The sequence below is a fragment of the Tachypleus tridentatus genome, chromosome 11 (genome assembly GCF_004210375.1).
Source record: "Tachypleus tridentatus isolate NWPU-2018 chromosome 11, ASM421037v1, whole genome shotgun sequence".
In the NCBI taxonomy this organism is placed as follows: Eukaryota; Metazoa; Arthropoda; class Merostomata; order Xiphosura; family Limulidae; genus Tachypleus; species Tachypleus tridentatus.
In genome coordinates this window covers 82,978,364-83,524,020 of record NC_134835.1, presented here as the reverse complement: position 1 = coordinate 83,524,020, position 545,657 = coordinate 82,978,364, and the positions used below count along the sequence as shown (strand labels likewise).

The following is a 545,657-nucleotide window of genomic DNA, read 5'->3' as shown; positions in this document are numbered from 1 at the left end:
AGCAGAAGCAAGACCTTCTGTGCAAATTTGAAATGTTGATCCTTTGCTCTCTTGTCATAGAAATATTTCTGACTGTTTTTGATATGTTTAGCTTCCCCAGTAGAACTGCTTTGATAGATCCAATGCAGTATTTGTCACTGGTTTTCCTATAGGTCATCATCCCCTTTGTATCATGCCTGGCTTTCTCCAGGCACTGTCCCAGTGTTTATGCAGTGAAAGGTCTTTCTACTGTGCTCCTTCAGTTCCCATAGATATAAGTTCAAGATGTTAATTTTTGGCTGTCTGGTTCTTCTAAATTTATACTGTCTGTTATACTGACTTAGATGGGTCCTTTCATACACATTGCCTCAAAGTCTTCCACACAGTATGGAATGTCCACCTTCATTCTTGTTAGGGAAACTTTTTAACTGTTCTATCAATCAATACATATAGATGTACCTTTATCATTATCTAGCTAGCAGATACTAGATTGGTTCTTACTGCTGTAATACTGCACCCTGTGTCTTGTAGGACTTTCACTTTCTTGTCCCTAACATGGCCTTCACCTACTTGCATGTTGTGATTTGTTGGTACCTCTCAATGTTTGTCACATGTTTCAGTCACTACTGACACTGTTGATCCATTTTCTAATTTGAGCTGACCATCAGTTCTACACTGTTTAATTACAAAATTGCAATTCCTTCTTGTGGTGAATTTGATGAGTTGTTCCTATTCTATTTCTTTTCACAGCAGTCTCCATACTGGTAGTTATTCTTTTCTTGTTTCTTGCCAGCACCATCTTTGTTCATAGTTCAAGCTGCTTTATGTTGAAATTCCTGTTGTTTTTACGATGATGGACTTGCATTCCTTTGCAATGCGCTATATTTTATAATAAATATAGCATCTCGTCCCTCTATTTTCCATTGAGTTATTGTCTTGTTTTGTAGTATTCTGTTTCTGGTCAGTCACCCACCCCTGATTTCAACTTTAACTGGTTATTCTTGGATTTGCTTGTCATAGTTCCTCCACATACTTCCATATATTGTTCTGTTAGCTTGATAATTTCATCCACAAGTTTTGGTACTCTGTCCTTTAGGAACAGTGACATGTCAGTGAAGCATATCATCATGAAGTGTTTAAGTATTAGTAAATCTACCAAGAATATTTCATGCTTGGTCATGTCAATCTGTCTTGTAAAGTATCCCTGTAGATATGCCACAATCTGAAATACAAATTTTTTCCTGTGTCAGGTTTGACTTCTCTGTATTTCTAATGAAAACTTTCTTTGGTAAGTTCATATCATTTTAGCAAAGCCACTTTTCATTTGTCATAATTCATGGCATATTCTGATGTCATGCCTGTCTACACTTTTTCTGAGAAGTAGGTTGAGACAGACTACCAAGACATCTTTGTCTCAGTTCTGACTTTGGGTGAATCTTTAATATCTCCCCAAGAAAAATCCATGTCATTGTTCTTCTTATGAAATTTAAGCAGCTGGATCAACTGGCCCTGACCTCATTGTCAATCTTGGGTCCTTTCTCTTTCTGTTGGATTAGCTTGGTGATATTACTTTATGTTATTATTCTCTCTGTTTTCAGTCTGTCTTCTTTATCAGTTTATACTCTTTTTTTTCTTTGTATTTCCAGTCTCTCCTCTCTTCCCTGCTTACTCTCTTCTCTCTCTCTAGGTCTTTTTTTCTATTTAATAAACCCCTGTAGTTTGCTATCTTTCAGTCCAGGTCACTCACCTACCTATACCCATTTATCAAAATCAGTCAACATGGTCATATAGTGCAATTGTTATTTATATGCAGTTTTTGCCATCACTACAGTTACTTGTATATAAGCCTGCTTCCACTGTCATGCATGCTTTCTTCTACCATTGCTTACCACTTTATAATTCTAGCTGGCTCATCAAATGTCAGGTTAGTATAGAGACACATTCTTTACAGTGAGTGTTGTTGACTTATTGGCAATACATTTCAACAATAAATGGACAGCATACAATCCACTTGCCTCAAAATAATACATACTCAAAACACATTAAACATATGTACAAATCTTTGTTATACTATTGGTTATCACAGTTGTATTGAGAGCTATTGAAATTTTCTCCATTTTGTCAAAGCCTGCACATATGGGTTCATTTACTTTAGAATACCCTTGTTTGCTTGTTTGTTTTTGAATTTTGCACAAAGCTACTCGAGGGCTATCTGCACTAGTCATCACTAACTTAGCAGTGTAAGACTAGAGGGAAAGCAACTAGTCTTCACCACCCACTGCCAACTTTTGGGTTACTCTTTTAACCAATGAATAGTGGAATTGATCATCACATTATAACATCCCCATGTCTGAAAGGATGAGCATGTTTGGTCTGACAGGGATTCAAACCTAAAACCTTCTGATTACAAGTCGAGTGCCTTAACCACTTGGCCATGCTGGGCCCCAGAACACTCTTTGACAAGACATATCCTCATCTAGCTGTCATTACAATGAAAAAGGTTATTTTATTTCAGAAATTGCTCATTATGGCTAAACTGACAACCACACATTTTAACTTCCCTTTTTTCACTTTTACAGTTACTAACTTACTTCTTTTCTTTCTGTATCTGTATGTACTTATAATATGCAAAACAAAAATCAAGAAATATTTAGCCCTCTATTAAAAATATTAAACCTAATAGGAAAAAAAAGTTAAAAGCTTTCATCAAGATGACAAAAATATTACAAAAACTTATTAAAATAATTAAACTGGCCACAACTCGTACATGGTTAGGTAACGAAACTTGTCACAACTATTACTTTTAAAATAATTAACTTTTAGAACTGCTTATAAAAGCTGAATAACCATTAAATATTAAATCACTAAATAAATTAAATGATAACTCTAACACTGAATACTCTTGTATACCCAACAGACTCACTATTGGATTTAGTGGAATTTTGTGCTGATCCACACTGGGGAAAAGCCAAGGGAAGTTTACAAATGACAAACAGAAAAATTATGAGGCATCACAGGTTCAAGCCAGCCCATAAATCTTAGATTACTTCTTGTTGTGTACACCTATCCCAATATGTGGTCCATCCAGTGCTGCACACATCTGATAGACTTTTTACTACTTACACTGAAGTCTTTTACTGCGCATGAAATCTAGAGTTTTAGGCTGATGATTAGATGTTGTATTGTTTGACTCTCACTACAATCACAGGAAGCAGGTCTGCTGAATTATTTCCATTTTAATATGTTAGCCCTTGACCTGTTGACCTAGGAAATTAGACAACTGAGGGCTTTCCAGGTGTTCCAACCCTTTACTACTCTACTTGTACAAGCAAACTGTAATATCCTTTTACGAGTTCAACTTCAACCCAAGAGAAAAATAAAGACACAGGATTAAGCTGGTACGAGCTTCCCTGGAATAGCCATTGTGCTTTATAACCTTTACATATATTAGAGGTCAGTGTATGTGTACAATATTTAAACATACAATTGATAGGGATGTTCTATCTACACACACACCACATAAATCTAGAAAACAACCTGAATATATCTAAATAAAAATATATCTCACACAAAGTTTAAAATAAAGTATGTGGATGTAACATAATTGTACATTGAATAGTGACTGTTATAACATCCAGTTTATCGGAATGTTTTTAACTCTATTTACACCACCAAAAAATTTAGAAAAACAACCTGATTATGTCTGAATAAAGAGGTATTCTTCACACACCATGAGAGAGTAAAATTTGATTTAATATAATTAAACAATAAACAGTGATTGTTGTAGTTGTCAGTGTGTATTGGCTACAAATCCAAGGAGTCAGGATTCACTTTATTTTGGCAGTATACAAGTAACAGTTGAATTCAACCTCAATATTTGGTCAGATAAGTAGCAGTCCAATAACTGGTGGTGGATGCTGACAAAAAGCATAAAACTTTGAAACGTGTAAACTTTTGTTTTTTGTCTATTTCTTGAGAAAGAAAATGGCAACTACACTAAGTTTTCAAATAATATTTAACTGTATAACTGTAACAACAACAGTTGGGGTTTATGTACAAGAAGTAGTATAATAAAAAATGTAGATATACATATATACAAAGAGTAGCACCGATATAAATGTGAACTCACAAAGAACAAGTAGCAACAATATTAGTTGCTGGAGGACACTGAAGGATTCCTTCCTTGAGATGACATGCTCTTTAACTTTGTATCATTACAAATTTTCTGTTGAAATATGTTTTCTTCACAAAAGTTTTTCATATATATTTACCCAACCATAAATATACCCATCTTGATATTGCACTGGAACAGGAATTCGTGCAAGGCAACAAACCACTGCATTACACATTTAAATAAAGTATAATTTATTTCTACAGATATGAAATTAACAAGAAAATCCACTTCCTTTTTGCAAAAATAAATACCATGCTGTTTGATCAGGATAACAACCATTTTTAGTACAATATATTTTACATCTTAATCATAGACCTTTTAATGAGTACAATAATTTAACTAGCTATTATTAAAATTATTGCAACACATTCGTTCATTGTAAGAACATTACACTTATCTGGTCTCTTTCAAACTGATATATTTCTTTAATAATTATAAAATATTTTCTTCCTTTTTAGAATGTAACAATTCAAAATCATGGCTCTGTAATGAAAAATATTATACTTGGAAATTTAAAAGCAAATTAAATTATAAGATTATTTCATATATTTTCCTACACATACTATTCATCACATCTACCTTGGGGTCAGCCACTCCTTATGTAAGCCAAGTATTTTTATATCTGCATGGATGGTCTAGTCAGCAACCATACTGGACAAGGAGGATGTTCTGTCATTGGGTTTTGAACTTCCATAACTCAGATCAAGTTAAGCACCCTAATCACAAGGCCACATAAAGCTTTACAATATGTAACTGATACAATCTATCTTTAACAGATTTCTTTGACTGATTTTGATCAACTTTCACAAATACTTTTGAAGCCTGTAAGACCGTGAAAGTGGCACTCTGAGAGATTACTAATTATAATAAAAATGGCGAAAATTGGTGCATACTGTCACTTATTTCTTTTTGTGTAGATATATGCATTTTATAAATTTGATGAAAAGAACTTAAAATAGCACTTCCAAACATGCAATTAAAATATCTTGTTCAACCCTAAGAAACACTTCAAATGCAACAACAAGAACAAATTAGGGTTGAATGTTTTTCCATTGCAGAGAGAGCTTAGTTCAACAGATATCTAAAAATAAAAACCTTTACAGATCATCAGCACTTTATTCAATTGATAGTACACTTTCATCGTTCTCACTATTTTGTTAGTTACTTTAATTACAGGTGTTACATTTTAAAATTTATTTAATCAATACTGCATTACATATACAGTAATGTGCAAATATATAATAACTTAATTATTTTACAAGCTTTACAAACAAAATGTTATACAAATAACATAATCATGGCCATTTTTGTTGCATTGTGCCTATAAACTTTTTCAAGGTATCTGGTTAATTCGATTAAATTTGTTTTGAACACGTTACCAAAAGCTTTTTCTTGTTACAGTTAGTACTTTTGTCAAGCATGGAGTTCAGTAAATTTCAGATTTATTCAAGGAGATTATAATCTGGACTTTGTAATAGCTATTCGATTCATCAAAGACCTTACGAGTTTTCTTTATTTGCCAAACTAGTACATTTCTTCGACATATGATAGGGGACATTTTTTTTTTTTTTATCTTCTTTAAATATAAAATTCTGCCAAATCAGCTTCTTTCCAAAGTGACTGGTATAGTGTGGGATTAATATACTGTGGTGTTTATGATGGCCTATGATTCCCTCAATTTCATAAAGATGGCCAATACTATTTATAGCTATTACTTCTAAAACTGTTACAGAAACTTCTGCATGCTTGACAACAGTCAACTTGTCATTGATTCTTTAGCAAACATACAAATGCTGGTTAATTCAAATTCAGCTTTGTCTGTCCAAAGTACTTTGTACCACTGTTCCAAAAACCAGGATACTCGTTCTTTTACAAAAGCTAGTCTCTTTGCTACATTATTTTTATACAGTAAAAGGTTTGATGTTACTACTCTTCTTCATAGGCTGTATTTTTGTAGCATTCTTGAGATGGTACCTTTTGAAACTTTAACTGTATATGACTTACTAATGTCATCATTCATTTTCATAATTTTCTTTTTTACAGGGAACTGACTGACTAGTCTACCATGTATCTGTCCAATATGTACTTCACTGTATTTGGTGTGTATTCAAGATCTTTTTCAAAATTTCTTCAATCCAATTGCCATTTTTGTCAGTTGTAACTGATACAGAAACTAAAAGCAGTAATATATTACGTTTAATGACTTTATATTTAGATTAAATATCTTGAACTTTTAAAAACATCTATTGGACTTAAGGAAAAGCAAAACATAAGTGATTAAAATTGTAACTTTATTAGAAGTGTATTTTATTTTTAAAGGTATAGATTCAACAAAAAAGAAAAGAAAATCAATAATTTGCTTATTTTGGATTTTTTTCTCAACCTTTTAACCCACAATGGTTTTATTACAATGGTACAACAAATCAAAACTACAAGAAAAATGGGGTGTCCTAATACATTTGCCCACTACTGTTTATGTAAGTATTTTTCTTTCTTTTTTTATTATCTTTCAATGTTTCACTGTTTATACAGTGTTCAAAAAGTCACTGTGCACTTATATATTTATTAACAGACATGTTGCAATATAGAATACAGGAGGTAAATATGAATTACAATTATAAACAATGTTGAAAGTGACTCCTATTTGCATCAATACAGGCCTGGATCCTTCTTATTTTGTTTCTAAACACTGCTATCAGTTGCTGGCTTGAAATAGACTGAATAAAATATGATTACAAAACTGCACAGTGACTTTCTGAACACCCTGTATTTTCCTACTACAGACTATATGAATAAACAGAAACTTCTTGGGAACTACTTATTTTTATGTCAAGATAACTAAAGTTACACAATCAGTAAACTGTTTGTAGTCAAACAAAGTTACACAACAGGCTATCTACAAAGTTCCTGCAACAGGTATCACAATATCAAAACCCAGTTCTTAAGGGCAGATAGAAAATTGGTTTTTATTAGTTATATGCTAGAGTTTGAAATAATAATAAAAAGATATTAATGTAATACAAGGTTGGGATAGGTAGCTACTACACATTTGTTTATAAATTATATTCAGTTTTGTAATATATACTAATTTGTGATACTGGACATGCAAACACATATTCACGTCTTGTTTTGCTCAGTTATGCCTATTTATATAACACACGTGTACATCTACCACACCAGGTATAAAAAACTGTGACTACATAACAGTTTAATGTGTTTCAACAATTTTCACGTAGTGTTAAATAATAAAATGTGTTTTAAGTACACAGATCAAATTTCACATTCAAATAAATCATCTATCTAGTCTCAGCTGATAAAATGTGTTAAAACTATGTGAAAACAGCATCAAAAGTACACATATTCATACAGTATGACTACATAAAGTTTAAGGCCTCCCAATCTTGTCTCTTGTGGTCTAAGTCTCTTCTGTACTGTTCCAATTCCTGAACAGGGAAAAACATAACAGTTAGTAACAAACCATAATACTAAAACCTGTATCTACATGTAGTATATTCACATTATGTTTTTTTAATTCTTTAACTCATTAAAAAAATGAAAATTGCAATAATCTCAATATTCTAATCAGAAATTAATATCATATGATTTATTTTATTAGGCAAAACAGATTCAGTACATGTAAAGGTATGTAAAAGATATAGTTATTGAGTTTTATTAATTAATTTGATATTTTAGTGCAAGTTTATTTTATAACTAATCAATTGTCAGACAATATTTAGTTTATTCAACCAAAAGATATATTTAAAGTTAAATACTTTAATAAATTATATACTATTTCACCTAATACTTTGACACATTTTCAGCCAATGCTATGAGAATCCGGTACTGACGATAGTTCTCATTCAGAGGTAACCAAGAAAGTTACTGGACATTTAGCAGAGATTAAATGAGAGTTTGTTTTTTGTCTGTACCTTTCACTTGAGACCTCAAGGATATCATCAAATACACAATTTCCAACTTCTTTATTTTCATCGGCAGAAATAACGCTGTAGTGACAAAATGTTCATGTTGTACATGTTCTTTCTTAGAGTCTGTATGTCATCATAGTAGTTGGTATGATGCATACCTAGATAGCAGTGCTGGAAACTAACACATATATAGACACAGAAGTTTTACTAATGGTTTATTACAGAGTTTGATAGTTTTGTCTGTAAATTATTATCTACCTTACTAACACTACTTTATTTAAGTGCTTCACATTTTGCAAGTTTTTTTTTTTCAAATTCTCAAGTTTGATTCATTAAAATGGCAGCTGACAAGTGAAATAAAATAAAGTTAATATCTGTCTATCTATTTTGTTATTATTAATTTGTTATTTTATTTGTATGTAATATTTTTGATAAAATAAATGAAGACATGTAGTACTCAATACTTATCTTCCTTTACTAAATCATTAATTTTTAGTAAAATACCTCATCAGGAAATCAGATTTTTTTCTGTAAAAAGTTTCATGTTTACTGAAAGCTTGCCAAATTTTATGAAGATACATAAATTGTATTGAACAATATATCAATACAATTATATCATGGCTTCACGATACAATACTTGTATCGTACCACTATACTCTTACTATTTATCAACAAAAGATTGTTTTTTAATTATGATCACAGAACAATAGTAAAAGTGAATAATATTTGGTGTTCTTTGCTAATCACTTTTTATTTGTTAATATAAAAACTTGTGTCACTGTAACTTAAGGAGTAATGTGTGATAATGCGACTAACTTATTCCTGTTACTACAGTAAACTTTACTAAATTTATATAAATCTTATAATGATAGAAGTATAACAACAATCATACACCAACTTTAATTTTGGCAATCCATATACACTAGAACCCCTCTAAGCAGCCATCCCTCAGATTCAGTCACCCCTTAAAAGCTGTCATTCAATCACAGTCCCTTTTTATGCTTACATAATCCCTAATTATGTACAGTGGAACCCCTCTAATCAGACCAGTTTGGCTCAGTCGTGAAGGTGGCTGCTTTAGAGGGGTTCCACTGTATATTTCAGTTTGAGTTATTTGTAAATAAAGATTATTACACTGTTAGCTTGTAAGAGGAATTGAATAAGTGTCCAAACTGTGACATAGATGATATGAAAGTATCATGATTAAAATGAAATATTTTGTCTCACACGTTAAATAAGCTTTGAAAATCTTAAAAGTAATCATTGCTTTATAATTAGAGAGCCAAATAGTAACTTAATTATTTCATGCTCAGGGCAGCACAAAGGGGCACAGACGTAATTTCTATTATGCATAGCATTCATAATTCCATTTGAAATGATTTATTTCAGTACTGCAATAAAGCTTATTCCTGCTTACACCATGGTTCTACCACAACCATAATATGGATCATGTGCAAGTGTGAGAACAGAGTTGGAAGATTCTTTTTAAATTAGTATACATGCCTATTATCAGGCTGTGGGGTGAAATGTGATTTATCTGTTCATAATGTTGGTCTGCTGAACATGTTCTTAACACTAATGCAGCTGAGACATTCTGTGCCTTGCTGTAAAAGAAACGCTCCTCACTGGGTACGTGAGAAACACATGGGTTTTTGAAATCCCTTTCTATAGCCATTTGTGAATTCAGTTTTCATTGTCATTCTAAACTAACACATTTAGCCTTGTACAGTATCTTCTTCATGACACATGCATTATCAAAAACTTTATACAACTATAAACAAAAAAAATTAATTTTAAAATAAGTAGCAGATTTGCAATGACATGTTATTCGCACACTATACATCATCTTGCATTAACGTAACTAAATTCAATCTAAAGTTTAAAAAACACTGAAAATACTAGGTAAAAGCAAAAACACCCAACCCCAGTGATGGGAAAAGTTTAAGTTAATCTATCAATTTAAATTATTTCATTGGCTTTAAGAAGGTTAATTTGTTACACTCTTGGTTTCACTTGGAGACAAAGCTCTGAGTTACTTGTACTGCTCACTCTAAAAAGTAATTGTTGAACATTTCAGTCATACCAAGAACTGCTCAACAGTAATATATGGTAAAATACATTTTTATTCAGTAAATTAGGACACATTTTGAAGTGTGAACGACAGTGCGATTAATTACTAACAATTTAGTGATTATAAAAAAACAAAACAAACAACCTTGCAGTTCAGTACATTGTATCTCACAAATTGTGTGGCATGAGAAGAAAGTGAACTTGCAGTTCAGTAGGTTGTATCTCACAAATTGTGTGGCATGAGAAGAAAGTGAACTTGCAGTTCAGTAGGTTGTATCTCACAAATTGTGTGGCATGAGAAGAAAGTGAACTTGCAGTTCAGTAGGTTGTATCTCACAAATTGTGTAGCATGAAAAGAAAGTGAGCTTGCAGTTCAGTACGTTGTATCTCACAAATTGTGTGGCATGAGAAGAAAGTGAACTTGCAGTTCAGTAGGTTGTATCTCACAAATTGTGTGGCATGAGAAGAAAGTGAACTTGCAGTTCAGTAGGTTGTATCTCACAAATTGTGTGGCATGAAAAGAAAGTGAACTTGCAGTTCAGTACGTTGTATCTCACAAATTGTGTGGCATGAGAAGAAAGTGAACTTGCAAAGGGATGTTAAATGTATCATGCTATAGCTGTCACATTTTGTCACTAGGTCACAACTATGACCTAATGTTTGATCAATCACAGCAACTATCTAAAATGTACTCCTCAAGCTTCCGAAATTACTTCATCTATGTGGCAACAGATATTAAAAAAAAAAAAAAAAATCTCATTTGGTATACTGGCCAATTCCAGTGCAGATGTAGTATCCTTAATGTCTGGAACTGTGTGAAAATTAACCCTACAACCAGAAATCAGTTAATGTTAGATCTGGTGAACGAAACAGCCACTTACAAGGAAAGTGACGTGAAGTGAATCTGTTTTTAAAATGTTCTGCCAGACATGTTTAATTTGGTTATCAATATGTAACTAATATGCCATCATTTTGCATTAAGTCCACAGTGTATAGTCACACCTTATTGCTGCAACATGAGACTCACAATGGTTGTGAGCACAGCATGTTACCATGCAACACTGACTGTGCAGGTTTGTAGTTCATATATGTTGATTTTTCTTCAAAAAATGTATGGTTCAATAACAGTTATGGCATTATGTTAGAAATGCTATATGTGAATAATTTTTCAACCATACAATTCAGTTGCAGAAAGAAGGAAGTGTGCTTCTTCAGTTTATATACAATGTTGGCAAGTCATTGGTCAAACTTCCAGTTTTGCCACAAAATGCAAAGCAAAATTAATAAATCAGGTTAAATCTCTTTCCTTTAGTTCTTGAATATGCTATATTTTGTAAAGTAATATGTATAAAGTTAAGTAAAGAGCCCAAACAACAACTGAAATAGGCAAATCCAAACACTGGGCAACATGGTATGCACTCTAAACATGTGCACTTGTGCTGCTTGTTCTACAAAGGGATGGCTGATCTTGTTAGGACCTTGCACATTGCAAATACTTAAACAAAGCTCTCTGTAGTAGTTCAGCACTCTAAGATATTCTCCTAGATATGTCTTAGAATTACATCCTTTGGTGTTAGAGGATTTCAATAGTTCATATCTTTTAACACTCAGTTTTATTTTAGTTCAAAGAGCTAAACTGAGAACAGGCCCATTTATACCCATGGGAAATTGGGAAATATGCTGAAAGAAAACCAATAATAGCACCCCTGGTGACAATATGTAATGACTACGACATTTGCAACCACACAATTCCTTTAATGCCTCTATTCAATTTCACTTTATGTGATACTGTTTGAGATATATAACATGCTGAACAGTGAAACTTTCTTTATAATACCTATATACACATATTATGCAACAGACATTATTAACATTTCCAGAACTTTTGAACTGTTGAAATTTCTTTATGTCTTCAACCATCCTATTTTACTTAAATGTTTCAATATAATTGTTTTTTCCTGTCTTTTGGAGTATTTAAATGTAATCCTATTTCTTTTTAACTTGTTTTCTTGAACATTCAAGTTTTATGCTGTTTTATTCTTTTTTGATTAATAATTTACAATAAAAGTTACAATTTACTTCTTGTTAAAATCTAGTATAGCATCCACCATCCTATTCTACATGTATGAAATTAATTCAACATTTGTTCAACTTTTTGCATTAAATTCTAAAATAGATTTCATTCAATTTTTTGAGAATTTGAATCTATTAATAAATTTGTTAATATTACAATGACACAAATATTCATCCAACTTTTGTGTGAACTGAGCAGCTTCAAACACTTTTTTCTAAGTATCTGGAACCCAAATACTATAATCAAATCTAATACAGATCTGACCAGGTCAGAAGTCACATTATTTTTAGATTAGTCCAGTTTGTGATGGTAATGTTACATTATGACTACTTTATTTTGATAAAAACCTTTTAAGTTTTGAAGTGTAGTAAAGAAAAGCATTTAAAAGTTAGAGAAAACTGCATGCTTTTGCCAATGATCTAAAGGTTTCAGTGTATTTTATTAGTTTAAACCAACATGAGATATTTCAGTTTTTATTAACTGTTCCTTAAAAAATAAATTTTTCCCATAACTTCTCATTCAAAATACCTTTTATTTATGTCAGAAAAAAGAAACAAAACTAGTTGGTTGGTTTGGTGTTTTATGGCACAAAGTAACTAGGCTATCTGCACCAAACATCTGGTAAAAAGTTAAAATTAAAGTAAATTTAGTAAAATTCATTAAAGGAAATTAAAGTAAAACAAAACAAAGTTTAAAAAACATAAATAACATTAAAACCAATGTTTATGTCTAGTCTACAACGTTAAGTAAAAAACTACAGTAATACAAATCGTAAAGGACTTTCAGTAGCAAAACTGTAATTATCATAACTTGCCAGGAAGACTAACAGTTAAGTTCAAAAACCACCATCAGTCACCTGAAGTTGGCCTTTCTAGTCCTGGTTCTGAGTTATTTAACATTATGGCCATTTTCAGATAGTAAAGTAATAAAAGTTTTATAAGACTTGCAGCAAAATTTTAATTATAAATCACCAGGATGACTAATGGGTAGTTCAAACAGCAGCATCAGTCACTTGAAGTTGGGCTTTCCAGTCCTGGTTTTGGGTTATTTGACATTAAGGCAATTTTCTAATTTCAAGTCAGTCTAGATGGACTTTGATTCTTAAAAGTGAATCACATTAAAAAAAGTCTAATGTATAAATTAAAAAACTTAAATAGCATTAAAAAGATAAATGGCCTTTATAAGGTGGATGGTGTCACCAATAACACCGTTTAACTTCATGGATAAACCTTGGGACAGAACATGTTTAAAATTTTGCCATCATTGAGAGTCATAACAACAGCAAGACATTAAAATGTGGCTTATTGTGACCTGAGTGTCACACAGACCACACATTGCTGCATCAGTCCCAGATAAAAGAAAATTATGAGTTAAAAAACTGTGACCAATGTGTAATCTAGTAGTGAAAGAGATGGCATGGAGGATGTTCAGTGCTCTTGCACATTTAATCCATAGCTGTTTGATGGGTGGCATATAAAGATCAGCTTGTGATCAAAGATAAGCCCCAAAAACTTTTTCTCAAGGACCACAAGCAGTACAACTTCACCAATATGGAGTTCAGGATCAGGGTGAATACTCCGTTGACAGCAAAAGTGCATGCAAACAGTTTCAGAAAGAGAGAAGTTAGATTCTTTTGCTGTGATCCACTTGAGTAAACAACTGAAGTCAGTCTGTAGCTGCTGCTAAATATACCTCATGTTCGACAACTGACATGATATGTGAAAGTCGTCGACAAAGAGCTCATTTGCAACAGTAAAAGGGAGTTGTTCAGTGATGGTGTTAATCTTTATATTGAAAAGTATCACACTCAAAACACAGCTCTGAGGTACTCCAAGTTCCTGTAGAAAAGAATGGTAAAGTGTCAAACCCACATGAATTTGGAATTGCTTGTCCATTAAAACATGTAATCCATATAAATGGAGACCTCGCAAAATACCATACCTCTACGTTATATCATAAGCCTTCTCAATATCAAAGAATATTGATACAAGATGTTGTCATTTGAAAAAGGCCTCTGATTGACATTTGAAGTCAAATCAGATGGTCTATGGTGGAGCGCTGTTGTTGGAACCCACACTGGGTGGGCAAGAGAAGGTTGTTTGAATCGAGGAACCAAACAAGAGGAACATTAAATATCCTCTCTAAGGTTTTACAAAGACAGCTCGTGAAAGCAACTGGACAGTAGTTTGAAGGAATCTTGGGATTCTTCCCAGGTTAAGGAAAAGGGAGTACAGTAGTCTGGTGCCAGGCATCAGGAAAAACATTCTCCTACCAGATCTGGTTAAAAACAATCAGAAGAATAGCAAGAGAAGCAGGAGATAGATGGTACAGCATTTCACAGTGTACATCATAAAGTCCAACCGATGTACTACCAGACCGATGAAGAGCCAGTTTGAGTTCCACCAGTGTAAAGGGATGATTATAGTCATAGAGACAATCAGTTCAAAAGGAAAGCGGTGATTGTTCTGTCTGAGTCTTGATGGTTAAGAAGGTGGAAGATGAAGCAGAAGTACAAGACACCTGGCAAAAGCTTTCACCTAGATGCTCTGGGTATCAGCTACTTCCTGGTCATTAGAAAGCAAGATCAAGAGGGGAGAGAATTACATTGCCAACTGACCTTTCGAATCTTGTCCCATATGACTTTGAAACTGGTGGTAGAAGATATGCCAGTTGTAAACTTAATCCAAGATTCCTTCTAGCTTTGATGTCTTACCCACCGAACATGTGCATGGGCCTACTGGAAAGCGATGCTGTTTGAGTGTGTGGGACATCTACAAAAAGTATCCCAGGCCCATTTTTGAGTATTCCATGCCATGCGACAGACAGGATTCCACCACGGATAATATTGTGGAAAACAAGTCAAGGTTTTAGGAATACATTGAACAGTTGCTTGTATAATGCAGTCAGTTACTCACCAACTCATAGCCTCACCACGTACAGCAATCCACACCGAGGGGAAACAAAACTGTCATGGACTTCAATTTAAAAAAGTTAAAGTTCAGTCACATTATATAAAAAGATTTCTTAATCTCCAGTTATCTCCCACTGCCCATGAAGTTGGCTTTCATGCAATTATCTTTGAATGTCAAATCTTCTTAATGATAGTGCCTACCATCTGCTCGTGTGTGTGCTGCATTCTAACAGGTTCCTACTACCTTGTATTGATGAATATTACAATATCACTTTAACATACCTTGTCTTTTTGAGTTCTAATCATGTCAACATCCCTTTCCTTAAAATTTGTATCTTTTGCAGGGTCATCAGGAAGAGTTGTCTTGCTAACCTGGAAGAGAAAGTCTGGTGTAATAACAAAGCTTTTTAATTATATCTAATTTCACAGATATTTTCAATCACATTTTAAGCATTTGCAAGTATATTCTTTGAAGATTGAAAAAAAAACCAAAAAACTATTTCTACCTGCATAAATCTTGTATGTTCATCAGTACATGAATTTGTAGAGCAATTCTGCATGGAAAAAACAAAACAAAGTATCATATGCTTTTACCAAAATATAAAGAACTTACCACTTGTGGAAAATGAGTTGTGAATGTGTGCTTCCAGAGATCAAGTGATCTAAAAAGGCAAAGATATTTCAATGACAACCAAAATACACAAACTCCAGTTTAAAATATTCAAAACATATACCATGAACAAGTATATCTAAAAAACTAATATTTTTTGTTATAATATCTCAAACGTCTACAAACTGCAAAGAATCATACATAAATTGCCAACACAATTAGGATCCAATCAATAAAAACAGATTAAGAAACTTGGGTTAATAAAATTAGTATTAATAAAGTTCCATAGCTGATTATAATTTATAAGTTTGAATCCTCCAGTCAAGATATCTGCTATGTGATTAGTACAGAAGATGATCGGTCAAATTGAAATATCTACATCATAACAGCATATCTAAGTTTCCTTATGTAAATCATGAATGTTAAGTGTTCATCACAGACATATGACTTAGAAATAAAACTCTTTAATAATGTTCAGTATCTAATGATTTTGAAATCTGTAAGTGACAAAAATATTTGACAATAAAACTGCAGAATATTATGTATGAAATCAAACATTTTTATTGTTTAGAATTACCTGCTGTACGATTTCCCAGGATCATCATCAGATAATGGCATGTTTCCTGAATAATATAATTAAAATGAGTTTTCCCAAATTTCACAATAAAAGTGATACAAGTGAGATTTTTCATAACAACAATGAATTTCAAAATCTTTAGAAATTAACATTTTTAGTATTTATACAAAATCTTAACTTTTACAACTGGAGTGTATTGCAAAATCTTAAAGAACTATGTGTCTAAATACACATAATCTTAATTATTTCAGGGAAATCCCTATTTATAGCAGCATCAAATTTCTAGATTTCAAATTATCATGTTTTGAATTCAATTAAATTGCTAAGTTTTATTACAAAACAAACTACATAGGTTTCTACCACATTATATATTTTAAAATCTGGAAATATTTTTCAGAATGTAAAAACATCCTTTCAATAACAATAAAAAAGCCCTAATATAATTTTTAAATTGTTATAAAACCTTACTCTTATGAAAAAAGGTAAAAGTCACTTTTTGTTACAGCAACCAATTTTGAAATCTAAAAGACCTTTATCAGTGATGACGAGAAACCCACTTGTTGAGAAATTTATATGCCGTTTTTGCATATAAAAGACCTTTAATTTTTTCAAATACTTCACATTAAAAACAGTAAATACTCTTCTTTTAAGACTACTTAAGGAAATAATGAAATTTCCTCATTTTCCATCACTAGCATAAAGTCACACCTGTCATTATTTTGTTAAGTATATCATCATAAAAACAAACTACTTAAAGTACCACAATGTAATTTTAAAGAGATAATTCAAAAAACATTATTGGCACATTACAAAAATTGTTTGGTACATGGGAAATGGTATTCAAAGGAAAAATGTCAAATTACAAGAATTCTTTGTAATGCACTGTTTAGCCACTAGAAGGTTGTTTAACAACACAATTTGCTAAGTTTCTAGACAAAAGGAATCATTCTACTAATCTGGTTACCATTAATCTTTGACTTATGTATCTATAAGGGCACTTGACAGCAAAAGAATTAGCTATTGTAGTACTGTTACATTCATGTTTGCCATACAGATCTTTGAGCAATGTCAAATATTTGATGGTCAAATAATCCATACAGGTGTATCTATAACAGATATATTTTCCTTTAAACAACATCCTCCAAGTATTCTTTAGTTTTTCCAACATTATAATAATGATTTACAAATCATAAATCAGAATAAAAAAATAACAGTCCTTACCAATATGTTGGAGAGAATCACCACCAAATAGAATCATAATAGGTTTATTGTAGTCCATGGACACAGTTTTACTACAAATACACAAATTTATGAAATTTGACATTATATTTATACCAAACTCAATACTTCCAAATATACTGCAAATAGTGGGATTGGTGTCATTTGCAATGGCAGTCTTCAAATGTAACCTAACTTTACCAATAATTTAAATTCTGATGATATAGTGTATAGTTTCTACAATCCACACATTAAATATACTCTCAGAAAAATGCTAAGCCCTAAAATTACAGCCAATTTTACCACACACCAAAGTGATAAGGTTATACCTGAAGGAAAAAATCTGAAAGTTATAAATGATAAATTTGTGTAGGTTAATTTGTGTTAAAAAATAAAACATCAATGGAAAGAACAGTATTTTCCCTGATTCAATACACTGACCACTACAGATGTATAGATGACCAATTGAACAAGATTTTTTTTTACCCAATGCGATAAAAATAACAAATGTCAAAAAAACAGAAACATACAGTATTTTGTGCCTTTTTCTGTCAAATTTTATGGATCATTCTCAGTAGTTAAAAATGATAAAATAAAATACTTAAATTAAATACTTAAATATTTATTCAAATTCACTTAATTTTAAGAGTAACATGTTCTGTATGAAAAATTAACTTCCAATTCTATTGGGTTTTTATTGTTTACTAGCAGAAACACTGCCTATGGGTAACTATTTGTGCTTTTAATTACTAGTTGTATTACTTATAACTCATGGAAGAAAATTAGAAAAAGTGAATATTTTCTAGAAAAAGGAATTGCTTCTGGGAAGTATTGCATGGGAAAAGTGTACAGATTGTGCTCTCAAGTCACACCCAACTCACTCTATCAAAATAAATTAATGTAAAGAGCCAAAAATTTTCATAAATTTTACTGATATAACTTGTAATGTTTTTATATATTAAAATTGCAGTAAATTTAAAGAAATAACTTAAGAACTCTAGTTTCTCAGAACTACATTTAAAAATTACATCAATAAAGACACAATAAACCCCTCACATAGTCCTAGTGAAAGTTGTGTTCTTGTTGCAAGGAGAGTACTTTTTATTTAATATTTTGTTCTGTTATAGATAAATATTTGTTGCACATACCACAATTATTTTTCTAATTGTCTGAACCTTGAATACCAAAAGTATGAAATGTTCATGTATTTTTGTTTGAGGTGTCATTCAATAGAAGGTGCAGCAGTTTAGTTACATTCATAGATACTGACATACACACTATGTCCATTATAGTAAGATTTGCTATCTTCTTAAAACTCAAATGAAAGACAGATTTAGAATAATAAATATTAAAATAGTTTGCCTAAAAGGTAGTGCTAACTTTTAATTCTTTTTTACACACAAAAAAGTCTGATGCTCTGTTCTGTAATTTTTTCAAGTAAAACTATGCATAACAGGTAATTTTAATAGTATTTACTCAATTTTTAATTAAATCTGAAAAACAATCAAAAAATTACAGGAGATCCAGTATTTGATTGGTAAATTTCTAGGAGAAACAATGAAGAAAATGAAATTAGAAGTAAATGATATATGTGCAGCATCTATTACCTTTAACATGGTTCATACTGATTTGTTCAAATTAGTTTGAAACACTTTTCAAGCACTTCTCAGATGCAAAAATATACATTAAAATCAACTAGATTCCACTGAAATTTTATAAAATTCCTATTTCTTTGTTCAATATATCAATATATACTATAAAGAGAAAAAAAAACTATTCATTGCACTTAATCCTACAACATACATTAAAAATTAGATACATAGATATGTTCTGCTGGATAGGACTTTAATAACCTTGACTTTTAGTAACAGAAACAAGCCTGCCTAAAAATATCAAAACTGCTCTCACAATTTATACTCTACTTATAGTTGAACGTTGACAAAATTGGACATAATAATTTAGAGGTACCTCTGATTCATATGTGCATGTGTGTTTCTTACATCAAAGCCACATCAGGCTATCTGCCAAGTCCACTGAGGGGGAATCAAACCCTTGATTTTAGTGTTGTAAATTCGTAGACTTACCACTATACTAGTAGGGAGCCTGATTCATATGAAAATTTCAAAGTAGACCCATGTGTTAATGGCAGTATAGGATACAACTATTCCATGATCCACCTTTTCTATACCAAAATAATCCAACTATTCTTGGATTATTTTGATTCAGAAAAGAATTATCACAATGTAGTTACTAATACTAAAATTTTATTCAAGAATTCCAAAAGAATCACTTATTTTCCTGAACAGTAGATGTTCATCATAACCTTAAATTGTAACTCCTATACTAGATTCCAGAATTATAATTGTATGTATATGATACAAATATAATTTTCCCTTATATCATATATAGTTTTTGTACATGAAACCTACAGGCAGAAAAACAGACAAACTCTTTCTCTCCTTACTTACCTTGCTGGTGTTCCAAATACCATGTGGCTGATTACAACTCGAGCTTTTGTAATCAAATTTTCAACTTTTGTGCTGACGAATTGTAGAGCAGCCCCATTGGTGTGAGCTACATACCTCAAACAGCGGCAAATCACTTTCTTCTTTTCTGGATCAAGATCCTGAATAAAGCCAAGTAAAAAGAAAATAAACTAGTCACTGAAGTTCGTTAATGCAGTTATCATATAACTGATAACAACACTTGTAGTACATAATATAAAAATAAGCTATTATTTTGTAATTCAGGATAGTGAAAAATAGCAGATGAATTTCATAATCATAAGGCTAACGTTTATATAACACAAGATATTGAAAATGCATTACTTGACTTTGTTTCTTGTTAATACATGACAAAAAAATGTTTCTCTATTTCGTTTTATATTTACAATTTATTAGAATTAAAAATATATACAATATTGAAAATAATTCTGAAAATGACACTGAAGAGGTATAAAAAGAGTAAATACTACAAGAATGTCACAATTTATCTTGTGAATATTAAGTGCACAAGAGTAAACTTCTGTGTTAACAGATAACTGGTTGTCATCCAACAAACATACAATCTCATACTAATATACAGTCTATAAAAGTACAAGCAATCGCAACATATTCAGTAACAGTGAATCCAGTCCTAGCACAAAGGACTAAAATGCTATATGACATGTGTATAGAAATCAAGTCTTTGGCTAGCCAAAAACACTCCATACAAAAAACTGCAACAAAACTTCATATTTTAGTAGGTGCTGTATGTAACAATCTGAAGACAGTGGATGAACCTGTCACTGTTAAAAGTGGCCCAGTTAAAAGAATTAATATTGCCAAAATATAATGTTAAACATTTTAAGGTACATTATTTATGAGATAACAACTGTCAAGTGGAGATTTTACCAGTGACCTTACTATAAAATTCAAGTGAATGTTTCCTTGATAACAGTAATACATTAATTAACATATAGTGATCTCAACAGGCACAGTTTCTCAAAGGCCACAAGTAAATAATCTAAAATGTTAAAATGGGCATTAGGTCACAAACAGTAGACCAAACAAAGCTAGAAACTGAATTTCATAAAAAATGTAACATTTTCATAATCTGAAGATGTATTGTTGATAGATACCTCCTCACTCTGATAAGTTATCTTCTTCACACATCTGCCTAAGAAATGTGCATACTACTATCTTTAAGAAAACTCTTAATTTTAAATGTTTTAACATGAAATATGCTGAAGCATTATGATGTCATATTGTAACATAAGCAACTACCAATAGGAGGGTGACATGACCTCCATGTGTAGTAACTACACTTTATACATTGATAACTTCATTCTTTGAAGAATTGAGATCAAAATGTGTACTGAAAGTGTATAGTACAGGTTGGAATGTGTGGTGAGGAGACTATCAGACACATTTTCAGATGAGGAAAAAGTGTTAACTTCTCAGATGATAACTCACCTCTTTACACAGAATAACTAGAATCCCACAATGAATTGGTAAAAAAGACATTAAAAAATTTTTACCTAGATGAACTCATTTCATAATGCATCCAAAATGATCCCCATGAAGTGTGACACCTGATGACAGGAGCTCCATAAGTAAAACACCCATAGGAGACTATATTGTCATGACCATAATATACTACTTTTGGAATTCAAGTTGATGAGCTAATGGAGAGAAAGACAGTACAAAAGAAGAAAGTCAACAGCTCAAACAGTGAATTAGTTAGTGTGTGGAAATCTCTAAGGTTTCAATCAGATATGGGAGCCTGGCACATATGTTGTAGAAGATTGAAGGAGTATAACACAGTGAAAGGTACAGGAGAAGAAACATCACATGGTACTGGGAAAGGTGAAATGCCATGAACAAGGCCATCTGATAACCTGCAAAAACCAGAGACTGACAAACCAAGAATAAACAGCCAGGTAAAAAGGCAAAAAGATGGTTTGCATTAGGATGGCCAAGAATAAAGTAGTGGCAGATATTCATTGATAAAATACTTGCCAATTTTGTTGATAGACAAACACAATGAAGGGATAGCAGAAATATGACAAAACGAATGCCACACGATAGAAAAGTATAGTCCAACAAGTAGTGGATCAGAAAAATCTCCTGCATGATGATGATGGGGAGATATCTTACACTGAAAAAGAGACATGTGAGAGCAAAGCAAAAGAGAGGAGAAATTGGGTAGAGAAAGATGATGGATGAATGATAAGTGAATATGAAAAGGAAATCAAAACTGAGTTGGTCAATAAGGCAATAATCACAGGATCTGACAAGGAGTGCCAGGGAAATAGGCATGTAGAAGATATGAGACCAAGTTTGGTCAAAAAAACTGACACTCAGAGCTGAAGAATGATGAGCAGTGGACCAGAAAAGTGAAGGATGTAAAGGCATCCATAACAGGTATACCCAACCAAGAGCAAATATTACAAAAGACTTGCAGGCCAAGAGAAGAAGGAAACATGTCTTAAGGGATAGTTGAAACAAAGAGCACAAAGCAATTGGCTCAAACAGAGAAAAAGTAAGGGAATGGAGTACCACATTAATGTTCCAGTCCAGAAGGACCAAACACTTCAGTGGCTGACATATCAAAAAATATTAGACCAAAATGGCAAGAAGTAAGAAAGACCCTGTGGTAACTAGAAAAATATAAAGTATGGGATATAGCTGCACAATAACCTGATAGTGAGGAGACTGAAAACCCCTTCTGAAAAGGACACGTAAGAAACTTGAAGATATCAGCAACTATAGGATGAGAAGTTGGGACCTTGAGCCAGGGCACAGGTGTATAAGCATTCTGTTTTCACTAATATACAGCCAAAGATGAATGACAAATGGAATGAGCTAAAGGAAATGTCACCCAACATACAAAACCAGATCCCCTTGCCAGAGACCAGGCAAGAGCCAGGAATGAAGTGTGAGGTACAAATCCAGCAAGTGAAGTTGATAAAGGTTGGAAATAATGCAAGATGGATGAAAGGGAACAATTATAACCAGAGTAATCAAGAAAATTACAGCTGAGATAGACAGTTAGGCATAGTCATAAGGACTTTGAATAGAATGGTATCAACAAGGGAAACTACCCAATGAAGTAATTGCATAAGAGGATAAACAAAAAGAAATTTCTGAAACAAATCCTGATTAAAGTCACTTAGAATTGGAAACTAGGGACAAAACAAAGGTGGCTGGTGGTGGTAAATGCATCAATATGAGGAATACCCCACTAACTGCAAAGCCACCATAAAACAAGGGAATGAAGGGCCACTGCAATGAATAAATCTTGTCAGAGTGGGAAAGATTGTCCACCATGAATATAAGGCTCATTGTCCCAAAAGAGAAGATCCAATGTTAGAAAACAAGGATCTCAAATGGGTGCCACCTTGGTGATTGATATGAGCCTCCACTGGTGAATTGTCGGAATGGATCGAGACCAGATGATCTCTTAAGATTGGAAGAAAGTGACACAAAACCCAATGAACAGCAAGGAGTTTGAGGATGTTAATATGAAGTGAACATTCTCCTACAGAGAATGTAAAAGAGATGATAAATTCCTCTGACAAAATTCAGTGAATCCAAACATCAGAGATAAAAGGGCTCCGCTGATGAACGAAGGTTACAGATTCCAGCTCACCATATAGTTAATGGAACCACTGTTGTTGTGTCATGTATCATCATTAAAAAGTATGAACATTGGCACTGCAAAAAGGAGAAAGAAACAAGAGTTGGGAAAGGGAGGGTCACAAGATAGGAATCAGCACCATATTTGGCTCAAACTGGGACAAATGGTTTATCAGATGAGAAATGGTGGATTGTTGTTGAACCTAAGTTGCCCTCAACTCCAAATGCTCCAGAATCATGTCAAACATTAGGTGTCTCTAAAATAGTCACCTGAAGGTCCCCCATAGATAAGGAGCTAGGATATGGGTCTGTCACTATATAGCATTACAACCCAAAAGATCCCAACAACAATTAAACCACATTTGCAGGGCAAAGCTGACAACAATAAATAAGCCAATATGGAAGTGAAGAGGGATAAACTGTCCCCAGAATACACTCTCAGAGTTGCTGTAAAGAGTCTCAGACAGGAGAAGGATCAAGAAGTATGTCAAAAGTGTCATCAGGGTAAGTTAAAGAAGGGAATACTGGGTATTGGGAGGATGAACAGAAGATTCAGGTTCAGTGTGAACCCAAATATCAGAGGACAAGGGAAACTACATAAGGTTGGGAGACTGAATCATGTAACAGGAAAGAATATGGGTCACAAAGAAATAGAAGCAATAGATGAAATATCACCTACTTTATAAAGGAAATCCTAGAAGGCCAATAAGAGCCAAACAGAATCCTCAGATAGGGTTTGGGGAGGTATGGTAAACTGCAGGGGAGGGGAAAACAAGTGATCAATTTCCTTGTCAGCTTAACCAGGCTCAAAAGGCTCAGGAGGTAAAGGGATAACAGCAGGAGACAACACTCAATCTCTAAAGGCTGATAAATCTACCAACAGGTTGTCTGCTCCTGTGGCCTGAATTATGGTATCAGACAAATGATATGTACCCAAAGTGGTAAAATTTTCTTCAGAATTCATACTTGATACCAAACAAATAAGAGAAATTTTTTGTGGCAAAACACAGTTGAATCAAACACTTTTGAAAATAAAGTAGAAAAACTCTTGAAGTGAGGTAAACTAAATGAATTTAAACCACTTCAAAAAGTAATGAATAAAAAGAAAGATGTCTGAACTCAACCACTTTTAAATAAAAAGAGATCTTTTAGTAGTGGTGCACAGAGGGAGTCACATGATAGTTGTGCTTCCTGCTGGTAGAAAGATGACACCTGATAATTTGGATGAGAGACATATTGGAATTTGTGGTTCCAACAGGGGTATGTGGAAGGCTTGTGGCATGCTTTATAAAAATAATACATATAAAGGGCAGCACGAAACAGGAAAAGCTAATCTGAGTGGATGGAGGAACCATGACAGAAATTGGGAAACAATTAACTACATTACAATTAAATGTGTCCACAGATAATAGAAACTAATGACAAAAACAGTTGCCAAAAGCAGGAAATGCAACTTTGTTGAGCAAATGATAATTCAGTACAGCAAGCAATTTAGTTTCATGATGGTGTATCTTTATATAATCACACATATTAAAATGTAATTGAAAAATACACAAAGATAAAACATTTTCCCCCCAAAAAAAATTATAAAAATTTACTTAGCCCTGAGTGATGTATAACTGTGTAAAGGCATCCAAGAACTGTTGAAGATAGTCTCTTCAACTGTACACCAATGCTGGTAAAAATCTGCTGTGCAACAACAACTTAACATATTCGAAATTATTATAAGACCTGGTTTGAGTACTTGAAGCCATAATGTCCTGAACCAAAAAAGACATTCAATGTTTTCAGTCAATTAGAGAAAAGTAGTTGCCCAGCAATAAATTCATAAACAAAATAAGTAGCTCCACCACAGGTAAACCTAAATAACTCAGAATATTATCATCAAATAAATTATGTATAAGATATGAAAAGAAAACAAATTGAAAAATAAAAATAAAAGGAATAAGTAAATAAATTGTGTTTCCCAACCATATATAATTAAAAGCAGTCCATCCCCTTCTCTTAAATAGAAAGGTGCCAAAGAAGTAAGAGCACCATTCAACTTGTAAGAAAAACAATTAGGTAAAAAACATAGTTTTAAGAAACATTCAACAAGAAAAACTTGGCCGTATTACTGGAAGAACTAGAGGACAATATTCCACAACAGTACATACATAAACCATGCAGCAGTATGTAAACAAGTGCATGGTTCTGTGTTAGACAAAAGGCTCACCTATAAATAAAAATGCATATTAACATTTCTTCTTTTGTTAATGTTTTGTACCATTAATAAATTCACCATCTAATTACCATTACTCATTATTTGCAATTCCTATTTCTGTATTGCTTGGGCATGCTTCCATAATTATTTCTATTCTTGTGCATGTATTTATGTACTTAAACTAATTTTAATTCTTTTTAACAAATATAAAATAAATATGTAACATTTTTAAATATAATGATAAATTGCTAGCTTAGAGATAAAAAAAACTCATTCCACATACTTGAAAGATATCATACTTTGTTCCCAAAATAAGAAGAGGAACAGGAAATGGATCAATCATATCTTTATCCTGTATAAAAGGAAAGTTTTGAATTTATAAGTAAAACATTATATTTTAGAAGTTAAATGTCTTTAAAACAAGAGCTCATATTGCCTGTGCTTTATCTTATTCTCAAAAATATTTCTTATTCACTTCTTTTAAAACTTAAAACATTCTGCCATTTTTCTTACATACACAACTCTACTGGGGACCTCAATGTGTCATCACTTCTTCTTCACAATCTTTAAAGCAGAGCAACAAAAAACAATCTTCATATTCCTTGTTTTTTAAAGATAACCCCTTCTAATACAAAAAAAGGCTACATAATAAAGTGGTAAAGCGATTTTACAAGTTTAAAGTTAATAAAAAAACAACTATTGTATAGAAGGAAGAAATCCTCCCAAAAAAGGCTTAACCCTCAAATGTCTAACTTATTTACATCCTGTTCACTAAATATTAAGTAATTTTCATTCTTTATCTCCCTTTACAACACTCAATAAAAACAAACAGTCTGAAATCACAAATCTTGTGCATAAAATATTAACCAATCCAAATAAATCCTTCATAATTTACAATTCATATAAATTTTTAAACAATTAGTTTGAAACTTATATTTCCTTTAAATTGTTTGTATTTATAGCTTGCAAATTTAAATATACAAGTCTAAAATTTGTATTTCAACTGAAGTGTGTCTCTGCAATTATAATAAATTTACATGTATTGGCTTAAAATATCTAACTTTCTATATTAAAAGAACTTGCATAGATTAATTAAAAACTGAATCTTCATTTTACATATCAAGTTCACAGACTGCAAAACTATACATACATTTATAACAAGATTCTACAAAAACTGAACATTTATGAATCTTGTTTTTAATATGAAGTGTCTTGACACATTCAGTGTTCACAAACTTGATGTACAAAAGAGAACTTTAAAATTAACAAATTTATCTTTCTATATGTGCATCTTCATATGTTTTTATTACACTAAAAATGTTTATGAGGATACTAGAATTATATAAAACTACTTTAAACAAATATATGTGTAATATTACATGCTTGTTATAATAAAATTACTTTATGTAAATTCAAGTTCTGAAAATAATTAGTACTTGGAAAATTAAACAATCAGGGTTCACTATGGAAAATAATGTTTCTACTTTTTTTTTATAACAAACATTAATTTGAAATTTAACCATCAAAATTCCAAAATAAACTAACCATATAGTTATAGTACACACTTCTACATAACTTCAAACAAAAATACTTGCTAAGAGATAATTTCAAACCCTAGTATGCTATGGCATACAGATAAAATAATGATATATATACACACACATTCATGCCAAAAACATTTCATACACAACATAACCTCTTCTTCCTATATTGATAGATACATTTACACAGACAAAGTAAGGTGAACCTATAATCTCAATTTTTTTAATTATGTTTCATATAAACAAAGTAACATTACCATATTACTCTCATCAAACATGTGAATGATTTTATACACAGAAAATAACTTAACCATATGGTCTTCTCCAATACGTTTCCAAGCTAGCTCCATCAGTGTCTCCTTTAATCCAACAATTTTAGCAGCAGAAGAGTTCAATACCTGGTTGATTTCTGAACGAACAGCATGCAGAAGTGTTTCCATTGTAAACCACATTTCTTCTGGAAGTGACAAGTCTAGAACTAGTACAATGCTCAATGTGCTAGAAAAATTTAAGGTAGCTTAATTTAGTTTTATAAGCTATGTATTTAAAGACCTAACTTAAACACTTCTAAAATCAAAAATTGAAATAAAAAAGACCATTAACTGTTGAAGCAAGTAATAATTGTTTAATTAGAATGTTGATCTAAGTTTTCTTTTCTTTTGCCATTCTATAGCTAATATGGAGAAATACCTAAGAGGGAGATGTAAAATTCCCCAAGTCAATAGTTTTTATTGATAGGTCAATCCGTTTTATGATCTGGTAATTAGATAACGTTTTGATCCAGTTAGACAGATCTTCACCAGAGCCCTTTGTTCTAACATTAAAATTTATTTTTTACAGCCTAATCCTAAACATCAACAAAGTGAAATATAAGTATTATTTAAGTGTTCCCATAACTATTTCCATTACTGTATATAATAATGTACATATGCACACACAAAATGAATGTTGGTGTACAGGTATCTTGTGAACTTTATAACTGAGAGTACGAGGAGATATCAGACATAGTAAGAATTAGATGAAAGACTAGATCAAAACTGTTGCGAGAAATTAATTTGCTCTTATTATTTTACCCAAAAACCCAATGATATTTATTGTTCTGCCATACGTTATCATCATTTGACACCAAACTATAATTTTAATCAAGCAAACTGTTCTCTAACATCACGTCATTTCACAACATACAGGTGACTCACACAAAATCACCAATTTTTACAAACATCAAATTAGAATAGTATTCACTGTCTTGCAATATATTACCATTTCCCAGTGCAGCATTACACTGAGGATTAGTGTCCTATGATATTATATGGGATTACATCAGCCACTAGAACAACATTCACTGTCTTACAATATATTACCATTTTACAGTATGGTATTGTACTGGTGACTGGTGTACTGTAACACATCTCAATATTACAGTAAACAAAAATGATAATGATATCAAGAACATAACATTAAGTTAACATTATATTGATCCCAAATGTTTTGCAGTTGTGCAAAACTATTGAAAACCATATCAACATATTTTGTTATCAATTTTGCTATTAGAAACTATTGCATAATACATACTAAAACAAACTTATATCATGATAATAGCATAAAAATTAAACAAGACAAAAATTCAAGTAAAAATGACAATACCAAAACTATAATTTAAACTAAAATAAAATCTTATAGTATAAGTAAGAACTAAGCCAGCACAGCTTATAATACAAATTAGAGTTAAAATATATATATACAGAACAACATGGAACTAAGACAGGGTAAGTTACAACTAAAACAGAAACCAAGCGCAAATTAAAAGTAAAACTGTAGAATTTACAATAGAATTACAAAATAGAACAGCATTACTTAAAGTAAATGTTAAAACTAAAACATCACAGCTTACAGTAAGAGTCAGAAATAAAAACACAAATTGTAATACAATTTATAAATTTAAACAGCATTAATTATAAATAGTATTTTTTATTGGTTTTTGTTTGTGGTGCCATTTGATAGATGGCATGACATTTCATAAGATTTAATCACTACTGAGATTGTATTTCAGTACAACAGATAACACCAGTGTATTTATTATTTCAGTCAGATAAATAAATATGTGTACAGCCACATAATTTCTCCATTATAGTATAATATAAATTGTAACCACTTAATAACAATAATACAGTATACTTTAACCCAAACATAAGTTAAGATTGGAAGACAATTCGAACAGCACTAGTGTAATTATAATTACAAAACAGTTTATAATGAAAACTGAATTACATATACATGTTCTAAAGATTGCAACTACGATGTAATGACTGTAACTCACTTTAAGGTCTCCACAGTTATTGGAATTTCTAAAAGCTGAGTGAATAAAGTTCCACCACCTAGTTCCCACATATGACATACTTCTTTAGCCTATCCAAATTGAAAATATAAACATTTTCAGCAATTTTCTTCTGCTATACCAAGATAAGTTATAACAACTATAAGTATAATTAAAGTAATGAGCATTATTTACATTTACTGCAAATAACAACCAGCACAGCAGTTAATAGAGAACTGAATTAGTTATCACTCTAAATTTTAAGCAAATGCACAGCATAATTTTTCTTTTTAATTGTGTTCATCTACTGCAAGCTTTTCTCTGAATTAGTGAAACACAAAAGTTATCACAAATAAAAAACTTTCTTAGTAATATAAGATCATTTAAAATACTTGTCCTTGTACAAAGTTACTTTTAGTGTGAAATTGTATTATTACAGGGTCTTTAATTAACCCTTTCCCTACAGGCTCAGTATAGTATACAAAAGTTCGTCTACACATTTGCACATGCTAAGTTTTAGCACTATAATTTTTGATAAATCACAGGTATCTTCATAAAATTTGGTATACTTTTAGCAAATATTACAGGTTTTTTTGTACACAGAAAATCAGATTTTTTAATGACATATTCTTTAATAAAAATTTGTTTGTGAAAATAGTGTTACGTTACTAGTTTGGCAAATAGTTTGCATTTATGTCAAACACCAAAATGAAAAAGTAGCAAGGACAATGATCACCAGATATCTAAAAGTAATAAACAATAAAATTGCATTACATTATATGTTTATTGTGATATTAGATTAACAAGTTACAAGTACTGATGTGATATTTTATTAACAGGCTCTTGTTACAAATGTAGCAGTAGAAATCAGTTTAAAATAAAAATAGCAACACTCACAATGTAAACTGGAACTAAAATAATAATGCATGTGGTAAAAATCTGAAATAAAATAACTTATGGTAAAAGAACTAAAACAGTAGTATTACCAAAAAAGTTAAAATATCTAAAACAGCACAACTTACAGCCCAAGTAAAATTGCAATATCAGAAACTAAATTTTTATGATTCTTACTTGGTGTGTGTGTGTGTGTGTGTGTGTGTGTGTGTGTGTGTGTAGTGTCTACAATAATTAGAATTATACAAAACAGTGTTTTAAAAGTTTTGCAGACAGTTACAAAAGGACTTTCTGCACATAGTTGTTCCAAATTTTGAACTAACAGTTTAGAAAGGCAGCTAGCCAATAGAACACAATACCAACTATTTTCTCCCACTCTGTGTGCCTTGAACAGTGGAGTATACTTTTTGTTGCACAGAGATGCAAGTAATAAGGCCTTGTATTGTATTCACAGTCCAGGCACAACAAACCACAAGGCTATGCCTGACTCACTGAAACTAAATAATGTAGAACTTTTATGACTTTTGCTCTGTCTAAATATTGACCCAGTGTATACAACAAAATTCTCCACAATAAAATTAAACTACTTATAATATTTAGTTCTTGTATGATTCTTACACTCTGAATGTACATACTCACACTATCTAATCCTCTACTGCGTCGTCCAAAAAGATACTCAAGAGCTAATGTTGGCTTGGGATTTTCAGCACATTCCACAAAACGGTAAATAATGCTTGTCTTACCCTTAAACAAATAAAAGTTTACTCTTGAACAATATTACACTTTTATAGATTAGTTTTAAATACTTGATTTAATGAACAAAAATGAATCAAATAATGTTATCAATTCAATCAACAATATAATTTTGAAAAACTCAGAGAAGGAAGAACAAAAAAAAACAAAAAAAACTCGCCATTTTCATGTAAGCTCAAAAGAACTTAAACTCACTCCTTGCCTGCTTCCAACAAATACTACTGTGGAATCTTTGTGACTGTTGGTTTCTAGAAGAAAAATAAAAATGCTTTATAATATACAGATTTACTACAAGAATACTATTTCACCTTATCGACTAATGTGAAAAATAAAAGAAGGTGCATGTTATTTAATGACTACACACGTGGCATTGACTGATAATAATTTAAATATTTATATTAAGTATATCATCAATTAATAATATTTAACACACATTTAAATGGTATTAATAATTAAACTAAATACTTTTCTAAAATACAGGAAAAAAATGTATTATTTTATCACACATTAAGATTAAAAACAACACTTCTGATAAACACATAATATATCAAGTTTTTTCATTAATACATGTTCATTTAAATCTACTCACTTAAAATGTATTTCATACCAACAACCTTAGCTTTTGAAACACAAAGAGAAGTGATGCAATATTTTTTCAGTGATGATTAAATATATTTAGCACAATAATCTCAAAACATGTTATTCAAATGTTTGTAGTGCAAAGTTCAATGTATATAAAATAACCAAGTTATCTAGCTAGATGCATTATATTTAAAATTTTTAAAGTGGGCTTTATACTGATCAAGTTTAATATTTAAAACAGTTTTGTTACTGAAATAAATCAAAACTAATGCAAAAATTATTAGAATCAATGCACATTTTCTTTATGTTAAAACACCACTACAATCCAGGTTTTATTTAACAACCATTAATCTGTTCTCAATTAATCCTCACTAGAAAATTTAAAAAAAGCTTTCCTCCTTTCAAGTTTGTCGTGTTGCCAAATACTATAACAGTCTTTTTTTAAAGTTAAAAAATGCATATAAAAATACTTTCAACTTTGTTTTCCTGAACTTAAAAAATATAATAAGCATCTCTGTATTTCAACACATTCAAGCAAAGCAGAATTATGTCATAACTAAAACATTTCCTATTAACTTGTGCAAGAAAACAGATGCACTTCTATATAACAAAAAGCACACCAATTGTCTTTTCAAGAAGCATAAATAAATGTATATAAAAGCAAATGTATCTGTTAAAGACTGAATTTTCTATAACTTGTTCACATATTGTGTTTATAGGATGATAAATTAAGATAGGAAGAGGTAGAAAGAAGAGATACTATGCATTGAAGGATGAAATAAAAGACTTTTCTGATGATTTTCTTGTGTACCAGTATAATAATTACTAAATGAAACAGAATGAATTTCAAACCATTAATTCAGCTTTACATCAACCACTATGCTGGTACAGATATTGAGACAATACATTTGTTGCATTTACATCTATAGAACACGTACACAATTTTTTTCTACCATATATGCCTCATACATACAAATATAAATTTCATCAATGAATATAAAAAAGATAACATTTCTAAACCTCAATATCACAAGAACAGATACGTAATATAAAACAAAAATCCACAGAAAAATCACTCATGTGGAACTGTACATTCCCTGGAACTAAACATATGAAACAAAAGAACTATTTAACATACTATAAAACCTAATAAATGCAGTCACAAAACTTTGCTCATGTGAAACTCTTAATAATGAATTCACTAAATTAATCAAGTATTTAGCAACGTGAATAAATTTCCTACAAAACCCATCAAATTAAGTATTCACAAAACCACAATCAAGAACACAATGAACAGTCAGCCAACAATCCAAAAGACAATGAAACAGTTAACAACAAAACATGACACTGCTACGTACCCTACATTCCACATATAAGTGACAAAATATTTAATATTTGTAAAAAACAAACAAACTTATAATCAAACATAAAACATTCCACTAGACCTGAAATTCATTCCAAAAACCATGTACCAAATAAAAATTCATACAATGTATAAACTACTCTTACACTTATATTATTTATAAAATACAGGGTGTACACAATTTAATGGTGGGGTTTTGTGACATGGCTATTATGCCATTCTATATAGTCTTCCCTAAAGTAGTGTTTGATATAGCAGAGTTCTGTTATAATATGTACCATTCAAAAAAATGTAGCATGCATTCTGTGAATAGCTGTACTAAAGATGGTAAAGTTAGTCAAATGACAATTTAGAAGAGTATAAAAATCCACCACCTGAACACAACATATGAAGACGGAACAGTGTTTTAAAACCTTTGAAATGGATAAAACTGCATTTACAAAAATGCAAAGTTGTTGAATCAAATAAACAAAAGTTCAATGGACAGCAATTATCTGTTTTTCACCAATTTTCTTCCAAAACTCAATATTCATTTGTTTTCACCCTGTACAATTGAACAACTTTTTCAAGTCTCATTCTTAAAACATTATGACAGCCTAAATAAACGTTTTTAATATCGGCCATCTCTCATATATATGAAATTTAATGCACTGTGTTGAATGTAGACTATATGTCGATTATAGACTTGTAATAATTTAGCCTAATAACAAGAACATGTACTTTAGTAAGATATTCTATTGTATGGCTAGTTTCACTGATATACAAAGCATTATAGTTGGGAATAGTGCAATTCTAAAGATGCATGAGTTTGATAATTAAAATTTGTTAGATATAAATTTTGTCACATGTTGTAATATGATAAACTCAGAGTTCTCAACATGGTCCCAAATGCAAAATTAACAGAAACCACAAAGTTGTGATCCTTTACTGATTTTAGGCTTAACAGTGGAAGAAACTCTGGATTTATAAGCATATCCTTTAGAACTGATGATGATAATAACCAGTTATGTGAGCTTTATTAAAGTTACCTTTCAAGATAGATCTTTTATTAAAGTATTGAGGTTGTTAGTATTAATCTGTATAATTTTTCAATCTCATTTGAAACATGTTTAAAAGAACATTCTGTCAATGTATGGTGTCTTTTGTTTTTATGTACATTTATGGGTTTGACATACTGAGGTTGATCTAAGAAGAACTATATGTATAGTTGCTTGTCAGTTACTTTCCTACAAATTGTAGTGGTCAAATGTCAGTTTAGTAGAGTGAAGAAATCAATCAAGCCAAACTCTGTCAGATGGCCAGATAACAAAACAAAAAGTTATATTTGAAGACCAGAAGATTCATTTTAGTAAACTTTGATGGAGAAAGAAATGTCATTGCTGGCAATAATAATAAAAAAAAAACCCTGTGGGTCATCAACTCTTACACACTAAAGTGAATGAATGATCTGTTAACTTAAAATTAATTATATTTTTCTACATTAATTTGAGAAATTTTTTAAGTTATCATGAGATGTCTTTTTCATCTGCAATGCCAACAAAAGTTTCAATTATTGCATATTTGAATGAAATATTCCTTTCTGATAGCTGTTAGTAATGAAGAGAATTGTTGTATGTGCATTTCTCTCTCTACAGCGTTCAAAATTAGACTTACAGACTGGATTGTTCAATGGACAATTTTTGAGCCAAGTATGAATTGACTAAGTTAGTTGTCTAATAAAAATTACAAACCTGATGTTACACTTTCCTAAATGAAAAATCTCACAAGAAAGCTCATTAGCTGTTAGAAGATCATGATTTTATTGAGGAAAATATTACAACTTTCTCTTTCTCACACTTTAGCCACTTTGACAGGAACATTGTAATGTTCTTCTAAGTTTGATTATAATTGCAGCTGGTCTCTCTTTTTGAAGATTACATACTTGATCGCTAGCATGTGACACAAACTTAAAACATAAAACTATGTTTCCTCAACCATTTCAGATCCATAACTAAAGTCTTATATATTGAAATATAGAAAATATAAATGGTAGAAACAAATGAAATGTGATCAAAATCTTTTTAATAGTAATCCATTACTGGTTGTAAATTGTGACAGGTTTTCAAGATGTTGTAAGAAATACTTAGTTAATTATTTATTAGAGAACAGTGTTCGAAATATTTGTTCTTTAAGTTAGTTCAATGCAGTCACTTAACCTGATGTTGTTCGTTTATTTTCAAAATTATTATTTTTATATATATATATTCATTCTGTAGCTTAAACTAAGTTTCCTTCTCCATTGATTTATTTTTTGCTAAGTCAGTGTGTAAAATACAGATAGCACAATATGTCATATATAGTTTTTAAAGTAGATAGTACCAATGAGAATAATGTTTATAGATTTATGTAAGCCAAATATGTACTTTTCAAGGCTTGAAGGTCAAATTTTCAGTCTTCATACAAAAATAAGCACTTACAGTTAGATACTCAAAACAGGAAGACAATCATTTGCCATATGACCAATTGTAAAACTTCTTGAATAATTATTATTAACTTAAAAAAGACTAGCTGATACGGCTTTTGTAATTGTATATTTTTCTTTAAAATCTAAATCAATTTTTCTGGTATGGAAGTTCTTTTTATTTTTATAACATTATAGACAGAAAAAAGCTTAACAACACAGTCCTATAAATGTAAACCTCATAAAAATTGTTTTGGTTTTAATAACAGATTTTCTCTAAATCAATTACATAGATTTCAAAATTAATATCAATTTTCTTTTTATTAAGTAAGAATTTCTACAACTGGGAAGAACAAAACTCTTACTTACATCAAATTATTATTTCATTTACCTTAAACAAAAATTTTATTTTATTATTGTGTTTGGGTTCTAGAATGGTCAATAAGGCTCTCACATTGTGATTGGTCTAAAGAAATCTGTAGCCAGTGGTTGTCAACATTTTAAGCCTAATAAAACATAACCCAATATCTATAAAAATGAATCACTTACATATAAGTATGCATAACATTTTGTAAAAACTCTGTACATGATGGAGAAAAATGGATATCATATTTAAATTAAGCATACAGGAATAACTGCAGAGCATGTAAAAATTTGAAGAAAATAAAAACCATCACAGGCCTGTGTAATTGAAATAACTGTGCAATTAAGTAATAAGAGTAAGAATTTTTTTTTGTACTTCGACTAGGTACCTTCTTTCTGTTATTCTGAAACATATTTAGTTTCACACTCGAGGCTTGTTTATTGTAAGATCACACTGATGAGGCATCACTACATCAAAATCATCCAACATTTTAGCCTATAAAATACACATATAAAAGGATACTTTCCAAAATTGTTTCTTTTGACAAATAATTCAAGTGCACTTGTTTTTATTTTATACATTAATAAACATCATAAATATTTTTAGGTTTTAAATAAAATATATAAAAATACTTCTGAACATTTTTCAATGTTACAGAATCCATATATGAAAACAACACTTACCTGTTTCTTCTTTCTGAGCTTGCTCTACTGCCAAATCCCATAAATTGTCCCTGTGCATCAAATATGTGTGTAAAATGTTCAAACTAAGTACACACATTTATAAATATAACCACTTGCTCGAGAAAATTAAAACTTATTTTAATATTTTGAAAACACCAACAGATTTGCAAGAACAATAATTTGTCTAGAATGGGTATCAGTATTAATTAAAATATAAAAAAATATTTTAAATGAAATATTATAAAAATAATGACAATGTGTACATAATTCCAAAAAAGTATATAATCTATACATAAAAAGTAAATACGTAACTTTATAATTTTCAGTACTTAATCACTTTTTCCAAATTCTTGAAGATTCATGAGAACTACCCAAACTTTTTGGAATTAAATAAATGTTTTCTACTTTATCAACAATGACCATCATATTGCTTACAATAATAAATTTGGATACATTCTTTCTTTCAACTTTAGAACTATTTGAATAGTTGTATTAATTTAGGTTAGTATATGGTGATGTAAAATAGGCTCAAAATATTTTTACAACTGTCTTGAAAAACAGAATTAAATTCACTTAGTGCCAGCCAAGTCAAAGATAATTTTCACTCAAGTTTTATAAAGTTTTGTGTTTTTGTGAAAATACACTACCATAATTTGATTAGCACCACTGAATATACCATATAATTAACTATGAGGACAATTTCATACAATATAAATATACATCCAAGCCCTATAATACATCAACGAATATGGTTCAAGGCAAGAACTAGTACATATATACAGTATTGTGAAAAACTGTTAAAGCAAGAAAATACTTTATTTTTTCCATTTTATGGGATTAATCCTCCCATGCCATTACAGAAAGTAAATTTCAAGACAATAGTAATATTTCACTGATTCCTGTTAACAACTGAATAAGCCAGGGTGAGAATAATTATTCTTAAAAATTCCCATATACTTATACCAAAGTCATGTCATAAAGGTTCTGCTTAAATTAACATAATGATCAAATTTAGAGTCATAAATAACTGTCATGGTACCCCCATACAGTGCATTAACTACATAGAAATAAGACAATACATGGTATTTGGCAAACAGACTATTTATTTTGTTGCCATACCATGGCCTACAATACTGGATGGACTCCCTGACAAATTGCTGCAGACTTGAAATGTTTCTCAAATACTATCAAGTATACCAGAGATTGTAAGGCCAGGACAGACAAATATGAAAATGGGAAAGGACATGACAAAACATCTAAACTCAATGATACTGATGTTAAGCATCTTCATTTATGGAAGGCTGCCACTGATCTCAAAAATGAGATGAACAACCATGTACCAAACATCAGAAAAATGTCCAGATCTACAGCATTAAGAAAACTCAATGAGAATAGAAGATTTGGTTGTTTAGCAGTTAAAAAAACCTTTACTTTAAACTCCAAATATTGTCAAGAGGCTGAAACTTGCTCAAAAGTACAAAAGTTGATTAGATTGGAAAAAGGGCATTACATACATGAGTCCAAGTTTGAAATATTTAGTTCAAAGCATAGGTTGTATGTCTGGTGGAAGAAAGATACTTACCTCAATACATAGCACCTAACGTGAAACACGTGGGGGAGACAGTGTGATGGTTTGAAGATGTTTTTTTCTTAAAGTGACAGGAGATATTTGCGTAATATATAGAATAATTGACCAGCACAAATACTATCTGATACTGATCCAGTATAGCCAGTGATTTGTGTATTATATATTGGTAAAGAATTCTACTAACAAAAAAGTAATGACTCCAAACATTCATCCAACATATAAATAAATTACTTAACTAAGAAAGAAGCAGTTGAAATTATTCAAATGATGCAATAGCCCCAACAGAGTCCCAGTTGAGCAGATCTGGGATTTGAATGATCAAAAACTTGCACATCAAAAGTAACTTCGAAGGAAACTTTATGGGAGTGTATTCGATATATACATAGAAAGTAAAATCCCAGAGAACACTTTGATTAAATATGTTGTAACAATGCCTGATACGGGCTGCAGTTATTAAAGCAAAATGAAAACACAAACTATTAATTGTCGGTTGAACTCAAGCACTTCTACTGATTTTCTGTTGTACTAAACATGAAGATCAATAAAACTTTAATGTTTGACCTGTGATTTACCTTCCATTGTTCTTTGACAGTAGCCTGAAATCTAATTTTTGTCTTTGTCCTAACACTTTTGCATAGTACTGCATGTGTTGACTTGCCTATCTTCAATCCATTTTCTGATATGTAAAACATTAATAAATGTCTATCATATGTACAGGACCAGATTTAGATACTTTGAGATCCCCTTCTTTGGGTGATTTAAAATTCAAATTCTCTTCTTTGGGGCCCAAGACTTCTTAGAAATTGTATGGGTTAAACCAAGATTTGTAATAGTACCAGAAGTACCAGGTTACAGGTACTGATGCTCAAGCCTCTCTAGTCATGTGGCTTGAGCAGTTAAAAATTCAATTATTATTTAAAATTAGACCAAAATGCCAATTATCTGTAAGCCCATGTAGTATGGTGACTACAGCAATGAATCAGTTGAAATCTAGGATTTCTACTGGTCATAAATTTAATGGGAGTCAGCCTCAGAAAATTTTATCATCAAATTGTAAATTAAAGCATGTCAGAGGCAGGCATAGAAAGTGATTTCAGAATTGTCATTGATTGCTCTCTAGTCCCATAATGTTGAAAAATATAGCTTCAAAACACTGATGATGAAATTATAGACAATATTTTTACATCATATTTCATAGTTTCCCAGGAGATGGACAAAAAAAATATAGAAAAAGAGACAGCTCAAGAAAACATATTCAAATTCTTAAACTAGGGGAATTTAAAGTTATTTTTAAATATCTCCTTATATAATTAAGAACTTAAAACTTGTATAATATTAAAATTTGATTTATCATCTATGGTTTGATAAAGTTAATTTGCATACCATAACTGTGTTTAATTAAATTTTGAATGTAACTCACTAAAGCACTGCAACATGCACAGTTTGACCTGACTGCTGCTAAAGGTTAATCATGCATGCATCTATCTAACATGGAATTGGTCATGCAGGCATATTCACATTCTCTTCCAGAGTGTGTAGGAGTCATAAGTCTTCCATATTTTATGCTATTGCCAATTTTCAGAGTGAGATTCACTTCTTGACTGAAATATGAACTCAAAACTACCACATCAAACATTTATAGTTCTATGTAAAGTGAAGCTGAAATACCAGAAGAGGCATGTGGTTAAAATGCCAAAGATGGAACATGTGATAACAGATATTATTCTAAACATATAGTATACCATAAATCAGTACTGGTGCCACCAGTACTGGATGCTAAGTACCACAAGTACTGGCATTGGTACAAACTACAAACTCATTTTACATCGCTTCTTTTATGCTTGTATCACATTTGTTTTAACTCAACTTTTGTAGCACTGTGGAAGATGTAACACCAATTGCTTGAAATTGTGTAACAATTCAAATGCTTAATTTACAACTGTTTCTGAGCATAAGTCTAAGATACTTAACATCTGAGTTGAAAAATTTATTCTGTCATATAAGCCTTCTCTTTTCATCAATGGCATCAATGATATGTTTTGTATTATTATGCACTGTAGCCCCATTCATGTAAAGGTAACATGCTGAGCCTTATTTCATTACAAACTATATTGGAGCCATATATTTCATGTTGAAGGCAGCACAGTTATTTTAATGTCACAGGCTAAAGAAACTCTTCTTTACTTTTTTACCAAAGCAAATAATAACTATAACACCCAAGAAAAAGTTTTAATACTTTTACAATAAAAAATTAATAAATTCATAGAATTCTATTTGATCTTGGAAGTCACTATATGGTGATGTACTATAAAATTTTTCTAACTTTAGTTAAAATGTAAAATTTTTGAAATGATCATAATCATAAAAGCGACATGTCAGTTGGTCATTCAGTCACTCAAAATTGATTTCCCTTCACACTTAAGTTACAGAAGTCCAGCTCCATTTTTTTCCTATAATGCTTCCTCTTGTGATTGTCATTCCCATTTTAGTTGAAATCAATCACAAATGTAGGTGTAAACAGCTCTTAAATTTTGACACTTTTTCTGCCAAATAAAAGCCTGCCAATGAGCGAGTTACCAGGACAAAATGAGGCATGGAATTATGTATGTGACACCAAATCATTATGATGTCAAGCTAGGTGAGATCTGAACATGAAAGCTGGGAAGACTCTTGTGATCAAAGTTTGCATTAGAGAATTATTACAAAAAAGCCTTAGTTAAAACAGACTAAAGATATCAATTATCTGTATGAAGAGGATGGCTTTGCCTCGAAAGAACAGACGTTTATGCAATTACATGGCCATTATATGTTCTAATCTTTCATGCAAAGCACTAAAATTTGGCATGTTCCTGGGAAAGAAAATTCTATATTTCTTCTGCATATTACCAGTTTTATGTAAAATAGTTTTAGTTTCCATAATTTTTGACAAATTTTACATTATTGTCACTATAGTCAGCTGATCTAACACAAGTAAATGATCAACTTAATTATGATCTTTCACTTTCTTTAAGTGGAGAGGAATATAAACATAGTTCTCAATTAATGAGCTGTTATTCTTGCCAACAAATCAGGTAATAGTTACAAACATTTGCCAGCTGATTTAACAAAAACAAATAATTGTTTTCTTATGTTAGAAACATGATGGTTTATTGGCACATTTAAAATAATGTTGTGCTTGGAAAATTACATTTTAATACAGAACTAACAAGATTTTAACACATGATTTTAGAGAGAGTTTTATAGTTTAATTTTTTTATTTCTCCCCATCTTGCAGGCTAGATTTCAGTTTTATATGGACAATGTGTAACTTTAATGTCCATGTAAGAACTTCTAAAGTTTGCACCTTAGATTTCTGGTTACACCTCAGTATTTTTTTTTTTACTCAACGAGTACTCCTCAACTTCTCTGGCAGCATTAAAACTAACTTTCATTTTTATTTATGCTTTCACTTGTGGTTAATTAAGTTATTTACATTGATGTCAGCAAACAGTCTATATGTTGCTTCATGGAAGAGTGCAGTGTAAGTTTATATTTAAAGTACAGATTTGAATTTCATAAAAGTTAAAGTGACAAGTAACTTTATTGTTTTACATTCCAACTTGGGGATGTTCTTTTAGTATTTCTTGTTTATATTCTAGCCTAGGTTACAGGAGCTCATTGTTAACTATTTTCTTCATTATTCTTACTAATCTTTTTATTCTAAATGATAAAAGTATTTGTCCTATTGTTGGTTTGTATTGTAATTTCAGAAGTGTTATTAAACATTCATTGTATGAATTAATCTGTGTGTTTTCTTATCCTTTGAAACGTTCCTGTTGCAATTTATTGGAAAACATATACCCAAGTCTCAGAACCTACTATTGTTAGCAGGCCTAACTTTCTCTGCTAGTTGTCTGAGAGATATAACACCAGCATTAATAGTCAGTATTACAACGACAACAAACAGAAGCAAAGTCCCCATATTTGGGGAATGCATGACTGAATTTTGTTGACAAAATAGCATTACTTGAATTAAAAGATGATTGACATTTTTGAGCATTCTTAAATTGAAAGACACAGATGAGGTAGTAAAACAATTACAACCACCAACAGACTAATGCATATCTCACATTTACCAACTTTTTCTTCACATGTTCATGACATGTACAGATATTTGTCATAAGAACAAGTTATTTATTTTTCTCTAGAACTCCCCAGAAAAGAAGGAAACATTTTGCTGAATTCACAGAAAGTTGGATTTGTGTTGACCTATGGGATATTTGAGGATGCACCCCCTCTTTGCTGTAACCCCAATTACAAACCCACATTTTCAGGAACATAACTATAGTTACCTCCAAAATTCTTATCTCACTTTGTGAATTTGTTTTAACCACAAATATAATATAGAAGGTGTTTAAATAAATAAGGGTTTTTTAGATAGGTATCATTATTACATTTCATTCTGTATACTTTTTGCATGTTCTCTGTTTATGCACAACAGTATATCTATATTTAGATCTCTCTAAACTTTTACATAAAGCCTCAAAAGAGGGATCAAGGGGTTTGGGAAGTTATCAAGACTTGCTACACTGATTTACACAAAATGGACATGGGTAGCTACAGGATCATTCAAAGTAAATATTTAAAATATATAATTTTCTATGTTTTCACTTTGGAACTTTCTGAAATTTGACAAGAAAAGGTAAAAAACAATTCAAAGGAAAGTGTGCTAAATATTTTGCACAGTCATTGTTACAGTTTGCCAATATTTTTATCAATACATTTCTTAGTTAATTTGTAATTTACTTTTCCTAATGCCCCATTTAGTATTGCAATTGCAATTAAAATGTAAAATTTAATAAAGAATAATACTCTTTGTAACAAGCTTGTCCAAACAAGAAAGTGTTTTTCTCACATCATTTACCTTTTCCTATTTAAGGTCTTGAATTACTGACTGCAAGTAGGAATCTGTTGCTTTACAAAATGATTTAAGCTATTTAGTGAATTGGGCAAATAACTGGAAGAGGTATTTTAATTATAATAAATGCATGTCAGTTAATATTAGGTAAGAGAAATATCTTAATATTTTGGTTGGTCAATTTCTGAGCCTGTTGCTGATAGTAGGACAAATATAATTCGAGGCTGTATTCACAGAATTATTAATTGTAAGTCTAAAGATCAAAGAGATATTATTTCTTTTCACTACTCAAAGTAAGGGTTTCAGTTGGAGTATTATGTAAGGTCACATGCACCTTGAGAAGGAGATTGAACTGTTAGCAATGGTTCAGAAAAGGGTTATAGATGATACCTGAAAATTATGAAAAGTTGTCATGGAGGAACAGATTAAAACCTAAAACTGCTTTTTCTCTTGGGGAAGTAAAATATGTTAGAGGGGATCTTACCGGTGTTTAAAATTATCAAGCAAACTGATAGTACTGATGCATTATTTTATTCATTTAATGATGTGAATTGTAAGACAAAGTAGGTAGGCAGGTTTTTCATGTTTATTGGCACAAAGCTACTAGGCTATCTGTGCCAAACAAGATGTAGTAGACTATAATGGTATATGGAAATGAAGGTAAAAATACATTGTAGCACAAAGGGACACAAATATAAATTTTGATGGGGCAGAAGGTATTTCCAGTTTGGTTGCATTCACATGTGGTGGATTCAGTAAATTTAATAGCTAAGGAAGGCCTTGATAAATATGCAAATGCAACTGATTCTGGTCACATACATGTTGTTTTTTTGGAAGAAAATGGATGAGACACAAATGAACCAAAAGAAAGATAAATTTTCACTTTCTAATACAGGAAATAAATTATAATCAGTTAATTCTAGTAACTTATTTTCTCAACTAAATCCATGTAGATAAATTTGAACTGTGTTCCATTTAGCATTTCCTTGATTTACTAATTTATTTACATTAACTATATAACAACTGGGAGTTAGCATTTTCCTACACTAATATATATTTATCTTCTCCCATAAAATAGCTTTCTTGACCAGCATTGCCCTTTATCAGCCCAAATTTTCAATGCACACTACTAGTCTTCCACCTCCTGCTTCTGCATATTTACATGCAAATGATCATATAGCAGCTCCCCTCCAGTAGGAATGCAACTTCACTCCTATAGCAATCAGTGCCTTCTTCACACATACATATCTTAATCACTTTGAAATTGATCAGAAGACATACACATCATCAGAAGTGGGGATTCTGGGAGGAAAATGTGAAAGTAGTAAATATTTATTGGAAATGCATTTTTCAGTGGAGAAAAATAACAGCTTCCAATACAATACCTTACCTCTTCTTATAAAATTGTTTGAATCCCACATTGAACTGGTGGAGGGCCAATAAAAAAAACAACTTTAGAAAGCACCCAAAGAGTGACCATGAGGTATGAAACAAAGACAGAAAACATCTCTCTTTAGCAGGAGATACACCACTTTTCATCCAGGTATATTCTTGCTCTTTTATGAGTGTCGTGAACATAAAAAGCAGAAAAACATGAAGGAACCTCCAGAATATGTGCAATCGATAAATGGAGATCCTGATTGTTGAGTGACTAAGGTGCAACAGACTATAATGGTAAATCATAAGATCTGCAGTAGGTAGAGGATTACCTATCTCTTCACTTTGAAACTGAAACTGGTATAGAAGATGAGCTGCTGTACCCAAATCCATCATCCACTGGATGCATTTCTAACAAAATCAACACCAGATCCACCAGAATCAACATCCAGCATACAGTAGGAAGGTGGATAGCCCCAACAGAATGACATCTCCAGTCCAAAACCTGATGACAATGTGTATAGTAAGAGGGACCACAAACTTACCATATATCACTAGTCCAAAAACTGGCAAGAGTTGGCATTTAATATCTGGTCCATGGTGGACAGAGGGATGTCAGCCAGAACACACAGGAGGACTTACTTAGCTGGACCAATTCAAACCATTGGTAGGGAGAAGGAACATCTCAGCCAGAAAAGCAAACTGCAATAATATATATATTTTTGACATGGCAAAGTGCTTCAATCAGGTAACATATGGAAATGTACATCAGGTGCACAGTAAAGGAAGGTCACACAAGTGTGCCCTCAAATACTATTATACAGATCATAACTAAGCTGATAATGCCAAAATTGGTGTAAGTAAAAAAAACAAAAAAAACACTGCCTCAACAACCTTTTGTTCAAGGAAAAATATTTTTTCTTATGTTTTAAGCTTTTTTATTTACTTAAGTTCAAAACTTGATTAAAAGACATCTGATAGCTCAAAATATTAAATCACACTAAATAATGTTATTTAACTTTAAATAATAAAACTTCCTGTTAAAGTCTACTATGATGTGCTTCAAAACTGGACCTATTTTCTTGTCTTTTCTTTAAACTCATAAATTATTTTCTAAATAAGGTTTCACTGAATATATTAAAAAATGAATGAACTCTAAGTATTCAAAATAATTAAGAATAAACAAAGGAATATTTATCCTTAAGTAAAATAGGTTATTTGGGAGTTTACAGAAATTTAATGCTAAAAAGATTATGAAAATGTTAAAAAAATGATTTAAATCAATTAAATCAAAAAGCTCCAAAGACTAACTCACTAGACTAACTCACTACTGTATGTGGCACAATGTTTTAGTCTTACACTCAAAATTTGATTAAACTATTTTTGTTTATGTTATACCAATTCGTATACCATAAAACAATAATTAATAATCCATATTTTAATATTATACAAGTTTTGAGTTATACAAGGCAATATTTTAATAAATCCTGAACTTTCCCTTGTGTGACGCATGCAACACACATTCTCTAGGCATCTTGTCTTCTCTATTTTATCTATTGCACCTTGAAAGGTGCAAGATTAAATATAAAGTACTCTATAAAATTATCATTGCTCAGACAAACCACAAAGTTTATAGCCTTCAATTTTGTTTGGTTACAGACCTATCAAACAGAAAATCAGATCCCTCCTGCCATACCCAATTGTTACATCCTTTCTTATGTTTAATTACACATCACCTATAACCAACTGAAAGTCAAGGTTATTGCATATCAAATGATGTATTACATTACTTTGTGTTCTCAACAGATAGGCATCAATTTCACTCACAACTTTAGTTCCCACAGGAATCTCAACAGCTAGCATAGACGAATTTGTTACAGCTGTCATTTATTCAGAAGAATTGTGATTATTAGAGAAAATTGCTTTTTGCATGTTATTAGTCTGTTATTTGGTGCATTATGTAACTAAATAAAAATTATTACCATCAGTATATAAAAAAAATAGGTCTAAGTGTCCTCAGCAATAGACAGCAAGGGAAAAAGAATTTACTCAACAGGAAATCCAGTCCTTATAAAATTACCTCTTCAATACCCTCTTGAGTCACTTATAAATCCTTCTTCATGGTTTTTATTTGACTTTGTGTTGAATGATTTTGCAATGTGGCTCACTAAAATACCATCACCATGGCAGGAAGACCCTAATTTTCAAAGAGTGCCACAATGGGTTAGAAGGGTTTTAAAACCTAATGATACTGACATACAAGAAATGCATCAAATAAGCAAATATGTAGAGATTTTAACCAATAATCAACAGCAACAACAATTCATGTTATAAATAGTAGTCTTACTAAACACTTTATCCAGTCTCTATTACTGAATAAATATGTGTGAATACGTTTTCTTCATCATATGTTTAAACCAAATTTCTCCCTTTAAATATGTTCCAATCTTTTGAATTTAGTTGATTTAAATAATTTTTAAAAATTGTCATAATATTTTAGCATCAAATTCTTGTAAACTCCCAAAGTGAACTATTTTACTTAATGATAAATGTTCCTTTGCTTATTCTTAGTTATTTTCACTATTTATAATTGATTTATTTTTTGATATATTCAACAAAACTTATCTGGAAAATCATTTACAAATTATAAACAAATATAAAAGGTTGATGAGACAATGTTGTTTTTTCTTCAAAATTATACCAATTCTTAATAGCTCAGTTATGATCCACATAATGGTATTTGGCCCTAAAATTAGGATATCTGAAAGTTTTTGTGGGACACTAGCATCGCACCATCTACACATGGTACTAATTGTGACCAAACTATCTCCAACCAAAACCAGACCCACCAGAAATGTAAATCTATTAAGGAAGAGGAATGCCATAAGAAAAAATTATCAGTAACATATATAGACATGAATTCAGTATAGTGTTACAACCAAAACCTGGTAGCATCAGTAATTGTGCACCAGGTCCACAGTAGGAAGTGCAATATGCCAATGACATTTGCAGAATGCCAACTCTCAACTAAGTGGTATGACTCATCACTTAGGAGAACAGGTTTCCATGGCCTACCACTCCAGCAGCTATGAACTGGGAAGTGGTAAGGACTCCTATATTCCAATGAAAGAAAAGTGGTAAAAAATGAATTGGAGGGTCTGAAGAACTGGATCACTAGAGACAGTGAAATGGGTGACCACAATCTTCTCTTTTGAAAAGCAGGGTTACCACAGCAATTGAGTTAATCAACTAAAATTTATTGGCATCTAGAACAGTGAATCACACCTTTAGTAGCAGAAGTCACAGTGCTGTTGAGCATCAGAGATGGGTAGTAATCCCTGTCTCCTCTGCTCATAATATTCCATGAGTTTATGGTCTGTGATGAACATATCTGTAATGCAAAAAAATCATTAAACAGAACTTCAAGCAGTCATATAGAAAGCCTTGTCTCTGTGATGTATATAACTCAGTTCTACAACATAACTGTACAAGTATAGATGACAACAGAATGGAAATACACTACCAACAGCTGGCATCATATGAAATTGTACATCAGGTCCAGGATAGGAAAGGCTAAAACATGACTGACATTGAGCATAGTCATAGGATAGACAGTGCAGATTAAAAAAAAACACCTAGACAGACACCACTTGCCACAGAGTGAGATTCATAATACACTGGCAAACAAATAAAAGTAAAAAAGATTTGTGAAAAAGTATGAAAAAGTGTAAAAATTTAATTAAAAAGTAAAGAAAAACCAAGTTAGTAGTTGAATGCAAAACACTGGCAAATCCACAATCAAAAACCCTAACAACAGTACAGTAATACTGCCAATAAAGAAGTGATTAATGAGTACAGACATGAAGATGGTGCTGGTTACAATAGGACAAGTATCATGCTCTTGCACAATCATTTACATGTGGATATGAAGATGCAGGAGGTGAAAGTCTAGTAGTGTGCATTGAAAATTTGAACTGGCCAAGAAAAGCAATTTTGTGAGAAAAGGTAAGATATCGTATTTTGATTCCATGCCCTTAGACATGCTTGTACTTTGTTTAATTTAATAATATTTGTTCTATTTTTTTTGCAAGATAAGAGAAGTCTATAAGTAATTGAAGAGAGAATCTACAGCTTTCAGCCAGTGACAGTGTTACCAAGATGTAAATCAATATAAAATTTATGTTTTAAAAGAATTACATGGACACAAAGTTTTGTCCAAAGCAGTAAACTGAATGCTTTTAAAGCTATGGGCACAATCCAACTCAAGTGATTAAAATAATATTAAAAACTAATTCTACAGTACTTTACCTTCCTAAATGCCTCAAATGAACAATACCCTTCTTTATTTAAAGCTTTTATATGCATGTTCTTGTGAATAATAACTTACTTCATGTTGATACATTAATTAGTGGTTAACAATTTATTTACTCTTTTTTGATAAACCTGCAGAATATAGATGTTTCAAGTATTTAATTATTACCTACAGGTGGATAAAAAAAGAAATATATATATATATATTCTATACTTACGTTGGCATCTTCCTTCTTTTATATGGTGAACTTCAGGATTAATGATATAGACACTTCCATTCAAAAATCTTTAAATGAATAACATATTATGTCAGTATAAAGTATAATTTTAAAAAGCATGTAAATTCTTTTCTTCTAGTTATACACACCTGTCATGACAATTTTTCGATTTTTGTTTCATGTCAAGTACAAAAAACAAACTATTCTACAAACAACCAACTACACAAGTTTCTATTTATCATCAAACCAGCTACATGCACACATACAGGTATTTGTAATTAGTGTCATGCAGTGCCATTTATCACAGTATGTATTATTCAATTACATTCTCAAGAAAAACAATTTTTGCTTTGGTATGAAGCAAGCATGAGTGTCAAAATCTTGAAACATCTAATATAACTTCTGACTATTTTATCTTACAGAAAAGTCAGTCTTCCATAAAATGTTGTGTGTAGTTTAGGCAAATGTTCAATTACTAGGGTGCACAAATGTTTTGTTACATGTTACATGACTAACAGCCTTAAAGGGCAACTGAAACTGTGTATCACTTCCTACAACTGGAAATGCAATGTACAAAGTGTAGTTGTTTGTTAAAAAGAACATGCAAAGTTCAGTATGTGAATCATCAGTCTCAAACCACAGTTGTGAGGGGGATAAGAACTCTGGATCCAAGTCCCAGTCATGATAAAATAAATGACTAATGAATTATGCAAGAAAGGATGATCTGTGCCATGTTGATTAATTATAGCATTGAATACCATAGGAAAATCATTCAGACAAAGTTTAAAAGTCTCTTTGAAATTTATGGGAGGAACACTTAATGCTTTAAATTGATAGCTGTTTACTTGTCAATTTGGTATATGAAGAGGTAAAACATTAGACTCAAGAATGTATTGCAAGTAGGGAGGGCATCTCATGTTCAAGATCAAAGCAAGACAGATTTTGATGTTTCACTCATATCAGGTTATTATAGTATGCAAACATTTCATACCTCACACAACACATCACTACATAAATATTGCTTTTAACATAAAACTGTTATTTACACAAAAAGTAAAGGTTTGATTCTTCATCAGAAGCTTTTGTTAGACTTAGACTTAAAATCAGTTAGTCTATTAATACACTCCAAGTGATGCATGGTTGAATGATGTTGATCATTGTTAAAGTAATATATATAACAGATATGTGCAATTTTTGAATAAAAATTATTTTAATTCAGTGATCAAAACCCTAGAAGTGTATTTATTATTTAAAAAATCCTCCCATAAGTGTCCCACAAAATACACAAATTGAATATAACTTATTATTACATCTTTTTCAAGTATTTAATTACTACATACAAGACCTAATGACAAGACAACAATACAATCAGCAATTAATAAGAACTTTTGCTTCATGAAAGCAAATAAAACATAGTTCAGTCCAAACTGAGCATGTCTAATTTTTGTGCATGACAAAAAAAAACAATGAATGTTTATTTTTATTTTTTGTTCACATTTCACTTATGTTTACAATGCTATTGGATTTTTTTTTTGCTTTTCTGCAATTCATTTTGATATCTAAAAGTTAGATGTCAGTTATTTATACAATTTCTATTATAAATTAACTCAACAGAGTGCTGTGTAGTTCATCTTGATTTCTACCAGTATTTGTTTTTATTTGTTTCACTTATATGATTTTAAAAGGTGAAATGCATTTAGACAGTGCATTATCAATACTTGCCTATTTTCTTACACATTTATTTATTGTGTATACAGTTCACGTTAACTTACGTTTACTTGTCAAATTATTTAATGGCTCATATTTCCACAACATGTAGGTGTTGTGTTGATGAATATTTCATTGTTTACACAATAAATTTCAAACAGAACACAAACACCACATAACAGTATTCTGGATGTAATACAACCTACTGATACAAATTATCAAATATTTTTTTGTGTAATATACCATTAAAAATGTTCCACTGTTCCTAGAATCCTCTTAAAACAACAACAAAAAAGACCTGGATACATATATCCAAAAGCCTTCCAATAGGCCCATCCCCCATTGAAAATTTTAAAAATATATTGTCATCACAATAAAATTAATTTTATCTGATTTGAGCCTGGATTGTCTTATTACTTATTCCCTACTGGGTTTTACACTTCATAAGGTAAAACTCAAATAATTAAAACTTTGACTTAAATGACTTCAGAATTACATGGTTGATGTTGATTAATCAAAATATTATACTGTTATAGCAAAAGTCCTTCTTTTATGTTGAAAACACTTAATGTAGTAAGGGCATAACAGCTAATTTTTAAAGAGACAATGCATATCATACCATCATTAGAATAAAACACTACAGCAAGCAGAATGGAGAAGTTCATCAGTACCGTATCATGAGCAGACATTCTAGTTCCATTTATTATCTAAATGGTTTTTAAACTTTGTAAGATAAAGGTAAAAATTATCAAAAATTTTATTTTAGAATATTATTTGATGTTATTCTTATTGTTATGTTATTTCTATTGATATTTAGCTTATAGAATAATAACCATAATACTAGGCTTTTACAATGGGTAAGTTTATAGTTTTCCAATATTAAAAATGTATTTCCAATAGGCACTGGCCTCCACTCACAAGATTAGCTATTTCCCATTTGGTGTTCTTTATATGCAAACGTTTTTATTACCCATGCCATAAGTCATTTGCACTCCACTATTGGAATAAAATGATTTCAACATGTCTCTCATGCATCCCTACTCCACTAATAGGAGCATGGTACACTCACATAACACGACTCTCTTTGTGCAACTCACCCGAAGTACAACTTCAAAGTTTGACAGATGATGGAAGCACCAGAATTGAGTGAAAAGAAAAAGATGCCAAGTGTGAGAGGATGGAAGAATCCATTAGAAATACAACTTCAGTATAGGAAAATTATAACTTCTGATACAGTATTTCTCTCTGCTCACAAAGTCAGCTAGAATCCCACATTGATTAGAAGGAGGGAATGGTGGAAGGGAGTAAAAATGTACCCCCTAAAAGCATCAAAAAAAAATCTCCGTACACGAGATAGTCAGATCTAATGAGAGAAACTGCACCACTTCTGATTCAGGTACATTTTTTATATAAATCTCTTGTGTGAGAAAATAGTGAAAATGAGAGGAGCATAACAAAATTGGAAAAAATGTTGTAGGAAAATAATCCTAACCCAGCAGTTCGATGAGTGTCCTAATTGAAAAAGTGAACTGCATTTTCAACAGTTCAACTCCAGTGGTTATGCAAATGGTATGAGGAGGCCATGTCATTTAGTAAAGTGAAAGCTCAATCTCTCTGGATGGCAAGTCTTATCTCCATCAGAACACCACTGCCCTACTCTTGACTGAATGGTTATAGCCATCTTTTCGGGGAACCCATTCAGGAGGGTACCTTCATGATCAGTCACCCCAATCACTTGGAGCTGGTAAGCACTAAGGACTCCCATTTTCCACTAGAAAAAAAGGGAGGTGAAAATATGTTGGAGAGTCTTGAGGAACATCACCACCTGAAACAGTGCAATGAGTGGTCACAAAACCCTATTTCAAAAAACAGACTATACTGATTTATTCAATCCAGATATGGCAGTGATGAACAGCCATCCCCTTCTATTTTATTCATGAAATCGATGGATGGTAGAATCAAGAATGGGCATATTTATGAAGCAAATATCATGAGTTTATTCACCTACAAGCAATCTTGTGAAACACATCTCAATGGTATGCACTGAAAATCTATGGATGATAAAGCATGAGTCAAGATGGCTGTACAGTGTGGATTTAAGTATTAAAGATGTATGTTAGGAACAGAGATGGGTGATGAAGTTGATTCAAGATTTTTAACCATGGAAGTCAAAAGACTTTTTGTTTGGTTTGAGAATGATAATTTTGAAGGCAAAGAGAGATTGTCTGCACTCCTGCTGTCGTAATGGAATGAAGTGCAGCAGCACATGTCCAAGATAAAGTGGTGGACAGCAACTTTCAAACCTCAGGATATGTAATGTTATGAATCATTTTCAAATGCTGCACCTCTTTCTTCCAACCATTTAGGGCAAGAACAAAAGTAGGACGGGTGAGAGCCATTGCAATTGACATAATGAAAGTCCATTTCACACTCAGACATCATGGTCCTTGCTATTGCAACAAACGAACGTCAAGGAACCATGACCCGATGTCTTTGAATGACCAAACCTCTGACACTGGAAACATCGGAGAAGGTTTGGAATGTGTGGATGTACCCTGCAATGAAGATAACCTGCCTTGATGGGGACAGGTGAACATGATGTAAATGTCAGAATAAGGAAATTGGTTGGCATCATAATTCCATCTTTGTGAGTGGAGATATGCCTCACTGCAGAAACTCCTTGAATGGAAAAACAAGTGAGAATCTCTGACTCAGGAATATTCTTCAAATCCCTCTCAACAACCACTTCTCGTGATGAATTCAAAGTAGCAAGAGGTGTAACCTCAATTGGTATATCCCTAATTGCCTTTGAATGCAAGAGAAGTTCACTGTGTTGAGATGTAGATATTTCCACCAATTCACCAGATCGAAGTATTTACTGAGTTTGGGAAGCCAGCAAGTCCCTCTAGTCCCTTCTGAATGAAAAAGGGAGATATCTGACCTAAAGGTTTGTTTGAAAGAGAATGTAGGATAAGAAAATGAGGTACAAGAGGAGGTACAGATGTTGAAGAATCTTCAAGACGTGATCATTTACCTATGGACTCATCTTTCACTATATTATTTAAGTTTTTATTTGGAGAATACAAAATAAAAAAAGGAAATTTCTGTGCCTACTAACCCTACCCACCATGGAGCCCTATGAGGGAACGCACTACAATGTTAAACAAGGACACTGCAGCAATGCCAGGGTTTTGTAAGCACTATACCCAAACACCAGCATCAGATATAATGTCCACAACACCTGTTGAGAAGATCCAACACTGTTACTTGGTTGACCCTAGCCAAAGAGGACCAGGACTGACTCAAGGGGGACCATCCCAAGACCACCCGTCTACAGGAATTCAAGGCCAAAGTGGTGTGTTAAGGTTGGACCCTCAACCACCAGGATCCTCTCCACCCCTTCACAGATCGCCACGCTCGGCAAACATGTGGGTGGATGTTTAGATACCAGAGAAGGTAAACTGAAAGAATAGAACTTTCTCTGGGAAGTCCCCTCACCACATACAGGAATCCACACAGTAGGGCAAAGATTCCAGAAACTGAGAGCATAGACAAATGGATGTTTTACTTCTCGGAGCTACAGAAGAGGATAGACCAGAGAAAACATCCAAAATTGAAAATGAAGGAAGTCGAACTGGGCAATCACTGGGGGTGGAAGGGACAAAGATGGAAGTAGACACAGATTTGTCAAGAAAATGAAGTACAACAGGTGGTACAGATAGTGAAGATTGCTGGTCAGAATCTTCAAGATGTGGTCGTTTACCTATAGACTCTTTATTCACTATTTTATTTAAGTTTTTATTTGGAGGATCCATAATAAAAAAAGGAAATTTTGGTGCCTGCTGACCTCACCCACCATGGAGCCCTATAAGAGAATGCTCTACAGTGCCAAACAAAAACACTGCAGCAAAGCCAGGGTTTTGCAAGTACTATACCTGAACACCAGTATCAGACACAATGTCTACAACACTCACTGAGAACGTCTTGCATGGTACTCAGTTGACCCTAGCCCAAGTGGACCAGCTGATTGACTCTGCGAGGCAACTCTAAGACTGCCCGTCTGCAGAATTCAAGGCCAAAATGGTGTGTTGGAGTTGAAACCCTCAACCACCAGGATATTCTCCTCCCCTTCATGGGTTGTCACTCACATCAAACATGTGGGAGGATGTTTAGATCCCAGAGGAGGTAAATTGAAAGTATAGAACCTCATCACTAACAGGAATCCACCCCAATTTTTGGTAGACCCACTTATTATTATTATGACTGAATTTAAGATTTGTGAGAACTTATATGCTTACTTATAAGCAGTATTTAAATATTAAATATCTGTCAAACAATAAGAAATATAAGTTACAATTATTAAGCTACAAATACTTCGAGTTATAGTGTATAAGGAAAGTATATCATTTATTTTTTCATGCTTTCATTGTAACTTTTCAGTACATTGAATATCCTTACTTTTTACATTAATTTGCTGTTTATTATCATAATTTCAATACATAAATTGTTTTTAACAGTTAGTTTAATATATGATTTCAGGACTAACCTAAATCTTCTGAGCTGGCTGAACCTCACAGTATACACTACTGGAATTAGAGTTGAAAGTATTGTAAACAATTACGTAACATACTAATAAAATAATACTTAGAAGTAGAAACATATATTTAATTAGCTATAATGACTGCTAAGTTGATTTTCAGTTTCCTACTAAATACACAGTTTACGCTCATTAAAACTTGATAACTTGGTTCATCTATACTGTTCCATCATCATAACTAATCTTAAAAAAAAAAAAAAAACACAAAGAAATCAGAGACAATGTTTATTATTTAACATTTATCAAGCTTTCCTTGTTTACCACTTCCATAATATCTGCAGGAAGACATTTCAAAGGCCAACTACTTGTTAAAAATAATTGACTGCCTTCACCAAAGCTTACTCCTATCCTACCTAAATTTAGATTTCTTTCTCCTAGTCCTACCATTTGCACAATAAAGGATGAAAAAGATGATGCACTGGCCTTATCAATTCCTTTAACAATCCTAAAAGTCTCAAACAGATACCTTTCAACTTATCTTTTTTTCAAGAGAAGAGAAAACAATTTTAGAAATCTTAGCCTGTCCTCAGAAGACAACCTTTCTGTCCCAAGTATCATCCTAATAACTTTCTTCTGAATCCATTCAACAATTCAATGTTATTCCTTAGGTAAGGAGCTCAAGACTCAACACAATACTTCATATGTGGCCTAAACATTATAACCTCTTCCAACTACAATTCAATACTTTTAGAGATGTAACCTAAAATCCTATTTGTTCCACCTCTAGCAATAGCACACACCTTGATTAGCTTAAGATATTGATGAACCAGGGCATCAAGATTCTTTTATGATACTGTTAAGGTTATTCTCATCAAACTTTTACTAGTAATTAATATTACGATAATCCAAATTGATTATGTAACATGTATCATAGTTAACCCTAAAATAGCAGGAACACTACAGGTAGCATCATCAATTGAGAATGACCACTGTTTAAGGGTTAAAAGCAATCTGTCATTTATTCACCTAACTTGCCAAATGGTATAAATTCTTTTGTAAAGTGGTAGCATCCTCCTCACAGCTAGCAATACACAAAACCTTAATACCATCAATAACTTTAAGTAGTTTATTGACCATTCCTTCATCCACATCATTGACATAAATCATAATGAGTAAAGGTCCCAACATTGAGCCTTGAGGTACCTCAGTTGTCACATTAATCAAGGACTCAACAATTTTATTGAATTTCATTTATAATAACTCTATTTTCTCCAGTCCAGACAATTTTCTATCTGATAGAACCTATGCAGAAATTGTTTTAGTAAACCTTTTATGTGACACCTACTTTAAATGCTTTCTGAAAACCCACATACACCAAATCCACACACTTACCTCATCTAAATGAGCAGTAACATCTTCAAAGAATGTTGAAAGATTAGTAAGGCAACAAAGATTTTTCCTCTCATGCAATCTTGCTGACAATCCAACAAAATTTAAAACTTTGTTGAATGACTTTGCAAAACATCTTTTATCAATTTTCAGAAACTATAATTAACAGGACAGATTTTATAACCTCTTTTAAAAAAAGGAGAAAAATTAGCCAACTTCCAATCTTCTGGCACCTGCCGACTATTCGAGGACTTGCAAAAAAAAAAAAAAAAGCAAATGTTTCATATATCCAATTCTTGACCTTCTTTAAAACCCTTTGGGAAATATTATTTGTCACAGAAACCTTATTCTTTAAACTTCTATATGTTTCCTTAAGAAGCTCAGAATGATCATCCTATTCAATCTTATTTCCATCCAGCATATGTTCAGTACAAAGAATATTTCATAAAACTTATTAAAAATTAAAAAGTAAAATTTAATAATCCAGCCATTTCATAATCACTAGAAATAAGCCTTCTTTTCCCATCCCTTAAAGACCCTACTCCCATCATAACACTTTGCTTACCCTTAATGCATTTAAAATTTAAAGAAATCATAACTGTTAATTTTTACATTCTTGGCCAACCTTCTTTTATATCTCCTTGATGATTTCTTAATTTCCTGTTCAACCTTCTCTTTTGATCCTCTGTAATCCTGTAAATCTTCCAACATAACAGTCAATTTACACTTATGAAATTCATTATGTTTTTTCTTTAATTTTGTACTTTAACACCTTTATAAGATAACCTAGTTTTTAACTGGAGTCATTGTCTGTTTCTACAAGAAACATGTCTATCTTCAATGTTAGCAATTTATTTTTAAAAAATCCCCACATTTGATCAGTATCTCTGATCAATTTGCAACAGATAAATTATTCTTGTATCCTTTATACGTTTTAAAATTTCTAACCAAAATATCCTTATTCTCGAGCTCCCTATGCAGTAAAATATAAAACCTAATAGGGTAATGTTCACTTACACTGAAATGTTTCCCAATCAACACCCTCTCAAGCATTAATATATAGAAATTCAACAGTAAATCTCAAATAGCATTGTTCCCAGTAGATCCCATGACCAATTGGTAAAGTCTTGAACTGTTTCTAAAATACATGTCTCTCTCATAGTTTGACTAACATTTCCAAATATACATATGTTTTAAAATAAAATCATCCATAACTATGACCTAATGAACACCTGAAACCTCAATCTTATTTTGGAATTTTTCATCAGTTTCATCTGGTGATTTGTAACACATTTCCATTAAAAGTTTTTTCTCCTCACATTCAATAACTAAAACCCAATCAGTTACAATATCTTTGTGACAAACATAAATTAACTGCTAGTCAAAAGTGACAACACAAGACAACTAGCCACATTTTACAACTGCATTCAGCAGCACAATCAAAGTTTATCTTATTGTTCTTTAAAACAATTTCACTCTTAGCTTTATGTTCAAAATGTTATCATTATTTTGATTTGAGATGATACAGATGGACTAAATGGCCTTCTTTCAACTTGTCTTTTCTCACAAAAGCAAATACTAACTCAATTTCATGCATTCACATAGTAAATAAGCTCAATGACATTTAAAAAGTAAAATGTTAAGAGTAAATTTTGTATTTTACAATTACTTAGAGGCACACATCAACAAAATTAAATCTGAGACAGTGACTAAAAGATCAAGATATGGGGTTGGGGACAGAAGCCCTCTCAGTTTGCAATATAAACAGCCATTTTGGCAAACTTAAAAACAATAAGTATGGTGATTCAGGCAATTTTAACCTTCATTTAAGAAAAACTGTTAGCAAATATTTTTTACTTATAAATTCATTCAGGCAAAACTTGTACAGCTGTTTTTGAAAATTCCCCAACATACCTATGGAAGCTGTTATACACAAGTTAAAAAATCAATACACGTAAATGTGTTACTGTTAGCCAAATTAACAATAGTTTACATAAATCAATTTGACAAATATATTACTTCCTAATTTTTTCTGTTTGTTTTATAATAAATCCAAGATTTCCTATTGTCAACATGTCAGCAAAATGAAAGTATTACAATTACTACAGGATTTTGGCATAGTAAAACACTGTATAGTCTTATAACACTTCTATACCTAGGAAATAAAAATTTTACAACATTGAACAATCCTAATAATTGTCTTGGTATCTTTATTAAAGCAGTGACAAGATGTTGATAATTGTCATCTTCCAGTAACGTAATAAGAGTACTGACAACGTTTTGATCATTGCCGTCTTTGTAACACTGCTGTAGTACTGACATGTTGATAATTGTCAGGTGTCAGTAACGTTAATAATCACAACATGTTGACAATTTCCATCTCTCAATAACATTATTGGGGTAGTGACAACATGTTTGTATTTGTCATGCCTAAGCAATATTACTAGAATAGGCACAACATTTTGATAACTGTCATGTTTCAGTAACGCTATTAGAGTAGTAACCACATAGAAACGTTTTGGACTGTATCATATACACAATAAACCTTCACAGTTTCAACAAAAGTATGATATCACTAGGGCTTATTATTCAACAAATTTTCAAGTCAAATGTATATATATATATAAAAAAATTGTCTGCCAAGTGATCGTGCTGCTTATTTTCTATCAAGTTTTATTAATTATCAGCATTATTATTATTATTAAATGACAGATGCTGAACAATATTTGCAATAACATTAACAACAATTAGAATATTATTACTTAACTAATAAAAATATCTGAAAAATCTTTGTACGTATGCTTGAAGCATTACTGCATGCTCCTTGCTATGATATATTACTTTATTACTATTACTGTAGACTTGTCACGTTCTTCTTCAAACATAAATTAAACATACTTACAACTAATTCACATGCTACTATTCACATCATTTATAAAGTATTTATACTCGTTGTGACATGTACACCACCTCGTGTTCTAGCTACAAAATAAATTTGCATTCTTTATGATAAAAAAGTTACGGGACTAAGCATATGTTTGTTTCTTAAGTCCATTTATAGACCAGTCTTATGGTAAGGCGCATTTTTAAACTGATAACTGAAAGGTGGTTATATAATTTCAAAAGTGTGAAAAACTCATTTACTTTTACTTACTTCAGCTAGAAACCTGTAGGTTTGCGTGTTGAATTTCGTGCAAAGCTGTTCGAGGATTATGTGCGCTCGTCGTTTCTAATTCAGAAGTGGTGGACGAGAGAAAATGCAGTTACACAACACCACCCATTGCCAATTCTTAGGCTACTCTTTACCAATGCATAGTAGGATTTGCCATCACCTAATAAATCCTCGCAGCTGAAAGTGCAAGCACGTAAACGCCTGCTAAAATGTTTCATTTATACTAGATCTATGCAGTTTTATTTATAGTATATGGTGAGAAAATTGTTAGGCTAAGTTCATCCAAGTTACCATTGTTCTTTTCTTCTCTGAATGTAATACCTGTTCTGCTTAAAGAAGATATTTTTGTTGGTTTGGTTTGTGTTGAATTTCGCGTAAAGCTACACAAGGGCTATTTGCGCTAGCTGTCCCTAATTTAGCTGGGTAAGACTAGAGGAAAAACAGCTAGTCATCACCACCCACCGCCAACTCTTGGGCTACTCTTTTACGAACTAATAGTGAGATTGACTGTAACATTATAACGCTCCCACGGCTGAAAAGGTGAGGACGTTTGGTGTGACGGAGATTCGAACCTGCGACCCTCAGATTACGAGTCGAACGCCTTAACCCACCTGGCCATGGCGGGCCCAGTGAAAAAGAAATGGCTGAGTAGTCTAAGAGGAAAAGTTCAGTTGTCAGAGATCAGCAAATCTGCCATTCAACTCAACATGCAGATTCAAAAGATATTCAAAGATGATTCGGAAGATACTTGTTTGTTTGTTTTTTAATCTCGCGCAAAGTTACATAAGAGCTATCTGCGCTAGCCGTGCCTAATTTAGCAGTGTAGGGCTAGAAAAAAGGCAGCTAGTCAGCACCACCCACCGCCAACTCTTGGGCTACTCTTTTACCAAATAAAAGTGGGATTGAACGTTACATTGTAACGCCCCCACGGCTGAAAGAACGAGCATGTTTGGTGTAACGGGGACTCAAACCCTCGACCCTCGGATTACGAGTCGAGAGCCTTAACCACCTGACCATGCCGGGTCCTCCTCAATTCCTTCCCTAGCCAAAATTCCTAACCTGGGTCCAAGTGGATCCAATTGAGAATCACTAGTCTAGAGGGTATGGAGCATGCCCTCCAGAAAATTAATATAACAATATAATTCACAGTTGCTATATAAGTCAAATACGTAAAAGCGGGAAGGCTGTGCACCCTCGTTCCCATATCTTTGGAAACTAGGAAAAAAATGAAAAAAAAACACGTATATATGGAAAAGGCTAACTAAACTGATACAAATTTAGAATAACGATTCCTTTCAATACATTAAAACTAAACAAAATGTTAGGATGAGAGTTGGCTATTTGAGAAATGATAAAAAATGCTAATGTTTGATGATTATGAGATATATATTTAAATCTATAAAAATCTTTATTGAAGCATAATGCATATGAACCGTGAAACTTCTGCTATAAAAGTAATGTTTAAAAAATACTCTAGCTGCAACTCTTTCTTTGCAATGCAGTATCAGCATTCAGAAGTTAGCAATGTATTACTGAAATATGAAACTATATATTTTATATAACTTTGCCGATAACGGTATCACTACAGCCACTATCATTGGTAGACGTATTCAGGATGAAGAGATAATTTGGCTGAGATAAGTCAGCACCATGTCTCAACTAAAGCATGTTGTATTGACTAAGATTCTTGGTCATTCATCCAAAATGTAAATACTCGTTATTCATAGAAACATAGATGTGTTCAGAAAAAAGGGCACAAAACATGGAATATAATGCAAGCCTAAAAAACCGTAAGCTTATCTTTAGGTACAAGTTTGAGTAACTTTTCAATTGAGCACAGCAGTTTTCACCAAATCGGTTGTCATTGCAACCAGATTTACTAACTGTAGAAAGAACTTCATACTTGTACATATCAGGATACACTTTTTCTTTTCAGTGTCAAACCAGCTGTTACAGCACAATTTTTGCTGAGTGGTCCTTAGTATCACTGGAATATGTAGCCAAGTAAAGGATTGTCAACTACAAAGAGAAAATATCTCTCCCATTTCAGCTTCTGTCATGTAAGCTCTATAAGTTGCCCAAATTTGGTAGGTTCTTTAATTTGATCAAATGGCATGACATGAAGTTAAACTGTAAAAACAGTCCTAAATATGCTTTCTTTATCTATTTTTATTTTTCATCAGTCACGTGCCACGTGTAACATTTGAACGAGGAACCACCATTCAGTACTTCTGGAATATTTGTCTATGGACAGTATCAGAAACACATTTACAAGAGTTATTATATCTTTACACGCCTGAATTTACACTGACAACATTGGCGTTCTTTTCTTTTTACCATGTTCTATGTTGTTGTACTACTCTCTCTTTCAATATATACTTTATTAACTAATAGATACGTATTTCTGCCAGAGAATAACAACAGTTATTTGTACCTTTCAGGTCAAATATCTCTGTGTGTAGTAGCTACAGTAGTGGTTTAAAATAAATTATTTTCCTGAAACAGAACCGAATACATCTCTGAGGGAATGCCAACTTTGCTTAAAATTATATTAGATATTAAGTTTCATTAAAACTACCTAGAGTATCATGTTACCTTAACCAGCCAATTTGTCCTATTGATTAAAAGGGAGAAAAATTACATTTTCACAATTCTGCCTCGGTGCTACATGTTTTTTATCTTTTTATTCACCATCAGCTTTTAAAAAAAATTATATGTGCAAGTATATGTGATTGTAACAAAAATACATCATTGAATTCCCTTTGTCCTACCTACCTATTACTCTGGGTTATTCGTTTGTAATATAACATGTAATTTTTGTGGGAAACATTTCAGTAAAGCTAAACCTATTAAATATAATCGGACAGATCAGATGTTATCTCGATAATACAACACACGTTGTTTTAGCAATGGAAATGACTACTAGTCATATGAGTGGCACAAAAGTGTTGGGATGATTGACATTTTATTATTTCAAGTATATAGTGTTATGTTTTCTCAGTCTTGTACAGTTCTTGGTAGATTCTGCAAGTTTTAACAGATACTAAATATTACAATTAAGATTCCCTGGAATATTCTTGAGATCCAATACACTTCTGTAGTAGCACCGACCTTCAGTAGTATATTTGTTTAGATTAATTTGTTTGTTTTTAAATTAAAATTATTTAATTTGTTATTCTTTTCGTTTAAGTTGCTTTTTTATTATTCACAACTCAATCAAAAGTTGGAGAATGCAGCTTAAATTCTGCATAATATTTTCTGTTAAATTTCCTGTTATTTTTTAAAACCTACAAATTATTCTAAGGGAAATTAGTATACCTGAAAATGCCACTTATTTGAATATGATTTAACACCAGATAGACAGTAGTCAAAACTAACCAATTCTAGGAAAAGGACACACGTAAACTAGTTTATATTGACGTGATACCGCCACAGTTTTTACAGTTCAAAACTGGTCACACACTGTTTGTCTATACATCGTGACTAAAAACAAAAACTTGTTTTAAAATTTTGAAAAACTGTATGCATAGAAAATATTTATATCCGAAGTTATGGAAAGATTTCGTTATGGTACCTGCTTGCCACATAAACAGTTTTTATGGGAGATCACGTTTTGAATCTATGCTGCATTATATTTATAAGAAATTCCAAGGATTTGATAACTCTCTTAAGCCAATCCAAAATACAATTCTAAAACCACAGAGTTGTATCTACTAACCAAACACTAAGTTTCGTAAAAAAATCAAATTGTAATTCAAGTAGTAATAAAACTTGCAAAAGAACAAATTTATGAAATTTAAATCTGTTATCTGGGGTCGTTCAGTTTGTTTGAAAGTTCTGGTAAGTTTCTATCTGTTTAGCAATTTATATGAAATATGGTGCATCAGTTGAATACGTATATATATGTATATATATTTATTAATTGCATTTTTATGCTTGCTTTTCGCTTCTAAAGCCATTACATTTCAATTTCTAAACAATTATTTTTTAAACTGCTTGTAATGACATTCTCTTGATAATTTGTGTACATCAAAACCTCTACGATATGAAATTTCATTTTAGTTTCAAAAGGGAATAACTTGTTTTTCAAAACAATTTTTTTTCCCAAAGGTTCAGTAACACCTTTAAGAGTTCTGAACTCGAAAAGTCTTATTTCGATATCCGCGGTGGGCACAATAAAGATAGTCCAAACAAGACATATCTTATTGTTTAGAGGATAAAACTGATAAGGATGAATTAGAATTTTTGTGAAGAACCGATTAAACATTTTGTGAATTTTAAATTCTGTTAAGATCTTTTATTTTGTTTTGAGTAAAAACGTTTGGATGGTATTATTGAAGTGTACGCGATTATCTAATTATTAATAGAAAAAAGTCAAATCATTTCTTCTTTCTATATCCTGAAGACAACAGGATGAGAGGACATGAGTTTAACAATCGGAAGAAACGGTTTTATTTTTCTAACACAATGACTGACTTATAAAATGGCCCGGCATGGCCTAGCGCGTAAGGCGTGCGACTCGTAATCCGAGGGTCGCGGGTTCTCGCCCGCGTCGCGCTAAACATGCCCGCCCTCCCAGCCGCGGGGGCGTTATAATGTGACGGCCAATCCCACTATTCGTTGGTAAAAGAGTAGCCCAAGAGTTGGCGGTGGGTGGTGATGACTAGCTGCCTTCCCTCTAGTCTTACACTGCTAAATTAGGGACGGCTAGCACAGATAGCCCTCAGTAGCTTTGTGCAAAATTCCCAAACAAAGAAACAAAGACTTATAAAATGGGTTTCAACTGACAGTAGAGGAAATCAGCATGTTACAAAACACAGAAACGTTGGTAAGGTTTAACAAAATATTGTGCACAGTTATTATAGCAAATGTGTTGATTTTCTGGAAATGTGCTAAAATGATACTCGTCTTAAATTTGAGCTTATGAAAGAGGCTTAAGATTTCTTCACTGGAGTACAGTACAGAATTCAAGATAAATTGACGTAAGTGTGGTTTCCATGATAATAAGTTGATAATGAGAATTTACATACTGAGGTAATAAACTTTGAAAATTCAGTTCCAAATTTTGTCATAGGAAAAATTTATTTTAAGTTAGTTATAGACCTAAGAATGAATTTGAAAGAGGTGATAAGTATGTTGTGTTAATTTAAAGTAGATCATTTGTTAGATAGCTATATGTGGTAAAAAGACTGCATGGAACGCAGTTTGATGATTTCTGAAAATGAGGAAGTGACCTTCATGAGCTGAACGGCATTTTGCAAACTGAATGTTTAAAATAGTTCCTGTTCAACTTAATGGGATCTATTGAAACTGAATATTGATATCAAGTATTTTAATGGTTTCTTCAGTGTTATCAGTAGCTGATTTTCAGATCGTTTGTAGCTTTTCCAGTTTGATGGTTTTGCTTTTAGTAGCAGTGTATGTCTAATGAACACCTATAGAATAAGAAACAAACGCAGTGCATGCTTTGTTCAAATATTATGTTATAATGAAATGCCATTTTCTATGTTGTTAACGAAGACTATAAAGCCCCATCGCACGAAATACATTTAATCTCGTTTATATATATATAAGATTAAAACTGAAATATTCTGCTTAGCATTATGTTGCAGCAAAATGACACTCATTTTACAACATAACAAAATATATTGCTTCAGAAATGGCCAGTATATAAATAATAAAGTAGGGACTTTAATATGTATATGTGTTTTCTACAAGTACCATGCATATTTTCGTATTTTAAAATACTTATGTAGAACATTGCTAATTTTTGTAATTCTTTTATAGCCGTTTAAACTATTTTTAATAGTTTAGGAATTTCAGAGAGAATTGTTTGCATAAATTTCATATATGCATCATTGAAAACGATATCCGATTACAAAAAATGATGAAAAAACTTACAACCTTTTGGTATCTACCTATGTTATTTCCTTTAAATAAATTCGTAGAATTTCGTAGCAAAACGTGTGCACCTATGTTTCTTGTAACTGGAAATGCTACACAATTGATAAAGTATTAAGAATATATTATATATTAATTATTTTAAATAATACTCAACCCAATTCACCCAGAAGGAAACTACGCTAATAACAACTCTGTTTTAACATATATATTAAACTAAATGTACTTAGGCACTCTGGTTCTGACTTTTAACGCCTACAGAAAACTTCAAAAATAAATGACGACTTGTAATCTGAAGTAAAATTTATTGTTAGTTTAGCAAAACAACTGATTCTCTGACCTCACAAACGTAAAAGTTGTAGAAATCAGAAAAAAATAGTTGGCATTATTTGATAAATTTAATGACAACGACGAAAATAATAATAATTTATTCACTTTTGTTTTTCTGAAAAAGAAAATAAATACTAAATTCCTAGAATATTGGCGACTTAACACAGATAGAATATAACTACTCAATCGCTCGTTTCGTCAAAAGCTGGAAGTTACAGAAGGAAGTTAACGTTATACTTTATAAATTTAAAGATAATTGTTAATGTTCTATGACCTGATAAATTGGTGCATATTAAATTTATTTACGAAATTTTATCAAGTTATTCCCAAATCTTACGTCGAAATTTACTTTTTATAAAAGAACATCAAGAATAAAAATGTTGGATTATCTTGTTACAAACTAGATGAAGACCAATGAAAAAAGTAATAACATTTGTCATGCTATAGAAAATCAGTATTACATAACTATTAGATATATACAGACACATGTGCACATATATATGTGTAAATATGTTAATTCCATTATAATAATAATAAATTTAATATTTAAAAAAAGGTATGATTAGAAATACGAATGTGCACATACGTGTATCATTAAATAAAAGTAATTCTAAAATAGTTTTTGATTAGATCTTTTGTAATGTACTTAATATTTATATTAGTTCAGATAAATACTTTAAAATAACATGACTTCAGATTACTTTTAATAATGACAAAAACGTAAGGTGTTTCTCAATTAAAATATTATTTGTCACATTTTTTTAGGGCCAATCCCCCTATTTACATGGTACAGGATCCTCCTTTTAATCTTCGATGTCATAAGTGTTTCATAATGTCTAAACATAAGACAGGTATTCTCAGAAAGCTAGAGGCTTCATTCTTCCAAATGAAGTAAATACTTTCAAAATACGAAAATACAACTAGAATTTAAGAGAGAGAGAGAAAAAAAGAGGAACACATATTTGATGACAAAGTAAAATAGCCCTATTGAGCTGATCAAGTTTTTGTTTTTGATATTCCAGATGATTCACAGATGGCCAGGGCCAAGAAAATGATAAATTTTGTACTCTGGATCTTAATCTATCCTGAGGTACCTTTCCTGTTCCTAGAATCATCCTAGTTTGGTATGATCCGAGGTGCATGCATATTTGAATAAGATGGACAAGAAAGTTGCTAAGATGATTTCCTTCTATCTGTCTTTGTTCTTTTTCATTCCTTAATGATAAAACCTGATCTGCTCATAAAAGATACAGATGGATCTCGTGTATATATGTTGACACCAGAATTCTTCGGTGGTAAGTCAGGTAATATCTCAATGTTACAAACCTCCTTATATTTAAACGGGAATTATCAGTCATGTGAATAGCTTTAGTCCCTTTGAGTAAGCCTGACACTGCAACTGAATAAAGTTATATGAGATTAAGACTACCTGAAGCATTAGCCTCAATGAATCAGGAGTCAAGTTGAGGGAGTATGATCTACATTATCAAGTACACATGCTGTTTATTTGTATGTTGAAGAGTTTCTTTGTATATCATGCTTTCTGACCAGTCCATTCACTTTTTAGCATGGACTGTTGATTTTAATGTAACTTGATATTACATTGCAATATATCTTACTGAATGTCCCATTATAGTGAACATAACTAATTTACTCTTTCAAGACGTCTGTTTACCTGAAAATATCACACTGGTAGTTATATTCTGAATCTCTTTCGATAAGTTAATACTGTTTTAATTAAGGTCTGACCAGTGATGTGTAAAGACAGATAATCGTATCTTTATTGTAAAAATTCTACTAGCTTCACTAGCAACAGAAAAACTCTCATTTTCTTAAGTGATTTAGTCATCACTGTACCAAGATCCCCTTTTCATCAATTATGTTGTTAATTGGACTTCCATCTACATCAGTCATATGATCCAAATTAGAATAACATACATGCATTTCCTTCCACTTACTATAATGAAAAGTCACTTGCTAAACATTTATTCAATTTACCAACTGATCCAAGACATTTTTAGTCCTCAATACACTCAAATTCAGCTAGAAAAACTTGTGTTTAATTGCCATTAGAAACCTTTACTAGTTATGTCCCTACCAGTACAAAGAATACAAATGACAAAGAGCAAAGGTCCAAACACTGACCCTGAGGTACACCATTAGTAAGAGGTTCAATCTGACTGGACTCTATTAATATAACAAATTTTTGTTTTTCCCCAACTCAATTACTCTATAATTATTAGTATAAACTAGTCATTTTACAATTCACAAAGATGAACTTTTCTTAGTCAATCTTGTTTGTGGCTTTATTAAAAGCTTTCTAAATGTGGAACTACACCTAGTTCACTTTTTCTTTTGTAAAGATAGTGATTACATTCTCATGAAAGTTCAACAGATTAGTAAAGCAAGTGTCTCTTTAATGGAACCATGTTAACTCTACTTTTCAATAAATAATTTTGCAGTTTCTTTAATTAAAAGCCTAATTTTTCAACTCTATGGAGAAGAGACCAATTAGCCTATAGTTTTTAGTTGAAATTGTAATCTTTGCCATAAAAATTCCAACCTGCAGACAATTACCTATTGTCTATTAACCCTGGGGAAAAATCTTGTCTGGCTCTGGTGCTTTTATTTATTTTTAAATTTTCTATTTACCATCAAGAGATGAATATCTAAATAATTCAAATCAGTTGCAATATTTCCCACAAAATGCTTAGGATAAGAAATACTGCTGTTTGCTAATACACCTTCTTTAGGAAACAGAAAAAAATAAAACATTTATTAGCTCGACTGTCTCATAGCCTTGATAAAAGCCTAGCCATCAGTATCCATTACAGACTCAATCCCCATTTAATATTTTGATTACCTTTAGCATACTTAAAAACATCCTAGCTGCAAGTTTTTAACTATCATCCAATGATTTCTACCAAGTCCTTCTGGATTTCCTAATTAATTTTCTTAATTATCAAGCTTACCTATAGTTCTGTAAGTCTTCCATCCAATCAGTCAGTTTCAATTTCTTAAAATTATGGTATTTTGTCTCTGATGTTCTCCATTAAGTCTTCAATAAACCAATTATATTTAATCTTCCTATTTCTAGAAACATACCAAGCTTGGATGAAAAGCAACTTATTAAAAATATATATATATACAGCTCTGCACCCCATACATCTTCTATTAACTAATTATCCAAGTTCATTAATAAGTCTTATCTTGTGCACTCAAACTGGATTTTGTGAACTAAAAATTAAATTTTTTTTACTTCAACATTTGGGAAAATTTGAAACGTAATTATGCAATTATCAAATGTACTCCACAATTATATTGTTCTTATCAAAATACTTTAAGCAGCTGGAGATAAATCTAAAATGGCATTCTCCAGTTGGTTCTCTGACCATTTGGTAAAGAAATCTATCTTCAATCACTTCAATAAATTTTTTTACCTCACAACTTGATTTTATACAGACTAATCAATGTTTCCAAGACTACTGCTTCAATTTTTTTTTTCTAGTAACAACCTTAATTTCATACAGTTTTTCACCAACATCTTTTGTTTGATCAGATGGCATATAACAAGTGCAAATTAAAAACCTTTTACTGTTGAAACCCCTTGCTTGTAACCCATATAGTTTCATAATCTTGCATATCACTAATTTACATCTTGATTTACTCTCAGTAGGTTGTAATGCACCTCTTATATATTTATATAAATATGTAGCCACTATACTACTATTTTTTTATAGTCTATCACTGCTACATAATTAATTTGAGATTTAAAAATAATTCCTATTATCAATATTCTCTAAAGCTAACCAAGTTTATGTAATTTATTATCATAATTTTCTCTTTCAACTTTGAAGTTCAGTATGGTACCAAAAGAAATTTTTCTGGAATTACACATTTGCTCATAATTATTTAATGGTGCAGAAATGTATACAATTTTGAAACACTACACATTAACAAGAGTCAAACACAGATGCAAACAAAGTGTTACAATATGAGATTGCACATATCTGTGCATATACATTTCATTATTTTTTACAAATAAAATGTATACACACAGGCAGATATAGAATTGATGCCAATAAAAAAACTATTTCAATGTATTTCTGATTTTTTGTCTTGCATAATACTGTACAAAATTAACAAGTGTATTAACAGACTGATTAAGAAGTTAGTGAAAAGGATCACATACTCAAGTTGTAATGGTTTTCAAATGACACCCAAATATTCATGTGTTTTCAAATATTTTACTGTTCTTCAGGAGAATAAAGAATAGTGAACTATTTGTAGGTGCTCAAGTTTTGGGTCTTATCTGAAAATCACAATTGTATTAATAGTTTTTCAACATTGAGAGTTTCAAGCGATTTAAAATCTTAACCATTTTCTTACTGAATTATCAGAAAGGAAATGAAATATGAATATATATTCCAACATGCAAGGATTTCAAACACTGCTCTTTTTTTTCAGGTTAAGTCTGAAAACATTTTATCTATTGACTTACATGGTTTATCATTTTATCACCTAAGATTTTGAAATGCTAAAAATCAGGTTAACTGAAATATGCTGACACTGTGCTACATTTAACATTGCTATTTTCTTTGAAGGTATAATTTAACAGATGTGGAAGGCATAAAAACTTGATTTAAAGTACTTCAATATTTTCTTTGTGTTTATAATTTTTAAATATTGTGCTATTTCAACATAAAACATATCATATTGTATTTATGACCACATATAAAACTCAAAGAGCAGCAGTTCTTTGGAGATATTACAAATTTTGCAAATCAGTAAATGTAATCATTTCATTTGTAAAACTGCTATTCAAATGTGAAGTGCATGTTTTACAGGTGCTTGATATCAAATGCTAACATTAAAATAGGGCAATAATTACACATTTTTTTACTGAAAACCTTTTAGACAACATACAATACCATTAATAGGTAAATCTATGCAAAACCAAAAATAATTTGTTCCACTCAATAACATAGAAAGCACAGTATAACGTAGCATTACAATTTTTTCTTTCATATGATGCTTTTGATGCAAGGAAAAAGTTATCAATTTACATAATTAATTAGCATTAACAGAAAATAATAAATCCATTTTTTTTCTTTTAGACACAATGAGTACTGCTAATTTTTGTAACATCAGTAGAACCTCATGAATTAAAGTGAACTACTAAGAACAGTTTGGACTTCTGACATACAAAGCTTAAAATTAACATACTGAAACTCGTAATAAAAAAAACTTAACCAATTCAAAACTTGTTTTTGAAAATATCTGCAAGCAATGCATATATAAATGACACAATTCATCCTCATTTCTTCTATAACTATAGCAGAGAATTTCTACAAGAAAACCCATAAGCTCAGATACAATTTCTCTAGTTGAATTCTAAAAATGTAGCATTTTTATTTTTTAATTACAACAAATTCACATACATACACAAAAATTAAATGGGTGTGAAAGTACTCAAAACTAATACTTATTCAGATAAGCAAATAACAGAGTTCATTTTACCCAAGATGGGTTACATAGCATATTTCCTTGTCCACTCTCGAGCAAGTTCATTGTACTTATCTCGGTCAGTTTTGAAGATTCTGGCTATTTCTGGAACAAGGGGATCATCTGGATTAGGATCACACAACAGTGAACAAATTGACAAAAGTACTTTTGATATTGTCAATGCCGGAGACCACTGAGACCTTAAAATATCAAGACAGATGCTTCCATTGCTATTTATGTTGGGGTGATATATTCTGGTCGTGAAAGCAATTTTCGGTGGTTTGAAAGGGTAATCTGTTGGGAAATGAATAGTCATGAAAAATACTCCTCCCTGATACGGGCTTTCTGGTGGTCCAAGAATTGTAGCTTGCCAATGAAATAAGTCATCGCTGACTGGTCCTGCAGAGCACTGGGCTGGTGGATCCCTTCTCAAATCATCCAATTCCTTTTTTATCCTTTTCAGTGCCATTTTTGAAGCTGTGGCGAAATTTTCGAAGATCAAATACTACAGCCTGATTGTAAAGTTATTGTTATATTATATTTACTTAATCAAACAAAACGAAGAGATCGAGCACCTCGAGATTTTCTAACAACCCCGAATAATTACAAGTAGTATCGAAACAGCGCCATCTCGAAAATATATATATATGCATTACAAATATTCTTTAATAATTTCGTAAATGTTTTTCGGTTTTCATGATTACTTTTTATTATAATAAATTTTTTGTCTTATTATTTCTTTCAATAATTAGAAGGAATTACAATTTTTAACAATTATATAATTTCATATCTATCATAAGCGAGAAAATGTGAAAAGTATACACTATTACATATCTAAATAATTATTACTTTTTTGATTTAAAATCAGTGATAAATAACAGGCTATCAACAGTTATGTTTTTCCACGTTACTCGTAATTTGTGTATTTCTGATTCAATATCATTTGGGCTAGATGCTAAGTACAACTTAATGGTTAAATTGTCAGAGTGGATTTGGTGTTCCACTATCGACAAAGACAAGAAATAAAAATAAAAACGAAAAGAAAATTGAAAATTACTCTGTACTTTGGAGCCGTGGGCGCATCATAAGAATGACGACAAAATCCTACTAACTGACTAGAGTAACCAATGAGTTGATTGTGCTTGGTGTTAACTAGCTTCACTCGCTCCAATGTAGGACTTCAAAATTTGAGATTGCAAGCGTAGGTAACCCTCAAGTAGCTTTGGGCGAAAATTAACAAATAACAACAAAAGTTGACTGAAAAAGTTTTAATGTTGACGAAAGGCTTTTTGGGCAGTGACTTGTAGAGATAAAATATAAAATTCAAATGCTGTTTATAAGCGTCTTTGATTTTAAATAGAGCCGTCGCTAGTTACTTAAAAGATTTGGAGCTAGCACATAAATGTGGAATTTTTCTGTGTTTCAGCATGATATCGATCATGGTTTTCTATTCTGATTTTTTAGTACACCAGCTGGGAATTCGTGGCACTGGCTCCGTGTGCTAGTGGCTATCGACTCTTCTGATTTTGAATATTAACTAGGCATATTAAGAGAGACATGTTCGGAAAAGTGCAGTTTATGTGATTTTATTGCTTCTTTTAGGCCTACAGATTCATAATTCTTCACTAGTTTTTTGTGTTTGAGCCAAGTTTTTAATTGCTACTTTTGCTTTGTTTTTAAATGCAGAGTGACACAACAGATTATACAGACTATGTCCATTGCAGGTATCGAACCACAATTTTAGAGTGAAAGCCTTCATGGTTACTGACGAAACACCAAACGGCAGAATTATTGCTAGTAAATTTGCATAATTTATTGATATTTGTGAATGGAAAGATCTGACAAAGACAATATTTTAAAACACAGATACTAGCTTCTCTTATAGCTAAAGAGAAACTATTTTAATAAACATTCTTTAAATGTCTAATACACCTCTCAGTGACTCAGTAGCAAGTATGTAGGTATACGACACTAAAAATCTGGTTTCGGTACCCGCGGTAGGTAGAGAACAGGTAGCTCATTGTATAGCTTTGCTTCTCCTTAAAATCTGATAGTGAGCAAATGACCTAACACTATTTGAAACAATAACAATACATCTGGCCCGGCATGGCCAAGCGCGTAAGGCGTGCGACTCGTAATCCGAGGGTCGCGTGTTCGCGCCCGCGTCGCGCTAAACATGCTCGCCCTCCCAGCCGTGGGGGTGTATAATGTTACGGTCAATCACACTATTCGTTGGTAAAAGAGTAGCCCAAGAGTTGGCGGTGGGTGGTAATGACTAGCTGCCTTCCCTCTAGTCTTACACTGCTAACACTATGCAACAAAATTTTTACTTTTTCTTGTTCCTGGGCAGAAAGTGTTATTTCCCAATTGCTTATGCCTAAAGTAAATGGAAAACACCTATTTTTCTCTTCAAACTTTGTTTTTGTGACCTGGGAAATGAAATTTTCCAATATACCCATTTTCCTGAACATTTTCCTGCTGAGTAGCTAATGGAGAATTTTCTCGAAATTACAAAAATTTTCAAGAACCTTTTAGAATTTTCTAGAACTTTCCATAGTAATATACATTCAAGGGCTCAACACTCACCACTTCAGTTTAGTTCTAGCTGCCTAAGTGAACACACAGACCCATCTGATTTGATCAGAGATGGCATCAAGAAGCTGCAAGCATTCTCTAGACGCATTCTACTGTGTATGTGACCAATTTATCAAGACAAGAGAGATAAATTACTCTGTGACAGCATCTGTTAAAATGTGTAAAGCCTACAAGGCATATTTTGGCATGCCTTTCGGGGATCAAGAGAAACCCTGGGCACCTCATTTTACCTGCGAGCACTACAAAAAACTCTAAAGGTAAGACGGACAATTTTTGCTTGCTTGAATAGTAAGATTTTATATTATACAAATTTTAGACCTTTTAAAATTTAAATATATTTCGGTGCACCTCAAAGAGGAATACAACAGCGTCAAGACCTTGCTAGAAGCCTTGAAGTGTGATGAGTATGGCTTGGAGGTTATGAAAAATTTCAAAATGGTGGCATTCCTAATGGGTCTCCAAGGAGGCGTTACCAAGTTTTCCTGTTTATCGTTGCCTTTGGGACAGCAATGACAGCACAGCGCACTACAACAGGAAGCACTGGCCACAACGGACTGAGTTCTCTGTGGGGAAGCACAATGTCAAGTGTGAGCCACCAGTGGACCTCCAAAAGGTGTTGTTCTCACCATTGCACATAAAATTTGGTATTATGAAACAATTTATCACAGCTTTTGATAAGGAGTTTGCAGCCTTCAAATATCTTTGAGACTTCTTTTCTAAGCTGTCTGTTGGACCACAAATAAAGAAGATCTTGGAGTGCACAGAATTCCCTAAAAAGCTCAGTTGGAAGGAAAGAAAAGCTTCGGGCAGCTTTGTCGCAGTGGCTCGGGGCCTTCTTGGGTAATCACAAGATCGAAAATTGTGTGGAACTGGTTGAGGCTGTGGTGAAGAACTACGGCAAAATGGGCTGCAGGATGTCTCTGGAAGTCCGTATCCTTGACGCTCATCTTAATATATTCAAGAAGAACATGGGAGCATACTCAGAGGAGAAAGTCGAGCGCTTTCACCAAGATATACTGGACTTTGAACGCCGCTACCAAGGAGCGTATAACGAAAACTTGATGGGAGACTATATTTGAGGGATGATACTTGACAATGATTTACATTACAGTCGCAAATCTCGAAACACTACTTACTTACTTCTAAACATTTTTGTTCATTTTTGTGTAACTTTAGTATAAATACATGTAAATCTTGATTCATATGTTGTTTTATTCAGACCTTATGTAAATGAAAATGTGCAAATTTGCCCGTTTTTACATAGAAAATAGGTTAATTTCTAAATTTCATTATTCAGGACACAAAAGCAAAGTTTGAAGGGAATAATGGTCATTTTCTGTACTTTTTCAACATAAGCAATTAAGAAATAACACATACTATCTAAGAACAAAGTTTGTGTTACATAGTGTAATAGGAGGTTCAATCAGAGTAAACCTTATTTCTAACTTTGACTGAGTTTATGCAAGAAATAAACTGTGAACAATGTAACAACCCTGGAAATCAATATTTAAAAAGAGAAATGAAAATTAACAAATGCACTAGGCAAAAGGCAGCACTTTTAGTGGAGATCTAAAAATACATGTTAATTTGTTAAACTGGTAAAAATAAAAACAGTTGACATTATTTAGTTATTAATTTGAAAAATCGACTTTTTAGGTTTGGAACTAAGATTATTATTTGTGTTCTTACCTATTTTAGACAAAGTGTGTATGGCATTAGAAACCGTATTCTCTAATACTATCCTTCTCATTGCATATGCGCTTATCAAGTTACTGACGGTGATTCCAATAGGAAAAGGAAGCATTTTGTGAACATTTGGTGGAAAAGATAGTCGCTTTTACGAAATATATTCTATTTAGTGCGATATATCTCATGAGAAAGTATACGTAATACCATAGGAAAATGATTTTTAACAACAAGTAACTCGGTAGAAACAAATTTAGCCACATTCTGTGATCAATTTTCTGTTAAAATTTTGAATAGAGCTAAAATTATGTATGAATAAACATTTTTGAAAATTCTTGGTGTTTTTAAATATGTTCATCATAATTATTAACCAAGGTAAGGACATATTAGATATGTTTCTGCATATCTTAATATTATAGTCAATGTTTCGGTAAATAATTTTTTAATGCACAAATGAAGTAGAAACAAACATATAAACACAAACTAATTACTTACAAAATATATTGTCCCCAGTAACACAGCTGTATGTCTGCGAACTTACAACGCTAAAAACCAGGTTTCGATAACCGTGGTGGCCAGAGCATAGATAGGCCATTATGTTGCTTTGTGCTAAATCAAAAACGTTAAAACGACAACAACAAAATATATTATTAATCACCCGACAATTTTGACATACTACATACATGGTTTTCAAGTGTATAATGATATACATGGTACGTCGAAACTAATCGGAATTTATAAATTATGTTTGAATTAACCAAGGCTCGGCATGGCCAGGTGGATTAAGACGTTCGACTCGTAATCTCAGAGTTGCGGGTTCGAATTCCCGTCACGTCAAACATGCTCGCCATATTAGCCGTGGGGGCGTTATAATGTGACTGTCAATCCCACTATTCGTTGGTAAAAGAGTAGTCCAAGAGTTGGCGGTGGGTGGTGATGACTAGCTGCCTTCTCTCTAGTGTAACACTGATAAATGAGGGACGGCTCGTGCAGATTGCTCTCGTGTAGCTTTGCGCGAAATTAAAACAACATAAATTAATTAACTATTAAAGAGTAAAATAATCCAAGTTTTCTATTTGTCAATTATGTCCCCCGCTAGTACAGCGGTAAGTCTACGGATTTACAACGCTAAAATTAGGGGTTCGATCCCCTTCGGTGGGCTCAGAAGATAGCCCGATGTGGATTTGTTATAAGAAAACGCACACAAACACACACTATTTGTCAATATGATAATATATTTTCTGGTGCAAAATATCCGAATCTACGCAAGTAGTTTGTAGAGGGCTTTGTCATTTGTTTGGAATGAAGTGTAAGTTCGTAACCTCTTGACTGAAATTGAAGTTAATAGATATATATAGTGAAGGAGGCTGTTATCAATAAGCTTAACTTTGTTTTGCGCATATTTAATGGCAAGTTAAGGTGAGATAATTATTTCTTTCATTATTATTGTCTGATGAATTTTATGTTAATTTCATACTAATGTACCAGTTACCATGCTGTATTCTGTCAAAGTTCGACTCTAGTTTTTTTTTAACTCTGGAATTAAAAGATATAATTTGACTTATACTGTAAAATATGAAGTTTTAAACTCCAATTAACCTGAAGCAAATTAGAAATTCATGTAACTTCAGTTTTGTTTAGAAATAATTTACCGTTACATTATTTGAAATAGAACATTATAGGACAATTAGGTATAGTTATTAGATACCCAAATGTGCGTGTATATGTTAAATCCATTATGTCAACTGTAAGAGTGTTTTGGAGAAAGACAAATATGAATGTGCATATGTATATGTATCATTAAACAAATCTAATTTTAAAATAACTTTTTTTGTCTTAAGTATTGAGGCCAAAGCAAGTTGTTTACTTTTTAATTTTGATTTTATTCAGGTAAGTTAATGTCAAATGGGTAAAATTTATGAGAATTCAATGGTAGTAGTACTAAACTCAGCATTACTATTTTAATTTTTGTTTTTTACGTCTTAGTAAATAGAGTAACATAGTTTGAGATTGCCTTGAATTTAACTGTTAGGTGTTTATTTAGGGGTGAAATAATTTTTTTTTTTACTTATATTTGAAGGTTCTAAGAATAATTAATGGTGATGAAAAAATTTTTGAGACACCTTTAGGAGTCAACGAATGTTATATAGGTGTTTGTTACAGGGTGTTTAAGAGAAATTGAAAATGTGTTTAATCCCCTTTATTGAATTTATGTTCATGGATTTTACCAAATCTGGTGAGGTGAATATTTGAATTTTACACTTTGAAAATATTTGTGATGTGGTTGTTTCAGCAGTAAGACAATACAGACGAAGTTAGCTATCCTAAGTATGTTTGGATTGTAGACCCTTTTGTCAAAAAATGAACTAAACGGGTATACATCATACATGTTTAATTATCACTTTAATTCAAGTTTTGTGTGTTTTACTGTACTACTTTTAATTTATTCACATTATTCATTGAAGCAAAAATTTTTATGGTAACTTTTTCCTGAATCTTTCTTGATCCCTAGGATATCTTTTATCTCCATGGGAGGCACACTACCAGTTTTGTAATCACCGGACTAACTTGCAGTGTCTAATGTATACATGCAGGCATGTGCGCACGTGCATACACATACACATTTAAGTTTGTATAAAAAAGTGAAACATTCTGTATGTGGAGGGTATTGTTTGATTTTCTTCATCTAAAAATAGTTTTTTGTCTGTAGAAAAGATTTTAATGTACTTTTATCACACGGTTATTTTTAACAATAAATAATAAACAGGATAACAGAATGTTACTCTGCCCATTGCATTTACCTCCAGATAGAGCTGGGCATTTTGTGGTATTTGCTAATTGATTGATTGACATCCTCATTAATTAATTACATTTGATTAATGGATTAGTATACATCTCTTACACCTTTTCCCATAAAAAAACCAAAAATGGGTGTGAGCTCCTTTATAATGTTTTCATGAACTGCATATTAATTTTCTTGCCTTCTTTCGTATTTTTTTAAAAATAATTTTAAAATTAGAGACCAATATTTGTGTGTGAATGCAACACAATTCCAATATGCAATTCTAACATGGCTGGTTTTGGCATTAGAAAAATTGTGAAAAATACAGAGAAATTTAAAACTGTCTGTAACTGTTTGGGACTTACAAGAAGAGATCTTTGTGTCAAATCATGTGCAAGTTATTTGATACACACGTGAATGGTTCATGACAAGATTATGCATTCCTTGGTGAAAAATTAAGCTTAATGTGAAAATTCCAAAATTATCCAAGTATATTTGTTTGGGACCTGTAAAGGATATTTTTATACTAAATTCCACATAAACTAGTCAAAATATGGCTAAGAAATGGACCAAAATCCCTAAATTGAGCATTTTGTGACCTCTTAAACCCTCCCAAAATGAACAAAACTGGGAGTATCCCACATTTTTATGTGTGTATGTATTGTGTCTATAGAAAAGTATCTTTGTACCAAATTGCATAAAAATTGGTCAAAATATGGCTAAGTAATTGACCAAAAATTCCAAAATTATGCTTTGTGTAAGCTCTGCCACAAAAACAACAACAACAAAAAGAGGGGCAAATCCAATCTTTGTATCTTAGGACAGTTTGTATGGTATTAAAACATTTACTAATAAAGCAGAGAACAATATTTTTAGCCTGAAGATGACCTAAGAAGGTCAAAACATTGTTCTCTGCTATATTAGTAAAAGTGTTAATATCCGTGCCAGCCGTCATGAGATACATTTTTACTTCAAGTGAGTTTCTTGTCATCATGAAATCCAATCTTTATGCATGCCATTGTGCTTGATGCATGAAAATTTATATTTATGCCAAGTTTAATCTTAGGCTTTGTAACTATGACTGCACAGGAGGTTTAAATATACATTTTGGAATGTTTGACCTTTCATTCCAGCAAATTCTTAAAAATACCTGAATCAAAAAAGTGAGAAAGATTTGAGCCTATTGGATGAAGGTGTAACCTAATCAAGTTTCAACTCACTTTCCAGAGAAATGAGGGAATAGTGGTTAATTGAAAAATGTTTGTAGGTTGCCAGTTATGCATTTCATGAAAAACTTATTTTGTGTTTATAAAATATTTGTTATAATTTTTTAAAAATAATCTGGACATATTTTCCCATTTGGCAAAGTAATCACTAATATTGACTAAATTACACTGCACAGTCACCATTATGATTTATTTTTAAAACAAGCAGTAATCCCACTCTTATCTTTTACAAGTCAAATAAATTGATAAATAATGAAAATATTTTACTGTTACCAGTTATGATGATAATATTTGTATTTAAAACATTGTACTGTTGCAGTCTGAAATAATTAAGTAGCCACTTAACCAGTTTATTTATATACATTGTTTGGCCTTGTGTAAACATAAAAATAGTTACTAAAGATTTGAATCATGGTATTTTGTGGTCTTCCACCAGGTTAACTTAAAGCAGTAAACTAATTTATCTGATTTGATGACAGTTTTCTACATGGTGAATAAAGTAAGAAAACATGTTTATATGCATTGTAACTCAATAAAATAATAGTATGTGTATTAAAACGTAAAAGCATCGTAATTCTAAATGAAGAACAAAACATTAACAAGATACCTTTATTAAGCCTTAAGCAGTCTCCAGTTGTGTGATTTCTTTGTTTCATACTATGAATACAAGGAGTCCCAAAATGTTTTCGTCAAGAAGTAAGTTGAGTAACATTTGTATTATTTGAGATAACAATAAAGTTCAAAACAAAATATCTGCTGAAGGTTTATAAGTTTTTATGCAATTAATTTAATGTAATTAAATGTAATTAAATTAATAAACCTTTAAATTTCTACCATCATTACCTATTAAAAACCTAATTCTGAGAATGTGTTTTCTGACACAAATGTAGGGTTGGATAAGAATAGGACAGCATCATGGATACAATATTTCAGTTTCCCCAATATCCTTTGTTTTATTATGATAGACTTTTGTTTTAAAAAGCCCAAAAAATAAAAGCTCTAAAGGGATGAAATTGGGGGAACTTTTCATAAGTTGCCATTTTACTTAAAATATAATAATTATTCATAATGCAATAATAATTAACTTCAATAAAATGTAAAACTTTCAAAAGGTATTTTGTTTTGAATTTTATTGTTATTTCAGATAATAGTTATTCAACTTTTTTTTGGTATATTCATTTTGGAATACCCTGTTTACTCATGCTCAGATAAATTACCTGTATCTGATGATGATAAAACCTTCTCCAAACATTGTACATCTGTTGTTTTGATTTTTTAATAATTTTTTGCTGCCCATTAAACCTATCCTTAAACTGTATAAGCACCTCATCTAAAGTTATCTGTTGTTTTCCCATTGTAGAAAATTTCTGTAGTTTCAAACATAAATTTAACTTGCAAATATTTTCACAATTCATTCACATAATGCAATCATATTTACATTTTATTTATAGCTGTTTTCAAAGCCAAGTTTCATTAGCAAATGATAAAATCATAGATGTAATGAATGCTACCTGAGACCATGCATGTTGAGTCTGTGGATTAAACCATTTAACATGATGCCATAACAGGGTGTCAACTAAGGCTTGTTCAAAAACTTGGGGAAATATTTGAAAATTAAGAAGTAGATAATATATCCTTAAGGGGTGACAGTTTCTTAATAAAAGTATTCTTTAGATCATGAAAAAAATTATAGGAAAAACAACGAAGAAACCGCAATAGCTGTCACACATGAAATTATTTTAGGCATAATCAGATTAAAATTAATTGGACAGAACAGACCTTCATTTTTATTAGCTATATTTCTGTGTGCTAACAATACTAAGCATGAGGCAGTGTATACTCAATTCAGTTTTATTACTTTGACGGTAGGCTGGTAGAGATCCTGATAAGTAATAAAACTTTAAGGCAAGATTAGATTAAGTTAAACTGGGACCTTGGGCATGCTCAAATACCTTGACCTCTCAAGTCCAAAATTGTAATTAGATCTCAAATGGTTGAGAGATGATGGAACTGTTTGTACTTGAAAATAACCAAAAAACTTTGAGCTGTTCTTGGATCTGCTATGCTGCAGATAAAAGTTGACAAGATGATTATTTTGTGTACAACAGAACTCTATAGCTGTGCAGAAATAATTTTTTTTGATGAATCACATTAAAGAATTATCAGGAAATAACAAAATATTGATTCTGAAATGTGATTTAAAATAGTTGAAACTGAATTAGAATTGACATGGAAAATAGATTTTAAAATTTGTCTTAAAAATTTTATTTTATCCATGGCAAAAAATAATGAAATTCCAGAAGAAACCCCGTGTTCATACTTCAGGCACAATAATTCAGAATCAAGTTACTCATTTCATCCTAAACTTTATACATGAAAATGTATCATTCAGGCAATCCAAACTGCATTGCTTAACATGCAAGTAATAAAATATTTATTTACTTATCAGTCACGTGTTGCAACAGTGTTGTGGATGCTTTTCTGGGCTTGTTATTCTAGATAATTCAGTATTGTTTTATGTGTTTATAAGCACATTTACAGTAGTGTTTGGACATTTAGTATAGTACCCTATCTGTAGCTATAGAGATACTCCAAGGCTTTGCAATTAAATAAAAAAAATAATTATAACTGATTTTATTTGTTAAGCAAATTGATATATAGCCAAAGAAAAACCTAGTATTTTTTATATCAGGTAGCTTAGACTTAAATTCAAATAACATAAAAGTTTAAATAACATCAATTTATTTTGTAAAGTAAACTATTTAGTAATAAATTTATCTTACAAAGTGTGAAAACTATTAGGGGTAGATCAAGAATAAAACAAATTCTGTTTAGATAATGTTATTATGTTAACCTCTCAACAGTAACTGCAGTATTGTATCACTATTATAATGATGGATATGACACCATTTAACATTTTGAGAGTTAGCTGTATAATACTATAATCAAATTTTCATATTTTGTTATGTGAAAGGAGAGACTTCAACTTAATAATAATATATTTTGAATTAATCACTGTCACTCATCTGGTTATAATGTAATCAAGTCATACAGAGTTAAAATAACATTGTATTCTGTAAATGATTATCTCAATCAGGTTATAATTCAGCAATGTTAAAGCTTGTATCTTTATTTCTAGTAATGTGATTGATATGAAAATAAAATCAAACATTTTTAACTTTTTTATTTAAGGTAAATAATTAGTTATTTGCAGTGGTATTAAGAAAAACATTATGTTAAACAGGGTGTTCTCTGTTTTTTTTAAATTTCTCCTTGTACAACATTAAAGAATATAGTGATTAATTTCTGGGATTAAATGGATGGGTGAGGTCCTTCCCCTAGATTTGAATCTGCTCATACATTGAAAAGTAAGAATATTTATAAATTATAAAAGTGACTCAATGTAAAAAAAAAACAGTAAATTTACATATTAATACTTTAAGTAACCAGTGAGTTGATGGTAGTTGCTGTCAGACAGTTGCCTTCCCTCTAGACAGCAGCTCAAAATTAGTGACGGATATCCATGTGATGACAAAAACAGTATGAGCAAGCTCAGTTGCAATGGGAATCCAATATGAAACCCTCCTGTTGACTCCCTCAACCTCAATTATGTAGCTTTGTGCTTGACAACAAACATATATAATGGCAATGTTTTAACTACTTGAATTATTGGAATAATTGAAAACAGTAAAGAAATGGGAATTTATTTCTATTAGTTGAATTATAGTATACTACATCTTGTTTGGCACAAATAGCCTAGTAGTTTTATGTCAATAAATATGAAATACCTACCTACCTATTGATTGATCAGTTAGTTTACAATACATGGAGTATAATTGTTACTCTGAGGTGATCAGTTTTAGATTGATTAATATGTCCAGTTTTACCTCCAGATACTGTAACGATTAACTAAATGTAGTCCTTTTTACCATAAAAACAGCATATGCTATATCAGTATGCAAACTTGTTTACAACTGTACATCTAAACACAGAATAAAATCTGTAAAAGGTCAATGCTTGTAATACTTTTAATAAGTACCTCAAATTTAAATGCTTTGACTGTAAATGTTATCATCATATTATCTAAATGTACTTCCAAATCCAAGGATACTTTATTCAAGATCATAAAACAATGTTATTTGTGTAAGTAGAAGTCAGAAGTTTTATTTTTTTTCACTAGAGTTTGAAATTTATTTCTAATTTTTTTCAATGAGACCATTGCTTTATTGCATAAGTTCTTTTCAAAATTTTGAAACCTCAAATGTATCAATTTGTTTACTACATTATCCAGATCTTCCTGATTTAGAGAAATATTTGTAATCAGCTCTTCCTATACCACTGTGGGTCAGTGGTAAGTTTGTGGAGTTTGCAAAAATCTTAGGTTTGGTTCCAGTGGTGGATTTAGTGCAAATAACCTATAGTTAACACTAGAAACAACAGCAGTTCTTTCCAGAACCTTACACTGGTATTTTAAATCAATTTTAAAATTATTTAGTTGAAAAATAAGTTGCTGTCATGCAAAGTAACATAAAGGACTTAAAAATGCTTTTTTTTTTATCCAAATTTTTAAAAATTAAAAATCATGTTAATATAAATATATATTAGGTATGTGTGTAAAACAAAAACATAAGACATAAATACAAAGCATTGATTAGGTAATTTTTTTGTTTTATATGTACTTTTAACTGTTTTTGTGAAATGTTCCCATGTGAGGACCATGAAATAGGCTTTTTACTGAATTGCAGAGAAATTTACAAACATTGTTATATGACATTAGCAAAAGAAATAGATAAATTATACATTAACCTTAATAACATATTCCACTTTAACTTGAATCATCAGAAGAATTATTATTTATTTAAACTCAAAATGGGGATATATGGTATCCTTATTTTTTATTACAAAGCAGTTTGAAAAATCTTATGGGAAAATTAACTAACCAAATGTAATTAATTTCATCATGATTAGTTTCATGTAGATATTTAGCTCATCTTTTATTTTAATGGAAAAAGGGACTTATGTTCATGTTTTTGTTTCATTTCAAAAGACAAATATAAACATATAATTCTTAGAAGATAATTTATAAGTTTCAGATTAGAAATTTAGAGTATGAATTATAGATATTAGGAAGAATCATGCCAAACATACATGTTATCAGTTTATTTTTTATGCACTGCTATTTAAGTTTTGAAACATTATGAAAATGTTTTCTCATTAAGAATATACAAAAAATTATTATACATTGTTAGAAAAATGTTCAGACTTCACTAAGTAGTATTTCAAGAATGTTTATTGATATTTGATTGCTATGAGACAAAGTATATTTTTTATCTTTTTTATAACAGTTTTATTTTGTAAGAATTAAACTGGTGGGAAAAAGAAAAAAAGTGTTATTAATATCCAGTGTGTAACTAATTGATTTAATGTTGCACGCTTCAAAGCTTTTTTGGGTTTTTGAATAAATTGTTGATAGAGTGAAATTGATAATTTATTTTAGTTATTAGCACACCCTGGTGTTCAACATTTGAACAAACAGACATAGGATTAATAAGAATTTTCAATACATGTAAAAATTTAGTGGCTTAAACAGATTAAAAACAAAGATTTATGTTTACTAATAAACAAAATTTATATTGTAATGTACAAGTACAGTAATTGCTAATTTTAACAATTTGCATTAAATAATCTTTATAATATTAAAAAATTTTGTTTTACTTAATATATTCATCATTATTTTTTCATTTTTAGGTTTCATGAAAAAAAGCCAAAATTTTAAGTAAATGCCATTGAATGAAAACTGGAGGATATTATCCCTTTTATGTAGAATAAAGAGGAATGGATTATTAGCGTCTTGCCCAAGGTGAGTTTTATGTAATAAAAATATATACTAAGTTTTAACAAGAATAATCACAGATCTATTACTCATAATAAAATTTATTAACTTGTCTTCTCTCATAATACACTGAATATCAGTGTCAATACCCTTAAGTGGAACAGTTTTATTTGTATTTTATTCATGGTGCTACTATTTCCATTTCAGAAAACTGCTACACCATTTGAATTTATTAATAATTTTGTTTTGATTTCAACACTAAATTGGATGTATCATCAAGAATGCTAATTCCATTTGTAGCATAAAGACATCAAAGGAACAATTTCTAGACAAGATGAGTCATACAGCTCACTTCTGTCAAGTGATATTAATCTTTGACATCAAAATCTTAACTGTGCTTTTTATTTTGTATTGAATGAAACCTCTGAATAACATGCAGCTTGTAACAGATAATTACAGTTATTTACCTCAAGAGCTTTAGATGTTTTTAACCTTACACAACTGCTTTTATTTAATTGTATTGTTTTACTTCCCTTTGAACTGTGTCTAACTGCTGTGACAAGGACTAAATTACCCAGCTGGAGTATGGAGAGTTTATGGTGAAAAAAGTTTTATATTACTGATATCTAATTGTAAGTGCCTACTTTTGTATGTAATTGTAACCCTATTGTTCTGTTTATTATGTCTGTAGTCCAAAAAAATAATTTACACAGTTTTTAAATATAAATTTTAGAAATCCAAAAAATATATCACTTACTGGATCAAATTGTTCTAATTTATTTGGTTTTCTAATCAGGTTACAAACTTTTATTACTTCAGTGACCAGTATTTTCTCTCCAATGTTGTTGAGCTCTGTTGCTAAGTTACTGACTGTTACAGCTTAAATGTGTGGGGTAGGGGGGTACATAAGTCTATATATATACTTGTAATAAAGAATTACGTAATTAATCTCTAAATAAACAACATTTCTTCTTTTAAGTGGTATTTCCACATTGTGAATATATTTGATACAGAAATGTGAAGTTTTCCTAATTTTAAAAACTTCTCATCATTGGCATCTGGATGGAAAGAGAGAAGTGACTTCTCCCTTTTGGGAGTCTGGCTTGACCCCTGAATAACCTCAGTAGATGAATTTAAAATATTAACTGAGATTGGAAATGTAAGCTGCATCTCTTGTGATATTATCAATTTGAAATATGACCAAACTCTTATCAAACAGTATTAAATTACTAGAATTAGAATCTAAGTACTTTTTTAAAATTCATTTTCCATTTTACCTATTTTTTATTTTTTTTTATAGTTCATTAGTAACCTTTTCAAATGGTAGTGTTATAGCCTAAGACTTTGAAAGTAGAATGTCTTATGGCATTAATTATTTGGAATTTTTGGATCACACATCAGTATGAGCAGATTTTGATTCTACTTTAAAACCTAATAATTTTTTGGGTGATTTAGATATCTATGCAGTCTTCTATGTTATTTAAATCTTTCTTTTTTTGTGATATTTATAACAAATTTCACTGAAATTTGTACTTGTTTTAATTTTACCAATTTAATGATTTAGTTTTTTTAACAATCTGAAACCTTCAGAATATAAACCATTGATAGAAAAATTTGAGTCAAGGGATACTCTTATAAATTTAAATATGCTTGTCAAAAGTGGATAAGTTAGATAATTTGGAGGAAAGTTGCACTAAGACAGGTTTAATCTGCTATAACCCAAATGGTAATTTAAAATTGAGGTCAAATGAGAGATCTTTATTTGGCATTATGCTTTGGAAATTATTTTCACAAATTTCTGTTGATATACTGATCCGTGTAACAAAATTTGCCAACTTTAATATTTTTATTTCAGTTTTATGGTTAGAATATTTTTCTTGGAAATTCATGTTGTCCATGATGATTTGGGAGGACATCACCTGGCTACCAATTGACATCTCAGTGCATTGAGGTTTGACAACATGGCTTTTCTCTTCCTATGATTTTTCATGTTAAACTAATAAATACACAACCTAGCAGAGGAGAATTTACTATTGGCATACATCACCAACATGGCAAACATAAGCTGTTCAGTGTGTCTGTCTTTGAAAAATATCCTTGCAGATTGAAGATTAGGATAAAAAACAAATTAATTCAGATTGGAAACTTATCCATGTGGATGGAAGTACTTGTAAGTGAAAGAATGAACTATAAAATTGTCTGCAGCAGTCAGTTCAACTCTGTTAATTGAGGTTTATCAACCAGCAAGTGTGTGTTGTAAAAGAAATTGATTAAACTTGAGATATGCTGACATCCTTTTTAACTACTTGTATGCATTATGTTTCAGGTGATTATGGAACTAGTGGTATTTCTGAAATTTATTTTGCCAAACAGTTTGAAAAAAAAACAAAACCCTACAGTTACGACAGAAAGTGTTCGTACCCCTGCATCCTGAGTGGTTTTTTGCTCATAACTTTAAAAGTATCACGATTAGGCTAATAGAAGTATAATATATTATAAATCTCATACCAACACACATCTACATAAATTTGTATGCAAATTAAACGACAAATTGTTTATAAACAAATAACCAAACATAGGAGGAGCAAAAAGTGTTCGTACGTTTCAGAACGTGTGAAAAAACTTATATTCCCATAAAAATTTTGTTTAGTTTGGTGAATAAACTACATTATACCATTCCAGAACTAGACACTGGGTTCATGATTATTGGAATTTAGCCAGCAAAAAATGTACTTCCGGCAATTTAGCGCTGTCTCCGTCATTATCTGCTTGGTCATCATGGCGAACAGGAAACAACTGTCAGCGATTTTAAAAAACCGAATTATTGTGAAATACAAGTCTTGCGTGTCTCTTTCTGGTATTGCTACACAGCTTAATGTGCTGAAATCTACTGTTCAAAGCATAATTGCCAAGTTTAAGCTTACAGGATCAACTGCTAACCTCCCTCGTTCCGGACACCCCACCAAAATTCCAGAGAGAACCAAGAAGGTTCTCAGAGAAATTAGTAGGAACCCTCGTTTAACACGTAATGACATACAGAAACTGGTAAGGGAAACTGGGGTTGAAGTAACCACCTCTACAGTTATGAACAGTTTTGTAAGAAGGGGGAACGAAATCTTCCAAAGACCACCGTTCATACAGTTAAACACAGAGGTGGTTCAATCATGCTATGGGGTTCCTTCAGCTCTTCTGGTGTAGGCATTCTTCACTGTATCAATGGAATCATAAAAAAAGAAGAGTATGTTTGTATATTAGGCACTTATATCAAGAATGATGCTCAGAACTTGCAGCTTGGGTATTGTTGGATCTTCCAGCATGACAATGACCCTAAGCACACATCAAAATATGTGCAATCCTGGTTGCAGAAGAACCATATAAGCATTCTAGAGTGGCCATTGCAGTCACTAGATCTCAACCCAATTGAAAACGTTTGGCATGAGTTGAAGACAAGGTTTCATCAGCATCATCCAAAAAACTTGCTAAGAGTTGGAGGCTTCCTCTTACGAAGAATGGTAGAAAATACCAGTAGAGTACTGTCAAATGATCATGGAGGGCTATGAGGAGAGATTGCGCCAAGTAATTCACCTGAAAGGCTACACAACTGACCATTAAAGTAGATGCATGAACACATTCTGCCCCTCCTATGTTTGGTTATTTGTTTATAAACAGTTTATTTGTCATTCAATTTACATAAAAAGTTATGTTGATGTGTGTTAGTATAATATTTATAATATACTTTACTTTCATTATCCTAATTGTGATACTTTTTAAATTATGAGGAAAAAACTACTCATGACGCATGGGTGCGAACACTGTCTGTCTTAACTGTATGTGAACAATGTTATAATGTAATAATACTCAAAGTAACAGGGTAAGTACAAAAGATTTGAGTAACTTGGTATAAACAGTACTACAACATTTGAATCACACACACAACATATGACTGTAACCGACTTATGCAACCATAGTTATCATTGATTTACTTTTCATAACAAGAGAGTTAATAATAATTATTTTAAGCGAGATAGTTATGAAAAGTAAATCAATAAATGTTAAGTCATAAAATTAATAACACTTATACTGAACAGTATTGTATATCTATCAGACACCTTATACATTGAACTGGTGTTTAACGCTAACTTTCAACTTGCATTACCATGAAGAATATTAGGAAATACTAAGCCACTGAATGTTTCAGTGGTATATAAATTAATAATCCATTAATAACTTATTGTGTGGTGACTATTATGAACTGCTTAGCTGTTCTTGAGAGGTTTAAATTATCTTTATTTGGTTGAAAAACAGATGCGTATGTAACTATTATGAAAAATAATTCATGAGTGATGAGTTTGCATTGCCTGACTCCCAGGATAATAAGCTTTACCTTTATACTTTGTGTTGGACAATTTTGTGTGTTTTTTTGTGTTGGACAATTTTGTGTGTTTTTTTTTACATTTATCCTATTGCTAGAAGAAAATATCTGGTGGATATCTGTGGAGTGTTAGAAGCTTGTGAAAATTCTGAAGTACAGAAGTGTAGGGCATAGATATAAATATTTAGAAATGTTTATTTCTAAAACTTGACTCAAAACTATACGTATAAATTTAATTCACAAATCTTGACTCTTAGAGTACCAAGCATATTTAAATTAAAAGAAACTATTATATTTGTTTGATCTACAGTAGGAACCAAGTGAAGTTTGACTGCCAGCTTTAGAAAGAATATACAACATAAAAAGAGTTACTGATATATACTTAACATTTTTTCTTTAGTTCAGGGCAAAATCATTGTAAACCACAATTTCACAGAGATGCCAACCATTATGATTTTGGTGTATACATTATGACTATAAGCTCATACAGACAAATATTATGATTTGTCGCAACTCCCAAATTATTATATATTATATAGGCCTATAGAATAAAGTGATAGATTGTTCCCCCAGGGCTTGAAAGGGGTGAAAAGAAAATTTCTAGTGAGATACAAATAAATTTTAATAATAAATAAGACATAGTCCAAATGACTACTTGCAATAATTATGTTTGTGCTTGAAATAATAAAAAATATTTGTATCTCTGACATCTACCAATATTTTGTGTGCAGTGCTTCTCCATACTGGGTACGTGGGGGAATCCATAGTTATGTCATCAGTGCTTGTCAACCAATCAGCACTCGCGTAGATGGGTATTTCTCGTTTTCTAAGTGGCATAGAAACACCAATGCGATCATTCACAAAATGGAAAAAAAGAGGCCTTTTTTACCAGATTGTCTTGCTTCTGGCAAATCTAAAAGGACTAAAACTGTGAATCAAAAATTTAGGAGAGAGTATAGTGCAAAATATTCGGTCATTGCACCAAAAGTCAGTGACAGTCATGTGTTTTGTACAGTTTGCCACATCAATTTTTCTGTGGCGCATGGTGAGATAAATGATTGTTCCAGACATACAAAATCAGCATCTCACCAACAAAAGGCTGAGGCGAAGACAAAAATGATGCAGATAACATTTATGAGTAAGAATTCAGAATATAAAACCATGAATGCAGAAGTGATGTTCACGCAATTTCTCATTGCTCATAATTTACCCTTAGCTGTAGCCGATCATGCAGGACATCTATTCAGAAAAATGTTTCCAGACTGTGATATAGCAAAAAATTTAGCTGTGTTAGAACCAAAACTACAGTCATTGTACAAATGTTGGTTTGTGAAGATGACAAAATGATTTCAAGCATATTTACTAACAGTGTTTACAGTTTAGCCACCGATTGATCCACAGACATGGATGACTCAAAAATATATATATTTAAAATAAGGACTGTAATGAAAATAAACTATTTCAAACTGAATTGTTGTAAAGAACATTAATACTCAGTGTGTCAGGAGTTCATATGAAAATAAATTAGATTTATTATATATGCACATTTTGTTGCACTGTTGCATTTGACAGTTTAAAGTTAATTTTTTCAAATAATTTTTGAAACAAACTGCTAATTGGACAGTATATATGTGGAAAACACTAATTCATTAACACTCCTACGAAAATTGGGGCCTAATAGGCCCCAGAGCAACTTGAAAGGTTATTAATATTAGGCTAATAATTTTGTATTTAAATGAAATTGCCATTAACTGACCCTATCCCTATATATTTTAAGGAGCAATAATATTTTGACTTTTCAGACGTTTGCAAAATAATATTTAAAAAAATTTTTAAAACATCCACTAAGGGTATTTTGGGGCCTATTAGGCCCCAGATCAAAAAACATAAAAATGACTTTATTTATTTCCTGAATAATTCTAGAACAGGCCTGGGCAACCGAAAAAAAGCAAATTTAGTAAAAATATATTAATTTTACAACTTCTTTTCAAAAGATGGATATTTAGGATAATAACTCTACTCCAACAATAATTTTAGACGGTCCTGATTATTGCCTAGTTTGCCCACGCCTGTTCTAGAACATTCTAGAAACTTTACAGAAGTATTTAGAATAATCTAGAATATTCTAGAAGAATCCACAAATCCTATATATATAGGAGCTCAAATCTTCAAACTGTGTCAAAAATGATATCTCTTGATGAAGCTGTACATTTGCTGACAAAACCATCCGACGATGAAAGTGAACATGATAATGTCGAAGACTACTCTGAAAGTTGTGATGATGATCCTTCTGAAGCCGAAAATGATGAACAAATCGCGCCGTACCCTTCTGAAAGTGAAGAAAGTAATCAAGAAGATCTTACTACGATGCCAGTGAACGAACTTTTGTCCAAAGATAAGAATTTTAGTTATTCAACAACACCTTCAAGGATCAACAGGAGAACTGCAGCTCTCAATATATTCAATGGGAACCCAGGCATTACAAGGCAAGCTGCTCCAAGAGTCTTTACACCATTCGAAACATTCAAAATTTTCATTTCTGATAATATGATGGAACAGATCATTCACTCAACAAACACCGTCATGAAAGAACCAATTTTTGAAGAAGACCTCTGGAAATGGATCGCAGCTAATCTTTTCCTTGGAATAAGCAAATCCAAAAATGCATCAATAGACGAAATGTTTTCAACTGAATTCGGTTTGCCATTTTTGCGAAAACTGATTACACAAGACAAATTCAAAAAAATGTGCTCAAAAATCAGATTTGACATCCACTCTCAAAGAAATAGAGAAATCAAAGATGCTGCCATCTCTGGAGTCTGGAATTTTTTCATTGAAAATTGCAAAAACAGTTACAACCCAAGCGAATACCTGACAGTGGATGAACAACTATGTAACTTCAAAGGAAGAGTTGGCTTCAGAACATACATTCCGACAAAGCCAGGCAAATACGGAATAAAGGTTTGGTGCCTAACAGATCCAAAGACAAGTTACCTCCTCAACGCTCAAATTTATACTGGAAAGGTTGGAAATATGACAAACAAATCAAGGAGAAAGAATAGTCAGAGGGCTGAGTCAGCCATTTCTTGGAAAAGGAAGGACAATAACGACAGATAATTTCTTCACAACAATGACACTTGCCAAGTACCTACAAACAAAAAGAACAGGACTTGTTGGAACCATACGGAAATCAAGAACCTTCCTGCCTCCTGAAATAAATGCAAAATCTAGAGAGTTATCACCAAAGTTTTTCTACCATGACAACATCATTCTTCTCAGGCACTCGGACAAACCAGGAAAATATGTGCTACTACTGAGTTCTCACCATCAGTCTGGTGATGTAGAAGAGAATTGAAAGCCCAAATTCGTCAATCTTTACAATGCAACGAAGGCAGGTGTCGACACTCTCGATCAACTGGTGAGATATTATACAACAAAGAGGCGATCAAAGCGCTGGTCAGTCTGCATATTCTATAACACTAGATCTTGCTGCGTACAATGCTTTCGTTCTATACTCGACAAAACATCCAGAATTTCTTCGTCAACATAAATCAAGAGCCAGAAGAGAATTTATACGGCAATTGGTGCTTGAAATCAAAGAAATTTACTGCAAAGATAATGACAAAACAACCTCATGTGAACTGCCTGCAAAGAGGGCAAAAAGAGGACGATGCCATTTGTGCGGCAGATCAAAAGATAGACAGTCGAAAATTGTTTGCTCAAATTGTAAAAAAAATGTTTGTCAGAGCCATTCTAAAGTTGTTTGTAATGAATGTTGCTAAATCACTGTGTTTCTATTGGAAAAATATATAGGGCCTGATAGGCCCCAAAATCACTTTAGTGGATGTAAATATTTTTTTCGTTGGAGTGTTAATCTCATTTTCAATGTGTTTTTCAAAATATCTGATAGCTACTATGTAACAATACCCTGCTTTATTAGCTTCAGATGTCTTAAAAGTGTAAATTGTCTTCTAATGTATTACTGGGTTCATCCTCATTGTATTTTCAAAAAATTTTAAATAAAGGTACTTAAGCTATTTTACTTGAAATTATTGTTGTACACTTTTTAGTTAGTCACTGTATTCAGTAACTGAGTTTCAGGCTCTTTCAAATTGTAATATGTAACATTATAAATTGGAGGCTTGTCTGAGATAAATGATAATATGCAACAACATTAATAATCAAATGTTAAGTATAAAGCTACTATTTTTTAAAAACATAGTATTTTAAAATCTGTTGCACCAAGTACATTAACATTGGATTTTGTAAGCTTCTCATCTCTTTGTCAGAAAAAAATGCATTACAATTATTATTTTGTGTAAAGTGTGTGACTTGGGTTGGTAAATAAATTGGTGTCTGACTCCTTAGCCACCTGACATACAGAAATTGGCAACTTTCTTTGCTTTCATTCATAGGTACATTATGTTGAATTAATGATAAACTTTTTTTCAGCTGGTACAGGAATCACAGCTTGTGTGACTTAATTTAGGAAGTCCTTCATAACTGAAGGGCTTTTTGATGAATTCCATGTACACTTAGGGCTTTATTCTATGTTTGATCTCATTTACTCATTTGTTAAAGTTTTAGAGTTAAAATGTTAATGATTTTACATATGTCTGATATCAATGCCCTGTAAACATTTTTTACCAGTAACTACAACATTGCCATCTCCATTTCTTCAGTCATACTCTTTGATGGGTCAACCAGTTGTGTGTGATTTGACCACATGGTATTATATTTAGCTGCTTTTTTATGGCCTTGATTTTCTAATACTTTTGTGAAACATGTTTAATATGTGGCATTGTCTGATCAGTCTCGTCTCTCGTGCAATCTTTTAGTTTCATTTTGTTCCACACCTAGTGACTTCTATCACTGGCAACTGATAGTCAATGAACATTGTTTGAGGATGGCTTATTCCTCATCATGTACACCGGTGAACTACTGACAGATATCTGGTTATCTCGCATCAGTTTCTTCTCTCTTTCACATTGTCTTTCCGTATAACATTTTATTTTATTTTTGAAAATAATTATGTAACTTGGTTTACTATTTCCATCATTTTGTCAATTTTGGACTTCTGGAAATTTTGATGTGAAATGCCTTTTATAAAAGCGGTAAGATATACTTCCTTTCATGTTAGTTTCTGTTTTGGTTTTATTGTGTCTAAAATATTGTAAATGTATCCAACAGTATATTTTCAATAACACTAATATTTGGCTTTCTGTTCAACTACGAACATACCAACTTGCACCACATGGAAGTTAAATAACAGCAGTCAGTTATTGAAATTCAGATCTTAGCACATTGAATTTGGTAGTAATTAGTGAGAATTAAAAAACAACAACATTTGCATTCCAAATAACAATGACTGTACTCTGTGTTATGTACATTTACATGAAATAAAATAAGTTTTTACCAATTTTTGCCACTTTCATTATTTGTAGAAGAAGAGCTTGTTACAAGGTTCATTCAGTCTTAGCATGATTGTAATAACAGTTCATTAAGACTTCTGGTCACAAAAACCAGACCCCTCTAAGTATTGTGCCTAATTTTCAAATGTTATATTTCAAAGAGTACTGATTGGTAGAAATCAACTACTTATTTCTACTCTTCAGAATCTTTTTTCAAGATTTTAAATCTATGAAGTATTAAAAGAGGCACAGTTGAATGTAAATCCAAAGGTAAACAACATCTACAAATACCACAAGTGAATCAGTCTCCTTTCTTTCTGTGTCTGTTTTCCTGATAAGGCACTTTCAGATTTCACTTATGAGTATATTTTTTCAGTCACAAGAAGAAGGGTTTTTAGACTGTATTATTGAATTACAGTTACGTAGTTTGGCACCTCCAATCTATTTTTCAGCTCTGACATTTTATTCCTAAATTTGGGCTGGTTTTTCACAACGAGTCTTAAGACGTTTAGTACTATGAATGAGATGAAGTTAATAACCTCTTCTTTTGCAACAGTATTAGCAGTTTCAAGTGATCATCTGTAAAACATTCACAGCAATGTGAGTATTAAATATACAGCATCACATACCTCAAATTGCTGATTTCTTGGTTTTTACTTTCGTCTGGCCTAACTTTCTCATCTGTTAATACAATCTCTAACATACTGTGAAAGTAAATACTGGAAAGTATGAAAGAAAGAAATACAATTGGATTTTATTGTTACCAATAAAAAATGCTTAATTTTACATATCCAGTTAGATTTAACTTTTTTAATATTAATCAATTATTGATATCTGTTATTATCTTTACCTTTTGAAGTAGTTACATAGCCATGAAAATAGCATAAATAAAGTTTATGTAACATAAGCAACTAATGAACAGTAAAAGCACCAACTAGTATAAGTGTAATTTGCACTCATATTTTAGGCCTATACTGAAATCATCAATACTTTTTCAGCCATATTTTTGGTAAATCAATTTTGATTGTAATTATCACTTGTTTTCAAATTTAATTTCTTGTATATGTTATTGAGCAACAATTAGTGTACTCATACGTACAAATAAGAAATGTTTTGTTTCATATCAGTGGTTTGTCTTTGCAATACTCCTAGATTACCATACCCATTAACTCAAAATATTCTTAAACACGTTACTGCTGAGGATACATTTCTGCATATTTAGCATTCTTTCATGCATGATCACAATGCACATGTACAGATGTAAAAACTACATGTTTTAGATGTGTTATTATTACCATTCTTTAAATTTAAAATGCAATTATGTACTGCATTGAAACTGTTATCTGCACATCTCATAGAAGAATATTTGTCTAACTTTCAAATAAATATAGTATTATTCAAAAACATTGTTAGGAATTATCGGAACATCAAAAGAAGTTATAAAAGAAATCCCAAGTTTGTTGAATGTTCGTAAGTTTTGTAGGCTTCTTTTTTTTTACTTCACAAACTCTGTTGAGACTACCACTTCATAATTTGAAATTGCATTTTCATAATTTAAGGTAGTGTCATAACCACTAACAATATTATTTCATCAGTAAAATCTTTACACCCTTTGTCATAGCTTCCATCAGTGATGAGTAATTGGGTCAGATCAATGTTCTGGTAGCTCTGTATGTAACACAAGTGATATTTGCTTCTTACAGATTTTTATCTACAGTATACCAGTCTCACTAAATCATTCTCTTATCTCACTACCAAAGTCATTTTTACTCTGTCCTTATGATTGTCCCTTGGTGTGGATTCCTGCACATAGTGAGAGAAACTCCCAGAGAAGGTTTTGTTCTTTCAATTTACCTCCTCTGGGATCTAAACATCCACTTTTGTTTGCTGTGCGTGGTAACTCATGAAGAGGAGGAGAGGATCCTGGTGGTTGAAGGATCCAACCCAAACACACCACTTTGGCCTTGAATTCTTGTAGACAGGTGGCCTTGGGGTGGTCCCCTTTGGTCAGTCGGCTGGTCCTTTTGGGCTGGGGTCAACCAAGTAACAGTGTTGGATGTTCTCAACAAGTGTTGTGGACATTATGTCTGATGCTGTTGTTTGGATATAGTGCTTACAAAACCCTGACATTACTGCAGTGTCCTTGTTTGGCATTGTAGTGCATCCCCTCATAGGGCTCCATTTTTTATTATGGATCCTGCAAATAAAAACTTAAATAAAATAGTGAAAAAACAGTCCATTGATAAACAGCCATGTCTTGAAAATTCTGAACTGCAATCTACATCTGTACCACCTGTTGTACCTCATTTTCTTATACTACATTTTCTTTCAGACAAACCTTTAAGGCAGATGTCTCCCTTTTTCATTCAGAAGGGACTAGAGGGACTTGCTGGCTCTCCAAATTCAGAAAGTTTTGCGCTTATGACATATTGGTGTAAATATCCACATCTCAACCCAGTGAACTTCTCTTGCATTCAAAGGCGATTGAGCATATACCTATTGAGGTTACACCTCATGCTTTTTTGAATTCATCATGAGGAGTTATTGTTGAGAGTCAGAGTTTCTCGTTGGTTTCTCCACCCAAAGAGTTTCTGCAGTGAGGCATATCTCCACTCGCAAAGATGGAATTATGATGTTGACAAATGTCCTCATTCTAACATTTATATCACTGTGTTCACACCTGACACCATCAAGGGAGGTTATCTTGATTGCAGGGTTTCGCCATACATTTCAAACCCTCTCGGATGTTGCCAGGGTCAGCGGTTCGGTCACTCAAAGACATCATGTCATGGTTCCTTGACGTGCGCTTGTTGATGTGGCAAGGACCATGATGCCTATGAGTGTGAAACAGACCCTCATTGCATCAATTGTAATGGCTTTTGCCCATTCTACTTTCATTCTTGCCCTAAATAGTTGGAAGAAAAAGAGGTGCATTTGAAAATGATTCAAAACATTACTTACCCTGAGGTTCAAAAGTTGCTGCTCACCACATCGTCTTGAATATGTGCTGCTGCAATTTGTCCCACTACTACAATGGGAGTGCACAGAGATCTATCTGTGCCTCCAAAAGAATCATTCTCAAACCAAATGAAAATCTTTTGACCTTCATGGTGAAAAAGCCTTTGAATCAATGTCAACAGCCATCTCTGTCCATAACATACATTCTAGCAAACTTCAAAATCCAACTTTCTTTGATTCTGGTTATGGGCATTTCCTCGGGTACATCTTCTTCTCCCACCCCAAGATGCAAAACAATCATTTGTTCATGTCCTCAGTTGCTGGAATTCTTTTCCAACAACAAAGACCTGTCCAATTGATCCAGGGCAGGATCCATGGAGGTCAGTAGAACTTCCTCAAATATAGACAATAAAGAAAAAAGATGTGGTCATAAACAGAAGGGCTCTCCACCCAGTTCACCTACACATAAATAAAAATGGCCACCTTGATATAATGGAACTGTTAAGGTTTACATTCTAATCTGGATGACATCAAAGCACTGATTGCTTCCTAATATTCTGTATGTCTTTCCTTATAGGAAATATTTCTGAAACCTGCCAATACAGTCACCTTTCTGCAGTTTTCTTTGTACAGAAATGACAGACTGTGTGGTGGTCGAGTACATGGAGGGGTGGCACTGTTGGTTGATCAGCATCTGCTCACCCTGTCTTTGCCACTCGACACACCCTTGGAGGCCGTAGCCATCCATGTTTCTTTGGGTTGTACCATCACTCTTTATTCTCTTTACCTGTTGCCTGGAGAGACCTATGATCAATCAGACCTTGATGCTCTCATTGAACAGTTGCTGTCTCCCTTTTTAATCCTGGGAGAGTTTAATGGATATCATCATCTCCGGGGAAGTGCTAATATTGATGGTAGGGGTCGCATCGTAGAGCATGTGCTCTCTGATCACAACCTTTCTCTTTTCAATACTATTTATTTTCATGCACCTAGTCAATCCTTTACTGTTTACTACCCTTCCCTATTCTCCTACTTTTCATGGAGGGTTGACAATAACCCAAGAGGCAGTGATCATTTTCCTACAATTTTGAGAGACTAGCCACCTGACCCGCATGCCCCGGTGGAAGTTGGATCAAGAAAGCTGGCCCTCTTTCACTGCTCTTGCAGAACTTGATCCTGCCATCCTTTGTAAGCCATCAATAGATGACTGTGTGGCAGCAGTAACTAACTGTATTATACAGGCAACTGCTCAGTGTATTCCTAAAACCTCAACTCATTTTCCATGATATCCTTGTCTGTGGTAGAATCCTGCCTGCCACATGGCATGGAAGGCTCAAAAACTGTCCTGGGATACTTTTCGTAGCTGGTGACACTCTTGCACCTCATTGTTTTCCAGCAGGCCCATGCACATGCTTGGGGGTAAGACATCAAAGCCAGAAGGATTCTTGGATTAAGTTCACAATCAGCATATCTTCTATCACCAGTTCCAAAGTCATATGAGACAAGATTCGAAAGGTCAGTGAGCAATATAATGCTGTCCCCCTCTCAATCTTGCTCTCTGACCAGGAAGTAGCTGATACCCAGATCATCGCTTAATTTCTAGGTGAAAGCTTTTGCCAGTTATTTAACACTTCTGCTTCATCCTCCACCTTCTTAGCCATCAAGACTCAGGCAGAGCAACCATCTATTTCCTTTTGAGCTGATTGTCTCTGACTACGATCGTCTCTTTACACTGGTGGGACTCAGACTGGTCCTTCACTGGTCTGGCAGTACATTAGACCTGATGATATATACTATGAAATGCTGTGCCATCAATCTCCTGCTTCTCTTCTGATTGTTTTTAACTGTATCAGGCAAGAGAATGTTTTTCTTGATGTGTGGCACCAGCTTATTGTCCTATATTTCTCTAAACCTGGGAAGAATTCCAATATTCCTTCAAACTACCATCCAATTTCTTTGATGAGCTGTCTCTGGAAGACCTTAGAGAGATTGGTTAATGCTTGTCTTGTTTGGTTCCTCAAATCAAACAACCTTTTCTCACCCACCCAATGCAGGCTCCAATGACATTGCTCCACCATGGACCACCTGATTTGACTTGGATCATCAGTCAGAGAATCCTTTCTCAAACGACAATATCTTGTATCAATATTCTTTGACATTGAGAGGGCTTATGATACAACATGGAGGTATGGCATTTTGTGAGACCTTCATTTATATGGGTAATGTGGTTATTTGCTCATTTTTATTAAAACCTTTTTAATGGATGGACGATTCCAAGTTCATGTGGGTTTGACACTTTCCTGTTCTTTTCTACAAGAACTTGGAGTCCCTTGGGGCTGTGTCTTGAGCATCACACTTTTTAGTATAAAGATTAATACCATCACTGATCAACTCCCTCTTACTGTTGCTAATGGGCTCTATGTCAACGTCTAACACATCTCATGTCAGTCATCGAACATGAGGTATATTGAGTGGCAGCTACAGACTTCCCTCTGTTGTTTACTGAAGTGGACCACAGCAAACAGTTTTAACTTCTCTTTATCTAAAACCATTTGCATGCACTTTTGCCACCAACAGGTTATTCACCCTGATCCTGAACTCTGTATTGGTAAAGTTGAGCCACTTGTGGTCCCTGAGACAAAGTTCTTGGGGCTTATCTTTGACTGTATGCTGACCTTTATACCACACATCAAGCAGCTCTGGGTCAAATGTACAAGAGCACTGAATATCTTTCATGTCCTCTTTTTCATCACGTGGGGAGCGGATTGATGTTTTATGCTCTTATTCGATCGAAACTAGACTATGGATCACTGGAGTATGGCTCTGCCAGGACTTTAGCTCTGCACTGGGGCTTTCTGCACTTTCCTAGTTTGGAGCTTATACATAGTCTTATGAACCTCCTCTGTACCTCTGCCGTTTGCAACTATCTTTACTGTATGCTTCAAAACTTTGTTCCTTACCAAAGCATCCCACCTGGGGTTGTGTTTTCCTTTCTCAGTTGGCCATACTTTTTCAGAACAGACAATCTGCCATTGCTCCTTTTGGCCTTTGTATCCAGGTGCAGTTGAATGAATTGGTTCTGTCCTTGGATAGCATTGCTGTAACCACTGGTCAGCCCATCCCACGATGGCTTATTGCAGTCCCCAAATGTGACCTCTCTTTAGTCATCTGAGAAAAGCAGACACTCCTGATTGGAAATACTTTCTGTTATTTGCAGAACATTTTTTTAACCATCCTTCCTCTTCTATTTATATGGATGGTTTGAAATCAGGTGACTCTGTGGGCTCTAACATGGTTTGTTGTGGTTTGGTGGTTGCATGTAGAACCCCCTCTATAGCTTCTGTGTTTACTACTGAACAGTATGCCATTTTTCTTGCCCTGGATCACATAGAAGCTTAGAAGTACTCAAATTGCACCATTTTACTGACTCGCTTAGTTCTCTACTAGCCCTGGAATTGTTTCACGTAAGTTCTCACCATGTTCTCTCTGATATTCAAAACTGATTGGCCCATTTCTCTTTAACATCTATTTTTATCCAGCTTTCCTATATACCAGACCACATTGGTATTCCCGTGAATGAGTTTGCCATCACTTCAGCTAAATCTCTCTGCTCTGGTACTATCACTGCTGGTACTATCACAGGACTAAAGTCCTGTATTCAAAGCTTAGCTCCATGCCAGCTGGCGGTCGACTTGGAGGGGGCAACGTGAAAGCAAGCTTTTCCAAATAAAACCCTCTATTGGACTTTGTCCATCTTGCTTTTGTAAGGATCAGAAAGAGGAAATTGTTTTAACTAGACTATGCATTGGTCACAGTTTTTAACTCATTGTTTTCTTTTATCTTGTACTGATGCACCAATGTGCAGTCTGTGTAACACTCAGATCACAATAAGCTGCATTTTACTATTTTGCCATCGTTATGACTCTCAACCACAGCACCATCTTAAACGTTTTGTCCAAAGATTTATCTATAACGTTAGACAGTGTTATTGGCGATGGTGAAACTGTCCACCTTGGACATGTTTTTAGGGGTCATTAATCCTTTTAATGCTATTTAAGTTGTTTTTTTTTTAAATTTATACATTAGGCATTTTTAAGGTGATTCCCTTTTAAGAATCAAAGTACATCTAGTTTGATTTGAAATTAGAAAATGGCTGTAACATCAAATAACTTGAAACCAGGGCTGGAAAGGCTAATTTCAGGTGACTAATGCTGTTTTTTGAAGTTCCCTATTAGTCATCCTGGCAAGTTATGATAATTAGTTATGCTACAGATAGTCGTTTACAACTTGTATTACTCTAGTTAATCTATCGCTGCTGTAGACTTGATATAAAAATTGGATTTAATGCTATTTATGTTTTAATTCAAAAATTAAACTTCGTTTTATTTTATCTTGATTCCTTTTTATGAATGTTGATAAATTAACTTTAATTTCAACCTTTTACAGGATGTTTGTTGCAAATAACCTAGTTGCTTTGTGCCATTAAACACCAAACCAACAGACTATTATTTGGAACTTCATTCACTTGTGGATACTTTTGTGGTATTCATACTCTCAATTGCTCTGGAATCAGATTTTGGTTTGTTTTTGAACTATATTTGTAGCACATCTAATCAAAACATCTAGAAAAAGTGTATGTATACTTTGAAGTACCAACAGCTTGCTTTTTTTCTTCACATGATTAATTTAAGGAATTGACCATGGACTGGGTATCTAGAATCAAGAAGTTATCTTTGTGTCTCTAACTTGAACAAAGGACAGGTTTTGTCTTCATTTACCTTTGGTGTACAAGTTTTTTGTTTTTTTTTATCTTTGTCACTTTATCTAAGTGATAATTTTATTTGGTAACTTTGGAAAACACTTCCATCATCAATCCTCTCACAAGCTTTGAATAAGGATGCCCTCCTGGTTTACACAGAGAATATCCCAGAGTATACATTCACTTTCCTGCCTCTGGATATTGAACTTGGATTGGAAGATGGGATAGTGTTCTGCATGACTGAATGCTCTTCTGCTACACTTTAGTAATATCTGTATCCTGGTTGCTTTGAATTTTCATGACGGACAGAGCACAAATAACTCATTGTGTAGCTTTGCGATAAAAAACAACCATAATAATGCTCTAATAGAATAGCTAAAGACAACTGTGTATCTTGGGGTACGTACTACGTTGACTGACGTGGCAATTGGCATTCGTCGGCTTGTTGCCATGTTGAATATTGAAATGAATCTGTTGGGTTACTGTAATCAAATAGTAGTACTTATACACCAGATCTCAAACGTTCAATACAACTTTTTGGGCAATGGGATGCGAACCATATTCTACCTATTCATTATTAGGTATAGCTAGAGCAGATGGTCCTTGTGTAGGTTTGCATGAATATCTGTAACAAACAAAAATATTTTATTAATATACCAGTTGTTACTAAATACTGTTTTGTGCATATAACTGTTTATATTTTTTGTATGAATCGTACATATTGTGTATTATAATTTGTTGACATGCCTCTTATCTGTTCATAGCAATAACAATAATAAAATTAATTTATCAGGCCAACATATTTTAATATAACTTAGTTTAAAATCTTCATAAACAATTGAATTTTCTAGCTTTAATTCTGAGGTTACTGAAAAAAAAAATCGCGACCTATAATTTGGGATATGGGTGCTTTGTTATAGTGACACTCATATCGCGCTATTCGATTAGAGAGCCTACAAATTGGCGGTGTTTTTATTAACTATCTAGCTGACTGTTTCTGACCTGTCACTTGAAAATTATGGATGGCTAGTGCATATAGGTTTTGATTAATTTTATTTGAGATTAATCATACAACAATACCCTAGCTGCCGTCGTTACCTCACATAACCGCCAGTTTCAGAATTGGGTTTCAAGTTTATAAGGTCAGTTCACGAAACGTTTGAAATAATATATTGAGGACTAGGTGGCTGTTGAAACAGAACCAAAACCGCTGATAAACTCGTGCGCACGGCGTTGCTGAACTCTGTGCGAAGGGAAATCCAGTTCTTGGTTTGAGTTTTAGTCGCTTCCTGATACAATATTTAAACTGACTGAAACAAAAAAGTTGGAAAACTAATTTGTTTCGGTAAAAATGTCTTCAACGCTAAAGTTTTCTTTGACTTCCTCCCTAGAAGTTTTTCAGTACTTGTACGATTATTGTGTGCAACTGTACAAAGGACAAAATGTGCAGGTTCCGAAAAGGACTCATTCTCTGGTATGCGACAGACAAGCTAGTAATATTCAGAAAGTGAGTATACATTCATGTGTTTGTTTGGTGAGACAAACGTTTAAAATGTTTGTATATTAGTCATACATTTACTTAAATGTTTCAGTATTTACTTCATGAACAACCAATAAAAAATACTAAATATAAATAATCACATTTTATTCAGTCGAACAAGCGTCAAAATGATACGTACATATAATCCCACATTGTAACTTGTACTCTGGGATCTTTTTTGTTGATGCAGCGTTTTTTAATTTGCTTTTGTTTCGGCTCGTTTTTGGCTGATACATTTCTGAAGATTAATTAGATTGTGTAATGGTTGTAATCGTGATATTTTGTTTGTTGGTCAGTCGCAAGAAGAAATATAAATTTTATTCTTGTTTAAAAGTAAGTGGTTATCTGCTAAAATTTACTTACTTTTATAGATCATAAATAATGATAAATCCACATGTTATTTTTGTTATTGTAATTGTTTCAGTGTGTTTTACTAGATAAATGTGGGCCAGGTGGTTAAGGAACTCGATTCGTAATCTCAGGGTCGCAGGTTCGAATCCCCGTCACACCAAACATGCTCGCCCTTTCAGCTGTGGGGGTGTTATAATGTAAATGGCAATCCCACTATACGTTGGTAAAAGAGTTGGCGGTGGGTGGTGATGACTAGTTGCCTTCCCTGCAGTCTTACACTGCTAAATTAGGGACGGCTAGCGCAGATAGCCCTCATGTTGGTTTGCGCCAAATTAAAAAAAAACCAAACCAAATTAGTTAAATAACCCAAAAAGATATTTTGCTATCTTAAATACCAAAAACAATTAGCATTTCCAGTTGTAATAAAAACTGACATTAAAATATAAATAATATTTAGTATTTTCTTCCAGAGTATATACTGTTAGACAAATATTTACCTGTTTTTTTTTGTTTACTTTTGTTTGAACTGTATTGAACTAACTGTTCAGACTGAATAAAAAAATAAAAAAACATCGTAAGAGTTATTCGTTTTCCAGTACATGTAATAGTCTTGCTGTTTGTCTTCTAGTAAAATGAGACGATAAAACGTTATCATGGGTTATGATAATTTGTGTATTAAATTAAACAAGGCATACTAGTACTCGATATATACTCCCCTTACACCTAATCCCCAGCAATAAAGCAAAATTACCCGAGCTTGAAGTTGTTAAAATTATAGTGACACTTTAAATTTTATTGTTACAACTTGTTTATTATATTTATTGAAAAACCCACTTTAACAGGACTGAAAAATAAGAGAAAAACATGAAATGATTAGTTTGTAAATAAATTTAATTATTCAGCAGAGGTTGTTTTAGGGTATTTTGGAGGCCATGTATTTGTTCTTTGGAGATATTGTTTTATTTGGGGCACAAGTCAATGTGTGTAGTTTAGCAGTTAAGGTGTTTCTTATTTCTGCTGTTTGGTAATGTGTATGGATTGGTGTTGTTACTCAGTCTCTTAGCTGTGTGCATATGATTGATAGGGGTCAGTTTTGGTTATCTGAGGGCCATGGGCAGGACTGTTTTGCTAGAGGTGTAGTGATTTAAGGATATTGTAAGTTATTTGAGAGCCGTCTTTTATTAGGGGAGACACATACACGTTTTTGTGATAGCATTAGATCTGCATCCTTTATTGTTTCCCGTTATAAGTTTTAAATGGTGAATTTTTTCGCTAATATATTTAATGTTTTTAAAAGGTTACTTCCAGGAGAGTGGTGTGTCAAAAGTTATTCCTAGAATTTTCTCATGAGGACATATCTTTAATTCATTATTTCCTAGTTTAAGTTTTACTTTATGTAGTTTTGTTTAAGCTATATCTGAATGTAATGCCAGTAATTTGTTATTGTTTTGTTTTGTGGAGTTCGTCGGTCGTTACATCAATTTAGGATTGCATTCTAGGATATTTGTGTTGTGTTACTTGCTGTTTATATGTTGCGTGATACTTCATATGTTATTGGCATGTTTACGTTGTTTTCCTTTTATTGCTGAATACTACGAGGGGCCTCGAACTTTGTGTTTTGTCTTGGGGCATTGAATTGGCTAAGACCGGTTTTAACTATTGGAATATGTTTATATTTTTAGCGATTTTTAATTTAATAAACATAAGAGCTTCGATGTACGTATAACCATTATAACGGTTTGTATGAATTTTTCGTATTTTGAGGGAAAGTAGTTGTCTGAAGAATTATATTCCTGTCTGAAAAGTTATTTCTCTGTTTTTCACCTGCTGTGAATATATAAACACAGATAGTCTTATCAATGTTAATATGGTTAGTTAGCTTAATAAATATCTTATTGCCCTTAGTAATGAATAAAGCTTTTGAAGGAGACTCTCCCACAAAGTTTTACTTTAGTAACAAATCTCCTTATACACTACATCATTTCAGTAATAATGACAAGGTATTGTAACTGTGTTAATGTTTTTTGTTTTTTTTTTAGTTATGGACGATTTTGCACATAAGTAAAGAAAAACATTCAAAAAAGGAACTAAGTGTAGGGATAACTAAAACTAATATTTCACAAACAAGACAGTGGCGATGGCATTTACGTATAATAACACAAACACAGTGTTGTAGTGTTAACTTACTAAACTTGAATAAATTAATCATAAAACTCGATTATGATTGAATATATCCATACACACACTGCTATATGTTAATCATTGTCTGTGTTATAATGTAGGGATCATATAAATGTCATCCCTACATTTACTTCTATTTTGAAGTGTCTTCACTTGTTTATCTCAACGCAGTGTTTCAATATACAGAGAAAGGCTGTACTTATAACCGAGCCCTAAATACAATGAAATTTCAATTGTAATATTTACTGTTTATCTATTATTGGCTAGTGATTTCTGTTTTATTTCGTTCTGGAGCGTTTGAAAAGAACATCAAAGAAAGCTAACATGAAGTGTTAATGATAACATTGTTTATACTGGATATTGAGTATAAAAGATCATTCAGTTTAAGAGTTAATGTTTAATTTATGTAGTGATATAATATTCACTTATTATTTAGTTTACGTGACAGAAGTGTGAAATGTTTATTTTAAAAGTTCTAGTTACTACATGTTTCTTTACGTCACTGTACGAGTCGTAGTTGCACTGGGCTTTTGTAATTGTTCTTACTTGAGAGTGAGATACTTCTATATTTTACAATTTGTTATATATACGTGCAGATACTGAAAGCAAGTAAAGTTAGTGAAAGTGGAGTTTAGACTGTGTGATTTGTCAGCTTAGCCATAACTGGCGATTTCTAAAGCGTTTTACTTTATGATGACAGGAGAGAATAAATTTCTATTCAAAGAGTGTTTTGAAGTAATTGAACCCGCGTGTGTAGATTTTCGTAAAAGAAAATCATTTAAAGCTCTGAATACGATTGTGGCAACTCACAGGCTAATGTAAATTTATTACTGATTGTAATGTGATAATAAAGGAGAGAATAAATAATATATCATGTCAAAAATTGTTTTGAAGTAATTTAACCCTCATGTGGACTTTGACAAAAAAAGAGAGAAATCATTCAAAGCTTTGGATACAAATGTAATAACCAATAATGTAATTTTTTTTTGTTTTTACATACATTTTACTCATTTTGAATATATTACTTGTTTTCAAGTGAATTGCATGCTGTGCGTTTTTGTTGAAATTTATCGCCAACAAGACACAGGCCCCCCTGGTACAGCGGTATGTCTCCGGATTTACAACGCTGCAATCAGGGGTTCGATTCCCCTCGGTGGGCTGAGCAGATAGCCCGATGTGGCTTTGCTATAAGAAAAACACAAACACACAAGACACAGACACCTGTTGTAAAAACTTGATACTAGAATTGTAGTTTTTTAAAGTTACTACTACTTATTAAGAATACTTAAAAAAGCACTTTCTCCGTTGAAACTGTCGCATCAATGTTTGGTTGACACCATTGTTTTGGTTTCTGAGATATAACGAAAACCAACAACAACAAGTTTAGACTTTTTCCCATGATATTTTATAAACATTATTATAAAAAGAAGCACAATATGGCGTTGTTAAAGCTCTAATCAGTGATGACGAGAAACCCACTTGTTGAGAAATTTATATGCAAAAACGGCTCGTTTGGGCTGAGAAAACACTTTACTGACGATGACCGAAGAAGGTCGAAACGTTGTTAAAGCTCTGTTGACTTATTGAGGAGATATTTAAACTACCTTTTCGATGAACAATCACAGCGATCCCGACATAGACAGGACTATTGTCTGTGTGATATAATGCTGATTTGGACATTGTTGGTATTTGTAAAACATTGTTTTTAGCAGCCAGTTTTTGATCACAGTTGTACATGTTGTGGATTCAGGTTATGTTACTTTCACTTTTGTAGTATGCTTTCAAACACGATTTTTTCCTTTATTTGTTTTGCAATACAAACACACGTAACGTTTGTTACATATAATTACGGAAATGCATTTTAATTATGCAAGAAAGGTAAAATGTTGTATTCCGTATCTTAAGGCACAGCATGATTTTTAGGACTTTGGAATACCAAATAACTTCTTACCTTTCACTTCACACATTTCTATTAAATTGAAAACAACCCTTGTAACATAGATTTTTTTTTTGTCAATAGTTATAGATTCCATCACGTGCAGTGTAATGGCATGACTTTTAGGAGCCTAAGTGGCGTGGTAAATCGTGCAACTAAAAGAAGGTCACTCGCATGTGTTAAAGTGTGTAGTGGTCCAAAAATGATTAACGTTTCAAATAAGGACTTGTTTTTCTAATGTGTACTGGAAACAAAAACACAGTATATTACTGTGTGTTGTCCACTGACGTAAATGTTGGTTCCTTGAATGCGCTTTGAAAGATAAACATTTCTGTAGAACCTGTTGTAATATTAATGATCATTATACCAGAAAATAAATACGTGAATATACAAGTCAGATGTTAACTGTGAAATAAAAATAAAAGTTGCATAATTGCCAGCTCCACGGTGATCTGCTTTACGATTGTACATTTATTGTTAACCAATATGACATTAACGTTTAAACATCTAGTGAAGAAAATGATCACGAATTTTGTTTTCATTGATATCTGTTGTAAAGAAACGTACCGTTGTTAAGGACATGATATCAATATAATTAAGCCTGGATACACAGTCAGTTTTGAAATAGCTCATGGGAATATTTATTAATGATATTGTGCCTACTTTATTTTATTATGTCATATGACAAAGTTTTAGATTTCAAACAGTGTATCGCACAACACACTTTGGAAAAATATATCATATAGCCATCATCGTTTTCAAAAATAATCAATCAAATTTCAGACAAGAGAAAAAAAATACGAGTAATAAAATGGCGGATGTAAATTATGAAGAAACTATAATCTCTATCGAAAGAATAGAATAGGCCTGAAAGCTAACCTATGCTGTATTTAAAACCACACATTTCTGTTTGCATATAAATGATCTGTGCATATATAATTCAAATTGAGATAGCTTGTGTTTTATTCACAAACTCGAATTATAAATACAAATTATAAAATTTAAAACCATTTATTTTGACATTATTACAGAACTTTCGCTCAAAGTTAGATTTGAAAAAGAGGCTTAAAAGATTTATTATATTATAGTATTTATAAGCGTGTATACGATTTTATACATGCAAGTTTAAGTAAGAAGTATTACTGTAGAATATATCTGTACAGTTGCTTAGATTGATGTGTGATTACCTAGGAAGGCCACTTTCAGTTTAGATTTCCTTCATCCATAATGTAAATGGACAATTTCATGATTGATGTATTAAACTGCTTTTCCCTATTTGTGGTAGTGAAAATATTTTGCGAAAAATTAATCACTTGGATGAGAATAGGTTTATAATGAAGAAACATTATATATCGTATCGTCTTTGGAGGAAACTGTGAGGAGGACTTCAAGACTTTTATGAAGTTTGGCTGGAGAATTTGTTTACGTTGAGTACACCTTCATTAGAAGCAACAGACTCTTTGTCAGCAGTTGTCTAACTGGTTATAGTTGTGGAGAGTACCGTAACACAAAATACACCATATTTTGCCTGTAACTTCTTGCTTTCTGACAACAAGACGGGTAAATAAGAAGAAAGCAGCAAAACGTATTGAACGACTTATGTTAATCTGACCATCTGTAAAATCGTACAATAAAAAATTGTTGCAGTGCTGATCTTTACCTACCGGTAGTCGTTGAAGGTGGTCATGAACATGTAATAAGTGACAACTTGTTCGATAAACAACAGCTGTTGATGAGCAAACAAGTCCGTGTGGACAGGGACAACTAACGATTGTGCTATCTGGTGCACCTATTGATGTTTGCGTGTGGAACTGAAATTAAAATTGTTTGAAGGACATGGCCTCAAATTATATGAAGTATAAAGTTTTCTGCAAGTTAGCGGTATCTCTTCATGCACTATTCAACTTGAATTGCCAATTAAAAATTCGTAACTTCCAAAATAAAAGCACTACTGCACTCAGAATTACAAAGCGAACCTGAGTTCTGATGAGTACTGGCAGAAATTTAATCTTGGTTAAGTAGGACCATTTATTGAAAGATGATAGTTGTATTAGTTGTATATTATCAGCAGAAACGACGCTTTACGGGTGGCTGTTTATGCTACTAATTACTAATAATATTATTCACACTCATTGTAATAAAAATAAAATCTAGAAAAGTGAACATTTTCTGAAAAGTATTTTTTATGGGAAACACGACGTGAAAAATATTATGATTGTGTTATTTAGTGATATGGAACTCGTATCCAAATTATTTAATGTATAATTTCATTATTTTTATAAATTTTGCTTGTATAAACTGTAATGTTTTTATCTGTTGAAGTGGTACCATTTTATTCAAAATGTAATATTTTTAAGAACTCCTATTTCTCTATTACTAGATCTAAAAATATTCTTAATAAATATACGATGAAATCCTTCGGTGCAGCCCTGTTTAAATTCGTGTTCTGTTGTGAGTACAGTGTTTTTATTTACAATTGTTCGATTATAAAGTAGTAGTTGTACATACCAAATTCTTTTTCCGATTTTTCTGAATCTTGAATACCCAAACAGTGAAATTGTCTATGGATTATTGTTTGTTGTGCCATTCAGTATGTGGCCCAGAAGTTTTGGTTACATACATAGATATTGACATGTATACGCAAAGTATATTATAGTAAGATAATGATTTCTACCTGGTATGCCCAACAGTGGCACAGCAGTATGTCTGCGGACTCGCATTACTAGAAGCTGCGTTTCTATACCTGTGGTGTGAGGACGGCATGGCCAGGTGATTAAGGCACTCGACTCGTAATCCGAGGGTCGCTGGTTAGAATCTCCGTCACACCAAACATGCTCGTCCTTTCAGCCATGGGGGCGTTATAATGTAACCGTCAATTCCACTATTCGTTGGTAAACGAGTAGCCCAAGAGTTGGCGGTGGGTGGTAATGACTAGCTGACTTCCCTCTAGTCTTATACTGCACAATTAGGGACGGCTGGCGCGGATAGTCCTCGTGTAGCTTTGCGCGAATTTCAAAACAAACCAAACCAAAACTTGTGGCGGGTAGAACACGGATAGCCCATTCTGTAGCTTTTTGCTTAATTTCAAACAAATGGTCAGTCTATCTACCTGGTGCATTTCCTGATGTTGTATGTGATTGTGTGAGAATACTGTTCGTGATTGCTCGTCCTAAAGAGTTTGTGTTTAGTTAGTTTTAACGTCATACAAGTAAAGGAGATAGTGTAATAGTCTTTAATAGTGACCTCTCTACACTTGGTGAACTTGGTAAAGTATTTTGCACTGCTGACGAATAGTCGCCGCTTGTATTGCGCCTGCTGTTGGTTAAGAAAACGCTTCTGGTGGTATAATCTATTATGTTAAGCATCCTGATGTTTAAGCAAGCCCTAGGTGCTGTTGATATATGCGTGTTTCATTTGTTGGGCTTACTGGCGGTGAAAAACACTTGCTGATGGTAGCCCTTTCATATTTTGAACTTGCTGACAGTTAAAAACTTATGATGGTAACTAGTATGTCCTTGCGTGGTAGTTCAAGAGGCACCAGATCTAGGGAAGTTACCTTTTTCTCAGCTTCATCAAATATCTTGTTGTAATTTTCCTCTGTTTGCAATACCCGCAATAGCTCAACTGTCATTGCAGATGCTTCAATCATGCCCGATACTGTCGCTGATTTTACTTGGAATGCACGGTTTAGTTCCTCTAATGCAACTAATGGATGCTGAGCCATCAACAATCCTAAAAGTCTTTCCTTTGTCAAATTTGTCCAGCAGACCTCGTGCTTTCACTGCTACATTTAATTTTTCATTTGCTAATTCAGACAAAGAATCAACAATGTCACTGCAGTGATCATTACCACATGTAATTGCAGATAGGCGGCACAACCAGCGTGTTGGACACAGTGGACGGATGTATTTAACTGGACCACTGTGGCTGTCTGACGATACAATATTTTCTTGTACAAGATTGTCTTGTATTTGCCTGACCTCTGAAGCAAGACACCAAGTTCATGTACCCACTGGATAGAATCTCGAACACATTCACAAGCTTCAACTGCATGTTGCATTATTAAATTAGCCTTGTGTGCTCCGCAGTGAAAAACAAAGCTGACGGTTGCTTCTTTTTTATTTTTGCCTGGCATCCACTGTACGCACCACTCATGTTAGCGGCTCCATCATAAATTTGTGCTCTTAATTCTGACAGTGGTAAATTGTCTAGTCAGTACATCAAGTATAGTCGAGGATATTGTTTCACCAGTTGTATTGGAAGCACTGTACAAACCAAGAAATGTCTCATGGACGTTAAGGTTCTCGTCTACGTATCGTACACATATTGCTTCCTGTTTGGCACCTGTAACATCTTGAGTGCCATCAACTATTAATGCAAAGATTTTACTTTGCTGCACATCGTGTGCTATGTTCCTCAGTATTTGATGGCTAAACATCTCCATTATTTCATTCTGAGCTTGGGGTGATGTGAATGTGGTTTTCTTTGACAAGTAGGCAATCAACTCAGTATCTTCCTCTTCCAGGAGCTTCATTAACTGCAGGAAGTTCCCCTCCGTATCAGTGTGTTCACGTAATGCTAAACCTTGACGCAGTAAGAAACGTAAACTTCTGAATATTTTGACTAGACTTCTTTTGCATTCTTCCTGCTACTTCTTTTTTCCATCATGTAGCTGGACAGTCACTGGAGTTACATCAAGTGAACCTTCTGGAGATATAGCGAATCTGTGCTGAGAGGAGGATTGGTGTTCGTTGAATTTCTGTTTTGCCTTTTTCCAGTTGCAAAAACTGGTGGATATGAAGGTATACTCCTTTGGCCTCTCCAATTTCCCTGTAAAAAGGCCTCTATTTTCCGCCTTAGCACAATGAAAGCATATGACTTTTTGAGTCTGATTGCGAAGTGATATTTTGAGATTTTGCTTTCTGTCGTGGTATGAGTTGTGCATCTGGATGATATGGCTTTCCACACTGTATTTGTGGAATGTCAGATTTTTCATTACTGCAAAAACTTGTTTCACAACTATCTGGTGGTTCATGATGTGCAATAGTTGCACAAGTATTTTCAGACTCGTCCTCTGATGAACATGGTATTTCCTCTATATGGCAAGTTTCTATTCATTTGCTTGAGGTTGTTGGATTATCTGCATTGTCACTTGTAGTACTAGCAACTGGCTTCTAGTTATTATTTCTGTTTAATATCGGAAAGTTTCAGACGCTTGCTTGTCATAATTGGAATCTGTTTTCCAGATGACTCAACAGGTTAAAATACAGTCTTTATTGAAAAACTAACGTACAACGAACGAAGATAGAACAGAATGGAAGTTGGACTGAACTGTACAATGTATTTAAGTCGAACGCGCGAACCTCACAGTGACTATCGAGCCGCCTGACCGCCGCTGGGACAATAATGTGTGCTAGTTACAACACAAGTAATTGCAAGTTTCTCGAAAAATACTTAAACAATCACAGATATATTATATTCCTGTTAAAGCTCATCAAAAGGAAAACATGTTGTGATATAATGTCTATAAGCACGTATATTAAATAAAAACACCTAAACAAAAACTAGCAATACAATTCGAGTAGAGGCTTCAGGCCGTTGAAATCACTCCTTACGAATTATCGCTTAGATCGAAAAGAAGCTTAGAAGCACGCCTATATTAAAGATGTACATTTCGGATACTGAAAAAGCCTACATCTAGGCCTAATTATGTAATTCAATTGGTAAGAACACGATAATCACAAGAACAAACACACAATTTGTAGGCCTGTGATGCAATAAAACAATTCAACAGACCAAACTGTTGGGGGGATGATTGTATGCACCATACCCACACCTAAAATGAAGGATCTACGCCCCTGTTTATAACTAATATTTGCTTAGTTATTTCAATACAAGTGCCTAAGAAAGATGACACTGTTATGGAAGTAAAAATGAAAATAAGCGAAGTAGCGACAAACGAAGACCGCTGGTATTTTACACATTTTAATGTCACAGCTCTAAAAATTCACTGTTTTATGACATCAGTTACCAAGAATCTGATCAAGGAAACGTCTTTAAAGATCATAGTCAAAGATGGCGATTATCCACAAAGGCAGTGTTTCTACAGAAAACGTTTACAGAAATGTATTTCGTTTATAATCATACTACTTTTTTACACTAAATACAACTCCGTATTTTCTGTAGTTAGTTTTTGTTTCATTCATACCCAACTACATAATACAAGAACAGTATTATTTAAAGTATAGTATTCTACTTAATAATGCTATACGTGTACGAGCAAAAACATTTTGATTCTGGCTCATATGATACAGCATATGTTTCGCATGTTGGAGGTCTGTGGATATTGTTTGGCAATTAACCATATATAGTAAATTCGAAGCCGTGTTTAACTTTTTTTACTATATTGCAAGGTAAAGAATGGATCTTGGATAGGTATATTTTATGTTTTCTTATATATACTTTTTAGAATAATCTGAAACACAAGAATTCAAACAAGAGTTTTAATGTATCATTTGAAATATGTTTTGTTTGTAAAATCATTGCTTTTGTGTATTTAATGGTAACCTTACATCATGCAACTTGAAATTAATATTGATACTTGGGACCAAATTTGTTTGTTACTCGTTCGGTGTATTGAGGATGAAGGATGGCGTATTTGTAAATGTACTTTCATTTTTGTTGTTGTGCCCCGTAATTTTATTACTGCAGTTGATTTGTCAGGCGTACTGTATGAATAAGTACCTAAAGTAGTAAGTATGGGGTGATCGGTTCGTTTGTTTACCAGTGAAATGCGTAGTTTCTATAAATAAAGCACATTTGTTTATTAGTATCTATATACGTGTGTGCTTTATTATTTTCAGTGTTGGATAATATGTGGAGCAAACCAACTGTAAAATGGGTCATACTTGAACAAACCGCAATACTTTATTTGAATTTCTATACATGTCGCGTATGACAACCCTATGTGTCGCGACCCATTTCTTTGTATGAAGTAATTTTATTTTTTTATGCTGTTAAGGGGGTTAAATATATTACCGGAAGCAATTTGTAAGAACATGCCTGTTTCTTTTCTTCTAATTCTGTGTATATCAATATATATATCAAGCGGTAAATTTTGTTGTTTCTTAACAAGTATCTCATTAAATAGTTTTAATTATCAGTATGCGAGTAAGTGTTTTTTTAACATACGTAGGTTCATTTATTATAGAGAACATAGCAGTCCTTACGTTTCATGTTGACCAAAGTCAAAGTATATTTTCAACAAGTAATTTGTCTTCCTATTGTATTACAAGAGGATGTATTAAAATTGTTTTACGTGCTAATCCTCAAACATTTTAATTAAAATATATTTTTCACTAGAATATAGGTGATAAAACCGTAGCGTGTTTCTCATTTCATAAAATATTTTTTGGAATGAAAAAACTGGGTTAATTTATAGTGATTACGAATTACTTCTGATTCAAAGGCACCGTCCAATGAAAGTGTTGAAACTTTTCAGTTGGGTCTTACAATCTGACAAATATAATAAAATAACTACTGATTTACATGCTTAAGATATCGGTAGTGTAGTATATATACATTAGAGTATTTATTTAGATTTAATTTGTACGTGTATAATATGAAATAGTTGTAACTAGTTTTTTAAAACTCAAGTCGAAAGCTTCACGACTGAATAACTTAACAGTGGGTAGCGTCTGCAAGTATTATTAAAAATCTTTGTCTCTAATTTCTGTTATTAAAGAAAAGGCTCTAGAATTTTAGTATATCATTTACACTAAGGTTGAAACAAACTAACACTTATATTGGCTATATTTGAAATAGCTACAGTAATTATAAGAAAAAAGTTTCGTTGGAGATTTTAGTGATAGCTGGCGAATGTATCTGAATCACTCAAGCTTTTCACACAGACGTACTGATCTGACTTTTCAAGAAATGTTTAAGGACTGTCAACTAAACGATAGCATACGCAGGAAACAACGTATATTGTTAACGCTATTATATATAAGTTCAGATTAATTAATTTGAAATGTATTATTGTAATAGACATAAAATGTTGTCTTTATTTGTGTTGCAGTTAAGTATCACTAGAAAGCCAAATTTGTTGGGTTGCAGTAAGAGTTGTCAGTTCCGCTTTAAAAAACGCGCAATTAGACTATTTATTCTTGCAGTTGTTTGTCTTGTTTCGACGCATTTATTTAAATTTTAGACTCGGTTTGGGTCATGGTTGTTTAAAATGAAAACAGGCGGTGCTAGTCCAAAGGTAGCCCTTCGAGACCTTTCCCCTCATCCATTCTCAAAAACAAAGCTTATACTATTGTTTACATCAATAAAAAGAATAACAAAATACATACTAATTTCATTTTAAAAGTTATTTCAACTCCTACACCAACACTGTTGTGTGGGTATCTTTCTCAAATAATGCATACCATTCATGTTTTGCTCTCAGCAACCTGTCAGAGTTGTGCATATCGCACATGCGTCTGATTAGAAATTTTGCTGTTGAGATTTTTAAACTTAAGCCCACTGCTGAGTGATGTGTTTTGGACATGGATAGGAAAATGAAATAATTTCAATTCTTGTTTTTGATTTCGTTTTGAAACATGAAAAAATAGCGATTTCAATTTCTGTCCAAGTTTTTTTTTCGTGTATTTTTTTATTCGAGTTCTCTTTTTCGATTTTCAGTTCAATTTAGTTACGATTTTAATTCTATTTTTTCACATTTCTTTAAAATGGTTATTAATTTATTTTGCAGTAACTTGTGACTTTATTATATATTTGCATTCACACCTAGTATTGAAAGATAACTTTAAATCTCTATATATGAGTTGTTTATGTATATGATCTTCATAAATGCCACGCTTTGACGATTATCTTTTTAGTCTTTTCCTGTCCCGTTTCTTCTCTCTTTCTGGGGTATGAAGCACCGAGTTTGCCTCTTCCTATTTACTCTTTTTTCCTTTTGTTCAACTACAATCTTTATACATTTTAGATCAACCTTAGTAAAACTAACGTATTTAATAGAAAACCACTAATTTCATTCCAATTATTTCAATAAACTCTTCCAATAAAAGTTCGGAGTTGCACTAAACGGAAGATCATATTATATGTTGAGCACTATCACGTCTATAATAGGCATATGATATTTTCTTGTCTTTAAAATATTCAATAGAGTTTGTAAATTTTTAGACAGTTTTTGTGCCTTAGATATATTACTTGTATACAGTCCTCCATTTAAAGCATCTTTTACTACAAATTGCATAGTACGAGTAGCACATTTAACAGAAGAAAAACGCTGCGTAGTTTAGTATTGTCTAGTTCATTTATAACACGTTCATCACTAGCAGTCGCTTTTTCTTTATCAGAAATTAAATACACAACTTTGACCATATTTCTAGCATTATCAGTAGTGATAGAATACACTTGATTTATACTTAATTTGTATTTTGATAACACGTTTATAACTATCTCTTTAATGTTTTCACTTGAAGGAACTGAAGAGAAGTTTGTTGCAGGTAATGTTCTTATTTGAAGAGAGTCTCTATTAATGACTAACACAGACCTGTCCAGATGAGATGCGGTGTCAGTTTTTAGTGAAAACATTGTTTTGCAGCTCTCTACTTATTTGCTTTACAATTTCTGTAGGTTTTTCATCAACTAAAGTTGAAAGTTTCTTCCGGTCCATTGTTGCGTTAAGCGCCTTTTCAGTTGAATCGATTATTTTACATAAACTACTGTCCTCCACTGAAGAAAGGTCTCTCATTTAGGGTCACCACCTCAGTCATAGCATTATATAAGAAGTGTCACCACAGTGACAACAAGTGCACAAAAACATTGAGTTTTTTTTTGTCCAACAATAAATATTCCAATGGACATAAAAAGTATTGAATGTTTTTGGTATTGCTGTGGTCTTGAGTCTTCTCATTTTGTGGAAATAATCTTTTCATTGTTGAAACTTCATGTCTTCTTACTAGCTTTTCAAATTCTGCTTTATGGTGTCTCTTCAGATGTTTTACTAGATTAGTGGCACTAGGATGCTTCAAAACCTGAGTGCAATCAGTTACATTGCATGTTGCTTTGGCATGATTGTGAGAACCAGTGATTGTGAGATATGAATACATTTTGTTAGTTTTGTGATGCCCCATATTAAAAAGTGGCAAAAAAATGTAACAAAAAGCAACCAGACAAAATATGCAAAAGAAAGGTCTTTCTCAATACGAGACAGATGGACTAAGTAATGCTCACTGTTTCTCTCGCCTTATCTATAGCAAATGAGCACTCAAGAGATTATATATAGCTCAATGTGCAGCTTTTGACAGTTTGATCTGGTATGGGTGGAGCTTAGTAATGTCAAGTGCTCCCCGTTGGTTAAGCTCAGTTGGATCTTTCCACAGAATTTCTGTTGATATATTATAGCCTACTTTGTATCATATTGTACAATAAAAATTTTACAAATGAAAATACTTGACTATCAGTCATTTTCTAAGAAAACAAAAGAAATAGCCAACATATCAAGTAATTGTTCTGTTTATGGGTGTTTCAATAATAAGAAAAGAACAAGTGTAAATGGAGATTTGTTACTTTCAGTTTCTTGAGGAAGAAGACATAAAAACATAGTTAATTCATTTGTTCAGACGTAGGGACCATATCAACACCAATAATGCTCTCAACATACATTTCACAAAGAATGATTATGCTGATTATACGAAGTTGCACCTTTTGGAGGTTGTAAGTCAAAGAAATAAAAAAACGATTGAAGAAGGATTCAGTGCCATCTCTTCTCATATAAATCTGTGTTGGTGTTAAGTTTTAACATGTTCATTTGTTGAATGAATAAACAACTACATGAAAATTTCTATGTAACAAATCAATGTAATTTTATGTCTTAACTAACCATCTTTGCATTTCTGACATCTGATGGACTTTTCAAGAAATAAGATATTGACAAAGATATCAACATATATTCTCTGAATACTGTAAATACACTAATAATGAAATTACTGAACAAAAACACTGCTTATGTCATGGAATATTCAACAGAAGATCTCTCATGATATGTGACAAATGTGATATACATGTGATATCACATGAATGTGTTGGTGAAAAATGCTAAAAAAATAGCAGTTCTGTTGAATTATATAATTATTATTTGTCCCCCGCTAGTACAGCGGTAAGTCTACAGATTTACAACCCTAAAATCAGGAGTTCAATTCTTCTTGGCGGGCTCAGCAGATATCCTGATGTGGCTTCACTATGAGAAAACACACATGCACACAATCATTATTTACATAAAATAATTACAATCTTTATTTGTCTATAGTGCCTACCTTCTTTTCTGCTATACTGTATATTGTTTAATTAGCAGTTTTGTCTATTTAATTTCTATGTAATTTTATCTTAAAATCACTCTCACACACACACACAAACAACAATCCTATATTATCTTTCATTGTCAAAAGTGTTGTTTATCATCCACTATATCCAGCAGTAGTACATCTGAGTTTTTGGAGATCATGCTGTCCAAATGTCCTATTTTGCATCAAAGCTTCATAACTAACAAATATCTTTCATATTGCTTCATGACTTCTCAATTCTATAGAGTAGGGAATTATCTATAATATACAAAGAGTTTATAATTCCATTGATAGGTTATAGTGAAATATATTGCATTTAATGCTGCATCCAGGTGTTAATAATGCCCCATTATTAGGACCTTTTATTTTTGCTCTGTATAATGTTTCATCTTGTTCTTTGGATATTGGTTCCCGAGACAAAGTTTTTTGGGCTTATCTTTAACCGTAAGCTGACCTTTATACCACACATCAAGCAGCTACGGGTCAGATGTACAAGAGCACTGAACATCCTCCGTGTCCTCTCTTCCACCACGTGGGGGAGTGGATTGATGTTCAGTGCTAAAGATATATCATGCTCTTATTCGATCGAAACTTGACTGTGGATCACTGGTCTATGACTCTCCCAGGACCTTGATCTTAAAGATGCTGGACCTCGTTCATCATCAAGAACTTTGGTTCTGCACTGGGGCTTTCTGTACCTCCCCAGTTCAGAGCTGATGCATGGAGTCTCATGGAACCTTCTTTGTACCTCTACCACTTGCAATTGTCTTTACTGTATGCTTCGAAACTTGGGGTTGTGTTTTCCTTCCTTGGTGGGCCATACTTTTTTAGTACAGATGATCTGCCGACACTGCAGCTAAATCTGTCTGCTATGGCACTATCACTGCTGTGCCTGTTCCATACATGGACTAAGGCCCTGTATTCAAGGCTCGGCTCCATGCCAGTTGTCAGTTGACTTGGAGTGATCAATGTGGAAGAAAGCTATTTCAAATATAGCCGTCTATTGGACTTTGGCTGTCTTGCTTCCATAAGGATCAGAAAGTGGAAGTTGTTCTAACTAGACTACACATTGGTCACAGTTTTTAACTCATCTTTTTTTTTTTTTTATCTGGAACTGATGCACCAATGTGTAGTCTGTGTAACATTCGGGTCATAATAAGCTGCATTGTATTTTCTTGCTGTCATTATGACTTTCAACGATGTCATCATTTTAAACATGTTCTGTCCCAAGGTTTGTCTGTAATGTTACAGTGTTGTTGGTGATGGTGACACTGTCCACCTTGGAAATGTTTTTAGCTTTTTAAAGGCCATTAATCTTTTTAATGAGATTTAAGTTTTTTAATTTATATATTAGACCTTTTTTTCAATGTGATTCCCTTTTAGTTTGATTTGAAATTAGAAAATTGCCATAATGTCAAATAACTTGAAACCAGAACTGGAAAGGCCAACTTCAGGTGACTAACTTTACTGCTTGAACTACCTGTTAAGTCATCTTCGTGAGTTATTATTAAAATTTTGCCACAAGTCTTTTAAAACGTTTATTACTTTACTTTTTGAAAATGGCCATATTGTCAAATAACTTGGAACCAGGACTGGAAAGGCCAACTTCAGGTGACTGATGGTTTTTATACTTACCTGTTAGTCTTCATAGTGCATTATGATAATTACAATTATGCTACAGAAAGTCCTTTGCAACTTGTATTACTGTAGTTTTTCTCTTAACCTTGTAGACTAGATGTAAACATTGGTTTCATGCTATTTGTTTTTTTAAACTTTGTTTTGATTTACTTTAATTTCCTTTTGTGAATTTTACTAAATTTTCCTTAATTTTAACTAATTTTAATTATGATAATTACAATTATGCTACAGAAAATCCTTTGCAACTTGTATTACTGTAGTTTTTCTCTTAACCTTGTAGACTAGATGTAAACATTGGTTTCATGCTATTTATGTTTTTTTAAACTTTGTTTTGATTTACTTTAATTTCCTTTTGTGAATTTTACTAAATTTTCCTTAATTTTAACTTTTTACCATATGTTTGGCACAGAATGCCTATCTGCATTGTGCCATAAAACACCAAATCAGTCAGTTAATCTTTGGATGTTATAAGAATTATTCACATTAATAACAGGTTAATTAATTCAAGATACCAAAGGCAGCAAATAAGAATGATCTATAATGGCAACATTGCTGAATCAGAAACTTTTACCAGATTTAGAACTATTTGAATTTGATCAAAACGAAAGTAACTGAGTATTAATTTGTGGGAAAATGATAGTTCTTGTTCCTTTTCTAATTAGCAAGCTTCCTTGATCATGTAGACATCAAAAGAAGCCAATTCTGTGCTTAATGAGGTTCTATTCTCATTACATACTGACCTATTATTTTGAAAGGTGACTGGTCATTCTTTCAACAAAGGTCATTTTTATAATCTCCAAAAAGGTTCAAAGGCCCCACTTCCTTCTCAGTTTTGTTCTGTTTTTCCACATCTTCAAATATAGTCAGCAATTACTTTCCAAGTAGCATTAGTCTTATTAAGGAGTTAAGAACTTATAACAATGGAAGCCAAACAGATATTTGTAAGAACACCATTCTCTTAAGAGGTTTAATATCGTTGGTCAGATTAAAGGGGAGGGTTAATGAGGTGAGTAGAAATGTAGAGAAAAAGAGAGGTGGACAGTATAATGGATACCCAAACACAAATGAAAAGGCCAGTCTAAACTGACGATTTGGGTTTATTGGGAGAATAAAATGTGCAGTGAGTGATTCTGTACCAATGAAAAGCATGATATTCAAAAGTTTCCCATGAAAAACTAAAATACAAACCAGTATTTTTTATTAGTTTAAGTTTGAATTTCAGTTTTTTTATATAATTTAAATTTGATTTTGAATTTAAGTTTTTAAAAGTTTTTCAATTTTATTATTTTTTTTCTGAATTTGACTAATGAAAGAGTAACAACAGTTTTATCAGCTTTTTCATTCAGATACATTTTCCCATCCCTTGTTTTGGGGTGACTTTATTAGAAAATTTTCTTTTTTTTAAAGGAGTTCAGTGGTAAAACAAGCAAAAGGCAAAGCTTTGATGAAAATAATAATAAATATCCCCTGTTGTGCCTAAAGCCATGACCGATTGACAACATGACAAAAGTGCATATCTAGTTGAATATTATTTATTGAGCTAAACAAAACCACATTTTAACTTTAAGGTCCTGACTTAATCTGATTCACATCCCTCTATCCTGGTAGTCCAGAGGAAAGTCTAAGGACTTAGAATGCTAAAATCTGGGGTTTATCTTTCTCACAGTGTACAAGGCACAAAACCCTATGTGCATTTTTTATTAAAACAAACAGACAAGTTTCCATTGCATTGATTTGAGAAACAAATTGGCATTTTCCCAGTCTATGAGCACTTTTCATTTTTAAATTGGGACCAGTCAGGTGTGAATTTGAAATAGGAGTCAATTATTAATGACCCATTTTTAATTTGCTAATCCACTGAACCTGTCCAGTAAAAATAAATTGGTAGTAACCTGGGCATAACTGAATGAAAATTTGATATTTTTTTATAGGTAGGTGTGTCTATCATATTCCTTGATCTGATGAGATCTGGTATTCAGTCAAAAGCATTGTTGGCACTGGCTGTAGCAGATATTGTATGAATGCAACAGTTGTTGGTATATATAATGCCTAAACTTCTGTTATGTCTGTTGTTCCTCTGATGAGCTCAGGTATCAGGTGAAATGGCTTGGCCAGCTATCATGGTTTTTCTATAGTGGGCATCTATGACTTGTTGGCAATAAATTCAACAATAAACAGACAGCACACACTCCACCTATTTTAAAATAATATATTCAAAACAAGTTCAACTTATATGAAAGTCCTTTATGCTATGACTATCAGTCTTTTCTTGTTAAAAGTCCATTAAGGCTGATTCAAATGCTTTTAAATCCAATTGACAAGACAAATAATTTTTCTCTACTCTTGTCAGTGAATAATTCACTGAGCCATAAATATTTGTCTCCTTTATGTCAAAAGTCCACATAGATGAGTTCAATTACTTTAGAACACTATGACAAGACAGATTACTCTCTTGTCTGTATTAAACTGTGAAACTCACTTTTAAGTACATCCTTTTATGGCTGATCACTCACTTGCCAGCTGACTTCATGTTTTATAACTTTTTTTGACTGAACTTTACTTTTCTATCTTCACTTTACTGAAACTTCACTTCTTTAGTTCTTTACCTGCATTTGCTTGGTTGCCTGTATTTATACATTGAACATTGAGGCCTCAAACTTTCTATAAAGTATGCAAATTGCACTGATTTAACAATACTCAGTTAAGGTAAAGAGAAAATAAGAGAGAAGATTGGAATAATATGATGTCAACAATATTAGTAAAGTCTCAATAAAAATGTAGTTACAGAAACAATATATGACTTTTATTGAGTTATGTAACTGAACTAATCTTATATTTTGCCTTTAAAATGATTAATTTTTAACTGTCTTGTTATGAAAAACTAAATTTACAATCATTAAGTGTTAACTTACAGAATAAATTATATAATAACACCTGCACTAAACAGCCTTGTATATCCAACATCAACACTGAATCTGGAAGATTTATTGCAATGGAATTATTTTATGCATATTTTTATTTCACTGCTTAGTTTGTGAATCATCTGTAATGTGTTATCTGCAAGTGCTATTTTGGGTTTCAAAAGAGTTCTTTTATAGAAACACTGTTTAATATTGTTTAAGGAGTAGTTTGTTTTGGAGGTGTTTGAGAGCCAGCAACACTTGACAAATTAGGCAATCATACCTGTTTTCAAATCCTGATAGAAATTTGATAATAATATAGGCTTCAAATTGCTGTATTATAGGTCTATTTCATTTGTATAGAGTATGTGTATAATTTTCTAAACACAGTTATTTGCAATCTAAATTCTTGAATTATTGTACATAACATTAATGCTTCATATTTTATCTTGTTTATTTCGAAAATTGTGAAATACAAAAAAATTGATGTTACATTCAATATACACGAGGGTCCTATAATACTTTTAAAGAAAAGTTTTTCAGTTTTGAAGGGATTGAAAGGAAGTTATCTATAGATATCAGTCCTCAAAATGTGGTTCACACTAGCTAGAAAGCCCAACTATATTTCACATGATTGGGTATAAGTGCTACAAATATGTTAATTATATTCTATCTTTATTACCTAATTTGCATCATGCACCTCTGCGTCATGTGGAATTTGACAAAAGAAAGATATGATAAAAAGTAGGTAAATTACAGATTTTTTTTTCACATTCCTCTTAATTTGTCTATTTCAGATTCAAAGTCACTGACTTGAAGGAGACTAGAGATGGTTCTGAAATGCTGTTTTTCTGTGTTAGCTGTCTGAAAATTTGAAATAGACAAATTAAGAGAAATCTGAAAAAAAAAATCACATGTAGTTGAGGTTCCTTTTATTAAGATTTTATATGTCTGTTTCTAATTGTTTACTAGGTTTTAGCATGTAAACTTGTATATACAGACCCTATTGTGGCATAGGTCAGCTTCTTTTGCTTCTATGGATGTAAGTTTAGTATTTCTAAGCTCAGTATTATTTGTACTAAAAAGTTTGTTATTACCTGAGTTCATTATCAAAATTTTAATTGTGCAAAACTTAAGTTAGGATTTTCAGTCTGAAACAATTACTGTGTAAAAATCATTAATGAAACTCTTATTTGAAATAAGGGTGTGCAAATGATTTAAGCCAATGTTTAAAAAAACATGGACAAAGGAGTTATCTTTTATATGTGGTTTGACTGTGATGAATAAATTAACAAACAAAGGGTATTAAATTTGCTGACTAGAGTAAATGTTTTGTGCTTGTCAAGCCAGAAATGCTTGTATACAGTATACATACATGTAAAAATTAATTATATCCAAAAGAGTATCTTAACAGCCAGTTAATGAAGATAAGAGAGACAAAACTAAAGTTGAAGCAAAGAAGATTTTAAGCAGCATAGAAAGTTAGACCTCTGAACAAACGAAGACAGTTAGAACCAAAAAGTGGTTGTAAGAGTGTTATGGTACTTTGAAAGATCCCAAGAAGTTTGGTTTATTATGTTAACCTACAGTTATGCAACAGGAATTTAACTGGTTAAAATAGGAACCACCACACATGAATATAACAGGAGGAACTTTTCACACACATTTTAGTTAGAGGCTGCAGTTTTATGCAGAAACATTGTTTGTTTCACTGTGGAAACTCATAGGTAATTTAGCTGCCTGCCTTTATTTCAGTGTAAACTGATGAAGTTAGATATTAAGTGAAAGGCCTCATTCACCTCTACTCTCTCTCAAAGAACCATTATAGCATTGGTTGGAATATTATTTCAAAAAACAAAGAAACATGATATTTGAGCTCTCATATAGATTGTAAGTGTGGTAAACATATATAAAATAAGATGTCTTAAGTTTAAAAGAGAAGCATGAGTAAAATATGCTTTCCAATTCTTTTTTTCATCATTTAAAAAAACACACTTCATTTCAGTGTGTATACAGCCAGGTGAAAAAGTATGTTAGATGACAATTTATTGGCATAAAAGTAATGTGTACAATCTGTAGTGGTTTGAAATGATTTGAAAAGGTACAGGTTAGTAATATTAATAATAAAGAAACTAAAAATGCAAAATATATGTTAATTTAAAACTAATGTATGTAATAAATAGGCAGAGACTACTGACACTTAGTAACTGATTTTTTTTTTTATGTTGCATTATTGTACATAATATTAAAACTTCCACATTACGTTTGGCCCCTTCCATGTTAATAACATGTATATAGTTAAACAGTGAGTTTTAGCTACCTGTTGTTAGCAAATAAAATTACAACATTAAAAATGTATAGTTTACAACAATTTTGTTGAACTTCAAGAAAAGTTTGATTAAAGCAGTTCCACTTAGAATTGTAAGATGTACATAACAAAGAATTTGGTTGAAAGTAAAATTTAAGTAACACCAGGTTCTGCTTGAGAAAAAATGGTACTTTTGTTTGAAATTTTGATTAAAATTTGTTGGTAGATATTTTTATGGTTTTCTTTCAATGGGAAGATACTAGTTATTGTTAAGGAGATTTCTAAGTAAGCATATAGAGACCAGTTGAAAGATTTATTTTGTATGAGAAAAGTGTTTGTAATTAAATGTGATCACCATCTGACCAACTGCTGTTTTCTCTGAAGAAGTCTACTTCTGGAATGAGGTGGACAGTCCACTTGGAGGGTGGTCCTCGCCGTGTTAACCATGCAGCTGTTGCTATTGGTGAAAACATCTATTCCTTTGGTGGTTATTGTACAGGCGAGGATTATCAGATTGTCCGCCCAATAGACATTCATATGCTGAACACAGGTAACAAATGCATCAGGTTTCTTTAGGTAACTTATAAGATCATATATTGAAAATAGTAAACAAGAACAATAAATTAAAAAGTTCAATCTGTCTTTTTCATTTCAAATTATAGATAAGGTTAAAATGGATGTTTGGATATCTTTTATTAAAAATAAGAATTTCAAAAAATCTCATTAATTTTCATCTTTGTAATTAAGTATTATTATAGCAAATGTGGAATAGATGTGCAATTCTTTGTATTCATATGCATTAGAAATAGTGTTCAAATTTGTGTGCGATTCCGTTATTGGTATTCAAATAAATATTGAAGTTTAAGTGATATCCTCTTTTAAAAAGTAAGTTTTTGGTATTTATATTTATTATTTTATAAAAAGTAATGTTTCAATCATAGTATTTTTGTTATTTTTACAAAATGATGTCTTAATTTATTTCCTCATTATATCAGTGTAACTAATGTGCAAGTAGTTCATTTAATAAAAACACAAGACAGAAGTATTCTTTCTATTTTATAATCTTGGTTAAAAAAAGAGAGAGAGAGAGAATGTAATATAAAGTTTCATAATATCTATCAGTCATCTCTTTCTTGGAAATATATATAAGACTAAAATAGAACTCTTATATTTTTCTTTAGAAAAGGTAAAATAAAATTATGCATCTGAATTTCAACACTGTATGAACTTACCTTTAGTTATTATCCATACATTTCAGTTTCCTTAAGATGGTTTCTTCTTCCATTTGATGATCCCAGTGAACAGAGTTTTGAGAATGTTCCTTTTCAACGTTATGGACACACTGTTGTGGGTTTTGGGGAATTGGTGTATTTGTGGGGTGGAAGAAATGACAATGGTGCTTGTAATGTACTCTATTGTTTTGACACAAGTGAGTACAGACAGTTTTTGCTATGTATACTTGTTGTGGAGTTGACATCATAATATTTGTTTGAAAATTCTAGTCCTTAAACTCATTAGAAATATATTTTTGGTTATTTACTACTGTGTTTTTAAAAGCTGTTATTGTAAATGAATGGCCTTCAGGTAATGTAAAATTATTTAAAAACTGTAAATGTATTTTATTCATGCTAAAAATGAACTTCAGATAATTCTCATGGAAAAGGATTACTTTGAAGTTATTCTTATGACCTAATTTTCTTTTCCTTGTGATAGATACTCATAAATGGTCTCAGCCAGCAGTTGTAGGTGTAATACCTGCTGCACGTGATGGACATTCATCCTGTATTATTCAGCATTATATGTATATTTTTGGAGGTTATGAGGAAGTGGCTGACATTTTCTCTCAGGATGTCTTCCGTTTGAATTTATACACCATGACATGGCAGTATATAGTTACAAAAGTAGGTAGTATTACGTAATTAAAACTTCATTACCCAACAGTATTTTACTCTACATATAGTAACACAAGGTATAAACCATAACATGATGTTATGTTTTTACTTAACTAAAAATTGTAATAATGGTACATGATATATTTGATCTATATAGAAGAAGTAAAACTGGACTTAAGTCTGAAACTGTAATACACAAATGAAGAAAACATTACTTTTAAATCTTATTAGCTTATAAAATTGTGAGATTATGATATGATAATGGTCAGTAACCAAATTTGAAATAATAAATCTAGTTATTGTAACAATATATATACTTTAATTTTTTGATAAACTGTTGAGGCAAAGTATTTATAAAGAGTAAAGTGGAATGGATCATATAATTAAACTATGATGTATTTTTACTATTACAAAAACAATTGTTACGTATAAAACTAATGATATTTTTTTTGGCATTATCAAAACTGGATAAAACAGGGCACACCAGCTCGCTGGCGAGACTTTCATTCATCATCAGCAATAGGGAGTAAAATGTACATATTTGGAGGACGTGGTGATCGGCAGGGTCAGTTTCATTCTAGGGATGAAGTATATTGTAACAGATTGGTTTACCTGGACACCTTAACAATGACATGGGTCCATCCAGAAACCAAGGGTCCTGCTCCTATTGGACGCCGTAGTCATTCTGCATGTACATACATTTTTATTTCATTTTGTAAATAATAAATCATTTGTATTCAAATTTGCATTTTTTTAGAAATATTTGAAAATGAAAAGTTGGATAAAGAAAAATATAAATGATTATTGAAAACATTGTACAAGCAAATATATTTTGTTCTTTTTAATTACTTAGTTCTAAAACTGGCCTTGGTTCTTCTGATAAATCTTGTAACCATCATGTAATTGTACATACTGTAATTCAGAATATATGAAATGTATCTCGAAAATTTGGTGAGCCGTTTGTAAATGTTACAAGTCTTTTGTTTGCAAAAATAAAGTATTTTAGTGAAGTGTTTTCACTAAAGATGTGTCTGAATTTACAAATCATATACTGAGTTAGTCTGAGTAAAAGATGAATTTTGTGCTAAGAATAAAAGTACTTTTATCCAGTTTTAATTTTCCATTTACATAACCTTTAAAACCTCCTAAATGAACATCTCATTTTTTTATTCAGAAAACTTTTATATCATAATTTCTCTACCCTAATATTATCCATAACAAATACTGAAAAATATGATCAACTATTGCACTTATGATAGTTTCTTACTTAAATATGTTTTGATTTGAGATATAGTTTAAATTGTATTTAGGTGTTGCTATTATATTTTTATTATATATTAGTTATGTGTTAAAATGCACAATAAAAGGTTTAAACATTTCAAAAGTATACATCATACTTTGTGTCCATTCTCAATGCTTATGATATAATATGCTGAATAGACATTTTGCCAAACAGTTATGCAGATCTCCAAAAGAAACTATAATATATATCTTAAGGGCACCATTGACTTGTCTCAAGACAAATAAGTGGTAAAAACAAGAACAGAAAAATAAAGCATTAAAAATTAACTATATATGAAAATATCTGAAATTATGAACATTAAGCAACCAACATCTTTAAATATATTCTACAAAAAATCAAAAACTGTGTTCATTGGATTGTAAGTTTATGAGAATAGCCAATTAGTGATATGGTAAAGAAAATGAAAAATAAAATATAAACATTTTCTTTAAAAAAACTTGATATCCCTTTAGGAGGTTCTAGAGGCTATGCAAATAGAATATGAAAACTATAAGAGAAAACAAAAATTTTTTATACATAAAATGAAAATCACCTTGAACTCAATTTGCCAATAGTTTGAATACAGGTAATTACCACAGAAGAAACAGTGTATGTTTAGTAAAAATACTTAATTATAAAACTGTATTTATTTGTTTACAAGATTTTCATGGTCTTTCACAAGATGTTCCCCTCGGTGTGGTTTCCTGAAAGTGGTGAGGGGACCTCCCAGGGAAGGTTCTGTTCTTTCTGGTTACCTCCTCTGGGCTCTAAACTTCCACCCACGTGTTTGCTGTGCGTGGCGACCTTTACACCGGTGGAACTGAAAATGGTCCTTTATCGGTCTGGCAGTACATCAGTTGGACCTGATGATGTACACTATGACATGCTGAGCTATCTCTCTCCTGCTTCTCTTAATATTCTTCTGATTGTTTTTAACTGGATCTGGCAGGAGAATGTTTTTCCTAATCCTTGGTGCTTGGCTATTATCTTACCTTTCTCTAAGCCTAGGAAAGATCCCAAGATTCCTCCAAACTATCGTCCAATTGCTTTGACAAGCTGTCTTTGTAAGACCTTAGAGAGGATGGTTAATGCTCCTCTTGTGTGGTTCCTCGAATCAAACAACCTCCTCTCGCTCACCCAGTGTGGGTTCTGATGACAGCACTCCACCACGGACCACCTAATTTGACTTGAAACATCAATCAGAGAAGCCTTTCTCAAATGACAACATCTTGTATCAATGTTCTTTGACATTAAGAAGGCTTATGACACAACATGGAGGTATGGCATTTTGCGAGACCTCCATATATATGGGTTATGTGACCATTTACCCATGTTTATTAAAAAATTTTTAATGGACAGGAGGTTCCAAGATCGTGTGGGTTCAACACTTTCTCGTTCTTTTCTACAGGAACTTGGGGTCCCTCAGGGCTGTGTTTTGAGTGTCACATTTTTCAATATAAAGATAAATGCCATCACTGAACAACTTCCTCTCACTGTTGCAAACGGGCTCTATGTTGACGGCTTTCACATCTCGTGTACTGAAGTGGACCATGGTGAATGGCTTTAATTTCTCTCTCTCTAAAACCGTTTGCATGCACTTTTGTCTCCAACGGGATATTCACCCTGATTCTGAACTCCGTATCAGTGAAGTTTCACTGCCAGTGGTCCCTGAGACCAAGTTCTTGGGACTTATCTTTGACCGTAAGCTGACCTTTACACTACACTTAAAGCAGCTACTGGTCAAATGCACAAGAGTACTGATCATTAGCCGTGTTCTCTCTACCACCAGTTTGGGAGTGGATCGGTGTTCTATGGTAAAGATATATTGTGCTCTTATTCGATTGAAATTTAAGTATGGATCAATGGCTTATGGCTCTGCCAGACCCTCCGCCTTAAAGATGCTGGACCCCATTCATCATCAAGGACTTTGACTCTGCACTGGGGCTTTTCGCACCTCCCCAGTTCAAAGCTTATACGTAGAATCTCATGAACCTTCTCTGCACCTTTGCCATTTGCAACTGTCTTTACTGTATTCTTTGAAACTTTGTTCCTTACAAAAGCATCCCACCTGGAGATGTGTCTTCCTTCCTCGGTGGGCCATACGTTTTCAGAACAGACGATCTGCCATTGCTCCTTTTGGCCTTCACATCCAGACGCAATTGGATGAATTGTGTCTGTCCTTAGATAACATTGCAGAATCCAATGGTCAGCCCATCCCACCATGGCTTATTACAGTCCCCAAATGTTTCCTTTATTTAAGTCATCTGAGAAAAGGCAGATACTCCCGTTTGAAAGTACTGTTTTTTATTTACTGAACATCTTTTGAACAATCATTCCAATTTATATGGATGGTTCCAAATCAGGTAATTCTGGTGGCTCTGCCGTGGTTTGTTGCAGTTCGGTGGTTGCGCATAGAATCCCCTCTACAGCTTCTGTGTTCACTGCAGAACTGTACACCATATCTTTTGCCCTGAATCATATTGAAACTAAGCAGTACTCCAACTGCACTATTTATACTGATTCGCTTAGTTTTCTATTGGCCCTGGACTCGCTTCACATTGGCTCACACCCTGTTCTCACTGATATTTAAAACTGACTGGCCCATTTCTCATTAACATCTACTTCTATCCAGTTTTTCTGGATACCAGGCCACATTGGTTTTCGCGGGAACGAGCTTGCAGACACGGCAGCTAAATCTATCTGCTCTGGCACTATCACTGCTGTACCTGTTCCATACATGAACTATGGTCCTCTATTCAAGGCTTGGCTTCGTGCCATTTGGCAGTCAACTTTGAGTGAGCAACGTGAAAACAAGCTTTTCCACATAAAACTCTCTATTGGGCTTTGGCTGTCTAGATTCCATAAGGTTTGGAATGTGTGGTTCCATTTTAAGAGTCTCAATCTCTCTAGTTCAATTTGAAATTGGAAAATGGCCAGAACATTAAATAACTCGACACCAGGACTGGAAAGGCCAACTTCAGGTGACTAATGCTGCTGTTTGAACTAACTGTTAGTCGTCATGGCAAGTTGTTATTACAGTTTTGCTGCATGTCTTTTAACACTTTTATTACTTTACCTTTTGGTACTGGTCATAATGACACATAACCCAGAACCAGGACTGGAAAGACCAACTTCAAGTGACTGACTGTGATTCTTATACTTACCTGTTAGTCTTCCTCGCAGGTTATGATCATTACCATTATGCTACAGAAAGCCGTTTACAACTTTGTAGACTGGATGTCAACATTGGTTTTATGCCATTTTATTTTTTTAATTGCTGTTTTTACCTTTATTTCCTTTTATGAATTTTACTACATTTACTTTACTTTTACCTTTTTACTGGACATTTGGCTACTCATTATTACGATTTTGCTACATGTCTTTTAAAACTTTTATTACTTTACCTTTTGATAATGGCTGTTATGACACATAACCCGGAACCAGGACTGGAAAGGCCAACTTCAGGTGACTGACGGTGGTTCTTGTACTTACCTGTTAGTCTTCCTGGCGGGTTATGATCATTACCATTTTGCTAGAGAAAGTCCTTTACAACTTCTCTTACTCTGCTTTCTCTCTTAACATTGCAGACTAGGTGTCACCATTGGTTTTATGCTTTTTCTGTTTTTCAATGCTGTTTTGTTTTACTTTCATTTCCTTTTATGTATTTTACTACATTTAATTTATTTTTACTGGACGTTTGGCACTGATAGCCTAGCTGCTTTGTGCCATAAAACACTGAACCAACCAACCATTCACAAAATTTTAGTAACTTTTGAAAGGAAACATTAAGAAATTTCAAAGTTACTGCATGTATTGTTGTACAAGCAAAATTTATGACTTGATTTCTGCAAATCATGTGAACTCACTGTGTAAGGGTTAATTTATGTATTGTTATTTAATCTAATGAATTTCTAATTTTTATAAGTTACTTTGTTAAAAATGTATAACAGTAAAAATTACACACAAAATTTTGCTTGTTTTTGTAAGTTGTTTTTTCTAGTTTTATTGGTTGTCCAAAAAAAATAGTTAATGTAGCTTTCAAATATGAAATTTAGGAACCAAAAACATATTTCTAGGTATGTTAGATTGAATGATAACTACTGTAATTTATGTGACTTTCTGACTGAGTTATAAATATGTTTTAAAAAAAATTATATTAATGCTAATGATTTAGTTCAACATGTCTGGCTTTTTCCCCAAACTACCATTGTTGTTTTCCAAAATGAAAAAAAAGGAACACAGAATTCCTGTACATTACAATATGCTCTTTCTAGCAGTAAACATGACCAGTGATAATGTGAGAGAGAATTGGAGTCATTTTTTGAAAAATAGAAGTTACAGGAGAGGGTGCACCAGAAGGGTTGAACGAATGTAGTGATATCTTAGGAAAGCTTGATAATATCTATATTACTTATTTCTAATTGGTTGAATTATATGAAATACTTAGAAAAGAAAAAATCATAATGTGAAATCATAATAACATTAAATCACATGACTTTTGAGTGTTGTAAATTGAGAATTTATTTAAATAATTCTTTTTAAGTTAAGAAATTAAAACTTAGATAATATAAATATTTGAATTATGAACTACATTTAGATGCCAAGCTTATTGATGTTTTACATTGATAATAAAGTTGTTTAATTAACTTATGAATGTAACTAAAAAAGGCTTAGGCATTCATACTTTGTCCTACTTAAACATTAATTATGGATAATAATAAATAATTTGAGATGGTCATGTGATTAATTTATCTTGCAATTAAACATAGTACTGTAAAGTTAGTTTGTTAAAAGGTTAAATATAACTTTTTTTAATGTTATATTACAGTATGATGGTTGAAAATCTTGTCTGTTTTTAAAGAGTTTTGAAAATTACTGTGTACTTCCTACTGTGAGCATTATTCATTTTTCATTTATTATAGTTGTGTTCCAAAATCAATTATATATTTTTGGAGGGTATAATGGACTTACAGACAGACATTTTGGTGATCTGTACAAGTATAACCCAGGTATGTATATGTTTAAGTTTGAAATCTACTTAAAGACATATTTATATTCTGATATGTATATATTTTGTAATGATGTAATTAGTGATGAGTAGAAAGAAAAATTCTTCCCTTAATATTATGGGATTATATTTTTTATTAGATAGAGATAGTCTATAATTTGAGCAAAAGGATTGAATTTGGTACATTGGTTAATTAGAATTGATAGTATGATAGTAATGGTTAAGATGGACGGAAGTATAAACATTTGTAGCTATATAAATATAGTGGTACTGTTTGTTGGATCTCCATGTAACTACTTTGCAGGGTGTGCATGAATCTTCACCAAAATTGGTATGGAGGTTTATTAGATTCATGTGTGGGTGCACAGAAATTTTCAGTTTTGCAGTTTTTGTGGGCATTTTTTACCACTGTTTTTCCTGCTGTGGATGGATCTTCACCAAATTTTGTGTGTAGGCTCACTGGGTCCATTGGTCGATACATACCAAATGATCAGTTTTTATAGGCATTTTAGGTTTTTTACCACTACTGTTTTACCCATGTTAATAGGTTTTTACCAAATTGGGAATGAAGGTTGGAATCTTGTGGAGATGCATACAAACATGTGGTTTAAAATTTTGTGTTTTGAACTTTTTTGGGGTATTTTTGAGTTTTCTACAATTGTATACAAGGGAAGGAAATATCCTTTCCTTAATCATAAATTTGCATAACTTTTGTCCAAGGAGCAGGTATTCCAGCTATTTTAAAATATAGTTTCACTGACTTATTTTCTTTCCCAGAAACAAATAGATGGTCTGTTGTGGAGGTTAAAGGTCGAGGTCCATGTGCTCGTCGAAGACAGTGCTGCTGTGTAGTTGGAGGAAATATTTTTTTGTTTGGAGGGACAAGGTAGATTTTCTTTTTTTGCAATAGTTTAAGTCTTGCATTGTTAATGTTAACAACTTGTTAAGCCTTATATTGTTAATGCATTTAAAGCAATGCATGTGTAGTATTGATATTTAGCAGACTGTTAGTGTTTTATTCCTCTACAATTCATGTCATTTGATCAGCTTTTTAGGTTCAGGTACTGTTATTGGTGCTATACATGTACATTGCATTTTACATTGGCTGATCAAGCATATGATGTAAGAGATGAGGAGGTGAAAGATAGTATTTTATGAGACCCTAACTTATTTAGACACTTGAATTTGAGTCCTCCTTTAATCTTGGCCATCTTTCAAAAAATGATGGTAAAAGAAACAAGTAAAATGTTAGTGGTTTAAGTTGTTGCTGAGCAAGCTGATAAATACATTCCAATGTTGCCATTTGATTCAGCAAATCTTTATTTCAAATCTGTGAATTGCCATATTAATATACTGTAATTAAACATATGTAATGTATTATATAAAAAACTAAAGAAAAAGATATTTTTTATTACTTTGTAATCATTCAAACCTTAATTTCAAGGTTTTATTACCTTTGAAAAATCCCCTTTTGAGGCTAACACTGTTAACCTTATTGTTAGTTGTACAGAAAAAGTTCAAACCCAAAGCCTGTAATGGTTTAATTTTTGTATCTATAATTTTGTTTTCAAGTAATCAAGCAAAAAGGTTGTTACTGACGTACATAATTGCAACTCTGCTGATCACATTTTAGGTATGTTTTATTTCATTATGAAATTAAGATACAATAAGTTAACCCTTTGTTAATTGTATTGGTACTTTGCATCAACTCTGTTTTGGTGGAGTTGTACTAAGAGTTCCTTTTAAAAATTGGTAGTTTTAGTAAAAATTATAAGTATATTGTACATAAAAAAATCAAAATTGTTAACATATTTCTACTAAAATTTGTTTGAGTCAGTTCAACTTTGACTCTGGCTAGTATGAATGGAATATGATTTTTTTTGTTAAGATTAAAAATACTTTTGTCACCTTACAGCTTTTCTATTTTATTTACATAATCTCTAGAACCTCCTAAATGTATATCAAAAGTTTTTCAGTAAAATTTTACATTTTTTTTGTTATTTTTTTGATCTTAATATGCAAGGTAAGATGAAAAGTAATATAAGTATAAATTATGTTTTTTCTCCATAGAATGACTGCATATTATAACAGATAATTGTGCTTTATTTATTCTTAAAGCCAAAGCTAATACTTCAGATTTTATGGTCAGTTAGATTGTTTGATGGTGACACGTTAAGAGTACAGTATACACAGTTTATTGTAGTGAGATGTCATTCTGTAAACAAAGGACTGAGCTTGCATGATTACATTACAACCATGCATTGCACATTCCCTAGTGATGTATGTGTTTGCTATTATAAGTATTTTATTAGGTTTTCTTATTGCATGCAATAGATTTCTAATGTTTACATTGTATTCAAATCTTACCAATAAATAAAAATATACATGAGATAATCAGGAACGTTAGCACTTAATTGTGAAATCTTGTAATCAAAGTCTTATCAGAACATAACCCTACTATTCAGTATGGTTGTTGTTAGTACATAAAGTAGTTTGTTTTTTCCAAGTATGTAGTTCAGAACACAAAAAATATTAATATATAGGAAAAATAAGATGGCCTAAAACTGCTGTAATTTAACTGGCTTTGTAACTAAGTTGTAAGCAGGTTAAAATAATTCCATTAGGTGGTTGAAGTGATTTTGGTAATAGCAAACAATGAATCTGATGCCACATAATTTAAAAACTGTCATCAGAATAAACTAACCCTCGAGAAAAGTTAGTGAGTTAAAATTTTCTGTTTCTCTTGATTATAAATAACCCCAACAGCAAATGTTAGAGAGAATTGTTAACATTTTTTTCTGAAAGATAGAATGTGATGAGAAGGTGTGACAGTTGTTTTTGATTTTCTGGTTTATATCTCAGTGAAGCAAGAATATTGGAGGCTATAAATCTGCTTTATGGCTTTGCAATATATATATATACACATATATACTATAAAGTATAATTTGTACCAAATTGGTAAGATCATACAGAAGTAGAAAGAAAATCTAATATAGGTAATTTAGAGCAAAGAAATGTCATGTGACAAAGATAAATGAAGACTGAGAATTTATTTAAATATTTTCTTTTGGAAGTAACTTGTAGAATATTTAAATTATAAGTGAAGTTTCAATGTCCAGTTTTTTGACATACCTTAATAATGAAGTTGTTTAATTACATTTTGTATGCCACACTAAAATGAAGGTTGTGATTTTGACATGCATGCTTTGAGTCTGCCTTGCATGTATAGTTGAAGGATTTATAGAAAAAGATTAATAGATTTTAAAACACCACTACGTATGTTAAAATATGAAGTCATACATAATGTTTATGCTAATGGTAATTTTAACGATTTTAAGAGTACATTTATCTAATGTCTTCTGTGACCTAGAAGCAATCAGTGACTGAAATTACTATTAGGTAGTCTTTAAAAATTCAATGTTAAGTGTGTACATAAAAATTCATTTTTGAAAAATTATTTTCTAGTACAGAATGGCTCAAAATACTGCAGATATTTATTTAAATACGGTGTTTCTACTTGTTGAAACAGCCCTGGTACGCTTCTTTTGTAATGTCCTCCAGTTCATTCGTCGCATTTCCCTTAATCTCGGGAATCATCTCAAATCTTCTTCTTTTCAAGGGTCTTTTGAGTTTGGGGAACAAGAAAAAATTGCAAGGAGCAAAGTCAGTGAGTAGGGTGGGTGGGTAAGAACAGTGATCGAGTGTTTGGCCAAAAACTCACGAGTTCTGAGGGCCGAATTTCGCAGCAACGTGGTGCATCTTCAAATTTTCGGTCAAAATCTCGTAACAAGATCCAACTGATATCCCACACTCTTCTGCAAGCTCCATGACAGTCAGACGTCGATTTGCCCGCACCAGGGTGTTGATTTTGTTGACGTGTGGGTCGTCAGTTGACATGGAAGGACGTCCAGGACACTCATCATCTTCAATGGACTGTCGACCATCCTTAAAACGTTTATGCCACTTGAAACATGCCGTACGCTTCATAGCAACATCACCGTAAACCGTGTTAAGCATAGCAAAAGTTTCAGTCGCAGATTTTCCAAGTTTAACACAAGATTTCACAGCAAGTCGTTGCTCCTTCAGGTCATTCATTCTGAAATCCGCCAAACGAAAAAATCGGACTTCACTTAAAACCGCGTAGCTAATACACAGATGAATTTATTTGCAATTGGGAAATGTCGTCGTAATTAGCTGATCTGTGCGAACCTAGCGACACCAAGCGGATTCCCCTGAAACCAACTGGAGCCGCGGAATTCAAACAGTCCGCGTATTTTTTGAACAACCCTCATAAGGTTAAGTAAAGTTATTAAGTTAAAACATACACTATTTTTATTGAAAATAACTCAAGGTAAAGAAATAATGATATTTAAATACAAAAAGAAAATTTTTTACATAGAGGAGCGAACAACGTTTCAACCTTCTTTGGTCATCGTGAGGTTCACGTTGTTCGCTCCTCTACGTAAAAAAAATTTCTCAACCCAAACGAGTTGTTTTTACATAAGTATGTTATAATAGTGATTTGTTTGTTACTCTTCATTGAGTAAGATATTGAATATTACATGTATATTAGGTTTTTCTGTTTCATAAATTTGTTTTCAACTGACATTTGTTTTTTATACAATTTAGTCCTAGCCCAGGTGGTATTGTGTTGCCAACACCCCCAGATGCAGAAATTGGTGATTCAGCACTAATGGATCACTCAGATCTTTATGTCTTGGACACATGTAGGTTATTTGCTACATTCAAATTTATTTTATTACATGAGTGTGCATGTAGATTGAACTTTTTGATATTAATTAATGCTTTGTCATAATGTAGAAGGTAATACTCGCACAATATCTGGCTTAAGGGTAGTTGGTTTAGGAAGTGTAGAAGTCAATGCTACAGAGATACCTAGCTTTAAGTTGATAAGTTTATGGAGTTAAAAACTGATACCTTTAAGTTAATTGGTTTTAATATACCAGGTTTAAAGTAAGATACCAGCAGTATCTTAAACATTAAAATTATTAACATTTAAATGAGTTTTGTATCATTTTAAATCAACTTTTTTGACAATTTAACATTTATTTTGTAATTATGAAACCTTTTATACTGGTGATGTTCAACAAATTATGAAATGAATTTTAGTTTACATTTAGTTATAACCCCAACAGCATTTAATGTATTTTTATATTGTGATTTAAGATAAAACTTGGTATATTAGTTAGGTTTTGCATGTGTAAAATTCCATAAGTGTAGTTTAAATAAACAAAAAATTGATGAATTCCTTTGTTTATATTTTATTATTTCAAACAAGAAAGCTGTGTATTTTGTCTGTTTATAGTTCCCTCGCTAAAAACTTTGTGTATGCTGCTAGTCATAGAACATCAGTTGGATCAAAATTGTCTTCCTAAAGTTGTCAGGTAAGTTTTTGTTACTGAATATATTTTACTTCTCATGAAGCACGTAACAAACTAGTTGGATGAATATAGTGATCTGAAATATAAATTACGTTTAAGGATTACTTCTCAACATGTCAGACATGTACTAAATTTTTGTACTAAAGATGTACATGTGTAAATGTTTTCCTAATGTAAATGTTAACAAGTAGGTGTATTTTTATGTCATAACATAATGTGAACATCATTGTTCGTTTCAGGTGGGAAATTGAAGCTATGACCACTAACAACAGCATTAGTAGACCATTACCTACTATGGGATGACGAACAATCTGATTTTGTGTTTAATATACATAATTTTTCAAACAAAAATAACATCTATTTATTTAAGAAATATTAAATTGTATATAAGAAACATGTAGAAGGAAAAATTGTTTTAAATGAATAAAAGGGTATGTGCTGTAAGGTTCTTCTCTGTATCTAATTTTATGTATATGTCTCACATGATTTTGATTTAAACTGTTATTCACTGGTTTTTACACTATATAAAATATTCTATTTAAGTTTATTGTGACTGAAAAAGTGACAGATTTCAGTTTTAATCATATTATTTCAGATAATTCATGTGTTAAAATACAGGTTATATTCAGGTTTTGTAATCTGAAATGTATGAACAGTTTTGTTATTGAAACTAAAGCTATATTGAGATAGACATTTCTGTGATACAACATCCTGCAAGCCATCATTGGGAGGTGTAATCATGGGAGAGCTTATCAGAATTTCATTACAGCTGAGCTTCAGGCAGTTATGTGAAAACTATGCAGTTGATGGGAAGAGTTAGTTTTCTGGAAAGAAAGTAAACAGTTTTATGAGTATTCATGTAATTAGTTTAAAGCTTATATGGTATAATCACAGTAAGGGTTACAGTTTACTGAAACATCTAGTAAGTGGTAAGGCTTTTGAAATGTCATCAAAGCTCAAGGTTATTAATAATTTTATCAGATTTATTATTTACTTTATTATAGTAGTTACTATTATAAGTTGAAAATGTAATAAGTTTAAACACAGCAAGAAATTACAGTTTTGTAAGTTATTATGTTAAGAAGGATCTTGCATAAGTGGAATGAGGAGTAAAAAGTTTTTGGGAGCTGCTGTAGTGAGTAGCATCTTATCAGAATGGACAACCATACATACTATTAATTATATTCAGGCATGGTTGTTATTTAAGATCCCCCAGTCAGAAAATATTTTAAAATGTCTTTCATTTTGTTGTTTAGAATGTCATTTGGTGTAGTACAAAACTGTGTTATCTAGATAATAAATATAAAGTATACATTCTACTAAACTGATAAGCAGGAATTCTGGTATTCAGATGTAACAGAACTGTTGTTCAATTTTTTATTATTAATAGTAAATAATAAACTATATATTTATTTTCTTTTAGAACAGACTATGGTTTTAAAGATATGTTTGTGGTCATTCGAAATGTTCTGGCAAAGGTCATTCATTGTTATAAATTTGGAGTATCATGTGCAAAAATTTGTTATAAATGAGAGGCCTTACTCACATTTGTAATATTAGTGTGTTGTGCAAACGATGTTTATGTAAAAGTCTTGTGTAAAAGGTCTGCACAAAATGATGTGTATTATATGTTGTATTGGATTTTGCATTTTAGTTGTATACCATAAAGAAATTAATCTAGAGATTTTCAGCATGAGTTTCTGAAAAAGTTTCTTGTTATGCCACTGTCAATATAAGTAGTGTATGCTACCAGACTTTCTGAATCCTTGCTAACATGCACTACATAGAAAGTAATTCACCTGTTAGTGATTGTATAACTAAAACTTGCACTGATTGCTGTATGTACATAGTTACTGTTATTTTAAAGCAGCAGGACATTTCATTGTTTGCTGTAATAACAGTTGTTTTGAATCGTTAATGGTATCTGAATGAATGAAAGTTGATGTTTTTTTCCAATTAAAATAGTAATTTTCATTTCTATTTTTGTTGATTTTATTCTTTACAAAGATTAATTTTTTCCATTCACACAAAGTGCCAGTGTCTTTGCAATCTATACTAACTATAGAAAATCTTAAGAAAATCTGAATATATTTTTTACACTGTAGGTACTAGTTATCAGTATGAAATACTAACACATTCTCACATTTTTTTTAGCTTCAATACTGGTGTAAACAGTGATACAACATAACACCAGATTTTGCGTTATACACAGTATTAGTTATTATTTCATGATTACAGTGTTTTATAATTACTCTTAAGCTTTGATTGTATGTGCCATTGTCCTAAAGAGCTCTGTTATTGAGAAAAAGCAAGAACCTTAAATTAAAAAATTTGACTTGCTTCTTCACTATCAAAATTTGTTACCTCCTATGAATTGCTGGGCAATTTCCTAAACATATCATAAGCCTTGAACAAAACTCCCAACCCTTTTTATGTTAGTGTGTATTGCACCAGCCTGTGGTAATGTGTTTATAATTAAACTATGGCCCTTCAGCAATATAAGGGTAACATGTCCTCCATGAGAAGGAATTTTCATTAGAACTAACATGTGGACACAAGCTTGTTCTTTCTTCAGCACTGCTAGTGTTTAGATGTTTTTCAGGATTTGCATACAATTTATTCTTTGTTTCATTCATGTAGTTTGTCTATTTTTTTTTCGTTGTTGTTCAACTACAATACTCTTGCTTATAAACAAACAAAAAAGTTTATGTGAGTAATTTTTTACCTCGAATCATCATATTCACATTTTTTCTATTTAATATGGCCATTACATTCCACTTCAAGATTTTTCCTTCTGCAGTTTCAGTGATGAATGGGGGTGATTTATCAGTCAGCAATGTTACTACCATTCTGCATCAGGTGGTTGGTATTCTTCTACCTCATTCACCTTTCCTCCAGGTCCTGTATTTTTCTGTTTCTTTTATTTCTGCTGAGCTTGTCTCGCCTAATAATGACTTTAACTAGTATTTCCCTCCATTTGCCTTTGCTTCTGACTCTTCTCTTCATGATGAAGACGAGATACCTCTGCTTCTTTCCTTTACGTCTGTAATTACTCAGGCATGTGACATTCTTTATTCAGTAATGTTTTATGAGTCCTGGATTACTCTGTTTTATGAGCCACTGTCTTCTGAATTTCTTTCCTTCACCTATTCACAGATATTTGTTTATTGCTGATGCTTTTCTCTTCATCTCTATGCTGATCCCTATCAGCCTTGAACTTCTCACCTTTGTGCTTTTTATGTTGCATATGATCATGATCCTTCTGTTATCTTGAACCTCAGTTCAACTTGGTATTTCCTCCTTTCTCCTACTTTGTCTTGTACTCTTCTTCAATTTGCTCTCTTTGTCTTACCACCACATAGTTGATTTACTATTTATCTATTTTTCACCTTTTCAGAGGCTTTCTATTAAAACCTGACAGTTTTAACAGAGACACTCATTCATGTTTTTTAACTATCTTGACTTCAATTCATTCTTTGTTAATGTGTGTGTTTTTTTTTTTCATTTCTGAGATTTTTTCTGTCAGGATTCCTTTCTTTCAGATGTATCTCTCCCCCTTCTTAACTCCAAGACCTCCATTTTATTTCCTTTGCAACAAAGTCTTTAATAGTGTTCCCAATTCTTTAGTATCTTTGGCTGAAATTGGTTCCCAGTGGTCTTTCCAGATTTCTTTGGTTTCTTACCTTACTAGGTCATGGGTGCTCCCAAACAAGTTCTCTGTCCTTGGGAGTCACTTGGGGTTGCCCCCTCCTGATGTTCATCCTATTGCCTTTATCTTGTGTACTGCCTCTTTGGTTCTCTTTATTTACCAGATGTTGCCTTGCCCTCACACTTGGTTCAGGCCTGCTCTCTTTAGTCACAATAGGCTATTGCATTGTCTCTCATTTAGTGATCTGTTTTCATTTACTCTGTCTGATGACAGTGGTCCATCTGTTCTGTGTTGTTCTTTCTCTGTGAATTCCTCCTAGCAGAGTACAGAAAAAAACCTTATTTCCCTATTTTCAAGCTGCTGAGGAAGTCAGTATGGATATTTTCTCATTGTGTAACTCAGTCCTACTGGTATGAGATTGTGCAGATGCATCACTCATTTAGGAATTTGGACTGGAGTTTTGCCTGGTAATGTAATATAGGATATTCCACTTATGTAATGAACCAGACTATTCTTGGTAGTTAGGTCCAGTCAGATGTGTTTTCAGCTTGTCCTAAGACACGAGTTTGAGATTCTACTCTAAATACTTGATTTTTGTGGTATTTCACAAGTGTTTGTCACGTGTATAGCTTTAACTACACTTCACACTCATGCCCAGCTGTCTGCTTATGGCAGTGAGGAATGGCTTAGCAGTCTGCCATTTTACCCACCTTGTTGGATCGTTGACGTCCAGCAAAAAAATCTTATGACAATATTGTTTGCTCTACCACCCCTTTTAGGTAGAAAGTGTTCCAGTGAGTGTTGCCATTACAAGCCTCTGTTTCCAATCTCCCTGCTTTGTGGATGTCCTACTCCACAGGCTTTATCTTTCTGATACTGTTTTCAGAAAGGTGCTTATTTTGTAATTTTTTGCACAGACTCCCTCCACTATCTTTGTTGTGGGATTCTAACAGAGAGGTGAGTATCTATCTGAAATATATATTCAGGTAAGAAAAATGTTGATATAAAGTATAGTGTGATCTTGCTCCACTGATCTTCCTAAAACTTATCAGTTTACAGTTTCTCATGATATCAAGTTTTCCAGTCTAGAAAGCTTCAGTATTCTCTTGGCTTAGCATTTCACAGTGTGTATTTTCCACTCTGGACTTTTAATATTTGTATAAGGACTTATTTATCACGAATTGTTACATTTAACAACAAATATCAGATAAAACATGAAAGATTTGGCAGTTTTTGGTAAGCAGCAGTGATTTTTAACACATATTTTAACACAACATTGTGGAATGTTAATATTGAAAGATATATAATGCTGCTTGTCATAGTGGAACACCAAGAAATCAAAGAACAATACTAATATTTCTAGAACATTTGAGTTAAAAAGATTAAAGAACCAAATACATATAAAGCACATCTGTGAAAGAACTAGCAATGGCTCTGTATTACACAAAATTAAGTTACTGTATGCATATATATTAATATTTTATTCTTGATACTTTATTATAATTTTGCAAAAATAACCTAACAAGGATCTCAGAAATGTTTTTTTCTGCCCTCCTAAGATCTTATAGCATTGATTGGAGTACTTTAGACCTTTGTTTAACTAGATGACATGGATAAACCGCAGTACCTTGGAAGTAAATTATTTAATTGAACCAATTAAATATTTCACCATTACAACTTCTTCAGGGCTCTGATAAAACAAATCCACATAACAAGTTAGGTTAAATTACAAACAAACCAAATGTTCATGTAGTAATGATATGTTTGATATTGTTAATGCTACATTTAATTATTAATTTAACCCAATTTATCGTATTGATCTGTTAAGTGATCAGTGAAGCCATAACTTTGAGTGTTAATTTGATTATATACATTATTTCTAGTATACTATAGTCATTAATGTATATACAGTTGTAACAATATTATGTTCCTTTTTTGTGTTAATAATTTATCTTGGAATGTGATTGTTGTGTCAGAGTCACAATATTAGTTTTAGTTATATATAAAAGAAAAATGTGAATTTATGAACTTGCAAATAATGGCTGTTAAAAAGTAAGGAAACAAGATATGAGATATTGTATACATTATCTACTGAAACTAGAAATCTCTGTTTTGATGCCATCAAATGTAATTCTAGGTAACAGCAGTAATTCAAGATGTAAAATGTTAAGCTGCAGCTGGAAATTACCACAGACACTTGTTTGAGAATATAGTGAGCATTTATAGTTTTTATGTAACTCAATCTCAATATATAATTAATGCCTAGACTAATAGACAATCACCACTAAGTGAGTATAATATTTTACCAGTAGAAGAGCAACTTTTTCAGATAAAATATATATATATATATATATACATCTAAAACATTGCTTTAATGAAACGTTTGTCTATTTTAAAGTGATTGATCTATGAAAGTATTCAATAAAAGTTAATATCATATGTACTGATTTTTTTATTCTTTCACTTCATAATAAATATAGTGATTGACCCTTTTAAAGACACCAATTGTATGGAGTACAAAACATTAAGTATGTATACATTCATTACATCTATTATAATTATTGGCTGGTAATTCCTGTTTCACTCTGTATTTAAGTTTTCTAAAGGAAAAATAGGTATTTGTATGAAAGCTAACTTTGTTTACACTGTAATTATGATGTTATTTAAAATATGTAAGAAACAAATAGTTTTCAATACCATTATAACCTTAGGAATACATTTTGTAGTATGTTACAAAAGGTGTTGGTGTAACATACCAAGCCACTTTTGTTGTAGGTTTGCAAAAGAATAATAATATGAAAATTACAAATGGACTGTTTAGAGTGAATGTTTTTTTTCCTTGTAGGTTTAACATGCATTCTTTCTTTGTGCATTTTATTTGTTTAATTCCATAGCTGTCAGTAGTAAAGATTTTAAAATTTTGTTGCAAGTAAGTCTTTACTTGTTAAGGTACTTTTTGCCCTATGTTAAGGTTCTGTACAATTCCTTACGATCCTTATTACAAAACACTACCATTGTTCGTGGTATTTGTTATTTTGAAATCTAAGTTTTTAATGTTACAGAATTAAGATATTTGTTTAAGGAGTCTTGTCATTTAGCCTCAAATATGAATGGTTGAGATTGTTGTATTTAGCTATATCTTTGTTTTTACTGAAGGTGAAATATAAGTATGTGAATTGTGTTGTACTTTTTGTGTGTGTGTTTACGTATGTGTGTGGGGCAGTACAACATAGGAGTCTGTAATCTTTTTGTGATAAACAAGGTCTAAAAAATATATGTATGTACACGTGTGAGCTGTAAATACGTGGATTTTAAACATTTACATACATAAATTTATCAGGTCAAGGAGCACATATCACTTGAATATCCACCGTGTAAAGAAACTAAAATATAAAGGGTATTTCCAAAATGGTATAGTAAAACACTATATTGTCACTTGTGTGTGTGTGCAAGCTGTTACATGTTGAGGAGGCAATATGATCTTGGCTGTAGAACAAGTTGTGTATGTCTGTTATCATTGTAGGCCTGACCATCCTAGACTCACTTGAGATTCAATAAAAAATGAATAATGGCAGATTAGTAAGTTTAGAACAGGAGAATTACTGTTAGTAATTTCAGAAATATACCATTTACTATTTGTTTTGCAGGTCTGAGCAAAAGTATCCTTCAAAAATTACATGTTTTTTTCTTCTGTAAGAGCTAAATATTGTGTTTGGTATGTATGAAAATTTTAAAGACATAGAGTAGTAAGGAGTATGTTAAATGTGTTACCACATTGCATGAAACTTGAAATCTGGAAAGTACGTTTTTAAATTATGTAAAACTTGATGTGTTGAAGACAACAAAGAAAATCAGATGAACTTTGATATTGTATATGTCAGTTTTGGCAGTACGGATTTTTTTGGAATTTGGAATGTGAAGTTAGCAAACTGGGAGACATTATAAGTGAAAAAGTCGTGGAGAGACTACTAAGTTACAGATAGTTGAAGATCATAATTCATTGGATCTTGTAATAGCACTCTGTGCTTTGCATTTCACGTTTTTTTATTTGGCCACATGACACACTACCGTGTGTTTGGATCTGTCTTAGATTGAGTTATCTGTTACACTAGAATATGTATGAACAATTTTGTATTTAGATACATCTGTGTTAGATTGAGTTACTGTTACACTGGAATATGTGTGAATAATCTTGTATTTAGATATATCTGTTGTAGATTAAATTGTCTGTTATACTGGAATATGTGTCAATAGTGTTGTATGCAGATATATCTGTTTTAGATTGAGTTGTTTGTTACTCTGAAATGTAAGTATGAGAATGTTTTTCAGTTGCTTGGTTGGACTATTTGAATACCATTCCATAACAAATCTGCGAATAAAGAAGTTATCTTTTCAAAGTAAATGTTTGTTTCCATATGCTTACATTTGTTACATATGCTGTTTAATAACGTACTTCAAGCTAAGTAAATTTACTGGAAAAGTTAAAAGATTGGGTAAGATATATTAAACTTTCTCATATCAGCTGTTCTACAGGTGTTATTACAAGGTGGTTAATAATTTGTTTATTCAGAAAGTTTGTGAATATTGGCATTCCAGGTTAAATTTTGAAATGGTTTAAAACCTTGATAGACTGAAACACCTTTTCAATGTGAAGATGAAGCTAACATACTATCTGCCAGTTCACTAAATGCTGTCCGGTAAAGGTTGGACTGATTAATCTATAGGAAACTTTAACAGAAAGCTCAGTATATATGCAAGACCCAATATTGCTCTTGACTCTGAAAAGTTAAAGCATTTCTCATGTTCACTTTAATAAAATTAATGGATCTATCTCTATTTTATTTTTGGATTAAGAAGTTGCATTGTTTGATTAAATGAAATGCATTTAAAAGTATTTTAGTGTCTTGAACTATAAGCACAGACAAACATTTCTAATGAGTTTTAAGACAAATAAAAAACTAAACACAAGCTTAAAGCTCAGTTCAAAATTAATCTAATAATTTGTCTGTAAACTGCAAAGGTATATTGTTGATTAATTTATTTCCTATTCAATAATAACGTTTGTAATAAATAATTTTTACTTAAACTTCAATGTTATTTAAGAAACAAATACACACTATAAAATACATTTTTGATTATATAATAGTTGTAACTTTTCTTATGTAACAAATAAAAATACACCTGAATCTTTTTATGGAATAAAATCAATACTTGTTTTCAAACCATGACTGTTCATTAATAAATAAACTAATGGCCATAATTTAGGAGATATATAATGGATTTAAAATGTTTCCACATTTAACTCAGTACTATATAGAAGAAAAATACTTTTTTTTTCTTTTTTTTTTTTTTTTTACAAATAGGAACAGATACATTAGATTAGGAAATAATGTTAAAACTTCACTTTTATATGCAGTTGAAATCTGAATCATAGTTCAGGTAAACTCTTGCAACATCAAAAGATGTCATAATACCTGTCCCAGAAATATTTGTCACACACTGGTTATGCAAAATATTTAATGACGATCTTTCAAAACGCACAGCACAAAAGTTTACAATAGATGAGATCTAAGAAGGGAAATAGTGATGACTTGGGCATATGTTAACACAATCAAGAACTGATACAGCAGGAATTGAACTGAGATGGATCCTCCATGGGAGAAGAAAGGAAAACCAAGAGTAAAAGAAATACGTAAGCAGATAACTGAGTGATAAATTGAAATGTTAGAATGAAATTAAGAAACATTTTTGGGAGAAGTATGATTGGGAGAGATATGGTTCATACCTTATTCCTCTCAGGCATGGGGAGAATCAAAAGTTACTAGAGAAGAGTGTAGGTGTATTTAAAAATATCAATTTTTTTATTCATTTACCAAATGCCTCTGTGAACTCTTAAACTTGATTTAACTCTCGCCTTGGGATGGAGGTATATGCAGCTGTGTTGTTACAAGGTTAGCCAGGATAACACACTAGGATTTCAGTCTGACTTGAAGTGTGACTTAGACATAAGTCTACAGTATATTTTCTTGTCAAAACGTACACTTATAGGTGGACTGATATCAAAAGTAAAGACCTCGTTAATTTTTTGTATAGAAAATAAAGATTTTTGTTCATTGCTTTACACTTGTATATAAACTCTTCCTTATTTTAGGTGTGACACTAATTCACTTGGTAGCTACTGGGTTTATAAAACGTAATTGTAGAAGGCATTTTAGTCCCTTTGAAATGACTGTATCAAGTAGTAAGAGAAGCCCTTTTGGACCAGAGGTTGTTACTAGTTGTGGAAAAATTCGTGTTCTATTTTTTTTTACACAGTAGTAGAGATTCTAATAACAAATACTTGTCTGTACTACTGTTTACCAATACCGACAAAGTAAATCGCATTTACCCTCCAGTACATAAAAAGGATTATGAAAGAATATCTGGATCATTTCCTAAAGTGTTTCAAGAAGGTTGTATGTGGAGTAGTTGAATGTAAATAAAGACAGAATAACACCTGATACTGATCTTTAACACATTAGTGTTCGCACTCTAGATAACTTTGCGATAAGAAATTTGGTACTGGATTATTGCAGTTTCAATTATACGAATAACTTGACAAATTGTAAAGTTACGTTTAAAACTTGTAGGGTTAGACTCCACAAAAACTGGATCAATGTTCAATAACGTGTGCAGCTGGAGAAGTGTCACTTCCAAAAGGTGGTGTCCTAACTTAAGTGGCCCGGCATGGGCAGGTGGTTAAGGCACTCGACTCGTAATCTGACGGTCGCGGGTTCGAATCCCCGGCACACCAAACATGTTCGCCCTTTCAGCCGTAGGGGTGTTATAATGTGAAGGTCAATCCCTCTATTCATTGGTAAAAGAGTACCCCAAGAGTTTGTGGTGGGTGGTGATAACTAGCTGCCTTCCCTCGAGTAGCTTTACGCGAAATTCAAACCAAACCTAACTTAAGAAGGGCATTCAGAAGACTAAAGATGCTCTCTTGAAGATCAGTGATAAATGGCAGATATTTCTAGATCTTGATAACCTTTTGTTGTTTCTTATAGCTATTCTGTACAGCCCTCTAAACGTAGTAGATAGACTTAAAAATTATTGCAAAACGTTACATTTATATTTCGGTAGCTTGAAAAGTAAGGGTTACAATTCACTTTCCGCCAGCAAACTAAACCAACTAATAAAATGAAGTAAAATTGAATGCATAAATTGCCAGTAATACTGAAGTAAATAAAACTGACATTTGACAATAATGCAGAATCAAACAACATACAGGATATATTAACTTAAACAGAATTAAATAAGGCATAGAATAAATGGATTTACATACTGAAATGAGTCACTTTTTGTCATGGTTAGTAGTTTATACGATTAGCAAGTCTCATTTATTGATACCAATATTTTTTTGTAATTATATTTTAAATGCAATATATTAATTACTTATTAGACAGTGATCGTATTCGCTAGTTACCAATACAATAATTGATATCGGATTGCCACATCTTTACTTAATGAAAAGAACTACAGAAAAAAGAAAAGTTAGACTTTATAATACCAGATAGTTGTTTGTAGATTAAGCACAAAACTACACAAGGAGATATCTGTGTTTGGTCCGTTACGGGTATCGAAATTCAGTCTTTAGCGCTGAAAGTCCGCAGACATTCTGCTGTGCTAATGGGGGTCTCCAGATAATTAACTCGAAATAAATTTAATAGAGCATATAACCTTTATATAACTAAAATTTAAGATCCTAATCAAATTAGTAATTTGATTGAAAGCAAAACCACATTGTGCTATATGCTGCGTCCTTCACGAGATATCGAACCCTCAAATTTTAGCATTGTAAATCCATACAGTTACCGCTGTTTTGTCCGGGGTTCTGATTGAAAATAAGACTGAAGTTGAATACAATAGTGACAAGAAATTAAATAACTTACATTGTAAATTCAGCGTTGTTAAACGCGACAAATATGAAGTTTAAACTTTATTGGATTGTAAAAGGTTTTGGTTTGTTAGTTGTTAAGTACAAAGCAAGATAATGGTTATCTGTGCTTTGTCCACCTTGAGGATATCAAAACACTATTTTTAGCGTTATAAGCCTACAGGCTTACAGCTGAGTCTGTGGAGAGCTTGTACAATTTAAAATCAAAATCGAATATAAGGATATGTATCTCAAAACGGCTGGAATGGGTGTTAACACTTTTATTGATAAGGCTCTTAACCTGAAGATGAGCTTGGAAAGTCGAAACGTTGTTCTCTCCTTATCAATAAAAGTGTTAATACCCATACCAGCCGTTCTGAGATACATTTTTATTTCAAGTGGGTTTTTCGTCATGACGAATATAAGGATAGTTTGTTTACTTGTAAAGCTACACAACTGGCTTGATGCACATAGTTATTACAAATATTGGAAAGGAAGCAACCCAGTGGCGGCGCCAGGGGAAGGGAGGGCTTGAGCCCACCCCAAAATGAGCCAAGCCCCCTACATATATTCATAAAATATGGAAAACACAATCGTCGTTGTTGCTTAACAATTAACATCTAAGAGACATAGATCTGTAGAACTCAACATCTTTATTAAGACAGAAGTATGTGTCATGCGTTCCATAGCAACGTACTGAATGCACTGTATTGCCGTTCCCTGTGTAATGCCATTCTATCTTGAGCTTTGACGAAGATTAGACAACCACGTTGATTTCAAGTTACAACAGATCATCAGGAATTTTACTTGATAAATCAAAGGTTTCACAGGTATTTACCCATTAATTTCATTTATCTTTTATTGAAAAGTAAAACATAGCATGCATGTATAAGTGTATTGTGTGCAGGTCAAAACTATGAAGCATTTAGCCGGTGTTGTGTCCTTTGTGAGATCATTTTGCATTGTGTATCAGCCATCCAAAATTGTACTGATGATTGTGGCATACACTTAAAATTGTGACTTACAATCCAATTAATGTTATACTTATGATTTGATAATAACCATATTGATGGCAGTTTGGGAAGCCCCTCCAGTTTACCTCAGCCTCCCCCTCTCCCCCGAAAATATCCTGGCGCCGCCACTGAACCAACCGCCGGTACTCAAGACAGTTGAAAAAAGTATGTTTTAAAAATGCATGTACAGAAGTGTATTGTTCCGTAATGCAACTTAAAAGTACTTTAAAAAATAAAATTCTGAGATCGGAAGTAGCTGGAGTTCAGCTGGGAACCACTAAGCTAGACAACAGCACTTGCTGTCAACCTTTTTGATCACTCTGTATTCTAGCTTAATACTAGAATATTATGCCACTTTTAAAGCATGCCTATCACCTCGAAATGACCAGTGCACGGTTTTAAAGCAAGAGGCTATGAAGTAAATTCCCTATGATATGCAGACTAGGTACGTTTACCGCTAATTACCGAAAATAATATAAAATGAAATATTGAATTTGAAACTTTGCATAATAGGTCATTAAAGTTCTGAAATAAACATAAGTCCAAACACAGGGTAAAATGAACTTATGACAGAACTAAGAAAGGACTACATGTAATTGAATGTAATTACACATAGGTAAGCTTGCAACAACAGTACAACTAATTTCAATAAATTGACTTAAAAGTTGCGGATTGAACGTTGCTGCACATCACATAATAATAACAATATCGTAATAACAAAAGTAGTATCAGATTATAAAGTTATACATCTACTTCTAACTTGGCTTGTGAGTCTGATGTCTCCACTTCATATAACTGGACTCTTTTTATAAATTAGTGTTGTTGATTTTTATTTTACATTTAGAATATTTTTATTATATATTCTACTTTGTTCTCCAGATTACAGTACGTATAGTGTTACCAGAACTGTGTGTTCAATATCACAGGTTTTGGATGACATCTGCCAAACCTTAGATTAACCGATGATATAAGATATTTCGTATATAGCTGCTACTATTCACTTTTTCAGAAAAGAAATATTTTCAGTTTTCTCTCCAAACAAAGTCACGTTAGTCAGATACTGAGGTCCGTGTTTAGAAACATGTACTTTTTTTGCAATCTGAAATATAACTTCTTGGTTAAAGTCAACATTCGTTGAATTTTATGCAAAGATAATCGAGATATATCTACTTTTGCTGTCTTTAATTGATAAAAGTCACACTTAAAGCGGTATATTAAAGGGAAGGTAACTAGTCAATACAATCTATTCCCAACTCTTGGGATACTATTTTACCAACTAAAAAAAGGATTGACTGAAACATTATTACACTCCCGTGGCTGAAAGAGCGAACATGTTCAGAATAATAATTTGAGTCGATCACCCTACTACTAGGCTATGCTAAGCCCTATGTCACAGTGTAATATACAGGGTGTTGCAGGTTCAACCCTACCTTAGAACACACTGTCGTGAAAGAAGGTTGCACTTGCTCAAACAGTGATCTGCTCAAACACTATTATAATAGTGCTAGTCTGTGATACAGGCACTCGACTATTCAATTGTTAGTTGAAACGCCCATTGGTACGATAACAGAAGCAGAAGTAATAAAAGTTAGCCAAGTGTTACAAACGCTTTATCACGTTCAAAAATGAACGTATAACCTCCAGACCATTGTAATTCTATAGTTGATGGTCGTGTGAACAATCAGACCTCAGCGCAGAGACTTGAATTTAGTGTATTTCTTAGGAGGTTTATTGTTGTGTTTGTGGAACCAGATGACCAATTAGTTTGACAGTAATCTCACTTCAAAAAAGATCACCTGCATCTGATAAAACAACCATTGTGCATGTTTTCTTGGAGTATAAGGAATAAGCAGATACTGAAAAACAGAATGATAACACCATTTGAAAGTATATGGTTATATCTAGTAGTTATTGTCAAAAAAGGAAGGAATACCAAGGTTCTGTGTGAACTTCAAATAAAAGAATGTGTTAATGTCTATCAGTGTATTGTTTTCACGGTGCATAAATGAATGTCTAAATGGTCCACTACACAGGATCTGGTTTCTGTGTATTGGAAACTTAACAATAAAAACAGACTTGATTCCTTTGAGTGTTTGAGAAGAGCTGTATGAATTCTGTATCATGTCATTTAGTCTATTTCATACACCTGATAATTTTCAGAAACTAATGGAATGTGTTCTCAACTGGCTGCAGTTGGACTAGAAATATATGATCAATATATGAATGACACACTTGTATTTGATTGTATGTTTAATCTCCTTCGTGATTTACTCGAAGTAACTTGAGCGCCCCTTACTTCAAAACATATTTGCCTGAATTAATTTGGGCATATCATTTCTCGCCTTAATTTTAATTTTTTGCCTAAATTTATTTGCATGCTATCACTTATTACAATCAGTGAATTATGTATCATAGCCAATGGAGAAAAGTATTTCTATTTTTTTGCTGTAGTTTTATTGAAATATATTATACGTCAGATATAAACCAACATATGTAACATTTATTTGTCAAGTACATTTTATGCACAAATATAGTAACAGATAATAAAATAACTTTTATTTCGTTAATATATAAGTATACGCTATCAAATAGCAAAATAACAAACCTATCTTTTTGAGGCCATTTCTGAAAAAAAAATCCTGTCATGTAAAGGGTTAAAGATACATACGACAACTAATAATGGTATTTCAGTGCATGAACGATGCAGGTTTAAGTGTGAAATAACACAAGTCATGTTTATTGATCGTATAGTTGTTAGGGATGTAGTGACAACTGATTCTGTAAATATTGCAGCAGTCAAGGACTGGCTTCTATTTTCTAACAAACAAGAACTTCACAACTTTATATATTATATGTTGTATTAGCAATGAATTTGTTACCAGTTTCTCTAAGACAGCTGCAACAGTTTTTGCACTGACCAATTTTGATGGATGCTTTGCATGGACAACGGAAATACGAATAGATATCGAAAGATACCATAATCAGAGTGCTAATATTGTCTTGCCCTCATCAGATAAAATAAATAACAAACACTACGCGTAATTTCCTACACAGTTTTTTACTCATCAGAGTCAGGGTAGTTGTGTATACACTGTTTCTTAAAAAGATGCATGTATGTGGATTGCACTTTCACTAGCATCTGAATCAAGGATGTCACGATATCATAGAAGTTAGAACATTCGACGTGAATGACGTAAGACATTGCATGATTGAGCATTATGTTTAACCTTATGTCACTAAATGAACTTCAAACCATTCATAGGTTTAGTTGGTCTGTACTTTTTAAAACTTTGACTTTTTAATAGTGCCAAGAGTCACATACACAGTCTGACAAATGACTACTTTTGAGAGGACTGCGGTAAACCATCCAACAGGCTTCAGCCTAAATCATTGAACGTCAATGACTGTGTGCCATTCTAGTGTCTGCCTTACCATCTGCTGATGTTTTGATGCATCTTTCATGGTCGACGCATGTGACATGAAACAGATTCTTACTTTGGGAAGTAGAACGTGATCAATGACTACAACCTTCAGGGAAGACATTTTAAAAGTCCTTCCCAGCTGCAAGTCCAACAATTGTAAGTATATGTACGTTCTTCAAAGTTTTTGTTGATGGCGTTTTTATTATCATTGGTTTATGTATTCGATGCTTATTTATTTTCCTTTATATTATATATATCTTGATCTGTAATGTTAAAAACTTATTTTGTATATTATTGACTTTAACTAACTTTGAGTTTACTGTGGTGTAATTTTTATTGGTAAACTATAATTTTGATATGAAATGTATTTATTTGCTTTTGATGATTTTTGTTTGTATCTGGTTTAAATTTTATTTCATTTCTTATTTTATTTTATGTCTTTTCTTTTGTTTCATTTCATATTGTTTTTCTAAGCCATTGCTGACATTTCTGTGTTAACCCTTTTGTTCTCTTTGTGTAGGTGTAATGGTTTCTTCCACATATCCCCCTATGGTATAGCGATACGTTTGTGGACTTTTACTGCTAGAAATCGAGTTTCAATACATGTGGTGGGCAGAGAACAGGTAGCCCTTTGTGTAGCTTTGTGCTTAATAACAAACAACGTTAACAACGTTTTCCTGAAGAACATAACAACTTTTTTGTAGCTTGTAATTATTTATCTAATTTGTTTGTTTGCTTATTTTTGGAATTTTGCACAAAACTACACGAGGGTTATCTGTGCTAGCCGTTCTAAAATTAGCAGTGTAAAAGGGAAGACAGCTGACTATAACTACCCACCGCCAACTCTTGAACTACTTTTTTACCAATGAATAGTGGGACTGACCGTCACATAATAACTTTGCCACGGTTGAAAGAGAGAGCATGTTTAGTGTGACAGGGATTCGAACCTGCGACCCTCAGATTACGAGTCGAGCACCCGAACCATCTGGCAAATTTGACCAGTAATGTCTAACCTTCAGGGTGAGGACGCCCCTGATATAAGGAAGGTGGTGTTACTATAACTGAAATATTCATGAGTTTTACCCTGTCATAACTCCTTTAAAATGTATCTTTAGTTGGATATATTCAAGCAGACGTTATCTAAATTTTCATGCAAGTGTTCTGCATGTAGTATTGTATTTTTGTTATCTGAATGCCGAAGACCATGAACATCAAATAATCCTTTTACTCAGGAAAATTTGCTTATGACAATGACAAGGAACTCGCATCATTTTTTCCGTGTGTGTGTATGTGTCCAATACTTGTACAAATTTGTATAATTTAGTGTTTTTCCATCCCTAAAAATGTTATTTGTTACATTAAGTGACGTATATAATAACGGATTTTGTTATAAAACACTTTTACTGCTATAAATGAGAATTATTATTATATTTGTCCAGTGTGAATGTTTAAGACATTATTATTATTAACTTTGTCCAGTGTGGATCTCTAAGATATTATTATTATTATCTTTCTCCAGTGTGAATGTTTAAGACATTATTATTATTATCCTTCTCCAGTGTGGATGTTTAACATATTATTATCCTTCTCCAGTGTGGATGTTTAAGAGAAAGTCTTACATCCCTGTAGAGTATAGTCACTAACGAATAAGAAAGCCAGCTTGTTTGTTAAAAAGACAATACAAGCACTATTTGTAAATAACGAGTTGCTCTCTTTGTTGATTTATATTTATTTTTTTCCTTTACTTTAGAGTTCAAAATTATTTTTGCAGTTCATTTACTGAGTCTGTATTTGCAGATACATTTAAACTAATCTATCACATATCAGAATACCTAAGTATTCAATAAACTTGCCTTATGATGCAAATGAAAGGTCACATTAACTTACATGTAGGATCATTCAGAATGTTTTTACACGCTAGATAGAACAAGCAGATATTACAAGGCATCACAGTATGATTAATTAGTAGAATAATCGAAACCAGCAACCTAACATGGTCGGGAAGTCAAGCATTCATCTTTGAACATCGCATAGCTGTATGTAAACTACTTTGTTGTGGTTGGTGTTCATTAATTTTCCCTGAGTTTTCATTATAGTGTATGAAACACACCAAGCATTTCTTTTCTTTTTATTTTAGAGGTGTAAACATTTCATGTTTATAATAAAACATTTATACGTATGCATGTGTAGCTTTCATACCGGTTTTACAATAGAGAAACCGGTTGTAGAATGTGGCTAACTTGTAGTGTTTTAGTTATATGTTGTTATAGGTCATTCTTTGGAAGATGTCCGTACAAATATTTGCAGTTTAGTAAGACTTAGGTTCGCTTTTGAGGCTAACTGGGTAGAAATTTAAAAATATCATCATAAAGTGACCAGAGTGATGCGGGTAGCTACTGTTTTCTTCCCTCTCTCTCTGTATATATATATATAGATGTGTGTGTGTGTGTGTATACATATATACGCTAACTCTGGGTTTCGATACCCGTGGTAGGCAGAGCACAGATAGCCTATTGCGTAGCTTTGTGCTTAATTACAAACAAACAAAGCACATGAGAATACTATACCATTTCAGTGATAATTCCAGTTGTAGATTGAATATTAAATATTCGAATTACAAAAGTCCCCTGATAAAACAACGGTAAATCTTCGTATTTAAAATGCTAAAATCAGCGGTTTGTTTCCCCTCAGTGGACACAGCAGATAGCCCGATGTGACTTTACTGTCAGAAAACACGCAGTCACACAAATTACAGATAAACATTGATAGAATACCAGCATTTGCGCGCACAAGTGTTCCAACAAGTATAGCCTGTTTTCTTGACAAAATACAGTGATTTTTGTGCACAAGTTCTATTACCATAGCAGATGGCCACATTGCACAAGACTTCATGGCACAGCCACAGGAAAACATTTACAAGTTTCTAAGCACCACAACCTTCTTATCGACATGCATACACACAAGCAGTCCACTCTTCTCAGACATCTAGTTGACACTGAATGTGTTTTTGTTTTGTTTTTAACAGGACTACAGTTTACCTTTTCAATAAGAAAGCTGACAACTTCTGTACTAGGTTCATCTCTAGGACACGTATAGCTGAATCAATACTAAAAACAACTTCCTAGATTTACTAAGTGACCATGACAAGATGGAGTCCAAAACTTGCTTCTGCATTCTCACCTAGCTTATTACTATTTCCACAGGCAAAGTTAACTGGGCAGTATATTATTGTGTAAATAATGATCTTGATGTGCTCAAGTATCCATTAGAAAACCAAACTCATGTCAATGTATTATCACAGGTAAATACTGTGTGGTGTGAGATATATATATTAGATAACAAAATTATGGTACCAAATTTTCTGCTACACTCTGGATGGAAACTGACCACTCAACCATTCAAACTTGCTTCTAGGCTCAAATAAGGCTCTACTAGTTGAAATTAGCTAGAAATGTTCCAGCTATTGATCTTTTTACCCTCAATGATTCTGTCTCTTGTCGCGATAGTAACTCTTACACCCAGAAACTTAGTAAGTGATATTATAAAGTAAGGCTCTTTCCCTCATACTTTAAGCACTTCCTTGAAAACCACCATAGATATATACGTGGTGCAGCCAGGGCATATTGATCTAGGACGTTCAACTGGTAGTTGTATTATGACACGTTGTTGTACCAACGGTAGTAGAGCTGTCATTCTGCACGATTACAAATGATTGACGTTGTTTTGAGCTAAATTAACCATTGTTGTTAGCTTCGGTTTCTTCTTTAGTATCCAGTTCAATGTAATACAAATGTTTGAGGTTGTTTTTTCTGCTGCTCCCACAACCACTTTGCTGCACCTACTTCAAACTAAATCACAACAGAAAATGTCTCTATCGGAGATAAAATTTCCTTGAGATCTCTCTCATCTCAGTCAGCAGGCAACATGTTTAAAGTTGCTTCTCATTCAATCTTTTAACATCATTCAGATATGTAACCACGTTCTCTTGAGGTCCATGCTTTCAAGTCTTGAACTCAGTCTGTGGATCACTTGGTTCTCCTCAGAGCTATATCCGTGACCAAATTCAGTAATAACAATGTTTCAATCATTGTATTGCTTCTCATACCCGAGTGTTCTAAGGTGAGAAGTACCAAACTGTCCAAACTCGCAAGAAGCATTGAACATTAATTCAACTATTTTAGAAAATAATCTGACTTAAATGTACAAATAATCCAACTCTTGTTTCACTACTTTAAATAATGACAGGGTAGCCAGTTGCGTTTTATCACTATTGTGAAATGTCTTCGCAAGCAGATGTTTGCAGCCAGTGTGCTTATAGCTATGATGTTGAGATTTTACCAGTGCCTTTCTCATCTTCCGTGTATTATGGGCAAGGTCAGCAACGAAATGTCACAATAGATATCGATGCTCGTCATCATTGTACTATGCTATAAAACATTGTCTTCATGTTTGCCATTGTGTTTTGCTAGCCTGGAATACTCCTTACTGCTCCAAGGATTCACTTAACTGTATTCAAATAATATATTTGTATCAAGTCTTAGAAAATTCCATTCTATGTACATTGTTTAAAATATTTACAGTGACTAGAGGGTTAAATACAACAAACAAACATATTCCATACAAATTTTACAAAAATAAATTATTTGTACGAACTTCATAATTTAACATAAAAAGGAAACATTTATATTGTACATACAAAAAGTGCTATGATATTTTCGATGTTGCCTAACTTATATGTCACGCAAACATCTGTAACATCCTCTAGGAAATATTTTGCATAAGCATATCAAAGTAAGCATAAGCTTTATTGGGTAGTTATTGTTGTATGCTAACAAGGCAATGTGATAGCTTCACAAAAGAATGATCCAGATTGCTCAATTATCTACAAGAAAATCAACCTCATGTTAATGTCTCATCACAGCACTTGGGCACACAACTCTTCAAGAGAATGTAGCCTATTTTCTGGACAGAAAGCAATGAGTCTTGTGCACCAGTTTTATTACCACAGTAGGTTGTTACAGTGCTTTCATCAAGCCTCCTTCAAACAAGACTCCTCTCAGTTTTCTTTCTCTCCTACATCTCATAGCCTGAACAAATTTTGTTTTAAGTTATCATAATTTATTGATTCTTGCATAAGACTAAACACTGGACAGAAAACAGTGAATCTTGTGCATCAGTTCTATTATTATAGTGTACTTGATTTCATTCATGAACCAACAACAAGATATCTGTAACAGGCACCAACACAGTGTAACATTATCATATTCAAAACAAACTCTACTAACACAAATCGTTTATTAACGACGGGCATGCATCCTAGAAACATGGTAATAAGGAAATGCTCTTAGCAATCAACAAATGGCTAATTCTTTGACGATAGAGAAAGATCAATCTTAATCACTAAGCCTTAAGATATCTAAATGTCAGAAAGACCAGTCTTAATCACTAAGCCTTAAGATGTCTAAATGTCAGAAAGACCAGTCTTAATCACTAAGCCTTAAGATATCTAAATGTCAGAATGAATGAAGAATTTCGCCCTCATATACTTTCTGCCAACGAAGTAACAAGGATCTGAAATGCTCTTAGATAGGGATTTCTTATGCCCCCTCTTTTTTATTCAATAGCCCCCTTTTCACAGTTGCATACATGCCATACTTTTCTTCCTTTTTTTAATTCGACGGTTTGTTTCTCTGGCACTTAATCATTCATCGTTAAAAAAATATTTCATAAAGTATTAAATTATTTAATGGTGGACACTGAGCTGATTTCATACCTTTCAGAGAATCACAAAACCAGAATCCTGATTTATCATAACGTTGGGTAAATACAGTTTTCGAATTTTATTTTACAAATGTTTCTGAGGCTTTGCTCAATTAGTCGTCCAGATTATTGCTAGGCTTTTGGGTTGCACGGCTTAAAATAAGTTTTATGGAATGATTACTGTAATATACAATCTTAGTCTAAAACAATAATTACATGTACAATAAGTTTAAAATTTTTCACGCCTCAACAAAAATTCAGAAAAATGACTACGTGTACATATTTGAATGCAGATATACTCGTTATTTAGTTATGAAGAAGTATCAGTTATTTGACTTACTTTGGTGTAGTATCGCACTTATTAAATCAAACTATTTATTTTTATTTCCGGTAAAGTGATATAGTGTAAAATATAAATTACATTGGTTCGTAAGACTAAACACTAGCAAATAAACTCAGGAGTGGAATAAACATATGGTAATTCAAGTAGCGGAAGGCACTGAATTAAGATTTTTTCCTTTTCTTATCTTGCCTTTGATCAAGTTATTGGATAATAAAACTAAAACACCAAATTACTATATAAGGTTTGTTAACAAACTTCGATAGACTTAATTAAACAAAGATTGAACAGAGGAAATGATATTGTCCTGGCATCTCAGAACACAAGTCTTTAGCTTTTGGGTTACTGGGATCCCAGGAATACCTAGTAAATAATCCATACTTCCTTTACTCCTTTCGGACCCCGCATGACTAGGTGGGTTAAAGCAATCAACTCCTAATCGGAGGGGCGCAGGTTCGAATCCCCGTCACATCAAACATGCTCCCCTTTCAGCCGTGGGGGCGTAATAATGTAACGGTCAATCCCACTATTAGTTGGTAAAAGAGTTGACGGTGGGTGGTGATGACTAGTTGTCTTCCCTCTAGTCTTACATTGCTAGATTAGGGACGGAAAGCGCAGATAGTCCTCGTGTAGCTTTACGCGAAATTAAAAAAAACAACAACAATACTCCTTTTGACGCTATATTACCAGTCCGCCGCTTATCATAATATTTAAGCCTGGTTAGGCTATCTAACTGTAAGAGTGAATTTTTTTTTTCTCCTACATCCTTTGCCAGTAGCATTACAGATATCTGAAATGTCCTAGGGCAAGGATTTCCTGTATCCCCCCCTCTGTTCATTTAACCCTTTTTTCACAATTGCATATATGTCATGCTTTCCTTTCTTTCATTTATTCGTTCAGCATTTCCTCTGTCACCTAATCCCTCCACGTGACTTTTGGCCCCTTTCGTGGAAATAAAACAGCCTTGATAGGAGAACCAAAGTGACTATAATCCAATAATGGTAGCAGTTATGATTATTTGAAACTTCTCGTGCGTACCTTCTGCTCAGAATATATAATTGTTTCCTTTGAAGTCAACTTGTTTAGTCAATTTCTCTTGATGGCCAGAATTCCTAATATCTTCTATCCGTCTTTGGTCGCCGAACTTCATAAGTACTTCATTTTCATTTTCAATTTTTAAAACGATTACTATTGGCCAATAACATCATTTTGTTAAAACATTCTGGAGGGATAGCAAAGTTGTGTCAAAATGTAGAACATTCTCAATCCCAATAGCAATAATGAACAAAAAAACTAAGCAATTACTGCTTTCTTAAGTAGTTTAGTGGTTTCTTCCGCAAGTGAATCTAATTTACTTCACTTTCCCGGCCTGGCATGACCTTGTGGTTAGGGTCTTCGACTCATAATTCGAGGGTCACAGGTTCGAATCCCCGTCATACCAAACATGCTTGCCCATTTTCTGTATAATCACTTGATGATGTAACCTTATATTCCATAGTGGACTATCAATCAAGTATATGAATGCTTGCTGACACATTAAGACTCTTAACGATTACATCACATAGCAACCGACTGCATTTCCGGTTAGACAAGGAAAGAACGGGGTTTGGAAAACCGACATTCGTTAATTCATTTGCGAAGGAAATTTTGATCATATCATATGTCCTGTAAAGATTGGAAAGGACAAAACAAGGTCTGAATGGAGGTAACTTATCTTTTATCTCTTAGTAAATGACGCTTCTGGTCTGTTCTTATCAGTAGGGTGGTTAAAAGTACCGAGAAAGTTAAACATACAACTGGAAAACTGTAATAAGGAAACGTTCTCAGCAATCAGTAAATGGTCAATTATTTGACGGTGGACACTTGAGTGACTTTTTTTTTTCATGTAACAGCAAGAACAACAATAAAAAGTCGAAAAGTTGAGAAATTATCAAATTTTACAAATGTTTATGAGGTTTTGTTAAGTCTGTTGTACAACAAGAAGAAACACCAACACACAACAAAACCAACTTCATTAAAACAAGAGATGAGCCCCCTAGTGAGACAACGGTAAGCATATGGACTTACATCCGTAAATCCAGGGTTCGATTTCCCTCTCTGGTCGCAGCAGATAGTCCAACGTGAAACAAACAAATGATTTTGGCCGTTAATTATATATAATTAGACTTCTATGGATAAATTAATGGTAAAAATATGGAAAATTCAATCATGTTTCATTGTTATGTTTAACACTTACTGAAAAATATTATAACTAAATTATACTAAATCGACTTGTCACTACAGTACTCGATATTATTGTAAAAGCTATTATAAATGTTACAACTTGTTGTAATAATTGTATGCTTTAGTAATATCTAAATATTTTTGTGTGTTTGTTTGTTTGGAATTTTGTGCAAACCTACACGAGGGCTATCTGCGCTAGTCGTTCACAAGTTAGCAGTGTAAAACTAGAAGGAAGGCAGCTAGTTATCACCACCCATCGCCAACTCGTGAGCTACGCTTTTACTAACGAATAGTGGGTTTGACTATCACATTATAACGCCCCTACAGTTCAAAAGGCGAGCATATTTAGTGTCACGGGAATTCGAACTCGCGATCCTCAGATTATGAGTCGAGCACACCCTAACCTCCTGGCCATGCAGAGCCAAATATTTTTGTAATGATATATGATGTACTGTTAATTTTTACAAGTTGTCTGTATTCAGTACATAATTTTGTATAACTTGTTATTCTCAAAGACAGCTCATAGAGAGGAGTTGAAAGCTTTCTTAGAAAATACAGAACGTAGAGAAAAACAAAACAAAAACAGATTGAGTTATTGTTATTTTCAATATTGCAAAATATTATTTTAGTACACAAGTGTTTTATTATAACTTTTTATATGATATCGGGGTAATATTACTTAGGTCTTCAAATACCCGAACTTCTAGATCCTGGGCAATTGCCCCACCTATCTTACGTCACTGTCCTCTACCGTCACACCTGAAAGCTCCAAGCAATCATGAGTGTATGTGGAAGCAGCCTATGTGACTCATGAACCGCAAAGTTTCTGTACAGGTAGATTCGAAGAATAGAGGTTGTGTTTAGCTCGAGTTAGTACAATACTGCACTAGTAAATCCCGTGACACACTTTATAACAAAGAACGTAGGTTTAAAAACTATTGTGTCTTCATATCAGCTGACATTCTTCTAAGATAAAGCGCTGTTGTTATGCCAATGAATCTATAGATAATCGTAAGGTGTTGTGGATATACAGCAACTGTAACTGAAGGAATGTTTTTACCTTTAAAGCAACGACAGTTAAAGGTGGGGTTTCCATGTTAACGTAACACTTTAAGAGAATATGAAATTCGTGTTAATATTTTGTGTTCAACAAAATATTTCTCTATATAATACAGTAGCTTCAAAATATTTTAATAACTGATTTCATTTATTGTATTGAAGTTATGTCCTGGAAGCTAAAAATTTGACAGTATAATATTTGCAAAAATAACTTTTTTTATTTTTAAAGGAGGTAAAATTCGGAATCTAGGAATATTTTAGTTGTATCTTCATAGACCTCAGTGTCTTTCAAGCAGTTCAAATTAAAAAGAAAAGCTCAGATTGATGCATCCTCAATAAAACAAGATTGTCAATATATATATGTATTATAATTAATCAGTAAGGTTGTTCAATAAATTAGTTAATGAGTTACGTTATTACATGTTATATAACATTTTATAACTTAGGCTTAACACGGTTTGAATCCTCTAACATTAAAATATTGTACATTTTACCCGGTATTATTATAATTTCTATAACTTTCAGGTATTGTATACACGAATGAATCATCTGTTGAGGAGGGCAATGAACGCGTTCACATAATTTTCAAAGTGATTACACTTTCTACCGTTAATGCAAAAGCCAGGTGCTCGAAGTGGGAATTCAAAGTACGTTATCTTTCACTTTGAGCACTGGTTACAACCAGTTTAATTATTTTGTCGGATTAAGTGCACAATATACATTATTAGGTTTTACTTATAAGAAATGCTTTTTACAGTGAAAATCTTGTGTTCACATCTTGAAAGTTTTGATATAGTTCATTGATGATAAATTAATCTGGTCGCTGTTACTAATAAGTACCTCTTATTTGATGGAATAACATAATTATCTTTATATTAAATGTATGTTGTAGGGTAAATTCGTATACAAAGAATATTCACACAATTCAGTTGCTAATAGCTGCTGAAGGCAGTTTTCACGATGTTACAAGTGTTGTTGCGTTTGTATAACTTGAATCAAACATCTTCCTATGAATATTGTCTTTTGAAAGTTTAACTCAAGCGTGCGTATGAGTCACAACTGCATTCAAGTATGCTGTAGCAAGTGCTTACCACATGAGTCATTAGTATCACAAAGCGTGGAAATACAGATGAAGTAAGTGGCTGAACAATCGGGGCAATACCCGAAAGTTTAGTTAGCACAAGTACATGTTCAGTTTCTTGTAGCAAATTCAGTGTTTGTACACACTTGTTTACTAGACGTTATTGTTTATATGTTTTATAAACCTCATTTCTGATTGGCCATTTTACCTCAGCTTCACCCAAAAATACAATATATGCCCTAAAAGAGCCTTTGATTTTAGAAAGCTTTGTTTGTTTTGAATTTCGCACAAAGTTACTCGAGTGCTACCTGTGCTAGCCGTCCATAATTTAGCAGTGTAAGACTAGAGGAATGGCAGCTAGTCATCACCATTTACCGCCAACTCTTGGGCTTTTCTTTTATCAACGAATAGTGGGGTTGACCGTAACATTATAACGCCCCCACGGTTGAAAGGGCGAGCATGTTTGGTGCGACCTGGATTCGAACCCACAACCCTCGGATTACGAGTCGAACGCCTTAACACACTTGGCCATGCCGGGCCTATTTAGAAAGCTCATTCTCTTTATAAAACACATTTTAAAAAATTGTTTCCTTCGCTTTCTGGAACGTTAGTTTGCCTGAAGAGTTCTGTTTTATCAAAAATATATTATATTAAATTAAAGTATTAACTTCAAATAAGTAAGAATTAGCTAATTTATTATTACAACTAATATTCAAAATGGCGCCGCTTTCCATACGGTAAAGAAGAAAGTATTGGAGTAATTACTATTGTGCATCGTAACTGATGTAATTTTGTAAATAGCCAAACATAAAATTAAAATTGGGAATATGTATATCAAAAGTTACACACACACTTGTATATATGTGTGTATACTTGGAGAGGGAGATTCCGTTTAAAAGTCCTTCTGTTCTATTATTAAATGTTGTTCGATTTTGGCACAAAGTTACACAATGGGTTATCCGTAATCTTTCCATTGGCAACTGCGAGGAAACGAACCCCAATTTTTAGGGCTGTGAGTTAAATAATTTGATGCCGACCTGAGGAGAATTTCATTATTAACGTTAGTTGTCGTTGCTTGTAAATGTTAACCATTGCTAAGACTATTTATTTGCTCGATTTTGATCAGAGTTAACTGATAATTATTAAACATAAAACGATGTGTAACTGCAGAAGGTCCCCCGGTGGGACAGCGGTAAGTAATTCTTAGAACTTACAACGCTAAAATCAAGGGTTCTATTCCTCTCGATGGACACAGTAGATATCCCAATATGATTTTGCTATAAGAAAAAAAACAAAAACACATACACACATAACTCCAGAAGTTATTACGGAAGAACTCTGAATTTCGGAGGTTTGAGCAACGTTCGAGTCCCTTCGACACCATAAAGTATACCCCATACTTTTAACAGTGGGGGACTTATAAGAGTGGCAGCCAATGATGGATTAGAAAGTGATGTTGACTGTCTGTCTTCTTTCTGGTTGGCCCGGCATGGCCAAGCGTGTTAAAACGTGCGACTCGTAATCTGAGGGTCGCGGGTTCGCATCCCAGTCGCGTCAAACATGCTCGCCCTTTCAGCCGTGGAGGCGTTATAATGTTACGGTTAATCCCACTATTCGTTGGTAAAAGAGTAGTCCAGTCCAAGAGTTGGCGGTGGGTGGTGATGACTAGCTGCCTTCCCTCTAGTCTTACATTCTTAAATTAGAGACGGCTAGCACAGATAGCCCTCGAGGAGCTTTGTGCGAAACAAACAAATCTTTCTGGTAAATAATTTAAAATGAAAGAGAGATAGAAATCTTTAGTAGTTTTGCCATAAACACAAATTTATTAGGTTCTTATTATTTATGTTTCCTTCTAACAAACCCTATGATTTAACTTAACTTTCTTATTTTATTTTTGTTCTATTTTGTTCATGCCAGTAAACGCCAATTTAATTTTATTAAAATTTTAGAAGGCTTGTACACAGTGTATCAGTAAGCAACTGCGAACAAAAATGTGGCGTTTTTGAGTGTAAGTTTCCGTCTTGAAGTATTTGGTGCATTTAAATATTATAATATTCAGTTTTATTTGTATATTTATCTTTTAGATGAAAATATAAATTCATTACGGGTGTGTATAATTAACAAATATACTGCATTGGTGTAGGTAGGAGTTGCCAAATGGGATGATTCACTAGATATACAGATTTTACAACGAGATATAAAAAGGCAGCTGAAACTAGTGCGTATCTGGGGGCATGCCCTCCAGATAATTAACATTTTGATATGATTTATAGATGTTATATAAGTTAAATATGTAAAAGTGGAAGTGCTGTAGCATCCTCGCTTTCGACCAGTGGTGTATTTAAGGTTGTGTGGGCCCAGGAGCTAATAATTTTTGTGATCCCTAAATCCCATGCAATTTTACATAGAATAAAATTGTCAATGGGCCCCCATTAAGACCATGGGCCCTAAGGCTGGGCCCCTTCAGCCCATACCTAAATACGCTACTGGTTCCGACCCCGCTGTACTGTTTTTAATTTTTAATAACATGTTGTTTTTAAAAGTATCGGTATGAACACTTCTTCACAATATTGTGTTAATCCGAACCTTTAGATAGTTTTACTGTTGTTTTTATAAAAGTACATTCTAAATAAGGGCTCAAACCAAAAAGAAAGTTTTAATCATTTAGATGTACCGTACACACGTCTTTTTTCTAATATTCAGCATATATTTTTGATTAGCTGAGCTTAGTGACTTATTTAAATGAGTTTATTCACAAAAAGTTGGTTGCCAGTCTTTTTTTTCCACTTAAATAGCTAATGCACAATGAAGCACAAATAAATGCTACTCAGTATTTAATATATTATAAAGAGAAACCGCTATTATAACATGGTGCCAATTAAATTGCAATTCAGGCATCTCAAGATCAGTCTTATGATATAAAATACAAATGACTGAAAATTCAACCTATGTCTGTGTATGAACACTTGGTCGACGTTCTTTTATGTTCTTACAGTTTACGATGTTTCACTTCATTTTTCTCACTATGAACATCGAGGGCAGCCTGGTACTGCTTGAAGATCAATGTATTTAATAAGTCCTCAGTTATTCTCGACTATTCTACTAAAGAGCTATGTTCAGAGCATCGCATATTAAGTGTTAAGAGTCTTTTGATGGAATAACACACGCTTTCCAGAAGTATTCTATGGAATCGAAAAGTTATGAGTCTGAAAGAAGTGACACCTGGTAAATTTTTTTCAAGAATATGTCGTTTAATTTATCATAATTATAGATCAAAGGGTCGTTAGGGGTGTTTTATGTCGTGTGAGGCTATTATGTTCGAAAATATTCTTTTCCTGCTCTCACTATACTTAACAACACTGTCGTGCGACATGTTTATAAATTAAAATGGAATGAATCTGTTTCAAGAGCCTCTTCAAATGAAAATCGGACTGTATATAACTGCAAGCTAAAGCTCCATACGTTGTTGGTCTAGTATACGTATTCTGAGCACTACTGTAGGCGAGATATTTGTATCCTGATATAAGTAAGATACATCTTTATAGACGTCTGAAATCAGACCAACTTTCGGAAGCCTGTCTTTAATCATCTGTACACTCGCACAACAGCTGGTTGCATCTACGAATATCTGATGTAACGTCAGCAACTATATCATACGGATACGATAAACTTAAATTGACAGATATGTAGTTGTCTTGTGTCTTGAATGATTGTCTGTCTTGAACAAGTGCCCGAACAACTGTACCACGTTACTGCTTCTAGATATACCATTTTCCCATTAAGATCAAATTAGTAACCTCAATAATTATAAAAACGCCAGGAAATATATTATGGAATTAAACTGAATTTATCTAACTCCTATTGATTTTGAAGTACAAAAGATACGGACAATATTAAAAGAGTAAAACGCAAACTTTATTATCACACAAAACAATAAAGATGTAACCATATGCAGTAGATACAAGAGCAACACTAGGTCTCAAAATGTCATCAGAAAACCAAAAATACCTAAGTGGACGACACACTTTATTCATGTATAACTAGCACATGAAATGGAATTAATAATGTTCGTATAAGTAAAAGTTTGAAAATGTTAGTAAACGAAATAGTTAACATTTCTGAACTGAGAGAAAAAGGAAACATGGCAGTGAAATGCTATGATTGGAGAGTTTCCATTTATTCTGCGGTACTCTCAGAAAAAACTGATTTTCATACGGGTATTAGATGTTTGTTTTGAATTTCGCGCAAAGCTACTCGAGGGTTATCTGCACTAGCCGTCCCTAATTGAGCAGTGTAAGACTAGAGGGAAGGCAACTAGTCATCACCACCCGTCGCTATCTCTTGGGCTACTATTTTACCAACGACTAGTGGGATTGACCGTCACATTATAACGTCCTCACGGCTGAAAGGGCAAGAATGTTTTGGTGCGACCGAGATTCGAACCCGCGACCCTCGGATTACGAGTCGAACGCCTTAACGCGCTTGGCCATGCCGGACCAAAGTGTTAGATGACACTGCTTTATAATTCGAGGATCCATCAGGAAAATTATGTAGTAAATATACATTTAGCTAAATGACTGAGGATGTTAGCTGGAAAATAAACACATTAAACACATGATGTAAAGTGTAACACTAAGTTTAATATTCTCTCAAAACATAGTAAGGTTACTTACGTAAGACACTGGACTGTCGCTTCCTTCAAGATTAGTGAATTGGACATCAGTTGTTGTCTCTCAGAATACGTTTTCTTCAATCAACTCATGTTGAAAATCCCAGTGGACCTGTAAGAATCCAACGCTCCTTAATTAACCGCAAGCGTTGTATTTGCCCATAAAGATTGGCACTGTCCGTGTGATTTGTCGTTCTTATACAGCACAGTGCAGAACACTATTGTCGCTGACCTGGTTGAACGATGAATAACGTTGCAACTATATACTCCTACAGACAGAGCAGTTATTATTTACTAGAGATCAACAGAGAGCAAGGTTTGGCATGACCAAGTAACTAAGGAGTTCGAATCGCAATCAGAGGATCACGAGTTTGAATCTCCGTCCCATTAAATATGCTAGCCCTTTCTACGAAATAGCATATCTACGTTTGATTGCATTTAACCGTCAACAGTTACGAGTTAGGCCTGGCATTGCCAGGTGGGTTAAGGCTTTCGACTCGTAATCTGAGGGTGGCGGGTTCGAATCCCCATCGCACCAAACAAGCTCGCCCTTTAAGGCCATGGGGGTGTTATAAAGTTACGGTCAATCCTACTGTTCATTTGTAAAAGAGTAGCTTAAGAGTTAGCAGTGAGTAGTGATGACGAACTGCCTTCCCTCTAGTCATTCACTACTACATTAGGGACAGTGAGTGCAAATAGATCTTGTGTAGCTTTGCGCGAAATTCAAACCAAAGGAAAAAAGGCAACCAGAGTGAAAATAACTACTTTGTTTGTTTGCGTGGAACTAAGCACAAAGCTACACAATGGGCTATCTGTGCTCTGCCCACCATGGGCATCAAAACCCGGTTTCTGGGGGGCAAATAATTGCTAAGCCAAAATAGAATCAGACTAAAAATAATTTGAAAATTGATTTATTTATACAAGAAGACATAAAATGCAAAATATGCATGCATGCCACAGTCCTATGACTCCTCACGTGCGTAAAACACTTAAATCTGTTCACTATAATATAGTTATTGTTTGTGAACAACTTACAATTATTTGAATCACTTTAAAAAGAGAACTTAAGCAACATTGTGAGAGATCACTATATATAAAATTAAAACTGATTAATTACTTATTTGCATATCAGATAACACGACTGAGTGGTTTAACGGTAAGCTTGAGGAAATAATAACGTTAAAAGTCATGGTTCTGCTATTGGTGTATTGCTGGGGTGAAGTTCTAAAAAAAAAACAAAATAGAGGTACACAGCTGGGTGAGGTATATCTCTTTTTGAAACAGAAAAAAACACACATAAAAACACGATAAAATAGCTTAAGTAAGTTCCGGTACCAGTGCCGCCTTATAAAATAAGTTCGTGTAATAAATAACGGCCGAATTTTATACCTGGCGTATTGTGTAAAAATTTTAAATTAAAATATTTCATACATGGTTCTATTTTTAAAAGTAAATTATACAGTTGTAAACTACATTTCAATGTTTTGATTTATATGTTTGCTAAAAGAAGCTTGTCGTTTCAATGAGATCAAGGATTTATTAATTTGGGCAACATCTAGAGACAAGGGTGGACTGTTTACAAACACTCGAAATTAGTTTATGATAAATAGTAAGTAATGAATGAGAAGCTAATAAGTTTAGTTTAGATTTAAAAGTGAAACATATCGTGCCTTTTAGAAAAACAAACAAAAAAATTATCTGAGTTAAGAGTGCTTATCATACCCTTGGAATTTCTGTTGAAAAATTATGCGCTTAGGCCTACAATTGCTAGTGTTTTTTGTTTGTTTGTTTTTGAATTTCGTGCAAAGCTATACGAGGGCTACCTGCGCTAGCCGTCTCTAATTTAGGAGTGTAAGACTAGAGGGAAGGCAGCAAGTCATCACCACCTACTGCCAACTCTTGGACTACTCTTTTACCAACGAATAGTGGGACTGACCGTAAAATTATAACGTCCCCATGGTTGAAAGGACGAGCATGTTTGGTGTGAAGGGGATTCGAACTGATCTTCAGATTACAAGCCGAGTGTCTTAACCACCTGGCCATGCCAGGTCAACTGCTAGTGAAAGTAGCCTATAGCCAACATTAAGAAAGATAACGAAGGATTTTCTTTGGTATTGCTGCATGGTGTTCCATACATAAGATTGTTTACTGTTAGAGTTAGCATTTGGTTTAACATTTAATGATTAATTAGTTCTCATAGAATTAACATTAAAAGTAATTATTTTAAAGGCAATACTTATGATAAATTTCGTTACGTAACTCAGTAATTACTAAGTCGTGCGTTATGTGTGTATACCAGTCATTGTTGTATTTTTGACGTTATCTTTCTAGAAATCGTAAAGGTTTTCTTGCTATGTGAGTATAGTCAGAAAAAAAAGAAATAGTGAAGTTAACCGGCGTGTGCATGATTAGTCTTAATGGGTGATTTCTACAATATGTTTCACAACAGGGATAAACAATAATAATATTTCTTGTTATTTGGGCTCTAAAGCAACTGAACCAGCATGTGTAAACTTCTGGCAAAAAAAAAGAAGAGACAATTATTTAAAGCTCTGTATACAAGTGTGGTAACCAACAAACATTAAGTGAAGTTAAAGGCAACAAGAAAAAATCGTGGCAGGTATTTACTTCTTAAAGTGAATTTGTGATACCTTACTATATTATGGTGTTCAGGGATAATATACCCACATAGATGTTAAATTTTCGATAAGATCGAGGGAAGAGTAATAGTAATTTTAGAGATTGTTGGTATTTGCTGACATAGAAACTTGACGGATGTCTGGTGGACGGAGAAGCAGGGAGAAAACCGAGATTGGTGGCACTGGTGTTGAGGACGACATTGTTATGAAGAAGCAAGATGACAAAGTTCATAGAAAGGGTGTCACAATGGACGCCCTTTTAACAGGATCATCTAACGGCTGAGATCTATAAATCCAATGCCATGCATGGCAAGGATGAGAAAATCCAAGAGTTCTGGGAAATATGTTGCAGGTGGAACTGGAGATCCTCGAGAAACCCATTTTCACAGGACAGGTGCCAGATAATCTAACTGTCATGCACCTAGAGTTGAAAATGAAACATAAATGGATTAGCAAAACGTTTCGAGCGTTTTAAAGTTTCTTTTATGGCTAGGTATTTGTTATATCGGAACATTGTTTGGTATGATGCGCTTGTTATTGTGTGGATGGCGAGAGTTAAGGCGGTTTTTCTTTTCTACTTTTATGTAGTATTTAAATGCAAGGGATGTTAGTCTTTCGTTTATTGTTTGAATATTACTTGTTTTGTGTAAATCACTTGTTTGAGTAAATTTTGAAAGTCTTAGGGCTTGTTTGAGAAGTCTTTTCTATTCTAATTGGAATTTATTTTAAATTCTACTTGACATGTTGATGGCGACTTGACACCCGTATTCTTTTACGAGACGTATGTAAGATTAATTAATTTATATTAGTGTTTCTGATTTGCAATCTTTGTTTCTTCTTACAGTTAACCTTAAATATGAATTATGCTTGCTGATGAACTTGCGTGTGTGCTTGAAGTGTTCAGCCCACGTAAGACAGCTTTTAAAGGTTATACCTAAAAACTAAGACATATTTTTATTTCGGCATTGCTTAATTTGATTTTCACAGTTCAAAATTTTTAAAACGTTTGTTGAATGTGCGTCTAAATATTCTTCTTGTTGTTTTTAGTGGGTTGAGAGTTGCTATCTCATTATTATACCAGCTGATTATAGCATGTAGGAATTTTTTAAATGCTATTGGCAGCTATTAGAGAGTTTCGCGAAATGCCCCAAACAGCAATATTTGTCAGCGTATTGTGAGAAATATGTGTATGTTAGGTTATTAACAAAGAATATCTGTGGGAATGATGAGAGGGTGGAGTCTCCTGGAGCTCCTGCTGTAATGTTAAATTGTTAAAAGATGGTGTTATTAACTTTGACAAATGCTGTTCATTCATTAGGGAATTTGAATGTCCACCCGTTTATTGTATTATTTACTTTCATTTTATGTAACTGGTATCCGAGGGCATTGTGTCTAACAGAGACAAAGGCTTTTGCTTGGAACTGGTATTTTCAACCCACTTAAAAATTAAAAACTTAAGTGAAGTTAGACTGTATGATTGTTAGTTTAGCCAAAGGGGGCGACATTTAAAAGTGAGCTTTACAGCTTAACAGAAATCAGAAGGATAATTTTGTCTTGTCAAAGGGTATTCTAAAATAATTGAATCCACCTGTGTGGACTTTGATAAAGACGTGCCACTCATTTAAAGTTCGTAGAGAAAAAAATAATTTGAACTGTTAATTGAGTTCTAAACTAACTGAACTAGTTGTGTGGACTTTTGACAAGAAAACAGAATAACTTACAGTGTTAGATATAACTATGATATCCTATAGTGTAAAGAACTTCATACATAAATTCGACTTGTTTTGAATACATTATTTTAAAACTAGTGGATTGTGTGTTTATTGTTCGAATTTATCACCAACAAGTCACAAACACATACTGCAAAAGACTCTCAGCCCATATATTAAAACCCTGGCACATGGATTGAAATTCGGATTATTTTTACCAGATAATCAAAAAATAACCGCCTAACAAAGGAACAAGTTCCGACAATACGCACAGAATGAAGTTTAAAATATATGAGCCTTTAAAATTGAATACTTGATTTATTCTAAATGGTCATATGCAATTGTAACCAATAATAATATTATTACTAGTGCCAAATATAAAGTAATAATTCACAATACTTATTTATAGGTGTGTTAGAACGTGGACGAAAGTATCCGGGGCCCAGCATGACCAGGTGGGTTAAGGCGTTCGAATTGTAATCTGAGGGTCACGAGTTCAAATCCCTGTCTCACCAAACATGCTCGCCCTTTCAGCCGTGAGGGCGTTATAATGTTACAGTTAATCCCAATATTCGTTGGTAAAAGAGTAGCCCAAGAGTTGGCGGTGGGTGGTGATGACTAGCTGCCTTCCCTCTAGTCTTACACTGCTAAATTAGGGACAGCTAGCGCAGATAGCCCTCGGGTAGCCTTTCGCGAAATTCAGAAACAAACAAACATTTGGTGAGCCAGCTAGGATTATATAGTTGTAAATGTTTTGGGTTGAAGACGTAAATAACAGTGGGAATAAGTATGGCTATGTACACACAACTGTAGTGATGGGAGAAAAGAGTTTAGAGATTACAATCATTCTATATAACAATTTCAACAGATTTTTATAAATGGATAGAAAGATGAGAGCATCTTGAATTAAAAGAGAGTAAACTACGAGAGTTTTTCAAACAATAAAAAGAATTAAAGAGAGAAGAGTGTAGGGAGAGAAGGAAAAGGATAAAAGAAAAAAGAAGACTGTGAACAGAAAGAATAAAAATACAAATTGAGAGAGAAGAAAACGAGAGAAAGGAAGACTGGAAATTTAGAAATAGAAAGAATAAACGCAAAAATTATGAAAGAAAAAATGAAAGTGAGAGAGAAGAGAGACTGGAACTAGAAAGAATAAGAGCACAAACTGGAAATTTCAAGCTCACCTAACAGAAAAGAGAAGAGCTCAAGAATGAGAATGGGGTCAGAGCCTTCTGACCTAAGCTGCTAAAATCTGATGAACAAAAAGATGACATGGATGTATCTTGAGAGATACAATAGATTTTCCCAAAATCAGAACAGGGACAGTCTGTTTCAGCTCACTTCTCACAGGAAAAGGCTTACAAGTGTATGCAGACACGACTTTAGAAGATGTCATTATTTATGACAAATTAAAAGTGGCTTCGTTAAAAATGATATGAATTTACCAAATAAATTTTTCGTTGGAAATACAGAGATGTCAAACACTTTATGATCACGTGTTCAGCTAACATGTCATCATTCCTAAAGTAGAGAGAAGATGAAAAAGTTGGCAAAATAGTATATGGAAGTCCATGAAGGAAGTATAACTGGCAAGTCAAAAAATATCCAGTTAAAGTCAAAACCAATGGAGGTAGGAACAGAAGTGTAACAAAGGTGATTGGAGGCTAACATACAACTGGATAAAATATACTATAATTATTATAAAATAAGACACATTGCAAAGGAATGGAAGTTCATTATCAACAAGGAACATCAGAAAGCTCAACATAAGGTAGCTGGAGCTACTTATAAAGATAATGTTGGTAAGAAACAAGAAACGAATAACTGTCGCCGTGGATGTTGCTGCCAGAAGAAACAGAATTAACACAACTCATAATATTCACCACAAGAAAGAAATGCTATATCATGACTGCTCAGTTGCATGACTAATATTTAGTTGAAGTTAGCCAATGAATCAACAGTGCCAGTAGTTTGTTTGTTTTGAATTTCGCGCAAGGCTACATGAGAGCTATCTGCATTAGCCATCTCTAGTTTAGTAGTGTAAAACTAGAGGGAAGCCAGAGAGTCATCACCACCTGCCGCCAACTCTTGTATTATTATTTCTTCCAACGATAAGTGAGATTGACCGTAACATCAGAATCCCCCTCAGTTGAAAGGGCAAGCATGTTTGGTGTGACGAATATTCTAGTCCACGACCTTCAGATTACGAGTTAAGCGTCCTAACCACCTGTCCATACTGGGCGAATATCAGAAGTGATTGGATCATGTTACAAATACCGAGTGATGCCAACAAAGTACAATATGGAACTTGATGGATATTCTAAGAGACACTAGGAGTAGTAGTGCATCTTTGAGAAGTAGTCTAGTATCTGATGAAAAGGTGACAGGCAAGGTACGTCTCTGTGTAGGTGTGATAACTGATGGGACAGTAAGAATGTTTCCAATCACCAAGTCTATAAATTGGTTCTTTCATACACATAGCCTCAAGATCTCCTAGTATCAACCTTTATTTTTGCAAGGGAAAAGAATACCGATAAGGCATCTGCAGTTACCACAAGAGGTCAAGAGAAGAAGATCGAGTACGAGATGAAGCCCCTTCAAGTCTCGAAAAGTAACATCCAGAATGTAAATCCACAGGAGGTGGAAAAACTGCAGAAGAAATATCCTTTTCTGCAGTACCTTTAGGGGAAAGAGGGGAAGAAAGAGGATGAAAAGACAAAATGGAAAGAAATTTACAAAACAGCTGGTCAGAAAGGAGTATTGAACCATACCTGTCAAAACAGTTCTACTGGAGAATCCAAACTCAACAAATACAGTCAGAAGCATTTCTATAATTAGGAGGCCACGGGTTCATTTTTCAAGGTTGTACAGTAGGTTTTAGTTCTGCTACCTGCAGCCAACAACAAACTCAACTGGCAGTGAAAAGGACATTTTGCGGCAGAGGAAGTAGTGAACAAAATGCACTATAAGGTAAAAGTAGATGGGTCCACTAAAGTCTACCATGCCAATCAGTTGGAGATGTTCGAGAGGTGCAGCTATTGAGGCACAAGTGGATACTGGAGTTGTGGATGTCATAGAAGCAGAATCGAAAATTAGTGACTTCATTATAGAAGATTTACTAGACCCAAGATCACTGGATAGAGACGAGACATACAAGAACATCAACATAAGTGAAGAAATAACTAGCAAGAAAAAGAAAGAGGTACGAAATCTGCTGTGCCAGTATACAGATAGATCAGGAAAGACAGACCCCATGCAACACAAAATCAAGATAAAGACAAGATATCCTGTCAAGATGAAACCCTACCAGAGATCCTATGAAGAGGAGAGATCAACAAATGACCTGAAATGTTTGTGAAGATGATGTGAGAAGACTAAGTATATGGACTAGGAACAGTCTTTGTATATAGTGTAAAAATAATGTAAATATTTTTCTTCAAAAGGAGCTTATTATTTAGTGTAAGTGTTATTGTTTGTTTTATTTTGTAACTTAATATTTAATGATTATTTAGTTCTAAGACAGGAGTGTTAAAGATGTATTGTTTTTTTTACTAATATTGTTGACGTTACATAAATCTTCGGTATTTTTCTCGTTACCTTAAATGGGTGTTGTTACCTAAAGCATCACTTATGTAAATTAGAGAAACTTCGAGGCCTCAGTGAAGAGTGTATAAATATATATAGGCGATGAAGCAAGTGAAAGGCAAATGCACCTCAGTCAGAAAATTAGTTAATAAAACAAAATGGAAAGTTAGCTAACTTGCATGCGAATGATTAACCGTAATGAACGATATTTTAAAGTGAGTTTCATAACTTATTTGAGATGAGGAGACTAATTAGACTTGTCAAAACATGTTCGAAAGTAATTGAACCCGTCTGTGTTGACTTTGACGAATAGGAGAAAAGACGGTATTTAAAGTTTGAAATACAACTACGGTAACCCATGGGGTCGCGTAAGTGAATTTTTCATAGTTACGATTGTCATAAGAGTAGAAAAATTAGTGTTTTTTGTGTGAATTGGATTCCAAAGTAACTTAATCATTCTAAGCGGATGTTTAAGTGAATTATTTAGAAATTGAAATACAACCGTAATATCTATAGTGTAAAAAAATTGTAAATAATTTGACTTCTTTTTAATATATTATTTGAAAACAAGAGAAGTGTGTGCTTTTTATTTATTGTTTAGTTTATAAGCAACAAGTTACATACACTTACCATAGAATAATCCCAGTCCACATGTACATGACACCATGACAACGGCTTTGTGCACTTGGACCTTTGTATAAACTCACCATCTGGGGGTCGCCGATGTGCTCAATGTTTTAACAGTAGGATGTTATAATGTGATGCCATTCTCTCTAATGGTTGGCAAAGTGTAGCCCACGAGTTGGCAATAAGTACTGACAGCTGATTGCCTTCCCCTGTGAAAGGCAGTTTAAAATTAACGATGTCAACAAGTAGCCTTAGTACATTTGCCATAAATAAACAATTATTAAACTGTCTATAGAAATTACAATTAATAAAAATTTGTCTTCATTATGAGTTACATGCCCACTCTGAAAATCTGTGACCTCTTTGCTTTTGGTTATCAGTTGGATATCCTCGCTGCTAACAGTTCTGTTTTAGCCCTTATTACAAAAATATCTGACAAGGTTGGACAAATTACTAAATTATACCGAAGCATAATTGTTATGTATAAAGTTTTAGGTACCAAGATTGTGATATATAGTAAAATCCAGGATTCGATTTCCCATGGTGAACAGAATGCATATATCCTATTGTGTAACTTTACGCTAAAACAAATAAACAAACAAATCTCGCTATTTAAGGAATTCAATGCTGTATATGTAATATATATAACACCATAAGTAGCTAAAATGCGCATCAAATCAATTAAATTTAATAATGTAAATCACACAAACACGTATAATCTTACTTCTTATTTAGTGTGTGTTGCAAGTTCTGACTGAATGTATTCAGAACAATAGCATTACCTGTGTGTATATAATCTGTAGTTATATTTCTGTAGTCTCCTATTGGAAAAGCGATATCTAACACTTGGAATCGGGTTTTGATACCCGTAGTGGGCGAAACACAAACAATCCATTGTGTGGCTTTGCGATTAACTATTAACAAACATTTCACTTGTTTAAAGTCGCTGGCCAGACTGAAAGGGAGATTATGAGAAAGAATAAACCTAAGATAACTAGTTCTTAAAAGCAGGTAGATAATTGAATGAAGGTTTATATAAAAATTTAATGAAAGTTAAAAAACAGGCATATTTGTAAATTCCTTAGTATGATAAGTTCTTGTGTGACTTGAATTCAAGTAAGTAAAGTTAAGATAAATAATGTTATTTAGATCTCATAGCAACTGTGTGAATTATAGTGATTCAATAACCAAACCTTTGTGTGGCTTTGCGCAAAATTTTTGAAACAAAATACAAGTCCTTTTGAATATCACACATGTAATTTATATATATTATTGTTATCATACATGTATTTTAACGCTACTACTAGAGGGCGGGACAAAGTTGTTTAACAGTAAATACCAAGTGAGCGTAAAGTGTTTTTGTAGTTACGTCTAACTGCGTTAGTTGTTGATAGAGCAGGTATTGTTAGTGGTTATTTATGGTAAGACATTTTGCGTTTACGTCTCAAATAATGTTTGTGTATTCAAGTTTGTGTTGACATTTAGTTGTGGCACTTCTTTGTCAATAGCAAAAAATCTTCGAGTAATATTTTCAACCAGTAACCATGTTAATTAAGTAGTTTCTGTAATTTGTATATAGTACTACTACTTCAGTATCAGTACGGGTAGTAGTAGAACTACGATAGTACTTTCGTTGCTACTTCAGTAAGATAAACGCATTATTGTTATTATATATAAAACAAAACACTGGAATATCAGGAATAATCAGTTTTGCTTTTCTTTATAACATGCTTTAGTTGGTTTCATGACTTCTAAGATAATTCTTCAGGGCATCATTTTACTGAGAATTTATAACAAAAACATTAATAAATGGTATTTGAATGTTTCTGTTAAAGACAGTAAAATATTTTAAAGAGTGATCTTTGAAGTCATGAAACCAGTTGGAGAAATTAATAAATGAGAGAAAGTATAAAATGGTTGACATCCCAGTGTTTTATTACTTCTATTGACAGATGAATGTTATTGGTGTTTCTTTGCTCTTTGTTGCTACCTTAGGATTGCAATTAATTACTGAGTACTTTGGGGACTTCATATGTATGTATGTGTTTATATATTTGAACTCCCCTAAGTACTCAATAATTGTGAAATGTATTATATATGATATGAATATTAATATTTAACTTTTAATCATAAACATTTTGCATCTGATCCTTTATTGTTTTACTTTTGATTCAAACAGCCTATAAATCTTATTTATTTTCTTATTTGTGTGTGTGTGTGTGTTAAGTAAATATTCACACAGTGTACGTTCACCTGTAGTTTCTTTTAACAAGTTATATTAATATGTCTATATTGACTCTATTGTATGTTTTTATGTATCTCTTATTGTTATAGAACCTTTGAAAACTTTTGTTAGATTTATTAGTAGAAATGTCTTTCATTTAAGTAGGTCAGGTAATAGGATGTTTGGGAAGGCTCTAAACAAGTTGGTTAATGATAATTGTAATGAAACGTATAAGAATGAGGGTATATGGGAAACTGGACATATATACAAACTGATAGGACAGTTAAAGCAAAGAGGAGACTGAAAAAGTTTAACAAGTTAGATAAAGTGGAAATTGAGTCCATGAAGGATGGTAATAGGAAAGTGTTTAGTGTTGTGATATAGACAAGCCTTTACATGTTTCTTTTTTTGTACTGTTTTTCTAGAGTGGATAAAGGATAGCAATATCATTTATCCAACAATATTCTATAGGAAATATTAAAATTCCTCTAAATAATCTATATACTAATTTCTTTGTAGAATTAGTACAAATATTAAAGATTAAGGATAGATAAAGCATCACAATCACATTATAGTTTTACTGAGATTTTAAAGGAAATCAAGTGCAAGATATTTGAGCATCCACATCTCTTTACTGTTTGGTGGGTAGGTGTCTGAAGATTGAATAGTTGATAGGTTAGGCTACAGTTTAGTTTGATTTTTTCTAAAAGGGAGATTGGTTTAAGTGACTAGTGGCTGTTGGCAGTAGTGGAAGTTAATACTTTACTGGAGCTTAAGAAGGGAAGTAGTGATTTCATGAAAAATAAAGGATGTATGTAAACTTTTACTTTTTGCTAGAGCTATTAACTCAAGGGATAAGTTGATAACTAATAAGAGTGGAATTGGTGGTGTCAAGAAAAATAAAAAAATTATTTACATTTTTACCTTTCATAAAGGTTGATATGCAAGGATGACCTTGAAGGACCAAAGGGTGCCTCCTTTCTTATCTGTTGGTGTTGCTCATGTTTTTAAAATAGGATATTAAAGATTGTTCTAAACAGTTGCATATGTCTTCCTTTTAGGTTTCGTGGTGGCAAAAATTCTAGCTTGATAAAAATTTTGTAAAATCATTTAGTAAAATACCATAAAAGAGAGTTTAGAGTAATATGAAAGAGAGCCAGCATGGATTTACTAAAAGGAAGTCTTGTTCTACTAATGTGTAAAATATTGAGGATGTAAACTCTTTATCTGAATTATGGAGAAGATGTGTATATGGTGTGCTTAGGTTTTGAGAAGATTATTATGAACTTTGGGGAAAGGCTAGTTAATTGGATTGTAGGGTGGTTATATGTGAGAAAGCAAACATTTGCTGTTAATGGAGTCAGACTTATACTGCTTATAATCTAGTCAGACTGGATTATAGTGGTACCTCTCGGGTGTTAATGCTAAACCTTTTCCTGTGTGTATTAATGATACTGATAAGAAAGTAATTAGTTAAGGTATCGAAAATTGTTAGTTTCATTAGTCTTAATTATTTCTAATTGTATTGAACCAATTAGTAAGTTGGGCAAATTATCTCGAATTCTAGTAATTGCAAGCTAATATATTTGAGTTGTAGTTTAGATCACATGTAATGGAGCATAGATGAGATCTGAAAAGGAGAATTTAAAGTATAACAAAGTAAGTAATAGTTTTTAACATAAGTCTACAACATTTAAATATAAACATTGTAGATTGAAGAATAAGCTTAGTTGCTGTTATTCTAATATTAGGAATATAAACTCTTCAAAAAAAGAAATGCAAAAGGCAAAATGTGAGACAAATTGTTAACAAGTTTATTCCGGGTAGTTCTGTATGACATGTGTGAAACTTTGCACATTCACTGCTTAAAATCCAAAGTCTGCAAAGGCGAAGTCCACGCTCACTAGTTGAAGTTTAACGTCACTCAACGTCAATAACGAGTATGCCCCCCCGTGAGCATCAATAACTGCTTGACATCTCCTGCCCATGGAAGCGATGAGATGACGAATCACATCCTGTGGAATGGCTGTCCACTCAGCCTGCAAAACTGCTGCAAGCTGAGGTAGAGTCTGCAGTTGAGGTTGTCGCCGTCGCAGACGTCGGTCCAACTCGTCCCAAAGATGTTCGATGGGGTTTAAATCTGGTGATCTGGAGGGCCAGGGAAGAACGTTGATGTTGTGGTGTCTCAAGAAGACAGTGGTGAGTCGGGCTGTGTGAGGACGGGCATTGTCATGTTGAAAAACGTCGTTGACGTTCACCATGATGGGTTGCACATGGGGCCTAAGAATCTCGTCGACGTATCGTTGAGCCGTAAGATTTCCTCGAATGTGCAAGAGGTCCGTTCTGGCATTGTAGGCGTTGGCAGCCTACATCATGATGCTGCCACCACCAAATCTGTCAACATCCTGCACACAGTTTGCTGCAAAACGTTCACCTCGGCAACGGTAAACACGGGTCCTTCCATCCTGTCTACGAAGCATAAAACATGATTCATCGCTGAACCAAACATGCTTCCATCGTCGATGATGCCATACCCGATGTGCCCGAGTCCACTGCAGCCGTGCTTGACGATGTTGCTGGGTGAGGATGGCGCCTCTGACTAGATGTTGAGGTCGGATTCCTGCATCTCGTAGATGGTTGTTGCGTACGGTCTGATCGGAAATCCTACGCAGCACTGGTATGGTTGAGGCAGTAGACGTCGCAGTGGTGGTCCTATCCCGAAGGTGACGTAACCGGATGTTGCGATCTTGTATGGGCGTGGTCACATGAGGTCTGCCAGATCATGGACGGTCACGAGTTGATCCATGTTGTTGGTGACGATTCCATAGCCTTGTGATGGTGCTTGGGTGGACATTCACAGCTCTGGCAACATCTGATCAAGATTCGTCTGCTTCCAAGCGATCAATGGCGTTGTTGCGTTGTGCTTCAGTCAGTTTTGGCGTAACTGTATTGCATGTTGGTGGCTTAACACTGAGCTATGGAAACCAAGAACCTGTCACTTTTATAGGGATTTTGCACATGTTGCACTTGCAGAACATGCAGATCTTTCAAACAAATTTATTGGACACGCATGCGTTTTGGCGAAAAATCCAATGTTTTCCTCTGTTTTCAAAGTGCATAACTTTTATTGTCATTTTGGTCTGACAGTCAGTGCCTTAACACGTGTAACATCACATACTCTGAGCTTGTAACGTTATTACATATATTTCTCTTTAAAATAACAAAAATATCCCTTTTGCGTTTCTTGTTTTGAATAGTATATTAGAACAGTAGTCATTATCATGACTGAAGAATAGGATCTCGGCATAGTGGCAGAGTAAGTCAGTTGAGTCATAACTGTAGTACTCTGTTGTTAGTTGTAAAGCTACTAGAATTTTGGAATAAATTGTGGTGGGTTGAAAAGTTAACACTTACTCAGTTTTGAGAAACTCCAAAAAATCATGATAAACACAAAGAATGTGTAAATGATATGTCCAGTTTGCATGAAAAATAGCAAGCAGTTGTCTCATATTAAATAAATTGACATTTTCATTACTAGCCAGAAATGTAAATAAGATTTTGTATACTTGTACCACAAATTTATGATTTTGTGACCTGAAACTACTGCAAATGCAAGGGTTTTTTTTGCTTATATTGTTTATTAACTTGGCTGATTTTTACTGAGTTGCTGTGCAAAATATTGTCTGACCAAGATTTGATCTGTGCTGAGCATGTCCAGGAAGTTAATGCAATTTAAATGCCAATGTATTGTTGAATAGCCTCTCTTAGTCACTGTCAGATAGAATGATACATTTATATCTTGTATGTTTTTATAAGTGATTAGTTATTCATTCATGTCATTTTCTAACCTACACAATACATATGCATATTATTTTATATATTATTATTGTTGTTATTCAATGTTACTTGCCTTATACATTTTAAAATATCTAAGTTTGTACCAAGATTAACATTAGTAGTAATAAAACAGTGCAGGTGTCCTAATGGAAAAAGCTGACATACTGTTCTTAGCAATAGTTATAGAATTGAAAGCTAGAGATCTGTATAGTGAATCATTCTTACTATCATTAGCTTCTTAGGTGTACATATTCTTATGTATGAATATGTGCAACTTAAGGACTAGATCTAAAATAAATTATAGATTAGTCTTGTGATATGTGTGCTTGTTATATATTTGTTTACCGTCTTTATTAATATAGGATTTAAAAAAAAGTTCATTTGTCTTCTTTTCCATGCCATGTAGTTAGAACATGTGTCAAGAAAATCGTTGAAGTTGTTTTGTTCTAGTTATTTATTGTCTTTGTTATTTTTAAAAGCAGATAATTTCTACTGTACCTGTGGGGATGTTATAGCTACTTCACATGTTAGTATAGAAAAGAGACAATGACTGCAATGTCCTTTCGCTGGTAGAGTGGATGATGTTTGTATGTTTCAGCCAGTAAATGCTGTGAGAGAATGACAAGTCACCTGTTGACACTATTACAAAGAAAGAATTTGGTATATTTTATATCATTATGGAGCTGTGTTACTTTTATAGTTCTATATAGCTATCAGTGTGCCTAGTTCTGCAGAGATTCATCTTGAGAGAGAAAAAAGTTGATGATCTATTGATAGATTCAGTACAAGCAATTGTTTCTCTAAATTGTATAGGGGTAAGCACATTTTTTTTTTTTTTATTTCATTAATATTATTTTAATTCACCATCAGATGTGTGCAGCCTCCTTATTTCTCACACAGCTCAAAATCACTGTTTTAAAATTACTGTTTTACTTTGAAAATTTCCTGTTTTAATCCTTGTTTTATTAGTCAGATCTTTATGATACTGGTATATAAATCAGTTTAACTGATAGTACCACATCCATTTGTGGCCTTAATTTGATAATTATGCTCAAGACTACTTAGAACCAATTCAAGATCTGTGTAGGTTTTGTCTAACCTGGGATTTGAAAATGTAGATTTTAGATTTTCACAAGATTAAAAAAAAAGAAGTTATTGTTTGTTACTATTTTGTGTTGTTTGTTGTGAATATTCATGAATTTTGAGAGATGAAAACCAAACAATTAACTAGAATAATACTTTTGTGGTAGGGAAAAAAATTTCATTGTCTTTTCGTGGCTGGCACTTGAGAAAATCTCACCCAAGTTTATAGATACAATGATTACAAGTCAAAAGGTATAATGATCTCTTTATACAAATCATTAATTAGGCATCATTTTTAATACTGTTTGCAGTTTTAATTTACTTATTTAGATTTAGAGAAGTGCTACTAGAATGACTGTGGGATTGAAGGGTCATCTTATAGGAACAAGTTAAGGTCTTAACTTTTCTCTTGAGAAAAGAAGTGTAAGATCATCTTCATACTCTTTATTCTGAGAACTTTTAAGATTTATAAGAGTCAAGTGAAGGTCCAGTTTATAGTTTTATTTTTGTAATGAGGTGATTAGCTTGTGGAAAGAGTTAAAATAGATGGTAGTGAAGGCAAGAACTTTACAAGAGTTTGAGAAGAGAATTGATGATTTCTTGAAAAGTAAAAGGGTGGATTTACATTTTATATTTTCTCAGTGTGTTAGGAATATGAGAGAAAATTTTTTTACCATTTGCTGGCAAAGGTGAAGGACTTTAATGAAATTAAAATAAATTTATCATGTGAAACTTTATGTAGAATTATGTCTATTTTAGTAGATACTGTTATGGAGTTAGAGATTCATGATTGACTGTTTTAAAGGTTTGTTAGCTCATACACAGAGGTTATATGTATTACATTATGCAAACATTTGTGTTCTTGCTTACCCCCTTCATTATCCATAATTTATTGTGGTTTTCAGTTTTGAGGGTGTAACCTGAATGCATGTAAGAGATATTCATACAATTCATTGTTTAGGAGATTAAAGATTTTACATCATGCATTTTTCCAGAAATACCATTTAGTTATTTATATCTCCATGATCAAAGTGGCCTATTTTATAAAAATACTGGTTCTAGGGTCTTCTGGTCACCATTAACAATTTAAAAACAAGATCACGAATCATATTCTAATAAGAAATGGTTTAATAAGTAGAGGAATATATTTGGGTTTTAGTAGGTGCTATTAAGAACTGTTTCATCTGTTGGTGGATATAATTATGTATTATTCAATAAGCTAGGTGGTGTTGAGGGTTACTTTTGTACTTGAAGAATCTTAAGGTTGTGGTAAGATATGTTTCATAAGTTGAAGAAAATAATATTTATATTTTTGTAAAATGTAGCTTATCTGTGTGTGTATGTATTCAAATGTACTATTTTGTGTTTTTGATCAGACAGGCCAAAGTGCTGCTCATTACGTTTGAGAAATGTGTTTGTTTTTTAATGCTGATGGCAGCAGATGTTAGTAAGAACTATTTATTTAATTACTTGTTTTCTTGAAATTTTCATTAGTCCTTCAAGTACCTCTTGCAAAGGAAGTTATTCATATATTACTTAAGCTGAATTTTTAAATACATGTTTATTTGATAGAAAAGGATAATATAATTATTTTAGGATGAAGAGCTTATATATTATTTACTTTCTTTTGAGAATGTATTTTCTTGAGAACCTCATGGAATATATTTATGAATATTACATGCTTCTGTTACAAACTCATAAGGAGATATTTGAAGCTAGTTAAACCCTTAATTAACTTATTAAGTAGATATGAAAGAGATGAGGATGCCTACATTTTGTAAGCTTGTTGGTGAACAATGATATTTAGCCTTATCTTTAATCATTATGTAATGAGGAAGGTTTTGACGGATTTACCAAAATACTTGTTGATGTAATTGTTATGAGTTAAAAAAAATGTTGAAGTGTGCACCTCATTCATATAGGTAATGTTTTAGTAATAGTTTTTCAGTAAATAGTCTTACGTTTTTGTTCATGTACAGAAAACAGGCTGAACCAGTAGAAAATGACTGGGATGACTCAAGAAGAAATTATAAGCAACACCAAAACAGTACTGCAAGGACTTGAAGCTTTAAAGAATGAACATAATTCCATCTACAGTGGCCTTTTGTTATCACTCAAAGCTGTTCAACAAGAGAAAGGAGATGGTCATCTTGTGGAAGAAAAGGCCTCAATTATTAAAAAAAATTTGGAATCAATAGAGCTGGGACTTGGAGAAGCACAGGTACATAAACCATTGGGTTTCATAAAAGATATGACATTAACACAACTTTATAGAATGTTTTGTTGAAGTATGAGTTGATACTGATAAAGTTACCTACAACAGTTTGAGCTACAAAAGGACTTGGTACTGTTACATGAACATGTTGTTATCATTGTCCAAGAAGGTTTTGTTGACATAGGTAGATAGTAATATTATTATTCCATAAAGATTAAGTAAGGCGCATATTTAAAATCTCGGTAGTTTTCAAAATGGACAAATAAATAAAATTGGTCCAAGAATGATTATTTACGTAGATACACAGTAATATTGAAGTTTAAGAAATGCCTTATGACCCTGCAAGGAGATAGCTATTATCAATATCATATGATGAAAAGCTAACATTGTAGATTATAACTTAAAACTTACCAAAACCATTTTGATGTAACAAGCCTACTAGAAATATATAGTTTTATAAACCAATTTACAAGAAAGCTGTGATTATTAAAATGCACCAATACATTAAATGTCTCAGGGTTTATTCATCTTAGGTCTTGGTTAGCTCTTAATCTGCATACTAAGCTAATAAATTAAAATAACCATTGTAAGTGTCAAAATTATAGCTGAGTGTTTTACTTGAATAACCAGTGTAATTGATTACCTAAAAGCTTTGATTAATTTCACATAAAATAATTGATTAAAACAATTAATATCACAACAATAATCTCTAAATAAAATTAGTGTTTTTAATTATTTCAATTATCCAAGTAATTGAAATGTTAATGTTTTGACTTATTATTGAAGGTTGTTCAGCTTGATTGATTAATGTCATGACTTGCAAAAAAATAATGAACTAATGAAAATTAATGTTTCCTATTATTACTGTTTTCTATCATATCAATTGATAGACTCTTGTGTTAGAAAAATAAAGTTTAATGCAATCAAGTAATGTGTCCAAAAATTTTATTATTAACTTTTATTATTAATTATCCAGCTCTAGAGAAAATTTAATAAGTGATTATCAGATCATTCAATATATTGTAATAAATATATCTTATGAAATTAACAATGAAGAAAAATGGAGTATGTCATTGTTTAAGAATACTACTGCAAAAATCATGGGATAATGAGGGTGTTTCTTTTGAAGCAACTTTCAGGTTTTTTTTTTTCCATGTTGGTGGTTGTGTTGCTATCAAATGTAGCATTAATTTCTTTCATGATATTAAGTATAGGGTAAGCCATATATTTACCTGTATGTGAATTTTTATTATTAAGCTGTTAATACTGGAGATAACTAGTGTTGATGCAGTGATTACAAAGTTCATAGTTGGCTGACTCTAGAGGTTACTCCAACCATTAGATTGGTGGCTCAGTATACATGGTTTTGGCACTTTACATTTTATATCATAATCAACATTTTTGTATTCTAAAATCATTAGTATGGTTAACAGCTAATTTCAGGTTAGAAACTGTAGGGCTGACTTGTGTATTAGATAGTGGTATACTATTACAAATCTTTGGTTATATTTAGTGGTTCCTTGTGGCATATATACTTTTTGTAGCAAATTCTAAGCATAAGTTAATAAATATTCCATATTGCAGCTTGAATAAAATATGACAGCAGAAAAAAATTCAGTAATTTGTTAAATCATTCCTGTAGGTCAATGTTGGGTAAAGAAATGATTCTATAAGTTCTGAGCTGTTCACTGTTGACTAACTGAATGCTGGTATTATCTAGTAAGTGCAATGAAAATGTTACAAATTTTGTTTTTTTCTTATAATGTAGCAGTACTATGCACAAAATATTTTTTGATGGTGACTGGTTTATTTATGTCATTTTATATAAAAATCTTGTTAATAGAGAAATTCAAGCTATCCTAACTGAATAGGATCTGTTGAGGGATTCACGCTTAGTTGTGCTGAGAACAAAATTAAAATTTGTTGATAATATTACTTACTTGCTTTACTATGCATTCAGTTATGTAATATGTACTAACTATTAAGGCTGTGTTTTGGTTAGCTTAGATACAATAATACTGAAATAATTTGGGAAGCACAAGCAATACACATACAGAAATGACAAACAATGAGTAATGGTAACTAGCACTTGAATCCAATATATTGGATAGGAACCTGCTCTTTAAATCTAGGGTGATCAAAAAGTGCTCAAAAGTTAAAACAGTAAAGGTCCTCATTTAGTTTTTCTCAAAATGTGTGAACATGGTTAGGCATTTACAGTGGAAATGTTGAGTTTTCCTTTTCATTTATATGACATTTAAGGCTTTATCTAATTTCTACCACCATGTGTGTATCTCTTTAAAATGTATTTTTTTTAAATATGTTAATGATATAATAATCCCACAGTTTTTATTATACAGAAAAGAAGGGTTGTATGATGGAAGGGTTCATGGAGGACTAGTACTGTTGATTGATCAGTATACTTCCTTCATGATTTTGATCTCTTTACACCTCTGGAATCTCTTCCCAACTGTGTCTCCACTGATCTTACCATGACAGTATGTTATTTTTACCTCTCTTGAAAAAGAGGAATTCTGTCAAGATTTTGATTAGTTTATTGAACCATTGTCTTGTTCCTTGTTTATTCAGGGATACTTAAATTGACACTGTCCATTCTGTTGTGAAGATATTTATGGGAAGGTCAATCTTTAGAGCATGAGCTCTGAGGTCTTAACCTTTCTCTCTCCAATACTGTTGAATATACCAATTTCCATACCAAGAGCTAGGTATTTTCTGCCATTAATTTGTTCATTTGTTCACCTTCTCTTCGTCTTTCTGTTCCTTTGAGGGATGAACAGTGATAATTTTTCCATAATTCTGAGGGAGATTGGTAACAGTTGATTTCACCTGACTTGTGTACCATGTTGGAAACTAGAGAAGACCAGCTAACCTTCCTTCGTCTGTTGATCACTATGTGAAGGCAGTGATTGATTGTATTGTTCAGGCAACTGACCATATCATCCGTAAAATTTTATCTTGTCTTCCAAATTATTCTAATCTATGGTGAATAGTGTATTGTTAAAGGACCTAGGAGACTGGTTCAGAAAATTGTCTGAGATATCCTCTACAGATATTCCACTTTTACCAGTCATACAGCCTTTCATAAGGCTAGTGTCCATACTTAGAAGGTCAGACATCATAGTTAGAAGGAATCTTGGATTAAATTCACTGTCAGCACTTCTTCCTTCACCTGTTTCAGTGTAATTTGGAAAAAGATTCAAAAGGTAAGCTGGAAGTATAGATCCCAATCCCTTTTAATCTTAAAATCCAGTGGTCAAGAAGTTTCAGATTAACAGGGTATTGCTAACATCCTGAGAGTGTGCTTCTCTGAGTGCTTAAAATTGTTTCTTTGTTAAGACATCCTGAAAGATCCTCACCTTATTTTTGGCCTGATTGTTGTTACAATGGTAATCAGTTATTTGCTCTGAAGAAACTTAAGCTTGCTTTACATCAGTTGCATCAGATGTCATCCATTATGAGATACCATGTTATCTGTTTCCTACCTCTCTTTATCTTTTAGTGAATTTGTCATTGTCAGGAAGAAACATTTTCTGATTTATAGCATTAGGCTAATGCTATCCATTTTTTCTGAGTTCAAGAAGGATCCTGAGGTTTCTTCTAATTGTAGGAGTTTAACTAGCTATTTGTTCAAAATTCTAGAGAGGATGGATAATGCTTGTTTCCTGAAATGAAAAAAAACTTCCACTCGAATGCCCAGTGTATTTTCTGTAGAGAATGATTTACAGTGAACCACCTAATATAACTTTAAGTTTTTCTTTGAAAAATTTTTCTTGATAGATAGCATTTCTTATCTTTCTTGATTTTGGGAAGGAATATCCTACAACTTAGTCATTTTTACCAGTTATACTTTAGCAAGTGTTTTTTAGTTTGTATGGGATCAACACTTCCATGTTTCTTTGCACAGGGCTCTGTCTTTGGTGCCACATTTTTAGTATTAAAGTTGATGCTCTCATTTTGAGATATCTTTTCAGTCATAAAATATGAAGTAATTGAGCATTAGCTTCATATTACCCTTAGTTAATTTGTTTCAGTGGTCCACTGCAAAAGATTTCAGATTTTTGTCTTTTAAAACCATGAGCGTACATTTTGGCCATCAGCAAGAATTGTTTTCTGATTTCAAGCTCCATTTGAAAGGTCTAGAAATTTCTGTGGTGGATAATACAAAGGTCATAGGACTTAAGTTTGATGAAAAAATAACTTAATCTATACATAAAGCAAGTGTTCAAGGGTACTAAACGTTCAACTTATTCTCTCTTCCACCTTTTTTGGGCATGGATAGGATTTTCTTATTCAAGATCTAATGTATTTTTATTCACTTGAAACTGGACTATGTCTTTTTTTTTTTTATGACTTGACTAAAGAGTCTGCATAAGAGATGTTAGATCCTGTACATCATAAAGCTCTGGAAGGGAGCTGTCTGCAAGTAACCATCCAGATTTTATACTCAACTTCTCAATTTTTTTTTTTTTTTTAACAGTATACTGGAAAGCTCTAATCTCTCTACAGCATCCTACCTGGCAGTGTGTATTCATGCCTTGGTACAAGTAGATGGTCTGCTATTGTACTTTTGACTTTAGTATCCAGGTGAATTTCACTGAGATGAGCCTGACGTTGGCTGATACTTTTACATCTGGTGATCAGGACATCCCATTATAACCTAACATTTCTACTTGTAATGTTTCATTGAGTCATATGAAAAATATTGACACTCTTGAATGGAACAACAGACTTCTCTTCAAGCACCTTTGAAGACATTCTTATGTGTCTGGTTTTATTGAAGATTCAAGATTGAGTGACTGTGAGCTTAAACTTATTTTGCTGTCATTCTGTAGTTGCTCACAGGATCCACTCTTCAAATTTTTTAATAAATGTGTGGTTGTATGCAGTTTCACTTGCTCTTAATCGTGTAGAATCTTACAGAACTCTTATTATACTATCTATATGAACTCATGAATGTTCTGAGAAGTCTAGTCAGTTTCTCCTGATTCTCTTTATCCTGATTCAGTTTTCTGTATTCCTGGCATTCTTGAAATTTGAGAGAATGAGCCTGCAATATTGGCCTTTGTTGGAAATGCCACAAATATTTTGATTTGAAGTCTGCAATCAAAGACATGGCTTCATGCTAAGCAACTACTCAACAGACTTTTGACATGAAACGTACTGTCTTTGCTTGGCCATGTCATTTGTGAAGTAATCAGAGGATGGAAGTTGGCCTTACAATGATCCACATTAATTGTAATTTTGTCGAGTATCATAATCTGTTATGAGGAAAGACCTGTCAATGTATAAGCAGTGTGACATTAAATCCATGATTTCTAATATTTTAATTTCATGCCTTAACTATGCTGTTGAGATACAGTGGCATTTTAGGCATTGGATGTGAACAGTGATTACACTTTTTAGGTTGCTTATGTTTCTAACTTTTATATGGGACATAGGCTTTAAAAAAGATTTTCATATGCATACAGTAAGTAGTCTGATCTACAAATAATTTTGTTTTTTAAGAAGGAATTTTTCTTATTAATGCCATATAATAGTAATATTAATCATTCCTGCTGAGTAAGAGTTAAAAATTATGTAACTGTTAAAAAGAGAAGCTATTTATACTTCTGGATTGAAGCTATGTAATATTTACAGCTCTTTCTACGTTATTAGAAAAGCTGAAATTTTTTTGTGATGAGCTTGACTTCAAGAATTTTTTGTGTTTAGTGGAAAATTAAATAGGTAAGTTATCTTTGGTAGAACAGTACTCTAGGATTTCAATAATAAATTCATCCAACTGAAGGTGTTAGTAGTCTTTGTATTAAAGATTTAGTTAATTTGTTTTCTTCTTTCCAACTTTATTTTATGAATTACTATTATTGTTATGTTTTTTAGGCACAAGCCATATTTTGTTATTGTGCATCTTAGAATAGCTGTCATATATTAATACAATTAAGTGTGATCCACTGTGATTTAAATAATAATGTGTGTCAGGTGGTGTTGGCTCTTGCTGGACATTTACAAACAGTGGAAGCCGAAAAACAGAAACTACGAGCTCAAGTGAAACGTCTATGCCAGGAGAATGCATGGTTGCGAGATGAACTTGCTAACACCCAGCAGAAGTTGCAAGCATCAGAACAGTCAGTAGCTCAGTTGGAAGAAGAGAAGAAACACTTAGAATTTATGAGCTCACTTAAAAAATATGAGAGCAATGAAGCAGTAAGTGGTTAAGTCTGCTATCAGTGAAATGTGATCAAAATATTGTTTAACAGAATAATATTAGTGTTGTTTACTAAAAACAGAAACTTAATACTAGTTTAAAAAATATTTATTATTTATGTTGATCCTTCCAAAAGTACAAGCTGTGTAGTGAAACTTGGTTTACAGTGTTACATATATTGATAAGTTTAACTTGCATGCAGGAAATGTTTTAAATGTTCACTGTAAGAGAGATTTAAAGTGACTGTTGAGCCAATGTTGTGACAGTTTTGAAACCTGTAATATTTTTGCAATAAAGAAATAGAATAACCTCATTGTTTAAATGTTTTTGTATAAAATTTATTTATGCTATTTAAACCTAATTTAATCTATAAGGAGTTATTAATAAGTAAATTTCTCTGTACAATTTTTCTAATCTTATGATAATTAACACAGGGTGTTGCAAAGATTGTATACAACCATAAGTTTTTGTTGTGCTCTTACAAATTTTTAAAATGTATGTTTTTTTTTCAGTGCTTAATATCTTATCTGTTTAGGTCATGGCTAATGCTTTTGTTTTATGGTGTTACAGATATGAGATGTTATTTTTACTTTACTTTGATTTCAAACCTGTACTACCTTTTGTATCCCCTAAATTGTTTACCAGGAAGCCTTTTGTTCAATACTAAGAACTAGAAATGTATCTATAATACTGTATAATTTTTACACATATTGGATTTTAAATTTGCAGTGAATGCTTGAAGAGGAATGTGAGAATAAAAATCTACAGTCTGGTGTGATCTTGATAATGTATATTAGTTCTGTTAATCAAGGTTTCTTGTGAGACTTGGTTTCTATGGTGATCTGGTAGGTAAATCTTAATTTTTGGATATGGCCTGGAGAATTATGTGGTGATAAATCTGTTTTCTTGTTGGGTATGGTTGACATAGTTATTTCATTAGAGTAGGAAAATGGGGTAACACGTAATTTATCCTCCCAAATATTTCAAAATATTAAAATTATGTATCTGAGAAAAACCAAAAAATAAAGGGGGAAACCATGCTATTTACTTATTAAGCTGATCAAAAATAGTAATCTTAAAAACTTGAATCCAGAACACACTACAATTTTATTTTTATCAGAACTTTGCTAATTATTTTCTCTTCTACCTGCCAATTATCAAATTACAAAATCAAAACTTTAATTTTAGTAATTACTTAAGAACATTTTGATATGTGCTCAGATATTTATATTATGGTGTTTAATTGCTGAAATCTGGAAATGCAGTGGAATCATGGAACCAGTAGACTTAATATTTAGTTTAAAGTTATGCTTGACTGTATGATTTATCTTTCGTAACACTGACCTTTAATTGAGGTCAAGCACAACTATCAACTACTTGTGATGCTAGCCAAAAGTTACAACTATACATATTCCTTGTCTGAGTAGTACGTTAAAGCTACTGTAGGTATTAGGTAGTGCTTCAGATACTGTTGATTTGTAATCAAGATATATTGTACATTATTCTTTTTATACACATTGTTTTATATTTTGTTTATTCAGTTATGTATTTTCTCATCATTTCTTATCCAAGATTAAATCACTAACCATTGTTATGCTCATCCAATCAAATACCATTGTATCTATCTGCTAGTTTTTTTTGTTACCTAGATTATGATCTCACTCATTATAGCAGTTGTACCTGATGATACCTGGCTAACCCATTGAAATGCTGTAACCATATACATAACCTGTTTATCTTGTGTAAACAAGTTTTTCAGTGATTCTAACACAATAATTTTAATTATGTAGAGCCCATGAATGTTATATTACAGCTAATGTTTATTTATTTGATGATATCTGATCTTACTTTGGAATATGGATTTATTAAGTTCTTGAGTGAGTCTAAAATCTTTGAATGTTAATAGATAATTTGATCTTAATTCCTCTAGGAATTATTTTGTGTATATTTATTTAGGAAATTGATGGTTTTAACTAACTTATTGGTGAATCTTTTTAAGTTTTATAGAAATTCAGGAGCATACATAAATGCTTGCATTTATTCAAAAGAGTAGAATTAAGCCTTGAAGTAGCATTCCAAAGAAAGTTTGAACTGAACTTATTGTTTAATGAGTTGATAATTGTACTGGCTAACATGGGATGTATAACTGTTAATGTATAAACACAATGAGTATTTTACATGGGATGTATAATTGTTATTGTATAAGCACAATGAGTATTTTACATGGGATGTATAAGCACAATGAATATTTTACATGGGATGTATAAGCACAATGAGTTTTACATGGGATGTATAATTGTTAATGTATAAGCATTGTAAAGCTTTTATGTAACTCTTAAGGGCAATATGTAATGAATACAACTGTAAGTTTAATGATGCCTTGAGACAAGAGTTAAGAATGTTGTCTTTTTTATCTACAGGGAATGGAGGACTCAGTTGGAGAGAAAAAATCTGAGACGGGTGAATCCACATTAGATCTTGGTTTTCCTGATGATGACGATGATGATGGATCTCAGCATGAAGGTAATTTTAAGATGCTGATAGTTAAGATCATTACCTTGGCATGTTGACTAAGCAGGCAAGAATTTACTATATATGGTGTTTTTGAAAACTGCATATTTATTTTTTAGGAACTGTAATACAAGAAGTTTGACTAAGTATTCTTCATCTGCTTTTTCAATGTTAGTCAGGATCAGTTGATGGCATTATCCAGTTATTCGCCTTGTTCCATCATAGTTCCCACTTATGAGTATTTCTGAAGGGTCCTGTTTGATTAGTATATCTTCCATAGTAATGTTTATTTTCTATTGCTTCATGTTTGTGAAGCTGGCTTCTCTTTTTGAGAAAATCTGCTCCCAGGAACTCATCATCTGTGGATAAAGTTCAATGCATATTTTTAACACCCCTTGGTAGGGACTGTTTCTATAAAGTTAAGGAAATTTTCTGAGTCTGCTTGAGAAGTTTGGTCCTGCTAATTCCAAAACTATGGAAGAATTAGTTGGAAGTGGATACAAAAATACATAAAAAAGCTAAACATCTGAACCAATACTGAAATCTAAGAAAACTATAGCTGTTATGTATCACTCTTTGAGGTACTTGTATTAATTGTAAAATTAAACACAAAATAATATCTTGTACCAGATAGAATGAAAATCAGCCAGTAAAAATGAGTACTTTTCATGATATGTAATATGATGTAGTCCAGTAATTCAGATTTCTCATACCATGATAATTTAAACATTTTAATAATTAAAATCATTGAAGACAAGCCTAAAAAATACACATTAAGGTATTAGTGTTGCAGTATATTAAAAGTGACTGTTTGAATTTCTTTCTAATCTTTCATCATGATTGAACTTTAACATTTGAATACACCAACAAATCAAAGTCACTTGTATTTGATATGTTATTTGTAACTTTTCAATACTTTTATTATAGTTTTAAATCGTGATCTTCAGCTGTAGATCCCGTACAATAACTTTCAGAAAAGGGAACATATAGCTTATTTAGAAAAGCATTAGGATTTTTCAATGTTCAAAACACTGTACTAAATTGGTTTAGTTTCATTTAAAATTTTACTTATGGTTTTTGAATGTTGTAAATGAAAACTACAACATTAGATTTACATAGAATATGTTATGTGGGCTGCATTATACTCCATAAATATTTTTTCTTTATAATAATAGGTAAAGTTTTTTTCCAAAACATTGAAATATAGTATAAAAACATTATTAAAATATCCCAAGTTTGTGGATTGAAAGAAGCTTATATAAATATGTTTTAATATTTTATGTAATTAGCAACTTTTCAAGGTTGCTGAACTACTTTCCTCCTGCTGTCAGTGGACTTGATTTATACATTCTTGACATGAAAGCAAAGGGGAAGTGGAGACAATTTTGTTGTTGTTACTGTGATACACATTCTTATTTTTAGTAAGCCTTGAAAATTATAACAATTCAATAGTTATTGAGAAGGTATATGCTGTTAATGAGTGACAAGAAATATCCTTTGTTTTTACCAGTACTTGTGTTGTTCAAACTACTCAACTTCATGTACACAGACACACACAAACAAACAAAGAGAAACATGGGAGACAGTAATGTATAAGTAAAGAATATTTTTCAACAGTTTTATTTTATAGCACAGATGTGCCATCCATTTGTAACAAGAACTTTAAACATCCTTTCAATACTTTAGCAAGGAAAGAAAAGAAAAATTGCAGTTTTATAATAAATTTTACATACATTTAGTAGGTTTGAAGATATAGATAAAAAGTATATCGTAAACATAAGTTGACTATTTAGAGTAATTGCCATGGATGTCAAAATGGTCTCTTCTTACTTTGTTATTTGTGAGGGACAAAAATCCATCATTTATGAAAAGGTTTTTTAGTTTTTTTTACACTTAACATTACATGTAGTAGACACCAGCTATGCAGGTTAATTGAATTAGAAAATATTTTATGGTCTGCTTTTTCATTTCATTTTCTTTTGGGCTGATTTGTCTCATGTACCAGCACTACATTTTCACTTGGGGCTGGTACTTTGTTCACACTCACACAGCCGTAAGTAACTAGTACTTTCAGTACCAAATTATCAAGTCTAGCTTAGCTTCTTCAGTACACTGGGTTTCTAGAAATGGATATATGTAATGGTTTAAGGTTTTGTAGTTGAAGTATGATGACATGACAACTTTCTTTAAGAATAGTTTCTATCTTAGACTCGTACATAGAGTGAAACTAACCCTACACTGCAAGAGACTGTAAACATACCTTCCTGTTATTGTAACTTTACAAACAAAACCAGATCAATTGTGATAATCAAACAAACTTTAGAACTCTTGCATATTAAAAGTTTTCAAAAGCGACAACTTGTATGCACATAAAAAGCTTTAAATATTTCCTGGTTCATATAATTGATTATTTTCTGTAGTTTTAGTACACTATTGATTTGTCTGAAGACACATGGATCATGTATGATAGTTATGTCAGTAGGTTTAGATTGAAATTTGGGTATACAAGCAAAATTTTTAGTTTGTGTTTAGAAAGATTTAAATTTGTAGTATTTGAAGGATTAAAAGCCTGTATGCAACAAAATATTTTTTTCAAATAAAGAAAAAAATACATTTTCTGAGAAACTGATAAGATAAACTAGTTTTCAAATATTTAAGTTTCATGCAAATAAATCATGCATATGAAATAAATCTCACTTTTTTGTGAACAGCTGTAATTTAGTATTAATCTTGTGTCATTGGTGACTTAATGTTTAATTGATCCTTGTGTTACTTGTGGTTGTAGTAAAAAAGCATTAGTGGTAACAGTAAGTTGAACTGCACCATATGCTAGTTATTTAATAATTTACTTCAAAAAATTGTTAGGATAAGCATAAGTTTTAATGCTGTATTAGTCACTTAGTTTTTGATTTAAATTAGTTTTTACTGAGATGTATGATACAGCAAACAGTTAAACATCTGGCTCTTTGTTTTTTTGTATAAAATGTTTATTTTAAATTTGTTAGGATAACCAAGATCATAAGCATTATTATATTAATTTTTTTTTCTTCTGAATTTCAGTCTTAAATTTTGTTTCCTGAATTTACTTGTGGATTTCTGTGTATCGGGCCAGGCCAGAATAGGTTTCTGTTGTTACTGTATGTTTACAGCTGACTCAGTTTTTTTTCTTAATGAGTTTTTTTTTTTTTAGTTCTATCACCTACTCCACCAGGACAAATGGCAGCTGCTGCAAATGCAGGTTATGAAATACCTGCAAGACTGCGTACTTTACACAACCTTGTGATCCAGTATGCTTCTCAAGGTCGTTATGAAGTGGCTGTTCCCCTTTGTAAACAAGCATTAGAAGACCTGGAAAAAACAAGTGGGCACGACCATCCTGATGTAGCAACAATGCTCAATATTTTAGCTCTTGTATATAGGTAATAATTTTATGATATCTGTCTTATTGTGGCTTTGTATACTTTCATTCTACAACACAATTATACTTATATTTATAATCAATCAAAAGAGTGCTTTTTGTTGTATGTTTTCTTAATTGTTATTTTAAAATTGATGCAAATAATTATATAGAAAACTAGTCGAACTGCTCTTAGCATTGTAGCTGCTTTTTTCCTGCCACTTCAGCATTATTTAGATTAGTTAGATAAACAGTTGCATTACATTTCCATTTTGATTTTATATCTTAATTATGTTTTAAGGTACAAATGTGAAATGTTATAAGCACCACGTTCTGTGAGGGCTAATGTTTCTCTGCCTGCAATATGGTAACATTAGCTGGGGATGCCCATTGACCTGTGTTGCAATGTATAATAGTACTAAAGAACAGAAATGGATAATATATATGTAAAAACGGCTCGTTTGGGTTGAGACAATTTTTTGTGTAGAGGAGCGAACAATGTTTCGATCTTCTTCGGTCATCGTCAGGTTCACAAATGGATAATAAATTATTAAAATAAATTATATATGAAAATGTAAAGACATGCAAAAAAGTTGTTTTAAGATTACTAAAAAAGTGTGTACAATTTTTCTGTCTTAATTTTAAACAATTTATTGTAATGTACTACAGAATATATTGTATAAAGTGACAATTATAGCAACAGTAAGTAATATCATATAGAAAGTGGAATAATATGTATAATCATTAAACCTAAAAAGAACTTTTGATAATCATTTTGTAGGTTCTAAGGGCTATGCAAATGAAGTTTGAAATCTGTAAGTTGGTAAAGAGTATATTTTTATATACTCATCTTGTGTTGGTTATGCAAGAGGCTACTTGTATTCACTCCCTTATAATAAGTAGTTATTATCAAGATTGTCACAATCATACATGAAACTTTGTGTTTTATAATAGTTATAAATAATATCATTTGGTCTCTCAATATGGGTTTAGTCGCATCTTTTTACTTGTTTAAATTCTCTATAGATTTAATTCTTCTAACTTTCAGTATAGTGTGCATATCTTCACAAAATATTATAGTCTTTTAGTGAACACACATACAAAAAAAAATATTTTTTTAGTGAAGTATTTTTAATAAACTAAAATAATGAATTTTCCATGAATATATTGAGTATTTGCATTAAACAGTCTGTGTGAAAAGAAATTTTCATGTTAAGATTAAAAATACTTTTCCTCATCTAAATAATCTAATTTCCTTTGTGTAATTACTAAAACCTCCTAAATGCATTTCAAATGTTTTTTGTTCCAGTAAATCTTTATATTTCATCTGTTATTTTCGCTTCCCTAACTCAAAATGGAATATTGGTCAATTTGACTGACCATGGAACTTAAAGAGGAAAAGAAATCTAAATTACCATTTTACTGCATTAGTTTATCCTAATTAGCTTGAGTTCTTAACAGTATGCTTCGATTTAAAATTAAATGATTGTTTCTTTTATTGTCCTTTTGATTGCCATTTGAATCATATTTAAATTCTGTTCCCACAATAATAAGTTTTGTAAATCACTTGGCATATGCAGCTCACATTATGCTATCAAATTGTTACCTACATGCTGCTTGTGTGCTTGTGAAACATTTATATTAGATATGTATATATTTTTATCTATTCTAATTTTAACTAACCTAAAAAGATAACTACTTTTAAATTTTAGTTACTGTCATAATGACAGATGAAGAATAAACATAAAAACAAGAAATCAATTGTTGTCAGTTGTCTATTATACCTAAGCCCATATATTTTATACTAATGTTAGTAATACGTTAAATATTTTATTTAATTAAATAATGCACAGAACGTAGACTAATAACATGCAAAAAAACAGACAATTTCCCTGAACTTCCAATTTTCTTGGTTGTCTAATTTTGCGACAAGAGCCATTACAAATTCATCTTAGGTAGTTGTTAACTTTTCCATGGGAATGAAGCTTGTATTGTGAGTGAAATCAATGCTTATTTGTTTAGAACACAATGCAATGCAATCGCAATGCAATATGCCATTTGATAGATTAAAACTTTGACTTTCTATTTATTTTAGGTAACATATAATTCAATGTAAGTGAGAACTATTAACAAAGCCTGAAAGAGAGGATGTTGCAGGAAGAGTGTGATTTTCTGTTTATAGCTCTGCAACCAAACAAAATTGAAAGCTATAAAAATTATGATTTGCCTGAGCAATTGCAAATTATAGAGAGCAATTTACACTTAATTTGTACATTTTGAAGGGAGTGGTGGATAAAATAGAGAAAAGAAGATGCTTGGAGAAATCGTGTTACTGTGCAACACTAGGGGATGTTCAGTATTTCTTATAGAATTGAGAACTTAAAACTTGTATACTATTAAAATGTGGATTATTAGGAATGTGTTTATACCATATTAGTTGGTATAACAAAAAAATAATTTAATAACATTTTGAATGTAAGACACTAAAACTTTGTCACGGGCAGTAAAGAATAATCGGGGTGAAAAGGATAAAGTTCATATTCCATTTGTATGTGTGTGTTCTACACTTAAATTTTGTTCACAATGATGCTCCAGAAATTTTTAAATGTTCACCAAATATGAAATAGGTCATACAAATACTTAATATAGTGTTGAACCTGAGTATATTAAAGTTCAAATGATCAAGTACCTTTTTGTGTATGCTTATGTAACAAACATGTGTTGGTTGATGTAAGAGTGGCACAGAAAATTTACTTTATTAGCATTGATTTACAAAGTTGTAGAAATCATATAGATAGTACCATTCTTATTGTCTGTTCTTGTCCAATCAAGCATAGCAATACTCATCCATAGGTCTGGGTCAAAATTTTCTGATATTATTATCATATTTCCCAGTGTTTCAGTATTCAGTATAAGGACAGTTGTGTATAACTAATTATTTAATATTTCTTGTTCTTGTTCCACAATACCTTAAAAGTAAGTTTCTCACTTAACTCGTTTGTCGTTGTTTATTTTATAAATTACAGCTGTTGATGTAATGAAACTGGTGTTAATTGTTTTGGATTTCTTTGGAGAATTCTCAGTATTTACTGTTTGTTTATAGGCTTTTTCCTTCTGTTTATGGTTTCTTGGAATACTCATTTATACCTTACTCAGTATTTGGCACTTATGTTTTGATAAATATATCACTTGTTATTTTGTTTTTCATATATTATCCTGTTAAGTATTGTGATGGACTTTGTGAAAATACTTTTTTAAAAAATCTAAGCAATGAAAATAACAGATTTAAAAATACATGTTGATTAAAACAATGTGCTGTGTAAAGAGCTAGTTGAAATAATGAATTTAATCACACAGTTAAAATTAATTGTATAAAAATGTGTAACACTGAACCAAGTCTGTTAGAAATTAAACTGAAGCTTTCAATCAGATCATGTCTATTTTATGGTTACTTGTATTAAAACTGCAGTGAATTTGTACATTGTATTTACAGGGACCAGAACAAGTACAAAGAGGCAGCAAATTTATTAAATGATGCTCTGGCCATCAGAGAGAAAACACTGGGAGAGAATCATCCTGCAGTAAGTAAATTTGTAAGATAAAATTGCCATTAACATACTATTTTAATCAATTTAGTTTTAGCCACTTGGAGTAAACATAATCTTAGGGTTGTATTATATTAAGTCATTACTTTTACGTTTAAATACAGACAAATGTTTCAGTCTTTGTTAGGGTAGTTTTACATATTGTAATTCTTGAGTCATGGAAAAATTGCAGGATGTTATAATTTAATCAAATTATAATAAAAACTATTAAAGAAATTAATATTTCTGATATTATCTCTTCTCACAAAATAGCTTTTCTCAGCCTGTACTGCCCTCTATATGTCAAACTTTTTGCTTGCTAGTAATATGTACATTCCCACTAACTTCCATTGGTTGTCCATGTGGTGTAGACTGTATTGTAGCATGCAAATAAATGTGTGATAACACTCCACCAATAAGGATGTGACACACCATACTAGTGCAGCTGCCTTTATGTGGTAGAACTCATTATTCACTTTCTCAATTTGAAATGACAGGGATTAGTTGTCTCTCTCACTACTTATTTATTTTAGTTTTCCACATTTTTTGAACCTTGGGTTTTGAAGTAACAAAATGTTCAATAATTTTTTTCCTTTCAATTTTTATTTGGATTTGAAAAACTATTTGAATTTTGTTCTTTGTTGTTTTTCATGTTAATTTCATTTTGAATGTTTTCTGTGGAGTATTATCACACTTGAGTGACTTGGTATGAACTCACAGTTCCAAGTCACTGCTGCTACTGCTATAGCTTTGGACACTTTTTGTGACCTACTATGTGTCTTTATGGCTTCAAGCTTGAAATTATTGTTTGAGATTATTGTGGCCTTGTGCCAGAAAATGGCTTCCTTCTTTTCTCTTGACAATCAAACACTTCTCCCCTTTTTGAAATAATTGTACAGGATAATGGATTTGAACAGCCTCTTTCCTCTCCCTTTCTTTGCCATGTAGTCTCACTATCTTCCTATGGACAGCCTTCCCTCTTGAGGACTTGGGCTTCCTTAAAAGCTGTTATTCTCTCTGACTATGCCCATATGTAGTCTTGAAGGACCCACTGAAGAGACTACGTGTAGGCACAGCCAGAGGGGTTATCTGGTATCTCTTCCTCCATACCGTTTTTGTTTGGTGGTTGGACAGGGACAGAACCATAGCTGGTATCTTTCTTCCTCTGGACAGAATAGAGATACATCTTTTTACAGACATCTTTATTGAACTGGGAAACATACTGCAACTTCCAAGGAATCTCATACTACTGTACTTCAGTCAAATTTCTATGTCCATATTATGGAACTACATGATCAATGGATCATTTCTTTCTGGCTTTCAGTGATGATCTACTCTAACAGCTTGACTGTTGTGTCTTACATCACTTGGCAAGGGGTCACTCACTCACAATTACTGTGTCTTCATATATTGGACGTGCTGTTCTGGGCCTACAGTCATCACATTCATTTGCTGGTTTGTCACAGATCAGTGATGATCTACTTTGACAGCTTGACTGTTGTGTCTCACATTACCTGGCAAGTGGTCACTCAGTCACAATCACTTTGTCTTCATATATTGGACATGCTGTTCGGGGCCTACAGTCATCACATTCATTTGCTGGTTTGTCACAGATCAGTTATATTGTCTTGACAATGTTCTCACCATGGAATGGTCTCTAAACCCTCAGGTGGTTGTGATCTCTGGATACTCCTTGACGGGATGCTTTTGTCATTTTTCTGAATAACAGACTCTTTCTATTTTGGTCTTCTGTTCCTCATCCTCTGGCTTTGGTAATACCACCATCATTTATGAATGGACCAACCTCTACGTTTATGTCTTTCTCCATCTGTCTTCTTCCAAGGGACTTGTACGTTTTCTAAATCAATACGTATCATCCTTCTGTTCTGCTCAGTCTTTGTTCTCCCTACTTATCCTATTTTCATTGTCACCACCATTACATCTTTCTTTCTCTTTTTGCCTTCTCTATCAGCTGTATTCAACAGTGTTTCATCCATCCATTCCTACCTTCTGGCTTCATGTGTGGCTGCTATCCAGTCCCTTGCATGAGGTTCCAGACTTTCCACTCGGGTAGCATCTATTCTTTTCCACTCTGACTTCATTTCTTCCATTTTTCTGTGCTAACATCAATGGTTTCTTTTTTGCTATGGTTCTGCTTGTCAGGGTTTTGTCCCTTCCTCTTCTATCTCTCACATATTTTAATTTTTTTATCTGACTTTTTTGATAATGGTCTTTCTGTTATGATAGTTGCTGATTACAAGAATTTTGTTATGATCTGCTATTAATGATTTACTTTATCATGTAGAGGAATGTTTGTATTCTATGGTAACAACTTGTATATTTAATCACCACATTCCTAACTGTTGTTGTGACTTAGCAGATTAAGGGGTTCTGAGTCTTTTCTTGTAATTCGGCTGTGTTACACTTTCTTTTGCAAAAACAGGTAGCATTTAAAATATACCAGTTTGGCAGAGGTTATATTACATAGTTTTTTGGCAAAAATCTCATATTTTTTGATAATGAAAATTTCACATTTCAGAGAAAGGAATTTTCGTAGTGTTGAATTGTATTAATAAAGTTGGAGAAAACATTTTTTTAGCAGATAAAAATCAGACTATTCAATGACTAGCTACCTGTTGCACAGTAGAGGTGAACTTAAATAGCTTACTGTTGTAATTAACTTTAAAAGATAGCAGATCATTACAGTTAAACTAATCACTTCCCTTGGAATTGTTGTGTTCACAAACTTCTCCCAAAATGTATCAGAGGGAAGACCATCATTCAAAAGCTGTCTAAGTGGTATCTGGCATGTGACAAATCTCATTACAATGAACAAGACATGATTTCATTTATGTCTGTAAAATCTTTAGCAAAATATTATCATACTTCCAGTGATAGTGTATGAAAAGTGGTTGTGTGTTGCAAAAGTTTTTCCATGTATTTATGTTTGTTACAGGTTAAATCTATGTTAATATTCTAAACATACACAGTGTGAAGATAATACCAAGCTGATCTCCAGACAATATCAGAATAATATGCTTACACCACTTTGCTGCAAGAAACAACAAATGCATTAATTTTGTTTTTGTGTGAAATGAATGATAATAAAGTATGGTTCTCTCAAGACAAAGCATCCAGCCAAACATCTATATCAGCATGTCAGTTTTTTGTGCAAGGTGAAAGTGCAAACAGAAACTCTCTATACCTTTCATAGACTTGGATTGTGTAAACAGATGTTTTAAAATTGTTCACATATGTGTGGTTGCTGGACTTTGGAAAATGTAAAGAGAAGAGGAAAAGTACTGACATCAGTAAATTGTTTATAGTTTTCTGGTTTAGAAGAAATAGTTTTACAGAGCAATATTCCATAACCAGGGCCATCACACAGAATACAGTTGGTGGTGTAAGAAAGAGCTATAAGACCTAGGTGATCACCATTGTATTGTTACAATAGGTACTCCACAAGCATCTCCCATGATTCATTTACTTCATTGTTAAGTATCTTTTCAATTTCTGAGTATTGCATGATCTGTAAAATGTATTTAAACTTTCCTGATTTTCATATTTTTTAAAGCATTTGATAATGATTCCAGTCTGTGCTATGGGGTCCATGTTCATAAGCATGCCCTCCAGTATTTTAAATCTGTGCTATGGGGTCCATGTTCATAAGCATGCCCTCCAGTATTTTAAATCTGTGCTATGGGGTCCATGTTCATAAGCATGCCCTCCAGTATTTTAAAATGTTAGACTTTACTGTTTTGATAATATTCTTGTGGTTTTTAATTCATTGTTTTAGAAGTCATCAATTTTATTTATGTATGAACTACCATAAGAACAGAAAGTTTCAATTTTTATCATTTCAGATAGTAATGAAAGAACATGTATAGAATTTTATATTAAAAACATAGGTATTTTGTGTCTGTTCTTCGTTACTGCTGGTCCATTGTGTTATGTGATACTTTTTCCAAGAAGTGGCTAGAAGACAAGGCTTTGACCAGCATTCTTCCAGCCATCAGTTAGGCAGACAGATTTAGTTTGTGAAAGTACATAGTTTAAGGAAACATTTTAATATTTACCTTAAACTGCCCAAGCTGAGTGAACTATGTAGATTTTGGAGATATGCTGCTACAAAGCATGATGTGTTCTATGTATTTAAATAGTAACTAATGAAAGGAAATATCTAATTTATCAGCAACCACTTACAAACCATTTAGTAAACTTTTATTTGTGTGTAATTTTCCATCATATGATAGAAAAATAGCAGGAACATGAAATATCTTGCTTTAATCCACTAAAACTAACAGAACAAAAGATCCAGTAAAAGTTTATGTAACTGAGATGGGACGCCATTTTTTGTACAAGATATCTAAGTATGTGCCTTCTATTAAATAAACTTAACTATGTTTGCATACAATGGCATATCTTAAGATAAAAATATTTCCTATTTTTTTCTCTAATATTTCTTTACTATTTCTATATGTTTCACAGTTTTAGTTTTGTTTTTACTTCATTTAAATTCCTAAATGTATTACAGTTCTTACTTAATCATTTTTATGAATTTTTGTTTTATTTTCAGGTTGCAGCAACACTCAATAACTTAGCTGTATTATATGGGAAGCGAGGAAAATACAAAGATGCTGAACCTCTGTGTAAAAGAGCATTGCAAATAAGAGAAAGGGCAAGCATTGGTTTTGATAACTTGACTTTAGATTTTAAAGGAAATAAACTTATTACAAAAGTTTTTTTTTTAACTACATGTAACAATAAAGTGTGGAATTTAATAATAGTTTTAAAATGGTTGTAACTGAAGTTGTATTTATTTATTATGATAATTTTTACTTATAGAAAAGAAATGTATGAAATAAAAACACTAATAAAGTCACTTTATTTCCTGATTGGTCAAGTGTTATATACTTTGTATTAAAACAAAACTGACAATGTTGTTCTTTGCAGGTTTTAGGGAAGGATCATCCTGATGTTGCAAAGCAGTTAAACAACTTGGCTCTCCTTTGTCAGAATCAAGGAAAGTATGATGAAGTGGAGAGATACTATCAACGAGCTTTGTCAATATATGAACTTACTCTTGGTTCGGATGACCCAAACGTAGCAAAAACAAAAAACAATCTTGTAAGCCTTTAATGTTCATGATTCTGATATGAATAACAAGTAATCTTACTAGAAGTGTCACTGTTTATTCAAAAGTAGCATAAACAAAGGCTATCCTTGTAAATCTTGGTGCTTAAGATTGTGATCTGAATAATGAAGTGTCATCAGTTCTGTCACTGATGGTCGAGGCGTAACAAAGGTAAAACAGTTATAAATGTTAATATTTTTTATTTGAGTAAGTATAACTGTAATTTAGAAAATATAATTCAGTTATATCTTTGATAAAAAGAAAATTATCAGTTTTTAGTAATATATCTGATATGTAATTACCTCTGTCACCAAATGTGAATGGAAGTGTTTTTGTCAACAAGATTTCTTCAAAATGACTGAATGGATTTGAACAAAAATTGATATATGTACATTTGGACTACAAAGTAGAGTGATTTGTTTTGGAGGGTCAAGGTTACAAAAATTTGAAAAATCTCTAAAACTGGGAACTGATTTTTCACACTATTTTACTCTATAAGTCAGTCAAAAATGTCTGATTTTGATTAAACTTGGAGGGCTAATGTAGAATAGTATTCCTCATTGTCCTACTAAAAAAATGTTCGTGTTCATTGATAATGACACACGTAGATTTGTATATATTTTAAAAGCTGATTATGATCACTACTACTTGGTGGAAGTAGGCACTGTACTAAGTACTCATCTAGTTGAGAAGTAGTTTTGTTTGCCGTTTAACTGATTTCTAAAAAAAAATAATGTTATAACTTTCTAAGTATTTTATTTTAGTGCATAAAAAATTGAATACTTAAGTTTATGTCATATGTGCTATATTTGCTAACTCTTTAATATTTGTATATTCAAGGCTTCAGCCTACTTAAAGGAAGGCAAATATAAGGAAGCAGAGATACTTTATAAACAAGTACTAACAAGAGCACATGAAAAGGAGTTTGGAAGCATTGGTGGTAAGTTACTACCACTTAGGGATTCTATATTTTGTCTCACTTTACATGTTTTTCTTTATCTCTCAAGGTGTTTGATAATGAAGAGATTAAAGTTGTACTCTTGACAGCAGCAGTCTTAAATTGGTTTAAATAGCATTTCTTAAAATAGTCATTTTGTGTTTTACTTTACACTTGTTTTATTAGTAGTTAGTGTAAAGTTTGAAATAACTTAATAGTCTTGAATAATTTTATATTTAGTTTTAATGTGTACATTTTTTATAACGATCACCATTAGGTGTTAGGCCTGATTAATTTTTTTGTTTAGTTTTATTCAGTACTTTTCGTAACACTGACAATTATAAGGAGGTATGGTAAGCTTTAAAGCATGAAATAGTTTTTTTTTTTTATATTTTATTCATATATTTTTAAAACTAGATCTCTATGGGTATAAAGGTTTTTTGTGGACAAGAAAATGTTACTTTTAGAGCAATTTACTGATCCTTTTAGGTAGAAATGAGAGAGCCTATTTTGTTGTGTGTGAGAGAGAAAACTAAAAGAAAGGTAACTGTAAACAATTTATAATAAGAAATTATGTAACTCTTACTGTGTTTTGCAGGAAAGAAATAAGTGTTTGTAAACAATTTGTTGTTGGAGAGTATGAATATTGAACTAAATGTGTGTTGTATAAGACAGGTAAGCCAATCTGGAAAATCATTAAATAATTACTGTTGGAGATAACATTCATGTAGTTAAATATTAATTGTTGTAGAGTATAGGATAAGTCATTTAGGTAGGTAGCAATATTCATTTTATTGAACTTGGTTAATGTTGAGTAATATTATAAACTATAGAACAAGCCATTTTGTTATGTAGGTGTAGACACTTTAATGTTGGAGATAACATTGAACTGTGTTGTATAGGAGAGAACAAACCAATATGGCAAGTAGCAGAAGAAAGGGAAGAGAATAAAAGCAAATTAAAAGAAAATTTTCCTTATCAGGAATATGGTGGTTGGCATAAAGCAGCCAAAGTTAACAGGTAAGTTAACCTTGTTAGGAATTATAAGTGTACTAATAAAACCAAACGTAGAACAGTAACTATGATAACTTAATGACAAAGCTAACCTGTACAGAAATTATAACTGTAACAAGTAAATGTAGGCTAGTAATAGTAGGTAACTAAATCTGACTATAAATGTTAACTGTAATCTTTCATATTTGTAAACCAGGGTGTCTGTCCAAGTGTTTATCTGTCTCCTGTTTGAAAAACTGTATATGATGGCAAAGCTTAAGATTCACTTTTGAGATAATGGGAGAACAGGCATGAATAATATTGATGTCAAATTTTATTTCACAAGCAGGACATTTCACATTAAAATTAGTCATACTGTCATGATATTTCACACTACAATTAGTCATACTATCAGAATATTTCATACTAACTTGTTAGTAATTAGTCATACTATCATTCATATTTCACACTAACGTGTCAGTAATTAGTCATACTATCATTCATATTTCACACTAACTTGTCAGTAATTAGTCATACTATCATTCATATTTCACACTAACGTGTCAGTAATTAGTCATACTGTCAGGATAGTTTACACCAACTTGTCAGTAATCAGACATACTGTCATTCATATTTCACACTAACTTGTCAGTAAGTAGTCACACTATCAGGATATTTCACACTAAAATTAGTCATACTATCATTCATATTTCAAAACATGTCACAATTTAAAGAATAAACATACAGATTTACTATATGTTATTGTTGATATATGCTCCTAGTATGATCGAAATGCTTAACAATTACTTTTTACAGTGGATGATATAAATAGCTCAGAACTTTGGCTCTGAGTGAAACCAAGAGTTTAACACGGTTAACCTTCTTTTAATAACCTTGAAGTAATTTAAACTGATAGATTAATTTTAACCATTTCCCATCATTGGGGATTGATACCTTTTGCTTGTAATCAAATACAAAGCAGTAGTAACAGATAATAACATCTGTCTAGAAATTCTAACCATAATTACCAAATGTAGAGCAGTAGTAGAAGGTAACTAAACCTGTTTAAATTCTAATTATATTAGCCATATAAAGCAGTAGTAGAAGGTAACTAAACCTGTTTAAATTCTAATTATATTAGCCATATAAAGCAGTAGTAGAAGGTAACTGAATCTGTTTAAATTCTAATTATATTAGCCATATAAAGCAGTAGTAGAAGGTAACTGAATCTGTTTCAATTCTAATTATATTAACCATATAGAGCAGTAGTAGAAGGTAACTATATCTGTTTCAATTCTAACTGTATTAACCATGTAGAGCAGTAGTAGAAGGTAACTAAATCTGTTTCAATTCTAACTGTATTAACCATGTAGAGCAGTAGTAGAAGGTAACTAAATCTGTTTCAATTCTAATTATATTAACCATGTGAAGCAGTAGTAGAAGGTAATTAAATCTGTTTTAATTCTAACTGTATTAACCATGTAGAAGCAGTAGTAGAAGGTAACTAAATCTGTTTCAATTCTAACTGTATTAACCATGTAGAGCAGTAGTAGAAGGTAACTAAATCTGTTTCAATTCTAACTGTATTAACCATGTAGAGCAGTAGTAGAAGGTAACTATATCTGTTTCAATTTTAACTGTATTAACCATGTAGAGCAGTAGTAGAAGGTAACTAAATCTGTTTCAGTTCTAACTATATTAACCATGTAGAGCAGTAGTAGAAGGTAACTATATCTGTTTCAATTCTAACTATATTAACCATGTAGAGCAGTAGTAGAAGGTAACTATATCTGTTTCAATTCTAACTATATTAACCATGTAGAGCAGTAGTAGAAGGTAACTAAATCTGTTTCAATTCTAACTGTATTAACCATGTAGAGCAGTAGTAGAAGGTAACTAAATCTGTTTCAGTTCTAACTATATTAACCATGTAGAGCAGTAGTAGAAGGTAACTATATCTGTTTCAGTTCTAACTATATTAACCATGTAGAGCAGTAGTAGAAGGTAACTATATCTGTTTCAATTCTAACTATATTAACCATGTGAAGCAGTAGTAGAAGGTAACTAAATCTGTTTAAATTCTAATTATATTAACCATATAGAGCAGTAGTAGAAGGTAACTATATCTGTTTCAATTCTAACTGTATTAACCATGTAGAGCAGTAGTAGAAGGTAACTAAATCTGTTTCAATTCTAACTGTATTAACCATGTAGAGCAGTAGTAGAAGGTAACTAAATCTGTTTCAATTCTAATTATATTAACCATGTGAAGCAGTAGTAGAAGGTAACTAAATCTGTTTCAATTCTAACTGTATTAACCATGTAGAGCAGTAGTAGAAGGTAACTAAATCTGTTTCAATTCTAACTGTATTAACCATGTAGAGCAGTAGTAGAAGGTAACTAAATCTGTTTCAATTCTAACTGTATTAACCATGTAGAGCAGTAGTAGAAGGTAACTATATCTGTTTCAATTGTATTAACCATGTAGAGCAGTAGTAGAAGGTAACTAAATCTGTTTCAGTTCTAACTATATTAACCATGTAGAGCAGTAGTAGAAGGTAACTATATCTGTTTCAATTCTAACTATATTAACCATGTAGAGCAGTAGTAGAAGGTAACTATATCTGTTTCAATTCTAACTATATTAACCATGTGAAGCAGTAGTAGAAGGTAACTAAATCTGTTTCAATTCTAACTGTATTAACCATGTAGAAGCAGTAGTAGAAGGTAACTAAATCTGTTTCAGTTCTAACTATATTAACCATGTAGAGCAGTAGTAGAAGGTAACTATATCTGTTTCAATTCTAACTATATTAACCATGTGAAGCAGTAGTAGAAGGTAACTAAATCTGTTTAAATTCTAATTATATTAACCATATAGAGCAGTAGTAGAAGGTAACTATATCTGTTTCAATTCTAACTGTATTAACCATGTAGAGCAGTAGTAGAAGGTAACTAAATCTGTTTCAATTCTAACTGTATTAACCATGTAGAGCAGTAGTAGAAGGTAACTAAATCTGTTTCAATTCTAATTATATTAACCATGTGAAGCAGTAGTAGAAGGTAACTAAATCTGTTTTAATTCTAACTGTATTAATCATGTAGAAGCAGTAGTAGAAGGTAACTAAATCTGTTTCAATTCTAATTATATTAACCATGTGAAGCAGTAGTAGAAGGTAATTAAATCTGTTTTAATTCTAACTGTATTAACCATGTAGAAGCAGTAGTAGAAGGTAACTAAATCTGTTTCAATTCTAACTGTATTAACCATGTAGAGCAGTAGTAGAAGGTAACTAAATCTGTTTCAATTCTAACTGTATTAACCATGTAGAGCAGTAGTAGAAGGTAACTAAATCTGTTTCAATTCTAACTGTATTAACCATGTAGAGCAGTAGTAGAAGGTAACTATATCTGTTTCAATTTTAACTGTATTAACCATGTAGAGCAGTAGTAGAAGGTAACTAAATCTGTTTCAGTTCTAACTATATTAACCATGTAGAGCAGTAGTAGAAGGTAACTATATCTGTTTCAATTCTAACTATATTAACCATGTAGAGCAGTAGTAGAAGGTAACTATATCTGTTTCAATTCTAACTATATTAACCATGTGAAGCAGTAGTAGAAGGTAACTAAATCTGTTTCAATTCTAACTGTATTAACCATGTAGAAGCAGTAGTAGAAGGTAACTAAATCTGTTTCAGTTCTAACTATATTAACCATGTAGAGCAGTAGTAGAAGGTAACTAAATCTGTTTCAGTTCTAACTATATTAACCATGTAGAGCAGTAGTAGAAGGTAACTATATCTGTTTCAGTTCTAACTATATTAACCATGTAGAGCAGTAGTAGAAGGTAACTATATCTGTTTCAGTTCTAACTATATTATCCATGTAGAGCAGTAGTAGAAGGTAACTATATCTGTTTCAATTCTAACTATATTAACCATGTAGAGCAGTAGTAGAAGGTAACTATATCTGTTTCAATTCTAACTATATTAACCATGTAGAGCAGTAGTAGAAGGTAACTAAATCTGTTTCAATTCTAACTGTATTAACCATGTAGAAGCAGTAGTAGAAGGTAACTAAATCTGTTTCAATTCTAACTGTATTAACCATGTAGAGCAGTAGTAGAAGGTAACTAAATCTGTTTCAATTCTAACTATATTAACCATGTAGAGCAGTAGTAGAAGGTAACTAAATCTGTTTCAATTCTAACTGTATTAACCATGTAGAAGCAGTAGTAGAAGGTAACTAAATCTGTTTCAATTCTAACTGTATTAACCATGTAGAGCAGTAGTAGAAGGTAACTGAATTCGTTTCAATTCTAATTATAATAACCATATATAGAACAATAGTAGTAGGTAACTAAGCCAGTCTAGAAATTCTAACTGTAAGAATGACAATTTTAGAAATGGTTTTACTAAACTAATAGGTAAATTAGTCTATCTAGAAATTGTAATTGTGATACCAAATATTAGAGAAGTTGCTATAATAAACCACACAATTAAGTTGCCGGTTATGTAATTGAATATGATAATTAATTAAAGATTGGAGTTATTATTTGTATGAGAAATTATAAGGAAAGTTATCCTGTTTTGAAAGCCTAAAGATAGAATTCTATTGGGTGAGGTTATTGAAAAATGCCATAATAATTATTGAAAATAAAACAGGTAACTTTCACATTTCTGGGTGAAGGGAGAGGAATGTGTAAATGTGAAATTGTTTTAATTAGCTAGGTGATTCAAGATCAAAACAGTTGTGATAACGTGTACAAGGGAAGTCAAGTTAGGCTTAAAATTGTTACTACAGTGATCAAGATGTTTGAGGCTTAAAACAATAATGAACAAAAAATGATAGATAAGTTAGACTGTCTTGGAACTTTGAATAATGTTGTTTAATATTATTTCAGCAGGTCAGTAGTTATTGTATCAGTTGGGTAGCTTTGAATTTCCTGAGTATGTACACTGATCTACCCCATCATTTATTTGTTTTGTGGAACTCCTAGTATTTTATGATTAAACAAGCTATATGTCTTATTTACCTATTACATCATTGTACATGGTGCAAATAGTTTGTTTGTTGCCTAAGTTTTCATTAAGATGGGGAAAGGCCAAGAATGTATCTGAGACACTATTGGTTTGGACCTGATAAGTTGGAGATTTAACAGTAAAATAAACAGTTAAACTTGGTAGGAAGTCAAGTACAATCATCTCATGAATTTGTATAGTGTGGTAGTAATCTCAGAAAAATCTGCAATCTGGGGAACTGTGGCCAAAGAAGTTGGTCTGAAACAGGGATATACTGTGATTAGCAAGGGTTGTGAAGAACAGTAGGTGTTCAGTGGTATGAGAACTGACATAATGTCAACCTTAGACCAAGACTGCAACAAAAACAAAGCACAGGAAACTGTCTGAAGTTAAGTTTGGTAATCATTGTCCTGTCAACAAATCACTTGTCTTAGTTATAAGTCAGCTGAAAGATATACATTCATTGATAGAAAGATCGTTGGGGTTGAACTGTTGACAAATGGTAGTATACAATTTATTTAAATTAATTTTGATGCATGCTATTCAGTACAGATGTGATAACACTGGGGAACACTCATTTTGTTGCATTTAAAAAAAGACCTTTCTATAGTCAATTTGAGTGTGTTGATTTCAAATCTGAAGTCGGTTTTTGTCTGCAAGCTACAGATTTTATCCAATTTGACATTTTTATTTATTTTTTAATTTTTCGTTATTATAGGAAATTATAGGAATAGCTTATCAATTTGGGGACGGGGAAAGGTTCAGTGTCAGAAGAACAGTTCTCCGATTGTGTACACTTTTCTGACAATTCACTGTCACAACTGTCTTGTTCGCTTGTATCATGTCCAATGTCTTTATCGTCCAATGAAGGCAAGCCTTTGAAAACTGGAACAGGAACTTCTTCAGAGTGCGGAGCAGGCCGAATAGCTGAGGGAATGTTTGGATACGTAATCTTATGTCGGTTTTTCTTCCCAACACCCGTTGTGTTTACCATGCAGAAATAACAGTCAGTTACATGGTTGGTGGGTTCGCGCCAAATCAATGGAACACCAAAAGGCAGTCCATTGCGTTTTCCTTTGGTCCAGTCTCGAAGCATTTCCTCACAATTGTGGCACACAACATGAGGAGTCCATTGCTTGTCTTGATCACCAAGATGAACTTCAAAATATGCCTTGTAGGCACGCTTGACGGACTAGGATATGTTACATCTCTGACGATTGAGTGTGTAGCATCCACATATGTAGCAGAAGGCATCAGGCTTGTTTCTGCAATGATATCTATTTTTGTTAGCCATGTTTGATCTGAAACAAAAGAAGAATGATCAAAATATTAGAAGCTATCTATATATATGGACGTGTAAATGCTTATACATGGTTTACGCAAGTTCACATTTGTACAATTTCATTAACCTCAAATTGCATACAAACTAGAGCTTGTAGAGAAAAACTAATTTCAGATTTGAAATCAGCGCCTAAAACTCCTTCAGAATCAGTTAAAATATCCAATGCAACTCAAAGTTACTGAAAAAGTGTTCCCCAGTGTAATCAGAGGCTAGTGACAATTCCTTGAAGCTCTGAGGTGTATTTTCATGGTAATAACTGAACCTGTCTGAATTATTGTAGTACATCCCATGAATATCTGATTGTTATCAGGGATAAAATGTATCCTTTGATGCTTTGTTTTATGTCAGAGTTGGTGTCATAGTTCATGGTCTGTAGAGCACATGAAAGATTTCTCTAGCATTTCCAAACTCTAGACCTCAATCCATTTCAGAATCTGAGGTTTAAAGCATATTCTGTACTTTTATCTATGCAGGATTTGGAGACAGTAATGCTTGATGAAATTAAAACTAGTAGATTTTATTCGATGATGGATTTGGGCTTACATTTTTATTTTTGGCCAGAATGTGTAGGTTTGTTAAAACATATTGCACAGATAACAGGTGCTGCTGTCTAACTGGTCCTTTTTGGTCAGCAGTTTTAAGGTAGAGATAACTGAATTTTATAAGTCTGTGACCTGACTATTTTGGACCATGTGACATTTAAGAAGCCACTTCTGTTGAAAATATCAAATAAGCGTGTTAGTTATTTACAATATTTTTTTTGTAGTATAAGCTTCATAAAAACAATTGTTGTTGTAGTTGTATGGTCTGTTTATATATAAACTATTGATATAGCATTAATTTGGCATCCTGGATAATTTGGTTTAATTTTTTAGAAACTGTTGTTTTGAGTTGGGTTGATATCTCTTGGTACTTTCTTAAAATTGTGGTTAAAAAATATTGCTACTGAAGTACTGATAAGCATTCCAAATGTAAGGTATTTTTATTACACATGCATAAAGTTATTTTTATACTGAAAATTTTTGAAAGGTTTAAATATGTTTATATCATAGCTTGCATTTTTATTTTTTTCCTTTTTAATTGGACTACCTTATTGGTGTTTTATTTAACTGCTCAATTTGTTTCAGTCCAAATGTTGCAAACACTTTAAAAAGCCTCGGAGCTCTATATAGGAGACAAGGGATGCATGAAGCAGCTGAAACGTTAGAAGATTGTGCACTGAGAGCAAGAAAAGAGGTTTGAGATAGTTACAGTAGAATTGTTAAAATTACAGAGAGTGTCAGAAGTTAAACTTTCTGTAAACTTGGTGCAAAAGATAGATCTTTAGGTTTAAAGTTTTTTATTTTTTTGAACCCTCTGAAAATATTGAAACTTTGTTGATTTGTAGACAACATGTTATACTTTTGTTATTTTATTCACTTAGTTCAAGAAGTTAAAACTTTAGGTTTTATATAATAGGTATCTCAAGCAAAAGCTTTACTCTTTAATTTACTTTGTTGGCTCACCAAATAGGCTATCAAGTTTTTTTGTTTCTTTTTTTATGTAGATGCAGATAAAAAGACTATTTAGTTTTTCAAAGGTCAGAAGTTTCAATTAACCCTGTGGACATATTTGTAGTGTATAAGTTATTAGAATAGTAAATTAGGTGATGAGCTACAGTTATAGCTGAAAGAAGATATGGATGACTCAGGTACTAAATGTAATAAAAAAATAATGCATTGTTTATTGTTTGTAATCTCTAAAACTAGAGAGAAGGATTGATTACTGAAGTTTAAAAGTTTATTGAGAAGGATATATTCTAGTTCTTGTTTGTGGATGGAAAAAGAGATGGAATTTACAGCTTTTGTATATGGCTTATTCATTTCATTACCAAAATGAGTGCATTATGCATCAAGATTTTGCATTTGCTGTTTTTGCTAATACTGGTACATTTTGGTGTGAAAATTTATAATAAATTAAAAATTATTAATTAGGGTGTTTTTACCACACGTTACAGGTATATTACTTAGGATAACCAACAGTAGCATACATAAACCATATTTATCTTGATTGTAGTGTATTTCAGGAAAAAAAAAAGATATGTCCTTTAGGTATAAAACGTTTAATGAGAATTTTTTGTGTGCATTATTTGTATTTTATTATTTAAAGACAACTAGGTAAAAAGGATTGATAGGTTAGTTATATCAAGTTTAAAGTTAAAAATGTTTTTGAAACTGCTTATAATTTCTTAATTGGTTTCAAAACTTGTGTATTAATTTAATATTTAATTTTGTAGTTTAGGAATAACAGGTTATGAGTATTAGATTCTCTTCTTGTAGGCTTTAGACACAGGAAGAATAGGGAAAGGGGTTCATCACTTAGGCACTGAATTCAGTGGAGTTTCTAAGGAACGGAGACGATCATCCTCTAAAAATAATAGTCGTCAAGGATCCCGGGAATCTCTTGACAGCGTAACTTGTGAAAGGAGTGATGTAGGTGATGAAGTGAGTAAAGCTCACCCTCGCTGACTGCTGTAGTGGTCTGTTCTTCATTTTACATTTATATCTGTGATCTTTAAAAATATATTGTCTTTACTCTGTTATTTATTGTATAGTTTTTCTTGGTATTATTACAGTGTTTGTTATACTTGACATTTACTGTTGTACTACTGTAATCTTCATTGGTGGCCAGAAGAATTTTGGTTTTAGATTTAAAAACACTTGAGCAGAAAGCCATTCTTTTTGTTTCATTCTAGTTACCTTTTTAAAGTAATCATTATTTCTTTATTAAAAGTGGGAACTTCAAATGAGTTTACACAAATTTTAGCAATTCTTTGATATCAGATTTTAGCAACGTATTGGTATCATTTTGTAATTGATAGTTTGGGTATTTTTAAGTTTTTATGTAATGCACACTTGGAAAGCTACAGTTAAAATGATGTTAATTATTTCGTATGGTGTGTACATTGGGATCTTAACACTCTTGCATTGAGTACAAATCATGTATAGGATGACAAAGCAAGACTATATTAGGTCTGTTTCTACATTATTTTATCTTTTATTTAATGCAACATAGTAAGAAACCATGTTTTCCTGTGTTGTGTTGGTTGGTTGTTTCTCAGTTCTTCTGTTCCTGTACGTTTCAGTTAAGGACTGGTATCAAGTTTATAATTTCTTAAGTCTTATTTGTTTTTCTGCATGTTAAATAAAACTGTTTTCTTTCAAAACTATAATACTTGTAAAAGATTTTCCATAGAAAAATTAGTTGCTAAGTTTGAAAATATTATAACAGCCACAGTGTTTTTCATTAGATGTTTTACTCTTATAATCCTAAGAATTTGTAATGGTTGTTATTTTCAGTGGAGAAAAAGCTGCACATACACAAAGTATTATTTTCTACAGATATTATGTTACACTGGCACAGGTTATGTTATTCCATGAAGTGTTAAAAGTTATTTATGGATACAGTATGTCTTTAATTGAGTGTACTACACATTTTTTTGCTCTAGAGGTGGTAAGTGTATGAAATACCACTCTGTGGAGGTACTAGCTTTATGAGGAACTTTGGTATATAAAATGGCACTGTTTATGAATATCAGCTTCATGAAATACTACTTTCTGAAGACAATACTTGAAAGGTGTCATTAATGGAGTGCATATATCTAGGAAGATTTTTACAATGTTTTGAGCTGCTAGTGCACATCTGTCTTTATTCAATAGCCATTATTAAAATATAGAGAGAGCTCTAGTCCTGAGCTAGGCCTTTCCCTTTTGGCAAGAAGCTGCAACAATTGTGTGGCTTAGATATACATGTTAAATAAATTGTTCCATGCTCTGGCTTTGCACTGTTAATAAAAAAAAAAAGGTGTAGGCATTCCTCTGTCCATCAATTAAAGTTGTTTAACCTTTTATGTTTTAAGAGACCAGTTAAAAAAATTAGCATGAAGTTGACAAATTTTAACTCTCTCACTGCCGTGGACATATTCAGAGTATGTTGTTTAATCTTTGTTATAGTCTTGAAAAAGTGAGTTTGGAATATTGTATCTCCATAAATAAAGGGTATTCCCTTTCATAATTCCCAAAGCTTACCAATTTCAAATCTTAGTTAAGTAGTAAAATATTGAAAATTGAGGTTTTTGTTTTTTTATTGTGAGTTTCTAAAAGTGAATCTGTTAGAGGGTAAGATATTTATCTAGAGACAACAGTGAAAGGGTTAAAGCTGTAATATGTTTAAAAGCACATTCTATGGTGTATTAGATTTCCTATTTTTGTTGCCTCTTTAGGTACTATTAGTAAATTGAACTGATATTTCAAAGCTAATACTATGTTTTTGTGTGTGTTTATAAGCAAGTTGTATGTATAGTATTCAGTTTTCTTAGACCAACAAGTTGCACATACAGTGGCTAACAAGCAGAATTTTCAATTATTTGTAGTCAAACAATTTATCTTAACACTGGTAAACAGAGCAAGTTCTGGATTTTCTTAGACCAACAAGTTGGAGTACAATGGTTAGTTTGTTGACATTGTTCTGTGTTTTAGGCCAACAAACTGGATGTACAGTGGTTAGTTGACATTGTTGGGTTTTCTTAGACCAACAAGCTGAATGTACAGTGGTTAGTTGACATTGTTTTGTTTTCTTAGACCAACAAGCTGAATGTGCAGTGGTTAGTTGACATTGTTGGGTTTTCTTAGACCAATAAGCTGAATGTGCAGTGGTTAGTTGACATTGTTTTGTTTTCTTAGACCAACAAGCTGAATGTGCAGTGGTTAGTTGACATTGTTTTGTTTTCTTGGACCAACAAGCTGAATGTGCAGTGGTTAGTTGACATTGTTTTGTTTTCTTAGACCAACAAGCTGAATGTGCAGTGGTTAGTTGACATTGTTTTGTTTTCTTAGACCAACAAGCTGAATGCACAGTGGTTAGTTGACATTGTTTTGTTTTCTTAGACCAACAAGCTGAATGTACAGTGGTTAGTTGACATTGTTTTGTTTTCTTAGACCAACAAGCTGAATGTACAGTGGTTAGTTGACATTGTTTTGTTTTCTTAGACCAACAAGCTGAATGTACAGTGGTTAGTTGACATTGTTTTGTTTTCTTAGACCAACAAGCTGAATGTACAGTGGTTAGTTGACATTGTTTTGTTTTCTTAGACCAACCAGCTGAATGTACACTGGTTAGTTGACATTGTTCTGTTTTTTGGCCAACAAGCTGGATGTACAGTGGTTAGTTGACATTGTTGGGTTTTCTTAGACCAACAAGCTTTATGTACAGTGGTTAGTTGACATTGTTGGTTTTTTTTTTTAGACCAACAAGCTGAATGTACAGTGGTTAGTTGACATTGTTACAGTGGTTAGTTGACATTGGTTTTCTTAGACCAACAAGCTGAATGTACAGTGGTTAGTTAACATTGTTGGGTTTTCTTAGATCAACAAGCTGAATATACAGTGGTTAGTTGACATTGTTTTGTTTTCTTAGACCAACAAGCTGAATGTACAGTGGTTAGTTGACATTGTTTTGTTTTCTTAGACCAACAAGCTGAATGTACAGTGGTTAGTTGACATTGTTGGGTTTTCTTAGACCAACAAGCTGAATGTACAATGGTTAGTTGACATTGTTGGGTTTTCTTAGACCAACAAGCTGAATGTACAGTGGTTAGTTGACATTGTTGGGTTTTCTTAGACCAACAAGCTGAATGTACAGTGGTTAGTTAACATTGTTATGTTTTTCTTAGACCAACAAGCTGAATGTACAGTGGTTAGTTGACATTGTTTTGTTTTCATAGACCAACAAGCTGAATGCACAGTGGATAGTTGATGTCGTTGGGTCTTCTTGGACCAACAAACTGAATGCACAGTGGTTAGTTGACGTCATTGGATCTTCTTAGACCAACACACTGAATGTGCAGTGGTTAGTTGATATTGTTGGGTTTTCTTAGACCAACAAGCTGAATGTGCAGTGGTTAGTTGACATTGTTTTGTTTCCTTTGACCAACAAGCTGAATGTACAGTGGTCAGTTGACATTGTTTTGTTATTAGACCAACAGGTTGGAGTACAATGGTTAGTTGACATTGTTCTGTTTTTTGGCCAACAAACTGGATGTACAGTGGTTAGTTGACATTGTTGGGTTTTCTTAGACCAACACACTGAATGTGCAGTGGTTAGTTGACATTGTTGGGTTTTTTTTAGACCAACACACTGAATATGCAGTGGTTAGTTGACATTGTTGGGTTTTTTTTAGACCAACAAGCTGAATGTCCAGTGGTTAGTTAACATTGTTGGGTTTTCTTAGATCAACAAGCTGAATGTACAGTGGTCAGTTGACATTGTTTTGTTTTCTTAGACCAACAGGTTGGAATACAGTGGTCAGTTGACATTGTTTTGTTTTATTAGACCAACAGGTTGGAGTACAATGGTTAGTTAGTTGACATTGTTGGGTTTTCTTAGACCAAGAAGCTGAATGTACAGTGGTTAGTTGACATTGTTCTGTTTTTTGGCCAACAAACTGGATGTACAGTGGTTAGTTGACATTGTTGGGTTTTTTTTTTAGACCAACAAGCTGAATGTACAGTGGTTAGTTGACATTGTTGGGTTTTTTTAGACCAACAAGCTGAATGTGCAGTGGTTAGTTGACATTGTTGTGTTTTCTTAGACCAACAAGCTGAATGTACAGTGGTCAGTTGACATTGTTTTGTTTTCTTAGACGAACAGGTTGGAATACAGTGGTCAGTTGACATTGTTTTGTTTTATTAGACCAACAGGTTGGAGTACAATGGTTAGTTAGTTGACATTGTTGAGTTTCCTTAGACCAACACACTGAATGTACAGTGGTTAGTTGACATTGTTGGATTTTCTTAGACCAACAAGTTGCACATACAGTGGCTAACAAACAAAATATTCAATTATTTATAGTCAAACAATTTTTCTTAATACTGGTCAGCAGGTTCAATTCTAGGTAAAAAAACTTGTAGGCATAGTGGTTATTAAGTATAATGACCACTTTTGTGTGAACAGTTGGGGTGTGTGTTTGGCTCTATTCATCATATAAGAGGTACAATGCTTAAACCAATAAGACAAGAGAAATAATTAAACATATATGGAAGAAATAGCAAGGGCCAATCCATAAGATATAGATAAAGTAAAAATATTCCTACGGTTCCATTATGCTGTATTAAAATGACTAGTATTTGACTTTGAGAAATTATGTTAAATTAAATTTAGATAAATGTGTACTTAAATCCATGAAATAAAACCATTGTTCCATGTATTTATGTAGAAATTATGAAGATTCATCCATTTTGTTTAGTTGGTTGAATTAAGGATAATAGAAATGTTTTGAGTAAGTTAAAAAACTTTATGCAAATTGCTTATATTGAGATTGTTTGATTTTCTACACTTGAAAATATATAAAAAAAATTCTTGTTATAGGAAAAGGAAAAATTAAAAATTCAGAAATATAATCTCCAGGAACTTTGTTAGCAAGTGCATTTTTTAATTCTGTAACTAATGTATTGTTTGTATTGATACATGTAGCTTAGACTGAAATTTCAGACACTTGTTAAGGCAGATTAGTGATTAGATATATCTTCAGAAATGTTCTTGACATCTTGTTAATTAAGAAAAAATACTAGAGATATTTAGATTTTTGTTGTAGAAATTAGTTCCCCAGAAATAATAAGTTAAATCATTTGGTAGTTTGCAAGAAGTGTTGAAGCATTATGTAACTCTTGCTAATAAAATATCTAAATTAAAAACTAATTTGTACTTTTGTTAAAAGTACTAAACACAGGTCCAACTTTTTTATTTTTTATCTAAGTCTATTGAATTAACATTACATTTTAGGGTATTACCTGGTGTTGTGATTTATAATCTAAGTGCATCAGTTTTGTGAATGTGCTTACACTCCTGATTGTCAAACCATTATTGTGATTTGTTGGCTTTTTAAGTTCGTGGTATTTGACATATTACACAAGAATCCAAGTCTTTTTTTTTTTTTTTATTGAGGTCACATTAATAGTGTGAATTTGTACAATGTTCATTTTACCAAAAAACAGCAACAACATTGGATTATGTATCAAGCAGCTTGAATCTTAAATTTGTTAAAAACATTTTCAGTTATTTTAACATTACTGATAATCCACTGGGTGAAGGCTGTTCAATTTTGTTCACAATAAACTTGTATTTATTGGAAAAATAAACTCACCTTTAGTTGTTATAAACTGAAACTGTGGTTTTGACTTAGAGTTTTAGTTGTAACTTAGATACTTAAATTTCAAAATGAAATACATTTTATGTCATCACTAAAGTAAAAACAGCTTTGGCTACAAAACTTTTCAAGTCCCTCTGTCCTTATATCAAACTTGTTCTATAATATTTAGTAGGTTGTATATACTTCAAGAGAAATTTATTTTAGTAGACATGGTTGATGGTAATTACGTATTCAGTCTAATACAAAATATGTTTTGAATTAAAATATTTTGATAGAAGATAGTGATAATCCTATAATTTTGTGAAGTTTGATATTTTTATGAGTAATTTCAATGCACAAATGAAATACCAGGTTAGTTATTATTCTTTTCATGGTCTCTTAGAAATTACAAATAACATTTTATCATGTTTGGCCTATAATTATTACTCAAGGGCAGCTCTGTATCAGTGCCTTATCAGATACACATAGAGAAACAGAATAGTTCAGCAAGATCATTTAATATAAAAACTTTGTATTATGTTTGTATTAAAGCTGGGATAAGAACATAGCACTGCAATAAGTTGCAAATATTTGTATTTTTTGTAAAATATTCCCTAAACAAAATTCAATAGTTATATACCTAGAAATAGTGGAAACATAAAATAGTATAACATTTTGTTTTTAATACCAATTTCACATGGTATTTCTTTCAAATATACATAGTTTTAATATTCTAGCCATTGTCATTAATTAATGTCAGTGCCATCTCTCCAGTTCAGTTATATGTAAAACAAACATCAGCAAATGCTAATTTTTGGTAGTCATGTATACAAATGCCGTCATGTGGTATTACAGAACTTCCAGCCCAATAAATGATCAGAAGACATTTTTGTATAATGTTGGAAGATCACATCAAACAGAATGCAGGTTGTACTTTGATGTATAATTTTAACAGTGATTCCATGGGCTAGGCATGAAGGATTTGGATTGTATGGGAAACCTTAATGTCTAACATCATTTTTGAATGAGCTAAAACCTTACTTTTAGCATATTAAGGTTGAATTAAAATTTCACAGTTTTATGAAAAAATTCATAGATTTAGTAACAGTTGCAAGTTTTTGACTCCCACAGTACTATATTTCCAGACTTCGGTTGATGAAAGTGCCATCTAGCTGTTTGAAAAGCTCGTTTTCTAATCTACAATCTCTCTTTTGCTTCTTGTCATCTACTAATATAGCAGTGAAAGTATAACTTTTCTCTGAATACATTTTTCTTGCAGAGCTTGTTGCACATCATTGACAGGTTAAAATAATTTTGTATCATTGTATTTCTTGCAAATGTCATTTCCAATGATGTTCATAAGACCATCTGGATCTTTTGGGAGTAACATAGTGCACAAAATCCTTAATACAGTCATGCAGAATGCAAACAATCAATTGCTTTTGTCAAGAGCTCTGAAACTTGATGCCTTCCATTAAGCTTCTTCATTTGGAAAGTTTGATGTTGCTGTGGGTTTGATACTAAAGAACTGCTGAATTGAACAAACATTCCTGTGCTCTGTTAGAGTACTACAACACCTTGTTTTCACACTTGAGTTCTTGGATGATCTGTGTCACAAAATCCAAGGGATTCTCAGAAATATTACTAGACATTTGTTCATCATTCTCCAATGGAAAAACATAATCAATCTTTCCTTTTTTTTCTTTTAATGCCTTTATTTTGCTCTGCAGCTGTTTTTCATGCTATTTTAACCTTGGGTCTAAACCATTGCACACTAACATCAAGAGCATTTTTCACAAGTACTGCACATATGAACTTATAAGCCATTTTCTTCTTTACCTGTGTTAATGTTACTTTATCAATACAAAGGCAGTACACTTACTGAGTGTTAATAGTATGTCAATCTTTGCTTTGTGACTAGCCATGGATCTGGCTTTCACAAAGTGTGTGGTAGTTGCTTTCTTTTAATCCAATGAGGTTTTGGTAAAAATCTTAGCCAATAAACAAATGATTTGAAAAATTAGGTTCCATAAAATCCTGAGTGCCTGGCCCATGGATGCACTGTTTAAAACATCGATAGGGGTACTGACTTTTGTTATAACACTCCATCAGAGCTGCTTCCTATTTAGCAACACTGCTTGGAGGTGAATCACATGCTGCCAAATGTTATCTACCCAAAGCATCTTGTCAGATTCAACTCTGATAAGCATGCTGGCCATTTTATCTTCCAAGAAAGGGCTTATCAGTTGAGTACAGTAGAGGCATATGATACCATCCATTAGAAAAGGTTTGACCAACTTCACATGCATATATAGCAATATTGATGGTTACAAGACTGCATTTGTATATTCTTTGCTATTCCTTGTTTAGTACAAAATGATTCCTTCCATGTAGTTTCAAGTATATGTTCCACTAAATATTCTTCATTTATAGTTTAAATAAAACTTTTTTAAATACAGAATCATAGTAGTTTTGAGCTTATTACATGCAGAAGCATCTTACTATATAGATTTTTGTTTAACATAAAAATATTCTACCATTCAGTTTAGCATTTTTGTCCCATAGAAAATCACTTTATGGTGTAGATTTAAGTTTATTTTAAACAAAATTGACTTACTTATTAATAACTAATACTTGTGTAATATTTGGAGTCATTTTTATAACTTGAATTGGTAATTTATGTACACTTTACCACTTTACATAAGGAAAAAGTAAAGAAAGTAGTAGTTCAGACTTAAGACTTGTATCCTTTAAACTTACACTTTCTTGGACATTAGTTCTTTAAATACATACAATTTAAAAGCCAAGAGATGGTTTTCTGTACTTGTGTCTGTTGGTGGCAACAGACTATGGAAGTGATGTAGTGGTCTTTCTACTCTCTCATCAATGTGCTCTGCAGAATGTGAACAGCAGGCTGAAACGTAGCAGTTCCTTTAGCAAGTTGAGGGCCTCCATTCGTCACAGTAGTGCCAAGCTTGTCCAGAAGCTGAGAGAAAGGGGCAAGACTGAATTTTTGTATCAAAGTACCAACGAAAACTGCTCCAAAAGGTAAAACTAGCCTTTTCTTTGTCCATCACCTATAATAGTTATCCGTTCATATTTAAAACTGACGTGGTGCTATTTTTGAGATAAGCCTATGTTGTGTTGGTATAGTAAAGGTTTAACGAAACACTATAAATGAATAGAGCTTATGCGATTCACCCACATCCAACAAATGACCAAACCTTTACTATGCCTTTTCTTTGACATCTGACATTATTACAACTTTCTGCATAAGTTTGTTTTATACTGTGCTTTTATAGCTTTAACATTATCCTTATAGCACTTTGTTTATCAGTATATAAAAATATTAGTTAAAGTCAACCATAAGGTTTTGAAATTGATGTGTTCCGTTACCATTTGAGAATTGCTTTTTTTAGTATTTGTTAGATTTTAAATATATATATATATATTGTAAGAAACCTGTATCTTATACGTAGTCTGGAAAGCACGATCACATGAAACTTCAACTGTATTAAGCCTTTTGTACTTCATATACTATTTTGATACTGAACTAATATACAATCAATTTGATAACCAGAGCATGTTTTCAAGGAATGTCTACTTTAAAACATTGTTTTACATCCCATTTCTGAGTGTAATAAATGTTTTTGAATGTATTTGATGGTATGAAAGTGCAGATTAAATTGAAGTTTGCGAAGTACATATCTTAACTTTGATAGTAAGGAAGTATGTGGCAGTGAAGAATTGTGTTGATTTGATGGTACAAGTGTGCAATTTTTCTGTCAGTGAGTTACAATAAATGCAGGACTCCAGATTTAATGAGATTATGTGGCTGAGGTTGGTTTTATATGCACAGTTTACATGTGACTACATAAGTGGTAGTTGATTGAATAATCAGCTAAGAGTTTATAAGCTTTTATAAAGTTAAAATTAAGTCAGTATTACTAGTTCTTGAATTTTTAACTTGTTTGGTAGCCAATGCCTGTTGGCCAGTTAGCAATTTATGGTCTATCAAAATACCTCTAAATTTTAAGTGTTTATTGTTAATACCTTTAAAGTTTTGTTAAATTGCTTGTAATGGTAAGAATGTTATGTCTAATGTACTTTTAAATGCTGTTGTTTTAATTTTTCTTTTATAAGTGAAGATCACAATTTTAAATTTTTCCACATCATCAGTGCCTGATTTTTATTCTTCTGCATAATCAGAAATTGTTTCTGATTTTAATCACTTTGTAGGCTAATTGAAATAAGATCTAAGAAACTACAGCAGATGCACAACACTATGAGCAAATGTAACTAAAATCATGAAAAGTTCAAGTATTTATGAAAGCTGATGTTAAAATTAGGATTTGAACAGATCTCGTTGAAAGCATTTTAAAAACGTATATTTTACAAATTTTTCTGTTATGAAAGATACAACAATTTCACAACATTTGCATGGAGGCCATTTGCATGTACAATCTTGACAATACAAAAGCTTGTATGTAATTCTTATGTTTGTAAGTGTGAATATACAATCTCAGTAACTGAAAAATTATAAACCTTAATGGCCAAAGAAACTTGCCAAAATTTCAAGCACTTTTTAAGAGTTATCTTTTCTTTAACAATAACTATTGCTATAAAGTATTCAAATGTTTTTACTATTATAATTACTTTATAGCAATCAATGTTCTACTTTGTTGTTAGTAGGAAAGTGCACTGTATAATTCTGATGTACAAATGTGTGCAAGACATTAATGGTAAGAAAATGTGTAACTGATACTTTGTAAATGTACATTCAACTTTGATAGAAGGAAAATACATGTACATTGCTCAAAGCAATTAAAAATAATTAGCATACAGAGAACTATAATTATGACAAAACAAAGATACTGTTACTAAATAATTTTAGTGGCATCCTGCATACATGTTCATGTTGAGGAAGTGTCTTGTGAGGTGATGTGCAAATGCTTGTTAATACTAAAGAATTAGAAATCTGGTAAAAAAGGGTGAAAGAGGTACTAATTCAAGTTACATATACTGATGTAAGTACTATACTGATATGGTTGTTTCCTCTGTGGAAACTGTTACCAGATCATAAACACTACTTATAGGTGACAATGACATGTGTGCCAAGTGAATTCCTCAAAAGCATCACATACGTATTCAAAGAGATTCAAATCTAGTGAATGTACTGCTCATTTCATTCACTAGAAAGTTGTTAATAAACTGAGAACAGTAATAGGTGTATTACCTTTTATTGTAATACTGTCCAAAACTAATGGTTATGAGACTACATTTCTATGTCATATGGTACCATATCTTATTATTTCATTTCACATGAAGGTTAGTGTGATCATCAATATTAATTACTGTACAAATTGGCATGGTACTATCACCATTTGCATGTATGTCTTGTATCCAATCGTTGTGCAAGATCTCATGCATCCATAAACAAGATATTCATTGACATGTTGTTTGACTAATTCACATATTCATCAAAATAGTGACAGATTTTTGTTTGCTATAAAGGAATAGAGAAATGTACACTTGGTCATTTTATGAAGTTGATATCTGAACATTTATTTATATGCTTATTTGTCATCTAGTTCCAGATTTGGATCACTATTAGCATGGCTTTTATGTCAAGTAGTAACTGTCTTATGAGGTTGTCAACATGTTTTAACCTGCTCAGGTCTCCAGCTAACTGTGCTTTTGTTCGATCACGTTTAGTTAGAATTTTACTCTTAACATCGTGGAAATGTATTCATTAAGATCCTGACCTGTTTTACTTTCAATCTGAACAGCAGCATGCATAAAGAGATCCAAACTAATAACAGTGTATTTCCTTCACACTTGTTATACCATTGAAGTGTGCATATTAGATCACATACACAATCACCTGATCTCAGAGATGTCATTTACACTGTTTAGTAATAACAATAGTTGTGCTTTGTTACACTAGAATACAGAAAACTGATTATAATTTCCATGGTTTATGTAGTGTATTTGCAAAATTCATCAAATATATTTATTTTTTGATATTAAATTAATATACAAGTTGTGCTGTATCCATTCTTTAACTTAAACGTTAATGCTATTCTAAGTGTTGTACAGCACCAAACTTAGGATGTTGCAAGTTAATATTGAAGTAACATAACTCATGGAGATGTACATAACCTGAGCTAATGATACAACATTTATTTCTTTCAGAATGAAGAAAGCCAGCTCAATGTCAGCATTACGTTTTGAAGAGCAGGTAAGGTTTAGAGAAGCTTTTAAAAAAAACTGAAATAACAAAGTTTGTTGTAAGTAAAATTTTGCATTATGTTTAAAATGAAAATTTTAGACACTGGTTATGCACTGTTTGCAGGAAACCTTCCTAACGTTGAGTTAAACCATCTTTCACCTTGATAATAGCCTGTATCTGTTATCGTGTATGCACTATAAAATGCTAAATTGTAACATCTTTTTAGTATAGTCTGCACTTAATTCACAGATATTGTGGAGCACAACCTTCATTCTTAAGTGGTTTTATTACCTGGTAACAAAGCCGGCCAAGGAAGATGGCTGCAGTTACTTAAGTCCAATTTAAGACCATAAAAGAACTGTGAATTATTACATTTTATCTTGAAGGAACAAAATCTGAATGATATTTGCTCTTTTAGAGGAATAAAACAAACCCCCGAAAAGAGACCATTACACCACTACCTTCTGCAGCTTTTAGTGTTGGAACAATACAATTAAGATTGTTAGTATTACAGTTTTTATAATCCCTTTAACATGGTACAGATACAATTCTCAAAACATTAATACTCTTAAAATAAGTAGGTCAGTTGGTATATGATCTCATTTCAGTTGCACTTTGAAAGCCTGTCCAACCATCATTTTAACTGGTCTATCACCAACAATTGAAGGTTTTTTTCACAAATAGCCGGTCTTTGATGATAATGCTCTTAGTATTATAACACCTCTGAAGGTTAGAAAGATTCTCTTATCAATGATTTAGACAGCTTTCATGAAGAACAAAGGTGAAATGGGCAACAACTGCCTAATTCAGTGTAACACTTGTGGAGTCTTGGAGGGCTAATCTAATTTCAGTGCTGCTATCTCATACAATGTTTTAAAAAGAATAGATACCCTCCTGCTCTCATCACCAATGACTTGAAGAATATAGATATACAAACTGATACCACAGACATAAAAAAACAAACAAGACCCACACTATTTTCTTCCCATAGGTGCAAAACATATAAAGTGAAATGTGACCAAAAAAGTTCAATATTAATGTTTGCTTCAAACCTTAGAAAACACTCAGATCTATCAGATTAGTTTATTTTTTCTAAAAATTTTCTGTACAAATATAATACTGAAGAGGCTATTGGTGCTCATTTCACCTTCAATCATTATAAATCTCCTAATTTTCATCTATTGTCTTACAAATGAGCCGTGATGTAACTTAACACAGTAAGTGACCAGTCAGTACAGATAAAACTACTTAATAAAAAATAAGTGCAGTTAAACATTTACATTATTTTATATGCTTTTAACTGATTTTATTAGAATTAGATGTTAATGGAGTTTATTGTATTATGCATGTGTACATCATTCCTCAGTTTCTGCAATTTTGGAAATATTGTAAAATATTTAAGGCTCATCAGTTTTGATTTGAAGCCACTACTTGGTCCAACTATATTTTAACCTACTAAAAATAACTGAAATAGGATAGACGATATATTACGTATTGCATTTGAATAAACAAAATTACAGACTTGTGATTGTTAACCTACTTTAAACTCTGTCTTCAGCTATAAAGTATCATGAGTACAGACAATATTTAGTATGATTTAGAGTGATACTGCAACAATTCATAGATAATTGTAAATTATCATATTACAGACATTTTAATTTTCTGTTGTGCTGTTTCAAAACCTTCATTCAATCAAATAGTCAGGGACTTAACTCATTTCTTCATTTATCATGCATTCAAAACAGACTTTAGTTATGGTGTTAACTATTTAATTTGCAATTCGTACATCTCGTGATTTATACTAAAACACCAGATACTGACATTTCTTAGCAGCCATGTTAGCAGCTGATGAAGTGTATGGGTCTAAATTGAAAATTAGGTATATAACTTAATGAAATTCCTGAATAAGATTCACTTGATTTGAAATTAGCAGTTGATTTTCTTTATATGCCACTCTGATTTTATTATTAGAGTGGAATTGGTCTAAATAATTAAATTGTGACTTCCCTCTTAACCAAAAGATATTTTGTTGTAATGTAACAACTATATTTAATTATTTGTTAATCTACAAATTTAGCCCAAGATTTGAAAAAAAAACTTACTTTTACACTGATGCTATTATAATAATTTTAGTTTTAATGTTTTACTACTGTAAAAGTAACTGACATTTATTTGATACCCTTAGGCTCAAACTAATTTGGTGTTTATGAGGCCAAACACTACGAGCTCGGACCAACTTCGATTGGAAACACATACCTAACATCCATCGTGCTACAACTCTAAATCTATACACGCATCTCATCATAGGTTTGGTGTAATTCTTCATGGTGGAACACTGATTTCATGTTGCTAGTCCTCATCTTGGGTCTGTGCTGATAATTGTGGTTTATTTTTGTTCAAGTCTTAAAACATTTAAGTGTTGAATTGTCTGGTTCTTGTTAGAGAGACCATGGTGTAGCTTCTTCAGTGGTTGTGTGAATGGGGTTTAATTTATTCCTAGGGTATTATAAGAAACATTCCATTTCAATTTCTAGCTTGTGCACCATTGTTTTAGCCTGACTAATAAGTCAGTCAATTTTTACACTTCATGAATGCTGTTTATAAGTATGTGGAATAGCTTTCTTAAAACACAGAATATTAACATGTACTATGCAAAGCCAGAACATGTGTACTAAACATGTATATTTTTTGCCAATTGTATTCAACTGACCAGAAATCCATAATTTTTTTTTTCTTGTCCATGTCAATCTGTTATCATTAGTGATAACCAGCAAGAGATTGTATGTTCTTCAATGTACTTACTTTCACCTCAGTCATACTACATATTTTAAATGATTTAGTATCTTTAGTTTATCTCGGGTAAGCTTGTATTTCGTAATTTTATTAATTATCAGGAATATATTAAGGACATGCTTAATATATGGAACTGGTGAGATTTGTATGTATTTTTACAACTACAGTTTAGTTGGTAAACAGTCAGTGCACTATTACTTAAGATTTGAAGCTCACAGTATGGGATTATTTTTATGTTAATTAGTTAGCCCAAAAGTAATGTTGATACTAATAATCTGAACAACTGTACTGAGGGTTCACCACTTTAAAAAACGATTGCTTCAGGGCTGTGCTCCATTGTCATAGGTTAATCTTCTGTAAAGGATGGTGTGCATATTATTTATAAATTTTCCACAACCCCCTCCCCTTTTGGTTGATGTCAATTTCTTTTTTAACTTTAAATCCTTCATTTATATATTTTCAAAGGTATTATGAGATATGCTTATTTTTATTGTAACAGCTTTTTTTGAGGGAGGGGGTAAGGGTTCGTACTGATAACCCATCTTTCATTTTGTGGTTAAGTGCTGCTACAGATCAATCTTATAGTCTTCACTGCTGTGCAAGTCAGATCCACTTGAGAATAGTGAAGTCTCTCTTCATAAAAGAAAATGTCCTTTAACTCTACTTCTTAAGAATGTTATTTGTGGCAATAGCTGTGGTTGCACTGCACATCTAATATTTGGGAATTAACTATGAACCAAATACACTGATTCTAGGGCTCAAGGTGGTACCACAATGTACCACAGTTTTGCCAGGTTATTCATATAATATGTATTCACATACCTAGGAGCTCATTGTAGGGTAAAAGCAACTTTGGGGATTGTTTGTAAAATCAAAATGCTATTGGGTTTTTGTTTTATTCTGAAAATTTGTACAAATGCAGGTAAAGGGGTTGAGCAAGTAAATTTGAATTATACAATTAATCTGTTAAGATAAGATAATTTAATATATATATGCAACTATCCTGTCTGTGTTTTTACTTACGACTAGTGCAGGATTTATTTTACAGTCTTTGGTGGATGGAAAACACTAAATTCCAAAGATTAAAGTTTGTGGTTTACATCTATGAAAAACGTATTAAGTGTGATTATTGTTTAATGTAATTCCCTGTCTTTTCACAGCTAAGATGGTGACAAGCTGCATATTAATCATATTTACATAATTTTATATGATGATTACACTGGCACTTAAAGTGTCATCTTAGAACTGTACCAATAACATCTTCACACCACCTTAAACTGAGTTATAAGTGCAGTCATTTAAGCAACTGAGAATCACATTTCGCATCTGTTGCCACATCCAAAATTCAGTAACTGTGTGATTCCTTTTGGATGCTCACAATACATTTTACCCAAAAACTGAATTTACGTTGAGTGGTAGAACTAGAAAGCTCATTTGTTTGCTGCTAGTATTATAATATTATAACAATAATAATAAAAAAGGTTTAAAACAGGTCTGAACAAAATATTTGGAAACAAATAATTTAAGTTGGTTATTGGTATAAAGCATAATTTAATGATATTAGTTTTACAGAAGGGCTAAAGTAGTGATATCTGGTCAAAACTTTTAATTTCACCAAACTCTCTGACCATTTCTTTGCAAAGAGACATGTTCCCTTCTCGGCTTGCTAATATGGTCTTCATTCCAGCATTCTTAGCAGCTTGAGCCTCTAAATAATTATATATAAAAAAAGGATTTGGAGACAGGTAGAAAATAGATACCCTTTTTGGTAGGACATTTCATATAATATTTTCAGAATATTTAGCACATACACCAGAGGCTGAGTGATACAGTACTGAGGCATTGGATTTGATATTAGCTGATCTACAGCCAAATACACTGTATTTTATATGTAAACAATTTTTTATTTGAAAATGTACATGGTTCATTCAGGCTTTAGAAATAAATATTCAAAAACACATTGTCTGTTACGCCAGATTAGATTTCCATTTTCCAGGTATATTTGTTTATTAGCTTTAAAAACATCTAATACTGATAACCAAACTTTTTTTTTACCCTCTCATAGGTTTGGTCAAGCTGATCCAGAAGCATTTTTAATTTTAGGATGGAAATCACTTCACACTTTGACTCCATGTATTCATATAAAACATTTTAGTGAAAATACTAAGAATTCTAATTCTTTGTCTACAGATGTTTTTTTATGAATACATGGAGTTAAAGTGTTTTCCATTCTAAGATTAAAAATGCTTTTCTTCATCTGAAAACTCAAGTTTGTTTTTTCAGCAAAACTTTATCAGTTATTTTCTTTACCCTACTTCTATACCAGATCTGTCAACTTGACTAACCTTGTAACCACCACACACACAAATTACCCCTTTTTGTCCTTTCTGGAAATACTTAAGTTATACGATGAACACATTAAGTATAAACAGGTGTGTACTGTTACAAGTTTAATCATTTTACTGCTCTTTGAACCATGTTTACCTAATAATCCCAACCACACAAGTTGAAAATAACTTTGCAAATATGTATCTCACCTACTGAATTACACAATCTATCTACTAGTTGCTTGTAACAATACATCATGAAAATTTTCTATAAACTTGTTAGACCAGATTAAGTACAATAAATAAATGTTTACAAAGAAATATAGCATTTATTTCAGTGTTTTGCTGTCAATGAAATTTAACTCTACTTTTTTAAACTAATGACACTACATTAATTTATTTTTAATTAATTAAATAATGCACCAAAAACAAAGAACAATACACAAAATCAGACATTGTCCTCTACTAATTATCATAATTTACTTGGCTTTCTGATTATGCAACACAATCCATTAAAAAAATTCAACTAAGCTCATCAGTGCATTTCCCAGTGGGAAAGAAAGTTTACAGGCAGTCCATTGCACTTCCAGTTTACAGTAAACAACCTACTATAATATATAATGCAACAGATTAAAACTTTGGCTTTTTATTCTTATCAATAATAGATTATTAAAAACATCAGAAAGAACTACTGGCAATTTCAGAAACAGATGGTGTGACAGGTGGGTATGGCAAGAGGAGTCTGATCTTCAATTTTATGATGCTGTAACCAAGTAATATTGATAGCTATAAAAATTATGCTTTGCATGTGTGATTATTACATTATACTGAGTATAATTGCATACTTCTTGGATGGGAGAGACCAGTGAACAAAGGTCACAATTCTCAGAATGGAGAAATTTAGGATTACTTTTAATATTGCCTTATAAAATGAATAACTTACAATCTGAATTATTAGTTATATTTTATTAAAAAGTTTATTTGTATATCATGCTAAGAAAGTAGTGTAATAAATTTTGAATACAACTCAGTCAAACTTTGTGACATGCTGAAAAGGATGCCTGTATATAGAGGGTTGATGCTTCATGGGGAATGTGTAAATGAAACGGACATTTTCTCTCACCTTTTAAATGCAGTAATTTAAAAGATCGAAGACTTGTTGATGTTAGTGAAACCTACTACTAAGTAACACACAAGAATATAGTGGTGTTTTAGAATATAACTTGTATGGATTTTCCAGAAGCAAAACAGAATTTCAAAAAACTCAGAAACTTTAATGATTACTCTATAGTGTTGTTACATTATACTCAGGAAATATGGGCAATTCAGTATTAAACTCACCTTCAGGTATATCTGTCAAGAATAGAATATGATGTGCCTGATAACCACATTCATTGGCAATTTTTGTGTAGCTAGTACATTCTTTTTTGGGTCCTATGCTGGTGTCAAAGTGTCCATTTATAAACTGTAGGAAAAGAACTGTTCCTTCAGTAAATTTATTAAAATAAACAGACCATGCCTACAGTAGAATGCAATGATACACTGTATAGTAAGGTAATAACCACAACAATTTCTATATTTAAGGAGACTTGAAAAATATTACAGTTAAACATAATATTTTTGCTGTTTGACACAAATTCATGATCTAACCTGTGACTACATCATTTGGACTAAAAACTGTTTGTAGATTTTAGTCAAATGTATGTTCATGACTGAGATTTACAAAATCTGAGTATCAACCTGTAATACTCAAGCATAGGAAGGTATACTCTTGCTACCTTTTGAGTAACAAATGATTGTCATAATTGCTCAACATTGCCACTTTGTGGCAATTTTCACATTGCAACATTGTGAAACCCTATTTCACATGAGGAAAGTTTTGTTGCATCTTCCAATATATAAAAAAAAAAAAATTCTAAATACTAGACATTAATTTTTGAAAAGCATTCAAGTTAGATATTTTTTCTGCTATACATTAAATAGCCTTAACAAAATTTACTTGTCAAATAATTTTCTTTTGTCAAAATGAACCAACTGGAAATATAATTAAAACTATCAATTCATTTGTGCTTTTGTACTAACATACTTCAGCTGCTGGTATAACTAGGCTTGGTAACTAATGTAATTTTACAATTCTTTGGTGCTGCAATATACTTAGTTTTCCATGCTTATCTCCTATTGTATATGAATGCACCTTGCTACCAAACTGAATTTCTGTGCTTATTGAAGCCACTTTTACATTAATCTCTTGTGACAAAAAAATGTGTCTTCTTTCTGACCTCATGGGTCTGTTTAACTCTTTCTATATGAGATAAGGAATTTTATTAAATTGAATCCACCTGGGAAATGTATGACCAGATCAAGAAGTCCATATAAGTTATGAAAGACTTGGTCTATGTGAATAATAATGAATATAAACATTGTTGTAACTATAAATATATGAAAATATAAGAAATGCAGTACTTACCTTTGACTTCTTATTTTTATGCAGTCATTGGCTGATGATATTTGAGCCTACTTGTTTTTGCATAATAATGGAACTAAATCTATCTACTTAAGAAAACAATACTAATATGCACAAAGAAATAATTTTCTTATAAGTTAACTAGCTTCTTAATTATTGCATAAGAGCCTTCAAAAGCATCTGAGTCTGAACACCACAAGATTAACTTTCAAACTGAAGGCAACATTAAGGATACTGTACTGAAAGAATATAGTATTATACATCATTTGATAACTTAAAACTTTGCTTTTCTAGCAGTTATAAATGATGTAGTACTACGTGTTAAAGAATTATTGGCAGTTTATAAAACAGAGGATGTGGCAAGGCAGACATGAGAAGTGAACCTGGTTTTCTAGTTTACGACTCCATAAATTACAATTGAAGGCTATAAAAATTACTTTGTGTTAGTAATATCTATATTGCATTGATTAATTTACATTAAATTCTGGGCTTAAAGAAGACCTAGAGAACAAATGTCACAATTTTCATTATGTGGGGAGATTGACAATTTTTTAAAAGTATCTTTTAAAATTAAGAAGTTAAAACTTGTATAATATTAAAACTTGGTTTATTAACTACATTTTGATGCCAAGTGAATTTGTAGACACTGATAATTTTGTAGTTTAATTAAGTTTTAAATATCATTTTGTAAAATGATGTGACATGCAAACTCTGACCTAACTGAATTGAGAGAGTTCATGTTTTTTTTTAAGTGACCTTTATAGTTTTCATGTAAAAGACTTACCTGCAGTAGGTTTCCATAAGTTGTAGCACCAAACAGAAGTTTCTGGGCTTCCACACTACCAGATGAATATATATAAACATGTTTTCCTGCTGCTTTCCATCTTTTTAGTGCTGGCATAACATCTTCATACACACTTGGAAAGTCAAATCTCAATGGTTAAAACAGCTATACAAACAATATGATTTTAGTAATAGTATGTTAACAACTCAACCAACCCTAATAGAGTAAGAACTCTTGGAAAAATAGTCAAAATGTGTTTTACTCATTATAAAAGTCGTTAAAATGCTGATTTTTCATATTCCTCTTAATTTATCCAAACACGTGGAAAAAAAATTAAAAATAACACTTCAGATTTGTCTGTCTTCAATGAGTTATTACCCAGGGATAAACTTGTTATTTAATGTTAGAACTTAGCTTGACTGAGCTGGATGACAGATGTTATTTATACAAGAATTATATATGTGTGAGAAAAACAATTAAATTAACTTAATACTGCACACTTCTTCCACATGATATAAGTAGTGAGATCACAGGCAAACCACAGAAAATTAAATATAGAAGTGTAATATGTGAACAAATTACAGAAAGGTAAAACATCAATGAACTGTTGTGAGGGTGAAATCATAATGAAATAAGTTATGGAAGTGCAGCAGTAAAAAATGTCAACATGACTTAATGTTAATTCCAAGCAAATTTATTATACTGGATCCAGCTGGGAAATATGTACACCTGATCAAGAAGTCCAGATAAGCATTATAGACCTGGTCTACTCAAAGCAATTGTGCAGCACGAAAAATGTAAGACACCAAAAGGGAAAACATGTTTTCCATTACAAGTTTTAAAAAAAAAAAGTAACTCTTACTGATACTTAGGATTTTGTTCAAATACAAGAGTTTTTAATTTCTTTCTTAAAAGAAACAAAAACAATTTAGTATCCAAAGTGAAACATTTGTCAAAAATAAGGCAGACAATTGTTTTGGTAAAAAATTACTCATGAATGAAAATAAATTTGTTAAAGCATGACTGTCTGAATTTAAAATAACTCTTGAACAGAACCAACCATTTGTGAATTATTGTATCTACATTAGCCATGAATGAACAGTAATATCATGGAATAACTTAGTACACAGTTCCCTGATCTCCATAAAACTAAAATATAGATGGATAATGAAATACAAATCTGATAGGAAATTGAACAAAAATGGACTATTTGTTGTATAAAAAAGAAAATGACTAATTATGTTATATAGATGGGACTGATTATGATACATTTAATTTAAATGTTCAATTCTTATAGTAATAAAATGAACCAAATTTGCAACTTTATGATAGTCAAAAGAACTGTAAAAAAAAATCTTTGAAACAATATTTATTTTGCAAAATCCATCTAAAGCCAAGGCTGAAGAACTTTTATTTATTACAACATTAACTGACTGAACCAGATCCCAATCACATGGCATTATGCCAAATGATGTCAAACCAAATCATTAATTTTCTGGAGTCATTCTTTGGTTTTGACTGTGGATTTAGTATACCTGACATACAATTTACTGAAGATACCACAGGTGAAAGGACACAACTATAGTAGGAAGCCTTCTAAGATTTATTAAATTTTTTAATTTAAATTTATTTTTTAAATCCATTTTTTGAGGATGTAAGTCATGATTGTAGTTTTTGTTGTTTTCAGGCATATTTCTTTATTATACATTCTCCACAAGATTGTTATAAACCAGAATACATACATAAGTATACATGAAACAGTAGGGAACTTTTACAATAAGATTCTTTCACAGAAAGTAATGCTTCTGGTTGAATTATAGCATAGTCTCAAACAGATTTAGGGGTGGAAATCAGAACTTGCAAAAATTTAAAAATGAAATATGAAATTTACACAAACTATAGGAGAGAAAGAAGACAAGCTTAAAACATTTTTTGCTATTAAAAATAAAAATGTATCTTACAGAATGAAAAGAATTATTTTTATACAAAGTTTTGTCAAAACAGAACAAATTGAAGATTTTGTGTTCAAGTTCTCCAAAATATTTACTTCTAAAATAGTTAATCTGTACACTACTTAATAGAACATGAGATAGGAAAAAATAAAAAGAAGCAAATAATGTAAATGCTCTCATGGATTGAAGTATACAGGCCAAAATAGTATTGTATTAAAAAAACAGTAAGGATTTTGCAATAATATTTGATCATTAATAATAGTAAAATATGTTTTATAAGAAAGTTAGTTTGGCTATAAACTCCAGCTGATGAAAACCTTGGAAAAAGTTATAAATATTGTACTGATTATTCACTTAAAAAACAACTGCATTTCTGTTATCAACATAAAATTTACCTACTAAAAGCTCTAATTCAGTAACTAGGTGACATTGCTAAAATACAGTTTTGAGTCTGCTTCAAAGATTTCAGTGAAACTACTCAAAGTCTATTTGTGTAAAATGTCCATAACTTTGAAGTGATAGACTAGAACAGATACTTTAATACCTCTGAAACAATAAAAAATAGAATACCTATACTAAAATGAAATAAATCAGACTGTGCCATAAAAAACAGTTATATGTTAAGTAACAATTTAGACCACAATAGATGAAGTGGTCAAGCAAAGTTTGAGTAGAATCCCACACAACAATAAAGGTCAACTGATCACTGGAGTATCAAGTGGCATAGGCCAGTCTAAAGGGTCAAAGAAAAGGCACTCAAAAAGGCATTTTTCTTGGATGAGAATCTTCTCCTCTAGAAACCCATAAACAATTTTGCTTCTGTCTTGGTGGATTATACCAACCACATGACCTCAAAGCAGCCATCAGAGTTTCCATACTATAACTTTTAACATGTTCTATGTATCTTCATTTTTAAGCTTTTAGTAAACATTACAAGATGATATTCCATGTTACACATACACAAAAGAGATATTTAGCATATCATTTTTCAATATTTTCTTTTTAGTTAAAAAAGTAAAACATCTTTAATATAAAAATTTAACTGAAAATTATGTTTTGATGTCAATTTTATTGAAATACATTGATAAAAAAGTTTCTTAATTATATTTTGAAAACAGTATCAAAAACTTGTGACATGCACTCTTTGGCCTGTTTGTAGCAAGTGGGTTAGTGTGTGCATGTGTGTTTATATATTATGGCAATGATATATTGTCTTGGTTTTAATAATATATATTTTGCCTTGAAAATTTATGGTTATAATAATCAGAGGTTGGAATTTGCTGTTTTTAATAATGTAGTCCTTCCTCATGATTTTGTTTATTCATTTAGCTTCATTTGGATGTAATTATTTAATTTCACTATACATGTCTAAATGGAGGTCAGACAGTAACAATAGAACCTATGTAACCAAGTGCATTCTCAAAAGTGGGTCACAGGTAGTGATACAACAGGTAATAAGCACAAAATGTAGTTCTGTTCTTGTAGTGGAAAAATCTTGAAGGAGGGTATCAGTGGTAACTAATTGCTGGACAAGCTCCTGTGGGTAAGGCTACATTCATCCTACTCAGAAAGGACCAGCTTAGCTTGTGAGGGAATATGAAAAAGATCTAGGTAGATTCAAGACAGGATCAGCAACCCTAAGATAGTGCAATGGAAACAAGATTATAGAAAAAAATATCTGAAGTATAAAGTGGCACCTAATCCAGTCGAAGCTGTGAATCATATGGAGGATAGGCCTCTCATCTCCATATCTCAAGTGGTACACAAGATTGTACCTACTGAGGCATCCTCTTACACTTTCAGAGGGCTTCAGAGCTCCAGCTAGAAGGTGGAAATTTGCAAAGGAAATGGATCAATTCATAAAACACATCTCACGTTATAAGGAGAAACTGATTATTTATTGTTGTTTTATAATGATTTCTCAATTTCAGACACCCTGGAATTATGACCAGGGGTTTTGAGTGGTACAGAAATATATCATCTGGCTATTAGAATCAAAACCAAAGGCAAACAAAATCTTGAAGTTTCAAAAAATGTATTCAGATACTTCAACATGCCTACATTCAAGATAAGCTCTTAAGAGTACTACAATCACAATGCTATAACATCACTAAATGGATAAACTGGTACGATGCAACCCAAATTTAAGGTGTTTGGAAACATTGCAGTAAACAAAATTGGTAACTTCACAAGTCGATTTCTCATGTGGCTTGAGTAAGACCTGAAAAATATGATTTGGTGTAATGTATAAACAATCTTCTTCAAGTCATCCTGATAGATTCAGTATGATTCTGACTGATTGAATGTAAAAACTTTCTTCAGAGTGAAAATTGTGATCAAACAAGGTAGATAACAAACATACAAAACCCAACAACAATGGATACCATCTCTTAAGGTTTCAATTTTATTTAGGAGGGTGTAATTTGGGTACAAGGTTTTCTGAAAAAAACAACAACAAGTTATATGAATCATATCAAAGAGAAATATTAGAACATCTTTTGACCAATACAAGCAATAAAAAGACATGTTTTGAATACATCTGATAAAGTGAACAAACTGTTGATAGTTCAGAAAAGGAAAAAGCCAAGAAATGTAAGACTATGCCCAACAGGATAGTATCTAGGATATCTGGTAAACTGAAGATGATGGTCTCAAAAGAGTTCCTGGAATAACAGGGGAAGAAAGAGATTAATGGCTTCTTTGGCATCTGAAAGTTGAAAATTAGGCAGCTTTGAAATCAGCTGTTGAAGAGGCTTATGCACTATAATCATGAAATATGGAAAAAAGCAATATGTTAATAAACTGGCAACAGGCAAGAAAAACTGTGTCTAATGCAACAATCGGTAACTGCGAAAGGTTGTCAAACAGGACTGTTAGACCATGAAGGAAGCGTGTCAACAACAGCAGGCTAACATTCTAACCACAAAAAAAGGGAATTCAGCATTTTGGCCAAAGGACCTAACAACAACCAGTCTGAATAAAAAACTAATATAGGTGAAAATTCTTCAATGATAAACAATGGTTGTTTGTTTATTTTGAAGCACAAAGGTACATAATGGGTTATCTGTGATATGTCCACCATGGGTATCAAAAACCCAGTTTTTAGCATTTTAAGTCCACAGACATACTGCTGTGCCACTGGCAGGCAAGAAACAATGAAGTCCTGGAAGAAATTCTATCTGAAAATTAACTGAAAATTGTGCACATGGAAAACTATAATTTTGTATCAAAGTATGATGTATTGAGAAGCAATTTTGTAAAATGGATGGTAACTGCCTGTTGTGGAGACAAGTGTAGAGGAGGACATTTTGAAAGTCTTGACCTTTCGTCTTCTGGTCAGTATGTGTATAGGTGTTGTTGGTCTTTTATAGTGTCCTGGTAGATTTTGGAGAGCATGTTATGATTGGTTGGATTATCACTGTTTCTGATTGGAGATTTCCTGTAGATTCAACCAATGGCAGCCACAGGTTACTCACCTCTACTCTGGAATCTCTGTTCAGTGAAGGTTTAATAGTGTTAATATAAAATGATTCTTTGATTTTTCTTTTCTTCCAGAATTTGCCTGTATCAATGATTCCAGTTTTTATCCAGCTTATTCTGTGTCCAGTTGATGTGGTGTACTCTGCAATGGCTGAATTTTGTGTTTTCATGAGTCTTGTATTATCTTTATGTTCTTTTATTCTTGTTCAGAGTTTTCTTCCCATTTCTCCAATGTATGTGTTGTTGCAGGAACACGGAATTTCATAAATGATGTTTTGAGATTCTCTTTGGTGGGCCACTATTTGTTCATAAGACAATTCAGAAAGCTATACGTCAAATCCCAGGATATTATGGTCAGTTTTGACATCACAGATCTATTTACCAATGTTCCAGCCTCAGAAACCCTTCACATCACCAGATAATGACTGCTGAATGACAACTCTCTACCACACAGAACAGATATGCAAATAGATGCCATAATGGAACTAATAACCATTTGCCTACAATCAACCTATTTCCAATGCAATGAGGAATTCCACAAACAAACAGATGGCCTAGCCATGGGATCACTACTCTCTTCAATCCTAGCAGACATTTTCATGGAAGACATTGAAGAAAGAGCCCTTTCATCCACATCTATAAAACCAAGTTTCTACAGATGCTACATCGATGACACCTTTGTTATTTGGCCCCATGGTAAAAAAAAATTTACTAGCCTTCTTAGAACATCTGAATTCTGTAGACAAAAGAATCCACTTCATTATGAAAATAGAGGAACAAAACAATCTACTGTTTCTTGACATACTCATCAGCAAACAAGCAAGACAAATACACTTCCAGTCCTATCATCTAACGTCGATAAAATGTGGTATAATCTAATGCCTGAATAATAGAGCATAAAATATTTGCGATAAGACATCCATCGAAGCAGAATGCCAAAAGATTTTAGAAAGTTTTAAACAGAATGGTTACACCTCCTCCTTCATCAAAAACTCCTTGAAGAAGACCACGACAAAAGAAAAAGATCAGAAAGTCACCACCACTATGACCATTTACCTTCCATACCTACAACATTTCAGTGAAAAACTTAAATGCATAGCCAAGAAATTCAACATAGTAGTCTGGTGGATATCCTACAATACTTTAAGGTCCATTCTGGTAAAAAACAAACAGCAACCTACCAAAGAGAATCTCAAAAATGTCATATATGAAATTCCATGTTCCTGCAATGATACATACATTGGAGAAATGGGAAGAAAACCTGCGACAAGAATAAAAGAACAAAGATAGTGCAAGACTAATGAAAACACAAAATTCAGCCATTGCAGAGCTTGCCACGTCAACTTGGATACAGAATAAACTGGGAGAAAACTAGAATCACTGACACTGACAAATTTTTATATTAACACTATTAAACCTTCACTAAACAGAGATTCCAGATTAAAGGTGAGTAACCTTGGTTGAATCTACAAGAAATCTCCCATCAGAAATAGCAATAATCCAACCAATCATAACACACTCTCCACAATCCACCAGGATACCATAAAAGACCAACAACACCTATACACACACACACTGACCTGAAGACGAAAGGCGAAAGACTTTTGAAACTTCATCCTCTACACTTGTCTCCACAACAGGCAGTTGCTGTCCATTCCACAAAGTTTCACCATGAATACTCTGCCTAAACAACCTATGAAAGAATGATGTATTAAAATTTCAAAAAAACATAACAACCATGTAGTAATAAAAACTACATCAGTGATAACTGCAATAAGGAAGGCTGGAAATTAAAAAATATGATCCTAAATAAAAGAACCAAGAGCACGTAGGGATAAAAATTTTGAGAAAATAGATGAGTAAAGGAAAGTAGCTCTGCTAAAAGACTATTAACATATAATTGGCTCCTAAGAGCATCAGCAATGATCTGAAGACCAAAAGAAGTAGAAAAATATAAGTATTCATGAACAGAATTGTTCAACTTGAGATGAGCACCTTCAGGCACAACAGAATTCAATATCTGATATAGATCATAACTGAGAAAAAGAGAAATCAGACAACCAGAAGTTTCCTCAAAATTAGGGCAAGCTAATCCTATAAATCCTACTTTCCACACAGTGGAGGTGAACAGGTGGAAACAGAAGATCTTTATTATCATTATAGATAATGTGGACATCAGCAGATAATATAGAATTAAAGGTTGAATATATTAACTCTGGGAGCTCCTTGAATGTTAGCAAATGACAAAATGAATAAAGCCTTCAAGGAAGTTAGTGAAATTTCCAATATTGGTAGGAGCATTTGCAGCAGTAATTAACTTTGACCTCAGAATTCATGGTGAGAAAAGTTAAAAACATCTGTAAAACAAAAAATGGTGGGAAAGCAGAGTTTATGTACATCTATCTTCCTGGTGCATGTGGAAAGGTGGAAGATTGATAGTGAGCAAGATGAGCAACAGACAGGATATAAAATGAGAATAAAGTAGGTAAATTCATGGTAAAATAACAGAATAAGAAATTTAACTAAGTGAAAGGGTAACTTATATTAATAATAATGTACCATGTGTAGTTTATTTACATATACAAGTACCTACTGGCCCACTATCTTTCCACTATGATAAGCTTCTCTCCACATATGACCCTGAAGCTGTTTCAATGCAGTTGTTTTACGGTCAGCATCCATCTGATCAAGTACATTGGTTATGATAGCTTCTTGAAGTTTGCCCTCATCATCATCATCAACATCTGGTATTTGAACTACATTTAACCCATTCTTCAAGTCTTCTACTGCCTATTACAGGATGGAATAAAAAATGTGTATACACTGTATCTGGTTGCTTATCATTATGTCTTCATATTAAATAATATATATTTCATTATCCAGCTGTTTGAGATATGTAATGGCTGAAAAGAAGGTATGATTAGAAACCTTACCTTTGCAAGTTCTTACTCTATTGGCTTTGTTCATATATAGAGATCCTTTTTGATTATGTTATATAATGTTGCTAGGAGGATAGAGAGCTTCTGTCACTGACCTCTGCATTCATGGATTTTTAGTTGCTACAATATGTTTCAGATTGTTTACAACTGCTGGGCTTTGACTTGTTACAATTCACTTTCTGGATACCTTTGCTGCTCCAAGTTGATCCATATACTTTCATTTTCCAGCACCATTTAGTACAAAAGATTCCCCATCTTGGAAAATATAAATCCTTGATCTGAAAACATCTTTATGATCTGGGCATATGAATATCTTGTATGAAGCATGAGTTGCAACTTGTCAAAAACTAGTATCTCCATTTTTACAGTCTTTCATGTAACTATAAATTCTGTATTCCATAAGAAAACCAAATCAGATCGAATAAAATTCCCTGAAGTTTGAAGCATATTGTCTTCAATGGTTGTTGTTTTTTTGTTATAGTAGGTAATGTATTTATCTGCTGTTTTGAGTGGTTTGTTTAATTTTTGGGGTATTAAGAGAGGGAGACCCCATGGCAACATCTTGACTTTAAGAATGTGAAGTTTGGCAATGACTGGAAGGTGTGGTCAGGGCAGAGATGGAAGGAGACACTGATTCATGAACTGTGTTGATTTTGGAAAGTATTTCATTAAGATTTGCTAATGAAGACTGTGTAGGGGATAGGGTAAGGTCTGTTTGGACTCCTACTGTAGTAGTAGAACGGGTTACAGCAGAATAAGTTCTGGACGGAATAGGTAATAATAATTTTCGAGCCTCTGTGTAAGTGAGATTGTTAATTGTCTTGAGATGTTGTACTTCTTTTTATTCTATCCATTTAAGGCAAGAGGTAAAATAAGAAAGATGCACACCATTATAGTCTATACAATGTGGTTCAAGTTGATATTTAGTGGCATTATGGTCTTTACCACCACAATGGGCACAGGTCAAGGAACCATGACAAGATTGTTTTGAATGACCAAATCATTGACAATGGAAACATCGTACAAGATTTGGAATATAAGGTCGCACCTTACAATTCAGATATCCTGCTTTTATTGTGGTGGGAGGACATGGTACTGTAAATGTTAGTATTAGAACATTTGTTGGTTCCAGAATTCCATCTTTTCCAGTGAAGATTCGGCATACTGCTGTGACACCTTGGCTGGAGAGACATGGGGATCTCTGATTTGGGGACAGTCCTTAAATCTCTTTCAGCTATGACTCCTCTGGAAGTATTCGAAGTGGAATGAGGAGTAATTTCAATGGGTATGTCCCTCAAGACCTTTGATGTCAGGAGGAGTTTGAAATGCTGTGATGAAGATGTTTCCACTAAGATGTCTACCGAACGTAGCTTTTTTATCAATTTAGGGGAGCCAGCAAACCCTTCTAAGCCCTTCTGAATAAAAAATGGGAACATCTGCCCTAGAGGTTTGTCACTTAAGGAATGCAAAATTGCAGGACAGATTCAAGTGGTGTTAGGTTGTACAGATTCATCAATGCGTGGCCATTTCCAGTAGTTGGGTTTTTCTCAATGGTTTCAAGTTTGTTTTGTTTTTTTTGTTTTAGTAGTATCCATAATAGAAAAATTTTTAGTGTCCACTGACCCCACCCACCATGGAGCCCTACAAGTGGATGTACTACAGTGCCTTAAGGGCACTGCAGCAATGCCAGGGTGTCGTGAGTGCTATAGTCAAACACCAGTGTCAGACACAATGTCCACAACACCCGTTGTGTACTCAGTTGACCCTGGCCCAAATGAACTAACCAATTGTTCTTGGGGGAGGGCACCCCAAGACTGCCCATTTACAGGAATTCAAGGCCAAAGTGGTGTGTTGGAGTTAGACCCCTCAACCACCAGGATTTTCTCCTCCCCTTCACGGCTTACCATTCATGGCAAACACGCAGGTGGATGTTTAGATTCCAGAGGAGGTAAACTGTAAGAACAGAACCTTCTCTTGGAGGTCCCCTCACCATGTACAGGAATCCACATTGAGGGGGACTTGTATATTTATTAACTGTTACAAGCAAACTCAGTGACAAAGACAACGCATATCAATACATTTAAATGACATTTCTGTGAATATTAGCATACAGTTATGCTGACTTTCACTAGTTGCCAAGATGGAAGGATAAGATCTGTGATGGGTTTTGCTTTTAAATGGATTTCCCTATGAAAATTTACATGAAGGTCAAATTATATATATGAGATTTCTATCTGCCTTTGAAGAATATATTCAAGAAATGCTAGTTTTCAATAATGACAATACTGAAATTCAACATGGTGGCTGTTTAAGACAGAATTTATGATGGATCTTTTACATGAATCTTCAGTTTCACATTTTCCTCACCATTTGAACAATTTTTTATGCTTACCTGCTATACTACAATCTGACCCAAGTGAAGTTAAATAATGTTTTTATTCCAAGAATATATCAAAAGATGTAGCACCATATTAGCACACTTTAATAACAATTAATAAATATTTGGCCTATCTTTATTTATCAGCAAGTATAAAAACTGTTTACAGTCAAACTAAAAGTGACATTTTATGAGAAAGGGTAAAAACAACACAAGGGTATTAAATTATCAGGTAATGAATTTGTTTAAAATCACAAATGATGCATCCAATTATCTTAGAGAAACTTGATTTAACAACTTTGCTGATATTTTGATTTATAAGAAAGTTCTGTTAAAAAATCGTAAAACTGAAAGGTTTACCTGCATTCTCAATGAGTCAATGTCTTTTATTAACTCAGCATTCTTCCAGTGGTCTTTAATGTATCCAATCAAGTTTTGTCTTATATAAGGAAACAACACATCCTGAAAATATTACACACATATATGATCAAACGTATATATACGTCACTCACGTATGTTTTAAATCCACAAAATCAGGTATGAAGTACAAACACTTTTACTTGGAATCTTGATCTTGTCATTATCCGTAAACATAAAAACATATACAGTAATAATTAACACCAAAATGTTGTATAGTACAGCTCATTTGCAAATATAAAATTGTTGGATACTTATATATTACATTCTATATTAAACATAATTCAGTATATTCAGCCCTCTACCACTTCTTTTAAAATTTTATCAGCAACTTCATAGTTTGAACAGTTATTTCTTCATACAAAAGTTTGGTTTGTTTTGAATTTTGTGCAAAGCTACATGAGGGCTATTTGCTCTACCCATCACTGATTTTGCAGTATAAGACTAGAGGGACGGCAACTTGTCATCACCATCCACTGCAAACTTTTGGGCTACTCTTTTACCAACAGATAGTGGGACTGATCATCACATAATAACACCCCCATGGCTGAAAGGGTAAGCATGTTTGGTGTGACAAGAATTCAAACCCTTGACCATCAGATTATGAGTCAAGTATCTCAACCATCTGGCAATGCCAGGCCCTCATACAAAACTTAATTTTTATCATGAAAAACAATTAGTTTTGAAGTTACATGAATGGAATAACCTGAATTCCTTAAAACTATGAAAGCATAAACTTAAAAAGAATAATTAGTACTGTTTACTGAATATAGCTAATACATCTATATTATTTTTAGAGAAACAACTTTAACATTAACATTTCTAAAAATGCATAGGATTCTTAATTTACATACATATAAGCCAAGATAATAAGATTTAGCTGGTAGTGAGTCACTGATATTTAAAAAATGCAGTGTGATGAATGTTGGAGATGAATTTTAAGATGTAAAATAAAAACAAATAGTGCAATACAGCAGAGCTTTAGCTTTAAGCGATACTATTTATTTGATTGACTCTGTTATATTCTGAAGATAACAAGATGAGAGAGAGAAATTTAAGAGTTGCCAAAAAAACAAAAATCCTTGCCTAAGTTAACACACTTAATTTTCCAACAGTGTGAGTGACACATAGATTTACTTGAGCAACGAAGGACAGAACTTTATAGCAGCTTAAAAGGGGAATCAAATATTTCCTTGAACAGATATGGTGGTTTCAAATTTGCACCTTTTTTTTTAAGGCTGGGTGTGTAAGGACCAAATGGTTCCTAGTTGTCCACATATTACATTAAATTCCTCCTCATACATATTTTAAACATAATGGTATCAAATGTAAGTGTTTTTAACATAAAAACTAAATGTAATGTACAAATAACTGAAAAAAAACTTGAATTAATTGATAATAATAATAAATCACAATTGTAATATTTTGGTTGCTGAATAATTGGAACACTCAAAAACTAAATCAGAAACATTAATTGTAATTAATCAAATATCTTATGTAACACAGATTAAATTGATTAATTGTCTAGCTCTATCTGCTGGTGCCCACAGTCACATTTGCTACATTTCAATATTCATTGTCAATCCACAATGTTGCCTCTTTTCTGTTGCTTCATTTTTTGTTATGCAAAAAGCTACAGAATTGGCTATACATGTTGTATCCATCACAGTTACCAGAACAAAGTTTTTGGCATTATGAGCCTTCAAACTTACTACCAAGTCACTAGAAGCATTCTCCATTGCTATTGTCCATACTATAATCTTGGATAAAATGGAGATTACAGTGCACAATAATAGCTTTAGTCATTTTTCTTTTCATTGTGTTGAGAAACAGTAGTAATCAGTGCAAAACATAACATTTGAAGTGTATTTTTAAATAACTGATAACTTCCAAAAAGAAGTCTTTTCAACTATGAAATATATGCAATGACATTAGATGACTTACAATGAACTCTCCAAAGTTACCATTTGTATCAAGCTCTATACTTAGCCATATCCCATAAAATAATCACTGAATTCATGTTATGAATGCTTAACTACTTTCATAATCATATTTATAGCTTCAGTTTGCCATCTGCCTTTAAATTTTGCTTTCTGTGCATTGGATTCAACAAATAGGCAAGTTGGATGAGAGGAAAAAACCAATGTCCCAATGGAAAATGTCATCAAGTCCCATTCTTCAGCTGCTAACATGAGACAAATAGTTCAAGGTTTCGTCATTGTGGTAGTGCACCTTCTTGAAGATAATTACCTCTGACAATAATAAACTGTCATCTACAAATTTTATAACAGCATAAAAAAATTACTGCAACAGACCCAATACTCCACTTGTTTGAACCCATAAAACTAGTTCATTCTGTACATTTCTATATGTGCACTGACTAGTATGTGCATAATGGCTATTTGCAAATATTCCCTTTTTTTCAGTGTACTTGATAACTGATCCCAACAAGAGTATTATACAAAGAATAATTTTTTAAAAATCATCTTAAATGTTTTTCAGGTCTTATGAGGAATATGTTTCTCATAAATTTCCTTTGCAGTGCATGTTTTCAAATGTCCTTAGCAAACAGGCTACTAAACCACAGATGATGAGGTGAGCACCTTTCTGTTCAAATACAGCTCATGCATCCTTCATATTAATTATAGAATCAAAGATCATACCATGAAAATTCTCTAATGCCAGTATTTACAGCATCAATGAAGACTTTTGCATATACTTACCTAGTTTTTAATTCAATTTTCTTTAGTAGTACCAGTTTTAGATTATAAAATATATAATCTAAATTATAAATTCTTAGTAAGTTTACAAAAGAAATTGCTAATTAAAAAAAAGAAGAAGAGATTATTATTTTGGCCTCACTTAGAATATTGAGTACAGTTTTGATCTCCTTACCCAAGATTAATAAAGAATATTACCTTACTGGAAAGGACTCAGATACCAAGGATAATAGGAAAAGATCATTTGCTCTTGACAAAAGAGAGGTAAGAGGTGATTTTATTGAAGTTTACAAGAGCAATTGAACAATCAATAGGATGACAGCCTCCAATTCTTTGTCCTGTATTATGAGGATAATAGAATTACACGACCCAAGTTTTGCTAGACATGGAAGGACAGGCTAGTTGCAACAGTTTAATTTTTCTAGGAACATGGTAAGTTGAAGAATGAGTTGCCACTAGCAGTAGAAGAGACCATCACTTTTTGAAAATTTGGCAGGAAAAATAAATGATTTCCTGAAAAGTAAAGGTTGGGTGTGCAAGGGCATTTGATGTCATTTTTTGATACAATTTAATTGGTTCATAATGCAAAGACTAACTAGAACTTTTGTATTGACAGACCTAAAACAGAAGAACATCCTACAAGTAGAAAAAATTGGGAAAATGTGATAACAGTATTATTATGTAACTATAATACAAAATAAACTGTAAAAAATTCCCAAGGGAGTAAGAAAGCTGGTCCAAACCTCCAATAAAGTTATGTTGATATGTTCAAATATTAATGTAGTAATGTTTTAAATTTTGATTAAACTAGATCAGAAATAGACCCATTTGCAGTAGTGTTTGATGGAAAAGAATAAATGTTTTAAATATGCATAAAAATGTATTTTCTACAATTTGTTGAATTATATTAAAATTTTTTGTCCTTACTCTAAATCAACTCTGTAACCGATATGCAATTATTAATTCTTACTTCCTAAAGTAAGAATTCCTATATTATCTCCAAAGCCCAAAATAACTCGCTAAAAAGGTAAAAATCCTTATTAGTATTCTTCAATTTATTCATTGTACACGACGTTGACATTAACCCTAATAATAATAATACGTTCTGAAATATATCTGAGGCTGGTCATATAATACAAAATGTAAACAACTAACTCTACCTGAACTAGTCCTAAAAGTAAAAAAATTCCAACTTAGTACTTTTAAACTTGTATGGTCACTCCTGCCATCGTTACCATTGGCCTGATTGAGTACGGAAAATATAGAACCTAGTAATATTTTTCTTATTGCTACAGTGCAAGCTATAGATATTTAGTTTTAATAAATTGTATTACACTTTAGTAGAAAACATTTTCTTTAAAATATGACAACGAAAAAAATCTTACTTTTACAACACTTATAGATGTTGTTGTTCCTTCAATATCCAATAAAATTGCACTGATATTATAAACGTCAACATGCACCATTCTTTCAATTAATATAATCTGAAGGATGTGACGCTATATTTTCAGCCACGACATAAAGGGTTATAAGGCAGCTTTGAGTTTACTATTATTATTATTATCAAGTACAATGATTCGTAGATTAATATATTCTAAACCGTGTTTTAATGAATTTCAATTTGCAGTTCCGCTGGTAAAAATCCTGATAACTAATAAAATTCAATAGGATATACGCACATCCTTCGCTTGGTATTGTTGGCGCACAAAAGTGATACCTATATAAAGGATAAAAAGGCACCATAGGTTAATTTACTTTATTTCGTTCTAAAATAATTTCAAGTGTTGTGGCTATTGAAGATTTCTTGTTAGTAATCAAAAATACCTTAGGTATTAAAGTAAAGTGCGGCCAGTAAAGTATTGAGCATATGACTTAATGAAATGAAATCAAAATTGGTGGCCAAACTGGTAGTTATTCATCAGTTAGCTAGGTCGCGTATTTTGTTTTAAGTACCCCGCTGGTACAACTGTAAGTCTACAGATTTATAGACTAAAATCAGGGGCTCGATTCCTCTTGCTGGACTCAGCAGATAGCCCGATGTGGCTTTACTATAAGAAAAACACACACACAAACACTGATAATTAATTGTCTCCAAAGTATTTGTTTATGATTTGTGGAAATCATTCACTGAACTTTTACGGAGTGCACTTATTTGGAAGCATTATTCATGTGTGACTTTTTTGGAACTTTGGAGAGACTCTGTTCCTTCTTTTCAGTCTCACCTTATCAATTGGAAATGCTGATGGACAATGTAGGCATGACAGTCAAAATATTTTCCTAGACAAGATGGAATGCTCATCACGACGCTGTGAACCCAGTGAATGGAAATTTTGAAAATCTGGCCTCAACTCTTGAAGTACTGTGCGATCTAAAAGAAAATTTGGACACAAGAGGATCAGCTCAGATTTTTCTGTCTGCCGTATGTGATTTCTCTTTTTTTAAAGGCGTAGTAGAAATTAATCTCACACAAAAGTAATTGCAAACATTTGGAATCAGCATTGAAAAGCGCATTATGAAGCTTCATGATTTAAAACTGTTTCTTGAAAATCAGCGCAATGAAATTTTGGAGAGGGTCATTCATTTTACAACTACAAAGTGTGAGGAAATGGATATTTCTTTGGAGAGAAAAGGGAGAGTAAAGCTCCGGAAAAGGATGCCAGGAGAGATGGTAAAGGATGCTGGTCTCACATTGCCAAAGGAAGTAAAAAGGGCTATGCTTTATTTATTAGTCTTTATCACTTTCATCAAGAATTGGAGATTCTTTCTAAGACAATGGATCAAATTCTGTCAATCTTCTCTGTTATTCAGCCAAACACTTCGGTTGCTTGCAATAGAAGAATAACTTCGGAAGTAAATTCCAAATTTGACTCTTACTTGAGATGCATTCTTCGATGAAGATATCAGTGTGAAAATTGAACGACTTCAGAGGTATTTGGAAGCTGCTAAAATTAGCGCTGAAGGGGCAAAGAAATGGACATTATTACAGTTTCTAGAGTTTATTGTGAAATTCGATTTTTGTGTATATATGCCAAGCTTGTTACTGTGTTTGAGATTTTTTTCTGTCTGTGTGTCTATTGCTTCACGTGAAAGAAGTTTTTCCAAACTGAAATTGGCAAAAGAAATATGAATATGCAAAGCAAGTGAATTTTGATGAGGTCATTGATCAATTTTCAAAAATTAAGGCTCGGAAGCACATACTGTGAATCATCTATATTTACCTTTGAAAAATAGACTGAGTGTTGAGACTGGATTTCCTGTGTTTTTGTATAAAATAAAATGCAGTATTACTTGTTCACTGATTTTTAATGTCCTGCATTTTTCTTATTTTAAATTTACTTATGAAAGTACTGTACCGTTTAAAAGCCTACTTGCAAACATAATATATGTTTCTGTGTGTTTAAATTTTAAAATTATTTATGTGTGTGTGTGTGCAAAAAGAATGATCCGCCCTGGGTGCCAAACACTATAGGCATGCCTCTGGTCTAAACAATACTTTGTATTTGCAGTTAAAGGTTTATTTTGAAATATAGTATCTTTAGTACTGTTTTTTTTTAAGTATATCAACATTTTAAAACTAAAGGATGTTTGCAACCTGAATATTTTGTGGAAGGTTGATTTTATATATTACGTTTTTTGTAGTGCAGTCATAAATTATTTTTGATTATTAGTGACAAGCACAAAGGCTTATAAAGCTAAGAAAAAAACATTTTACAATACCCTGGTAAGCACAGTTATTGAAAACTCATTGTGGGGCTTTATATTTAGCATTAAACAAACAAACATAGATTAGCTAAAATAAAAGTGGAATATTGATGATAAGAACCAAGGCATAGAGAACATGTATCAATGATTTCTAAACTGATTATATATGGACTTGGTCATTTTGACCGAGCTTGGAACCACCTGATAATAATGAAAGTATATATACTATAAGTTGTAATTTAGTAAATGTAGTTGCATAAAATTTGGCAAGTTTTTAGCACATTTTATGAGTATGAGTCCTTTGCACACAAACAATCAGAGTTATTTTAAGTCTTTTTTAATGTGTTTGTGAATTTACAGTCGAGGTCTGACTCTGATTAGTCTTAGTGCAAAATGATTTTTATATTAAGAATAAAAATACTTTTTCATCTAGCAGTTTTCAGATCTCTTTTTCATTAACTCTAGAGCCTTCTGTAAGAATATCAAGTTTTTTTCCGTATAACTTTATATTTTATCTTATTTTCTCTACCACTACACTGTTTACAGCTTGGTCCAGTTAACCGACCTTTTAATATCCACATAAAACAAATATAAAATATAAATTACTCTTATTTTCTAAAATGACCGCACATTGTATCACGAGTAATACTATTATTTTAATTTTAGTTGTTTCCTTGTCTATTTTAACAGCGTTCTAATTTTTATGCTTTAGTTACTTTTATAACAATTAATAAAAAATACACATAAAAACCAAAAAATGTAGACTTTATTTGAATTCCTTTTTACATTTTTGCATTAATATTAATACTAGTATATAATATAGTAATAAAATAGAAGTTCATTATACTGTCATATTTAAAGCTGTATTAAAAGTATTTTTACCATGTAGATTAGATACTGTTACAAATGGCAAATGTTTGAAGTGTTGAAGTATACTGCGCCAGTCCTTCATCTTGCAAAAGTTACTGAAGCATGAGATGTGCTTCAAATCGATTTAAAGTACCGTTACCTATCGCTAGCAAGGATTATCGGTACATTTTAACTTCCACAGATTACTTCACCAAATGGATTTTTGCTGTTCCATTACTTAACAGTATAGTATCTGAATTGTTTGTTTGTTTAGAATTAAGCACAAAGCTACACAATGGGCTATTTGTGCTCTGCTCACCACGAGTATCGAAACCCGATTTCTAGCGGTGCGAGTCCGCAGGAATTCCGCTGTGTCACTGGGGGGGATCTGAAACTGACATTCATCTGGTGAATATATTCTACAAGGATGTAAATTTTTATAGTGGTTTAAGACATTAAAATTTTCAAATATTCAATTGTAATAAATATTGATGTTGCGTTAAATTATTTAAATAAATGTGGAAATACAAAAACATAACAAAACAAAACACAATGGCCTAGATACTTCAAAATAATGATCTATAAATTTCACCTCCTTCACCTATGAAAACCCAAAATTAGTGTTAACAAATCTAGGGAGAGAATTTATTAAGTACATGTGATACATTTTTTTATAAGTAATAAAGGTGTTAGTGCACACAATAACTCATTTTAATATTTTTTTGTGAATAATTTTTTTCTTTATGAATTTCTTTCATTGAAAATTAAACATAATATATGTAAGGCTTTACGTATAAATTTATAATTTTGTTTTAACGATGTAATGAGACTTGGCACTCACAACTAGACGATACCAGAAAAATGTTGGATTAAAGTTAGTTACAAATTCTTTTGTGAAAACTAGACTGAATAAAAGATCAAACAGATAAAATTGAAAAGTGATAAAAAAGAAACTGTAAAGCTTTACGTGGTAGTATATAATTAGTAAATTGTTTTCAGAAATGTCACCAACTTCTCTACAACACTAAAAACTATTAGCTCGTGTTCAAGTGTCGTGAAATTTCTTAAGCATGCCACAGGCTTTGAACAAACTCTCACTACCTATGTGTATGTGGGCCTTCCATGATGTAATTGTTGTAATGCTGTAGTTCTCCACTAATAGGAGAGTGACATGTTCCCTATACATGATCACTAGCTCATAATCATAGGCTCATCCTTTTCTCAGTAGTGTGTTTTGAGTTTTTAGTTAATTTATTTGACTACTTTCTTTCTTTAGTACTTGTATTGCAGGGGCGTAGATTTTTTTACACCCGATGGGGGGGGGGGGTGATTTTGCAACCACTTATGTGGACTGTTCAATTTGCAAATTGGTAATCTCTGATTACGTGAACCTCAAAGCTGTAAACATGCAGTCACAGAGTAATCTTGTTGCCACGATACTTGCATGTATACTTAGGCCTACTGACTGATACTTAAGAACTATCGCTTAGATCAAAAAGCTTAGAAGCACGCCTGTGTTAAAGATGTACATTTCGGCTACTGAATAAGCCTACATCTAGGCCTAATTATGTAATTCGATTGGTAGGAACACGAAAATCACAAGAACAAATACACAATCTGTAGGCCTGTGATGCAATAAAACAATTCAACAGACCAAACTGTAGGGGGGATGATTGTATGCACCATGCCTCCACATAAAATGAAGGGGGATGTATACCTTCCATCCCCCAGGATCTACGCCCCTGTTGTATTGCCTTTGTTTTTGCACTTTTGCTCCATTCATCTGATTGTAACTTCTCTAGCCATTACATTCCTACTTTATACTTCTTTCAAAATTATATGTCATGTAAGTCATTCAAAAAGGAAAAATCAAAGACATAGATATTACTTTTCAGGCATTTTCTCCAACTGATGCCATGGCAAGTGGAGACATCCTAGTCTGTTTATGGATTTGACATTCAGTTATTATCATTTGAGCTCATTTAGTGAGCACACTACTGTATGTGACAGGTCTTGGATCTAATTCAGTGGCACAGTAGTTTTGACATAATGGATAACTCAATTTCCAAAACTATATTGAGCTCTGATTAACTATGGGGTACTAACAAGTTAACTGATGATATTCACACTTTCTTACATCAGGTAGTTAGGTCCTGTCCATCTATTTCGTCTCCAATTCAAGTTTATAGTCACTTTGTTTGTCTTTTGTAGAACTCACTTTACTTGTAGACAATTTTGCCCAGCTCTTCCATCTCTGTTCTTTGTTTCTGGTATATAATAAGCTATATTTTGTACTGTACATTATAATATGTCTTTTTGTTTTACTTCTTGATGCTTTTGGATTTATCAGGTCCTTTTTGAGACATTTGGAATTTTCCTACAAAGTAGTCTTTTTTAAGCTTTCTACCCTTGCCCTCCATCAATAGAAACTTGCAGTCTCTTGCTACTAATATTTTTCTACATATCTTTTCTATATTTTACTTCATTCTGCACTGGGCTTTTCAAAAAGGTTCTGTCTGTCTTGACCATTATAAGTTACTAGGCAACAGTGTCTATGACTTTTCACCTCTTTCTTGGCAATAATTTCTTCCTTTTGTATATTCTTACATACCTCTTTAAAACATTGTTTGTTTATCACTCCCCTTCATTTTGTCTCTTTTTCCGATTGTGACCTTTATGTGGTTCTTTTGGCTGCTACGTACCTTTTCTTTGGTCTTCTACTTTTTGTATCATTTATTCTCCCAAACCATATTTTTCCTTTTTGTTTGTGACTGTCTTTATTTACATATTTATGTCTTCGATGCCTTCTGTACTCTCTATCAGAGTGGCTATTTGATGTTATTTACTATTTTCTTTCAAAGACCTGGGCTGCCTAGGAAGATGATATCTTTTACAATCTTTCTTCCCTTGTAAAACAGTCATTCTGATCCTAGTCATCTTTTTTGTCCGATATGGGTTATTCATTGCTATCTTCCTTGGACTGTCCCCTTTCACAGAAATTACCACTGCTTATTTTTATTATGGTAGACCATTTTCTCTCGGAACTTTTCTCTTTCTGCCTTAACTGATTGAGTTCACCAGCTCATCGATCTTGCACAATTTTTTTTGGCAAGTCTGATTGTACACTGTTTTGTGTCTCTCATTCTACCATATTTGGTATATCACAGCCAATAGCTTATATCTTTTCATCATTGGCATTTGGAGGAGATTTTATTGGCTGGTACATGAACTATAATTAACACATTCATATCTCGCTACTCTCATCATTGGGTGACCTTAAGTGCCTCTGGTTTTTACTTTCTTCCAGTTACCATTCTTTAGTCTGTCTAAAAACTCTAGCGTGGCGAGTTTTTCAGTCATCTTCATGTGTTTCATGACACCAGATTTTACCATTTCTACGAAGCAAAGCTAAAAGATGTAGGACATCAATATGTAAATTGCAAATTGTGATAGTTTACTATGCGTGCATATAGCCATATTTTGCACGTGATAATCTAGTGGTATAATGCTTACAGTGCAAAGAGTGGTACCATTTATCAAGTGAGAACATGCAAAAGAATGTATTCAGGGATAAGATTATTACTTACCTTTTATAAATGTTCTTCATATATGAAAAGTATAATTATTATGTTGCTGAAACGTTTAACAGGTATTTTCCAGCTACTATAATGAATATATCACTGTTGAAATGATAAATGCTTTATTTCTTGTAGGTGTAATACTGGAATGTTTAATTTTTTTATTTCTCAGTGTTTTTTGTTAACAGAAAGTTAAACAGATTGTTTTTTTTAGTATGTACAATGAACAGTTCTAAAGTTTCCATTAGCTCAAGAAACTGGCCATAAAATATGTTGTAGCCAACGGTTATGAAGTGTTACTTTTCTGAAGTAATTGACTGTAGAGTGTGCTCAACTCAGTATGGTACTTAAGTGTTTATTCACTCAAATACATTTAAAAATATGTTTCTTTGCTAAATGTTCTTTATTATGTTTGTGTAGAGAGTGAAATTGATGTACGCTACTATGTTTGGGGCCTTTATGTATTCAAACACAGCTATGTAAAGTAATATACATGAACTAAAGAAAATGCATTCACTTTACCAGTGAATAATGTATGAACAATTACACTATTATCTTGTTTTAAGTGACTGTTTACTCTTACAGTGAAATCTTAGTACCTATGAAAAGAGCATAAAAAAGAAAATTTCATGTCTTTTTAGGATAACCTCTATGATAATTTGGTCAACAAAGAAAGCAATACTGATATATACAAAAACCCAATCAAAAAACTTTATTTATCAAAGAGTATTCTATTCCTCAAGAAATAACTTCTAAAACCACGTTTCAGTATGTTAATTATATACCAGATCAGAACTGGTACAGTATGTATTACATGATTTCTTGGCTATTACAGTCATGAGAAAACGTCGTCAAGAGATTACCGTTCTTGTTTGTTTGTTTGAAGTTAAGCACAAAGCAACGCTATGTCTATCAAGTTCAACGATGTCACTTGTAAAATACCTTGAAATACCTATTTTCATTACCGAAATAGACAATACGCACTGGTTGAATTGCAGAAAACAACATTTACCTAGTTTTAGTTGTTGGTGCAAGGTTGGAATGGAGGTCGAGATTCATGATGACGAGAAACCCTAAAGTTGTGAATGGAAATCCTAAAGTTGCGAATGGTTTGTTTTGTTTTGAATTTCGCGCAAAGCTACATGAGGGCTATCTGCGCTAACCGTCCCTGATTGTGCAGTGTAAGACTAGAGGAAAGGCAGTTAGTCATCACCACCCACCGCTAACTTTTGGGTGGTGATGACTAGCTGCCTTCCCTCGACTTGTAATCTGAGGGTCGCGAGTTCGAATCCCCGTCACACCGAACACGCTTTCCCTTTCAGCCGTAGAAGCGTTATAGTGTGATGATGATTCAAACTCACGACCCTCAGCTTATGAGTCAAGTGCTTTATTCACCTGTCCATATCGGGCCACGTTGCGGATGTAGTCATTTTTAGGTTTCTGTCGAAGTTAAAGCGTTCAAAAACGTTATAATCCAAAATAATGAAGACAAGAACACTGCGAAGCCAAAAGAACTAAGAAGAAAATACTTTGTAATCACTTCCATTGCATTATATCGTTCATGATTGACATTCATAGACATGCTTTATCAGACCTGAACGAAGCTGGTCTTATGAAATAGTTGAAGAACAATTCTTGTTGTTTATGCTAAGTGCATATCTACGTCATGGTGGAGTGACGCCTAAAAACGTAGTCTTGATGTTTTGGGAAGACTTTTTATCAACAGCAATAAAACATTTTGAGAATTGCATTGTATATTTCGAAGTAAGAGATCAATTACTAAACTTGTGCCATGCTTTATATCACAAGTTAGCTTATTTATCTTGTTCAAAGTTACTATCAAAACAAGGCAATTTCTATTAACTGGAATCACGATTTTGAGTTAATATAGATTGCAAAAAACCTTTAGAATTGAAATATGATGCATATTTAGTTACTAAGTTTTAGCTAGAGCAAGAAAAACTTTTTCCAAGTAACATACACATGAAAGTTCTCTTCGAATTAAAAAAAAAATTGTTCTGAGATTCGCAACGTCTTTTTTAAAATTTGTTCGTTTATGCGAAAATGGTTTCAAACATAAAATGTAATAATGAGAGGAAGTAGTTACTTTGAACCAGGAAAGGAAAAATAGTTAAAACAAAATAACATAGCGATTTACGTTAAGAGAAAGTCTTACCCAAGAGTGAACACACATAACCAAGAAATAGTTTTAAAACAAAACTCATCAAATGATTTTTTTAAATATGTAAATAAGGACAGCAATAATTATTGGTATTTCCACTTCTGCTTAAAACATCGTGAGTGAAATGAATGGTAGACTAAAAGGAGATGAGAATAAAAACTTTCATGGTTATGAAAAGCTGACTTAAACGAACATAAATGCAATAATATTGTTAGCTTAACCCTGATGGTTTTTCAAATATCAGTTGTTCCAAAGCTTCAATTGGAAAAAATAACGTAATTTATGTTCTAGTCAAACTAGATTAAAATAATTTTAATTATAATTTCACTCATAAAGCAATTAACAAGTCGATAATTATACGTTTAGCTCATTTAAGTACATGCCGTATGCTTTAAGATGTTTTTATTTAGTGCTAAGCTACAAAATGGGGTATCTTCACTCTGGCCTTCGGGGGAAATGGAATGAACTTATCACTGATCGCGGACAAACTATCAACCAATTTTAAATAAATTTACAGTTTGCTATGTTTTCCCAATTATTAGAATAGTATTTAAAACGTGATAATAGTAATAATCAAACAACAACTTTAAAATTAATAGTTTTTAATGTCTATCTGTAAGGTACATGAACATTTTTTAAAACAATGCCATGCGGTGAACAATTTGATAAGCTATTTTTTGTGGTACAAACATACAATTTCACATTAAATATGCTTGGAAATCTTCTTAATTAGTGAACAAGAGTGGAGCTATTTCTCCTCACCTGCAAACTCATTTAAAGCACAAATATAAAAAAATCCTAGAATACTGGATATTTTTAATTCAAACTCAGCGTCATCTACTGGAGAAATATTCCAAATTTTACAAGAACAAGTGAAACAAATAACGCTTTGAAAACATAACATTACTCGACATTATTTACAAGTTAAATTTTAAAAGCTTCATTTACATTGAACGTCATAACGAATGAATCTGCACTCTGAACAATAGACAACAATAATTGTGAAGCACGCATACCATAATCTTTAACATCGTATTTCCAGGTCGAAGAAATGCTATCAATCATCATGTGTTTTTGTGTTTTCTTTTTCGCGATACTGTAATTCAGTTCTTTACGGATTTCAACCGTTACCAAAGCTTACAAGTAATGAGTTTCACTTTTTGCCAGTTTAGAGGTTCGTATCATAATTATTTTGCTAAATACTCGTTATTTCATACAAATTTATAGATCTATAAATAAACTTATATTCACTTTTACGGTATTTATAAGCAAGTTCAGAAAAAGTAAAATATTCTTATTACGTTTACCAATGTTCTCAGAATATTTATAATAGAGGTTTCTTTTGTTTTATATATATATCAATGCACACACACACACATACGAAAAAAAGATTCTCACTTCTACCCTTTAAAATAATGAACTACAAACCTGGATAACAAGCACGCTTTTAGCTTTTATGATTGCTATTTTTTTTTTGCTTTTTATTTAAAAAAAAGAAGAAATATGGTTGCATTATCTTCACTAAACAACAAACACGTGGTATCGACAAAGATTCTGTCCTGATGATACAGTTAATTTAGTTGTTTACGACTTGGAAATAATACCACTATTACATTTCCTTGCATATTGTTTTCATATCCTACAGAAGAAAATTGAGGCAGTTACAAGCATAAGTGGACAGTCTTGATTTTATATTTCCTTTTTATATGGATATGTACGAATTCAAATGGTTTTATATTTTAGAAACTAACTGTTTAAAAAGAAAACGTTTGAGGTTGTAGCTTAATTTATTTCTTACTGAATACTTCCCATATATATCAATACGCTTGGACTCTATTGTAATACATTCTAAACAATACAAAGACACGTAAACTTATAATTATTTAACAATTAAATCTTACGCACATGCTATACATGTACATAGGTACTTCTAAATTAGTATTTTCACACACCCGTTATAAATAAATACGTGTTATGAGAATAATTCGACACTTTGATTGTTGAGTTTCACGCAAAGCTATACGAGGGATATCTGCGCTAGTTACCCCTAATTCTGATGTGATTGGCAAGAAGGAAGGCAGCTAGTCAACACTAATCGCCAACTGTTTGGCTATTCTAATCGACAAGTGGGATTTCATAGTTATTTTTATAAAACATCTATTGTTCCAAAGTGAGAAGCGCGATTTTGTTTTGGCGGTAACGGGATGCAAACCATAGAACCTCAGTTCTATAGTTCGACACATTAATCACTGGGCCCCACTCGGCTCTTGTAGCTTAACACTGTGACTAACTGGCAAATATGTGATGATTTCAAATCATTTGCTACATTTTATTTAGGCAGAATAATCAAAGCGCTGAAATTTAACATTTGAAGTGCAAAGTATTGAAAATATATTAAATAAATTAACATTCTATTGTAATTGTATATTGCCAGCAAGCAATCGTCTCGAGTGGATAGAAAATATTACTTAAACAGTGCACTTTCCCCACATTCTCTCTGTGTGTTTATTATATATATATATGTATGAAACACGGCCAATTTGCAAATTGAACAGTTTTACACGTAGCTCGCGGAGGAATTGACAGTTAAGTTTGCTAGCTATTTCCAAGTTCTCAGTTATTTCATAAGCTCGTACCGGTGAGTACATTGTTTTATCAGGAAAAGCCGTACTTCATCTTATAAGCTATATGATGTAAGCTTGAATATGCCAAGCATCTCAGATATTTTTGATAAAATCGTATCCACGTTTTCAGAAGATTTATGTTCGTATCATAGGTTTTCTGTAAAAAACGAAAGGAGCCAAGAGTGGTAAAGTTAAGAAGTTCAAACACACGATCAACCTGGTAACATTCCTGACCTTACACATACCATTCTCTTAGATCCTTTATATCTTCCTTTTTCTGAAGTTTCTCTGTTGTTTTTATAGTTCCGTTCACGTGCATTTGTTGTTCACTGATTAGTGCTGGGCTGTTAGCGACAGCAGGAAACTCATAGTTTTTACTCTCGTCGATTTTATACGAGCCGTCAGTCCGATTTCTGAGCCTGTATAATACTAACGCTATTAGCACTATCAAAATTAACAGACCGGCTATAATACCAATTACAAGAGCAGTATTGTCTGCTGAACTTTTAGGTTTTTGGTTTAGTTTTGGCAACTCCTTGTTCTTTGGCATTTCTGGAATAGGAACCTGGTACACTGACGGAGGGTGTTGTGTTATTTGATTACCACTCGATGTCGGTACCGCAGTGGTGCTTCGCTCAACTTTGTCTGATACATTTCCTTCCTGTTGTGAAATAGTTGGCGAGATGGGATAAGGTTGGACTGGTGCACGAAACACAGGTACTACAATCTCAGAGACAATACGAGAACTGTCAGAAGTAACAATGATAGCATCAAACCCCGATCCCTCTGTACAATCTTCCTCGTCGTCACAAATGGTTTCTTCAACAACAGGAGTCAGTGCTCCAGGCCACTGGGGATGTGTAGTAGATGTCGTGGGGTGTGGTTCAGAGGTAGGTGATATGTACACAGGTGTGATGAGGTCGTCTCCTAAATCAAGTAATTAAAAGTCCGAGTTGTTGATAAGATTTTTTATTAACATCACTTAGCCATCTTAAGCATTATCCCTTTTCAAAAGACAATTTAAAGGAATTCATTATAAATAAGTGTTGTTTTTTTTAATAATAAGTATGTAACAAGTAATCAGTATCAACAAGACAGTGTTTAAAATAAACTTATTGGTACAGAACAATACTATCGAATCTCGCACTTACTTTGGCTAATTTGTTTTTGAATTGTTTAAAAAACAAGTATTTGAAATTTTGTCGCAATTATTTCAAATTGTTTAAATACAGTCTGTTAACATGTTAATATTTTTAACTGTACTTGAATAGTAAATTTCTAAATAAAAAATTACAATTAAACACAAACATAATTTGACTACAGTTTACGGGCTCCTCCCCGCTACTACAGCGGTAAGTCTAGTGATTTACAACTCTAAAATCAGGGGTTCGATTCCCTTGTGAGCTCAGAGGATGGTCCAATGTGGCTTTACTATAATAAAACACACATATACAATTTATGGATATTTAAAAAATAATAAACATATATAGTGCTAAATTAAACTGTCAAAATGTTCAGGTTTGTATACTTATTTTTTTTCTTATAAATTTCAAAGCTGACTCATTGAAAATTTTAACAAACTATATTGACAGACTGTGTGTAGCTATGTTTTACTATACGAAGAAATAAGTTATGTCAAGTGTTTTAAACCTTAATAAATTTAATCACAGTTCAAAGATACTGTTATTTCTGATACATCGAATAAAGTTAACCATCTCTAAAAAACACACACTTTACTGTTCCAACAGTGATAACAAAGATATTTTACATAGCATAGCAACAATGTTCTCTCTAAAACCTATCTCCGGCATGGCCACGTGGGTTAAGGCGTTCGACTGGTAATCTGAGGGTCGCGGGTTCGAATCCCCGACGCACCAAACATGCCCCCCATTTCAGCTGTGGGGCGTTATAATGTGACAGTCAATCCCTACTATTCATTGGTATAAAAGTAGTCCAAGAGTTGGCGGTGGGTGGTGATGACTAGCTGCTTTCCCTCTAGTCTTACACTGCTAAATTAGGGACGGCTAGCACAGATAGCCATCGTGTAGCTTTGAGCGAAATTCAAAAACAAACACTCTTTAAAACCACTTTTTAAAATGAAATTTAACTTGTTGTTGTTGTTTAATTACCAAGGCCAAAAATTCATTCAATTCTTTAAACAGAACAACACTCAGTAATCTAAGAAAAAATAAGTATTAAAGTAGACTGTATCAGCAAGTGCAACTGCTTAATTGTCTTCAGATTCACCCCACAGAGCTACACAAGGGATAACTGTCCTAACTATCCATCATTTTTAAGACTCTCCAGAAGGCACGTAGTTAACAGCATCCACTAGCAACTCTTGAGCTACTATGACCAAACAGTGGGATTTGAGTATCGTTGTGAAAATGCACTTACGGTCCCAATGTGAGTAGCGAGGTTTTTGTTTTTTTTCGGCAAGGGGACGCTAACCCAATGGGCCATGCCGGGGCCAACAAGGGCAAATTCGATGTGTTTTAAAACTAATTTTTTAAAAATTAAGATTTATATATCTGTGATTACTTGATTCATAAGGCCAGTTTAAGCGATTCTGTTACGCGAATAGATATGTAGTAATCTAATAATATAAAACAATATTTCTAGTATCTCTTAACATGCATTAACATAATTTAATGTTAATAGAGCTGGGGGGGGGGAAACACTCAAGGATCTGTTATAAACTGCCAATTACAATCCTGAATTGGCCATGAATGGCCAGGTAGTTAGGGCGCTCGACTCCTAATCTAAGGGTAGCGAGTTCGAATCCTTGTCACACCGAATATGCTCGTCTTTTCAGCCATGGGGGCGTTATAATGTGATAGGTCAGTCCCATACTTCATTGATAAAACAGTAACCAAAAGTATGGCGGCAGTTGGTGATGACTAGCTACGTTCCTTCTAGTCTTACGCTGCTAAATTAGGGACGGCTAGCAAAAAATTTATTACAATCCCGGAACTCTTTTTGAACCAACACATTTCAAGATTTCTGTTTTTCTTCGGAATATATGTATTAACAGAAACGCCACCTTACGCAATAGTATTCACTAATCGGAGTATTCGTACTTTATCTGACAAAAGCTGGTAGATTGTTTGTTTGTTTTGGAATTTCGCACAAAGGAGGAGAGAGGGTAATATTTTTTTAACAGATAAGCGTTCACACATCTAATTACATTTTAATTCTAAAAAAATCTAATGACATAAATATAATTAATGAAAACGCCTTATTAATGTTTTAAATAATATTCGAACAGAATATGTTGCGTAAAAATGTCTAGTAAGTGTAGACATCCAACCTTTATGATATAACTTAATACAGTATAAATATCTAGCAGTTCTACGAATAACTATACCCTGATATACGTAAGTTTTAGAAACATATAACAATTCCATGATAAACACTATCTTCGTACACGTGAATTGTAGAAACGTCTAGCAATGTTCCATACAACAATATCCCAATGTATGAGAACTGTAGAAAAAAAATCACAATTCTACGAAAAATAATGTTCTAAAGTAAGTCTGTTTGTTTGTTTGGGAATTTCGCACAAAGCTACTCGAGGGCTATCTGTGCTAGCCGTCCCTAATTTAGCAGTGTAAGACTAGAGGGAAGGCAGCTAGTCATCACCACCCACCGCCAACTCTTGGGCTACTCTTTTACCAACGAATAGTGGGATTGACCGTCACATTATACACCCCCATGGCTGGGAGGGCGAGCATGTTTAGCGCGACGCGGGCGCGAACCCGCGACCCTCGGATTACGAGTCGCACGCCTTATGCGCTTGGCCATGCCAGACCTAAAGCTGGTAGAACAGATGGTTAAGGCGTTCGATTCGTGATCTCAAGGAAGCGCGTTCGAATTCTCGTTATACCCAACATGTTCGCGTTTTCAGCAGTGGGGGCGTTATAATGTGACGGTTAATACTACTATTCGTTGGTAAAAGAGTAGCGCAAGAGTTAGTGTTGGGTGGTGACGACTAGCTGCCTTCCCTCTAATCTTACACTGCTAAATTTGGGACGGCTAGCGCAGATAAACCTCGTGTAGCTGCGCGAAATTCAAAACAAACCAATCACTTGACAAATTTTGAAAAAGTGAACATTGTATAAAAATTGTTTTTTTTTTTTTTTAAACTACTGCATTGGAAAAGTGTTTGGATGGTGCTGATATAAACTGTAATATTTTTATATCTTTGAAATGATACCGTTTATTGAAAAAATAAAATTGTTTAAATAACTTTACTTTTATGGTACTATATTCACAAATTATTTAATTAATAATATTATCAAACCCTCAAGTACAGTTTTAGTGTGTATTTTTCTTATAGCCGAGCCATATCGGCTATTTGCTGTGTTTACCGGGGAAATCGAACCGCTGTCCCAGTTCTAGTGAAAGCTGTGTCTTGTTGTGATGAGAGTACTTTTATTTACAGTTATATTCTGTAATAACAAAATGGTTGTTGTATATATCACAGTTATTTTCTAATATGAATCTTGAATACAAAAAGTTTGAAATATTTTCTGAATGTATGTTTCTGGTAACATTCAATAGATGACGTCACTATATTTATTATTTCAGTCACCTACGTAGGTACATATATACACACACTTCGTCCATTGTAGTAAGATGTTTGTTTCTTTTTAACTGAGGCATAGAGGTTGATAAAATGGCTCTGAATTTCAAATACAAATAGTTCCATTACCTCTTGATCTGTTAGAGAAATAAGTACAGTTTTGGTGTCAGGAAGCCAAACTTTTTCGATTGACGCATTTGGCCACATCTAAGTTTTATAGATTAATTCACTCTAATCCTGCTCTAAAATAATTTCAGTTTAAGGTAGGCTACTAAAGGTCTTGATGTGTAATAAAATCGAATCAGGTATACGTGTGTCCCACGCTTGGTATTGCTGGGGAACAAAAATATAGCTAATAAAAGTTGAAATAGGACTCCGAGATTAATTTACTTTTGTTTTGGTTAAAAGTATTTCTAGTACAAATGAATAACGAGAGTCATGAGAAAAGATCAATATTGACATATTATTAATGCTACGTAGCGAAAAATATTGAAAATAATATATATTTAGTTGATATTTCAAATTCAAACTGTTTGACAGCAACTTAACAGCTTTTCTTTTAACTCAAGGAAATTCACCAGGGGTAATGATCAAACATCGCGGATATTTAACGTACCTGATCCAAATTCAATCACACCACAGTCGTCTTCGTCATCAAAACAGCCGGATTCTGAAGCCGGAAACACCAGATCATCGCCTTCAAAAGAAATCTTTGATCGAGGCTGTCGTAACAAAGTTGGCGTTAATAAGTAAATGTGGGTCAAATATTGAGAAAAGTTAAAATTAAATATACAGCAAAGAATCTTACAGGTGAAAGTAAAAAAAAATTATAGCTTTTATACATTTTAAAGATTTTTCTATGTAAATAACGAAAGCAACGGATTCAAGTTCCACCCATATTAAACTTGTGTTTTTCTAAATTATTTAATACTAGCAGAAACGCCGCCTTAGGGCGGCTGTTAGGGCGGCTGTTTCTGCTAGTAATTACTAATTGTAGTATTCATACCAAATTGAAAACATCAGAAAAAGCGGACTTTTTCTAAAAAAGGTTATTTAAAATTAAGCACAAAACTACGCAATGGGCTATCTATGTTCTGCCTACCACGGGTATCGAAACATGGTTTCTATCGTTGAAAGTCCACAGACATGCCGCTGTAATACCGGTAATATTTAAAGACATGTTTTTTTCTGGTACGTACTGAAAATATTGAATTTGAATTTTTGAATTTCGCGCAAAACTATACGAGGGCTATCTGCGCTAGCCGTCCCTAATTTTGCAGTGTAAGACTAGAGGGAAGGCAGCTAGTCATCATCACCAACCGCCAACTCTTGGGCTACTCTTTTAACAACGAATAGAGGGATTGACCGTTACATTATAACGCCCTCACGGCTGAAAGGGCGAGCATGTTTGGCGCGGCGGGGATGCGAACCCGTTACCCTCAGATTGCGAGTCGCACGCCTTAACCCACCTGGCCATGCTGGGCCCGTACTGAAAGTGTTCAGCTTGTGCTCTTTAGCCCCGCCCAACTCATTACATCAAAATGATTTATTGTATAGAGCTCAAAATTTTCGCAAATTTTGCTGACATAATTTGTAATGGTTTTATATGTCAAAAGTGGTTCCATTTATTGAAAAATTAATAACTTTTTAAGAACTCAAGTTTCTCAGCACTACATTTAAAAATTACATAAATAAAAATATAATAAAACCTTCAAGTACAGTCTTAGTGAATATCATGTTATTGTTGTGAGGACAGTAACCTTTATTTTAAATTGTTTTATTATAAAGAAATATTTGTTACACACCACAGTTATTTTTCAAACTGTCTGAACTTTGAATACCCAAAGTGTGAAATTTTTATGGATTTTTTATTGTGGTGCTATTGAATAAATGGTGCAACAATTTCGGTTACATACATAGATAGTGACATAAACGTTTCGTCCATTCGAGTAAGATATAAGATTATTCACTAGAATGGTTAACGAACAAGATTTTTTTTAACAAAACTGTGTAAATGAGTGTCAACTGGTTTGCTTACTTGTTAAGTTATTTGAACTGTGCATAATGAACTTACCACATTCATCAACGTGTTATATATGGACACAAAAATAATGAAACTGCAATTACTATTAGACAAGCTAGCTGAGGTCGTGAGGTTAATACGCTTCTTTCAGAGAAGAAAGCTTAGTGATATATATATAAGAAATATAAAATGTTCTGATTTGGTATGCCTTTCTGTACCATCCCAGAGTAAAGCTAGGGATAAAAAGAGGAAAGAAAAATAAATATTTGGAACATAATTATTCAAATGAATTAGTTGAAATTTTTGATATAGAAAGATATTTTCGTTTAAGTGTGGTACATCTGTTAAACAATAATAATTTCCTAAATATTTTCTGTTTCATATACATACCTGTTGCATTTGCGCATGGAAACCAAATTTTTGGTTCGAGTCGAATGGGATAGACACAAGGAGTTCCACATCTCCTTCTATGGTTATTCTAGGATCATTTTCTGCTCCTAGGTCTAATAAACGATGACCATTGAACACCAAGCCAGCAAGAATACCTTGAAAGGATCGTTCAATTTTTCCACCCACGGGGTTCTTTTTCCCACCAATTTGAGCCTTGGAGTGGCTGTTGAATACAGTCAGTTGTCTCCCTAAAAATATGGTTGTAAATTAGAGTATTGCACTGGTTGTTAAACCTGCTCACCTGTTTCATAAAATATGGGCCCAAAGTAAAATACTGGAATGAACACTGAACATTTAGCTCTCTCAGTAGAAAATATACGTAAATTGAAATACGAGGTTAGCTTAGCAGTCCTGTTGTTTTCAGCCTGAAGAACAATTGTGATGTTTAAGCTGAGTAGTCAGGTTAGAAATGTGAAAAATTCAGGAGAAATGCCGACCAACAGAATTGAGTGCACTCAATCAGTATCGTCTTCTGCCCACACCACTATTCTCTCTCTCTGTATATATATAATTTTAGCGGATTTATTTGTTGTTAAGCACAAAGCTACATACTGGGCTGTATGTGTTGTGTTCACCAAGGCTATTGAACTAACACGGTTTTTAGTTATAAGTCTTTAGACTCACCGTTGAGCCACTGTGGAGGGAGGAATGAACAGCGGGATTGACTTGTACACCTATAACATTCACTCAGTTCAGAGTAAGGGTTCAGCGTGTTAATCAGGAAATTATGGCTTGAACGTTGGCCATTACACAGTACTCAATACCGCAAAGTAGTTTCATTTAGAAAGTTGAATGTATATTATTAAAATATAAAAATTGGCGCTGAATACACTCAAATGTTTTAATAAAAAATGGAATATCTATGGAACATGCTCAAATTTGTGAATATGAAAATAAAAATAATAAAGTATTTGTTGAATGTATTTAACTGATTCAGTCTTCTGTAGTGTAAAATTAACAATCAGAACATAATAACCAAACTCTAACTCTCTTACGAAGAACGAAATTAAACATTAGAGCATCGTATTTAAAGTGCACCCCATGGCATATTGTACAAAATCAATCATTAATAAAATAATCTAACCAAGCTTTGTTCTGTATAGAAGAAACAATCAAAACACAGAGCTAAACCGGGAGTATTTGCTGTATTAAATCAGATGAATAACTTGAATAATGCCATGAAACTCTCCATCTCTCGCATATATAATTTACCATCATAGTTTGCTTGTTTTGAATTTCGCCCAAGACTACACGAGGGATATCTGCGCTAGCCGTCCCTAATTTAGCAGTGTAAGACTAGAGGAAAGGCAGGTAGTAATCACCACCCACCGCCAACTCTTGGGCTACTCTTTACCAACGAATAGTAGGACTGACTGTCACATATAACGCTCTCACGGCTAAAAGAGCGACCATGTTTGGTGTGACGAAGATTCGAGCCTGCGACTCTCAGATTAGGAGCAGAATACTTTAACCACCTGGCCATGCTGGGCCTTACCATCACAGAAACGAAACACTTTTCTGGGTTTCTGACATGTGAAATTAACACGTAAGCCATTATAATCAAACTGAGCCTTTTGAGTAAAAAAATAATAATTGATATAAACTAACCATACTTTTATTATTTAGTGTATAAAATTAACAATTAGTACAAAGTAACCATTTACGGTTTTTAATTAAATGAAATCTATAACCAGAGTAATATAATAATTGTTTGATATCTACAAATCAGTACCAAAATAGAACACAGTTATCATTTTAGACTGCTTTTTGTATTGCAAAAAAAAATTAAAACTGAAAACACAGTACTAGTTTTTTGGTTTTAAGGAGTATAAAAGCAACAATTAGAACATCATAACTATTAATCAGGTCTCTAGTTTATAAAATTTAAAAGTAAAATTAGCCCATTGTTTAACTTTGTGCTTAACTACAAACAAGCGAACAAAACAACCGAAAACAGCAGCGACACTTTGGGTTTCATATCTGGTGTATAAAATTGAAAAGTAGAACACCGTGAATAGATTGTGGTCTCTGGTGTATTGTATACAATGTCTCATTATAGCTCTGTAACTATACCTTGATCTGTGGTCTCTGGTGTATTGTATACAATGTCTCATTATAGCTGTGTAACTATACCTTGATCTGTGGTCTCTGGTGTATTGTATACAAAGTCTCATTATAGCTGTGCAACTATACCTTGATATGTGATCTCTGGTGTATTGTATACAATGTCTCATTATAGCTCTGTAACTATACCTTGATCTGTGGTCTCTGGTGTATTGTATACAATGTTTCATTACAGCTTTGTAACTATACCTTGATCTGTGATCTCCGGTGTATTGTGTACAATGTTTCATTACAGCTGTGTAACTATACCTTGATATGTGGTCTCCGGTGTATTGTATACAATGTTTCATTATAGCTGTGTAACTATACCTTGATATGTGGTCTCCGGTGTATTGTATACAATGTTTCATTATAGCTGTGCAACTATACCTTGATATGTGGTCTCCGGTGTATTGTATACAATGTTTCATTATAGCTGTGTAACTATACCTTGATCTTCTTCTGTTGAGAGTGTTATATTAAAACGATTTCGAATATGCAAATCAGAAAGTTACGACATAACAACAGTTAGTATAAAGTCACGGTGGAATGAATTGTATCAGAATTACATTTTGATGTAGATAAGTGTGATGCTACTGAAAATCTATTGTTTTTGAAAAGGGTATGTAACAGTCCTTTCAGGGGCAAAGCATTCACACTCTCAAATAGCAGAACTGTGTTTATATCGGGGATTTAAAAGTTCCAGGGCCAGGAGAGTATTATTTGCATTTAACGGTATTGGAAAACAAGGGAATATGGATCAACCTACATAACAAAACCATTCAGAAAGAAAATGTAAAAAGAAGTCATATCCCTGCCATAATTAGCAATGTACAACGAGTGGGAATACATGAACACAAAGATTAGTGGCAAAAGTCGTCCACGTGCTCCAGGCAACAGTGCACAATATAATCCTAAAGGAGCTACGCTTGGAAACAAGTCTACCAGTATACTTGTTCACCAAGATAAAACTTCCAGTCATACATTGTGGAGCCCGGCATGGCCAGGTGGTTTAGGTACTCGACTCGTAATCCGAAGGTCGCGGGTTCAAATTTCTGTCACATCATACATGCTCGCCCTTTCAGCCGTGGGAGCATTATAATATGACAATCAATCCCTCTATTCGTTGGTAAAAGAGTAGCCCAAAAGTTAGTAGTGGGTGGTGATAATTAGTTGCCTTCCTTCTAGTCCTACACTACTGAATTAGGGATGGCTAACGCAGATAACACTTGCGAAGCTTTGCGCGAAATTCAAAACAAACCAAACCATACCTTGTGTTCAGTTGTCGCACACATTAAGCAATTGGAGTACGAAATGGATATTTATGCAATACTGTATGTTCTATTTCTAATAATAATAATTAATGCTATTTTATATGTAAACATAATATTAAAGTTGATGGATACAACTTCTATGGATTTCTATACGATTCGACTGTTAAGATTTGCACTTAGAAAGCGTTGTTCTCGTACGTTAGATGAACTATGGAATTTAAACAGGGATGTGTAGAGTGCTTTGGACATGACAGCCTTATGACGGAGCCTTTTGAAATGGAAACTTTGCTGCTATTTTTTCTAAGAAACACAGTTATGAGAGAGAGTATGAGAAGACATGACAAATTTTAATGACATGGAGAAGCTTTGAAGTCGATTTAATATAATATATTCAATATTCTTTATAGATCTAGCTATTAGAACAACGTAACCAAATTCTAAGTTCCTGGCGCATAAACTTAAATTTTATTGCACACTAAAAACTGTTTGAATTTGTTTGTATAACTGCAACTATTAGGATATCATAACGATTACTTGTTTAAGTCTACGGCGTACATAATTAACGACTAAAACATTCCAATTAATAATATGAATACGGGCCCGGCATAGCCAAGCGTGTTAAGACGTTCGACATGTAATTAGCGGGTTGGAATCCCGGTCGCACCAAACATGCTCCACCTCTCAGCCGTGAAGGTGTTATAATGTGATGATCAATCCTATTATTCGTTGGCAAAAGAGTAGCCCAAGAGTTGGCGATGGGTGGTGATAACTAGCTGCCTTTCCTCTAGTCTTATACTACTAAATTAGGTGGTACGCCACAAAGAAGTCCGTCTGGCTTAGCTGTGGAAGATATTCATATTTGTGCTTCCAATGGAGAGCAAAGACTTTAGCGTTAATAAGTGTAACGTCTATAATTGTTTGTTTGTGTGTTTGTTTTGGAATTTCGCACAAAGCTACTCGAGGGCTATCTGTGCTAGCCGTCCCTAATTTAGCAGTGTAAGACTAGAGGGAAGGCAGCTAGTCATCACCACCCACCGCCAAATCTTGGGCTACTCTTTTACCAACGAATAGTGGGATTGACCGTCACATTATACGCCCCCCACGGCTGGGAGGGCGAGCATGTTTAGCGCGACGCGGGCGCGAACCCGCGACCCTCGGATTACGAGTCGCACGCCTTACGCGCTCGGCCATGCCAAGCCAACGTCTATAATAATCTAAGAATCAGTCATCAGTGTATAACACACTTTTACAAATGATAAATACATCAACTGACTTTTATTTTCAGACTTACTTTAACGGCATAAACAGAGCTTAGGTATTGTTAAGAAATAAATCTTCTTTTAGGATTAAGGCTCGGCATGGCCAGGTGGTTAAGGCACACGACTCGTAATCTGAGGGTCGCCAATTCGAATCCCCATCACACCAAACATGCTCGCCCTTTTAGCCGAGGGGGCGTTATAATGTGACGGTCAATCTCTCTATTCGTTGGTAAAAGAGTAGCCCATGAGTTGGCGGTAGGTGGTGATGAATAGCTGCCTTCCCTCTAGTCTTACACTGCAAAATTAGGGACGGCTAACGCAGATAACCCTCGTGTAATTTTGCGCAAAATTCAAACCAACCAACAAAACAAACCAAGTTTCCATTTCGTAAGGTAAATTTGAAATAGGTGATTCTACAATAAACTCTATTCAACATTTCTTGGTCTAAGTTCATAATTCATGTTATCACAAGAATGTTTGGCATCACGTAATTTGAACAAGATATTTATTAAATTCTGTGAAAAGTCCAGCATCCTGTTTGCTAAAGATTATTACAGGATTACAATTTTTATTGAATATCACGAAATATTTGACGTTCTTTTGCCTACATACACACACACATATATATTACCATAGGCTCCTACACATGGGAAAGAAAGAAAACTTGCTACCCCATATTAAAGCACGGCGTGATGACCTTATGGTTCAGGTGCTCCATTAACAATCAATGGGAATTGAAACTTTGTATGGAACATGCTCGCTCTTTCAGCCATAAATGTATTATGATATGCAGTAGTGGGATAACCTTTTTATACTATAAGATTCCTACAGCTAAAAGGTCGAGAATATTCGCTAACAGGATTCGATCCCGCGACCCGCAAATTGAAAGTTGTCTTAACTATCATACCACGTTAGATAGTATGCTATTCCTTTTCATATCTATTGGGTTGAGGAATAATTCGTGAGCGTTTTTTCAAGTTAAAAAAATATAACTTAAAAAAAATTTCATAAATGAAACGCTTTCGCAAAATATTTCATGTCATTTGGTAGATAATTTTTTCTCTAATAGATGGTGTGTTTATTTTTCATATGTCTTTAATTTTTGCTTTCATTTTCAGCTCATTAAATGGAATGTCAAGTGGACAAAATCGAGCATTTTCGACACCATCTGCTTTTCGCATTTAATTTCTTGCAATTTCGTTTACAACAATGCATACTCTATACCTAGGTATTACATGAAATCATTTTAAAACGCTCACGAATTATTCCTCAACCTAATATTTAACAAGGAAATAAAGTTATATATATCTTGCGTATGTCAGCGACTGTTGATATTATATTTCGCTCGCTATTATAAGTAACGTAATAGCTTATTATATTGAAAGCTATAGCTCATTAATTAAATTAAATTAGTATTTCTTAATATTATTAATTATTACAATTAATATCGTTATTTCATTATTTACTTGGCCACCTTATTAGTGTAATCCTTTAAGTATCTTATATATCTTTCGGCAGGTTTTAAATACTGGTTCTTTATGTACCCAAACGAGGTGTGGTTTACCATCTGGTAGCACGTTTGTATACCACTCTTGTAGTATATTCTGGAACTACTAATTACTGTAATACATTAGATAATTCATTTAAACGTCTTCTACAATGTAATGTTCCAATTATTTGTTGTTTATCTACATATACATACCAGATGTACTTTCGCAGGGTCCCTGAAAGCATTCTGTTTCAAGAATAAATAAAAGCCAAAATTAAGAGTAACAAGTATTTTTAGGCTTTTAACTTCAAATGTCATGCGGTGTGTTGCCTACAAAGTGTAAAACTCTTCCTCACATTCATAGCATGAGCACGTTTTACCGATGTCACGACAGTACAAATTGTAACGTTAAAAAAAGAAGTCTTATGTGGCGTCATTTTAGTGTCTACTGACTAACTGACACTAAATGAAGCATAATTGTCTGTCTCTCTTGTGTCGCATGTTATTGTGAGGAAGTGACTAAATTAATTTTAACAAAATTTAGTAAAATAATTTAAGTGGATCTCCCAAGTGATCGAATTTAAGCGGACATACAATTTGTATTTAGGTCTTTGTTTCTATAGATCACGGAGGGTTAGGTGCGCTTATAACCTCCTCCTCGCTCCTTTACGGTTGGTTAATCCTTCTTCTGTTGATACTATATTATGGGAAAATACTATATTTATTACTCTTTGATGGCCATAGCTTGTACTTTGTGTTCGAGTATTGTTTTTGACCCTTTCTAAGGCTATGTTCGTGTATAAATGCATTAATATTTACAGTGTATTCATTACTATAATTTTATTCGGTTTGTAATACAGTCCTTCACATTTACTAATTTAACTAATTAAGTGTATATTTACATAAATATTATTTACTTTAATACATACATAATTTATTAGTGAAATGGTTACCTGCTGGCAGTAAGTGACTTGCTCTTATAATTGATGTTAATTGGGTAGAGGCACTTAAGATTATTCCCAGTAGCAGTTTAACTCATGTCATTGCTCATTTTTCGGTTCTGTGGATGTTTAACTGAGATTTTCTGGTTATGGTTTTATGTTTGTACAGCTATATAGAAATCCTGATGATGATGATTTGGGGGCTCTGAATGATGGTGTAAGCAATTAATTTTGTAATGTTTATAATATAGTTTTAATTAGCGAAAAAGTGCTATTATTTGATAGATTGTTTAGGTGGAGTATACGTAGTTGAATGGACGGCAACTGCCTGTTGTAGAAACACGTTTCGAAAGTCTTCTGCCATTCGTCTTCATGTCCAGGAGGAAAACGTTCGAAACGTCGTCCTCCACTCTTGTGTTTATACAACAAGCAGTTGGCGTTCATTCAACTACGTTTTATCGAGAGAGAGCGAGAGTGTTCCATTACGCATATGAGTACTCCATAGTTGGCCGTATTTATACTGCGCATATTTTGATACTGTTATTTGCTGTTGTTCGTCTATTTTTACCAGTTAGAAGCCTAACACGTTGGTACTTTGCCGTGTTCTTGTTCTAATGTGTTTGGTCCATGTAATTTTAGAGTTATAAGCCAAACATAACACTTTGGCAGATGTGGTAGTCTGAAGAAGTATAAATATAGTCGACATATAGTAAGTTAAATATATTCTGGCTACAGAAAACAAAATAGCGCTGAATACAATTATTCCGGGAATAGCAAACAAACTAACACTATGTACAGTTGTTCTGGGTATAGCAACACAAAATTCAACAACAGATTATTATCAGAAAAAAACCCTCTTTATTAACTCTACATCTGCTGTATTTCCAGAAAGTCTGATGGCCAGTAAATAAAACCGCGCGGAAGTTCCATTTTTTACATGAAAGCTGTAGAACATTATGCTTCGTAGTCGAAAACTTTCTCCATAGGGAGAAAGTGAACAATGCATCGATTTATATTAAAGCTATCTCTAATGAGTTCACTTAACCGTCCCCTGCTGGGACAGCGGTAAATATCCGGATTTACGACCCTAAAATTAGGGGTTCGATTTCCCTCTGTGGACACAACAGATAGCTTGTTTCAGGAAACATATACTTTCCGTTAACGAAAGGATTCATTGTTTGTCAACATTTTCTGAAACTGGACATTTTGATATGACTTACAAAAATTTGGTCAATGTTTTACGTAATACATGTTCAATAATTTTATCTATACAGTTGGATGGTAACTACCCGGTTTATTGGATAGTTTACTTTCCTTATGAAATATTAACACATTTGTTTGCTTCCAAGAGGCTGGGATGTATTGTTTGTTTTTGAATTTCGCGCAAAGCTACACGAGGGCTATCTGGGCTAGGTGTCCCTAATTTAGCAGTGTAAGCCGGCTAGGAAAGGCAAGCTAGTCATCACCACCCACCGCCAACTCTTGGGTTACTCTTTTAACAACGAATAGTGGCATTGACCGTCACATTATAATGCCCCCACGACTAAAAGAGCGAGCATGTTTGGTGCGACCGGGATTCGACCCCGCGACCCTTAGATTACGAGTCGAACTCCTTAACCCACCTGGCCATGCCGAGCCGCTAAATTAGGGACGACTAGCGCAGATAGCCCTCGTGTAGCTTTGAGCAAAATTCAAAACAAACAAACACTTGTATATATACATCTGTGTAAACATTATATTTTTTACCATTTTTTAAAGCTTTGTTTTTGTTAGTGCTATGAATCGGAAACATGTTTTAAACTATTAAATTGTTAATTGTGAGAATTACATAAATGTTAGTTTACACTGGTATCAGGCTAATGGAATCAATAACAAATAAACGGTATAATCCCTTAGATAAGCAGCTTTCGCATTTTCTAATGAATTTTTGTATATTTATTAGTTTTTTACGTTGGTTACAAATATGTGAACATTTATTAGAATTTTATGTTTTCTGCATCGGTAGATTGTGTAAATCTGAATACAAATTGAAATAACTGGAGTTTTAATGTTTTTTTCTTTTGTGATTAGTAGCTTATTACATTTCCTCATTAAATCTTCTTATTGATTTTAATGTTTAATATAATTTTCTAAAATTTGTTTTTGGTTTATAATAATAATTTTGAAGATTATTTTGTACTGTTTGGCTTAGTGTTTGAGCATATAAGATTAACCTAGATCTAATAGAAAGTTTGTTAAATATTAATTTAATCAAACGAACGAGGTCTTGTTTTTCTAGAGAAGTTAAGTACATTATATTAAAATGATTTTTGAACTTCACTACGTCATTACTGCTCATGTTCACCTCTGGTCATACTTTATCTTACGACCGTGCTTTTTAACAACAGTCCTTCACCATAGTTTCTATTTAAAAAGGTTATTTTGCAAGACTATCACGCCCAAAGTACATCATTCCTCCATGAATACTCTCCAATAATTAATCTGTGTACAAAGACAGACAACAGTTTCATACCTGTTTCAACGGACCAGTTGCACAGATATCCTTAATCAGCTGTTTGAGTTATGCAATAGTTGAATAAATATGTCATGAAAGCAACTTATTTACTACTTTTCTAGATAGATTTTTTTTATTCTGTTATTTATTGTTGCTTTTATCATTAACTTTTGTGTTCACATACATCATCTATTACAATATGGCGTACTTATTTGTCATGGTTATGGTGAGACCTGTTGCAGGTCTCTTTAAGGATAGTCCTGGTACTTAAAGTTGATTCACATTCCTTTGTTTTCGAATGTCAGTTGTACCTGTCTTGATAATGCTAAGTCCCTATCAAAACATAACTTTATATGAGTGCATATCTATTTTGGGTTGGAAAGGGCTGTTACAAATGTAATCAATTTTAGTGGCATCCCACCATTTAAGTAATGTGAAACAATATGAAAATATTTTTTCTGCTATATGCCGTTCCACTGAAACTATATATTATTTCTGACTGTTCTGTGACTTGCTAATTTCCTTATTCAAAACCATTGTAATATAACTTACTCAACCCTTGTATTAAATGAGCTATTATATAGTTTACAATACCTAACAAACGAATATTAACTGTCACTAAGAAACCAAAAATGTCAAAAACACATGCTAACAACAAAAGTATTCAAATTATGATTTAGTACAATCTAACCATAATTAAATTTAGTTTTTGACGTTCTTACTATAGATATAATGTAGTTTCTGATGAAGAAAACTCACATTGATAATACTCATGATTAAGACTAGGCATCTATATGGTATCAGAGAGCCACAAAATTCACTGAAAAGCCCTGATATACTTTCACAGATGAAATAAGGACTAACTTTACAATTCATATTGCATATATTAATTTGCAATGATTCTTGTAGAAGATAGTAAACTTGAGACACTGATATACCACACTAAGTATTTGGTCCTGCTATAAAAGTTGAGTACTTACACAACTTAATTGTCTCTTGTCTGATCCTTGAATAGACTTGCAGTGTAGAAAATATTTTGAAAGCATCTCCTATCCTGTCAGTCATTGAAAAGTCACAACAAAAAAAACTGTTCGGTTTGAGTCAACATATTCACTATTGTGATTAAAGATATTGTATCTTGTTTCTTCACTGTTACTACATATTTTCGTTTTCTCTACGAGTTCATTATAACTTTCTGCATGACATTTCTGGAACTTCACTTTTGTGGTTACTTGTAAGTATTTGATTACCACTGTTACATTTGACGATGTAACGAAAGGATTTATTTATTGTGATATTTATTATGAAGAATACGTTTTTCATCTAACTCTTTGGCAAAGTAGTATTTGTAAATTGTGATTATGTAAGGACACTTTCCGAGGCAACACAGAAATTATGATAGATAGTAGGAAACAACAATTTAACTGTAGAACAATTAAATAATGAAGCGAGGACTAAGTGTTCTCTTGGACTAAGACTGGTTGTTGGCAATTGTGAGAACTATATTCATGTTCTCACTCCATCCTAGGGATTGAGGCAGTTAATATAAACTCAAGCTGCTGTTACAACCTTATAATGATTACTTCTCATAGTCAGAAGAATTGAGTGGGAAAGAAGGATCATGGTGATACTTAGTAGCCTAAACATCCCTAGAATTAACCAAATTATATTTATGTGGCACTAAAACATTTGTTAACAAGTATAGAAATCTAAAGGCAATGGTTATCTGTAGCAAATAAAAATGGTGAAATAGGTATGTTGGACGATTTTCGATGCAAGATGCAGCAACGCTGTCAGGTGGAGCATCTAGCATGTTGCTGCGATTCAACAGATCTTGAATTTATTTAGAAGACTGCCTTACTAGCAAAGCACATTGATGATGCCGTAATAATACGAAAACAATGCGTATTCCTAAGTGTTATGTTAGTCTGCTCAAGACTTTCACTGAGAACATCACATTATTCCAGGAGCTCAAAGACACGCTCATCAATGAGATAAGTATGTCTCTGAACATCTGGAAGAATATGAAGGCTTTTCCTAAATAGGTACAGACACTCTTAAATACAGCAGTGGAGAAGCAGGTACCTGTCTCCAACTATTCACTTATGGATGTGATGTGAAACATATGAATCCACCAATGAACATGAAGATGATTAAGAAGGATTTGGATTATTTTCTCAAGAACTTGAAATAATTTATTGCTTGTAATGAATGAATTCAAGGAGAGGCAGTGTAATACCAGTTGCTGAGTGTAGACTCTCGAACGCTCCATGGCTTAGGACATTTTGATAAGGAACAATAGAAGACTGAGAATAATTGGCAGACATGTCATATCAGAAAATAAATTTGTGCAAATTATAGCAATCATTAGAACTGAAATCATAGATTGGCAATATATGCAGATGATTTAAGGAAATTGTACGGGAAGGCAATTAGAACTATATCTCTTACAGAACAGGATGAGATACTTATCCACAAGCTTAGAGATAGGTATACCTTTCTGGATCCTCAGTCTGAGGGCCTCATTTCTAACAGAGAAAGTTTCAGAGGTGATGTGATATGTAATTATTATCTCAAATCACACACTAGAATAGAGCTAAAAAGCCAACAGAAATGAAATCTGTAGATATGAAATTAAATATGAGGCAACTTAGAGTCATAAGTGGGCACCAAATTACAAATTAAAAATGAAACACTAGTCACCCAAGCTCTAATGCAACAGATGTTACAGGACACCATGGCAAAGCTCCTGTGATTTCTTTTAAGACAACAGGGTTTCCTAAACACATGATTACTGTTCCAATAAATACTGCAGCAGATGCATGAAGGTCAACAGAAAGCTCTGGTTGCATTTACTTTTTCAAGTTTAAGCCCATCCTGACTGGTGAGTACCTTTCAGATGTGGAGTGCAAACTTGCCTATCAGAGTTAAAAATTTAAGTAGCTAATTTTACCACATTTGATCTCCAAATATTTTGAAGTTGATATTTCAGTATTTTATATGGTTTATGCAATTTTATTCACAAAGAAAAACAAAATATCTTTCAATTTTCATTTCTGTATAGCTTTGAGGAGTCTGACATTTAAAAATCGTTTTACAGTTTTTGTGCCTATCACAAAGTGGAGGCTTTTGTTTCTTAAGAAACTATAATCCACTGGAAATACAATAACTTATCCTATTTTTTTCACATCATATTCATTTTCTGTTAGTTGTTTTATAACCACAGTCTTTTCTTGCCACCCCTTTATGATGTTACACATGTGGTCTGAAAAATTACTAATAATGCTCAATCTAGAAAATAGTTGAAGACAAGAGCTAAATATGATAGGACTGAGTTGGCTATAATTTATATACATCAATGTAAAATAAATAAGGTGGATAAAGAGCAATTTGTGTTTTCTTGAGATACTGGCTACCTGGAGCTTCTACAGAGATGAGTAAATAATGTAATTATAAATTTAAATTAATGAAGAACAAAACATAGATTTTAGATTGTTTTTATAATGTAAGTATATGTTCTTGTATTTCTTGAAAATGTTTTTCGTGTTAAATTGTATCTAGTTGAAAGACTACAAGATAACAGATATCGATTAATTAGGCAGTAGGCAATAGCAAAATATTTTGTTGGTTACAATCCATATTTGTTAAATATTATTGTTAAGGTTATCATAATCAAACAATTCACACAATTAAAATAACTTATTATTTATTGAATAAACCATTAAATATAAATTTATTTTGATGAAGAATATTGTTAGAAAAAACATAACAACTGACCTGACAAAGACAACAGTGACACCACTTTGAAAAGCAAAATCCAAATTATCCATGTCAATGAAGTTGAAATTGACTGGATATATAAAATAAAATTTTATGATAAAGAATGAACTAAATTTTAATTCTGAGATAAAACCAATAATTGTTAATGTTTTCTGGAAAAAAGTTGTTCATAACAACATTTTGGAAACATAAAAACCTAAAAAGTGACACACTTACAAAATGTGAGAAAGAAAATTAAGCGAAAGCTCATGAAGCATCTTCAATCCAGAAAGGGTTAAGTTAGTAGAGACTCACCAGGACCTGACCTACAGTTTGGATGTGTGCTTGTTCACTTTTTTGAACAAAGCCACAATGAATTCTTTGCCATAAGTTCCACATGAAATTGAACTCTGAATTTGAGAAAAGTAGGTTTGTTATCTTACTGTTTTCCCCTCAGGGTAGTGGATGAGTGCAACAGTCAGTCCACACCATAGGTTGCTGTGGTTGGGTTCAAGATTCATGAATTGGGTATCAAGTGTTATGCATCAATAATCATAAATGAATATAAGAATGTGTTCCAAGAGAATACTGAAGCAGCCAGAACCTTCCTTAATTTTGCTATGTATCAGAAACCTCGTACAAATCCACTGTTTCAGCTATTTTGCACCAAACTTCATTCTGACCAATGGCAATAAGCTTTATGTGAGAGGTTATTTGTAATTTTGTCTTGGAAATACTGATCATAAAGCAAAAACACTTTTCTCTAATCTAGGTCTATGAAATGGTTTTTATCGAATTATCATCTCAGATTTTTAGTGCAATAGATTATTTGTAGTTCTACAAAAAACATTCAGTGACATATAGGAATATTTCCAGTGTTGAGATTTAAAAAGTGTCGAAGGACAGGTTAAATAATCACCAGAGAGTGTTTGGTTAGTTCCATTAGTAAACTCAAGGAAAAATAATTCCAATATCCTATGTGGACTCTAGATGAGTGAATATAGTTATGTGTATTTTTACCATTCTATTACCCAATACAGGTAAATGTTTGGATGTGTATTGAAAACTACCTACTGGTTGAGTACATTATATCTTGCTACCAGTTACTGAGAGTTGACTATAAATACAAAAGAAGACCCAATACTGCTTTCAGGTTTCAGGAAGAACTATATAAATTTTCATGTCATGGTATAAGTTTGTGTTAAATGCCTGCCATATTCAAGCTGCTGGAGCTTATACTTAAGAAGACTGCAACTGTAGAGATATCTTATATTTGTGGATGATATACTAGTCTTTTGCTACATGTTTGAATTCATTACTGAGAAGCTAAGAATTGCATTTCAGTGCATGAAAGATTTAGATCTAAAAAGTGCACTAAAAATATGTACATTAATGTAAATTAAAGTGGATTTTCTATCAATAGATAGTTATAAAATGCACACTGATTCTGGAATGACTGTAATGATCAATCACTAGCCTCAACCAGAGACAAAACAACTAGTCCAACAACTACTTATTACTTGTGACCAATTTCTTAAAGATAGGCACATCTCTCTTTGCCCTGATTAAGGCTCATGCAGACTTTGGTTGTACAGAGGAATGTGAATAAGATATAGATCATTCCTTGAAGCAATGATGGTTGAAGCCCTGGTGCTAGATTATTTTTATCAAGACTGCCCCATTCATCCAAGATACAGATGCAAGTTAAAACAGAATTAGCATGATTTTATCACAGGTACATTACAGTATGAAGTGGGAAATTATGTATGTGTGTGTCATATGATGATTGCTCCTGAACTCTAATACTGTATTAAAAAGAAGACAACTTGCAGCTACAGTCATCTGGATATGAATCATTGAAATGGTTAATGTGTGTAAAAATGTAAAAGGTATAATTGCACATTGAATGACAACTCTTCAAGAATAGAACTTAATTGTAGAACAACACTTGTTTTAATAGAATGAAAACACCAACAGATAATTTCACGGACCTGTGAGACCACATAGGTTTGTTGAATAGTCATAACTAAAGTAGTAACAGTATAGTTAAATCATACAAGTGGTGATAATTCTGCATTTGGATAAGCAGCAGAATGTAAAGCATAATAATCATAAACTAGGGAGCACAGTACTGAAATATACAATATTATATTTCTATAGTTATTTATGAGAGAATGATGTCATGCTGTACCATGGTTGTATACTACTGATATGTATTGCATGGTAGCTAACATATAATGTAGCTAGTGGTACCTGAATATTTAAGGCAGGAAATACCTCAGACTTGGTTGTAAATTCTTTTTTTTTGTGACAGATTCACTCTAGATATAATGGTCATTTGCCCAGACTGAGAAAACTGACTGTCATGTACTGGTCAGTATCAATTACTTCAATGGGTGCATTGAAATTTATTATTAATTGACATGTTACAACACTCTGTTGTTGATATACAGACTGAACAATGAGTATGTTTTGGAGCATAAGGAGAGTTCCATATGGATTAAGTAGATGATGTCAATAGTAAGTTGTCTATTTATTTGTGCTGAAAAGATACACTTTGCTATATAATTCTCAATCGATGTTTTGTCTGAACAGATGGTATAAAATGTCAAATGTATACTTATTATATATGTTAATTCTGACCACATTGCTGGTGATTAGCACCTATCATGGCATATTTAATGCAAAAAGTTTGCCCAACAGAGCAACAGTTAACTAGTTTATCTCCAAACCTCACGTTGTTTGGATGAGAAATGCACACCAAAATAAATCTGATTTATGGCCTTCTATCCAGAGCAGATGTTTCTCATGGTGCACGGGAATGTAGAGAATGTCTGTTTTCTTCAGTGGACAACAAACATCAGTTTGTATATCAGCGAACAGATAAATGATTATGCATCAAAAGAGATGTAATGATAAAAAAGCAGCAGAATGTGAGGGAAAGTTTGAACATAGTTTAGTCCTAGTACATGCAAGTATAATATAAGCAAATCACTTCTATTTCTGTGAATGTGAGTGAGAGTTTGAATATGGTGATTGAGGTCTGGTCATGGTACATGAAAGTAGAACATAAGTAACTGATTTCTATCTTTTCTGTTCACATATCATCTGTTGTCAATTCAGTGAGGTTAGTTATGAGATGCAGTAAAAGCAAAATGCATCAACACGTCAGCAAGCTTCACATCTACACTATCAATGACCTTCTAAAGAAGTGATTACATTAGTAATCAGAGGCAGAATAGCATTGTGTCTTATTATATTACCTTGTTCTATTAAATAGAAGTCTGCTAGTTGGAATTAACTGTTTAATCAATAGCTAAGACTGTGTTTATTGAAAAATCAATGGCTGAAATAGTGTGTGGTTTGTTGGTTTCTAAGTTGATGAGCAATAATTATTAACAAGACATAGGTTAGAAGTATTTTAGTAATTGGTCAGCCTATCTAGCTGAGTTACATCAGAATTTCTAAAGACCACATTGTACAAAACTTACTAGATACACAAGTACAATAACCAAAAGTATCACATAAAATGTGAGAAAATTAGCAGTTCATCTCGATTGTTAATAATGAGATAACGGACTTTCCAAATAGTCTGTTTATTTGTTTTGAATCTCGCGCAAAGCTACTCAAGGGCTATCTGCGCTAGCCATCCCTAATTTAGAAGTGTAAGACTAGAGAGATGGCAGCTAGTCATTAACACCCATCGCCAACTGTCGGGCTACTCTTTTTACCAACGAATAGTGGGATTGACCGTCACATTGTAACGCCCACACGGCTGAAAGGGCGAGCATGTTTGGTGCGACCGGGATTACCAAACAGTCAAGATAGGTTTTGTGACGAATTTCGAACGAAAATTCTTGTATGAACTTTCTGAGTGAACTTGCAGTCTTATATGGAAGTTAGTCTACTTTGTGTTGCAATGAAAGGTTGTCTGATTGTTAGATTCTGGTCTTATTAGAAATGCATTAAAGAAACTGTAATATAACACATCATGAAAATTTGAAATAAACTGTATTAATCAGACAAAATAATATGTATCACTTTGTCCGAGTTTATTTTCGGGTTTAATTGGTAGTAATTAAAGAGAAACCATCAATGCGATTTAAGCTTATTGTTTTGCTATAATAATTTCGTTTGTATTTAATCAATTGCATATGTAAATATGGCCCGTCATGGCCAAGCGCGTTAAGGCGTGCGACTCGCAATCTGAGGGTCGCGGGTTCGCGCCCACGTCGCGCCAAACATGCTCACCCTCCCAGCCGTGAGGGCGTTATAATGTTACAATCAATCCCACTATTCGTTGGTAAAAGAGTAGCCCAAGAGTTGGCGGTGGGTGGTGATGACTAGCTGCCTTCTCTCTAGATTTATACTACTAAATTAGGGACGGCTAGGTGCAGTGGGCTAACAACCTACTCACTTAAATCAGCCTGTTACAGAAACCGCAATTGATTGCGGCCCAATGTTCCTTAAGGAATTGAGCGGAAATAATAAAATAAATATGTAAATATAAATGTATATTTCGTAGTTTACAGCATTAAATGTGATATGAGTGGACATTTATGGCAGGAATTTCTGCTCATTTCATTAGTGATAATTTTTGAAATGTCACTCAAATTATGGCATCCTATTTCTTTGGGTAGTACTTAAGACCTTCCACATATTTAGTGCATATGGAGAGTACGACTGACTGGTGAGAGAAATCAGGCCAGCTATTGAATGGTGACTTATTTTACTGTAAGTACTTGTTGAATAATATGTGATGACTGACACACGCGTGTATGGAACAGAAATGTTTTCTGTTGGATATATATAATTTCTATAATATATTTCTAATGTGACATATGTAATGTCAAACCTTCTCAGGCAAATAATTAATCCTGACTGAAATATTCAGATGTGACGTATTTAGTAAAAACTGTAATAGTATGCTTAGAATATATTATAAGGGTTTGTTTCTTTTTGAATTTCGTTACTTTTGGGCTACTACTTTACCAATGAATAGTGGGATTGACCCTAACTTTATAACGCCCCCTCGCATGTTTAGTTCGACGAGGATTCGAACCCGCGACCGTCGGTTTACCACTCGAGTGCTTTAAACACCTGGCCATGCCGGGCTATATCATAAGGGAACCACTGTGTTTTCCTATTACAGATAAAGACCATATTCAGCCTGGCTACAAACCGGAATATTTGTGTGTGATTTTTTACATTACAAAAGACACTAAGTTAATCTGAAATCTACACAGCATTGTGTTAACTACATTTATTTGTATTACCATGATATAATTGTTTGGTAAACTATTCGTATACAACTCTTGATTTATCTGTGAAATTACAAATTATTTTACTTATTTATTTCACTATTTTGAACTTATGTCAGAAGGTTTGTTGTAATTGTGATCAGGTAAGTCACAAAACGTTTAAACATTACTTGTAAAGTAGTTGGATTTATTTCAGTTATAAGTGAAATATATTTCCTTGGAGTTATATCCCCTTCCCATAGAAACTGGGCTCTCCTTGTATAAGAATCTGACGATGGTAAAATACCTTACGTGAGAGATATCTGTATTTATTGACAAGCGACTGTTACCAGGGGCTGACTAGGTGGGTTGCATATTCATGTTTTAATAAACATATTCTTATTGTACTGAACGGTTTCAACATAAGTACTGCGGGGTGTGCTTTGTACATTACTTCCTGTCCGAGATGACCTTTTTGGGTTGTTTCCTTATGTAATCCTACATTGCATGCTCAAAGTTTTGACCTAGCACAGGTTAAATTAACTTTAGATTTCAATCTCGATTTTTTCTGAATAAAACCATCGCACCAACTCCATTTACTGTCACTAAGCCGACATCTTCCACTGCCGTCCTTAAAGATTCCCACTTAAAGGGATGGTGAGGACGTCAGAACTAAACACAGGAAGATGACATAAGCATAACCTTAAGGATATTCATAAATACGCGTATTTTTAAACCATTTTCTCAATCGTGTGATGGCTAATTAAAACAAGGAACCATCACAGTAAAGAGACTTAAAGAACACCTGCTGTAACCATTGCTTCAAGTTCTATGGTAGCATCTTCTCATTAGCTAACATCACACAGTCATGGGCCCATTGTTGGGCTGAATTAAACATATGTGTGAGGTGTACCCATAGAGAGGAATGAGCAGCTTGAGGAAAAAAATTGGCAACTTCAATAGGACATATCATGCTTCACATGAGCACATGGAAGGTTAAATAGGCTCCCTGCAAAAATTCTGCTGAAAGGCAGCAGTTTGTGGAGAATGTCGAAGACTTTAAGGCACCCATTTGAGAGGCATTTTGTATATATGCACCATTTTTGTATTGTGTTTAATTAATATTTAAATTTAATTGAAATTTTAGTTGTGTTCAAGTGTTAAAACGTTAATGGTATATCTAATTCATTTTAATTATATTTATTTAACTCGTTTTGAGTTTACATGTAATTTGAAAAGTTCATTCAGTTCTTGTTAGATATACACAACTGTTTCAGTTTAAGTTAACGTGGGATTATTATTTATATAGTTTGTGTGGTGCGAGCGTTAAATTTAGTTATTTTTAGAAACGAGAATTTAGCACAAGTTTGTTCATGTAATTATTTATGAATCATGCATTATGTAATTCAGTAATTATGAACTGGCAATTGTCGTACTATTGTGTCAAGTTACACAGAACCTTTCGAGATTTTCTCATTGTTTTAATTAACTATTACTGCATCAGAATATCTAGTAATATGTGTAATATTCTAGACCTCTGTCAGAATATAAATATGTTTCTAACATTTAGTTTAATAGAGAGATCTAGACCACTATTTTTGTGAGTTAAGTCACAAAGAAAGTAAAGTTACAATTTTTAAAGTGAGACCATCACAGATTGCATTGTAATAAAAGAGTGTGTAATATGAGGTTATCTTGGCAATTGTCTTTTAAAGCAATTGAACCTGCCTGTGTGGACTTTGGCGGAAAAACAGACAATTATTTAAAGCTTGGGATACAACTGTGGCAAACAATAATCATAATGGCGATTTTAAAATGAAATTCTCACCAACTGTATTGTGATAACAGAACAAAACATAACTTTATACGTTTTACTTGTTTTAATATCTTATTTTAAAACAAGTAGATTGCGTACTATTTGTTTATTGTTGAAATATGTTATGAACGAGTCGCAGACACCTCCTGTAAAGCACCCAGCCTATACAAAAAAAAACAAAAAACGAAAATTCCATGAATATAATTTTAAGTACCTTTAAATTCGTAACCAATTTTATGTGTTAAAATTTTCTTGCCTAGTCCTGAAAAGAGCCGTTTAAGTCAATGTTTAGTAATCGCCAGCTGTCAGGTTATCCTGACAACGGGCTCTAGCCTGGCTCACTTCCCTTATGCTGCCCTCGTCCAGGTCTCCCTCCACACGTGTCATATTCATGTCCCCCACCTCACTTCTTCACCTTAAAAAAGTTAAAACAAAATAAAGACAAACTCCCACGTAAAATTCAATAATCTTTCACGAGAGGGGACGAAGAGGAACCATAACATTCCTGACCACCCCAGTTGGAGAAAGAATTCTTCAGACTTCTCTCTCTCTAAACTGGCCAAGCGTGTTAAGGCGTGCGACTGGTAATTTGAGGGTCGCGGGTTCGCATCCCTGTCGCGCCAAACATGCTCGCCCTTTCAGCCGTGAGGGCGTTATAATGTGACGGTCAATCCCACTATTCGTTGGTAAAAGAGTAACCCAAGAGTTGGCGGTGGGTGGTGATGACTAGCTGCCTTCCCTCTATTCTTACACTGCTAAATTAGGGACGGCTAGCACAGATAGCCCTCGAGTAGCTTTGTGCGAAATTGAAAAAACCAAAACAAACAAACTCTCTCTAAACTAAACCCCTGCCACGTTCGTTTGCGTTTTGTGTTACAATTCTAACTTCTTTTTAGAATGCTGTAATTTGTAGGTGGTTCTGTGCTTTGTTTATTTCAAATTCACTTTCATATCATAATTGTAAATATTGATTTTTGAGTAGTACTTTTATTTTGTATAACAACTCTTATTAAAATGTTGCCACAACTGGTTTAGTTTTTAAATATATGTAACTATTTTGTCACGATTTTATTTAATTGTTGTAAAGAAATGTATGTAACTGAGTGTCATATTTATACCTGTTTCATTTAACTTCTAATTTAATTTGTGTTAACTTATAATTATTGTTCGTTTTTGTTTATTTGTTGTTGTAAAGCGCAACGTTACATAATAGGCTGTCTGTGCTGAGCAGTTCACGGGTATTGAAGCCCAATTTTTAGCTTTATAAGCCCACTGACTTACTACTGAGGCACTGGATGCGGTTAATTTTGGATTTTGACGATTAATTCCTGACATATTTTATATTCATATTTCGAGTATCGTTTACTTTCAAGTATGAAATCGAAATTTTTATTGCATCGTAATTTTATTTTTAAGGGACCCGGCATGGTTAGGTGGCTAAGGTTCTAGACTCTCAATCTGAGGGTCACGGGTTCGAATACCCGTCACATCAAAGATTCTCGCCCTTTCAGCCGTTGGTATTCGTTGGTAAAAGAGTAGCTCAGAAGTCGGCTGTGGGTGGTGATGACTAGCTGCCTTCTCTCTAGTCTTAGACTGCTAAATTAGGGACGGCTAGCGCAGATAGCCCTCGTGTAGCTTAGCACGAAATTAAAAAAACAAACATTTATTTTTAAGTATATTTTCATTTTTCGAGCTTTATTCAATTTTAATTTAGTTTGTTGTTGCTGTAATCTTTTAATAATCTTTTGTTGTCTTTATGTAGATATTATGAGGCATTGCATGTCACCTGAAGGAAGACATTGTAATTAACCTTCTAATTAGTTCACTAATAATTAATTTTAATGTTCGGATGTACGAAAAATCATGAAAAGATGACTTATTAAAGCTTGAAAGGAGTTCTAATTTCTATTTTCTATAACAAATTTAGAATGTATCTTTGTATGATTCAATGAGATAATTTATTTAAACTCCTATATAGATGTTCTGCATATAATTCAAGACATCTACGCCAACCGGATGTACGGCAGTTGTAAATATGCACTTATCTTTTTGGTAATATAAAAGTTAGATACAACATTTATTCACAAGAGTATATTTATTTGGCGTGATTAGGGATGTAGGTAACTTAAGGATTGTGGAGTGTCGGATTAGGATATCAGACCGACAAAGAAAATTATGGATTTACTCAACTTTCTTGTCTAATCCTTGAATATCGTACTATAGAAATACTTAGAAAAACTATTCCGTTCTAGCAGCAAGAAATAACAACAGCAACTACAAAAACAAAAAACGAGAAAAATATAACAAAATACAAGCTAGTCAATTTGATTCTAAATATTCACTATTGCAGGTAGACGTTCTACCTTATTTTTTCACTTGTGTTTCCCTCGTTTTCTTTAGCTGTCTAAGTTAATTTTAAATTTTGCATAAACTTTACAGAAACTGGTTTTTGCGGATACTTTTAGTTTCGTAACGGATGCGGATGTTATTCTACCTGAATACCAACAGACATACACGTATTTTATTGGACGTATTTTATTCGTTTCAACATTAGGCATTATATTGTGGCAGTACAATATACAAATCTTTAAGTCATGCCGAAAAATAAAAACAAATAACTTTTAGATATACAATTTTCAGTTCATAAGCGTATGAGAACTTGTAAACACCATTTCTACTCTTTTGTTGCAAATCATTAATATACATCATTCTAAAAGCATCAAATAATGGATGAAATGAACATTAAGTTCATTCTTTAATTTTTCATAATACTAGAAAATCTGGTGTTTCTCTTGCATAAAATAATTATTGAAGTTATTGGAGAAACTGGTGTTTATAATGGATAATGGATAACATCATTATTAATGTTTGTGAGGAAAAAAATGGAATTTACAAAATGTATAATACTATTGTTGATGTTACTAAAGCCATACTGAAAACTCTGGTGAATAACACCAGTATTAACGCCACTGGATTCACACTGGACTTTCTGATGGTAATTTGTTTGTTTGTATAGAATTAAGCGTAAAGCTATACAATGGCTCACTTTGCTTTGCCCACCACGGATATCGAAACCCAGTTTTTAGCGGTGTGAGTCCACAGATATTCCGCTGTGCCACTGGAGGGCTTCTGATGGATAACACCAAAAGTAACGCTATTGGATACACACCGAAGTTTCTGATAGATAACACTAATGTCAATGTTACTGGATACATACTGAAATTTTTGATGGACAACACCAATGCTAATGTTACTGGATACGTACTGAATTTTCTGATGGATAACACCAATATTAACGTTGTTGGATACATGATGAATTTTCTGATAGATAACACCAATAGTAATGTTACTGGATACGTACTGGACTTTTTGATAGATAACACCAATAGTAACGTAGACATATTGTAATTTATGATTAAAAAACTAAGTATAGAAAATATAGACATTCTTGAGTTTCAGCAAAAAAATATTATTACCGGAGCTATTCTAATTTCTGGTGTTTAATTTCGACGTTTAAACAAATTTAATAATGTAGTTTTGATCACATGTGATTCACAAACACAAAATCTCTCCCATGACTACGACGATCGTGTTTTTTGTGTGTATTTAGAAATGACTTTTATTTAAAAAAGTCAATGAAACAGAAACAAAACGACAAGAACAATAAATTTTCTGTGATTACCTTTTCTAGCATATGAAACTAAGAGATACGATACAAACTGCTGATGATTTATTGGAGTATAACCTAAAAGGGGGCCCAGCAGGGTCAGGTTGATAAGGCACTCAACTAATAATTTGGGGGTCGCGGGTTCGAATCGCCGTCGCACCAAGCATGCTTGCCCTTTCAACCACGGGGGCATTATAATATGACAAGCTATCCCACTATTCATTGGTAAAAGAGTAGTCCACGAGTTGGCGGTGGGTGGTGATGACTAGCTGCCTTCCATCTAGTCTTACACTGCAAAATTAGGGATGGCTAGCACAGATATCCCTCGTGTAGCTTTGCGCAAAATTCAAAATAAACCAAACCTAACCTAAAACCTAAAAGGAAAAATTCAAAGTGTGTGGCAAGTGAACTTTCTTTTTATGAATAAAATACAGTCCATAAAATTAAAGTGTTCAGTGATGAACCTTTTAAAAAGGATATAAATAATCGAAAATTGAATTAAAGGTTTTAGTGACAAACTTTTTAAAGGATAGGAATAACCGAAAATTGAGTTAAAGTGTTTAGTGACAAACATTTTTAAGGACAGGAATAACCGAAAACTGAATTAAAGTGTTTGGTGATAAACCTTTTAAAGGGCAGAAATAAGCGAAAATGGAATTAAAGCTATTTTAACGTTAAGTTAATTGATTAATATACAATCAATAAATTATCAAAGATAGCTAGAAATCTTACCTTCTGGATATTTGGTGAGGACGTTATGATTATCAAGCTGTAAGGTGGAGTTGGGGCCAGCACGTGTGAATCGAACTACATGGTACTGACCATCATCTACTCTCATACTGAGCTCTCCAATAGGATGATCTTCAGTGCCCATGTTGTATACCACAAATATGTTGCCTTCGACCTATATCGAGTAAGAACATTGTCGGGTTATTATATTTATTTTATGTTTACAAGCATATTATAGTGTCATTCGTGTGGCAACATTCTTATTTGTAAAATCCAGCTAGGAGAAGGTTCTTGTTTAGAATATCTGTGCAACGCTACAGAATGGCTATTTGCGCGTAGTCGTCTATGATTTTGAACTGGTACATTAGAACTGGTACATCAGTTCCATCTACCGCCACCTCTTGCACTCCTCTAAAGAATCAGACAAAATATTCGAATTTGACTGTTACTCTTATGGCGCGTCCACAATGCTAGTTTATGCGACGGAGAGACGCAAACCTTTAACCAGTGGATCCATTGTCCAAGCGTGTTAGCCACTAGTTCATACCCGTCAACAGAAGATAAATTGATACATTATGTGACCATAAGAACAGCAGAGGAGAGAGGGTAATATTTTTTTAACAGATAAGCGTTCACACATCTAATTACATTTTAATTCTAAAAAAATCTAATGACATAAATATAATTAATGAAAACGCCTTATTAATGTTTTAAATAATATTCGAACAGAATATGTTGCGTAAAAATGTCTAGTAAGTGTAGACATCCAACCTTTATGATATAACTTAATACAGTATAAATATCTAGTAGTTCTACGAATAACTATACCCTGATATACGTAAGTTTTAGAAACATATAACAATTCCATGATAAACACTATCTTCGTACACGTGAATTGTAGAAATGTCTAGCAATGTTCCATACAACAATATCCCAATGTATGAGAACTGTAGAAAAAAAATCACAATTCTACGAAAAATAATGTTCTAATGTAAGTCATTCTTTGAAATATTTAGTAATAATATATATAATATTATTTTCCTGGCATGTGTTAATAGAGTAATAAGTCTAAGAATTTTCGGTTAAACTTATATTTTAGAATGTATTTCAGTACTCAGCCCTAAGCCACATATACAAGAAATGAGATTTATGAAAACAAAAAAGCAGTTTAAACTATTCGAGTTTTATATACAAAAAAAAAAGAGGAAAGAAAATGAATCTGAAAAAGCGAATTATCTTGAAGTTTTAAAGCTATAAAAGAATATACGAAAGGTGAGACCTACTAAAACTGAAAGTACTTTTACCTTATAGAAACCTATATACCAGAGATGGGCTTTAACACGCAAAGTACCAACACCTTATGAAGCTTAATATAGAAAATGTGAAAGATAAAACATAAAGTACCATTAAATTATATATTCCTAATGCAAGAGGTGAACTATATCTATCGCTTGAAGTACATTTTTTTTACATATATGTATAAATAAAGTGCAATATTATGTTATTTCTTCTTTTATCCAGATAAAAAAAAATCCAACTTGAAAATTTGAAATATCGAAGAGCGATTTCATGGTATTGTACGAATGGTCTTGAGTTCTTTACAAATTCGAAAATTTTGTGTTTTTCCGGAAAAATTTGTTACGTATAAATCAAATAGCTGCTGTGTTCTTTTTTTATTCTTCAATCTTTGATATAGGACCGTGATTAAAAATCAAACTTTATCTGTGAAGAAAATCTTGTCTCAAAGATAAGCTCATCTTGTGTGCACGTGGCTCTAAGAAATGCACGTGACTTGACTAAATGGATGATTGTTTTATCTAGTGGAGGCTTATTTTTTTCTTTTTTTTCTGTTCTGCTTCCCTAAGTTGGTGAATAAGATTTCCATCCTCAGTTGGTTTATCAATAATTTGAGTCATTGAATCAGATGAAAAAACAAACAAACAGAGAGCATATCTTGTGTAAATTGCTATTTAGTTTTCACACCTACAGTTTCTTGAGTTGTAATACGTCATTCTGGCCACTAATTCTCACTTCACGCTTTGGACATGATCGCCTTATCTATCTGCTAATTAACTAAGAAGTAACACGAAATGTAATATTTTATATGCCGTTACAAGTCTCCTTGAAGCTGGGGTAACATGCTTTTTTATTATTTAGTAACCTGACAAGGATAAGCCCCAAATCCAGCTCACGTAGCGTGCTGTTTGTTAAGAGTGTGATTAGCCGTTTTCTGGTGGTCTACATTATTATCTTTGTTTCTACTCTACCTTATCTCGTTAGCTGTAACCACGATTGAATCTTGGAAAGACGTTGTCTGATCCTTTCAGAAATACGTAACGAAGAAAATAAAACAATTAAATAACTAATAATGACGCCACTCACTATTAATCACCAAAAATACAATTTTTATCACAACACACATTTTTCATTATTTATAAAAACACTGTTTTGTGGGAAACACTACATAAGTTCATGTTTAATGTTTGGCTTGTCATGAATTTCACGCAAAGCTACACGAGGGCTATCTGCGCTACCGTTCTTAATTTAGCAGTGTAAAATTAGAGGGAAAGCAGCTAGTCATCATCACCAACCGCCAATTCTTTGGTTACTCTTTTACCAACGAATAGTGAGATTTACCGTAACATTATAACGCTCCCATGGCTAAAAGAGCAAGCGTGTTTGGTGTGAGGGGGATTCAAACCCGTGACACTCAGATTAGGAGTCGAGTGCTTTAGCCACCTGGCCATGCCAGACCTAACTTCAACGTGTTTGTTTGTTTAGAATTAAGCAAAAAGCTACGTGATCTATCTGTGCTTTGCCAACCACTAGTATCGAAACCCCGTTCTTGGCTGTGAGTCTGCAGGCAAACCGCTGTGCTGCTGGGGAGCTTAAGGTTAATATAACAAATAACATTACTAACAAACACTTTACAGTTAATAGAAACTTATTACTGAAAGCAATAAAAACATATTATGATAAGTATAAAATATAAAAATATCCACATATGAACAAAACAAGTAGCCGACCTACATCAGTACTAAAATAAACTCAGTAAAGTGGATAGCTTGTTAATTATATTGTTCTTGTGTTTTTGATAATGAATAGCTTGTTAATTATACTGTTCTCGTGTTCATGATAATGGATAATTGTTAATTATACTGTTCTTGTGTTCTTGATAATGGATAATTGTTAATTACACTGCTCTTGTGTTCATGATAATGGATAATTGTTAACTATACTGTTTTTGTGTTCTTGATTATTGAGATTAAAATGCATTGTTTCATTAGTTAAGTATGCTTGCTGTTACCTGTACTTTCCTAATGATATATCATGAGGTACGACCATTTTAAGAGATTTAGGTTAGTCTTAAGTCCACGTGCTTAGCCAACTACCAGAAATAACTCTTTATGATAAAATATAAATGGAAAAATAACAAAATAGTGCATACCTAAATATATTAGACATTGTAAGAAATGGTGTTAATGAAAGTAATACTAAAGAAAGAATAGTTATTAGTTAAAGAACACATATATTGTTGCTATTTATTGTATGGTTTTGCTATAAATTTAATTTACTAAATAAAGTACCATTAAAACTGTTAACTAAATGCTTAACACAATAAATAAAAGTATCACTAAAGGCGTTACTTAGTGTAAAGTGTTCTTTTTGTTGCTATCAACAAGAACAAAGAATAGGATATTTGGTTTGGTTTGTTTTTAATTTCGTGCAAAGCTACACGAGGGCTATCTGCGCTAGCCGTCCATAATTTAGCAGTGTAAGACCAGAGGGAAGGCAACTAGTCATTACCGCTCACCGCCAATTCTTTGGTTACTCTTTTACCAACGAATAGTGGGATTGACCATCATAATATAACGCTGAAAGGGCGAGCATGTTTGGTGCGACGGGGATTCGAACTCACGACTCTCGAAGTACGAGTCGAGTACCTTAACTACCTCGCCAAGCCGGGAGCCTCAAGCCACTGGACGGCCAGTGCAAAGTAAAAAAAATAGTTAATGTAATTTATATTACTGATGATTGGTGTAAATTAATGTAAAGAGTATTCCTCTATATGTTGTTACTTTCAACGCTGTGTGCTAGTTTCATGGATACTTTACAATTACTGGTCTTATGAGGTAACAAGGCTGATAAAACTGTCGTTTTTTTTAATGTGGCAACTTTTAACAACTGATATCGGCAGACAGATAAAAATTGAAAGAATCTAAAATGAGATTTTTTACCGCTGATCATTTTTTGTTTCGCAACAAAATCAAAAGCCAACTATCACCAAGACCACAAAAGTACAAAATATTTCCCAAAGTACGTTATGTTTACTGCAATACTAGTACACGAATTTGTCAGTATACGATCTACAGATACGAGAGACATGCCTTTGTGCAACAGCATCTCACCAATTATATATAAGCAAAAGTGTATAAGGTGGTAACTGTGCAACGATATGCAGCAGATGTGACTGTGGTAACGATGGCATTCAGGTCGAAGGTAGATGCTCAGCTAGAGCGGAGACTAGAAGGGACTTCTGAGGAATAAACATCATGACTGTTAGACATTGGATCGAACATCAAAGTGTTTCACCTCTTATGTTTAAAGGAAAAATGTTATAGTTGAAAGGAACAAAAAACAAACAAAAAAGAATAAAAGACGGATAAATATGAAGGTGTTGAAGATTCGTTTTTCTACTCATTAATGACAACATCATGTCCAAAGACACTGAGTTTGCTTTATTGAAATATTTGGCAAGATAGGTCTACTGTGAAGACACACAAAAGGAAGAAAATTGATGATTAAACCTGACATGATATAAATAATGCATTAGGATGTATGGTAATCCAGAGTGCAAACATATTGCACCCTGCATCTCCAGAACAGTTGGAAATGAATTATTTGAAAACGGACTCATGTTTAGGAGCATATAGAATTTACAACGAACGCGAAACGCGAGAAATAGCTAAACAAAATATTACAATACAAAGGCTTGGCAGAAATACGTTGCAGCTGTTTTGTGTGGTTTGCAGTGAATGAGCGCCTTCAAAATTCACTATCGGTATTTGTCCATTGCAACACAGATGTGCGAGTAGGCAGATCAAACATCCGTAGAGCTCCCAAATCACGTTGACCGCAAGAATGACGTTTAGTTTGAAGAAGAAAGATCAGCCTTTCGAAAGCGCTCGGGTTACAGAGTTTTTCGTATTTTGTATCAAGTTCATATATGTTGAAATTTCGAAAATAGTAAAACCTTTCTTTTTTGTTGAACAAAACTCTGCATCAAACTCGCAGAACACTGCAAGACTACTACTCGCAGAAGACTACAAGGTCATCATTGAAAACATTGATGACATCACTGTCGATTAATTTTCAACATGAAAGTAAGTTGAAGCTAATATTTCAAACATGAAACAAACAGTTATGTTTTCGATATGCATGAAATTGTCGTCTATTTATACTATCGTCGCTATGGCTGATAGTAGACGAAACAGCAACTGAATAAAACACGTGTAAGCACATAAGCGTCTTTTACTTCTGTTTTAGGACCGACGGGTTAAGGCGTTCGACTTGTAATCCGAGGGTCGCGGGTTCAAATCCCCATCGCACCAAACATGCTTGCCCTTTCAGCTGTGGGGGCGTTATAACGTGACGGTAAATCCCACTATTCGTTGATAAAAAAGTAGCCCAAGAGTTGGTGGTGAGTGGTGGTGACTAGCTGCCTTCTCTCTAGTCTTACACTGCTAAATTAGGAATGGCTAGCGCAGATGGCCCTCGTGTAGCTTTGCGCGAAATTAAAAAAAAACATAAACATAAACTTTTGTTTTAAGAGTATAGCAGATATTCAGTTGCTTTGCTTTATTTTTTAAAGGTTCAAAATCCTTAAATTCAGTGGTCGAAGATCCGTGTACAACTGGCAAAAAATTTTGTCTGTGATGGAATAGGTCAAAATAATAGTTCTATCAATCCTAGAATCAGCACTACTTTGGGAAAGCCAAAGTTAAGAACTGTATTTTTAGAACAATATCAAGAGAGGTAGTATTTTTCATACTCAGCGAACTGTATGACATTTCTTCCAAAATACTGGATATCGGCCTGGTTGACCCATAAATTCAATCTAAAAACAGCACTAGCTTAAATGTTATAACATCTACTTTGTTTCAATTCATTAGGCCATTGTAACCTCGATACTGTAACGTTAACCATCCATACTGTGCTAACACTTACTATCTCTAGCTCCATGTAGTCGTTGCTACTTCCGCTGTCTATTCTCACCAGCACAGCATTATCTTTAGTGGTGATGAAACCTAACGCCAGGAGATCCGTTTTGGTATCGGGCCTCTTGTCCTGAGTGAAGGTATAGGTCATTAGACTCGAATCACCTCCGAATCTGTAGGCTATACTTTCTGAAAAAGTTTAAAAAGAGTTAAAAGTTGAAAGTGTTGCCTCTACCTGCGTTTCAAACAACAGTTAATAATTTGGTACTTCCTAGTTACCATAAATGTTATTACAAGCACAAGTTCATAATCTGGTACATTCTAGTTACATAACCTCTGTTACATATGCCTTTTCCTTTACTTTAATTCTCAGTCTGATTACATATATTCTATGATTTAATTATCTCCTATACAATATGCTACAGAAATGTTAACTTCTGGTTCACATAACTATCCTTAACATAGTATGATATGATTGCAAGACTCACTGTTTAGCCATTCAAATCGACATTTGTAAGTTTTCCTCAGCTTTAGCTATCACTGCCTTTCGGACACGAAATAAATATTAATTCTCAGAGGACTGTTCATTTGTCTGTTTTTAAATTTCGCACAAAGCTACTCGAGGGATATCTACGCTAGCCATCCATAATTTAACAGTGTAACACTAGAGGAAAGGCAGCTAGTCATCACCACCTACCGCCAACTCCTGGGCTACTCTTTTACCAACGAACATGGGATTGACCGTAACATTATGACGTCCCCATGCCGGGCCCTCTCAGAGGAAAACAGTAAAACTGCTTGTCCATTTATATATTTCATGTATAGCTTTAACCATATAGCAATGGACAAATATCAATTTGTAATGTTAAGTGATAAAAAGAAATAAAATATACACCTTACCGTCAGAACAGGTTGGGCCAGTAAATGACGTCATGTCACAGTCGCATGTATAACTGTTCCATAACTGTACGCACACTCCATGATTAGCACATGCACTAGAACTGCACTTCCGTTCTGGTCCTGATGAGTGATGAGATGCTATATTTATTTTCACGATTCATAAGTTGTGCTTATTAATAGTATATAACAGTTTAGTAATAAACATATATCTATTTAAATTTGTTAAAGTAAATCTGACAAATAAAATTATGTCTTATAAAACTTATTATTATTATTTAATGTAAAACATCCGTATCTCTTATAAATTAAAGGTCTTCACATGAGATTTGGCTATTTACTGCAAACAAAATTATAAGACTGTCGTTACATAAGCTATCATTTATTTACATTCTTGGAAAACGTAAGTATACATTAAGGTAAACTTTTCTGAATAGATTGTACATTGGGCTAGTGGACATTTACCTGCACATCCTTTGGATACGAGAGTACTAGGAATTAGAGCATCACTACTGGGATCAAGGGTTTCTCCATTGAGATCCAGCGATGCAATACATCCAGTAAATCCGTATTTTGATAGAACTATTTTTGGGAGCTTTTCATACATAGACTCTTGAACTCCACCAAGGTACAGCAGTCCATCCAAGTCCAAATGGACATTGGATCCCATACTGGTTACAGTAGCAATCATGTCGTCTACCATGAGCGTGTGCTGATGTAAAGTTAATCTGCCAATGGTAACTGCGTGCCACTTATTATCATTCAGTGTACGACGAGTGTTAGATCTGACCTTTCGAGGGCCATCACCCATATTGAAGATGTAGTGAAGATGTCCATTTACCAGTTCTATTGCAATAAAGTCTTGTTCTTTCCCACCATTGTACAAGATCAGTCCACTAGGGTCAGAGGTTTTAAACTGGAAATAGAGGTTCATCGTAGAGTAAGCTTTAAGCTGGGGTAAGCCCACATATGTCAACTTGGATTTGAAGGTGACGGGACGATGAACAATATGTTCTTTGTTACCAAATTTGGCTGTAACCTGAGAGAGGAAAGTACTTATATCAATACTTACAGAATATGTTAATTTTTACTAAAGTTTTTGCATTTGTTAATAATGTAGATCCACGAACAACCTAGCACCTACAGGACATACGTTTTTCTAACAAACAAACCTTGTTGTTACATGTGACAGTAAAATAGTGATATCACAACACAATAACCTATTAGTTTTTCTTACCAATCCTGTTGTTTAGAAGCACTTTAATCAACTGTACCGAACTTACTGTTACTGGTGGGTTAGAAGTGTGTTTTCAACTACACAACATAACTAAATGTGGAAGATATTAAAACATAAGATTTTACTGTTGATTAGAAATACTTCTATTAATAGTTTCAAGTACACAATAAGTGACTTAGAAAAGAAACAACTATATTCACCAACATAGTACTGCAAAATACGTACTCTATTACCAAAATCTAATAATGTATATAGATAGGTTCAAAACATTGTATCCACAAGTACAGTGAAACATAATACGTTATAATTTAATAGATTTGATATTTCACGCTAGAAACATTTGTATCCACCCATATCATATCATAGAATGTTCTATCTCACCAAATTTCGTGTTTTAAATAAAAATCATTTGTCTCTATCTGTATCGCAGCATGATATGTTAACACAGACATATTTCACACCTGAAAGTTGGGCAACTGTCTCGTCTGAGCCATTTCAAAATAACGGAAACCGTTGAACTCTAAGTGTTGCATGTGTCCTACGAAGTTAGGGACGTCTTTATGTAGCTTTAAGGTACGTTCTTCAGCTCCTATGTGCATTTTTTGGAACTCCAGGGTGATTTTGTGGCCTAAAAGTTCTGATAGAGAGACAACCATGTTTACAAACTTGTAAATATTAGTTACCACAAGGTTTTAAAATGCTTTATTTGGAAGTCATAACTTCGTAAATCTTCCAAGTGCTTATTATACAGTTCATTGTATTGATAGTACTTCTGTAGCTAATCGAATGGAAGTCACAATAAAATTTGGAAAACTTTGGTTACTTTTCATATTGAAGTTACAACAAACTTCCGTTATTTCTCATACCGTAGTCTCAGTAAAATCTGGAAAACTTTTGTTTCATTTCATATAGCAGAAACAGTAAGGTTTAGAACATATTTCTCTAGGCATATGAAAGTTTTAGTAATATATTTACATTACTTTTCATATTGTAAACATAGTAAGGTTTACAAAATACCAGCGAAAGTATCCGGCTTGCACAGGAAGTAAGTCTGATATGTTTTAGCAATTGCATTATATTTATAATGACTGTAAGAATATTGATCCAATTATAAACGTAAATACTTTCTGAATTAAGGAACTGTTAAGTCATCAATGTTTTAAATAAAAAAACAAAATTATTTTAACAATGGGTACTCTAAAATTAAGAAATCAAAAAATAATTTCCAGTTTCGTTTTTATATATTTAATTTTATAGGTTCAGTACAATAGACTGACAACAATATTAGGATATACTTTTTATTGTTAAGCGACATGACATAAAAGCCACTGTTGGAACGTATTGTTACCAAAACCCACTGGCTTTTCTATATATTAGAATTTGTTAATCTAACTTATACTCTACAGGGTGCACGTAAATAAAATAAATAATAATATCCTGATGCACCCTTCCAGGGTCCATTTAGTGCGGGTGCAAATTTCAGGTTTATAGGTTGTTTCCTCTTGGAGCATTGGCGGTCACACGCACACAGATAAACCCCTTTATTATTATTATACTACCCCATCCCATAGTGTATCGTAGCCTCACACTTCATAGCTAACTGAAATAAATAACTTTTGAAAAAACACGTTTCACTAACAAAGAGTCAGAAAAGTGCTGTCAAGACAGTCAAATGTCGGTAAGTTTCTTTCTGACAATCAAAATTAAGATTGTTCATGAATGAATTTATGGCGCATTCACTGAATAACACTATGTAACAAAACTTTTGCTGTTAAATAACACTATATAACAATTTTTTTTTACTTTTTCTTGTTCCTGGGCAGAAAGTGTTATTTCCCAATTGCTTATGCCTAAAGTAAACGAAAAAGACCTATTTTTATCTTCAAATTTTGCCTTTGTGACCTGGAAGCGTATAATGAAATCATAATGGGAGACTATATTTGGGGGCTGATACGTGAAAGTGATTCACATTACATTCGCAAATCTCGAAAAACTACTCACTTCTAAGCATTTTTGTTTATTTTTGCATAACTTTAGTATAAATACATGTAAATATTGATTCATATGTTGTTTTATTCAGACCTTATGTGAATGAAAATGTGCAAATTTGCCCTTTTTACATACAAAATAGGTTAATTTCTAAATTTCAATATCCAGGTTACAAAAGCAAAGCTTGAAGGGAATAATGGATATTTTCTGTACTTTTACAACAATAGCAATTAAGAAATAATACATACTATCCAGGAACAAAATTTGTGTTACACAGTGTAATTATTGGTGAAAATCAATTGGACAACAACTTATAATACATAGAGAAGTCAATGCGTTTTGGTAACACTCCTTTCCAACAACGGCTTTTATGCCATGTTGCCTAGCAAAAAAAGTATTTATTATATCAGGTTATCCCATAAGAAATGTCCGAAAATTTAATATAGAAAGTGCATCATCATTTCTGCTTTTGTTGAAGGATTTAATGACTAAAATATGTAGTAGGACGTGTATAAAAATGTCCAGACAAATAAAATAAACTAATCCAACTCCACGTTTTCAGATCATTAATCAAATAAACCCTTACAAGAATGGATGTGTCTGAGGAGCACATGAGGCATATAATGCTTTATGAGTTTAAAAAAGGCGATAGTGTAGCAGAAACTAGATGAAACATTCAAGGTGTTTATGGTGAAGTCTCTCAATGAAAGAAAATGTCGAAGGTGGTTTCACAAGTTCAGATCAAGTGACTAGAGCTTAAGTGATGCGTTACGTTCAGGTTGTCCTCATGAGTTTAATGCTGACTTGCTGCTGGCTGCACTTGATGAAGATTGTGCTGTAACAGTTTAATAACTAGCACAGAAGCTTAATTCAACCCATTCAACAGTTCATCGTCATCTGGAACAGTTTGGAAAGGTGTCAAAATTTGGAAAATGGGTCCCATATGATTTGACAGAAGCCAACGTTAGAGCAAGAGTGGACATTTGCACTTCTCTGCACTCTCGTGAACGTAACTCACCTTTTTTGGACAGGTTAGTGGCTGGAAATGATAAAAAATGGATATTTTATAAAAATGTTAAGCGATTCAGAAAATGGCTCAGTGCAAGTAAACTGGCTAAAGCACAGCCCAAAATGGACCTCCACCCCAGGAAAGTCTTGTTAAGCGTTTGATGGGATATTGTTGGTGTGATCCACTTTGACTTGCTGCCAGTCAATGTAACGATTACATCAGATTTCTACTGTCAACAGTTAGAACGCTTGAATGTTGCACTAAGAAAAAAAGAGGTCTGCTTTGATTAATCGTAAAGGTGTTGTGTTACACCAAGATAATACACAGCCTCATACAGCAAGGATCATATCTGCAAAGATTGTAGAGCTGAACTGGGAAAAACTTCCCCATCCTCCTTATTCTCCAAACCTTGCCCCATCTGATTATCATCTATTCCGAAGTTTGCAGAATTATCTTGATGGAAAAGAGCTTGGAACACATGAAGATGTCAAAACTACCCTCTCTACATTTTTTCCTCCAAATCCCAAGAATTTTATAGAAGTGGCATTCAGAAGCTTGTGAATCGTTGGCAGGAAGTAATTAATAACAATAGAACATTCATTATTGATTAAATAATATTAAAAGTGTTTGAAATCCTTTCTTTTTTTCTTAAGCTAAATTCGGACATTACTTAAGGGATGACCTGATACATTTTTGTTTGTCTAAGTACTGAACGTGTAAAAGGAAATGTATAAATATTTGTTGATTTAGAGTCTCCGTTAATTAATGAGGTTTATTTTTTTTTAAAAATGTTGGTGATATAACATAATATAGCTTCATTCAGAAAAGAAAAAGATTTTAGTTTAAATCTTTTTACATTCGTAATACATTTTATGCACTCGGTTTAAGGCTAAGGGATCTTATATTACTTCTTCACATTAGGCTTGTTAGACTAAAACTCACTATACTTACGGCCCCCTTGCACCCATATCACTAAAATTGCAGCGGGCAGACAGTAAACAAACTATCCTATTTGGATAAATACATACTGGTTTTTATGACTTCTCTTATTTCGAGAAATCAAGCGTAACTTGACATGCCCCACATGGGCTTTAATATGGGTTAGATTTCTGTAGTTATATAATTGAACATCTTAGTAATATCTAGAAAGAGGTTCGTTACTTTCACTATATTCATCATAGTAAGGCTCAGAAAATACTTTAATAGCTATTCATTTGGAAGTTACTCAAGACGTTGTCCACAAGTACTCGTACCCTGGACGGAAGTTATGTTCACCTGTGGATACGAATAAGAAATCACCAGAACATCAGAATATTCTATTTTTCTCTTCTTTATTCATGTCTTTGGTTGGTTTATTTACTTCAAAAGGTGATTGTTCAACATATAATTTTACTTAGAGTCTATAACAAAAACACACATAGCGGGCCCGGCATGGCCAAGCATGTTAAGGCGTTCGACTCCCACTCGAACCAAACATACTCGCTCTTTCAACTATGGGGCGTTATAATAGTACGACCAATCCCACTATTCGTGGGTAAAAGAGTAGCCCAAGAGTGGGTGGTGATGACTAGCTGTCTTCTCTCTAGTCTTACATTGCTAGGCTAGAGATGGTTAGTGCAGATAGCCCGCGAAATTCAAGAGCACATTTTTCAATTAAACATAAATAATGTAAGTTAAATAGGTATATTTTCCGAATGTCCAAACATTTTATGCACCCCATATATAAATTTAAAATATTAATTTTGTTTACAAAAATACATAACATTAGTCAATATACTTTCTCTTTTTCAATTAAAATATTATAATGCTACTTACTTCTTTATTTTATGTAAGTCATAGCAGCCCCCCAATGGAATAGCAAACTTACAACGCTACAAATCGAGTTTTGATATCTACTGTTGGTGGAGCACAGATAATCCATTGTGTAGCTTTGTGCTTAACTTCCAACAAGGCCTAGCATGGCCAGGTAATTAAGTCGTCTGACTCGTAATTTGAGGGTTGCAGGCTCGAATCCCCGTCACACCAAACATGTCCGCCCTTTCAGCCGTGGGTGCATTATACTGTTACGGTTGGTAAAAGAGTAGCCTAAGAGTTAGTGATGGGTGGTTATGACTAGTTGGCTTTCCTTTAGTCTTACACTTATAAATTAAGTACGGCTAGCGCAGATAGTCCTCGTGTAGCTTTGCGCGAAATTCAAAAACAAAGTCTTAGCAACTGGTTTTACAATTCCTATTGACTTTACTTATTTTATCCTTTTATTACTATACATTTAAAGTAGCTCTAAAAATTATAAAATACTTTTCGAAAAATAATTTTTTTATGTCTTGCATGATATGCCCAAAAATAGAAAACACAAGAATACGTCATCATTTTGATTTGATTTTTTTCAATATATGTTAATGAAAATATTTACTAACATACAATGGGCTTTTTTTATGACATCTAACATGAAATCTGTATACATTTATCCTTAACCTTAAATTGATTGTTTCACCAATATATAATTAAGCACAATTTACACATTCTAAAAAAAAACATTACGATCTTAGAATTGCAATTAAATGAGTTATGAAAAAAACAAAATTTCTTTATTATTATTCTTTCTTGTTTTGGTAGTTTTCATACAACCAAAATTACATAGAACACAGTTCTTTCTTACAGAACTGAAAAATACTTTCTTTAGGTTCATTCAATAATCTTTACACATTTTTAGGTTGTTTTCTTCATAAAATAATTTTATCTTTGAATACATCTTTCAATTTTCTATGTACTATTTGTTTCAACTGTGTATTAATACATGAAATATCAGTATGTATATTTGTATAACAAGTCACTACAAAAGGTATAGTATTCTCTTTAAGTTCACCGATCTCTCTCTTTTTAAATATTCGATTCCCCTCGGTGGGCTCAGCAGATAGCTTGATGTGGCTTTGGTATAAGAAACACACACACACGTACACACTCCTTAAATATATTTTTTTAATCGAAACAAGTTCTTCTTAGCTGTTTCAAGGCCTCTTAATATTTGTTTTTTGGGATAGTGACACCGAACTAAGAACTTTTTAGTTTTAATTAGCTGTTACCTCTCGTTTCTTAATTGGAAACCAAACAACATAATTTACTTACAAGATTTAAAGGAACATCTAATTTTAAATCTTTGGGATGATTATTACAAAAATATCATAGTGATGAGAGTTTCTGGATTTATAATAAAAAAATATTTGTTTCAATTTTATTCTGTGGTAAAACACTTGTCACAACATCTGAAAACGTTTTATTATTTAAATACTAAACTTAATTTCCTTGTTTATTTAATTTAAAATTCCAACAAACTTATTAATATCTTGAGTATCTTTCCATTATTACGAAACAATAATCTTAAAATATTTTTCAAAAAGGTTTTACGTGTGCTACAAAAACTTATCTTAAAATAATTATAGTATATTAAAGTGGCCAGGCATGGCTAAGTGTGTTAAGGCGTTCGACTCGTAATCCGAGGGTCGCGGGTTCGAGTCCCAGTCGCACCAAACATTCTCGCCCTTTCAGCCGTGGGGGCGTTATAATGTGACGGTCAATCCCACTATTCGTTGATAAAAAAGTAGCCCAAGAGTTGGCGGTGAGTGGTGGTGACTAGCTGTCTTCCCTCTAGTCTTATACTGCTAAATTAGGGACGGCTAGCGCAGATAGCTCTCAAGTAGCTCTGTGCGAAGTCCAAAACAAACAAGTATATTGAAGAATTGTAACACATAAAATTAAATAGTGAAATTAGTATAAATTGGAGCGTCTTTCGTTCGTATTGCTGAAACAGAAGTTTGATGAAAGATTTGTTCCTTATAGGTTAAAAAAAGTTTAAATACTATAGCTAAACCTTTTGGAGATAAAACCTTAATTAAACCTAGGATGAATTAATTACTTGTACATATCTAGAAAACTTTACATAGCCTTAAGTCCATAGTCATGTTCAATATTTGGATACAGGGTTATGACGTCTAAAGAAACGCAGTTTCGATTTTCTTCTAATTTGTTTGGTAATTTTTGACCAAGTTCAAAATAATTCCTAATAAGGCTAAGTATATGACATAAAAGATGTTTTAACAACATGTCCAAATGATCACTGAAAATAAGAATTTAAGGTTAAGTATAAATTTGCAAGAATTTATTCTTGTTATTTGTCCTGAAAAAAGACCACCACATGCTCGCAAACATTCTAATGAATGTATTTTGAGAAATTTTAAAATCCTAAAAAACACGATATTTCAAGTTTTTTTCCTTTTGGGCACGTAATTTAACAAAAGAAATATTATTTTTCAAAAAATGTTTTATAAGTAGCTTTGAGGTCCTTTAATAAACTGTACTAATAGGGCAGAAGTATTTGTTTGTTTTGTTTTTGAATTTTGCGCAAAGCACACGAGGGATATCTGCGCTAGCTGTCCTAATTTAGTAGAGTAAAACTAGAGGGAAGGCAGCTAGTCATCACCACCAACCGCCAACTCTTGGGCTTCTCTTTTACCAACGAATAGTGGGATTGACCGTAACATTATAACGTCTCCACAAGTAAAAGGGCGACCATGTTTAGTGTGACGGGGATTCGAACGCGGGACCCTCGTATTATGAGTCAAGTGCCTTAACCACGTGGCCACGCTGGGCCTAAGCAGAATCAACTAGCTATGCAAAACCAGTAGAAATGGCGAAGCAATGAAAACAGTTGCTAAGACTTGCAGAAAGGAAAGAAAGTGCGTGAGGTTACGAAATTACACGGTAAATAAACATAATTTCTATAATAAAAATAGAAAGTATAATTATGGTAATATTTGAACTTAAAAAATGTATACTGACTAATTTAATTTATTTTTGAAACATTTTGATGTACATAATTTATATATGAAGTGCATGATATGTTCGTACATTTTGAAAATATATGTATTTAACTTAGATTCATTTTTTCCTATTCATATATATATATAATCTTAAAGTTTAGCTTTATACATTTTGTACACTTTAACGGAATCATCGTGTTTACTTACATATGTTTCACAGTAGATACATGTGTTTTATGAAACCAAGATTATAATATTTGTTACTACTCGTATTACTGAATAACGCTCAAAGTAAAGAAATACACATTACCTGTATTTTTCACTTCTGAATCTACCATGATCACAATACTTCTTCCTCGTCGTATTATCTGTACGGTGTGCCATTGGTCGTCATTCAACCCTTGGTTCAAATGCACAATCTGTACTTATAGAAGAAGAAATGACAAAATAAAAGAACAATAAATATTTCTCAGCCATTTATAGCTGATCCTTAGGAAACCAGTAAAAAATTATGGTATCTGTTGAAAAGTGAATAGAAAGGAAAGATAAAAACGCTTTTAATGGCAGATAATGACATATTGCAACGTTAGTTAGTAAGGCTGGTCGAAGCTGTTGATAAAACGAAACTCAATAACAGTGACGTGATGTACTACAGAAACTAAGAGTTTTTAAATGACTTCTCAATATTAGACAAAATGTTGTATGTATTATAATAGCATCATTCACGTGGTATTACTTGGTTTACCAAAATAACATTCTTCACCGGCACAGCGATAAGCCTATGGGCTTATAACGCTAAAAACCGGGTTTCGATACTTATGGTGTGAAGAGTACACAGACAGCCCATTAAGTGGTTTTATGCTTAACAATAAACATACAAACAAAGTCACATCGTACGGAGAAATATAATGGTTTAAGGAAAAAAACAGGTATGTAAAATTTGGTTTCAGTAGACAGAAGACAAACACTCATGTGAAATTACAATGGTGCATTCTTGATATAAAATAAGTTTTAACCTGTTTTTTGGATATGTCACATCAGTCGGGAGATTTGATTGGTTGTCAGTAGACAGAGTACCACTGACCATGTTGATTTATATAAATACTGCTTAGATAGAATTTAAAATTTAACTGGGTGCAGCAGCAACCAAAGTGAAAAAAAAATCTCCAGAAATGAGCTAGTTAGATACACAAATTGGTCAATTTACAGAAACAATGCTCAGAAAGAATTTGCTTGATATAACAGTTTGCATATAGGAAAACATTTGTAATCTGTTTCTTGAACATGGCACTGAAGACTAATTATAAGGAGATCTCTCGTCTCATGGGTTTCTGGGAACTAGAAACTACTTTATCTATTGTTTAGTTTAAACAGTTACCGTATTTTACGCCTTGTAAGATGCATTTTTTTCTTTAAAAATATCTTGAAAAATTCCTACGCGTCTTTCAAAACAAAAGTAATGGATTAAGGCAAGAGGTTAGCTTAGGGTTTACTGAAAACAACCTCTCATACAGATCGTAATTTCATTACTTGCCAGTTACAAGTACTTCAATGGCATAAAACATTCAGTTTAACTAATATTGTCGATATACTGTAAAGAATATGATGTATTCGACTGTATTTATCTCAGTAGGTTTAAAAAAAAGTCAAGGCTGTATCAAGGTATTTGTTGGTTTTTTCTTAGAATTGTCTTTCCAAAATTAAGGTGCGTCTTTCACGATGTAGCGTCTTACAAGGCGTAAAATAAGGTAATTGATCATTATTACGCACTGGTGTTCGACATAACAGTTCCTGTTGTAATAAGTTTCTTCACAGAATGGCTAGATCACACTTTTTGTTGAACATTCCAAAAATCCCTCACTATACGTGGATGCTCGTTTAGAAGACAGTATTCAATCAAATCAAATGCACAAAAGTTAGATAGAGTTTTACTGCGTACAGTATCCTGAAGAGGACGAATATTCAATAAAACAGTGTTTACAGGGAGCTTGATTGTGATGGGTGTCTTGTAGGTGCTGAGTACTTCGTAATACGTTAATCGCAAATGGTATCTAAATAGTTTTCTGAGCACACCAGCTAATAGAGGACGACTATTCATGTTGATTCAAGGAAACAATGTTTAGAGATGGAAACTGGTTAAAGCAGACATCAGAAATTAGTGTTACTATTTACGTTAATTCAAGGAAACAATGTTTAGACAATGATTAAAAGGCTACAGCAGTCAGAAGATGAACGAACATTATTTGATCAAATTAACGGAGGTGTTGTCTTGATGGACAGTGATGGGCCACATAACAGCTACATCTAAAGAACTGCATATGGCGAACATTAACTGCCAGCGTAAGTAAAACATTCAGTTGGGGTAATGTTTGAAAAAAAAAAGTTTAACATTTTTACTTAAAAAAAAGTTAAAAGTTAAGTAGAAGTTAAACTCTACTTAAATATCAATGTTGTATCGAACTAATGTTTATGAAACATAATAAACATTCATGTTAATTACAAACAACCGAGACACACTAAGCAACTGATGAAAAGTCCAGGGTTACAAACAATCTAATTGTTTTTGTAACAAATGTAATTTAAATATAAAACTTTTTCTGTAGGAAGATATTTTGTACAGGAGACTAGTAGTGGAAAGTTACCAACCTCTAGGTTTTCTCTATTTATGGCAAAGTTAAATTCGAAATTTTGTCTTTATTTACTAGTGTTATTTCCGGGCAAAGCTATACAATGCGATATATATATATACAGTAAAAAGTCGAACCTCTATTTCTGCATTGTAAGTCCGTCAACTTACCGCAGATCTACCTAGAGATTATTTTTAATGAATGCAAAATATATCAATAAACGTACGCGCACATCACAAGGCATTTATTTCACGAGCACGGCGTCATATACATTTGCTGACTACGGATGATTGGCTAAGGTTCCCGTGATACGGAAAAATTAAAATAGTTGCCAAGTTCTAACTACTTGTACGATTGCTCTTATATTTAAACTCGATTTTTTTCATAGAATCATCCGGGTACTCTTCAAAACTTATTAAAGTTAATCTGTTCCTTACAATAACTTGTGACTTCAAGATACCAACTGGAACGGTGGCCCAATTTTATACGTACATACTAGTTTGCGGTCATATTAGTATATTTATAGCAACATTACTTCCTTAAATACAATATTTCGAGAAATATACAATAAAATTTTAATTCAAGACACCGATATCTATTAGTTCACTTGTCTTCGGCCTAATGTGAGCTTTATTTATTTATATTAGTTGAAATGAAAATACTGTTATCAGATGTATATATATATATATATATATATATATATACACACATATATATATATACAGGTTATAACCTTGTTTCCGTCTCCCAGATTCAAGATAAACATCACTCGACCAGATTCCAAGGCAATCATCATGTAGCTTGTTGATTTTTTGACGCTCGTTATCAGTAGTAGTCCGCTAGGGCGTGTTGTTCGAAATCGAAGTTGGACGTCTTCGGCTTGAGTGCGCGAAATTTCTGGAAGATCTATTGCCATGTATTGTTCTCCATCAAAACTCAATGTAGTAGCGTCTAGTGGAAAAAAAACAACAACAAAAATATAAGTTTAAAAACTCGTAACGAAAATGTAGTTATAAACTGAAACTGAAAAAGTTTTATTTTTATTTTTGAAACATACACACGATTGAAATAATATATCTGAACATGTAGAAGTTTAATTGTAGTTCGTAAGTAGCTCTGAAAGACTGACATTACATTGTGAAATTAATAATTAATTAAAAGAGAAACGTAAGGATCGATAATTATAACGTTTACATTGCCACTCGTCGATTTTGTGAAGTACTTTAAATGTGTCAATTTGACCTTCACATAATACTGTGTTTATAAGACATCACTTGTTCTCAGCACAGATCCACCCTTTCTTACTACAGTTACTGGTTAGCAAAGTTGTATTGTTTCTCGCTACTATAGATTTTTGTTTCCATGAAGAAACTTGCTATCATTTTACGCACATAAAAGGTGTCACAGCTGTACTGTATAAATATTTACTGTATATTTTTCCGATATCTGAATAACGAAAGCTAACAGAGCTACAATTTGAAAAAATGCTGTTGTATCAGCCATTATTTTTCGTTTATTTGTTGAATTTCGCACAAAGTAACTCGTCGGTTGTCTGCGTTAACCGTCACTAATTTTGAAGTGATAGATTCGAGGGAGGGTATTAGTTAACATCGCCCACCGCCAACTCTTTGGCTGCTATTTTTCCTACTGATGAATAGTGGGATTAATAATTACATGTAATGCCCCCGAATGAAAGAGCAACCATGATTAGTGATAGGTTTCGAACCCATGACCCACATATTACGAGTCGAATGCCGTGCCAGGCCCAATTACTCTTGACACAATGCAAGAAGCAAAGTGACCCGGTATGGTCAGGTAGTTAAGGCACTCGACTCGTAATCTGAGGGTCGCAGGTTCGAAAACCCGTCACACCAAACATACTCGCCCTCTCAGTTGTGGGGGCGTTATAATGTGACGGCCAATTCCATTATTCGTTGGTACAAGAGTTGCCCAAAAGTTGGCGGTGAATGGTGACGACTAGCTGCTTTCTCTCTAGCCTTACACTGCTAAATTAGTGACAGCTAGCGCAGATAGCCCTCGTGTAGTTTTGCGTGAAATTAAGAACAAACGAATAAACAAGCAGCAAAATTTGTTCTTCCATAATTACACAAGTTATAGTCATGTGATTTAAGATTATTATAAGCTCCGTACTGATAAGAAAATGTAGTACTTACCCTTAGCACAAATGGGACCGTCGAATCCCGTCCTACTACAGTCACAGACAAACCTATTCCATCCTTCTTCACAGAAACCTCCATTCAAACAAGGTTGGCTGTCACAAAGACCAAAGGTGGGGTGACAGGCAGGGCGGATACTTCCCGAATCTTGCTTTTTGGCGAAATCAGCGATGTCCACAACGTGATCGTTGACCACCAAGTCACGGACACACCCAACATAGCCGTATTGTAGCCGACCTGCCCACAGCTCGACTGGAAGAGATAGCTCTTCGGAACTGGTTCCAATTCCTCCCAAGTATAAAGGTCCTTCCAAATCCAGCTGGTTAGAGTTTCCTAAATTGGATAAAGAAATCAGCATAATACATTTCACTACGGAACCATTATGCTGTCTCATAAGCATGTAGAATAACAATAACAATCATCTATTTAGATAATCTAGAGTAATTTTATGTCGGCTGAGATGCTGTGTTTGTCTTGACATCTTATTCCAGAGACATCTGCAATGACTGGCTAGTTTCATAACACAACATATATTCTAGCTGATTGAGAAAACTGCAAATGGTTATCGGTTGCATAAGTCATAAAGAAAACTAAAGCTGTCGCTGGTGACTGACTCTTTTTTTTTTATTCAAAGAGTTAGGTACAGAGACCAATTACCAGTTCCATATTTTAATAATCAACTTATAAAAAGACTTATTGAGGGTTATTTCACCTTATAAAAATGATATCCCAGGTTTCCAAGCATTATTTCCTCCATCTACTTGTGTACTGTATATTCTCATCACACACGGCATTTTTTATTGTGACAAGTTTCTGGAAAGAACAGTAAAACAAATAGTAAACCACTGCATGTGGACATAGGGTTCTAACATTTAAGCAGTCACGGTAGTCCATTGGAGCAGCGTCAACGACCTGAACAGTCACATGGCTGAATGATCTGTTGTAATGCTAATTTTTCTTATCATTTTTTTTCATGCAAACAGATAATGGTTTCGAGATGTGTGAAAAGCTGCGAGAGTCCTGTACAGTAGTCGTGAATAAAATACACAGGCGTAAACATATCTTGCACTTATGTCGAAAGACTTCAACTTTAGCATGTGTGCAGAATGTTCTCATGAGGTGCTATTAACCTTCCATAATATCAATGGGTGGCTTTTTGTATTAATAAGTAACTATAAAACTTGTTTGTGATCAGTTCAATGTCCCAACAGCTCAGTATAAAGGTAGCCCCATCTACTAATCAGTTTCATAACTTACATGTTGCCTCACAGAAACAGCGGTAACTGATAAACCTTCGCACACTTTAGTAAGTTAACTACAAAAATAGTTAATAGTTCCTTGTCGTAACAGGTGTATAAATAGCTAAATCTTGTATGTCTTAGTAGAAAACGTATACTGAGACAGCTACGTCAATTGTTTAGTTCCATAGCAATAATATTCTTTGATAGATTGTTTAGACAGAGTATTCATGATGAAACTTTGTAGAATGAGCAGTAACTGCCTGTTGTGGAGACACAAGTGCAGAGGATGACGTTTCGAAAGTCTTCCGCCTTTCGTCTTCAAGCCAAAGAATTTCCTAACAATTTCTGCTGCAGGACATGTGCATCACGTGTAGGTCCACTGGACCACAGGAATGTCCATGCTGCAAAAATATGAGTGGTTCTCGTGGTTTCGACAAGCAACCGTTATTAGTACTAGATAAAGAGAACCATTCTGCTACATCTATCACTGACAGTTGACAATAAGAACAATAGACACTTTGTAGATATATTTACAAGATAATCTAACTGATCACCGGATATAGCTGCAAGATATTCTAACTGATCACTGGCTATAATAGTTCCAAGATAAGATATTTGATCACCGGATATAGCTGCAAGATAAGGTAACTGATCACCGGATATACCTGAAAGATAAGTTTAGTGGTCGCCGGATACAGCTGCAAGACAAAGTAACTTATTACCGGATATAGTTGCAAGATAAGGTTACTGGTTGCCGGATATAGCTACAAGATAAAGTAACTGATCACCGGATGTAGCTGCAAGATAAGGTTACTGGTCGCCGGATATAGCTGCAAGATCAGGAAACTGGTCATCAGCTGTGCAATAATCAATAGTTAAAACTTGGAATCAATGAGTCGAATCATGTATGGCTAGTAGATACAAGTCCACAGATTTTACATCTGTTTGTATAACTAACTGATAATGTCTGATACAGTTTGTGCAAAGTATTTTATCAGTAGCTGTACACGTCTTTATTGTCAGCCATCAGATCAAATACTAATCACCACCAACAGTTAACTCCCTAAATAACTATTTAAAAATGATTCGACTGCTAGTAACAAGGATCTGAGAGTAGTTCATCAGCTGGTCTGTCTCTGATGTCAGATTTTACGACAGGGAATTAATTATAAGCTTCATTTGTTGCTGTCACTAGCTGTCATTAAACTGTCAAGACAGGTTTTATTTTGTGTTTTTAGCTCTGTGATTAACTGTAAAGGCAATGAACCAAGTGTTAATTGTAGATTATTCCTGTAAATATCTCTTTAGGCAGTTTCTTTCATCAACAGGTGTCTCTGCATTAAAATGGTGTTACAGTTAGAATAACATAAGAAAACATTGTATTAATAATTGTAACTCGAACATCCGATTTGTCGTTGTTTAAAAAAATTGGTGGCATGTATAGCGCCTGTACCACTGGTATTGGGCGAAAAGCCTCGTCGGCACTTGATACGGCAAGTGTAGTGCGGATGATGTATTTATTCTCCATTGCTTTCGATCGTTAACTGTTAGAATTAGCTATCACAGTAAGTAATAGTTAACTACCATACAGAAAACCTATTACATCTTATATATCTTTGGATTTCTGAGTAGATAATCTAATACTAACTGGATAAGTGTCTGTAATATTATTATGATGAAACTCTGTAGAATGGACGACAACTGCTTGTTGAGAAGACACAAGTGTAGAGGACGAAGTTTCGAAAGTCTTCCGCCTTTGGTCTGCTGATTGATTGGCAGCTTCGTTTTTGTAATCATTTCTAGTGCTAAGGTCTTCTAAGTGTTTTGTTCCAACCAAGATTATCTTTCCCCACTTCCTCCTCTTTTGAATTTCATCTTCTACAGATTTTGGGTCAATGTGAGACCACCTTAATGTTTGTTTTAATGGATCCTTAAAGTGTCTGTTATGGCTGCATCTTGACTTCTTTGCTTCTTTGTATAATATCCTTCTAGGAAGGCAAACATTATCCATCCTCACTTCGTGGCTTGTTAACTCATCTGCGCTTTAATCAGCCTGGCTTAAATACTATACGTTCTGGCTTTCATTATGACATTAGTAACTGACAGCTAACTAAAATATAGATGTAAATAAAGTTCCATTAGGTAGTTAAAAAAACAACAAAAAACAGCAACACCGGAGTTATGCTTTCCTGTACGAACAGATAATGTAGGCTGATGCTCATAACTATCTTTGTTCGTACAATGAGAGATAACGACTTACGGTAATAAGTTTTTATATCAACCCCTAGAGTTTAATAATAAAATAGCTCTTCCCTAGTCCACCGAGGAATTAACCTAAATCCATACCACACGTTTTCGTACTAGCTAATTTCTACATAAAACTGCAGCGGTTGGTGAGTTATATACAAACAGCTAAGGACTCGTATTGTACAGTCTTTATCTCCAGAAACGGCAACTGCTGATAGTACTACCTTTATTAATAGTAGTAGCTAGATTATTGCAGTGGTGAAGCTGTGCAAAACATCATATAGCGGATGTTTCCTTTTGATTTCTTGGCAAATTAATTACAGTGGTACCTCGGTTCTCGAACGACTCCCTTCTCGAACAATTCGGTTTTCAAACATATTGTTTGAAAAAAAATGTCTCGGTTGTCGAACATAAACTCGGTTCCCGAACCAAGCTCTCGTGGCCCGAACCCCCGAAATAACCCGACTGATGACCCGAACGACCCTTCGACCATTTTCTGTCTACGCCAAGCTTGCCGTTTACCCGCACCTGTCGCTCAATCCACACCCCCACTAAAATCTGCTGTGAACGTTCCCGTTTTTCGTTTTGTTTTTGTTTTTTTAATATTCTGATTAAATAAGCCATCATGGTGTCAAAGAAGGATAATGAAAGCAGCAACCCAAAAGAAAAGTTGTTAGAGCCACAACAGAGGTGAAAAAAGATCTCAAGTATGAGAGTGGTGTTCGCGTGTCTGACCTCGCTACACAGTTTGGTATGGCAAAGTCTACAGTCTGCACCATACTGAAAAATAAAGAGGTCATCAAAGGAACTGATGTTGCAAAAGGAGTGACAGTGTTTACAAAATAAAGATCACAAATAATGGAAGAGGTAGAAAAACTGTTGTTGATTTGGGTAAACGAAAAACAGTTAGCTGGTAATAGAATTTCTGAGACCATCATTTGTGAGAAAGCAAAGTAGTTGCATGCTGACCTCCTGAAAAACACCCCTGGAACGAGTGCTGATAGAAGTGATGCCTTTAAAGCTAGTCGAGGGTGGTTTGAAAAATTTAGGAAGAGAAGTAGCATGCATAGTGTGGTGGGACATGGGGAGGGTGCCAGTTCTAACAAAGACGCTGCTGATAAATTTGTTAAGGAATTTAAAGACTATGTAGAAGCTGAGGGTTTTATTCCACAACAAGTGTTCAACTGTGATGAGACAAACCTCTTTTAGAAGAAAATGCCAAAGAGGACCTACATCACCAACGAGGAGAAGTCACTGCTAGGACACAAGCCAACGAAGGACAGGCTAACTCTATTGTTATGTAGTAATTCAAGTGGGGACTTAAAACTTACGCCTTTGCTTGTGTACCATTCTGAGAACCCGAGGGTTTTTATGAAAAATAATGTCCCGAAAAGTAAACTAAATATAATGTGGAGGCCTATAATAGTAAAGCATATTTTATGAAGTGGGTTCATGAAGTGTTTGCCCCAAGTGTAAAGAATTACCTCAGAGAAAAATAGTTGCCACTCAAGGCCCTTCTTTTGATGGACAATGCACCTGCTTATCCACCAGGCTTGGAGGACAGGCTGGTGGAGGAGTACAGTTTCATTACGGTGAAGCTCTTGCCCCTTACACGACTCCTCTCATTCAGCCCATGGACCAGCAGGTCATATCGAACTTTTAGAAACTCTACACCAAAGCACTGTTTCAAAGCCGCTTTGAAGTGACCTCTGACACAGAATTAACCCTCAGACAGTTCTGGAAAAATCACTTTAATATCCTCCATTGCTTGAGGATCATAGACAAAGCCTGGAGGGAAGTGTTTTTGAGGACCATGAACTCAGTCTGGAAGAAATTGTGGCCAGACTCAGTAGCAGATAGAGATTTTGAAGGCTTTGAGGCTGAGCCTGTTGTCGAGGATATTGTTTCACTAGGCAAGTGTATAGGCTTGAATGTGAGTGATGATGAAGTGGAGGAGTTGGTGGAAGACCACAACACTGAGCTCACCACGGAGGAACTCCAAGCAACAGAAGGCGACTGAGGAAATGTCTTCAGATGAGGAGGAGGAAAGGGAGTTACATAGTTTTGTGGAAAAATTTCACCCTGACAAAGCTGTAGCAAACCGCAACATAAATCTTTTCAATGACAATGCCATGTCTTACTTCAGAAACATTTTAAAATGCAGGCAGAAACAAACCTCATTAGATAAGTTTGTAGTGAAAAATAGGTCCAGTGAGTCTCAAGCAGGTTGTGGCGGTGCAAAGAGACAGAAAAGAGAAAGAACCCCGGAAGGAGAGTTACCTGACGTTTTTATGGAAGGTGACTCCCTTCCAAACAAAAATAACCATCCTACTCTCCACGTTCCTCACCACCTTTCACTTACGCCATCAGCTCTCCTCAACACAGGTAAAGTGCAGTTAAATTTTCATTTATTGTTTTTTATTGTGGTTGACTTTGGTCAACTTGTGGTAATGTAAGTATTATTATACAGGTATAAATAAGCAATATTTTTACTTAAAATGCTTCATAATGCGTAATTTTTGGAGGTCTGTAACGGATTAATTTAATTTACAGTACTTCTTATGGGAAAAATTGATTCGGTTTTCGAACAAATCGGTTTTCGAAAAGCCTTCTGGAATGGATTAAGTTCGAGAATTGAAGTACCACTGGAATATAAAAAGACCCTGACAATGGTCGACTTCTTTTCTACTTTCTAGTTAGCATTATTAGCAGTGGACAACTTTAACAAATAGTTACTTATATATCTTCTCCTTTTTACAGATAATTTATAGATGGTTGCAGGCAATGGCTTATTTCTCACCACGTAAGATCAACAGCTGCAGCTATTGGCCAGTTTTCTACCTCCCAACAACTAAGTCATATAAAGACGGCTGCAATCCGTCTTTCGACTTTTTCCCTCAGCTAGCCGTCAGTAAGTTATTCTGGTTGACCTCTCTCTCCTAAACAAAAAGAAAATCAAATGCAGATGGCGATAGTTTCATGGTCAGTTCAATTTTCTAATTTTTAAAAGAAATTTACATAGCCGGTACAGCTGATGACCAGTTGTATGTCGTATCAGTTACATTCCAGAAATAGGTGCACGTGACGATAAGCTCTGTCCTACAACTAACCTATGTTGATATATGCAGCCAATATACAACCCAAACCGATCAATTGGTCAATTTTGTTTTATGTCCTAAGATTCAGCTTACAAAGCCAGTTGGAGACGACGGTCGTTTCCTTGTTTTAACAGTTAATTAGAAGACAGCTGCAGCTAATGGTCAGTTTTAGTCTTCTAACAGCTTAGTCACTAGAGAGGTACAGCTGGCGATCGATTTAGTATCTTAACATTAAGGTATAAAAACAGAACTGCAGATATTTTTCAGCCAACTTACAGTAACATTTCGAACCAGTGTTTAGCTGCTTGTACTGGTTGTGAATTAAAAGTAAAATTCGCCGTGAACTAACTATTCTGTAACTAAGAACCAATATCCTTTCCAAACAGCAAGCCTATAGAGTTAGACAAGTGTTTATTATCTCTGTTAATCACTAAGTTCCATAAATAATAATTAATTGGAATTTCTTTCCAGTAATTAACAATATATCAAAACTCTCTAGTGGGGCATAAATATAAAATAACTGATATATTAATTATTCTACTGTTGACTCAAACCTTTCAACAAGCTATTTACTCATACCTGGAGTTATGAAGTCCACTGCTGATTCATCTACGGTCACTCTACCAGATTTTCCGTTTCTCCGAAGAGAAACGGTGTGCCAATTACCATCGTCTACTCGACGTGTCGTAGTGGCCTTTACTTTAACAGCACCAGATCCTAAGTTTAAAAGCAGATACACGTGACCTGCTAGGAGCTCAAATGCAAAAAAATCTCCTTGTGAGGTAGCACCGCTATTGTACATGAGTACTCCGTTGGCCTCGTTGGTTCTGATCTTGAAAGACAAACTACCAGTACGAGTAGCCTCCCAACAAGGCAAAGCCTGAAAGTGGTGAGAGTAGAACGAAGACAGATGACTTACAGTTCTTGTATATTTCAAAACAAAATAACTGATACTTAACCTCCTCAGATGTTCTATTACAATTACCCTGACTCTATATTCTATAAAAGTAAGATGCCATCATAACCCTTACAAATATCCAAGATACCAGAATTCCATTTAACTATAAAATTACCACAAAAAGCGACGTCAGACCTTTCTATAAAAATCAATTTACTTACGACCTTAAAATATTTTTATACTTTTAACGTTGAATTTGACAACAATCCTAGGCATTACACCCGTCATTCTTGAACGTCATTCAAAGTAAGAATACTTTTTACTTCTTCTCTAATCATGACTTCAGAATCCATTTTACTTCGGAGTATTGACATTGTCACGAACTTATTTTGCTCATGAGTTCATACAATCAGAGCCTCAATTACTAAATGCCAGTGTTTTCAAGTGTACTTGATGAAATGTATTAGTAATTAACACATACTGCTCTCTCGACACTTCTATTGTAAATATTTATGGCTCATTCTACAGGGTGTTCGGAAAGTCACTGTGCAGTTTTGTAATCATATTTTATTCAGTCTATTTCAAGCCAGCAACTGCTAGCGATGTTTAGAGACAAAATAAGAAGGATCCAAGCCTGTATTGATGCCAACGGGGGTCACTTTCAACATTGTTTATAATTCTCATTCATATTTACCTCTTATATTCTATATTGAAACATGTCTGTTAATAAATATATAAGTGCACAGTAACTTTCCGAACACTGTATAAACTTTTCGTTGGATAATTTTACACCAATAAAGAAAAATATTTAAATCATACGATGATTTCCCATTCTACCAATATTAAATCTTTCAACAAAGGTTTCTTAAAATTCGTCTACATCAACAAATAAAAATATTTTTAAAAATACAAAGATATTCCACCCAAATGTTCTTATTTAAATCCATTCGTGACAAAAATACAAGTATTTAAATAGATACCATGATATTTCATCTTTTTGAGTTTAAATTTTTCAAGAAAAGTTTCGTAGGATACAAATTCGCCCCTCTTCATAAAACATTTAAAATGGAAAGACTTCAGTCTTTCACAACAGGTTTACTGAGATAAAATTAAACACCTCCAAACTTTTGTGAGGAAAGGTAGCTGTTTACAAAGGTCTTTCTTTTCACATCGTTTAGTTTATTATTATTTCGTTAAGAAGAACTTATTAAGTGAGATTTACTAGTTTATATTTATATTTGTGCAAATATTTTGTTTATACCGTATAAAGTTTAAACTAGAATTTATTAAAATATATTTACCTTGGCCATAAAGCCTATATTAACATTATTTAGCTTCCTAGTAGCACGGCGGTGTGTCTGCAGAGTTGAAACCCTAGAAATCGGGTTTCGATGTCCCTCGTGAGCAGAACACAGATTGCCTAATATCCAGCTTTGTGCTTAACTTCAAACAAACAAAGAAAAGATTCTTTAACATGCTTTATTTTGTCCTTTACTCGTCTGCCTGCTCATTTAACTCACTTAACCTCACTTAGAAGACATAGAGCATCGCGGAGGGCCAGAGCTGAACATCGGTTTTCCTATGGCTATCTCTGAGAGAAGCAGCCTTAAAGGTCTTTGCCAGGTTTGGTGAAATTCACCCCAGCGGTTTGCCAGTTGTAAACGCAAAGATGTATACAGTCTTTTGTCAAATAACGAATTATAAGATTGAAATAATAAAAATAGGTTAATATGTTGGTATATGTAATTTATTTATTATTGTCTTGTTTATTAACGCTGCTTATTCATTAAGATTGCGTTACTATACGTGGCTGTTATTGCTGGCTTGACATGATCTTGTGATTAAAGCGCTCAACTCGCAATCTGCGGACGCAGTATCGAAACCCATTATTGTACAAAGAGAGTAATATAACATTAGATTCATTCTCCATAGTTTGTTGGTCGCGAGTTCGAATCCTCATCACACCAAATATACTCGCCCTTTCACAAGTGGAGGCGTTATATTGTGATGATCAATTCCACTATTTGTTTTTAAAAAAGTAGCTCAACAGTTGGCGATGGATGGTGATGACTAACTGCCTTCCCTCTAGTCGTACATAACTAAATTAGGGACAACTAGCAGAGCTAGCCCTCATGTAGTTTTATGCAAAATTCAAAACAAACAAATCGTCATTAGTTTCAGAGGCTGTAGCTTCCTTAACTCATAAACTAACAATGCAAGATTTTAGAAGGTTATAGTTACATGATTTACATCATTTAATAGGGTATTTCAAGGGTACACTAGTCTGGAACTTTCTTGAAATGTTTTCTCTTGAAGTACTAATGAAACAGGAAAGCGCTGCGGCTACAAGGAATAAAGGGCACCACATGTAGTGCTACATTATTGATGATAAAATATAAGGGATACACACCCTAGGTATATTTTTAGCATTAAAAATGTGCTATTTCGACTGATGATAAACCGTAACGCTAAATTATATATTTTAGGAACACAAAAGTTTGTTTCGGATATTTGTTTAAAGCTATATACAATGGTTATCTTCACAAGTTATCTCTACTTTTAAATTGATAGACCAGAGGGAAGATAGCCAGTTAACAGAACTCATTGCTCCCTCGTGGGCTACTTTAATCAAATAGTGCGATTTGACATTCATTCTTATAACGCATCCACGGCGTTAAAGTGCAGAGAGTACTTTTGGGACAATGGAGCATAAGTCGTGGACTCTTGAATAACTTGTAACTCTTGTTAAAGTATTTGCGGTAAAGTGCAAGTGTTACTTCTCAAAACTGATAACAGATTAATTTTATAATGTAAAAATGCCATATGTTTGAGTATTTGATTATGGTCGTAATTATAAAGTGATTACGATACTTTATTAGGATATAAGAATATTGCGATTATCACAAAGTAATCCACGATTAAAGCTGTTTTACTTTCTAGTTATTCAAAAAACTGACAGTGTTTGGTTAATAATGTTCTTGCCTCAAGATATAAAATTTAGTGCTGGCAAGTTGGTATTGGCCTCAGTTGCAAGAAAAAATATTCAAACAACGATGTTTCTTGTTTTATTTACTAGCAAAAAAAAAGTTCTCTCGATGCTGTTCTTAAGATCACCTAACAGAACTGAGTGATTTCTCAATGCTGGCCAGGTTTTTAGTTACTTGAACCTAACTCTGAGATTACGTTTACTTATGAAAAGTGAGTCTTTATTCAACGCAGTCTCTAAATTAGCAGAGAACTGAGAACTTAGACCACTCAGTTTTTAAGGTTACTTACAAGGAAGGAGTCTCTGGTCGTGAAGGTTATGGGATCGGCCGCTTCCACTTCTTGACACATGAACTGGAGGTTTCCATGAGGTCGGACTAACTTGCTGTCAGTGTTGGCTAGCTCTATCAAATCCAGGCTTAGACTGTCTGCAACGAACTGCACCTAAACATGTATTCTGCTAATTAACTAAACTTATATTAAAATATTAATATTTTTAAAACTAAATAACATACTTTAAAACAACACACAAAAAAGTTGAGACACTTTATAATTAAACACATACTCTTCTACGACTACCTGTATCTACTTATGACAAATTGTGATTAATAGAATAAAACTATTAATAAGTGTTGTAGCTATATTTTCAGTTAATGAAATGACATATGGATTCAACATATCAGATAATAGTTTCAAAGCCGAAACCCAAGGGGACTTGGCGCCCTCTTTTCCACACCAATCAATTTAGGAGATTTAGCAGAAACTTGCCCATTTGAGAAATGTAAATAACTATCAAGCATATCAGCAGAAATTAGAAAAAAAAGTTTCTTTCAAAACAATAGTTTTTAATCAGTCATCATCACTTTACGGTTTGTATTTTTTTATTTTTACATTTTGAATTTATAGCTAAAGGAAAACCTATGCTCAGATGACTTTCCTAATCACATTCAAACCTCATGCTCCTGTAGGTATTGTTTACGTGGTTAAAGAATAATCTGTACTCAGATGACTTTCTTTGTCACGTTCAAAGTTCATGTTAGTTTCGGTATTTTTATAGTTTAATTTCATAGAAATTGGCATTTCAAGCGTACTTTTATTGTATACAAGCTTGCGTGTTTTTTTTAATGAAAGAAGTCAAGTCGCGTGAACACCTCTTTTATTGACAAAAAAGCATTTTAAAATGAATATGATGTAAGAGTCTGCACAGTTTTGTTTTTGCAACAAGGAATGCCACTGTTAGTTTTCTAAAGATGATATAATGTATTAAGCACTAAAGATGTTGATATAATATACCAAGTACTAAGAATGGTTGATAAAATATATCAAGCACTAAGAATGGTTGATATAATATACCAAGCACTAAGAACGGTTGATATAATATATCAAGTACTAAGAATGGTTGATAAAATATATCAAGCACTAAGAATGGTTGATATAATATACCAAGCACTAAGAAAATTTAGCAAATTATTCCACCTAAAGCATCTGTTAAATCAGGTCACACTGAATGAAACGTGTATTAGGATGAATTCCCTTAATAATGATTTTACTTCACTGGTACAAAACATATTGATTTGTTTATTAGAAAGTATTTCGTGTATAATAAATACACTGAGTATAATTATAAAAACGTACTTGGTGTTAAAATGATCAGTTTAGGCTTAAAATATCCTGATCATATATAAATTATTACTGGAATAGAAAGTGCATTACTTTATGTATAAAACGATATCACAAATTTATAAAGTTTTATATGAAATTAGTTTCTGATTAATAGATATATATTGAATCTGGTCTGGCTGTTGTTAAGCGTAAAGTTACACAATGGTTGTTTGTGCTTTGCCAACCACTAGAATATGTTTAACTTATATACAAAAATTCTTGTTACCAGATTTCGTTCACAAGCAATATTTATACAAAAAAAAGATTCTGATATTTTGAATAAAGTATTTAGAATAAAATGCACATCATTACATAAATAAAACAGGACATTTCAATAACACACACTGATTTTACAAATAAAAATAATTACTTTCAAAACGTTGCTTTTAGTAATTTACTGTTATAAGTTATAGATTTTATTAATTAAAATTCTTGTTATGTGTAAGTATAATATAGATATAGGATACGTTACTTGAATATAGAATAGAAGTAACTAAGACTTAGGTCACAAAAGCTATTTGGTCTTATCATTCTCAAAATAATCAAAACAATTCCAACAGCACAAACCGAGTCCCTTTAAAAGCTGACTATGTCTAGAACTTAAACTATTCGTTTAGGTGTATCAGTTCATTTGAATTTGTATAACGTGACGAACTACAACACTTATGCCTAAGCACGAACACTTGAGTTATATTCTTTACATTTTAGTAAAGCTGTTGTCTCTATTGACAGGCACAGCTTAACCTCTATTTTTATGAGTTATACACACACACTTCAGTTGGCGACTTCTCCTCTTCGAATTGCAAATAACAGTGATTCTCCAATAAGCTTAAAACTTATCCTAAAATCTGATCATATTTTGACTGGAATTCAATTAAAGTTGCTCTTATTTCAATATTTTCCTATTTCAAATTTCCGGTTAACTTTGATCTGGTTAAATCCTTGCTATTCCAAGAAGTTACACTTGATTAAATACAAACTGCTATGCGATAAGATACTTAAATAATAAATTACTTGATTTCTGTTAACAAAAAATGTGACTCATTGTACTTCAGTCATTGCTAGTAATTACCTGATGACAACTTTCTATTGGAAAGTAAGTACAAGCCTAACGTGAAAGATCAGTTAAACCAGTTGATAAATGTTAAAGAATTACAGAAGGATGCGATGGTATTATAGAAACTTTTATATTTTATACTGTAACTCATGTACGCTGAGTCCGAAAAGGATATCAGTTTTCTCCATCACATACAGATTTTTCACAAAACGTCATACGAACTTTTACATAACTGAACCACTTTCATCGGGTAATATTTTGTTATGCTTAAAATGTTGACAATAACTAGCTTTAGATTCTTTTAGACCAATCGTGACGTGATAGTCTTATCGATCGTTCTAGAACTCACGAGAAACACATCTCTAGTACATAAATGGTTAACAGGCCGCAAGATGTGTCATTTCTGGGTAGAGTTTCTTGTGTGTGCACGTTGACATTATTATCAAAATTTCAATATTAATTATGTGTCGCTATGGCAAAAAGATATTATGTAAATTGCTCAACCATATTGTATTATGTTTGTGGCAAATTTGTTGTAAATTTGACCTAAGTAAGGTTTTTTCTCCCTTATTTGAAAAAACAAATCCTTATGTATCCTTATTTTCGAAATATGCGTATCTGAATTATGGAAAATCCGATATTAAAATCAAAACAACTTTTATGAAATCTAAATTCGTAGGTTCGTGTTATTAACAGCAATGATCAACGAGACAAAAATCCAGATATGTTGTCACCACTATTCATTAAACTGAGGGGAGATAACAAGTTAAACATTTAACAAGTAATACAAATAAGAGCACACAACTTATTGATAATATAAAATAAACAAAAGAATTACAAACAAAAATATTTTAAGCGAAAAAAGTAAACAAGGAAAAACGATAACAAAACGTGCCATCATTGACAATAATTGGAGAAATAAACGTACAAATGTTTTATCATTAACAAGAAAAGGACAACGAAACACATAAATGTCTTATAATTAACAATTAGTGGACAGAGAACCAAAAATGTCTTATAATTAACAAGAAGTCGCCAAAGAATTACGTAAATGTCTTATCATTAACAAAAACTGGACAAAGAAACACAAAATGTCTTGTAATTAACAAGAAGTGGACTAAACACACATAAATGTCTTATCATTAACAAGAGGTGAATAAAGAATTACGTAAATGTCTTATCATTAACAAGACGTGAACAAAGAAACACACAAATGTCTTATCATTAATAAGAAGTGGACAACAAATTACGTAAATGTTTTATCTTAACAAGAAGTGGACTCAAAGCACATAAATATTTTATTATGAACAAGATGTATCAAAGTTAGAGGAAAAGATCACAAAACATATACTCATTTACGAAAAAGAAGGTGGATAACAGTTAATAATATATATATTTTGCCAGTAATAAGAACATTATCTTAACAGTACACATTCGCATTGTAAACAAAACGAACAAAAAGCAAAACATAAGTTGAATACGTTAACACTAATCTGTAACGTAAAAACATAAAAACCAAAGGTAAAAAAAGGTTTTTCCTTGACATTTAGTGAAGAAAAGGAAAAATAAGAGCCACCCAACGTAACAAACGGAGAAACAGATGTCTCATGTTTAACCAGTAATGATAGAAACAGCAAGTAATGACCATTCAGCTTATCATCACATAGTAAGAAACAAAGAAAGAGAGCACGAAGGAAACACCTTATCCTTGAGTATTAGTGATACGAAAATGAAATAAAAATCATTTAACTGATCATTAACTAGCAATAAAGAAGTAGAAGATCAAAGTAACGTCTTATCATAACCATTACTGATGAAGAAGGTGAAAGTTACACACTTTATTATTAAATAGCATTAAGGAAAGTTAAACCAATAAGTTTGGTTGTTCAGTTTCGTCCCCAAATACTCAAGTAACATCTGCCTATCTGTCCTTAATTTTGAGATGATAGACTAGAGGAAAGATACGTAGACAACGCCAACTCTTATTGGAATTGAATTACAACAGATCCTTCCTGAAGGAATGGGCACGTTCGGAGATGGATTTCGATCCCACCAGCCACAGATTGTAAGACAGGTTCTCTAACCACCACGCAGTTATGACTTCGTTATCAATAACCTATTCATCCTTGAATAGGTTTTAGGTGTTTTTAATCAAAATGTTATCTTATTAATTTTATAATACTTTTTGATATAAATGGCCTCTTAGAATTTTTAAATAGTTTCGAACAAATGTAGAAGTAGTTGCTCATTGTGGCTTTATAACTGAAGCTAATCTGTAAGCCTAGCTCTACTACTGTGACAGATTTGGCGCTTGTTTCATTAATAGTACAATTCTTCAGTCATGACATTCCTCTAAGAGAAGGCCCATCATGGCCAGATGGTTAGGGCTCTCGACCCGTAATCTCAGGAATCGCGGGTTCGAATTTCCGTCATACCAAACATGCTCGCCCTTTCAGCCGTGGGGACGTTATAATGTTCGGTCAATCCCACTATTTGTTAGCAAAAGAGTAGCTCAAGAATTGGCGATGGGTGATGATGACTAGCTGCCTCTCCTGTAATTTTACACTGCTAAATTAGGGACGGCTAGCGCAGATAGCCTTCGTGTAGTTTTGCGTGAGTTCAAAATAAACAAAGAAAAGAAATAAATGGGAGTGCAACACATGATGAAATACTGTTAATGGCGGAACAGCTAAGAGTCAAACACCACATGTGGAATTATTAATAAACTTAAAGACAAGAAAGAAAGAAATACATTACAATCAATCAGTTCCAAACAGCTCTGGGCCCGGCATGGCCAAGTGTGTTAAGGCGTTCGACTCGTAATCCGAGGGTCGCGGGTTCGAATCCCGGTCGCACCAAATATGCTCGCCCTTTCAGCCGTGGGGGCGTTATAATGTTACGGTCAATCCCACTATTCGTTGGTAAAATAGTAGCCCAAAAGTTGGCGGTGGGTGGTGATGACTAGCTGCCTTCCCTCTAGTCTTACACTGCTAAATTAGGGACGGCTAGCACAGATAGCCCTCGAGTAGCTTTGTGCGAAATTCAAAAACAATCCAAACAGCTCATCATTGTCGAGTAATGGAAAAAATAAAGTGTCAACCATTGTAGAATTAATAAATCAACTATCCAAACTTTACACTATCACATAAATAGACGAGAAGTTAGATAGTTATCATTAAAACTTAATGAAAATGCACGTCAACATTAAGTGTATTAGAACTATCTGTTGCATTAAAAGAGATTGAAAACTGTTTTATTTAACCGGAGTGAACAACAAGGTGGAAACTATTTCGATTTCATCACGAAGTATTTCAATTATTTATCATGAACAAACAAAAGAGCTAAGAAGAAAAAAACAAACATCTCTTCTTTATCCTGTAGATGAAGAAACGCAAGAAATCTTCATGACTGACGAGCATTAACGAAGATCCATATAATAATATAACATACAAGGTCTAGGCTGAGTATCTTTGATGCCTGAAGAAGGGGAAACAAAACGTCGAGATAAATCAACTGTCATTACCACTAACTGTTGCTACCAGTAACGAAAATATGTCATAGTTTAACATCTTATCATTAGATGGTAATTTACAGGCCTGAGTTATAGTAAGCCTTTTATCATAGAGAAGAAGCAACAAAGAAACAAATCGTCACTTCTTAACCACAAAGAAATAGACAAACGTTAACATCTTGTCACGAAAGGGAAACTAAATAAGTTTACGTCAAGTATTTAATTATTTGTTATTTGTAATTAAAAATACATGTAAGAGATAATAATGTGGTAATAAGCAAATAATAAAAACAGGCAATACAACAAATATTTTTCAACGAAGATCCTTTCACCAAGCAGTTTGTCTTGTCTGAACAGAGAACAAGTAAATATACAAAGTGCTCACCTTGCGGAGACATCCAACAAAGTTGGTACTGGTTCTTCCTATTGCAAGGGTTGATGCTGCGTCATATCCGCCAATGTAAATTTGAGCACTGGAAAGAAGGGAGAATGCCCCAGCTGTTGACCCTCGCTGAGTGTACACACCGTCCACTGTGATGGACAACTAAAAAAGATAAAGTGCTGTTAATTTTTCATACATCTAGTCATGTGAATAAATAATAACAATAACTGGCTTTACTTATTACAATAAAACTCCTAGGCTTATATTTAACTCATTTACTTCACTTTTTACTCTACGTTTACAGGAGTTGAAAAAGTTGATTTTTCAGAGCACAACGAACCAACAACGAGTCTTTTTTATTGTACAAACAAAACAATTGTATACTTTTTGATTGAGAACATTTCAAATTCTCGGTCTATTTTTTCACTATGCATCTTTCCTTTGATCCACGTGTTCATAGAAAACAGGTTCCCACTGGCTGTTCAAACACATCAAGATGTTCAGGAATAGTATTGTAGTCTTGGCATTATTTATAGATAGATAAGAGTTCTTTCCAGACACAACCAAATGAAAACTTTCAGTTGTACACTTGGCTGTTTAGAAACTGATACAAAAACTTCAATATGTAGACACTGACCAAAACGTGTAGTTTTTTCTATTTCAAGACACTGTAAGGCTTAAGAACAGAAAGCTTTACGTAGCAGCTAAAGGAACATTACAAGTTATTCCTTCACGAATGTATGCTTTCATACTGCTTTTAAAACTCTTTAATCTTAGAGTGCATTTCTCATCTTTCACCACTTGTTATTCCTCGGAATTCGCAAGGTTTTGTACTTCCTTAAAGGGTAAGAAAGTAGACATGGTATCCACACTGGAAACTTAGTAAAAAAAAATAAAAACGTAACTCTAGAAATCATCGCTCTCAAAATTTCAAATAGGCTTCAGACTGAACTCTGATGACATAATGTTACATGCTATACATTAACAACAGTTCTTGATTTAAAAATCAACTATACCATGTAGTAAGTTGCTATTTTTTTATGTTTTCCAGGTATTTATTTCCAAAATACATAAAAAAAAAATAATTTATTTATATGTATTTATGTCAGTAAACTTTCGTTTGACATCTTTAACAAAGACATTTTTGAAAGTGGATTCTATGTATATTTATATAGCATTTGATACTTTTTTATACTCAACAAAACTACACAAACTACCTTTCTTAGAAAATCTGTAGAATGCTGTTTTTCTACTTCTTTATAAATTCAAGACGATCAAACTGTCCACCCTCTCCATGTACTCTCTTGATGGGTGGCTATGACCGTGATTTACAGCTGTCTGATTTGTTGTACTTCATTTGTTGATAATGATATCATCTAAGTCTGATACTTATAATTATTCACCGCTAGAAGGCGTGACCTATTGTGTCAGGAACAAAAATCAATCTTATTGATACGACAAGAAAAGACATTGTGACGCTTGTTACAGGTCTTACGCGTGTGCTACAATAACACAATAATCTGTTTTGGTGACATGTCAGAACTTCTACAGTTGGCAGCTTCTCAGGTTTTAGATCGTTTCACAAAGAATATTGTGGTAACATCTTTTTTTTCTTTAATCAAAATTAATACGTTATATTATTTTTGTTTCGCTGTCTCTACTCTGCCCACCACGGGTATCGAAATGCGGATTCTAGGTCTGCAGACATACCGCTGTGCCACTGCGAGCTATACTTTATATTATTTGAAAATTTACAAAATTACTGCGTACGTATGTATGTATATACATAACTTTGTGGTGTCTAGCTATTTCAAAGACTGGCGTCTATATACATTTATAATTTATGAAACATACACGTTGTTAAAACTAGCGTCTAGGCACATGTATTAATTTGCGGAACGTATACATGGGTAAAACTAGCGTTTATGTAAATGTATATTTTGTGAAAGAGACTCAATGTTAAAACTAGCGTCTAAGACATGTATAACCTGTAAAATATACACATTGTTAAAATTAGCGTCTAAGACATGTATAACCTGTAAAACATACACGTTAATAAAACCAGCGTCCACTTATAATTTGTGAAAACTTTGTTCATTGAATTTCCCACAAAGCTGTTCGAATGTTGTCTGTGCTAGCCGTGTTTAATTTTGAAGTGATTGGCTAGATGGAAGGCAGCTAGTCCACATTACTTAACGCCAATTCTTGGGTTACTATTTACCAACGAATAGTGGGACTGACCATCACTTATAATTTTCTCACAGCTGAAAGGGCGTGTATGTTTAGTGAAGATATTTGAACTTGCCACCGGCAGATTGTGAGTCAAGTGCTTTAAACACTAGGTCATGTCAGACTTTTCTGGAATACAGACATCGTTAAAACTAGTGTCTATGTACATCACTAATCTATGGAACATAGATAATGTTACAGCTGGCACATATGTACATATATATAATTTATAGAACATAACTCTGTTAAAATTGACATATTATAGTTTTTGCTCATTGTATGAAAGGAGAAAATCACATATAATTGTGTAGTTTAAAGGCAACCGAAAGAGAAATGACAAAAACGTACTAAAAATAAAATAAATAATAGATTAAAACATAACTCCCGAACCTGAAAGTAATTAAACATACAAAAACAGGCAGTTGCTTTGAAACACAATAAATATAATTAATTTTAACAATTGTTGTCGGTCTCAGCCCAATGTCTCGCAGGTGCTTCACGCAGAGATCATGGCAGTCATAGATGACGCCTATTTTAGATACTAATATACAAGGTGTTCGGAAAGTCACTGTGCACTTATATATTTATTAACAGACAAAACTTCCCCGGGCATTTTCGAACACCCTGTATATTACACTGTGTTGATGACATGTACTTTAACTAGTATCATATGTTGAGTACAGAGTACAGGAGATATATAACATGCCCTTTCGTTTCAATTACTACCATATAATGAGTATAGTAGATAGATGACACGTGATGTCGAGAAACCCACTAGTTGAGAAATTTATATGCAAAAACGGCTCGTTTGGGTTGAGAACCTGACGATGACCGAAGAAGGTCGAAACGTTGTTCGCTCTTCTATGTAAAATATTTTCTCAACCCAAACGAGCCGTTTTTGCATATAAATAGATGACACGTGTTTTAAATAATCAGGACACACAACGGTGTGTCATGCAGACAAAACAACCTACAGGACATAGAGTGCGTCATAAATAGGAGTGCAAGGTTAGTAGTATTTCATTTTCTGCAGCTTAGATATTGGTAATCCAAACTATTCCATATTTTCATTGGATGTGTTTTTCCTGGACCTTTATGTCAGATACAAGTTTCAAAGTAATCCATTGAGATTACACAATATATATAAAATAGACAATTTTCGTACAATGTATTTATTTATTTTTTTGCCGAAAGTACTGAAATTGTATTTGATAGAAAAACACATTTAACTTTCATGGATTTTTTTTTAAATGTGGTACTCTTATAGATCTTTGCAGCCTATAATTAAGTGTCAAATGTGGTCTAAATATAACCACATGTGCAAAAGTATTTAACAAAAACGTTAAATTTTGACCAACATTTATGTGCACATCTATGCAAAAAGTTGTTAGCTATAGGCCAAACACTTTTACATTAGTTTTACCGAAAAGATAAGAAAGGCCATTTTTAGTTTCTTTTATCTTACACTTGATTTATAGCAGCATAAATATAAGGTGAAAGGACGTGCAGATATTTAAGTACTGGTTAGACCAAGCAAAATAGATCAATTATTTATTATTCATTGCTGACGTTTAAGGATAAATTTTATGAAATTTTTCCAATAAAAGAGTGTTTATAGCCACGTGATATTAGTTTAAGGAATTCGTTTTGTTTGTTGAATTTCGCGCAAAGCTACTCAAGGGCTATCTGCGCTAGCCGTCCCTAATTTAGCAGTGTAAGACTAGATGGAAGGCAGCTAGTCATCAACACCCACCGCCAACTCTTGGGCTACTCTTTTTACCAACGAACAGTGGGATTGATCGTCACATTATAAATCCCCCCGGCTGAAAGGGCGAGAATGTTTGGTGCAAACGGGATTCGAACCCGCGACCCTCGGATTACGAGTCGAACGCCTTAACACACTTGGCAATGCCGGGCCTAGTTTAAGCAATTAGCGTAAATAATGATGCTTGAAACGGCTGTACCGAGTGCATGCGGATGATGACAAGAAACTCTTAACCTGATTTCCACAGCATTAATACAAAGGACATTATTAACGCTGTTTTAGAGACAAAAATCTACCACCATATATTTGAAATAACATGGTTGATTTTTGTGAATTATAAGCATGTTCCGAGGAACAGGGTTGCGATCTTAAAGCTAACGTTGATTTTTATCAAGTGTAACTTTCTTATTTGCTGTGGTTTGTTGATGGGCATTAACAAGGAGTTACATCCAATTACATCCAAAAGAGGCATCTTAGGTGAGAAAGAAAAGGTGTAACCAAGAAGTAAATTAGTGTGTGACGTAAAGGAGAGAAATATTGGCTGCCAAGCTGGTAGCTACACTTATAGCAGGCCTGACATGACCAAATGGTTAAGAACTCTCGACTCTTAATCCGAGGATCGTGGGTTCGAATCCCAGTCACATCAAACATGCTCGCCCTTTCAGCCATGTGAGCGTTATAATGTTACGGTCAATCCCACTATTCGTTAGTAAAAGAGTAGCCCAAGAGTTGGCGGTGGGTGGTGATGACTAGCTGCCTTCCCTCTAATGTTACACTGCTAAATTAGGGACAGCTAGCGCAGATAGTCTTCGTGTAGTTTTGCGCGAAATTCAAAACAAACAAACATTTATAGCATTGATAATAATTTTATAGCAAATATTAAATCCATAGTTAGCTAGTTCGCGAATTTGATTTTACCTACCATCATGCTTCAACTTGAACAAAACATGTCCGCCCATCTTGAGTTTATTCCTTTAAGTCGCAAACTTAACCTTTATTTGGCAGCACCTATTTTAACGCCTGAAGTGTTTTTCAACAGATAATATATACTGAATACAGTAAATAGATGACATATGTTTTAGATAATACGATTTACTTCATACAGTACGTAGATAACAAGTTTTTAATTAATAGTATGAGCTTGATACGGTATACAGATAATGCATATTTTTAATCAACACTGTATATTGAGTATAATAAACAGTGTTGGATATACATGACTGTCTAAAAGCTATTATTTAGCTTATTTAATGATTTAATAATTATTTAGTTTTCATAACAAAACGGTTAAAAGTAACTTATTGTAAAGTAATTATTGTGAGAAGTTTCGTCGGGCCTGGCATGGCCAAGCGTGTTTAGGCGTGCGACTCGTAATCTGAGGTGCGCGGGTTCGCATCCCCGTGGGGCCAAACATGCTCGCCCTTTCAGCTGTGGGGGCGTTATAATGTGACGGTCAATCTCACTATTCGTTGGTAAAAGAGTAGCCCAAGAGTTGGCGGTGGGTGGTGATGACTAGCTGCCTTCTCTCTAGCCTTACACTGCTAAATAAGGGACGGATAGCACAGATAACCCTCGAATAGCTTTGTGCGAAATTCAAAAACAAAAACAAATAAGTTTCGTTACCTAATTCGGGATAGATATTTCTGGACTTTTCTGTTATAAATATGTGCAGATACAAAAAAGTTAAATTAGTGAAAATGAAAGAAGAGGTGACGTTACCCGGCGTATGAGTTTAGCCATAAAGGTGGTTTCTAAAGTGAAAGTTTTACAGCTTGTGTTTTAACAACAAAGATAGAGAAGAATGTATCTTGTTAATTAGGCTCTAAAGTAACTGAACCAGATTGTGCGGGCTGTTGACGTAAATAAAAATTAATTAAAATTCTGGATACAACTGTGGTAAACTACAAGGTAACCTAAATGAATTATTACTAATTATACTGGACAAGAAAGGATAGAAGAATACTGCTTTTATTTAATTGTATTTTTTAAAGTTCTATATTCGACTGTGGGATACAATAGTGTAACGTATTTTGGTACATATGTTTTAAATATATTATTTTAAAATGTGGGTTATGTGCTGTCTATTTATTGTTGATATTTATCGCAAACAAGTCAGGAGATCTACTGTAAAGAATTCGTGCCCATAAAACTGGCATTGGCGAGCCAGTTAAGATTATACAGTGGTAAACGGCAGTGAAAGATGTGAACAACAGCGTAAATAAGTAGGCTTATATATGCACAGCTGAAGTGGTGGCGAAAATATCGAAGTTTATAACAACATTATTTAACCATGTCAACGGACTTTGATCAACGGATCTAAAGAGGTATGTTGGGTCCAAAGATGGTGAATTAACAAAAGTTGTTAAATAATAACAAGAAAAAGTACTAGAGAGAGAAGGGCGTAAACAGAGAAGACTGTAAACAGAGAGAATGAGAATACAGAGAAGACTGTAAACAGAGAGAATGGGAATACAGAGAAGACTGTAAACACAGAGAATGGGAATACAGAGAAGACCGTAAACAGAGAAGACTGTAAATAGAGAGAATGGGAATACAGAGAAGACCATAAACAGAGAGAATGGAAATACAGAGAATACTCTAAACAGAGAGAATGGGAATACAGAGAATACTGTAAATAGACAGAATGGGAATACATAGAATACTGTAAGCACTGAGAATGGGAATACAGAGAATACTGTAAACAGAGAGAATGGGAATACAGAGAAGACTGTAAACAGAGAGAATGGGAATACAGAGAATACTGTAAATAGAAAGAATGGGAATACATAGAATACGGTAAGCAGAGAGAATGGAAATACAGAGAAGACAGTAAACAGAGAGAATGGGAATACAGAGAAGACTGTAAACAGAGAGAATGGGAATACAGAGAATACTGTAAATAGAGAGAATGGGAATACAGAGAAGACAGTAAACAGAGAGAATGGGAATACAGAGAAGACCGTAAACAGAGAGAATGGGAATACAGAGAAGAGTGTAAACAGAGAGAATGGAAATACAGAGAATACTGTAAACAGAGAGAATGGGAATACAGAGAATACTGTAAATAGATCGAATGCAAATACATAGAATACTGTAAACAGAGAAAATGGGAATACAGAGAAAACCGTAAACAGAGAGAATGGGAATACAGAGAATACTGTAAACAAAGAGAATGGGAATACAGAGATTACTGTAAACAGAGAGAATGGGAATACAGAGAATACTGTAAATAGAGAGAATGGGAATACAGAGAAGACTGTAAGCAGAGAGAATGGGAATACAGAGAAGACAGAAAACAGAAAGAATGGGAATACAGAGAAGAATGTAAACACAGAGAATGGGAATACAGAAGAAGAAATAAACAGAGAAGACTGTAAATAGAGGGAATGGGAATACAGAGAAGACCATAAACAGAGAGAATGGAAATACAGAGAATACTCTAAACAGAGAGAATGGGAATACAGAGAATACTGTAAATAGACAGAATGGGAATACATAGAATACTGTAAGCACTGAGAATGGGAATACAGAGAATACTGTAAACAGAGAGAATGGGAATACAGAGAAGACTGTAAACAGAGAGAATGGGAATACAGAGAATACTGTAAATAGAAAGAATGGGAATACATAGAATACGGTAAGAAGAGAGAATGGAAATACAGAGAAGACAGTAAACAGAGAGAATGGGAATACAGAGAAGACTGTAAACAGAGAGAATGGGAATACAGAGAAGACCGTAAACAGAGAGAATGGGAATACAGAGAATACTGTAAATAGAAAGAAGAATGGGAATACATAGAATACAGTAAGCAGAGAATGGAAATACAGAGAAGACAGTAAACAGAGAGAATGGGAATACAGAGAAGACTATAAACAGAGAATGGGAATACAGAGAAGACCGTAAACAGAGAGAATGGGAATACAGAGAATACTGTAAATAGAGAGAATGGGAATACAGAGAAGACTGTAAACAGAGAGAATGGGGATACAGAGAAGACAGTAAACAGAGAGAATGGGAATACAGAGAAGACCGTAAACAGAGAGAATGGGAATACAGAGAATACTGTAAACAGAAAGAATGGGAATACAGAGAATACTGTAAATATATCGAATGCAAATACATAGAATACTGTAAACAGAGAATGGGAATACAGAGAATACTGTAAATAGAAAGAATGGGAATACATAGAATACTGTAAGCAGAGAGAATGGGAATACAGAGAAAACCGTAAACAGAGAGAATGGGAATACAGAGAATACTGTAAACAGAGAGAATGGGAATACAGAGAATACTGTAAACACAGAGAATGGGAATACAGAGAATACTGTAAACAGAGACAATGGGAATACAGAGAATACTGTAAATAGAGAGAATGGGAATACAGAGAAGACTGTAAGCAGAGAGAATGGGAATACAGAGAAGACAGAAAACAAAGAAAATGGGAATACAGAAAAGACTGTAAACACAGAGAATGGGAATACAGAGAAGACCGTAAACAGAGAAGACTGTAAATAGAGAGAATGGGAATAGAGAAAAGACCATAAACAGAGAGAATGGGAATACAGAGAATACTTTAAACAGAGAGAATGGGAATACAGAGAAGACCATAAACAGAGAGAATGGGAATACAGAGAATACTGTAAATAGATAGAATGGGAATACATAGAATACTGTAAGCACTGAGAATGAGAATACAGAGAATACTGTAAACAGAGAGATTGGAAATACAGAGAAGACTGTAAACAGAGAGCATGGGAATACAGAGAAGACCGTAAACAGAGAGAATGGGAATACAGAGAATACTGTAAATAGAGAGAATGGAAATACATAGAATACTGTAAGCAGAGAGAATGGGAATACAGAGAATACTGTAAACAGAGAGAATGGGAATACAGAGAAGACCGTAAACAGAGAAAATGGGAATACAGAGAATACTCTAAACAGAGAGAATGGGAATACAGAGAATATTGTAAATAGAGAGAATGGAAAGACAGAGAAGACCGTAAACAGAGAGAATGGGAATACAGAGAATACTGTAAACAGAGAGAATGGGAATACAGAGAATACCGTAAATAGATAGAATGGGAATACAGAGAAGACTGTAAACAGAGAGAATGGGAATACAGAGAAGACTGTAAACAGAGAGAATGGGAATACAGAGAATACTGTAAATAGAGAATGGAATACATAGAATACAGTAAAGCAGAGAGAATGGAAATACAGAGAAGACAGTAAACAGAGAGAATGGAAATACAGAGAAGACCGTAAACAGAGAGAATGGGAATACAGAGAATACTGTAAATAGAGAGAATGGGAATACAGAGAAGACTGTAAACAGAGAGAATGGGAATACAGAGAAGACAGTAAACAGAGAGAATGGGAATACAGAAGATAAATAAAACAGAGAATGGGAATACAGAGAAGAGTGTAAACAGAGAATGGAAATACAGAGAATACTGTAAACAGAGAGAATGGGAATACAGAGAATACTGTAAATAGATCGAATGCAAATACATAGAATACTGTAAAACAGAGAAAATGGGAATACAGAAAAACAATAAAGAGAGAATGGGAATACAGAGAAGACTGTAAACAGAGAGAATGGGAATACAGAGATTACTGTAAACAGAGAGAATGGGAATACAGAGAATACTGTAAATAGAGAGAATGGGAATACAGAGAAGACTGTAAGCAGAGAGAATGGGAATACAGAGAAGACAGAAAACAGAGAGAATGGGAATACAGAGAAGACTGTAAACACAGAGAATGGGAATACAGAGAAGACCGTAAACAGAGAAGACTGTAAATAGAGAGAATGGGAATACAGAGAAGACCATAAACAGAGAGAATGGAAATACAGAGAATACTCTAAACAGAGAGAATGGGAATACAGAGAATACTGTAAATAGACAGAATGGGAATACATAGAATACTGTAAGCACTGAGAATGGGAATACAGAGAAGACTGTAAACAGAGAGAATGGGAATACAGAGAAGACTGTAAACAGAGAGAATGGGAATACAGAGAATACTGTAAATAGAAAGAATGGGAATACATAGAATACGGTAAGCAGAGAGAATGGAAATACAGAGAAGACAGTAAACAGAGAGAATGGGAATACAGAGAAGACTGTAAACAGAGAGAATGGGAATACAGAGAAGACCGTAAACAGAGAGAATGGGAATACAGAGAATACTGTAAATAGAGAGAATGGGAATACAGAGAAGACTGTAAACAGAGAGAATGGGGATACAGAGAAGACAGTAAACAGAGAGAATGGGAATACAGAGAAGACCGTAAACAGAGAGAATGGGAATACAGAGAATACTGTAAACAGAAAGAATGGGAATACAGAGAATACTGTAAATATATCGAATGCAAATACATAGAATACTGTAAACAGAGAGAATGGGAATACAGAGAATACTGTAAATAGAAAGAATGGGAATACATAGAATACTGTAAGCAGAGAGAATGGGAATACAGAGAAAACCGTAAACAGAGAGAATGGGAATACAGAGAAGACTGTAAACACAGAGAATGGGAATACAGAGAAGACCGTAAACAGAGAAGACTGTAAATAGAGAGAATGGGAATACAGAAAAGACCATAAACAGAGAGAATGGGAATACAGAGAATACTCTAAACAGAGAGAATGGGAATACAGAGAAGACCATAAACAGAGAGAATGGGAATACAGAGAATACTGTAAATAGACAGAATGGGAATACAGAGAAGACCGTAAACAGAGAAGACTGTAAATAGAGAGAATGGGAATACAGAAAAGACCATAAACAGAGAGAATGGGAATACAGAGAATACTCTAAACAGAGAGAATGGGAATACAGAGAAGACCATAAACAGAGAGAATGGGAATACAGAGAATACTGTAAATAGACAGAATGGGAATACATAGAATACTGTAAGCACTGAGAATGAGAATACAGAGAATACTGTAAACAGAGAGATTGGAAATACAGAGAAGACTGTAAACAGAGAGCATGGGAATACAGAGAAGACCGTAAACAGAGAGAATGGGAATACAGAGAATACTGTAAATAGAGAGAATGGAAATACATAGAATACTGTAAGCAGAGAGAATGGGAATACAGAGAATACTGTAAACAGAGAATGGGAATACAGAGAAGAGAATAAACAGAGAAAATGGGAATACAGAGAATACTCTAAACAGAGAGAATGGGAATACAGAGAATATTGTAAATAGAGAGAATGGAAAGACAGAGAAGACCGTAAACAGAGAGAATGGGAATACAGAGAATACTGTAAACAGAGAGAATGGGAATACAGAGAATACCGTAAATAGATAGAATGGGAATACAGAGAAGACTGTAAACAGAGAGAATGGGAATACAGAGAAGACTGTAAACAGAGAGAATGGGAATACAGAGAAGACCGTAAACAGAGAGAATGAGAATACAGAGAATATTGTAAATAGAAAGAATGGAAAGACATAGAATACTGTAAGCAGAGAGAATGGGAATACAGAGAATACTCTAAACAGAGAGAATGGGGATACAGAGAAGACAGTAAACAGAGAGAATGGGAATACAGAGAAGACCGTAAACAGAAAGAATGGGAATACAGAGAATACTGTAAACAGAAAGAATGGGAATACAGAGAATACTGTAAATATATCGAATGCAAATACATAGAATACTGTAAACAGAGAGAATGGGAATACAGAGAATACTGTAAATAGAGAGAATGGGAATACATAGAATACTGTAAGCAGAGAGAATGGGAATACAGAGAAAACCGTAAACAGAGAGAATGGGAATACAGAGAATACTGTAAATAGAGAGAATGGGAATACATAGAATACGGTAAGCAGAGAGAATGGAGATACAGAGAAGACAGTAAACAGAGAGAATGGAAATACAGAGAAGACCGTAAACAGAGAGAATGGGAATACAGAGAATACTGTAAATAGAGAGAATGGGAATACAGAGAAGACTGTAAACAGAGAGAATGGGAATACAGAGAAGACAGTAAACAGAGAGAATGGGAATACAGAGAAGACCGTAAACAGAGAGAATGGGAATACAGAGAAGAGTGTAAACAGAGAGAATGGAAATACAGAGAATACTGTAAACAGAGAGAATGGGAATACAGAGAATACTGTAAATAGATCGAATGCAAATACATAGAATACTGTAAACAGAGAGAATGGGAATACAGAGAAAACCGTAAACAGAGAGAATGGGAATACAGAGAATACTGTAAACAAAGAGAATGGGAATACAGAGATTACTGTAAACAGAGAGAATGGGAATACAGAGAATACTGTAAATAGAGAGAATGGGAATACAGAGAAGACTGTAAGCAGAGAGAATGGAAATACAGAGAAGACAGAAAACAGAGAGAATGGTAATACAGAGAAGACCGTAAACAGAGAAGACTGTAAATAGAGAGAATGGGAATACAGAGAAGACCATAAACAGAGAGAATGGAAATACAGAGAATATTCTAAACAGAGAGAATGGGAATACAGAGAATACTGTAAACAGAGAGAATGGGAATACAGAGAAGACTGTAAACAGAGAGAATGGGAATACAGAGAATACTGTAAATAGAAGGAATGGGAATACATAGAATACGGTAAGCAGAGAGAATGGGAATACAGAGAAGACCGTAAACAGAGAGAATGGGAATACAGAGAATACTGTAAATAGAAAGAATGGGAATACAGAGAAGACAGTAAACAGAGAGAATGGGAATACAGAGAAGACCGTAAACAGAGAGAATGGGAATACAGAGAATACTGTAAATAGAGAGAATGGGAATACAGATTATACTGTAAGCACTGAGAATGGGAATACAGAGAATACTGTAAACAGAGAGAATGGGAATACAGAGAATACTGTAAATAGAAAGAATGGGAATACATAGAATACGGTAAGCAGAGAGAATGGAAATACAGAGAAGACAGTAAACAGAGAGAATTGGAATACAGAGAAGACAGTAAACAGAGAGAATGGGAATACAGAGAAGACTGTAAACAGAGAGAATGGGAATACAGAGAAGACCGTAAACAGAGAAGACTGTAAACAGAGAGAATGGGAATACAAAGAAGACTGTAAACAGAGAAGACTGTAAACAAAGAGAATGGAAATACAAAGAATACTGTAAACAGAGAGAATGGGAATACAGAGAATACTGTAAATAGAGAGAATGAGAATACAGAGAAGACTGTAAGCAGAGAGAATGGGAATACAGAGAAGACAGAAAACAGAGAGAATGGGAATACAGAGAAGACTGTAAACACAGAGAATGGGAATACAGAAGAGAAATAAATAGAAGACTGTAAATACAGAGAATGGGAATACAGAGAAGACCATAAACAGAGAGAATGGGAATACAGAGAATACTCTAAACAGAGAGAATGGGAATACAGAGAATACTGTAAATAGACAGAATGGGAATACATAGAATACTGTAAACAGAGAGAATGGGAATACAGAGAATACTGTAAACAGAGAGAATGGGAATACAGAGAAGACTGTAAACAGAGAGAGTGGGAATACAGAGAAGACCGTAAACAGAGAGAATGGGAATACAGAGAATACTTTAAACAGAGAGAATGGGAATACAGAGAATACTGTAAATAGAGAGAATGGAAATATATAGAATACTGTAAGCAGAGAGAATGGGAATACAGAGAATACTGTAAACAGAGAGAATGGGAATACAGAGAAGACTGTAAACAGAGAGAATGGGAATACAGAAAAGACTGTAAACACATAGAATGGGAATACAGAAGAGAAATAAACAGAGAAGACTGTAAATAGAGAGAATGGGAATACAGAGAAGACCATAAACAGAGAGAATGGAAATACAGAGAATACTCTAAACAGAGAGAATGGGAATACAGAGAATACTGTAAATAGACAGAATGGGAATACATAGAATACTGTAAACAGAGAGAATGGGAATACAGAGAAGACTATAAACAGAGAATGGGAATACAGAGAAGACTATAAACAGAGAGAATGGGAATACAGAGAATACTGTAAATAGAAAGAATGGAATACATAGAATACAGTAAACAGAGAATGGAAATACAGAGAAGACAGTAAACAGAGAGAATGGGAATACAGAGAAGACTGTAAACAGAGAGAATGGGAATACAGAGAAGACCGTAAACAGAGAGAATGGGAATACAGAGAATACTGTAAATAGAGAGAATGGGAATACAGAGAAGACTGTAAACAGAGAGAATGGGGATACAGAGAAGACAGTAAACAGAGAGAATGGGAATACAGAGAAGACCGTAAACAGAGAGAATGGGAATACAGAGAATACTGTAAACAGAAAGAATGGGAATACAGAGAATACTGTAAATATATCGAATGCAAATACATAGAATACTGTAAACAGAGAGAATGGGAATACAGAGAATACTGTAAATAGAAAGAATGGGAATACATAGAATACTGTAAGCAGAGAGAATGGGAATACAGAGAAAACCGTAAACAGAGAGAATGGGAATACAGAGAAGACTGTAAACAGAGAGAATGGGAATACAGAGAAGACCGTAAACAGAGAAGACTGTAAATAGAGAGAATGGGAATACAGAAAAGACCATAAACAGAGAGAATGGGAATACAGAGAATACTCTAAACAGAGAGAATGGGAATACAGAGAAGACCATAAACAGAGAGAATGGGAATACAGAGAATACTGTAAATAGACAGAATGGGAATACAGAGAAGACCGTAAACAGAGAAGACTGTAAATAGAGAGAATGGGAATACAGAAAAGACCATAAACAGAGAGAATGGGAATACAGAGAATACTCTAAACAGAGAGAATGGGAATACAGAGAAGACCATAAACAGAGAGAATGGGAATACAGAGAATACTGTAAATAGACAGAATGGGAATACATAGAATACTGTAAGCACTGAGAATGAGAATACAGAGAATACTGTAAACAGAGAGATTGGAAATACAGAGAAGACTGTAAACAGAGAGCATGGGAATACAGAGAAGACCGTAAACAGAGAGAATGGGAATACAGAGAATACTGTAAATAGAGAGAATGGAAATACATGGAATACTGTAAGCAGAGAGAATGGGAATACAGAGAATACTGTAAACAGAGAGAATGGGAATACAGAGAAGACCGTAAACAGAGAAAATGGGAATACAGAGAATACTCTAAACAGAGAGAATGGGAATACAGAGAATATTGTAAATAGAGAGAATGGAAAGACAGAGAAGACCGTAAACAGAGAGAATGGGAATACAGAGAATACTGTAAACAGAGAGAATGGGAATACAGAGAATACAAATAAATAGATAGAATGGGAATACAGAAGACTGTAAACAGAGAATGGGAATACAGAAGACTGTAAACAGAGAGAAGAATACAGAGAGAGAATGGGAATACAGAGAAGACCGTAAACAGAGAGAGAATGAGAATACAGAGAATATTGTAAATAGAGAGAATGGAAAGACATAGAATACTGTAAGCAGAGAGAATGGGAATACAGAGAATACTCTAAACAGAGAGAATGGGAATACAGAGAAGACCGTAAACAGAGAGAATGGGAATACAGAGAATACTGTAAACAGAGAGAATGGGAATACAGAGAATACCGTAAATAGATAGAATGGGAATACAGAGAAGACTGTAAACACAGAGAATGGGAATACAGAGAAGACTGTAAACAGAGAGAATGGGGATACAGAGAAGACAGTAAACAGAGAGAATGGGAATACAGAGAAGACCGTAAACAGAAAGAATGGGAATACAGAGAATACTGTAAACAGAAAGAATGGGAATACAGAGAATACTGTAAATATATCGAATGCAAATACATAGAATACTGTAAACAGAGAATGGGAATACAGAGAATACTGTAAATAGAGAGAATGGGAATACATAGAATACTGTAAGCAGAGAGAACAGGAATACAGAGAAAACAATAAACAGAGAGAATGGGAATACAGAGAATACTGTAAATAGAGAGAATGGGAATACATAGAATACAGTAAGCAGAGAATGGAGATACAGAGAAGACAGTAAACAGAGAATGGAAATACAGAAGAAGACCGTAAACAGAGAGAATGGGAATACAGAGAATACTGTAAAAAGAGAGAATGGGAATACAGAGAAGACTGTAAACAGAGAGAATGGGAATACAGAGAAGACAGTAAACAGAGAGAATGGGAATACAGAGAAGACCGTAAACAGAGAGAATGGGAATACAGAGAAGAGTGTAAACAGAGAGAATGGAAATACAGAGAATACTGTAAAAGAGAGAATGGGAATACAGAGAATACTGTAAATAGAGAGAATACAAATACATAGAATACTGTAAACAGAGAGAATGGGAATACAGAGAAAACAGAGAGAAAACAGAAGAGAATGGGAATACAGAGAATACTGTAAACTGTAAGAGAGAATGGGAATACAGAGAATACTGTAAACAGAGAATGGGAATACAGAGAATACTGTAAACAGAGAGAGAATGGAGAATACAGAGAGAAGGAATACAGAGAAAACAGAGAGAATGGGAATACAGAGAATACTGTAAATAGAGAGAATGGGAATACAGAGAAGACTGTAAACAGAGAGAATGGGAATACAGAGAATAATGTAAACAGAGAATGGGAATACAGAGAATACTGTAAACAGAGAGAATGGGAATACAGAGAAGACTGTAAACAGAGAGAATGGGAATACAGAGAAGACTGTAAAACAGAGAATGGGAATACAGAGAATACTGTAAAAAGAGAGAGAATGGGAATACAGAGAATACTGTAAACAGAGAGAATGGGAATACAGAGAATACTGTAAACAGAGAATGGGAATACAGAGAATACTGTAAATAGAAGAGAATGGGAATACAGAGAATACAGTAAACAGAGAATGGGAATACAGAGAAGACTGTAAACAGAGAATGGGAATACAGAGAATACTGTAAACAGAGAAGAATGGGAATACAGTAAACAGAGAAGAGAATGGAAGAATACAGAGTAAATACTGTAAACAGAGAATGGGAATACAGAGAAGACTGTAAAACAGAGAGAATGGGAATACAGAGAATACTGTAAACAGAGAGAATGGGAATACAGAGAAGACTGTAAACAGAGAGAATGGGAATACAGAAACAAGAATGGAATACATAGTAAACAGAATGGGAAACAGAGACACAGAGAATACTGTAAACAGAGAGAATGGGAATACAGAGAATACTGTAAACAGAGAGAATGGGAATACAGAGAAGACTGTAAAACAGAGAATGGGAATACAGAGAATACAGAGAAGAGAATGGGAATAGAGAGAATGGGAAAACAGAGAAGGGAATACAGAGAAGACTGTAAATAGAGAGAATGGGAATACAGAGAATACTGTAAACAGAGAGAATGGGAATACAGAGAATACTGTAAACAGAGAGAATGGGAATACAGAGAATACTGTAAACAGAGAGAATGGGAATACAGAGAAGAGAGAAAACAGAGAATGGGAATACAGAGAATGTAAACAGAGAGAATGGGAATACAGAGAATACTGTAAATAGAGAGAATGGGAATACAGAGAATACTGTAAACAGAGAGAATGGGAATACAGAGAATACTGTAAACAGAGAGAATGGGAATACAGAGAAGACTGTAAACAGAGAGAATGGGAATACAGAGAAGACCGTAAACAGAGAGAATGGGAATACAGAGAATACTGTAAACAGAGAGAATGGGAATACAGAGAATACTGTAAACAGAGAGAATGGGAATACAGAGAATACTGTAAACAGAGAGAATGGGAATACAGAGAAGACTGTAAACAGAGAGAATGGGAATACAGAGAAGACAGTAAACAGAGAGAATGGGAATACAGAGAAGACTGTAAACAGAGAGAATGGGAATACAGAGAATACTGTAAGCACTGAGAATGGGAATACAGAGAAGACTGTAAACAGAGAATGGGAATACAGAAGACTGTAAACAGAGAGAATGGGAATACAGAGAAAGACTGTAAACAGAGAGAATGGGAATACAGAGAATACTGTAAATAGAGAGAATGGGAATACATAGAATACTGTAAACAGAGAGAATGGGAATACATAAAACACTGTAAACAGAGAGAATGGGAATACAGAGAATACTGTAAACAGAGAGAATGGGAATACATAGAATAGTAAACAGAGAGAATACCGTAAACAGAGAATGGGAATACAGAGAAGACTGTAAACAGAGAGAATGGGAATACAGAGAAGACTGTAAACAGAGAGAATACAGAGAAGAATAAACAGAGAGAATAGGAATACAGAGAAGTAAATACAGAGAGAATGGGAATACAGAGAAGACTGTAAACAGAGAGAATGGGAATACAGAGAATACTGTAAACAGAGAGAATGATAATACAGAAAATACTGTAAATAGATCGAATGCAAATACATAGAATACTGTAAACAGAGAGAATGGGGATACAGAGAAGACAGTAAACCGAGAGAATGGGAATACAGAGAAAACCGTAAACAGAGAGAATGGGAATACAGAGAATACTGTAAACAGAGAGAATGGGAATACAGAGAATACTGTAAATATATCGAATGCAAATACATAGAATACTGTAAACAGAGAGAATGGGAATACAGAGAATACTGTAAATAGAGAGAATGGGAATACATAGAATACTGTAAGCAGAGAGAATGGGAATACAGAGAAAACCGTAAACAGAGAGAATGGGAATACAGAGAATACTGTAAACAGAGAGAATGGGAATACAGAGAATACTGTAAACAGAGAGAATGGGAATACAGAGAATACTGTAAACAGAGACAATGGGAATACAGAGAATACTGTAAATAGAGAGAATGGGAATACAGAGAAGACTGTAAGCAGAGAGAATGGGAATACAGAGAAGACAGAAAACAAAGAGAATGGGAATACAGAGAAGACTGTAAACACAGAGAATGGGAATACAGAGAAGACCGTAAACAGAGAAGACTGTAAATAGAGAGAATGGGAATACAGAAAAGACCATAAACAGAGAGAATGGGAATACAGAGAATACTCTAAACAGAGAGAATGGGAATACAGAGAAGACCATAAACAGAGAGAATGGGAATACAGAGAATACTCTAAACAGAGAGAATGGGAATACAGAGAATACTGTAAATAGACAGAATGGGAATACATAGAATACTGTAAGCACTGAGAATGAGAATACAGAGAATACTGTAAACAGAGAGAATGGAATTACAGAGAAGTCTGTAAACAGAGAGAATGGGAATACAGAGAAGACCGTAAACAGAGAGAATGGGAATACAGAGAATACTGTAAATAGAGAGAATGGAAATACATAGAATACTGTAAGCAGAGAGAATGGGAATACAGAGAAGACTGTAAACACAGAGAATGGAAATACAGAGAAGACAGTAAACAGAGAGAATGGGAATACAGAGAAGACTGTAAACAGAGAGAATAAGAATATAGAGAGAATTGGAATACATAGAATACTGTAAGCAGAGAGAATGGGAATACAGAGAAGACAGTAAACAGAGAGAATGGGAATACAGAGAAGACTGTAAACAGAGAGAATGGGAATACAGAAAATACTGTAAATAGAGAGAATGGGAATACATAGAATACGGTAAGCAAAGAGAATGGAATTACAGAGAAGACAGTAAACAGAGAGAATGGGAATACAGAGAAGACCGTAAACAGAGAGAATGGGAATACAGAGAAGACCGTAAACAGAGAGAATGGGAATACAAAGAAGACCGTAAACAGAGAGAATGGGAATACAAAGAATACTGTAAACAGAGAGAATGGGAATACAAAGAAGAAGTAAACAGAGAGAATGGGAATACAGAGAAGACTGTAAACACAGAGAATGGAAATACAGAGAAGACAGTAAACAGAGAGAATGGGAATACAGAGAAGACCGTAAACAGAGAGAATGGGAATACAGAGAAGATAAATAAATAGAGAATGGGAATACTAGAAAAGACTGTAAACAGCAGAGAATGGGAATACAAAGAAGACTGTAAACACAGAGAATGGGAATACAGAGAAGACCGTAAACAGAGAGAATGGGAATACAGAGAATACTGTAAATAGAGAGAATGGGGATACATAGAATACTGTAAATAGAGAGAATGGGAATACAGAAAAGACAGTAAACAGAGAGAATGGGAATACAGAGAATACTGTAAACAGAGAAGACTCTGAAACAGAAGAATGGGAATACAGAGAATACTGTAAATAGAGAGAATTGGAATACAGAGAAGACAGTAAACAGAGAGAATTGGAATACAGAGAAGACAGTAAACAGAGAGAATGGGAATACAGAGAAGACTGTAAACAGAGAGAATGGGAATACAGAGAAGACCGTAAACAGAGAAGACTGTAAACAGAGAGAATGGGAATACAAAGAAGACTGTAAACAGAGAAGACTGTAAACAAAGAGAATGGGAATACAAAGAAGACTGTAAACAGAGAGAATGGGAATACAGAGATAATAATAGCACAAATTAAGATTGTGAATCTCACCCAACAGAAAAATAAAGGACCCAATATGCCCAAATTTGATGAGCAGAAAGATGACAGATGTTTTCCTGGAAATGTATGAAAGATTTGTCCAAAGTCAGAAATAGGTCAAGTGTGACTGACAAGTCTGTTTCAGCCCGCTTCTACGGGTGTATGCATGCATTATGTCAGAAGATATTATTGACAATAACAAGTTAAAAGACATTGCTGAAATGCATTAAGCTTACGGAGGACGGTTTTCCTTGAATGTTCAGAAAAGTCAAACCTGACACAAGAGAACTGTATTTCAGTTTGTGGCATGTATACAGATATACTTTACTAGATAGAATAACATTGCCAAGCATATAAATAATTTTGAGAGATTGTAAATCTACCAATACGTGAACAGTTCATGACCATGTCTCCATTGATATGTCACTGTTCCTGAAGGAGAGGGCACCAAAAGATATGTATTAGATAATAAATATGGCCGAACAGTACATGGAAACTATAGAAGAAATACAACCGACAAGTCCAAGAATAACCAGTTGAAGTTTAAGCCGCAAGTGGCTGACCAGAAACAGGATGCCAGCAAAAGTGACAAGAACATAATGGACAAAAGGAAGAATAGATGCTATATTTCTTGTAAAATAAGACACATTCCAAAAGAGTCCAAGTTCATCACCAATTGAAACCAGCAGAAATATCAACATAAAACAGCTGCAGCGATCTACAAAGATGGTGCTTGTAAAAAATAGAATAGAGACAACCAGTCATATTCACTATAAGAAGGAAGTGCTACTTCCATGAGTAATCATTGCATGACCAACGAGATCAAGTTGGCCTTCCCTCTGGTCTTACACTGCTGAATTAGGGATGGCTAGCGCAGATAACCCTTGTCTAACTTTGCGCAAAATTAAAAAAATAAGATCTAAAGGAAGAAGACCTACAGAATAGGTGATCAAAAAGGGTTACTATATTAAATATATCTTAATTCTCTTACTTACAGACTACAATAACCTCATCCTGCAGTGGAAAAGACGTATGAAATGCAGAAATTTATGAACAGTATGTAATATAAAATGAAAGTAGATGGAAAGACCATGTTTTACCACAGCATGTTGTTGACAAGATATTTTGAGAGGGAAGAAACCTGAAAGGTTCAGTTATTGAGGTGCAGGTGTAGCTGTCACAGATGCACAACCATCAAATGTGACTTTGTCATAGAAAGCCAATGGTTGGAGATGAGACATATGAAAAAACCGACATCATTGAAGAACTGATTGCGAAGCAGAAAAACCAAGTGCAGGAACTACTGTGCCAGTTCACAGATAGAGCAGGCAATACAGCCTTCAGGCAACACAAGATAAAGACGAAGATAAGAAAGGTAGTCACTTCTTTTGTGCAACCTAGTAATACCTCCGATTGATGTACTCAGTGATATAGGAAGTATATAGAGGGAACAGAGATCAAACTGGTCAATTTATGGAAGTGGAACGAGCTGTAATATTTATATGCAAAAACGGCTCGTTTGGGCTGAGAAAACACTTTACATAGAAGAGCGAACAACGTTTCGACCTTATTCGGTCATCGTCAGGTTCACAAAGAAAGAGGTAACTGACCGGAAGCTGACCACATGTTTGAAAGGGGTTGTGTAACTGTGTGTCGAAATGTAGAGGGCGGTATTAGATGTTTGATAAATTCTTTCTTTCTTCAAACCTCTTTCTTTGTGAACCTGACGATGACCGAATAAGGTCGAAACGTTGTTCGCTCTTCTATGTAAAGTGTTTTCTCAGCCCAAACGAGCCGTTTTTGCATATAAATTTCTCAACAAGTGGGTTTCTCGTCATCACTGAGCTGTAATATATGTGATAAAGGCAGATGCCACTTAAATCAGAAAACCCAATATTCGCAAGTGATTACACTATGCCTCCTTCACCTTATTCGATAAGACTCTCATAATAAAATAAATTTTAGAAGGAAGGATAGTATTTAAGGCAGATAACGGGCATAAACTAGGACATACAGACTTTAGAGGGATAGACACATAATACAGTATTAATTTGAGGCTTCTTGGAGAAAAATGTACTGATGCATATTAAATTATGATCTTATAATACACAGAACGATCATTAACAACGACAAAAAGTCTAAAAGTATTTTGGGGGCAAACAAGACAGGCTTAATCTTCGATAAATTATATACAATTTCGTGTACTGTGGAATCAAACAGGTATTAATAAAAAGCCCTTGTAACATTTACATATGCATACAAGCCTCTGGGTTCAGAACTCCTTATTACAAATACTTTGCAAATCTATTTTTAAAATATGACCCTTGTAAAATTGCAAGAAAGACGCGAATTCAAATTCTACCCTTACTTTAAGTCTGCAAGGTCTGTCGCAAGATATCGTTGTGGAAAGTTTTATCTAGATTGGTCGAAATATAAAAGAAAGACGCGCCAAAAGCTCTAACTTTGCGAAATATTTAGAAATTTGACACCTAAGAAAGGCACAAATCCCAAACCTGTCTTACTGAATTGTGGGGCTTATTACAAGGTACTTTTGTGGGTAATTGTATTTGGACTGGTAAAAATACAAGAGAACTACAGACTTAAATACGTATTTTTTTATATTTGACCTTTTAATCTCTTACACTCCTCATAATGTCCGATACCCTTCAAGCTTCAAAATGATCTACGCAGAAATGAAAGTAAGGCGTATGTTTTTACATGTTGTTAAGAAGAAGAAAGAAACATAGAAATATGTTTCCTCTTTTTGGGGGTGACATAACTAAACTGTATGGGGAATTAAGATCTGAGATGAGGCCTGCGCAAAACACCGCAAGCACGAAATAATATTAAAATAATCATACTTACATTGGTGTTATGTACAAAAATATATATAATTAAAAATATACGTGATAAAAATAAAGCGCTTTTTATGGGTTGAATGTTTCAGCGTGGTCGATGGTAGGGAATTAGAATTGCGCAACATTACCTGGACTGCACCCTGACAAATGTACTGCGACGGGATTCCATAACTGCAGGGAGGAGGGACTGTTTTGGTCAGTGTTAAATTTTATTTTAGAGTATAAATAATTAAAATAAATAAATGTGTTAGGTAAATAGCACGTTCTTATTTAATTACATACAATATTTACGACAGGTTGATGACGCACGTTGTATATTCTTATATAATAGGTACGTTACACAGAAAGTATTAAATGTATGACGCAGATGACATATTCGTTAAACTAATAAGTGACTGTGTGGATAACACTAGATTTACAGCACCAGAGTTCATCGATTTTGATCAGTTTGTATGCTATACGCAAGTATTTCTTACGCACACTCGACCTTTAATTTGAATCAAATCAAAATTAAAAAGCAATCATTGTACTACTCTTATTTGTTACTTTTAGCTGTCAATTCATTTTATATATTATTGAATGTATGCTACTTTACGTATTAGATCCGTTTATTATCTTGTTTGATTTTAATTTCGTTTAAAGCTAATAGAGGGCTACTTGTGCTTGTCCTCCTTAATTTTTAAGTGAAAGACCAGAAAGAAGGCAGCTAGTCAATTTTATCCTTAAACAATACAATTTTGGAAAGTGAGAAATCTTTCCTTAAAAACTAATTACTAGTCACTTCATTATGTCTTCTAATATCATTTACCGCCAAACACCTGGGCTACTAACAAATATTGGGATTGACTCTTACATAATAATGCCTAGACGACTGAAAGGGCGAGCATAATCGTTGACAAGAATCCAACTAGCGATCCACAAACTACGAGTCCAGTGCTCTCACTTCCGGACCGATAAATTATCTTGTCCATTTATTTCTTAGTATAAACGAGTCGTGTTATATATGGTCCAGTCTATTTTTTACGTTATACATGTGATCTGTGTTATATCTAACCCTGTAACTTCGTTACCTTCCACAGATTACTCGCGTTACATATAACTTTTCATAATTTTATGTAAGGCGTCGTTATATATAATTATGTATGTTCATTATTTTCTATTAATATAAAACAGGGTGTATAACTGTAATTCATGGGCTAGGCTTGGCCAGATGTCTTGGGCGCTCGTCTCGATCTGAGGAATCACGGGTTCGAATTTCCGTCACACCAAACATGCTCGCCCCTTTCAGCAGTGAAAGCGTTATAACGTAACGGCCAATCCCACTATTCTTTGATAAAAGAATAGCCCAAGAGTGGGCGGTGAGTGTTGATAACTAGCTAACTACCTTCCCTCTAGTCTTAAACTAGATTAAGACGGTTAGTGCAGATAGTTCTCGTGTAGTTTTGCGCGAAGTTCAAAACAAATCCACTTCAATTATTATAAAAACAACATATTTTTTATTTACTGCAGTGTAATCCTTATTTTACCTATGCAATTCATGTTTTATACTTTATTATTTATCTCTTATTTAAGTAGATGATAAGTCTTACATGTTACGTAAGTCAGATAGGCTGTTTAATATACTCTCTCTGTTGATTTTGTTAAGTAAATACATCTGCTTAATAAGTTTCCATCTGTTGTTTACATTTTATATAATAACACGTTTTACACATACCAAAAAAATGATATCTTTATGACTGTGAAATGAGACTTTGACTTATGACCTTATGTTAAAAAGTGGTTGTGAAGTTAAGAATTTCATAAAGAAGTTGTTAAACATCACGTTTAAGGTTAAATTTTCTATGACTATACGATGAAATAGGGTTTATTAGCTAATCCAGGCTACATTAAAGTAAAGGTGAAAGGTGTGAAGCTGGAAAATCCGTGAACTTATCGTTTAACATAAAGTGTAAGGTTGAACTCTATACAGTTATGTAGTTTAACAGGGTTTATGAAGCAATACACTTCCAACATTACTTGGTTATACTACATTTGTTAAACATGGTTCCTGAAATATAACTATTGTTATATGATTAAACAGAATTCGTGAAACTGAATTGCTCTTGACTGTGGGGTTAAACAGAATTGGTGGGTCTTAAAAACTGTTTTAAACAGCTTCTTTCTTTATATTCACACTTTTCATACCGATTAAGTGGCTAGCATGTGTATCAGGGGTAGGATCACCAAAAGTCGGTCTTGGTTTGTTTGTTCTGAATTTCGTCTAAAACTACACCAGGGCTGTTTGCGCTAGTCTTCCTTTACTAATTTAGAGGAAAGACAGCTAGTCATCATAACCCACCATCAACTTTTAGTTTACTATTTTGCCAACGAATAGTGAGTGGGATTGACCATCTCTTTATAACATCTTTAACCTAAAAGGGCAAGCTTATTTGGTAGGACGAGGATTTGAGCCCGCAACTCGCAAATTGTTAGTCGAGCGCCAGATAGCTAACTGCCCTAACCATCTGGCTATGCTGGGCCCACTCGGTCTTGAAAATCGATTGACTTCTCAATATAGGTGATCCATTGTGTAAAGTTTTACCCAGATTGGTAGAAATATAAAGGAGAGACACGCCAGAGACCTAAATTTGCGAAATATACCACTTTACTTTGATTTTAGTCACCAAAGATGACCATAAAATAACCGAAAGTACTAATAGGAAGGATTTGACAGTTTATTGGAGCAAATTATTCAGTATGGATGAAGATATGGCTACATAATTATCAATGTATTAAGACTTATTAGCTGTATATTAATAATATTAAATAGTTAGTACTGCAATTATAAACAATCTCAGTCGGAATGTGTTTATAAGATAATGTACTTTGCTAAAACATCAGGTAGTCTATTGTGTTTTTACACAAACTGAAACTTCATCATTTTGTAGAGAAGCACACAACAGAGCTAATGAAACCTTTCTCTGGATAGAATGTAGTGAAAGATTCAATTGCTCTACAATTACAATCTAAAAAAAATTGACACTAGATAAAAGATTGTTGACTTCTTTTCTATATTTTCCAACTTGTTTTCCTACATTAAGCAACACCTAGTCATTGGGTTAGACAATACACCACATTTTCTTCAGTACTGAAATGTCGAAGGTAAATATGACTTGCTTTGTCAATAAAATTAAAAAAATGACTTTCGTACGAATTTCAACTTGCCAAAATTTCTCATAAAAAACCAGTTATCCCGAAGACATCTTTGATTGATATCATATAATCATATACCTTTTTGTAATGTGTCACGGCGTATTCACTTTCTTTGTCATCATAACAAAAATCATCACCACAATTAAAGCCAAAATGTCATTATTAATAAATCCATCCAGTCATCTTCATTACTGACATTCACAATATCCTCATTGTAATTTGACCGTTTACTTCTACCGTTTATTGTTTTATTTAATATTTGCCAATGCAGTTTTTGACTGCTTTTCTTCACTTCAACGATCTAATTTAACATAAACTGAAAATCTATCGTATTCATAACAACAACGAGAGCATGATAAGCATTTCGAACATCTAGGCCTTTAATAATTACAAAATAAAGATTCAGTTTTGAACAAGAATCACAATGTTTTCGATAGTCATTGTAGCAGTCGTTCAGCAGTTCTGATCCATCGTCTTGGAGAAACTAGTGGTCATTGAAGTTTTAATTAGGGTAAATCTTCGACTTGGCTGATGATATTGTTAAAGAAAATGAAACCAAAAAATATTTTTTCTTACCACCAGGAGTTTCCCCAGTTTGCAGCAATGGTCGGTGTTAAAAATATTTGTAATATCAACATAGTATTAATTTCTGTATAAATGGCCTGAATGAGCAGAAGGTCAGATCTTTGTTGGTCTGAGTAAAATATTATGAATGAATTGTATGATTTTATAATGAAACCTTTTCTATCAACTAATGTAAAATGCATGCTCTTCGCTAAGGGGTTCAATTCACAGGAATCCCAACGTACAAATCAATTACTTCTATAACAACCAATAGGAGGCTCATACTTGAAAAAAAAAAGTTATACAATTATTCGTGGTATGTGATTTGGATTTGGTCCCGCTAATTTAAGTTAACATGCGATAAAAGTTTCAAATATTGCGATATCAAATTTTGGAGAGAGGCCAGGAATACAAAATCGGGTTCAGCGATTCTTAAGACCTACTACTAGACCTCCATTAGGCCCGGCATGGCCAAGTGCGTAAGGCGTGCGACTCGTAATCCGAGGGTCGCGGGTTCGAGCCCGCGTCGCGCTAAACATGCTCGCCCTCCCAGCCGTGGGGGTGTATAATGTGACGGTCAATCCCACTATTCGTTGGTAAAAGAGTAGCCCAAGATTTGGCGGTGGGTGGTGATGACTAGCTGCCTTCCCTCTAGTCTTACACTGCTAAATTAGGGACGGCTAGCACAGATAGCCCTCGAGTAGCTTTGTGCGAAATTCCAAAACAAACAAACAAAGACCTCCATTATGTCTTTACAACCTTCCAGGCTCACTTTAGTTCTCCCGTAGTGGGACAGCCATACAGATAAGAACACCTCATCGGCTACACACAGTCAGCATGTCAAGACTGGTCGTGTTAACTCAGAAACTGTAAGAGGGGTTAACTGGATAAAGATATATACAAAGCAAAACATGGCGACCTCCAGGATTCCGAAATGGAGGAGGTGTCAATATGATAGACTTCGATGCCAAATTCGGCTTTAGCAATTCTGGCACCTAATTTAGACATATATGGTCTTGGATGACTTTCTGGGGGCATTTCATGGTATAATGATGCGACATACGTATAGGAAATCCCGGGTTACCCTGAGTTTGCCTATCAAGTTCGATTATGCTCGCTCCAGAACTGTCAAAGGAGTTAGCTGGATATAAAAAATTACAAGCTGAAATAATACAGCTTTCGAATAATTCAGCTTGTAATAAAGCTTAAATGTGATAATTTTCTTTTTTGTGATAACGTAAAATATATATATTTATAAACACAGATTGGTAGATAACAGAGTTAACACAAGGATGTTTTTGCACATCCATTCTTGGGAACTGTAAATATTTAAATCCATGTACTGATTTATACTATTACTGATGATAACTCATTCCTTAAGTCAATCACACCTTTGGAAAAAATAAAATTATCTTAACTGAACCTTAGCTTGTTTCTTTTAAATCTTAAATTTAAGACCTTTTATCGTATTATTTTCATAATGTAGCACAGAAAACTAGATATTAAATTATTTAATTCAAGTTGACGGTGGACGTTGTTTCGCACTTGTATTCCCTCTAGTCTATAAGCTCAAAACTAGGGACGGCTAGTGCAAATAGTCCTCACGTAGATTTCACCGATATCTGAAACAGATACCTATACTGTAATCACTGTGAGTAATTCAGACGCACTCACCATCTGTCTGCTGTAACCAATATCTATTAGTATTTGTTTGTTTATTTGTTTTGAATTTCGCGCAAAGCAACACGGGGGCCTTTTGAGCTGGGCTTTCTTTATTCGAACACGCGACCCTTAGATTGTTAGTCGACTGTCCCAAAATCCTGGCCATGTCGGCCCATTTATTAGTAGATAAAACACTTGCCATATATTTAGTGCAATAGGCCCGATATGGCCAAGCGTGTTAGAGCGTTCGACTCGTAATCCGAGGGTCGCGGGTTCGAATCCCGGTCTCACCAAACATGCTCGCCCTTCCAGCCGTGGGGGCGTTATAATGTGACGGTCAATCCCACTATTCGTTAGTAAAAAGAGTAACCCAAGAGTTGGCGATGGGTGGTGATGACTAGCTGCCTTCCCTCTAGTCTTACACTGCTAAATTAGAGACGGCGGCGCATATAGCCCTCGAGTAGCTTTTGCGCGAAATTCAAAATTCAAACTTAGTGTAATAAGTATATGTTATTAACTGAAACACGTACTATAGAACTACTTTAATTAGCATACCGTAGTATTTAAAACATGATCATCTGCATATATTAATTAATTAGTATTATCTGCCTACTGTGATGATATTTTCTACCTACTGTAATCAATATTTATATTACTAATCAAAAGCTGTGTTTTACCTACAATAATAATTGTTTATATTAGTAATTATATATGTAATCTGTCAAGTGTACTCAATATATAATAACAATTAAAATATGTGTAATCTATCTACAGAGGTTGTACGCTAATAACTATAATTACCTACTGTGATAATTATGTATCAAACAGTAATAATTAAAACAACGACATTTACTAACTGTAACCAGTATAAAGTTATTATTACACGTCATTCACCTACTGTAATCACTATTTAGTAATAATTAAAATACGTATTGTCTTCCTATTTTAATAAATAAATATACAGTATTAATTAAAACGCGTCATATTCTTACTGTATTCAGTATTAAATCTTGTCATCTTGTTACATAATTAGCTTATGTGGGTAATTAAAACATACGCTCTTTACTTACTGTAGTAATGAAAACACCACTTATGAACCTTGTTACGTGACTGCCGTAACCATGTTGTGTGAATAATTAAAAACGCACCATTTATCTACCTTTTGCAATCAGTAAGTAATAGTACTTAGAACACGTGCTATCTGCTTAATGTAACTAATGAAAAAGAGTAGTCAAATCATGTCTTATCTGCAGAAGGTAATGAACCATTACCACTTTAGTTTAGAAAGGCCTCTAGCATAGGAATAGTTTGTATAACTTATCTCATGAGAACAGTTGCTGTCGACGATTGCATTAAGTTTACTAAAACTAACATTACGTAACACAATGCTGGTTAATTGTACTATGCAAATAAGAAAAACACAGGAAATTAGATCTATTAAATATATTTATATAAGCGACATGTAAGCTAATATATCTTAAATGTTGTCTTTTTATGAAAGTACTACATAAGATATCAACTGTAAGATGCAGTCTACTTACACGAACAATTAATTAGATAACATTTACTGATCATGGTTTACTTAATACAAGACTATTACTATATATTAAAGGTTGTATACAAATCATACATGTGTGGGTACAAATTAAATGTTGTATGTTTAAAAAATACGTATGTATTGTACATGATATACTTAAACAATACATAGTTAAATGAGGTGTGTTTAAAAAGTAAATGTGTTAGTGTCTATTAGATGTGATAAACCCAAACATTATATGCGTTGATAAGCATTAAATGGGGCATAATTAAATAGTACGTGTTGATACGTATTAAATATGGTATACTTAAACATCACATGTATTGGTACGTATCATATGTGGTATGCTTTAACACTAAATGGGCTTTTACGTACTGGTTGCGTTATATTTAAACAATACATGTGTTGGTACGTATTAGATGTGGTATAATTAAACACTACATGTTCTGATATGTACTAAATTTGGTATACTTGCAGTAAAGCTGAATGTGTTGTTACCTATAACAATATCCCACGGATAAAAACATTACAATGCTATTTATTTACATAACCAAAACATGTGAATTGATCCATTGAATCTGGTCTACCTAAACATTATTCAGAACTACCGCTTTTTCAACTGGCCATTTTATAAAAATCACTATAGGAGATAATTGCCACCAATCTCTTTAAAACAAAGCATAATCATTTCTTTTCTGTCTAAATAATGTTGTTAACTGTAAAAATATCTTCATAATGTTACAAGAAAATACAGTCCTCTTACCACAAAATAACCACATTAGACTCTTACTGTGTTTAGAACACGTGAGAGCATCTCTTATTCTTGTTGTGTGCTAGGTTAAACCTTGGCAGATCATGACGAGTATATACGTAAAGTAATGGGTCATCCTGTAAACTCAATCTCTTCGAAAACCACGGTTTATCATTGTCTACCCTTTCGTGTCTTCTACGATTGAGCTGTTTTCAATATCACGCTAAGCAGCGCAAAAACAAGTTGAGGAAAGTTTTGGGTGTTATTTATTGTTCAGAGAAAGCTAGTTCAATAATTTTTTTTCTTTCCTACAGGCCAGTAATCTCTACATAGACAGCTTTATCTAAAAAAAATCCAGGTATACAGACGACTTTAATAGAAGAACAAATAGGACTGCTGGTTGTAAATACTAATATTTGAACAATAGTAGGGTGTGTGACCACAGGAAATTCGTTTTAATACCACATTGAACAAGTATTAATTCTAATTTCGATGTTCTAGATATATTGAATGTATTTAGCTTCTCACTTAAAGCCGATACATAGTGATAATATATATATATATATACTCTGATTTTTACACCTTTACTTTATGAACAGTTGCAATGTGGTATCTTTCAACTACACTTTATGCACAAGTGTACTAAATGATCAGGCCAGAGATCTACAGGATCCAGGTTTAGCCGTTTCTAATCACGAATTACTAACCAGAGTGTATCCAGCCAATGTCGCCGCCTTTCGCAAGTGATTTGTCTAGTTCTTTAAGCCGAATAAGGCCATTTAATTTCATGTTTATAATAAACCCAAGTAATAAATATCATATCTATATTTTCACTAAACTCCCTATATTACATTAAAACTGGAAGGGTTAAATATTTAATGTGTTCTGTAAAATGCATACTGAATAAAACATTTCCGAAATTCCATATCCCGTTAGTTCAATACCTTTTTATCTAATTTTGTTTGTTTGTTTTAGACTTTTCACTTTACCTAACTCAACAGGTTATCTGTCCATAATCATCACTACTTTTGAACTGATGGATTATACGGAAGGCAACTATTAGTGGAGTCCATCGAAAACACTTTTAGCTAATATTATCTGACAATATGTGGAAATAATACTGTCATCCTTATAAAGCAATCCCAGCTTCAAAGTTATGCGGCAACGGGATGCGAGCCATTAATCCCATGAAATATAAAACGGGAAAACTAACACATACAGCTTTTTGTTTTGTGAAAAGCATTATTCTTGGAGAGAATTTAGTACGGGTCCTGCCCTGGACATACGCAGGACTGCCCTGGAGAAATTCTATCCTAATTTAATTTCCATAATTGCCAATTTGCAGCTTTGGTGATCGCTTCAGTTTTGGTTATTGTTTTCATAAAATTATGATACAGTGTTATTTGTAATACTTAGTCCGTTAGAGCTTTCCAAATGTTAAAAAAAATGACAAATTTTGGGTGCATTCTGTTCTGTAATGGAACGTTTGGACAGTGATCTCAGAAAGTCAGGCTAGCAGCTTTGTAATTAGAGCCTGCATAACATGGTCGTTTGTAAACTCATTCTACTGCTCATAAACTCCATATTGATTCAAGGAAATGACATCACGAAGTCGTTAAGACAGCTTTTGCTTCACAATTAAATGCATATCACCACGCAGTTCGTTTGGATGGCGGTTACCATAATTTGCAGCATTGCCATTTGCAGCCTGTACTCTTTGCATGTGAGCCAAAATGCCATGTATCTAACAAAGACCTACGAGTTCGTGCATGAAGAACCACAGACGAGTATATTTAATGAAACATGGTGTAATTAAGTTCCATTTCGGTGGCTCTTTAGTTATGGCATGGGTGGCCATTAGTAGTAGTTGTGCTGGGAAGGGAGAACTGAGCAGCTCTTTTTGTTAGAAGGTGAAACGCAAGTCAACTTAATTACATCACTTATAAATAGAAAATTCCATAGGTTTTAACTAGCAATATATTGTGAATTAGTCCAATTGGGCAACTGCTTTCTGTGAATGAAAGGTTCTTCTCAAACATAATTCGAGCTCTATTGTGTCACTCTGTTGAATACATAATTAACTATAACTTTTTGATCTTCTAATTATTTGTAGTTGTTAAATTAGGCTGTGACATACGAAAGATGTAATAATGCCAATTATTGTGTTCTATAGATACTGAACATATGTTCATTAAAAATGTCAACTGGATACACACACACACATACATATATATATATATATATATATATATATATATATACACATTTTAATGAAATCGAATTCATATCAAATTCACAAAACTGCAAAATAAAGTCTGTTTTATTTTAAATATAGAAGTCAAAAAATTAAAACATGACGTGAAAATTATTATAAACAATTAATTCAGCTTACTTATAGATGTTACAATCTCTAGAGAAATGGAAATTATAATCCATATTCTCATTGTGCGTATGAAGACATTTTAAAGGTGTGAAAATTCAGCTTTTTTCAAGTAAAGAAGTAAGAATACTATCAACTATGTGTTGAAAGTTTAAGTCAGTGGTAGTTAGATGACAACTACACTTGACAGGTTGTATTATATAGATGTACCGCAGTTCGATCTCCTTGTAAACGTTTTCCGATGATGAAGCTACAATCACATAAAGATGTCAGTCAGAGATTGTAAAAACAAACTGTCAAAACCAATGCTTATTTGTGGATTATTAATGGGAGACTCGAACAAACAGTTTCCAAAAGCTAAAGAAAATCAAGGCTTAAAGGAAAGTTCTGGTACTTGACTTTAACGAAAGTGTTAAAAACGGACCTTCTAAAGGAATCCTGCAAACTCTATAATGAGTTAACTATACAAAGGTTAACACATCTGTATATAGGGCTCTTTATTTCATGCATTGACCCAACTGAATCAACCATGAAGTAGCCTCTTTTATACGGGATATTAAGTATCAGCACGAGAAACAAAATCACTTCAGGATCGTTTTGCTTAGTTTAACATAGTTCCTAGAATCATGTTACTATGACTACTCCGAGGTTTTGTGTGGTAACAAATCTGTACTAAAAAACTCTTGTAACCAGGCAGATTAGCAATAATTTTATAGCAGTTAGGATCTATACTTTAAAGTTTTATACAGTAACAAATATCTACTAAAAAGTACAGTAACCAGGCAGATTAGCTGTAGTTTCCATAGTGGTCTGTGTATCCATATTCAAAGTTTGATGCAGTAACAAATATCTGCTAAACAATTTAGAGACGAGGCAGATTAGCAGTAGTTTCTATAGCAGTAAGTACCTATACTCCAACGTTTGCGTAGAAATAAATATTTACTATAACCTACAGATCTCGTGTATTAACTGTAGTTTTTATAATGGTTAGTATCCATACACCAAAGTTTTTGTAGTAACAAAGAGCCGGTAGATTAGTTATAGTTTCTAGTACCTTCTAATTTTTCTATCTTGACTAGCTGCCAGTTGGAAGTTTGATAGAATAAGTCAGGTACTTCCTAATCCAATAAAGCGAAATCTAAAGTTAAAGTTTATTCATATTAGCAGAAAGCTTTCACAAGTAACATGGTAGATCACAGCACGAGGATATTAATGAAGCTTACGCGCGAGACAACCAGAATAATAACATTTCTTGTTTCTCTCTCTCTCTTTCATTTTTTCAAACCAAGTTCTCCTGTAATGATAATAACCATATAAATTCGTATAATAAGATGCTTAGGATTGGAATTCTTAAAGACTAGAACTCAAATTCATTAAAGTGCAGACGTTAATCAAGCAGATTTATTCTGACAAATTCTTGTTAGTTCATATAAAGAATATTTATAATGTTTATAATATATTCACGGAAAGTTATTTCTAGGCACATAATAAAACTTGAATACAGATTCTTATCGTTCTTATCTTAAAATTGAAAACAAATTCATGAGAAAAGACAGATTAAAGTCATGAAATTCTCATGGAACTGAGTACATTTATCAAACAGAAAAGATAATGGAAAAGAAATTCGTTAAATTTGGCGAGAAAGAATTGCTAAGAAATAATTTACCTGTTTACTGATGTATTTATAAGTAGGATGTTTGTTGTATACTTTACTGATCTAATTCTTATATAACAACAGAATAATAAAGAAAGGTTCTGTGAAATAAACCGTTTGTTCTAGGTTGATGAATCAATAGACACAAATCTGTTGTTAAAAAAAGTGACTGGTCTGGAAAATAACTTTTTTTCTCAGATAGATAGAGTGGTGTTTTAAAGTAAGAAAATGACTTGTAAAAATCAATAAGTTGTTTTCAGATACAAGCATGAGCACTAACATCTATAGGTATATTTAAAGAGGCAATATCAGTTTAAAATATAATTTTCTAAATAGCTACCTTTGCCATTATTTTGATCCCTAGCACACGAAGTGTTCGTTCGGTGAACAGATACCATGGGATTAAACATCAGTTTCGTTTGCTGTCGGTTTCTGGCAATTTTCTGGTGAACTATTCAATCTTTTAGGCTCTCATTTATGGCAGTGAAATTGAACCGTTTGTTCCATTGCTTACCAATTTTTACCCTACGTCTGGGTTCCACCACAGTTTAAAACTTATTCTACTGGTTCATCAGAGACACGAAACTTTGTTTACATATGTGAAATAAGAGGAACAAAAGTAACTGTATAAAATAATTTGTATTTCCACAGGTATTCGATTGAATAGGGATAAAATAACTGCTTGTTTCTGAATAATTTCTTGTAAATAGCAGATACTGTAAATAAGACGAAGAAAGTAAGAACTGCTATGTAATTGGCTTTATATTATGTATATTTATAAACAGGAAGAACACACATATTTTTCCTAGCTACATATAAATTAAGAAGAAAAAAGGAAAACATCTGTTTCTGGAGCTCTGTTTATTAAACGAATTTAATAACTGAATCACTTAATGTTACAAGTAAGGACTAATATACACCTTATGTGTTAGATATGTTCCTCTGGTGGGACAACAGAAAGTTTAAGAACGTACAGCACTAAAATCCAGAGTTTGATTCACTGTGGTGTATACACTAGATAGCGCAATGTGGCATTGTTCTAACACAAACAAAGAAGTAAAAATATAAAATAATTCAAGATTAATCTATTATTATCAAGTGCTAAAATCAGGGGTTCGATTCTCTCGGTGGACCCAGCAGATAGCCCAATGTGGCTTTTTTATAAGAAAATACAAATATTATTACCACGTAGAATCGAAAGACAGATTAAAACATCTTTGTCACTGACAAACATGAAACTCACGTGTGACTAACGATAATTATATATTAAACAACAACAAGAAAAAAAACAAGCTATCGCTTCTATCTTTCTCATACGTTATTTTTCATATGTCATCCTATGGTGAATATTTAATGGCTACTATACGGAAAAATCAAGAAATTGCAAATTTTGATTATAATGTATATTTATCGTCTATCTATTCAACAATAATATAAGTTTTAGCGCAACTTTAGAGAAATTATGTGATATACAGATTTATTAAAATAAAGTCGACATTTCATAGTATGAAATAAATATTTAAAATAGGACCACGAACAATATCAAAATACGATAAATTTGCTTTGTTTAATACTTTTACTCTATAAAAAATATATAAATTCTCTAGTACTGGAAACACTTTTATACACTCTTACGTGCATTAACGTCTTCCTCAGAAGGGACCCGGCATGGCCAGGGGATTAAGGCGTTCGACTCGTAATTGAAGAATCACTGGTTCGAATCCCCGTTACACTAAACATGCTCACCCTTTTAGCAGTGGGGCGTTATAACGTGACGGTCAATCCCTCTAATCGTTGGTAAAAGAGAAGCCCAACAGTTGGCGTTGGGTGGTGATAACTATTTGCATTCCCTCTAGTCTTATGCTGCTAAATTAGGGACGGCTAACGCAGATAGACCTTGTGTAGCTTTACGCAAAACTCAAAAATAAACTAACCTTCATCATAAGTAAGACGTTGAAATATGCAGAGAACACGAGACTGGGAATAGTCTCACAATATTTATTGAGTAAAATTATTAAATAAAACAATTTTTAATATATTTTGAGCCAAGGGCCAGTCTCATTTTAAATACATATTGTGTACTATTAAATATTGGCTTCATTTTTTAATACGTTTGTGTGAAAATTTAACCAAGTCTCGTCCTAATCTCAATTGTCGTCCATATTTAACAATTGAAACAGAGAAATTATAACACATTTAACAATTGCGTCAGAGAAACAATAATACATGTTTAACGGTAACTTTAGAGAAACTACATATTTAACAATTACTTGAAAGAAACTATAATACATATTTAACGATTACTTAAGAGAAAGTATAATATACATTTCATGGCAACCTCAGAGAAAATATAATTACATGTTTAAGGATTAATTTAGTTAATTTATAATTATACGTTAAACAACTAATTTACAGAAACTACAATACTCGCAAAGGTTGAAAAACCTTAGAGAAATTATAATACATCTCTAAGAGGTACTCTACATTTTATTTATAAGTTTAATAGTATGAAAATGGACCGCTTAAAGTCTTTCTGTTACCAGAAAACATAACACTAGTTTATGAGAATGTATATCACTAACAAAAGGTCCAATGTCTTCGCCAGCATCTTGATGAAGCAACTCTTTCAAATATAGTGTTAAGAACTGATCTTTAGTTTGTACGTGTTCAAAGGAAATACTGACCAAGTATAACACCTTTTATAAATATGAGACAAAGTTATGACTTTTTGTCAAATTTTCGTTATAAAATTTAACTTCCACACAACCTTCACATTACAGAAAGCCTGCTCGTCAAGAAGTGTAACACAGAGGTGAAACAATAGGTTAGTTCATCCAGGCTGACTCAAGAAATATTAAATTATGCGTCGAATCAATAGGTTAGTTCAACCAAATTGACCCAAGAAATAATAAACTGAGTTGAATCAATAGTTTAGTTCAGCGTAGCTGACCCAAGGAATATTAAACTGTGAATTGACGGGTTTTGAATTATTTATTGTTTAACTGTAATAATAGATAAAGTGCTCTAAGTTTAGTTGACTAAGCATTTGTTTCATAATAAACAATTTTCCGTTTTCATTTTTGTTTTTGAATTAAAGCAAGTCTGTTCGTCAAGAAGTTGTATCGAACACTTTATCACACGGTTGCTTCAACGGTAAAATGTTAATACTTGATTTAAAGAATACTTTCCGGGTACACAAGGATAACCTACGTAAGCCGTCCCTAGTTTAGAATTGGTAGACTAGAGAGAAGATAACTGGTCATCAGCAGCTTCTGGCAACATCTGAGCTACTCTAATCAAATAATGATATTTGACTGCCACTCTTATAATGCACCTAATGGTCAATCCTACAATTCGATGGTAAAAAGAGTAGCCCAAGAGTTGGCGGTGGGTGATGATGACAATCTGCTTTCCATCTAGTCTTTCACTACTAAATTAGGAAAGGCTAGTTCAGATAGCCCTCGTGTAGCTTTGTGCAAACGTCCAACCAAATCTTTATTGCTATCTTTTGAAAACATTAACATTTAAAAACGGAACGTTAACCAGCTCTGCCTTTTCTCAGATATTACTGTTTACATACATAGTACCTTACAAATTCAAGTGTCCAAAATATAATGTTTTTGAGGATTCTTTTGTACAGATAAGTTTACTGCATGTATAAATTTACTTTTGTCGGTAAACTAACATTCAACAAATTCATGCTTTGGGCTGAATTACAGTTTTAAAAGGCTTGTTATTCAAATTGATTTTAGATAATAACAAAACAGAATAATGATATTTCCTTTTAAAATTTTAATTGGCCTCAAAAAGCCCTAAATAAAATTAAAATATATGTCTAAAGTGAAATTAAAATAAAAACAACCTTGGCAAAGGCAATTAATAATAACTTCCGATCAAAGAATGCTACCTACATAGATTGAAATAAAAATCAACTTCTTAATACGGAAAGTTAATTAAATATACTTTTCTTACGTTCTAATTTGTAAAAGTTAGAATGCATTGTTTGATCAAGTTATTCATTTTGATTATTAATTTAGCTCTTAATTGTTTGGGATAAAGTTAAAAATTTAACGAACACTCGGGTGAACATTAGGCCCGAGGATATTGATGAGTAATATCCAGGTAACATTTGGCATGAATATATTAAGCCTAAAAATTAACATTTATAGATAGAAACGTGCATTAGCAAGATAAAAGTTAAACGCTAAACACCTGGAGACAACTATCAGCCAGCTTGCCGATTAATTGCAAAAGTTAAGCGTAATCTGATACCATGTCCATAAGGTCGATGTTAACTGACCGCATTGGGGTGACTAACACGAAAGTACTGTCACGTCACTGTTCGCAAGCACAAAAGATTCTTCTCCCAAACGCCTAAAATCACGAGCAAGAATGCTTTTTTTTTTTCCCCCTTTGAACTTCTAAGTATATGTATAAAATGGATACAAAGTTAAAAATTATAGAGCTTTACCTGACATTAAGGTTTTTATTACCAACAGTGGAAAAACCACATTTTGTACACTTGAAAATGCATACAGTTGTAAGTACGTATAAATACCTATATACAACATGCTTTTAATTACACTTGTTGCATTGATATTATATTATAACTGTTGAACAATATACGAAAACATTATACATACATAAATATAAGTTTTGTGACAAGTAAGATTTTCCTTCCTGTGGATATTGCACTTCAGAAAGTAACTTTAAGTTTTTCCATACAGCAATTCGTTTTATTGTCCATTTTCATTTGTAAAGTTGTTTACAATTACCCAATTTTAAGAATTGGTTCTACAGGTTTGACTATTCTTGAACCTCGAAACTCTAACATTTACAAATAGGATTTAGAATAAGAAAGAGCAATACAGTTTTAAATGTATAGAATAAAAAAGTTGTATACTGTTATCATATTCGCAAAATAATTTACAATATATAAAACCACAAGAAGTTGTGTTATTTCTGATTAAACGCAATAAATTAACATTAACAAAGATTTGAATAATTACATAATAAAATATAAACCATGAGAAATTCTAATTTGAAATTGAAACAGTATAATATTAATAAAAATTAATAAATTAATAATAAAAATTAATGATTGTTAGTTATAAATTTAATACACAATTTAAAAAATCACTTACTGTACTTCTTTTTACCTCGTATGTGGATAAGTTGTACAGTAATTTATATCTTTCAGAAAATAGGAATTTATCAAATGCCTTTTGTAATTTATTATTAACTATTATTCAAGGATGTTCTACATTATTTAATATAGTACTTTTCATATTCTAATAATATTATTTTTTATTGCATAATATAAAAGGATAAACATTAGGAAATGTCCCCTTTAACTTTTTAATTTTTATAAAGTCAACTATGAAAATAAGCAATAACTGGAATTGACATTAATGTGGCTTTCTCATATGATATTTATGTGATATTAAACCCATACGTACATTACATACGCAAATGATGAGATCTTGTCATATCAATATAATTATTATAAACTATTATAATTTTTATTTTACAGAGACCTACTCTGCATTACAACCGATAGAACAGACAACGATTCGTGATTAGAATTAAAAGTTAAAACGAACTGGAGAAGCTAAATTGTTGATTTAAATCGAAGAATATCGAAAGCATTTCTAGTGTAGAGAAACGTCCTAGTAATTCAGTTAGCCACAAATTTACCAGTTTTATGAGCTCTAAAGACAAGTGTGGAACATCACTGGAGAGAGAACTGAATGTTAGCTATAAATGATAGGTCCGCTTTTGATTTTGAAATAACGTAACGCATAGAATACAAATACACTAAACTTTATTGTATAAAATTTAGCAACAATTTAGCAAATATTGTAGTTTACTAGATGAGGCAACTTCATATTAAAGCCTAAATCAGGGTCTCTTTCACTGTCGTTGGTTTGAGGTGGCAGATGAACATGCCACCCTCTTAGTGTCATGCTTCAGAAGAGAAACAAATGAATTTTGAACAAGTTAAAAACGTGAATATAGTAACTAATTTTGTACACACAAAACATGAAGAACTGAGTCACATAACTTACAGACGGATGAAAAGTAATTAGTAACACTTGGACAAGAAAACTGATAAACTTCTAAAACAGATGAAGCAAAACAGATAGTTACATCTACGAGAGACTATATAGAATGAGCTACACAGTTTACATTTGTTACGAAGCTAGGTATCTTAAATTATAGACTAGAAGTACATAAATAGTTCTATCAAGTAAACATCGCCCATTTACATTCATAGCAGATAAGAGAAAGAGCAACACCGATCATATAAGTTAAGGAGGCAGTTATCCGAGTATATATTACAATCAACAGTATGAGCTTAGAGTACAAATGTGAAGGAAGTAACTAAAAAAACACGTTAGATAACAGAGAAAAGAGATATACTGATTAAGAAAGTTAAACATGTAGTTAGGTGTAGGTATTAGGAACTACAGAAAGAGCTACAGGAACTGAAGCTTAGGGAAAGGAACTACGACAGTTGTAGAAAGAGAGATACGGCGATTGCAGATGTTAACAAAACAGATAGTTGTGTAAATAACAGAATGCATAGAGATCTACAACAAATAACAGATATAAGAAAAAGGCTAGTTGTATAAATAATAAAACTATGAAAAGAATCTATATAAATATAACACTACTCTCTGTTGTATGTCCAAGTAACTACTTATCTATATAAATATAACAGCACTCTCTGTTGCATGTCCAAGTAATTACTTATCTATATAAATATAACAGCACTCTCTGTTGTATGTCCAAGTAATTACTTATCTATATAAATATAACAGCACTCTCTGTTGTATGTCCAAGTAACTACTTTTCTATATAAATATAACATCACTCTCTGTTGTATGTCCAAGTAACTACTTATCTATATAAATATAACAGTACTCTCTGTTGTATGTCCAATTAACTACTTATCTATATAAACATAACAGTACTGTCTGTTGTATGTCCAAGTAATTAGTTATCTATATAAATATAACAGTACTGTCTGTTGTAGGTCCAAGTAACTACTTTGCAAGGTGTGGATGGATCTTCACCAAAATTGGTGTGAAGATTCACTAGGTCCATGGGAAGATACGTACGAATTTTTCTGTTTTGGATCTTACCTTTTTGTGAGCGTTTTAAGTTTTCGCGGTTTTTACCATTACTTCGCCCCCTATTGATGGATATTCATCAAATTTGACATGAAAGTTTGTTTGGTACACGCAAACTTGCGGTTTCACAGTATGTGTTTTGCAGTTTTTATGGACATTTTCTTTTGCAATTAGATATAAGGGATGCAAATGTTCATGTCCTAATTAATCATGAATTCACATAACTTCCGTCCAAGGAACGGTTACTCCAGTTAGTAAATAGGAAGAATGATGTTAAGAAAAACAAGTAGTTTGCAAATGATAGACGATAGATTGGTTTATATTTTTAAGTGCACATAAAATGCATTTGTTATCGAACACAGAATTTTAACGTTATACAAACTCTCAAGCTTGTGTGGAGCCACTACAGAAATAAAAAAAAAGAAGTACAAGTGTTGGAAAGGAAGATAGATTTGTAAATAATGTACTGCAGAAAGAAACACAAAAACGTAAAGTTTCTGCGGAGATGACATGCAACAGAAAGAATTACAGAAAATACGTATTATAGGAAGACAGTCAGTTATCCTAATAAAATAATCCATAAATAACATTAAACTAACAAAAATGAAGTCCATAGAAAAATCATACATACTTAAGAAAGACAGCTAGTTTTAATGAAAGACCACCAATGGAACATGCATGATAGAATACAATGGACTTAAAACAAAATAAAATGACACAAGTAGTCAAGATTGTCTGTTTCTCACCCGAGGAGGAGGGGATACCCTTTGAGGATGGTAAATCACGTGACATATGACGCAAAAGTTCCACAGAATGGTCCCAGAGCGTGGATATTTACAACGTGTGCTACTAGGTGGTAAGAGATAAGATTATCTATGTGGAGCATTTCCTTCGTTTGCTTTTCGAATTTCGTGCAAAACTACACTAGGGCTATCTACGCTAGTCGTCCCTAATTTAGCAGTGTAAGACTGGAAAAAAGGCAACTAGTCATCACCACCCACCGCCAACTCTTTGTCTATTCTTCTACCAACGAATAGTGGGATTGACCGAAATATTACAACGCCCTCACGGCTGGAAGAGCGAACATATTTGGTGTGATAGGGATTCGAACCCGTGACCCTCGAATCACGAGTTGAGTGCCTTAATCACTTGGCCATGCCGGGCCTGATCAGATGTGGAACAAAAACAATCACACGTGTAAAATTATCAAAGGCAGGCTTTTATAATTCCATAAATAGAATTTACAAAGTTAAATAAAGTAACACCATTTTATACTTTGTTAAAGAGGTAACTTTGTTTTTTTGTAGAATATTTTTAGATTCACTTTCAAACACAAGTACAAAATACAAGATTTTTACTAAATCACCAAATATAAACCTTTTTGTGCTACAGTATCACAATTTCATCCACACATTTAAAGTTGACTAAACTTTGTGATTATATAGTGTAGCATTTTTGACGAAAAATATATTATTTAACTGCTTAAAACTTACATACAAATAGAGCACTACTGGCCATCTAGAGGTCAATTGTATGGTCATGTATTATGAATCATAATTTAAAGTTTGTAGCGTATTACGGGAATTCTGGACAATTTATTCGAATTGTATGTTGCACGCTCGTTTACAATTTATTTTAGAGATAACAACCATAATTGAATTTTAATATGTAGAAAATTTAAAAAAGTTTGAATAAACGTTTCTTATAGTTCAAACACACTATTTTATAAATATATGTAGAGTAAGTTTTCAAATCTATAATTTGTAGTTTTCTGCTCATATACATTCGTGTGAAAAGTTAGGACACCCTATGAAAGCCTGTGTATTTTTGTAACATTTTTGGATATATAGATATTTAATCTCAATTTCAACAATACTGAGAGATTATATGAATGTAACTAAACAATTAAAACTGAAGAAAAGACTTTTCAAAATCTTATGTAAATGTAATTCTATAAAAATGCATATTCTAACTGAGGAAAAAGTTAGTACACACTACCCCCTAATAGCTAGTGTTACCCCCTTTGGCCAAAATTACTGCAGTGAGACGATTCTTGTAGCCATCTACCAGTCCCTGACATCTGTCTGAAGAAAGTTTGCCCCACTTCTCAATGCAGAATTATTTCACCTGTGAGATGTTTGAGGGATTTCTTGCATGCACAGCCCGTTTCAAGTCACCCCGCAGCATCTCAATGGGATTAAGATCTGGGCTTTGACTCGGCCATTCCAGGACTCTCCATTTCTTAGTTTTCAGCCAGGCCTTGGTGGATTTACTGGTGTGTTTTGGGTCATTGTCGTGTTGCAGGGCCCAGTTCTGCTTCAGCTTTAATTTTCTTACAGATGGTCTCACATGATCCTCAAGCACCCTCTGATACACAGTAGAATTCATGGTGGATTCTATGATTGTAAGCTGTCCAGGTCCTGCTGCAGCAAAGTAGCCCTAAACCATGACACTTCCACCTCAATGCTTTACAGTTGGTATGAAGTTTTTTCCTGGAATGCTGTATTTGGTTTACGCCAAACATGTCCTCTATTCTGGTGTCCAAACAATTCAATTTTGGACTCATCTGTCCAAAGAACATTATTCTAGAAGTCCTGGTCTTTGTCTACATTCTCTCTGGCAAACTTCAGTTTGGCCTGATGTTTCTCTAAGAGAGCAAAGGTTTCCTCCTTGCACACCTTCCATGCAAGTTAAACTTGTGCAGTCTCTTTCTGATTGTAGAGGAATGCACTTTTACATAAACAGTAACCAGAGCCTGCTGTGGACCTATCCCGTGATGACATGTTAGGGTTTTTGGAGACCTCTTTTAGCATCTTGCGGTCTGTTCTTGGGGTAAACGTGCTTGGACGACCAGACCAGGGCATGTTGGCAGTTGTTTTGAAAGCCCTCCACTTGTTGACTATTTTCCGGACAGTGGAATGGCTGATTTCAAAATCTTTTGGGATCTTTTTAAATCCCTTACCAGACTCATAAGCTGCTACAATTTTCTTTCTGAAGGCCTCAGGCAGCTCTTTTGCTCTCACCATGGTGCTCATTCTCACTTCAACAGTCAGGAGCACACCAAACTAAATTCTGAGGTTTAAATAGGGCAAGCCTCATTCAAAATGTTGAGTAACGATCTTCTAATCATGTGCATTTGGTGTGATACACCTGTGTGTGAGTTGAGCCATTTTAAGTGGGAATAAATGTGGGTGTGTCCTAACTTTTTCCTCAGTTAGAATATGCATTTTTGTAGAATTATATTTACAGAAGATCTTGAAAAGTCTTTTCTTCAGTTTTAATTGTTTAGTTATAGTTCTATAATCTCTCAGTATTGTTAAAATTGAGATTAAATATCTATATATCCAAAAATGTTACAAAATACACAGGCTTTCATGGGGTGTCCTAACTTTTTCATATAACTGTACATACACATTAACAGTTCATAAAATAATGGATTGTTCGTTGAACAGTTTCTGTCTTATTTAAATTAACATAACTTTCATACAACTTTTGTATATTACTAAGTTATGTCTATATGGCAGAAAACTACAATAATTCGTTAAATCACATTCATCCAAGAATGTAAGAGCATTTCTTACACCAACATAGTTATTTTGTGCATTAAACAAAGAGATTAGCCTAAACGTATACAACAAAATATATCGGTTTAAAAAGCAAGAAAATATAACAATTAATTTTTCTTATAAGCGACATGTACTAATTGAGTAATCTTTCTATAATTCTCCTAATACACTGGGCTTACCAGTGTAAAGAATGCTTTAAGATAAATAGTTTTATATTCGCTAGACATTAATAATTAGGTTAAGCCAAATTAGTGACAAATGGATTTTGACCTAAATGCTAAGAAAAATGAGTTCACTGACTTATTGGTTAACAAAGTGTTTGGACTTTACACTTCATATGAAAATTATTAGGTTAAAACTTAAGTATATATATATAGATTATCTTCACTTAACAATAGAAATTAAGTTTTGGAACTTAAATGCCATTGAAATTGTTAGAAGATTTACAGAAACTAGTGATGTTGATTACAGTCAGAGAAGTACAATTAGGTTAATAAATTGATGCATAATGTTTCACTCACCACTCATCCTTTAAAATAATCACATACATCATCATCTGAAGCTAATCATTAAATGTTCGAAATAATTAAATTTATCAGCCCACCAAAGAACTAGGTAATCGGTTCATTTTCATTATTATAATGTCACCATAAAATGTAGTTTCTTTAAGATCGAATCTAAATCTTGGCTTTCAAAGTCTCAACTTCATACTTTTAATATTTATCCTATCTAATTTTTATATTACTCAAACTCAAATAGACCACAAGTTAATTTAAATCATGAATTATACTATGCAAACAGCGAGATTGTAATAAATCAAACACAAAATATAACTTTTACGTATTTAAACGCTTTGCTTATTAATGAACAAGTGGATATTGAAAAGGAAACATAAATTAGAATGTTGTTCATCAGGTTAATTCAGAAATAATGCCATATGTAAAACTATACGTTTCTTTTCTTATTTTGTGTAATTTGACACAACAATCATGTTCAAACAGAATTATGAACATCACTCTCGAAACATATAATATCTTTCAACACATTTGGAAGCAACACCCCTCACAGACGTCAAATTACTCCCTTAGTGAAATAAATTAGAACTATCCGCCACTGGTGGTATATTTTGAAATTATCCTCCCTCTGGCGCTGCTCTCTAGAATTATGATGTCTTGGTCACATGACATCCCCTCTCCTTCATGTCCTTAGGTGTCAGCATCATTTAACTGTGAAGTATATACGTAGTGAATAATATTGCATATTGTATTTATTGTAAAACTACTAGGATTACCTGCTGCAGAGGAAAGTCAGCCAATCAGCAGCCACATACTTCTACGCTAAAGGATTAAATGTTATTTTCATAACTCACTCACAGCTTAAAGCGCAGGGCATGTTTTATGGTACTATACGCGTTCAAATCTTCCAAAATACGAAGCGTTCTACCAGAGGAAAACCTACACTCTAAAATATAATTCTCGGTAACGCAGCTAGTTACATGTATTTGTGAGAGGCTTAGATGTTAGAACGGCATCCAGTTATGCACGGATATGGCATGACTAGTTATAACTACATAACTAGTTGCTTATACAACAGCTTACGAAAAACCTTCAGAAATTACAAACAGAAAGAAAGTTTAGTTACACACATGGTTATTGTAAAGGGTGTGTTTGACTGTTTCGAAGTTTTCGCGCAAAGCGATACAAGGGGTAATCTGTGTTTAACCATTCTTAATTTTTAACTGATTGGCTAGAAGTAAAGCAGCTAATCAACAGATCCATGTTCAACTCCTGAGCTACTCTTGTCTGACTGAGTAATAGGGTTTGGTCGTCACTGTTCTATCGCACCAAGAACCTCAGAGTGAAGATACCCCGTTTACATGGCAAGGGTTTGATTTGTTTTGAATCTATTTCGCGCAAAATTACACAAGAGCTATCTGCTCTAGCCGTTCCTAATTTTGCAGTGTAAGGCTAGAGGGAAAGAAGGTAATCATCATTGCCCACCGCCAACTCTTGGTCTACTCTTTTACCAACAAATAGTAGGATTATCCATCACATTTTTAAAGCCCCCACGGCTTAAAGGACGAGCATGTTTGGTGTGACGGGGATTCGAACCCGCGACACTCAGATTACGAGTCGAGTACCTTAACCACCTGGCCATACGGAGCCATATGGCAAGAAAGCCCGAAAACGTATCTTCGGATGTACAGCGCTGGCACAATAATCGCTAAGCTATAACCGGTATAAGTTAAATAAGTATGCGAACTACAAACTAAATATAGGCATATTTCTATATATATAATCTGTGAAAAAAATGATGTATATACATGTATATTTACAACACAGTCTTAAAGAAAGTCCGTATGTTACTGGAAAAAATTAGCTCTTGATTTTAAATTAAATGTAATTAAACTAGCTGATACATTATCGAAAAATAAAACTGCTTATTACGATATAACAAGTAGAAGTATTTATTTTCGATAGCAATAAGAGCAACTATGTATATTATAGATGTAGAGAAAAGATGTTACTTGTGTTTTAGACGTAAGGAAAGATGCTACTTATGTTACAAACGTAAGAAAATATGTTGCTTGTGTTACAGAAAGAAGAAATGTTACTTATATTAGACATGCAAGGAAAGACGTTACTTAAGCTATAGATGTAAAAAAAATATGCTACTTATATTTCAAATCTAAAGAAAGATATTACTTACGTTTAAGATATAAGAGAAGATGCAACGTTGGAGACATAAAATTTTTTTGTTAAATATGCAAGGAAAGATACTAATTATGTTATTGTTGTAAAGAAAGATCCTTTGTTGGAAGCGCGTCAAGAACGAAGTTACTTATATAAGGATGTTACTTATGTTAGAGATGTAAGGAAAGATGTTACTTACATGACAGAAACTGGTAGCTCTTGTGATCTGAAATACACAACAGACGTTTTAAACAACTGGAAGTTACGTTCAGTTATAAATAACTTTGTACTTACAGGCAAATGAGTGAAATATTCAAAAACTGAATGCATTTGAGTAGTGAGAAAAAATAAAATAGTAATTTAAAGCGATTTATTAGAAATATCACAACAGCTTTTGAAACAATTCATCTGTTTTTCCCTTGTAAAAAATTCTCTTATCTCAGCGAAAAGTATCCTTGGGTTTTGTGCTTTATAACTGAGATCAATATAGGTTATAACTTTCTTAGGGTGTGATTATTTATCATTATTGCATCCACTAAAATATTTGCTATTTTTATTATTAACCTGATAAAATGTACAATGTATTCTGTGTTTTATATTCAGTACTTCATAAATAACAGCTTGTAAATCCTTGGTATTTGGTATTACACCCAAAATCATTGGTCATTTTGTTCTTTACAACAAATATCATTACACACTACAACACATTTGCGATTTTAAGATTTATGACGATCATGGCGCATCAAAGTTGTGTCGTTTTATGTTTGATAGTAAACAACACTACAGTTTAACAGTTTCGACATGTTGTACTTTATAACTAACTTTAGTATAGTACGTTCTTTTTATTTCTTACTTTGGTAAGTAGCATCATTACATTACTTGAAGCCTTTGATATTTTTTATCTTAACAACGAACATCACTCAACATCTATCATATTAATTTTTTAACTGTGATTGTATTTCAAGCAAGGTTTCAATTCCTCTCGGTGGACTCAGCAGATCGCCCGATGTGGCTTTGCTATGAGACTACACACGCACGTATTTCATGCATTGCATATACTCGCATAACGGTTTATGATATCCTGCAGCTCATCCATTGCTATAATTTTGTATACGCTTCTTAACACTAAGTGGAACTGTGGTAGGTATAACATCTTATGTACTTCATTATTATATTTAGAATTTCATGTAATTTGCGAACTGCCTTTAGTAGAAAGCTTGTTTAATATCTTAAGTGTACATGGCTTGTATATTGTTTTAAGTACTTCGTTATTTCTTAAGAAAGTCCATTGTCTTAATAGAATATTTTATATATATGTGGCTCATTACCACGTTTAGATGGTTATATTGCTTGTGCATCGTTTAATGTACTTTGTTATACATCAAAAAGCTCAGTGTCTTGATAGAATATTTTATGTTCTACGTTACTATACTTAGAATCTTCTTCAGATGTTACAATGGTGTGATTAAGAGACGCTAATACTTAACATGTAATACCCCGAACAGAAAAATCAATTACTCGGGAAACTCTAATTATCATTCACGTTGCCAGAAGCTAAATAACTGTACTTAAGCCATGTCAAATAATTAGAATCTTTACAACGAAACAAACTATGTTACACAACACTTCTGCAGAGCTACACTTGAAGCCATGCAAGGATCTAAATGTTCTTAATTTCTGTTTAACTCCACCATACCAATAATCTTTTAACTTAAGTTTATTTAAGAACACTTGAAATATAATTAATATTAATTTGTCCTAAATGATAATTTCGCGTAAAGTTTTACTAAATTCTGTTATATTAATTGTTAGCTTTATGGGCATTAAATTATATTTAATTACACGTAAAACCAGCGGTTTAATTTAAGTTGCACAAAACAATTCTAATGATTTCTTTGCTGTATCAGTTTAAAAATAGGTTACTAATAGGTATTTTCATAATGCGATGAAACAGGAATACTAAAGTCACGTTCCACGCAAAGATACACTTGTAAATGAATGTGGAAGTTATAAAGTGTCTTTTCACGATCTTAAAACAAGTTGTTCCTTGATGGCACAATATGAAGTTGAAAAATTAAGCACACTATACTTTCACGTCGTGTAAGATTACTGACTCTTAGATATCTTTACGGTACACATTGCTAAAGGCAAAAATACTATAACCATTTCAAAGCAGGTAGGGAAAAAGAGAAGACAAGCACGTGTAATAATGCATTTATTTCAAGTTAATATGTACAAATTTTCAAATCTGCGTTTAGTTAACTGCTTTGTGAAACTGAAAGAATCCAAAAACAATTCGTTCTTTTACAACTTGACTAATGATCTGTAAATAGCATGGTTTGTATCAACGTTGGTTGCCAGTTTTTCAGCTCGGCAAAGCAGCTGATAGAATGGTTTTAAGTTTTTTTTTGTTTTGTTTTTAGTTCGAACTTTTAGCTCATAGCACCGTCACCTCTTGCCCGATTTGAGATTTAATTACAGTTTTGGACTCAGGAGGTCAAACCCTTTGACTGATGTTTGTGATCTTGGCCCAGGTCTCATACATTAATTTACTCTAAACTTGCTTAAAAGAATTTCAAATGGAGAGTAGACTGGAAGAGATCCTGAGGAGTAATAAAATCGAATCGGATACACGAGCGTCCCACGCTCAATTTTACTGGCGCGTATAATATAGATAATAAAAAGGAAAGAATGTCTCATATATATTAATTTACTCTCATCTTGTTTAAAAGAATTTCAAGTACCGCAGCTACTGATAATTTTCTCGTAGTTTTATGGCTTTATAAACGTCTACGTATGTACTTGTCATTCTGCAATTTAATATTGTTTAGTCTAGTGAAGATTATTATTCTTGAAGACACGTGCTGATAAAATTAAATTCTGAATCAATACAATGAAAGTTTTTGCAAAATAAAAGCAGGTGAACTATTTTGAGAAGTAGACCCGGCATGACTAGGTGGTTAAGGCTCTCGACTCGTAATCTGAGGGTCGCAGGTTCGAAACTCCTTCATATCCAACATGCTCACCATTCCAGCTGTGGGGGCGTTATAATGTGACGATCAATCTCATTATTCGTTGGTAAAAAAGTAGCCAAAGAATTGGAGGTGGGTGGTGGTGATTAGTTGCCTTCCCTCTAGTCTTACTCTGCTGACTTAGGGACGGCTAGCGCAGATAGCCCTCGTGTAGCTTTGCATGAAATTCAAAAACAAACAAGCAATAAATATATTAATATGAGTATGACAAATTTCAGTATTTGTTCAACATAACGTTATTTGATAGAAAAAAAACATTTTGGGACTAATAAGCATCAGTAACTAGAAATGCAAAAATGACTAAACAAACTTATTATTTATTAATCTGTAAGATAAATTTCAGATGTTCTATTTGATGAACAAAATTCTCGTATATTTTAAAATAAATCTGAGAGAGACATTTGTCATTATTTGGAGTACCCCGTTGGTACAGCGGTAAGTTTACGGATTTCCAACGCTAAACTCAGGGGTTTGATTTACTATAATAAATGACACCGTCGTTATTTGGAAAGGTAAGAACAGTTGAATGAATTCATTGTTGTGAAAAATAAATTTGGAACAACTTACTGTCAGAAACCAAAAATGGAAAAGAAGTTTTTTCTAAAATAATAATCAGGGGTTCGATTCCCTCAGTGGGTTCAGCAGATAGCCCAATAAGAAAAAACACCCATACGTGTTTATTCACTAAAGTATGTTATTTTAAAATAAAAATGTAAAACAGTATTTTTAATGTATAAGAAAATAAAAAAATAAAAAAGCAGCCTTACCATGTTTTTTATTTGAAATAATAATAACTTCTTAGTTCAAAGTGTATTTACTCAGTGCATTCAACACGTGGACTTCCATGGACTTCTGCGTTTTTATTAATTTTAAAACGACATTTAAGCTCATGCTGAGTTCCTTGTCATCCGAAGGACGCAGCATGGAGCCGTAAACGTCTTCTCGAAATCAAGAGAAATAGAAAGAGAAGTTCATCGAAAACACAGTCAACATAATCAATTCTTGGAAGCAGTAAGTGCCAGTTCACAAAGTGTATTTGGAAAGCGATAAGTGCAGTTCTAACAAATAGTATTATTGTGAAAGAAAAAAGAAAATATAAAAATATAATCAGTATTTGGAAAAGGAAATGCAAGGTTCTGAAACGTAAGTGTTAACAAAAATAGAGATAAATTACGAAAATTTGTAATTATAACAAAACAAAACTGATTTATTTGGAACAATATTTGTCAATGTCTGTAAATAACAATTCTAACAAACAAATATTAATGTTTAGAAAGGAAAAAATGACGTATTCTAATATTTGTTACTTTGAAACATATATGATGAAGTAATAAATAGTAATAATTGAAAAATAATTGGAGATTGGAGATTTAACAAAATTCACTGTTTGGAAGGGAAGTATTGGATTTTAAAATATTTCTAAGTTATGGTTATTTAGATATGTTCATTACATGATTGTGTTTTTGTTATATGTTAAATGACCTGTTATACTGAAGGAGTTCAGTAAAACTGAGACCTATTATACTGCTAAGGCTCGGTAAACAAACAACACTATTGTTTCCTAAGAACTGCTAAATTTGTTTGCACTATTTATTGGTGTGGTGTAACTTTTATTTTGTAAGCGAAAGATCTGTACAGCGTTGAATTATCTTTGGAATATACCGTTTGAAAGAAGATTTCTCCTCATCAATAACTCTAGACGTTTAAAAATATATATTTCTCCTTACGACCAAATGCCGGTGTGGAAAATATGGCGAAAAACTTCTAAAAGGCACGATTTTTAAGGAATGATTAGAAGCTAACAACTGTAGTGTAGTGATAAGAAAATACTATTTTTAATGTGTTTGTTTCAATTTCATTACATTTTGTCAGATCTGTTATAGGTCGTTTTTAATACTTCAAGTAATAAATGATTTCTCACCTCTCTAACTTTTCTATGAACCAGAACTTTGTGCCACTGATTGTCATCAAAACGCACCCTAGCGGGGCGAACAGTCCTTTCAACAGAACCAGATCCCAGTCTGATGACCAACACTACGCCTCCATCCCGTAGCAACAAACCCATGAAATCTTCTCCATCGTTAGTGTAGAACATTAAGCCATTGGGCTGGCGAGTCTTGAAGAAGATTGACACTTCGTCGCTTGAGCTGATGATTGATTGCTCTCCTCCAGATCTCAAGTCATAACTAAGGAATTCTGAGCCCCGAAATGTAGCTTCAGATGGAGACTTATCTAAATAATAAAAAAAAATCGCATAACAGATCAAGTGCATGGCTATTAAACCAGAACATCAATGAACCAGATTATTTAGTGTAAAAAATGTACATAGAGGGATGAATACATTATATTAAAATTGTTTGGGTTGTAGAAAGATAAGTACATTATATTAAAATAGTTTTGTATATAGAGGGATGAGTACATTATATTAAAATGGTACAGCAAAGTTCATGCTCTATCTACTAAAGGTGTGCACTTGTAATCCATTGTAGAAGAATATGAGTCTTATCTCCATCTTGTATATGTTTGTAGGGGTATTTTAAAGCATCCTAATGTTAAAACGTAGTCAAATATGAGGGTGTTTAATTTTATATTTGTATTTTCTAAAGACGTATATGTTTAAATACCAGCAATTGTGGGAATGCAATAACACATTGATGTTCTAACACCATATGATGTGAGAATGAAATCATTACACACTGGGCAAATTTAATTAGGGCTTAAAATATTATTGGTAAATACTGTGGAAGTCGTTTAATTATAATTCATAAAGTATTAACACAATGAACTGTTAACACGGAACTGCTCCACAACGGCCCTTGACATGTAACACCTTCTAGCTTACGAGTGTCTACAGCATCACTACAAAGAGATACTAAACGTTTTAATAATGTTTAGGTCCACCTTAACAGCAAATACCTTCTTCCCAGGATGGCCAGTAAAGATAAACACATGTATTTTCAGTATGAGTCTCTAAAGGGAATTATATTTCAAAGAGTATTTTTTAAGCAAGGCGTTTCCAACATGCTCTAATTTGCCTATTGGATGAGTAGATGTAAAGCCCTTGTTGAAGCTTGTTGTATTCTGCTGAGTTGAGGTCCAGAAAACAATGCTTATCAGTCAGTTCACACAATATTTTTCAATTCAAAATAGGCGGTGGCAATATTTACAGAGAGATAATTTAATTATATCACCTCACAAACGAAAGGCTTCACCATTGTTTCCATGTTTTGGTTATTATAATTCACAGTATTTACAGTAATATTCCCAGTGACGTATCAAAAGTGAAGTACATTCCCGAGCCTACCTTGCTCAATTACTGTACGACTTGGGTTGTGTGTACCAAATTCTCAACACCTGCGATGAAAGCCAACATGGAAGTCAAGATAATACATGGATCATATATATTGGGTCAGTTGGAAATACCTTTACAAGGTAAATGGGGTAATGTGAAATGTGTGAAAAGTCACGGGGTCGTTGTTGAGAAGCTAATGTGTTATGATTTTGTTTATGGGGGAAAATCGAATTTTTAATTTTCCCTAAAGACATGAAGACAAATATTGTGAACATATGTTTGTATCTTGTATTGTTTCATCTATAATTTTTAAAAACACCAGTTCCTTTTATTTCATATAATAACAACATTAACGAATATTTACTCATCCAGCTGGTACAAGCCTTAAGTCTTACCACCCTTGTTTCTACTGCATGCACGGAAATAAATTACTTTCCAACTTGTATAGTGTTCATTCTTGAATACTTTAAAATAATTTTATAATATATTTATCTATTTTAAATAACCGAGGAAAACTCTGTATGGATTAATTAGGAAGAGAAAATTCTACAAGTCTATTATATTCACAGAAGATCTTGAAAAGTCTTTTCTTCAGTTTTAATTGTTTAGTTATAGTTCTATAATCTCTCAGTATTGTTAAAATTGAGATTAAATATATATATCCAAAAATGTTACCAAAATACACAGGCTTTCATGGGGTGTCCTAACTTTTTCATATAACTGTACATACACATTAACAGTTCATAAAATAATGGATTGTTCGTTGAACAGTTTCTGTCTTATTTAAATTAACATAACTTTCATACAACTTTTGTATATTACTAAGTTATGTCTATATGGCAGAAAACTACAATAATTCTTTAAATCACATTCATCCAAGAATGTAAGAGCATTTCTTACACTAACATAGTTATTTTGTGCATTAAACAAAGAGATTAGCCTAAACGTATACAACAAAATATATCGGTTTAAAAAGCAAGAAAATATAACAATTAATTTTTCTTATAAGCGACATGTACTAATTGAGTAATCTTTCTATAATTCTCCTAATACACTGGGCTTACCAGTGTAAAGAATGCTTTAAGATAAATAGTTTTATATTCGCTAGACATTAATAATTAGGTTAAGCCAAATTAGTGACAAATGGATTTTGACCTAAATGCTAAGAAAAATGAGTTCACTGACTTATTGGTTAACAAAGTGTTTGGACTTTACACTTCATATGAAAATTATTAGGTTAAAACTTAAGTATATATATATAGATTATCTTCACTTAACAATAGAAATTAAGTTTTGGAACTTAAATGCCATTGAAATTGTTAGAAGATTTACAGAAATTAGTGATGTTGATTACAGTCAGAGAAGTACAATTAGGTTAATAAATTGATGCATAATGTTTCACTCACCACTCATCCTTTAAAATAATCACATACATCATCAACTGAAGCTAATCATTAAATGTTCGAAATAATTAAATTTATCAGCCCACCAAAGAACTAGGTAATCGGTTCATTTTCATTATTATAATGTCACCATAAAATGTACTTTCTTTAAGATCGAATTTAAATCTTGGCTTTCAAAGTCTCAACTTCATACTTTTAATATTTATCCTATCTAATTTTTATATTACCATACTCAAACTCAAATACACCACAAGTTAATTTAAATCATGAATTATACTATGCAAACAGCGAGATTGTAATAAATCAAACCCAAAATATAACTTTTACGTATTTAAACGCTTTGCTTATTAATGAACAAGTGGATCTTGAAAAGGAAACATAAATTAGAATGTTGTTCATCAGGTTAATTCAGAAATAATGCCATATGTAGAACTATACGTTTCTTTTTTTATTTTGTGTAATTTGACACAACAATCATGTTCAAACAGAATTATGAACATCACTCTCGAAACATATAATATCTTTCAACACATTTGGAAGCAACACCCCTCACAGACGTCAAATTACTCCCTTAGTGAAATAAATTAGAACTATCCGCCACTGGTGGTATATTTTGAAATTATCCTCCCTCTGGCGCTGCTCTCTAGAATTATGATGTCTTGGTCACATGACATCCCCTCTCCTTCATGTCCTTAGGTGTCAGCATCATTTAAATGTGAAGTATATACGTAGTGAATAATATTGCATATTGTATTTATTGTAAAACTACTAGGATTACCTGCCGCAGAGGGAAGTCAGCCAACCAGCAGCCACATACTTCTACGCTAAAGGATTAAATGTTATTTTCATAACTCACTCACAGCTTAAAGCGCAGGGCATGTTTTATGGTACTATACGCGTTCGAATCTTCCAAAATACGAAGCGTTCTACCAGAGGAAAACCTACACACATATTTTTTAGAGCATATCTACAGGAGAGATTTTTTTTGTAAAAATTAAAACCATCATGTTGAATATTTCATATTTAACTGGAAGGTGGTGATAATAACAAAGGTATAGCTATCCTTTAGCTGTCTCTTTTTCTCTAAATTTTATCAATTACAAGATGACAATATGTTTATCAGTTGTATAAGGTTTGAACGTATGGCCAAATAAAGAACTGACAAACATAATTTTGAGATGTTTGGTTTGGTTTTGTTGAAATTTACTTCGCAGCCGTCTCTGAGTTACAAATAAAAGCAATTAATCAACACAACTCATTACCAACTCTAGGCTACTCTTTAATAACGATATGTGGATTGACCATCACCATATAATGCCTCCACGTCTGAAAGCGCGAGCATGTTAGATAACAGGATTCGAATCCATAGATTTCAAGTAATTTAACATTTAGGCCATGCCAAATTCTCTGAAAGATACAAAAAGCGAAAAACTACGAAGGTGAATGATTTTTAACGTGTGGTTATCTGTACGAAATAGTGTATGAGAGTTACGTTTCTGAACACTAATATTAAAGATCCCAAACGTTTGTTTGTTTTTGAATTTCGTGCAAAGCTACGTGAGGGCTATTTGGAATAGCATTCCCTAATTTAGCAATGTAACACTAGAGGAAACTCTTGCGCTACTCTTTCACAAATGAATAGTGGGATTGACCGTCACATTATAACGCCAGTACGGCTGAAAGGGTGAGCATATTTGATGTCACGGGGATTCGAACTCGTGATCCTCGGATTACGAATCGAGTGTTTAACCACCTGGCCATGCCGGGCAAAATGTTTAAGATATAGAGCAATATGCTTGATCAAATGAAAATCTTGACACGAACGTTAAACAAAAATATTACTGCTTGATATGTAATGAATATTAATAATTGTAGCTAAACATTGCCTACGTCTATTAACATGAGAAATTTAAACTTTAATCAAAAACAGTATTATGTCATCATTTCATTTGGCTATTTTAATCTTGATTTATCCTGTACTTACTTAAGTATTACTGAACTACTGCTGATATCTTAGTAAGAACAAAATAATATAAATTGATATGAGATGATTATTTTACCTCGAATATTGGTTGTTTATAAGACATTATGTTGTACGTAAATTAATTACACTGACATTTTCTTGCTTGTTCTGTCTCAGAATCTTATTTAAGTTTTACTTTATAAATGAAATATTACACAAAACAGTTGATTTAGGTTATGATTAACACAGAAGCTTAGCTTATTGTTGTCATTTGAAATACTTTATCTGGACAATGTGAAAAACAGTTTTTGGAAAATTAGAATCAAGTATAGTGAATTGGCTTACAATATATGCGATAAAATATTTCATATATTTAGTTTTATTAGATAAGAACAAGCAATAGCAGAAACATGTTCTGCTGAAGAATAATTCATTTTTTTTTTTTGAAAATGAAGTTAGTAGTAAAATGCCATTAGCATACGTACAGAGGGTTAAGCACGCTATATCAAAACGATCCCGAATATGCAAATGAACAAGTCATGTGACAGTCACAGCGGATATTAAATCGCGATAAAGTGGAATGTATTTTAACTTTATTTTTATATTGGTTACATATGTAATGCGATGACATCAAAAATGGATCATTTTTGGGAAGGATATGTAACAGCCCTTTGTGACGCAAAACATTCACTCACTCAGGTCGTAAGAATATTTTCATATCGGGAGATTTAAAAATGAATTTTCAAGATGGAAATATCTTTTGGGAAGTAAAGGATCTTAGATCAACTTAGGACACTAGAACTATCCAGAAAGACACATTCAACACGTATCTCAGCTGTGGTAAGCAAATGTAACAAGTGATAACCCACAAACACAAAGGTCAATGTCAAAAGCCGTTCAGGTGTCCCAGGCAACAATACATTACATAACCAAGAAGGATCTCTGTTTAAAGAAGCAACACAAACATATTTACTCAAGGTGGATTACGGAATGCTATCATGGAGGAAAAGTGTGATTTGAACATGAGAACCTTATGATGGAGCCTTTTTTGCGATGAAAACCACTATGGAGAGCTATGTTCAAGATCCACTGTCGTCAGATATGACGCGGCGGCTTTCAAATCTTTCCATCTTATATTACCACCGAGGGACTACCATCTATATATGTTTCTGTTTTTCACTTGTTCAGTATTTGGCCGATCTCAATCAGATTTGACAAACACCCTTAGGACTAACGAAAGTGACAATGGGAGGTCGGCATTAATATCTACCCCCTTCCCCACACATGCACGTCAATATCTAAAGATCTCAGTGTTTTTCTTGTGTCATTATAATAATAAAGTCAAATCATTTACCACCACATCACAGAAGTATTTTAATTACACTGTTTTTTAAATATCTTTGTATTACTTAGCACACGAATTATTATTATTATTATTTAAATATCTTGTGCTTTCACTAAGACATATTTAATATTTAAGGTGCTGTGAACTATTTGCATAAAATATTATGTGGTATAAAATATTCTTTGAGTATGTGATAAAGGACCAACATTTAGAAAAATATACCAACATCAAAATGTATAGGATTATACAGGGTGTTCGGAAAGTCACTGTGCAGTTTTGTCTGTTAATAAATATATAAGTGCACAGTGACTTTCCGAACACTTTGTAGTTTGTTGACCTGTTTAAAGTTATTGTTATTATGTTGATACATATTGAATGTTTATTGTACTGAAGTTATTATTTTATTATTACATTATCTTTTAATCGGCAGGTGGTTAAGGAACTCGACTCGTAATTTGAGGGTCGCGGGTTCGAATCCCTTTCATACCAAATATGCTCGCTCTTTCAGCCGTGGAGGCGTTATAATGTGTCGGCCAATCCCACTATTCGTTGGTAAGAGAGTAGCCCAAGAACTGGTGGTGGGAGGTGATGACTAGCTGCCTTCCTCTAGTCTTACATTGCAAAATTAGGGACGGCTAGCGCAGATAGCCCTCGTGTAGCTTTGCGCGAAATTCAGAAACAAAACGAATCTTTTAATTACGTGTAACTTAGACATCAGATTATAATATATATATTAAAAACTAATAAAGACTATTCTTATCTGCAAGTGTTTCCTCTTGATTTTAGTAATGACATTATGTCTGATCACATAAAGGTTTTTATTGTTTATCACCCGTTTATCAAAATTCATAGCTCAGGGGTATATCTGTTTACTTATCCTGCTAGAAAGCGGGTTTCGATACCCGTGGTGGGCAGAGCACAGATAGCCCTTTGTGTAGCTTTGTGCATAATAACAAAGCAAACAAACCGCTAAACAACACCTCGCCTAATTAAGGACCGACCTGAACTGGAGGATTCATTCCTATCCAACTTATCTTTATTTTCCAACATTTATAAAAATGAATCGAGCAGCAAATTCATTGGATCTTGTCGTTCCAACAACTCTGGGCAGTTATTTCTAGCAGTAAGCCCAGTAAGCACTTGTTTTCTTGTAGATAATTACTTCAATTAAAACAGATCTAATACTTATTGTGTACAAAATGTTTTATTTCTTATTAGGTAGATGACTTAATAATTTTGTCCGTTGTTAATTCTACTCTGCCATGTAGCAACTTTTTGACGGATTAATTTTAAATGTTTTGCACTTTGAATAAAATACATACAATTACTGGAACTAAATCACAAGTATAAATCATGTATAAATGTGAATCAGTAACGAAATGTACAAACTTTTTTGTCTGTAATATGTGAATTAATCAGCACCCACTTGAACATGTAGAGTACCAGGACTTTCTTAAGTAGAACTAGACCGGTCATTAGTGAATATATTTTAATATTGACTATGAAATACTCTAATAAAAAGCAATATAACAACACAGTGTTCATTCTCGACTTTAATTAATAAGTAGACCAGATTTCAGATTCAGAAATGATAATTCACGCTATATTTTTCTCTCGAGCGGCATTTTAATAAGGTTGAAATGGTTCCTTGTTTTCAGCAAACAGAATTAGCTACTGCTATACGCCAGTTCTCCAGGCCCTCAACCTCGTTACTGTACAGTGGAAAATCGATCCTCTCAGAAACTTCGGTCCTGCTGCTGAGGAGTTCCGGGACTAAAATTGTTCGGATGTTGTGCATAGTCATGCGAGCTATTACAACATCATCGGCAATAATAACATAAATACACTGAATATTCCTCGAAAAAACACGTTTGCTGTACCATAACTTCAAACTGTTTATACCACATATAATGTATATATGAATAAATGCGTTATTTTCAAACTATATAAAGCTTTAACACGTATACTTTCGTTCATGTGTTCTACAGTCACAACTTTACCTTACATAAAAATTTATTACTTGATTCTGCCCGCAGGTCCACAGCTAAATCCTAGTCATGACAGAATCTTTCATAAAAAAAGGTACACATGTCAGTAACTGTATTCTTCATGTTCAGTTATAGTTATACTTAACCCGAACATTAACCAGTGTTGTATTTACATATTTACAGCTCAGCATAATCAAACATAGTAAGTGCGATATTTCATAACGAAATTATTCTTTCTAAAATTGATAAATATAGCTGAGATTAGACGAACTTTTATGAGCATCATTTTATCAGTGAATAGAGTTATCAAGTTGACTTCATTGTTTAAATATTTCCACATACAAGATATCGATATCTCAGAATACAAAGTGGTCAGAGTTAATATAGGGTTTGGCTGAATAAAAGTAGTTGATACAATTACATTTGGCAAAAACAAAAATATACACTCAGTATTGGGTATGTCCTGAGCTCCAACTCTTGGTATTAACTCCTCCTACGATCATACGTTTGATGAAACTGAGTATGTTTTTAGCTCCAGGTCTTGGTATTATCTCATCATACAGACATACTTTTGATGAGTAAGTAGAAGACTTGGTGTCGAATCCTATCGAATCTTAGACGTCCTAATGTGAGATAATTTGCCTTCAAACACGTACCATAACGTTTTGTTGGCTTCTCCATAACTAACGTTCATCACGGTAACTCACCACAGTATGACATTGAAAATATTACCATGCTTCATTACGTAATCTGGTCCAATTTCACCCGTAAATATCGTACAGTTGCCATGGAAAGACCTCACAGAACAGTAAATCTGCTTTATAAAAAAACTCAATACTTTAATTTTTCCATTTATATACGTTCTCCAACCACGACCAAACGATCATCGACATTCTTATATTCAACGATGTTGTACCAAGAACGTCATTCGTCTTTGGATCTCGAGACACAAAACTGTTGATCAGCGGTAAAGATCTGGAACCTTGACTTGTTTATGAAAAGTATAGGCAAGCATCCATTGGCCTAGCTACTGACTATGCACGAAAAGAGTTTAAACGAGTTATATATATGGTGCTACCCGCTCATTTGCCAGAGTATCGTAAGCTCTCTTGACTTAAAGCCGCAGTCATGAAGTCTGAACGTAACCATTTTGTTACTGATAACCAATTCAGACGTCGTCCTGGAAATGTGTTGAGGTCATGGACGGACGACTATCGATTTATAACGGTCATATTGTGTAGATATGGGTCATTAAATGGCGTAGTTAACCTTTCAAGTCTCATTCAGTAGTGTACAGACCAGTTGTCTGATGGCGTGCTCACAACTTTTCCACTGGAAACATTAATAAGAGCTACCACTTGTGTCTGTGTTTGACTAGTTTCCAATATCAGAACGTTTGTTCTTCCGTGAAAACCTCCACCACCGTGAACATATATAACTTTGTAACACATTTTTACAGGAAAAATAAACAAAATGGAACCAGTCACCAAAAGAACAAATCAGATAATGATGATATGTAACAAAAGTGCTGAAAACTATATGTTATACAAACATTGAGAAATAAATATTCACTATGTATACATTTCCTTATAAATCCTATAAAAAACATGCGAAACATCCTATAACAGAATAAAACATGCATATTATGATGTTTTATCATGATTAATACAAAGATATATATATGTGTTTTCGTATAACTGAAGATAGAAATAAGTATTTTGTTTCAAGACAAATGTTTAAACACGAAAACACAGTATTTGAATTCTTACACAACTAATTAACCACTAACTAGAAGGATCTTGAGTGCCTATTTAAGCATCAGTGTGTACATACGGATGTACGTTATTGTATTAATGATGAAGTTTGTTTCGTATGTTATATGTAGACGCTGTTCGTTAAGAACTACATTTTAATTATAAAACTTCAGTTTTATCAAAACACTCTTCAGTAACAGTACTCATCGAATTTGAGATATTTTCTTGATAAATTACTCAGGTTATTGATTTCAACAAGAAGAGTATAAAGAGATGGCTCAACAAACTACTGAAATTAATGAGGCCCATATAAAGCAATAAAACCTGACAGTAGAGTTACAATCGATAAGTCGATAACACACAAGATGGGTTTCAACCAGCAGCAAGAAATCCCCCAAACCTTGATAATTAGTATTCTGGAACCATACCTAGTTGAGTCTTTTTAAACCTACCATCTTCTCAAACCTTATAACTTTCTAATGCTACCTGACTCACAAAATTAATGTCTTGTCAACGATCCGATTCATCGCCGTTCCTTTAAGAAATTATATAGAATGTCAGGACGTCAAAACTTGTAATTAGTCTTTCTTGAAACGTAAACGGTTGGTTAGTATAATCTTTCTTGCGGTTGGTGAAGTACAGTGTAGACCAAAATATGGCATGTCTTTTGTGCTCTCTATGTTCGTTATGTATTTCACTTCCATCACATTTCATGTACTATTTGTTTACACTATTCTTTAGCGTAATGAGGTGGTAGAAGTCCTGCACTCTTTCACGTGGTAGAAAAAAGCTCTGCACTCCTTCTGGTGACGCATGTGCTGTTGCATTGTTAGTGGTACAATATATAGTGCACTCTTATCGTGTGAAAATATACCTCATGTAGTGTTTCCTGGAAAAGAAGTATTGTACACCTTTAGCAAGTACAATTACAAGAATGTTTGTTGTGATGAACGACGAACGTTACTCCTTATGGTACCATATATACTGTATTATTTGTGGTACCATATATACTGTACTCTTTGTGGTACCACATATAATGTACTGTTTTATATGTAAATAGAAGCATTTCACAATTTTTTCTGGTAGAAGTATTGTACTCCTTATATAGAGCAGAAGTACCATACTTTTTATGATAGCACTTGTACTTACTTATATGGAGATACACTGCAATATTATTACAGTGCAATAAGTATTAAAGTGCTTGTCGTAGGCGTATGTATTCCGCTTCTTGTTATCGCAAAACATCCATAGTTTTTTTTTTCTTGTGGTTGAATTTAAAGCACTTTTATGCTCAATACTATAGTCTCCATCTTTACTTAAGGTTAACCTAAAGATGACTTAGGAAGATCGAAACGCTGTTCTCTGCTTATCAAAAAAGTGTTAATACCCGTACAAACGCTTCTGAGATACATTTTTATTTCAAGTGGGTTTCTCGTCATCAAAAGTCTCTATCTTCGTTGTATTATTAGTAGTTTAGTTTGTATTATAGTAAACGTACTAAGACTAAGTCGACCAATTCGTATCTTAATAGCCAAATACTAGTCTGACATGTTCATGAATAACCACGAAAAGTAAACATTTATTTCATCATGTCCTGATTTTACGACCATCTGCTTACCAGTCCGCGTAACATTGGCCTAGAAAAATACTGACTTCACAAAGTCGTTTTTTATCCTTAAAACAACCCACCTCTCTATATATTATAAACATAGTTAATTATCAATGGTGGCCCGGCATGGCCAAGCGTGTTAAGGCGTGCGAGTCGTAATCTGAGGGTCGCGGGTTCGCATCCCCGTCGCGCCAAACATGCTTGCCCTTTCAGTCGTGGGGGGTCATAATTCTACGGTTAATCCCACTATTCGTTGGTAAAAGAGTAGCTCAAGAGTTGGCGGTGGGTGGTGATGACTAGCTGCCTTCCCTCTAGTCTTTCACTGCTAAATTAGGGACGGCTAGCACAGATAGCCCTCGAGTAGCTTTGTGCGAAATTCAAAAACAAACAAACAAACAAACAAACAATTATCAATTTGATGTCAGATTAGATAGGGTAACTTGCCATGTTCTGGAATCTTGTCAAACATACCAATCAGTGTACTGTCAGGTTAAATAAATACTGTTTTTATACAGCAAAGTCCTTGTATACTCACAAACTAATTATCAGTCCGTATGTTCTCAGACAAAACAAAGACCGGCTTTATAGAGTACTTTCCTGGTATCGTACGTTGCTGTCAAGCTACACAAAGTTTTTGATATCCTGTTCTCCAACGAATGATAATCAGAGCGCATTCCATCAGGTTAGATAACGATTCAACTTAAAATGTTATTTGCACTCTTTACTTAGGGAGAATTAAGATTAGATAAAACTCTGGGACAATTCTGCACATAAACTCTAATTAATTTAATGTTTACAAGCTTTCGGCTTTGCTAGTGAAGACTTCCTCGCATAATATCTTACTCGACTGAGGATCCAGTAGCGGAGCTGAAACCTTATAAACAATAAGTAACTTTAACTGATTTACGTGGGAAATGTCTCGTAGTTTTATTCAATATTAAAGACTGGAATTATTTAGTTAAGTTCAAAGATGTTATCGAGTTCCGGATTATTTCCTATGTTTACAAACTAGGGTGAAATTTAATTAATTGCGACGGTTCATATATTCTGAGAAGTAAATTGAAAAACTTCACACATGTGAAATTTTGAGTTTGATATATACTACTGAACAAATTTACCAGTAAAACATGATTAAAAGATTCTACAGGATAACCATGCACACTTCAAAGATTGAACTAATCTTCAAGACTTGGCATAATTTGCAAACTCTGAAAAAGTACAAGATTGTAGGCTGTTTCCACGTACTTTGACGTAGAGGTATACGGTTTAGAGATAAGTTTTAAATATGCAAAGAAAGAAGTCACTTTTGGGCCACAGCCTTCCTGCCAATTTTTGTAAAGCCAGCAGGTTTATCTTCAAGCTAATCTCAGTAATAAAGTATGAAGCTGTCTACCTGCTTCTGCTTCTAATCTCTTGAGACTTCCTGAAGAAAATGACGAGAGACTTGCACGCCTGATCTTGGGTAGTGTAACGTGAGCTTTCATTACTGTTTGCCTGAGGGTAAGTAGGACGAGAACGTAACTTAGAGACTGTTCTCCATACTCGTGATTTACTGAAGTTCCGTTCGTTCTGTCTCCATCTTGTCTTTTTCAAAGTATTGTAGGAGTGTAAAGTATCTAAGAATACACAATCACCTATGTATTTCGTACCCTGTTTTACGTTATATCCTCGACAGGAACTAAGAGATAGAGAAGATGACAAGCCAGAGATTAAAACTTTTTAACTTCTCATAGTTTTATGAGAAATGTAGCAGTATGTTTAGAGTAACTGTTGAGGCTTCTGAGGTTTATAGAAGGCACTACAGCTGAGAGTAATAACAGAAGCTTCCGCCTTTATAGATGGCAGTAGAATAACACTTTGAAAGTAAGTACTGAAACTTTCAACTTTCGTAGAAAAAAACTATATTTTGTAGTTGTCACTGAAGCTTCCACGTTCATAAATGTAACTAGAATAATGTTTTCAAAATAACTATTAAAATTTTCAAGATTTCTAAAAGGTACTAGAAGATGTTTCAAAGACAACACTTTTAGGAGCTTTTGAAACTTGAGTGTGTGTGTGTGTTTTTTTATAGCAAAGCCACATCGGGCTATCTGCTCAGCCCACCGAGGGGAATCGAACCCCTGATTGTAGCGTTGTAAATCCGAAATCATACCGCTGTATTAGCGGGAGGCTTGAAACTTGAAAATGTTAAAGAAGTTACTGAAAAAAAACACTTTCAAAGTAACTATTGAAACGTTCGAGTTTTATAGATGATAATATAATATAATATAATATAATATAATATAATATAATATAATATAATATAATATAATATAATATAATATAATATAATATAATATAATATAATATAATATAATATTACTTTGGTAATGATTATTGAGTGTAATTTTTTAAATATAAAATACTATAACTCAGAGTATTTATTTAAGCTTTTAAATGTTAGTTTAAGAATAACTAAGAAAATTCCAAGATTTCTGACATGCAACAAAAAAGAAAACTTGTGGTTTGTTTTTGAATTTCGCGCAAAGCTACATGAGGGCTATCTATGCTAGTCGCCCTTAATTTAGCAGTGACTTGAAGGAAGGCAGCTAGTCATAACCAGCCACCACCAACTCTTGGGGTACTCTTTTATCAACGAACAGTGAGATTGACTGTCACATTATAACGCCCCCACAGCTGAAAGGGCGAGTATGTTTCGTGTGATGGGGATTCTCAGATTACAAGTCGAGCGCCTTAACCATCTGGTTATGCCGGGTCAACATTTATGGAAACCAGAACTAAGCTTTTCTAGTATAGATAAATCACTTACAAAATGGAACGTAAAAAAATACATTTTATAGCTGGTAGAGGTAAAATACAAAGAAAAATTATTAGAAGTTTACTGCAAACAAAGTCAAGGGAAGAAGTATTGAATAGGAAATAATGTAAATGGATAATCAATTGGAAAATATAAAAGGTGTGATACAAAATAAATCTAATGGAGGTGTAATATATGTATATAACAAAGATGTGAAATTAATAGAAATACCAAATCTAGTGTACTTAATACCTAAGTACAGTGAATGTGGAAAGTATCAAATGTAGTGGAAGTGGAATATATAAAGATATCGAACATGAAAAACACAGAATACATAGCAAAGATAATGAACGTGGAAGAAATACAAAAATAAGTTGCTTTGCCAAAGAAAGAGACGTGGATAAAACCAGGTAAAACTAAAGTGGAGTTCATAACGAAAATTCTGAGCTCAGAAAATTCAAGTTCTAACGTAGTATAAATAAAATACATAAAAGAAGACAGTGAACTTGGAAGATATGTAGTGGAAGTGGAGCACATAATTGAGACACGGAGCGTTGAAGACACACCACAGGTGAGGATTATATAACAAAGGTAATGAACGTGGAAAACTCACTTCAAATTAAGTGAAACTGGAATATAAAAAAGAGGTGATGAACTTGGAAGGCGCACGAGACTAGTGAAATGGTATACCCATAAACACATAAACGTGAAAGACACGGAATCCAGTGGAGGTAGAATGCATAACAAAAAACAGAGAACATGGAATACAAAAACCCAGAGGAAGTGATGCACATAACAAAGTAATAGGGGATTTAATATATAAACATAATAAAGGCGGAATATATAACAAAGCTAGTGAAGTCCTAATACAATAATAGCTCCCAGTGGCTCAGGGATAAGTCTGAGGGTTCACTCTGCTAAAAACCGGATCTAATGCTGGTGGTGGGCACAGCACAGATAGCCTCTTGAGTAGCTTCGCGCTTAACATCAAACAAACAAGTACGCTGACACATTAAATACGGAATATATCAGAATATATAATAAACGAAGGAGAAAGTTTAATGCTTAAATAAAATGACGATGAAATAGATAAATACAATAATGGTGAAATACATAACAAAGATAGTGGAGGTTTAATAAATGAATATAATAATGGTGAAATACGTAACGAAGATAGTGGAGGTTTAATAAATGAATACAATAATGGTGAAATATATAACAAAGATAGTGGAGGTTTAATAAATGAATACAATAATAGTGAAATACATAACAAAGATAATGGAGGTTTAATAAATGAATACAATAATGGTGAAATACATAACAAAGATAGTGGAGGTTTAATAAATGAATACAATAATAGTGAAATACATAACAAAGATAGTGGAGGTTTAATAAATGAATACAATAATGGTGAAATACATAACAAAGATAGTGGAGGTTTAATAAATGAATATAATAAAGGTGGAATATATAACAAAGCTAGTGTAAATATTATTTCCTTTGCATTTGCGTATAATGTTGAAATAAATTATTAATAAGGCGTAGCGTTAAAACTGTCACACAATTAAAACGTTTTTCAATTCATGTTAGCTTAAAAAAATTCAAAGGACTGAAAATTCGGTCATAGCAAAACATTTACAAAATCACGACGTCAGGTATTATGGGAAAAAAAAATCCAGTAATATTGGCTGAACGAGAGGGTATTAGAGCTAATAACATCCGCGATTGTTTTAGAAAAATAATCAGGTTTAAAGAAAGATAATGAATTATTTAAATAAAGACGAAGGTCCGGCGAATTTCTGTTTAAGAACCTTTTCTGAAATGTAAACTTACACGAACATCACATGACCTAGCTGAAAAGGGATAAACATGATACTTATGTCTTGCAAGCTCACTCCTGAATGATGACGTCGTGATAGACGTCAAAACATGTAGAGTCCATAGATTGGTCTGAAATGTAATTTTTTTTTAACTGACTACCGATCTTAAAGTTATACGTTAGTTAGTTATTAGTTTAAAACTAATGTAGGTTTAATATATTGATATAATAAAGGTGGAATATATAAAAAAAACTAGCGGAGATTTTACATATTAATGTAATAAAAGTGAAACATATAGGACGTATAGTAAAGCTGGTGAGAGTTTAATGTATAAATATAACGGAAATGGAATATATAACAAAACAAATATATGTTTATTAATTTATTATAACAAAAATGTGACGTATAACAAAATCGATGGTCATTTGACATATAAATAGGTCCGGCATGGTCAGGTGGATAAGGCACTCGACTCATAATCCGACGGTCGCAGGTTTGAATCCTCGTGACACCAAATATGCTCGCCCTTTCAGTCGTGGGGGTCATAATTCTACGCTCAATCCTATTATTCGTTGGTAAAAGAGTAGCCCAAGAGTTGGCGGTGGGTGGTGATGACTAGCTGCCTTCCCTCTAGTCTTACACTGATAAATTAGGGACGGCTAGTGCAGATAGCCCTCGTGTAGGTTTGCACTAAATCCAAACAAATATATAAATATAAGGGAAGTGGAATACGCAACAAAATTAGTGGACGAAGAATATATACACTGCATATATAAATATGAAATTAGCCTAAATACTAGCTGCTCAAAGTTTATGACCATACCAAAAAGAAGTCCTAAACAGGGTAGAAAATGCCCAACAAGAGGTCTCAGTAGTGAGTTGCACGGCCACCATTGCGAATAACTGCAAACATTTGCTTTGACATGGTCGAAATCAGCGTTTGCAGAAGGTTGGCTTGAATCTTATTCCAAGTGGTGAAGATGGCTTCACGAAGATCATGCACTGCTTGGAATTGACGTCCTTTACTATAGACTTCCTTTGCCATTCACCCCCAAACATTTTTAATGGGGTTCAGTTCAGGCGAACACGCTGGATGGTCCAAAATAATCACGTTATTCGCTATGAAAAAGTCCTTTGTCCTGTGGGCATTTTGGACTGCAGTGTTGTCCTGCTGAAAGATCCAGTCATTTCCACACCAGCGAGGGCCTTCTGTCAATAAGGATGCTCTCTCAAAATGCCAATGTAGCCAGCTGCTGCTTGACACCCCTGTATAACCTAAAGCTCCATTGTTCCATGGAAGGAGAAAGCATCCCAGATCATGATGGAACCTCCTCCACTGTGTCGTGTAGAAAATGTCTAGGGTGGGGTATCCTTATCGTTCCAGTAACGTTGGAAGCCATCTGGACCATCCAGGTTAATTTTTTTCTCATAAGAGAACAAAATCTTCGTCCACTTTTCTGTGTCCCGTGTTTGGTGCTTATCAGCAAAGTTTAACCGAGCTGTTTAATGGTGTGGAAAGAGGCGTGGCCTATGAAGACGTTTATGGTTTTTAAATCCTTCTCTCGTAGATGCTATCTTATTGTTCTTGAGCTGCATTTTGCGTCCGTAAGGGCCTTAATCTGGTTCAACGATGGGCTGATGTCTTGCTGGACAACCCGTCGAATCCTCCTACTCAACGCCAGCGAAATTTTTTTGGGCTGACCACTTGAAATTCTCGTTCTGTATCCCTCAGGGTCTTTAAGAAATTTGCAACAGTAGTTTTACTTTGCCCAATCTCACCAGCGATGGCAAGTTGAGAGAGACCTTGCTTTTGCAGCTCGACAATTCTTCCACGTTCAAACTCTGTCAACTTTTAGCCTTTGCCATGTTTTTACCCAATGTAACACAGGAGATGTCAGTGAAAGATGTTGACAACGCTAATGCTTGAACACAATTTTTCTTTTTCTTTTTAATTCGCGCAGAGCTAATCGAGGGCTATCTGCACTAGTCGTTCCTAATTTAGCAGTGTAAGACTAGAGGGAAGGCAGTTAGTAATCTCCACCCACCGCCTACTCTTGGGCTACTCTTTTACTAACGAATGGTGGGATTGACCGCACATTATAAGCATGTTTGACGCGACGGGGATGCGAACCCGCGACCCTCAGATTACGAGTCGCACGCCTTAACATGCTTGGCCATGCCGGACAGACGATATAATACACAGACCTAATGCCTAATGGAGGTGTAATGCAAAATATATGACCTTTTTATTTCGAAAACAATCAGAGCTGTTAGAAATGAAATACTTGACAAATTGATTGGAAATAGAATAAGAAACAAAACTATAAGTAAATTACATAACAGTGCTAGTACATAAAGAATACTATATACACACATATGGTGATGAAACATACTTAGAGAGGGAGGAAAGATTCTATGGATATACAAAGCTAATGAAGCTGTGATACCTAGCAGATCTAGTTTACATAAGAAATCCATAGGTGATGATAACAAAATAAATAAAGCTGGAATAAATGACCCATACAGTTAGGGTTAACTGTATGAAGAAACAAACTAAAATGACAAACAGTGTGAGATAGGTAAAATGCTAGTGGAAGTAAAACACAAAATGCGTTGGTAATTTACATTGGTAGCAAATGGAAAGGTTTAAGAACAGTTGGAAGCATAGAAAAAGCTATTTAAGGTGAAATTAAAGGCTAAATCTAGTGGAACTATAGTGTCTGAAAAGCGTGATGAAGTGAAATACCTATCAGATGCAATGGAGACTGAATATACGCAGTTAGTATTGATAGAATAAATGAAACAACATGGCTATGGAATATCTACCAAAAGCTTGTGAAAGTGGAATAGATAACAAAGCTAGTGAAGGTGACAGTGAAATGGAACACATTACAACCACAACTTAGTGGTAGATCCTTTTAATTAGAATAAAATCAATAATGTTAAAACAAGGTTATTTGATTCTCGTCGATATGGCGTTTGTTAAAGTAATTTAACATTTACAGTTAAACTAATACGAGTCATTAAAATTCTGGACATGCTTTAAAAAATAAGGAAGAAAATTTAAATCAAAATGAAGTACTGCTAATTATACTATATAATTAATTCATTTGGGAGAACGTAAAGCATTAGAGGAGGCGTTTGCGTTAATAGAATGCTGATATCAATTATTTAATATTCTACCTAGCGCAAATCGAAATTTCAGTGAAATAATTTCTCGATGAATAATTTTTAATTATTCAAAGGTCTTTAAATTAATGAAATAGATCGAAATTGCTTCTGACCAAAAAATAACATGGTGTACAACACGATAAGAGGGCAAATGCATTAATTACTTAGATTTACTACTTAGTAGTAACATTAATCAACTATTTGGTAATTTTCGAAAAAAATATAAAGGTTTTATTTTGTTTGTTTGAAGGTAAACACAAAGCTGCACAATGGGCTATCTGTGCTCTGTTCATCGTGGGTATTGAAGCCCCTGATCGGCATACTTGAAGGTATGAAAGTATTCGAAGATAGATGACACTTTTTTATTTGCATAAGTTTCAGTGCTGCCACCTAAACTGATGAACTGGTTCAATAAGTTGCAACGGATTCTGGAATTCAACAAAAAAAAACTTTGATTTAAAACTATTTTAGCTTAATATATTGTGTCTTAACAAGTATATGTTTAACCACGTTCTCTGGATATAGTAGATATAGGGCAGCTGTAAGTATACACATTTTGTCCCTAATTTTTCTTTCTTTACAAACACGCACGCACACACACCCAAACACTTTAAAGTATAATAAACGCCACAGAAAAATAAATTATGTATATTATTTATAGAAGGACAATTTAATAAAACTTTAAAATAGAATGAACAATCAAAGAAAGGTTAAACGTTACGTCATAGTCCACTATCATTATTAATTTGCACACTCTTGGCTAACGATAAGATACGCTGGTATTGTAGGCAAATTGAACAAGGTGGACATGTCATATGATAAAAATATATCACTATTGCACGCAAGCAATGCGAAACGGACCTGGCAAAACAATAGAATATGCCATTATTGTACGCAAATAGTACGAGATGGGCCTGTTAAATGATAGAATGTGCCATTATTATTCGCAAACAGTACAAGGTGGACCTGGCAAACGATAGAATATGCCATTACTGTATGCAAACAGTACGAGATGGACCTGTCAAACGATAGAATATGCCATTACTGTATGCAAACAGTACGAGATGGACCTGTCAAACAATAGAATATGCTATTATTGTTCACAAGCAGTATAAAGTGGACATGCCACTTTATGAAATGCAATCTATTGTGAAGTTTAGGTTTCCAAGTAATCAATGCATTGCAATAGTATTAAACGCCTCAGCTGGTAAAGAAGACTTTTCTCTGACAATATCACGGTCGACTGCAAATATATTTTTTCGTATTTCTCCTAATTAGTTCACTGTGAATTTCAAATCAAATATGTTAGTGTGAAATGACATTTCAAGTCTACCTCTCGTCCGCCACAAGTTACAGCCCAGTCACTTCATTCCGTAGCTAGTCCGTTGGACTGGGTCATGACAGCAGACCAACTGATGATTTTATGCAATAATTTATTATATGCAGTGCAATAAACGTATTGCACTCTGATGAATTCTAGAAAATGACTTGTGGCGAAAAAAAGAATATGTTTACGTTCCTGTGATTTAGGATCTGTAACGGACAAATCTAGAGGAACATGGAAAACATTTGCAATCATGTGTGATTTTCACCACGTTAAACTACTGCTGTTTTAATACATGTAAGAAAACATTCACTGTGGAATAAGAATTATTTATGATTTCACGTTGTAGTTTCCCAAGTTTTATACAATATATTCATGTTGGATTGAGGAGTATATATGGTTCACAACTAGGCGGCTATCTATTAAAATAATAACAATAGACACCTAAAATTTGTAATAAACTTAAGCCTAAAATCAGTTTTGCAATTTACTTGCTAGTTCTATTAACCAAAACATTAGTTTAAATGAAGAAAATACCATGTATAAGCCTAGTTTAGTCTTTGATTATCTGTTTCCTTTACAGTAGAGTAGTTTCGCCTAATTCACTGCTTGGAAGCAGATAAGCAAAGCAGGCGTCACATGATGAAAGTATATTACGTTATTAGTAGTGAGATATGCAGGAGTTTGGGTGTACATAGGTTTTCAAAATATTAATAGTTGAAATAACATTAAGCCAGAAATGAAGGCAGTTTTCTCTTTTCCCCAGCTTAGGCAGTATCCGGGAAGAAAATTAAAGAAAAATTTCAGGTATGGAACACCCTTTGAGTAAAGAAGATAAAATATATGAAAGTGTGAAGCAAGCTTTAGGTAACTGTTTTTTTAAATAGTGATATTTTTAATGCGAACGTCATTTTATGTGACACATGAACTAAACGGCTAGGTTAGAGATTCCTAAGGGTCGAGCATAGTCACCCTAATTTAGAGCTGCACAGTAGAAGTAGGAACAACCAATCGATTATGTAACTATTCTTAACCTAATAATGGGATTTAACTGTCACAGTTATAACGTTCTTATACCTGAAAGAGCGGGGCATGTCATATTTCGTGAATATCGCGACTTTCAACCTGTAACCCGGAATGCAAACTGCTAGGCCAAGTCCAGTCCAGATAGTTATTAAATAAACTAGAATATAAACTTATCTATGATAAGACTGCGAGAAAAAAGCAACAGTGTAACGTAAAATGAGGTTCTAGTGTAAAGCTATGCATTTGAGAAGATTAAGATATGAGTTCCAGTTATAAGGTTAATGTTTAAATTTAGATTTTAGTTATATATGTTTATAAAAAAAAATTAAGGTGTGAAATTAGATATACATTACAGGTATTTGAACTGATTAAGGTGTAAACCGAAACTAAGGTTAAAACAAATAACAAGACTTAGGCATAAAACAGCCTTGATATTACAAAGGGAAAAAAGTAAATATGTAATGTTGTTTTCACAAAAATCTTGAGTCGTTTGTGATACACAACGATCCTATAAATGTTCCATATCAGTAATAAAAATGTAATTTTTGTGTAAGTCAAACATCAGTACATTTATTATTATTACGAAACAGACTCTATGTAACTTACAGAAGAATATAACTTTCATTACAAAGTACACTACGTAGAATACCATTTTTTTACTAATTATTTATTCAATCATATATTACTTTTATTGATTTAATTACTAGACATCTGGAAAATTAGCTAATAACTACAAGTCTTTAAATATTTTAGTTGATCGAGGTTTTAATTGAAAATTTGACATAACTGTAGTGTTCATGAGTGAATTGGTTTCTGTATTTGATTGAAAGAGTTTTCTAAATATTCTTTAAAAACATGAATAAAGTGTTAATAAGGTCGAAGTGTTAAGAAGTATGAATATAATATATATATATATTCCATACTTGATACTTCGGTCTTATTAACACTTTAGTTTTCTAAATACTTACACTGCAAGATAACTAAAGTCTGCGGTTCGATTCCTTTCAGTGTACAAAGCGTATATATACTATTGTTTAGCTTTGTAACAGAAACACAAACAAACAAACCTATCTGCATTTCTAAATAATTTTGTTTTTGAAAGCATTTAGTGTTCTAAATAACCCGGTTTGAAAAAAGTATGTTTTCTATATTATACAAATTAAATATTCTAGTTTTATAAATAATTAGGAACTTTAAACAGTGTAGTTTCTAAACATTCTGTTTTTCTTTCAGTACCAGGAACCTCTAAATTTTCTGAATAGCTAAGTCCTCAATATTATACTGAGTACGTCTTTTGTAATAGCTCTGCGGCATTGTGTTTAATGTGCCGGACTATGTATCTACGAGTTTATCACCAAAACATACTCCGCACTTTGGAATCGTGGGTGTGATTTAAAAACAACGGTCAAAATCCTTTTATTTGGCCAGACAGAACTAGTCCAAAAATGTAGAGAGGGGGGAAACAACTGAATAATTGTCTTCCCTCTAGTCTATCAATCCCAAATTAAGTACAGCTATTCGAAGATAGTACATTGTTTAGTTTTGTACGAAAGTTCTGAATCAAGCACTGGAATTTTAGGATCCGGACAATGTTGGACAAGAGTGTTCAAGTATGACCCAGGGTGGTGTAGTGTTAGAAACATTTGATAGTCTGCCCGTGACTCACAAGTAACTGTAATTATTAGTATAGGATTCAGCGGCTCCTTAAGTAGAAGTTATCACATAATTAAACTTTTCTCTCTTTTCGCGTCCCTTATTAATAGCTGTTTAAAATACAGCGTAGGAGATGAACACTTTTTACATATCTTTTATGCGGCTGTATGTTGATGTTAAGCCTACCTTACAACAATCTAGAGTTTATTAATATAGTTACAAGAACTGTTACTTGAAATATGGTTCGGTTCGATTTTGTGGAGTCATTTTCTAATTAGTTTTCGCATGCGATGCTTTACTTGTCTAAAAAAATATATTACCTCGTCGAAAATTCCTTACAGTATTGTATTTCAGATGCCACTTCTAGTTTTGTTTCGTTGTTTACCTTCACAGTATTGTATTTCAGATGCCACTTCTAGTTTTGTTTCGTTGTTTACCTGCACACTATTGTATTTCAGATGCCACTTCTAGTTTTGTTTCGTTGTTTACCTTCACAGTATTGTATTTCAGATGCCACTTCTAGTTTTGTTTCGTTGTTTACCTTCACAGTATTGTATTTCAGATGCCACTTCTAGTTTTGTTTCGTTGTTTACCTTCACAGTATTGTATTTCAGATGCCACTTCTAGTTTTGTTTCGTTGTTTACCTTCACAGTATTGTATTTCAGATGCCACTTCTAGTTTTGTTTCGTTGTTTACCTTCACAGTATTGTATTTCAGATGCCACTTCTAGTTTTGTTTCGTTGTTTACCTTCACAGTATTGTATTTCAGATGCCACTACTAGTTTTGTTTCGTTGTTTACCTTCACAGTATTGTATTTCAGATGCCACTACTAGTTTTGTTTCGTTGTTTACCTTCACAGTATTGTATTTCAGATGCCACTTCTAGTTTTGTTTCGTTGTTTACCCTCACAGTATTGTATTTCAGATGCCACTTCTAGTTTTGTTTCGTTGTTTACCCTCACAGTATTGTATTTCAGATGCCACTTCTAGTTTTGTTTCGTTGTTTACCTTCACAGTATTGTATTTCAGATGCCACTTCTAGTTTTGTTTCGTTGTTTACCTTCACAGTATTGTATTTCAGATGCCACTTCTAGTTTTGTTTCGTTGTTTACCCTCACAGTATTGTATTTCAGATGCCACTTCTAGTTTTGTTTCGTTGTTTACCCTCACAGTATTGTATTTCAGATGCCACTTCTAGTTTTGTTTCGTTGTTTACCTTCACAGTATTGTATTTCAGATGCCACTTCTAGTTTTGTTTCGTTGTTTACCTTCACAGTATTGTATTTCAGATGCCACTTCTAGTTTTGTTTCGTTGTTTACCTTCACAGTATTGTATTTCAGATGCCACTTCTAGTTTTGTTTCGTTGTTTACCTTCACAGTATTGTATTTCAGATGCCACTTCTAGTTTTGTTTCGTTGTTTACCCTCACAGTATTGTATTTCAGATGCCACTTCTAGTTTTGTTTCGTTGTTTACCCTCACAGTATTGTATTTCAGATGCCACTTCTAGTTTTGTTTCGTTGTTTACCCTCACAGTATTGTATTTCAGATGCCACTTCTAGTTTTGTTTCGTTGTTTACCCTCACAGTATTGTATTTCAGATGCCACTTCTAGTTTTGTTTCGTTGTTTACCTTCCAGATCTCTTGCTGAACGATAATTCATCTACTTGAACGATTTTCCTTGTGGTATCTTCAAACAGAAACATTTTCCGGTGGTTGAACACAGTATTCGAGCCAAGTTATGTTTTAGAACAATTCCCTAACGTCTGTCGAGTGGCCAATAATTTCACGTCTGTTCTATCACTTAATGACGTGCTCGTTCTTGTAAAAACTAATTGTGTTCTTCATATATTTGCTATGCTTTTCAATGACGTGTTTGTTATATTAAAAGATTATGTTCATTTCATCCATTCTGTTTCAGTGATTGATTTACTAGTTCAGTTATCAACTTAAACTTAATAATATCTGCACTTTTCCTATATTTGAATAACCATTTAACAACTTCATAACAAACGAAAATATTTTCAAGTATTATGTAGTATTTCTCTGATACATCGATCTGTTTAACTATTTGTAACACTTCATTTAATACACTTATCTTCAAGAAAATATATAAATGTTTATAGTATTTGCCCTCGTATTTGGGAGAACAGAAACCTTCACGCGTTCGTAACACACTATTTGTTGCCCTCATATTCGGGTGAACAAACATAATACAAATGTTTGTAACATCGCATATACTATCGTTATTTGATAGATTCATCTTTATGAAAACAAAATTTGTTCAAATGTTTATAACGTCCCATTTGTTTCGTTTGTTTCTACAAGAACATATACTGTTCTAATGTTGGTAACATTTTACTTGTTATTCTTGTCTCCATGACGAAAAATAGTGTTCAAATATTTGTAATATTCCACTTCTTATATTCGTGTTAATAACAATACTGTGGAAATGTTTATAAACCATTTCTTAGTTTTATTTTCATAAAAAAACTATTTCTTAGCCTCGTGTTCAAATGCTTTCAAGCTGCAACATATAATTTGTTACCCTTGTATCACTCCATTTCTACCTTCGTGTACGTGTGTTGCACCATATTTGTTATACTTTCATAACAATAGTTTCAGTTCAAATATTTATAACACGTCACTTGTTTCCCTCATCATCATGACATAGGATATTGTTCAAATATTAGTAACACTCCAGTTAATACGACTGTCTGTTTTAGAACAGATACATTTGAATTACTGTAACTCTAATTGTTATTATCGTCGTCAAAATAATAGATACCGTTCAAATCTTAAATTACTTCATTTGTTCCAATCGCCCTAAAGAGGCAGATACTGTTCAAATCTCTGTAAAACTTCATTTGTGACGTTTATCTTCATACGAACAATGTTTTTTTAAATGTCTGTAATACTTCATTCATTAATATTATCCTTTACAACAAACAGAAAGCGTTCAAATATTTGTAACTATATATCTTTAACTCTCGTTTTCATGAAATCTTATTTCTGCTGTGCTTATTCGTTTGTTACACACGTGCTCATAACGACCGGTACTTTTCCCATGATTATTCAACTGCCTTCTTTGTTAAGCTTGTCCTCGCGACATCAAAAACTTTTATTGTGTGTCTTTCCATATTTTATCGTCTTTATAGCAACAACAACTGCTGGTTATAATCTTATTTTCTCTATTTGTTGCGTTTTGATTGTACAGGAATAGACATAGTTAACTGAACAATGGGACATATTTTAATAGTCTTATTACAGAAGTAGCTACAATATAGCGTAGTCTCTCTTACTGCGTCTTGCGTAATTTCTTTACAGGGATAAGGGTTAGTAACGTAAACACTTGAAATTAGGACATATTCCGAGCCATGTCTTGCACATACAACACAATAGGACATAGGCAGTCGTATTTAAGTGCTGTATTTCGTTAACAAAAGTCCCAGCAAAGTTGTTTTTTATAATAATTTTAGTAATATTACTGCTTGTCAACGATTGTAGTTTAATATAAGTGTGTACCTTTTGTAGTTGATGGCCCATATTATTTAATCCACATGCTCTCTAATAACTGATATTACCGTAGTAAAAGTGTACACACATTTTAAATGACAAAATCTATACAGGATATGGTATATAAATCATATATAATTATTTTTTTATATACAATGGCGCATTTTCTAAGTAAACACTTTAATACTTCATATAACGAGGACAAACGTACGAGCAAACGTAGAAAAACTATATAAGTAAAAAAAAACAAAACCAACAACAATAACAAAGGAAAAAAATGGGTCACTACACATTAACGTTACCATTTACAGACGTTTTTTAGCTTTTGCAAATGCAGGTGGCAGCATTGTACTGCTACAACATTAAAATATTGCACACACATCGAACGTTAATAATAAAATATAGAAGTCACAATTCTAGAAGATTTTAGCAAAGTCACAATCGACAACATAATATATTAGTTAACATGGTACAGCATTTGCCTGACTGATCTCATAACAAATACAAAGTAATTAGATACAATGAACTGATAACGATAGGTAAAACAAGAAAATTGTAAAGTTTCAACACACTACTGACAGAACTTTTAGTATTTGATACATCCATCCCCGTAGTAAATAGAAAACTATTATTGACTAAGGTTACCTAAATTCAACCAACCTTTGCCCTAAAGGTTTATCTGTCCTCAGGATATATTTCCTGTGATTATTTTACAAAAAAGTATTCACATAGTATAAAAACACGTTGACAGAATTATCTTAAAAGTTCAGTTGTTTCCCAGAAAGGGAGCCGAAGGCTGCCTGGAAAGGCATATGTTTTAATCATTCGCACTACACAATAACGTGTTGCCTATCAGTCAGTCAGTAGACACTAAAATAACGTCACATAAAGGACGCTAAACGTTGGAGTTTATACTGTTATGACGTTAGTAAAACATGGGCATGACATGAATCATGAGAAGACTTATTCACTCTGTAGGCTACAACATAGCATGACATATTAATTGCAAAATCAAGAAATAAAAATATTTGTTACATTTGATTTTATTTGAATTTCGCACAAAGCTACACGAGGGATATCTTCGCTAGCTGTCCCTAATTTAGCAGTGCAAGGCTTGAGGGAAGACAACTACTAATCGCCATCCACCGCAAACTCTCAGGCTACTCTTTTACCAACGAACAGTGAGATTAACCGTCACATTATATCGTCCCCAAGGTTGAAAGGAAGAGCATATTCGGTGGGATAGGGATTCGAACGCATGTTGAGCGCCCTAACCACCAGGTTATGACGGGCAGCTTTAATTTACTTTTGAAATAGAACACTTATTATTTACTGATATATGGAATCAGTACACCTATGCTTTTTGTTTGTTACGACTAATAAGTTTTGAAATTTTTTGTTTGTTTGAGGTAGTACCCGCAATTATTTTGCAACTCTAAAATTGTTATCTATATCAGTTCATTCAAACAACTCGGATATATCTCTCAAAAAAAAAAAATCAGTCATCCATATTAGGTAATACACCTATTCTTATTCTTACTTTACCGCCATCTACAGGATATTGAAGAAGAAACCTCATACGTATGGTTATAATATCAATGGTTAAAACTTCACTACTTTATATTAGTAATATGATGTATTAAATATACATAATATATAACCCTTTTATAAACTTCATACAAAATTACTGTTAGATGTTGAGAAAAATCTTTAGTTTTCCCACGTGACTAATGAATGGCTTTGCTTATAATAAACAACGAATATCAATCATATCTGATGACTCCCCCGAAAATAGACTGGTGTTCCCAAATGACTTGTAAACATTTGTTTTCCCTATGAAAGGAAAATCTTTTCTATCTGATAATAGCGAAATTTTGGTTCTTTCCAGTGACATGACGTGATTTTTCTCCATTCTTAAAAAAATCGTTGTTGTCAGAAGTCAAGAGCAAGCTGGATTTTCATAGTGACCCATGATGGTTTGTTTCTCTTCTAGAGAAACAACAAACTTGAAAAAAGTGAAGGTTTGAATCAGTTTAGTGACTTGCCATTTTTTATAACTTGATAGCAAAAAAAACAAACACAAAACATATATATTTCAAATTCTGAAGATAAATAACCCTCGAAAATTTGTTATTCCTTGCAAGCTAGGAAGTGTGTCTCATATTTTTTTTAGATAAGTTAAATCGTAAGCAACGAGAAAGGATTCTTCTCTTAATAAATGGTTTATTTTTGATGATAACTAAATAACCAATAATATGTTAATTTGTTTCTCCTTATTAATGTAATAATTTCCACCTTAAAAATGAAAATTTTGTCTCTTCGAATTCCAGGAAGATTTTGTGCTCATAACTTACGAAGTGGTTTATTCTACCTCATAACAAAGGAAGATTGATTTTCAGTAGTGACCTCGAAAGATATGTTTTAGCAGAAAGCAAGATAGCGTCTAGTTCTTATCAAAGAAATGTTTCTAACATGGACAAGGGAGGTTTTCTGTTAATATAACTAATCGAAGGGTTCAACTTACCCTAGAATGCTTTAACCTGCTTGCTCATGAGGATGGATTAATCCTCCTAACAATTAAAACTGATCTCTACTTTCTCCACAACGATGGAGATCCATTATGTAATCTATAAACACATGATCTTAAGATATAATATCAAATTCCGAAAATGCGAATACATTATGTGTAATATCAAGTAGGTTATAAAATTGAAACATTATGAATTTTAGAGAAACTAGCACGATAATTTTCTTTTCTCCAAACGCCGAGTTAAAGCCAGTCTCTTTATAAAAAGGTAGAATCGCTTAATTCCACCTGTTATAATGTGACGGTCAATCCCACTATTCTTGCTCGTTAGTAAACGAGTAGCGCGAGATTTGGTGGTGATGACTAGCCGCTCTTTCTCTAGTTTTCCATTGCTAGCGCAAATTGTCCTCATGCAGTTATGCGCGAAATTAAGAAAAAAAGAAGTCAACAATTGCAAAAACTAAGAACAATTCAAATGTACTACACAAGAAAAGTCAAATCACAGAAAGCCACCAAACTAACATAGCCGAAACAAATCTAATCTTTGAAGTAATTAAAAATACAATAGTATATAAAAAGGCCAGTACAGAATTTTAATAGAAATAGCTAAACGACACCTCTGACCTGTTAAATCATACATCATACTTTTATTACTGATCCCAGATACTACAAAATCAATGAATAAAACATCTAAAAAAAAAGGCACCGCATTCTACATGTCTATCTAGACCGGTCATAGGATAACATTCATGAATATGACCCTTAAAAGGAAATAGATTATAAACCTCCATTAAAATAATAGTCAACGAGGAAGGATGAGGTAAAATATACACTGAACATCCTTGGCCTACAAAGATTTAAAGTCTGATGCCGAAACTGACCGAATACTATCGAATTCTAAGAGTTTAAAACATAATGCAAAATCTGCACCTTGTGTTTTAACACTATGTGCGATTTCACTATAGACTGGAAACCTGTAGAGTGCACTAGGTTGTTCAACATCCAAAACGGGAAAAATTCTTAACCTTTGAACGATTTAACTTTCACCTGACCTGTCCTTACTTTAATCCAGGAGCATTATATATCTGCAATACGGTATAAAATAACGAAAATACAGCATGTAAAAATATGGGTTATTCTATAATATTACTCGGAAATCTTCCGCCGATGGCTCAGTGTGGGCTTATAACACGGTGGGATGTGTGTTTTCTCATAGCAAAACCACAACGGGCTATCTTCTGAGCCCATCGAGAGGAATCGAGCCCCTAATTTTAGCGTTGTAAGTCCGTAGACTTACCGCTGTATTAGTGGTGAACAACATGGTGCGGCGAACACAGCCCATTGTGCACCTTCGTGGTTAATAACAAACAAATGCTTAGAAGTCCAACTGGTAGGTTCTAAAACGTCTGAAAAACTCAGATAGCTAGATAGTTAAACAGTTGGATAAGTATCCAAATACATAAGAGGTAATGCAGAGAAACTGCTACGTAGTTAAACTCAGAATAATAATTATGTATAATCAATTCCGAAAACAGTTAAAGTTCAATATATTTCCCGCAGCTGTTCTTGCTAAACGTATAATGACAAGTAAAATTTCGTGAAAATAGCCACTTGAAGTGAGAACTATTCGTGCCTGGCACGAGGAGTTAATGTGAAAATCCTCTTACTGAAGAGATTATCGCAGACTTGCTATCTATTTTTTAAACGGTCTATGAGTCTATATTAACGACTGAGTAGACAGTGTCTTGCCTATCCTATATAAAGATAGGTTGTATGGTAGTGTACATTTTCCATGTTGTATTGACAAAACCATTATTATACCTTGAGCAGACCACTTTTACGACAGTGTGGGACATTACAATAATAATTGGCCCAAGACACGTTTCTCTTAGGTCGTTATTCCTCGCCAGAAATCCCAGTGGAGTACGCCTAAACAACGCTTCATCTTTGTAAGAGTAATTTTGTTGCATATGGAATGCTTTCTTGTACGTTTAAGTTGTCTAAAATATATTTTCTCATCCCTTTCCTGCCACCTAGTGAGTAAGTACTTGAATTACATATCTCGTTTTATTTCTGTAAAAAAAACAACAAAAAACAAATTTATATACTTAAATACTTCTGGCATACTACTGAACCTCTATCAGTTTCATGTTTTTGTATACTTAAATACTTGTGGCGTACTATTAAACCTCCATCAGTTTCATGTTTTTATATACTTAAATACTTTTGGCATGCTATTGAACTTCTATCAATTTCATGTTTTTACATATATGCTTCTGGCGTGCTATTGAACCTCTAACAATTTCATGTTTTTACATATATACTTCTGGCGTGCTATCGAACCTCTAACAATTTCATGTTTTTTTGTGTGTTTTTTCTATTCTATGACAACATGATCAGGGTCGTTGGCATTTATTTAACATTTTCGTACGATAACAATGTAACCAAAGCCTTCTGAATTTATTCAGTTTCTTTTTCTTCTGCCATAACAATATATTCAAGTTCGTTAATATTTATTTCGTGTTTTTTTCTGTACCATAAGGGAAATATATTTAAGTTCGTCAGTATTCACCAACCATAATCGAAATGAACAGAAGCACACAGCGCCTAATACACATTTACGAATTCTTGTGTTTTGAACTGGCATTAACTTTTTATTTTCCAGTTGCACAGCGGCATGTCTGCGGATTTATAACGCTTGAAATTGGGTTTCGATGCCCATGGTGGGAAAAGCACAGATAGCCCATTGTGTAGCTTTGTGATTAATTACAAACATTAATTTTTTTTACTCTTGAAATAGGTAATTCTGACATAATTTTAATTTAATTCTACGTGGAATATTCTCAATTCTAACTGTGTTAGGTATAATGTATCATTTTCCCCGCTTTTAACAGCAATGCATCTTCGTCTTTTCCTTGTAACTATCCTTTTTACCTATTTTAACAGCAATATATCCTGCCTTTAAATTACCAATAGTAGTATCATTTCTTCCTATTACAATAATTGTCTTGCCATATGTTGACCACATTAAAAAATAGAAAGCTTCGAGCCACTAATAAGATATATATATATATATATATATATATGCAGTATTATACAGTGAAGTCTTGTGACCGTGACTATTATCTTCTAATTTACTGTCTAAAATTAACCTATATTTCACTTCTAAGGCAACTGTTTTCTCTTATTTAATCTATAACTAATAGTATATTTTCTTTTAATCATCAGGTCTATTGTTTTCTTTTCATATTTATATGAATAATCTGTTACCGTATTCTGACCAAGTTCGTTAAGCTTATGTCTTCTGCTGATTACTTATCTTTAATGTTTAGTGAAAGTTTCTATGTGGACCAGCGGTAACGTTATGGACTTAATGCTAAATTACGGCGTTCGATTCCTTTCGGTGGACACAGCAAACAGTCCCATGTGGTTTTGTTCTGAAAACAAAAGAGCGAACAAAACCAAAACGACATTTTCTGCATATGACTAATACGTTTTCGATTTCTATTCTATTCAGATAGTCTCTGACTACCACTGTTCTTTTGTCATCCTGTATCTCCGTCTACCTTCTTCTGGTTACTTTAATATTGTTGTTTTTTCATATTCTGTTTAAGTACTCGTATTCTGACTAATTACTCTCTTCCTGTCTTCTGATTACGCTATGGTCTACGCTGTTCCCTATCCTTCATTAATTATGACTTATTTTTTATCTCTTCTCTTCTCCTGACCAAAACTATTATCATTTTGTCTCCTGTTTACAAACCTTTTTCCTTGCTTCTATTACAACTACGGTTTTTCAGATTCCTGTTTAACTATTCTCTTCTCTTTTCTTTTCCTATTATGACTGTTGATTTTGTCTTCCATGAGATTCCTTTTATAAATACTCACTTTTCATCTTCTGATTTCGATACATTTCTAATTATTCACCTTTTGGTTATGACTACTGCATTTTTATGTTTTAACCAATTTCCTCCTGTTTTCTATCTACGGATATCATTTTCCATCTTCTATCTCAGCTAATTTTTCTCCAGATTTTAGCTACTAATATTTTTATTCATCTTCTAAAAACAACTTTTGTTTTCCGTCTTGTTCAGAAAACTATTATCGTACCAACTGTATTCTGGTACAAATACTGTCTCTATCTAGTTTCTTTACATTATCCTTCTGAGTTTCAGCCTTTGTTCCTTCCGTGAAATAGATGGATCTTCTAGTGTTAAGTTAAAAAAAAATCACGAAAGTTACTGAGGTTAAAAATTAGACTTTTTATGCAAAGATATTGAATTTCTCTAACGAGATCAGGAAGCGTATTTTTTACATCTAAACTAAAACTAGGCTCTGGTCGCTTTCTTTTCACTGTTCTTGAATATTTTTCATTTCTCCAATGCCCTGCTCTTTGAGAAGAAGGCGAACATAAATTTTGCTTTTCTACGAAGAGACTTGTATTACAGACGTTCAAAACAGCGACACCACAAGTTCGTTATAATTCATCTCACAGGTTTGCACCAATATTCACGAGGGTGAAATTAAGAACCAGTTCTTTGTTGAGAATTTAAGTTTCGCTTATAGGAAACTCGAAATAATATTCTGTTACAAAGAACACCCTTACTGATTATTGTAAATATATGCAAATTATGTAACTCGTTTTTCAAGAAGTTGAAGTCGTTTACCCTTCATGGCACAAGGAATTCCAATTTGCTGTCAAAGAAAAATAAGGTAAAACACAGCAAATGTTTCCAGTAAATTTTAATAACGAGATAAAATGGTAATACAGAAAGGGTGAATTGACTGAATCACTATGCAGAACGAAATCAACCAAGGTCCTTGCAGTGAAACAAACTTTAACAATTAACTATTTTATTTAACTTTCTATATTTAATTGTCTTATTCTATTTCATACACAAACTTTGTACAGAAATACTTGTTTTTATGCGAATTTATTGTTATGATGAAACATTTTCATACAACTGATTTATTAACACTTTTAATATTCAATTAATCAAGTTGGCGTGATATACTTTGAGGTTTGTTACTATTCCAATAATAATTAAAGTATGGACATGTTTAAAAAGCAGTAATTTTAAAACGGACAAAATTAATTAGTTTTAATAAATTTCAATTCGTATTCGAAAGTCTTTTCAGTTAGTTTCCACTTGCTAAGTATTATTGAGAGGTTTTTTCTAGAAAATATTTGTCTAATGGGAACCGAGAAAGAGAAACAATCTTTGAACTTACATTATCATAAGTACTACCATGTAACAGGTTTTTAAACTTACATCATTGCCAATATATTACTGTATTATAGGTTTTGAAAGTTACATCGTCACAAATACTATCGTGTTACAGGGCTTTATAGTTACATATCGCTAATACTACCGTATTATAGGTTTTAAGCTTACGTCGTCACAGTAACATGTTTTTAAATTTACACCTTACATTATCGCTAATATTACCGTGTAACAGGTTCTAAAATTACACCATAATCTACAGTGTTGTTTTAATAACATTTCTATCACCATTACTACTACCACATTTTTCTGTACATGTTATTTGTTTGCAATACAAACTTTCTATCTAACTATATGGCTTTAAGTGCATTCATATCAAGAGTATGTTATGAATTACTTAACCGGTTCTGTATATGTTTAATATAAAACTGTTTACGTTTTCATTTCTAAGTAGACCTTGTTCCTATTTTGCTCTTAGCACTTTACCACATAACAAAGTGTTGTCCATGCAAGCTGTTTAATTGAACTTTCCAAGTGGCTCAGTTTACTTAATTTACTTGGTTGTGCTAATTCATTTCCTAGGAGATTAATGAGGAAGCGCCATCTTCATACGCCGCCAGAGGTAAAGAGTATTTGAACAGTAAGTTGTATAATAAATCAACGCTTCGGATTGGATTAACAACCCCTTCCTGGTAGGCAACAAATGAACGATCCCACTCATGAGTAAGCTTTAAGTATTAACGTAATATTAGAGAAATAAGAGCCTATCTTAACATTAACTTAGCAATAGGCTAAGCCGAAATACTGACATAGTATTTAGAGAAATGTTCAAATACTGACGTGTTATAAAATTCAGTAAGACTCTTAACATTGGCCTCGAACTAAATAAATCAAGAAATACCTTAATAATAACTTATAATTAAAGTTTATTCCTTTGTTGAGCACAAAGCTACACAAGGGTCTGTCTATCTGTGCTCTGTTCATCAACGGTATCGAAACTCGAATATTAACGTTATATTCCCCCCGATTAATTACTGACTCATGGAGAGGCTAGTGTTAAACAAGTTGATGAAATAAAAAAAAATAACAATGTTAAGGGATTTAGTAGTGTGAATGAATTATCTGGACTACAATGGTTGAACTGGAGATAATCCACATGTTAACTTCTGGTTGGTATGATTTACCTTCCCTATAGGTTTCTGTACAGCTATTCAACTTATTGTTAGAGCCATCATTACACCAGTAGGTGTTTTATATTGGAATTTATTGTTTCTAATACGGAAGATGGTTAACTCATACAACACGCTCAGATAAATATTGTGTTGAACTTGTAAAAGAGACTCCGTTGATTAAATAATTAAAAGACAGTCTATAGATATTTTAGTCCACGAATGAAGTACAAATCTCAGAGGAAATATTACTTCATATACATAAAGTTATTTAAGCATTTGTTTAAGAACAACTGAGTTAATTGAAAAGAAGCAGGTATAAATTAATACATTAAACTGAGCATCAGGTGTTTTCCATAAATAACCGAAGCAATAATGCATCTCACATTAACTGTTCGATAGAACGTTATGCCTGCGAAATGTGTGGCAAATTTTTTTTTGAATTAGGTCTGTTTTTATGTCTACTGTAATTCAAATATTATGAAAGAAATACTGTTCCGCATCTTAGAAAAAATATTCTTTCTTGAAGTATTTCTAGTGAATAGAATTGGAAGACCATTATCCAGTTTCAAAAATAAATCGTAGATGCATTACATAAAAACACCGACTTGTGTTTTGTATAAATAGAGATTGAAATTATGTATATGTTTAATTAACACTTAAGAAAGCATAAAATGAAATTCTTTTCTTTCGGCAGTCTTGGTGTTTATTATTGCAACACATATGTTTTTTTGTATACTGTTAGAAAAAGCATTGACTTTAGTAATACATATATTATTTTAATTTTCTTACTTTTGATCAGAAATTAATAATAATTAGTGACAAGGAAATCAAGACATTCTACTAACGAGATTGAACGTTGTTTAAAACAACATGAAAATTCGAAATAAGTAACGGAAGAATAAATTAGTGACTTCTAAGGATAAATTTGTTAAGTAGAAAGTCAGAATGTTTAAGATATTAATGTAGACTTGTCTAAATACTATCATAGTATTAAAAAGTCCAGATACGTTAGCATTAAAGTATGAGATGTTTGTTTGTTTCTGAATTTCGCGCAAAGCTACACGAGGACTATCTACGCTAGCCGTCCCTAATTTAGCAGTGTAAAGCTAGAGGGAAGATAGCTAGTCATCACCACCCACCGCCAACTCTTGGGCTACTCTTTTACCAAGGAATAGTGGGATTCACCGTCACATTATAACGTCCCCACGGCTGAAAGGGCGAACATGTTTGGTGCGCCGGGGACTCGAATCCGCGACACTCAGATTACGAGTCAAGCGCCTTAATCCACATGGCCATGTCGGGCCTGTATGAGTTGATAAACCAGAATGCGAATTATCAAGAACGTATTAGTAGAGAAATCAAAGAGATAAGTTAGCCTGAACATATTAGTGGATAAACCAGATTGTATGTTGTAATGAACATATTAACAGATAAAATATGATGCGATTTACTACAAGCGTATAAATAGATAAACCAGGACACAAAGTTTGAATGAACTTATTACCAAATAAACAAGAATATAAGTTAGCTTGAACTTGTTATTAGATAAACAACGTTATAAGTTAGCATGAACGTATTAGTAGAAAAACAAGGATATAAATTAGCATGAAATAATTAATAGATAAGGATATAAGCTAGCATGAACGTATTAGTAGAAAACAAGGATATAAATTAGCATGAAATAATTAATAGATAAACAAGGATATAAGCTAGCATGAACGTATTAGTAGAAAACAAGGATATAAATTAGCATGAAATAATTAATAGATAAACAAGGATATAAGCTAGCATGAACGTATTAGTAGAAAACAAGGATATAAATTAGCATGAAATAATTAATAGATAAACAAGGATATAAGCTAGCATGAACGTATTAGTAGAAAACAAGGATATAAATTAGTATGAAATAATTAATAGATAAACAAGGATATAAGTTATCTCAAACGCATTATTTAGATAAACAAGAATGTTGTGAAACACGAACGTATCAGTAGATAAACAATGATTAAAGTCAATATAAACGTATCAGAGATAGATAAGAATAAAAGTTAGCACGAATATGTTAGCGTGACCGTGTTATTATATAAAGAATTTATTTAGACAATAGCATTATACAAAACAAATGTACCTGGGTACTGACGAAGTAGAAAACAAACAAAATCAATGTATGTAATAACTGTCGTAACACACACACACACATACATATAAACAGTACTCTACAAAATGTTTGAACAAAACCAACAATTTAGTACAACAGAAAATCAATGGAAGTACTTGAGTTCAGTAAACAGTTAATATTTTGCTTCATTTTGCTTTAATGACTACAGACAGTCATTCAGCCACTGTTGCAACATGTTTAATCAAAGTCTCATTTCGGATTTTACTCCAAATGTCTCTAATGTACTCCTATAAAGTTTCTTTGGAAGAAGCTTTTGATTTGTCAAGTTTTTATTCTATCAATTCCCAGATCTGCTCAACTTTGTTGATATCGGGATTCTCTGGGGGCCATTGTCATCATTTGAATGGCTCTAAGAGTTTCTTTCTTATCTAAGTAATTTTTGCATGAGTTGGATGAGCGATTTTTTTATTGTAGAATCCTTTACTAATAATACCTAAATCACTGGATCAGTATTTTATGGTACATGCGATAAACCATTTTTCCCTCTATTTTTCAAATATCTCCTGTTGCATTAGCAGAAAAGTACAATCATCACACTGCTTCCTTCGTGCTTCATGATAAGGATTATACACTGAATGTCTTTCACTTGTCTTCCGCCATAAGTACAACATATGCTTTGAACCATATATTTCAATCTTGGACTTATCTATACATAACACCCTTTTCCACAAACTAGCAGTACAGTTTTGTACTTGTCTCATTACATTGCACTCCCTTGACAATATATGGAGATCGAAGTAAAGGTTTTTAAACTGCTACACGACTAAATATTCTATTCTCGTTGAGTCTTCTTAATATTGTAGATCTGAACAATTTTCTGTCAATTACTATATGGTTGTTTACTTCATGCTTGAGATCAGTGTAAGTCTTCTTTCTGTCCCAAAGGCTGTATAAATTAAGATACTTAACATCAGTATTATTAAGTTTAGGTGTTCTGCTTCTTCCTTTCCGATTTTTAAATTTACCTGTCTTGGTCTCAAGATATGTGTTGTTTGAGGAGCATTTCAAGTCTGCAGCAATTTGTCAGAAAGTTCCAACCATCATTACATAAAATTTTTATGTGAACTCTCTACCAACAATTCCATGTTTTCGGGTTGTGGCATGACACCAAAACTTAATATATAGTGTTCAACATTGGTTTTATCAAGGCTTATATGCAGAGAGCTATTAAATTGAGTTATTCTGCATATATCTATATCATGTGCTAACTTCTTTCTACATAGTTAAGACACTAAATGGAGTATCATGACAGTTATTATAGACCCTAAATCTGATCAGTGTGTTCGTTCAAGCAGAATCCTCATGACATGCCCTTGATACAAGTCTATAAGAATTCTAAAGAATGATAAGTATTCTCACCGTGGCTGATTCAGTTGTCAACATGGATCAGTGAAGCATAACCATAGTGTTTAAATTTATATTCTTTAATGGTATGGAAGAATTAGTCCCTCAGAATGGAAAGAATAACAAAAAAAAACTTGCATCCACACAAAAAAGTAGTGAAAAAATAGCTATACATATCCAGGTTAACGATCTTTTAGAAAAATCACTATGCATATCTGTTGTTGTAGTTTTAGATTAACTATCTTTTCTTGTATCAATAAGGGTTAATTTAGGTATATATATATACAGCGGGTGGACAAAACTATATGTTTTAAGAACACATTCAACAATATCTGTTTAAATATGACCCCAGATCATTATTTTAACAATAGTTTTCATACATTCTTGAACTTTTCATGATTTCAGTTACATTTGCTCATAACAAGTGTTGTGCACCTGTTGTAGTTTCTTACATGTTCTTATTACAGTTAGCCTACAAAATGATCAAACAAGTTTCTATGCAATAATTGAACGTAAAAATTAAACTCAAAATAACACAAACCAGTTTTACAAATTTATATTTAGTCGGCATTCTCTTGGATTTCAGTACTGCTTCACATTGACATGGCCTGATTTCAATACTGCTTCACACTGACATGGCCGATTTCAATGCTTTTGTGTAGATATTCCTGACTGACTAACTGTTATCCTTTTCTGAATACTTCAAAAAGTTTATCGTCCGTGTTTAACTTGTGATATTTCGTTAATCGGTTTAACTCAGCTCATAAATTTTCAATCGGATTGATATCAGGTGACTGACCGGGTCATTCCATAACAACAATTTTCTCATTTCTAATATATCTTTTAACACCTCCAAATATGCAAAGAAACTTGTTTATTATTTTGTAGACTAATTGAAATAAGATCTTTAAAACTACAGCAGGTACAGAACATTTTTTTACAGAATATGTAACTAAAATCATGAAAAGTTGAAATAATTACAAAAGTCAGTGTTAAAATTAGCATTTGTCATCATATTTGAACAGATCTCGTCGATTTCATTGTAAAACATATAGTTTTACATATTTTTTTATTATCTAATAAAAGATACAATAATTTAACAACATTCTCAAGGGGAACACTTTCTTGTCCACCCCCTGTATATACACGTATATACAGGCTGACTAAGTTATATTAAAACAATTTTGAATATGCAAATCATCAAGCATACATTCGTGGTAGAATGGATTGTATGATAGTTACATTTTCACATTGTTTAGCATATCGTAAATGGTGTGATGACACTTAAAATTGGTTTTTAGGAAGCGTGCGCAATAGCTCTTTTCGTCACAAAATATTCATACGCTTAGATTGTAAGGATGTGTTCAGAACAGGATTTAGAATTTTAAAAAAACGGAAACATCGCTTATAATTACTGGAACTGCAAAACAAAGGAATGTGAATCGACTCGTGCATCAAAATCACTCAGAAAAAAAAAAAATGCAACAAGTTGTACCCTAGCCGTGGTAAGGAAAATGTGGTGTTTTGTAACAGGTGAAAATTCAAGAATACAAAGGGCAGTAGCAAAAGCTATCCACGTGTCCACGACAACAACATTCAATATAATTAAGATGAATATCCGTTTGGAAAAGCGACCAAGTCACGTGCACAAAAGCTTGTTTGTTTGTTTTTGAATTTTGTGCAAGCCTACACGAGGGCTATCTGCACTAGCCGTCCCTAATTTAGCAGTATAAGACTAGAGTGAAGGCAGCTAGTCATCACCACCTAACGCCACCTCTTCGCCACACCAGATTACGACTCGAACCCTTTAACCCACCTGGTTATGCAGAGCCGGGTACACAAAAGTTACTTCCACGATACATTCTTTCAACTGTCGCATGGTTCAAGAGCTAAGAATGAAACGAGTATTCACGATATTTCAGCACATATATATTTCTATGCGATTGCACTTTTTTTAATAAACTCTGGATAACCGCTGTTCTCGTATATTAGATGGACTGCAGAAAGCAAACAGAAATGTGGAGTGTGCTTTAGTCACGTCAGCCTTACATGGCGTTTTACAATGGAAACTATGTGACAGGGCTATCGTCAAAGAGACCACCACTGGGTGTGAAGACTTAGGCTTTAACTACTTCGTGAAGCTCTAATATAGTTTTGATATAAAGTATTCAATATCTGTATATATATATAAATCCTTATTGGGACTATTAAATAAAAATGTATCTTGTATAAAATTGTGTCGCATGCAGTGATGTTGAATTTGAAGTGCTAAAAAATTCGATGGAAAACACAAAGAGTATTATTTGAAAAAGAGAACCGTTTGTGTGTTTGTTAAAGAGAAAGCTACAACGACTTACCGCTGAGCGATAGAGAAGCTTAAAAAAGAAGACATATTCGTTGTTAATAATCTAGAATGCATTTTTCAGCTAAGATAGGTTCCTATATATATAATTATCTTTTGTTTCTATACAACAGACAATTCTAAAACAGAGGACACAACATTTAAAGATAAATAACAAAGTATAAAATGGATAAAATAATTTGAAAGTAAATTGCGATAAAGCGATCAGCTGTTTATGGGGTAACATAACGACATTATCAAACCAGAAACCATCATTTTCTTTTGATAAACCTGTCCGTGAAGAATGTAAGACGTGACTGATGATCAACTACTGTGTGTTTTTGTTATTAATGTTTTGGTTATTTTAGATATTCTAAAATAAACTACTTCTTAAACAATATTTACAGGTTTAAAGTCTAAACTTCAACTTTTATTTGTATTTTATGACAAAGGTAATTAGAAATAATAATAATAAATCAGCTAACTGAGTCCATTGAGTTAGTTTCAATCAGTTATTCGTTAAATACATACTAATACTGAATATCTCCCAAACTTCAGACTTGACTTATACGTATGGACATATAAATGTCATAGTTAGATCATTCGTTTAATTCTATACGTGTGATAAAGTTTCACACTCGCCAAGAAATTTGATTAAGTTGAATAGTTACACTATGATAGCCTGTAGTAACCGCATCTAGCTAATTAAAATCATAATTCTACAGTTGCGCTTCCTGCGTCGGTAGTTTTATGATTTAATTCTGCGAACAATTCTGTAACTCGCAAAACCATAGTTTGTAATCTGTACAAAAGCTGAACTTTCGAAAACCTTCGTTAAACGGTACAAGGAATCGATTGCAATGCCCTAGATATATAGAACCACATGACGACTGTAGTTGATCATAGATGCTAGTCAGTCTAAACATACATGTATGTCATAAATAAAAATTATATATGTAAACTTCAAGATCACAAGTTATTTAAATGGCTTTTGTTTCACTTGTTCAAGTTAAAAACAGTAAGAAAACGTTATTTTAGGTATAATTTGATTATTATAAGAAATACCTCATTTACAAATAAAACGATACAACTATTTTGATTATTGTTTGTCATAAAATTGTAATATTTTACTGAAAGTTTATACTAGAAGTAAAAATATTTAATTACTTCAACTTTTGTTTGTAAACACTGAGCCAAGTTTTGGTAACAAATAAAATTATACTATTTCAAATGCTGTACACCAGTTTTGAACAAAACTTCGGTTATATTTAAGTGAGCACTTATAGTAGCTACCTTCTAAGTAGTTTCAGCTATGAAATAAATATTTACTAATTATATTTTTCCTGATCACGGTATGTAAACTTTTAGGTATAAATAGGATGTAAAAATAAAATAACTTTTTACTTGATCACTGAAATGAAATTTTCAACTAATAACAGAAGATACACAATTACTGTAATTATTTAATTTTTGTAGTCCATATTGGTGTATAAAAGACATTTTAATACTAAAAATAAATTACCTTATATCATAAAATTTATTATTTTTAACTGTACACTCAACATTTCGCTTTATAGCTTCTATTTTAGTGGAACGCTCTAAGAGACTCAAGATAAAGCGAAATATTGAATGTCTAACTAAAGAAAAAAAAAGGTGTTATAAGGTCGTTTATTACTAGTATTACAATTACCGTTTAGAATTCCAACATTTATGAGCAAAACGGTACGGCCATTTTAGCTACATTAGAAAAGATACAATGATCTGCACCACTGTCGGATCACTTTAACCATACGTTTTGCTACAAGCTGGTATCTGATTATCGTACCTGACAGATTAAATAGAAATAGACAGTGGAAGTGATCAAGAATCAGCTGTATTAATAGTGGATGGAAAAAGCTTCAGAAATAATAAGTTACATTAAACATTGCCTCGAGTCCAAAGTGCTAAAATAAAGTGGAAATCAGCACAATAACATATTTATTCAATAGTTTTTAATGTGAAAGTGAATGTCAAACATTTTATTGTACTCAGGCTGCTTAAACATTATATTACGAAGTACCATAAAATGGAATAAAACATGCCTTTATATGGTGCGCTTTCATGAAAAATAAATTTGTTTAAATAAAGCATGATACTGTTTTCTCAAAATCCTGGTGATTTTAAAACTTTCCTTTTTTTTATAGATAAATAACTAAATACACTTGAAACACATTTGGTAGATTCATGTAATGTTTTGTCAAAAATGATGTTCTAGCTTCTTTCACTTTAGTCGCTCTAATTAACACAAATGTTGTTCTGACCTCTTTTCATTTTAGTCCCAGTAATTAAGCACAGCTTGAATAGCGCTTCTTACGTTCATTGAATCACAAATAGTGATTACCTGAAGCGTTATTATACTAGCCCGTAAAAACTGGTATTCTAGAATTATTATTTATTTTACGTTTACAAAAAGCATTTTCATCTTTGGTTATTGTTATATATGGTTTAAAACAAAATTTGTCCTTGCTTAGATTATGAAAGTAATGTGAGTTGAGCTTATTAAACCTCATCGTACCATTCATGTAGAAGCTGATCGCTTAACTTTTTTTTTTGAATTTTGCGCAAACCTATTCGAGGACTATCTGTACTAGACGTTCCTAATTTACCAGTGTAAGACTAGATGGAAAGCAGCTAGTCATCATCACCCGCCGCCAACTCTTGGGGTACTCTTTTACCAACGAATAGTGGGATTGACCGTCACATTATAACGCCCCCACGGCTGAAAGGGCGCGCATATTTAGTGCGACGGGGATTCGAACCCGCGATTCTCAGATTACGAGTCGCACGCCTTAACCCACCTGGCCATACCGGGCCTCGCTTAACTTTCTATCTATTGTACTTTGAAACACAAACTATACTACCACATTGTTGAAACAATCAAATATTGAAAATGCCAGCATTATTAAAATTTATATGGCGTAGTATGTAATTTAGAAAGGTGTTTTTACAGTTTCGGCACAAACTACTGTTAAGCAGGGTCTTCTTAACACTCAATACGTATTTTTTAAAAATACAGTTCTCATTGTTTAGTTTTCAAAATCTCACAACTATATAATAATAATATTGTTATGTCCAATTTTCTGTAGTTATATATCTATTGAAATATCAAACTTCCTCACATTTAGGGATAAAATTATAAATTATTCATGTTACTTGACTTATTAAATGACGTATATTTTTTATCAGCCATTTTTAGGTAAGTCACTTCAATTCAGTATTGCATCAAAATAAAAATTACGTATAAGGGAATTGAGATATATTTAATTTTTTCTAATATGAAGACCTAGAAACAATTCTACTCCAGGTGGCGTACAATCTTAAATAAGTTGATACATTTTTCCACCTGTTTGCTAATTTTTGAATATATTACCCTGGTATCTAAACAACAGACATTATATATGTTAATTCGATCAACGTTTTCATCTTCGTTATTATCGGTTTGTTTGTTTTTGGTATTATGCACAAAGCTACAGAAAAGGCTATCTGTGCTGTTATTCTTGGTACTCAACATTCTAAAGCGTGCATAAAATTCTTGAACTATAATTGGTTTCTTTGTTTTAGAATATTCTGTCAGCAATTTCTAGAGGAGTTTAGGATTATTATGTTTTTCAACTTTCTAATATTATCAATGTATTTATTTATATTCTTGTCTTCATTTCAAGCTACTTATTTCTAACAGAGTTTGTTCTTTTTTAAATTAAATCTCTCATTCTTGCTTACAGTGACTTTTCCTATTATACTTTTATCTTGTTCTAAGATAACTTTGTCAACCTACCATAACAAATCTTCATCACAGGTAGATGTGTTGTTTGTTTAAATTTTTTCTTTCTGTTATTTTTACTTTCGCAATAGTTAAACTTTGTTGTATAATTTACAACGATATTTATATCAGATGTTAATACTTGAACCAATTATAATGTGTTTGTTCTTTCTACATCAGCAATTTTGAATAAGGTATTCATTTTCACTATCAACCAATTTTTTAAATATTATCATTTTCAATATCGGAATCAGATATACCGTCTTCTGGTGAAGTTTTGATGAATACCGTGTTCTGTGTGATCGAAATTACTTTCTATCATACACTATTTAGTCAAGTGTAGTGGATTAAAATCAAGGATCAAAAACATTCAAACTCTGGTCATTAAAAATGAAGATTCAATCGTGTAATAAATTACTGTTACGACCGCAGTAATTGCTTTTACTTTGCCCGTATCAGTAACTCGAATACAATTAAATACAAGTAAAATGTTATAAAGGTTGAATATGTATATACAATGTTGTAGCTTTACCATGTCGTTACGGTTCATGTTGCTATGTTCTGTCATGCTCTTTCTACCGACAGTGCAACTTGAACAATATCTTTGCAGCGTGACTTCTATTGTAAAAGGGTCCATCGTAATGCTATCATGTCAAGAGCCCATCTATCCTCCCATTTTTTTCTATGTCTCACTTATTATACAAAGATGGCGGTTTTTTAGCGCCAATTATAACAGCCCGAGTACACAGAAATCTGTGTACACTATTACAAAATAGTGTTGTTTCATTTCCTAGCTGCTTATTATATACGAGGTTGAGTGGATGTGTCGTGTTAGTAACTTACGTGCAAGTGATTTGAGTCGTTTTTCCAGATGGACATTCTTGATTATGTTGCTTGTTTATTTCTGGGACATATGGACGGCTTTTGTAACTGATTTTTGTATTCATGGATCTCGTCTGTTGCTAGACGCCACACTTTGCTTACCACGGCTGGATTGCGACTTGGTGCAGTTTTCTTTCTGGATAGTTCTCGTTCACCAAATGGATCCACATTCCTTTATTTTCCAGTTCTATTAAGTACAATGGTATATCCCGCCTTGAAAAATACTAAACCAAAGTTTTAAACACATATTTATATCTGAGTGTATTAATATACTATGCTAGAAATGGCTGTTTCATATCCTTTTCAGAAGCAATGAAATTTCGGGAACATCAAAAAAGTCCATGTAACACAAAACAATGCCAACATTTAATAATGACAAACGTCATTCCATCGCGACTTTATATTGGTTGTGGTTCTTACATTATTTTATAATTTGCATATCGAAAATCATTTTAATATAACATCCTCAATCATCCGTATTTTCATACGTCTCTAGCATTGCAGTTACAACCATAACAAGCACTGTTGCCCCTGAGTTTAACAGAATATCAAAGTTATCCATATTATGTGTGGTATCAGTATATTATAAAAACATTTCTCATTTGATTTCATTACATTTATAAAGTAATGGATTTTAATGCAAACACACACACAACAGAAAAAGAATACTGTCGATACCATGTGCTAGTAGTTAGGCTGTAAAGCCCTCAAGTGTTTACATATCTAAGTATATGTTACCATAAGGTATAATATAAACAGCTACAGATAATAGATCTTTATCAAACCCAAGTCAACGTTTATCAATTACTAGCACCAATATTGCAGCACATGTTGTGTTTCTTCATAAAACCTAATCATAATGACAAAAAACATGTAAGTCATGTTGGTTCAACAATTTTTGATACGAAGTAAAGGCCTATGACCCGAACGTTTTCGAAAGGTGGACCTTTCTTTCATAGAAACAACGCTTATTTATTACTAGCAATAGTAGTACAGAGCACGTTTTGTTGTTTTTTGCATATATTGTGTAATTGAACTCCCTTCAAGTTTATTTCAGTTTTAATGGGCACGTGAAATTCTAATCCCTTAAAGTGGCTTTTTAGCGCTGGATTATTTATATTCAAACATTTTGTTCCTGAATAGCATAATTACATCCAAAGGCTATAAGATATTTTTGTAATGTCCTTTTAATTTCAGAGTTTGTTTTACCCCCTGGATGATGTTTTGTTTCTCTACTTCATAAGATCTGGCATGTAAAAGTCCATCAATTTCATACTTGATGTTTGTTAGCGTAATTTAGGGGGGAAATCATTTGGTTTTGTGATCGTCACCATTCTCCATCTTAAAACCTACTACAACTATTTCTTCATTGTTAGTTGGTGCGATATACTTTAATTATTGTATAACTATCAAAGTATTATTATAATTTAAATTTTTCCTTGCTACAACAATCAGTATTAAGAACTGTATAAAGAGGGATGAAATCGCTTTCTCACTTTATATGTTAAATAGTTTATTTGTTTAGGGCTATCTGTGCTCTGCCCACGACGGATATCGAAACCCGAATTGTAGGATATCACTATGCCATTGGGGAACATGCCAAATAGACCAGGAAACTTAGCACTACTTAGTGGGATTAGTTTCAATATTCATTATATTGTTGTTCACATTTTTAGGTGTTATTGTTTATTTTTAGAAATTTTTTTTCGTTAGTTAAATAAAGTTCAAGGATTTGGAAACAATTCGGTATATAAAATAATCTGTTTAAAAAAGTCAGATTCGGTAATTCTATGGTTAACAACCCAAACCAAAAAACACCTACAATAAAAATAACTATTATGTATTTGTTTTAGTACTACCATAAGCTCAGAATTACATATAAAAACACAATGAAACGTTTTATGTCAAATAGTTTGTTTCTCTTACATAACATTGCACTGAAACAGGTTCAAGAATCGAGAATATCCAGAAAACATAAAACGTTCGATAGACGGCATACAAAAGAAAAACATACAATAACAGCAGCACACGATTGCCACCTTCAATAGCACTGTTACATAAAATTGAAGGTATGACTATTTGAGCGTGTTTAATACCTGAAAGAACTTAATATTGCTGGAAAAAATTGGTTTGAGATGCTCGTTTCAAAACTGAGTCTACGATCATAATTATATTCGCGATACATTCAGTCCTGGTAATTCAAAACAGAGAAACCAAACACATAGACTAACGAGGTGGTTAAATTATGGATAAGGAATAGAAACTAAAAGTATAACAAGAAATACATTGTAATCGTTTTAGATATTAAATAAAAGCAAAGTGACCGTTAACTAAAAACAACTATTGTATAATTTATATGGAGTTAAAAACAGACTTCTATCAGACAAATAAAACGGACGTTCATATTTTTACTAATTTCTTCAATACGAAATGCAATATCTCCAGCCACCTATCGATTTGTCTTTCAACTTGAACAACTACGAACCTCAATAATATACAGGATGACTCGTTCGTGAAGTTTCACTTCCGGAATAGCACACGTTACACATAATATATTTTGCAGTTTTATTTTAAAAGTATAATTAACTACAGAAAATAAAGCACGTGATTCTCGATATAATTTTCCGTGGTTCGTTATCATTTTTCTTTTGGAAGTAATTATTTCGCAGCGAACTGTGTTTAAATAGTAAAACACAGTCTCATCTATTACGTAACCCAGACAGGAGAATAAAATATGAAAATGGAATTCAGTTTCATTAGTAGTATGGTTAGCATTTACACTAGATATTTTGTTTACTTTTTACTTTGATATTACGAGTATCCCCTAGTCAACGATCCCTATGAGCAGTACCAGCTTTATTCTATCACTTATTTCAAGGAGCAGTCCTGCAATCTATTTAACTAAGAAAAAGCAGTTGGATAAATAGGGCGGATAATTTGGAAATACGAAAATATGGAAAACAACTAAACGTTTAATGAAGAGAAATTGTCCTAATTAAAAAAAAAGTAACCTATAACTATAAAGTAGGTGATGTGTCTGTCACGTGTGCTTCATTAAAACACACGCAAATTAAGTTATGAAACATAACACGTGTGAGCACGCAATATGTTTGTTCAACCTGCTCATCTATAGACCATGACCTTTCACCTAACCTGTGTACGACCATATGTTTGATTCATACACACACACACATAACCTGTAAACTTCATAAGTGATTGATTAAACTACACCTATATACTATGACCTATCACTTAACCCGTGCACCACAATTTGTTTGATTCATACACACATACAACTTGTACACTTGCTACATGTTTGATTCATGCACTTACTTTGTATATTCTCTAACAATGTAATATGTTTAATTTTACGGCTATAACCTTTTCATATGTTAGGAAATCAACACAGCCCTATTTAGGCATATTTATTTTTAAATTCTAGTATATGGTATACTTGAACACGAAATGATTCACGTTTATCCTGTACATTGACTTTGCATCAGATGAAACTTTTTTCTTCATACAAAGAAAGAACTGCTGGAAACATGGTTTCAAAGACTGGTTTTTTAACATGGGCTACGTGACATTTTGACAGAGTTTTCTTTGAATATATTGTTCCAAACGCAGTTAGTGTTTGGTAGAGGTTACAGTCATCTGTTTAATATGGTATTTTATTCAAGCATAACTCTGTTCGATAAAGTGAAACCAGCATAGCAGAAACGTAGTGACACGCAGTTGATTTCGCAAGGTATATAAATAAATAGAAGCAGATTGTCAGTTTCATTTATTTTAGTTGGGTACGACTTATACTCTGCATACAAAAATCTAAGGACTTTCCATTTTGTTTACTGAATACTTACTATTACTTAATGTTTACTTGAGCACAACATAACTTTTATATTCATATATAAAACACAAACATTTTTATCTATCCTCGTTTGATACACGGTGATTTTGTAACACATTCGCAGTCTCTCACGTATGTATGATCCATACTAACCTTGACTACATAACTTATTATACTGTTTTACGTGAATTATTCGTACATATTTCTTATACCTCAATCAATCTGTTATACAATGCTCTGTGTATTTAATATATCTATTTGATTAGTCTAGAAGTAAAGCTTGACCTGCTCATGTTAATAATCTATGTGCCAATTAAATGCTTGGTTCAAACATGCATGTGTTACTACGTTTCTCGTATAAGCCATGTATTTGCTGGTATGTATGTTCCACGCATACGTACATTATACAATCTGTCACGTTATCTCGAACGACAACCAGAGTAATTCGGATACAAATATCACATACAAATATACTACACAGCCAGCCACATAACCAAGATGTACGACTACCAGAGTAATTCATATACCAATACATTACACATCTAGTCACACAACCAAGATGTATTACCATGTTAAATTATAAACACTTTCGTCACACATCCCGTTACTTAACGTGGAAGTACTACGATGTTAAGTTATACATACAGGCGTTACACATCCCGTTACTTAACGTGGAAGTACTACGATGTTAAGTTATATATACAGGCGTTACACAGGCCGTTACTTAACGTGGAAGTACTACGATGTTAAGTTATACATACAGGCGTTACACATCCCGTTACTTAACGTGGAAATACTACGATGTTAAGTTATACATACAGGCGTTACACAGGCCGTTACTTAACGTGGAAGCAGTTAACCCATACCCATAGACGTTACACAATGTGGAAGTACAAGCAAATTAATCCCAACACGTCTATGGCTACACCACCTCTTACAGGTAGCTATAACATATTTACACACTTTAGGCTCGATTCATAAGTAGCCATCCATGTCAACAAACTTTTCACAAGCTGGTTAAACCACCTTTATGATTGATCTACAGATACAACTTATTAGTGTCCTTCTCACCAACTAGTTAATCCACCAACAGAGAAGATAATAAAACGAAAACAATTTCACGAAGGTGGTGTTGAGCTTTCCTTCTCACAAAGTAGAGGGAAACTCTTAGCTTTACAAGTAATCATGAACGTGAGAAAATTTTATATCTTTGGCAGTAAAAGAACCGCGTTATCCTCACTAGACGCGTTTTTCCAAACATTGTTCAATAAAGTCGAAGTATTAAAGCTACAGGAAGCGAACATTTTATATTCAGATGACGCCAGAAGATTTCGTCACCGCAGTAAAACAAACGCGTTAATTTCCCGGATACGGCTTTATTGCAAAACGTGCACGCCATATAAGGTTGTTTGTACATAAGACTGCTCTCTATCCTCACTTTTTTATGTTTATGGATGTAATTCTCTGATAAGCAGGTTATTAACGTTTAAGTATGTGTCGCAATATCGTCATAGTAGAATCCCTAGCTAATGATCTTTAAAATGTAATTTAAACTTACGTCTGTTATGTTTTAGCTTTTAAAGAGGAATGTGTTATCAGTGTTACCTGGTACACGTGTACTCTAATCAGTATGAAATAATATCAAAAGCAAGTGAGAACGGAAGTCTTTTGTCTGTTTCCATCCACCTCACTAGGTTTAATTTCGTACTGTTCCTATAATGATATTCGACTTTTCAACCAATCAGGTTTAGACTTAAAAATATAATATTTATCATTAATTGAAACGTTTTAAACTGATTCCTGTGAGATACTCCGCACACGGCAAATAATTAAAATAACTTAAACAATTCTGTGTCTAAATAGTACTACTTACAATTACATTAGGAGTACATTGGTTTTTATTTTTTTATGGTAAAAGCTACACAGTGGACTATTTGTGTTATGCAACTTCAGGTATATTTGATATCCCTGATATTAAACTTTGATATACAAATTTTAATACGATACATATTCTTTAAATATATTGTCAAATGTTAAAATCAGAGAGTTTAAATCAATGAACGTTTGATTTCACATTAGTTGAAAACCCAAAGTTAATAAAATGTAACTACAACAAGTACGTGTATATCTTCTATGTATTAAAATATTTGCCAATACGAATTTTAATCAGTATGTTTAGTTTGGGGTGCTAGTTGGCCCTGTGATAGTCCACGAATTTTGCAGCTGGCAAGCTCTTGCATGATTCGAAGCCATTCGATACCATAGAATACCATGCGTTATATAAGGAACAGTTAATTTCTTAGTGCTGTTTGTGGATGACAGGGTGATGCTGATTGGTTGTTTTCCTCTGGCCAGTATTCAAATTACAAATATATATTTTTTATGGTAAATGCTACACAGTGGGCTATTTGTGTTGTGCAACTTTGGGATTTAACCCCAAATTTTAATATGATACATACTCCATAAATATGTTGTCATATATTAAAATTAAAGAGTTGAAATGAATGAACGTTTCATATGTAATAAAAGTACCTCTCCCTGCATGCTTTCCATAATCCCTCTCGCATATGAGAACGACAGTTTCCCATCTCACGATTGAACAGTTCGATCTCACAGATCTGTATGTCTCCATATGGAATGGCAGAATACATATAATGGAAACAGCAACTTGTGTAAACAGAGATTTGTTCACTTTTCCAGAAGGATTTCTTTACTATGTTGTGAACTGTTGCCTTCAGCACGTGAACGGTTTTTCCACTCAAATTTGTGTTCGTAGATTCTCACCTGTTAAAAGAAGCTGTACTTTGCTTGCCAGAGGTGGAGTACACCCTGTTGTAGGTCTCATTTTGGATGGTCCTGTTACTCCAAACTGACTTATTTTGCAATGCCATTAAGTGCAATATTGTGTCTTTTGTTGTTAAACACAAAGTTGCACTATGACCTATCAGTGTCCTTATCGCTGTGAGTATCAATACAGCGCGTTGTAAGCTTCAGATTCACTTTACGACACTCGGGGTCAAGTACAAGGAATGTTCTGTCTTGGAAATTATAGATCTATGAACTGACCGCATCTTTATGACGTGTGTATATGAACATTTCGTATTGAAAATGGATGTGACATACACTTTCTAAAAGCGATCAATTTTCAGTGGTATCAGCCTTCCTATGAAATGTCAAAATATAGTTCTTATTACCGTATTTTCCGGTTAATAAACCGAATCGCCGAATAAGCCGAGGCCAATTTTCAGCTCTGAAAATGAGGGTTTTTGCTTATTACCGCCCAATAAGCCGAAGCCATTTTTAAGAAGTGGCAAGTTTCTTCAAAATGATTTCTTAGTCTCGTTTCAGCGTCAGCATGCATGTTGTGTGTGATCATTGGCGTTCTGTAGTAAAGCAGAACGTGTCGTATTGAGACAGAGATGGAATCAATATGTCATTCGTTATTGGCTCCACTCACTGTAATTAGGTAACCAATGAAATTCCAGAAACAACGTTTCACTGTAGTCTTAACGTGCTTTGCTGATGGGACAAAATTACCGCCTATGGTAATTTTCAAAAGAAAAACATTTCCTAAGAAGAAGAAATTTCCGAAAGGAGTAATCGGCCAATAAGCCGACCCCGAAAAATCAGGTCCAAAATTTAGGGCCAGAAATTCGGCTTATTAGGCGGAAAATACGGTAATTCCCTTTTATATAACTGGATTTGTCATGTGGCATGCTGTATTACATGTTTAACATCGTTTTAATATAAAGTACTCAAGCTTCTATTTGTTTTTTGTATTTTGTGCAAAGCTACTTGAAAGCTATCAACGATAGCCATCGATAATTTAGCAGCGATAAACTAGAGGGAAGGCTGCTAGTCATCACCACCCAAGGAATAATGGGGTTGACAACAATATTCTAACATTCCATGACCGAAAGGAGGAGCATGTTCAGTGATAGTGATTCGAAACCGCGACCCACAAAATTCGAGTCCATCGTTTTGATCCCAAGGTCATGTCAGGTTTTCAAGCCTCTGTAAAAGTACTCATTATAGTTATATATAACACATTCAATGTATTTGGTTGTTTTCACAGTACACAAATGACAACAAAAGGAAGCATTGAAAACAAGTCCGCGTATTTTATTTTACAGTAATGTAGATAATTATGAAAATATGCAAGTGATACACAAACAACGAATAATGACAACTAGATGTGTAATTTATCAATGGTATGAAACATATCGCAGAAAATACGAAATAAAAGTGAAAAATTTGTACACTGTGCTAGTATTTTATATGGAACCTTTTGCTGTACACACAGCATTTCCCCTTGTTTTAATGTCGCCATACAGTTTACCAAGTATGATTAAAAAATATTCTCACTTATTTTATTAGTCCTCACAACTCTGCTGAGTTTTTGGTCGTTCTCTGGCTTTCTTTGGTTTCACATTAGTTCAAGAATGTTCGTATTGGTGTTGTAAGTGTTTCATCTGGCTCTTTACGGTCAAAATATCATTTTACCACATTTTTTGTATGCTTCGAGGGAATGTCGTGATACACACGAATCTATGTGCACTTGTTAAAAGTTGGGTATTATCAATTTTCTGTGAACCGTCGATGTAAATTAATAAATCATCGACGCCATTGGCTGAGTTGCAGCTCCAAACGTGTAGTGATTCGCACTATGTTTCACTGTACATTGACTGTGGTAACGTCATTCTCTTCATCGTCGAACAAACTCTCACTGATTACTGACGAACAATGTTAACTTTAATTTACCTCTAAGGACCTCGAGTCTCCAGCTTTGACTTTCAACTGTTTCTAGTTCGATTCTCATTTCGACTATCTGGTTCTGTTATCTCTTCTCAGCAACAGTTTTCGAAAGACTATAAGTCCATTGAGACCTTTTTTCCTGCTAATTTGTGTCTCACTGGTTTCAAGGTCACATATGCACTGTATTAACAACAGGGTCGTTGACAAGATCTATACTAGACTGTTGTCGTGTAAAGAGTAGATATTGTGATAATGCTTAACATCAGTTTCAGACAGTTTCGGTTTTCTACTATTACTGCTTCTATTGTTAATAGTACGAGTTTCACTTACCGTCGTCAAAGCTTTTCAGGATCGCTTAACTAGAATCTAACATCAGATTTTGTTTCTGTTTTCTCCATACCGGAATTCTAGAATGCCATGTTTGAAACTCTTCAAACTCCTTTTCAGAAGCTAGCGGGGCCAAACTTGGTAAGCGTGTTTAGGTATCATGGATGGATGTGCTAGGGTTGTTTTTTAGGATACTGACCCATTCACCTTTCGAATTGAAGTTGAGGTACTTGGGGATAATGAAGGATATAGATCGTTATCATCCATCATGTAGGATCCCAATACCCCAGCAGTAGAGTGGAGATATTTTATACTAATCTATTCAGTATAGATCAGACCTGTGTTTCAAAATCGTAAACAGAGAAATAGCTCAATATATCTTGATCAAGTAACATTATAGTTGCCTTTAAAATAAAGCTGTTTCATTTTTTATTTCTGCACACAAGGTACTCGTGTGAAAATAGAAAAAAAACAACAAAATTTCCGAAGAAAGACCAGTTACTCCGTTTCGTACAGATGGAATCTCTTGTGGCTCAGTGGAGTGGTGTGTTTGAAATCTTATAATGGTAAAACGACAGTTTAATTACCTTCAGTGAGGCAACACAGTTTGCACATTCTATAATTTTGTGTTAAAAACAAAGAAAATCATACAAGTATATGCAAAAACGGCTCGTTTGGGCTGAGAAAACACTTTTACATAGAAGAGCAAACAACGTTTCGTTTTCTCAGCCCAAACGAGCCGTTTTTGCATATACATTTTCTCAACAAGTGGGTTTCTCGTCATCACTGAAAATCATACAAGTGTTTCTCTTACAACTCTGTAGACGTGTGAATATAAAACGAATGCATTCCAAGTAAATGTATGCAGAAATTATTAAATTACAAAGCTTTTTGATACTATAGAACATTTAAACATTATTTATTTATTATAACAAGAGCATAAAATGTTTTATTACTAATGATATTTATCACAGTCTTTGCTCCCGATAGAAATGATAAAGAAATCGCAAAGTTTTCACTAGAAAAGTAATTTCTATTACATTTCGTTGCATCATATTTTTAAATAGAGAGAGCGTTTAGACGCATTTTCCTCAAGCTATTTAGATATTTATCTTTTTCTTACAAACGGTGATTGTATAATACATGGACTTCATTATCAAGTCTTTTTTTATTGTTTGGATATGATGTCAGTAATAAGACAAAAAAGAAACAATAATAGAATTTTGACTAGACATCTACCATTCTCCAAACAACAGGATCATTTAGGCAGCTCTTCTCTGAACCGACATCCGGATTTATAGATTATAATGTTTATCTTTCCTTAGTGATATCTTGATATTTTCGTCGTGAAATGATTTCTCATTTAAAAGAACAACACACGCGATAAACATCCTTCTTCAAGTTCAACATGTCATACATGGGTGAAAAATTCCCAACTGGTTTAAACAACATTTGGTTTCTATGTTCTGCTTGGTTGGATTTGTAAACATTGTCCCGTGTTGCTAAAGGCTCCCTAATATTGATAGTACTACCAGTATCTAATATGTCTAGCAAGTGATGTACTTACAACCAAACATATATTGGTAAATAGACGTGGAAAAGCTGCATCTGGACCACTAGAAATATTTCTACACTTTGGCTAGCAGTTTAGTTTGAGATCCAGTAATGCATTTTGAATAGCTGAAGTGAACCCTTGGACTTTCCATCACTGGAACAATTTTTAAGGAAAACAACTCGTTACTATCCAATACATGTTTCCACCAGAATAAATTTGAAGGATAAATTCGAAACAAAAAATTCTCATAGAACAATAAATCAAACATGAGCATGTGTATCCTACTAAACAATCAGGAAACAAAGATCACCATCTAAAAACATGGAACCAAATATACGATTATGATGAAGATTTTATGCAGAAAGTCCCTAAAAACTGGACATATTATTTAAACTTAACAATTGTTGTTTCTTTGCTTGATTCATGTGTGATTTAAACCGTAGGAAAATATTTTTTCTTTTAAGAAGTTTGTGCAGAGCTCTCTCTTATTTTGGGTTTCTAGACTATTAGAACGTAACTGGTCATTAATAGCCTCTACCAATTCTTAGGTTATTCTTTTCTGCCCGATTAATGAGATTTGACTAATAACGCAATGATGACCTCCATGTTGTGTTTTTTCGGAAACGAGTTGTGATCCATGAATCCTCGGATTCACAGTCTGACGACGCTACAAGTCGCGCGGCTCAAGGAAGTGGCAGAAACATTTAATCCTGCTTCTCACGTCAGAACTTGATTAAATGTTAAATACAATGAGCAAGCTACCAGAAATGGTGAAGGGAACTGCTGATAAATAAACGTCGGATTGAAAGGTCACACACGATACTAAAGTAATAATTTAAACTCAATTTGTAAAAAACTTACAATCTATTAAACTTGTTCACCGTGGCAAACATTATATAGAAATGTGCTACATTGCGTTTCAGTTACTAATTTGGCGATAATACCAAATAAACATATTGCGCATACAAGTAGGTAAACAGAAAATTCTGTTGCTCCCTAAGTCAGATGAAAGGTAAAATTAGATTCCGATAGAGTGGATCGACGAATCGCAATATATGCTTTAGAGTACGAACTTATACCTGCAAGAAAAAATCAAAAATCAACACTTGTTACTGAGTATTGTTTCTGGTTTCAAACTATTTTGATCAAATTGTATGGTACTGTTCAGTCAAGTTATGATAGACGAAACTAACAACTAAATATATACACTGTATGCTATAGTTGACGTCTATCAGGCAATTTATTACACTTAGATTTGGTTTCAGTTTTAAATCATTTTCAACTACACTGAGGGAATGCCTGATACTAGTCATTTCTATTAATAAATCTAAGCAACCAGACATAATAAAATTACCAACTCTGTTTTATCAGACATAGTTTATTGTAGCACGCTGTTATTTACTGTGTACTTAAAACACGATGAGCATTACATTTAGTGTAGACAGAAAATCCTGTCTCATCTCTCTTTAATACTCTTTTTTGCAGTCAAGAGAGTCTGACAAGTCATAAAAGACTACAGCTGATATTCACACTACTTTGATCAAAAATACAATAAAAGCTTAAAAACGCCATTGTCGGTTATTGTATTTGTATTGCTATAGCTTGAACGTGCAAACACTTGACAAAAAAAAGAAAAAAATAGAGAGATATGAGCATTGAAAAACCTAAACCCTAAGAACTTTTGTACACTTACGTATACAAAGCACGTGCAGCTCGTGCATTCATGCATGAACTTTGTTGTTTGCTCTTCTTACCAGAGTTACTTCATTTTTTAGGTTCGACCGAAGACAAATGTGATGACATATTAAAAATGATTATACTTACACCTGATATATATAAATGTCAATGATATGTTGATACGCATGTAGAGTACAAACAGTAACCACTCACATCTATTCAGAGGATAATCCTCAGCAATAACATTGAGAATGCATTAATACTAAATAAGATAAGGACTAAAAAGAGGTACAAGTTTTGTTTTTATGACGTTGATATAGGCTAACTATGAATTATTTGTCTTCTTGAAGTTTCTGTACGAACTTGAGAAACACTAACAAGTATACGTTTAGAACTTATTTACAGATTTACAACACTAAAATCAGGGTTCGATTTCTCTCTGTGGACTTATCAGATAGCCTAATGTGGCTTTTTATAAGAAAAACACACACACTGATGAAATAAATTTTTACATCTTTGACAAGCATTGTTTCACATTATTTAGCTTCCGTTTCGATATTGTATAAGAGTGTTTTACCATTATTAAAATCATATTATTGTTTTTAGATTTGCTTATGTTACTGATAAATGTTGAAATTCCCTAATACCGGTGTAACTCAATGATAAGTGGTTTATCAGATGATATAATGGGTACTTCATATTTATACGCTAGTATCTTAGTATAAACCATATTTTGTATCTAATTTTGAAATAATGTCTGAATATGTTTGTAGTAAGAAGACAAACGGTTCATATATCACTGTATTGTGCCAACAATACAGAACAGGGTTTGGAATTATGATATAAATATCATAATAGTATTTTCTTCTATGATCAAATGCTAGTGTAGCATCGTTCTTCAATGATTAGATGCTAGTGTAGTATTTTCTTCAATGATCAGATGGTCGTGTAGCTCTCTGGAAGAACAATGTACATTTTCTACGACATTTAGACAGTGAGCCCAGAAAAGTGAAGCTATTAGGAAAATATTCAGTTGAAAATTTTTGTATTACAATAAACACAAATTATCCATGTAGGTATTCATACGTAATTTAAAATTACTGTAGACGTCTTAAATTTGGTCCTCCAGTGACAAAACGGTAAGTCTGAAGGCTTATAACACTAAAAATCAGGTTTCGATACCGGTGGTGGTCGATAGCTCTTTGTGTAGCTTTGTGCTTAATTCCAAAGAAACGAAACTTAAACCTGGTTACTTTTTATTTTAGGGATGATATTTGTTAATCTTTGGACACACATTTGTAGACTTAATAATTTATGGCTTGTTATTTTAAAAATGTAAGTGTATAGAGCAGATAAGGTTTCATTACATTTGTACATGTTTAATGTATTTCACTTTTATTTTATTTTTAATACCTTTTTTTTGGTAAAGATATTACAAATTGTTATAGCTGAACAAATTAGTTTAAACAATTTCATATCATTTAAGTGATGTGTATAGTTTATTAAAAATCATCTTGCATGAAAGATTTTGTTTAACCAGAACAGTTCCTAAAGATACGAAGAAACCTTTTCTGAAATATTAACAATGGATAATAAAGTTTTATGAAAAACTTAAACTTGAAGTAGGCACTATATAAAGTAAGAAAAATAATAAAGAGACAAACATTTAATACTGCATGGAAAATTACACCTGAATGCAATTCCAAAAATCGATATGTCATTATCATATTTTATAATTTATTTTCAGGCACATTGTACAACTATATAAATATAGTGTCATTATATACTTACATGTTTGAGTCTTTTCACATTTCGAGTGTTCGGTTGTGACATTAAGCACTTTCTTAAGCGCATTTTGCAATTTAAACCTGCTCGAGAAAAGTAATATCTAATTTTGTTTTTATACTTGATCATGTATTGAATTGGAATTTCGGTAGTGACTTCACGTAATGTGTTCCAATAGTACTGGCAGGTACCTTATGTGGGTTTTGATGGAAGCACAAGCTGGAAAAGATGTCCAAATCTTGAAAAGCAACCAAACACAGACCAAGTAAATGGCAACTCCTGTGTTCTAGTATTTCATTATGGTAGCTTATGGGGTTTTAGATGGAAGTATGGCCTGTAAAAGATATCCAAATGTTGAAAACCAACCAAACACAAATACGTGTCAATTCATTTTGGTGTATCGGGTTTATAGAGGGAAAGACTTATTATTAGGAAACATTGACTAAATCCAGAAAAGACAATTGCACTACGTAGTGACCACTGTAACACAGCACAGCATGAATTACCATTCTATTAGCCACAGCGGTAATTATCAAAGTTCAAAAGGTAAGAAATATAATTTATTTCAATATGACTAATTTGGCGGAAGTCTTGTTATGGGACAAGGAAGGGGAACAAAGACATAGCATAAATATCTTGTTTTGCTACCGAAAGACGAATTTACTGCTTAATAATATATTGACACAGTATTCGAATTAGATGGAGACACACTAATACCGTTATACTGACATGATTTTTATGGACATCTTTGAATAAGAAACCGTATCGAGGTTAAACGCCTTAACCTTTCTACGTGATTGTTAATAGACTGACTTTGTACTGATTGAGGAATGAAGTAATGCCTTCTTATAACTACAGGTAGCTGAATATATCTGAGTTTGAGTATTCGTAATGTTAATTGTGATAATTGAAATCAAAACCGAAACAACTAAAAAGTGGGGGATATATGCGCTAGCCGTCCCTAATTTAGCAACGTTAGGCTAAAGGGAAGGTAATTAGTCAATACTATCTTCCGCAACTTCTTGAACTACTGTTTCACTAACGAATAGTGGGAATGACCGTTACATAATAATGCCTCTTCGGATGAAAGGGTATGTTCGATAACGGGGGTTCAAACCAATGCCCACATCGTTTTCTGGTGTCTGATCTAAGATGCGGAAAATGTATTAGTGCTCTTTGAGACAAAGCGATTCAATTGATGATACTTCTAATTCCACTGCACAACAAAGTTTTTGCTTCTTGAACACTCTTGGGTGCTCCTTATAGATTTTTGACTGCTGATCACGAAAATCACATCCAAATTTGCCCATCACGTACCGTTTCATCGAAATTTTGGTTTCACCAGAACATTGCTACAATGGTAAAACGATATCAGGGCAACTGGAATCCGTCAATGCTTGCTGACTACTGTTGGACACTGCAGCGTGATGCACCGGACATTGAATACAAACGAAAATCAGGAGCAAAACACTTTTAATTATGTTCAACTTAATAGCGTATTAGAAACATAAACGCAATTAAATACGTTATTGCCAGTAAACAGTTAACTGTCTCTTTCTCAGAGTTCCTACGTGATGCATACCCACCAGGTACCTGTCACAATCAGCAAAAACTTTTCAGGAAGCAAAACTTTTAAAAACTTGTTGTGCAGTGTTCTCTGTAGGTTTATGCCAAAGATATATCATGAGTGAAACTGATTCTTTAAGAATATACAGAGAATATATTGTGCTAATAAAAATTAATGTTTTTTTTTCTATACATAAAATTTGTCCATAAAATATATTCAATGCAAACAAGGAACTATTTAACCTTCTGGAGGTTTAGTGATGGAACTGTACACGAAAAATATCCAGTCGGTATCAATATAAACTGGATCATTTGGGCAAATAAACAAAAGGAATGAGAAAATAAGTTGTTGTTTTAAAATATTATTGTAACCTGTTTGGATGTTTAAAAATATATCTATTTAGAATCTTGCGCGAAGAATAGAACTCTCAAATAAAACCGTTGATTGTGCACATCCATACTGCTTGTTTTAGTATTACGCGCAATGCTCGAATTGAAGTGGTATAGAGTAGAAAGCTTTGTTTGTAGTTAAGCACAAAGCTACACAATGGGCTATGTGTACTTTGCTCACCACGAGTATTTAAACCAGGTTGCTAGCAGTGTGAGTTCGCAGGCACAGACATGCCACTGTGCCACTGGGGGTGGGGGTCGATACCCGTGGTGGATAGAGCACAGATTGTGTAGCTCTGTGATTAACTCCAACCAAATAAACAAGCCACTGGGAAGCAAGAAGAAAGCACCTTTAATAGTCAAAACAAACTAGCATAAAATATTAGTAGTACGCTGCGATGTTCATAGTCCCTTCATGATTCACAGAGGTTCTATCGCACCAATCAAGTTCCTCCTTTACCACTAGTTTGTTCTATAGCTAACCTGAGAGAGCTCGTACTACAAAATAAAAACAAACAGAAAACATGGGGTACCTAAACTCATATGCCTACTTTTGTCCCGCTAGCTAGTGGACCAGGATATTAACGTAGTTTCGAATATGGCGTCTCTGGAATCTCAAGTGGGAAGGGCAGGAACACAAAACCTTATACCAAATTCTGATTCAGAAATTATAGAAAAAACTTGTTCCTTGACCTTTATTTTGCCTGGGTGACCTTCTGAAGACTTTTAGTTCTTCTTTGCATCTCCTTGGTAGAGATTTACGCCATACAAATAAGGGCTCCCTTTCACCCAGGCTAATTTTGGTTCTGTTAGCTCCAGAACTGTGGTAAGTGTTAGTTGGACATATATGCATGTCTACGTACGTAACAAGTGATTTAATATAGAACATAAATTTTGTTTCCCTAGTCAGCAGAATCACGAATCCTTTCCTATTGTTAAAATATATATCACTGTTGCCCTCTTTGTTAAAAAGAACCTGAGCTTATTCTATTGTTATGATAAAAAATTAATTTTCTCCGTCTCGTTAACAAAATGAGCATTACGAGAGCGAGACTTTACTGGATGACTTATCGTATTCGTGTATTGATCATTGAGGTAGATTCACGGTGTATTTATTAGGTTGTTCGAAAAATAATGGCGGAGTTGTACATTAAAATTTTAGTCATTTATAGGGATAAGAAACCTGACTTTTTTTACGACTTCATGTGAATCATTGAAAAACTAAAGCTTTGTTCTGTTCGTTAGTGATTTTATTTTTTCTAAAGCTTTATTTCCAATATTTTAGATACCTACAGTTAATGATCGAAAAAAAAGTTGCGCATCTTTTCTTTACATTAATTCAAACTTGGTCATAATGCATCGCAAACAGCTTACAATGTCAACCAAACATGGGACGAAAAAATCACCTCTGAAAGTACAGTACAAAGTTGGTTACGTTTCGTAATGAAGATGTGAGTCTTGAAGACAGGGAGAGCAGAAGATGTCCTTCCGCTGTTGAAAATGAGAAACTGACAGCATTAGTCAGAAACCCGCGCCAAACTGTTCGAGAAATGACACGAGAGTTGGATGTTGGCATTTTCACAACTTTGAACTGTCCCGAGCAAACTGAAAAAGTGAGAAAGATCTAAAAGCGTGTTCCACACGAACTCAGTAAGAATCAGAAAAATCGCAGTTTTGAACTACGCTCTATAATTTTGCGCAACAGAAATGACCCATTTCGTGATCGAATTGTCACCTGCGACAACAAGTGGACCCTTTACGACAACAGAAACAGATTTATGCAATGCTTCAACCGTGACGAGGCTCTAAAATACTTCCGAAAGCCAAAGTTTCACCAACAGAAGATTATGGTGGTCTACGGCTGGTATTATCCATTACAGCTAGCTCAACCAAGGTCAGAATATAACTGCGGAGGTTTACTGTCAAGAATTGGAAGTAATGCATAGAATGTTGCGTAAAAATGCCACAATTGGCCAATCGAAGAGGACCACCAATGTTGCTTCATGATAGTGCTCGGCGACATGTTTCTCAAATGACCCTCCAGAAGTTCAACGAATTGGACTATGAAACATCCTCCTTACTCCCCACTTGGACTATGAAACATTCTTCTTACTCCCCACTTAGACTATGAAACATCCTCCTTACTCCCCACTTAGACTATGAAACATTCATCCTCCTTACTCCCCACACCTGACTAACACTTTTTCAAGCACTTGGACAACTGTTTTACAGGACAAAATATTTAACAACAGAGTAGCAGCAGAGAAGGGCTTTGAAGAATTTTTTAGTTCCAGGACTTCAGAGTTTTATCGTCATGGCATAAATAATCTTATTTCTTTTTAGCTAAAGATTTTAAATTCACTATGTTTCTGTATTAATTAATAAAGTTGCTTTTGAATTTTTTCTTATTAAAGTTAAAATTTAAAATCCGCCGTAATTCCTCGAACAGCGTAATATATACCTGTGAACATAACAGTATAATATACTTGTTTGTTTGTTTTTTGAAGTTCGCACAGATAGCACTCGAGAGCTATCTGCGCTAGCCGTCCCTAATTTAGCAGTGTAGACTAGAGGGAACGCAGCTCGTCATCACCACCCACCGCCAACTCTTGGGCTACTCTTCAACCAACGAATAGTGAGATTGACCGAACCTTTATAACGCTCCCACGGCTGAAAGGGCGAAAATATTTGGTGCGACCGGGAGTTGAACCCACCACCCTTAGATTACGAGTCGAACGTCTTAACCCACCTGGTCATGCCGAGTACAGTATACCTTGTATTATTATCATGTTTATGGAGTTTCCTTTGTTCGGTGTTTATACTTTGAGTAGTTGTTCTACATTAATTATTGTTGCCTCTCTTCTAAAAAAATAGGCTCGGCAGAGCCAGGTGGTTAAAGCACTTGACTTGTAATCTGAGGGTCGCGCGTTCGAATCTCCGTCACACCAAACATGCTCGCCCTTTCAACTGTGTTAGCGTTATAATGCCACGATGAATTCCGCTATTTGTTGGTAAAAGAGTAGCCCAAGAGTTGTTGGTGGGTGGTGATAACTAGCTGCCTTCCCTCTAATCTTAGACTACTAAATTATGGGCGGCTAACGCAGATAGCTCTAGCGTAGCTTTGCGCAAAATTAAAAAATAAACAAACAAAACAATTCTAACAAATAAGATAAAATAATTCACTTAATAAAGTTTTGCTGTTATATTTTTCTTTTCATGTATAGCTGTTGTTGTTGTTGTTCCTTATTGTGTTCTGTAACTAAATAATTAATTTTTTGTTTTACCTCACACACAGAAACATCTTTTTAGTTTACACTAGCAGCAAGTTGAGATATTTGTGCAATCGTCAGCGTTAGATTAAATCAGTAAGAACGGTTTTAAATGTCGTTTAAAAGCATTCACGAGCTCATTTTCCATAGCTGTGCATTTCTTTGGACTGAGAAACATTATAAAAATGTAATAAAATGCGGATTTTTTTATATAATACAAATATATTGAGCGTCTTTTATTGAAAATGACAACTTAACTTTTATTTTTTCGAATTTTAGAAGCAACAGTGTTGTGTAAGCTGTAGACTTGTTTCTGATTTTTTTGTTGAACAGGCGAAATGCTATCTTTGATCCTAAATAATAATCAGGCTTACCAGCTGATTCAGTGATTTTAAAATCGTTGGCACGCACAAACTGGTCACACTTTTTCAATGTGCGTCTGGCGACGCTTGATGCAGAATCCCATTGAGAGCACTTTCATAATTCAACAAAAATCGGTAAAATATATATCGAAAAGTTACAGTTAAAAGTGACCAAATGATTAGATTCACAGTTTATAAGTCATGTTCTATCTGCGATGGAAGCCTGAACTGGAGATGCTGAAGTATGGAAGATTTTACCTGTTTGACTATTTAAGTATTTTCAGCTCATTAATAGTATTTTTTACGAAATATAGTTTGGGGCAAACAGTTTTACATTGACGTAAATATTCTACGCACAAGACCATTCTAGAAGTATGTTTGATTAATCTTTCGGTTTTGTGTTCGAAACGTGATACTTTTTGTTTGTTTTTTTACATTAGATGACAAAGTCTATATATCCAATGGAAACTCTTTGCCTAATTAGATGACAATTAATAGTTTGAAGGCTTCCTAGCTAACTGTGGTTCGACTGTAGTTTTATCTTTATGGGTTTTAAATAAAATATAACTGAAATTACGACGATATATTATTTTATTTTTTCTTTGGGTGGTTGGTTCTTTTTTCTAATTCTAAAGTTAATTGGCTTGACTAAATTTCTAAATAGTTAATTTGTGGTATTCGTAGATACAGAAGAACTTGTTTATTTATACTAGGAAAAACCTAGAAAATTTTTTGTTTTAGAATTTTCGCGCCATCTACTTCAATCTGTCCAGTGACGTTCATACTTTTGAACTGATACACTAGAAGAAGACAGCTAGTCAACTGCACCAACTGGTGACTCTTGTTCTACTCTAACCGAGATTTGACTGTCACTCTTATAGTACACTCATTGCTCTAGTGTGTGTAACTAATAATTTTTATATAATTCTACATAATTTATTTATACTCTTATCTTTTGTATTTACGATGTATTTATTTGTTTGTTGTTAAGCACAAAGTTACACAATAGCTTACTTGTGCTCTGCTCAGCACAGGTATCGAAACCCAATTTTTAGCGTCATCAGTCTTGATATTACTACGAAGCCACCGGAAAAGGGGCTTCATTTATGAACTGTTATTAAAATTATATTGGAATTGAATTGAGTGAAGAGTGAAACATTTAAGAAACTGAATGATTATAACACAAGTAATTCCTGCATTTCACACACACACACACATATACACACTTCTGTACATGAAGTGTCTAAACAAACCCAAGCACACGTTACCTATCTTGTTTTATCCTAATGTGCTTAACAGGATCTCAAGATAAAAAACGCGATAACCCGGAAAGTAGAACTGAAGATAAACCTTTCGGTCGGCTATCTAATTTTGTGAGATTTCTTTGTATTATAGAAAGGATGGTGTGAATCACAAATTCTTATAAATAACACTTAAACTGAAGCCAAACGAGGACAACAAAGTGCCCTTTTTGTTTAGGAATAACTAATCCATAGGTGTAGCAGAAACTAAAAGAGAGTCAGGAAGAACGAATTGAATAGTGTAAGTGGTGAGTTGTATGCAGACAAAACCACACTTATCAAATTATCCTTCATTGCTTAGAACTTTAAAGTATTCACATTGTATTAAACAACGAACTTTAAAGTATTCACATTGTATTAAACAGCGAACTTTAAAGAACAAATGAAAAGAAGTGGCATGAGCTAATAAAATACTAAATGAAAATAGAACTGAACTCAGACAATTAATTTCGAGAGCATATATTATGACCGGCTGACTTTATACATATACTATTGCCGTATAAACCAGTGAGAGACAAAAGCTGTACTTTGTCCTTCACAAAACACGAGTTTTGCCAACATCTAAAAGAACTGCAGAGTCCACAGGTCAAGAAAGAGAGTTCTACAGTGTAACGAGTCTGTTCCTATTCTAAGAAATGGCCAATTACATTCTCAACCCACCCTCCTGGGGGGTCTTCACAAAAGAAAAGCACGTCGCCACTGACTCAGGAATGGTAATGATTACAAAGATTGTCACAGTATACAATTCTACAGGAGTAACAAGTACTGATGTCGAAAACCAGCTTTAGTATGATTTGTATTGTGATTAGTGTATATATTACTGAAGTTGAAATAAGTTTAAACGACAGTATAATATTTATTCAGTTACAATTTGATTGAACAATGACAAAAGAAATATCGCACGAATATTTACGAGAATTGACGAGAGGGTGAATGTAATTAAGTTAATTTGCAGTAAATATTTGACCAACTGCTTCACATCATGTGCACTATATAAATTACAACAGAAGCGTTCAGGAAGACCAGTTATCTCTAATAAACCTACAATCACCCTGACTGAATTTACTTGAAACATTACTTCCTGATCGAATTAAACACTTGAGTTTTCACAATTTTCATGAAAATATGCATTTGTTAATTTTTAAAACTTGTTTGTTTTTGAATTTCGCCGAAAACTAGAGTTATCTGTCCCTAATTTAGCAGTGTAAGGTTAGGGGGAAGGCACCTAGTCATCATCATCCACCGCCAACTCTTGAGCTACTCTTTTACTATCGAACAGAGGGATTGACCGTTTATAACGTCCCCATGGCTAAAAGGGTGCACATGTTTTTGGGGATTCGAACCCCCTACCCTCTTATTACGAGTTGAGCATCCTAATCATCTGGCCATGAGGATCTTTTTTTTTTTAAACTAAATCATTATTTGCTCGTAAATATTCAATAAAACTATTAAATATAATAGTGTTCTACAAAAATGCTAATATAATAGAAAGAATTCTTAAGATAGTAATGTAATAGAAGCAATTCTTGAGTATTTGTTTATTAAATTTGGGAAAACTGCAATTAAGAACTTTATTTTCTGTTGAATAACACTGCTTCTATGATTAAATTAGTGGTATGAATGTTGGTTCTAAATTAGCTTCTACCTTACCTGCAAATATTTTATATTATCACCAGTAAATCAGACGTAAAGAAGCTCCTCAGGCATTTAAACTTTCATATTAATCCAGATGTGTTGGTGACTTTTCTAATCTTCCGAATATATTAATAATTTCCTCACTTACCATCAGAGTAAACAACCACACATTAAGCTTACAATCAAGTACCAGACAAATATTTATTTACACTTTAATTCACGATAAGGAAAGTGCATTTCTTGGATAATTCTTATCTCAAAACGATTTTTTTTTTATTTATGCGCGTGTCACTATATTTGTTTCGACGGTTTTGCACAATTAATATAATGAATATTTTACTCAAGAAAATTCTGCTCTTCGTTACAATTTGATTTACTCCTTCAAAAAAGACAACAACAACATCACCATTAATTTAGGGTTAAAGTATGCTTCTTCATCATTTCTTCGTTAATGTTTTAATTAATAATTTTATTATGCAAATAACTATCTCCGTAGTTCAGATTTATTAGCACATGCATACCGACGAAAATAATCTTGTTTGTATTTTTCATACATAATGTATCGTTATATGAACATAAAACTGACTAGCTTTGTGGACGTCTTATGTCCAAACTGAGACTGCGGAACCATCTCAGAAACGTAACCTTTTTCTTAACTGTGAAGTACTGTGGAGACATTGTGCATCACTCAACTTTGTTTTCTAGCAAACTCAATACTTATAATGTCTCAAGAACAACGGGCCTGGCATGGCCAAGCGCGTAAGGCGTGCGACTCGTAATCCGAGGGTCGCGGGTTCGCGCCCTCGTCGCGCTAAACATGCTCGCCCTTCCAGCCGTGAGGGCGTTATAATGTGACAGTCAATCCCACTATTCGTTGGTAAAAGAGTAGCCCAAGAGTTGGCGGTGGCTGGTGATTACTAGCTGCCTTCTCTCTAGTCTTACACTGCTAAATTAGGGACGGCTAGCACAGATAGCCCTCGAGTAGCTTTGTGCAAAATTCCAAAAGAAACAAACTCAAGAACAAAAGGCACGTTAAAGAATGCACTAGATTGACACACACATTGATTCGAGAACATGTTCTAGGATTAGGTAGATAATAGCAATGTTAGCATGAAAACATTTTTAGTATATTGCTGTCGTCCATAACTCACCGAATTGTTTTTGTGTTGTTTTTGCTTTGTTAAATTACCCCCACTTCCCGTTCAAAAGAAGGCTTTATGTAGTGTCTATTTAAAAGTCGATAAAGGATGGGGTAGAGAAAGAAAGATTAATTCGCTTACAGGACTTTATAAAACTAAGGTTTACCAGGTATGTCAGAAAACTTGTCCAATCATCCATTATAAACATATAAGAAAAAGAAGCACATCTATCACACATTTGACAGAGTCTTTCCAAAACCTTGTATCAAACACAACAACTCATACCATTTTGTTGTCTGAAGGTACCACACTGACTTGGTAGAACTCAGGTAGGTATATATAGTCAAATGCCATAGTTGTTCAGTCTCAAAATAATCACAGTAAAAGGAAGGGTTCTGGCAGACATATATGTGTATATGCACACAGTGAAAAATGCATATCATATCTTTTTCCTTCTCCATAAAAAAAATCACAGTTACGTCTAGCACATCTCAGCAAGGTATATATAGTTAACAGAACAGATCATATGTGTTTAACTTTCAGAAGAAATAAAGTAATTTCATACAATTCAACCATTTACTGTCAACTGAATTAAACGTGAGGAATTATTCTTCGAAACAATATAGTTGTTTTGTAAAATTCAGCTAAATATACGGTCATACGTAATCAATGACCACTCAAAGGACCAATATGACTTGTTGAAAATTAGGTAGGCACATATTTGATTGGGGAGCACGAAATATAAGAGCTAAACGACCTACTATACGGGAAAGATTTTTTAACTAAGATATTAAGCTTGTGACTAAGAGAATCCTATAAAACAGTAATATTCAAAAGTAAAGATTATTAAACATGGACCTTCAAATTTAATAATAAGAACCTTTATTTAAAAATCTGGACACTAAAATTTTACAAGCCAAGACTTGGGATTTAAATACATTTATGTACTATACCAACAGCAGGATCTAGAACATTCTGTAAACAATTAAAAATTAAGAACTAATGATTTGATAAATGTAATCCCCGAAATAATCGCAATAAAAAAACAAAATCTGGGAACAGATTGTTCCTTATAAACTACATTTAGGAATTAAGACCCCAATAAAAATAAATGAATAAATAAAACTTGATACTGGTATTTAAGTGCTCCTAAGAAACTACTGTTGGAAATTAGGTACCCCTGTATAAAAGGGACTTAAGTACTCGTAATGACAAATGAACCAAAATAAATAAAACTATCCGAAAGTCCAAAGAATTCTATTCCTGTGAGTACAGTATTCCTATTAGAAATGTCTTGAGTTATAAGATTTGTTTTAAGCATAGTACCTGGATCTAAGAATGTTTTTATAACTTTTAAATTATCAACTTACATGTTGAAACATAAGAAATCTTACCAGCTACGATATTATAAAAATAAACGTTTCTTTTAAGGCTGGTTTGAAAACCAAAGAGCTCTGATTATGCCTAATTTTGGAATCTACCTTAGCATTCATAGTGGCAAATTTATCAAAACATTTTTATTACGTAAATTTACTCTCACGATCTGCGAAGTGTTCTAACAAAATAATGTGTTTTTGCAAAGTGAATATGGACACTGATTAATTTTATTACATGTGCAAAACAGATCAAAATATATTTAGAAAGTTAATTACGTTTATATTGTGAAAGTAGACAATGATTAATTTTATAGAATGTGTAAAACACAGATCAAAATATATTTGAAAAATAGACTTGGATAGTGAAACAAGCATTGATTAATCTTACACAATGTATAATACATAGAAAAAAATATATTTAAAGAGTTGATCAGACTTCGATTATGAAAATGAATTTTACCAAGAGACAACAAACTTTATCTCAAGCATCCGAGAAGCATTTTTTTAATTTATAATTTTGGAAATTAGCTGGCATAAATTATATATTAAAGACTAAATAAGTTATTTGATTTCAAAATTAACTTATGGTATGAATCAAAAAGTGTGATCTATAGGATACATATTTAAGAACATTCTTCAGTATATAAACTGACTATAAAAAAGTTGAATATGAAATAAAGATGTTATAGGCTTTATACTTGGAAGTTCACTTACAGAATAGGGAACTAGCGAAATAAAAATAGTAACCAGTTTTGTATGGTGTAACTTAAAACCCAAATAAATATTCAATAAACTCGAATTTCGGAAAAGTTCGAGAGACCTGAATTATATACGATTCAACATGCAAAATGTGTCAAAATACTTTATTCACCACTGTATTCAAAGATGTTATTATGACGTTTTTCCGATGTGAAAAGAAAAAGAAATAAATTAGAAAGGAAACGCATACACGTGGACGTACACGCACATTCTTAAACCATCGATGGTGGATATTATCATAATATGAAGCTGGTTGAAAAGCCTATTAGTATTTCCATCAACCTTTCTAGAACCATTCGCTATAGTGTTAAATTGTCTATTCTAGAGTTTTCTGTCACTTTACCGTTTCTTGAAGAAACACTACTGTCAGATGTAAGACTGTGAACTATAGCATTTAAAGCACGACATAGGTTGAGAAAGAAACAAATTATACGCAAATTGAGGCTGACGAATGAACATACTAATAGGTTAATATCAGTAAGCTATTAGCAGCATAACATGTTATTAATTTCCAAAAAAACCGACAGACAACACAATTACAAAACGATAACTACGAATAATAAATAGAGATTTTAAAGAGCAATTACGTTCTTAACAAAGGAGGGTGAAAAGTTTTTGTACACGCATACAGGCAGTTAAAACGGTTTCATAATAAACTTGTTTTCTTCTTTTTTATATCAACGATGGTCACGTGAATAAAAACTCCAGAGAATTGATACTGAAGCAGCTGTGGGCAAATGTATTCGTAACATCACAACTAGCATAAAACTAATATAAAGAAGTTTAAAATGCAATAATGAAAATTCAGCATATCTAACAAAGGGTATGTTGAGAAATGGCGTCTGCTCGCATTTAACGCCATTAGTTTACATTTGTTGGTTGTAATATGATAAAGTTAGATTACACTTTTATTTCAGAAAATCATTAGTTTATGTTTCTTGGTTGTAAAATGATAAGGTTAGGTTACAGTTTTCTTTCTGAAGATCATTATATTATGTTTGCTGGTTGTAACATGATAATGTTAGATTACTGTTTTCTTTCTGAAGACCATTATATTATGTTTGTTTGTCGTAATTTGATAAGGTTAGGTTACATTTTTCTTTCTGAAGACCATTATATTATGTTTGTTGGTTGTAATATGATAAGGTTAGATTACTGTTTTCTTTCTGAAGACCATCAGTTTATTTTTGTTGGGTGTAGTCTGATAGTTATATAACAAAGAATAAACTAATTTTTCTTTCTAAACATTTTCTAAATTTCTTATTGGGCCTCCTGCTACTGTCCGATTTAGGAGACAGTGCTATAGAGATTAAAGTTATTATTTTATATTTATTGCAGCTACTGTTATTGTCATGTGATCGTGTGATTTAGTAATTATAATTACCCTTCAAGGCCTTTCCGTTTTTATTTAATTTAATACGGTGTATCATAATCTTTACATTATTTCTTGAAACCTAAAATTATCTGAGACAAAAACAGTTTACTAGATTCTTTTAAACTTCCGAATGAAACTATTAGTTACTGTTTGAATAAGGAAATAACTTATGCTGATATAATAATAGGCAGGCAAACAAAGATTTATAAGCATTAGAAAAAAAATTTAGTGATGGTGAAACACACTACCTGTTTTGGTCTGTCTTTTTCAGGTATAAATTGTTGTTTGTTTACTTGATATTATCTGTTGCTGTAAAATTCAAGAACAAATTTGATAAAACCTACTTTTTTCACAGTAGTTTCCATCGTAGTCAACATGGTTGCAGTTACAAACGGGCCCAGTGTCGGTGCTGATGCAAAGGCCACCATGTTGACATGGATCATGATGCTCGCACGAGGCCAAAACAGTTGCTCGGACACCCTGTGAATGAATCATCTCCTGTCGTTTAGGCATTCCTTCTTCATGAGCAAATATCACGTTCCTTATTGCTCCTTTAAAATGTGGCTCGTACAGTACAGAGGGGAGAGACAAGTAGCTCAGGTTGGAATTGTACCACGCAGGTAACCCCCCAAAGTAGAGATCGCTGTTACTGGAATGGTTGCCGAAAATATATTCAATGCCCCGAGAAACCTGACTTTGAATGTCATCGTCAACTCGTAATAGTGTTTCTTCTCCGTTTCTTGTGACTTCTACGTGATGCCATGCTCCATCGTGAAGCCTATTCCCAGAGGTCAGCAGAACTGCTCCACCTCCTAAGTTAAATCGAAGCCTTAGTGACCCCTCTACAAGCTTCAGTTCAAAAAAATCAGATATCCCCCCATCATCACTATAAAAAAGGAGTCCTTTAGGTTCCTCAGCGCGAAAATCAAAGGATAATGTTCCATTCACTCCCATATACCATTTATTAAAGTGTGCGTATGAAGTAGGAGATCCTTCCAAAACAAACCCCCCTGCTTTGGCAATAAACAGAAAAAACAGAGGAACTCGCCACAGCGTACCCATTGTCCACGATCTTTGTAACTTAATACCTCATGTAAGTTACCAAAATGAAACAGTTTTCATAAAGAAACAGCGACTGTTATTTTGAAAAATAGTAGTATTACATTACACAGTTCACAATTACTAACCACATTATTCAGTTTATAAGTAAATCGATATATTATTTTTATATAGTTGTTTGTTTGGTACATAAGCTCATACCAAGAAGCTAAAAGTAATACAAATTGCTTCTTCAGACTGTCTTCTTCCTCGAGTTTCGTCACTTGAATACCCAGGGAAATAAAAACGTTTTTTGCAAAACAGTCTCGCGTTCTTGACGTTGGTCACTTACATGGTCATACGACAACGGCAAAACTTCGAACAGAAATCAGTCACTCTGTATGCGACTTTGTTCAGTCGTATATCTATAAGAAATAGAGAAAGTAAAACAATTAATTAGAAAGTGAATCTCTAAAGAAAGGATGTGAGAAAAACTATATATATTAGCTTTAGAGACAAACGTAACTAAATATTTATGGATGTGTGTATATATATATATATACACACACAGAAAAAGTAAGCCCAATTTCCCCAAAGATCTGAAGGGCCTTTTTGTTGTTAAACATGAACGGCAAATCCTTATGTCTAATGAGACGTCCGGGAATACGCAGCCTTTCCTAATTCTTTTAATGTGAAGAGAGAGAGAGAAATACGCTCTTCATTAACAATGAGATTTTCGTTTCTTCATGCGAGTGGCTTGGCCTTGTTGATTCTAAAGACTCTCTTCCTAAAAACCATTGAAGCAACGTCTAGATCCTACTCAAGACACAACTTAGGCTTTACTTCTTGAAAAGTAAATTAAAAGCAAGCTCATTGTATGTATTATTTGAAGCTACACTGTATGCTTCTGTTCTACTATATTATTTCTTTTCTCAAAGACTAAATTTGTGAAAAATGTTACAAAAATTGATATTGTAAAGCATGATTGGATCAAGAGAGTTAACGTTTTAACGTTCATTTATATATATATACCTGCATTTAAGAGTTAACGTTCATATATATATATAGCTGGATTTGAGAGTTAACGTTCACATATATGTATATATATATAGCCAAAGTTGGTAAAGCTCAAGGAATGCTAAAAAAAACCTTCAAAGAAATATAAATAATTTGAAATTACTAAAGGTGAGCTACAAACAATATTTGATCATCTTTCCTTCTTGTTGGCAATGTTCAAGTGAAATTACTTCGCTCTGTTTCACTAGATATATGATTATATAGTTAGTTTAATTATACTTAAGTCTATTTCAAGTTACCTGATAGATTGCAAAAGTGTTTAGGTTTTTGTAATTATTTTAAATGTAATAATAAAAACGAAACCATAGAAATTACTCAACGTTCCCTATTTAAGGTATTACGGACGTAAGTAGTTTTAATAATGATTCTTAGCTACTTATTAAGTATATTGTATACCTTAGTTTGCTCACTTTTATCAAACATAATTAACGAAAACTGCTTTTCTACCACAGTCCGCACGTAATCATTTCCATAGAAACAGCTTAACTGTGCCTTACTTTCCATCACACAATCACATAGAAGTCTTAATAACATGTATCTAGTCTGAAAATGTTATTTTCTTATAACACACTAGGTAATGAGAAAGAGAGTTATTACAAGTATGAAAGTCACAAATCCACATGGATCTTATTCTTATTTTAAGTTATTCTCCGAATACTATAACAATATTAGTAGTAAGGAACTTCACTGACAGGTTTAAGGAAACACAATTGTGCGCCTCCTTCCGTTGAGCTTGAGAAATTAACTTGAAAAAAGTCTTTTGTGATAAACTTTTGCTAGGTACAGCCAGCGGAAACATTTCTTGGTGGATGAGAACGGATAACTTGGAATCAAATGTTTGTGGAGTGTTATGCATGAGAATATAATAAAGAGAAATCACCGAGCGTTACTAGACACACACGCACATACATAATTACTTTTACAACCTAACCAAAACGTTTCTTGTTGGTTTTACAAAGCATTAACCGAACTGTATGGACACACACGAATTGGACATGACAAAAAAACGTAAAGTGACATAACAAACAATTTTTGTTGGATAATATTAATAGTTAAAAGTACAAGCTATCAAATAATGTGTCCAAATAAAAGTCTCTAACATGAGGCTAGTATTGTCTGTAGGAAACGCTGGTAGTAATAAGACTCAACATGAATAGTCAGGTCAATATCTCATTCCAGTAGAGAAAAGGAAGACAGCACTAACTAATTGTTCTCGAAGTTAGTTGGTAAACTACAGCAACAAGTGTCAAAGGAAATTTCATAACGCGAGTTTGATCATCAGGGAAACATGTAAAAGTAGCCACTTAGGAAGTGTTCATTATTCCAAATGAACACACATTTGTGCACCTACTGGTTACTCATTAAGATTATTAAAACACACCCTTTTTTTCATCAGATGAAGGTGTGTGTGGAGTCAGATCAAGGAAACTTACCCATCCGAGTACCTGGTTCCAGTTGTTAAGATATGAAGATATTTCATTACCGAGATATATGAAGTTTGATGGCACGAACTTAGTATAATCGTTGTATTGAAAGGCACAATAATACGCCATAGGAGACTATTCTATCTTGTGGTATTCTACTTGGATAGACATCCCACCAATAAAAAGAACAGCTTTGTTTAGCAAGTCATGAATCATCATGCCAAAATCACGGAAACTGAGACATCGTGTGATATTCCTGTTGAAATTGTTGACGTATCATTACCAAAGTGAACCAGTAGAGTCTTTTGGCCTCATCTCTTACATGTTGCTAGTATTATTGGTGTCCCCCACTGGTAAAGCGGTGAGTCTACGGATTTACAGGGATTCGATTCCCCTCGGTGGGCTCAGCAGATAGTCCGATGTGGCTTTTCTATAAGAAAACACACACGCACAGAATTTTGGTTCATCAATCAATAGTTGTTAGTTTTTGACCTACTTACGACAAAAATTGTTCTTTAGACTTAACCACGTTAACTAATAAGGCACTTAGCGCAACTAATACTCTTGAAACGTGATAATAATTCACTTTCAAAGTATTATTAGCAATGGATATCTTTAGCCGGCAGTAGCAACTGGAAGTTACCTGAAACGTATTTTCGTTTCTGGCATAACTTATATAGTTTCAAAAGTGCGACCCCTTATAGTGATTCAGCGAAAAGTTTGAAGACTTTTAAAGATAAACACCGGGTTTTTGATACCTTTGGTGGACTTTGTGCTGCACAACGAAGAAACAAATTCTGACGTACATCTACAAACAAATGTTTAAAAGAAAAGACATTTTGAAAGGACAGATTTTGCATTATCTCTAAATATGTGACGTCACATGTCTGTTTACTTACTGCATCCCTCTAAATATTGATTTCTATAGCGCTGTTTCTAAAGAGCTAACGTTAAATGAAAAACGATATAGACCAGCCTGTTCGTAATAATCAATTTATTCTTTTCAAAAGTAATATTATGGTTGAATTCAGCCACATACTGAAACAATCACAACTAATATGAAACCAGATGTCATATCTCAACAACAAAAGTAACATAAAGTAACGAATTACATGCACAGTAACTGTTACAGTAGCATCATAAGCGATCATAAATATAGGCGGGTGTTTTTAACTTTAACTTCACTTATCATAGATGAACGACAGCACCAGTTTTTCTCTTCTATTTTTTGAAAACTGTATGTCGATTGGTAATTTAAAATCCATTTCTAATGGATAGCTATAATTGCCTTGCTCTTGTAGACTATCATGATATCCTGCTATAAGAACGACTAGTTATTTAACCAGATGATTGTTTCTTTCCGAAACTATGATTGTTTGATTTCAATATTATTCATTCTAATTTGCTAAACCGTAACACTTTTTTTATGACGCGTAACTGCAGTCTTACCCTCTAGTGGTATGACGGTTTTATATCGATATAATCTGTTAAACTCTTTAAGTATTTTATTCCTATTGTTACGTAATGATATATGACTATCTTACGGGAATTATTCTTTTTAAATTTTGACTCTGTTATACTCATGACTAATTTGGAATATCTATCATTAAACTTATAACTGTTTTATTCCAGCGATAGTTTTTATTTTATAATGTGATTTATCAAAATGTGTTCATCCTAAATGTTTTATTTTTCTATTATAATATAACGAATTTATTCAGTATTCCTTCAGAGACTGTTTTCTCTCTGATATAAAATTTGTGTTATTTGATAAAATATACCACATTCTAATGAATAATTTGTAATGATTTTTGATAAAGTGTGACTTATTCTGTTATCTCATTTCTATTTACTGAAATAAAACTTTTAATATAATAATGTGATGTTCTAAGTTCAGGACTGTTTCCTTAATACATAATGTCTCTTGCTAAATTTACCATTGCTTCATTTTGACAAGTGATTTGTAAAATTTCTTTTTAAAATCGTGACAGTCAAACCTATTACGTAATTCACTGCATTTTTACATTATTTTACAGGAAAACGTGCTATTATTTGTTATGAAATAACTATATATCAAATAAGTAATTCATTGTAAATTCCCGATAAACTGACTGTTAATCGAATGAACAGCAGAAAGAGCATTGTGGCGTGATTTTGTTTATTTGCTCCGGATATTAGCGCAATGCTATACAGATACTACCTGCGTTAACCAATCCTAATTAGAGGCAAGGCAGCTAGTCAACAGCACCTTCATTCAGGCTTCTCTAATCAAATATTGAGATTTGAAGAGCACTCTCGATCTCAAAAGGCGGAGCACGATTTTGAGGAAATATGATGCGAACCATAGACCATTGGGCTCACATTTCGGTACGATAGCCTTAGGCAGCACCCAACTCCTTTGGTCAAACTGTATATAATAAAATGTCAGCCTCCTCAGAATATCGTATCAATTTTAGGAGAGTTCGATGCGAGGAAGTGTCTCTATTCTTCATTCTTAACTTGTTATATTGAGTAGAAAATGTTACATACACATAGAACAAGCTACATTCACCTTCGTAAACAGACGAAATGTGGAAGTACTAAGTAGAATTGTATTTTGGAAAAAAAATTAATAGCCTGTTTTACAATATTACATGAGTGTAGTAAAAGTAACTGCTATACGAGGTCAAAATCAATTAAACTGCTTAGTTTGAAAATTGATTTTAAAAATAAGAACATGCGCAGGAACAGCGGTGTTGTGCAGCTGGTGGACAAGGTATTTCATGCATTATTCAAAATGCTATCTAGCGACGAGAAGGTGGTTACATGAAGTCATTTTTATAACTATAGTAATAAAATATTAACATATGTATCACGTAGTAGTAGAAGTCTACTAGAAGATACAACTTTATGTAGTATACAACTTTTAGTTATTCCTCTCAGAATGATTATGTCTGTTTATCAACATAAAATTTTGTTTTAATGATATTAGGCTAGAGCTGAAGAAATATCTTGTTTTGTGCAACAACACTTTGAATGCTTTGTGTTCAATGTAGTACTTGATTACGCTTAATTAAGTACCTTATATTTGTTTAGAATAGTTCTAATCTTTACTGGCTAAGTTCAAAACCTGTTATTACATTTGAATGGCCACAAACATGTAATAAGCTGACTACATTGTTTCGATATAACTATGTTTGTCGAAAGAAGCATTTAATAAATTTAGAAATAGTGTCAGTGGCTAACTAAAGAGACAGGTAATAAAATGTTTCTGTTGTTTATTTTGCAATATATTCTCTTGTTAACTAAAAAACTAGTTATAAACTGACTACATTTATTTAGAAATAACTTCTGTAGTTAACTAATAAGAACTTGGCATGGCCAGGTGAGTTAAGGCGTGCGACTCGTAATCCGAGAGTCGCGGGTTTGCATCCCCGTCGCGCCAAACATGCTTGCACTTTTAGCCGTGGGGGCGCTATAATGTGACGATCAATCCCATTATTCGTTGGTAAAAGAGTAGCCCAAGAGTTTGCGGTGGGTGGTGATCACTAGCTGCCTTCCCTCTAGTCTTACACTGCTAAATTAGGGACGGCTAGCGCAGATAGTCTTCGAGTAGCTTTGCGCGAAATTCTAAAAACAAACAAAAACAAACTAATGAGAAACTTGTAATAAACGATCTTTGTTGTTCGTTTAAATATAGCTTCTGTGGTTGAATGACGAATGTCATGTGACATAATGCTTATTTAGAGGTTTTTGTGAATATATTTATGACTGATAAAGTGTAATTTGAGAAAATATATTACTTTATGTTTGGCGAAAATTATATAGTTGAGAATCAATTATTTGTTTATAAAGTGTTCCTGTATCTTACAGACGGGAGTCATATAATAAACTAACCTTATGTTTCAGAAATATTTAACTTAGGTGAAAGTCACTTAATTGACTACATACGAACTAAGTTCCAAAGAGCATGATTAACCAAAAAATCATTCTTAGATATTTTAATTCTTTACAAACATAAGCCAGCCCATTCATTACTTATGTTTGTTTGAAATAATCCAAGGGTTTTCTTTTTTAAAGCTAACTTAATGACACACTGTCGTTTTATTAAACGAAAAAACCAAAAAAATTACGATAAAACTGAAAAACGATATTGAGTTTGTTTAATCATTACTCTATTTTAATGTAAATACTGAATTATAATCCTAAGAGTTGCTATTCACTTTTTTATAACATTTTCATGAAAACAAGTTAGTTTTAATTTACTTAAGTCTCAGACCATCACCTAGAAAAGGCGTGGGCTCGAAATCACGTCACATCAAACATGCTCGCCCTGCCAGCTGTGGGTATTTATAATGTGATGGTCAATCACACCATTCGTTGATAAAAAAGTAGCCCAAGAGTTGGCGGTGGGTGATGATGACTAGCTACCTTCCCTCTAGTCTTACAGTGCTAAATTAGGGACAGCTAGCGCAGACAGCCCTCTTGTGGGTATGCGCGAAATTCAAAAACAAGCACCTGGAAAAGGTACCAGTACTGAATACCGGAACATATTTTTTTAAAGGTGTTACCAGTACCAGGACTTATTTGAGCTACTTTAACTTTTATTATGTTTACACGTAGGTTTTCTAAAAAAAAAACAGTTCGTTTCACCCAGTTGAGTACTTTTAAGTTTTTTTTGATAATTTCAATTCTATCTAGAATGATTCAATTTCGAAAATTTGTGAAATATTAAATGTTGTGTTTCGTCTTTAAATTACCAACTGAATGATTTCATCTTGAATAAAATATTTTGACGTATTTCTCGTAGTAATTATATCTTACAAAAAACAATTATATTGTTTGTCTTAAAACATCATAAAAGATAACCTATAAGACGTTTACAAAAACATAAAAACAGGACGATAATAATTAAGACGAGAAAAAGCTAATCTCTCGTAACTTATGATCCAATTAATATTCTCCTTGATCTCTTACAAATATGCTACTCGATTTAAAGTTATTTTAAAACTAAATTTACTTAGTTAGTTAGTTATCACCATTAGATTCCATCTAGGAACATAGGGCCGCAATCGCTTGCGGATTCTTCAACAAGTATTTAAGTGAGTAGGTTGTTAGCCTACTGCACCGAGCCGTCCCTAATTTAGCAGTGTAAGATTAGAAGGAAGGCAAATTTACTTGGGTTATGTACTTTTATATTAATAATTACCAGTACTAAACAATAAACTAGGCTTACGTTAGTTTGCTATTTTGCTGTGGTGTCAAACTTTTACATAAGATGGCAAAATAATAGGCCTATTTGTCATTTCTTTAGATGTGAATGTTGAGTGAAAGAATAGTAAAGGCTGTTATTATAATAACACTGTCAGGCACGATAACTACGAAGGAAATACCTAATTTTAATACTTTAAAAATATTAAATCAAATATCAGTTATAGCACATCGTTTCGTTCAACGCTTTTGTAGCAAGAATAAAATCAGTACAGAAACTAGCAGAATCGTACAAATTAAATAAATACTACAAGAAAGCGTTAAAATATGGATGTTTAAACACAAATAAAGAATACTTACTCAACATGTTTCGATAAATACAATCTCCCAGTAAAGAGAAATAGCGCTTACTAAATTAGTAATACAATTCCAAACTAGGTTATGTTTGTTTGCCTGGTTGTTATAATGTCGACCAGCGATTAGACCTAGTTGTCTCCATCCGCCTTTATTTTTTTATTTCATTATATTAAAGGCCCTATATCTTATCTATTTTATGTATAAAAATGTATAACTATAAATAATAAATTAATAAAGCAAAATAAAGTAAACAATAAATAACGAAATATCGTATCTGTTTAATATAAGAAACACATTGGTAAATCTAGTTACTGAAAATGAAGTAGATATATCTTGTTTATCATATTATATTATAATAATCTGATATTTTTTTATTCCTTTAAAAATGTGCTAGATAATATCTTAAATGATCAATTCATACGTTTTGTACCACATAAAAATAATTTATTTTATCCTGCGAAATAAATCTCAGTCACTGAGCCAACTTCTTTACTAATTTATCATTCAAAGAATAAAAACACTATACTATATTTGAAAGAATACAAATTACCTTGCATCTTTGAAAAAAAATCTGTTTAAAGGAGCGATGGCTTCTTAATAACATAAAATTGTATTGTAATTATAAAGTAGTTTAGCAGGAATCCTAGCGAATTGCAGCAGGAAGATCTCCTAGGAGTAACTCTTGAAGAAAAACGTTATAAACTTGTAATTAACAAGGACGAGTAGCTGTAGCCGTGGTGGTAAAGAACTGAGAAAGTGTAACTTCGGTATTTGTGTGAATAAAGAAAAACGTTGCATGTTGACGAGAAAAAAACGTACGAATACTCATTGTAATAATGAAAAACCTGGGGCTGTGTAATACGAAAGTTATGAATATTTTGGAAAACTGGTTTTTTAACTAATGAAGTTTTTTGAATTATTTATTTTATTATAGGAAGAAATGCATTAATATGTAAAACAGAATACAAGTATTACATTTTATTTTGACTCTACCAGTTTGTAATAGAAAAAAGGGTTTAAGATATTATATCAATATTTATCAGCCCGGCATGGCCTGGTGGTTAAGGCACTCGACTCGTAATCCGAGGATCGCGTGTTCGAATCCCCGTTGCACACCAGACATGCTCATCCTTTCAGCCGTGAGGGCGTTATGATGTAACGTCAATCCCACTGTTTGTTGGTAATAGAGTAGCCCAAGCGTTGGCGGCGGATTGTGATGAATTACCTCTAATCAATCACCTGAATATTAAGGACAACTAGCACAGACAGTTTTCGTGTAGCTTTGCGCGAAAAACCAAAACAAGCAATGAATATTTATCTATCAGATCATCCCGTAAGTAATGTCTGAAAATTTAGTGCAGAAAATACATCGTCATTTCTGTCTTTGTAGAAGGCTTTAATGACTAAAATATCTACTAGGACATGTATAAAAATGTTCAGACAAATAAACTAAATTAACCCAACTCCACTTTTTCATTAATCAGATTAAGCCTTATGAAGATGGATGCGTCTGAGGAGTACATTAGGAATATAGTGCTTTATGAGTTTAAAAAATGCAATAGTGCAATAGAAACAACACGAAACAGTCAAGGTGTTTATGGTGTGGAGTCTCTCAATGAAAAAAAATGTTAAAGGTAGATTCAGAAGTTTAGATCAGGTGATTACAGCTTAAGTGAGGTGCCACGTTTAGGTCGTCCTGTTGAATTTAATAATGACTTGCTGTTTACCGCACTTGATGAAGATTGTGCTGTAATAGTTGAAGAACTAGCACAGATGATTAATCCAAACCATTCAACAGTGCACTGTCATCCGCAACAGCTTGGAAAGGTGTCAAAAACTTAGAAAATGGATCCACCATGATTTGACAGAAGCCAACTTTAGAGCAAGTGTGGACATCTGCATTCTCGTGAACGTAACTCACCTTTTTTGGACATGACAGTTACTGAAGATGAAAAATTGATATTTTATAAAAATGTTAAGCGTCGCAGACAATGGCTCAGTGCAGGTAAACTGGCAAAAGCACAGCCCAAAATAGGGCTTCCACCCTAGGAAAGTCTTGTTAAGCGTTCGATGGGATACTGTTGGTGTGATCCATTTTGAGTTGCTGCCACTCAATGTAACGATTATATCGGACTTCCATTGCCAACAGTTAGATCGCTTAAATGTGGCACCGAAAGCAAATAGACCTGCTTTGATCAATCGTAAAGGTGTTGTGTTACACTAGAATAATGCACGGCCCCATGCAGCAAGGATCACATTTGTAAAGATTGAAGAGCTAGACCGGGAAAAAACTTCCACATCCTCCTTATTCTCCAGACCTTGCCCCATATGATTATCATCTATTCCAAAGTTTGCAGAATTATCTTGATGGAGAAGAGCTTGGAACACATGAAGATGTCAAAACTACCCTCTCTATATTTTTTCCTCCAAATCCTAAGAATTTTATAGAAGTGGCATTCAGAAGCTTGTGAATCGTTGGCAGGAAGTAATTAATAATTATGGAACATACATTATTGATTAAATAATATTAAAAGCGTTTGAAATCCTTTCTTTTTTCTGAACCTAAGATCGGGCATCACTTAAAGGATGATCTGATATATATCTTATAATATATTACATTCTTAAGGATGGTAATTACAAAATTTATCTTCCAAATTTGTTCTTAAATACTTCAATGTAGAAGTCTCAGTAGTAAAGACAGGAAACATATAACTAGCCTGTTTTCAAAACTATCGGTATCATACACATAATTACGCCCTATTAATTTCATTTTGAGTTTTTCTTCAGAAACCTTAATGGTACAGATAAAAAAAAAACTATCAAATTTTACCGGACTTTAAATATTTTGGAGTCTTCCTTATTAAAGATAGATTAATAACCTAATGATTATTTTGTTATTAGTAAATAAATAGCTATGTCAAGTATTTCGTGAAGATTTATTTTCAAAACAGTGAAGATAGTAAAAGAGCCTCTTTTATATTAAAGATGTATTGAATTGTCGTATTTTTCAAAGCTTAAGGTTGATACTGAGAACAAACTTCAATCTTTACTGTAACATAACAAACTTTCAATTCACAATATCGATGCTAGAAGCCACTGCCATGTAAATGTGTCATGACAGTAACGGCTGTCGGCAACACATTCATAGTTGTCTGAATATGGTATGTGAACCAGCACCTGGTTGGTCGATTTAAAAGAAGAAATTAATCATTGTAGACAGGCCAGAAAATGAAAGGTTCTTCTCCATCCAAGCAACTAACAGTCTCTCCTAACTTGTTGGCAAGTGCAACCAGCCACTCTGAAGCAACCAGATTAGTGCTTTGATACACGGGAGAAATACCCAAATTGCTTCTATTCTGGAATCAAAATAAAAATTAATGATTAAATGCACAACGGTAACCCATTTATTTACTTTAAAGAACATGTACAACAAAACTTCGCATTTCAAAACGTCTCTTCCTCATACTTCATAAAGTTGCAACAGAAGTTGGTATTTTTAACAATAGTTTTGTTAAATTCTAAGCTTTTATAAAATTCATCTGTATTTGGTATAATACTTTCAGATTTTTACAAGTGTGTATTTGACAGAATTTTTCAAATTCTTACATGAGTACATTTGATATAATGTTTTAAATTTCTACAGGCGTATATTTGGTATAATGTTTCAAGTTTCTGCAAGTGTACATTTGATATAATGCTTACTATATATAATATTTACTATAAGTGCACATTTAATATAAAAGCGGAGATGCGTTAGAAAACTAACAGCGTTTTGAAAACACACTTAAGAAGTATACATATGTATGTATATCAGTCACTTTGCGACTCCGGATTTTCTTGAAACATTCTGCTGTTTCTGATAGTATAAAGTTTTAAAAACTTTAGTGTTTTGACTTAAGTGGATAGTTTGGCAAATGTTGATGGTTAGGAAACTCAACTCATAATTTACGAGGTGTGGGATCGAAACACGTCGATGAACATTCTCGTCCTTTCAGCCATGAAGCTATTAGAATGTGATGGATAAACAAATTGTTCATTAGTAAAAAATAGCCCAATAACTAGTACTGGGTGGCATTGACTATCTGCTTTTCTTCTGAAGTCGAGCCTATCACTTTTAAAATAGGAACGGTTATCCCAGATAGTTTTATATGATATTGAACATTAAACAAGTAAAATTAATAATTGAAAAATGCCTACCACGTTCTTTAGAAAATAATTAATTTGAATACTACCACATCTTCAAATATTTTCTGTGTAACTTCCTTTAATTGTTTTTAATGCAGAAGTACACAGTGAGATATCTGCGCTGCACCCACCTTGGGTATCGAAAAACCCGATTTTTAACATTTATTATAAGCCCGCAAGTTTATATTGATTCATCAAAGCTCTGGAGTACCTTTGAGCAAAATTTAACTAACAAACAAATAAGCTATGTGTATTTTTTATGAAATTCTGGTTATTTAGATAAGTCAGCTCATTTATTAATATTGGGAGTTTGGAATGTGAAATAGTGAAATAATATGAAATATTGTTAATCTCTTTAAGTGTGATTTATTGATATCTATTCATAATGTATAACTCTTCACGAATAACAACGATATTTTGATACTATGATCACATTATTGATAACTCGGTGATTTACAACGTAAAGTAACTCGAACTATACTCATGAAAAATTACACACCATTGTATGCGTGCCACAGAAATTCCCTCGAGTTAAATAACAATATTCTTGGGTGAGAATTTTTTTTTAACAAAATATCGTTCAAAAAATTTTCTATTCTGAGCTCCCACCCAAAACGTGGTAATAAATTGGGTTACATTGTGTGAAAACGTTTAGTAATAAACTAGTAATAATAAGGAACTGTAAAAATATAAATACTCGTAGGTAGCTCATATATAACCCATAAAGCAATTATGTCATAACATAGCACTTACATGTGATGCTTTCTAATTCTTGTGATAAATTATAATAGTATTAAATTACTGAGTAGTATTAATATACATGTGAAACTCATAATTATTATTAAGATAAGTGAAATTCTTGATTAGTTATAAATCTGTGTAAAACTCTTGAGTAGCGTATAAGCTTCTTTTCCAGGCTTTGTTTTGTTTGTTTGTTTTTGAATTTCGCATAAAGCTACACGAGGGCTATCTACGCTAGCTGTCCCTAATTTTGCAGTATAAGACTAGAGGGAAGGCAGCTAGTTATCACCACCCATCAATAACACTTGGGCTACCTTTTACCAACGAATATTGGGATTGATTATCATATTATAACGTCCCCACGGATGAAAAGGCGAGCATATTTGGTGTGACGGGAATTCAAAACCACGACCTTCGGATTACGAGTCGAGTGCCTTAACCATCTGGCCATGCCGGGCCCCTTTTCCAGGTTGCAAACCATATGTGACATCCGCATAAGACGTTTGTGGCCACTTTGTTTTCTTCTTTCGTATAGTGGCGAAATCTATCTGATTATATTCTCTTTGAACTAATGTTAAACAAAGGACTAGAAATGGTCACGTCAAACAGAATTTTCTTGATATGGCGGCGTGACTGGAACATTTGTTTATTTTAGTTTTAGAGAGACTCATGAGTGACTTTTTAATACATGCTTTGACCTCGTCACTTGATTTAGCTTATTAATTTGAAATAAAATACTGATATGCAGTTTTGACCTGAAAAACTTTAAATAGAACAATATTTGGCAAAAAAATTTTGGAAAAGTAAAAACTAGGTTAGAAAAAAAACACCTAGTGGAGGAAAAATTAACCCAAGAGTCAGATGAAGAAGTCTAATTTTAAGAAAGATACGTCCATGGTGCTTAAGATGATTCAATACATGTATGAAAGTTACCAACCAAAAAGTAAAACATTATCCATCTTGTTTTGAAGTAAAACATAAAAAAGGTCACAGTATAATTAGTGTCAAAGATAAGATATTGGAAAAATCTTAAAGGGTCATTTATGAAATCAAGTGTGCTATTTACAACTAATTAATTACTAACATCTTCCTCCTGCTACAAAACAAATTCATCCTGACCTTAATTAATTTCAAGTTGAAAGTTAAATTACTGAGATAAAACACACACACACATTTTAGTTTATAAGAAACTAGTTAATCAACTGAAGCATTATTCAGATAAAGTCTGCTTTAGAGTAAAGCCATATTAAGCTATCTGATGTTCTACCGCGTGGAATCAAACTCCAGTCCATGGTTATCCAACTTTCTCTTAAATTCACTGGAATTTACTACCTCCAGAACATTTGAAGGCAACCCATTCCAGTTGTCAACTATGCTGTTAGAAAAATAAAACTTTCCTGGCTGAAGATGACTCCTACCATGTCAAAATGTATATTTGTGTCCCCTAGTTCTACTATTCTCACTGTTGAATATGAAAAGTTATCAAGTATTGTAAAGAGCTAAATAAACAGCTTATATCAAAACTATAATAAGGCCACTAGCAAACTAACCTTACGGCAAGTCTCATATAACAGAAGTGACTATACAGCTTACACTGTATTTATACAGTTATTCTTTTAAACCAACGAAGTAGCTAGATTTTTAGTGTTAATACAAAAATATTCGTAGTGGACAATAGACTCAAACAACATTAATATAGATAAAAACCTACATTTGGAAACAAAAAAAAAAAAAAACTCTTAAGTAACTATCTAAATGTAAATTTAGTAAGCGGAATCTATTGAGTATATATACATATATATATATATATAAATGAAACTATATAACACATATCTTTAAAATGTTTTCAAAACTCTTTATTATATTTGATTTAAAACAGTTAAATAAAACACACATACATAACAGTATAAATTCTGTCACTATTTAGTTTATAAAATAAGGTTCTCTCCAACAAGACTTGCTAAACAATAAACAACTTCCCTTGTTTCTTTTTTACCTTAAATTTTATATATGTTTTAAGCTACCACTGTATGTTAAAATATGCAACATTTAATGTGGGTTTAAATTTATTAATAAAATAATCTCTTATTATTTTCACAAGAATATCAAAATGTGTAATATTTGGATAGAAAGGTTCTTGTACAGAATGCTATTTTTCCATAATATACTTATTTATTAATGTGTTCCTTACACAGGTAATGTGTTATTATTTTCATTTTTTAATGAGATTTATGTAAATTTATTCTCAAACGTAGGTTTTCTTTTCCCCAACACATATTTGCTTACAACAAATACAAGATAATACACAAATAACATTGTGTAAATTACAGCTAAATCTCCAATTTATAAAGAATAATATGTTTTCTCCAGTAGGGTTTGTAATACGTTTAGTGTATATAGTATAACTTTTAACACATATATAACATATATATATAACAATATATTTGGTTTATTGCGGGGAAAATTAACATCATCAGAATTTCTCCTTAATTCTTTTAAAATCGCCTATAAGATTTTGGGTTTGTCTTCCTAATGGTATGATTTGGTTATTTTCAAACACAGCTTTTAAAGTTTTGTTTTAAATTCTTTCCAGTTCTTTTTCTGGATATCATTCACATCAGTTTTGGCTCCAGGGTAATGTGTTATTATGAAAGGAATAATTTGTTCTTATTTTATGCTATCTTACACTTTAGAATAAATTTAAATAATTTTCATAATAAAAATATAAATAATAGCTCATTACCTCTTAATAAACACATTAATAAGTGTGATATGGAAAAATATCATACATTACAAGATCTTTTTTCCAAATATTTCCAGTTTTAGAAACTGAAGGGTATCGTGGAAGACATGTATGTGTGTGTTTTAAGTTATATCTTTTGAATTCAATATAACAAACAGTTTAAAAATATTTCTAAGATATTTTTATGCTGTTTCATGTTTATTAATCATCTTTCCGAGTTAAATATGTTTGATTCCGTTTATGCATATATTAATATATATATCTCTCTTACTAAATAACATAAGTGATATAAAACATCATTTTAAAAATACATTACCCTGTCTATAGGAAAATGCATGCTCACAACTTCACAAGTTCAGCTTTTAAAACAGACTATTCTCAGTTATTGCTTGTCTACAAAGAAAAGTGTAATCTTCAGACATCAACCTCACCTTCTCTGAGAACTCTAGCAACTGGGATTCTTTGCCTCTGTGACATTTTAACAACGAAAGAAGTGGATAGTGGTTGGATTCTGTTCTAGGCGAAATATTGAAAAAATAAATACACTTTGAATTCATTCAATTCATGGCGAAAGTTTTTGCAATTACCCCTAAAGGGAAGGTGAAGAAATTGTACTTAAAATGTGGGATACGAACAAGAAATGAGAAACGTGTTTCCTATCAGTTTCTACTTTTTATTATTTTCTCACATCGAATTATTTTTCGTAGCATGTAAACGTGAACCATTTTTCATTGTAAAATATCAAAATAGCTGTTTAAGAATGTATTATATTTGTCTGAAGTCAGAATTGAAACTGTAAGAATTCACAAAATCAAGAACTGATTTGAGCACGTTCTTTGTCTTGGGAGAAAACCAGAGGATAACGAAAAATTCCATAGTATACAAAAATAACAAGGCGATCGACAACTACAGGAGCCCCAAATTTCTTTGAAAAGTAACAGAATTTTTCAGTCACATCCATATCCACGTATAGTGCATTTTGAATAATATGTAACCAAGCTTTTCCATGTTAAATATTGATGCAGGCGGCAGAGTTGGAAGAGCACTATGCTAACGTTAGACCTACCGATAGGGACGAGTTTCATTGATTAAATTAGTTTCTTTCCACTAAAAAGAAAGAAAGGAAAAAAGAACTAAACTTGTGATTGAAAAAGAACTGTGGAAAATAATGAAGATTTACTTCAAAAAAGTTTGACTAATATCTGGTTTATGCCACGAAACAGTGACTAGCTTTGAAATGACCATCTAGTTGTTTGAAAAATTAGGGGTTCAGTGGTGAATCTGTCCTAAAATATGTTAAGGCACCTTACGTTGTAGCAGTACCTAAAATATCGTCCGGAAAAAAAAACAACTATATTTTTGAAGTAATTCTCAAAAAACTTAATTTTGTTATTATTGTGTCAATAGCTAGTAAAAGGTAATAAAATATAGACATTTTAAATTTTACTTATGAAACGAACTTTGACAAATACAGATAATTTTATGTTGTGTAAGTGACGTTCACGTGAATTATTGTGTACATTTTCTTCTTTGCCTGGGGCCTGACATGGCCAGGTGGTTATGGTGCTGTCTCGCAAACTGTGGGTAGCGGGTTCGAATCTCAGTTACCAAACATTCTCGTCCTTTCAACAGTGGGGCGTTATAATTATACATTCAATCCCATTATTCGTTGCAAAAGCGTAGCTCCAGAGTTGGCAGTAGGTGATGTTGACTAGCTGTCTTCTCTTTATTATACCACTGGTATGTTAGGAAAGACTAGCGCAGATGACTCTTGAGTAGATTTGGGCGAAATTCAAAACATATAAACAAACTAAGCTTTCATACCTGGAAGGGAACTAGTGAAAGTTGCGTTATCTTACAATGTGCCATGAACTACGTTTGATATTGAGTTGTCATTAGCACTCGTAAAACAGTACGGTACTGTCGCATCTACGACTGATGCTCATGTAGGACGACAGTTTCATTTCAAATTTTAAAAGTAGTTTTGAACAAATTAGATACTTTATATAATGCCAATAAATGGGTTTAATACAACTTCCTACTTATGGAATCATTTAATATACTTTACATTTTGCTAATAGCAACAATTTATATACGATATTACGTATATTTCTATCCCCAAATTTAATTTCCAATATGAAATACAATGTCTATGGATTCATGTTGCACCAATAGATCAAATTTATAAAATTCACATCGAAACTTTACACTCTTGAAAGCAACATCCAGCTTTTAACATACATTACATTGAGCCAAGAGCTACAGTTGATATAAGATATTGTGTAAATTCATATACTTAACTTCAAATCCCAATATTTACCCCACTAGCCATTGTATAAGTTACAGATGCCAATAGAATATCGTGTTCAGTTTTTATCTGAAGAAAACTAGTCGTTAACTATATTTTCTGCCAAATATAATGTATAATGTAAATTTAAAAAAAAACTCTATGTTTTGTTATTTGCTAGGATTTATAAAAAGCGTGATAATTAATATAATGTATGTGTATGTTTAAAAGATTATACATATGGTTGACAAAAAACATTGATTGATTTTTAGTGATCAGTATAGTGTGGCAAAAACCACCCATATACTACCCACTGCCTGCCACTTTAACAAAACATTGTCCAATTTAAGAAATAAAATACTTTCTTATCCATATTTCAAGCAAATATCAGGACTCGACATAAGACAATTATGTCAACTAGGTGTAGCTACTTCCTTCAAGTATGATATCAAACTGTTTGGTATTGGACGTATAGTGTATTATCATTGTATAATACTCACGCCAACATAAAAAATACTTTTCACTTTATATTAAAATATCTAATTTCCTTTCATAAATCTCTACAATGTGAAGTAGATAATAAAGTTTGGTGCTTTGCACGTACACGTTGTATGAATCTATAGCATCAGTCACGCAAGGCATAGGAGGTTTCACTTTACTTCTCTGGTGCCTATTCATCCATAGCCATATAATATAACAAACACCTAGTTTTCAACCGTATAAGAACATCTAATTCAAACTCATATGATAATAACCAGGCATACATTATATAACAGCAACTAGAAATATACCATAGGGCAACATCCAGATTTGAAGCATATGACAATAACCAGGAATACACCTTATAATAACAACTAGGCTTAAGCCGTATGACAACAACTAGGAATGCATCATAAAAAAACATTTAGCTTTGACCTATATGGCAACGTGCGGGCATACATCATATAGCAAAAACTAGGTTTGAGCCACATGGAAACAAATAGGAATACATCATAGAAGAACATTTAGGTTTGAACTATATGGCAAGGCGCGGGCATACACCATATAGCAAAAACTAGGTTTGAACCACATGACAACAAATAGGAATACATCGTAGAACAACATTCAGCTTTGAACTATATGGCATCAATAGGCATACGTTTTTAGCAACATCTAGGTTTGAACCACATAATAACAACTGAAAAACGACACATAAAAATACCTATGTTTGAAACGTATGAAAATAATTAGGAGTACACTATATAAAATCACTTAAGTAATTATGACGTCATGTCAGTATAAACATAAAAATTTATTAAGAATATTCCCCATAGCGTATCGCTTCTTCACTTATCACGTACTAATACCCAACAATATCACAATATAAGTTTTAAAAAATCATACTCACTTCTAATCAAAGCAAGTTAACTACATAGATCACAACTATAAACCAATCTAACAATGAATATAACTAATCAACTATACTAGTCTTCGTTTGTTTCTTATTAAAAACCATTGTTTCATGTTAGATGTGTTTTCAACTTTAAAAAAGTCCCATTATATACATTATATTATAACAAACAAGAATCAGTATCCATCACATAGAAACATATTAACATTCACAATATAACTATTTCATTGCCCAGTTTATATCACACCCGTATTTAACTTTAAAAAACACCTCATTATTCATCATAACCACATTTATATGCACAATATATAATAATATCACTAACCATAAAAGAGTAATGTTTCAATGTCCCTTATAATAATAACATCACGTCACTGCACACCACGTAATGTAATTACGTGTATAACACTACCTCAGTATTCACAATGTAACACTAACTATGCATAACATTGTTTCAATATACACCAAACAATTTTTGAAGTCTTAACTTAACATTTTCATGTTACCTCCATTCGCCTTTTATTATTTTATATAAATGTTTAGTGGCTGATTTAGTTATTAACATCTGAACTGTTTACCAAAACTAACCCATCATTAATATAATTGTCTTAATATGTATCCTTCTAACTAGATGTATGCTGAGTCATAAAAGAATAGTAAACTATACTGTTGTTCCTACATAATATAACCTTTAGTGACAAAAATTGACCTATTGACCCATCTCATCTATTTTTCGTCTGAACTAAACTAAAACTGTTTAAAATGTCTTAAATCCAGCTCTTATCATTCATATAGTTTTCAAACTTTCTCTCAAACTCACTTAAATGTACTGCCTCCACAACATCTGAAGGCAACCTATTTTAGAGATCATCCACCCTATTAGAAAAGTAAAAAAAACTGTCCCAGCTCAATATGACTCCTATCCTGACAAAAATTATATTTGTGTCCCCTAGTCCTACTATTCTCACTGTTGAATATGAAAAGTTGTAACATATTGTAAAGAGCTAAATAAACAGTTTATATCAAAACTATAATAAGGCTAGCAGTACACTAACCTTACGGCAAGTTTCATACAACAGACATAACTAAACAACGTACAATGTATTTATACAGTAAAGCTATGGTAAAGAGTTAACGTACATCTCACGGTAACTTAACTACTAAACTTTCAATAGTGTATTAATATAGTAAAGCTATGGTAAAGTGTTGATAAACAAATAACCAGAGGAAGTAACTACTAAACTTTCAATAGTGTATTAACATAGTAAAGATATGATAAAGTGTTGATAAACAAATAACCAGAGGAAGTAACTACTAAACTGTCAATATGGTATTAACATAGTAAAGATATGATAAAGTGTTGATAAACAAATAACCAGAGAAAGTAACTACCAAACTGTCAATAGGTATTAACGTAGTAAAGATATGATAAAATGTTGATAAACAAATAACCAGAGAAAGTAACTACTAAAGTGTCAATATGGTATTGACATAGTAAAGATATGATAAAGTGTTGATAAACAAATAACCAGAGAAAGTAGCTACTAAACTGTCAATAGGTATTAACGTAGTAAAGATATGATAAAGTGTTGATAAACAAATAACCAGAGGAAGTAACTACTAAACTTTCAATAGTGTATTAACATAGTAAAGATATGATAAAGTGTTGATAAACAAATAACCAAAGAAAGTAACTACTAAACTGTCAATATGGTATTAACATAGTAAAGATATGATAAGGTGTTGATAAACAAATAACCAAAGAAAGTAACTACCAAACTGTCAATAGGTATTAACGTAGTAAAGATATGATAAAGTGTTGATAAACAAATAACCAGAGAAAGTAACTACTAGAGTGTCAATATGGTATTGACATAGTAAAGATATGATAAAGTGTTGATAAACAAATAACCAGAGAAAGTAACTACTAAAGTGTCAATATGGTATTGACATAGTAAAGATATGATAAAGTGTTGATAAACAAATAACCAGAGAAAGTAACTACCAAACTGTCAATAGGTATTAACGTAGTAAAGATATGGTAACGAAACTCTCTACTCGGTGTTTTTTTTTTTACCGAATATAACTATTTATGAGTCAAAAGAGCTGCTTAGTTGGTATTAAAGTAGATGTTACAACAGATTAAATAAACCACCAATAAAAGAGAATAAGTTCGAACAGGAATCTTGCTTATCAAGATAGTTTATTCATTAAATGGAATTTAAGTTTTTTTTATATATTTGACATACAAGCATTTGATCAATATTCTACCTTAGCTGCTGAACATAGCCAAAGATATATTTTAGTTCTTCAACTCTCCGATAAGAGGGTGCTGAGTCACTGATTTCCCTGTGAAATATACGTTTCATTTCAGAATGAAAAGCGGTGTCAGCAATATTTTATTGTAGGGTAAAAATTTAAAACTCCTTTCTGCCCCCGTCACGTCATTTCACGTCGATACACCTGAGTCAGCTAACGTAAGTTTTGGTTTGGCCATTTATCAAACAAAGCAGTCAACAGTAACTCTATGTAACAGGATTATCAACATAACTTCTAACTATCAATGTCTACTTCGTCTGACCTTGATGACAACGATACTTTCAACAGTCGACGTCATTTTTACTTCTTTTTAACTTCGTAAACAATATCATGTATGTTTAACGTTATTGTCGATATTTCAACTGTCCACCTTAAATGTGAAGAACCGTCTTTTTACCTCAAATATCACTAACACTTTTGCTTAATCCAGCTATGAATATCATTTCTATGTAATTGAGCCATCAGTGACATTTTTTAAAGTCTGAATGTCAACATAATTGCTGTTTAATCGATATATTAACATGAATTATGTTAACAGCACTTTTAAGTTGTCAAAATCATGTATGCCTAACATGAATTATTAATGTTAATTCCTTTAAACCTACCTTCCAACATAACTTATTTCTAACCTGAAATCATCACACTTGTCTAACCTACGTTTCGAACCATACTTTTCTATTCTAGCAATCAGTAATGATTTCTTCTGAACTTGGTTACAGCTCCAGTCTTAACTGATCTAAGTTTGAATGTCACTCCCATTAAATTTTAACACCACTTTTTCCTAGTCCTGATTCCAGTTTTTTCTTCCCACGTTTCACATGTTACTTCTAATCAGACTATACTACTGCGCAGGTCACAAGCTAGAAAAAGGACACAATAGTAGCTATAGTTATACAGTTTTTAGTTTGAGTGATCCGAAGGTATCCACTCATCAGATGAGTGCCCTTGCTATTAGTAACTGTAGTTTATTTCATGTCATATCAGCAATTCTTTGTACCTTGAAAAGAGTGACAGCAGTTTACCCAAAACTTCAAATAATCCACTAACGCCCAATGACCGATGGAAGGTCATGCAACGACGGGAATAGTGAGTATCTGACATCTCAAGATAATCTACTATAACAATTGTTATTATACGTATAACTATAGAGCCTGATAGCAAGACGGTATAATTAGTATATATATGCATACAAAAAATGTTTATCAAGTTAATTATAGTAAATAGCAACTTAAACCGAAAACAAAATTCAATAAATAGTAAAAACTTAGTAGTCTTATTAATGTAACCAAGTTAAACGTAATGAAGAGAAAAATAATTTATTACATGTTTGTTACACGAGCTAACACAAGTAATCCAGCTTTAGCTCGATGTTAACACTATATTTGCATAGTCCAGCTTTGCTAAAACACTTCCAAGTAATTTTTTAAACCAGCTTTAAACCCAACTTGTTTGTGGAACTCAGCTGTGAAAATCGTTTTGTCTAATCCATGTTTAAATTTAAATTTTGTCTAACTCGAATTTTCAAGTTAAAAACTGTTGTGTGTGTCATGTGATGAAAAGTAGAGCGATTTATAAAACAAGTGTAATCTACAGTTGGTAACATAAATATAATTTACATTTCAAATGGCATCGATGAAAATTCATAGAGATTTTCAATAAGTATTAAATTCTGTTTCAAATGTGCTTCGTGCAATTACCATGAAACTGTTTCATTATTTCTAACGTTTAAATGTGATTTTATGGAGTAAAGTAACCCATTAGTCTTTCGCACTGCAGTTTGTTAACCAAAAATAAGCCAAACACGTTGAAGAACCATTTATCGAACTGATTACTTCAATATCAAAGTAATCAATTACAGCTCCAATAATTTATGATGTTGCTGTAGCAATAAGTCAGTATTTTTGTACTTATAGCTTTACTTCTAAGAAACAACCATGTAAAATTATGATGACTTTTCCATAAGGTTGTTGGACTACTATTTACTGCCTAACATGCAACATAGAACGATTGTATGTAATATGTAATTATTTATTTCTTGATTATCACTCATGAACCAAGCTGGTTTTGTGATGAATATTAGCTGAACATCGAATAATGGTAAATTTTGTATTCTGAATTCATGTTCTTCAACAGCATTGAGTGTTTGAGAGAACACGACAGGTGTTGGACAAGAGTCGCGGGTGGTCCAAAAACAAAAACTTCAATTAAATATGACTTTCTGAAGCTTTTGTAAGAAAGGGTATGTAATAGAATCAATGTATACAATATCTAATTAAAGTTTGATAAAAACTTGTAAAAAAATCATTGATCGAATGTTTCATTTTCTTTCTTTATAAAACCTTTGCTCTGTAGCACAGAATGTTCTTTAAAGCAAGTTAAGCAAAATTAGGAAGCAGTTACTAAAGTAATTGCTTTGACAAAGCAAAATGTTCATATTTTAAGGTATACATGTATTGCTATTTCAAAAATAATTAACAATGATTCTGTAAAGAGCTTAATGCTGTAAAATGTGTTTTACAGACTTGAATAGCAGGTTTAGGAGTTATTATTTAAACTTATTCTATGCAAATCTGAAATCAGATTTCTTCAGAACCTTTTTACACTAAAACATTTTTTATGTGTTTTGTAAACTTTTCACATGAAATCTACGGACTTTTTCATTTCTATGTTGATAATGTCAGTGAGCACGCACCTTTGTCGTGAAGTAATATTTCTCAACCAGTCTGCAGATTTTGTGGCTTGTGTTCAAGTCTGCCCTTTTACATATATAAAAAGTGTTTAGGCTATATACATATACGTAAATCTAAAAGAACTAAAATAATACGTTCTGTTTTACTTACATATATTTTGCAGTGCTGAAAACATTTTAAATGTCAAATAAGAACAAAATAACCTGAATAAACCGTCTGTAATTTTCAGGCTATAATTAGAACAATTTCCTGTTTACGTAAGATATTTGTCCTACAATACGCACATATACATACATATATACGCAGACAAATATATATTTATATATACAGGAGTAGCCCATTCTTTTATGTGGGTTCAATATGTAATTATAATTGTAATTTATATCCAAAATAATATTTTATAATTTAACTGTGATGAACTTACAATATATAACATTGGTGAACTTTAGGCGGGTGATAACTTTAGTAATGTTGTTAATAACTACTTACAAGATTATTTAATTGAAATTCCTCTTAACTTCGGTAAAATTCTAGCAAGTAGCTCTTGAGGAGATGTTTCTGAGCCATTTACAAAACAACCTATATAAACTATTTCTTAGCAATGAAAATCTACAAAACAACCTATATAAACTATTTCTTAGCAATGAAAATCTACAAAACAACCTATATAAACTATTTCTTAGCAATGAAAATCTACAAAACAACCTATATAAACTGTTTCTTAGCAATGAAAATCTACAAAACAACCTATATAAATTGTTTATTTATATTTGTGAATCTACAAAGCAGCCTACATAAACTATTTCTTAGCTTCGGAATCTACAAAACAACCTATATAATCACTTAACCATTCTTGGGAATCTAAAAAACAACCTACATAATTTTTTTTAGCTTTGGAACTCTAAATAGGCTGTTATATAATTTTAGGAGTCTACAAAACAACCTACATAATCTGTTTCTTAGCTTTGGAAATCTAAACAGATTGTTTTATAACTTTATGAGTATATAAAATAACCTACATTAGCCATTTTTTAAAACTTGGAATACTATAAAACATCATATTTAACATTTCTAACTTTAGGTATCTTCAAAACAATCTACTTTAACTGTTTCTTAACTTTGTGTTTTTATAAAGCAACCCACATGAACTGTTACTTAACTTTGTGTTTTTACAAAACAATCTACATGAACTGTTTCTTGAGTTTGGGTGTCTAATGTTTAACTATGGGAGTGTGAAACAGTATACAGTGCCCTACAAAAGTATTCAGCCATCTGCAAAGTTTCCGCATGAAACTTTCAAATGGATTTTTATATTTAGAATTTACACAATCTACTCCAAATTGAAAAAAAAAAACAAATAACTAATAAAGATGCTGATATTAGAATATTCTCAATTGCATAAGTACTTAACCCCTTTGTTATGGCAAGTAAATACATCTGTTCAAGCCACAACTCACGTAGTGGTACGACGTGAAGACCAGGGTGTTTTTTAAAACAAGCCAGAGATAAAATGGTAGAGAAACACAGACCAGGAGAAGGTTACACGAAAATCTCAAAGTTGTTAATTATTCCACTGAGTTTAGTAAAGTCCATCATTAAGAAGTGGAATGTGCTTCATATCATCCAGATCAAGCCATCATTCTAAACTAAGCAGAAGGATAAGCTGAAAACTGGTTAGGAAAGCCCTTGTGAAACCAACAGTGACTTTGAAAGTTAGATATCTGACACTGGATTCAGTATTCATATATCAACGATAATCTGATCTCTGTACAAAGCTGGGCTGTATTGGAGAGTGGCAAGAAAGAAGCCATTACTGAAAAATAACCATATTAAGTCTCGTATGGAATTTGCAACAGCTCGTGTAAATGATAATACAGATTGTGATAAAAGGTTTTTTAGTCAGACGAGTCAAAAATTGAGCATTTTGTTCTAAAGTCAAAGCATTATGTCTGGCGCAAGCCCAGCACAGCCAATACCATCCTAACTGACAAGCATGATGGCAGTAGCATTATGTTATGAGTATGATTCTCATCAGTAGAGACTGGAAAGCTTGTAATAATTGAGGAGAAGATGAAAGGTGCAAAGTACAGGTGAGTCACAGGGAAAAACTGTTTGAGAAGCCAAGAATTTAAATCTGGATCGAAAATTCATATTTTAGAGAGACAATGAACCGAAGAAAAATACCAAATACACACTGGAGTGGTTTCAAAGAAGGACATGAATGTCATAGATTGGTTCAGTAAAAGTCCTGATTTTAATCCAATAGAATATTTATGGCAAGACTTGAAGATTGTAGTCCGTCAATGACTTCTAACGAACTTGTCACAATTAGAGCAATTTTGCTAAAAAGAAATGAAAAACATTGCAAAAGCTGGTAAAGAACTATCCAAAAAGACTCACAGCAGTAATTGCTGCTAAAGGTGCTTCCACCAAGTACTGACTTAGGGAGCTGGATGCTCATGCAATAATCAAATTTCAGTTGATATATTTTCTTTGCAGGAGTTGCTGATATCCAACCACTTTAAAAGAAACAGTGTTAAGTTTGGTCATTACAGTTTTGAATAAAAACAAGTTTATTAAAAACTATTCTTTACATTATTTATATTTCATCAAAATGTGACATTATTGGTAAGTAGATGAATAGCTTTACAAGACATTGTATCTACAGTTTTTCTCAACTTTGGGTATCTACAAAATAACTTACATTGACTGTTTAACTATGGAAATATATAAAGCAACCTATATTATCTGTCTAAATACAGGAATATACAAACTAACCTACATTAGCTTTTCTTAACTTTAGGAATTTACATAAAGAACTCTGAAGGTAATACTGGCAATCTCCTTCATGATATTCAATAGTTAGCTTAGGTAAACTTCAAACACTTTACTTCATTAATTTAACAAAGTTACGTTATTTAATTGTTATAAACCTCAAGAAAGTAACTTTAACGGTGATAGTAATAAAATTCATGACGATTAATTCATTAGAACCCTAATACTCCAGTCGTAAGACATTTAATTCAAATAACCTCCAACTAATTAGTCAAACAAAACAAATATCGTTTTCACCGGTTTTTAACTTTTATTTCCATATTTATTTCTCTTTATGATGCAACTAGGAAACTTTTAATACTTGGATTACTGAGTTACTTTCTACAGTTTAAAACAATATATTATATCACACTTTGTTAGATGATGTTGTTATGGTTATTCATCTTCTTTTCACTTATTAGTCAATGGAGTAAGAGAAGATCGAACATGTTTATGTTTCTTGGCACACTTAGAAGTGACATCAGTCCTTGTCTCTCAGTTGATACTATCTTGGTAGTTAGTTATCAATGGACAACGCAGTTATAGAACAGTAAAATTGTATTTCATTTGATATTTCATGAAATTAATTAAAAGAGAAATCAAACTTTCACCCAAACATGATTTTATTCTATTACATATTGCTCTTTTGTTTTAAGTACTTGCACTTATAGAATGTATTTTAACTTTATATGTTGTTTCGTAGAACTCTGTTGAATTTTGTTTGTCTTCCTGTATTAATGTTATTGTCTTTAAGATGCAACTAAAGAAAGTTTATCTGTTGTGATATTCATACATAAGTATATAAACATTTTTGTAATTGCTTTTAATTATTTTAAAGCTTTTAGACAAAAATTGACTTTTGATGAACTGTATGATTGTATATAGTATTTTGAAAAAAAAGAAACCCCATAATTGTGTAAAGGTTGCATCGTGAATATACTTTATATTTACTTAAACTAATGAACATTTGTCAAAATTCTGAGATGAAAATATACATTCTAGTTGTAGCAATATAAACAAGACACAAAAACATTATGTGTTAAAAGTTAGACAAGTTGAAATGCTCTTCACTATTTTCCCTGGACAATCCACAAAATTCTATATATATCAATGCTGCTTAACTTGGAATTTATCAAAGCTCAAAATATAAAAAAATATATACCGTGTTCATTTTATAAAAGTTTTCCCTGTGGAAACCTACTTCATCATACATCGTTCTTTGATACAGCCTAACAAAGGACCTGGAGCCACTGACGGGGAAAGCTGCCTTAAGCACATGAGCAAAATATGAGTAAAATAAAAGAAAAGAGGCTGGGCTGGTGATGCAGAGAACAAAACCAAACGACAAAGGAGATCAGAGTTGGCAGGTATCTACAAAGTAAAATGAAATAAAAAATAATAGAGGTCGAGCTAGATTAGCAAGTACAGAGAAGAAAATAAAGCGGTGGAGATTGAGCGAGGTTAACAAGTATAAGAAATAAAACGACAAAGGAAATCAGTGTTAGCAGATACGTATAAAGTAAAATAACAGGAGTCGAGTTAGGTTAGCAAGTACAGTGGACAAAACGAAATGTTGCAAGTCGAGCCGGGTTAACAAGCACGGAGATAAAACAAACTATAGTATTCGCGTTTGTTTGGCTAGTGACTGGAACAAAATAAAACTCTGAATGTTGCGCTAAGTTGACAAGTACAGTAAACAAGACAATATGACGGACATTGGTCCTGTAAACAGGCACAAAGAACATACAAGATGACAGAGGTTGGGTAAGGCTAACAGGTACAAAGAACAAGATAAGACCATCGTGGTTGAGTCAGGTTAACAGGTAAAACGAAACAAGACCCGGAAGGTTGAGTCAGGTTAACAAGTACAAAGAAACAAAACCACAAAGGTTGAGTCAGGTTAACAGATATAAAAGAACAACAACACAAAGGTTGAGTCAGATTAACAGGTACAAAGTAATAAGACCACAAAGGCTGAGTCAGTTTACAGGTACAAAGGAGCAACACCACAAAGTTTGAGTCACGTTAACAGGTACAAAGGAGGAAGACCACTAAGGTTGAGTCAGTTTAACAGGTACAAAGAAACAAAACCACCGTGGTTGAGTCAGGTTAATAGGTACAAAGAACAATACAGAATTATTCAGCTGCATTGGAAAATATGGTGAAATAGTACATGGTCGAACTGGAATGGTAAAAAATGACAAACATATAAAAGTGACAAATGTCGATAATAAAATGCACTTCCTCAAATAAGCGAAAGTCAACCACATTGCCATTTGCAAAATAATCAAGAAAAACGTGTTTCTTATGACGCTAGGTAATCAACAGTTTGTCTTTATCGAATGTATGAAGCACTAAATTATTGACTAGGTCATTTCGACTCAAACATCTAAGAGTTTGTTTTGAGTGTGGTATGAGAACAGGAGGGAAAATATCTGAAAAACACAAATATCAATTTTTTATGTGTTGAGCAAAATAATCAGAACATAGCGAAAACCGGAGAAAACTGCTATCTTAATATGGTGTGCAAATTTATCAATAAAATATGTGAGTCACGTCGAATATATATTGTTGTAGTAACGCAAAATAAAGTTAATGTGTTTTAATAGCTTTAACAGCGGGTTTGTTTGTTTCACGCGGTTCACACCAATATAGCTTATCACTTCCCCTGCATTTTAGTAATGTACAATATGCGCTCGTTTTATCACGTGAATAAAACGTGATACAATTTTGTACTAAAAGAACAATACGTCACTTCCCTTTGCCTTTGTGGTATGCAATACAATATTTTAGTAACCGCGTGTTACACGAGAAGGACAATGCATCACTTACCTCTGCCTTAGTAGTACAGAATATAATATTTTAGTTGACTCACGTAAAAGTTGTGTTGCAAGAAAAAACAATGCATCACTTACCTCTGCCTTAGTGGTACAGAATATAATATTTTAGTTGAATCACGTAAATGTTGTGTGTTGCAAGAAAAAGACAACAAATCACTTACCTCTGCCTTAGTGATACACAAGATACATTCTAATCCAAATCATGCGATTGTTTTATGATGCACATGAGGGACAATGTATGATGTATGTAGAGGAGAATTTGTTCTGCTTTTTTAAGTACGGTGTATAGTTTCACAAAACTCTAATGTGCGTTTTTAAGCAATTGGTAGACCATGCTTTGTTTTAATCAGTAAAATTTCGTATAAAAAAGCAAGTGTAACAACCTTTGTTTTAGGGTGGTCAGCCAAGTGAAAACTAAAGTACTGCACACAGATATGTATTTCACTGTGCTTAAGTATACGGAGCGTATACGTGATGCGATGGTTTTCTTGTCTTGAATGTTTACATGTTGTACAGTAGTTCTTGTAAGCGGAATCCCAAAATGATATCTAATTAACTCCATCAACTACAAATTTTTCGTAAAACGTCATATGTACTTTTACATATTTTACATATTTACACATTTTATTATGTTTAAAATGGTAACAACCATTTGATATAGATTTCTCTAGACCAATCGCAACGTGAGATTTTTACCGATCGTTTTAGAACATACACGCACACAATAATAATAATAAAATGTTAATTGTGGTAAACGAACTTATAATTTGATTTAAGTAAGAGTTATTTTTTTCGATTTTAAAAAAAAAACCTTACCTGATAGAAAAAGTAAAAATTATTCTAGAAATATGCGTAGCTGAATTATTAAAACTAAACTTTTATGAACTTTACGTTCTCAGGCCTGTGTAATTAGCATGTTTTATTCATCCGCCGTAATTTTTTCTCTGCTTTGTACTTGTTACTCTGTCACAACTTTGGTTATTTTGTCTTGTTCTTGTGAAAACCTATCTCAACTGTTGTTGTTTTCTGTTCTTGTTAATCTATCTCAATCTCCATCGTTTTGTTTAGTTCCAGGTACTAGCCAAACCAACTCGAAATTCATAACTTGTTTTATTTCCTATGCTTGCATGACATTTAATGTTTCACTGTGTTCTCTGGACTTACTAATCTTACTTCACCTATGTTATTTTATGCTGTTTTCTACATGTATATTAACCAACCCTGATGTCCTTTGTCGTTTTGTGCTTGTACTTGATAAGGGCACTTTTCTTGTTATTTCAACCATAAGAATGTCTTTATTATTATAGTGCACTATGTAAACAACATTTATTAACCGTGCACGGAAATTACTTTCTCATTATTTGATAGACAGTTTATTGTATGGCACAAGGTAAAAAACGTGTAACAACCATGATAACTAGTGTTTTCATTAGTGTTGTCGCACACAAATTACTTAACATGTCGTCTCGCCGTAAACAAGTATTTCTTATTATAGAGTACAAGTACCAGCCTTAGGCCCCCTGGTGGGTCAGAGGTAAGTTTACAGACTATACCACGCTATAATCCAGGATTCGATTCCCTGCAGTGGATAGAGTGCAGATAGCTCATTCTGAAGTGTTGCAAGATGTGAACAACAATAAACTGTCTTAGCAATCGAAAAGACCAGAGTAACCACATCACAACATTTAGATTTAGTAATCAATTACGTGTTAAAGAGGGTTTAAAGAGAACTCGAACAAAATATAAAAAAAAATAAAGTTCGAATTAAATGCTTAACTATTATTTTAAGGGATCAACCAAGTTATAAAGCTTTTTTTTTTTAAATAGTGCGAGACCACTGGCAATCAATCATTTGTATTGCTTGTGCACATGACCATCATTAAAAAAATATTATTTCTACCATCAGAACATTTATTTTCGTTTTGTTTCAGCAGGTAACGTGCTTTAACCATAAGTTTAGATCAGTATGGTATGATTAATTGATTTCTTTTTTTTTAGTTTTAGGCATTTTGATACTAATTACATTGTTATGATGAGAATGTGTTATTTAAATTATTTGTCATCATAGATCTTCAAAGTCGAGAGCGAGAGTTACGAAAAGCAAAATCATGTTTTATAGGAAAACCATTGCAGAGGTAATCTACAAAAGTAGGATCAATACAGATGTATTAATACAATTTACCCTGCAGAATGCATACTATATATATATAGTACTTTGTACAACATTTATTAAAAATTAGCTCTGTAATAGAAGTATTGCTTTGGACAGTTCACGTGTAACTATGATGTAAGCATATCAGAAAAAAAAAAGGTTTGGGTTTTCTTTTACCTGGCAGTGTTTCTTTATTTGTAATTAAATAAGTTATTTACAGATGTGATATTAGCGGTATAAATTGCTTCTAGAACAGAACATAAGAGATTTCAAACATGAGTTGAAATGTTAACGAAAATAAGAAAAGATACAAAACATGCAAAGAGACTGCTTTTTTGAAGTGAGATTCACAGTTTTATAACGTTATATGAGATAGTAAGCAAATCTTATATACGTATTTGTTTCATTGAATACGTTTTTGCAATCTACCTACGCTATTTGTACCTGTCTGATTGTTTATCTTTGGCCATGTCTGGTTACTCGATTTATCAGAATTTATGTATATTAAATTTTATCTACCTTTAGTTTTCTTGTCTACGTTTATTTGATACACATATCTATTATATCTGTTTATACTTACCTATTTTATCACAAGGTGGTTATGGCGCTTGACTCGCAATCTGCGAGACGCAGAATGCAATCCTCGTCCCATCAAATATACTCGCCCTTTCTGCGGTCGGGGTGTTATAATGTGACGGCCAACCGCACTATTCGTTAATAGAAGAGTAACCTAAGAGTTGGCGGTGGGTGGTGATGACTAGCTGCCTTTCCTCTAATCTTTCGCTGCTAAATTATGGAGAGTTAACGAAGATAGCCCCGTGTAGCTTTATGCGAAATTAATAACAAACCAAACAAAATCTATTTTTGCAATCTACAGTTATATTTGCCAGTCATTATTAATTTGTTTTCTATCAAGCAATCATTATCAACCAATATCCTATCAATCCACATGTATATCTACAACTTGGTGTTCATCTGTCTAATTAATCTACATGTACATATACTGCTTGTTATATATTATTATACTAAGCTTCGTATATGTATACATACCAATCGTTATTCGCCTGTCCTTCAGTGACACTTCGGTCTGTCTGCGGACTTTAGAACACTAGAAACCGGATTTCGATACCAGTGCTGGGCAGAACACAGATAGTCCACTGTTTTGCTTTGCGCTTAACTTCACACAAACGTTATTCACTTGTCGTAACTCTCTTACTATATCTATTTATCTCTGTTTATTTATTTTATGCCAAATTTATTTATCACAAGACCTATCTTTCTTTATTCATAAGAACGTCAATTAAGACAGTTAAAATATATTGTATTACTTTCACCTACATTATAATTGCACTTATCTTAATTGCGTTTTTACTGTTTACAATTTGGCCAACATTCTGATAGAAAATCACTATCAAACAGTACCTAATTAAGTAGGTATTTGATTGAGTAACTGATACAAAGTTAGATTAAGTGTAATATATTTAGCTCCAGCGAATAAACACGGTACTGATAGATTTAGTTGGAGTTTTCCCATTAACTTTAGGATTACCAATGAGGTCCATAGCAGCTCTAAAATTTTGTTTTTATTAACTTACTTGTCTACCAAGTTGTTCGTTGGGTCACAACATTGTTGGTTACAATATATGCTGTTTTATATTTGACTGTCTTGTCGACCTTAAATTAGACTGATTTTTAATTCTGGATTCTTATTATTGGACTATATACTTAGAATTACATCTAAAACATTTATATTGATACAAAATGTTATAATTCTGCAATTTTGGTATTTTTTTTCTTTCATTGTAAAGAAATGTTTAATTCTACGTAACGGTTTCAACACAGACAATAACGGAATTTGTGAACATGCCTTCTAAGTATGTGAGATAATTTCTTTTTGTCTTCAATATATTATGCTCCTAAAATAAAGAAATATACATCTTGTGTTTGTTGACTGTAATATTTACAACTGGAGACACATATTGTTTGTTCAAATAATTATTTATAATTTGTCGGTGACGTTACGTGGAAATTAGTAATATATTTTTATCAAACACACTTTGATGTTATCAAGATATTTCACTAAACTAGTAAGGATAACATGCCCTATAAGCTCTACGGAGTAAGGTTTTTACTGAGTTATTTCTATATAAGTCTAATATAAATCAACCAGAGTTGAAAAATAAGCCTTGAAAAATCATTTTTATATGTTTCATACTGAAAAGTATGTTTCATACTGAAAAGTATGTTTCATACTGAAAAGTCTCGTTGTTATTTTACATTTAAAAATGGTTGTTTGTACTATTCTTGATGTTTTACTGCAAATCTTATGTTTTAATATTTACTATTTAAACAACGTATGAATGTATTTAGAAACACGGTTTCTGAGGTCAGAAATCTATTATATTAAATACTTACAAGTTCGGCTATATATATATATATATATATATAGAAGCTAATATATAGAAATATAGACTACTTTATTATGACAATTTAATACATAGACTATAGAAGCCTAAGGTTATGTATTAATATAGGTATCCTAGATGTAATTCAGAGTATATAAATTCTACAATGATAACTGTAGAATGCAGACTTAGAGACCACTTTAAAAGTCTGTTAACTAAAAGGTCAGTAATAAAATAGGAAGAAAAATTTAAACAAAAGTACCATCGGTGTTGTAATTATCCCATTAACTACTTATGATGTTCCCTAAATATTCTATGTCGAAACTGAGTGAATTCAACCCATTTTTGGTGGTTTGTTCTTTACATTGAGTGATGTGAGGGAAAAAATATTATTCATTGTGACACCAGAGGTAACGATTTGGTTTCGTTTGGTTTGTTTTAAATTTCGTGCAAAGCTACACGAGGGCTATCTGCACTAGCCGTCCCTAATTTAGCAGTGTAAGACTAGAGGGAAGGCAGCTAGTCATCACCACCCACCGCCAACTCTTGGGCTACTCTTTTACCAACGAATAGTGGGATTGACCGTCACATTATACGCCCCCACGGCTGGGAGGGCGAGCATGTTTGGTGTGACGGGGATTCAAACCTGCTCTCAGATTAGGAGCTGGCCAAAGAGGAGATATGTTTATAAATATACTTTCGTAAGAGTGATTATACTATTAACGTTTCAGCTCGGGAGGGTGTAAATTTCTAACAAGTTTTTAAAATGTTAATACCCTTAGCACTGAGACGTGTTATGTGTATCAAAATACTCTTTTTGTAGGTGATTTCATATTTCAGTTCGAGAGGGAACATTTATCTCTAAGTCAATATCTTAGCCGATTACTTTCGTTTATGTTAAGAAATCTTTCTTACAGTTTTGATACACTTGCCCCAGGAAATGTCATATTACAGTTAATATCCTTCCGCGAAACGGTTAAACATAATTTCAAATGTCCTAAATAGTTTTTAAGAAGCACACTAAATAAAATAACTTGTCCGAGCAAAACAACAGTTTAAGTAAGAGTAATAAAACATAATAATTGCTCTCGAAAATATAAATGTTTATTCTACTTACAATTCACGTTAAGAAAGTTTCCTTCAGGGAGAGATAGGACATAAATTATGCAACATGTATTTCTTAATCTTGCGTAAGCATTTATATGTCCTGAGATATCCTTTCATCACCATTAACCGCCAGTAGCAGGTTTTCCATAAATGTTATTTCTGTTTAAGGCTACAGATTTTGCTTTTTTTATATATTATAAGTTATGTAACTCAAGAGTACGAATACCAAGTTAAACATTTGAGTTTAGTGCAACGGCGAATTACTTTACAAACGGTAGCAGGTGACGTTTATCCTGCTTAATATGAAATTGAAGCTTTTAATACAACACTGTTCACCATGTTTTTGTTCATCATTCTTTCACATTATATTTCTCTGATGGAAGCCACAGCTTCATCTGTCTTACTTTTTGTTTGTATTACTTGCTTGTACTTAACAATTTTTTTTTTTCCTTTTCTTAACCAGTATTGTCAGATATAAAACCTATTTCTAAAACAAGTGACTTTGACAGTGAGTTTAAATCTTAAACAGTCTAGATATATCGGTAGTACTCGATTATTTATTTAGCAAAAGCTAATTTGATAAACAAACTTAGTAGAATAGATATTAAAGCATATTTTGATCATAAAATAATTTTTATTGATTGTAAAGCTCATTACGTGAGCTGGTAGAGAAAATATGTACATTGCACTGAGTCATCATTCGTGTATATTCGCTATTAACACCATATCGGGGTCCTACATGGCCAAGTGGGTTAAGACGTTCGACTCGTAATTCAAGTGTCGCGGATTCTAATCCCAGTCGCACCAAACATACTCGCCCTTTCAACCGTGGGAGCGTTATAACGTGATAGTCAATCCCACTATTCGTTTGTAAAAGAGTAGGTCAAAAGTTGGCGGTGGGTGGTGATGACTAGTTAACTTCCCTCTAGTCTTACACTGCTAAATTAGGAACGGCTAGCGCGAAATTCAAAAACAAACAAACAGCGTATTGGCCGTTATTCCAATTACAAACAAGGTTCGACCAGCTTTAATGAAATATTTAAGATAGGCCTAACTCATACAGAATATCTATTTTGTGAATATTCCAAGACATTAAATTATGTAATTATTTCTTTATTATTTTGTTTGTTATGGATTAAAAATAAAGCTACACAATGGACGATCTGTGCTCTGCCCATCATGGATACCAAAACCTAGTTTCTAACAGCGTGAGTCCGAGGACATCTCGCTGTGTCACTAGCAGGGGTATCATTTTAAGCCAATTTAATTAATGCAACTAAATCATGCTTTATTACATAACACGTGAACGTACTATTTACTGAGCACTTTCAACACACATAAAGCAGGCTACTACACGAAACATCGATATCTTTAGTCAATGTTTACGCACATGGATGTGAGTTAATCTAGTGGTTTCTGAACTTAGTGAAAAACAAACACGTAACTACCCATGTCTTCTGGTGAAGTGCATGTGTGTTAAGGCAATTTTGTCAGAAGATAACACACTCTTAGCTTCTGCATCGTATTGATATTAGTGGGACCAGAACATGACAGAGAATATTTGACTATTAAGGAAATGTTTAAGAGATAACTTTACCCCAGCTGCATTTCTGGAAGATATCTCGGCACATCTCCCTAACTCTTAACAAAAATTAGATGTGCTGTTTTATTTGTTAATTAGTAATAATAAGCTTTTTTGAATTGTATTATCAAACTTATAACTAATTAGAGTACCTCGACTTGGGTTATCAGCTTTATAATTTATTAAAACACATTGAGACATTTTATAAGATTTATAAAAAAAAAAGTTAAACTAAACTAAGCAGCCTTATATAGAGATTTGTGCATTCTGAGTCGTATATTCAATTATACAAACAACTAAGGCATTTGTAAGTATAAAAAGATGGATATAAACATGTTTGCTATTATAAACATTAGATAACTCATACTGTATACACAATGTTCTAAGTTAGTACTTAATATAGAGTTGGAGAATAAAAACACAACAAGTGCGCATTCCACAAATACTTCATTTATTAACGATCATGGTTTCGCCAGTAAAGGCATTAATAGTGTTTTATATTTAAACACAGCCAGTAGGGTAGACATTGGCTGGTTGACTCATTTTTTTATATTTTTAAGAAAGTAGCCTATGAACTTTAAGATAAGAATTTTCGATACCAACATAAACTGGACACTTTTCTCTATAACGTAGCTAAAACAAAGCACTAAGCTCTTTGCTAATTTTCTCATAATACGGGATAAGTTTAATATACGCTCTGGAGCAAGTTGAACGAATAAAATTAAATCAGACACACGTTATTTACATCATTATATTTATTACATATTTAAGTAACTGAAAAAAAATATATAACTTTAACAGACTGATATTTAATGTATAGAGAAATATAACACGAAAATAATCAAAAGGGATCAACGCAATGAGGAATTTGAAATAATTTTAGTAAACTTTTATTAGTTTTCATCATTTAAAAATTAGTTAAAATTTATTTATAAGTAATGTATTACATCTATATTTGCTTTAAAAGCAAAAAATTAGATGCAAATTCCTCATTATGGGGCTGGTTTTTATGCCCGTCAGTCTGCTCCAAATGAAATGTGGTAACGTTCCCCAAACCACCGGTTGTGTGCGCTGTCCCAGCCACAACCATAAATAAAATTATGTACCACAATATAACCAAAAGAATGCACTTTAAATATTATTAAATTATCTTAACAAAGTATTCAATATAACATAACAAAATATTTGTAGTAGAATATATTTATTTACGTGAGTGAAAATATCAGTTGTTACTGCTGCACACGGCACAATGTGTTGGTGTGTTAGTGGTCGTGATATTACGGCTATCAACTTCAGTATACCAAAGTTATCTGCATTGTGTCACCCAGTGACTGTGACCAACCAATATAGGTCTCTCATATTAACTTGATCTACTTTGTAATGGCCCTGTGTGAAGTATGGACTTAATAGTTATAAAAAATAATGAACGTATGAATGTATTATTTTGTGACAGATTTTAATTTTGTGTTCCGGGAAAGATTTGATATCTGGAGAAGTTGAAAATGTAAAACGTATGTGGAAATGGCAAGGAATGATAGAAGATGTTCAATATTGAGTACTTTTATGCTTTGAGAGGTGTATCCCTTCACTAATAAAAGGAATAATTTCGAATCACACAAAGCTATTAGCTCTGAATCTGATCTGTGAATAAGAGATGTCCTTGTTGTCGATGTTACCTATGTCTATATTGAAACAAAGAAATAATTACAGTTTAGGGTGTAGAAACTTCAGTTGCCACAAACACAAACCTTTGGTAAAGTTAATGACTATCATGAGTACAAAGAGATACATCTTCAAAGTCTCAGTATCCAAACTTGTCGATGATAAGATCAATGATACCTCCATCTTATAAAGAATGATGTCAGCAGACGAATGCAACATGAGAAAACGAGTTGAAAGGGACATTTGTTTAATGTTGGTCTGGCTTCCGTGAGATCGTAGCAGGTTTCATGAATATGGATTTCAGACCTGAATGGCCAAATTACGTAGAGAGAAGGCGAACACTATGAAACAATTATGTGCAGGATGTCGACCAAGGTCTGATAAATTTTGAGCAAGGGGATTAAGAAACAAACAGCCACGAATATATTATTTCCTAATTTTCCAATTTCTTTACATTGAGGATTACGTATTTGTTTGTGGGTTATGTAATTATTCAAGCCAACAATTAAGTGAAAGAGGAAAAACTTGCACAGAAGATGCTGCTAGTTTTGTTATAAGGAATGAAGTAATCTACATTGCCTGACTGTCAGGTCTACCTTTGTGATTTATCCACTAGCATATACTAACTACGATGAAGCCATATATTCAGAAACACTTAAACACAGTGAATTAAGTCATATTCCATCATACGCATGACAATACTAAGACTAATCACGACATGTGGTACTAAAGAACTGCCCCCTGTGGATCTTCTCTGACACAGCATCAATTGTCACCTTATATATGGTTGGCATTGTCAGTGTCGTTCAACTGCATCTGTTTCATGATACCTAGACGTCCATCATCATCAGACACGAGCCTGATTAAGTGATTGGTTTAGGGATTTTCTTGTATAATGTGCAGATGAATAAACCAGAACAGTGCAAACGTCAGTCAAGTGGTGGACACATTACACGAAACTAGGGTTTGCTTCGAGTGAATATTATGTTTTACACAGGTAAAACATGCTTTACTATTATTTTTTCCTGCCTGCCATAATGAAATATGATGGCGTAAATGCCTTCTTACATCGCTACGTGACGCTAATAAATATTAAAGACTTTGAAAATAACTATAAAAAATTTCGTAGCATCACAGAATCAGTTAATAAGGAAAATATACATTGATTAATATACATGTTTGCATGTGTTAGTGGCAACCATCATGGTAAATATGACGTGAAAAGAATATAGCATGTTCTTCGCAATCTATCATATCTGTCACTACATTTGTGTAGATTTTCAACTAAATTCAATAGTGCAATTTTAGGCTCTTACTGGTTACTGGTACCAATCTTTTATAAACTAATATTATGACATGAATTACCTTATCGTGTTTTTAAACCAGTACAATGTGTTAATGCACACTACTATTCTGCTTTGACTTGTATTGGTAGAATAATAAGCCTCCAGACTACAATGACTTAGATCGTATTTGAGGTCTTAATTTGTAAGAGGTGCTGTTAAGTTATCATAATTATTGAGCATCATAAGGCGAGAGTTTCGATGAAAAACATGTTATTTTACTGATCACTGCACCTTCGTAAATGGTACCGATATGTTTCTCGTGTGTGTAGAGAGCGTGCTGCATTACCCGGATGACAAGAAAAAAGGGAAAAACAAGCAGCCTCCAAATGACAAACTCAGTAGTTTCATAAATCGAATGCTGAAAGACTCCATCAAAGATATTAGGAGGAAGAAAAAGGGACAACGTACGTCTCCAAAGTCACGTGAACATGGCAGGTTTATCCAGGAGTGTTCTACTAACAGTGGCCTTTACCTATCTGGTGACTATTTTATTCAGCAGTGCACACAATTGTATATATACAGTCACAACTTAAACTTGACCATTCTAAATGTTTGTGCGTTTTCTTATAACAAAGCCACATCGAGCTTTCTGCTGAGTCCACCGAGATGAATTGAATCACTAATTACACAATTGTATTTATACAGTCACAACTTAAAGTTGACCATTGTAAATGTGTGTGTGTTTTCTTATAACAAAGTCACATTAAGCTATCTTTTAAATCCACCGAGGTGAATTGAACCCCTGATTTTAGCGTTGTAAATCTGCAGACTTACTGCTGTACCAGCGAGTGACTTCATTGTAAATAAAAAGAAATACAAAATAGTGATTAAGAAACTTAAATATTGTTATTCCACTTGAAAAGAATCGCGATAAAATTTTGTTTTCGTCCGTAATGGTAGACCATATAAAATTTCAAAAGAAATTGTACTGTTAGTGTTCTATATGACAAATGATTTGCAACATTCTTACATAGACACACAGCCAATCTATTATCTCACTGTTATAAACTTATAAATTGGGTGCTTTGTTAATGAAGTATTATTATTATTGTCAAGCGATACATTAAGTGTATCAAGGACAACATTAGTGTATGTTCCTTAAATATTGTGGGACATTAATAGATTTGGGGGTAGTTCTTTATTATTTAATGCGTACTTTATAAATGGCCATTCCTGTCTTGCTATTGAATTTGAAATCGTGATTGACGAGGAAGAACATGATCATATTATGAGTCTTACGATCTACCACTTCAGCCAAGGCCTGAGTCTCTTGATCCAAATACTGCTCGAAGTGTGTTATGGACTTTTGAAATCAAATGGATCGATTGTGAAATTCCGATGGACCCTTCATACAGGCTTTGCAACGTATTTTTCGTCTTCTTCTTATGTATTTTGATATAGCCAATGCCTGATTATAATGTCATGTTTAATATTTGTTTGTTTTGAATTTCGCGGAAAACTACTCGACGACCATCTGCGTTAGCCGTCTCTAATTTAGCAGTGTAACACTAGAGGGAAGGCAGCTAGTCAGCACTACCCACCACCAACTCTTGGGCTACTCTTTTACCAACGAATAAAGGGATTAACCGTCATATTATAACGCCCCCACAGTTAAAAAGGCGAGCATGTTTGGTGTGATGGGGATTCGAACGCACGACCCTCAAATTAGAAGTCGAGTGCTCTAACCACCTGGCTCTGCCGAGCCTATGTTTTAATCTTCAGCAACTTACCTAAATCTTCACATGCAGTGTTTTGTTGAAATTCCTAGCAGGATATTCAGACTTTTATAATTGTTGTTTAACTTAGCAGCCACCGTTATGTTGAAGTTTTACTAGCAGGATATTCAGACTTTTTAATTATTGTTTAACTATTTGCCAATGTACTTGTTGAACTGTTAGTAGAATGACAGCTAGGCTTTGGAGTTGATATCGAGCTAGATGGCTAGGTTAATTTTCAATTTTTAAAATAGACAGATTTCTAATTGTTGTTTAGCTTCACATTTAATCCATTATTCTTCAATATATTTATGGTATGGCGCTAAGTCAGGGGCTCCCAAACGGTGGGTCGCGACCCCCCAGGGGATCGCGAAGCCTTGACAAGGGAGTCGGGTAGCCTTGTTAGAAGTAGCTTCGAATAACATTAATTTTATTTCATCAATTACATTTTCATGCTCTTACTTTTTTTTTTTTGTTTCGGTGCAAAGCAAAACGTGTGCTACGTTAGTTCAATGTCATTAGGTGATATTATGGGTGTATGTATGCGTGCCTGTAAGTGAATGTGCCTGTGTGAATGTGTTTGTGTCTGCAACTGTATGTATGTGTGTACTAGTGAGTAGCGAGTATGTGAGTGCACGCGCATGTACGTATGCTTGTGTGTCTGTTTAGCTGTGATTAAGTGTGTGTGTGCTCGCTGTCGACACGTGAGTCACATGTCCATTGCTGATTGGTGGATGACGAATCGCGCGACTGGCCACGCTCCCTTCCCTCCCAATACTTACCCCATCATTACTCTACCTGCACCCTCCACAAGTAGTCAGTGTAAGATCTACAGTTGCCAAAGCGTTCATTATTCAACATTTTTATTTTATTTTAACAAGGAGATAAGTAAGCAGTAGAGGTGAGTTGTGTCCATGGCTAAACGGCGCAGATACTCAGAATGCTACCTCAACATTGGCTTCACCACTGTGCTCGCCAACGACGGCATCGAGAAACCACAGTGTGCTGTCCTGAGTGCAGAGTCAATGAAACCATCAAAACTCAAGCGTCATCTCGAAACGAAACATCCAGAACACGCAAAGAAGGGTTTGGATTTCTTCAAACGGCATGAACGGTGTCTTAAAAGCCAAAGAATCGATAGAAGTGGGTCGTTTCAGCAGCAGAGTGCAGCCGTAGTAGAAGCTTCGCATGAGATTGCATTCGAAATTGCTAAACAAAAAAAGCCTCACACGATTGGAGAAACACTTCTTAAACCCTGCATGATGAAAGCAGTAAATCTTATTCTTAGAGAAGCCAGTGCAAAGAAGATGCAGCAAGTATCCCTGTCAAATAATACTATACAGAGGCGCATTTCTAAAATGTCTATGGATGTGAATGAACAGGTTTTGACTGAAATCAAAGGTTCCCCTTTGTTCTCCTTTCAGTTCGACGAGTCAAAAGATGTAAGTTCATGTTCTCAGTTGCTTGTCTTCGTGAGATACATTAATTCAGGTGACATCAAAGACGAATTCTTATTCTGCAGTGCACTTGAAACCACAACAAAAGCTGATGATGTCATGGAAAAAGTTTCAACTTTTTTTCAAGACGAAGATCTTCAATGGGAAAACGTGTGTGGGGTTTGTACGGATGGGGCACCGGCTATGCTGGGATCGAAATCAGGATTCCAGTCAAGAGTGAAGAAGCTAGCACCTCAAGCAAAGGGCATCCACTGCATGATTCACCGATATGCTCTCGCCAGTAAGACTCTCCCTGCCTTTCTGCAGGAAGTGCTTGAATCTGTAATCAAAATTGTAAATTATGTGAAGACTCAAGCACTCAACACTCGCCTATTCAAAGAACTATGCAAAGACATGAATGCTGACCACAAAGTCCTTCTCTTCTACACAGCAGTACGTTGGTTGTCGAAAGGAAACGTTATTAATCGTGCCTTTGAAATGAAAGATGAAATAAAGCTATTCCTGGAGACTCAAGAAAGGAAAAATCTTGTAGCTCACTTCGAAGATGAAGCATGGAATAAAAGGGTTGCGTACCTAGCCGACATTTTTGACCAGCTGAACAAGCTCAATTTGAAGTTTCAAGGAAGGGAAACACATGTTCTCCTTTTTCAAGATAGTCTTCGGGCCTTTGTTTCCAAACTGCAGAACTGGCGTCGGAAAACCAATCTTGGAAACATCGCTATGTTTGAAAAACTTTGTGGAGTGACGGATGAGTCTCAGATCCGACTGGATCAGTTCCTCAAGGATGAGATTACCGAACATCTTCAGTCTCTAGAAAAGGAAGTCGAGCGTTACTTCCCTGAGCTATCACAGGAACAGAGGCCCTGGTAAGGAACCCATTTTGTACTGAACTTGATGTATCCAGCATCCCAGATGATATCCAAGATGAATTTCTGGATCTATGGAACGACTCTTCAGCTCGTGATCTCTTCAAGGTGAAATCCGTGACTCAGTTCTGGTGCGCTATGTATCAGTCATACTCCAAAGTCAGCATGATAGCTTTACGTGTCCTTGTTCCATTTGCTTCTACCTACTTGTGCGAGGCAGGATTTTTCACTCTTGTCAATATAAAAACAAAGAATAGGAACAGATTGGGTGTTGGAGATGACATGAGACTGGCTCTAATAAACGCTCGGTCACGAATTTCAAAGCTTGCTGCTGAAATGCAACATCAGGCATCTCACTAGCTAGGTTGGATAGCTGTTCAAACCTATGTTAATATTATTTTAAGAAATATATGTTCTTTTTGTGAATTCAGGTTGGACCAATGTGATTTAATTTGCTAATAAATAATTACAGAATTTTTAAATATTTTTTTAGATGTTTCTTTCCCTCTCCTTCAAAGAAAATAAAAGAAAAATTTAGCTGCTGATAGTAAGCCCTAAGTAAGGGGTCACATGGGTTTCAAACTTTTAGGTAAGGGGTCGCGAGTGCCAAAAGGTTGGGAACCCCCGCGTTAAGTCTTTTGAATATTATTTAGGTTAACAGCCAGTATTTTATTGGATTGTTATTAACATGACCAGACTCTTCGACTGTTCTTTAGCTTGAAAGCTAGTGTTTTTGTTGAATTGCTACAATCGTGAAAGCAAGCATGAGGTAAGGTGTTTTATTACCTTGTTGAATTGGTCACACACACACCCAGTATTACATAATGTTATGTTGGGACAGAATTAATATCTAGTTAAGTTGTTATTATCCTGGCAACCAGATATTGTTTTACTATTAAACAAGACACACGTTTTTTTTAATATTGTTATCTAACTAGACCGCTAAGTCTTTGTCGATTTTTTGCTCGCTGGATAGCCAACCCTTAATAATTATTTTATTTTTCGTGAATTTGTCTTAATGGTTATTTGCCCTAGTTTACTCTATTTTATAAGTGATAAACTGCAACTAGCTAGCACCACCCACCCTAGGGCTAATTTTCATTTACAAATAGTGCAAGTAACCATGACATTACAACTCATCCAAGACTGAAGGGGCATGTTTGAAGGGAAGTTTCGATCACACAATCCGAAGATTAAAAGTCGATCGTCCTAACAACCAGGATATCATAGGCCAACCTTTTATGTTGTTTTATATTTTGTAAGTACGTGTCCTTTTCAATTGTTACTAACCAATCAACTTGTCTTTCGTGTTATTATCTAGCTCAAGAGCAAGTATCTTATTGAACTGTTATGGATTTACAACCAGTATTTTATATACTGTTCTCTAGACTGGCACTAAGTATGCTATTGATCTCTTAATTTTTAGAGTTGGTGTCTTGCTGATTTCTTTTAATTAACCATATAGACACTAGATAGTCAGTCTGTGATGTTGTATTTTATAAATCAAGAAAATAGGCACAAGTTTCATCTGCTTTATTGACCAGCAAAAATTTGTCAAGCTTCGTTTCAAACGCCGAAAGTGAACGAAGGACTAAAATTTGTGACAAAAATAAAATAAGTTGTAGATTTATTCAAGACGCTTCCAGCACACCTAAACAACAATATAAAGACTAGATGTCAAGTTTATAAATACTACAATTAGAAACTGGCCAAAAAACAATACAAAAACTAATTGTACTTTACCTGATCTTTATCAAGACTTTTAGGCCTAGAAAGTCTTACCGTCTTGTTTCATAGCAAGACAATTAGTGTTGTTGTATTGTTATAGATCCAGCAGTTTAGTTTGATATGTTGCCTAGTTTAACTGAATGTCCGATCGTCTTATTTTATAGTTAGACGATAAACACAGCCAGATAGTTTAATTATTACCTCGCTTAATAAAATGTCTTACTACCTTATTTTGTAGTTGAACAGTTGGTAACATTATATTGTTTTTGTTATAGAGAGAGCTATTAACTCGTGACTTGCTATTAAACTCGAAGAACTGATGTTTTTGCATTCGTTCTTGATGTATTTTCTATATCTATAAAGACAAGAAGATTAACCAGTTAGAAACAGCATCTTATTTTTCTTAATGCTTCCAAGCCTGGGATGTTCTAGTAAATCGGGCGCTTGACTCGCAATGAAAGGTAAAAGACATAATACATAAATTAAGTAATGCCTAGACACTTAATTCCATTTTTATGATAAATAAATGTTACATGAGTCAAAATTTCAAATACGTTTTTGCACAATTCTTAAATCCTACATATCTTCACATCCTCGTAATATAACAGCGATTATAAACAAGAAACAGGCCATTCGAATCCCTTCCTCCGAACATGCTCGCCCTTTAACCCGTAGGAGTATTATAACACGACGATCTATCCCACTATGTGTTGGTTAGAAAGTATCCTAAGAGTTGGTAATGAGTGGTGTTGACCAGCTGCCTTCCCTCCAGCCGATCACAGTTAAATGTAGGACGGATAGCGCGATAACTCGTGTGTAGCTTTGTGCAAAATTTAAAATAAACCAAAACAAAGTTACTGCCACCACGCAACAGCTAGTGTTTCATTTGGTTTGACAGCCCTTACATTGTACATGCATCTAAATGGCTGCTTTTGTCTATTGCTAGCTACCTAGTGTTTTGTACTACCGTGCAGTTGAGGATATGAAGTTTACGTGGTACATTATTTTACTAGGCAATTAACAGATTGTATGTATTGTTTCCTACAGAGTGTTTTGTACTACTGTCTAATTAAGCAAATGAAGCATTGTGTATATACATATATATTAATATTTCTTTTTTACCAGAGAGAATACCGAAAGAAGAATCAGATACGTAATAGCCCAATGTATTCTTTGATTGGCTGTATCCTATACTGTGTATTACACTTTCAAGACTCATCATCATACTTTGGGTCAGTCAACTAAAGAAATACTTTTATTATGGTGAAGTGTGTAAAATATTTATCACGTTTGGATACCGTTTGACTTCACCGTATAGTAACTCAGATAATTCAACGAAATTTCACAAAATTATTCACATATCCATACGATTATACGGTGTAATAAAACTGACTCAAAATCCCATAGATGAAGCAATTGTTGTATACTGTCTGGCTAGTATATCATCTAGTAGATAATAAGTGAATTTATTGTTATTTTGCTATACAACGAGTGTTATGAATGACACGACTACACAATTATTCTCACACAACTAGACCGTGTAATCAAGTCTAATGTTTTCTAACTAATCAGTCTTCCAATTGTACTGTTATTATGTAATTAAAATAATTATCTATTTATTCTACTATTTCTAGCCCAATAATATACTTTATGATCAATTATATTTGTCTTAAGACATTAGTTAGGGTTATTATATTTTTACACCACACTTTTACTCAGTTCTTTATGGGTTTTCAAGGAGACGAGCGTACAATAGTGGTTTATACAATTATCTATATCTACAGTTGTTCTCTTCTTATCTTGCTAAACACATGTTTACATTATCGTCCTCTAACACTATTATATAGGTAAAAACTTTTAAATTTGTATTGCAAGCTGAATGCATTTTTCTTTTTGTGAGCCAAGATAAATTTGGCGAAGCGTAGACTTGCTAGTTAGCTAATATTTTGTTTTGCTCTTTCAACTACAAAAACCCAGCGAAATATTTACAGTGTAATTATGAGTGCAAAAACATGCTGGATTATCGAGGTTTGGCACATGCTGTTACAAGTTTTGTCATGTTTAATGTTAATTTTTTTTTTTACTTTGACAAAGATAAAAAAGTGAGGTACCCAGAGAGCACGGACCGTGCTAATTAACTTAAACTAGCTCACACCATTGATTATTCCTTCAGTAAAACATATATCTTACACTTCGAGAAACCCTTCCCTTCTTCACGTTCACAACACACAGAGGTTACGTTCTTCTAACTTTCTCCAACTTTGTTACTGCCGACGTTTTCTTCGGTAATCTAATTTTAGTGATTTTTTTTAGAGTGAGAACTAACAAACTCATGGTATATTATCTTCAATAGAACGAAGTTATTGTCGTCGAACAACATTTAGACGCAAGTTTCTGTCCAAATTCTATGATTCAAAAGTTAGGTAAATGTAGTTCTCACTGAATATAAAGTACGCAATAAAACACTTCCTCTTCATATAATCACCATAATATTTTATTCGTTTTACAAATACAGTATCGTATAAACTACATAATGTAGGATGTTTTATTACGATCATTTCATATAGATAGCGTAATCTGTATTATGTTTTATTACAATAATTTTATTTAAACACCTTTATGTGTAACATGCCATTCTACTACTGTTTCATATTAACACCGTAATGTATTGTGTGGTGTATAACTACAATTTTATATGAACTCCATACCGTGTAAGAGGTTTTATTATTATTATTGTTTTATATTAATAAAATAATATTCAGAATGTTTTATTACTACAATTACATATAAATATTAGAATGTATAAAACATTTATTAATACAGTTTTATATAGAATGTGTAGCATATTTTATCACTACAGTTTCATATAAATGCCATATTGTGTAGAACATTTTATTATTAGAAATTCATGTAGATACCATAAGGTGCAGGTTTTCATAGCTACAATTTTGAATATATTCTGTGATATTTCAAACTTATTTTACCTATAGTTTTATATAAACAGTGTAATGTGTATTATTCTCTGTTACTACAGTTTCATATAAATATTATAACGTGCAGCAAGTTTTGTTACTACAGTTTCACGCAGGCATCGTGAAGTATAATAGCTTTTATATAAACACTATAATAGATAGTATATTTTATTTTGAGAATATCATATAAACATCGCTATGAGATAAAAAAGTGAGGAAGTAGTATATGATATTAATACAAGTTTATATCACACCATAACATGTAGTACGTCTAGTTATTACAGTTTCATATAGACATCGTCATGAGTGCTATATTTCAGAAATATAGTTTTATATAAATACTACAATATTTATTATGTTTAATTACGTTTTATATACATACCACAAGATGTAGTATATTTGATAAGTACAGTTTGTATAAACCCCATAATGTACAGTATGTTCTATAACTACAGTTTCATACAATTTACCTTTATATGTGTATTTTAATACCTACGCTTGTTTCAGTATAGTTTCCTTTTTCGTATGTGACGTATTTCTTGACTGTGTATTGTGCAAGTCCCATTCATCTGTTTTCGAAATTTGTAGACGATTCTTGAGAGTAAGAATCCACAATATTTTCGAAAATTCCTGAAACTTCGAAAAACTCGCGTGATTCATATAAAAGCAGTTAGACGAGACATAGTAGAAGAAAATTATTATTTGTCAACTACAGTCACAGTGCAATAGGCCTCGGAAACAACAATTGTGATTAACGCTTATTAATCGGAAAACTACAGAATTTTTCCAGGAACGTTGTAGTTTTTGAACATTACAAACCGTTCAACTTCAGTGAGTTAATTACAGATATTAGTATTTCTACGAGGACATTAAACATATCCTTTGGTAAAAAGTCAGCGGTGTGCGACCAATCAAGCCAGCTAGCTTAACCGAGGTGTGACAATATCAAATCAGAGTTAATTTGCTCGTCGTAAACTTGGATCGTCGGTAAAATATTCAGTTCTAAACCGGACATAAGACTCAGTGCAATGTGTAAGTTTGTAAAACTGTTGTATATAAATCATAGTTTGTAATAACTATTAGTATTAACTGTTATATAAATTGTATTGTTTTTTTGTGTATTAAAATATATTTGTGTTAAAAAAGAAAATTGTGTCTATCAATCTTGTTGGTAAACATCATAAATTTGATACATATTAATATTTAATTAACTTCTAAATTAATATTCAAATATCCGGTTACTTGAAATAATAATATGTAACGTTAGTATTACAAGAAATCTGATACTCGTCTGAAATGAAGTATAATACGTAACGACAGATACAGTGATGTTAGGATATTATATAAATATATTTTCATATAATAATCATAATATTTAGTAATTGACATAACTGTAGATTGAAACTAAAAACTATAATGTGTAGTACGTTTCATAAGTCACTTTTATATACGTACAATAAAGTGCAGTATGTTTTATAATTACAATTCCGTATGTATTATAAGCTACATCTTAACCACTATAATATGTAATTTGTTTTATTACAGCAGTTTCCTGTGAATACTTTAAAGTGTACTACGTTGTATATCTACAACTAGATATAAATATTATAACGTGAAGTACATTTCATATCTACCACTAGATATAAATATTATAACGTGTAGTACGTTTTCAATCTACTACTAGATATAAATATTATAACGTGTAGTACGTTTTATATCTACCACTAGATATAAATATTATAACGTGTAGTACGTTTTAAATCTACTACTAAATATGAATATTATAACGTTTAGTACGTTTTATATCTACCACAAAATATAAATATTATAACGTGAAGTACATTTCATATCTACCACTAGATATGAATATTATAACGTGTAGTACGTTTTATATCTACCACTATATATAAATATTATAATGTGTAGTACGTTTTCAATCTACTACTAGATATGGATATTATAACGTTTAGTACGTTTTATATCTACCACAAAATATAAATATTATAACGTGAAGTACATTTCATATCTACCACTAGATATGAATATTATAACGTGTAGTACGTTTTATATCTACCACTATATATAAATATTATAACGTGTAGTACGTTTTATATCTACCACTAGATATAAATATTATAACGTGAAGTACATTTCATATCTACCACTATATATGAATATTATAACGTGTAGTACGTTTTATATCTACCACTATATATAAATATTATAACGTGTAGTACGTTTTATATCTACCACTAGATATAAATATTATAACGTGATAGTACGTTTTCATATCTACCACTAGATATGAATATTATAACGTTTAGTACGTAACGTTTTCAATCTACCACTAGATATAAATATTATAACGTGTAGTACGTTTTATATCTACCACTAGATATAAATATTATAACGTGTAGTACGTTTTAAATCTACTACTAGATATGAATATTATAACGTTTAGTACGTTTTATATCTACCACAAAATATAAATATTATAACGTGAAGTACATTTCATATCTACCACTAGATATGAATATTATAACGTGTAGTACGTTTTATATCTACCACTATATATAAATATTATAATGTGTAGTACGTTTTCAATCTACCACTAGATATGAATATTATAACGTTTAGTACGTTTTATATCTACCACTAGATATAAATATTATAACGTTTAGTACGTTTTATATCTACCACAAAATATAAATATTATAACGTGAAGTACATTTCATATCTACCACTAGATATGAATATTATAACGTGTAGTACGTTTTATATCTACCACTAGATATAAATATTATAACGTGAAGTACATTTCATATCTACCGCTAGATATGAATATTATAACGTGTAGTACGTTTTCAATCTACTACTAGATATAAATATTATAACGTGTAGTACGTTTTATATCTACCACTAGATATAAATATTATAACGTGTAGTACGTTTTAAATCTACTACTAGATATGAATATTATAACGTTTAGTACGTTTTATATCTACCACAAAATATAAATATTATAACGTGAAGTACATTTCATATCTACCACTAGATATGAATATTATAACGTGTAGTACGTTTTATATCTACCACTATATATAACTATTATAATGTGTAGTACGTTTTCAATCTACTACTAGATATCGATATTATAACGTTTAGTACGTTTTATATCTACCACAAAATATAAATATTATAACGTGAAGTACATTTCATATCTACCACTAGATATGAATATTATAACGTGTAGTACGTTTTATATCTACCACTATATATAAATATTATAACGTGTAGTACGTTTTATATCTACCACTAGATATGAATATTATAATGTGTAGTACGTTTTCAGTCTACTACTAGATATGGATATTATAACGTTTAGTACGTTTTATATCTACCACTAGATATAAATATTATAATGTTTAGTACGTTTTATATCTACCACAAAATATAAATATTATAACGTGAAGTACATTTCATATCTACCACTAGATATGAATATTATAACGTGTAGTACGTTTTATATCTACCACTATATATAAATATTATAATGTGTAGTACGTTTTCAATCTACTACTAGATATGGATATTATAACGTTTAGTACGTTTTATATCTACCACTAAATATAAATATTATAACGTTTAGTACGTTTTATATCTACCACTAGATATGAATATTATAATGTGTAGTACGTTTTCAGTCTACTACTAGATATGGATATTATAACGTTTAGTACGTTTTATATCTACCACTAGATATAAATATTATAATGTTTAGTACGTTTTATATCTACCACAAAATATAAATATTATAACGTGAAGTACATTTCATATCTACCACTAGATATGAATATTATAACGTGTAGTACGTTTTATATCTACCACTAGATATAAATATTATAACGTGTAGTACGTTTTCAATCTACTACTAGATATGGATATTATAACGTTTAGTACGTTTTATATCTACCACTAGATATAAATATTATAACGTTTAGTACGTTTTATATCTACCACAAAATATAAATATTATAACGTGAAGTACATTTCATATCTACCACTAGATATGAATATTATAACGTGTAGTACGTTTTATATCTACCACTAGATATAAATATTATAACGTGAAGTACATTTCATATCTACCACTAGATATGAATATTATAACGTGTAGTACGTTTTATATCTACCACTAGATATAAATATTATAACGTGTAGTACGTTTTATATCTACCACTAGATATACCACTAGATATAAATATTATAACGTGTAGTACGTTTTAAATCTACTACTAGATATGAATATTATAACGTTTAGTACGTTTTATATCTACCACAAAATAAAAATATTATAACGTGAAGTACATTTCATATCTACCACTAGATATGAATATTATAACGTGTAGTACGTTTTATATCTACCACTATATATAACTATTATAATGTGTAGTACGTTTTCAATCTACTACTAGATATCGATATTATAACGTTTAGTACGTTTTATATCTACCACAAAATATAAATATTATAACGTGTAGTACGTTTTATATCTACCACTATATATAAATATTATAACATGTAGTACGTTTTATATCTACCACTAGATATGAATATTATAATGTGTAGTACGTTTTCAGTCTACTACTAGATATGGATATTATAACGTTTAGTACGTTTTATATCTACCACTAGATATAAATATTATAACGTTTAGTACGTTTTATATCTACCACAAAATATAAATATTATAACGTGAAGTACATTTCATATCTACCACTAGATATGAATATTATAACGTGTAGTACGTTTTATATCTACCACTATATATAAATATTATAATGTGTAGTACGTTTTCAATCTACTACTAGATATGAATATTATAACGTTTAGTACGTTTTATATCTACCACTAGATATGAATATTATAACGTGTAGTACGTTTTATATCTACCACTATATATAAATATTATAATGTGTAGTACGTTTTCAATCTACTACTAGATATGGATATTATAACGTTTAGTACGTTTTATATCTACCACTAGATATAAATATTATAACGTTTAGTACGTTTTATATCTACCACAAAATATAAATATTATAACGTGAAGTACATTTCATATCTACCACTAGATATGAATATTATAACGTGTAGTACGTTTTATATCTACCACTAGATATAAATATTATAACGTGTAGTACGTTTTATATCTACTACTAGATATGAATATTATAACGTTTTGTACGTTTTATATCTACCACAAAATATAAATATTATAACGTGTAGTACGTTTTATATCTACCACTATATATAAATATTATAATGTGTAGTACGTTTTCAATCTACTACTAGATATGGATATTATAACATTTAGTACGTTTTATATCTACCACTAGATATAAATATTATAACGTATAGTATGTTTTATTACTATAGTTTCATATAGACGCTGTGTTGTGTACTATGTTTTGTTAGTACACTTTCGTGTGGAAAACGTGACGTGTAGTAAGTTTTACAACTACATCTTTACATGAACAGAAGGCGTTGTGTGTTTTATAACTACAGTTTCATAAACACAACGTAATGTGTAGCATTGGTCGTTACTGGATTTTTTGATTAATCAACATAATATTTAATACATTTTATAACTAAAGTGTTTTTTTTTATAAACACCTTTACGTTTAGTATATTTGGTCACTATATTTTCTTACAAACACGATAATAGTTAGTACGTGGTTTTAGTACAAATTTGAATAAAACTCGTAGTGTGCATTATATTTTATAACTGGAGTTTCATACGAGCACCATAATGTGTAATATGTTTTACAGCTACGTTTTTATATAAATGTCATAATATTTAGTAGGTTTGTAAAATATGTTAAACAAAATCCAGGTCATTCTCTTTCATGTCGTTATCGTAAGGTATCTTTCATTAAAGCAGTTTAAAGCATACTGTATGCAATATTGCGGCATTAAATATTAAAGAAAATATCGCACGTAAAGCAAGTTTTTCTAGGGACGTTATTTGTGAACGTTTAGTCCCACATATATTAAAACTGAAGAATAATAAAATATTACAAAAGAACACTTCAAAAGATATCAAGAAAAATTCTAGTAGCAAGTAGTGTCATTTATACAAAGCCTACACACGATATATATTGGATAATGCAATTTTAATTTCACGAATTTCATTTGAACCTCTTGAAACAAGTATTTGTTCAACAGCAGCTCATTTCGTGACAAAATTGTACTGTGGAATCTTGTTTGGACTACAGTAATTCCAGCTAGTCTAATTACATTACATATACAGCCTTCTTAAAAGTGATTGGTTGTTTTAAATACCACGGCGAAGTTTATTTCCCCGAGAAAAATTACTGTGTGTGAACATATATATAGTTACAGCGAGATTAGTAATTAATGTGTCATGAAAAATATTCTGTTCTACTATGCGTTTATTTCTGTGACTGAGATTTTACTAGTTTTGATACAACTTGATACCTTTTAACAGCTTTAGTTCTATGACTTCTAATGTTATTCAAATAATAATATGTAACGTTCTTATAGTTTACTGCATTCATATAAATTAATGAATAAAAACTGTGCAGGCGTATCTGCAAAACAGGATAAATTCAACTCGGAATTCATATACAAATGTTATTCATTTAGAGACAAGCCCAACGAACGTTCTTCCTAGCAGTTTGATTACTCAATCACCGTGTTCAGCGAACTATGTAAACCATATAAACAAAATACCTTAAGGATCTTGACAGAAAGTTTAAACTAGAAAATCAGGCTGAGACAAAACTTCTATTAAGCAATAAAAGTTAAATTCAGTCATTGATAAACGCCTTCACATAGCGCATCCTTTAAGATGGTAAGAGTTTTTTTAACATTTAGTAAATAAGAGTTAATTGGTATCACGTAGACCGGTCACTTGATTAATAAAACAAAAGTAACTAACAGATGAGTATTTTCCATTAGGAAACATCGTTAGAGTCCATAAAAATGAAATGGTTCGCTTTAAAAATACATGTTAATTTCATATTAAGAGTGCATGATTAGAGAACTAGGGTTGAAGGAAATGTTACAAAATTGTAGAAATGTTCAATAGCAAATAACTTTATATATGGTTATTTTCTAAAGTACACTTTCATAAACATTTTCGTTATTGACGTACCAATATACACTGCTGAATTGAAAAACAGCCAACATCTTAATCTTAGCAAAGAATCTACTGAAAGTGTACGATATGAGAAAGTTTAGCATTAAAAGAAAACACATACTTAGTGTGTGCGTTTTCTTACAGCAAAGCTACATCGGGCTATCCATTGAGGAGAATCAAACCCCTGATTTTAGTATTGTAAATCCATAGACTTACTGCTGTACTAGCGGGGTACATACCTACTTAGTTCTTAGCTGCTAAGGTGCTGATTGATTAAATAAACAGTGAGTGATAAAGGTTGTTTTCCACGTATATTGAAGACACTACGACTTAGCAACGTTCACAAGTTCTTGTGGAAATTCCATGAACAACTTTCCTTACCAGTTACATTCTACATCACTTACGCTCGAAATACTGATTTAACTCAGTAAAAGTAAAGTTTTAATATATGATATCCAGTAACGTTTGGATTAGAAAAGTATAGGATAAAAACTGTAGCTAAATGAAGCTAATTAGGTAGATGGATGAAAAAAAAACAACATCATTTCAACCGTGTCTTGTATGTTGGTACGATTTCCCTCTAAGATTGGAGCTAAGTTAAAATGAAAGCAATTTATAGTTCACTAATTACTCAAAGTCAAGTATTAATGAGTTCAAGAGATTCGTAATTTTCTGCATTTATGTTCTTAATCCATTAACAATATCTATGTTTTAACTTCTGGTGAATTTATGACTCTCTGCCTTTGTTTGTCTTGTAAACTACTTGGAGTTGGCTACCTTTGTAAAAACGTATTACTCCACATTAGGCCCGGCATGGCCTAGCGTGTTAAGGCGTGCGACTCGTAATCTGAGGGTCGCGGGTTCACATCCCCGTCGCGCCAAACATGCTCGCCCTTTCAGCCGTGGGGGCGTTATAATGTGACGGTCAATCCCATTATTCGTTAGTAAAAGAGTAGCCCAAGAGTTGGCGGTGGGTGGTGATGACTAGCTGCCTTCTCTCTAGTCTTACACTGCTAAATTAGGGACGGCTAGCACAGATAGCCCTCGAGTAGCTTTGTGTGAAATTTAAAAACAAACAAACAAACTACTCCACAGTATAATGTGAACTTTCATTAAGCAGTTGTTATTTATTAATCATTTAATAAGCAAAAAAAAATCTGCACGCAGTACACAATCAACAAAGATAGTAAATCCATCTTTCGACCTTTGAAATCAAGTGTGGGTCTTTGGTGGTCTATGGCTGGAAGCGTTATTCTGCTAAAACAACATATTGACCAGTTAGTTGAACAATAAAGTTCATCATGGCACGTGTTTATTTAAGGTATTTTGGTGTCCTTGGGCATTGAATCGTGCAGAAATTCCACAAGCAGGTCCCACGCCCAATGTCCAGAATGTATCCCACGCCTTCGCATATCATCACAACTCTCTGTGTTCAATTATAATTATTGACCCTACTACTTCCAAACCTGTAATCGGATAACATTTAGGACCTGGTTGAAGCAGATTTTAATATTCACAGAATCCTAAGCTAAAGGTAACAATTCTTTAGCTAACAAACTTTAAACTAAATACAAATGTGTCAAGCATTCTTTGCAGTGCATATCCTACCTTTTCCAAGCTAATCATATTCATAAAAAGCCAGTGGCATGGATCTCACAGATGATGCATATTCTGATGCAACCACACTGCATTTATTGCAACGATGACAACCTCACAAAGACAAGTTAGTAATGTTTGAACAGCACCACTTTTCAAACTGGACATTTTATAAATATTGTACTATGAAACTTGAAACCGTTGTTTCATGCACAGTGAAGTACTTTTATTTACAGTACTAGTTTTTATGCTTTCAACAATATGCAATCTTTCGTCTCTCGATTTTTTTCACTTTGTTTGCACTTTTATACCACTAATCTATCTATATGGCGTGTCTTTTTCTTAATAGTTGTTCAGTTATCTTGCAAAAACAGCTGAGTGAGGCCAACTACATTTGGGCCAATGTTTGTATGTTTTTGACAAAAAAGCTATCACTTGTGTGAAGTCAGAGCTATGTATCTTTTAGACAGAATTACCAGGACTTTATTATTCATGTTGCTCACATATGTTATCGGTAAAAACCTGGTTTTGAAAAACCGCCTACTTTTCAATGCAATTATTTACAGCTAGAAGCTGAGCTACCACTATAATTACTTATTGAAATATGTAACCACTTATCATTCAAAGCACAATTACTATTTCATTACGATTGATCACCCCAGTAACTATTTACAGTATTGCGCAGAAATAAAAAAACTAATTTTCTTCGTAACCAAACTAATTAGCCTCAAACTGAAATAAATAAGTTACGCGTAACGTTTATCGGAACACGATTAAAACACCTTTATGAAAACTACAACGTTTCGACGATACTTTATCATACTCAGGCGTAACGTAACAAACACAAAAGTATAATATTTATAAAGTTATAAAAGATTATGATAAACTAAGTTTTCCACTACTTTCGTACGTTACTGACCAATGTCTCACAGGAGGTCATGTCATATACTAACATAATGACTAGCTGGACTTTCATGTCCATATAGTAGTACATACTTTAAATTTTATTACTTATAACAATTCATATGTGTATTTTACCCATCAAACTCTTAGGTTGAGCTAAAACTATTGTTTCATTCCATAAACGTGTGAGATATGTCATTTGTATATGTGCTCAAATAGGTGAATTTTAACTTTTATTATTTCTTACATAATCTTTATGGTCTTTTAAGGTGTACTTTCAGTTCCTTTTAGTTTGAACAATTTAAATTCTACAACGTTCACATTCTAGTTTGTTAATACATATAATAGCTTTTCTCGCAGAAACATTTTGACGCAATATTTGAACAGACACTAGACTATATTTATTAAAAGTTTTGTCAACATTACTTAGATAGAATCTTCTTTCAACTTCTAAGCGTTTGATTAATAATTCAGTTTATAAATCTTCAAAGCTCTGTAAACATAAGTATAAGATGTAGATATTTTTTGTGGTCTAGTTGGACACGCTATGATTTTTCTAGTTATTACGTACCTACTATTCTTCACCGTTGTCATCTACTGTATTATGCAAACGTCTAGCTTCTATAATAAGAGCTCCATTCACTGTTTCACTAATTTCAATTTTCCACAAAAATTGTTTTTTTCTTCACATGACTGGCTGTGACTCAAATTACCATCTAAAGACATACACTTAACAAATTATTATCACAACAATAATCAGTCTTCTCTAAACATTCAATTGTTTACAGTAACCACATTGTTACAGGTAACTATCCTTCAACCCCATAACTAATTATTTTTCTTGGTAACTATATATCATTACTAGTACTTATATATTGTCTTGTCGTTTGTCCGTTTATTAGCAGTGAACGCTTAACAAGTTCTTGAACGACCTGTTATCAATAAAAACACATTTACTGATTTATGTTACTAAAATATCACCCATAATTTGCAGTGACATCGCAATCAATTATCATTTATAACACATTATAGTAACCGTTTGTTATTAATAATAACAATTACCTCTGTTACGTAACTACCTATTATCTATAGTAAATATTTATTACCTGACATAATCTTATATCCTTCTGACCACAGATTTGTGTAACAATCTATTATTCACTGTAACTGAACAAACAGGAAGTCAAATATATATGTAGAAACGGCTCGTTTGGGTTGAGAAAATATTTTACGTAGAGGAGCGAACAACGTTTCGACCTTCTTCGGTCATCGTCAGGTGTAAAATATTTTCTAAACCCAAACGAGCCGTTTTTACATATATATTTCTCTACAAGTGGGTTTTCTCGACAACACTGATTATTATTTCATCAAGCAGTCAAATAATTTACGCTGAATAAAGTTTAAGTCGAATTAAATTTAAAAATGTATTTATTTAAGCAGCATTTCAAGAAACTGAATAACAGGTTATAACAAAGCTGAATTCTTCGATTCGTCGCTTAAACAAATGTCTTTTATATTTTAATTCAATGTTGTGCCATTATAACCTTAATTGTGAACCTTTATCTTTCAACGTTGCACAGGTTCCATTGTTAATTAAAAAATAAGAAGAAAGAAACTCCGGACTGAAAGAGCAACATGTAAGGAGTCAGAAAATAAGAGAATGATGCGAAAGGATGCAAAAAGTCAAACAAAACAGAAATAGAGTTGGGTCAAGCCAAGAGAGAAGGGTTTAAAAAAGTTAACCAAAAAAAGATTTAAGAAAATCAGACGAAAAGGTTTTATAAGGCAAACAAGCAGCAAAAGATACAAAATAATCAAATAAATGAAGGGGTGGAAATGTCAGGAAAAGAAAGATTTGGTGGAGAAAAAACATACAGACACTGAGTTTCCTTATTTCAACGCATCTTGAATTATTTGTTCAGTATTTTCTTATTTCAACGAATCTTGAATTATTTGTTCAGTATTTTCTTATTTCAACGTATCTTGAATTATTTGTTCAGTATTTTCTTATTTCAAAGTGTCATGAATTATTTATTAAGTATTTCCTTACTTCAGTCCATCTGGAATTGTTTACTCAGAATTTCCTTACTTCAATTATTCTTGAATTGTTTAATTATCATAGTATCCATTTATTTCAAAGCTTCTTAAATTACTCACTTAGTATTTTTTACTTCCACACGTACATATACTACCTTACACACTACCCGTATTTTCTTCAAGTACCAATATGTTTCTCTTTATTTACACGTATTTCTCACATATTACTGATTGTTCATACACCTCTGTACATATATAATTAATAATGAATATTCCTTTCTCTCTTGTCTGTATATTTTTCTCTATTATGAGAATACTCACTTCCCTATTTTCAACATATATGATTGGTTACATATCTTCCACATCTTCTGCGCAAGTGGTGATGTTTAAAAGAATATTCACTTTTTTTTTTTAAACAGACACTTCTGTTTATACGTTTTCTCTGTAAGTGTAAGTCTTACTGCGTATAAGCTTCCCTACTTTCCTTACGAGTTTGTTGCTTACGTACCTTTCCTAATTGCCTGATCACTTACACACTTCTTATGGTCTGTGTTTGTTTTATTGTCAAAATACCTTCGCTATTTATACATAGGCATTGTTGTATACGCTCCATTCTCTGTGTTTCATACATGTCTGATTATTTACATATCTTCCTATATTCTGTGTTTGTTTTCTTGTTCTAACTACCTTCTCTATTTTCTATTAAAATTTTCCTGTTTGCATTCATTCACCTCTTTCTATATATATGTCTGATTATTTAAGTACAATTTCTATATTTTGTGCTTGTTCACTTGTTTACACTTTTTTGATTCCCTCTGTAAACATTATTATGATACAACACATACTGTATTTCCTTACCGTGACAATAATCCCCCATGCAACTCACGTGGGAAGAGACAGGTTCACCGGAAAGCTCAGGGCACTCGAGCCAAGCAGAAAATAGCTGGCACCGAACAGTCTCAGTGTCTCCCGACAACAAGGTCTGATGAACGTGGCACTAACCCACGAGTTAACTCTTACCAATCGATAGTTTGCTCGACTAGTCTTGCTCACAGAACGAACCTGATGTAGAAGGACCTCTCGCGGTACCAATCAGAGCTACTTAGTCCAATGAAAGTTGCTCGCTAGAACCGTTTAATAGCCTATATCCTACAGATAGAACATGTGGTTCTGTCAGAGACCAAGAGAGGAGAAAACAACCAAAAACCAAACGTGGAATACAGAGATTGTGTACAAAACTCGTAAAAGAAAATGTATTTTTCAGTGCAAGGAATTTCAATATCACTTTTCAGTTTAGTTCTGAAACCCTTTTCAGCTTATGGCGGAGCGAAGTGTCGTAATACCTCCGAATTTATATATGGATTAAAGTAATATATTTTAGAATGTGAACAAATGGATAAGGATTAAATCGAGATTAGAAAAAAAACAACAAAGGATAGTGAGTGAATCTAGATAGATCCACAGTGTAGAAATTCATACACACGCATATAGAGATGTATAGATTTAACAAGTATCAGTCATATTTAAATGTTGATGGTTGACTTTGTACAGAATTAAAAATATTTGCAATATAAAGAAGAATGTTTGAATTCTGCCAAATAGAACATTAATGTAATCAAATTGATCTGGATTATAACAAAGTAAGAAACAAATTACAGTTACAAATATATATTTTGATAAACAAATTACAGTTACAAAATTTGAAATAAAGCGAGATAAAAATTTCGCGAAGTTGGAGGTTGTACATTGCGGAGTAAAAAGGTTTTTCCAGTATCATATAAGCAAAAGCTAAATTACAGTATGGTGCATTATTACTCTTTGGCTCAGAGTTTGAGTTTATACTAATACAACTGTGCATAACATTCGGTCATAAGAGTAGTAACAATAAGAAACTATTAAGACTTTACTTTTCACGATTATTCAAAGTTAGATCAACAATTATCTACTTATTTCTCGTATTTCTTGATTTATAACCCTAGACCATTGACTACAATCTATCTTATAATTATATGTAACTATAACTCAAGAATTTCTTAATCTTAAAATAAGTAATGATAATACTTAGTTTGAAAGTTGATTCATCAGAGTATTATACAATTTTTCAAGTAATTTAAACATATTTTTAATCTAATTGAATATGGGTGTTTACGTTATTAAACATCAACCTTAAACAAAATTGTTCAGGTTAATTATAGCTTTCTTTTTAAACCAGCTAAATAAACATGTGTGCGGATGTTTCCTGCGTAAACCTTGATCAAATGAAATATTAAATTAAACTTTTCGTAATTACTTTACACGAGTATTAAATAAAATAACACTATTCATTTAATTATGTTGCCAAAATTATAATAGAAGTTTATTTTATAGGTATGGTTCAGATTTATACGTTTTGTTAACGCATACACAGCTCACGGGTAGCAAACATTTTCTTTTACAACCTTAGCTGATGTATCTATTGAATGTCATTACATAACATACAGAAACAAGCTACTTGGTTCTTGCTTATGTTTACTGTTTTTATTTTCATAGTTGTCTACTTTATAACAATAAACAAACGATTGCTGTTGAGTCATTTAGAACAAAAAATGTTGTGCTTTGTAAAATTTCACACTATATTTTTACTAAATTGGAGTGGCTCGATTTTGTGTAGGGAATGTTCCATATCTCTATACTTGTACAATGGAATTACTGTATTTTATAATTCACGACTAGAACAACGATAAAAGCGAACTGTTAATTATTTCAAAATGCAAATAGAAATTCGTAATTCATTAGCATTATTTTCTACAGAATTTAATTACAACACATGTTTACAACAGAAGTGTCTAAGAAACTTCATATTTCATTATGTCTCTGCAAGCGAAGAAAGGCGCTTATAATTCTGAAATGGGAATTATTTTGAACTACACAATTAACTTTAGAAACTGTAACTGTAGGCTTCAGGAAAGAGGCTTAATTCGTATCTCAATCCATAGAGGCTTCCACAGATATCATTTATACGTAGTGACCCAACAGACGTAGTTAAAAGCCACGTCACACATAGATAAGGTTGTCATGAGATAATATCTTATAACCTATATACATTATAAGGATATGGGCTAAATTTCTATTCAATAAGGTTTATTTATAATAAAAATCTCACATTTTTGCTTTCCAAAAAAAACTCCAATTTACACTTATTTCCAAATATCCTAAACGAAAAACGTAAGGAATAATTGTTTGTTTTTTTTGTTTTTTGGAATTTCGCACAAAGCTACTTGAGGGCTATCTGTGCTAGCCGTCCCTAATTTAGCAGTGTAAGACTAGAGGGAAGGCAGCTAGTCATCACCACCCACCGCCAACTCTTGGGCTACTCTTGTACCAACGAATAGTGGGATTGACCGTAACATTATAACGCCCCCACGGCTGGGAGGGCGAGCATGTTTAGCGCGACGCAGGCGCGAACCCGCGACCCTCGGATTACGAGTCGCACGCCTTACACGCTAGGCCATGCCAGGCCCCGTAAGGTATAAAAGGATGCAAAAAATAGCATTATGACAATAAAGTAATTACCGTAAAAATCAAAATACGTTTTCGCGCTTCTACAACACTGTAGAGATATATTCACGGGTCTACAAAATGAAAAATGGTAAATAAAGATATTTTCACAAGTCTACAGCAAGAAACAGCCGAATAAACACATTAGAATGATAAAACTAAGTTATAGTTTCATATTATGATTAGAAAATCAGATGATTTTACACTCAACAGTATAAAGGAAAAACATGTAAATATAATTACAACCAAACATTGCGAAAAAAGGTAAGCAAATACAATAACTAAACGTCGTGGAAAGAAGATACAAGTATTTTCTTTTCACATTTTGAATAAAACTACAATAGTTTTACCATTTGTTATGGCGTGTGTCTTTTCCATAAAGAATGTAGTGTTTAAAAATGTAATAGGCCTAATACTAACGTATCATATATAACACGGTAAAGAGAAGTTAAACACCTTCTTATTACAATGTAAGGGAACGTGAATACAGGTTTGGTAGGTAAGAACATGGGAAAAAAAGATTACAATAACTTCACAGAAAACAGAATGGAAACATTAGCGCGGGATAAAACCATGAATAAAAGATTCGTAGACACTTTGTGTTATCCGTTTTTTCGTTACGTGAAATATCAATTACAATGATGTGATAACATTACTATTTCTCGGTAAAACAAGTGAAACAGAATATGGAAACATTAGAAAATATGGAACACAATAACAGAAATAATGTTAAAAACTCGTAACGTAGGATGTTGAATGACTGAATAAAGTTACTGACAGATATATGAAATAAATTATTGTATTATTCAGAATTTATCTTCCTCTCAAACAGCGTGAAAAAGATGATGGAAACAATCTCACAGTCCAACAACAACATAGTGTAATGAGACTATAGAAACATTCTCACAGTCCAACAACAACATAGTGTAATGAGACTATAGAAACATTCTCACAGTCCAACAACAACATAGTGTAATGAGACTATAAAAACATTCTCACAGTCCAACAACAACATAGTGTAATGAGACTATAGAAACATTCTCACAGTCTAACAACAACATAGTGTAATGAGACTATAGAAACATTCTCACAGTCCAACAACAACATAGTGTAATGAGACTATAGAAACATTTTCATAGTCCAACAACAACATAGTGTAATGAGACTATAGAAACATTCTCACAGTCCAACAACAACGTAGTGTAATGAGACTATAGAAACATTCTCACAGTCCAAAAACAACGTAGTGTAATGAGACTATAGAAACATTTTCATAGTCCAACAGTGTAACGAAACTATAGAAATATTCTCACATTTCAACAACAACATAGTGTAATGAGACTATAGAAACATTTTCATAGTCCAACAATGTAACGAAACTATAGAAACATTCTCACAGTCCGACAGTGTAACGGGACTATAGAAACATTCTCGCAGTCCAACAGTGTAATGAAATTATAGAAACATTCTCACAGTCCGATAGTGTAACGAGACTATAGAAACATTCTCACAGTCCAAAAGTGTAATGAAATTATAAAAACGTTCTCTCAGTCTAAAAGTGTAACGAGACTACAGAAATATTCTCATAGTCCAAGAGTGTAACGAGACTACAGAAACATTCTTATAGTCCAACAGTGTAACGAGACTATAGAAACATTCTCACAGTCCAACAGTGTAACGAGACTACAGAAATATTCTTATAGTCCAACAGGAAAACGAAACTATAGAAACATTCTTATAGTAAAACAGTGTAATGAGACTATAGAAACATTCTCACTGTTCAACAATGTAACGAGACTATAGAAAAATTCTTATAGTGAAACAGTGTAATGAGACTACAGAAATATTCTCATGAGACTACAGAAACATTCTCATAATCCAACAGGATAACGAGACTATAGAAACATTCTTATAGTGAAACAGTGTGATGAGACTATAGAAACATTCTCACAGCCCAACAATGTAACGAAAATACAGAAATATTCTTATAGTCCAACAGTCCAACGAGACTATAGGAACATTCTCATAGTTCAACAGGGTAACGAGACAATAGAAACATTCTCACTGTTCAACAATATAACGAGACTAAAGAAACATTTTTATACTAAAACACTGTAAAGAGAAGGTCGAGAATTTTCACAATACAACGATTTTAAAATAATATAGAAACATTTTTGTATCATAACAATTTAAAGTAAACAGAAACTACAACATCTTGAAGAGCAATATATTTCTGTTAAAGCTTTTACAGTGTTAAGATAGAATAAGACGATATTCTAAAATCCAAAAAGTGAAAAAGAAAGACAAATACAACAAATTAAAAAGGAAAATAACAAATACATAAATTATTATATGCTCACGTGGGGAATGAATGCTAAACGCGACTTGTCTCTTCGTGTCTTATCAAGAACCTATCTCTTTCTTTGAATAAACCGAAGAGCTCTCAACAGCACTTGAAATCACCAGGTTATAATAAAGCGGCAGACATTTTAAAGGTTCATATCACGGCAGTGAAACCTTAGTCATTTTTATATTCGGGAGAACACATGCATATTTACGGGTCAGCAGTTCCTCTTAGTATTTGGGTAGAGGGTCATTTTACGACACATCCTGTAACTGAAAGTTCTGAAACAAATATGTAGTTCTCCTTATTATAAGTAAATTTTTGTTATGGACAACATCTGTAACATAGAAGTTCAGTTTTAACCTTTAAAACACTATATACAGTAATACTAAAGATAGAGAATGAACGATTAAAATACTAAAATAAAAGTTCATCTGCTAAAACAATCGTTCCTCTTATTTTCGAAGAAGTAAGAAAGTAGTTTCTTCAACTAGTTTTTGAGTCTTAATTCAAGAGCATTGTTTAATTCACCAAACACGCATGACAATTACAATAGAGGTTCCAAAACTATCATATTTATCATTCAGTCAGTGCAAAGACATAAGGATTCAGTAAACATTTTAATCTAAGTGTCATATAATAACATTTATCACCATTCAACATAATTTACCTTGTTTGGGTCATTAGAAACGTAAAACAATGTTCCTCAGTATCAAATATTTCTTAAACAAAAATGTATAAGTGAATGCAAATATTGTTAGTGCAGAAAACATAAATATAAGTTGTGATAAGTAGGTTATAACACACAAGTATAACGTAGCTAAACTATTTATTATTGGGAGAACATAGTTTTGTCTGCTTGTTGTTGAGCACAAAATTATATAATGGACAACCTGTGCTACGCCTGCTGCGAGTATCGGGCTCCGGTATTTAGTGTAGGAGAAGATGGAGATTTGTTCATAACTGAGAATGTTGTAAAGAAAAAATAACTTATATTAAGATGCTTAGTGCTATAGCGAGTTCATTAGTTGTCTAAGCCTCATCCTTAAATCTCATAAAATATAATTAAATCTTTATTAACAATACAAACAAGAAATTTCAAATAATTAAACCTAACAATATTATAGGACTTTCTTCTTATTGTTCTGTTCATTATTATTTTTGACATTAATAACTAACCAAATCTTGCTTTAATCTTCCTCCGCTCTTTATATAATAATTTATTTTTGACCAAAATAAAACTTTCAATTTTATGAAATGCAGATTTTAATAAAACCAAACAAAAAAGAAAATATTTACTGGGTATTTACTAACCAATATATAATTTATTCAACATTCATGTCTAATATTCTGGAGGACCGAAAGTTACTTATCTTTTTTAACGAATAAACTTAACGTTACAAAGATTTAACGTATGCACTTAATATTATTCAGTAAGGAAAGTACTTATATATGTTTTTACAATTTCACGTACAATTATATTTGAAATTTATTTTTTAAAGAAGCAGTGAAGCAGTTTATGAAGCTTCAAGTCTTCTTTATAATACCCCACAGCGGTATGTCTGCGGACTTACAAGGCTAGAAACCGGCTTTGGATACCCGTGGCAGGGAGAACACAACTATACCATTTTTTAGCTTTGTGCTTAACTCCAAATAAACGAACTTTAATAGGATAGTCCTTATACTTTCAATTATTTCTATAGCGTATAGTATTCACCTTCTAAAAGTATTGTTTTGTTTGTTTCGAATTACACGAGGGCTCTTTGCGCTAGCTGTCCCTAATTTAGAAGACAAGAAGAAAAGCAGCTAGTGATCACTACCCACCTCCAACTTTTAGGCTACTCTTATACCAACGAATAATCGGATTGACCGTCTCATTATAACGCCCCTTTGTCTGAAAGAGCAAGCATGTTTGGTGTTACGGGAATTCAAACCCACGACCCTCAGATTACGAGCCAAGTGCTCTAACCACCTGGTCATATCAAGCCTCTAAAAGTATAGTTCACATTCTTTTAATTATTTTATGGTGCACAATATTCACCCTGTAAAGGATATTTCTCATTCATTCAGTTCCCTTTATAATATACACAAACACAATATTAACCTTTTAAAGGATAATTCACAACCTTTTAATTATTTTTATGGTGCACAGTATTCACTTTTTAATTATTTTTCTTTTCCGTATTCCCACGTATGGATAAATAATAAACATAAATTTACTTGAATGTTGTTCAAACAAGGATATACAGAAGAGAACTTAGATAAAGATATAGAAACAGAAAAAAGGTTTAGTGTTTTCCCAAAAACTAATATGCAATATGCAGTGCATATCTAATATCACTTAGTTTCTACCATACATTGATAGACATAGAAAACGTAAGATAACGATAAGGTCAATCAATTTCTGATACACAGAAAGATAAAAATCGAAGTTGTAGCTATTTCCAAGACAGGTTGGGTAACATAGAAAATGTTAGGTAGAACAACGATCATGTTGTTCCTAATATACAATAAAAGGCATGAAGTGAAGGCAAGATGGAACGTTTTCTAGTACAGATGGAGGTACGAAAAGTGTAATATAGATGTAACATCACATAATTTCCAACACAGTAGAACCGTAGTAGTACAAGTAGTTACAATATTAACCTAGCTGCGATGGAACGTTTTCGGTGACTTATTTTTAAAAACGGGCACAGTTTCAGCCTTTATTTTGGGACTAGCATCCGGCTACCAAGATTCAGCATTCTTCCAGTATAGACCACCTCTTTTCTTGGCAATCAGTAATTTTTTATTGAGCGAGGTACTCTCAGGAAAGTAGAAGTACGGCCAAAATTTACCTAAACAGTCAAAACCAAACAAAAGGATTTAATATTTTTTTTTATTTCGTGCAAAGCTACACGAGGGCTCTCCTCTGCGCTAGCCGTCTCTAATTTAGCAGTGTAAGACTAGAGTGAAGGCAGCTAGTCATCATCACCTACCGCCACCTGTTGGGCTACTCTTTTACCAACGAATAGTGTGATTGAGCGTCACATTATAACGTCCCCACGGCTGAAAGGGCGAGCATGTTTGGTGCGACAGGGATTCGAGCCCGCGACCCTCGGATTACGAGTCGAACGCCTTAACCCACCTGGCCATGCCGGGCCGGATTCAACATGGATAAATACATTCCTGTATATACTGATTAGGTGTATTCTGTATAAAAGACCAAAGAAAAGATTCAGTATTGTGAAATAGAATCCTGTATACATTAATTAGGTATTATATGATTAGAAAATCGAATTACACGAATAAAATTTTAAAAATACAAACAGAATCTTAAGTTATATTTTGTTCTTCTTTTTTAGATTGAGGCTAATTTGTGATTCACAATAATGCATACAAGACAAAACAACTTAAATCGCAAAACCATTAATGACACAAACAATATTTGAAAGAAAAAAAAGTATTAAAAACACTTTTTGCTCATACAGCAGACGAACTCCCCCCAAAAAAAACAACAACAACAACAAATTTTTAAACAATTTATAAGACTTATAATATGACATTATTCAAAATCCATGTGAAGCTATTCTAAGAAACCGTAGAAAATAATAACTCAGAACTACCAATCAAAGAATGAGTACAGAAACATAATATATAATATTCCGTAATAAAACAAAAATACTTGATAAAACTCAAATCTTGAAACACGGAACAAAATTATATCTCAGAAAATGGGTCTAAGAACATAACAAACAATATTTCATAGTGAAGCAAAATTGCTTAACAAAGCACGGATCTTTAAGCACAGAGCACAAAGAGATATGTCCAAGAACATAAACATAGTGAAATGAAAAAGATCTACCGGAATACATATCCATAAAGAACAATAGATTAATGATACCTGCCAATGTTCTGGTCCAAGAACATAACGACACACTTGTCCTTGTAGGAATGATCAATCAATAATAACATTGCATACGAGGGAGGAGACGAATTACTGAATTCGTGGAATAATACAAAATCAATTTGTCACAAAACACGCAAGAAGAAACGTAAAACAAAAAGAGACCTTTAACATCTTAACAAAAACGTATCTAAACAAACTAAGCATACATGTCAACGTTACCTGCTTATTATTACTGAAAATGTAATAACAATACGAGTCAAAGTAATTGACATTAATACAACAATCCGTGGATAGAGCCTCCGTGAAACATCTATACCATCACAAAACGAATCCTATTAATCCTAACTTCAAATGATCTTATAAAAAATACCCCAGAGCCTTAGTATCCGGAACGTTGTCTCATAAACCAGTAATGTTTAGTAAATAGATAAAACACTAAGTGATTAACCACTAACTGTGTCACAAACTAAGATGATCCTAACGCATAAAAACGTGTAGGGACTGGACTTTTTTACGTAGAGATACAGTTAAACCGATAAAACATAAGTAAGATATTTTTTTAAAAACGAGAGACAAGCTAATCAGTTACAAGACATGTAAGGTGAAAGGATGTCTGTCACTAGACGAAGCAAACTAATCAATTACAAACAGGGCCGTTGCCAGGGAAGAGGGGTGCAACTAATGCAGTTGCACAAGGATTTCTGAGACAGAAAGTCTCCGGAATTCGCCTCTCTCTCGCTTATCCTGAAGGCTTATAATCTCCAGAACATAAATAAATAGTGAATGAGCATGGTGAATTTGTAAAGTAGGAAATTATTTTGGTTTCAGCTAATTGTCTTAAACAGTACAGCTTTGAAATGTTTTATGTTAGTTTTGCCTAAGGTTTTATTTTGACATGAAATAATATTCTCAATTTACACCGGGAATCCAAATCTCTAGCAAAACAAAGCCTGATTACAATACAAACATGGGTAAGTTAAATGAAATCAATTAACCAGCTAAAACACATGCGAGTGTAATTAGATTTCTAATTAAAAGAAGTAAGAAAATCAGATAAAATAGGTACGAGTGTAATGAGATTTGTCATTAAATGAAATAAGGAAATCAGATAAAATATGTGCAAGTGTAATGAAGTTTGTCATTCAATGAAATAAAGAAATCAGATAAAATTCGTGTGAATGTGACGAGATATGTTATCAAATGTGAGTAACACTTCAAGTTGAGGATATCAATAATGTTCAGTCTGTTTTGGTTTCTGTTATTAGTTAAAAGGTGAGAAGAATTTTATTTGAAATCTGTTTCAGACCATCAGATCACAATGATAAAGTTAAATGAGAAACTTTAAAGTGAGAAAAAAAGAATTCAACTGAGATTATAATAATGGGGGATTCTAATTTCAAGATTATGGAGTAGGGGAGGTACGAGTAAAATCACGAGGGAAACATGTTTTAAGAAACTGTTTAGGATGTGTTTTTTCCATCAATTGATCAGTGAACAATTCTATTTTAGATTTATTTTTAACTTTCAATGAAAAAATGATTAATCTGTTGAAGAACAAGGAATAATTGGGTGCAAGTGGTTATTGCTCTGTCAGGTTCGATGTTTTCCTGCATATGTACATGAAGAGTGATTACATTTTGGTCACAAATTTCAAAAACTAGTTTTGAATGACTGGAAAAACTGTTGTGAACTGGGAATTTGATTAACTGGAAATACTGATCAAATGTGGAAAGCTTTTAAAAATGAATTTTAAATATTCAAGATACATTTATTTTTTATAGAAAAACAAATGTCTGAGAGTTAAAAAAACAGTTTGGTTCATAAAAAATGTCAGAATAAATTCATAGAAAAGTAATTGTTAATTTAAGACGATTAAGTTGATTGATACCGTTAAGGATTTCGAGAGTTATAGAATGTGAAGAAATCTGGCCATATGTAAAATAAAGAAATAGAAAAACTGTATGACAAAAGCTTGGCTGTAAATGTAAAAATTAACAGCAAGGATCTCTTTAAATACATTAAGGGTAAGAAGAATGTTAGCGTGAGAGTAAGGCTTTTGAAGGATAACACAAAAAAGCTAATAATTTATGCTTAGGAAAAGAGTAGCCTAACGAATAGTGGGATTTCCGTCACTTTATAACTCCTCCACGGCCGAAAGAGCGAGCATGTTTGGTGCGAAAGAGATATGAACACGCGACCTTAAGATTACGAGTCGAGCATCCTAATCATATGGCTATGATGGGTCATCAGCTGGCTTATTAACTTCAAATTTGCCTTTAGTTTTTACTCATGAAAATGTAAGCAACACTCTTTATCCTAAACAGTTGCTAGATAGATACAAGACTGAAAAAAAGATAATCATATTAAATTCCGAGTTTTTAAAGAAATTTTAAGAATAGCTTATGAGACTCTTGGGCCAGATAATACTTTCACAAGAGTTTTGAAGAGGTGTTTAAGATGTGGTATGTGAACCATTTACTACTACTCTTGTAATCGTTTGAATAGTGAGCAGGTATCAGAGTCCTCTTTTCAAAGAAGGATGTTAAAAATTGTTTCAATAATTATAGACCTATTAGTTTTAGATCAATAGTGAGAAAAGTTTTTGAAAGTTTAAAACAAAATATTTCACAAAGCCGTTTGATAAATTTTAACATTTTGTTGAATAGCCAATACGGTTTCACTAAGATAAAACTTTAACTTACTAATCTTATGACATTCTTTGATGAGAACACTGCTTCCGTAGATGAAGATACGTGTGCAGATTTGGTGTATCTGGATTTTCAAAACGCATTTGCAAGAGGTCCCGTAGAAAGTTTGTCAAAAAATATCTTTGTAGGTTTTCTGGATAGGTAGACTGATCCGATAGACAGTAAATTATTTAAATTTGATAATGATATTAATGTCTTGGGTGTCGTTGGCTGTGAGAAAGATGGTCCTGATTAACAAAAAGATTTGGATTATTTGGTAAGTTAAGTAATAAATTGTAGTTAATGCATGCAGGTTATTATAATTTAAGTTATGAGTATAATTATGATGGGAATAACCTTAACAATGTCATAAAAAATGGGTCTTGGTGGTTTAGTTAATCAGTTTCCTAATTAAGCTATTTAAAGAATGTGCTATTGCTGGTGGCAGGTCAAACAGTATTTTATGATGTAACAACAGAAGTATTGAAAAACGATTTTAAAAAGGTTACAGTTATATTACATGTCATTCGTTAGGCCACATATGGAGCACTGTGTTCATCCTTTGGCTCCTTACCTTAAAATGTACATCGAATTGTTGGATGGGGCTCAGAGAAAGGTTACTGGGATGATGTTTGTGATGGAAAGATTCTCATACGAACAGATAATAAAATCTCAGAACGTGTTTTTTGTTGCTAAAAGAATATTTAAGGAAATCTGACCGAAATATTTGAGATTGTTAAGAAAATTGACAGTGTTGACGCGACATCTTTTTATTCATAGTTAGAGGTGAAAACCGCAGGTCTAGGGAGCATTATAAATTTTGTAGAGTATGAATCATCTGTGGACTCACACTGCTAAAATCCGAATTTAGATACCCGTAGTGGGCAAAGCACAGACAGTCCACTGTGTAACTTTGTGTTTAATTGCAATCAAACAAACAATTATCTTCAGTTAAGACTGGTTTATTTTTTTAACAGGTATTTGTCCTTTGAAACGAATACAGTTAATGTAAGAGGGTTTCAAGGAAGGCTTGATAGATATTTGAGTGACAAAGGTTAGTTTTAATATTTTATTTTCATTTTCAAGTTTAACTTAGTGAACAGACGAACTATGTGGACCAACAGGTTCTCTGGTGTCCCTAAGTAATGTGTAATATGAACTATAGATAAAAGAATATGCAATGCAGAAACTAAGTATGAAAATTAGCTAAAACATGTTCAAGTGTAATAAGAGCTTTCAATAAATGACGTAAGAAAATAGGTGCGAGTGTAATGAAAGCTGTAATTAAATCAAATCAAATCACCTAAAGCACATGCAAAAGTGATTAGTTTTGTCATTGCGACTATAATAAGAGTTGTCATTAAACAAATTAAGGAAACCAGCTAAACTATATGCAAGTGTAATGAGATATTTCATTAAATGAAGTAAAAAATCAGATTACACACATGCTGGTGTAATAAGGTTTGTCAGAAATGAGAAAATCAGCTAAAATATTTACGAGTAATAATAGTAAATAATTAAAAGAAAAAAATTAAGATATGTTCGAATTTAAAGATATTTTCCGCTGTATGAACTAATATAATCAGCTAAAGCACTTGGAGTATAATAAGATTGTCATTAATAGTGTGAAATACAAATAATCGTAAAATAACAAAGTATTAGAGAACAAAACCCAAAATAAACGGAACAAACTGTCAGAAGTCTTGACATTGGAGAAACTGGTTTCAACACATTGGTGTGCCTTCTTTAGTCTTACGTTGTCTTCTGAGAAGACGAATATGTCGGAACTAGCTTTCCAATATCAAGACTTCGAACATTTTGTTCCACTTATTGTGGCGTTTGTTGGTTGATTTTTTTTCTCCGGTGTAAGTGAACTTGTCACTTAACGTGGATAACTTATTACTTAATAATGTGGAAATTAGCTTTTTGCTGAACTAATTAATTAATAATGTAGAATGTAAGAAAATTTATCACTGAGAATAGACAATTAATTAATTACTTAATAGTGTGAAAACAAATTTGTTGCTGAACGTGATAATTAAGTGATTAATAGCGTGGAATAAAAACCTGTAACTTAGCATGGATAACTAATTACTCAATAGTGTAAAATGTAAGAAATCTTGTCACTTAACGTAATAAGGAAATACGGAATTGAGGAAAACAAAGGTAATCCTATGTTCCCTAAATATTTCATTTATTATGGCCATAGTTTTTCAGTAACTGTCTTCACTGATGAAAGAAATCACGGCCATAATAAATGAAGAACTTAAAAAACGTACAATGGTCTTTGTTTTCCTCAATGATGTAATTATGAGTTTTTCAAGTACCAATGTAAAAAAAAAAAAATTGTTTTCGAACGTAGTAACTAAACCAGTAATAGCACGTAATTTTAGGGAACATTTAATTGAATATGATAACTAAATTTCAGAAGAGCTGCCACTAAAGCAGATGAGTAGCTACACAACAAATTAATATAAAAAGATCTGTTCCTGAAAACAGACACGTTACTAGAACAAATTATATCTTTAGGATTTATAGGTCACATAAACACTTCCCAATAAGCGTAAGTACCAAAGTCTCACTTCTTCCATCAAAAAAAATAAATAAATAAAAACTGCACTGGTGAGAAGCAGTTAAAGAAATGCATATTTTGAAAACTTCTCATGACATTAATAGACCAGAAGTCATTGTTCATTAATTTATAAGATACAACATTTCAGTTTCTTAAGCTGTGTATGTTGTACCCTTACATAATTATTTCTTTCTTAAATAATCATGAGAGAGGCTGTTACAAAACAATATCTGTATAAGCTCTCCTTTGGTCTGAGAGTTGACCTATGGTCAGCGTGCCGATGTATCTCCGAATCTCGCGTTCACGTCCTGTTACTGTCGGTGCGTTATGCGAATGATGGTCAAATTTCATTATATGGTAAGCACAAGAGTAGCCGAAAGTAAGCGAGAATGTTACTTATTTAAAGCTATTCATCTAGTCTATCAGTTTAAAATTAAGAACAGCTATTCATAGTTACTTATGATGTAGGTTTGCTTAAATATCCGAAAACAAGCAATATATTTCTCGTTGATAAAATATTCAAACTTTTTTCTTTAAATTTTCTCATTATAACATATTAGACTCGCTCCTTAATTATTATATTTGTTTTATTTGCCACTGTAAATTAGAGTATCAATCTTATGTTTATTAACTGATTAAATAGCATGTTGTATTTCAAAAGTTCATTCCACATAGTTATTAAGCAATTTTATGTTAATAACAAATCACACACTTTTGGTGAAACATCCACATTTCTTATATTGTTATTTTTCGTCGTTTTTTGTGTGTTTAAGAAAGTATTGTATCATAAAAATACGATTTGAAATACACGTTATGAGAAATCGATGAGTCGTTATTCGTGACGCACGTGCGTACACTCTGCACGTATACTGTTTCCTTTGAAATCAATAAAAGAAAGAAAAAACATTTTTTTTCCTCTGTTCTGATACGAAACGACAAAACTTTGGGTGAAAACCTAAACTGTGAAATAGGTTTCGTCGTCTTTATTTTCAAGCTGATGTAAAAAAAAAAGAATGACAAGTTCACTCGTCAAATAAATGACATATGTAAAATAGGTTGCACACCCACCTTTCTTCTCTTATTTTGAAACAGCTGTTTGAAGTTATCTAGACTTAAACGCCTATTTTAGCTTTCCAATAAACATCAACTAAACTTGCATTTCTTATCATAGGCCTAACCAAGCTGAGTTATCTCTCAATTGACACAAAACAACTTAATATGTTTGATTCTGCAGAGTTCTCTTTTTCAATATTTATTTTAATATTAAAAATAAACAGTATGGAACTAGTCAACTACCACAGTAAGTATCACTGGACTGATACAAAAATATTATCCTGTCTTCATCCATTACTATTGTATTTGAAAGCTGGAAATATCTTTGTAATCTGTCTTCACTAATTTCTGTGTATTTAAAAAACTGTAGTTGTATTCGTAAAAGTGGGATCTGCTTGTTTAGTAAAGAACATAGGTGTATACTTCTAGAGCGATCCAAGAGAGAAATACTTTTAAAATAATTTAAAACAGTAATATGTTGATATGATGACCACCTTACATATAAAATGAGAACACGTAAACCATAAACAATTAATATATTAAAAGGTTACAATAAATATACAGTGACAAATTTAATATATAAAGGCAATATCGTCCATACTTGTATCAGCTTAATAGATAAAAAATAAGACTATTCAAACCATATACCTTTCGCGAATAGGGGGCTAGTAAACTTTGTTTTTGAATTTTCGTTTTTTAGTAAGTTCAATTCAGTTTTTGATGTTAAGTGTGTATTATAAATATCGGGAGCATATCATTTGTTTAAAAGCTAAGTGGCTCTCAGAAACAAATGAGTGGTGCTTTATATGTTTCACAAGCAATGATTAATCGCATGTTTCTTTATATTTATCTTCATTGAATATTATTAACTACAATGTCCAAAGTTAATGGCCCGGCATGGCCTAGCGCGTTAAGGCGTGCGCTTCGTAATCTGAGGGTCGCGGGTTCGCGCCTGAGTCGCGCCAAACATGCTCGCCCTCCCAGCCGTGGGGGCGTTATAATGTGACGGTCAATCCCACTATTCGTTGGTAAAAGAGTAGCCCAAGAGTTGGCGGTGGGTGGTGATGACTAGCTGCCTTCCCTCTAGTCTTACACTGCTAAATTAGGGACGGCTAGCTGGTGTCAAGTACAACGAGAAGGCTGACCAACATGCAGCACCAATGGAACCAACACACCATATGTCACTCTTTCCTCATGACATTACACTCCTGTGCCAGCAATCGGCACACCAGAGTTTCAGAGGATCTGTTATGAACTCAGAAGAGGGAGATAGAATTTTCAGCCTCAGGACCCCTTTTGGCATCTCTCGTGACACCCACAACAAAGGCTCGGACAGATGTCACAGGAATCAGCTGATCACCGGCAACATTTGCAGAAGCACACTCGACCTTCTGTTGACTGGAAGGGTCAAGGCGGAGAGAATTTCTGACCCGCTGGATACACCCTCTGGGATGCCCACCGGCCAACTCAAGTATCGGTTGATGTAAAGTCACTCTGCGGTTAAAATCTGTAAAACTACTATTCTATACCCACTTTAGTAGCCTCTGGTAATTTTCGAGTCCTTTCTCCTCTTCTAAAATCTGAAACTTAGTTTCATCTTCTTGTTTGAAAGCGAGTAGCTTTGCGCGAAATTCAAAACAAACAATGGCTCGGCCTGGCCAAGCGTGTTAAGGCGTGCGACTCGTAATCTGAGGGTCGCGAGTTCGCATCTCCGTCGCACCAAACATGCTCGCCCTTTCAGCCGTGGGGGCGTTATAATGTGACGGTCAATACTACTCTTCGTTGAAAAAAGAGTAGCCCAAAAGTTGGCGGTGGGTGGTGATGACTAGCTGCCTTCCCTCTAGTCTTACACTGCTAAATTAGGGACGGCTAGTGCAGATAGCCCTCGTGTAGCTTTGCGCGAAATTCCAAAACAAACAAACAATCTACATGGGTTTTCTAAATGTTTATTTTCCAATTTTCTATCTGTCTACGTAGTTACTGAGTGAATATTAAAGTAACTCTGTAAGATCACTAAAAACGACCAACTTGCCGATTTTAAAGTAACTCAACTTTTGTTGAGTTCCCCAACAAAATGTCTTTGTTTCACAATGGAGCTTCTAAGAAATAGCCCCTAAAATCACTTTTTAAAATCTTTGCAAAGAATCTCTGTGCCACAATGATGATGATGTAAAATCATATAAAAATCTCTGTTTAAAAGTAAC

At 33.0% G+C, this 545,657-nt stretch overlaps 5 protein-coding genes and 1 pseudogene across 26 annotated transcripts; 2 read left to right on the top strand and 4 right to left on the bottom strand.

Moving 5' to 3' along the window:
- Nucleotides 1–4,327: 4,327 nt before the first annotated feature.
- Nucleotides 4,328–60,124, bottom strand: LOC143232628 (cytoplasmic dynein 2 light intermediate chain 1). Of its 9 annotated transcripts, none has more exons than XM_076468278.1 (14): nt 59,974–60,124; nt 49,187–49,254; nt 36,796–36,845; nt 31,559–31,611; nt 31,250–31,354; nt 29,720–29,808; nt 27,714–27,900; nt 26,145–26,213; nt 20,008–20,165; nt 17,543–17,613; nt 16,322–16,367; nt 15,748–15,796; nt 15,417–15,506; nt 4,328–7,596 (listed from the first exon to the last, which is right to left on the bottom strand). In XM_076468278.1, the coding sequence occupies exons 2-14, from the start codon at nt 49,192–49,194 to the stop codon at nt 7,528–7,530; spliced, it is 1,044 nt and encodes a 347-aa protein (XP_076324393.1). In that variant the 5' UTR covers nt 49,195–49,254; nt 59,974–60,124; the 3' UTR covers nt 4,328–7,527. The 9 variants fall into 9 exon arrangements, with proteins under 9 accessions (XP_076324393.1, XP_076324391.1, XP_076324395.1 ...); XM_076468276.1 differs by lacking the exon at nt 59,974–60,124 and adding an exon at nt 59,722–59,810; XM_076468280.1 differs by lacking the exon at nt 59,974–60,124 and adding an exon at nt 59,616–59,674.
- A 9,995-nt stretch (nt 60,125–70,119) lies between these two features.
- LOC143232626 (ubiquitin-conjugating enzyme E2-17 kDa pseudogene) lies at nt 70,120–72,360 on the bottom strand (annotated as a pseudogene). Its single transcript, XR_013017633.1, has one exon. The product of XR_013017633.1 is annotated as a ubiquitin-conjugating enzyme E2-17 kDa pseudogene (transcript).
- A 4,925-nt stretch (nt 72,361–77,285) lies between these two features.
- On the top strand, nt 77,286–147,227 carry LOC143232625 (kelch domain-containing protein 3). Of its 3 annotated transcripts, XM_076468272.1 has the most exons (11): nt 77,286–77,427; nt 85,765–85,876; nt 127,942–128,107; nt 128,816–128,986; nt 129,271–129,458; nt 129,927–130,140; nt 135,654–135,740; nt 136,517–136,625; nt 140,369–140,466; nt 141,066–141,144; nt 141,381–147,227. In XM_076468272.1, the coding sequence occupies exons 3-11, from the start codon at nt 127,957–127,959 to the stop codon at nt 141,442–141,444; spliced, it is 1,161 nt and encodes a 386-aa protein (XP_076324387.1). In that variant the 5' UTR covers nt 77,286–77,427; nt 85,765–85,876; nt 127,942–127,956; the 3' UTR covers nt 141,445–147,227. The 3 variants fall into 3 exon arrangements, 2 of the variants coding, with proteins under 2 accessions (XP_076324387.1, XP_076324386.1); XR_013017632.1 differs by lacking the exons at nt 77,286–77,427; nt 85,765–85,876; nt 141,381–147,227 and adding exons at nt 104,539–104,856; nt 137,312–137,372 and having other exon boundaries at nt 141,066–141,102; XM_076468271.1 differs by lacking the exons at nt 77,286–77,427; nt 85,765–85,876 and adding an exon at nt 104,539–104,856.
- A 19,086-nt stretch (nt 147,228–166,313) lies between these two features.
- On the top strand, nt 166,314–237,637 carry LOC143232623 (kinesin light chain-like). 7 transcript variants are annotated; one of them, XM_076468263.1, is made up of 16 exons: nt 166,314–166,546; nt 187,376–187,708; nt 189,956–190,197; nt 196,189–196,413; nt 198,835–198,937; nt 202,116–202,344; nt 205,816–205,903; nt 210,483–210,584; nt 210,860–211,033; nt 211,881–211,980; nt 212,880–212,997; nt 220,464–220,572; nt 221,655–221,819; nt 230,400–230,548; nt 233,696–233,741; nt 235,918–237,637. In XM_076468263.1, the coding sequence occupies exons 3-16, from the start codon at nt 189,979–189,981 to the stop codon at nt 235,990–235,992; spliced, it is 1,902 nt and encodes a 633-aa protein (XP_076324378.1). In that variant the 5' UTR covers nt 166,314–166,546; nt 187,376–187,708; nt 189,956–189,978; the 3' UTR covers nt 235,993–237,637. The 7 variants fall into 7 exon arrangements, with proteins under 7 accessions (XP_076324378.1, XP_076324380.1, XP_076324379.1 ...); XM_076468260.1 differs by lacking the exon at nt 166,314–166,546 and adding an exon at nt 182,161–182,253; XM_076468261.1 differs by lacking the exon at nt 166,314–166,546 and adding an exon at nt 182,187–182,253 and having other exon boundaries at nt 187,373–187,708.
- Nucleotides 237,638–238,052: 415 nt separating this feature from the next.
- Enoph (enolase-phosphatase E1) lies at nt 238,053–257,690 on the bottom strand. 4 transcript variants are annotated; one of them, XM_076468267.1, is made up of 6 exons: nt 257,371–257,690; nt 253,209–253,310; nt 250,126–250,322; nt 242,101–242,233; nt 240,194–240,317; nt 238,053–238,233 (listed from the first exon to the last, which is right to left on the bottom strand). In XM_076468267.1, the coding sequence occupies exons 1-6, from the start codon at nt 257,449–257,451 to the stop codon at nt 238,103–238,105; spliced, it is 768 nt and encodes a 255-aa protein (XP_076324382.1). In that variant the 5' UTR covers nt 257,452–257,690; the 3' UTR covers nt 238,053–238,102. The 4 variants fall into 4 exon arrangements, with proteins under 4 accessions (XP_076324382.1, XP_076324384.1, XP_076324385.1 ...); XM_076468269.1 differs by lacking the exon at nt 257,371–257,690 and adding an exon at nt 257,186–257,319; XM_076468270.1 differs by lacking the exon at nt 257,371–257,690 and adding an exon at nt 257,146–257,282.
- A 9,191-nt stretch (nt 257,691–266,881) lies between these two features.
- On the bottom strand, nt 266,882–528,524 carry LOC143232620 (neurexin 1-like). Of its 2 annotated transcripts, none has more exons than XM_076468253.1 (18): nt 528,230–528,524; nt 465,928–467,046; nt 392,256–392,566; nt 387,502–387,528; nt 338,805–338,963; nt 332,481–332,633; nt 328,886–329,186; nt 321,718–322,053; nt 320,277–320,494; nt 317,227–317,335; nt 309,563–309,738; nt 308,330–308,903; nt 307,868–308,005; nt 306,978–307,156; nt 300,753–300,924; nt 275,919–276,166; nt 274,122–274,227; nt 266,882–269,847 (listed from the first exon to the last, which is right to left on the bottom strand). In XM_076468253.1, exons 2-18 carry the CDS (start codon nt 466,643–466,645, stop codon nt 269,156–269,158), a joined length of 4,617 nt encoding a protein of 1,538 aa, XP_076324368.1. In that variant the 5' UTR covers nt 466,646–467,046; nt 528,230–528,524; the 3' UTR covers nt 266,882–269,155. The 2 variants fall into 2 exon arrangements, with proteins under 2 accessions (XP_076324368.1, XP_076324369.1); XM_076468254.1 differs by having other exon boundaries at nt 307,868–307,987; nt 528,230–528,521.
- Nucleotides 528,525–545,657: the final 17,133 nt, after the last annotated feature.

Bases quoted from the DNA above. Each gene is read 5' to 3' on its own strand.
- LOC143232620 (XM_076468253.1), bottom strand. From the start codon at position 466,645: ATGGGTACGCTGTGGCGAGTTCCTCTGTTTTTTCTGTTTATTGCCAAA. The intron at 308,006-308,329 runs GTAAATGTCCAC...AAATAAATATAG, and splicing joins CGTATCCAAAGGATGTGCAG to CATCTCATCACTCATCAGGA. The intron at 276,167-300,752 runs GTAAGATTTCTA...CCATATTTTTAG, and splicing joins CCTCACCAAATATCCAGAAG to GGAGACAACTGACTGTATTC.
- Enoph (XM_076468267.1), bottom strand. From the start codon at position 257,451: ATGGTGCATGTTGACGTTTATAATATCAGTGCAATTTTATTGGATATT. The intron at 253,311-257,370 runs GTAAGATTTTTT...TAATATTTTCAG, and splicing joins CATCTATAAGTGTTGTAAAA to GATGTGTTGTTTCCTTATAT. The intron at 242,234-250,125 runs GTAGGTACTTGT...TGACTTTCCAAG, and splicing joins AGTGGAAAGATAGTGGGCCA to TGTGTATGAAGATGTTATGC.
- LOC143232628 (XM_076468274.1), bottom strand. From the start codon at position 59,704: ATGTTTGAAGAAGAACGTGACAAGTCTACAGTAATAGTAATAAA. The intron at 31,612-49,186 runs GTAAGTATAGAA...TTTTTCTTCTAG, and splicing joins AAAAGAAGGAAGATGCCAAC to AAACCAACAGTCACAAAGAT. The intron at 7,597-15,416 runs GTATGTTAAAGT...TTCCCTGTTCAG, and splicing joins TTAGAACTCAAAAAGACAAG to GAATTGGAACAGTACAGAAG.
- LOC143232623 (XM_076468265.1), top strand. From the start codon at position 189,979: ATGACTGGGATGACTCAAGAAGAAATTATAAGCAACACCAAAACAGTA. The intron at 190,198-196,188 runs GTACATAAACCA...AATGTGTGTCAG, and splicing joins TGGGACTTGGAGAAGCACAG to GTGGTGTTGGCTCTTGCTGG. The intron at 233,742-235,917 runs GTAAGGTTTAGA...TGATACCCTTAG, and splicing joins CATTACGTTTTGAAGAGCAG to GCTCAAACTAATTTGGTGTT.
- LOC143232625 (XM_076468271.1), top strand. From the start codon at position 104,701: ATGTCTTCAACGCTAAAGTTTTCTTTGACTTCCTCCCTAGAAGTTTTT. The intron at 140,467-141,065 runs GTAGGTTATTTG...GTCTGTTTATAG, and splicing joins TCTTTATGTCTTGGACACAT to TTCCCTCGCTAAAAACTTTG. The intron at 141,145-141,380 runs GTAAGTTTTTGT...TGTTCGTTTCAG, and splicing joins TGTCTTCCTAAAGTTGTCAG to GTGGGAAATTGAAGCTATGA.